The 563,894-nt window shown below is 43.6% G+C and overlaps 3 protein-coding genes, 5 long non-coding RNA genes and 3 pseudogenes across 26 annotated transcripts, besides 23 other annotated features; 6 read left to right on the forward strand and 5 right to left on the reverse strand.

Moving 5' to 3' along the window:
• Positions 1 to 28,741: 28,741 nt before the first annotated feature.
• MSRA-DT (MSRA divergent transcript) lies at positions 28,742 to 43,974 on the reverse strand. Its single transcript, XR_002956686.1, has 2 exons — positions 42,672 to 43,974; positions 28,742 to 29,243 (listed from the first exon to the last, which is right to left on the reverse strand). It is a non-coding gene; the product is annotated as an MSRA divergent transcript (long non-coding RNA).
• Positions 45,204 to 419,803, forward strand: MSRA (methionine sulfoxide reductase A). Of its 9 annotated transcripts, NM_001199729.3 has the most exons (7): positions 86,563 to 86,955; positions 87,156 to 87,230; positions 198,745 to 198,813; positions 236,016 to 236,135; positions 292,446 to 292,550; positions 310,795 to 310,901; positions 419,060 to 419,803. In NM_001199729.3, exons 3-7 carry the CDS (start codon positions 198,801 to 198,803, stop codon positions 419,222 to 419,224), a joined length of 510 nt encoding a protein of 169 aa, NP_001186658.1. In that variant the 5' UTR covers positions 86,563 to 86,955; positions 87,156 to 87,230; positions 198,745 to 198,800; the 3' UTR covers positions 419,225 to 419,803. The 9 variants fall into 9 exon arrangements, with proteins under 9 accessions (NP_036463.1, XP_011542124.1, XP_011542125.1 ...); NM_012331.5 differs by lacking the exons at positions 86,563 to 86,955; positions 87,156 to 87,230 and adding an exon at positions 45,204 to 45,570; XM_011543822.3 differs by lacking the exons at positions 86,563 to 86,955; positions 87,156 to 87,230; positions 419,060 to 419,803 and adding exons at positions 45,204 to 45,570; positions 402,051 to 402,647.
• Positions 45,284 to 45,393: a silencer, noted in NCBI's record as "silent region_18909". NCBI's record gives its function as "represses an Ori minimal core promoter by ATAC-STARR-seq in GM12878 lymphoblastoid cells {active_cell/tissue: GM12878}" and the evidence as "EXISTENCE:reporter gene assay evidence [ECO:0000049][PMID:35858748]".
• Positions 45,604 to 45,873: a silencer, noted in NCBI's record as "silent region_18910". NCBI's record gives its function as "represses an Ori minimal core promoter by ATAC-STARR-seq in GM12878 lymphoblastoid cells {active_cell/tissue: GM12878}" and the evidence as "EXISTENCE:reporter gene assay evidence [ECO:0000049][PMID:35858748]".
• Positions 46,021 to 46,607: an enhancer, noted in NCBI's record as "NANOG-H3K27ac-H3K4me1 hESC enhancer chr8:9912619-9913205 (GRCh37/hg19 assembly coordinates)". NCBI's record gives its function as "activates a minimal SCP1, AML or CMV promoter by ChIP-STARR-seq in primed H9 embryonic stem cells {active_cell/tissue: H9 hESC(primed)}" and the evidence as "EXISTENCE:reporter gene assay evidence [ECO:0000049][PMID:30033119]".
• On the forward strand, positions 48,755 to 60,843 carry LOC124901885 (uncharacterized). Its single transcript, XR_007060815.1, has 2 exons — positions 48,755 to 54,412; positions 60,400 to 60,843. It is a non-coding gene; the product is annotated as an uncharacterized LOC124901885 (long non-coding RNA).
• On the forward strand, positions 145,546 to 146,649 carry LOC124901886 (uncharacterized). Its single transcript, XR_007060816.1, has 2 exons — positions 145,546 to 146,244; positions 146,393 to 146,649. It is a non-coding gene; the product is annotated as an uncharacterized LOC124901886 (long non-coding RNA).
• Positions 200,703 to 200,752: an enhancer, noted in NCBI's record as "active region_26989". NCBI's record gives its function as "activates an Ori minimal core promoter by ATAC-STARR-seq in GM12878 lymphoblastoid cells {active_cell/tissue: GM12878}" and the evidence as "EXISTENCE:reporter gene assay evidence [ECO:0000049][PMID:35858748]".
• Positions 242,795 to 242,990: a silencer, noted in NCBI's record as "fragment chr8:10109393-10109588 (GRCh37/hg19 assembly coordinates)". NCBI's record gives its function as "represses an EF-1alpha promoter that drives an FKBP-Casp9 reporter gene in an ReSE screen in phorbol 12-myristate 13-acetate-treated (for megakaryocytic differentiation) K562 erythroleukemia cells {active_cell/tissue: K562(+PMA)}" and the evidence as "EXISTENCE:reporter gene assay evidence [ECO:0000049][PMID:32094911]".
• Positions 317,253 to 317,352: an enhancer, noted in NCBI's record as "active region_26990". NCBI's record gives its function as "activates an Ori minimal core promoter by ATAC-STARR-seq in GM12878 lymphoblastoid cells {active_cell/tissue: GM12878}" and the evidence as "EXISTENCE:reporter gene assay evidence [ECO:0000049][PMID:35858748]".
• Positions 323,886 to 324,095: an enhancer, noted in NCBI's record as "active region_26991". NCBI's record gives its function as "activates an Ori minimal core promoter by ATAC-STARR-seq in GM12878 lymphoblastoid cells {active_cell/tissue: GM12878}" and the evidence as "EXISTENCE:reporter gene assay evidence [ECO:0000049][PMID:35858748]".
• Positions 324,558 to 325,382: an enhancer, noted in NCBI's record as "H3K27ac-H3K4me1 hESC enhancer chr8:10191156-10191980 (GRCh37/hg19 assembly coordinates)". NCBI's record gives its function as "activates a minimal SCP1, AML or CMV promoter by ChIP-STARR-seq in primed H9 embryonic stem cells {active_cell/tissue: H9 hESC(primed)}" and the evidence as "EXISTENCE:reporter gene assay evidence [ECO:0000049][PMID:30033119]".
• Positions 325,383 to 326,207: an enhancer, noted in NCBI's record as "NANOG-H3K27ac-H3K4me1 hESC enhancer chr8:10191981-10192805 (GRCh37/hg19 assembly coordinates)". NCBI's record gives its function as "activates a minimal SCP1, AML or CMV promoter by ChIP-STARR-seq in naive H9 embryonic stem cells {active_cell/tissue: H9 hESC(naive)}" and the evidence as "EXISTENCE:reporter gene assay evidence [ECO:0000049][PMID:30033119]".
• Positions 325,451 to 325,500: a silencer, noted in NCBI's record as "silent region_18911". NCBI's record gives its function as "represses an Ori minimal core promoter by ATAC-STARR-seq in GM12878 lymphoblastoid cells {active_cell/tissue: GM12878}" and the evidence as "EXISTENCE:reporter gene assay evidence [ECO:0000049][PMID:35858748]".
• Positions 325,881 to 325,930: a silencer, noted in NCBI's record as "silent region_18912". NCBI's record gives its function as "represses an Ori minimal core promoter by ATAC-STARR-seq in GM12878 lymphoblastoid cells {active_cell/tissue: GM12878}" and the evidence as "EXISTENCE:reporter gene assay evidence [ECO:0000049][PMID:35858748]".
• Positions 325,961 to 326,060: a silencer, noted in NCBI's record as "silent region_18913". NCBI's record gives its function as "represses an Ori minimal core promoter by ATAC-STARR-seq in GM12878 lymphoblastoid cells {active_cell/tissue: GM12878}" and the evidence as "EXISTENCE:reporter gene assay evidence [ECO:0000049][PMID:35858748]".
• Positions 327,535 to 328,391: an enhancer, noted in NCBI's record as "OCT4-NANOG-H3K4me1 hESC enhancer chr8:10194133-10194989 (GRCh37/hg19 assembly coordinates)". NCBI's record gives its function as "activates a minimal SCP1, AML or CMV promoter by ChIP-STARR-seq in primed H9 embryonic stem cells {active_cell/tissue: H9 hESC(primed)}" and the evidence as "EXISTENCE:reporter gene assay evidence [ECO:0000049][PMID:30033119]".
• Positions 327,695 to 328,568, reverse strand: LOC100420053 (transmembrane protein 126A pseudogene; annotated as a pseudogene).
• Positions 347,432 to 347,635: a silencer, noted in NCBI's record as "fragment chr8:10214030-10214233 (GRCh37/hg19 assembly coordinates)". NCBI's record gives its function as "represses an EF-1alpha promoter that drives an FKBP-Casp9 reporter gene in an ReSE screen in K562 erythroleukemia cells {active_cell/tissue: K562}" and the evidence as "EXISTENCE:reporter gene assay evidence [ECO:0000049][PMID:32094911]".
• Positions 406,667 to 407,529: an enhancer, noted in NCBI's record as "H3K4me1 hESC enhancer chr8:10273265-10274127 (GRCh37/hg19 assembly coordinates)". NCBI's record gives its function as "activates a minimal SCP1, AML or CMV promoter by ChIP-STARR-seq in primed H9 embryonic stem cells {active_cell/tissue: H9 hESC(primed)}" and the evidence as "EXISTENCE:reporter gene assay evidence [ECO:0000049][PMID:30033119]".
• Positions 409,024 to 409,546: an enhancer, noted in NCBI's record as "OCT4-NANOG hESC enhancer chr8:10275622-10276144 (GRCh37/hg19 assembly coordinates)". NCBI's record gives its function as "activates a minimal SCP1, AML or CMV promoter by ChIP-STARR-seq in primed H9 embryonic stem cells {active_cell/tissue: H9 hESC(primed)}" and the evidence as "EXISTENCE:reporter gene assay evidence [ECO:0000049][PMID:30033119]".
• Positions 413,829 to 414,329: an enhancer, noted in NCBI's record as "H3K4me1 hESC enhancer chr8:10280427-10280927 (GRCh37/hg19 assembly coordinates)". NCBI's record gives its function as "activates a minimal SCP1, AML or CMV promoter by ChIP-STARR-seq in naive H9 embryonic stem cells {active_cell/tissue: H9 hESC(naive)}" and the evidence as "EXISTENCE:reporter gene assay evidence [ECO:0000049][PMID:30033119]".
• Positions 416,263 to 416,774: an enhancer, noted in NCBI's record as "H3K27ac-H3K4me1 hESC enhancer chr8:10282861-10283372 (GRCh37/hg19 assembly coordinates)". NCBI's record gives its function as "activates a minimal SCP1, AML or CMV promoter by ChIP-STARR-seq in primed H9 embryonic stem cells {active_cell/tissue: H9 hESC(primed)}" and the evidence as "EXISTENCE:reporter gene assay evidence [ECO:0000049][PMID:30033119]".
• Positions 416,775 to 417,284: an enhancer, noted in NCBI's record as "H3K27ac-H3K4me1 hESC enhancer chr8:10283373-10283882 (GRCh37/hg19 assembly coordinates)". NCBI's record gives its function as "activates a minimal SCP1, AML or CMV promoter by ChIP-STARR-seq in primed H9 embryonic stem cells {active_cell/tissue: H9 hESC(primed)}" and the evidence as "EXISTENCE:reporter gene assay evidence [ECO:0000049][PMID:30033119]".
• Positions 419,804 to 465,476: 45,673 nt separating the features above from the next.
• LINC03022 (long intergenic non-protein coding RNA 3022) lies at positions 465,477 to 472,886 on the forward strand. The gene is made up of 5 exons (NR_120604.1): positions 465,477 to 465,543; positions 468,035 to 468,206; positions 468,673 to 468,810; positions 471,051 to 471,104; positions 472,773 to 472,886. It is a non-coding gene; the product is annotated as a long intergenic non-protein coding RNA 3022 (long non-coding RNA).
• LOC124901887 (uncharacterized) lies at positions 465,678 to 470,324 on the reverse strand. The gene is made up of 2 exons (XR_007060821.1): positions 470,090 to 470,324; positions 465,678 to 468,693 (listed from the first exon to the last, which is right to left on the reverse strand). It is a non-coding gene; the product is annotated as an uncharacterized LOC124901887 (long non-coding RNA).
• On the reverse strand, positions 465,701 to 465,957 carry PRSS52P (serine protease 52, pseudogene; annotated as a pseudogene).
• Positions 467,135 to 467,241, forward strand: RNU6-729P (RNA, U6 small nuclear 729, pseudogene; annotated as a pseudogene).
• PRSS51 (serine protease 51) lies at positions 472,205 to 538,635 on the reverse strand. Of its 6 annotated transcripts, XR_007060817.1 has the most exons (6): positions 508,806 to 508,943; positions 489,528 to 489,720; positions 488,624 to 488,883; positions 487,547 to 487,689; positions 474,999 to 475,158; positions 474,057 to 474,143 (listed from the first exon to the last, which is right to left on the reverse strand). XR_007060817.1 is itself a non-coding variant. In XM_047422510.1 (5 exons), exons 3-5 carry the CDS (start codon positions 488,874 to 488,876, stop codon positions 487,238 to 487,240), a joined length of 537 nt encoding a protein of 178 aa, XP_047278466.1. In that variant the 5' UTR covers positions 488,877 to 488,883; positions 489,640 to 489,720; positions 508,806 to 508,943; the 3' UTR covers positions 485,504 to 487,237. The 6 variants fall into 6 exon arrangements, 2 of the variants coding, with proteins under 2 accessions (XP_047278466.1, XP_047278465.1); XR_007060820.1 differs by lacking the exons at positions 487,547 to 487,689; positions 508,806 to 508,943 and adding an exon at positions 538,342 to 538,635 and having other exon boundaries at positions 472,205 to 474,143; positions 489,640 to 489,720; XR_007060819.1 differs by lacking the exons at positions 487,547 to 487,689; positions 508,806 to 508,943 and adding an exon at positions 538,342 to 538,552 and having other exon boundaries at positions 472,205 to 474,143.
• Positions 502,404 to 502,673: an enhancer, noted in NCBI's record as "active region_26992". NCBI's record gives its function as "activates an Ori minimal core promoter by ATAC-STARR-seq in GM12878 lymphoblastoid cells {active_cell/tissue: GM12878}" and the evidence as "EXISTENCE:reporter gene assay evidence [ECO:0000049][PMID:35858748]".
• Positions 516,040 to 516,838: an enhancer, noted in NCBI's record as "H3K4me1 hESC enhancer chr8:10382638-10383436 (GRCh37/hg19 assembly coordinates)". NCBI's record gives its function as "activates a minimal SCP1, AML or CMV promoter by ChIP-STARR-seq in naive H9 embryonic stem cells {active_cell/tissue: H9 hESC(naive)}" and the evidence as "EXISTENCE:reporter gene assay evidence [ECO:0000049][PMID:30033119]".
• On the forward strand, positions 516,444 to 545,078 carry PRSS55 (serine protease 55). 6 transcript variants are annotated; one of them, XR_948897.4, is made up of 6 exons: positions 516,444 to 516,651; positions 520,419 to 520,611; positions 522,207 to 522,457; positions 523,818 to 523,960; positions 532,016 to 532,467; positions 535,884 to 536,113. XR_948897.4 is itself a non-coding variant. In NM_001197020.2 (5 exons), the coding sequence occupies exons 1-5, from the start codon at positions 516,498 to 516,500 to the stop codon at positions 544,942 to 544,944; spliced, it is 831 nt and encodes a 276-aa protein (NP_001183949.1). In that variant the 5' UTR covers positions 516,444 to 516,497; the 3' UTR covers positions 544,945 to 545,078. The 6 variants fall into 6 exon arrangements, 5 of the variants coding, with proteins under 5 accessions (NP_001183949.1, XP_005272429.3, NP_940866.2 ...); NM_001197020.2 differs by lacking the exons at positions 532,016 to 532,467; positions 535,884 to 536,113 and adding an exon at positions 544,855 to 545,078; XM_005272372.5 differs by lacking the exon at positions 532,016 to 532,467.
• Positions 539,885 to 540,879: an enhancer, noted in NCBI's record as "H3K27ac-H3K4me1 hESC enhancer chr8:10406483-10407477 (GRCh37/hg19 assembly coordinates)". NCBI's record gives its function as "activates a minimal SCP1, AML or CMV promoter by ChIP-STARR-seq in primed H9 embryonic stem cells {active_cell/tissue: H9 hESC(primed)}" and the evidence as "EXISTENCE:reporter gene assay evidence [ECO:0000049][PMID:30033119]".
• Positions 545,958 to 546,672: an enhancer, noted in NCBI's record as "OCT4-NANOG-H3K27ac hESC enhancer chr8:10412556-10413270 (GRCh37/hg19 assembly coordinates)". NCBI's record gives its function as "activates a minimal SCP1, AML or CMV promoter by ChIP-STARR-seq in naive and primed H9 embryonic stem cells {active_cell/tissue: H9 hESC(naive and primed)}" and the evidence as "EXISTENCE:reporter gene assay evidence [ECO:0000049][PMID:30033119]".

Consider the following 563,894-nt stretch of genomic DNA (forward strand, 5'->3'; position numbering starts at 1 on the left):
TATAATTCTAGGTTGACAGTTGTTTTACTCTCAGCACTTTGAAGGTATCAATAGTTACCAAGCTTCCAGTTTTGCTAATGTGTGTATAAAAACAGATTGGAAATAAACACATGAACAATTGTGAACATTCTGCCCAGTGCATTTGGAGTGAACTATCTGTCCTTCTTGCCCTCATCACTTTACATCCTCAAATGGAAAACATGATTCTCTTGACTCTTGTGTCTAGCATTCTCTTGCTTCTTAAAAAAGCCTTACTACATATATATGCTTCTCTAAACAATAAATTTAAACACAGAACTAAGACCAAACGATTGTAAGAATTATAATAATAGAGCAGAACGTCAATATTATTATATACACTTCCAATTAAAAGAAGAATAATAGAGCTTACAAAAAATGAGAAGGTAAAAGGAAATATAAGACTGCTAGTTCCTTATCTTTAATTACAGACAGTATTGATACTGTCTAAGATTAAAGCATGTACATATCTTAAACTAAATGACTCCAATATTTTTTTACCTTAACCTTGGAGAGATATTTTATTAAATATTACCTCTGGTGGTGAAAAAATATTTATCTAGACTTCAGCAATTTCTTTAGTTTCACTTTATTTGCTATTCCTTCTGTTAAAGTAAAATTAAATGTAATACTTTTTAATAAAAATAGAAGTCATATTATAATCCTATTTTTATAAAGGTATTTCTCCAGCTAGTCTACATATGCATGGAGAACTGCCTGGAATGAAGTGCACTTTAATATGAATAATAATTTATTTCACTGAGCGTGGTGGCTCACGCCTGTAATCCCAACACTTTTGGAGGTCAAGGAGGGAAGATCCCTTAAGCCCAAGAGTTTGAGACCAACCTAGGCAAAATGGCAAACCCCTGGCTCTACAAAAAAATACAAAAATTAGCCGGACATGGTGGCACATGCCTGTAGTCCCAACTATCTGGAAGCCTGGAAGGCTGAGGTGAGAGGATTGCTTGAGCCCAGGAGGTGGAGGTTGTGGTGAGCTTAGATTGTGCCACTGCACTCCAGCCTGGGTGAAAGAGCTAGACCCTGTCTCAAACAAACAAACAAACAAACAAACAAAACTTTATGTGGTGGTCTTCAGGCTAAATTCTAAATCTTTATTTTGTATTTTCTATATTACTTCAATTCTTTATTATGGGTATGTATAATTTGAAAGTCAGTACATTTTTGAATGCAGTGTCAGCAACAAATCAGGACAACTTGCTCCTTCTCATCTACTCCTGTACCCTGACCTTAACCCTCAGCTTCATCTTCTCTCTTGCCCTGGAGACCGGTGAATGAACGTATGCACAAACAGTGCTAGCTGTTGAACTTCTTGTCCTCAGAGTTCTGCCCTAGGATGCCCCATCTGTCTTGGGGTGGCCTTATGGCCACATTTTCTTAATGAATCATGGCAGGTTAAAATTGCCATCCTTAGCAGAGTCTAATGGTCACAACTTTAACCGGCCATGATTATTCTTCTACATAAATCTTTGTTCATATCTTTGATTACTTTTTAGGATAAATTCTTAGAAGTAGGGTCAAAGCGTATAACAGTCTTTTGAATGCTCATAATATTATATGGTCAAATTGATTTTCAAAAAGCCTGTTCTAATTGGTGCTTTCACTAGCGATATTTATAAATGTGCCTCTTCCATAACTCCCTTGTCAGCACTAATCATTTTTTTGACATTTGTGTCCATTTCATAAACAAAAAATGATACTTGCTATTCTAATTAGCATTTTTATTATTAGTGAGGTTGAATGTTTTTCATATTAGTATTGAATTTAAAAAATTTCAGTGACATTTTATAAGTGAGCAGATGATACGATCATATTTATTTTTCAGAACTACAGTTCAGGCAAGAGTGTTGAAAGTAGGTGGCTGCCTGAGGTCAGGAGTTCAAGACCAGGCTGACCAATACAATGAAACCCCATCTCTACTAAAAATACAAAAATTAGCCAGGTTTGGTGGTGGGCAGGCACCTGTAGTCCCAGCTACTCAGGAGGCTGAGACGGGAGAATTGCTTGAACCTGGGAGGCAGAGGTTGCAGTGAGCTGAGATTGTGCCACTAAACTACAGCCTGGGCAACAGAGCAAGACTCCGTCTCAAAAAAAAAAAAGAAAGTAGGTGGCTGGAGGAGCCCAAAGTCAGGAAGCACTGAGGGGACATTGGCGGCAGTCTTGGTGATGTATGATGAGGTTCTGGACAGGGCGGGGTGGGGGTGGGAGGCAGTGGTGGGTAGGGGAGAGGGGCATGGGGTTGGGGTGGTGGTGGGAGTAAGATCTGATAACACTCTCTCTTCACCTCTTTTTTCCTGGCTTCTAGATTTCCTCTTATAGTTTTCTACTTTGAAAAATTAGCATAGCAATAACACTTTGCCGCAATTAATAGTAGGATGTTCCTAATCTATTTAAATTTGGAAGAGATTGTATCATTCTTCAGAGAGGTCAGTTTCTACATTTCCAATCTAGAAAATCAGTACTACTGAGGAGAATCTGGTTGCAAGACTATGAATTTTGTTCCCCTATGACTCCTGTGTGGGGAAAACTGGAAATGGATCCTTCGGAGGTAAATATTCTGAAGAAATACACCTACCTGCTGGCTTTTGCTAGTATTAGTTAGTCACTTGGCTTTTACCTTAAAGTCCTTATATGTCATATTTTAAAAAGAAAGAAGTGAAACACACAGAGTCAGGTTTTAGCCAAAGCAAACCGTGATGATAAAACGACCGACCCTCTGTAATTCTGAGCTGAATTGTAATTCTTTGTTCTCTGTAGCCTTCAGATAAAAGGATTCATGTGGGATGGTAGATAGGGCCGTTTTAATTTGAATCAACTGGACTTACTGCTGGATTTTACACCAGCCTGCTATGAGGCAAGTTCTTTGTTTTCGGCAATTATCAAACTAAGCCTAATTAAACTTGCTTTGCTTTGATGTACTGTAATGTTTTCCATAATTTTATATTCTGAACCATTTTCCTAAGTCCTGGTTTGAATCAACATTATGGATTCATTCTGTATCTGTCATGTCATGATTTAGCATGTATCTAATCAGGTTTTAAGAAGCTTAGCTTTGGTTGATATAATACAACATTATTATTATTGTGATTTTGCAATTTGGACCTGTGAATTGTTTTAAAATACTACATGCTCTGGATATATGTGGAAGCAAAGTGCAAACACTTCCAATGATACCAATTAAATATAGATCTTAAACTATACAACACCATCTTCTATTTTGTAAAATTCCATTGATTTCCCTTTCGGTTGTGTTGCTCCTTAAGGAGATTTTTTTTTTTTTTTTTTTACAAAAGCTAATTTGCCACAATTGATTCCATGTATATTTCTTTTGTGTAGATGTGTTACACAGGGTTTTTCAGTCTCTTTTGTATTTGCAAGTTGTTCATTTCCCACCTGATCGTGCATCCATTAGATCTCTCTTGCTTTATGGGTGCTAGACTACAAGATGTGTGTTTTAAAAGGCATTTTTCTCCCACATCGAACAGAAATAATTTAAAAATACTTTTACTTCATTCAGCTAGCACCCTACTTGTAGTTCTTGTTAGCCACATACCCTTTGCTGCCTTTAAAAATGGGGTCAACTGTTTTCATTATTTTAGCCTAATTTCCTGTGGCTTTTAGCCTATCATTGGGAGTGGTGCAGGATACAAAAGCAAATCAGTTATGTTGCAGATTCCTCTGTCAGCCAAGATGTCAAGGGAACTTAGCTATGGAGACCCTGGTAAGCATTTTGAACAAAACAATGTCTCCTTTCGAGGCTGGCCATGAAGAAGTATTATTCTTAGCTGTTTCTATGACAAATCTGCAAAACTGGGAGCCCGGTTATTATCAATATTACAAAAACTTTGTTTTAGTGGGCACCTTTTGATCACATTTTTACAAACTCTGTGTTGAAGTATAATATACATAGAGACACATGCATATATTATAAGTGTACAGTTCAATGAATTTTCACACACTGAACATACCCATTTAAACCAGCATTCAGATGAAGAACGAAAATGTCACCTGCACCTCAGGCCCACTCACCTCATGCTCCTAACAAGGCACTGTTCTCCCTACCCAACTCCCAGAGTAGCCACTTTGCTGACTTCTACCAAGAGAGCTTAGCCCTGCCTGCTTTTGTGCACTCTGTGCATTAAGCATGAGTTACGCAGTATGCACCCTTTAATGTCTGGTATCTTTTGTTCAACTTTGTGTGTGTGAGATTCATCTGTGTTGTTGAGTGTAGTTGTAAATTCTTCATTCTTATTCCTTTATGATTTCCCATTGTATAAATATACCACAATTTACTTATTCGTTTTACAGTTGAAGGGGAGCTTGACATGGTGGAGGCATAGGGAAAAGGCGCAGAGTGGAGGAGCCAAATGCCTTCACATTTTATACCTGGCACCAGGACTCTGTAAGCAGAAACTGTAAGCAAACTAAATAGACTTGGCCCTAACCTCTATGTGCTTGTTCATTCTAGATAGTAAATACTTTGAGGACAGGGGCTGGCTTTCTCTTTCCCTTCTCTACTAACTCCATGACTCCTACAAGGGCACTCAAAGGAATGTTGATATTATTCAAAATAGGTTGTCTAAATGGAGAAACAATAAAATGCAATTAAGATAATGTAAAACATGAGGCATGAGAAAAAGCCCAGGACTTTCCAGATGAAAAAGAGACAGCTAATGGGCAGAGAAAGGGGAGAAGAAGTAACATAAAGCAGCATAGAACAATACTCATTTATCTTGCTATCATGTAAATGAGTCTAATTAAAGAGTGTTTGTAGGGCACTAGTAAATCCTCTGATAAAATGCATAAATAAAACAGTACTTTGGTTTGCTATTTTCTTGTTCACAGCACAGGAACTTCCCTTGGTCTCTCATTTTTGATCGTTTTAGATATATTTTGTTCCATTCACATGATTTTTTCTGATTCCTGAAGCAGCAACAGAACTGAATAAACCAATAATTGTATAAAGTTGACATTCATCACAGCCATGTAAAGGTTTGGTATTTCAGCCAATTTTGCTTTCCTCATTTTTTTCTTTGTATCACTGTGGATTCTGCATATTCTCGTTTTTTTTTTTTTGGTAGAATATATTATAACTTCTATTATTTTTAAATTTCTTTTAATGACTTGAAGTTGCTCCACCGTCTCAATAATCAGTGTGTTAATATATTAATAATTGTTGCTATGTCCCAGAAAGTGGTAGTAAAAGCATTGTTGAGCTAATACCAGTGCAATACATAAATTATTCATTGAAATATATCATGCCTATTTGACTGTATTGCTGTATTCTACTAGCAAAACATCTCGTGCTTTATTGTAGACTCTCATTTCGATTAAAAGAAATTAAGAAGGTCCACACTCATTCTGGTGGATTCAAAGAACTAATAATTTGGCTGCTCTAGAAACGGACCTCAAGGGAATGCAAATGAGCGAAAAACCTGAAAGGGAGTCAGAGCAGGATTTGGTTTTCTTGTTTTCTGATCTATCCCTGTTTATTAGTCAGCGAGGACTGCCATAACAGGGTAACAGCTTGGTTGGTTTAAATGACAGCTATCTATTATCTTACGGTTCTGGAGGCTGGAAGTCCAAGATCAGCCTGTTGGTAGGGTTAATTTCTCCCGAGGCCTCTGTCTTTGCCATGTAGATAGCTGTCTTCTTCCTTCTCACACAATCCTCCCTCTGTGTGTATCTGTGACCTAATCGCCTCTTCTTATAAGGACCCGGTCATATTGGTTTGGATCCACCCGAATGATTTTGTTTCACTTTAATTACCTCTTTAAAGGTCCTATCTCCAAATACAGTCCCATTCCAAGGTAGTGGGAGTTAGGGCTTAAACACATGCATTTTAAGGGGACCCTATTCATCCTATAACACCCAAAAACAATCTTTGACATTCTGACATGAGATCCTTGGAGCCAGCACATCACACATGTCTTCTGGATTCTGATGATGCCTGTTCTGTGTTGGCTGCTGCTCTGGCCTTCCTCCTCTCCTTGGCATTGCACAGCTCTACTGCCTGGAGATCACCAGTCAGAGGGGGCATTGCGCAGCCAGACAAACCAGTCTCTATCCCCAAACTTCTGGCCTTTCCCCTTCTTTAAGAACTTGGGTGAGATGCCACAGGGTGGGGCATGGGACTATATTTCTAGAGCAGCCACATGATGCAACCCAGAAATGTCTCCATGGGGCAAACTTTGGCAAATGGAACTAGGATATGGGAAGGAGATGGGTAAAGAAATTCTTGCTTCTTACTTCCTCCCATAGCTGGTCCCAAGCCACAGCTTCTCTGTATAGCCTGTCTAGACATGTGTGGCTCCATGAGTGTCATCACAGCTCGTTGTGAGGCCTGGCCAGTACTGTAGCATGCAAGAGCTTGCATTGCTTTCCTTCCTTCTTGGATTCATTTCCTTCCTCTTTCACTCTCACTACTCTGGGACTGCTCCTGCCAAGTGAAGCATCAAGACTCAATCCTTGCCTCAGGCTCTGCTTTCTAGGGAATCAGGAATAAGACAATATTTTACCCATTATAGAAGTTTTGTCCTAATTATAGAGGTGGCAATAAATTTGAATAATAGCACATAGATAAGTATTATTCTTCAATATTTATTATAGAGCATTCAATCATTTTTCTCAAGTTATTGCTAGCAAGGGCAGGGCAATAAAGCCATGACAAATTGCAGTAAACATTGATAAATATCAACTCGGTAGCACTCCTAGACTCATATGGATTCAAGTGGACTCATCTGCAGGCCCAAATAACTTTTTATTTTAATTTTCATGAGCAAATGTGTTTAGAAGTTAAACGAGATTATTTCTTAAACTGTGAACTTTATCTGTCACAAAGAATGTATTTTCTCCTTCTAGAAGATTCCACGTTGTTATCTATGAGGCCATTTCATAATGGAGGAGGTCCAGCAATAAAACTTCTTGAACCATTCAGAAAAAATTCATAAAAATTTTTTATCATCTTCAACATCTCAAATGTTGAAATACAATGTCTAATTATTTTGTAAAATTACTAAGTAGTATGAATATTTGACCACTTGAAAGAATTTTCTGCAAAGCCTAGTTTCCAGCAAGTAATTTCTCAATCCAGTGAATCCCTTAGATACGCAGTGTGTAGTAAGATCAGAGCCTACCTATTTACCCATAGGCAAATGAAGTTCAGCTGAACTGAGTTAGACTTTTGTGCAAGCTCTATGATGTATTGTCATTAATAAATGGGCAGGAAATAGCATTTCCAAATTCCTGACAGATATTAATATTCAGTATTCAAGAATGAGCAATTGGAATCCCTGGCAATCCCCAGGAATTCTTCAAATCATAACTTATTCTGTAAGTTTTATAATACTTTATTTATGAATTTAAAAATCATGACTGACGATAGTAATAAATTGTTACTCTACTTGAAATAGAGTTATACAAGGGTTTTCCATATAGAGAAGTCTATGCTATGTAATATATGCTTAGTTTATATTAACTGATACATCATGAAAATATTATATATTTAAATAACAGGTAAAAGTGTTGTTTACTTGATATAAACATTTGATAATAGGAAATACTACTAAAGAAGGGACCATTAGCACCAAATAAATGTCAAATAAAAATGACTCTAAAAATGGAAAGATACTACCAATATTCAATATTTAAAAGTTGCCATTCTCCAATGGAAAATTTAAAGAACACCAAACATTCACTGCCTCATCCAATAGTTGGGCTCTCTGTTTCCTGACAAACATTTTAGATGTAGAAAGATTTCTTTCACTTTGTGTCGACATGGGTTGCATTGTGAAAAGTGCATGCAAAAACAGTTTCAAGTTGGATCTTAGGGTTCATGCAGCTCCATTTAAGCTCACTTCCTTTTTTATTTTTTTTATTTTTGAGATGGAGTCCCACTCCATTGCCCAGGCTGGAGTGCAGTGGTGCAGTCTTGGCACTGCAACCTCCACCTCCTGGGTTCAAGTGATTCTCAAGACTCAGCCTCCCAGGTAGCTGGGATTACAAGTGTGCCCCACCATGCCCAGTTAATGTTTTCATTTCTAGTAGAGATGGGGTTTCACCATGTTGGCCGGGTAGTCTCAAACTCCTGACCTCAAGTGATCTGCCTGCCTCGGCCTCCCAAAGTGCTGGCATTACAAGTGTGAGCCACCATGCTCAGCCTCATTTCCTTTTTTTTAAGATAAAAATATTTTGTTTTCTTTTCCTGACTTTGATTTTGCTATTGAAATCAATACTGCTTATGCTGACAGCTTTAAGATCAATTTCTAGTTTTATATTGACGCATTCCATGACAGCATTCATGTCATATTCTCTTTGCATTTTTTTCTGGTAAAATATTTGTAAGAAATTATAGTCTACGGAGAATATTCAAATACTGGAAAACACCAGTAAATGTTACTAGGTAGTATTCAAATACTGTAACATTTGGTTACTAGTAAATTTACTAGCAAGTTTACTAGTAAGTTTACTAGCAAGGAGTAAGTTTACTAGCAAGGAGATCTTACCCTGATCTTACTAGCATGCAGCAGGATGGACTGAAGTATCTATTTTACTTTCAAAACTTGTTACCTCTTGAAACGTCACTTAGAGGACTCATATAATGTATTCTGTGCATAAAACTTAGTACTATTTATTTTATTTGTACAATGATTTTCTGTTAGAAGCACACTGGCCCCAAGAACACTCACTTATGCCAGGGCAGCTGTAAGCAAGACGGATGATGCTGCGGCCACCCACCTCCTGTGTGCCCACCTTGTTCTGGGCTCCACTTGCCAGCACTTCCTGCTATTGCTTTTAGCTAGGTGTCCATGAATTCCTTCAAACTGATAGCACCATCTGATGACTGTGATACCACCGTCTGATGATTGTGATACCACCGTCTGGTGATTGTGAAGCATTAATTCTCACAGGAGAATCATATTTTCCCATTTTCTTGCCTTCTTGATTGATTTTTCTTGGGATTAAGAGAAATATAAATTTTCTGAGAAATGCTGGGAAGGAATCCCTGTGTGGAAATACTGGTAGAAGAAAATGGGCCTTCCATAAAATAGCCCTTTATCACTGCAGTGATGGCTAGCCCCACCTTGAATATCTTGAATGCAGGTGCTGTTGGAGATCTAACTTGAGCCTAAATTGAGTCCTTTCTGGAAAGCAGACCTATCCAGAGGCCCAGGGATTTTGTTTGTTTGTTTTTGGACTAACCTTGTTACACATATTTTATTATTTTATTTAAATATTTTTTACTGTAATTAAACATACATAACCTAAAACATACCACTTAAACAACTTTTAAGTGTTCAGTGACATTAAGTATATTCACACCATTGTACAACCATCACCACCATCATTTCCAGAACTCTTTTCATTTGCAATACTGAAACTCTGTACCAATTAAATAACAACTTCTCATCCTCCCAACTCCCCTAGCCAGCCCCTGGCAAGCATATATACACATTGTCTTAGTCTACTCAGGCTGCTATAAAAAAATACCATAGACTAGGTGGCTTATAAACAACAGACATTTCTTTCTCACAGTTCTGGAGGCTGGGAAGTCCAAGATCAAGGCATCAGTGGATTTGGTGTCTGGTGAGGACTTGGTTCATTAGAGATGGCTGTTCTCTCACTGTAACCTCACATGGGGCAGAAGTTCAGAGAGATGTCTCTGGAGGTTTGTTTGTTTCTTTGTTTTTGTTTTTGTTTTTTTGACAGAGTCTTGCTCTGTCACCCAGGTTGGAAGCACAGTGGCATGATCTTAGCTCACTGCAACCTTTCCCTCCCAGGTTCAAGCAATTCTCCTGCCTTAGCCTCCTGAGTAGCTTGGACTACAGGTGCCCACCACCACATCCAGCTAATTTTTGTATTTTCAGTAGAGATGGGGTTTCACCATGTTGGCCAGGCTGGTCTTGAACTCCTGAGCTCAGGGCTCCTTGAACACCTGCCTCGGCCTCCCAAAGTGCTGGGATTACAGGCATGAGCCGCCATGCCCGGTCCTGGGGTCTCTTCTTATAAGGGCACTAATCTTTCATGAGGACTCTACCCTAATGAACTGGTTACCTCCCAAAGGCCCCACTTCCTACTGTTATTACCTTTCAGGTTAGGATTTCAACATCTACATTTTGGAGGAATACAAATCTTCAGACCATAGCATGGAGAATTTATTCATTAGCATATATGAAGTGTCTTCTGGCAATTCCTAGAAATAGCTGAGGACGTTTTGAAAGGAATTTGAGGTTTTATAGTAGACGGTAAGAGAAAGAGGTGATGAAAATAATATTACTATGAATGTGGTCACTCATCATCCCCAGTCCGATTTAGCTCGAGGAAACAGGTGTCCCCATAGCAAAATGAGACTCAGGAAGCTGAAAAGAACATATCACACATAATGAATAACAGTGATCCTTGGCTCTTTTCTCCATGTGCTAATGGAAGAATTTATTCAGCAAGTGGCTATCACTTTTGGAGACCATCTCTGTGGTTTCAAATGTGGTGGGTATAGAAATGCTAGAAGATTCCATTTTTACATCTTCCATGTCCAGAGAAGGATTTACTGCTTCCTTCAAAGATTTGTGATGAGACTAGCAGCACTTTGCATCATTACAAGAAGTCTATGATAGTCTGGAAAGACTTTTAGGATAAGACTGTAAAATACTTGAAGACACTTGATCAAGATTCTCATGTAACTTCTTAAGAAAGCATTAGTGCCCATCAAGGATTATGTCAAACAGTCTACCACATTCTACAGCTTTGTTTAGTCTTTTGGTTATAAGAGTCAGTTTCAGGGCAGTTGACATAGTGTCTATCCTCTGACTTCATTAGAACTACTATCAGATATGCTGTACATAATGTAAACAAGATAATGGAGAACTGTTTCAGGAATGACAGTGTGATCACCTCAGACAATGGTTGAGATGTCATGTGGAAAGCTTGCCTCTGGTATAATTTCCTTAAGCAATTCCTCATAAGGCATTCATCATTATGTTATTCCTCACCCTCCCATCCTTCAGGCTTCATCAACCTGAAGAGTCAAATAATCTGCAGAGGTGATACATAAGCCAGGGTATTCAGTAGCAGATGGCCCAAGCCATTCAAATGCATGATACTGTAGGCAAGCAGAGAGAACTAACTACTGAGCAAATATCTCACCACTGCACATGTAACCCACATATGTAAGAAGGCAGAAAGGAAAGTAGTTAAACCCCACAGAAAGGAAAGTAGTTAAAAACAGGTGGCTGCTTTTAACTCTCACTGCAGCAAGCGAAGGGGCTAGGGACAGGGAGTGAGGGAAGTTTCATAGTAGGAGACAGGGCATAATTATAGGAAAAATGACTTCTGTATGATGGCAGAGTCTTTCAGGCAGCATTTGGAATTAAAAGCCATTACACCATCTGAGGACGCTCAGAGATTGTGCAGAATGAGGACCAGTAATAGAGTCCTTTGGTGTTGGAGGGGAATTACCTCCACAGCATTTCCTACATTTCGTGGTTTTGTGAAAGGAAGAGTCAGAAATCACTGAGCAATAAAAATGCTCTTAATGTTTTTGAGGCAGAAAGCAGGTAGAGAGAATTTTGAGCAGGTGCAGACAGCATCTGGGAGCATTAGGAAAGCAGAAAGCTAGTGCACCACTGTAGGGCCGGCAGCAAAAGCACCGCTGTCCTCCCAGCCGCCAAGCCAGACCCAGAGAAAGCATCCTTGACTCTTTCCATTTCCTACACGCACTTCCAAAGTTTTTTCTCTTAAGAACAATGTTGCTGTGAACATTTTCTACATGTTTCCTCGTGCATATGAGCAAGAATTTCATAAGATAATGCCAAATTGTATTCAAAATTGGTTGAACCAACATAACCTGACACAATGCATGAATCTTGTATTAGGAAAAAAACTGTAAGAGACATATTTGGAAAAATTGGATAAGTTTGAATACAAAATGAATATTGGGTAATACTATCTGATTATTGTTCATTTTAAATATGTGAATGGTGTTAGAGTTAGTATGAATTTTTTTTTATTCTTATTCTCTTAAGAGTAATTTAGGAGGGAAGTGCCAAGATATCTACAGTTCACTTTCAAATGGCTCAGCAAAACTGTGACTATATGGAGAAACAGCTAAAGAGAGAAAGGAGAGAGAGAGAGAAAGAGAGAGATCACAAATGGGACAAAACGTTGGTGGAAAATATATGTTTAAATTTTTTTCAGGATTGAAAATTGTGAAAAGAAAAGAAAAAAATGGTTGAACCACTAAGGGTCTAGTTAGGAAAACTGAAACCACTCTAGGTATTTCAAACAGAGGGACTTTAATACAAGAAATTGGTTTCAAAGATATTGGCTGGGTGTGGTGGCTCATGCCTGTAATCCCAGCACTTTGGAGGCTGAGGCAGGCAGATCACTTGAGGTCAGGAGTTTGAGACCAGCCTGGCCAACATGGCGAAACCCCATCTCTACTAAAAATACAAAAGTTAGCCAGGCTTGCTGGTGCCTGCCTGTAGTCCCAGCTACTCAGGAGGCTGAGGCATAACAACCACTTAAACCTGAGAGGCAGATGTTGCAGTAAGCCAAGATCGCACAGTTGTGCACTGCAGTCTGGGCGACAGAGCGAGACTCCATCTCAAAAATAAATACATATACACATACATAAAAAGTAAAAATAAACAAAGATATTAAGAAGGTTGGAAGAGTAAAAGGAAGGAAATGGGACTGGAGGATCCAAAAGGAAGAAGCTGTCATCCTTGAAAATCAGAAGCTGTTAGTGCCCTTGAGCTCAGTCCCCGAGCCTGTGCTTGCTGCAGTTGGTTCCAGATCCATGGAAGAGGTACTGCCTCACTCTGGGCAGGGACTGCTGAAAGAGGTGCTGTCTGCTCAGGCTGCTGGCTCCCAGCTGCCCCTTTCCATTGCCAGCTTCGTCAGTAACTACCACCAAGAGTCAGAGCCAGCAGCAGAAAGCTTTCCTCTTCTCCTGCCTTCTAATATCCACAAGCACCTTTACTTTATTTGTTTATTTTTTATGGACAGGGTTTTGCTCTGTCCTCCAGGTTGGACTGTGGTGGCACAAAATTAGCTCACTGCAGCCTTGAACTCCCAGGCTCAAGTGATCTTCCTGCCTCAACCTCCTGAGTAGCTGGGACTGTAGGCATGTACCACCACATTCAGCTATTTTTGTATTTTTGTAGAGACAGGGTCTTTATATTGTTGCCCAGGCTGGTCTTGAACTCCTGGGCTCAAGTGATTCTCCTGCCTTGGCCCCTCAAAGTGCTAGGATTACAGGCATAAGCCACTGTGCCTGGCCCAATATTAACTGTTAACAAAGTGCATGTAATTTCTTCAGAGGTAGAGACTCATTCACAATCAATGAATTATGAACTCTAGAACAAAAATAAGGCCTCAAGATAGAGTTGGGTAGAGAGAGCTACCTGAACTGACTGGTGCCAAGTGCGTGGTGACTGACAGACCATCCGACTTTCTGGTTTGTCCAGGACTGAGGGGTTTCCCGGGACAAGGGACTTTCAGTGCTAAAACCAGGCAACTCCTGGGCAAACCTGGGGCTAAGTTGGTTACCCTAGCCAAATAACATTTGCAGTCACCATCTTGGGCCCCACCTAAGAAGTCTGGAAGGTCTCACCTGATATGGAACAGGACATACCCTTACATAAGCACATTAATTTTTACATAGAATCAGCGACGTTGTCAAAGATGCAGGCTAATTTTAAGAGGCCTAAGTTCACAATGGGTAATATCAGGTTTGTGCCTGTGCACATTTTGAAGGAATTTTTAAAATTGTATCTGCTAATATTTGTAGGTGATGGACTGAATCAATCAATAGTTTTTAATGGATAACATTAAATATGTCAGAGGAGAAGTAAAAACTTACCTAAAAAAAGAAATGCAGAAATGCAGCCAATAATAAATAAATAAAGGATAAAGGATAGCCACAGGGCAGAGAAGGTTTTGGCCAATTTGTGTGTGGCTGGTCCTGTAGTTGTGCATGCTCTGGGCAGGACACAGGTCTCTGTTATCTAGGGGCCAACCCCATCTCTGACACCAGATTGCTCGTGACACACAGCACTTATGCTCATTGGCATGTGCCAACATGCACCAAGGAGTCAGTAACGACTTGTTTCCAGAAAGCAGCTTCAGGCTCCAGAGTTGACCTCCTGCCTGCCAACTCCATTGGGCTGCATTTTGTGGTGGGAAAATCCAAGGCCTTTGGGAGACAATTTCATGACGTTGCATTTATGGATTTTGTAGAGCATCCAACTGACTCCATGGACGACTATTTATTAGTGTGGTAGCAAATACTGCAGTGCTCGGTGTTCTGTCCCCTTTGTGAAATTCTCTCTTCCATGGACTTCTGTTAACACCCCTCCTTCCTTCCTGGTGGTAGTTCTCCTTCTCTGGTTGCTTGGTTTTTTTGTTTTGTTTTGTTTTGTTTTGTTGTTGTTTTGGTCTTTTTTGTTTTTGTTTTTGTTTTCGATTATATTCATGTTATTGTGGTGAGAAACACATCACATGAGATGTCCTCTCAACAATCTTTTAAGTATACAGTATGCTATTGGTAACTATAATTTATACACAGTGTTGCACAGCAGATCTCTAGAACATCTGCATTTCGCAGGACTGAAGCTCCATACCCACTGAACAGCAATCCCCATTTCTGCCTTTCCCAGCCCCTGACAGTCACCATCCTGCTTTCGATTTGTCCTTTGGGCTTCATTTCGTCCCCAGGGGCCTGTCCTTGTCTTCAGGGCCACTGTGTCCCTGCTTGTCCTCTTCTCTGTGAACACATTCCTCCTGGGTAAGCTTGTCATAGTATTGTTTCTAACAGCAAAGACAATTTTGAAACAACTTGAAGGTTCAACAGTGCAGGATTGGTTAAATATGTTTTTTTTTTAATGGCCTACTATGCATCATTTGATGAAAATTGCACTGTACATTTGTTGACATAAAGATGTTCATGATACTGCTTAGTTCATAAACCATGTTATAACGTTGCATGTATAATGTGATCCTATTTGTGTGAAAAATAGATAAATACATAGTGACATCTGAATGAATGCTCACTCCAAATATTAACAGTATTTATCTCTAGGTGGTGGAATTATGTGTGATTTAAGCATTATTTCTGTTTGTCAGCAATTTCTAGTTTTTCTACAACAAACACGGACTTTTAGTGTAGTGAAAAAAATACAGGTCATAAGAAAAAAGATTCTCTTAGGATATGGATCCCAGTCAGCCAGTTGACTGTGTACAACTCTGCAATAAATACCCAACCAAGCCAGGTGCAGTGGCTCATGCCTGTAATCTCAGCACTTTGGGAGGCTGAGAAGGGAAAATTGCTTGAGCTCAGGAGTTCGAGACCAGGCAAGTACATAACATACAGAGACCCCCATCTCTTAAAAAAAATTTTTTTTTTTTAATTAGGCCTGGTGTGGTGGCTCAGGCCTGTAATCCCTGCAATTTGGGAGGCCGAAGTGGGCAGATCACTTGAGGTCAGGAGTTAGAGACCAGCCTGGCCAACATAGTGAAACCCCATCTCTACTAAAAATACAAAAACTTAGCTGGGTGTGGTGGCGGAGGCCTGTAGTCCCAGCTACTTGGGAGGCTGAGACAGGAGAATTGCATGAACCCAGGAGGTGGAGGTTGCAGTGAACTGAGATTGTGCCACTGTACTTCAGCCTGGGTGACAGAGCGAGATTCTGTCTCAAATAAATAAATAAACAAATAAAATCAGCCAGGCGTGGTGGCACACCTGTGGTCCCAGCTACTCGGGAGGCTGAGGTGGGAGGATTGCTTGAGCCTGGGAGGTTGAGGCTACAGTGAGCCATGATTGTGCCATTGCACTCCAGCCTGGGCTGGATGGAGATCTCTTCGAAATAAATAAATAAGTAAAAATCTCTGGCTTTTTAAAGGTCCTCACTACAAAAAGATAAGTATGTGAGGCAATGCATACGTTAAGTAGCTCCATTTAGCCATTACACAATGTTTACATGTCAGAATACGTACGCAATAAATATATAAAATTTTTACGTGTCAAAATAAAATAAATTACTTCGGGAAAAAAAAATCCCCTCTTTTGAATCAGAGCCATTGGGCTCCATGATGTTGGACTCGTTACTTAACCTCTTAAAGTCTCAATTCCATCATCTCTGGAGTGGGTCGTAGACCAACCAACTTTATTAGATCGTTTTGATGATTCAGTGATTGGGCACCCAGGTCATAAATCTCTCCCCTCCCCTGGCCTCTGATGTCATTCTTCATGGAGGATGAGCCCTGAGAGTCCCTCATCCTGTCAAGTAGTTTTGTTCTTTAAATGGCTGATTAACTCACAGAGGTAGTGTCTTTTAATGCAAGTTCTCTACATGAAATGAGGTGCCAAGTTAACAACCCAGGAAAACAGAAGGCTTATGTTTTTCCACATAATAAACTGTGAAGAAATGAGTAGGGCAAGCTTTCCAGCCTCTCTATTAGAGCTGTGTGCCTATAAAACACAAAATGTACACACACATCTTCTTTGAGCCACTGTGTTGTTCTGGCTAAGAAATGGAATGCTAACGATTATTCAGGAATTTTCTTGAACCTGTTTGATAGAGTTAAAAAAATTTTTTTTTTCTTAGCCTGTAGCTAAACTTTAAAATAGCCAGGTCTTGGCTGGGCGGGGTGGCTCATTCCTGTAATTCCAGCACTTTGGGAGGGTGAGGCGGGTGGATCACCTGAGGTCAGGAGTTTGAGACCAGCCTAGCCAACATGGTGAAACCCTGTCTCTACTAAAAATACAAAAATTAGCTAGGCATGGTGGCGCACGCCTGTAATCCCAGCTACTCAGGAGCCTGAGGCAGGAGAATCACTTGAGCCCAGGAGGTAGCAGTTGCAGTGAGCCGAGATCACAACACTGATCTCCAGCCTGGGCAACAGAGCAAGACTCTGTCTCAAAAAAAAAAAAAAAAAAAAAAGCCAGGTCTGTTCAGTTTAGTACTTGCACAGAATCCTGTTATGTGACAAACACTGGGTATTGGGGGTTTGGAAATAAGTGAGACAGATAAATAAATAAGACTCTCCTCTGTCTGGGTAGTCTCAGGGGATGATAGAAGCACAGGAAGCTCCCTCTAATAGTCTGTGGCAGAGACAGGGTAGAGGTTTGCTCAGAGGATTGCCATACAGAAGAGTGGGGCTGAGAAACGTCAAGGCCATCAACAGCAACACAGGCCCCAGTGAAGCTCCCAAGCAGGCTTCAAGAATACCATGCAGACAGGATGGGGAGCAAAAGAGTCCTTATGTCTCCAGGGTATTAGCCCCATTTCCCATCTCCCATTTGTGTGTCAAAGGAGTTGCCCAGCCAACACAGGGCTAGGGGACAGCTCTGCAGCCTTTGTGACTGTAAGAGTTAAAGAAAGAGGAAAGAAACACGAAAAGCAGCTCAACAGTTAAAGAACAGGTTTATTTCTCCAAAATAAACCTGAGAGGGGCTTCTGGCCCATCTCAGTCACGAGCATGTTCTCTTACAGACTAAGAGTATATATTGGTTTTATGGTGAGGGGGCTTATGACAAGCTTTGAATGTTTCTGTGTGTGGAGAAGTTTATGATGTGGTTGTAATGTCTCTGGTCAGAGGGGAGGTTATCTTGGGGCTGACATGTTTCTGATCGGGGAGGAGTTTGGAATGTTTCTGGTTGGAGATGTTATTTGTGGTTTATGGTAATGCTGACCTTAGCCATTAGGCTGATGCCCTTTGGATTTAGGCGGTTTTTGATCAAGGTGAACTTTAGAATGGCGGTGCTTGTCCAAGATGGCGATGCTCCTGCTCTGTCAGTGACTAAAGAAAGGGCTTCACTTTGTCTGGGGCTCTTATGACTAAAGAAAGGGCTGGCTTCCTCTGGTCCCTTACTCTATAAGACAGCCACTGTAGGGGAAAAATGAGCCAGGCACTGCTTCTGTCTTCCAGAACCTTAGAGTCGGTAGAATCCTTCTTGCCTCTCTCCTACTTCAGGGGTAACCAGCAATCCTCAACACTCGTTGGCTTGCAGCTGTACAACTCCAGTCTCTGCTTCCCTCCTCACATGGCCTTCTCCCCGCCATTTCCTCACATCATCCTCCTAGGAGGTTACCACTCATACCGGTAAAAAGGCCCACCCTGCTCCAGTGTGACCTCATCTTGACTAATTATGTTTGCAGCAACCATATTGCCAAACAAGGCCACGTTCTCAGGCACTGGGGATGAGGACTCCTGCATATTCTTTTGGAGAACACAGTTCCAGCCGTAACAGGGAGATGAGGCAGTTATCTACAGCGCCTTCAGTCCCCTAAGCATGGACTGCACGGGCCAATGGGAAAGTTCCCCTGGGGCCTTGGAAGGTTCACTGAAGAATCAGCGTGTAAAACACAGATTAACTGGAGAAAATGCACACAAATTTATTTAACGTGTATATATGGAGCCTCCAGACTGAAGACCCAGAGGTACAAGGGAGATTGTCCATTTTTATTCTCAGGTTCAACAAAGTATGGACAGCCGTGTCTGTCTAGATTCTCCCGGCCCCTCTGCACAGCGATCCTTCCTTCTGGGTATGAGGCGAGACCCTTTCTGCAACAGGGGCCTTATGACCTACCGTCAAACAGTGTAGGTCAGATCATTTCTTTACGGCCAGTTTTTACATAGAAAGGCAGAGGGAAAGGCAGAGTAATACTTTTAGGTTTTATAGCTGGCTTTGAGGAAAAGGGTTTCTAATTTCTAAGACTAGCCTTGGGGAGGAGGGATTCTAGTTTCTGCGGCTAGCCTTGAGGGAGAGCGGGACTGAGAGACAGGAGAGAAGGACAAAGTCAGAAAAACTTTTGCTCCTGAGGCTGCTTCTCAGGCCTTCATTTTGGGATATTGTTTGCTGAGCCGAACAGCACTACTGGAATCCATCGTACTGTCAGAGGCATTTGAACCAGAGCAACTCCATCTTGAATAGGGGCTGGGTAATATAAGGCTGAGACCTGCTGGGCTGCACTCCTGGGAGGTTAGGCATTCTTAGTCACAGGATGAGATAGGAGGTCGGCACAAGATACAGGTCATAAAGACCCTGCTGATAAAACAGGATGCGATAAAGAAGCCGGCAAAAACCCACCAAAACCAAGATGGTGACAAAAGTGACCTCTGGTCGTCCTCATTGCTCTTTATACATTAATTATGATGCACTAGCTGCTAAAAGACACTCCCACCAGTACCGTGACAGTTTACAAATGCCATAGCAATGCCTGGAAATTACCCTTATATGATCTAAAAGGGGGAAGAACCCTCAGTTCCAGGAAATCCCTGCCCCTTTCCCAGAAAACTCATGAATAATCCACCCCTTGTTTAGCATATAATCAGGAAATAACCATAAGTATGCTCAATCAAGCAGCCCCTGCTGCTGCTCTCTGCCTATGGAGTAGCCAATCTCTTGTTTCTTTACGTTTCTAGTAAACTTGCTTTCACTTTACTTTATGGACTTGCCCCAAATTCTTTCTTGCGTGAAATCTAAGAACCCTCTCTTGGGGTCTAGATCAGGATGGTTTCTGGTAATAATAGCATGTGGTGAAAAGAGCCTGGAGGTTGAGATGGCAAAGCCTAGGATCCTTCCTCACTCTTGGGCCTGTGTTTGCACCAGTGAAATCAGGTGCTAGGGATTTCTTGCCTTCTATCGTGTTCTGACAGTCTTGATGAACTCTGATCCCACATTTGAACCTGGCCTTGGCACATGCAGCAGAAATATTGCATTGAGCAGTCTTTTTGTCTGGTGGACAGCAAATTGTGCTACTTTTGAAAAGTTATGGTGTTTATCAAGTTTGTCTTCCAGCCTTATCTCTCTGTCATTTTCCCCACACCACACACACATTTTAGTACCTCCTCTTCCAATTGGAACCAGGAAGAATCATTTAGAACTGTTGATTACTCTTTAGGGTAAAGGAATTTAGCTTAATTATTCATTCCAGACATTTGAAAGTAAAACTCTCTTGAAGGAATTTAAAGCATCTGCAAACAAAGAAGAATGTCCTTTATTTTAATTCAGGAGATTGGTCATTATTTCTAAAGTCACACTTTGATGATCATCAGAAAAGCATGAAGTTACTCCTGACTTAAGCCTACTGGGATGCATGGAGTTAGGTGAGGAGGGATGGTCTCCACCCATTGCCTGTGTGGAGGCTGTGAGGTGCTGCACCTTCGGTGCCTGGAGCCCAGACACCTGCTGTCAGGGAGAGGGGCAAGCAAGTGTGACAACTCTAGGGCCCAGAGCCCCTCTCACTTGGGCTTAGGATGGCTGCGCAGCCCTCTGTCTAAAGCCTCCCCTGCCTCATTCCCTGTTCCTGTCTGAGCTTCGGAACAGTTGCTCCTTTTTCAACATCTCTAGATTCTCTGATTCCAGGAATGCAGACGGGGCCTTTCCTGGAAGTTCCCTCTTCCCCTACCCCATGCCACTGAAGCTGGATAATGGTACTTGCAATTTCTGGGGAGACCACTCATGCAGCGTCCTGGTCCCAAGTTTCTGGGGTCTCAAGTCCCCGGACACTCAGGATACCACAGACAGGAAGCAGGGGGAAGCTGACTCTGCTGCTGTGGACATCTCAGGAAAGAAGGCAGCCTAGGCAGTTGCAGAAGTGTCAGAGGCATTTGAACCAGAGCAACTCCATCTTGAACAGGAACTGAGTAAAATGAGGCTGAGACCTACTGGGCTGCATTCCCAGACGGTTAAGGCATTCTAAGTCACAGGATGAGATAGGAGGTCAGCACAAAATGCAGGTCATAAAGACCTTGCTGATAAAACAGTTTGCAGTAAAGAAGCCGGCCAAAACCCACCAAAACCAAGATGGTGATGAGAGTGACCTCTGGTCGTCCTCACTGCTACATTCCCAGCAGTGCCATGACAGCTTACAAATGCCATGGCAACGTCGGGAAGTTACCCTATATGGTCTAAAAAGGGGAGGCATGAATAATCCACCCCTTGATTAGCATATTATTAAGAAATAACCATAGAAATGGGCAACCAGCAGTCCTCAGGGCTGCTCTGTCTATGGAGTAGCCATTCTTTTATTCCCTTACCTTCTTAATAAACTTGCTTTTGCTTTGCACAGTGGACTTGCCCTAAATTCTTTCTTGCGTAAGATCCAAGAACCTTCTCTTAGGGTCTGGATTGGGACCCCTTTCCTGTAGCAGATGGAGGCTAGATTCTGGGCAACTGTGGAGGCAACACCGTATCAGAGCCAAATCCCGTACCTCCTAGGAGAAAAAGTTCTCAACATTGATGCTGACTGTACTTGCAATAAAGTGAGGAGACGACAATGATAAAAATGTGTGCTGACTGAAAAAAGAATCCAGTTCACAGATGTGTATGTTCCTATTGCTCTAGTTACGCCAAAATGCCATACAACATAATACACCTATTTTTAAGTGTTTTGGATTAATGTGACTTATATTTTATATATGTCTACTTAGCTTTCTGTTTCTATTTAATTTTTTTCTAGGTTCATTGAAGTGTAATTTCCATACAATAACATTCCCCAAGATATTGAGCATTTTTATTACTCAAAAATGTTTTCTCCAAGCTCCTTTCCTAACCTCTGGCTCAAGGCAACCACTGACCTGCTTTCTGTTACTTAAAGTTTTGCTGTTTGTAGAATATCATATAATTAGAATAATACAGTATTGAGTCTTCGTGTCCCACTTATTTAGTAGAAGGGTTTGAGACTTATCCCTGCTGTATGATTTAATATTTTGTTCCTTTTTATTGCTAAGTAGTAGTTCGTTTTACAAACGTAACACAATGTATTAATCCATTTATCAGTTGATGCATATTTGGGTTGCTTCCAGTTTTCAGTTCTACGAGTAATGCAGATGTACACATTGTCTCAGTTTATTTGGGCTTCTATAACAAATGCCAGAGACTGGGTGGCTTATCAACAGCAGACATTTATTTCTCACAGTTCTGGAGGCTGGAAAGTCCAAGATCAAGGTGCTAGCAGATTTGCTGTCTGGTGAGGAGCCACTTTCTGATTCATAGATGGTGCCTTCTCGCTATATCCTCACAAGGTGGGAGTGCCCCCTTGGATCTATTTCACAAGGGCATTGATCTCCCTCATGAGAGTTCTGCCCTCATGACCTATTCACCTCTCAGTAGCCCCCCATTTCCTAATGCCATCACCTTGGTGGTTAGGATTTCAACATATGAATTTTGGGGAAACACAAACAAGTAATGCAGACACATATCTGCATTACTCAGGGAACCATAGACCATAGCATTCCATCCCTGGCCCACCAAAATTCACACTCTTCTCACATGCACAATACATTCACCCTAATAGCCTCCAAAGTCTTAACTCATTCCAGCATCAACTGAAACCTCTGAAGTCCAGAGTCTCATTTAAACATCATCTAATCCAGATATAGGTAGGACTCAAGGTACAACTCATTTACAGGCAAGTTGCTCTGCAGCTGTGAACCCACGAAAGCAAACATGTTATGTGCTTCCAAAACACAACAGTGGGACAGGCACAGGATAGACATTCTCATCCCAAAAGGGAGAAATAGAAAAGAAGGGCTAATATGTTCCAAGCAAGTTCAAAACCTTAAGGCTCAGAAACAATCTTCTTTGACTCAAGCGTCTGCCCTCTAGGCCCACTGGGTTGAAGGGTTCCATCTCTGGAGGTTTGCTGGGCAGGGGGTGGGCCACCAAGTCTCCTGGAGGCCCTGTCCCCATGGCTTTGCTGGACACAGCTCCGACCACAGCTGTTAGGAGTTGGAGCCTCCCATCTGTGGCTTTTCTGGGCTGGAATTGTATGCTAGTAACTCAACCGGTCTGGGGTCACAGCGATGCCCCCCTCCCCACCCGCAGAGCATTGCCTTAGTGGGGACTGTGATGTGGCACACCCTCATGGTGGTCTGGGTTGGGTACTCAATACTCTGAATAGCTTTTTCTTTCAAAATCTAGGTGAAAATAGCCATGACCCATGCCTCATGCACCCTGTGTTCTGATAGAGATGGTGCCTTACTGAGGCTGCCATGGTTTCCTGTCTGTACTTTCTGCAGGGATAGCTACCACAGGCTAAGCCACACTTGGGCCCACTGGAGCCACACCTGGGGCAGCCAAGGAACGCTGAGTAGTATGCAGGGAGCAGAGCCTTGAAATTGTTCTGAACCCCAGGCACTTGTGTTCTGGGTCTGTGATGCAAGGGGCAGCACCAATAACTCCAAAATACTTTTTGGGTCATTCAGTCATTGTCTTCATGAATAGCACCTGGTTTCCTTTGGGATACCAGATCTATACTAATTTCCTCATCAAAAAGTCACTTGGCTACACTCCTGCTTTCTCTTGAACATGCTTTCTCATACCTTTCAATATGAATAGGCTGAGAATTTTCCAAAATTTAATGTTTTGCTCTCCTTTTGATTAAAAAAAAAATCCATGTTTACATAGTTTATCTCTTGTTGTATTTTACTATAAGCAGTTAAGAGAAATCAAGCAGCATTTTCAACATTTTACCTAGAAATTTCATGAGGGAAGTCCCAGCCAGAGCAATCAGGCAAGAGAAAGTAATAAAGGGCATCCAAATTGGAAAAGACGAATTCAAACTGTCTCTGCTTGCCGATGACATAATCTTAGAAAATCCTCAAGTCTCCTCCAAAAGACTCCTACATTTGATAAACAAATTCAGTAAAGTCTCAGATTATAAAATCAGTATACACAAATCAGTAGCACTACTAAAACCACCAAGCTGATAATCAAATCAAGAACTCAATCCCTTTTACAATAGCTGCAAAAATAAAACAAAATACTTAAAAACATATTTAACCAAGGAGGTGAAGGATTTCATTTTTCTTCCCTCTGTCCCTCTCTCCTTCCCTCCCTTCCTTCCCTTCTTCCCTCCCCTTCCTTCCTTCCCTTCCCTTCCTTCCTTCTTTTCTTCCTTCTTCCCTTCCCCTTCCCCTTCCCTTCATTTCTCTCTTTTTCTTTCTTTCTGAGACAGTGTCTGGCTCTGTCACCCAGGCTGGAGTGCAATGGCATGATTTCAGCTGACTGCAACCTCCACCTCCTCGGCTCAAGCTATCCTCCCACCTCAGCCTCCTGAGTAGCTGGGACTATAGGCGTGCACCACCACACCTGGATAATTTTTGTATTTTTTGTAGAGACAGGGTTTTGCCATGTTTCCCAGGCTGATCTAGAACTCCTAGGCTCAAGCAGTCTGCCCCCTAGGCCCCCCAAAGACTGGGATTACAGGCATGAGCCACTCCACCTGGTGAGGTGAAGGATTTCTACAAAGAGAACTACAAAACACTGCTGAAAGAGATCACATGTTCATATTGTGAAAATGACCATGCTACCCAAAGCAGTCTACACATTCAATGCAATTTCTATCCAAATACCAATGTCATTCCTCATGGAATTAGAAAAAAACAATGCTAAAATTCATATGATACCAAGAAAGTGCCCAAATAGCCAAAGCAATCCTAAGCAAAAAGAACAAGTCTGGAGGCATCACATTGCTGAACTTTAAATTATACTATAAGGCTATAGCAACCTAAGAGCATGGTACTGGTATAAAAGTTGATACATAGATCAATGGAACAGAATAGAGAACCAGAAATAAAGCCAAATGTTTACAACCAAGTGATCTTTGACAAATCATAAAAAAAAAAAAACAAAAAAAAAACCTGGGGAGAGGACTGTATTCAATGACGCCGCTGGGAAAATTGTATAGCCACATGTAGAAGAATAAAAATGGATTCCTATCTCTCATTATATAAAAAAAAATCAACCCAAGATGGACTAAAGACTTAAATCTAAGACCTGAAATTATTTTAAAATTCTAGAAGAAAACCTAGGAAAAAAGCTCTTCTAGACATTGGCAGGCAAATAATTTATGACGAAGACCCCAAAAGCAAATGCAACAAAAACAAAAATAGACAAATAGGTCCTAATTAAACTAAAAAGCTTCTACACAGCCAAAAGAAATAATCAGAGTAAACAGACAACCTATACAGTTGGAGAAAGTATTTGCAAACTATGCAACCAACGAAGGACTAGTATCCAGAATCTACAAGGAACTCAGATCAGAAAGAATAAAACAAATAATCTTGTTAAAAAGTAGGCAGGCTGGGTACAGTGGCTCACGCCTGTAATCCCAGCAGTTTGGGAAGCCAAGGTGGGAGGATTGCTTTAGCCCAGGAATTCAAGGCCAGCCTGCGGAATACAGGCAGACACTATGTCCACAAAAAAATTAAAAATGACTGGACATGCTGGCATGTGCTTGTGGTCCCAGTGACTTGGGAGGCTGAAGTGTGAGGGTCACTTGAGCCCAGGAGGTCAAGGTTGCAATGAGCCATGATTGTGCCACTGCACTGTAGCCTGAGTAACGGAGTAAGACCCTGTCTCAAAAAAAAAGGGGGGTGAGGTGAGAGTGGGCAAATGACATGAACAGGCATTTCTCAAAAGAAGATGTACAAATGGACAAAAAACGTTTTTAAAATGTTCAACATCACGAATCACTAGGGAAATGCTAGTTAGAACCACAGTGAGATACTACCTTGCCCCAGCCAGAATGGACACTATTGAAAAGTCAAAAAACAATAGATGGCATGGATGTGGTGAAAATGGAACACTTATACACTGCTGGTGGGAATGTAAATTAGTACAACCTCTATGGAAAACAGTATGGAGGTTTCTCAAAGAACCATTCAATCCAGAAATCCCACTACAGGGTAAGTACTCAAAGGGAAAAAAAAATCATTATATCAAAAAGACACTAGCATCTTTATGTTTATTGCAGCACAATTCACAATTGCAAAAATATGGAATCAGCCTAAGTGCCCATCAACCTGTAAGTAAATAAAATGTGGTATAAATTCCATAGAATACTACTCAGCTATAAAAAAAAGGCAAAATAATGTCTTCTGCAGTAACTTGGACGGAACTAGAGACTATTATTCTGAGTGAAATAACTCAGGAATGAAAAACCAAATACTGTATGTTCTCACTTGTAAGTGGGAGTTAAGCTATGGGTATACAAAGCCAGACAGTGGTATAATGGACACTGGAGACTCAGAAGGGGGAAGGGTAGAAGTGGAGATGAGGAATGAAAACACTACCTATTGGATATAACTTATACGACTTGGGTGATGATTTCACTAAAACCCCAGACTTCACCACTGTATGATTCATCCATATAACTAGAAACCACGTGTACTCCTAAAGATATTGAAAGAACGAAATTTAAATAAAAGAGTCAGATCACATGATGTACATGACTTCATACCTTCTTTGATATTTACCATTCATTTTTTTCCCTCTCCATGTTTTTACTTTTGCTGGCTTAGTACTTTTTTTTCTTTCCTTTTTAGCTGATTGTAAGCTTGGAAGTTGTATTATACTCTTAAGTTTTGAAAAATGTATAAACCCATGTAATCACCACCACAATAAAGATATAGAACATTTCCATCACCACCTCCATCCCAAAAAGAAATTTCATCAGCCAACTATCCAATTTTATTGCTCACAAGTTCCACCTTCCACAAAACACTAGGACATGAACACAATTCCACCAAATTCCTTACCTCTCTATAACAAAGATTGCTTTTCCTCCAGTTTCCAATAACATGTTCTCCGTTTCCATCTGAGACCTTGATATGGTTTGGCTCTGTGTCTCCACCCAAATCTCATCTTGAATTGTGCTTCCATAATTTCCATGTCTTGTGGGAGAGACCCGGTGGGAGATAATTGAATCATGGGGTGGTTTCTCGCATACTGTTCTCGTGGTAGTGAATAAGTCTCGTGAGATCTAATGGTTTAATAAGGGGAAACCCATTTCGCTTGGCCATCATTCTCTCTCTTGTGCTGCCATGTAAGAATTATGCCTTTTGCCTTCCACCATGATTCTCTCTCTTACTGCCACCATGTAAGAAGTGCCTTTTGCCTCCTGCCATGATTGTGAGTCCTCCCTAGCCACATGGAACTGTGAGTCCATTAAACCTCTTTTTCTTCCCAGTCTTGGGTATGTCTTTATCGGCAACATGAAGACTTACTAATACAGATCTCATCAGAATGGACTTTAGTGTCCACATTTCTACTCAACATTCTGCCTAGGATTACTCAGGTGCCTCTATGAAGATTGAGGCTCTCCCTACAGCTCTCCTCTTCCACAGCTTTACCAAAATCACATTTAAAGGTCTCTTCATGGCAATGTGGGCTTTTTCCAGCATGTACCTAAAAACTCTCCCATTCTCCAGGTCCAAAGCTACTTCTACATTTCTAGGAATTTGTTACAATAGTATCGCATTTCTCAGTACCAATTTCTGTCTCAGTCTGTTCAAGCTGCTATAACAAAATACCATAGACTGCGTGGCTTATAAATAACAGAAATGTATTTCTCACAGTTCCAGAGGCTGGAAAGTCCGAGATCAACGTGCCAGCAGATGTGGTGTCTGGGGAAAGCCTGCTTCCTCACAGATAGCCATCTTCTGACTGTAACTTCTCATGGCAGAAGAGGCGAGGGATCTCTTCTAAGAGTTCTGTTCATGAGAACCCTATCCACATGACCTAATCACCTCCCAAAGTCCCCACCCACCTGCTAATACCATCACCTTTTGGGTTAGGATTTCAATACATGAATTTTGAGGGGACACAAACATTCAGACCATAACATACAATCACATAAAAATCTTTGTGTTGCTGGGCATGGTGGCTCATGCCTGTAACGCCAGCACTTTGCGAGGCCGAGGCGGGAGGATCACTCGAGCCCAGGAGTTTGAGACCAGCCTGGCCAACATGGCAAAACCCCGTCTCTACAAAAAATACAAAAATTAGCAGGTCATTGTAGTGTGTGCCTGTTGTCCCAGTTACTCAGGAGGTTGAGGCGGGAGGATCACTTGAGCCCAGGGAGGTCGAGGCTGCAGTGAGCCATGATTGCACCAGTGCTTTCCAGCCTGGGCAACAGAGTGAAGTCCTGTTGTGAAAAAAATATCTTTGTGTGGGTAAATGTTATCATTTCTGTTGGGTAGATATAGGACTGGCTTCTTGAGTGTGTAATGTGTGCATTACACATAGGGCTCAACTCAGAAAGACCCTGTGCTTGGTTTAATATCACTGTCTTGAAATTCTTAGTAATTGTTGAAGAAGGAGCCCCTCATTTTCATTTTACACTGGGCACACAAATTATACAGCCAGTCCTGGGTAAATACCCACCAGTGGGATTGTTGGGTGGTATGATAAATGTATATTTAACTTTATAAGATAATTGCAAACTGTTTTCCAAAGTGGTTGTACTATTTTGCATTCCCAACAATGTATGAGAATTCCAGTTGTTCTACATCCTCAATAGTTTCTGTTCCTTTCTACATTGGTTATATCTTCAAATCTTTTAAAACTAGAGGGAGGATTAGTATGTTGTGAGGGTCTTCATCTTATCCGTTAATAACTTTCTTGGCCCCTGTTCCTTCCCTCATCACTTCTTTGGGCGTTGGTTGCCCTGTGTTAATAAAATGCTAAATAAACAGGTAGGAACGGGAATAGCAAAATTCAGAGGATCATGAAGTGATACATTAATGGTTCCCTCTTTGTTCTCAAGCAATATTGTTGTGTCTAGTCTCTACGACTGTAGGTTGGGCATTCAGGCAAATGTTTTCCAAGCTAAAAGATGGAGAGAATTAAGCTACTTTTTGCTATGACCAACAGCAACTCTAGAAAAAAAAGCTACTTGAGTTCTCCTGTAAGATGTGTGTTTGCCCTAAAGGCTGGTTTTCTTTTAATTTAATACAAATAAACACAGAGTTGAAAAGACAGCCTCTTTTCAAGTGCAACTTCTCCATCAGCAATGCAGTCAGCACCAGACTATGTTGACTCCATTCTTTGTGGCAGAATCGTATTCATTAGAATAAAGACTTGCTGAAACTCAGATATTTCACATATAATTCTTTGCCTTTATCTAAAAGACAGCTATCCTGCTCTTGAGGAAATTAGATTGATTGGACAGGCTGCGCTCTTCCAAAAAACCACATTTGCTGCAGTCACACTGTGATTTGGTAGGTATTTCCATAAAGCAACCAAAATATAATTTATAAGATGAGCCATTTCTTCATAACAATAGACGACGACTACATTTTCCTCTGTTTTATGTGATCTCTCAAAAGACCATAGTGGAACAATTTGCATTCCTTCAGTGTCCTGATAAATATGACACTCTGGCTTGTACTTTTGGACACATTGTAAGTACAGCAAGCTGTTAAAAAAAAACAGAGTGAACTTAAGAAACATGCAGACCTACATAAACAAAATGCTAAAATTCATTGAGGCAGGGGAAAAAAAAGACTTGAACAAGTAGAGACACATAGCACATTCACCAATAGGAAGACTAAAGATGTCCATTTTCTCCAGCTTATGACATAGCTACAAGATGATTCCAGTCAAAACCCCAAAGGATTTTGGGGGGAAATTGACAAACTCACTCAAAAATCTATCAACAAGAATGAACAGGGAGGAAGGACCAAAATAATTTTGAAAAAGAATATTAACAAAGGAATGTTTACTTCATTAGATGTCAAAATATTTTATAGAAAGCGCTCGGTTTCATTTAGGGAAATCCCATCTTTTATTTAGGTAAAGACAATAATATTTGAGCAGAAATGAGGTGAAATAGGAATATCTTTATTTTACTTTCGGACATCTCAATAAGAAAAAGTGAACCATAGCTGGCTTCTGATTGGGCTGAGATTTTTTTCCTACAAGGGTAAGTTTCATTCGAATACTCTTCCTTTGTGGACGCCATACTGTCCTTCAGAATGGTCCTTACCGATTCCATGAAAGTGACACGGAGCTTCTAACATTAATAAAGGAGCTCAGTATCTTTCCATTAGTGCATGCTTTATAATGCTAGGATGTTCAGATTGGTTCCAAGAGCAGATGGATACCGAGCATTTAAATGACAGAAAAATAAGTGTATTATTGATACCCAGAGTAACGGACAGACTTGGTTAATCATCAGAGCTGCTCCCATACACATCCTTCCTAATTTGTGGCTTCTCATTTTCATATTAACTGGAATGAATTTCTTCTAAAATGTAATAGGAAAGGAGAAGGAGAAAATGGACTTATTGACGTAAGGGGAAACAATCCCCTTCCCTGAAGAATTAGGTAGCCTTTTAATTTAAAGTTCCAGTAGATGAATAATGCTGGTATTTCCCCAGGGTGACTGTGATTGGAATTTCCACCCTGTCTGAGATCACATTTTTCATAGCTCCACACCTGCGAGCGCCCTTGTCCCGCTTCACTTTCTATCCCATTGACATGGTCGGGTCCAGGGCTCTGTGCTTCAATCAAGGCTGAAGATAAGGAGTGATGCCTAGCTCTGGACAAGGATGACACAGCACTATACCTTCAGTTACGAGAAATAAATGCAGCTAGATACACACTCAGAAAATATTTATTTTTATAACTATCCATAATGTCTTTGTGACACCAGATCTTTACCCTCTCTGGGCCTCCACTCACCCCACCCCAACTTCATTTCCAGGCTCTACAGAAAATGCTAGGCAGGTTTCTTCCTGGCCCTCCAGCCAGTTTATCTGTATATTCTTGGGTGTATATAAGAATGCATATTTATCCATTTGACATTTATTTAACACATGGCTTCCAAGTGTGGGTATCGTAACATCTTGGTCAGGAATGATCTCTTCCTCGCCATAGCATTGATGCTGATGGATTTCAAATTTACATCTTCTGCCCTGACCTCCCACTGTGTTTCAGACCTGAACAGCCTGCTGCCTAAGGAATATCAATCCCACCCCATAGGAACCCAAACGTGAATGCTTCCAAAACCAAATTTGTTGTGTTTGCTGCTTCCTAGCTGCTTTCCCTCCTCTGTGGTCTATCTCAGTGAGACACTCAGCGAATCTCAGGGACACCTGCCCCCACCTTTATAAGCCAGAAACCTGTGAATTATCCTAAACTCCTCTGTATGTGTAAGCTTTTATATCCAAGTCACAAGGACCTGTGTATTATACTTGCTCAATATTTCTCAATCCCATGCCCACTTCTCCATCTTTATTACCACTAGTTTCATCTGCAAACCCTTGTAATGTCTTGTCTGGAATATATTACTAGCCACCTAACTGACCTTCTAGTTCCTGTTGTCCATCCTTTTAACCTGATATCTTTTTGTTTTGTTTTGTTTTGAGATGGAGTCTCACTCTATTGCCCAGGCTGGAGTGCTCACTGCAACCTCCGCCTTCTCGGTTCAACCATTTCTCGTGCCTCGGCCTCCCAAGTAGCTGGGATCACAGGCATGTGCCACTGTGCCCCGCTAATTTTTTTTTGTATTTTTAGTAGAGACGGGGTTTCACCATGTTGGTTAGGCTGGTCTTGAACTCCTGACCTCAAGTGATCTGGCCTCCTCGGTCTCCCAAAGTTCTGGGATTACAGATGGGAGCCACTGCGCTCAGCCCTGATATCAATCTTGCTTTCAGGACAGTTCCCCTAAAATGTAAGTGATTTTATATAATTGCCCTATTTAAAATCCTTCAGTGGCCCCATTATCAGCAGGGCAAAAGGCCCATCCCCTGGGCTTGCCATGCACATCTCATCCTGAGCGGGCTCTTGCCCACCTTCTCAGCTGTAGCTTCCATCACTTTGCATTCACAACATCCTTTCTGTACATGCAGAATTACCCACAGGTCCCCAAATCAGCCTTGCTTTTTTTATACTTTACACTTGCATGTGTCTCCGTTAAATAGAATGCCCTTGCCCGTACCTATCCGGTGAATTCCTGTCCATTTTTCACCTTCAGCTCAAACATCACAGCCTCTCAGGAGCCTTCTCTGCCCTTCCAAGACAAAATGCACTCTTCCTTCTCTTTGTCTACTAACACTTTGTCATTCAGCGTGCTGGTAGATGTAGAATGGGCACATGTGCAGCCAGGCAAGCAAGCAGGCTCTTTATTCTCTTTGCTGTACTACTTCCTCCAACAGCCAGGCTGGAGGTAACCTTTGGCTAAGCTGGATAGGCACCTGGGAGCTTCTCTACTGACCTTGGGGCCCCCGGTTCCCCAGCTGTGATCCAACTTGGAGTAACATGACCTTGAGGATTATGCATCACACAAAGATGTGACTATTCCTGGCTTTTGCAGAAGGTAGGATACCGACTTACCTACCACTTACAGCTGCATCATCATGTGAGCTGATTCCAAAAAAGAGTTTTGACTTTATTTTTGGGTATGTTGCAAACCTCACTGGGAACTAGTGGCCATTCTCTGGTTTTCAATCTGGGGTAAAAGTCAAGGGTTTCCCCATCTCTGCCTTGACAGGTCTATTATAATACTTACCCTGTTATCATTTTGCCGGTATTCCCTGAGAACACGGGCTCTTGCATATTAATTTTTATAGCCCCCAAATCTAGGTACACTGCCTGGCATGTTAAAGGATGTTTAACAAGAATTGTATTTTATAATTATAATAAATTAATGTGATTTTTCTTACCCCACCATCGACAGCCTTTACTATGTTGCTCTTGATATTAAAGTAGCCCCGAGGTTAGAACCATAAAGATTTCTCTTGGATTTCTAATATCTACACATTACTTGGGTATCACTTCATCGCAACACATCTTGTAGGAGACACGGTGAGAAAATGACAGAACCCACGTGTATTCGGCATATATGATAATTCTATGATTGGCCACTAGTCGATGTTGTAGTTACAAGTAAAAGCCACCAGATGGCTTAAGGAAATGAATTTATTTCCAATTGAGGTTTTTAGCTTGGAAATCTGGGACCAAAAAAAGCAGTGATTGGAAAGGAACTAAACGCCTCTCTAGTGAGCCCCACATAACTAACAAAACCCACTTATCAGTATCACCTGACTTCAGCAATAGGCTTGTAGAGGTTTGGCAACCTTCAAAGGGCAAACACTAAACGGTGTATTATCCTTCTACCTTCCCGTATCTACATGCTTTAAGATTATGGAATAATTACTGAAATTCAATTCAATTCCACAAATATTTATTGAGTTAAATTAAACCTTATGAGAGGCTTACAGAAGCATATGAGGCACGAAACACAGCTTACTAAGCACAGAAAAACGTATGGTAGCCTGGAAGTAAAGATGAATTTGTTTCCTCTTTGTGTGCACTGGCGCTGGTTACCATTTCAAGGAGAAGTTCTGATGAAAAAATAATTGTGACCTAGAAAATGTCTGCATATTATCTGCAGGCAGAACGGGTAAAAGGTGAAATAAAACAAAGCAAACCTAAACAGCTATAGTGTTTATGAATCAAAATGTATTTTAGATGGCATTTACACATGAAAACCAGAGTCGAAATTATCAGATTAGATTTGAAAGTTTTAATGAGGTGATTTAAAAATAAAGCTATGTAGAAAAAGATGTGAATGATATACCCCACTGGCAGGATATATTCAAGTGGCTCTTTTGTTTTTTTACTCTAGATGCTCTGTACTGGGAGAAATTTTTGGAATATGCCTATGTTTATTATTTTGGAATGTAAAGAGTGAAATGTAAACCTAGTTAAAGGTATTTGCACTCATTTATTTGACACATATACTAGGGGTGGGTACCCTAGCTCAAAGATAGAGCCATGATTTAGAGATTCTGATTTTGAATTCTGTTAATACTGAGGTAGCAAACCTTGTTAGCCTTTTTAGTAAGTTAAAAAATTAAGTCAAGCTGTAGTGCTTGCTTTAAAAAATATATACTAAAGAGGCCTTTAGAAATATTCAATATCAGAAACCTCTGAATAAAGATTAAAGTAGGCTGGGCATGGTAGCTCATACCTGTAGGCCCAGCACTTTGGGAGGCTGAGGCGGGCGGATCACTTGAGGTCAGGAGTTCGAGACCAGCCTGACCAAAATGGTGAAACCCCATCTCTACTAAAAATACAAAAATTAGCCGGGCATGGTGGCACGTGCCTGTAATCCCAGCTACTTGCCGGGCTGAGGCAGGAGAATTGCTTGATCCCAGAAGGTGGAGGTTGCAGACAGGTGGGATCATACCACTGCAGTCTAGCCTGGGCTACAGAGCCAGACTCCATCTCCAAAAAACAACAACAACAACAACAACAAAACCAAACAAACAAACAAAAAAACAAGTTAAAGTCAGTATAAATGAATGCAGAAAAGCTTCCTCCACAATGTGGAGGGCATAACACATTTTATAATTACTAGCTAGCAATTCAAAAATATTTATTTGCTAATGAGAATTTAAGAAAAGAAACTCAATAGAGTACCAGCCCTCTTTTCAACATAAACTAAAATTGGATAATTAACTTTTAAAAGCACTAATTTCTTCTGAAGGTGTAAAAAGAAAGTTTTCTTTGATAAAGCAGAAATTTTATCTTTCTTTTCGAGGCATGAATAAATTAAAGGAGACAAAATCTAGCTTAATGGAGTAACCCAGTATTTGAGATTATAATTAAAAAGTTGTACAGGTTAACATAGCCTAATTGTTTTTTCTTTTTACCAACCTACAGCTCATGTGTACACTAATTATTTTTTGTTAAATAAAACTGTTTACATCTGGGCACTGTGGCTCATGCCTATAATCCCAGCACTTTGGGAGGCTGAGGGGGGAGGATCGCTTGACCCCAGGAGTTTGAGACCAGCCTGGACAACATAGTGAGACCCTCATCTCTACAAAAAATAAAATTATCTGGGCATGGTGGCACACACTTGTAGTCTCAGCTACTCGGGGAGATGAGGTGGGAGGATCACTTGAGTCCTGGAGGCAGAGATTGCAATAAGCTGAAACTGGATCAATGCAGTTCAGTCTGCACAACAGAGCAAGATTTTGTCTCAAAAAAAAAAATTGTTTACTTTTTGATTACATGTTCACTCTAGAAAATTTTAGAATATATTTTAAAATAGAAGAGAATAATTTTAACATTTCCAACACAAAGAAAAATGTCTGAGGTGATAGATAGCCCAATTGCCCTGATTTGATTATTACAAAGTAATACCCCGATTTGATTGTATACAAGTATCAAAATACACATGTACCCCCAAAATATGTAGAACTATTATATATAAATAATTTTAAAAAAGAGAAAATTTGAAAGTAAAAAAAAAATGGGAAAAATAAAAATTACTCTCAATCTCATTAGATAACCACTGCTGACATTTTGGGTTTTTTTTTTTTTTTTTTTTTTAGAGACAAGGGTTTCGCTTTGTTGCCTAGGCTGGCATGCAGTGGCACAATCATGGCTCACTGTAGCCTCAAACTTCTGGCTCAAGCAACCATCCCACCTCAGCCTCCTGAGTAGCTGGGACTACAGGTGTGCACCACCATGCCTGGCCAACTTTATTTTTTGTAGAGGTGGAATCTTGCTATGTTGCCCTGGTTGATCTTGAACTCCTGGCCTCAAGCAATCCTCCCATCTCAGCTTCCCAAATCATTGCATTACAGGCATGAGTCACCACGCTTAGCTGGATTATTTGCTTTAATTTTGTTGCCCATCAATCTGAATGATATTTATATAACTAGGTTGAGGGAAATTTCACCTGTTTCCCTAAAGTTGGCAAAAAGGACCCAAAGCTTAGGGCAGAGAGACATCAGCTACCTCAAGTCAAAAGAGATCTTCAAACAACTGGGGTCTAACTGCTCAGAGTCTATCAAGAAGTCAAATCTCTCCAGTGTGTATAAGGAAAAGGCTGATGGCTGGGGAGCAGGAGATGCATTGGAATCTCAAATGGTCTGCCCACTCCTCCAAAGCTAAAGGGCCTAGAATTGCCCACAGATGGGGTAGGTCTGCAAGAATGAGGAATCAGCATTATTCCCCACGGAAATTTCTACTGAAACCCCGTACCCTGTAGGTCTGCTCTGTGCTTTTCTTAGCAGGGAAAAGGAGAATGGAGACGAAGGAGGAGTGGTCCCACTGCTTGGCAAGGTGAGCAGGTATAAGCTCCCCTGGAACTAAAGGACTGGAAGCTACAGTAGCTTAGCTCAATTTACCTTGCCTCTGTAATGCTCATGAGCTCAGGATTCCTGGGGCAAGGGGTTCTGAGCAGCCAGACACTGTGGACTGTGCCTCTGGAGCAGAAGCTGCAGAACCTTTGGAGGAGGTTTCCTGGTGGTGGAGGTCCCATGTCAAGGTGCCATGCATGGGGAGGCTCGCTTGAGGGTTCACACACCCCATATGCAGGGCTCCCATGCCAGTGGCTGTGAACCTGAGAAGCCAGCAGAGCAACGCACAAGGAAGCACGCTGGCAGGCCGGTTAAGGAAAGGCCTGTTCCATTTCTTCCATCCCCCTTCCCAGGCTGCAATCCTAAAAGAGCTTAATCCCAGGGAGAAGAAAGAAGGAAAAGTAGATCTCCTCCCAATTTGTGTCTTTCAGGAGGGAAGCGGGATCCATGCTGGGCTGGGAGTGGGGAACGGAGTGAGTATTAAAGTAGACCCGAGTGAAGTCTCTAAGTATAGACCAAACTGGACCGTGCTTTTCATCCCTGGAAATGAGCAGGAAGCTAGGGGTACCCTCCATACATCTGGAAGGGGTGGGACGGGAGATCTGATCTACTGCAATAGAAGGTCGTTGATGTTTTCCTCTTTATACTTAGTGTTCTCAAAGAATGATACTATTTTTAAAATTAGAAAGCAAAAAATTTAATTAGCTGGCTTATATGTCCTGAGTCCAGGCTATTTCATAAGTGAATTATGAAACTATTATTTTTTTCTGAATTGAAAAATAAATGATTATAAAAGAAAAAATTAAGAAAAAAGTGAAAGTTATCTATATTTCTACCATCAGAGACAACTGCTGTTAACAGCCTGGATATATTCTTTCAGGCTTTTTCTATTCTCTTTTACACACACACACACACACACACACGTGTGTGCATGCACACTTAATAAGACCTAAAATAACTGCATTTTGTTAAAGTTACATGTTGAAGGAAAAAAGTCTACTGTCCATGTACTCTGGAGGCAAACATGTCCCCAAGAAAGATAAGATTAAGGGACTGAGTTATTTTCGTACAGGTAGTTAACAGAATTATCATTGATAAATATCAGTGAAATAAGTTATCTGATAATTAAGTTTTAAACGAATCAACATAAAGCAGTTTTAAATGAGATAATCCCATACGATTCACTGCTTCATTCATTCAACCCACAACTTACTGAGAGTCTACTATGTGCCTAGGGGTATCGTTTTCTGCATTAAGAATCAGTCTAATTTATCAAAGCTGGATGACTTTGCAATACACCTTTAGACTCTGGGTGAAGTTGATGAACAACCTATTAACTGACAGATCTACCAAATGCCCTCTCAGCTTAAAAAGTTGGTGATTCACGCCAGGCACGGTAGCCCATATCTGAAATGTCAGCACTTTGGGAGGCCAAGGCCGTAGGGTTTCTTGAGGCCTGGAGTTTGAGACCAGCCTGGGCAATGTAGTGAGACTCTTTCTCTAAGATAAAATAAAATAAAATAAAATAAAATAAAATAAAATAAAATAAAATAAAATAAAATAAAATAGCTGGTGAACCAAGGAATTTAGAGAATTTCTGATTTTTTCCGCGCTGCCCCCTGAATTTCACAGAAGAGAAAAATAAAGAGACACAAAATAACTTGTCAAAGGTCACAGAACTGGTTAATCTAAAACTAGATTACAATCCAGGCCACCTCTTGGATACTCATTCACCTCCCCATTTGTTCATTTACTCAACAAATGTTTTTTATGTCCTACAATGGAAGTCCAGTGCTCTTGGCTTGTCATGTCTTTATAATAAAGACAATCATCATCACCATAACTGTTATTAGGCAGTATGTTAAGTGTATTCACTTGGATTACCATGTTTCACGGTCATAAATGTTTAGTAAGTAGTTAGAAAAGATAAGGTTGACAAATAACAGTATTTACAAAACTAAATTCTACCTGTGTCCTTTGTGGGGGTGTACAGGGGGGAGGTCTCTGTGATGTAAGTCTGAAAGGTGTGTATGTATGAAGGAGTTTAGTTCATATACTAATCAGAGAACACTTAGATAACAGAATAAGAGACTAGGAACCCAATTTGCATAGAGGCCACTAGACATCCTGGAGAATGGATGAGGAAGACTTAGGGCCTTTAGTGATTCATGCACCCACTCAGCCAGCAGTGAATGAAAGCTTACTATTGGGATATAATAATAAGCAAAATATGGACACAATTCCTTCTGGCATGGAGCTTACTGTCCAGAGGAGGAGATCGATTTCAAACAATCACACAAATAATTGTGTATTATAATCCTAGCTAACATGCACTGAGGGCTTCCTATGTGTCCAGCACTATTCTAGGCACTTACCCCATGTTATTTAATCCTCGCCAATAAAAAAACAAAAAGAAAAAACCTGTGAGGTTGGTGCTGATATTATTACCCCCAGTGATGTTTCTTTTTTCTTTTTCCTTTTTTTTTGAGACCGAGTCTTACTCTGTTGCCAGGCTGGAGTGCAGTGGCACAATCTTGGCTCACTGCAACCTCCGCCTCCTGGGTTCAAGCGATTCTCCTGCCTCAGCCTTCCAAGTAGCTGGGACCACAGGTGCACACCACCACACCCAGCTAGTTTTTGTATTTTTAGTAGAGACGGGATTTCACCATGTTGGCCAGCATGGTCTCTATCTCTTGACCTTGTGATCCACCTGCCTCGGCCTCCCAAAGTGTTGGGATTACAGGTGTGAGCCACCGCGCCTGGCCCCCCAGTGATGTTTCTGATGAGAGCTCTGAAGGAAAAATGCATGGTGATAGGAAGTCATTTATTGGGGGAGTCTAATCCGGCCTGCGGTGGAGGAAGACAGAGAAAGAGACACCCTCTCTAACAAGGGTGAGGAAGGTTGTCAAGGGCTGCCCCATCTTCTGAGGTGGGCAGGGTACTCACCAAACAGCAGGGAAGTGCTGAAAGAGTATTGATTGGGGTACTGGGGAGTCATTAGTAGTAGGCAAGGGAGTGAAAAAGGAATTAAGTACTTACTACTACCTCTATGCCAGTCTGTGCAGTGCTGAACCCTGTCCCTAAATTATTTTCTCACCCAGTCTGGGGGTTGTGATCCTGAATTCCTTGGGGCGGGGGGAGACGCTCAGAGAGAAAATGCACCAGGCTACCTGTGGGGGAGTCTGATTAAAGCAGGGGGACCCTGAACCCCAGGGAATGGCCACAGCATGGAGTCAGCAGTGCCAGGTGCTCTGATGGGGGCAGTGCAGGGACACTGGTGACAGCTGAGGCAAGCTCACCAGGCACACAAGAAACAAGTGCAGAGCTGTCTCTCACTGGACACTTCCAAAGGACTTGGGCTTTTTTTTTCTAATTTTCAAAATATATTTTATTTCTTTCTTATATGTATTTTGCAACATTTCCAAGGTAAACATCAGCTTCATATACAGAAATAAAAGAGTTCTTTAAGAACTGGCATTGAATTAATCACAAGAATGATCAAATTATAATGGGAAACAAACTTGCCTATTACCAAAGCTAATGAGCTGAAGTGAAGAGCTGTCTTTACAAAGCTCTCATTGAGCCCCCTGCCCTGCAGCTGACTCAAGCCGTCATCACATATGTACATGTATAAGAAAGGACATTGGCACAGTACAGCAGCTTTGCAACCTCCAAAAGTATTTTGGTTTTAGTTCCCAGGAGTACATCCACAGGTATTTGGTGCTTTGCCCTATTGACTTTGATGGGTCAGTTTTGAAGTTTGATTAAGAACACGTTCTCTTGGAATGTGCTAAATTTTCAATTAATGGTACTAAATATGCAAAGACATGTCATATAGCCTCTACATTTCTGCATCATTTTCAACTTATACACTTGAAAGTTTTCCTGTACATTCTCCTACAGCATCTTTGATATTTTTTGGTTTCCAGATAGTCTGCTTGTCACCTCCTGTGTGTACTGACTGCGGAGCACTGCTACCCCTCAAAATGTTAAGATTCCCCTGTGAGGGTTTTTGTTTTGTGCTTTACCCTCTCCACAGCTTTTGATCTGATTCAGTAACATGGTTGGTCTATGAAGAGCAATGACTAAAAAAAAAATAATAATAATCAGAGCTTAATGTGATGTAGATTTCAAAAAAAAATGTTAAAGGTTTTAGTTGTAATTTCTGAAAATCATAGACTATCGCAAAGAGAAGTTTTTATTCAGGTTCTAGAATTTAGATTTTGAGGGTCCAACAGATTCTATCAGGTGCTGTTGAATATCCTGTATTTCCTAGCTCTTCCCATGGTTTCTGGTTATGTTCCAAACTTCTTTATATTCAGCAATGATAGCTTCAACACTGAGCTAAGTTTTAGTTTTGGATTCAGTGTGCAATCCGGAATGGGTGAAGGCAGCTGAGAACAATCACAGATTCTGGGGCTCTAGAGGCATGTTTATTGAGGGCCAGGATATTGGGTGTGGGTTCCACCAGAACAATAAATCTCAAAGTTTGCTGCCTGGACCAGCAGCGTCAGCATCACCTAGGAATTTGTCAGAAATGCAAAGTTTCAGGGCTAACTCAAACTACTTGATCAGAAACTCTAGGATGGGACCAGGCAATCTGTTTTAATAAACCCTCCATGTGATTCTGGTGTATGCCGATGTCTAAGAACCATTGAGCCACTCAAAACCCTAGTGGCTTACACACAATAAAAGCTCCATTTCTCACTGTCTCAGTCTATCAGGCTGCTATAAAAGAGTCCCACAGACTGGGCAGTTTAGAAACAACAGAAGAGTTTTGAAGTTTAGAAGCCACTGAACTGCCTTTGCACCTTGGTTGAAAATAAACTGACCATGTGTGTGCAAGGTTTTTTTTTTTTTTTTTTTTAACTGTTTTGTTCCATTAACCTATGTCTCTTGTGGTCAACACCACACTTTCCTGGATATCATAGCTTTATAGCAAATCTTGAACTCAGGTAGCCTCCTGCTGTCCTATGGAGGTGGAGGGAGGGAGGATGGGAAGACCTATGAGTACTGACTCAAAGTGGAGAAATGTCTTAACAACTCTCCTGCACCCTGTCCCCCAATACAGAGGCCTCCAAATGAAGGTTTCTGGGCTCAAAATGCAGATATAATGATAAGCATGGCTGGCCTGGGGTAAGGCCTGAGTCCTTGACTGCAACTTCCTTCAGAGACTGCAGTTCACTGCCTGTGCTCTACATCTGGTGTGAGTAGGGCAGCTTTCCCCTCTAAGGTCTGCTAGGCAAAGCCTTTACAATTGCCATGGTCAGCCGTGATTTTGGACTGGAACTGGACTTCTCAGTTTTTGGCTGTAGTAGGTCCTCTGCATTTGCATCTGAGTTTTAGAATAAGCTTGCCAATTTCTACTAAAAAACCTGCTGGAATTTTCATTGAGACAGTGTTGAATCTATAGGTCATTTTGGAGAGCACTGGCATTTAACAATACTGAGGCTTCGGATCCACCTACATGGTATAGCTCCACATTTATTTAGGTCTTTTACATTTCTCTTAGCAATGTTTTGCGGTTTTGATGTGCAGGTCTAACATATCTTCAGTCAGATACAAATTTTAAATATTTTTGATGTTAATAAATAAGTAGTATTTTTAAAATTTTGATTTCCATTATTTTGTCTTATAGAAATACGATTTTTGCATATAGATTTTGTAGCTGCAATGTTGCTAAACCAGTATTAGCTCCAGATTTTCTGTAGAGACCATGACATTAACCTAAATTATGTGGTATTAATTAACTGACAGGCAGCACAGGTATTACAGGTGAAAAGCTGGTGACCAAGCCCCTCCTTTTTTTTTTCCCCCGCCACAAGACATTTGATAAAATTGTCAACTCAGTACCTTAGCAGGCAGACTACCTGCTCTTTGAATCTGTAGTAGCAGGGAAAATGGTTGGGAGTGAATCTCTGGGTCAGTGAGACAGTACTGCCTTCTTCCTGTCTCTTTAGCAAAGTACTTTGAGAAAGATGAACTCAGGTAAAAACTAGTCATTTTGTTAACAGAGCTGGAAGGAAATAAAGTCATACTAAGATGGAGTTCTCTGCCTGTAGTCTGCAATACAAATTGACTGAGTGGTGATTTCAAGCCTTCTAGTTCTGATAAAGCCAAAAGCTATTACACTTCTGACAGTGTAAGATAAAACTGTGACCCAAGGCACTTCTCAAAGGCCATCAGCAAAGTGTTCTCTGCTGGACAGTGGAACCCAGACAAGCAATAGAGGTCATATTAAGGGCACTGCCTTCCTAACCATGACTGCTGTTTTTGCTGGGTGCAAGCATATAGCCACTAAGTTAGTAGGTACAGGAGATATGAGAGAGTCTCGTAAATAAAAATGAAGAGTAGTTAGGCATAAGAAATATGACTAATTGAGATCTCTATCTGTGGTTATTTGTAAAAGGAACTATACAAGGAACAAACAGATAAGAAATCCATTCGGTATCTTTTAAAAATTGAATTGACAAAGAAGCTATTAAGCCTAGCTTGCCAATGCCTGTGTCTATCTGACCCTACTAAAGTAACCCACAGTCCCTCAAAAGCGCACCAGTAAGAAACTGGATATAAAAAGATGTGTAGCCTCTCATGGAGCACACTCTTTAGCATGCCCTTCAGATGGAATCATAGATCATGGGTAAGAACCTCCCAATGGGTAAAGACAGTACCTTTGGATGCAACAAACCAGAGTTCCTCCTGGAAAACAGAACTGGGGTCTAACCAAGAATTTACTTCATTACCTTTGTAGTCTAATCTGCTCTTCACATTCGCTTAGACAAAGAACTACTATTTTGTCCTCACTCTTCTTCCAAATTAGTTTTCGTGCCCTACTTCACCACTGCATACTGGCTGTGTGGGGAAGAGAAAGGGGAATAAATAACATAATTTACTCTGTAGGTCATTGGACCATGAGGAGTTATATCAGACTTGTAAGGGACTGTTACATCTTTAGATCATGGACGCTGAGCTGGATGCAGTAACTGCTTAGAATGCTGGGTTTTCTCTCTTCAAACAGGGTGTGTTCTATGTGTCACAAGGGTATCCATGGATATTTGAGGGGCCAGAGGAGTAGATTGTGTCACAGTTGTCCAAAGAACATTCCTGTTTTATTATTAGAACTGCCAAATATCCAAGTATTAGTTGTATCTATAGTCACTCCGCAAGAGAACCTCATCTCCCACCTTCCCAAGTTAGATGTGGCTGTCAGATCAACAGCGACATTAGATTCTCATCAGAGGACAAACCCTATCGTGAACTGTGCATGTGAGGGATCTAGGCTGCACACACCTCATGAGAAGCTAACTAATGCCTGATGATCTGAGGTGGAACAGTTTCACCCCGAAACCATCCCCCATCTCCCCTTCCCCATCTGTGGAAAAAAACTGTCTTCCACGAAACTCGTCCACGGTGCCAAAAAGGTGGGGGACCGCTGGATTAGGGGGAATGTCTGAAGAAAAGGAAGTCCTAGTGGTGAAAAAGGCACCACTGAAGGCAAAAATGTTCAATTCTTTCCTCAAAACACCAAAGAAACTAATATAACTTTTCTTGCAGCTATTCTGGTAAACGAAAAACCCTTGTTTTTGAAATAAGATATATCTGTTCTTTAAAAATGCTTATTCTTTTATAATTATAAAAGTAACAGCCATTGGAATACTCGAGAACGTTGTAACAATACAGAACACTTAAAACAGTTTAAAGACAATGAAAAGCAGTAGAATCCCACTATTCTGAACAAAAAAAATTGCATTTTTTTCGAATTGTTCAGTGGCTGTGCAACTGGGAGTACATGCATTTTCATATATACTACATGTATACACGCACACTGCATTTGTTTTACTTTTTCATTTAACATCAAAATTAATTTTTTTTTTTTGAGACAAGGTCTTGCTCTGTTGCCCGGGCTGGAGCACAGCAGTGTGATCATAGCTCACTGCAGCCTCTACCTCTCTGGCTCCAGCGTTCCTCCTGGTGCAGCCTCCCAAGTAGTTGGGACCACAGGTGTGCGCTACCACACCACCATGCCCAACTACTTAAATACCTTTTTTTTTTTTTTTTTTGGTAAAGATGGCGTCTCAAACTCCTGGCCTCCAGCAATCCTCCTGCCTCAGCCTCTCAAAGTGTTGGGATTACAGGAGTGAGCCATCATGCCAAGTAAGTTATTTCTTCACACTAAACATTCTTCAGCTCTTAGTTGCAGAGTATTTCTAGCATGTGAAACTTCATACAATCAACCACAAAACACAGACAAATCAGTATGTATCAAAAAGAAGTAACTGAAAAACACAAAATATTGTCTTTGACAGAATGACTATTTTTTCAGACCCTTAATAGTGACCAGGCCTTCGCAAGCCTAGAAGGGACTCCTGGGGGTGTTTTCATGAAAGGCCTGTGGAACCGACTTGGTATAGCCTCATAGCAATAACAAACAGTTTAGGTATCATTTTGTCCAGGGGAAATACAAATTACAAAATCAAAGCTAGAGCCTTTTTAGTGTTGTATGCCTGGCAACACACCTCATTCTACACTATAGCACTGCTAAGCCTCCTGCCCTCCTTACAGTCCAGACCACATGAAAACAAAGTGGTAACTAAATCCATGCAAGAAGCTGGGTGAAAGCCTCCTTTCTGTGGGTGCTAATCTGAAGTTCCCTCCCTCATCTGAGACGACCTGCCCATTTTGGCAGAACATGTGTTAAGCCAAAATCTCACACAGATGAACTCCCAAGTCACTCACCTCGCTCCAACCACTTTACATTTAGTTTGAGAATGTCACAGGAACAAATGTCATCTCCTATGATTTGAGAAACAAGAATAATACAACACCACCATTAAGTCCACCTACACTGCCTTAATGGTGCTGTTGGTGCCTTGCTCCCGTATTTTGGCCGCTGCAAAATGGGCTTAAATATGTTTGTAAATACATAACTTAATATTGAATTCATCTTCCCTATTCCGCGCATTTTGAGAACTGTGCTTAGTTTTCACTTTGGACGAATAGCAACCCTTCTGATGGCCGTCATGACAATGTCTCCAATAAAAACTGACAGTCTAGCTGGCTGCAAGGCAGGTCCTCTTCTATCTTACTGGGCACTGCTAAACTGCGAAGTCGGGGCGACACGGCAGCAACTTTAAAATCAAACCGCATCCCCAAGGGCTCGGCGTGTTTTTTGGCCTCTGCAGCTTCACGTACTTCGTACGACAGGAGCGCACTTGTTCTCTGTCCGAGAACTTCGTCCCGAGAGAACCTCAGGAACTCGCCGGGCCACACCCCCTGTCCAGGGAAGGAACACGCCCCCGGTGACAGCCGGTACGGCCCCGGGTTTGGGCAACCTCGATTACGGGCGGCCTCCAGCCCCGCCAGCAGCGCCCCGCGCCCGCCCGCCCGCGCCCCTGCCGCCCCCCGGTTCCGGCCGCGGACCCCACTCTCTGCCGTTCCGGCTGCGGCTCCGCTGCCGGTAGCGCCGTCCCCCGGGACCACCCTTCGGCTGGCGCCCTCCCATGCTCTCGGCCACCCGGAGGGCTTGCCAGCTCCTCCTCCTCCACAGCCTCTTTCCCGTCCCGAGGATGGGCAACTCGGCCTCGAACATCGTCAGCCCCCAGGAGGCCTTGCCGGGCCGGAAGGAACAGACCCCTGTAGCGGGTAAGCACTGGCCACACGGAAGGCGCGGGCGGCGACGCTGCGCATGCGCGCCTTTGCCCGGCGGCAGCGCGCCCGCTGCCCGGAAGGAAGCCGTGGGCTGGCCTCGGGCGGGTCGCGGGGTGGGGGTCTGCGCAGGCGCGAAGGGGCGCCGGCAGTGGCCGGGGAGACGCTGGGGTCCACTGACGTCCCTTTGTCTTTGTTTGGCTCGTCATCTTCTGGAGCCAAACTGGGCATTCTGAAGGAATCTAGTGCATCGGTCTCACTTACCCGGAGTGCATACCGTCGCGGCCCCAAGTTTTGGGCAGGAAATGTGCCGCTGGGGTCTGGCCTTGCTCGCGGGCGCCCGCGGCGCTGTGCCTGCGCCCTCCTTTCTTGTCTCCTCTGCGCCGGCCGCCGGGACCCAGGGCACCTGCAGCGGGGCTGGTGCGAGTGTTGTCCCGGGAAATGCCGGAATGAGACGAGACGATGAAAACCTTAAGTGTGGAACTGCGTCTCAGGCCAGTGTTCTGGCTGAGTCACCCCTAGTCACCCCTCGTGCCCTAGGTCGGCCCCGCTGTCCCCAGGGGCAGGGGCTGCCGTATGCTGGGTCAGCTTAAAGCGATGCTCCACAAACTTGGACAACTTTCTAGTCGTTCTCACATCAGTACTTTGGGAAAATACAATAAGGGTGAAATACTAGAAAAATGTTCACGTGCTTCGATGCCATGTAATGGTAAACTGCTATAAAAGTTTTCAAAATCTTGGCAATTTCTGCTGCAGACAGCACGCGTTTCCCAGAACGAGGGCCACACGTTAATATTACCTTAGTGCAGCGCTTCTCAGAGTGCCCCCACCTGCCGCAGCAGCAGCAGCATCACCACCTGGGTGGGCGTTCCCCCATTACTGAATCGGAGACTCTGGGGGTGGAGCCCAACAATCTCTAAAACAAGTCCTCCAGGTGATTGTAATGTACGCTGTAGCTTGTAAACCACTGCCTTAGAGCTGTTGGAGGATTAAGTGATGTTTAATCTACACATGGCTCAATGCCAGAGAAATTCAGCATTTAAAAAATTTCCTTAGAAGTTTCTTTTTCTTTTCCTTCAAGAATTGTTGAGGATAGGAGGAGGTCATATTGAGAGTTTGTCATCTCGTAGAATAATCAGTATGAGATTAGAAAAGGTAGAGGTTTTTTGGATTAGAGGCAGTTTAGAAATCGTGTGACTGGCTTATTATTAATCGAATTAGCAGTTTCTGTTTCCTGGTTTCCCCATCATTTCACCTGCTACTCAGCCGTAAAAGTTTATTTTTGATTCAAATGCAGAGATTGAGTTTTGAAACAAATCTAGATTAGTAAACATCTATACTTATATATAGATTTATAAAATATAACCAGATTATCTAAAACTTATAAATGCATCTTAAAATTTTTTCTTTCTTTTACAGGCAGGAATTTATACGTGCATGTTTAAAGGCGATACTTTTCAAATGCCAGACTTCCTCAGCTTGTGCTATACTTCCCGTTCACACACTGCCGTGTCTTTGCTATGCCCTCCCATACACCAAAAAAAAAAAAAAAAAAAAAAACCCCAAATAATCCAAAAACTCTTGTTCAGATTTCCAAACTGGTTCAAGGTCAAGATGGACCAAAATTTACTTTGGCTTTATCTTAACCAAAGTCTTCCCAATCAGTTTCCTAATATGTAAATGACATTTTTGGTAAAAGATGAGCAAACATTTCAGAAATGAGCCAACAATTTTTTTCTTATCCCCATCATAACTTTTAACTGCAAAACCTCAGGACCTGGTTCTTTTCCAGGCTCTGCTGTCTCCATATAGCTGTGAGTGTTTTTGGTACACCAACACATCTCTGTATCTGGGCCAGTAAACTTTTTTTTTTTTTTTTTGGTGTAGGGCCAAGCCTACAATGCATATGTCCTTATTGTTCATCTATTGTAACTTTTTCCACAAAAAGTGTGTGAAATTTAGATTGTGGACGTTCCAGTCTCCACTTCTGAGCCTTGAGAGGTTGCTGAAAGCCCTGACTGGCTCCAGAAATGGGCAGTGTTACCTCTTCAGTGGGTTTCAGTAGCTGTAAACTTGAAACTTAAGGATTTAGTATTGTTCTGAATGTGGAATTCACCTCCACTGCAACTTGGATCCTGTTTAACAACTCCTCCCTTCTCTATATTACCTCCATCCATGTCTGTTCTTATTTGTACCCTGACCCTCAAAAGTTGCGTGACAAAAGCATCACCTTTTGACTGCAGAAGGCCTGTTTCTTTAGTGCGTTTAGATAAGCCTAGTATCAGGTGTGTACCATTACCAAATACTTGAGGTGTTAAGGATTACCATCTTAGCGTTCATCCTACCATTTTTATATTCTTAAGGACAATTCCACCCTTTTACACACTGTGACCAAGATTTCCACCTTGCAAGAAGGAAAGAGTCAAACCTTCAAAGTTTTTCAGTGTTTAATTTATCCCAGGCTACCTAAAATGGATGAAAACATGAACAGGCCTACTTGGGTGAGTGGTGAAAACTGAACCTGCCCTGGACTGCCTCATTTGCAGCCTGCTGTGTTCAGGTTAGGGGGCATCTGGGCAGTGCTGGCTGGCTGGTAGGGCACACGGCAATGTGTCTTGCCCTGTATGTGGAGATGGTCTCATTGTGCTTCAGTGCCTGACCACCAAGCAATACTCTGAGAACTTGGGAATGAGGGACAAGGGGAATTCATACTTGTTGAAGTGTATTGGTATTGTATTGTTCAAAATAGGCTGCAGGTAGAAGGCTCATAATTAAAACCTCAGAGTGCCTTCCATTTTGTTAAGATGTGGGTTCCTTACAGTCAGAACTGATCTTATTTCCGGTGAATTATTGTAATTATTGTAAAAGTCCAATATGGTTTGGTTTTGTGTCCTCACGTAAATCTCATTTCGAATTGTAATTCCCACCTGTTGGAGGAGGGGCCTGGTGAGAGGTGATTGAAACATGCGGGGGGTGGACTTTCCCCTTGCTGTTCTCGTGAGAGTGAATGAATTCTCACGAGATCTGATTATTTAAAAGTGTGTAGCTTGCCCCTTTGCGCTCTCTCGTTCTCTCCTGCTCCTTTGTGTGGAGATGTGCCAGCTTCCTCTTCTGCCATGATTGTAAGTTTCCTGAGGCCTCCCTGGCCATGCTTTCTGTACAGGCTGTGAAACTGTGAGCTAATTAAACCTCTCTTCTTTATAAGTTACCTTGTCTCAGGTAGTTCTTTATAGCAGTGTGAAAACAGACTAACACAAAGGCCGTCTTTCATGTGGAACTTGTTTTTGCGTATTGGAAACATTGCTAATCTGTGTTTGGGAATGAATCTTACCTTTTTATAGAGTATCAGTGGGATCAGGTGTTTGGGATTTGGAGCTGTCCTTTAAAATAACTTTGACAAGTTTGATTCTATCTTGGCTTTCTTGCGTTTACATTCTTAGTGTTCATTGTATTTTTTTGTTACAGTGCTTTTTTTGGGCACTAACATGTTAAAAACAGATGTAGAGCACCATCAGAAGGTATTCTCTTTTAAGAACTTTAAATAGAAAAAAACAGTAGAACAATGTATTAATCCAAAAGGTGGCTCTTTGAAAAAAAATTGAACTACACTAATGACATTTGTAAACAATGAGGTAGTCTCAAGAAAAAGATGAAAGTACAAATATACAAAATAAGTCCTGAGAAGAGGAGATCATAAAAACAGATAATTTGAAGAATGTTAGGAGACTACTGAACTCTTTTAAAATAAACTTTAAAACTTTGATGAAAATGATAATTTTTAGGAAAATATAAGTAATCCAGATTGACCCCAGAAGAGGTAGAAAATTTAAGCAGGTTGATTTTTATAGAAGAAATAAAGCTATGAAAGAGTTACCTCCTCTCAAAGCATTGTCTAGTTTCACCAAGATTATCTACCAAATATTTAAAGAGCAGATAATTCCAGAGCAGGAATAAATGGCTATTTCCTTGACATAGCATATCTATTTGAACCCAAAAGCCCATTTTAGGCTTAATGAAGAAACGTTGAGATTTCCACTGATGTTCAGACCAAGACGAGGAGTGAGAACAGCCTAGTACCTTTTACAGTGTGCACTGTTAGCAAAATTTTGGTGTTATCTTAGTTTTAATCCCACCTTTAAAAATAAATTCTACCTTTTTTGTATTAAGGAAACTTCCACCTTTTTATTAAGTGTGATCTAGTCGTTGATTTATACTTTGTAAGAAGGTAAGATTCAAACCTTTAAACTTCTTAATGTTTAATTTCTCCCAGGCCACCTAAATTGGATTATAACATGAATTGGCCTACTTTGAATGATAGATTATTATTTTACATTGTAGGTACAGCCAGTGTGATCAGACAAAGCAATTCGAGAACTACAAAAGAGGAAAAAAGATCAGAAGTTCTTAAATACATAAGGGAATGCAGCATTTGATAAAGGTGGTATCTCAAGTCAGTGGGGAAAAGGTGAAATATTCAATAAATGGTATTGGGACAACTGGGTAGCCATATGGAAAAAAAGGTTGGATCTCTACACCGTAAGCCAGGATAAATTTCAGTGTTTGATGGAATAAATTCCAGATATATGATGATAATAGCTCACACTTGTTAAGTGTCTTGTATGCCAGGCACTGTAGTAATTTACTAATGCATTTAATCCTTACGGTAACCCAAAGAAGTAGTAACTGTTATCACCACTTATAGATGTGGAAACTGAGGCCCATAGATGTTAGGCAGTTTAAACAACATACATTGCTAATAAGTAGTGGAGCTGGGATATGAACGTAGTCAGTTTGGCTATAGAGTTTCTGGCCTTAACTCCTATACTCTTTTTCCATTTAGGTTATTGTTAAAAATGAAACAGTATGAGAACAGAATGTTTTTATAATCTGGGTGTGAGGAAAGCCATGACTTAACCATGACTTGAAAATCGGAAAACGTAAGACTGATAAATTAGATTATATCACAGTAAAAAGACTGATAAATTAGATCATATCACAGTAAAATTCTTCTGCATGGCAAAAATCATCATAAGCAAAGCCAAAAGACAAACGATGGTAAATAGTTGCAATTCATATCATAGGTGAAGGACCAATCTTTTTAATTATATAAGAAGCTTCTAGAAATAAAAACACCAACATCCATTGGCAAGGTAGACGTTAGGTTATGAACAGACCGTTTACAGAAAAGTACAATTGGCTTTTAAGCATATAAAAAGATGCTCAACTTCACTTATAATGAGAATGCAAATACCATTTTTCATGTTTCAGACTGGCAGAAATCCAGAACTTTGACGATACACTGTGTTGGTAAATTCTTAAGGAAAAATACACTCTTGTACATGGCTGGCAAGAGTATAAATTGGCTCAACTCCTATGGAAGGCAATTTGGTTGTATCTATCAAAAATTCAAATGCATATACCTTTTGACCCAGGAATTCAATTTATGGGAATTTATCGTCTGGACATAACTGCTATGCATGCCAAATGATGACTGCACCAGGTTATTCACTACAGCTTTGTTTGCAATAGCACAAGACTGGAAACAACCCAGGTGCCTATCAGTAGTGGCTAGTTACATAAATTACAGTTCATTGTCACAATGGATATGCAGCTGTAAAAAAGAATGTGGAACATCTGTGTGAATGGGTATGGAGGGATTGCCAAGATGTAGCATTAAGTGAAAAAAGCAAGGTCTCAACAGTGTATATATACAGTATGCTAACTTTTCTGTGAACAGAAGGGAAAATAATATGTATAGAGAAACTTTGAAAGGATAGCTAAGAAATTAATGGCTGAGGAGGGGGCTGTGTAATGAGGATGGATGGAAGACATAGACTTTTGATGCTTTTTTGTAACTTGCTTCTTGTAATGTGACTGCATTTGTGAATTACATAACTCCACTTTGAAGATGATCTGTCTCGCTGTTTTTAGTCTAATTGACCACCTTTCTGTCATCTTTTGTCATACTTACTTGAAGTTTTTTTTTTTTTCAATTTTGCTCTTTCTTGTCAAGTACATCTTTTTTCTGCAACTTGCTTTTGTAATCAAAATCTACATTTTGGCGTGATTGAAAAATCAAAATTTAGAGAGTGAAATCGGAATAAGTTAATCCAAGTCATTTTACATTTCATAAATATTCATTTTTATTGAAGCATCAATTGTGATGGCATCATTTATACAAAGAACAGATCTTTGAGGACAAATTCCTTCCACTATTATGTAGAAGGCATTATGTGTATTTCTTGTATTGTGAGTGATGTACGTTGATTTTTAAAAGAAAATGATAGAAAACAGTTTTCCTTTTAGAAAAGTTTTCCCCAATGTGTGATTAATTTCTAAATTGTAGGATACAGAATTGTTATTTCCCCTCTTTGCATCCTGCCCAGAGCTCTTTGATTTTACAACCTGTTCCAGAACGTTTAGTGTTTCCCTGAAGTCCCTGGGATGAGGGTATTCTGTACCTCCCACAATGTGATCCTTACCTGCTTTCCCAGTCTTTTTCTCCACTGTGTCCCTGTAGAACCCCATCTTCTGCCTAATGTGTTTCACTTTTCTGCCTCTGTATTGCTCACACGACCATACCCATAGCGTGGATTGCACACTTGGATCTTTTTACTTAGTCATTCATTAAATGTCTATTAAAGGCCTGCTTAGGAAAGACCTGTATTGTCCATATATCCTTATCTTCAAGGAAGCATCCTTGAAATTTGCCCTGCTCTAATTCCCCTTCTCCCGGAAACCCATCCTTTTTCTCTCCAACCTAAGTGATCTCCTTCTTCTCTACTGGACAAATAGCTATGTACTACTTTATGAATCCTTTCTATGGCATCTTGCGTTGCTAATTAGATGTCTTATTGCACGGAACTCGCACAATCTGTCTCATCTCCCCACGTAGTGAGCTCACAGCACTTCACCAAGAGTGCTGCCCACCAAGAACTCACAGCACTTCACCAAGAGTGCAGTCAATAGTGTTTTATGAACGTTGGGAAGAATATGGTTAATGCCTGAGAACAAAGACCAGAAATGTCATCTTTTCGTGTGACCATCATGATACAGAGAAGTTAACAGAGCTGCCCCATTGTCCATGGGGCATGTTCCGAGTTTTTCCAGTAGTGGTGATAGATTTTGGCTGATTTCTCTGAACTTTTCCCTGAGTTATTTTTGTGACTTTGGCCAGGATGAAGGGTGGGGAACCCCTCATCTTTAAATCTCTGAGCAGAGACTTGCTAGGCATCTGCAGCAGTGGTGGGGAAGAGGTCATTAAGCTCAGTGCAGTCCACGTGGGGCCTTGGCCTGCGATCTTCAGGCTCAGGAGTTATTGTGAGCCCCTGCGTTGGGTGGGGGAAGGGAGGAAAGGAGGACAGCTGAGGCAAGGAGTGGGAGCCTGGCTGGGGGAGGAGACATCAGCCTGGGGCATGGGTCTTATGAGGGTGAGTGGCCGCCAGGCCCTCAGCAAGGACCAGAGTGGAAGCCTCTTTGCTAAGCTTGGTCTGGCTCCTGCATGGGTCCCAGCAGCGTGCCATCAATCATCCGTTCCTCCTTGGCAGATGGCCAGGCTCCTTCCCATGCAGCAGCAGCAGCAGCTGGCTGGCCCTGCCCTCCTGTTTCAGCTGACATCGGCAACCCTCTGGGGATGTATGGAAGACTGAATTCTACAAGAGATGCTTTCAGGATGTCAGTGCATGATGAATGAAAGTTGTGGATCTTCTACATGCTGCTCTTATCTTCCTCACATCATAAACTCCAAGTTTGAGAGCATCACAATATTCATCGATATGTAGCACTACACAATGAACTGAGGGCAGGAATTGACTTACTCTTTGTACCCGGAACACAGTAAGCTGATGATAAATACTTGTTGAAAGACTGTAGCATATAACCTGTTGAGTTGTTTGAGAGGCCAGGGTTCCTCTGAGCAGTATCATGCCAACAGACACACGCATGTTATGTATTATGGCACATAATCGGTAAGTCCATAACTGTTGGAGTAATGGGGACGAGCATAGTGCACTGAAGGGTACAGGAAGCATCGGGGTTTGGGGGCTCCGGCCTACATTTGTGGTTATGTTACTGGTTTTTCCTATCGCATCAGAAAACTTTATTAACTAGATGGAATTTCTGCAGCCAGATGAAAATGTATGTGATAGGAGTGGATCGTGTGATAGGAGTGGATCGTGTTAGCTGCGTGAGATTGCTAGTGAGGCACTGAGTTGTCATCAGGTAGCAATTCCACCATTTCCACTGGAATTCCTTAGCACATTTTAAGCTAAAAGAGGTAAGAAGTCAGAAGGGTAAGAGTCTGGCCATGGCTTTGCTTTCTTCTCTCACGCTTCCAACCACCCTCGTCTGAAAGCTACATTTCACCTTGTGAAAGTTCTGCCCTTCTGTTTCCAAATACGAGATGCTGTAAGCCTGAACTCAGATCTAAAACCAAACTTAGCATTTTGTTTCCAAAAGATTGACTACATATTTTAATTTCCCAACCTCTCTCAGTGGCACTGCTCTCCTCTCAAATCCCAGAAGCCGCAGTCAGGGTCATCTTTGAGCCTTACCTCTACATTTGAGTTGTCCTTCCTCCCATGAGTCCCGATGACTTCTTTTCTTCATTGGTCTCTGATCTGTCTTCACTCTCCCCTGCCTGAGCTGTTCAGAGCATTATCAACATCTACCTAAAATTTGAATTTCATTCTCTCACTGTTTAGGGAACAGCAGCGACTTGGACCTGTCCAATGACACTCTTCAATGCTGGACACTTGCTGTAATTTGCTGCTGGCCTCAGTGTTTCAGATCTCCACTTCCACCCCGAGGCTGGCTCCTGCTCTGAGCTCCTTCCTTGCAGGTTGCTATGGTCTGAATGCCTATGTGCCCCTACTGAATTCATGTTGAAATCCTCACCCCCCCAGGTGATGGGGGATTAGGAGGTGGGGGCTTTGGGAGGTGATTAGTCATGAGGGTGGAACACGCATGAGTGGGATTAGTGCCCTTGTAAAAGAGACCCCAGATAACTAGCTAGTCTTTTCGGCCATGTGAGGACATGGTGAGAAGGCGCTGTCCGTGAACCAGAATTTGGGCTCTCACCAGACACTGAACCTGCTAGCGCTTTGATCTTGGACTTCCAGTCTCCAGTATTGTGAGAAAGAAGCTCCTATTATTGATAAGCTGCCAGGTTATGGTAAATTGTTATAGCAGTCTGGCGGACTGAGACACAGGATGTTTTTTCCTTGCAGCCCTGTCTAAAACATCTTGGGGCTTTCAAGGCTAAACTTGGCTTCTTCCACTTCTCTGCCGCCCCTTGGGGCTGTTTCAGCTTAGATTGCTCTTAGAGTTGGAGCTGGAACTAGGGCTTTGGGGCTCTGTTTTGTGCTTTCATTCCAGTGTCTCTCCTTGGGGAGATGAAGGTAGAATCCCTTTCCTGTATTTGGTGCTTGGTGGTAGTCATTTCCCCCGCTGTGTTTTCGGAACTCCTAGCCTGGTTATAGAAGCTGCTGGCATGATCAGAGTTCTCAGATTCCAGCTGCTTTCTCCTGGATATCCTATCAAAATGCCCTCTCCGTTCAGTGAGATACTCGATGACTTTGACTCATGATGCCAAATGATTGATTTTTCCTTCACCAGAGACCTGCGTGTCCTCTGGGTCAGCTGGTACCTCTTCTGTAAGCTCGGGCTCTTATGAAAGGGGACATAGGCTTTTGCCCATTTTTTTTTTTTTTAAAGGCATGGTTTCTTGTATTTCTGTAGGAATTTTGTATCCTTTCATGGAAGTGCATCTGTAGTGTTTCTCAGCAGGGTATATTCCTAATCCACTAACTTGTTGAACAAGTATATTAAATTGGCATCATGATACAGCGAAGGCTAGTAATAATGAAACAGGAAGAAATGTGGTGACAGTATATTTAGATGATTATAAATACATTAAAATACAAAATTTAGGAACATCGGATGTCTTCCCAGAGCATGTTTATAAAATGAATTCTTTCAAAGATGTTACCATAGGAAAGTAATACTAGTGTTGAATTTTCCTTTAAAAAGTTTTCGTATTTTACCTTTGATTTAAAAAAATTAGTTTACCATTAGGTATTTTATACTTTGCATAGGTCAAAAGTCATGTGTAAAATTAAAAAGCATGGTTCAGATGAGGCCACAAATTATTCTTTGGCCTGCTGAAAAGATCTGATATTTTAACAGATTGTACCCAGAAGGGAAGAGTCATGAAAATGAAATACTTTGAGGGAATTCATAGCTTTCCACGTGGGGAAAATGAGACCTGAAGTAAAAAATTTTGAATGCACTGTTGTTAGCAGTTGAAAACCGCGTAAGAGTTTGCAGAATGGAATGGTAGGCTGTCACAGAGCCCCCGAGAAGGCATTGCATTGCTGAAAACTCCATTGCCTTACCTCTTCCTGAGAGGCAGTTTACAAAGAGCCACCTCATCTACCAGTGAGCCCTCTGCAGGGACTTCTGCTGGTCCCTGGGGTGTCTGGCTTACCATTCAGCATTCCTCACACCCCGAGATGTGTGCATCAGCATGAAGGAGTGCTTCTCAGAGCCCCAGGGTGTCCAGGTGGTCCTGATAACAGAGGGCACTCAGGCAGTCTGTCCCTGCTAGCCCCATGCAGGTTGCTGGGAAAGCACCTGACACCAGGAGTAGAAACTTCACCTGGTGGCCCATCCTCAGAATGTAAGAGGGGTTTCAGGAGCCCACTCTAGATAACTTAAAAAATGTTTTTTTTCTTCAGGCTTATGCTCATACTAACAAGCTCTGTCGAATTATTTCAATGTGCGGAATAAAAGGCAAGAATTATTTTCTGGTGCAGTTTAGACCTTGGATGAGTAGGGTTATGCAGCTGTTTGCTGCAGTAGTTTTGGGGAGACACACACCTGACTTAAGCTATGTGAATTTGGATATGAAGTTCCAAGTGTAAGATATGAACCAAAGGATTTCTCTTAACGTAACGATGGAACTCAAGCCTGAACTATTTTTGTTCATTAACAACCTGGCAGTTATTTTTTCAGAATAAGGAGATTTATGAAAGAGCTGAAGTCTGGGCTTCATTTTGCGTGTACATTTGCTTCCGCTGTTGCCGGATGGTTGGTAAAGGAAATTGATAGAGTTTTTAAAGTGAGGACTGTATTGTTTACTTTATGTGTTGTTTTAAAGTAGGAAGGAACACAGTCGCCCTGCTATCAGCCTCTGGTTTCTTGTCCCAGTGGCGCTAAGAGTCAACTCTTCTGCCTGACAGTGCCTGCTCCTACCGTGCCTGTGCTGAGATAGCTCCTCCTGGCTTCAGGGCCTTTATGGCTGAAACTTCAATTATATATATAAAATATATAAAATAATTATTAATATAACTTAATATAATAATATATAATAACTTTTTTGAGACAGAGTCTTGCTCTGTCGGCCAGGCTGGAGTGCAGTGGCATGATCTCGGCTCACTGCACCCTCCGTCTCCCGGATTCAAGCGATTCTCCATACCTCAGCCTCTTGAGTAGCTGGGATTACAGGCGCCCAGCAGGGTTTCCCCATGTTGGCCAGGCTGGTCTTGAACTCCTGACCTCAGGAGATCCACCTGCCTTGGCCTCCCAGAGTGCTGGGATTACAGGCGTGAGCCCCTCTGCCCGGCCAACTTTGTATTTTTGCTCAAAGTTTGATCTGTACATTTTGAATCATTTTTATCCTTTTTCCAATTTCCCAACTAACCAATGTTCAGACCCGAGAAAGCATTCTCCAAAACCTTTCTCTGTATTCATAAAATCATACACACACACGCACAATTGTTGGTTTTTTATAAAAATGGACCAGATTGTATTTTCTGTATCTTGCTTTTCTTGCTTAATAGTACATCATAATATCTCCAGTTCAGCTGATATATCTGTTTTTCTTTTTTTGAGACGGAGTTTCACTGTTGTTACCCATGCTGGAGTGCAATGGCGCGATCTCTGCTCACTGCAACCTCTGCCTCCCAGCTTCAAGTGATTGTTCTGCCTCAGCCTTCCGAGTAGATGGGATTACAGGCATCCGTCACCAGACCTAGCTATTTTTTTGTATTTTTAGTAGAGACTGGTTTCTACCATGTTGGCCGGGCTGGTCTCGAACTCCTGACCTCAGGTGATCCGCCTACCTCACCCTCCCAAAGTGCTGGGATTACAGGTGTGAGCTGCTGCACCTGGCTCAGCTGGTATATCTTTAGTATGTTCTTTTATCTTAAATGACTTTTTTTTTTTTTTCGAGCAGTTTTAGGTTTACAGAAAAATTGAGTGGAAAGTACAGAGTTCCCATACACACTCCTCCCTGAGTTTCCCCTGTTAACGTCTTGCTTTAGTTACAATTGATGAGCCAATATAGATACATTATTATTAACTAAAGTCTGTAGTTTACATTAGAGTTCATTTTTGCTATCATCCAGTCTGTGGGTTTTGACAGATGCATGATGATATGTACCTACCATTGCAGTATCAGAACAGAATGCCTTCACTGCCTTAAAAGTCCTCTGTGCTTTACCTATTTGTCCATCTCCCCCTTCCCAAGAACCCCTTGCAACCACTGAACTTTTTTTATTGTCTCCATAGTCTTTGCTTTTTCCAGAATGTCATATATTTGGAATTATATAGTATATAGCCTTTTCGGTTGGCTTCTTTCACTTAACAATATGATTTGAGGAGCCTTCATGTCTTTTCCTGGTTGGATAGCCAAATTTCTTTTTATTATCAATAATATTCCATTGTATGGATGTACCACAGTTGATCCATTCACCTACTGAATAAATATGTGCATCACTTACATGGGGATCTATAATTGTTTTGGCAGTTATGAATAAAGCCTCTATTAAAATTTTTATTCAAGTTTTTGTGTGGTCATAAGTTTTCAACTCATTTGGGTAAATGCCCAAAAGTGTGATTTCTGGGTTGTATGGTATATGTAGTTCCATAACAAACTGCCAAATTGTCTTCTGTACCATTTTGCATTGCCACCAGCAATAAATGAGGGTTCCTCTTGCTCCACATCCTTCCCGGCAGTTGTTGTTATCAGTGCTTTGGATTTTAGCTATTCCACAGACATTTAGTGGGATCTCATTGTTTTAATTTGCAATTCCCAAATGATATATGCTGATGAAGATCTTTCCTGAGCTTATTTGCCATATTATGTTTTCTTTGGTGATGTGTCTGTTCAAATCTTTTGCCCATATTTCAGTTGGGTTGTTTTCTTACTGAGTTTTTTTTTTTTTTTTTTTTTTTTTTTTGGAGACAGTCTTACACTATTGCCCAGGCTGGAGTGCAGTGGTGCGATCTTGGCTCACCACAACCTCTGCCTCCCAGGCCCGAGTGATACTCATGCGTCAGCTTCCTGGGTAGCTGGGACTACAGGCATGTGCCACCATGCCTGACTGATTTTTGGATTTTTAGTAGACATGGGGTTTCGCTGTGTTTGCCAGGCTGATGTCGAACTTTTGACCTCAAGCAGACTGCCCGCCTTGGTCTCTCAAAGTGCTGAGATTACAGGTGTGAGCCACCATGAGTGGCCTATTGTTGAGTTTTAAGAGCTCTTTGTATATTTTGGATATCCTTTATCAGATGTGTCTTTTCCAATTTTTTCCCAGCCTGTGGCTTGTCTTCTTATCTTCTTGACAGTATCTTTGGGAAAGGAGAAGTTTTTAATTTAAATGACATCCAGCTTGTGGACCATTTCTTTCATGGATTGTGCCTTTCGTGTATCTAAAAAGTTATTGCCAAACCGAAGGTCACCTAGATTTTCTCCTGTGTTATCTTCTAGGATTTGTATAGCTTTGCATTTAGCTATGTGATCCATTCCAAGTTGATTTTTGTGAAGGTTGTAAGGTCTGTGTCTAGATTTATTTTTGCCTGTGGGTGTCCAGTTGGTCAAGCCCATTAGTTGAAATGACTGTCTTTTCTCCATCGTATTGCCTTTGCTCATTTGTCAAAGATGAGTTGACCATATTTATGTGGGTCTATTTCTGGGCTCCTTATTATGATCCATTTGTCAGAATAGACAAATGTCTTTTCTTTTGCTGATTGTTGAAGTTGAGTAGCATCGGTTCTCTGACTTTGTTCTTCTCCTTTAATATTGAGTTAGCTATTCTTTTTTTCCCCCTTTCCATATAAAGTTTAGAATCAGTTTGTTAATATTCACAAATAACTTGCTGGGATTTTGATTGCAATGATAGGGTTGCACTGAATCTCCAGATCAAGTTGGGAAGAACTGACATCTTGAAAATATTGAATCTACCTATTTGTGCACATGGACTATCTCTCCATTTATTTAGATATATTTCTTTCATCAGATTTTTAGTCTTGTTCTTAGGGATCTTGCACATATTTTATTAATACCAAAATATTTCGTGTTTTTTTGATGTTGATGTAAATGGTCTTGTTTGTGATTTCAAATTCCAGTTGTTCGTTGCTGGTATAGGAAGGCAATAATTGACTTTCGTATATTAATCTTGTAACCTGCACCCTTGCTGTAATTTCTTATTAGTTCCAGGATGTTTTCTGGATTTTCTACATAGACAGTCATGTCATCTGTGAATGAACAGTTTTATTTCTTCCTTCCCAATCTGTACACCTTTTATTTCTTTTTCTTGTCTTACCACATTAGCTAGGACTTCTAGTATGATGCTGAATAGGAGTAGTAATAGTGGACATCTTTGCATTGTTCCAGAACTTAGTGGGAAAGCATCTAGTTTCTACTTTTAGGTATGATATTAGCTCTGGATTTTTAAAAATAGATGTTTGTCCTCGTCCATTCGTGTTGTGATAACAGAATACCACAGAACTGGGTAATTTATAAAGAAACGTATTTTCTCACAGCTCCGGAGGCTGGCAAGTCCATGATCACCGTCAACATGTCAGCAAGTTCAGTTGTCTGCTGAAGGCTGTTCTCTGCTTCAAAGATGGTTCCTCTGGATTGGAGAAACAGTGTGTCCTCACATGGCAGAAGAACAGAAAAGTGAGCTAGCTGAATGCTCTGTGAAGCCTCCTTTATAAGGGCTTTATTCTCATCCATGAGGGATGAGCCCTCATGACCTAATCACCTCTTAAGGGTACCTCCTCTTAGTACCATCACACTGGGAATTCAATTTCAACACCTGAATTTTGGAGGGGACACATTCAAACCAAAGTGATGTTCTTTATCAGGTTAAAGAAGTTCTCTACTCTTAGTCTGCTGAGAGTTAATATGTTCTTTTTAATGGCTGCATGAAGTTCCATGGTATATATGCACATAGTTTATTAAAATGAAACATGACAAAACCACACCCTCTTTAACGTTGAAATATTGATATGTTTGTTAATCACAGCACGTGGTATGTATATGGTAAGTGCTTACGGGTACCTCCCTGTTAAATCTTGCCAAGGATATAAAATTGGTGCCAGGTTATGTAATGCTTTTGAAGCCAACTTGAGTCTTGGATCAGACTGGAAAATGGAAAGAATGTAGATTCTGTGATGATGAATACTTTGGGGAAAATAAGAGGATTAGGTAGCTGATGCCCACCTTTCTATCAAGGGAGCAAAAATGTCCTATGGGTCTTTGATCTTTGCCAGTGCATTTGGATTGGTTTCTAAGTACAGCGTGGCAGCCGGGTTATGGTATTGTTAGTTCTGGAAACTTAGTCAATTTGCATCTGGAGTCACCTAGTCACATTTGATGAAATGGGTTACAAAGTTTTAGCACCTTTCTGTAAACCAGGGGTTGGCAAATAATAGCCCACAGGCCAAGTGTGACCTGCTATTTTTTCAATTAAGTTTTAAATTTTGAGATAATGTTAGATTTACATGCAGTAGTTAGAAGTAATACAAACTGTTGTACTCTGTGGATCTGTTGTACTCTTTGCCTGGTTTCCTCAGTGGTACATCTTGCAAAACTATAGTACGTCATTACAACGAGGATATTGACAATGACAGAGTCAATATACAGAACAGTTCTGCCACCAGAGATTCCTTGTGCTGCATTTTTATAGCCACATTGACCTTCTTCCTCACCCCCTGCCCATGTGCAACCTCTGGCGACCACTCCTGTTCTCCATTGCTGTTATTTCATCATTTCAAGGATTTTACATAAACGATGTCATATAGTATGTAACCTCTTGGGATTGGCTTTTTTCAGTCAGCACAATTCCCTGAGATTCACCCCAGTTGGTTAATGTACCAGTGCTTTGTTCTTTTTCATTACAGAGTATTATTACTTGGTGTGGATGTACCACAGTTTAACCATTCACACATTGAAGGATATCTAGATTGTTTCCAGTCTTTGGCTGTTACGAGTGAAGCTGCTATGAACATTCATGTCCAGGTTTTTGTGTGAACATAAGTTTTCATTTATCTGGAGTAAGTGCCCAGGAGTGCAATTGCTGGGCACTTACATGTGATAATTGCATGTTTAGTTTCATAAGAAACTGCCAAACTGTTTCCCAGAGTTCTTCAGTTTGATATTCCCACCAGCAACATATGAAGGATCTGATTTCTCTGCATCCTCTCTAGCATTTGGTGGTAGTGTCACTGTTTTATTTTAGCCATTCTGATAGCTATGTAGTGATATCTCATCATGGTTTTACTTTTTATTTCGTTGGTGGATAAGGATGTTGAAGATCTTTTAATGTGCTTGTTTGTCATTTGTATATCCTCTTTCGTTAAATGTCTTTGGTAGACGTTAAACATTTCTAATTGAATTATTGCTTTACTCTTCAGCGGAGTCTTTTATATATTCTCATTACTAGTTTTCTGTTAGATATGTGGTTTGTAAATATTTTCTTCTAGGCTGTAGCTTGCCTTTTAATTTTCTTTTTTTTTTTTTTTTCTTAAGACTTGTACAGAGTAAAAGTTTTTAATTCTGATGAGTTCCAGCTTCCTAATTTTTCCTTTCATGGATCATGTTTTCATGTCAAGTCTAAGAACTCTTTGCCTTGCGTTGATCCTGGAGATTTTTTCCTATGCTTTTTGTTTTCCTTAAAGTTCTGTAGTTTTACATTTTATATTTAAGTCTGTGATCCATTTTGAGATAATTTTTGTTTCAGGTTGAGGTTGATGTTTAGTTTGAGGTTCATTTGTGTCAAACAGAACTCTGTGTACTGGTGTTCAGTTCCAAGGGAAGGCTGGCACTCCATGGAGGTTAGCAAAAACCATCATTATGCCAACCATCAGGAATACGATCCAGACACTTGTGCCCGCTGTATCTCAGTACGAGAGTCTCCAAGGAAAACACAACACAGTCAGGTAGTCGAGGGAGCAATAGTTACACAGAGAAGAGACAGAGCAAGATCAGTTTCAGTAGTGCGTATGGGTCCCCTGTGTCCAGGGGTCCCTCGTGGCTGCCCGTACGGGGTGGTCTGCCTACGAGCACCCCTTTTGTACTGCAACTAAGGGACCCTGTTTCCTGGGTGGGGAACAGATAGAGCAATGAGGTTGGCAGGTTGGCCAGGTGCCATGTGACACACACCCTTAAGCAGAACAAAGGCGCACACATGAGCTTGCAGCAGTGAGAGATACGTATTCCACACAAGGCATAAGCCTGCCACAGGTGATGAGGGCTCTTCATCTGTTGGTGAGATGTGTTTCAGGCCCAGGGCCCATTCTTAGGCCACTGAGTGGGGGCTGAAAGGCTGTGCACACAAGACTCCCTTTCGCAACATTTTTTTTTTTTTTTGTCTATGGATGAATATTCAGTTACTACAGAATAATTTGTTGAAATCCTTTCTCCATTGATTTGCTTCTGCATTTTTGTCCAAAATTAGTTGGCCATATTTGTGTGGGTCTGTTTCTGGGTCCTTACTCCCTCCCGTTGATCTATGGGTCTCCCTCTGTGACATTGTCATGCTGTCTTGGTTATGATGGTTATATCGCAGGCCTTAATATTAGAGTCATCCCTCCCACCTTATTCTTCCCTTTCAAGATTGTTTTAGCTGTTCTAAGGTCTGTCCCACTCCATATAAACATCCAAATAAACATCAGAATAAACTCTCTGTCAACAGAAAAACCTTGCTAGGATTTTGATAGGAATTGCATTTAGGGACAATTGATGTCTTTATTATGCTGAGTCTTTCAATCCATGAGCACAGCATGTCTTTCCATTTATTTAAGTTGCCTTCAACTTCTTTCATCAGCGTTTTGTAATTCTCAGTGTATAGATCTTGTGCATGTTTGCTATGTTCATACCTAACCTAAGCTTTTCATTTTCTTTGGAGTGATTGTAAATGATATGGTATCTTTAATTTTGGTTTCCACCTGTTCATTGATAGTATTTAAAAATGCAGTTGATTTTGGGATGTTGATCTTACATCTTTCAACCTTGCTGAACTCACTTTAGTAGAAGTTTTCTCATAGACTTTTTCAGATATTCTACATAGATAACCCTATCACCTGGAAGTAGAGTTTTAATCTGTGTGCCTTTTGTTTTTCTTGCCTTATTTCAGTGGCTAGAACTTCCAGTATTATGTTAAATAAAAGTAGTGATCTGTGGATATTTCCCTAGCCTTAAAAAAAAAGTATTGAGAGCAGACATGCTTACTTTGTATCTATCTTAGGGGAAAAGCATTCAGCCTTTCACTAAACTATCACATATGATGTCAGCTGTAGGCTTTTTTGCAGATGCTGTTTATTGAGTTACGGTAGTTCCTCTTTATTCCTAACTTCCTCAGTGTTTTTATCAGGAAAAGGGTCTTCTACCACCTGTTTAAATAAAGTTTTATTGGAACACAGGCATGCTTATTGCTTTAGCTGTTTTCTGTGTCTGCGTTCTCAGTGTAACACCAGAATCGAGTAGTTGTGATAGTGACCATATGACCCTCAAAACCTAAAATATTTATTATCTGGAATTTTACAGAAAAGGTTTGCTGAATCTTACTATAGTTTCACCAACTTTTTCTTTTGAATTGTCCTTTTTTCTTTCTTTTTTTCCAAGTTCTTCCTATCTCTTGATATTCTACCATGGTTGCAAACTCTTACTCCACACACTCTTACTCTAATTGGCTAAGACCTAGAGCTTGAGCCATTGGCTGCGGCCAGCCTCAGAAGAAAGCAGGGAGGATGGATAGATGTAGATCTAGTTGCCTTCTAAAGGCACTTTCTACTCTTTGTCTGTATTTCTATCAACGGTAGCATTTGGGGTAGTTCTAACATGTTCTTTTGATAACTTCTATTAATTCTGTAGCTTGACAGTTACCCTGAACAAATTACTTTCATTTCACTTCTTCTTGACCTCAACCTTCTTTCCTGCCTTGATTCTCTGACTGTTCCTATAGTTTGTATTGCTGTGTTTCCTTATGATGGAAAGATACATGACTTCACTGATCTCTAAGGGATCTAGGGGAGTGTTGCTTTCTATACGTGACAGTTCTTCACTTTTTAGTTACATAGTTCCATTTTGTTTTGTCTAAGGGAGGTGCTTTTTTTTTTTTTTTTTTTTTTTTTTTTTTTTTTTTTTTTATTAAATGGAGTCTCGCTCTGTCCCCCAGGCTGGAGTGCAGTGGTGCGATCTGGGCTCACTGCAAGCTCTGCCTCCAGGGTTCATACCATTTTCCTGCCTTATCCTCCCGAGTACCTGGGACTACATGCACCCGCCACCATGCCCAGCTAATTTTTTGTATTTTTAGTAGAGATGGGGTTTCACCGTGTTAGCCAGGATGGTCTTGATCTCCTGACCTCGTGATCTGCCTGCCTCGGCCTCCCAAAGTGCTGGGATTACAGGTGTGAGCTGCCGCACCCAGCCTGTCTAAGGGAGTTTTAAAATGTTTAGCTTTGAAAAGTTTGTTGCTTTCACTGAAAAGAGTGGGATGAAGTATGACCTGAGTCTCTAAGTTAGGAAATAAGTGAATAAGTTTTTTTGATCACTGAAAGGTAAACCACTGTGGTATTGTGTTTATTGATTATTAATTGATAGAGATATTATGTCCTGCATCTCTACATTCACATTTGATTATTTTCCAGCTTGCTTGATCTCTCCCCAGAACATGGCTTTATTGATAATACACCCCTTCTTCTTCTTTTCTTTTCTTTTCTTTTTTTTGACACAGTCTTGCTCTGTTGCTGAGGCTGGAGTGCAGTAGTACGACGCCTCCTCACAGCAACCTCTGCCTCCTGGGTTCAAGTGATTCTTCTGCCTCAGCCTCCCAAGTAGCTGAGGTTACAGGCACCTACCACCATGCCTGGCTAATTTTTAGAGATTACCCAGAGACGGGGGTTCACCGTGTTGGCCAGGCTGGTCTTGAACTCCTGACCTCAAGTGATCTGCCTGTCTCGGCCTCCCGAAGTGCTGGGATTACAGGTGTGAGCCACCACGCCCGGCACCCTGTACTTCTTTTTTCTCTTTGCCATGCTTCTGTTTACCCATTACTGCCAACCCATTTGACCCTCCTTGCTTAGGAATTGCTAGCATTTATTTTCTTTACTACTCATTTGGTATGCATTCATATTATTTGAAGACTTCATATATTGTCTTTTTATTTAAGTTTATAATAGTGATTATTGTATTTCTGTTTTCTGTATAATGGCATTGCAAATTTAATGAGAGCTTATTTACTTATGTGGATCCCTCCCACACCTAGGCATGTCTGTTACATGATGACCATTAGTTAAATGAACTAAAGAATGATTGAGCTTATATTCTGTAGTATCGTATTTGGAAGTTGTGTGTTCAATAAAACTCTTTTAGTATAATTCAGGCCAATAGGTATTAATATTAATGAATGTCAGTAAATGGAAGCTATGTTTTTACCTTCTAGCACAAACATCTTTAGAAATTTTATTACGACTGTGTATGTGTGTCCAGTGGCTGACTTTCCAAGCAGTTATTAGAGGAGATCTGAGTTTTTAGCTTCTGCATTATGATTCATGTTGAATATTTATGGAAGAGAAGTGTTTCTACAAATATGTAAAAATATTGGTGAGTGAAAGAAATGGCTCCCAGTATGACAGAAGAAAATATCCTAAAGAGATCCACAGTTATCTGCAGTTTCCCCAAGGTTGTGTTTACATAAAAAAGACATTGTTTTATGTTCTAGCATCAAGAGATGATTTTACGATATAACAAGTTCCACAAAGAACTCTCGTAAGGTGGTTCTCAGTCCCGGCATAACTGCTACGGAGATCACAGAGCAATATTATTCTCTGGATTTATTGGGTTTGCTGCATTCTGTTAGCATCATTCATATTTTTCTCCCATGGGTACCACTTTCCTCTCTTTTCCTAATACCAAGATATGGAGACTCATTTATGCCGTGGAGTGTGATGCTGGGAAATGAATGCTTGCTTATTACCTCTCTCCACAGGACCTTTCATGACCATACGTCGATGTCTGCCGCCTCAGTATAAATAGGCACATTCAGAAATGTGTTCTCTAGTGAAGGGCATGTTGGCTTGGTGGAAAGCACAGGGACTTCACGTCTGGACTGCGAGTCAGAGCTGTGCGTCATGTGCTTACTGGCTGTGTGACCTTGGATAAATTTGCCTCAGTTTTCTCATTTGTAAAACAGACAGTCGCTATTTCTGGGAATAGATGAGATAATAAGGAAAGAACCTAGAATGGTACCTGGCTCCTGCCAGTTGCACAGAATGTTTGTTTTGCAGTGTGATGCGTCCAGTAGGGACACTTAGGGGACAGTGTACTGTCATACTGTTGCCCTGTTTTGTAAGAGTGACTGATGGCTACGTGACATCACCACACTCCCTGCAAGAGCTGCGGTGTATGGCACGTGGCTAAGCTGTAGGTGCACATGGCCTTCAACTCCACCTGAGCTCCAGCCTTCTTTTTGGGAGAACTGGCCTCTGGGTCCACCTATGAAGCAGGAAGGTTGATTATTACTTAAACCCATAGTCTTATAACCTCTTGGGAAAAGATTCTCTCAAAATGACTCTTGATGGTCAACATGGGTGTGCATTTACGCAGCTTCCATTCCCATCGCTTCTTGCAGGCAGTGTTGTTCCTGATTGCCCCAGTCTAGTTTATCGCAAGGGAATTTCTTTGCGGGGCAGTGAGCTCCCTTTTGGCAGAAGAAAGAGTCAAGCAGAGGCTGGGAGGTTCCCTTACCCACAGTGGTGGCTGGCTCTGTAGTGCCTCCCGGCTCTGGGTTCTACTTTCCTAGTCTCCTGCCTTTCCGCAAGTGTCTCCACCCAGCTCCGATAGAGTGGGTAGCATCAGGAGAAGGGAGGGCAGGGATGAGTGTTGTAGCATCTCAACATTTAAGAGCAGAGGATGGGGGGCTGGGGAAGAGCATACACTGGGGCCGGGTGTGAGGAGGGAGAACATTAGAAAAAAAAAGCTAATGCCTGCTGGGCTTAATACGTAGGTAATGGGTTGATAGGTAAATGTGTGCCATGGTGGTTTGCTGCACCTATGTAATAAACCTGCACATCCTGCACATGTACCTCAGAACTTAAAAAAAAAAAAAAAAGAGCAGAGGACAAGGAGCCTCCAAGTTTATGTGGAAAAAGTAGTTAGAAAAGCAAAAAGAGTACTCAGGAAACCAAGAGAAATGAGAACATCAGGAAGAAATGGATGGTCGGCCACAGCCATTGCATTTGACAACCAAAAGCTTTTGCCAACAATGATGGGCAAAGAGAGGGAGGGCGAGAGCCAGGCACCATGGCCAGGTGGGAAAGTGTGGAGACCTGCAGATCCTGGCTTCTCTTTCAACAGCTTGGCTGGAAATAAGGCAACAGGTTCAAAAGGGGTAGGGTTTTTAAAGATGGGAGAGACTCAAAAATGTGTGTATTCTAAAGGGGGAAGATATGGGAAGATGTTGAAGAAAATCTAAATTTTGTACTACTGTTTGTCATTTTATACATGGATTCTTTTTCACTACCTTCTCCTTTTTTTTTTTTTTTTTTTTTTTAAATGAGACAGAGTCTCACTATGTTGCCCAGGCTGGTCTTCAACTCATGAGCTCAAGTGACCCTCCCTCCTGAGTCTCTCTGAGTGTTGGAATTACAGCCATGAGTCCCCAGGACTGGACCCCTTTTGTTTTTTATTCCTAGTTACTTTTCTGCTCTTTTTCCTCTCAGCCTCCCTCACTCTTCCCTCCCTCGCTCGCTTTCTGAGGCTTCTGACAACTCATCTATTAATAAGTTTCTTACAGTCCTGTCCTTCTGGAAGCCCTCAGTGCCACATGGAATCTGGACCTGGCAATTTCTTGCTATCCATTTAGGAGGAGACTGTTGGTGTCCATTGGTCCCATTTACTCATCCCCGGCCATGTGTTAGCTGTCTGTAATTCTGTACGTTGTTGCTACAGTATTTATATATGTCAAGATGTATCTCACAGCATCTTATTCACCCTAATATTAGTGAAAATATTCACTAATATTTTCAGTTTTGTGCTTAATTCCTTGAAGGTTTTGGGATTTAAGCCCAACCAATTTCTGTGAAGAGCAGTAGCATAGGAAATTAAACACAAAAAATAAAAGTTTAATTTAGAACTGCCCTAAAGCCAAATTGGGAAAATTTAGTCACTGTTTTCCGGTAAGTACACAGCAACAGGTGTTTTGGATGGGGAGAGGTGAGCACTATAAAGATGTCTCTGCAGTTCTGAAATTTCCTTTTCTGCTTTTTCTTTCCCTCTTCTTCCTCCTCTTTACCCTCCTCCTCCTTCCCTACTCAGCCAGTTTGCTATCGAGTGTAATACCCATGGTAGAGACCAGGATGGAAGCTGAAACGTGAGAGAGGTGTGTATGAATGGTTGGTTTGGGTGTATGTTCACATTCATGCGTGGAGCTCAGTGTGATGGAGGTGGGTCCTGTAGGCTCACTGGGGACCCTTGGCGCAGCCCCGTTCACATGGTTGCTGTGGTGCTGGACTGGCCACTGGGACTCTGCCCTCAGGCACCAGTGACCCCTGGGGTGGGTCATCTGACCCTTTCTGGACAGCGTCTGCTTCCTGCAGCTTGTGTGCCTGTTTTCCAGAGATGGGAGCTGTAAACTGTGAAAGTGTAGGGCTGGCAGCTGCCACGGTGCTGCACCCTGCAGAAGATCTGCTTTCAGCAGGAGAGGCTGAGGCCCACGGGAGGAGGCAGAAATGGTAGCTGGTCCCAAGCTCCTTAGCTATAACCATTTTTCTGCCCTTCCCATGGCTTCAGTCTTCAGCGTTTCCTTGGATTCTTTGACCAAAAACAACCAGTCTATCTCCCTGTTTCTCTTTGCCTCTCTTTCCTTAAGGCAGTCCAAGTTGGAATATTTTCACCTGCAGCTGAATTAACATGGATGCCTTCCTTATCCTTAACAAGGTTTGTCTTGAATGGAAAATAAATGGGGATCACATTTGGAGCCAGTGGTCCCTCGCTAGCTTTTCATGTGAGCCACACTTAGAAGCCGTGCTAGGGCCGCAGGCGTGCTGGACATTCGTGTTGTTCCAGTATTCACCGCTGTGTGCTGGCAGGATCCTACCTGGAGGTTCTGGGGACTGCTTCCCCATCCCGCAGAGTTTAGCGTTGCCCGCAGGCTCATAGGTGTCAAGAACCAGGTGAGAGATAGCACCTGGCTCAGCATATGATGTGGTACTTTTTTCTTTTTTTTTAGGCAGGGTCTCACTTTGTGGGCCAGGCTGGAGTGCAGTGGCAGGATCTTGGCTTACTGCAGCCTCGACATCCTGGGCTTAGGTGATCCTCCCATCTCAGCCTCCCACATAGCTGGGACTAACAGGCATGTGCCACCATGCCTGGCTAAGTATTTTTTGTAGAGACAGGGTTTCGCCATGTTGCCCAGGCTTGTCTCGAACTCGTGGGCTCAAGCAATCTGCCTTCCTAGGCCTCCCAAAGTGCTGGACTTACAGGTGTGAGCCACCACACCCGACCATGTTTGTTCTAGAAAAATAAAGCTCATTAATTACAGGAACATCGCAGCTTACTGCCTTTCTCACTAGCAGCCATGACGTGAGCTCCTGGTAGAAATGAATAGCTCCCTTATTAAAACTGACTGGTCTTAAGTGTCACATCATGAAGCTTTGGATCTCTTTCCTTCCCCGCAGTGTCCCTCCCCGCACAACATAAGGAAAACCTTTCTTAGTCCTTCATATTTGGTGCTTGGGTGCTAAGCATTACAGCGCTCTTGGCTATCCAGTCATGCCCATAAGCCACAAAGTGTTTCCCTGTCAACTGGGCTTCTTCTCTTATCAGAGCCAAGGTGAGAAGCCACTGTGGCCCCTGAGAGTGGGCTCAGGAATTCTCGGTTTTGGCTTGCTATTAATTTGCTGTGCAGCTTTGAGCTATTTACCTAACTTCTCTGTTCATAAATTTGCTACTTATGAAAAGTGCTTGAAAGCGAAGTTCCTAGAGGCTCTTTTTTCCTCCTGACCTGCGGTAATTTTAAGTGCTTTCTTGTGTTACGCTTAGCACTTTCTCTCTTCCCGTCAAAATTAATCTCCTTTCCTCAGAAGCTGATGAATTAGAACTCTAAGCCACGCTTCTTTCTTGCATGGTCTCACTTGCTTTTCTCCCCCATCTTTTTCTCTGTTCTTTTTCCCCTTGAGGCAAAGGCAGAGAAAGAAGATGGAGGCCTAGCAGACTGGTTGCTAATACAGTTACGACATTCTCTTTCTCAGTCTAGGGGAAGTTACTCTGGCAATTATGAATCCATATCCCTGCCTAGGAACTAACTTTATCCCCCTTATTAGTATTTCATTTCTATGGGATGGCTTCTTGCAGATTTTTTTTAAATCTTTTTTTTTTTTTTCCTGAAATTTCTTACAGAGACCAACCCTGTTTTCACTATCTGAATATTTGAAAGTATAGTTGAAACTCAGGCAGTTTGGAAGGAGAACCGTGCTGTGGTTTCCTCCAGGAGCCGAGGTTCTTTCCACAGGACTGCACATGGGCCTTGTGCTTTGTGGACTGTCAGTTCTGTGTCAGCCTGCAGCTGTCTCTTTTTAATTTTGTTGTGTTTTTTAGAGAAGGTCTCACTCTGGAGTGGAGGCTAGAGTGCAGTAGCACAGTCCCAGCTTACTGCAGCCTTGAACTTCTGGGCTCACGCAATCCTCCCAACTCAGCCTCCTTAGTGGCTGGGACTGCAGGCATGCGTTACCATGCCTGGCTAATTTTTTTTTTTTTTTTTTTAATTTCTAGTAGAGATGAGGTCTCGCTATGTTGCCGAGGCTAGTCTTGAGTTCCTGGGCTCAAGCGATCCTCCTGCCTCGGCCTCCCAAAGTGCTGGGATTATAGGTGTGAGCCACCGTGCCTGGCCTTGGCAGCCTCATCTTGAGTGTGAAATTTGTTTACAGCTTTTCTTGCTAAAGACTAGTGTTTCTTAATTACCATGTGCAAGGTCTTCCATACCGCAGAAGGCTGTTGGGCAAGGCATAGTCCAGATAAACTGTCTTGACAGAGAAGTAGCAAACGGGAAACAGGCTGAGGTTGGATGCTAGGGAGATGCCTGGGCAGGATGTCACAACATGGATTAAAATGGAGGCAGGGCAGGGCAGGGCCACAGGCCAAGCCAACACAGCAGGCCTGTCTGGGCTGCACACGTGGTCCAGTTGGAGGGCCATCCACAGCAACAGCAGGAAGGGGTTGATCAGGAGGCATCATATAAGAACTAGGCGGATGGGGCAGTGGCTGATTCCACGTGGAGGGGCCTGCTCTGAGGCTGCTGGTGTTCCTTTGGTGGTCAGAACCTGGCATCCCATAGCTGACTTCTATAACCCACGTGCCATTTGGGCCTCCTGCTCCTTGGCTTAGTCCCTAGTTCGTTACCATGGGAACGTGAAGCTATCCTTAATATTTCTCTAAATTCTGGAGTGTGTGTGTGACTCGGGGAGTTTGTGTTCTCATGATTACTTCCGCCTCAAGGTTCGGGCATCTCCAGATGCTACCTCTTTTTCACACTGAATTGACTCCTTTTCATTTATTTTTTGAGTTGGAGTCTTACTCTGTCACCCAGGCTGGAGTGCAGTGGCGTGATCTCAGTTCACTGCAACCTCCGCCTCCCGGGTTGAAGCAGTTCTCCTGTCTTGGTCTCCCGAGTAGGTGGACTTATAGGCGCCCACAACGACGCCTGACAAATCTTTGTATTTTTAGTAGAGACGGGGTTTCACCATATTGGCCAGACTGGTCTCAAACTCCTGACCTCAGGTGATCTGCCTGCCTCGGCCTCCCAAAGTCCCGGGAGATGGGATTACAGGTGTGAGCCACTACGCCTGGCCAATGTAAAGGAAATTGAGGGGGTACCCAGATTCGAAGCGGGGACCTCTTGATCTGCAGTCAAATGTTCTACCCCGAATTCTACCCCCTCTGCTGACTCTTGTCTCATTTTCTATCAAAACCTCATCCATGGCTTTGGTGGCTCATGCCTGTGTCCCAGCGCTGTGAGGGCCAAGGCAAGAGGACTGCTTGAAGCTCAGAGTTTGAGACTAGACTGGACAACAAAGTGAGACCCCCAACAGTACAAAAATATATTATGCAATTTCCTTGGTGTGGTGGTGTGCACCCGTAGTCCCAGCTACTTAGGAGGCTGAGGCAGGAAGATTGCTTGAGCACAGGAGGTCAAGACTGAGTGAGCTGTGATGGTGCCACTATACTCCAGTCTGGGTGGTAGTGTGAAACCCTGCTGCTAAAAAATGAAAAAGCCAAACAAACGAAACAAAACAAACCCTACAAAACCTGACCCATAACACAGGTGAGAATGTCCTAGACTTTCCTGAAGACTGGGGAAGGAGTGATGGGGGAGGGGCCACACTGCACACATCACGGAAGGGGGACCTCTAACCCTGGTTATTCCTGCTGCCAAGGCAGCCTCATTTCACAGCTTCTCCCTGCTTGAGGGCGAAGCTGTCCACCTTCCTTCCCAGCCCTCCTTCCTTTCGCCCTCCTAAGAAAACATACGTCATCTTTTCTCCCACAAAACAGATGGAGCACTTCTTTTTGGCGTGGGTTCTGGCTAACATCCGTGCACTAAGGGTCTCATCTGTTACTTCCAAATCCTACCAAGTTGTTTTCTCAAGCAAAGATGGGACTTTTTGAACACTGACCTCGCATTAAATTGTGTAACCTTGGAGGTTGGACTACATGTCGAACCAAACAGGCAAGAGGAAGTGGTGACCGGGCTTGAGGGGTCCCTCTCTGTGATCTCCATTCCGGTGTGCTGTGACCCCCTTTGCCCATCACACGGTTGTGTGGTTGTGTTTTATTCCACCCGCTCCTCGTGTGAAGGGGGCACTGTGTTCACTCTATCACCTTATCCCTGGAGCACCCACCAAAGTGCCGTGAACAGAGTAGGAATTCAATCAATATTTACCGAACGACTAGATGTGCTCAGCACGGTGCTAATGGATGATTAGAAAAGTTAATAATCTCAGCTCTTAAGGAGTTTATAGTCTAGTCAGGAAGCCAAAAATAACACAGATGAGAATAATTAAGCCTCCAATCTGATGGCACTGACTGGGGGTGCATTTATCAAGAATTTGGAAGCACGTAACCATACTTACATTCTTTGTTGCATACATAGCATTTAAATTGTGACTCTCATCCAACTTATCACTCAGATACATTTTTTTCTGTGTTAAAAATATAAAGCCATATTTCCAGAGATTTTTAAAGGGCCCAAAAGATTATGAATTTGATCTTAACATCAGCAGATGACAATCTAGTTTTAACAAGTTACTTTGAATTAGTCAAATCTAAAACTCACTTTAGATTTGTTTTCTGGCTAATATTCTAATTGAGAGACATTTCCATGGAGGTATTAGGTTAAAATACTGTTTTTAGATATGTGACACATTTCCCTGTATTTTAGAAATCTCTTGGGTATCTTAAGAGAAATTTAATCCATCTGATTTTGATCCAAATATAATTTACTCACAATGATGGAGAAATATTTGATATCCACGGAAATCTATTGATGCACTTAAAGTTTTTCTCCAGGGAAATAAGAAATCACATTTTTTCAAGGGTGAATCATAAACCTACAGTGTCTAATTTTTCTGCTTATTTAACAAAACCTGAGTTAAGTATCAAATTGGGCAGTTCCAGATCATTTGTTTTTAAGTTTTTTAGTCTTTTAAACTATGCAGAGGAAATTTTATTCAAAGAGGTTTTTTTTTCCTTATTCTGACAGTTTTATCTGCTATCCTGTTTTTTTCCCTAAACAGTGATTTTTGAAGATTTAAGGTAATAACACAATTTTGATGTCTGTGGATTAATGGCGTCTGTATTCACGATGTTTCAGACCTGTCAGAGCTTGGAAATAGCATTTAAATGTATTGCTTAATTTTAATTTTAAAATACTTTCTCTGAGAATTAGATCCCAGTCCTAAGTGAGTACTTTGAATTTCAAAGAGGGGATTTAGGCCAAGGTACAGCTAAATTTTGTCCTCTTGAAAGACCTGAAATCCATTTACAAATAAAATTGAGGTCTTCGTATCAATATTATGTTTTGGAAGTGAAATGTGCAAGGACTTGTGCAGTGTCACATCTTAAGAGGCTGTTGGGTGCCATCGGGAGTCGAGGCAGGGCCTGGCATTTCAGCGACCCTGCTGCTCCACATGCTGGTTATGGAGTACTCTCCGACTTGTCCACGCTTCCAAGTTCTGATTTCTGGCCTCCTGAGGATGGTGGTTTTCCTAGCGCTTCTCTTTCACAGTAGGTTTTGCATTTCTGACCTGGGCCTTAGCCTCTTTCTTTAAGGTTTGCCTTCTGGCCAGATCCCTGGGCAGGGGCCCAGCTCCTGCTTTGCGGCCCTCTGCTGCCTGCAGCTAACGACAGTGACCCCTGCCCGGCTCCACTGACTCATAGGATCTGATGCTTGGATCGTTGTAATAGTCTTCTGGTCTCTTCTTCTTTTAGTTCATCAAACAGATCTTAACCATGTAAACCTTCGTAAATATTATTTCATGTGGGGATTGGCTCAATTTTAGCGGGTGGGTATACAAACTGGAGACAGACTACCTGGGTTTAGTCCCAACCCTGAAATTTATTACTCTATGATCTTGGGCAAGTTACATGACCTTGGTCAAGCTAGTTAAGGTCTCTGTGCCTTAGTTTCCTAGGGTGAAAAATGGGGTTGATGATACCCTGATGAGAGGTAGGTATTATTTTATGAAGATTAAATGACACAGAAGGAGAAGCGTTTAGAACACTGTGTGGCTATAGTAAGTGCTAAATAAAATTAGTTATTACATAGATTGCCCTATCCTTTTAGAATTTTCTGTTTTAGAATTTTAGAATGTTTTTAATCTTCAGTACTTGCTATCGTCTTTTTTAATAGAAATAAGTCTCGAGTTTAGAGGTAGTTATAGGCTTTGCGAATTAACATTCTTTTATTTTTTAAAAAATTTATTTTTTCAGATGAAGCTGGTTCCCCTTTATATTTAATACAAAATTTCCTTTAAAAATCTAGGTTAAAAAGAAGTGAGTTTAAAACATATCAACTAAATCATAAATAAATCGTACTATGGTTTTAAATATGGCAAAAATCGTGAACACAGTGCTCAAATGCCTGAAGTTTGAGGAAAATCTGTGAGGGGTGGGTGCTTCGGGCCTCTGGTAGGTCTTAGCTAGCCTGGGGCTCTTCCTGCCCTCCTGTGGGCCTCTGTTTTAGCCAGACAGCCCACTGATGACTGCCACATCCTGAGCATTCCTGCCTTTGGGTTTGTTCTTGAGAATACCCACCCTATTCCACGTTTCTGATTTCCACTCATCCTCATGGCCCCATTTGAGATGAACATCATCTGTAAGGCCTCCCCAGTGCCTGGCTCCAGGCCTCTCTTCTTCCTCCAAACTTTGTCGTGCTCAAGAAAGTGCCTATTGTGTGTATTTGGCAGTCATTTCTTGCCACGTGATATCTAATAACTTCCATGGATCTGTCCTGTTTCTGCAACTGGAAGAAGATGAGCGGAACCTCTTTTAGGTGGGGACAGTGTCTTAGTCATCTCAATAGCCCCTTGAAGGCATGATACGGTACCTTGGATGGTTTCTATGTTAATATTTTCTGTTATGTGTCCATATTGAGGTATCATTTATGTACCACAAAATTCACCTCTTCTAAAGTAGTGGAATTTGCTTTTTAACAAGTTTGTACAGTTGTGAAACCATCAATGCTGTCCAGTTTTAGAACACTGTCATCACCCCCAAAAGTTGTCTCCTGCCTCTTTGCAGTCAGTCTGCTCACCTGCCTCCAGCTAACAATTGATCTGCTTTCTGTCTCCATAGTTATCTTTTTAAAGATAAATTTCATAGAAAAGGAATCATCCAACATGTAGTCTTCTCTGTATGGGCTTTTCCACCTAGCATAGTGTTCCTGTGGTTCTTCCATGTTGTTGCACTTACTAGTAATTGTTTCATTTTATTCCTTAGTGGCAGCAGATAGACCTTGCTGCTGGGTGTTCAGATTGTTTCCAGTTTTGAGGTATTATGAATAATTCTTCCATGAATGTACAGGTCTTTTTGTGAGCCCATGTCTTCATTTCTCATGGATAGATTTTGGAGTAGAAATAACTGGTTCCTATGATCAGTGTAACTTTTTAAGAAACTGCTAAACTGTTTATCATGTTATATTCCCAGCAGCAATGTATGAGGATTCATTTCTGTACATACTTGCCAACACTTGATATTGTCTGTCTTTATCCTAATAGCCTTTCTAGTGGGTGATGAGGCATGAATTGAAGATGACTCTTGGGTTTTCAGGTTGAGCAGTTGGATGCTGGTGCTACCATTTAATGGAGGTTGAGAAAGGAATGAAGGTTTTTGAGAAAAAGTCAAGAATTCTGGTTTGGCCAAGTTGAGTTTGAGGTGCCAGTTAGCCTTTGAAGAAGCACCGTTAAGTAGGAAGTTGGATGTATGAGGGCACCTATGTTAATTCCAGCTTTGTGAATTCATTAAATAATGAAACCTGGGATGGTTGCTTGAAATTTTTCTACCCTATATATGAATCTGATGGTCTGGACAAGTCACATAGTTTCGGATGTCAGTTTCCTCATCCATAAAGTAATACCTATTTTCCTCCAAAGCTTAGGTGAGGAGTGAATGAGTTAAAGAGTGCAAAGTGTTTCTTATTGTGGCGGTTGTTATTAATACGTGATTTCACTTTTCATTTATTTCATTTTTATGTCCATTGTGGCTTCTAACCTCATATTTCACACATAGCAGGTACTCAGTAAATACTTAATAAATCAATGAATGCAAGTAATGACTATGTATATACTAGTGGAGAAGGAAGGAGGGGAGGGAAAGGAGAGGAGAGGCGAAGAGAGGTGGGCCAGGCAGAGGAGAGAAGAGAGGGAGGGAGAGGGAGAGAGAGAGGGAGAGGGAGAGGGAGAGGGAGAGAGAGGAGAATGAGAATGAGAATGAGAATGGATATAATTTGGGTTGGCCTTAGGAAGGAGGGCTCTCAGAATTCCACACTGGAGCTTTGTGTAAAGGAAGTTTATCTTCTATGACACCAGGGAGGCAACATGGAAGACATGATTTTGGGAGATGTTTCAATAATAAGAATTGTCACGTGTAAAGCATGGTTGTGTTTGCAAAGTGTCTTATCTTCCTACTAGACCTTAAACATCTTGAGGGTTGGAGCCTTTCTGATGTGCCTCTATATTTCCCAGAGCCTTACTAATTTCAGCATACTATAAATACAACAAATACCTATAAAATGAGTATGTTGGTGGATGACTCATGAACAGGTTGTTTCCTTCCTGTGTCCCTGGGAGAGCATGTCTGTGCTTCTACCACAGCTCATGCATGGCTTGTGTTTATAATGATTTGTTTGCATGTCTCTCTGTCTGTCCTGAGCTCCATGATGGCAGGGGCTCCATATCCCTTGGCTCATGCCTGGCAAGTAGTGGTTGTTCAGAGAGTGCTGGAGAGAATTGTTCGAGTGAATGGATGTGTCTAACACTGAAGGAAAGCAGGGAAAGGAGACCAGATCTGTGCTCTTTGGAGTTTCAGATTGTAGCTCTAAGGATCTAAATTTCCAGAGGGAGAGAAAGTAGGGAAATGGTCCATAACTCATTTGTCTTCCATTTTCTGTCCCGTGGGCTAGGTAGGTCTGTTCTTGATATGGTTGGGAGAGTGGTTGCCTGTCTCAGTGTTCAATGTCAGATGACAATATTAGCTCACATTGTAAATATTCTGAGAGTGCCATACCCTCAAGGTTTCTTGTTAGGTTATTTCATTAGGGAGTGTTTTCTAAGATTGGCTTAAAGTAAAGGATTTTAAACTTTTTCTAAGAGAGACATTTTAAATTTATTTTAATTTTCATGGGTTCTCCAAATGCAGTAGACTTTTTGGCAAAATCTCAGGTAAACCTCATACATATAAATCACAGAAATGGAAGAATTAGGTAGGTGCAAAAGTAATTGCGGTTTTTGCCATTACTTTTAATGGCAAATACTTCAGTTAATGCAGGGGTGATCTAGGACCTCACCTGCTTATCATTTCTTTGTCCTTTGTCAAAGCCCTGAAGCATCTGGGGGACTTTAGGGCTCCTTGGAAGGAAGTTTGAAAAACCCCAGGTATAGAGGTAGTCTGTTCATTTTGACTTCCTGTTTCTTCTGCCACTCTCAAGAGACTTCTGTTAAGTCTGTAGAAAGACTTCCCCATGCTACCATCTGTAACCACCAACTACGGGAACCCTAGTTCACTGTTGGTGGGAATGTATTTTGGTATAGCCATTATGGAAAACAGCATGAAGGTTCCTACAGAAGTTAAAAATGGAACTTCCATATGACCCAGTAATTCCTCTTCTGGGAATATAGCTAAAGGAGATGAAATCATTACCTTGTAAAGATGTCTGCACTCCAATGTATGCTGCAGCATTATTGACAATAGCTAAGATGTGGAAACTAAGATGTCTATCAAGGGAGGAACTGGCCAGGCGTGGTGGCTCACACCTGTAATCCCAGCACTTCGGGAGGCTGAAGCGGGTGGATCACTTGGGGTCAGGAGTTCGAGACCAGCCCAGCCAACATGGCGAAACCCCATCTCTACTAAACATACAAAAATTAGCTGAGTGTGGTGGCTGCATGCTTGCAGTCCCAGCTACTCTGGAGGCTGGGGCGAGAGAATCGTTTGAACCTGGGAGGATGAGGTTGCAGTGAGCTGAGATCACACCACTGTGCTCCAGCCTGGGCACCAGAGTGAGACTTCATCTCAGAAAAAAAAAGTCTATCAAGGGAGGAATAAGGACCATGTGATATATGTATACAATGGAATACTAGCCTTAAGAAAGAAGATCTTGCCATTTGCCACAGCACGGACGGATCTAAAGGACGTTATGCTAAGTGAAATGTGCAGACACAGAGAGAGAAATATTACATAATCTCACTTATATGAAATATTTTTAAAAAGATCTCAAATATTAATACACACGTAGAGAATAAAGCAGTGGTTTCCATGGGTTGCGGGTGGGGAGAGGAATTGGGGAGATGTAGATCAAAGGATAAATAAAAACAGATATATTGGACAAATGAGAGATCTAATGTACATCATGACTAAAGTTAATAAAATTGTATTAGGGATTTTTGTTAAATAAGTAAATTTTAGCTGCTTTTGTCCCACACACACACACACACACACACAGTAACTCTGAGGTGATGGATATGTTAGTCTGCTTCACTGCAGTAACCATTTTGCCATCTATATGCATCCCGTATCATCACGTTGTCAAACTCAAAAATACACAGTAAAATTTATTTTTTTAAAAAGAACAAAGCCTTAAAAGAACAAAAGAACAAACCTAACAATTGCCTCCTTTTGTATTTCCCTTTTTGTGTTCATTTTCACCTCCTCTTTGAGCTTGAATCAAAAGGTTTTGAGGCCACCAGTAAATCAGGTAAACAGTAAAAACTGGAGGGAAAATGCCTCATATTTGTGAATTTGCCATTGCACATTCCCATGGTCAGTGTCTGATGTGGATATAGAAAGCAGCATCTTGTCCAAGGACATGGCTAGGAGGGGAAACCACAGCGGGTAGACGAGAGGTAGGTGTTTGTCTTAGGTCATTTTGTGTTGCTATAAAGGAATACTTGAGGCTGGATAATTTATACAGAAAAGAGGTCTTTTTCCTTCACAGTTCTGCAGGCTGTATAAGAAATATGGCATTAGCATCTGCTGGCCTCCGGTGAGGACCTTTGTGCTGCATCAAAACTTGGTGCAGAAGGTCAAAGGAGAAGCGAGCACCTGCGAAGAAGGACCAAACCCAAGGGGCGTCCTGGCTTTATAACAACCCAGTCTCAGGGAACGAATCTATTCCTTTAGAAACAGTCCCGTTTCATGAGAGTGAGAGCTCACTTGATCCCTTGAGAATGGCACCAATCCGTTCATGTGGGATATGCCCCCAGGAGCCGAACACCTTCCACGAGGCACCACCTCCCAACACCATCACAGTGGGTATCAAATTTCAACATGAGACTTGGTGGGGACAAGCAAACCACATCCAAACCACAGCAGCATGAAAGGGGATGAGTCAGATCTTGGGTTACTATTGAAAAGGGCTGTGTGTGCCTGCTGGGATTCATGGTGCACATGGAGAGCAAAATGAGTCCTGGGAAGCAGAGACTTAATGCAGAGGGGGCTGGCTGTTAAAATTTTGAATTCCCTAGGGCCTGGCAGTGTGAGTTGGAAGACAAAAATGACTGGGTGCCTCTGGGAGGGCCTAGCAGTCCAGGAGAGCAGAAGCTCTCAGAGCCAGAACCAACAGAGCTGGCAGAAGGGAGCGATGTTTGGATGGAATCAGGAATGCTGGAGTTGGCTGGGATGGAACCAAGAAGTCAAAACAGTAAGGCACTAGAATTAGCTGGGCAGATTCCTGAAGCAGATTCAGGTGGATAAGAGTTTAGTTAATGTATAGTATTGCCTCTGTTTAAGAGGCTATAAAGGATTTTTGTGAGTTTATCTTGGGTTGTAACAGCCGTAAATACTGGAGAGATGGACTGCAACTTTTAAAAAGTTGATGTAATTCACATGCCATAAAACTTGTCATTTTATTATGTACAATCCAGTGGTTTTTCGTACATTCACTTTGTTGTGCAGACATCACCATTAAACCGTGAAAATGTTTGGTTCACTCCAAAAGGAAACCCCATAGTCATTGGCAGTCACTTCCAATTCTTCCCTCTGCCCAGGTCCCAGCAACCAATAAGCTATGTTCTGTGTCTGTGGATTTGCTTCTTCTGAACCTTTCATATATATAGAATCATACAATATGCGGACTTCTGTGTCTGGCTTTTTCATTTAGCATACTTTTTTCAAAGGCCCATCCATGCCATTGCATGCGTCAGTGCTTCCTTCCTTTGTATTGCTGAGTAATATTCCAATGTGTAGCCCAACAACATTGTATCCGTTCATCAGCTGCTGAACATGGGGATTGTTTGCATTTTGGATTATTATGAACAATGATTCTGTGGGCATTTATGTGTGCATTTTTGTCAAATCCTTTTCTGTGTAGAGATGATCGTGTGGGTTCTGAACATGGTTCTATTAATATGGTATTTTACATTGATTGAGTTTTATATGTTGGACTGGTCTTCTTTTCCTAGGATAAATCCCACTTGGTCATGGCTTATAATCCTTTTTATATTTTGCTGTGTTCAGTCTGCTAGTATTTTGTTCAGAATTTTTTCATCTATATTCGTAACGATATTGGTCTGTAGTGCTTTAAATTTTTACTTATGTTCATTATTCACATTTAAAAAGTGACAAAAATTGTATTTATGGTGTATAACATATTTGCAAATATGTATACATTATAGAATAGCTAAATCAAGCTAATTATGTGCATTGCCTCACATATTATTTTTTGTGATGTCACATATTGCAGAATCTTATTTTTAAAGGCCAAATAGTATTCCGTTTACCATATATATTTTCCTCGTTTATCTGTTGATGGACACTTAGGCTGATTTCCTGTCTTGGCTATTATGAATAATGCGGCAGTGAACATGGGAGTACACATTGTCTTCAGTATACTGATTTCATTTTCTTTGGATATATGCTCAGAAGTGAGATTGCTGGATCATATGGTAGTTTTTTTTTTTTTTTTGAGTTGAAATTTTGCTCTTATCACCCAGGCTGGAGTGCAATGGTGCGATCTTGGCTCATTGCAACCTCTGCCTCCCGGGTTCAAGTGATTCTCGTGCCTCAGCATCCCAAGTAGCTGGGATTAAAGATGCGTGCCACCACACCCCGCTAATTTTTGTAGTTTTAGTAGAGGTGGGATTTTGCCATGTTGGCCAGGCTGGTCTCGAACTCTTGTCCTCAGGCAATCTGCTTGGCTTGGCCTCCCAGAGTGTTGGGATTACAGGTTTGAGCCACTGTGTCCGGCCGGTAGTTCTATTTTTAATTTTTGAGGAACCTCCATACTGTTTTCCATAATGGCTGTATTAATTCATATTCCTTTCAATGGTGTAGATGGTTCCCTTTTCTCCACGTTCTTGTCAATACTTGTTTTTGTTGATCTTTTTCATAATAGCCATTCTAACAGGTGTGAGTTAAAGGGTCTGTAGTACTCTTGCAGTGTCTTTGCTGATATTCTGTGTTTGTTTTCCTGTTCTTTATTTCATTTATTTCCACTCTAGTCTTTATTATTTCTTCATTATTTAGGAGTGTTATTTAATTTCCATATATTTGTGATTTTTCCTTTCTTTTTTTGGTCTGTATTGAGTTCTACTTTTATTCCATTGTGGTTGGAAAACACACTTTGACTTAATCATTTTAAATTTATTGAGGTTCATTTTATAGCCTAACATATTGCCTGCTGGAGGATGTTCCATATATCCTTAAGTATGTACATTCTGGCCAGGCACGGTGGCTCACGCCTGTAATCCCAGCAGTTTGGGAGGCCGAGGTGGGCAGATCACGAGGTCAAGAGATCGAGACCATCCTGGCCAACATGTGTGAAACCCCATCTTTACTAAAAATATAAAAGTTAGCTGGGCATGGTGGCGCACGCCTTTAGTCCCAGCTACTTGGGAGGCTGAGGCAGGAGAATCGCTTGAATCCAGGAAGTGGAGGTTGCAGTGAGGTGAGATTGTGCCTGGTGACGGAGTGAGATTCTGTCTCAAAAAAAAAAAAAATTCTGCTCTTGTTGGGTAGATTGTTTGGTAGATGTCTGTTGGTACTAGTTGATTTATAGTGTTGGTCAAGTTTTCTGTTTCCTTGCTGATCTTTTGTCTAGTTGTTCTCACAGTTGTGGAATGAAAGGTATTGAAGTTTCCAACTATCATTGTTGAATTACCCATTTTTCCCTTCAATTATTTTAGATTTTGCTTTGTGTATTTTGGGGCTCTGTTCTTATGTATGTTTATATTGGTTGTCTCTTCTTGATGAATTAACCCTGTTAGCATTATAAAACGTCCTTCTTTATCTTTAGTAGCAAGCGTTTTCTTAAAGTCTGTTTTGCTTGTTAGTATAACCATTCTAGCTCTCTTGGGGTTTCTTTTTGCATGGTATATATATTTTACATAGTTTTACTTTGAACCTTTTTATGTCTTTGAGTATAAAGTGTGTCTTTTGTAGACAGCATATAGTTGAATTTTGTTTTAAAATTTTAATCCGTTCTGCCAATCTATGTCTTTTAATTGGAGTGTTTAATTCATTTAAGTTTAATGCAATTACTGATGAGATAGGATTTACTTATGCTATTGGGCTATATTCTACGTATCTTTGTCTTTTTTGTTCTTCTGTTACTACCTTATTTTATGTTAAATATTTTTTCAAGTAACATTTTAATTTCCTTGCCATTTATTTTCCTCTATGTTTTTGAGTTATTTGCTTAGTGGTTGCCCTGGGGATTACAGTTAACATCTTAATTTATAACAATCTAATTCAGATTAATACCAATGTAATAATATACAAAAACTTTGCTCCTATATAGCTCTGTTCTATTCCTTCTTTACTCTTATTGTCACATGTTACCTCTTCATAGATTGTGTGCTTTTCAACATAGGTTTATAACAACAGTTCTATGCTTTTGTCATTTACATCAGATAGAAAAAAGAGTACATTTATCCCATTTTAAATATTTTAGAAATGCTTAAGGATATTTAAAAAATTAAACTATGTTACATTTATTTTAAAATACATTTATACTATTTGTAAAATATTCACTTCTGCAGTTACCTTTATACTTACTCCTATATTTCTTCATTGATTTGATTTACTGTCTAGTGTCTTTTCATTTCAGCTTGGTGGAAAAGTTCCTTTATTTCTTGTAGAGCAGGTCTGCTAGTAATGAACTCTGTTTTTATTTGGAATGTCTTAATGTCTCCTTCATTTTCAAAGAATAGTTTTGCTGACATAGAATTCTTGGTTGACAGTTATTTTCCTTTCAGCTCTTTGACTATGTTATCCCACTGCTTTCTGGTCTCCATGGTTTTCAATGAGAAATCGGCTGTTAATCTTACTGAGGATTCCTTGCACGTGATGAGTCGCTTCTCCAATGCTGCTTTCAAGATTCTCTTTAGTCTTTGGCTATTAACAGGTTATTGGTTTTGAATTACAAATTCACTGTTAGTCTGCCCACGTTTCATCATCCCTATTTGAAGGGACAGCATGGGACACTTTTGTCAGTGCTTTAATTCAACACTTGTGATATCTCTGTAGCATTTTATTGATCTATCAACTTTATGGTTCAGTAATATGTGGTTTTGTCTTTCACTGTTATATTACTTAATAGAATTTCAGATTGATATTTATGTGATCCGTTCCCATAACTTATTTACTTAATAGATTTGTTGGACAGCTGTATATGGAAGGCTGTATGCAAGACTTTGAGTTTTCTTAGATAAATGACACATGATCCTAATTGTGAAGATGACACATTTGATTGGCGGAGCACACAAACTTAACTAATTACTATGCAATTAGGATGAAGGTATCTATGTGCATAAACGTAGTAGTTTGGAAGCAAAGAATAGGAAGTCACTGATTTTCATAAGTGGTAAATGAGCAAACTGAGGAGATTAGATAGATTAGCAATTTGAGACCTTGAGTTATCTAAATTAGAACGTGGCAGAATCAAGGACTAGAAGTCACTTTTCTGGGTTCTTTCTATGAAACGATGATTCTAGAATGTGGCTCTTTTCTATGTTCAAGCATCATAGGTAAAAATGATTTCTTAAACCAGGTAAGTGTGTGAAGCACAGACTGGCTATTTTGCTTCAAAAGGTGTTTATGTTAAAAATAAAAGCAAACAGTACTTATTTATGCTTATTATATTGTATTAACATGAATTAAGTAAACAAGTGACTATGCTGGAACTTGAGGTGTCAAAATATGAAAAGATACTTGCTGTTATTAAATTGACCTTAGATGTTTTATTTTCCTTTTTATTGTTATTTGTTTTATCAAAAGAACTCTTCTCCCCTGTACATCTGTAGTAAAATTTTGAATAGGTACAGTTTGTATTAGAGCCTCCTTAAAAATAAAGTTGCAGATCAATCAAAACTATATTCATTCTCCATAGGATAAAGCATGACATTTCTGGGCATACGGTTTTAATTTTAATCTGCATGCCTCCGTTTCTATTCTCCCATGAGTCTTTGCGGCAGGACAAGGAAAAGCAAGTCTTATAAAAAGAAATACAGTATGTGGTGCTTATTAAAGTTACATACATCTCTTCTCACAGGAGAAATTTGATTTATTGCAGGTTGTGCATATGTCGCATATGGACATTTCTAGGGAACAGATTCCTTATTGCTGAGCAGTGAATGGCTTCTAGTACTCCATTATTGCTCCGGGAACATGTTAGTAATAATTATGAAAGGTAGGATACCATGAAATCTGTAAGGTGATTTGGCAGAAGTCGATGCTGTTGGTGCCAGGATTTGGGTACCGTACCACGGTTTCCTGTTTTCAAATGTATTAATTGATCCGCAAAGGACATCTTTTGGAGACAAGAATTCAGACAGACTGGCACAGCCTGGACCTCCGCCAAGACTGCTCGGAAGGTTGCCATACTGGGAGCAAAAGAGTGAGAGAGAGAAAGAGGGAGAGAGAGAGGCAGAGGGAGAGCTGAGGAAAGAAAAAAAGGCAAGACTTGGCACAGCTCAGTCAAATCAGCTTCTTTTGTCTGCTTTCTCGGCTTGAGCTTCAGGAAAGAAAACCGTCCTGGGGTACAGAAAAACTCAGAACTTTTTGGTTTTCAAACTTAGAAGGCTTTTTAAGTCTCTTGGGCTATTTGAAAGTGTTGGTACATACAATGACGTTTAGTCACCAGTATTAAGGGAAATAAAAGCCTTTTTCAAAACGAAGCTTCCATAGTGTCCATGCATTTGGGAAATACTATATTTGATTTTTTGCATGTATGATTATACCATGAGAGACAGGATTAATATAGAAGATGGCAAGGCAAATTTCTAATTAGAGGGAATATTAATTTTCTACAAAATAAAGTTTGTTCATCAATACAAACCTGCTTTCAAATCAAATCAGAAAGACATCCTTCGGAATGTGTTCAGAACGTAAGTTTTTAGATTTTATTTTATTTTATTTTTAGACATTTATAGACATTAACTTTTCAAGGAGCCTTTCTAAGATTTTATGCAGCCCAGCCAGGAAGTCAGAGTAAAAGTTGTTTTATCCATGTGTTTAAGAAAACGTTTTCTTAAAGCAACAGCTTTTATTTCTGCTGCTTCATGCTGTCCTAAACTACATCCCCCAGCAATTAGTGACAACACTGAAGACCAGAAAGGCAAGCTGAAGACACCAGACTTCGCTTGAAGGGCAAACAAGAAATGTGAGCTTGGTCATTATTTTTTTGTGTGTCTTTGCTCTGAACCATTTTTGGGAGGTGGGTGGGGAGGTGTCTATGTCTAAGAGATGTATGCGATTAGTGAATTCTCATTGTGAGAAGGAAATGATGAAAGGTGATTTTTATGATGTTGGCAGAAATGGCTGGGAATGGTAGAGAATAGAAATTTAAATCTTTTGGAGAAGAAGTGGTGAGCTGTGTTTGCAATACTTGGAGAAAAATTTCTTATTTTTGGTTGATTAGATTTTATAATTAAACGATTACTGTAGCCTGGCTCTCTCAAAATGTTTTAAGTAGAAGGAAAATTTAGAAAGTTTACCGATTTTCTTTTTAATACTACCTGGTGTTTTACTTAGATATATACTTTATATCTAATTTCTGAACAATGAATCTTTCCTATTAGGCCTGATTATGATTGGATTGTGATAGTTCTGTTCTTAAAAATCAGCATTATTGTAGGAGAGGTTAACTGTAAGGCATGTGTTACTGTGGATCACCCTGATTGTAAGTATTCTGTTTTTAAAGACAGTTTGACTTGTAGGATTAAGTTATGACTTCCTATAATCATGTATTTTCTTTTTATTTTATATGCCGAAAGAATACAGGAAAATTGTATCTATTCACATAAGTACTCATCATTTTGGGCAGTATAAAAGACTGCCCCTGGATCTGTGCTTTTGTTTGGAGTATGTAATCATTGATTTCTTAATCCTTCGACAATAAAAACCTGTCTATAGCTTTCCATTATTGCGCGCCTTAAATGATTAATTGTTTCACATGTTTTTTATAAAATTATAGTGACACATCAGCAATCCTGAAAATGGCATTTAATATATAAATATGATTGAAAAATATATGAAATCTAACAGAGGTGTTTGAACAGTTAAGCTTAAGTATGTTCTTCAACTTTTTAATTAATCAACATTTTGATTTTCTGTAAAATGAAATCACTTAACATTTATGTGTGTTGCCAAAATGACAACCTTTGTTTAATAAGCTCCTTTATACACTACGTCGCTGATACTCCTAAAATGGACGCCAAGACATGAAAGACATGCTGATAGGCACTCGGAAGGAAATGTTTGCCTGACTGCAGTCTTCCTTTTTGAATTGATTACAGGATCATTCATGCTTATACTAAAAAACAACAATATATGAAACAAAAAGAAAGTTCAGCAAACAAGTTTAAATTGAGCTTCATTTTAATACTGACCGTCTTATTGCCGATTTATATTTACTTCCATTTACTTCTTAAACATTTAACATAACTTCTTGCCATTTAGGTTTGCTAAATATATAACTTATTTAATTTTTAAGTCCATTTTTTCTTGAAGTTAAAATAATTTTTGCTAGCTGATTTCTTAACTTCTTTGCAGCGAACTCAGAACAAACTTATATCCAAACTATTTCATGTCCAATTATTTTCCAGCAGTATGATCAAAAGTAGGTGAATTAAAAAACAAATATGTCAGAATATACCTTAAGAAATATTAAATTTTTCGATACTGGTAAAACTACATTTTACAGTGTATATTAAACTTAAAATTTGATAAATACTAGCTATTATAGTCACTGAAGTTTCTTACCAATAGAAATTCTCTCTGGCCTACACATTACATAGCTTAAAATGAAAGAAAATCTCCCATAAAGATGTTCCTTGTAAAACGGGTATAATAGACACGTCTTTGTGCAAGCTTTTTTTAAAAAAAAGTGTGATTAAGAAGTTGCGTTGATTACATTTTTTTAAAAAGACATTTAGTTGTAACATAATGCATGCTTCTTTATTTTTAGACCTTTTGTACTACAAACACATTGACATTTAGGTTATTAACTATTTCCATATTAGTATTTCAAATCTTATTTTAAAGTATATAAATACTATTGGTTTGATTGTAAATGAACCCTATCTCACCTCATAATTATGGTCGTTTGAATTGTATAATATTTTGAAGTAAAATTATTGAGGCAGAAATGCGTTAATATTTAACTGCTACTTGATACGTATTATTAAATTCCATTTTGATGTATGTACCTGAACATACAAGCACATTATTCTACAAATTAATGCGAACTTCTCAGGAAGCGTTAGTCCAGTATTTTATAATTACTCGCTCATTTATTCATTTATTCAACAAATGTTTATTGAGCACTCACTTAAATATGCTAATATTTTATTGATAAAGTTATTTTGGGTAACGGGGATGGAAGAGGGAATAGATTTAAAATAAAATTTAAACGCCTAGATAGAAAAAGGCAGTACTATAATGAGATTAATTTCAACAAAGTATGTTCACTTTTCTTGCACAATACACATATTGTAGAGTGTGATTATAAAAAATCAGGAGATTAGTTGTATTACACGTAGCTGTAAGAATCTTGTTTTATGACTATTTTGGTTGTTACATTTTATTGGCCAGAAAACTTGAGTTGTTCAAGTCTTCTGACAGACATGTAAAATAAGCAATTCAAATCAGGGAGGAAGAAACTGAGATTGAGCCACTGCTCACATGCTAGATCTTACATATGTCAAAGCAGGTGTAATTGAACCTTCGAAGACGTGGCTGCAACGTAAACAACAGTGGCCTGTTTATGTGGGATTTTTTTCTTTCCTTTGTTTTCTGTTGTGAGACAAAGGAGGAAGATAAGGCCCCTCCCACATCCTGAGGCCAGCATGGCCCTTTGAAAGAAGGTTTGCTAGGGGGTGTGGTGTATTTTAAATGGACCTATCAGTTCACTTTCTATATTCTAGTGGTTCGTGTGTGTGTATGTTTGTGAGTGAGAGAGAGAGAGAGTGCATTTAACTCAGTGGCCTAAGTTTATTCCATGCAGTTGTTCTCTGATACAAAAAGAAGGCATAGGTTCATCTTTGAAGAGGAGATAAAAGTCACGTGATCTGAGGAGATGTACTTGTAGGCTGCTTTGGTGGCCCAGGCGTGAGGCAGAGCTGGTGGCCCATGGAATGGAGATGAGGAGTGTCTCAGCCGTGGGTATACACTGCTGAGGTCATTCAGCAGATACTCCCAGAGGACTTGCTCTGTGCCAGGCAAAAGATATAATTGCTGCCCATAGGAATTCCTAGTGTAGTTGGGTAGAGGAGAGGATAGGAATAATTGATGAATGTAGGTACCTTTTCAGGTTACCAAATACCTTCGCCTGTTATTCCATGTAATCCAAGCAGCCATGCTGGGCGCAGGGACTGGTACACAATGGCCACTTAATAAGTATTCATGGAAGAAATAAACTGAGTGGCGAACCAGAGTATTAGCTTGTTGAGTCTTATTTGACTAAGAGAGTGTTTTTTCCTTCATGGATAGAAAAACAAAAAGTACTGTGCTTTCTTTATCTTGTTTCTCTGTTGCTGGCTATGGGTTTAGAGGGGTGCAGCAGAGGGCCACATTATTTGTGACCACATTAGGCTCTCTTGCGGTGGCCATTGGAGATGATATGAAACAAGGACTTGCCTGGTGTGGGGTGGCCCTGGACACCGGCTTTCTCTCTGGCCAGCCCTCTGTTGTCTTGCATTCCCTCTGTCCTCATTTTCCCAAAGCATCCCATATTGTACTTTAGGACTTGGTGGTGTGGCCTGAGCATGCAGCAGGCCAGTGGAGTGCCCAGTGAGTTTAAAGTGTTTCTTTTGAGGGCAGGACAAAGGCAGAGGGGATGGAGACAGAGAAGGTGGTGAGGGCAGTTGTGCAGAGTTGAGGGCGCTGCCCAGCAAGCAGCTTCAGTCCTGTTGTAGCTGCAGCACTAGGGGCCTTTGAGGGAGCAAGGGTGAATGTGGGATCCTGGGTTAGACTGCAATATCAGCAACCGCAGGCGTTGAGAGGGCATAAGGTGTTATTGAGGGGCTGCATGGGGGGATGTAAATGGGTTGCTGAGGCCAGTTCATGTTGAACATCGTCTTTCTGGGTCTTTGTCCTGGGAGGTTTTGAGGCCCAGGAGAGGGAGAGGCAGAGTCAGGAGCATTGTGTATAGTTCTGTGTCCAAGGCGGTGAGGGGCTGGAATTTAGCCTCAGCTTTGCTGCCCAAGCCCTGTGCCTTGATCTGCTGCAGGAAGGTACCAAGTCCCCATTGTGCTTGTGGAGGTCCTGGGGTGCATACAGGCTTGGAACTGGAATAGCAGGTATTGGGAGAAGGTCAAAGGTCTGTGGCCAGGGAGGGCAGTGTTCCAGTATCTGACCATGGAGTCTAGGGGGCTAGGGGATGTGATCAGAAGTGTTCTAGAGAACATGGTGAAACAGGGGAGGATGAGTAAGTAGAAATTTAGATCAAGTGAAAGAAAAGGTTTTGAGAGTACTGGAGTTAGGAGTTTATTCTGAAACTCATCAGATTCTGAATAATTGTACCACCTCTGCAAAGCTCGACTTAAAAGTTTGGCCGTGAGTTGTGCTCAGGTTATTTTATTTCTCCAAAAGCAAGCAGAAAGTGAAAAATGTTACCTGTGTGTGTTCTGTATTGCACGTTATCAGAGGAGATGAACATTTTCTTCTCTTACAGTTAAGAATCTCTCAGTCTTACACAATTAGAATACCCCTTATGTGTGGATCTGGAGGTTTTGTGCAAAATACTGAAGAATTAGTCCCTCTGGAGTGATGCCATTCTTTTATCCTTGTCTATCAATGTCATTTATATCTCTTTTCCTATTAGCCCTTCTAAGTTATTGTACCTCATCTGAAAAGATCAAATTGTTCTCAAAGACCCAGGAGTGTTTCACCTTAGCTGTATTCATGGGAAATCTGCCTTTGAAACAAATAGTCCTTTACCGTCTTGGGTTAGAGATAATGTTCCTCAGCATCTCCCCAAACTGAGTTTGAATTTTGACTCAATTTTTTGGTTGTGGGACTTTGGCCAAGTTATGTAAACCTAATTTCTTCATCTGCAGAACAGGGATCATGGTATTTCCCTCACACGATTTTGGGAGGAGAAATAAGGAAATACATGCAGAGCTCTTAGCATAGTGTCTGGTATGTAGTAAATACTTAATAAATGGTAGATATTATTTATGTTTTACAAAATTATTTTTTTAATTTTTAGAAATTGTGATAAAATATGCATAACATATTTTACCGTCTTAACCATTTTTAAGTGGTATCAGGTACATTCACATTGTTATGCTGCCATTACCGTCATCAAGCCACAGAAGTCTTTTCATCTTGCAAAACCAAAATTCTGTACCCATAAACAATAACTTTCTATTCTTCCCTTCCCCAAACCCCGCAACAGAATCGTGGCAACCTTGATTCTGTTTTCTGTCTCTATGAATTTGACTACTTCAGGTACCTCATATAAGTGGAATCATACAGTGTTTGTCCTTTTGTGACTGGCTTCTTTCACTTAGCATAATGTCCTCAGGATTCATACATGTTTTAGCATGTGTCAGAATTTCCTTCTTTTATGAGGCTGAATAATACTCTATTGTATGGACAGACCACATTTTCTTTCTCCATTCATCTGCCAGTGGAAACTTGGGTTGCTTCTACCTTTTGGCTGTTGTGAATAATGGTGCTATGAACATGAGTGCACAGATATCTCTTTGAGCTCCTGTTTCCAGTTCTTTTGAGTATATCCCCAAAAGTGGAATTCTGGGTTGACAATTTCTTTTTTTTCAGCGCAACTTCAGTTGTACTCCCTTCTTTTGCCTTTGTGTTTTCTGATGAGAAATCTGCTGTCATTTGAATTGTTTTGCCCTTCAGCTAAGATGTCCTTTTTCTCTCACTACTTTCAAAATCTTGCTGTGTCCTTAGTTTTCAAGGAATGTGTTATGTTGTGCCTTTTTGTGGATTTCTTTGGGTGTATCCTGTTTGGGGCTCATTCACCTTCTTGAATATGTAGGTTTATGTCTTTTGCTAAATTGGGAAAGTTGTCAGGCATTATTTCTTTGAATACTTCCCCAGGTGTGCCCTCTTTCTCCTTTCCTTCCAAGACTTGGAGGATGTGAATATTAAAACTTTGTTATAGTTCTACCAGTGCTTGATACTGATTATTTTTTAAGTCTATTTTCTCTTTACTATTCAGATTGCATAATTTCTATTGTTCTTACCTTCAGATTCACCTATTCTTTTCTCTGTCATCTTCATTCTGCTGTTTAGCTCACTGGGTGAGTTTTAATTTCGGTTATTTTATCTGCTATGTCTTTACTGAGACTTTCTGTTTTTAAAATTTGTTTCATGCCCATTTTTAGTTGTTTGTGGAAACATGTTTATAATGGCTACTTTCAAATCCTTGTCAGATAATTCCAACATCTGTGCCATCTCAATGTTGGCATCTCTTGACTGTGTTTTCTCATTTAAATTGAGGTTTTCCTGGTTCTTGGTATGATAAATGATTTTGATTATATCCAGGCATGTTGGGTACTATGCTATGAGACTGGATTTTATTTAAGCCTTCTGTGTTAACAAACCTTCTCTGACACTGTGCTAGCAGGGGAAAGGGGGGCACTCCCTCATTTCTGTGAGGTGGGGGAGTAGGAGGGTACCTTATTATTGGTAGGTGAGGGTGAAATTCAGGCTACCCATAGTTGATACTGTTATTTTTATTGTTAGTTTTGTACTGGGTGCAGTAACCTGGACAGTGTCTCAGCTCTGTATTCCTTAAATTTAGCTTATGTTGTTGGTGCTACTTGTGTTTGATAACTTGTTTAATGATAGTTACATTCTCAAATTAGGGACTGAGCCTTCTTTAATCACTAGCTACCCAGAGATTAGTATGTGTTTACCACTAGCACATTGAATAAAAGAATATAAGAGATGACATTGTAGTTTCTACTTTATTAATTTAGAAAAATTATTTTTAAAAGGAGAGAATACGCTACCTGGGTAAGATTTCCATTTTTTTGGTTATTAACATGCGAGGTTTTATCAGACTTTTGCAACTTATTTTTAGAAGAGGTCAGTATATTAAAAATAGTCAGAAGAAACAGATTTGACTGAAGGCTTTAAAAATGTCAGTGATAAAGTATTCTGTTTCATTTGTGAATTCAAACCTGTAGCTTCAGGACAGATCTTAAAGATGATGCATGTAACTTTGGAATAATATATTGTCAGGGTTCTTACGGGTCATCTGTGCTGTAGCATTGACAGTGAGATCCCAGTTTTGCATCACTTACTAACTGGATAATCTTGGGAAAATCTCCAAAACTCTAAAGGTTGACTTTTCCTATAAGTGAAGTGGCTGTCATAATACCAATATCAAAGGGTTGTTCAGAATATTAAGTGAGATAATGTGCCTGAAAGCAATTTAGCTGATAGGTATCATAAACATGGGAGACAATTATCTAGTTAGTTTCTCCAGACACATGAGGATGATGGATAAAGATAATGTACCTAATTCTGTATGCTTTTCAGCTGTTTATTCCAATAGACTGTTTTATATATATATATATTTAAAATGCTTTAAAATTGTTTAAATATCGAAGACCTTCAAATAGATAGCAAAGTATTAAATAAAGTAGAATGAATACCCATATACCCATTATTCAGAAGTGACAAATGCCATATTTATTTTCCTCAGATGTTAAAAAAAAAAATTAAGGATATAACTAAAGCCTTACTCTCTCTCACGTCTGAAATTGGTGTAGAACACTTTCATGCACATTTTTCTGGAATTACAGCGTATACATGTAGCCATAAACAATATATTTTACATGTTTAAAAACTTTGATAAAATATTTTAAACTGTTGCTATCCTTTTGCAAATGAAATTAGATATTTCTGAGCGTTATCTCTATTGCTAATGTGGGTATGAGGCTGTAGAGTGTCTCATTTTAGCGTAGCCATTCTTCTGTGGATGGGCGTTTAGGGATCTGCTTTGTGCTACCCATGCTGTCATGACCCTCCTACACATCTGGGTGATCTCTAGAGGAGGACTTAGAAATGGAGCCCAGTTTCTGAATATTTCAGCTTTACTCAGTAATGCCACGCCATTCTCCCAAGTATTTGTAATGTGAACCCAAAAGTATCTGAGACAGGTCTCAATCAATTTAGAAAGTTTATTTTGCCAAGGTTAAGGATGCATCTGTGACACAGCCTCAGGAGGTCCTGACATGTGCCCAGGGTGATGGGGGTACAGCTTGGTTTTATACCTTTTAGGGAGACGTAAAACACATCATTCAATACCTGTAAGATGTACACTGGTTTGATCTGGAAGGGCAGGACAACTTGAATCAGGGGCTTCTAGGTCATAGGTAGATATAAAAATTTTGATTGGCGACTGGTTGAAAGAATTATCCTCAATAAGAAGGAATGGCTGGGTTATGCTAAGGGGTTGTGGAGACCAAGGTTTTATCATGCAGTTGAAGCCTCCTGGTAGCAGGTTTCAGAGAGAATAGATTGTAAATGTTTCTTATCAGACTTAAGGTCTGTGTTGATATTAATGCTGGCCTGCTTTTCCTGAATTCCAAAAGGGAGACGGATATAATGAGGCATGTCCAACCCCCCTTCACATCATAGCCTGAACTGGGTTTTCAGGTTGACTTTGGAATGCCCTTGGCCAAGAGGAGAGGTCCATTCAGATGGTTGAGAGGGGCTTAGAATTTTATTTTTGGTTTCCAGTACCCATTTATATTCCTGTGCTAGAGTATCAATGTTCTTGTCTCACTGTATCTTCACCAACAGTTGGTAGTACCAGACTTTAAAATTCTTGTCAATCTCATGGGCAAGGAATATTTTGCTGTTACGTTTATTGGTATAGCTGATTACTTAGTGAGATTGAACATCTTTTAATATTGGTAATTTAGATTTCCTTTTCTGTGCATTCTGTATTCATATGCTTTGCACAGTATTCTTTTGAGTTGTTTTATTCTTACTAATTTGTATCATATTAACTAATCCTTTGTTATGCTCATCGAAGATACCTTCTCAATCTTTTTTTTTCTCATTTTCCTTATGGCAACTTTGGAAATTAACTATGGAATATGTTTGAAAAATTGGAATGTTTTCATTTTTCATTTTCAGAAGTGATTTTAGTAATAATACATGCTTACAATCCATGCTTTCCGATGAGGCAGAGAGGGCTAATGGGACTAATTTCTTAGAATGCATCAGAATTTTATCTCCTTAATTAACATCTAGAGGAAAAAGTTTCTCATTTTCCATGTAAACTTTTGGTCAACTTGAAATGTCAGGCAGATTCTTAGTCCCCAGGCATCCATCATTGAATTAAAGAGTATTGTGGAGTTTTACTCTATTATTTGCAGGGACTGCTATAGCACACCGATAATGTAGGCACATTCCCATTGCATCTGCAATGTTACCAAATAGGAGTTCTAGGGCCCTTAGAAAGAATGTTCTGTTGATCTGATTATAGTGCTTTCTATACAGTGAATAATCTCGGTGCAATAAGCACTTTCTCCTTCCCCTAACCAGTAGTCTTGCTAACAAAATAACTTAATTGAGAAATGCACACTGTTGGGGCAAGTGGATTGAGTTGTGGCTGAGGCTCCTTGTGTATCTTTTGTTGTGCAATCAAGTAGCACTTATTCACCGACTTTGCTCATGCTGTCCCGTCTAAACAAAACCCACCTAATCTTCCAAATCACTTTGCAAAACAAAAGAACACACAGAAGATATAGAAACCAGGAGGACCAGGCGGCTGTGGAGTATTTTAGGCAGCACTCCCTCTTTCCCTGCTAGTAACCATGTATATGAAATTGCTTTAGTAATTATACATCTGTTTTAAAATTGGAATCGGAAAGGATACTCTTTCCACAATCCTATAGGAACCCTCCTTGGTTGTTCAAACATTTGGCACCACTGCGTGTCTGCTGATGGTTTGCCACAGTCATAGGTGAGGTTCTGGGCAGATACTAACAGCTGAGGGAAGAGTGGGCTTGCAAACCCAAACGTGGAAGTCAGACCTTGAGGTATGGTTCTCACAGACTTGACTTTCTTAAGGACAGTGGCCATACGCTTTGCTCAGTCAATTCCAGTTGGCCTTATTGTACTCGTTTGCCATTTACTGCAGGGAGTGAGCCTCCCTTCAGCATATAGGAACCAGTGAAATGTCCTCTCATTGGCTAGCTTTGATATTTCCTTCTTTCTCCACTTACTGAATTCTTACCTGGAATCAGCATTTGGCTCCAGTCACCGTCTCTGCACCATTCCTCTACTGTTTAAAAGTTTTAAGGAAAACTTCAATAAAGAGTATATGAAAATAATGACTGTTGTTTAATTACAAACCCTGTTTTCTCTAGGTTATCTAAGTCAGTGCAACTCTGTGAGAGAGACTGGCAGACACACACACCACACACGTTTCAGGTGAGGAAATAGAGGCCCAGAGAAGTGAAGTGCCTGGGCTTGTTAGTAGCAATGCTAGAGTTTAAATCAAGTCCTCTGCTTCCAGATTTGTTGTGCTTCTTGTGATTTCACATTTGTTCACTCTGTCATGGGACCACCAGGAGAATATAGTAAGTTGGTGCTTTTATGGTAGCCTCTCCATACACCCTTGGGAATGTGTCCTTAGGTCATTCCTTCTGTCTGCTACCCACCCACCTACCTACCCACTCACACACCCACCCACCTAACTACCCACGCACCTACCCACCTACCCCTTCCCTCCACCCGCCTACCCCTCTACCCACCTACCCATTCACCTACCCCATCTATCCACCTTCCCACCCACCTACGCAACCATCTACCCCATCCGTCCATCCATGCAGCTGTCAGCCCATTATTCATTTAGTCTCTGAGTCCCTCAGTGCTGAGTGATGAGGCCACATCATGGATAGAACACAGATAACCGCTGCCATCACCCAGCTGATGATACAGTGGTGAAGGACTACAGATCAGTAAATGTGGCCAAGCGCAGTGACTGTTAGGAGAGGAGAAAGGATCCTGCTTTTCCTCACCTTCTTGTCCCTCTGCAACTCAGAGGGAGAATCAAAATTCACATTTTTTAGAGAACATGGATCTTTCAGAATATGAGAGTTTCATGAGTGTTTTTTTTTTTAATTTAACACTTAAGTATAGCACTCTGAAAAATAAACACTCTAGAGTTTTAGTGTCTTAGAGGTCATTTAGTTTGCCTCCTTGTAACCAAACCGATGAAAATCTCCTTTTCTGACCTCCTGAGAAATAGATGCTAGAATCTCTGGGCAGCAGTCCTTGTGGTACTCGTACTCAGTGCCTAGCAAAGAGGTCCATAATGAGATATTCTGTGCGTCTCTGACTCAGAACATTCCTGTTTCATCTTCCACCTGGATTCCTTCTAATGCTTTTCAATAACAGATCAGTGTAGTTGAGTTTTGTTTAGCTATTTCTGTATGTAAGCATTTTTAAAAAAGGAAAAAGAAGCAAAAGAAAACCACAAAAACCCAACATGCTGTTTAAATAAAGAAAAATGAGTTTTACTTCCAAGAGAGCTTTCGTCATTTTCTTAATGCTTATTCTCCTTCTGAGAGCTTGTTATGGAACAGAGTGTGACAGTAGTTTACCGTGGTGAGCCTGTCTTGTCCGGGCCAGGGGATGAATTAGAGCACTGAAAAAGGCCAGAGGAGTGGGCAGAACTGTACCTAAATTATCCCCGGATATTGCTAAGTGATTCTACTTTTTAAAGACCTCCAGAGAGAGCATCCCTAATCTCCTTTAGTTTGCCTTTACAGTGTTTAATGACCTTTGCTGTCAGGAAATTCTTCCTCATATTTAACCCAGCTGTCCCTTCCCACCAATCACTCCCATTTCTTTTGTTGTCCTTGGTGGTGACAGAATATAGGGGTCGTTGTCTTCTTGATAATATACTTAATGTTCCTGAAGGGTATGAGGGAGGCCTCCCTTAGCCCAGACTTCTGCAAGTGAGAGAAATATAAATTTTTTCTCCTTTACACCCCCGTTCTCAGTGGTTCTATTTGGACATATAATCTCTGACGTTTGTTCTTAAGTCTCTGTTGCAAACATTCACATCAGGCCTTCCTGGAGATACCCATTGGTTCCATTTTCACTCACAGGGCAAGATCCTTTCATGATTTCCCTGGCTGTTGATTCATTCACATTAACTCCTGTTTGTTGAGCCCTCATTAGGTGGGAGGTACCACCCTAGTGGCTGATGGGATGTGAAGAGGAGTGACTCCCACTGACTTGCACCTAGAAGGAGGAGCCTGAATGTCACCTGCCAGTTACAGTCCTTGCGATAGTCTGTGGATTAGAACTGCTGGTTCCTCTCTTCCACAAAGACTTTTTTTTCCTGATTTATATTTTGGTACATTTAGAGTTTACATTGACCCCATCCTCAGAAAGTTAAGGCACTGTCATATTATTCATGCCCTCTTCTCTTGATTCATTTTATAAACACCCCGAGGAAGTTTGCACGTAGAAACTTTGGCCTGTGAGCAATTGGCGAGGCTGTTTCCCATTAGATTCTGTGCAGTCCTCACGAGGGGGTGTGATGGATCTTTGCAGGTCTCTAGCACTTATCAGAAATGCCTGGCACGTTTTAAACAAACTAATGACTGGTGGTTGGTTGTCAAATGAGTTGTTGGGAAATTTTTTTTTTTTAGTTCTCTGTCTCTCCACTCCTTTTACCTCAACATAAAAGCAGCCCAGAGCTTCTGCCTGGCTGCCAATGTAGGCAGCCCTCCCACCTCAGCTGCCAAGCTCTTAGCAGATGAAATAAAAGTCTATTTATAACTGGCCTCTGATGGATTTCCTCCCTACCTGGGCTAGTGCTCCATCAGCAGGTGTACTGAACAGATGGAGAAGGGTTTTAAGTTTTTCAGTTCAATTAGATCAACTCTCTAGGTTCTGGCCAGCGCATTCCCTTTCTCACTTAGTTTCTTCCTCTTGGCATTAAAATTGTTGAGCATAGCAAAACACAAATTAAGTCCAGGAGATAAAATGCATATAGTGCCTGCCTTTAAAAAAAGCACTTTGGCTCAGGAACCATATTTGACATCATATGCTAAATCTGTTTTAACCCTTTTTTACCTAGTGCTTAATTTTAATGTGTTTTAAATCAATATTAGAGTACTAAGATGCTAAAGAGCACAAATGCTTTCTTTTTTTACTTTTCTTTTCTTTTCTTTTTTTTTTTTATTTGGAGATGGGGTCTTACTCTGTCACCCAGGCTGGAGTGCAGAGATGCAGTCTTGGCTCACTGCAACCTCCATCTCCCGGGCTCAAACGATCCTTCCACCTCAGCCTCCCAATTAGCTGGGGCAACAGGCACGCACCTACCACACTCAGCTAATTATTTGTATTTTTGGTAGAGACGGTTTTACCATGTTGCCCAGGCTGGTCTCGAATTCCTGAACTCAAGTGATCTACCCATCTTGGCCTCCCAAAGTGCTGGAATTATAGGTGTACGCCACTGTGCCCAGTCTTTTTTCTTATGATGTATTTTTAGCATTGGAATTTAAGTGTTTTGAAACTATATCACACTGTTTTTGAAGAAACTTTATTTCTGATAGTAGTTTAGTTTATATGATGAAGCATTTTAATGAGGAGATGAAGTCATTCATTTCATGATGGTTGTTTGATGTCTTTTTTTCACAGTTTGTTGAACTGTTCAGGACAGTGATCAAGTGATACCACGCAGTGGTCCAAAACCAGTCTGAATATGGCCTTAGGCTCTGGGTTTTAACACCGCTAGTCTGTGAAAGATCAGTTGCCACAGTTTTTGGTTTCCACATATGTAAAGATTCGTCATAATTAGCAAGTTCACCCTTAGTAGGCTGTATCACCTCTTGTTCCCCACATCCCAGATTTCAGTCCGTCCTTGGCTCTCGGATGGGAGGCCACTCTGATTGCAGCCACAGTTCATGCCCCACACAGACATTCACTGAGCCTCTGCCCAGCGTTCTGACACAGACTTCCACAAGGCCCACATCTGGATTCTTTGTCCACGCTAACACCATCACATTTAATTAATTAATATCTTTGTGAAGCTGGGTTTGAAACAAGAAAGGTTTGGACTGTTTCAGTGGATGTTTTGTTCATATAACTGGAGCAGGTTTTCTTTGGTGGTTTTATTTTGCCCCATTCTTTATTATTTCTGGATATTTTCAAGAGTGTGGATTATCCAGATTTGTGGCTTGTTCTCCAGCCTCCCTCCCATTTTGTTACCCACTAAGATGCATATCATGGTTGTCAGGGGCCAAAGGAGACTCCACTGAGTCAGCCTCACTGCTGGCTGGAAGTGGGGTGCATGATTTAAGTTAGGAGAAACAGTGCAAACAAGACCACCGCTTCCTATTTGTGTCATTGTCTGGCAAGTGCCTTTGAAGATTTTCTTTCATTGTTTTCTGTACTTTTTCACAGACTCTCATATTTGGAGGATGAGTTAAATATTACCTAGAAAATCACTTCTCTGATCCTTCATCTCCTTGGCAGGATCTGTGTCAAATGTCTTGATTTTCACAGTAGTGATCGCGCTTTCTCCCAGGCTGGCTGACCTGTGCTGTCTTTGGTAAGTTATTCTGTTGAGTTGTGGTGCTGCGATCTTTCTATCCATTACTTTCATCTGTGGCTTCTCCTTTAACCTTTTGGGGTCATACAGCACAAAATCTAATTTCGACACGTGGCAGCCTTTCACATATTTCAAAAATGACCCTTCTGTATTCCACCAATCAGACAGGACATGGTTCAGTTACATGGTTTTTCTCCTAACCATCTCCAGTCTAGCAATTTCTTTATTGTGGAGTGGGATGCAAAAAGGAAAGTCACATTTTTATGTAGGTTCTGTCTGACAAGTGTGGAACCATTACTGACCTAGTTGGAGGTCAAGGAAGTGTCAGAACTTCCTGTGTGCTTGATTTGACCAAGTGTAGCATCTTAGTCTCCCAGTAGGACAAAAGGGTTTCCGTGTTATCCAGGGACGGGGTGGATCAACTTTGATCATTTGGACCTGGCTTTGGTCATTTCTTGGTACCCATTACATGGCTGGGTGATGGCAGTACATGAATGTATGGAGAATGATGTCAAACAGGGTGCTGGATGACAAGTTCGGGTCTCCAGAGCACTTATGTGGTCTGTGAACATAAATCATTCCATTCAGTCAAACCTCCACCCTTGCCCCCTCCCTCATTGAGATGCTACACCACTGCGTCTTCTCTCTCTTGGGGCCACTTATTCTTGTCTTGTTTGTGAAAGCCAAAACAATAGGATGCTAGGTTCTTGAGGCAGATAAAATAGATTCCCAGGTTAACTCCATTTATGATTTGTCGATCTTTTCCCTTCTTCACTCCTGCAGTAAGGGAATTATCATAGGGAGGGACCATCAGACAGGCCTTTTTGGGGACTTTTTCTTATATAGCGTTAACACATTTATTTCCAAGTGGTTTAAAGGCAAAATATATGAATGCCTAGGTATTTTGAGATCTTTCAGAAAATAGAAGGAATGGGAATGTTCTTGTTCATGTTATTGGGCTAGTATTGCATGAGAAGAGCAGTCAAAAGCCTAAAGGAAATATTAGCAGATTGAATATCAGTTTTTAGAGAGAACTTCTTTTGGTTCACCTGGGTAGCTGGTAGCATGCTATGTGCTGTGAGATGGTCACACACGCTGTCTCATGTAGGTCTCACACAACTGCCCTGTGAGGCTTACATTCTGTCATTAACGGAGGAGGATGGTGACACTCAAGTGGGGACCAGCTGGTCCTTGCAGCAGCTGAGGTCATAGCCGCTTCTTCCTGATGTTGGGTTTTTGTGGCTGCTCTTGGTGAGATTTATTTACCAGAAGTTTGTCTTCTTTATTTTTCTTTTTAAGACTCAGTTTTTTTTTTGACTTAGTTTTAAATTCCATTTGTTAATCCTAATAGATAGTCTTTGTTCTCTAATTTTGTAGTCACCTCTGACACCCAAGTCCCAGCTTTTATCCACAGTCCTGCGCTGTCTCCTTATTTTAAAAGAGCAACTCACCACAATCACGTAGGGTTTATTCCAGAAACAAAAGAATAGTTCTTAGGAAAGCTAGTAGTGTAATACAGTCTATTAATTCATTAGAAAAGAGACTGACCATCTTGATAGATATGCAAAAGCCATTTGGTTTGATTCAACACCTACTTTTTCTTAAAAATAAAGAAATAAAAGCTGTTGGTAAATGAGATATAGAAGGCTACCTCTCTCACATAATAGAGAATTTCTAGGAAAAGCTGTTAACATTCTTACTAAAGTCACGGCCAGTTAAAAATGCCTGCCACAGTCACAGTTCTTCAACCTTGTTTTGGAAATTGTAGCTAATGCCATTAAACAATATAAAGAAATAAGAAATACAAATACTGGAAAAAGGCAAGAGTCATTATGGTCAGATGCTGTGATTACATGGAATACTCATGAAAGGATATTTCTTGAGCACCTACTATGTGCTAAGCTCCCTGTCTTGTAAAACTTATATTAGGGAAGACATTCAATTAAATATGCAACTCTAATGTAGTGATATAAATTCCACGACAGAGAAAAACACAGAGACCTATGGGAACATGATAGCCATGGCTTTCTGAGCCCTGCAGGGGTGGGGTTGGAGAAGTTTTTCTCTTTCTCAAACTTGTCAAGCTCATGGTGACCTCAAGGCCCATTGCTGCAGCCATTCCTTGTCTGAAGAGCTCTCACCCTTGAACTTTTATGGCTGCCTTCTTTGACTCAGGGGGTCTGGGCTCAGTTGTCTCCTTTTCAGGAGAGGTCATTCCTGACCACCCCGTCTAACATGGCTCCTTACCCCTGCTGGTCCATAACAGTGTCACCCCTGCAGTGACTTCTGTTGGCTCCTTGCATATTCTCTGTCTGCAGCTCCATCACCTCACAGGTATCCTCCAAGAGCGTAGGGCTTGTCAGTCTTGTTCATGGTTTTATCCTCAGGGTAGAGAACTGTGTCTTCCCCCTGTAGGTGCTCACTAAATAATTTGTTGAGTGAATGTGCTGGAAGACAGGAGGTGGAGACAGGATATGGTGCTTATAGGCTGCCCCTTCAGGAGGAAGCAGAGGGTGGAGCCCTACCTGGGCTGGGGAGGCATGGCTTTGGTGAAGACAGGTCTTCTTTTTTTTTTTTTTTTTTTTTTGGAGGTGTGTGTTTAAATGCTGAGCGAAAAGTTGATTTGGGAGATCTAAAAGAAGGGGGAAGGGAGGATCTATGGCAGACTGGGATAAAGGGCACAGGGGTTAGCCTGAAAGAGGAGGGGAAACAGCTTTTACCTGTAATGGGAGGGTAGGAGGAGGGGATTGTGCAGAACTGACGTTCATAGGTTTGGTGATGGGATGTTGGGGAAGTTTTCTTCTTTGAATGATGCTGTTGTTGACAGTGAGAAGTGGTGGGCTTGGAGATTTGAATAAAGTAGGTAATAAAATGGGTACTGGCCATTAAGAAAGAGAATGAGACAGAGCAGACTGAGAAATGTGGGAGGCTGGTTGGGTACCCAGTTAAAGGTGGAAGACTGTTAATTTATGGTGACACCAATCTGTGAGTTCAGGAGATTGTGCATTGAAGCCTTAAGCAGCCCAGGTATTTGCATTTTTTTTTTTTTTAAAAAAAAGATTATTAATTGTTTAGTGAGATCTAATTCACATACTGTAGAGTTCTCCATTTTATAATTATACAATTCAGTGGTTATTAGTATATTCACAAAATTGTGTGGCCATCACCACTGTCTAATTACAGAACATTTTTATTATCCCCAAAAGAAACTCCATACCCTTTAGCACTCACTCCTCATTCTCCTCTTCCCCCTGTCCTTGGCAATTACTAGTTCACTTTTTGTCTATGGATTTGTCTATTCTGGACCTTTCACGTCAATAGAATCATGTAATAGGTGGTGCTGGTCATTGGCATCTGGCTTCTTTTGCTTAGCATGGTGTTCATGGTTCATCTATGTTGCAGCATGTATCAGTATTCCATTCCTTTTATGGCTGAATAATAATCCATTTTATTGACATACCATATTTTGACATTTTATTTATCCATCATCAGTTGGTGGACATTTGGGTTCTTTTTACTATTGGGTTGTTTTTAGTATTTGGCTATCTCGAATAATGTTGCTGTGAACATTGGCGGACAAGTTCTTGTGTGAATATATGTTTTCAATTATCTGGGGGCCAGACGTAAGAGTGGAATTTTTGGGCCATTTGGCAACCTATGTTTAACTTTTTGAAGAATGTCCAAACTGTTTTTCACAATAGCTGCATCATTTTACTTTGCTACCAATAAAGTATGAGCATTCCAGTTTCTCTACATCCTTGCCAACACTTGTTATTATTATTATTATTTTTTAAATGACAGCCATGCTAATGGGTGTGAAGTGGTATCTCATTCCAAGTGTGTGCATATTGAAGATGCACTTAGATTGATCCACAGTTGGGATTTTGCTAGAAGGCTCTATGGAAAAAGAGAGGTCTTACGTAGCTGAGGATGGTGGCAAGTGGATAATTGAAGTGACGGGTCAGGGATTGAATTAAAGAAATTTGCAGGACCAAGGAAAGCAAACCACAAAAATTTACTAAAGGGAAGAAAGGAAGCCTTAAATTAATGAAAGACTCAATATTGTAAAGATGTCAATTCTCTTAAAATCTCATATGTAAATGTAATATAATTCTAGCAGAAATCCCAGTGAAAAATTTGTGAAGGATTTGCTAAAATGATGATTAAGTTCAACTGGAATGTTTAAATGCATGAAAACACTCAAGATATATTTGGGGGAAAAACAATAACAATGATAGGGACTTATTTACCAGATATTAAAACATACTATAAAATTAGTTATTAAACAGTGTAGTTTTAGGAATGGAATAAACCAGTGGATTGCTGGAACAAAAGAGAAGTCCCAGGTTAACATGAACATGTATTATAGAGATGACATTGCCTCGTCAGAAGTGAAAGGATAATTTCATAAATGGCTTTGGGCAACTGGCTTACTATGTCAAAAATGTAAAGTTATATCCCTGTCTCACATCAGCTGACAGCACAATAAATTTGAAGTTAAATATTTGTGAAGAAAAATATATTCATAGAACACTAGAAGAGTAACTGCGGTCATGGTGTTAGATTTTGTGGAATGGAAGAGAGACCAGCCTCACAGCGAAGAGGCCATTGAAGACTTGGACAGAGCTGGCTGTGATGCAGCCACAGCCAGGAACAGTAAGAATGGCAGGGGCCACTAGAAGCTGGAGGAGGCAAGGAAAGATCCTTTCCTAGCACCTTCAGAGGGAGCAGGGCCCCTCCAGCACCTCGATGTTTGGACTTCTGGCCTCCAGAACTACGAGAAAATCAATTTCTGTGTCTAAGACCCAGATTTGTGGTAATTTGTTGCCACACGGCCCTAGGGAACAATGCAGTGACTCTCAGACAGGATTTGATGGAGAGAGTGGTCAGAACCAGTGGCGCTTTCTAAAAGATTGATGCCATGAGCTGTGTTTGTCTAGTCTGGGCAGACAAGAGATTTCCATTCATGATTAAGGAGGGCCCACGGATCTGCGTGATGAATTTGAGGAGGATACACTGGTCCCGCAGGGCAAGGACGTCATCTTAGTCACTGCTGTATCCCCAGCATTAAGAAGAGTTAGAAGAGGACACAGTCCACACTCAATGACTGTTTAATGAATTAATTAATAAATAGAAAACACACAAAAATGTAAACACTATCCATTTTTAAAACAAGATACTAATTTTTGAATAAAACCAGGTTGTGGTGGGGACCATAGGGCCAGAATAGTTGCCGTCCCCTTCACCTCCCACTTGATTCACGCATGGTGGCTCGAGGGGACAGAGATGTGAGATCGTGGCTGGAACCACTGCTCTGAGTTGGAGCTGCTGAAATGGTAGCTTGGCGGTCTGCCCTCATGGTGCATGGCTTGAAGCTACATGTCAAAGGAAAGCACCATCCTTGCAACCAATGACACTAAAACTCAAGTTAGATTATGGCAAGCTTGTCCAACCCGTGGGCCACATGTGGCCCAGGATGCCGTTGAGTGCATCCTAACCCATATTCATAAACTTTTTTAAAACATTGATTTTTTTTAAATTTTAAGCTCATTAGCTATCGTTAGTGTATTTTATATGTGGCCCAAGGCAGTTCTTCTTCCAATATGGCGCAGAGAAGCCCAAAGATTGGACACCCCCTGGACTATAGTATTAATGCATCACATAGTTCATTCTTTTCACATAGTGAGTAAAAAGTAATTCGTTTGATAAGCAATTCTTGAGCACCTCCTGTATGCTGAACGCCATGCTACGCTCTGCGGTACAGAGAACAAAGAGGTGGTCCTTGCCCTTGAGGCTTCTACAGATTGTTGTAGGCTGGTAGCCATCTAGATAAGTAGACAAATCACTTGGATATCGTGTGATAACATACATGCCATCGATAGACACCTAGGATGCTGCAGGAGCACGGAGCAGGGTCTGCCAACACACTGGTCATTGTAGATTTTACATATGATGGAGTTTTGAGATTACAGGCTCATGCCTGTAATCTCAGCACTTTGGGAGGCTGAGGCAGGCGGATCACCTGAGGTTGGGAGTGTGAGACCAGCCTGACCAACATGAAGAAGCCCCGTCTCTACTAAAAATACAAAAGTAGTCGGGCGTGGTGGCAGATGCCTGTAATCCCAGCTACTTGGGAGGCGAGGCAGGAGAATCGCTTGAACCTGGGAAGTGGAGGTTGCGGTGAGCCAAGATTGCGCCATTGCACTCTAGCCTGGGCAACAAGAGCGAAACTCCAAGATGGAGTTTTATTTGGGCCATATTGAGGCAGAGGCTCAAATGTAGGTGAAATGGTTGGTTAACTGTATGGAATAATGTGAAGGGAGCTGAAAATCCATCTGCCCAGAGCAACTATGCAGGAGCATGCCTGAAATGGCAGCTCATATTTCTTGGCCTCATGCTTTCTAGGAGTCCTCTCCTAAAACAGAGACGCCTCTGTCAGATTCCTAGAGTTCTTCTAAGTAGGCATGCCTACTTTGTTGAGTTCCTAGGTTTGATTTTTGAGGGAAGAGAAGTCACAAAGGATGGAACATGGGATGGGGGAGGAGAGAGGTTGGAGCAGAGCACTGGGCATTTAGGGAAAAGAATCGTGAAGGGAAAATTCCTAGAAGGGGCAACAAACACAGCCTCAAAAATCCACAGCTCTTCCCTAGACTGGGTCTGCCAGGTGCCCTGATCCAGCTCTCTGGTCAGCCGCATTCTGCATAGAAAGGGGAGCAGGGCTGGTCTTGTCCCCATGGAAGTGTGAACTTGGGGCTCGTCTTTTGGGAGCAGAGAAAAATAGTTCCTTGATATACATGTAAGTTTCTATGTGGGGTATTAGAATGAATCCTAGCTGTTGGGAGCATGTCTTTTACAAATCAAATTAAGTATCTTTTATATATAGATATAGATAGTCTGTAATTTGATGGTACTGATGAGAGTGAAAACAATATGTGGACTTGCCCATTTACTGAAAGATCAAGCAAATACATTTCAGGGTCTTTTTGATAGCTGTGAGTATTACTTGCTAGTATTAAAATATTTTAATTTTCAAGAACTTGGACTCTGTTTCCTTTGATGAACCAGTTAGGAAATATTGTCAGAGAAACCCTAAATTTACTCTCATTTTCAGTCATGAATGAATCCCTGATTACTGTGATGAAGAAAAATCCTGGGTCCCAACTTCCTTGCCCAAATCAACACAAATGTAACCTTTCATCTTGATCAGGAGATGCTGAAGGTAGAACATAAACAAAAACATAAGAAACCGTTCATCACTCTGAGAGAGGTTTAATTTTCATCAGTCAGGAAAGATACAGACACCAAATCAAAGGTGTTGATAGGATTTCACTGTAAGGTTTTGGCGATTTTCTTTTCCCTGGGTGTTCATTCTCCCCTTGGGCTGATGGTGGTTGGCAGAGCTGGAGCATTCACCGTGGCTTTTCTGATTCCTCTTTCTCATGTTGGAGTAATGTTTTTAGTTCATTGCCCATATAGCCTTGGCAGCTATAATCAGTCACTGGAGTATATCCTTGATTGTAGGAGAGACTTGATAATAATGACTCTTTCATTCATTTATTCCACAAACATAGGCTGAGTGTTAGCTGCGTGCAGTGAACCATGGGAAGTGCTATGGGGAAGCACAGCTATGTAAATCATGGCTCCAACTATGTGCAAAGGCCCCATGACATAAATAAGCACAGAAGATGTGTCTGTACCTCTGTATCTGCTTTATAACCTCCCTGAGGAAATGCTACAGGCCTGATCCATCTCTCCCCTCTTTAAAGACTGTCAGGGGCTCTCTATTTCCCCCACCATAGAGTCCAAACTCGAGCCTAGTACCCAACATTCTTCAGAACCTGACCCCAAGCCATCTGGGTGTCCTCATCTCCCACCGCTCCGCCCACACCCTGGGCTCCAGCATTTGACTCTTCCCCAGTGTGCCGTGTGCTCCTTACCGCTGCCCCTGGCCTTGGCACTTTCTGTTCTCTCCTCTGAGGACGCCTGGCCTCATCTTCAACAGCTGGTGGACTTCTACACGTCCCTCAAAACCAGCTCCTCTGTTACCTCCAATGTGGCACTCTTTTCTAAGCTACCCCAATTCCCACCCAAGGCAGAATTTGTCTCTAGGCTTGTGCTAGAACATGTAGGATACAGGGGTTCTTTGGGAAGAGGACATTGGGAAGGCATATGGGAATGTGGAATATGGGAAGGCAACAATTCTTGGCTTTCCTGGTCCAGCCCGGGCTGGTCTGGTCCCCTCCAGATGATCTCAGCGTTCATGAAGGCAGGTTCTGGAGACTTAGGAGGAGGGACCCCTCCCCGCCTTCCCTGGGACGTGGAATCCCCTGTGAGCAGGATGGATCTAGGGTATGTCTTTTAGCCTTCTGTATATCTGCATAGACTTTTCTTCTGCCTTCTCATAGTTCATAGCTTGTGTCTACACAAGAACTCTCTAAACATGTGATAGCGAATTAAAGCCATTAACTCCATTATCTGGGATATTGTTTCAGGTATATTTTAATATTGCTGTATAATTTGTCCATAAAATGCTTATCTTCATAATGAAATATGAATGGGTCTTTGTCCGACAGAAGACTTTTGTTGAATAAGATGATGGCAGAACGCTGTAGGATCCTGCTATTTGAATCTTCTTGGAGTCACATTCCTTAGCATCTAGAGGAGGTAACAGAGGACATGTGGACGTGCTTTCTGCTGGCGATTAAGTCCCAGGCTTGGGAGTGGCTTGTAGCAGGCTGATGATTGAAGTCTGGAGTGATTCTAGCACAGAAAAGCAACCAGGGCGCAAGGTATTTCTGTGTGTATTTGGTTCGCTGATCAGCACTTGGGTTACCAAGATGATTAAAGCACAGCCTTGCCCTTTGGGAGAGAAAACCATTCAAAGAAATGCTGTGACAAAAGACACAAGCATTGAGTGATCAAGTACAGCATGTGCATGATTATTGGAGAGCACCAGGTTGTCAGTGAAGACAGTCGTAAGGGAGGAGAGATGAGGTGGTGGGGGAGACGTCTTATAATCGAGTAGAGTACTGAGAACAATGCTGGGGTTATCTCTCTGGTGTACAAAGGGACTACCTTGGTCAGGGTCCTGGCAGAAATGTACCTAAGAGGGATAATTGGAGAAAGCTGAAGGAAGACACTATTTACAAAGGTGTGGTCAGGATTAAGAGAAACCAACAAGAGCTGGCAGAGAGCTTTGAAGCTTTACCATGCCTAGACCCAAAAAGGGGCAAGAAGAGAGCAATGACAAGTATTGAACCGTGATATAGGAGAGGGTCGCCCTGTAGGAATTGTGCCCTTTAGTAGAGGAACTCAGCCACTGCCAAACTGTGGAAAGAGGGCTGGGGGAAGAAATACCGAGTCTCCCATCAGTGTATCCCATTGGCCAAGTCCAACAGAAACCAGAGTTCAAGGGAGCCCATTGATACAGGTCGTGCAACAGGATAGAGAGTGGTCCCAGCAGAGCACACAGAGACTGTCCTGCAGAAAGACTGATTAGGCACCGGCAAGAGTCGTACTCAGCCATGTTGAGAGCCCTGCTGAGCTTGGAAACAATCACTTTGTGATTGTACCAAATAGGAAGGATATGGGATTCTCATTGGGTGAGCAAGAGTGCTTTTTCTGTTATTTGGAAGAGGTATCACTCTAAGACCTGTAATTTGCCCATCCGTGTCTGGTTTCTGACACTGGCACCCTAGAACATGTACAAAAGGGTAGTGACACCACGATTTAAGGACCAGCTCTCTGTGTATGGCTCAGTCACTTCCAAAATACTAAGCTAAAATGTTTTGGATTCTTATGTTTTATCCAGCGTTACCTCACGTCAATTCAGTTCAGTTCAATTACATTCGGATATTTGCTGAACATCAAGAATTTCTTGGAACTATGCTGGATGTGCTCAGGATACCCAGATGAGAAGGCATGGAGTTAGAATACAGTAGGGGAGATGATCATGTAAACAAATCGTATAATTAAAGCGAAGCCTGGTGAATCTAATGGAAGCTCTTAACTGACCTGCCCTTGCAGACTCACTGTGTTAATTGGGAAGCCTTGTTCTCTCTCCAAACGCTGTGGCTGCTGGGCTGGCTAGCCTACATGGTTTCGGCTTATTTGGCTGTGTCTCTGTGCACCTGTACACGTCCATGATTTGCATGTTTACCAAGAGTCTCCTGTGTGTGTTCCCAAATCATTTTATGTCAGTTGTTAGTAATTAAATTTATACAATTTAATTACGTTTTAAGTGAACCAGTGAAATATAGATGCAAAATAAAAAGCTTTCGTTTGCGTTAAAATTAAGTCAAACATTTCAGAAAAAGTTAATAAAGGGTAGTCACTTAAAAAATGCCATTTGAAATGGGTACAGATAAGACAGCTCCTCATCCCTTAAAGCTGGCAGTAAGGATGATCTTGACAACAATAAGTTTGTCGATGGTAGGCAAAAAATTAAGACTGTACCTTGATGGTTTCTCAATTTTTCTGTGAGGGAGGAATGAGCAGTGAAATGATGGGGGTGGGAGCCTGAGGACCGTGAAGACAGCTTGAAATAGATAACTTGGCAGGGGAACGGGAGGTTGCTGGCTAGGGCCTGGAGAAGGACTTGTGGGCAGCACTGACCGTGCATCCACCTGAGGCTGGAGATTGTGATTTTTGTCATGGCCCCCACCTACCTAAACAACTGTGCGACTTTCTTTTGCAGTGCTTGGCAGGCTGACGTAGAAGTGCAAAAATAGTTGCTTAGAGCGATCCAGGATGGGGATTTTGTGGGGGCAGGTGTGGCAGGGGTTTAAGGGGAAACGAGAGTTGAGTTTGGGCAAGAATGATTTAAAAGTGACTTAAGCCTTTTGGCCAGAATTGCCATTTTTCATTAATTTGCCTATGTGATGAACATGAAGGGAAAGAAGAGAGGCACCTGCTATGTTTTCTTTCTTTCTTACTCCCTCTCCCTCTCTCTTTTTTTTTTGAGACTGGATCTTGGTCTGTTTGCCTAGGCTGGCATGCAGCGGTATGATCATAGCTTACTACGGCTTCAGACTCCTAAGCTCAAGCGATCCTCCCACCTCAGCCTCCCAAGTAGCTGGAACTACAGGTGCACACCACCATACGCAACTAATTTTTAATTTTTTTTTTTTTTTTGGTAGAAACAGGGTTTTGTTATGTTGCCCAGGCTGGTCTGAAACTCTTGGCCTCAAGTGATCCTCCTTCCTTGGGCTCCCAAAGTACTGGGGTTACAGGCATGAGCCACTGTGTAAATGTTTTGTAGGACTTTTAGAAAACATGGGGTTGTGCCTTTGGCCACACGCATGCTTGTGGATCTACAAGAACAGCGGTCCTGTAACTCTTCAGGGAAGGGGCACCACATATCTGTCCTGTCACCATGGCAAAGCTGGAAGGGTCTGCAGAGCTACCCAGCATGCTGCTGGTGTTGTTGTAACCAAGCAGAGGGCAAGATTCTCGCCATGAGAATTGATGTACATGTCTAGCATGTGAAGCATCCTAAGGGCTGAGGTGGGTTCCTGAAACCTGTGGAGGAAAATGCTCAGTGCAAGAAGCCAAAGAAAAAGGCACCAGGCTCAGCGGGAGCACCCGCCTGGAGAAGCATACTTTGTGAGGATCAGCAGAAAGGAGCTGAGTGTGGAAGCTGTCCCCAAGTCATGGCACAAAAGTATTCAAAAGAAAGGATTTCTGGATTGTTTTTTAAAAAACAAAACTGTGATGTAAATGATGAATTGTGCTCTGTGGTCTGATTAGGAATGTAAGTGGATCCAGAGTACAGTGGGGCTGAGGCAGTGGAAGTATTTTTTTGTGTTTTTTTTTTTAACTTTTAGGTCAGGGATACGTGTGCATGTTTGTTTAATGGGTAAACTTGTGTCACGGGGGTTCGTTGTACAGATTATTTTGTCACCCGGATACCAAGCCTAGCACCCCAATAGTTATTTTTTCTGCTCTTGTCCTTCCTCCTGCCCTCTACACTCAAGGAGGCCCCAGTGTCTTTTGTTCCCATCTTTGTGTCCATGTGTTCACATCATTTAGCTCCCACTTCTAAGTAAAAACATGAGGTATTTGGTTTCCTGTTCCTGTGTTAGTTTGCTAAGGATAATATCCGCCAGCTCCATCCATGTTGCTGCGAAAGACATGATGTCGTTCTTTTTTATGGTGGCATAGTACTCCATGGTGTATATGTACCACATTTTCTTTTTACATTCTGTCATTGGGCATTAGGTTGATTCTACATCTTTGCTATTGTGAATAGTGCTGCAGCGAACATATATGTGCATGTGTCTATATAGGAGAATGATTTATATTCCTTGGAGTATATACCCAATAATGGGACTGCTCTGTCAAATAGCAGTTCTGTTTTTAGCTCTTCGAGGAATTGCCACACTGCTTTCCGCAATGGTCGAACTAATTCCCACCAACAGTGTGTAAGTGTTTTCTTCTCTTCACAATCTCACCAGCATCTGTTATGTTTTGACTTTTTAGTAATAGCCATTCTGACTGGTGTGAGATGGTATCTCATTGTGGTTTTGATTTGCATTTCTCTAATGATCAGAGATGTTGAACTTCTTTTTTATATGATTGTTGGCTGCATGTATGTTGTCTATTGAAAAGTGTCTGTTCATGCCCTTTGTCCACTCTAATGGGGTTTTGTTTTTTCTTATAAATTTGTTTGAGTTTCTTATTAGATACTAGACCTTTGTCAAATGCATAGTTTGCAAAAATTTTCTCCCATTCTGTAGGTTGTCTGTTTACTCTGTTGATAGTTTCTTTTGCTGTGCAGAAGCTCTTTAGTTTAATTAGATCCCATTTGTCAATTTTTTTCTTTTGTTGCAATTGCTTTTGGCATCTTCATTATGAAATCTTTGCCCATTCCTATGTTCAGGGCAGTATAGGTTGTCTTCCAGAGTTTTTATAGTTTTGAGGTTTACTTTTGAGTTGACTTTTTCTATGTGGTGTAAGGAATCAGTCCAGTTTCAATCTTCTGCATGTGGTTAGCCAGTTATCCCGGCACCATTTATGGAATAGGGAGTCCTTTCCTCATTGCTTGTTTTTGTCAGTTTTGTTGAAGATCAGATTGTTGTAGGTGTGCAACCTTATTTCTGGGCTCTCTATTCCAATCCATTGGTCTATGCTTTTTTTTTTCTTTCTTCTTCTTTTGAGACAGGGTCTCACTCTGTCACCCAGGCTAGAGTGCAGTGGTGCAATCGCAGCTCACTGCAGCCTCAAGTGGAAGTCTCGATGAGATCAGGGAGGAGTAGGTGTGAAGACAGTAGAAGTTCTGGGAGGCTGAGGTTGGGGAATGGCCCTTTGACCTTGGGATTGCAGAGGTCGAGGGGCTTCTGGTGTGGGTGGGGCTGCAGCCTTGGGTGGTGTAAGTGAAGTGATAAAGACCACTGGATCAGAAGACATCTAGAAACATAGAGGCAAAGGGGTTTCAAGACCTTCTTTGGGGACATTGAGACCACCCCAAACTGCCAAGATTTGTGATAGATAAGTGGACAGGGAGATCATTGGCAAAGCCATTGATAAATATGGTGACAGCTCCAAGAAGATTGGCAGGCGAGAGAGAGGCTGAGGAGTGAGTGTGGTATAATGGCATGGGCCTCAAAGGGCTTTTCCCTAAGGAGAGGGGAATGGTGGTTTTCCCCTGTATGATTTCTTTGGGGCAAACCAGACCCGTTTTTCTGTAAGCACAAAATTTGTGCTTTTGATTAGCAGAATATCTGCTCCCATTTCAGGAGGCATCTGTCTGCTATCCGTGTGACTCTTATGGAAAATTCTAAAAGTGACTGGTGCCATAATTGGAGCTAGGACTCACTTCTTGCTCCTATGATTCTACTTTGATATTAAATAAGTTTCCTTTATGAGACACCAGTCAGTAAATAGAACAGGATGTATGGTTAAATAGCTAAAATTATTTTCATCATTGCAATTATAGTATGCCTTGCCATTTCAAACCAAATATCCACTTATCTTTCCTGAAATTTTGCAAGAAATCTATTATTCGAGGATGCAGAGATGATTTTTTTTTGGTTGAGTTAAACATTTTTATGGATTAGATATGAATTCAGTAAAAATAATTGAATTAAATTGGGTAATATGAATAATTCATGACATGTAATTTCACATCAGTTCTACCTTAAAAATAAAGCTATTGGTTTATGTACTGGGAAGATGTATTTTATTATTTAGAAAGGTAGAGAACATTATTTTGGAATATAACTCACTGTATGATTAACTAGATACATTAAATAGTAAGATTGAAAGAAAGTACAGAATTCAAACTAAGGTGCTTTGATGCAATTCACCTGTTCCATCTTCTTGATGAAACACTAGTTGCTCTGTGTCTGTCATTAGCGATTCCGCAAGGCATGTGGTGATAAGACTTCCAGATTTTGAGGATATGTCCAGTAATTGTGCTTGAACATTGTAATGGGTGTGACGGCTGCCAGGTGCCTCATTTGGGGAGTAGGGGACAACTTTCTGGCTAGGTCATTCTTTCCAAAGACATGTACTCTCTGCTTCCTCTGTGTGTAGCCCAGCATACTGGGACATCCATATGACTAAGGCTTGGGGAGTTTCTTGCAGAGTGGTGTGGTGGCACAGATCAAAATCTTGGTAGAAAAGTGAGCCCAGGTAGTCACAGGCTTGACCCAAGCCTGGAAGGAGGAGCAGGAGTTAGCTATGGAGAAGAAGAGGGGAGAGAAGGGGGACACTCAGGAGTGAGAATCACCTGTGCAGTGGTACCAGGGCCAGAGGGAGTCAGTTTGGACCTGCTGGCTGCAACTGGACGGAAGAAGCACATGGACTGTGGTGGGAGATGAGGCTGAGAACATTGGGGGCCAGGCTCCTGAACCGGGCTAAGGAGCTTGAACCTGATCCTGCAGGTATAGCGGGAACCACTGAGCAGCGCTGATGACAGAGATGTTCTGTGTTGGTACCACAGTCAGCCGAAAGTCTCTCGTGAAAGTTTTCCCTCTTAAATGTTTGTGGTGGTAGTTCAAAATGGAATTGGTCCACAAAGGTATTGCACAATAGAAGATGCAGTATCTTAACCATTGCTATCATTTGTTGATGACCAGAAGTTCAATCACAGAAATTGATACCAATACCTGTTATTACTCACAACAATGCGTCATCCTTTATTAGGCTCCTAGTGCCTTTTGGCCATTTTACACTAAGACAAAACCACTAACTGCTTTAAAAGGCGTTGGTCACAACTTTTATGATTTGAGATTAATCAAAGGCACCGAATGTCAGAGTCTCCTACAGAACTCAGCCAACTTTTAGGGCAAGGCTCTGTACTTCTCCATCTTTAGAAGGAAAGCAGGGAAAACCGTGGAAATCATGCTACTTTCATTCTCTTCTTGGAGGACTATCCCCTGGGTAAAAATTCAAGGTTCTTCTAATTAATACATTGTAACTAACACATTAATGAATACTGCCTGGTGAGATGAGTTGTATCTTAGGTCACAGTTGTTGAAGCCAGACAACGTGAAAGAAGATGATGGGCAAAATGGATGGTTTTAGTTACTTCTTTTTTAAATACCGTATTGTTTTTGTTAAATGATACAAGCTTTCTATGAATGAAGTAAAATAGTACCTGAAATGCAAAGGAAGTAAAAATCACTCCAAAATTTCATCCTCTAGAACAGCAGTTCCCAAGCTCTGTGGCACCAGGGACTGGTTTCATGGAAGACAGTTTTTCCACAGACTGGGGGCAGGGGCGATGGTTTCAGGATGCGGCTGTTCCACTTAACATCATCAGGCATTAGTTAGATTTTCTTTCTTTCTTTCTTTTTTCTTTTGAGATGGGGTCTTCTGTCGCCCAGGCTAGAGTGCAGTGGCATGATGTCTGCTCACCACAACCTCTGCCTCCTGGGTTCAAGCAATTCTCGTGCCTCAGCCTCACAAGTAGATGGGATTATAGGCGTCTGCCACCATGCCTGGCTAATTTTTGTATTTTTTAGTAGAGGTGGGATTTTGCCATGTTGGCCAGGCTGGTCTCAAACTCCTGAGCTCAAGTGATCCACTCGCCTTGGTCTCCCAAAGTGCTGGGATTACAGGCATGAGCCACCATGTCCAGCCTAGATTTTCATAAGGAGTGCACACGTGCTTAGATATCTTGCACATGCAGTTCACAATAGGGTTCGCACTCCTATGAGAATGCAATGCTGCTACTGCTCTGTTAGGAGGCGGAGCTCAGGCAGTAGTGCTCGCTCACCTGCCACTCACCTCCTGCTGTGCGGCCTGGTTCCCAACAGGCCACAGCCTGGTCCACTAGCTAGGGGTTGGGGACCCCTGCTCTAGAGTTAACTACAGATGACATTCTGGCGAACATACTACCAGACATTTCTCTAGAATTCATAACTTTGTATTCTTAGTCCTTCTTGCAAACTCTGGTGTGCTTGGTCCTCTCTGTAGGATATCTGTTGAGATTGCCTAGAATTTTTTTTTCTTTACTCTTCAAGTTTCTTAATTTTTGCCAAGTGTTCCATTATTGGAACGCTAAGCATGTGGGAGTTATTTGTATCCTACTCAGGGTCATCGCCAAGGTCTGTTTGCAAAAATTCAAAAAATTGCAACCTCAGGCATAAATGGGTACGGACTATGTTCAATTTTGTTTCTTCTTTTTACAGTGTGTGGCTTGTTTTGTAAACAAATGAATACATGAATTAAATCTATATGGAGTACAAAGGGATGAAGGAGAAACAGCTTCTGAGCTGTTTGTAACCATCCTTGTTTGCATAACCTACTTATTATTGAATTCAGTTCAGAGATCATGCTGGTGGTCATCTTACTGGTTAGCTTTGCCTCACTGGACTAGAGTCACTCAGATGAAATGAGTGGAGGATGATACATTAATGTTTTCCAGAGATCCTTCCTGTAGCTTACTATTTAACATCCAATCCATCAATGGATATTTGATATTGGGATTAAGGTACTAGTTATATTTATGGATAAAAGAGAATTGGGTTACCTTAGCTAACTTGATCAAAATTCAAATGGTTGTGGTTAAGTAGAAGAAATAGGTAATTTTAAAATGCCAGAGTTTGAATGAGTGCAAGTAAAGGCATGTAGATATGAAAACCTCATCCTTTTATCTTGATGGTGTTTTGAAACTTCAAGTATTTTTTTTTTCAGACCTCCAGGAAGAATGGATTTTTTATTGCCTTCACGTGGGGTGGTTTCTTTGTGTACGTGAATGTGCCACCAGGGCAGTGTTTCTCCTGGGGCAGTGTTTCACACTGGGGCAAGTTGTGGACCCACCTGTGACCGTGGTGCATTTCCAGAGAGGAGAACTGCGGATCTTGTGCATTCTCTGTGTCTCCTTCTATTTTTCAAGAGACCTTTAAAAAGTTTCTGTCTAGGCCAGGTGCGATGGCTCACACCTGTAATCCCAGCACTTTGGGAGGCCGAGGCAGGTGGATCACCCGAGATCAGGAGTTCGAGACCAGCCTGGCCAACATGATGAAACCCCATCTCTACTAAAAATTCAAAACATTAGCCAGGCGTGGTGGTGGAGGCCTGTAATCCTAGCTGCTCAGGAGGCTGAAGCAGGAGAATCACTTGAACCTGGGAGGCGGAGGTTGCCCTGAGCCGAGATTGCACCATTGCACTCCAGCCTGGGCGACAAAAGCAAAACTCTTGTCTCAAAAAAAAAAAAAATTCTGTCTAAATTCCAGTGATGATCAGATGTGAACATAAACACGTTCAGGATCATATACATTGCTGGATTTGCCATATCTGACTTTGTCTGTTTCTAGGATATTCGAAATTCTGTGACTCCTATTAATGTATCATTCTCCTGGGGCATCACAGCTGAGGCTGGTGTAGGCTCACTAGTAGCCCAGCCTGGAAAACAAGCTACTCAGCACACTCCTCTTAGCTTGGCTTTGTTGTGTGTGCACTTCATGAGGGTGATGCTGCCCATGTGATATTCCAGATGTAGGTGAGTCTCCAGAACGGACAGCAGCTACAGTAGTGTATCTTTTAGAGAGCACGGAAGAGTTGCTTAAAACTTCTTTTCTATTCAACTCTTCATCAGAGGTACTCTTCATGACCTCATCTATTCATTCATGCAACAGATATTTACTAAATGTTTACGTTGCAATGGACATAGTAGAATGAATCATCAAAAGCTTGTTATTATATATTAGGTTGATTTTTTCCAGGAGAGGAGTTTAGGAAGACATTCAGTCTCCTTGGTAAACTTGTACATGCCTTTACTGTCAGCCTTACTTAACCCTTTACGCTATATAATATGCTTTCTCTCTTAATTTTCTCACGAGTTTGCAAGCCCCTTGAGGGGTAAAGATGGTATCTCAACTCTTCGCAGTTCTATTTTATGCAAATAGAGGCAGTGGTGGCTAATTGATGATTCCATCATCCAGAATATCTTATGCCTCTAGCTTCTGAGTGACGGAGACTCTGTTTTTTAACAGATGATCTGAAATGAGTTTGCTGTAGGTTCTTTGCTGTCTTGGTCACCCCTGGACATGATTGGTATTCTGCATGACTATCATTGGTAGTGGTAGCATGGTATCGTAAAGGCAAGGATGTAAAGAGAAACAAACTCGGGCTTCAGGGTGAAAACCTTTGGCTCTCCTACTTGGAAAATGGACTTGACCTGAAAAATGAGAATTAAAGTCTACATCTTTCAGGGTTATTCAGAAAGTTAAATGAAATAAAATAAATATAAAGTGATGAGGTGAAATAATTTCTTGGAATAATGAGTTTCCTTGATTCACCCTTGAGCAGACACCTGTTCTCTTGCCCTGCAGCCTCTGATGCAGGGAAACTGAGAGCACCAAGCAGGACCTTGAGGAAGAGAAGGGGAAGACCAGCTCAGGAGGAGGCCTGATTCTCATGCAGGCTTAGAGCACAGCATGCATGGGTTGGACTGTGCAGATCAGAAGGGGTGGGAATGCTGTTCTTACAGGCTTAGGTTTTCTCTCTTTATTCCTCCATCCTTGAGCCCCTGGAGGTTCAAAAAAGCAAAGATACCAGTTATTAGGAAAAATAAAGACATTCTGTGTTTGTAAGTGGCTGAGTTGAATCTGTCCAAACCAGCTTATACTTGTGCAAACTCTGTGTCTGGCTTGCACAGGGTTGACATTCAGCAAATAGTTCCATTCCCCATATTTCTCCTCTCTCTCTCCGTAATGATAAATATGAATACATACATATCTATATATAAAACCTGTGACATAAAATATATAGAAGCAACTTGGATATTAAAGTGTGAGTTTGTATGTGCACCTATCCCCATCCATCCATATGCTAGCAGTACCTACATCCCTTGGAAGTAACTGGATAATTGGAGACATGGGTGGGATGTTGAAGGGGCATTTCTGGTCATCTTAATGACTGGGAGTGCTATTGGATGTATCAAGGACGCTAAACATTCATCAGACTGTCAGGCAGTCCCTTATCCTCACCAATAGAGAATTTTTCTGCCCCAAATGCCAGTAGTACTTCCATTGAGAAACACTGTATACTGACAGTGTGGAACATTTCTCAGCAACTTTGTGAATTAGAGACTGCTCATTATTCTATCATACAGGATAACAACTTTTCAGGGGAAGTTATCTTTAACTTCCCTGTGCCCCGACTAATGGTATTACTCGGTGAGAATGTTGACTGCATGTTGATCCCCACTGGGGGATTCTAGACATGTTAAGCTCTAACATGTATGTGAATATTATTTCAGATCTGAGGGCATTGTGATCATTGTTCTCTTTCTGTTGGTGTGGATGAAATAAGAGTTGTTGCTGCTTGGATATTTTCCCCTCCGACATTCTTTCACTGGGAAGCTATTAGACAAAAATTGTGTAGGCTTTGTGGACAAGACATTTCGACGGAAAAAATAATCTTGGCGTCACTATGCACACACACAGAGACCGCACATACAAAGCGATTTTGGAGGGCCCTTTTGAAATTACATAGGGAAACCAACAGTGCCAGTAATAGCACGGGGCTCTATTTCTCACAGTGCTTTTGAAGGCATAGAAAGCAAATGACAATTCTGGCGGTCGCTAAGATGTATTTTGCAGTGGCTGGAAAGAAACTAGCATTCTTAGAGGAGTCCAGCAAATTGTCTTTGAGCCTTTGAGGGCACACAGAAAGCTAATGACACCTCCGAGGAATAGCCTTCTCAGGTTTTAGATGCCACAGATGCTAAAGCCAGGATATAAAACCTTTCTTATAGGGCCTTTAAGAATCCTCAGTGTGCTTTTATTAGCAAGCTGAGTGTGTATATAGAGATGTTAATGGTCTGTGGAGCAAGCTCAGCTTGTTTTTGCAAACTACAGAACTATAAAAGTTATCAGAAAGGACACATTCTTGCCTATTGCTTTGTTCCTTTGTTTCTTATTTATTTCCTTCTCTGTGGAATGTTAGGGCACTGATCATGTGCTGGGTCCTGTGGATACAAAGGGGAATCCTCTGTGGATTCTTCTCTCTGGAAGCTTGCCCTCCAATGTAGGAGAAATGTACACGTTCATATCCACAGTGCAAAGTATAGAAGGCAATGACAATGCAAATAAAGCCTAAATTAAATGGAAATTTCGCCACAGAAGAAATTACTTCTAGCTGATAGGATCAAAGAAAGCTACATAGACAAAAGAGTGGAAATGGTATTTAACTATTTTCAAGGATATGTAGGATTTGGGCAGGTAGCAATTAGCTTTCAGGAAGAAAAGAAGACTTATTGTAGGGGAGGGCAGTCCATGCCGGGGAGTGGCATTCACAAAGGTTATGAGTGTGAAGTGAGAATAGCTAAGGTTAGCAGGTTCGTAGGTGTACACTCCTGACCGTTGAGAGAATGATCCTGGATTTACTGCTCGTTAATGAATGGTTAGGAATCCTAGTATTCACACATTGATGGGCTACAGAAATCCCTATGGAGCTTGTTAGAAATTTCTATCCCTGGGAAGCTCTCCATACCCTGTGGTTAGAAGATCTCAGAGATCTTGCCGTCTCTCATTCCCTATGGCCAGTGTCCACCCTGCAGCCAGCCACTGGGGACTCTGTCGCTGCCTCTTCCTGAGCTGGGAGGCGATGCTGGGATGCCAGAAACACACAGGAGGGAAATGGAGAACACTTTTCTCAGAAGTATAATCCCCAAATCTCCTCTTAAGCCATTACAATAACATCTCATATTTTATTTAATTTTCTTTTAATGGAAAAACCAGTTATACCAAATGAAAACAAATGACTGAAGAAGAACTGAATGATGTTTATAAGCCTTTTATATGATTTTTTAAATTGAGTTTTTGGTCTCCTAATTGATTAATAAAGGGAAAGACAGAGAAGACTGACATGTGTTATCTTCTGTCACAGTTCAGATAGAGTGAAATGACTCCCACCTTGCCAATACAATTCTCAAGGTTGATTGCTAATTTTAATTTATCTGAACCGTGCTTTTCAATGAGGTGATATTGGTCCTGATCGTTCTGTAAATTGGAGATTTTGCCCGAGGAAGTTAATTCTCCCCTTTCACAAAAAAAGTTTGGACTTTCAGATGACTTATTTGACATTAGCAATGTTAGATTCTTGCTCCACTGCAGCTCTGCCTGGCCACTCTCTGTTCTTTTTGTCACTGAATTCTCTGAAGCGTGTTTGACTCTGCTTAGGGGACCCCCATCACTAAGCCTGGGGTCTGGTTACCATGGATCTTAGGCAGTTTGGCTGCTATAGCAGCATACCGTAGGCTGGGTGGCTTCAACAACAAATTTATTTCCTCACAGTTCTAGAGGCTGGGGAAGTCCAAGATCAAGGCACTGGCAGACTTGGGAAGTCCAAGATCAAGGCACTGGCAGATTTGGTGTCTGATGAGGGCTCTGCTTCCTGGTTTACAGGTGGTCACCTTCTTGCTGAACAGAGAGAGAGAAAGCAGGCTGTCCTATAAGGGCACTAATCCCATTCATGATGGATCCACCTGGTATATTTAAAAGCCCAATGACAGTCCTGTGAGACATGTAATAGTAATAAGATACTAATTGCTGTTTATCAAATGAGCCTTGTGTGCCAGGGACTGTGATAGGATCAGAAAGGTTAAACAGTTTACCCGGAGTCATAAAATAGATGTTTAAAATAGTTGCAGAGTAGGTACACAAAGGTATGTCTTTTGACTTGTCTAGATGGACCCCATAATGCAGAAGAACGAGTCTTGGCCATTTGCATACTGACACTTGGGCTAGCAGGCCAGAAGGTTCTACAATAGGCCTGGCCTCAAATATATTTCACTTGTAATAAGCACCATATGGGGTCCTGCCTTGGAGCTGAGTCATACAAGAGTGCCTAGAGTGCCTTTTAAAGGCCTACAGCCATCCAACTCTTAGGGAAGGGAGTCCGCATTGGACTTGGGTGCTCTGGGAAGTGGTCTGGTTCCTGGATCAATTGTTGATGAGGTATATATTTCAATCATGTTTTCCCACGGACTGTGGGGAAGGCGGTGAGGGTGGCTGGAGACAGGGTTGGTTGGGGAGAAGGGGCTGCTGTTGGTTGAACATTAGTTACACAGAGCTGCGTGCTATAAATTCTGGCTCACTGAATCCTCACGACCACTCTGAGACTTATATTATTAATATGTATTAGAAAGAGGACAGTCCGTGGGGTGCTCTGCCTCCTGGACTCCTCCGTCAGGAAGGTTGTTGGTTCAGGGCCAGCCACTGCTTGGCTAACGCCTCAGTGCTTCAGCGACAAGGACCAGGCCGTGGGCACAAATAAGGTCTTAGGTCTCTCCTCTGTGCACATCCAGGAGAGAGATTTTAGGGATAGTTCCTACTGGCTTCATCACTCTAGGGTTTAAATCTGGGCTTTGCTGCCTACCAGCTGTGTGGCCCTTCCAGTGTGAACCTGTCCAGACCTGAGTTTTAGTATACCCACAGTGGGGAAAAAAGACCTACATCACAGGGTTATTGTTAGGCTTAAAGGACGAGACAGATGCAAAGTACTAAGCATGTGGCCTGGCACAGGGGAAGTGCTCAGGAAATGGTAGTGACTGTTAAGACTGTGATACTTGGAGGCTGAACCTTAACAGGATATTATCCTGACCTGTCAGTTTAGCTCTTTGGATCCTATGGTTTTTTTTTGTTGTTGTTCTTTTGTTTGTTTTTTGAGATGGAGTCTCGCTCTGTCGCCCAGGCTGGAGTGCAGTGTCACAATCTCGGCTCACTGTGACCTCTGTCTCCTGGGTTCAAGTGATTCTCGTTTCTCAGCCTCCTGAGTAGCTGGGATTACAGGCACCTGCCACCATGCCTGGCTAATTTTTGTATTTTTAGTAGAGAAGGGGTTTCACCACCTTGGCCAGCCTGGTCTCCCAACTCCTGACCTCAGGCGATCTGCCCACCTCAGCCTTCCAAAGTGCTGGGATTACAGGTGTGAGCCACTGTGCCCGGCCTGGATCCTATCTTAAAGGAATTTCTGTGGTGATAAATTATGAAATGCCTTTCTCGTGCCATCCGACCTCCTGTGTTCACTCTCTGCACCTTTCTATTGTTTCACTGGAAGTGTCATGATATTCCATGAGCACGTTGGTTGCTATTACCACGTAAGACAATGGGAAAAAAGAAGCCTCCAGCTTCTGGGTGTTTACCGTTTGGAAACACAGCACAACACTTGACATTCTCAGTGCTGAGCTCATGTAGAGGCAGCAGACAGACTGCAGATACGTGCCTGTCCTGCCCCATTAGCTGCTTCGCAATGGGGGTTTCAGTTTATCCCTGTGCCGGTGTTGCTCCCAAACACGGTGACCGTGGGGCACATCCATGCCTGTCTCACATACCAAGGCACTGTCAGCATGTGCTCCTGCTGCAGGACCCTTCGGCCAAGGGATTCATCCTGCGGCACAGGCTCGAGTCTAAGTTTACCCGTGACCTGTGGTCATTCTGTGGACGGCAGACCAGGCATGACTGCACGCCTCGTATCAGAACTCGGAAGCCTGGTGGTGACAGGAAACAGTCCGACTGCTTTAGAGAGGTATTAGTGAAATGTCTAGGAGGGCAGTCTTCTCCTATGGCAGAACAGAGCAACTAGACCAAACGCTTGGTTGAAGTATATCTTTAAGTCTTTGATTAAACATGCCGTTGCATTTTCTGTTTAAATGTTGTTTTACAAGCTGTGTTCTGACTGCAAGGTAGGGTTTCTAAGAAATCAGTCCCAAAGAGCTCTTGCCCCGGAGTGTTTGTTGTGTAGCCTAGGTGGGCTGTAAAAGCTAGAGCTGTTGCTAAGGGAACCAACGGAGGAATGTGAATTTGTAAATCTCTCAATCACATTAACATTTTGTGTAATATCTGACCTCAGCTTTACTTTAAGGTGAAGAGGAAGCTGGTGTAGGAATGATACTGGTCAAAGATCAATGAGAGAGGCACTGTCATTTTAGAACTTGACACTTTGTCATCAGCATTTCTATTTCACTCTTGTAATACACAATTCTTTATTTCTTTGTAAAAAGTCCTATATAAGCAATACCTGCCGTGGTTCCCCACTTTTCAGGCCATGCCCTCTGTGACATTGGGGGTTGCCTATTTTATAGAGAGGCAGAGTGGTGAGGAGAAAGTCATTCGGTGTTTTTGCCGTTGAAACCTAAATCTCTAAGGTGACAAAAGAAATCCCAGTTTACTTGGCATGAGAGAGTTTTGCCAGTTCCATTCTACCTAAAATGCTCTTTTGCTCTGTTTTATATAAGAGAGGAAGAAGTCATTTTATTGTGCTGAAAAACAGTGGAAGTAAAGTTACCAACGAGTAATATTAATGACTTCAATTCATAATATTGGGATAATGACTAATGTGCCAGGTATTATATTAGGTATTTAATATACATGATGACACTTAAATTTATACTATGGTCAGGCAAAGGTATGGTTCATGATCCCAAGCATATAACATGCACACCAGCTGAATATAAGATGAAAGCAACATTCTGTGCATTCGCGTGCCCCTATGCTAAATATACTTAGGTTGACCCATATGAAATTGCCATTTTTATGGGCAAAGAGAGCCAAATATCGGTAATTCCAAGTGGTTCAGCCCAGCACATGTTTGCATATACGCAAACTGGCAGACGCAGTTCTGGAATTTTGTTGAGACATCCCCAAAGTGTTTCACAGGCCTACAGACACGTGGGTCTTTTCACAGAGGCATAACGAACCATGCAGAAAGGTAGAATCCTCAGATGCTTTATCTAATAATCACAGAACTGAAGATCCAGAAGGATCCTTGGGGGCTGCGTGTTGCACTGTGGTTGTTTAATAGAAGTAGGCCCCATGAGGTGAGGGGACCTGCATGTCGGGTGAGTTAGGGCTGACTGTGAGGCTGGGACTTAGGCCTGTGTGGCATCTGGAACACTGTATTCTATCCATTTTAAATTTTAGGCCATGAAAGTGAGTAACACATGGGCTGTAACTTAGAAGTCAACTAAGTGATAAGGGCTTGCAGTCACGCTGGGCACAGGGACCCCGGGCAGAGAGGAGCTCTGCGGTGCAGAGAGGCACATTGGTGAAGGGAGCCAGGCATTCAGCCACATGGTAGAGGAGGGCGTCCTTATCTATCTCAACTAGCTTCTGCTATCGGACTTCTGGGGAGAAAGGGTTTGGTGTTCAAGGCCTAACATTGCCTTTCCTCTCAGAAGGTCTCGTTCATGTTACACAGCTTTGTTCACCCTGAGCCTAGCAAGCTCTGAGCTCCTTGGAGCCACCATTCCTCTCTCGTACGCAAGAAACAAGTCCCAGCTCGGGAGCCCACAAGATTAAAAAGTGCAGATAACCAGTAGCCGTATGGAATCATATGTCTTGACAGGAGCTATGGACTTGTCCTCATTTTTAAATTTATAGCACTTTGAAAAATCACAAGTGTGGGCCTGTACATTGTAGCATATCTCTTTTGACACAGTGGGAACGAGAGCCTTTACGTCAAGGGATACTGGTTAGATGCAGGCCTTCCAGAAGCTTCTGCAGTAGCATCATCACAGCTGCCCTGAGGCAAGGCAGGAGCCCACTCGGGGTCAGGGGTTCAATGTCGGGTCCCCTCCTTGCAGGACACACTTCATTGCTGTTGGGGGTTTCACCTGTGACTGTGTGTCTTGCCCTCTCCTTCCCCATTCTTGGTGTGTCTTTGTAAAATTAGAACTTGTGTCTTCTTCTCTCCACATCCCTGTACTCAGTGTCCACCCTGCTGTCTGTCCAGCATGGACGGCAAATAGTCTGTCAAACACCTCTCTAGTCATTGTCGTCATGGGCCCAAAAAGACTGTTAGCCTCTTTACCATATAGATAGATCAAATATATATTTTTGTCGAATTCTGCAGTAACCTGTGATGTGCGTTGGCCTGAGACAAAAATTCGCTTCCATCCTCAGATCCTTGTTGTGTTCTGAAGAGGGCACACATTTAACAGAACAAAGCTCGTCTGCTTTGCTGGGACGATGGGTGGCTCGCCCAGCAAATCATCATTGGAGCCTTCTTTATTTTGACGTGAGTTTTCAAAAATAGCATTTCTGCTTTTATTTCTCGACTTAAAAGCATATTTTAAAAAATTGGTTTTCTGCATTTGTGTAATCAAGTACAGGAATGGTTTTATGGTTTTGTTTGACTTAGGAACGTCTTGGTGCCTGCCATTTTTCACGGCCATCATCTGAAAGGTTCTTTCCACTTTCACAAGTTGTTAACTGCTTTCTTTGAGAGCAAGCAAAGTAGGCTGCCTCAAATATACACCTGGAATCGGTATTTATTTCCTTATTCTGTGCCCTGTTTCATTCCAAGATTGTGGTATACTGGGAAATAAGAGAATTCAATGAAAAGGGCTTCTATAACAAACGAACTAACCCATTAGAAAGAACTGACCATAAGCTTAGTAGGAATCAGTCATGTGATGTTGCAGCTAAAATAGCGAATGCTGTGGTTTTCAAACTTGTCTAAAGTGGGAGACCCCACTTCCTAACAGTGTTCTGATTTGGGACCTTGTGCACAAAGTGGGCAGTGGGAGTGGTGACTGGGGAGGTATAAGGAGCTTAGAGCCTGGATGGGTGCCTGCCCTGCCCCTTCCAGGTAACCCCCTGAAACTTGAAAACCATTATGTTAATACGTTAATTATATAGCTATAGGGATCCCTTAAGTAAATACAAAGTTTTATTACTGTAGAGGCATGTTTTTATACATTGTTTTATTTGACCCTGAAGAAGAGACCGCAAAGGCATTATCTCTAGTGTCTGTATTTTTCATAGAAGGAAACTGAAGATCAGGGAGATTAGTACCATGATCAAGAGCACACAGGTAATGCATAAGGCAGCAGGGATTGGAATGTGACTTAGTTTAGTGCTCATTTCACTGGGTCACAGGCGTATATAGATGAAATAAGAGCCTTGGCTTCTTGGAGCTGGTCAGACTCTTTCTGGATTGTTTTGTTCAGTGATGGGTGGTAAATTGGAGAATGTTGAGAGAGGCGTGACTGGGATGTATCCCTGTGCAGTACAGATAGAGGTGAAAGATTTTAAAATGGATATCTCTTTGAGAGGTAATTCATTGGTGTCAGCTGGTTTCAATAAAGGTGCTATCTAAAGAAAAAGGTGCTATCTACAGAAAAGCTTGAAGATGGGAGGGTGTGGGAGCCGCGGGACACGGTGTGGATGTCACAGTGAAGGGAGAAGGAGAAGAAAGGGAGGCCCAAGGCAGGGCAGAATCTTGCTGCAACTTCGATGTTGAGCATTCTGGCCCACGGGACACACACAGCCCACCAGTTTTCAAAATACATTCTTTGTTCCTTTGCCAGGATAAGAAATAAGACGGCTGCTTTCATGTCTCTACTTCTCAAATATGTCAGTCTTTTCAGTGACATTCTTTTATTCAATGTAGTGGGTGATCTGAATTGCAAGAATATTTCCTATTTTCCCATGGGACTAAATTAAGTTATTTGCATTTTGAATGGAATAGAAGACTCTAAACACATTTATTTTTTTCTTCCTGAATCATCCTTGGAAAAAGAGGTTGCTCGCTGTTGATTTATTTCACAATTTTATCTGGGTAAAAGCCACTTGCAAAACCACTCCCCTTATCTTAGTACAACTGTGCTAGTGCAGAACTAAGGCCAAAGGGTGGAAAATTCCGTGAGAGTGATTTGGATTCACTCTTAAAATGATAGCAGCAGCAGCAGCAGCAAGACTCACAGCAGCAGAGCTAGCTACCAGAAACAGGTGGCCCTAGAGCTCCTTGTCCCCAGAAATACACAGGTAGAGGCTGGGTGCTGTCAGTCTCAGTCCCTGAGGAGTAGACCTCTGTGTTGGGTGTTACATTAGGCCAGTCTGTTCTTTTGAGATCTAAGATTCTGTTATTTTAAAGGCTTTCATTACTATCCCATTAGAAGGATCAATTTGAATTTCTTGTATTTGAGTGGAAAATGCCGAAGAATACTGAGGTTTGAGTTTCTGATGTTTTGTGAATTTTTCACTGTTGATATTTCATCAGAAAGAATCTGAGAATGTTATGATGTAAAGTGGGCCAGATTTGCTAATCTATTTTAAGAACATGTAATCTGTGAATAATAAAAGCACTGATTTGAATATTGGAATGATAAAGCAATATTCTTAATTTTAAATGATTCTTGTTTTAAAAATAGCATGTTTTAAACCACTTCTCATGATCTTTATTTTCACTTATTTTTTATACTAAATTCGGGGGCGGGGGACAAGTGCAGTTTTGTTACATGGATCTGTTGCGTAGTGGTGAAGCCTGGGCTTTACTGTAGCCGTCACCCAAACAGTGTGCATTGTATCCATTAAGCAATTTCTCATCCCTCATCCTGCTTCCACCCTCCCAAGTCCCCGATATCTGTTTTTACACTCTCTATGTCCATGTATACACATTATTTGGCTGCCACTTACATGTGAGAACATACAGTCTTTGACTTTGTTTCTGAGTTATTTCACTTAAGATAATGGCCACCAGTTCTATTCATATTGCTTGATTTCATTCTTTTTCTTGGCTGAGTAGTAGTCCACTGTATGTATGTATATGTATATACACCACATTTTCTTTATCCAGTCATCTGGTGGTGGACATTGAGGTTATTTCTATATCCTTGCTATTGTGAATAGTGATTGGCACAGGTGTTGCTGAAAGTGTCCTGAGTGTAAGAAGTAGAGAAGGATTGTTTTCCTCAGTGTTGTGTGTAAAGTGCCCATATTTTATTTGTGTAGGGGAGAGAAGATTTCTGTTCTTACCCATCGCTGGGTTTCTGGCTGAGTCATCTATAGCAAAAGACAGATGAACAGGAAAAAAGTATACATTTATCTGATGCAAGTTTTCTGCGACACGGGAGCCTTCCGAAATGAAGAGCGAGGGAAACAGGGAAACCTGTGTATTGTATGCTTAGGTTTGATGAAGAGAGGACAGATGTGGAGGAGTGTGGTGTGATTAGACAAAGGAGGAGTGAGCTAATGGTGATAAACAGAGGGATACTCAGCAAGTCCTGTTGGTTCTGATTCTTCTCTGTGTCCCTGTGTATTCATAGATGTGGTTGTTCCTTCCTCCAGTTACAGGGAGGGCACTTCACCAATGAGAATCTTATGACCTGCCATAGGGGAGAAGGGCAGGAAAAGGGCATAGAGTAGCCTTCCTGCTTCTGCTGCTTTCTTGAATGCCACAGTGCCATATTTTCAGGTAGCATGTCCTGAACCCCATCATTTGCATAGCTTTACAAAGATTTCCTATTTTTATTTTTGATTGGTTTTCACATTTCAGGCATTTGCCATAAATGTTTAGCTTTACCTTGATCTACGAGATTTGGAATTTGATGGCCTATAATAAATTCACGTTTTAGCATACCAAGGGCCTGATATTACAAGCAAATGAACAAACATACAACCCCTACATGAACTGTTGTGTAATATGCATAATTTCTCGGTTTCTCTATTTTATAATTTGGATTTTTCTGCAGCAGGGATGGAGAGAGCACATTTTCTATCAGAAGTTACCAGTGCACAGGAAAAATGAGTCAAGATCAACTGACTAAAAAGAAGCTTAACTCCTTTAAGAGAGAAGTACGTTCTACTTTGCTTTAAAAAAATAAGAACAGGGACATAAATCTATCTAATGGCTAAAAATAGAAATGAGTGATTGAGGATGAAAAAGAGAAGGAAAGAGAAAGATCACAGACACAGACACACTCGGAGACTTCACAGTAATAAAGAAAAAAAATCAAGGACTCAGAGTGAGACACAGACAAAACGAGCCATACACCTAAAGATGAATATATGCAAGGCAGGCAAACGGAAGTCCTTTTTGGGGGCTGTGCAAATACTGGTGTAACATAAGAAAAGGTGATGGGCAGATGCAGTGAGTTGTAGAGGGCCTGTTCTGTCCAAAGGCACTCAAATCCAACAAACCCTGCGCTCACCAAAGGAAATTCATCTGTCATCCACTGGCCACCAGCGTAGACCCTGGGTTCTGAACACCCACAGAAATGGGAGTGGACGTTATACTGAGTGCTTACCCTGTGCCAGGCCTGGTTCTGTGTGCCTCGCCCCTCACGCCTTATAATCCTCACATCACCGTCGGGAGGCCTGTGCAACTGCCATTTCCCCACTTCAGAGGTGAGGAAGCAGACCTAGAAAAGTTTCCATGACTTGTGTGATAGCACACAACTGATCAAGGATGAGTTGAGGTTTGAACCCAAGAAGCCTGGCACCAGAAAGGAAAACGCACTCCAATGCACAAGACATACATTGTCACCCACACAGGCCCAGCCATCTCCCCTCCTGCTTCATCTAACCACTAGAAGTGCGGGGATAGTTATGGCAGAGACAAAGAAACCCACTCAGAGAACACACAGAAGCCTTAGAGCTAAGCATGCATGGAGTCACATCCCAGCCTTCTGGCTTCTGCTGTGCACATAATTTGTATCCTAATTTTAATGCAGTCAATGCTGTAGTAGACCTCTGAAAGATACACAGATAAATGGGACCAGAGTGAAGGAACTCACCTCTTGACAAATGCCTGCTTTTTTTTTTTTTGTTTTAATTTAGTTTGCTTTCTTCTTTTGACCTGGCATAAAATGCCAATAAGAATTTGCTAGAGACAAAACTTGGCAGCAGGTTTTTTGCCAGGTGAAAATGGGGTTCTAGGATTACCGTGGTTGCACTGTGCCTAGCTGGTAGTAGGCACTCAGTCAATGTTGATGACTGGATCACGAGATTTAGCAGTTGTTTAACCATCAGTACTCTCCCAATTTTCAGGATTTTTTTGTTTGTTTGTTTGGAGATGGAGTTTCGCACTTGTTTCCCAGTCTGGAGTGCAATGGCGCGATCTTGGCTCACCGCAACCTCTGCCTCCTGGGTTCAAGCGATTCTCCTGTCTCAGACTGCCGAGTAGCTGGGATTACAGGCCTTTGCCACCACGGCCAGCTAATTTTGTGTTTTTAGTAGAGACGGGGTTTCTCCATGTTGGTCAGGCTGGTCTGCAACTCCCGACCTCAGGTGATCCACCCACCTTGACCTCCCAAACTCCTGGGATTACAGGCATGAGCCACCGTGCCTGGCCCTTATGTACAGTGTTTCCCTAGTTATCTCAGAAACTTCTCTAGGCCAACGAGGTAGGTAATAGGATTCCCATTTTCCAGGAGAGGAAACCAAGACCCAGAGGACTGTCTGGACTGCGGTCTTAGAGCTGGCAAGTGATGGAGATGGCACCTGAGGGCTTCTGCTTCTAAATCCGTGTTCTGTCCTCTAGGCTGCACTGCCCTTCAGTGGTTTAAGTGGAAAGCCATGGATCAATCTCTAGGGAAATGTGGTTTTCAGAGCAGTAGCATTTCTGACAAAGGTGAAGCTCTGATTTTTCCCCTCTCCTGGAAGGAGGAATATTAAATATCTGCAGTGTCTGAATTTCTTTAACCTTCCCTCCAATCTTTAGTCTCTTTAGGAGGTTATTTACAACTCTGACTTCTGTTTGTTTTTAATGTCCTCTGCAATTGAAAGAAGACAGTGAGTGTGATGCTTAAATGTAGTAGATTTTTCCCGGACTATTTGATAAGATCTATTTTGTAAAGGAACTGCCAAAGTCAGTTGCGATAATAGCCATAATAGTTTTAAAGTGATGTTTTCCAATGCAGATTCACTTATTGCCTGGTTTTTGAAATTATTTTGAGTAACTATTAGAAAATAATACTTTAAACCATGTTTTTATTTCCAAAAACTCTAATTGAAAATTAAACATTCTTCAGAACAAAGAAAGCACCTTCCTTTTCCCAGTTCCCACCCTGATCCTTTATTTTGCTCCATTTCCCCATAAATCCAGATAACTTTGTTATGTGGAGTAAGAAGTAGAAGATTTCACTGGGGCATGCTTTGACTTCCCCAGTTCCCTCCATCAAAGAATTAAGCGTAATTTTTATCCAAAGAATGGGATGAAAGGAGGATTCCCTGCACCGTCGTTTTGGTTTGTCCTCTTCTTTCACGGGGAAAGAGGAGCTGAAATGTGCTTAATTGTTTGCTGCATTTCCTGTGCACATGTACTTATCCCTCACATCACCCGAGACCAAGTGAAGAGGGAGTGTTTAGAAAAAAGAGAGGGAGGCTGATACCCGTTGAAAGTAAAATGCTGGCATCTTAATTTTAAGAGAACACAGAAAGCCAAATGCTTTCAGAAAAGGGTCCCTTCACGGAGTAATTTGCCTGGTATGGCATCCCAGTTTGTTGTATAATTTCAGCCCCGTTACTATGGTAACCTGCTTTAGTGTCGCAGCGATTGTTAATCAGGATTTGTCGTTATTCCCCTTTCATCACGAGGCTCTATATCCTTATGGATTAAATCGCAGTTCTCATCGACAATGGCATAGATCAAACATTATTGCCAGACATAAAACCCCGGGTCGCTCCCTGTCATTTTCCCCGTTACCAGAAGCAGCAAATGCAAGCTGAAGTCTAACTTTTGCAAGGAAATCAGGGCTCCTTCTGGCTCCTCTGATATCTACCCTCATGACAGAATTCCAAGCAAGAGGGCCACTTTCGTTTCCAATCACCCTGTGCCCATGGGAAGGGCAAGCACCATTTTGCGTCACTGCAAACCTGACTCTTCAGATACATATCCAGACAAAAAGTTGTTTTAATGTGACCTCTAACTCTTCCTCAAACCTTATTCTTATTCTTGGAGCAGCCGACTTTTTCTTTCTTTCTCATCGATTTTGTAGATTCTTGTCTGCTGCTTTTCTATAGGAAGTCCGTGTCAAGAAGCAGGGGAGACCAAGACGCCACTCCTGTTGAGGATGTTCTGTGGTGAATCACAGAGCCTCGTGAGGCTCGTGGGATGGTGGCTTGCTTTTCCCATTTGTGAAGTCTGGTGGTAACAGTACCCAGACAGGGAAGTGAACAACCCTATAGTATAGTGACCGGATTTAGCAGGGCCGGATCGCCACCATCTTTAGGAAAGTCAGGTTAAAGGAACATAGGAGCGGTGAAGTCTCGTGGTGCCATGTTCTAGGTTAGGTGCATATCGCTAGTCGTAGTGTGTCTTCATATTGCAAATTGCTTTGTTTAGGAGCGAGAACTGTTAAGCCATGCTTGTTAATAGCCTCTGGAGCCAGTCTGCCTGGGTTCAGTGTTTGGCTCTGCCACCTCCTAGGTGTGTGACCTTGGCAAGTTTTTGAACCTCTCTGAGTTTCAGTACCTAAAACCAGCGTAATAGTAGTACCTACCTCAGAGTCCGTGAGGATGACGTAAGTTAATATTTGTGAAGCGCTTAGACTGGTGACTGGCACGCCATCAGTGTTGTATAGGTGTTTGTAAATAGATGAAACAGAACCAACATTGCACGTACATGTATTCAAAATATATTCAAGATCAGATTATCCAAATACCAGTAAGGTGTTGAAAACAGCGCTTCCCCCCCTCCTCCCCCTTCCCTCTCCCTGCTTTTTTTCCTTGATCTCTGCAATGTGCCCAACCCCCAAGTATAATTCTGATTGGCTAAATTAATTCTGCAGCATCCTGCTGTGAATAATTATGTTGATCCAGTGTGTATCTCATGCCTTTTTTTTTCTCTTTGCCTAAATTATAATGTGACAATTGCGGCTCACAGCTGGCTCATCAGAGGTGGGCAGTTGGGGGATTGGCACATCTGACTGTGCTTCTCTGTTAACTCTGTGCCTTGATTGCTTAAGACAAGACACATGTAAACCCCATGATTATTGCCATTTTTTTGGACTTTGCAAAGACTCTGCCTTCAAACATAAAGCTGCTGGGCTCGTTTTGGGGGAGGGGGCATGTAGGAGTCTCCTTTCCCCTCCCCCCGCCTCTCCCTGCTTTTCCTTTCAGACAATAAATAGCTGTCAGGCTTATGTCAAGGATGAAATTATAGGTGCACATGAGGCCTTGATTACATTGTTTTGGAGAGATTGCTATTAGCATACTGAAATGAAGTCTAATTTTTCACTGGCGGAGCTGAGTCAAACTCCAGGGACAGGCAGGGCCTATGCAGTGCGAGGCGAGAACCGTCCGATCGGAGCACCTGTTCTATGTGGGGATCAGCTTTTCCTTCCTTAAGACAAACAATAGGAATAAAATAATTCATACGAAGAATAGCTTTGCATTAGAAAAGAAAGGCCAACTGATAAAGGATGGAATAAGACATTTCGGTTAGATAAGGCTCTTTGTGAAATGACCGTATATGATTTTCAAGTGTGTTTAATCCATGTTAAGGCAGCATCTCGCTTGTTGATTCAGGCTGTGTTTTAGCCTGAAGAGTGTACCATCTGATTTTTTAGGTTGCTTGCCGCCTGCATAATTCATTTTCTACTGCCCGGCCCTGCAAGCAGGCATCCTCTGAAGAGGCGTGTTTGTGAGCACTCCATCCACGGGGCGGGTGGCCTTCTTGTACTTTTGATGTTTATACATTCTGATGATGTGACCCTGTGACCTGTTCACTTTCAAAATCCTTCAATATAAAAATTATTCTTGGCAAGTGGTTTCCCTGAAATGTGTAAGACATGGTGCCTCCCGAATGATGGTGGATTAATAATTATACATGGCTTATTGTATAACTGTCCTGGCTCACTGCAGTGAAAATTTAAAAATTACACACATACACACACAGATGTACATACACCCGCATCTGCACGTGTGTGTGTGTGTGTAATGATTTTGGCATTGTAACTTGAAAGCTTATTCAATATCATTGTTTCATCATTACTATTATTAAGGGAAAAAAACAAGGATTTGGTGTGGGTGGAGAGGACGGGAGCGTGTCCTCCAATTTGAAATCTGTAACAGTGGAGAAAATTTGTAAACAGACCGTATATTTATGTATTTGGAGTATATACTTTCAGTACCTACTACATGCAAACAGTGCGCTGTAGTCACTGCAGATTCAGAGCTGAGTTAGAAATGGTTCCTGCTGTCCAGGAGTGTGTGGTTTGGACCAGAACAAAACAAGCATGACCACATAACCCTAGAGCAGCAAAGAATGGTGCGATCGTAAAGGAAGAACCCATATTTGCTTTGGGTTTTTTTTCCCCTAGCTATTTGGGTGATGTTAGAGTAAACTGAGGAAGAGAAGAGAGAGTGAAGGTTTAATGGAGGAGGTTGTATTTGAAGTGTACTTTGCAGTGTGGGTAGAATTTTAAACACAGAAATAAAAGAAAGACATCCCCAGAAGGGTGAAACTGTGAGCAAAAGCAGGGTGAGGTCTCGTCTGGCCAGAGGTTCTCTCCCTGGGATGCTCTTGCATCGGTAGAGAACTGTGAGTAAAACAGCTGCTGCCTGAAATCCAGACACAGGAAGCAGGTGAGTGGCTGCTGAGGGCCGAGGGCTGGGGGTTTCGAGGAAACTAGGAGTGGCTGGATGCAGGTACCAGGGGTATTTTGGGGGTGATGACAGTGTTCTGAAATGGAATGTGGCGGCGGTTGTACAACTTTCTGAATAGACTAAAAGCCATCGGATTGTATACTTTAAATGGGTCAGTTGTATGGTATGTGAATTATATCTCAGTGAAGGTGTTATTTTAAAAAAAAATACTGCTGCATACTGATGAAATCACACTTTCTGGGCGTGGCGCTGGTCTGAGCCTCCTTAGGAGCCCTGGGCTGGAGCAGACGCTGGACATAGCGTTCAGCTGGAAGGAGAGGTGGGGCTTTATCTTAGCCTGGAAGGGCTTGCTGAAAGGTTTGCAAAACCTATTTGCAAAAGGGAGCCATTGGAAGTTTTAAAGTAGGGTCTTGGCACATTCACACTATTGTTTAAAAAGCTACTCACAGACCTGTGGTAGATGGTTTCTGGAAGCTGGGACGCCAGCTGGGGCCTTGTTGGGTTACCGGCAGAGGCGAGGTGGCCCTTCCCAGGTACAGATGAGTGCCGGTTGCAGTGAGAGTCGAAATCAGGTGACAAATGTAAGGGACACAGAGAGCAGAATGTCAGCAGGGCCCGGTGCTGTCTGGATGTGGCACGAGTGGGAGAGAGGGTCTGACGGGTCCTCAGGTTTGAGCCAGAGTAGATGAGAAGGAGCAGGCCTGGAGGATGTGACATGCTCAGTGTTGCATGTGTTGGATTCAAGGAACCGGCGATCCATCCTGGAGCAAGATGGGAATGTGGCTCTGACCCCAGCAAAGGGGCTGGCCACCGAGCCTAGGGAGTGTGGAGGGTCAGCTTCCGCAGCAGCTCAGTCATCAGCTGTTGGCAGGAGGCCTCAGACCTTCACCACGTAGGCCTCACCACCTCTGTCCCCATGTCCTCACAACGTAGTGGCTGACTTCTCCCAAGGCGTGTGGTCCAGGAATGAGTGAAAGTCACAGTGTCTTTATATAACCCTGCCTGGGAAGTGACACACTCTGTCTCCTACGGGTGACGCCAACCAACCGTGTACAGGGTAGAAGGGGTCACACAGGGCATGAGAACAGGAGGCAGGGGCCATGGGGCTGTCCTGGGGACAGTCTGCCACCTCTTGATGCCTGGCACTGCTCTTGGCATGGCCATCTGCATGGAAAGGCTGTAACGAGAAGGGTGCTCAACCACCAGCTCACAGGCAGGGAAGCCCATGCTGCCTGGAGGATTCCTGCATTCTCCTAGCATCTGTGGCACCCCCCACGTCCCAGGGGCTCGGAGACAGGTCACCGTTTCTCTGGACTGTCACTCCAGCGAGTTCACCGCCCTTCGACTCTGAGCAGTGCAGAGACCCCGGACCACAACAACCGTGTTCCTCAGACTGATGCGAAACTCCAAAGAGCGGGAAAACGACTTTAGAGGGACCGGAAAGGGGAAGCGAGTCTCCCATGGTTTGAGGTGTTGCTGCCCGTACCTGTGCACTTGGCCACAGTCCAAAGTGACTCCATTGCGGGCACAGCCGTGGGGCTGACGTGAGACCCCAGCCTGGCAAAGCGAGCACTCGGAGGCAGTGGGCAGAAAGGGCTCCTCTCGGCTCTGCAGCCGGAAAGGAGACATCTTTTTAGATAAGAGTTACAGATAATATTCTATTTCTGGAAACGCAAGGATGGGTGGGATGAACCTTCTTAACTAATGTGATCCATTCAGAAGTATGTTAAAATGTATCCCTTCATATAATGCACCCTGCTTTAATTTTTAGATCAGGGCTGAAGAGTTTTTCTTTTTTTTTTTTTTATGAGAAAGGGAAAATGTTGTTTTTAAAATTAGGAATAGGAATTTAGGCCAGGCACGGTGGCTCATGCCTGTAATCCCAGCACTTTGGAGGCTGAGGCAGGCAGATCACTTGAGGTCAAGAGTTCCAGCCCAGCCTGGCCAACATGATGAAACCCCATCTCTACTAAAAATACAAAAATTAGCCAGGCATGGTGGTGCACATCTGCAATTCCAGCCGCTTGGGAGTCTGAGGCAGGAGAATCTCTTGAACCTGGGAGGCAGAGGTTGCAGTGAACTGAGATCGCACCATTGCACTTCAGCCTGGGCAAGAGAGTGAGACTTCATCTTAAAAAAAAAAAAACGGGAATTTAGTTATATTTAACAAGTAATCATTTTGGGAGGCCGAGGCAGGAGGATTGCTTGAACCCAGGAGGTCAGGGCTGCAGTGAGCCAAGATCTCATTACTGCACTCTATCCTGGGTGAAAGAGTGAGACCCTGTCGCAAAAAAAAAAAAAAAGGAAACTCTGTCTCAAAAAAAAAAAAAATCATAACTTGTTGAGAAGTAATTAAAGACATGCAGAACTGGAGAAGGTAGGACAACTCCGATGAGTCCGAGTGAGGGGTGGAGGATCTGGCGATTGTGTGTGTCGCTGGTAAATTTTTTTTTTTTTTTTTGAGACATAGTGTCACTCTGTCGCCCAGGCTGGGTGCAATGGTTCAGTCTTGGCTCAGTGTAACCTCTGCCTCCCAGGTTCCAGTGATTGTCTTGCCTCAGCCTCCCAAGTAGGTAGGATTATAGGCACATGCCACCACACCTGGCTAACTTTTTTTTTTTTTTTTATTCGTAGTTTTGCTCTCGTCGCCTGGGCTGGAGTGCAATGGCACAGTCTCGGCTCACTGCAACTTCCGCCTCCCGGGTTCAAGCAATTCTCCTGCCTCAGCCTCCCAAGTATCTGGGATTACAGGTGCCCACCACCATGCCCAGCTAAGTTTTTGTATTTTTAGTAGAGATGGGGTTTCACTGTGTTGACCAGGCTGGTCTCAAACTCCGCGACCTCAGGTGATCCGCCCGCCTCGGCCTCCCAAAGTGCTGGGGTTACAGGCGTGAGCCACCGCGCCCGGCTGAGAAATTCTTTATGCAACTTCTGTCCTGCTGCCCTCCCTGCCCAGGCCCCTCCAGGGCCTGTGCTGATTGAAGGGAGAAGGTCGCACCTTATTACAACTTACATCGCCACCTCGTGATACTTGCCAATTTCCCCTTTTTGCAGAGAGAGAAGGGAAACATTGGGCAGGCTAACGTTTTAATAACATTGTTTGGTTTTCACTGTATTAATTGTGTGTCTACCTTCTGTCTGTGGACAGTCACAGGCTGTCCATTTGTAGTGGTGGTATGGAGTTCTCTTTAGAAAATAAATGCATGTACATATAGTGGTTTCCATGAAATACGTAAATAATAGCACAGTTGGCAGAAACCACAAAGGTGGTATGGAAATGACTAATATTTGAGAAGCACTAGTTTGTGGCACATGGGACGGTATATTTGTGCTGTAGGGCACAGCGCTCTGAGCTCCCGGAGAGCAGATTTTATAAACACTAAGGTGGTTTTTTTTTTTTTTTTTTGGCCAACTTTATCTGTCAATTTACAAATAGTTGCTGGTAAGTGCTGTTTTTTCCTCCTGAATTTAGTTAAACCACCAAGGGAGGCTTTCTTACACTGGGATTGCAGTTGCTCTGTTGGATTGGGGAAAAAGTGTCCTAATGACCCAGGAACACTTTAATAAAAAGGTTCAGTTGAAACTACAGGAATGCCGAGAGCTGACTGAAAATGCAGAGAAGTTCTAAGGGGGTAATCGGCAGTGAGGGAAAAGTACAGTGCCTCGTGGCTTCTAGGATGTCCTTTGTCCTATATTCTCGGCTCTTTTCAAATTGAAGGAAGTGGGTGAGAGAGATGCTGCTAATTACATCTATGAATAAAGTGACACAGTGCACCGGCTCTGAGCAGAGACCAACACAACTCGAGAGAGAAAATCAGTCTGTCATATTTGTACAAATATGTGCACTTCGATGATAATTACCATAGTCATTGTTTACTATTGCTGCATTATATTAATTATCTATTCAGTGATATTAAATACATAACTCTAAACATCATCCCCGAACAAATTACCTTTTATCAATTGAAACAAACCAATTAAAAATTTCAAAATGCAACCATGTAATCAACGGCTTACTACACGATAATTATGACCAAAATGCCAATTAATGTGTTAATATATGACCTCAAATCTACAGAAACAAACAACAAAAAAAAGCAGCCTCACATAGCAATTATGGCCTCGTTTGATTGACAGATATCTGTGGGTTTGTTTTTCTGTCTGACTCGGTAATTTGACTTATATGAAAACAGCCGGCCTGTTCTGTCCCGTGTTCTGAAGCCTGTTCTTTCCCGTGTGTGACAAGCGCGCAGGATTAAAAAGCACAGCCTTTTCTCTTCAGCTCCTGCATGTCCCTTCCCTGCACTGCCCAGTTGCATCCCTTTCCAGCATCGTTTCTGCTGCTCTTGAACCTGTGGAGTGGGAAGCAAGACAGGGATCTCTCATTTTATATATCAGTAAGGTGTGGCGTGGACAGACCCGTGTCGCTCCCTGGACACCACTGGTGGTATTGATTTTATGGAGCAGAGGCTGGTGCATGCATGTGTGTGTCAGGTGGGCAGTGATGGGGGGGTGGGGATGAGGCATGGTGATAATTCACAACATACCCTCTATCTAGTTGGGATCCGTAAAGGAGGAGGTTAGGGGAGGGAGGATCCATGCCTACTTGTGGAGGGTATCAAGAAGGGCTTCCTGGGGAGGTGGAGGTGAGCCGAGCTCACCAGGAGCTTCACCTTCCTGGGGAGGCGCAGTGAGCCAAGACTGCACCACTGCATTCCAGCCTGGGTGACAGAGCGAGAGTCTGTCTCAAAAAAAAAAAAAAAAAAAAAAAAAAATAAGGGCTTCCTGTAGGAAGCTTAGTCAGTGGAAAGGATTTAGAGAGGAAGGGACAGGAAATAGAGAACAGCAGGCCGGGCGTGGTGGCTCACGCCTGTCATCCCAGCATTTTGGGAGGCTGAGGTGGGCGGATCATGAGGTCAGGATATCGAGACCATCCTGGCTAACATGGTGAAACCCCGTCTCTACTAAAAATACAAAAAATAAAAAATTAGCCGGGCGTGTTGGCAGGTGCCTGTAGTCCCAGCTACTCGGGAGGCTGAGCCAGGAGAATGGTGTGAACCCGGGAGGCGGAGCTTGCAGTGAGCCCAGATCGCGCCACTGCACTCCAGCCTGGGCGACAGAGTGAGACTGTGTCTCAAAAACAAAACAAAACAAAGAGAACATTCTAGCAGGAGAAAGGGCGTTGAGTGCTTGGGTTGGGTCAAGGCACAAGTCTGGCTGAAATTTAGAATCTTTGAAGGAAAGCGATGGTGAGATTATTTAGACTGGGAAGATGAACCTGCCAATCTTATTTCTTATTCTGCGTGTGTCACTTGATGAGAAGGCCATGTCTCCACCCTTTAGTAAAGGCCAAGGTCATTTAAAAGGTTACCTGGCCTTTTTAAGTGACTTGAAATGTTTAGCACAGTTTTAGAAGGTCAGTGTCTCACCACCTGACCCTTATTTCCTTGGTTTATGATGGCCAATTTATTGCGTCTGTTTTATTCAAAAGAAAACTGAGGGTGCTTCTGAAGTAGTTTCTTATTTCAATGTGTACACACCTCCACTCTGAAACATGGCTCCCTTAACTGCACAGGCAAATTTATCACATGTAGTTGTGAACATATATTTGTGTGTGTATTGCAGTGGAAAATCCCCTTGAAAAATCAGCAAATTGGACTTCAGCTTGAAAAGTATAGACAGAGAACAAAACTGTCTGTGTGCAAATATATGTATATGTGTGTATCTAAAAACATATATAAACACATGTATACGTATGTATATATAAATAAAATTGGATTGAGTCATAAAAGTATAAATATGTCCAATGTAAAATCTACTAGAGAAGGAGTTTGTTTTTATGACTCAGAGGGAATGTGTAATAAAGAGGTATTTTTAAGACCGAGAGCCAGTGTGTGTCAGCTTCTTTTTGCCCATTGTTTGTGTCCTGGGCAGGAAGATGACTCACTAGATCTGAATCACAAGGCAATTAAGAGCCCCAGGAAAGGCTGATTTCAGGATGGATATTTAGAAGCTTCAGCTAAATCAGGTCTTGGGTATCTAGGTGGATTGGGGAATCAGTGAAACAAATATTTCTCTTCATTGTTTTAGATTCTGTGGATCTCTTGCTCAGTACAGAAGTACTTTTTTTCCCCCAAAAAATCATATGAAGAAAGAGGAAGCGCTGCCCATTCTGAAGGAGGTTGTTAAAAATGAGTAACGCACACTTCATGTTCACAGCAGCAGTATTCACAATAGCTCCACGTGCCCGTTGACAGGTGAACAGGTAGACAGAATGTGGTCTATCTGTGCAATGGAATAGTATTCAGCCTTAAAAAGGAAGGAAATTCTGTCACTTGCTACAACAGGGATGAACCTTGAGGACATGATGCTATGAGAAATCAGCCAGCCACAAACAGACACATACTATGTAATTCCACTGAGTCGAGGTTCCTAGAGTAGTGAAATTCATAGAGACAGAAGGTAGAACGGTGATTTCCAGGGGCTGAGGAGAAGAGGGGATGAAGAGCTGCTGTTTAAAGGATGCAGAGTTTCAGTTTTGCAAGGTGAAAAATTGCTGGAGATTGATCGTACATCAGTGTGAATGTACTTACCACTACTGAGCGGTACACTTAGAAATGGTTACGATGGTAAATTTAATATGAGGTGTCTTTCACCACAATTACAAAAGTGGAATGAGTGAAGCTTATTAAGGATAGACAGCAGATGGCTGAGAAGTTGGCCTGGCTGGACCGTTGTCTGGGGGGAGCATGTGGATGAGGCATGAGGTGGGGAAATAAGGAACCTGTCTTTCTTCCAGTTAATTGTTCTTTCCCCCTTGCCTTCCACCTTCCTTTCCCTCCTGATGGCTCATCCTGTCTCCCTCTCACGTGCCTGCTGTATACTTTCTTCCTTTTCCCTGCTGGTCCACCCGACCTATTTTTACTCCCTCACATTTGGTTGTCTTTATCCTCGGAGGAGAATGCTCACACCAGCGTCTTTCTTCAGGACAGCTTTCTACCTTCCTTTTTTTTTGCCATTTTAAGACCGACAGTGGCATAAGGTCACTGGGTGAGGTAGAGATACACTGATCTTTTTTTGGTGGCAGTTAGGGATATTGACATTGGTCATTTCCCAAAGCGACAGCAGTGGTAGCACAGGTGAGGGTGTCGCCCACCGTCTGAGAAACCCATGAAGTACGCTGGCTGCTCTTCCATGTTGCCCCCTTCATAACAAAGTGTTCGCTATCACGTTAAGAAATATGTTCGAGGAGGAAGCCGTGCAACAGCTTCAGAAAAAAATTCTAGAGCTAGAACATGCAGTTGGTTTTCAAATCTCATATTCTTAATTTCAATCCTTTTATTTCGGATCCAGGCTTTAGGATGCCTCTCTCTCTGATATCACTAAATAAAAATTATCCAAATGTTTAACATTATATAGAAATAAACATAATGGTGTATTTGACAAAATTTGACAATTTTCATGTGGATATTCAATGCCTTGTGGTCAAAGTTTAAATCAAAACCAATGTGGTCTTGGCTTCAGGAATCTGTACCATCATAGATAGCAGTGGAGAAGAGGAAATAATAGTCTGGTATCCTTAACCCATAATATAGATTGTATATTTGTTGAAAGTAGAATGCAAGGGTGGCAAAGGCCTGATCTTGTTGAGGGATGGGAATTTGTCAAACGCAGTCACTGAATCTGTGTGGTGGACACGCGTGCTTGAAAACCTTGCGGAAGAGTAGCCATCAAAAATACTTACAGTTCTTACCAAGGTTACGGCAGGGCAGGGGTGCTACCCAATAAGGTAGCACCCAAATCGGCTTCACTGCTTCAATACGATGGAAGGCTGAAGGACACATTTGTGGTTTTTTTTTTCTTTTCTTTCTTTCTTTTTTTTGAGACTGAGTCTTGCTCTGTCGCCCAGGCTGGAGTGCAGTGGCACAATCTCGGCTCACTGCAAGCTCTGCCTTCCAGGTTCATGCCATTCTCCTGCCTCAGCCTCCTGAGTAGCTGGTACTACAGGCACCCGCCACCACGCCCAACTAATTTTTTGTATTTTTAGTAGAGACAGGATTTCACCGTGTTAGTCAGGATGGTCTTGATCACCTGACCTCGTGATCCACCCACCTCGGCCTCCCAAAGTGCTGGGATTACAGGCATGAGCCACCGCGTCCAGCCAGGTTTGTGTTTTATAGGAAGAATAAATTTCCATTTTAAATGAAACAATTCTACTTTTTTCTTGTGAAATAATGTTGAAGTATAGATAAAATATATCAATTGTATGAAGATCATTTAAAGAAAATCACATGTATATTGAAAAAGATTTTAATTTTTTTTTCTTGGAAATAGTGATCTATTGTTTTAATGGAAAAAGGAAGTGTAGTTTTTAAATGTTCTTTAATATTGATTTACAGAAGCTTAACATTACCTTTTTAAATACCACAGGTACAGTAAAATTTAATGGGAAAGCTAATTTTTAATAGTTTGATAATGTGTATATATTTTATATATATATAGGTTTTACCTTGCATTCGCATTTTAAGAGAACAAGCTTATTTTATGATTAACAGAATCATTAAAAATTTTTTATTGTAAGCTTGCCAGAGTCCTAGATTTAAAAAGTTATACTCACACCACATATAGTCTAATGACGACAATAAGGATAAAGAAATACTGAACTTTTTTAAGTAGGCTTATGTCGGTAGGGATATTGATGACATTCTGAAACTATTTTGTGTTTATTTAGGAGAGAGTAAATGAGCAACTAAGTGAATTGATGTGTTGGACACCAACATTTTCACTGTGGAAGGAGACATAAATATGAGGAATGTGAGGTACTGGATTTGAGTTGAAAGTATCAGTATGAAGTCATGTTAAAATACACCCACGCTCTCTCTCTCACTGTTGTGGTTGTATCAACTGAAGAGCCTAGAAGCTGTGCCATCCCAATACGCACACATTCTCTCTCTCTCACTTTTCTAGTTGTATCAGCTGAAGAGCGTAGAAGCTGTGCCATCCCAGCCATTATGAGCATCTCTCATGCCCAGATCTTCGTTTCTGAATTTCTCTTTCCACTAGAAGAAACCATGAGAGAAATGGCGAGCCTGAGATCCTTTATTGCACCAAAAGCAAGGAAGTATGGAAGGAGAGCTGAGGGCTTGCCAGGACATTGGCTGACATGGTCTCTCACTGGTCAAACTTGGGATGGTTGGAACATCAATAAAGAATATTAATGATCATGGATTATAAGTACATTAAAAAAACCCATATGAGTCCACAGTGATGAGAGTTGGGCTGGAGCAGGGAGGGGAAAGCTCTGCTTTATAGGAACATGCCAGATAACAAATATAGAAGGAGTTAGAGAATTAGAAACTCCTCATGTTATAACCTTAATGTAATCAACTGATTCAGGATGGATGTGAAAACTATTGGATGAGAGGCTGTTGATGTTAGCACAGTATTCTCTGTGCTTTTGCAATGTAGAGATTGGCCGTGACCTTAATGAAGTGGTCAGGTTTGGCGTCACTAATGGTGGGAGTCCTGATGTGATGCGGTAGGAGGATACCTGAAGCCCCTGGGAAGAGTGGCTTCGATGCTGCCAAGGAGAATGTCATGAAGTACAGAGCTAAGTGCAGGAACTGTTTCAGATTAGGGAGACCAAGCAGAAATAACAGCCAATTGCAGTGAATGAAACTTGGTCGGATTCCATATCGAAACAAACAAAATGGCTATAAAGGACATTTTTGAGACAATCGGGGAAATGTGAGTGTGGACTGTATGTTGGATGATGGTATTGAATCACCCTTTCCTTTTTTAAAGGTGTGACTGGATAGGAGAAGGTGTTTATTCTTGAGAGATGCCTTTTGGATTACTTAGGGTGAAATTTCACAAGGTCTTAAGTCCAGTTTTGGATAGTTTGGTAAAAGGAAAGCATGTGTGTGTACGTGTGTGTATGAGAGAGAGGGGATTTGAGAAGATATTAATTCTTGGTGAATGTAGGTGGAGAGTTATCAGTATTCAATGCTATATCGTTTGTTTCTGTAGGTTTGATATTTTTGAAAATAAACAATAAGTAAAACTAAGTGGCATAGAAATTAATCTCTTCTTTTCATATGGACACATAGAGACATGGTGCTAGGATGGCATGTGGGAAATAGTTTCTGCAAGATGAGCATATTCTTCCTCCACTGCCCCTACCAGAGAAATGTGAATGCTGATTCACTTCTTTTGACCAGTGGTGATGGAATAGAATTTTCCAGTCATGCAGTTGTACTTATTGCCTTCTGGTTCTGTATCGATAAGCTTCATTCCTTTTTTTTTTTTTTTTTAGCTTCATTCTTTAGAAATTGGATTCTTTACTTAGTCAAGTCTATAATCAAAATAGACTTTCCATGGTAAGTAAAGTAACATGGGAGCGCATAACAATACCTGTCATTTATGAAGACCTACTGTGTGCTTGGCACTGTGCTGTGCTTTTATTTAAGTCTTCTCCATTCTTCATCATCCCCACATTACCAGGAGGAGACAGGCTCAGGATGACAAGTGGCTTTTGCAAGGCCGCGTGGTGAATACATCGTAGATTTGAAATTTAAACCCAGTTCTTTCTGACTCTAATTTACCTATATGTTCATCCTCCAGTATCATGCTACCTGTATGCCTGGAAATAAACCATTTTACATAGTTTCTAATGGGATTACATTTTTAAAGGAAATTCATGGTAGTAAAGATCTCGTTAACACTCCCTTGATGTATGGTATTTGAGTTTAAGTGTGAAAAGAAGACACTAGCAATGGACTTGTACTGAGATTCAGGAACCCTGGCTTCTGCTTCCAGTTCTCTCACTGTCTGATGGTGTGATTTGAGGGCCTTAGTCTTATCAAATATAATCATTGGTTGGTCTGGTTGATATCTCAGTTAATTTGGGAAACTAAAATAGCATGACATTTTCAAAGAATTTTTAAAAAGATTACTGTGGCAGAAGCAAGTTCTGGGGGTGGAGGTGCATGAGGAGGGCTTGGGATAGTGGGAGGTGGCTGGAGTAGGGGCTGGGTTATTAGGGGTCTGTAGGCAATGTTAGGGCTTCCAACTTTGTAAGGGGCAATGAAAGTTCTCATAGGTTTTTTACACTCTAAAATAATAATAATAATAGTTCTTTAATATCAAATATGAGAGTCAGAGTCAAATTTCCCTCATTTATACTTTGTTCAAATCAGGACCTAAAGAAGGTTCACACATTGCAATTGCTGATAGGCCTCTCTCCCCCTCTCTCTGCCCGCCCTCTTCTTCTTTCTCTCTCTCCCCATCTCCCTGTCTCTCTCTTCCCTTCCCTCTCTCCATCCCTCTATCTTTTAATAACAGCTGTATTGACATATAACTCACATACCGTACAATTCATCTATTTAATGTGTACAGTTCAATGGTGTCTTATTCCATTGGGCTACTATAACAGAATACCATATACTGGGTGGCTTATATGCAACAGAGATAAATTTCTCACAGTTCTGGAGGTGGAAAGTCCAAGATCAAGGAGCCAGCAGATTTGGTGTCTGATGAGGGCACACTTCCTGCTTCATAGATGGCACCTTCTTACGGTGTCCTCACATGCTGGAAGGGCCTCTTTTATAAGGGCACTAATCCCATCCATTAGGGCCCCATCCTCATGACTGACTAATAACCCCCAAGGCTCCACCTCCTAATACTGTCACATTGTGAGGAAAGATGTCAACATCTGGACTTCAAGAGGACGTAAACATTCAGACCGTAGCAAATGGGTATGAACTGCAGTCAGACAGTTGTGCAACCATCACCACAGTCAATTTTAAAACGTTTGCATTACCTCAAAAAGAGGCCCCATAGCTGTCAGCAGACATTCCTCACTTCTTCCCAACACTCCCCCAGCTATCGGCACAATAATCTACTTTCTGTGTCTATAGATTTGTCAATTTTGGATACTTTACATAGGTGGAATCAGATAATATGTGGCCTATTGGCTTCTTTCACTAGCATAAGTTTTCAGGATTCATCTGTGTTGTAGCATGCATCAGTGCTTCAGTCCCTTTGATTGCTGGTCATCTTCCATTGCATGGATGTATCCATAATTGTATGGAGACACCACATTTTATGTATTCATCAGTTGACAGACATTTGGGTTGTTTCTACTTTTTGTCTATTGTGAATAATGATGCTGTGAATATTTGTGTACAGTTTTTTTTGTGTAGACACGTTTTCCTTTGTCTTAGATATGTATCTAGGAATGGAATTGCTGGGTCATATGGTGACTCTGCATTTAACATTTTGAGGAACTTCCACACTGTTTTCTAAAGTAGGTGTGCTATTTTTCAGTCCCACCTGCAGAGGATTCCAGTTTATCCACATCCTCTCCAACGCTTGCTGTTGTCTGTGTTTTTGATTATAGCCACTCTACTGCGTGTGAAATGTTATCTCATTGTAATTTTGATTTGTATTTCACCAATAGCCATTGGAGGGTTTTAGGGATGAAATGGCATGATCTCATTTAGATTTTAGGAAGATCACTGTCACCGTATCAAAGAGGATGGATGAGAGAGGTGCAGGCAGATTACCAGATACCAGATGATGGATGGCAGCAGACAGGCCAAGGTAGTGGCAGTAAGAATGGTGAGAAGTGAGTGGATTACAGGGGAATCTAGAAATACTGTCCGTAAGAATTTGTGATTGGTCAGATGTGAGGATTGGGGAGCGCTGAAACTGCATTTCCTGCCTGGGCACCTGCGTGAGGCCATCCATTGACAGAGGGGACAGAGCAGGGTGGGTAGTGGAGAGTGGTGTGTGCAGATCTGGAGGGGTTGAGTTTGCATTTACTATCAAGAGAGGAGATCAGGAGTGGTCTCTGGGCTGGAGGCAGACATTTGGGAATTGTTAATATATATCAGCAGTATCTCCAGAACTGGGAATGGCTGAGGTTGGAGAGTGAGAGGAAACTAGGATATTTGAGCTTACCTCTTACTTCTGGAGCTTTGTGATGCTTTTGCCCTTTTAGAAAAATGCATGGAAGTACAGTTTTTTACTCAATATGGAATACAGTTAAAGAACAACATTTCCTTCACTTTATTGAAATTTGTTGCAGGATAACATCTCTGTCAAAGCACTTTACAAGGCTTTCTAGTAAAGTAAATTTTGTGTATTGCAGTGGGGAGAGGGGAGGGGGTTGCCTCTTGTAAGGCAGAATTTGATTGGCATTATCTCTTAAGTCTTCATTTCCAGCAACAATCTTAACATGCTGTTTAGATTTAAATGGTGGGTGGACCATATGTCATGAAGAGGTACAGTGATAGAAAACAATCTCTAAATATCTAACCCATTTAAGTGGTTCCTACAGGTTTTTATGTTTTTGAGATACATGCCTAATTTTGGATTATTAATTCTTACTGGAATTTTGTCTGTTAAGTTAGGAAGAAACGACTTATAAAGTTTCCTTTGGTTTTCCCCAGGAAGATACTTTTATAACATGAAATCTTTAAAAAACCCTTTAGAAAAGTGGTCTATATAATTCTTAGCAGGGTGTTGAGATCAAGTGCTTTTCTTCTTTTCATTTTTTACACTTTGTCAGTTGAAGATGTGCAAAGAAGTCCATTTGAAATTTCCCTCGGGCCACTTAATTCAGCTTCATTACAGTGGAAGTGGGTTAAAAATGATAATCATACAGCCCCAACAGGTGATTAGAAATATAGATAGGATGGGGCCAGGCACAGTGGCTCACACCTGCTCAGCACTTTGGGAGGCTGAGGTGGGCAGATCACGAGGTCAGGAGATCAAAGACCATCCTGGCTAACACAGTTAAACTCCGTCTCTACTAAAAACACAAAAAATTAGCCAGGCGTGGTGGTGGGCCCCTGTAGTCCCAGCTACTTGGGAGGCTAAGGCCGGAGAATCGTTTGAACCCAGGAGGCAGAGGTTGCAGTGAGCCAAGATGGTGCCACCGCACTCTAGCCTGGGCAACAGAGCGAGACTCCATCTAAAAAAAAAAAAAAATCTATATAGATCTCTATAGATAGGATGAATCCATGACACGTCCTTAAAACAGTTTTATTTTTTCCGTTTCATGAATTTAGCAGGAGGATCCTATTCTCACTGCAACCTCTGCCACCCAGGTTCAAGCAATTCTGCCTCAGCCTCCCGAGTAGCTGGGATTACAGGTGACTGCTACCACACCTGGCTAATTTTTGTATTTTTAGTAGAGACAGGATTTCACCATCTTGGCCAGGCAGATCTTGAACTCCTGACCTCGTGATCCACACCCCTTGGCCTCCCAAAGTGCTGGGATTACAGGCATGAGCCATCGTACCCGGCCGAGATTTCATTTTTAAAAAACATGAATCCAAGAAGTGACTTGAGTTCCAAATAAATAAATTTATAAATTTACTTATGTTCTAGAATAAATGCAAGTAATTATGACTGCATTAGTGCAGCATTAATTAACATTGCTAATTCTTTGTAATTATGCCAAATAATAACACTAATAAAATGTAAATATCAAATGAATAAGGCGAGAGCCTCCCCTCCTCTTTTTAAAGCCACTATATTACAGTGTCAGATTATGAACACACAATATTATCAAGCTTCCAGATATCCACTTTCTAAATACGGTCTGTGTGAATTCTAATGAAAACATCAGCTCTGTGGTATAAATCTCCTTTGCCGCCTGGTTCAATGAGGGGCTGCCCAGCAAGCCAATAATTCCATTCCTCAGAGCATTGCTGAGAATATTTATATAATTAAATATCATCTGTTTCCCCATTTAATTCCTGGTGGCTATCCCCCAACCCCCTGGCTGTTTTTGCTGTTTCCTTGGGCAGGAATGGCACAATAAAGTTGCTGCAGTGCTGATGGATTATCTTCATTAGGTACTTGGGTGATGAGTCCCCAAGCACTGCTGAATTTGATTTACCCTGTGCAAAGGCCCAACCTTCCATAGAAGCGCTAAGTAGGGCAGGTTTTATGCAGCTTGAACTGGTTGGTGTGAAGAAGAAGGAAAAAATTAAGTTGTTCTTCTAGAAAACAATTTTGGGAAATGCTTTGGTCTCTTAGGAGAGCCTCCTTTGCCTCCTTTTATACAATCTCAACAAATGGTGATACTGAAAGTCCTTTTTGGTAAGAAGAGGCGGATGAAGTGAGAACGTGGTGAGCTGGAGAGAATGCAGGAGACCCGGGTTCTGCATCTGGGGTCAGAGCTGAAGCCAGGCTGACCTTCCTTGGGTCTCGGGGTGTCTGCATCTGGGCAGCGATGGAACAGGACTGTGGCTCTCCAAGGCCACTTCAGCTTTGGAGTGGGACCTTCGTGAATCCCGCCCCGCCCCTGATAACCATGGGCCCTGGGCAAGTCACCCCATCTCTCCCCGCCTCTGACACTTTGTCTTTAAAATGGGAATACACCACTTGTTTTGCCCACTTGTTACAGGGTGGTCCGGAGGTCTGAATACAAGAGCGCACTGCATGGTCCTGTGCGGATCCCAGCTCGCAGCAGGTGCCCACAGGACGCCGCCCCTCGCTTCCCTCATGTCCTAGATTCTGTGAGACACAGCCCGTGACACTTTGAAGCAGGGCCGTAGGAATTCCGATGGGAGGTGATTAGAGAGAATAAACAAAGTGACGGAGTTGGGCCTGAGACAGGGGAGTGGTCTGCGGTGGAACAGTGCTGGAGTAACTCCTGCCACTCTGAGCCAAGGCTCTTATTTATTTTTATTTTGGACAGGGTACTTGCAGAATCAAGGCTTTGGGAGTCTGGTGAGTGGTCAGACCCTTCATGAATGGGATTGGTGGCCTTATAAAAGGGACTCCAGAGATGTCTCTTTCTCTCCTTGCACCATGGGAGGACGAAATGGGAGTCTGGCCATCTGTAGCCCAGAAAAATGTTCTCACCAGAACCTGACTGCTACCACGAAGGGTGTTTAACCTACATTGAGTGCCAACTGTGCTTCTCCTTTAATTCAAAGCCTTTGATTTCTGGGGGTGCCTGTTCTGATGGCACTGATGGGCACCCCCTGTTGAGTGGGGCAGGTGACGGGAGGAGGACTGGCGGCCGTCAGTGGGGGCTACCATGGGGGTCCAGGGGGCCTGTCAAACTGTGGCACAGGGGAAACCCGTAGCTCTGTGCCTTACTATTTTACTATACCATCTCATTTAGTGCCCACGATTTCTTAAGAGGTAGGCACTGAAGGGGAAACCTGTAGCTCTGTGCCTTACTATACCATCTCATTTAGTGCTTATGATTCCCTAAGAGGTAGGCACTGAAACCATTACCATTTGTAGATGGGGAAACCAAGGGTCACAGTGGCTTGCCCAAGGCCACACAGGTCATAGGTGGGAGAACTCATTGGAGCCCTCCCCGCCTCAGCCACGACAGTCGTGTGTAAAGGTGGGTTCACGGAATATCATGGGGCCTCCTGTGGTCTTAAAGTTTGCACCTCTCCAAATTCCTAGGTTGAAATCCTAGCCCACAAATTCGTAAGTTAGTATTTGGGGAGGGGGCTCTGGGAGGTGATTTGTTACGAGAGTGCGACCCTCATGAATGGGACCAAGAGCCTTAGTGCCTGCCTGAAAGGGACCTCTTTGCACCATGGGAGGACACAATGGGAGGTTGACCAACTGTAGTCCAGAAGCGGGCTTGTACCAGAGCCTGACCATGCTGGCACCTTGATCTTGGACTTCCAGCCTCAGAACCATGAGAAATACACTTGTGGTGTTCATAAGCCACCCAGTCTGTGGCAGTTCGTTATAGCAGCCCCCGCCGACTCAGACCACGCTGTAGGATTTGAAGCAGGTGTGCTGAGAATGTAGGGTAGACATGTCATGGTGGCCGGTCACCTTCCATTGTCTTCTCTTTCTAAACGGCACCCACCTTATGGGCTGCTATGAGAAGGAAATGAGGCCAGTGTGTGGACTGGCGCACCCACTGTTAATCAGCTGCCGCTGCTTGGCCCGTTTCATCTGCCCGGAGGCCGTTCCTCACTGACATCAGCTAGTCATTCTGCCCTTCACCTTGGGAGGGCATCACACCTTGTGCCTTCGTAGAGAAAAATTCCTGTTTCTGCCCCACGCTGGAAAGTCAGATAAAGCCAGCACATGTCTGGAAGATGCAAGATGAAATGTGAAATCAGTATGGCATTGGGTGGAAACAGAATTCTACTGCACGATAATGACAGCCGAGATCAAAGGACCGTCTATTTATCGATAAGAGTGAAGGAAGGATAACATGGCAGCCAGAGGCGTCATCAAAGGGGAGGATGGCTGGGGTAAGACCCTCCAAGGGGGCCACAGGCCCTACCCAGATGGACACCGCATGCTGGTGTGGCAGACGAGGGCACAGACCAGTGTGGCCCCTCCGCCCTTTGCCCCAGTCGGCATTGTCGGCTGTTGCTGGCCCACAGCTGAACATGCTACGTGTCATCTAGAACCAGCCTTTCTGTCTCCATATTCTGAGTCCACAAGGGACAGTAATAATGTTGGGCCCACCCCTGGAAATGTAAGAAGAAATTCTCTTAGCCTGTCTTATCTTGTACTTGATTCTTTAGGTCCTTCTCTTAAGTTTTTCTTTTCTGTTCTCCTGTTAATCTGTCTTTCTTTTTAAAACCGCATACTTACACAGCTAGCGTTTTATTGCAGAATACTACTTTTAACTGGACCTAAAGAGAAAAGTCTAAGGTGTTAGCAGGTATCATTCTCACCAGTCATGAACGATTGCCATTCACAGTTTAATGTTATCCTAGTCTTATCTGTCCTGACCTCATTTCTTGATTAAAATGTTCCTGTTAAATTTCCTGTAAATCCTTCCTAGGTGAAAAATCCCTCCGAGGGCTGCGTATCGCCTGGGGCTGTCGTGTATTTTGGCAGCAGATCCCTTCCCTTGGCTGCTGGCTGGGTTTCTCCAAGCTAATGCTGTTCGGTGCAAAGGAATGGCCCTCGTTAGCTTCCTGAGCTTTTTAGAAGTTTTAGGCTGTGCTGGTTTTGACCCCTTCCTTCCTCTCTAGGACTCCTGAATAGGCCGAAGAAAAAATTAAATATTTAATAAACAACCCAATGTCACAGAGAATGGGAAAACTCTTGGGATTACATACTTGTACCCAAATCCTAATAGACTTTTTATGCTTATTGTTAATAATATACTATATTTGAAAGCAGAGTATAATGCCTAGGACGTAGAAGGACTTTAAAAAATGTTAGTTTCCTTTCCCTGTAGAATAGTCACCCTCAACCCTGGGCTGCACTTAAAAATCACCTGAGCCAGTGGCTCAAGCCTGTAATCCCAGCACTTTGGGAGACCTAGGCGGTGGATCACAAGGTCAGGAGTTCGAGACCAGCCTGACCAACATAGTGAAACCCTGTCTCTACTAAAAATATAAAAATTAGCCTGGTGTTGTCGCAGACGCCTGTATTCCCAGCTACTCAGGAGGCTGAGGCAGGAGAATCACTTGAACCTGGGAGGTGGAGGTTGCAGTGAGCCACGATCATGCCACTGCACTCCACCCTGGGCGACAGAGTGAAAAAACAACACAAAAAACTGTATTGATGTCTGGGCTGCATCCTAGACCAATTAAATCAGACTCTTGGAGAGTGAAGTCCGGGTGTTAATATTTTAAAAAGGCTCCCCAGGTAATTCTAATGTGCGGCCTAGGTTGAGAAGATCAGCTCTTAGAAGAATACAGCTGGCCGCCTTTTTGCTTTATACGTTTTGAGCTGCTGGCTTCTAATTAGAGTTAATATCATTACAATATAATGCCTTTGTTTTACATTAAATTTAATAAGAACAACCACTCTGCTCTCCAACAATATAGCTACTTTCTCTGGCTTAAGTGCTTCTATTCTTTTTTTAAAAAACAAACAAACAAACAAACAAACAAACAAAAAACTGAGTTTCCGATTAAAAACCCAAGCTTAGGCCAGAACAGAACTTTGGAACTGCAGTCAAACAAAATTTTAGATAATTGTTTTCTAATGGCTTCCTGACAAATGGAGACTAAAGACAGGCAAGGGGGCTAAGACCAGGCTGGGTGGGGAGAGGGGACAGCAGCACGTTGGTACCTGGGTCACCTGCCAGAAAATGAGTGGCAGTCTGTGCCCAGGTGGCTTCAATTTCCTGATAAAATGAAAAAGCCATGATATCTCTGTAGACCGAGTCTACGTCCTAACCCCCAAATCAGGACACATAGTCTTGTAAGTGGGAGAGTATACACGTGGACATTGTAGCTGGAATCTGAGCCTCAGTTTCCCCATCTGCCAATTGGAGGCATTGCAGAGTCCTCCTCAGGATTGCAGCACGGGTGAAAAGCTTGCTGACAAATAAATGCTTCCTATGTGTCAAACACCATTCTCAGTTTTAAAACGTGTTAAATAACTCTGTGAGCAGTTACCTTATCACCTGTCTTATACTGAGGAGGAAATCGAGGCACAGAGAAGCCAAGCAGACTGGCCTGGTCCCTGGAATAGCTGGGATTTGAACTTGGCAGTGATTCCAGAGTCTGGGCGTAAAACATCTGTGTCCAGTGCACAAGGTACCCAAGACCGTGTGGGCACAGGATGGACCCTCAAGGCAGCGAATGAAACCCGGGGCTGGTAAGGTCAAAGGTGTGTGAGCAGCAGTGATCCCAGCTTCACTCTGGAGAGCCAGGGCAGTCTCACACTGGGTATGAGGTGGGTGGGTATGGTAGTGGTGATGGTGTTGGTGACAGGCTTCTTTAGAAGTTTTGGAGCTTTTGGTTTCTCAGGTAGCAGGGGAGAATGAACTCAGAATATTATTAATGAAATTATCTGTAAGGTTGAAATGTACAGGAGTGCATTTTGGCATAATGGTGTGTATGTGCATGTGTGTTTTTGTGTTTGCATAACTGCATGCACGTGTATGCATTTGTATGATAGTGTGTGCTCATATGTGTGTATGTGTTTGCATATGTCTGTGCGTGTGTATGCATTTGTGTGACTACATATGTTATATTTACATGACTACATATGTGTGTGCATGCATATGTGTGTATGTGCATTTGTGTGTGTGTGCATATGTGTGTGTGCATGTGCATTTGTATGGGGTTGTTTGTGTATGCATGTGTGTTTGTGTGTTGGAGAATTATATAACAAGCGACTTTGTCTCATTCTTCAGCTTTGCATTCTGTGGGCTGGGGATCTGCATTTTTCCCTCCAGCCTCTTGTATTACCCAAGCTCACTCATTCACTTGATCATACTTTTACAACTCTGTGACATTTTTACCATCTTAGCTGGGCCCTTGCTTGTTGGTGGTTTTGCCCATTTCTAGGTGTGTGGCCTCCCTGGCCCTCATCTGTCAGCAGAGCCCATGGACTTACCCCAGAATTGCAACCCTGGAAGCATCTTAGCATCATCTGGGACTGATGCCCCCATACCCCTAATTAAATCAGGCCCTCTGCTCGGGAGCCATGATGGGTCTAGTGTATTCCTAGGGTTGAGAAACAACTGGCTGTATTCACCCAACCTATGAGAAGAGGATGAGGTGACATGGAGAAGTCAGTTTACAAGAGCTGGAGCAAAGTGCAGAGCCAAATATCTTGGCGCTGGGCTAATGATGCCCTTTTCATTCTCCCCTCTTCTTCTTCCCTCCTCTCCATTCTCTTCCAACACTGCTTCCCCAGGTCCCCTCTCCCATGCCAGGAATTAAAATGTTTTGTCTGGAAACAAGTGAGCTTGACTAACGTGGCCGGGCTCCCACTGCAGCTGAGTTCTGCATGTTCTGATGTCAGTGTTGTGAGCTTTAACTGGAGATTGGTGTCCAAAGGCAGCCGATACTGCTCTGTCCATTTCTGTTGTGCTGAAAATCACATGGAAACCAATCACATAATGATCTTGGGAATGAAGTATTCAATGCACAGTGTTATTAACATGTAAAAGACTTAGGGCAAATCACTTTTAAGTATGACAAGGCTTCAGATGTGTTTGGTTTGAGTATAGGGAAAAGAGTTTGGGGGGTTGTTTATCAGCAGTGCCATGAGGGAGGCTTATTTCTTCCCTTTAAATCTGGATGAATATGCCTGTGTGCGCCGCATGATAATAACAATCACGCCAGCCAGGAGATTAGCTGAGCTTTTGCTCTAGTAATTCTAGCATGCAAATTCAAAGGACTGCAGAGGAGGCAGGGGAGGAGCGTACTTAGCATCTTTTGCTCCCCTACATCCTAACCTTTGTGCTGTGTCTTAGGTTCATCTTAGGGACGGCTGAACGTGAAACCTCCATGATGTCAAAAGCCTGGAGAGTTGGGTCCATGCATGAATGCTGATCCACTTTCTCTCATAGTGAGATGTACAAACAGAAGGGTACATAAAACTTAATAATTATAGAAACCCATGTAACTACCCCCACCCCTAAGGAAAAAAACATTGCCACTGCCCTAGAAGGCCCTATACCCTGATGTTATTTAAGAAAATGGACCGCGGAAGAGAGGCACATGGGTGGCCAGGAATGGAGAAGCTCTGTTAGGACTTGGGCATGGCACTTCTTGACTGTTTCTGATCTTTATGAGGCAGTAGGGATTCTGGAACCCAACAGTTTGGGTTGCAATCTCATCTATGTTACTTACTAGCTTTGTGTCCTTGGGCAAGTCCCTATGCTCCTTGTGCCTTAGTTTTCCTATCTGTAAAATGGAGATAATAAAAGTGTCTACCTTGTAGGATAATTGTGAGCATATCAAGTGTGTTAATACATGTAAAATCATTAATACAGCATCAGGCACATACATGTTAACTACTATTACTTTATTAATAATCTTGGTTCTAAAACCTTGTGTTGTTTTATATGTGGAATTCCCAGTCTTCTAAACAGTATCTCTCTCTATAGATGACTGTATTATCCTGGTCTTCCACGTCGCTGGTGTGCTATCATCCCTGGCCAACTCAGATGTCACTGGGCATCTCCAGCACAGCCACTGTTCTTCCTTCCACTCCATGCAGAATGTGGCAGCCTGGCACACAAATAATTTTTAATAAAATTTTAGTGTATAAATGTGGTTTTTGGAAAGTAGGGAGGAGGGAAGTAGCATTGATTTAATATTTAAACAGTACCATTTAAACCTAGTAGCAAAACCCCTATACGATAATGAGTTGTAGTCTATTTTACAGATCAAGAAAGTGAAGCTCAGAGAAGGGAAGCAACTGGCCCAATGTCACATAGCTAGTAAGTGACTCAGCTGGGATTCGACCACACTTCTGTTTTCAGAAGTGCCCATCCCTTGCGGGGATTTGAGCTCTCACAGCCCAGCCTCCCATCCTTGCAGGAATCCTTCCTTCCACACTCCCAAAAACTGACCATGTAGGCTTCACTAAAGTAAATCATAAATTTGGAAGTCTAGGACATCTTGAACATGCTAAATATGTATCAATACACCTGATATATTGTTTCCAGTCACAGATAATTCCAGTTGATTTTCAGGCATGTGTAGATACTCATGATATAAAGATTGAGTTGTTACTAATCACTATGAGGCACGGGCAGGTCTTGAGGTAGAACCTCATGAGGGGAATGTTATAAGTACTTTTGCATTCGTATGATTTTCCCCATAACCTTCTCTCATGCTGGCAGGAGATAGCTCTCTTTTCCAAATTCTCAAGTTGGCACAGTTATGAAAACCTTCTAGGACATCAGTGTGATGATGTCCAGAGACAGGGGCAGACTCCTGATCTGTGGCTGTGCTTGGTACTCCCTCACCCCTTCATTGGTCTAATGGGCCAGCTGAAGAATTTACACAATAGGAAAATTGGCCAAAGCCTTAACATTGTTACCAACCTGCATTTCTTCATGAAGAAAGCACAATACTTGCCTTAACTGAGGGAAGTTTCGCAGGAAGGGGTATTCAGCTGTGTGAGTATGTGCTCTGATTCTTGCCTGTTTCTCAGTTCCCTGTGTGTTACTGCCACTTTCATTTATTACTGTTTGCTTATTTTAGAGCTATGTACCTTGCACCCTGTATGAAATTAACTCAAAGTGGATCATAAACCTAGGTGTAAAACATAAAACCATCAAACTTCGTGAAGAAAACATTGGCAAAAATCTCTGTGACTTTGTGTTAGGCAAGTGATTCTTAGATAAGACACAAAAACCAGAAGCCATAAAAGAAAATGATAGATTGGACTTCATAAAATGAAAATGTTATTCAAAAACATTGTTCAGAAAAATGAAAAGACAAATCTTGCCCATGTTCATTCCCAAGCATTTCATTTTGTCTGATGCTATTGTAAATGATACCTTAAAAACTGAAAAATTCCTAACCATTCATCATTAGTACATAACATTTGTTTTTAATAATTTTATTTTTTAATAATTTGTTTTAATAAGTTTTGTATGTTGACCTTGTCTTCTGAGACCCATTAAGCTCACTTATTTGTTCTTGTAACTTTTTTGCCCATTCCTTGGTATTTTCTTTCTTTCTTTTTTTTTTTTTTTGAGACGGAGTTTCACTCTTGTCACCCAGGCTAGAGTACAGTGACGCAATCTTGGCTCACTGCAACTTCTACCTCCTGGGCTCAAGTGTCTACCACTACGCCTGGCTAATATTTTTTTTTTTTTTTTTTTTTTTAAGTAGAGACAGGGTTTCACCATGTTAGTCAGGTAGTCTTGAACTCCTGACCTCAGGTGATCTGCCCACTTTGGCCTCCCAAAGTGCTGGGATTACAGACGTGAGCCACTGTGCCGGGCCTTCCTTGGTATTTTCTATATGGACAATGCTTGTCTCCCTCCAAATTCATATGTAGAAACCTAATCTCCAATGTGATGATATCAGGAAGTGGGGCCTCGGGAGATGATTAAGTCATAAGGGTGGAGCCCTTAGGCATGGAGTTAGTGCTCTTATAAGAAAGGCCCCAGAGAGCTGCCTTGCGCCTTCTGTGATGTGAGAACACAGTGAGAAGATAGCCATCTATGAATTAGGAAGCAGGTCCTCAGCAGACACTGAATCTGCTGGTGCCTTGGTTTTGGACTTCCCAGCCTCCAGAATTGTGAGGAATAAATGACTCTTGGCCCTCCATGTCTGTCAGTTCTGCATCAGTGGATTCAACGAAACTTGGATCAAAAATGTTTTTAAAAAAAACACAAAAATACAGTGTATCAACCATTTGCAAAGCATTTACATTGTATTAGGTATTGTAAGTCATCTAGAGATGATTTAAAGTATATGGGAGGATGTGCATAGGTTACATGCTTATACTGTGCCATTTTATGTCAGGGACTTGGGCATCCTCAGATTTTGCTACCTATGGGGTTTTGGAACCAACCCCTTGCAGGAACTGAGGGACAACTATACTGTTGTTTATGAGCCATCCATTTTTATGGTACTCTGTCCAATCAGCCCAAGTTGGCTAAGACATAGATGATCATGTCTTCTGCGAATAATGATAGCTGATTTCTTCCTTTGCTATCTCAATGAATTTTACTTCCTTTTCTTATTGTGCTAGCTAGGCTCTCCAGCATGATGTTGCATAGGCGTGGTGAGAGTGGATATCTTCCCCTAGCTCTTGATCCGAGGGGAAAGCAGTCAGTTTTTCACCATGAAGAATGATGCCAGCTGTAGGTCTTTTGAGAGCACTGTCATTTTTACTTTTATTTTTGGCACATGGATGGGAAGGCTAAAGACTTGCAACTGACTTTCCTCCTATACCTTTAACATTTTGCTGAATGGTAGAGAAAGAGAAGCTGGGCCAGATGTAGTCTGGTTAGAATGCTGCTGGTTGGGAGTGAGTTTGAATATGTTTTAGAAATACTTTGTCTTTCTCTTCTATGTGCCATTCCTCTTAGTCTGTTCTTATTCCTGTACACTCCCTAGTCCTGAAAAAAGTAGTGACAGACCTGACATTTTAAGAGCACTATCCCAATTTAAACTGTACTTTTTTTTTTTTTTTTAACAGAGCTTTAAGGAAATGAACAGCTCTCTACATTTTCTTGTATTTGTAGCAGGAATTCTGATCAAATTTTCACCTTTTAGTTTCCGTGAGAGAAAACAAGGGCCTTACACCTTTGATGATAAGACATCAAGTAACTGTTACTACTGAGTAAAATGTAAGAAGAAATATACTTTTTAATTTGTCAGCATTGCCCTTCCCTCAGTGACCAAGTTGCTGCACATTTGATAGCACAGGCAACCACAGCAAACGACTGATACGGACTTACCCAGTTAATTACCTAAAGATTATATTACTGGAAAAAGCTAAATCATCAACTCAACCATGTGTAAACACTTTGAACATCATCTTTAAAATGTCTTTGCAGTTTGTTTAGGTGGTAGTGGAATTTGTACAAAGTATCAGTCATTGTAATAGCATTCTAATAATTCTGTTAACAACTGCTTGAAATCAGAAAGTATTATTTCTGTTGTTTAGATTTGCCCAAGCATTTCTTGTGTAATGTTATAAGCTGTTTATGTGCCTCTTAATAGATGAGAGAATGCACTATGTGAAGTCTGAAGTATCTGAAGTAGGTAATGGAACCAGAGGAACTTAGGTTATGAGATGGGGGTATATAGGTAATATCCCATATATCATAGTAATAACAAGACATAGAAACTAATATACTCACTCCCAGATTTCCATGGGGACTAGGAGGAGCCTCCATTGTAGCCGGGGTCAGGAATGGCAGGGTGGCAGAACTACAGATGCATGCTCCCTCCATGCCAATGTGTGGAAAGGGAGTGACGGACAAAGGCAGTGGGATCTGGTCACGGGAGTATGGGTTGGTGTGTGTCACCCTGCATGGGGTATGATACTGGGCTGCTACAGGAGCTCATGGATTCCAGATCAGCAAAGGAATGCCATTTAGGAGGCCTTGGGAGGTGCTGATGGGGTTGGAGGGGTGGCAAAAGCCAGAAAAGATGGGACTGGTAGGAAGGACATGGCTCCTGGGCTTCATTCTGGCGCTGTCTCTGAAGCTTGAGCGGAAGAGTCCAGCTGTGGTCAGTGGAAGTAGCAGGGCAGGGGAGGGGGAGGCAAAGGGGACGCAGGTTTCTAGCTTGGAACTCTGGCTGATGGCAGAGTATTAGCGTAGGGGCGGAGGTTAGGGAATATGCCAATTAGACCAGTAATGGAGGGAATATTTGACCTAAAAATAAAAGATAGACTTAGAACTCAGTCTTAAGGGGGCAAAAGAAATGGCTCCACTTGATATTGTAAATACCAATTGGAAGTTGGAGTGAACTTCTAAGAATCTAGGGCCCAAAGTCTCCCATGATGGGGATAGTGGACTCACCAGAGATGGGAAAGGAGGCCAGGTCACTGGGCAGCAGGGACTCAGGTTGCCTGTAGCTCACCCCTTCGCTTACTCGGATCTTGATTCATTTGTTGGGCCATGCATACCAAGAACCGATTATGTGCCACGCATAGGTGCTGTGTTACAAAGATGAAAGTGAGTCTTAAAGAGGTTATGTGTGAGAAGGGGACAGATGGGACCAGTCATTCTCAGCATAACACCGAGTGGAAATAACCATGACACAGATTGGAGCAAAGTGAGGAGGTGAAGCAGGGAGAGGATAGGGAAGAAGAATATTCTAGGTGGAGAGAAAGAGAAAGCATGTATAAAGACCATTTAAAATAGCACACTTCTGGAGGGCCACCTTTTTCTCACAGCAATCTGGGTCTTACAGCCCTTTTTCTGTTCAAAGTCTTCCTTAATACAAACTGTTTTATTTAAAATCTTAGTGCTTTTGGTTCGACTATGTGATCTTTAGCTTTACAGTGAGAAGGCGGTTAAATGCCAGGGCCCCTCTGAGCCGAAGGCTCTCCGTGTCTGCCTGCAGCCTTTGTTCTCTGCCATGTAAAAGATGAAAAATTGTGTCAGCAATATCACACCCAGTTACTGTGAAATCAAGGAATCGCTCTGGTGAAGAATCTGGGGGTGAAGACCAGACAAATCGAAACGGCTTGGCGTCATGATTTAACTTTGTCAAGCCAAAGAGAGGGCTCGTGTTTCAATAGTTAGCCTCACCTTGCATCTATACTGGGCCAAGTCTTCTTTCCGTGAATCCTGAACCCTGAAGGAATCGGCCTCCTCTGGCTGGTTTTAGGCATTGCCCATAAATCGAGGCTACAACTGTTCTCCAGGCATCTCCCTGACACCTCAAACGTATGCTCAGCACTCCTTGGGCCCCATGCCCAGGAATCTTTCCGCTTGTCTCTTTTCCGGGCTTGCAGCCAGGCTCAACTTTTCAAGATGTTGTCTTCCAAATCCTGCCTTGATTAACTCAATCTGCAGCCCCTTCTTTGTCACTGTTTTCTTGTCACTCTTTTGGTTTCTCCTGCAGTCATCTGTGTGCCTAGTCTGTCCCATCTTAGGCATTTGCAATTGCAAATGACTACATTAACATTTAATTCACACCAGGCAGCATTTGTCTGCTGCATAAAGACACACCTGGACTGCACGGAAGACTGAGGACCTGGGCTAATGGTCCCAGCGTGCTGTGGGTTTGGTTGGCTGAGGTCAGCATCCACATTGAGGTGGGTGGGCCTGGGCAGATTTCTAAGACAAGACAAGATGTGAGGACTCGTGTCTACATGGTATCTTCTAGCTTGGAACTCTGGCTGATGGCAAAGTATTAGTGGAGGGGCAGAGGTTAGGGAATGTGCCAATTAGACCAGTAATGGAGGGAAGGTTTCGGGGAAGGAGGTTAGAAGCAGCCTTAGCTGTCTGCACATTCCAAACAGGGATTTGAGTATTTGTTCCTGGATATTTTGGTGAGGGTGTGGAGAGGTAGGAGAGGGGAGCCTGCTTCCAACTTTGTAAAGAGAGAGAAGATATGAAGGACACAGATAGAGGAGCTTGCTGACAGCTAGAAAAGAGAAGGTGAGCCGAGCAGATGGCGTGCAGGTGAGCGAAGGCATGGCTAGGGGTGGACTCGGGATGGAGGAGCCCAGGAGGCTTCCCGGGAGCAAGTCTATGTGTTTGGTGTCACGCAACCATGCTTTTCCCACAACCCTTCTGTCTTGGGTCTTGTGGCACTGTCTTGGTTCTCTTGCTGCGTCCACTGGAGGCCTCTTCTCCCATGACTTCCCAGCTCACCTCCCCTCTGTGAGCTCAGGCCCCAGCCTGCAGTCCTACGTTCTTCGCACTCTCTCAGCTTCCTCCCCTGAGCTCATCCAGGCCCCCAGTCTCTGTTTTCACCCCTCTGGAGCAGACTCCCCAGCCTGTCTGCAGTCTTGTCCCCATCCGCCCTCTTGCTCCATCTTTCATTGCTGGTTAGACGTGTCTACTGCTATCTCTGTCACCTCCGGCTCAGCGTGCTGCACTCAGACATCCAACTGGAGGAGTCCATGAGCTGACCTCAGAGATGCCCTCCGACGCTGAGTTTCTTTGTCAAAAAACAAACTCTTCACTTTCATCTCTTCAAATGGCATTTTATTCTGTCCTCTGGTGTCTGTCAATAGATCTCATCTCCCCAGACAGGCTGCCTTCAGCTTCCCTTCACAGCCTTGCCGATCTTGCCCCTTTCCCTGTTAATCCACACAGCCATCACTTCTGAACTTAATTCCTATAGCCCCTGACGTTCTCTGACTCATCCGTCCCTTGTGATCTACCCGAACATGATTCACCATCCACATTTCTGGTTCTACTCTACCTGTCTAGCCCCTTTCCCACAACTTTTCTGCACTCACCCTCCTCTACTATGGCCGTCCCGGTCACTTCACCATCTTGGAGCACCTGGCACTCATGAGATGCCACGATGGTCACACTGCATCCCTTCCCTGAAACCTTCCCAGCCTGTCTCGGTCATTCCATTGTTTTATTTGACTTCCTCTAGAATCGATAATCTCTGCTACACAATTTAGCATGTAACCGTATATGCTCAGTGTTCCCTTTTTGAAGTATATTGGTCTTATCTCCGCAATTGGAACATGTTTACCCTGTTGGAACATACGCTGTTATCAAGTCACAACGATCATTATTTTTGCTTTCCCCAAAGTGTCAAGAATGTAACACAGGATCAACAAGTGTTGACTAATTGATAACCGAGATTCCAGATTAAAGACAAATTTTAGTCTGATGATCTTAAAAGTAATTATGCTGGGTGGAAAATACCCTCACTTTGGGTATGGTTAAAATGACTATCTTGAATATCTCATTAAGAGGATAATGTCTCATTGACATTTATACTGACAGCCCCTAGCATGGAGCCTTACGTACTGGCTAGTGTGTTGAATGAATACCTGACTTATTTAAGCTTTTCACTTTGAAGATGTTTGGTAGCATTTCCATCCAGTCCTTGTACATAGGTAATCATTGTCACGGAGGACCAAAGGGTCTTCAAAACCTGTGATGCCAAGGGGGCATTTTACTTTCTCCTTTTGTGTGGGTAGCCACAACTCTATTCGCCGTTTTTAATATTTACTTTTGGCTTTATCACTCCATCAAGTTGTTTATTTTTTATTCATTCCTTACAATAGATGTAGCAGAATGGGATAAGGCAGCATCATTTTCTTCCATTCCATTTTATCTTTTATCAGCATTTAGTTCTCATGTATAGCTTTTCCTGAGTCATCAGTATTGGGCTAATGGACTGGAAGGGCCCAAGTTGAATGGTAATTACTTACTCTGTTGCTGATAGCCCAGATGAGAATAGGACCTATTAGATCTGTAATAATGGAAATCTGTGTTTAATGCAGATCTTTTAAGCAGTTTGAAACGATCTCAAATTCATCTCTCTTTGCCATATGTTAAAATGTCACATTATGGTTTTAAAATTCAGGATGAGAACTGAAGTTTCAGGAGAGCCTGCCTGTGGAAAAGTCCTCAAATCTGTCCTTTTTAAAATCAGAAGCATTTGTTCATCTCAAATCAAGCCTCCTCAGAGATGCCAGCTCTGTCTGGGCAGTCCGTGCAGGCAGGGTGAGACGAAGAAGAATAGGGCTTAGTTCACAAGGATCTAGGACAGAAGGGGACTGAGGGGATGTGAGGATGGTGGACTTTGTGTGGTGCCAGGAGGCTTCCCAGAGGCTTGGGCCATGGATTCAGTGAATGCATTCAAGTCAGGAGCTCCTTTGTTTCCTTCTTCATGGTAGGGTCCAGGGCTGAATGCTCACACTTGTGTATCATTAGCTCATCTCCTGTTTCAGCAGCAGAAGACTTTAACTTTTCCCCAAATACTGCTTTCTTCTTTCCCCTTTTCGTGTGAAGAATAAAGGTACAGAAATTTGACCCAAGATACTTCTGTGCAAAGGCCATCCTCTTTAGATTCCAGACCAGACTTACGAAGTGAACTGGTTTACACAGGTCATAGGTCAATCAATGCTGGAATGGGGGCTCAGAGCAGAACCTAGTCCCCACCCAGGGCTCCTGCCATCACTCTCAGAAGTGTTACAACTGGAACTTCTGGTCATCAGGATTGTTGTGTTTTTGAGTTATTTTCAATAACCTGTATCATTCTTCTTGTCTGGGAAATGGCCCTAAATAATTTAGCTTCCTCTTAGTACAGAGTCTTGTCTGGAGACATATTGATGGGGGCTGTAACCTCACCCAGTTTCATAAATGAAGCAGGTTCATGATGGAGCTCCTGTTTCTCAATAGAGACCTTAGAATGAGAAATGGTTCTCAAGACTTGTTCAGTTTATTACGTGCTGTTTGCTGTTTGATTCAATGAGTCTCTTGTATCTTTGCAAATGGTAGATGTATTGAGTAGTACTAGTATGGTGTTGAAAAAGTTGGTACTGGTGAAATGTTCCAACCTTGAACCTCCTGTGACTTGGAAGAGTCTTCACAGAATTCAGGACAGACAGGTGGTGCTGATTCATTGGTGGGGGATTGGTTTATTTCCCATAGTTCTAAATTATGCACTTTGACAACTCAATAAACCTGATGTAACTGACAACACACTGATGGATATGGTGGAGGATAAAGAATATGATTATTTGAATCAAGATGCTTATGGTATGGCATCCTAGAGTCGATTGCTTTTTAAAAGATTCTTGAGCTTTGATAACTTTTTGTTGATACATTTTCTTTGAGTTCAGCGAGCTGGCTTCATGAGTGTGTTGTTATCCACCTCTTCTTTGGGAGGAAAGGATTGTGTTTTAGTACTTACCCTGATGGCTATAGAAGTCACTGTTTCATATGCTATATCAGAATTGACTTAAAAATTGCATGTAGGTATTTGCTACATGTTTTGGTGACATGATGTATACCATTAAGGAAATTTAAGATCTTTTTGATCACAAAGTTCTCAGCTTACATCTGGTTATTTGTTGGCGTTTTATTTATTGGCAAGCTTTTTCTAGCAGCAGGTCTATGGACAGCCCTGAAATTTCTTTAAAAACCAGTCTTGGAAAGAAGAAAAGCTGTGGATGCTTAGTTGAAAGTTCAAGTTACCTGCAAAACATTTGTTTCAATTGAATTTGTCTATCTATAGTTGATGTAGAGTGGGATTTTAGGGACCAGGGAGTGTCTCCTTGGTCCTAAGTTAAGAAAACAAAAATAAAGTGACTTCACTAGAATTACTTTGAACCAGGTCAAGAACCTGTTCATCTCACTGTGGGGTTTATATCCTCCTTACCGCTTCACCTGCCTCTTTTTTCCAGGACAAATATTTTACATCTGATCACTTCCTAATGAGTACATCTATTCCTGAGAATGGCAAACTTTGTGATTATATCAGAGCAAGAAATCTTATTTGTAAAGAGGCTGCCTAATTATCCATGACATTTAAAATGTCTGCATTGTCCTTGAGCTAAGAGTGTGAAAATCAGGAGACCCAGGGGTGTATTCACTTCCTGATAGATTTCGCTTAGTTTACCATACTCTGACAGTAAAAATCAAATGAATCTGAGCTGCTTAACATTAACATTCCAGGCCGGACACGGTGGCTCATGTGTGTAATCTCAGCACTTCGGGAGGCCTAGGAGGGGAGATCACTTGAGCCCAGGAGTTCAAGACCAGCCTGGGCAAGACAGCGAGACCCTGTCTCTACTTGAAAAAAAATTTGAAATAAAAACAAAAACACAATAACATTCCAAGCAGGAAAGTAATTGAAAAAAACTGCTATCATCCATATTGCTAATTTTATAATGCGGAAACTACCACAGAGTTATAAGTGCAGCGATGAAGATATAATAGACATATTTTTGTGTAAGAAAAATGAAAATTCACCTTAGTGACTGAAAGCATAGATTGACTTTGCATAGACATCAGTGTCAATAATGATCATTTTAGTAACTCAGGTTTTGTTTCTTCAGTTGAAATTCAAAGTAACCCAGGTTCATAAGTAGGCTGTGATGTTGAAAGATTGGAAACTCTCAATTTTGTCAAAGATTGGAACTAGGTTGAGATACTTTGGAATGTTTTACTAGATAAAGAGGCAGGGAAATAAAATAACTGTTGTTTCCTGTGATTTGAGAACTACAGGATGGCACCAGAATCTCAGACCTGCAGCCCAGTGAAGGGATTCCTTCATTAAGGCTCTTGTTCATTTCTTTCTTGGTAATTTTGTTGGTTTTCTGTTTTTACTAGAGGAATATGACTCTTAGGAATCATACCTGCATGCAAATTTCTGATGCTCTGTTGATTCGTGAGCACTAGAAAGAGTTAAAACTCCCTATTTCTCACAATCTCCCCCTTGGCAGAGTTCAGTTCACTGATGACTATGGTGAGTCAGTCAGTGCCCCATCCTGTGTCATGGCATCCCACAGGACAACATTATCTTTTAATAATTGAATTATTTTTGCCTCTATAGTAATGTGATAAGACAGAATCATCATCTATTTTTTAACATATAGCAAAATTACCCAGTTTTTTGAAGAAGCTGGAAATACTTGGATCTGCATGCTAAATAGGTACCAAGGACAGAAGGAAGACAGGGTTCATCTTCTCTTTCTAATCGTGGGACTTTGGGCTGTAAGGGTTGGTGTCTTCATCTTTCCAGTAAAGGGGTGGGACTGAGCAATCTCCATGGTTACTTTCAGCTCTGAGAGTCGATCATTTATAATTATAATGCATATTGCATCTGTGTATTTCAGTCATTCTGAACAGAAGGGTTTTTGTCTTGGCAAGGTTTTGTCTTGGAATGGTGTATATATTTTTGTGGAATGGATGCTTTCTCCCTAATGTCTGGCAAGGTCTTGTCTTGCTTTCTTCTTTGTTGACATTCCTGGTTTCTGGTCCAGCCCTGAATCGACCCAGCTGATGGGGCATATTAATTGGGAGCATGGGCTGTGGAGTTAAACAGACCTGGGTTTATGTTCCAGTTCCAAACCTCAGTTTATCTGGCTTTCTCATGTGTAAAATGGAGAGGATGCTGACTTTGTGGGTTGAGGTAAGATATTCAATGAGAGGTTGAAGGTAAAGCGCTTAGCTCAGGGCCTGATACCTTCCGATGCCTTCCTGGTTTCCTACACCTCTCCCCATGTAAAGATTTTTATTTGCAGAAATGTCAACCCCAAAGTTGTTCTAAGTGGGAAAACTGTTTCCTCTACACTCACAAAACATTTCTGACACCAACTGTATAGATTTTCCACACCAAGCCATTCTCCAGTTCTCTGCAGACACCAACTGGGTGTCTAATAATTCAATTCAATTCTGGCATTAACGACCTGGAATTAGACCCCACAGCTTAAGGGACTCAGTCCTTCAAGGCTGCCCCCAACTTCAGATGCCAATTGCAAGTCCCCAGGTTGTCACCTGCACTTCTCTCTGACTTGACTACCTGACTCAGTAGTCCACACAACCCCCTCCTTAGGTTTGATAATTTGCTGGAATGGCTCACAGATCTCAGAATAACAGTTTATTATATTTACTGGTTTATTGTAAAGGATACAACTCAGGACCAACCCAATGGAAGAGGTGCATAGGTCAGGTATGTGGAAGGGGTGCAGAGCTTCCAGGCCCTTTGGGGTGCTACCCTCCCTCACAGCACCGTGATGTGTTTACCAACCTGGAAGCTCTAGGAACCCATTGTTTAGGGTTTTTATGGAGGCTTCATTATGTAGGAGTGATTGATTAAATCACTGGCCTCTTCCCTCCTCAGAGGTTGGAGAGTGGGGCTGAAACTTCCAATCCTCTAATGACCTAGTTGGTTCCTCCGGGAGCCAGTCCCAAGCCACCTGGAGTTACCTCATTAGCATAACTCAGGTAAGGTTGAAAGGGGTTTGCTATGACTAACAAGATGCTCCCCTTACCCCCATCACTCAGAATACCAAGGGTTTTAGGAGCGCTGTACCAGGAACCAGAGGCAGAGAGCAAATACATATTCCTTTTTGTGTCATAATTGTATATATTTCGTGTATTTTTGTCTGGTATCAGACACTGTTGGAAATTGTGGTTTAGTTTACTTCAGTTGTTGCACCGAAGAAATGTACAGGAAATCAGGTGTTTTTGGAAGACACTGGATTAAGAGCTGTACTAAAATGCTCCATCTATTTCTTCACTACTTCCAAATGTTGCCACATTTTTGAAATTGGAAAATTCTGTTTTAGTTGACTTCCTGGACTTTACCTCTTGTGTATGACTTCAATCTTGATAACGTTCCATGCTAGTCTTCGTCTCTGGACTTCTCTATCAAATCCACCGTTAACCCATCAAATATTTATTGAACTCTAGGCACTATCCTAGAAACTGGAGATAGGTGAGAATGAGAAAAATTCGTCTACAGCTCCCAGTAAATACTTGTCCGCAGATGGGAGGAGGGGACAGAACATAACCTGTAAGCAGATATATTATAATTTCAGATAGTGCTACATGTTTCAAAGTAAACTTAAAGCAGAAGGCCTGGCAGGGAGCAGAAGGGGATGCTATTATCTAGAGAGCAAGGGTTTGAGTAGAAACCTGCATGAAGTCAGAAAGTGAAATATCTGCAGGAGAAATGTTCCAGGCAGTAGGCCAGCAAGTGCAAACACCCTGTGGGGGTAAGAATCTTGAGATGATCAAAAGACAGCGTGCAGTATAGCTTGTGCACACGTACCCTAAAACTTAAAGTATAATAATAATAAAATTAAAAAAAAAAAAAACAATGGGAGAGGAAATGAGGCCGAAGACCCATCAGGGATAGATTCTAGGGGCCCTGTAGGCCAAAGTGAAGACTGAAATGTATCCTAAAAGTCATGGACAACCACAGGAAACATGGAAGCTGGGGATGACATGATTGTATTTACATTTAAGGCAATTACTGAGGAGAACAGATGGGTGGAGAGGAGCCCAGAGAGAGGGCAAGAGTAGAGTCAGGAGGCAATTCACTAGCAGAGGAAATAGATGAACTTGCTGGGTCATGATGGAGGTGGTGAGAAGTGGTCGTGGTCCAGACGTATTATGAAGGTCAAGCTGGTGGGACTTCCTGGGGTCACATAGAGGTAGTCTCACCAACAGTGTTAGTGCTCTGGAGACCTCACTTCTACCCTTGGGTCATGTACCTGCATGGGAAAAGCCTTTATCCTGACCCCAAGTGCCTTGGCTCAACTTCGTGATTGGTGTGCATTTTGGGTGAGTGGGGGTGAGCAGGAGATTAAGTAAGAAATTTTTTTTTCTCTTCAAAATACAGACATATGGGTGAAATACAAGGGTGGGGCAGGGAGAGGATATAGTTCTCTTGGTACATGACCCCATCTACAGCTCCTATCTGGATCTCTTGGCTTAGCTCTGACCTCCTAACTTTTTGAGGCTGGGGACTAGACAGGGAGGTGATTGAAAGGCTTCAGGGACTTGCTTGGTTTATCCTCTAAGCTGCAGCAGCTATGTCAGGTTTCCTGATTCCTGACCCCAATTCCAGATATTCCTTTATTTGACTTACAGAATGACTAAGAATATGCAAAGTGAGAGATGAAGGTGCAGGCTGTTAAGGCCAAGAGTATAAACTAAACTGTGTGTATCAGTTACCTCTTGCTGAATGATGCATCACATAAACCTAGCACCTTAAAACAACACACATCTATTCTCTCACAATTTCTGTGGGTCAGGAATCCGGACACAGCTCAGCTGGGTCCTCTACTTCAGAGTCTCTCACAAGGCTACCCTCAAGATGTTAGATAAGGTGGAGAGCTCATCTGAAGGCTCAACTGGGGAAGGATCTGCTTCCAGGCTCACTTGTGTGGTTGTTGGCAAGATTCAGTTTATTTATTTATTTATTTATTTTTTATTTATTGTGGGCACATAGTAGGTATTTATGGGTTACATGAGATGTTATGATACAAGCATGCGGTGTGTGATCATCACATCATGGAGAATGGGGGAGATTCAGGTTTCCAAGAGCCATTGGGCTCAGGGCCTCATTTCCTTGCTGGCCATCGCCTGGAGGCCACACCCAGTTTTTTGTCACATGGGCCTTTCCAACATGGCAGCCTGCTTCATCAAAGCACCAGAGAGAGTGTCCTAGTCACAGTGCTTTGTAACTTAATCACATAAGCGGCTGTCCTCAGTGTTGCCATGTTCTATTAGTGAGAAGCAAGTTACTCAAGGAGAAGGCTCTAAGTGTATCCAGCTGAAATCCTGTATTTTCTGTTTTCCCCCTTTACATCAGCATGCCTTTGAAGCAGATAATACTGTGTAGACCAAGTCTTTAAAATAGCACATTCCATGAGCCAACCAGCCACCTCACCTGCCTATAACATTTTCCTTTATCGTCTCCACTGATGCTATAGCTGACCATGTTAGGAACCCTCATGTTATAGCTTAGTTTATCTTAAATCTTGACTTTGTGTTTGCTCTTAGCTCTTGAGGACTATTTGCCTTCCTAGACTTGGTACTCCCTTGACTCCCTCAGTCCCAGCCAGGAGAGTGTCATTTTAGGCCATTGTCACACTAGGATGTAGGAGGTGATAAAGACAGCTTAGTTAGGCTTAGGACCAAGGCTGTGTGAGAACCAACCGAAGACAGACCTGCAATGTGTCATCTGGTACTTACGGCCTCTGTTTGCCAGGGGCTAAGTGTGATAATGGGTCAGAAAGTATAAGGTTTACAAAGTAGCTGAGATGCCACCTGGGACCTACTATTAAAAGCCAGGGCAGAATCCTACAACTAGGAGGTCATAACAGTGCTTGGAAGGCCATTGAAGCTACAGTCAGGGGCAGACCAAGGGTCTGGGAGCTTGAAGAAGTGGCGGTCAAGGCAAAAATGGTTCAAAATATAGAAGTTCAGATTGTGGAGAATAGCAACATTAGTAAGCAGAGAGTAGGAGACAGGCTGATCTCTGGCTAGGTTATTTGTCCCCACACTTTCTTTTTTCAATCTTTTTTCCCACTCTACCCTGGAAGCCCAGGCCTAGATACAGAGGCATAGTGTTTTTCTCTGCGAGCTAAAGAGGACGGTGTGGCATCAGGGTGACAAGCTGAGCTGGTGGTGGTGGTGGTGGTGGTGGTGGTGGTGGTGGTGCTGCTGCTGCTGCTGCTGCTGGTGGTATTGGTAGTGATGGTGTTGACAGTAGTGTTGTTGGTTTTGTTGGTATAGGTGGTGTTGGTGGTGGTAGTGGTGGTGATGGTCTTGGTGGTCTTGGTGGTGGTGCTGCTGCTGGTGGTATTGGTAGTGATGGTGTTGACAGTAGTGTTGCTGGTTTTCTTGGCTACTAGGTGGTGGTGGTGTTGGTGGTGTTGGTCTTGGTGGTGTTCGTGATGTTGTTGGTGTTGGTAGTGGTTTTTTGTTGGTGTTATTGTGAGTGGTAGTGTTGATGGTCTTGGTGGTGGTGCTGTTAGTGTTGATAGTGATGGTGTGTTGGTAGACTTGATAGTGGTGTTATTGTTGATGGTGTTGGTGGAGGTGGTGTTGTTGCCATTGGTGGTGGTCGGGATGGAAGTGGTTGTGTTGATGATTTTGGTGTTGATGGTAGTGAGCAGTTCCCTCACTGCTCTCTTACACAGCCAGCCTCTTAAATAATCCCCACTCTTACCCTCTAAGCCCCACCTTAGACACTAATACATTCTAAACCTCTTCCAAAGAAGCAGAAAGAATCAGTTTCCTGCCTGGGAACAGTAAACCTTGATAACTACTTTCTCTCTAGATGTAAAAGGTTTGGCTGGTGTTATTCTCGGTGAAAATAGCAGAAAATCCTTCTCTTTCCAGACTGGGATTAAATGGCTTGATTTACATTGGATTCTAGGGTTATTATTATTTTTAACACTTCCCTGATCGGTTTTTTTAGAAACTAGCAAGACATTTTTAAGGATGAAGGCATATTAAAAACAACTCTAAGGATGCCTTGTCTGATGCATTCAGCTTGCCTCGTCCATCTCCCCATTTGTTTTCACTGATCTACTTAACAACTTGTGTAGACAGGTAGAGCAGGCATGACCTAAATTTGGTGGATGAAGAGATCTAGATTCAGAAAAGTTAGTTTACATGTCAAAGGACACACAGTCGTATAACTGACAACTGTATGCAACCAGGATTCCTACCTAGGTCTTCCCACTCCAAATCCAGCACTCACATTGTACTGAAAAATAGCCTGATTTTATCACTTGACCTGTGAAAGGAAAGAAATCAAGGGTGAACAAAGGGAGAGAAAGTAAATGATGTTGAATAAAACATGAGAATAAACAGTTTGCATATGTAGCCTTTTGATCTTTATTGCAGGGCTGAGACCCGGTTCTTAACTGTTCTTTCCTCATGCCTTCTGCTTTTGGTAAACATTCCCAACATTTACCATGAAATCCTCTCTCTCAAGGCTGAAGGGCTGCTGCTCCTTTTGCAGAGCCCCTGCTGATCTCTCATCTCTGGAGATGGCTGTGCCCTTAGCGAATGCGAATCCCCCTGTGGACAATTGGTGACTGAGGGACAGCTGTCTGCAAGGGGCATTTCATCAGTATGCATCACGACTGGGGCTTGGCAGTCATTAGAATTCATTATAAATTACTCTGAGTCCCAGGAATCTCATTTAGTTCTCCCTCAGCAGCTGGAAGATGCTACCAGCTGTGGATCTAGGGTTTCCCCCAAAGATTTTACCTAAGCATTGTGGGTAGGGGCAAATAGGCAAAACGATCTGATGATGAGTGGGTGGGGTAAGATGGACAACCCTGTTTCTGCCTTTCTACCTCAGAGTTAATGCCCTGAAGATGCCACTGGGGGAATCAGCTCTGGGCACAGCTTAATCCTTAGTGCTTCTGGTGGGCCGAGGAATGCTCAAGGGTGTCTTTGTGAGTCATTGCGAGAAGGTCCATGACAGAAGAGGGAAAGAACCAAAGAGAGAGCAATGGAGAAGAAAGTAGCAGATGGTTCTCTGTGATCTTCAAGAGCCAGGCCCTGGTGGTATTTTCTGTTTCAGCTACTGTGACGCTTTTTGTGGAATCCTGGATGAGGCCTGAACTGACCATTCACTCAGTCCTCTGGACCTTTGAGTCCTGTGTTCCTACGGAAACCCACTCATCTTGCAAGGCTCAACTCTAATGCCAGGACCAAGTGCTTTCGTGTGAATCACCCCTTATGATTCTCACAACAGCTCCATAAGATAGGGGTAATTTCCATTCATTTTTTTTTTCAGAGAAGGAAAGCACAACTCAGAGGGGTTATTGACCTGTGCAAAGGAGGAGTTCTGGGTTGGGGGGAGTGGAACCCATGGGAGCTGCACACTCAGTTCCTTTGTCCCCTGACCATGGCACTTTCCACACAATACTGCATACGTATCGGAACAGCGTGCCTCTTACTGATCCTTACCGTGTTGGACCAGGACACAGTGGCAAGGTGAGCCAGGTTGGCCTTCTGTGCTCCTGGCCTTTCCTCACGTGGCCCTTTTCCTATCATGTATTCACCTCTTCACTGAAAGAGGTGCTTCCTTGTAACCTCACTTTGCCATCCTCTTCTCATCCCTGTTCTAGGACAGGGGCTGGCAAACATTTTCTATAAAGGGCCAGATGGTAAATATTTTAGGCTTTGCAGGCCATACGGTTCCTGTCACGATGACTGCACTCTGCCATTGTAGAGTGAAGGCAGCCATGGACAGTATATAAATGAATGAGTGTGGCTGTGTTCCCATTAAATTTTATTTAATGACACTCAAATTTGAATCTCTTAGAATTTGCATGTGTCATGAAGTACTTCTAATGGTTGTTCAGCCATTAAAATATATGAAAACCACTCTTAGCTCATAGGCTGTACAAAAACAGGAGGCAGGCTGGATATGGGTAGCTGGCCATGGTTTTGCCAATCCCCTGTTCTATAACTAATTGAGTAGTAATCCTTTACCTTTGGGTAAAATCATCACTGTGTTAGTTCTCCTGAAAGCGCATACAATTTAAACCTTTAACTGCAGGTGAAAGGCTTTGTTGCCTCCTAAAGGGATTTGGGGTAGTAGTGGCTGTGATGGGTGGGGCGGGGAGAGGTCACACCAAGCAGATAGCTGCCTCTGCCTAACATAACGTTAGTCCTGCCGTGCTGCTATTGTTTTTTTCAGTGGAAATGTTAGATTTAAAACCTATATGTCATTTGTCTTTGAGCTCTGTATGGAGAAAAAGATCTTGCTTTGGTTTTTGTAAAAATACCAGCCTTAGATCTTTTTGTGTGAGCTGTCATCAGTCATTCCGATTGTTGATCTTGTAAATTCATGCTTTTTAGTGTTGGCAGAGGGTTGCCTTTGTTTCTGTACAATTTCATGAAGTGTTTCTTTCAATTGGGACTTACTTTGAGCTTAACTGGAGCTATACTTTTCATCTCAACTAGATTTTAAAGACATGGGTACCTGGCAGCATGCTACAGAGGATTGTTTTAGAATCTTTCCTCAGTGTGAGAACTTCGGGAAATGGTACGACCAGCCGCTGATTGAGCCCCCTTTGACATTTGGTCTCCACATGATCCACAGTGACTGAGCATGGCTTGAAACTTGGCCGGTGATACCTGGAGTGTCTTGAAGGGTTTCCTTTTTACTCATTCTTGGATGTGTCCTGGAGTAAAAATTTTTGTATTCCACTATTTGTGGAATTTGGAAAGAAGCACAGGAAAGGAAATGGAGATTTAATGAGGAACTTGATTTACACCGGTACCCAAGCTACCTTCCACCACCAGCTTCTGCCGCATGTTGTATGTTAGGAAGCTTACTAGGACTGCAGCAGCTAGAGTACTGTGCAGGTGCCTGACTTACACAACCACCCTTTCAAAAATCGTTCCACAGCCCAAGGCAACATTGACTTAATACATTTCTCAACAAACTGAGGCCTGGAAATCTGAGAAATAAATAGGTGGGCTATCCACTGTAATGACAAGGCATGACTTCCTGGTTTGTATTTCTTCCCATAGTGTTTTGATTACACTAAGCGTTACCGGCAGGCAATAGTTATTTGCTATTATTGTTTTTAAATTAATCCTAGAAGGTCCTTTAAGTGTATTTGATAAACATCATGTTACCTGCCAGCAAGGAATTGTACTCTGGATATTTCTGTCTTCAGAGGTAGTTCTATAGTAGTTCTGTTGTATAACAGAAAGAACTATCAATTATTTGATCTTACAGTCATTATACATGTAGACTATAAATTCATGGGATTTAATTTAATGAACAGGTTCCTGCCTCAGAACTTTGAACATTATGCTGTGGGAAGGAAAATCTTTTCAATTTGCTTTACAGACTTTGAGTATTTGTAAGTTCACCTTTTAAACAATTAGGGAATATTTACATGTTGAGGATTTCTCACAAGATTAAAAAAAATACTTCTTTTGAAATAGTTGAAGACTGAAGAGAAGCTGCAAAAATCGTACATAGTTCCAATGTGCCTTTACACCAGCTTCCCCCAATGTTAATATCTTACATAATCAGTGTGTTGTCAAAGCCAGGAAATGCACATTGGTGTAATACTTTTAAATACAGATCTTATTTGGATTTCACCAGTTATTGTGTGCACTTTTTTTGGTGTAAGTTCTATGAAATTATATCACATTTGTGGATTTGTGTAACACAGATCTATAGAACTGTTCATCACTCCAAAGAAACTTCCTCATGTTATCGTTTAACAGTCACATTCCTCTCATAAGGTTGTGTTCAGACTGTTTCGTTAGGATGTCAAAATAGCAACAAAAACAGAGGTGGATTTTGAGAAAGTATTTAGTTTTCAGTTGATTTCCACAATTACGGATTTCGAGTGAATGAAAGAAAAAGAATGGGGAACTGTATTCAGGTTGTGAGCACTTTCACATTTATAGCTACGATCCATTTAAAGTTAATTGTCGTATAAGGTTTGACGTAAGAGTTGGGGTTTATTTTGTCCCATTTAGATATACAGTTGTTCCAGCACCATTTGCTGAAAAGACTGTCCTTTCCTGATTGAATTATCTCAGCACCCTTGTCACAATTAAATCCTGTCTTCTCTATTCTGTTCCACTCATTTGTAGAACTTATGCCATTACCACACTGTCTTGATTACTGTAACCTTACAGTAAGTCCTGAAATCAGGTAGTGGAAGTATTCCAACTGATAGTTCCAAATTGTTTTTGCTATTTTAGGTATTTTAATTTTTCACTTAAACTTTAGAGTCAATTCATCAATGTCTACAAAAACCTTTCTGAGGTTTCCATCAGCTTTGTGCTGAACTACAGATTAATTTGGAAGATAATTGACATCTTACAGAGTCTTTCAGTTTATGAACATGATGTATCTTTCCATTGATTTCTATATGCTTTAATTTCTCTCAACAGTGTTTTATAGTTTTCAGGGTACAGACCTTACTGACATTTTATTAAAAATCTCCCTAGTATTTCATGTTATATGTTGTTATTATGTAAAGTACTTCTTTTAAAAAGAAATTAACATTTCATTTGTTGCTACTATGTAAAATTATAGTTTATTTTTGCATACTGACCTACATTTGGTGAGCTTGGTAAACTTTTTAGTACAAATAGCTTTTTTCCTTAGGATTTTTTACTTACACAATCATGTTGTCTGCGTATAAAGTATTTTCCTTCTTTCATTTTTGTACGATTTTTATTTCTTTTTCTTGCCTTTTTTGAACTGACTAGGACCTCACTACAATGTCAAATAGAAGTAGAGTGAGTGTAAACCCTAGCTTCATTCCTAATTTAAGGCTGAGAACGTTCGGTCTGTTACCATAAAGTATGATGCAGCTGTAGCTTTTTAGTAGATTTTTTTTATTAGCTTATCTCCCTTGTTGACTAAAAAAAGTTTTTTAAACACAGGTAGGTATTGAATTGTATCAAATGCTTTTTTGTAGCATTTATTGAGTTGATCAGATTTTTTTTCTTTTTTAGCCAGTTAATATGGTAAATGACATTAATTGAATTTTTTCATTGTTAAAACAACTTTGAATTCCTTGGATGAATCCCACTTGGCCATGATTGTTATACTTTTTATATATTCCTGAATTCAGTATTATTAAAGAATTTTAAATTCTGTGTTCATAAAGGGGATCTGTCTCTAGTTTTCTTGTGTCTTTGTCTGGTTTTGGCATCAGAGTAATGTGGGTCTTATGAAATGAGCTGGGAAAGGTTCCCCCTTCCTCTTTTTTCAAGGCGTTTACATAGGATTGATATTATCTCTTGCTTGAATGTATCTAGAGTTTCTCAGTGAAAATCTGGGAGCATGGAGTTTTCTATTTCAGATTTTCTATTTCTCGTGTTATTTTTTGGTGATTTGTATCTTTTGAAGTGTGTCTGTTATTAATTTGTTGCCTCTTAGCTCCAAATACATCTTTCTGTGTAAGCTCTGTGATAAGCCAAGGAATGTCCTTGGTGTTTCTTGTTTAATGTGAGCACGACATTAAGCATTGTCAGTAGAGGGCGCTTTGGGGGAGGGGGGTCATTGCTGGAGGAAGTCTCTCTTGCCATTTCTTTTGTGGGCATGAGGACCTTCCGTTGAGCCTGCCCCAGTCATGGCCCCAGAACTCAGTCTCTGCGACCTCAAACCCTCAGCCTGGTGGTAATGTTTCTGCAGCCCTCCCCACAGGGCACCAGAGCCCCTGGGCCGCCCCTGCCTGTGCCGCTTCTGTCCGTGGCAGTGCCCAGCATCCCCGCAGATGATTCCAAGGCCTCCTGCCCCCGTCAGTGCCTGGACACCCCCAGCACGTCATGCTGCTAGTTCCTGACAATCTGCAATCCAGAGGGTGATGTTGCCTGTCTGGTGTCTCCAGATCAGCTCTGGCCTGGCCAAGCCCGCAAACTTCTCAGCCGTCTGGTGGCTGAAGCACACCTTCTCCAAGACATCTGAGTCCTTTCATGTCTGTCTTCCTTGGGCACTTTCTGTCAGTCCGTGTTTGCCAGAGAGAGTTTAGATCACGTAGTTACTATTTTATTGTAGTATTCTTTATATTAGACTTTCCATTAACCTACTGTGTGGTTTGTGTCTCCTGAATGGTTATCCAAAAATTTCTTGTAAGCAGTATCTGAGTTGAGACTTCTGTGACCTATGGTTTTTGTCATTTTCAAGAAGGGTAGGAGACATTGCTATGTGTTCAACTGGTATTTTTTCCTCCTTTCTTTACTCATCCCGTCCTTACGTGTTTTTGCCAGGGACTTAACTAAAATCTAAAATGAGGAAGAGGGAGACCAGAGTGTAGTGAGACTAAGTTCAGGAGTCAGTAAACTAGGGCCATGACTGGTCGATCAGCTTCAGCATTAGTTTTCTGGTGTCTCATGACCGTGAGCAGAGATGTTGAGGATTTTATGAGACACTATAAGCATAGCGTCCCATTCTTCTGCTGCTTAGACTAGAGGTCCTATAACCTTAAGCTGCTTATGGATGAAGTATCTAGGCTAATAAATCACCTAGCTTAATAGCAGCAACAATTTTAATGTTTAGATTTTATTTTATTTTTATAGCAAAAGGGAAAAAACATATTTTACTATAGACATCATTATGAATAGGAATAACCCCACCATCTTTTTACTTCTGTCTAGTCAGAGAAAAGAGACCCCAGACTCACCTAACCAACTGATCAACAAAACAAAACCCCACCGAAATACAGAATATTCTCCCCATTGCAGTTAGGCCTTTGGCATTAACTTAAATTTAGCCTCCCTGGGAATTTTGGAAAAACATTTTTCTTCATTGTTTTTGTAAGCCCTATGAGGCAGAGGTATAACTTCCCCAAACAAAACAGCAGGAAAAGCAAGTAGCAATCCCCTGGATAATGCAAATGAATAAAAATTGCCAGAATTATTACAAAAGTGCTAAAAGCCCTACTTTGATATCTTACACTCTATTCCTAGACTTTAGTGGTTCAGAAATGCCTGTTTTAGCAATGCCAGCACACGAGGGAACAAAGTTTGTGGAGAAAATAAACCACATAGAGATAGTCTCCAACTTAGAAATGGGTCATGTTCTAGGGGTCGATTTGTAAATCAGTTAGACTGGAAATATATTGTTCCTGTGGAAATTGGCATTATAAAGATGTTTTTTTTTTTGGCTTATGTCATTAGTTTTCCTTTGGAAAAAAATTGCATTATTTTTCTTTTATTAGAACACATTACTGTATTAATTTTCTATCACTGTATAATCAATTATTCTAAAACTTAGCAGTTTAAAACAACACTCATTTACTATCCCATAGTTTTCTTAGGTCACGATTGTGGGCATGGCTTAGCTGGGTGCCCCTGGATCAGTGTTCCTCACGAGGCTGCAGTCAAGGTGTCAGCTGCATTGTGTTTTCTGGGGCTCATTCACAGGGCTGTTGGCAAGCCTCCGTTTCCTGCCACATGGGCCTCTTCATAGGGCTGCCTTACGATATAGCAGCTGGTTTCCCCCACAGCAAGCCATCTAAGGAGAACAAGAGAGCACCCAAGATGGAAGTCATAGTCTATCATCCACTCACGGAATCAAACCCCCATCACTCCTGTTGTGTTCTGTTTAGTAGCAGTGAATCACTAAGTTCGGCCTACACTCAAAGGAAAGGGATTAAGCTCCACTTCTTGACAGAAGAGTATCAGAATTTGTGGCTATACCTTTAGAACCAGGGGAGGATCTGCTCTCAAGTTCACTGAGCCTTTCCAACCAGTGAGCGGTAGAGTGGATCCTCCCCCTACCAAGCCTTCAGATGAGACCGCAGCCCAGCTGACACCTTGATTGCATGTTTGTGGGACACCCTGAGCCAGAAACACCCAGCTTCCTATTCTAATAAGAAATTAGACCACTTAACTTAAAGTGTACCTTGCAATTGAACAGTGGTTGTTGTGCAACAAGGGAGTTCCTCCTCTCCATGGGAAGAAAACTCATTCCTCAGTGATGAGTAGCACAATGTGGAGATTTCTGTCTATAGTTAGTAGCTGAAAGGCTTAAGCAAGGATGGGAAATGTATTCTTTTCCCCTATCCTAGCTTGCAACCAGCTTGACCAGTATGTAAGGGTATGTTCTTGATGTTATAGGGTAGAAATTAGAATGCTTTTCTCACTGAAACAGTATTCTGTAAATGGTGCTCAGGGTCCTTGGAAAGAATTATATATGAGACTCATTATGGGCTGAGGAGGCCCTTCTGGGCAAGTTTACCACCGTTTATAACAGCATGTTCATGGAAAATGGTTTCTAAATCTCAGACACCCATTTCATAAACATGCTTTTGAAATGTGACTCATTTTTAAATTGGGGGTTTGCCCATATTATATTATGTTCTCCCCAGAAACCTTCTCAACAATAGTTTACATTTTGAGCTATAAGCCTTTTGGGAAGAAAAAGTGACAGAAAATAGAGATTACTATAATTTAGTCTTGGCACTAATATCCTGGCAGACCTATCAAGACATAATTCTCCTCGAAATCAGATTTACTGCAAGGCCTATGCTGAAGTCTTCTTATAGCTGAGGTATGCCAAGTCACACTCGTCTTCTACATTTCTAGAATTCTAGGGTCTTATTCAGGTGCTTCCAAAAACATCTGATCAGAATTAGCACATGAGAAACATTTTGGGCCTGCCTTAGACCCCATTCAGCGCATGGCTTTATGGAGGCCTATGGCCTTCCCGCTGAGAGAGACACTGCGCAGGCTCCAGAGTGGGTTCAGTGTGAGGCCGCCTCCTCTGTCTCCCCTGTGTTTGATATTTTCAGACACTGCGGTAATTTTATTCAGCAAAGCTCCATTCAGTCATTACAGAATCCATCAAAGAAGTGTCCATTGCTAGAATGTGCAAGTTTTTATTGAGCATGTATTCAGGGACGATAACCAAGCAGACGGTGCTGCTATCCCTAATCTCCATCTGTTAGTGAAGTCAGGCACCCAGCAGTGTGTTTAAAGAGCCACTACCATCTCCACTGACTTCCCTGAGTTAAGATGTTCTATTTCGCCTCCATCTTTCATAGAAAGGCAAGTGTAAAAAAGCACCACCAAGCGCCTGTCTGTGTCGTGTGTAGAACCAAAGTGGAAGATTTTGTTCATTATGTTTCTTAATATGAATATGCGCTGGGTTATCCAACTTCCCTTAATTAGCCATGGGACCAAGTCTGCTATCTCAGAATGACAGGTCCTTAGAAGAAAATGTTAGAGTAGCTGATTTACATGTGCTGTATCTCTAGTAAGGGCAGGATTTTTTAAAAAAAATCTACCCACTTATTGAAAATCAATTGAGAGCTTCATAGTAAAAACTTGATAATTTAAGGGAAATATATAACATTCCAACAGCTTTTAGAATTCAGAATGTGAACATATAAAATAGATTTTAAGATACTCTTCTGTTATGGAAGAAAAATTGCAAGAGAGAGAGTAACAGAAAGGATGAGAGGGAAGAGGGATGGAGCAATAATTCAAACAGCACCAAGTTCCAGAAAGGCAAAATACTTGCTGCTGTACGAGTCTCACTCTCCCCCTCTCTCCTCCAAAGTAAAAAAGGGGTGAACCCACAAATACTTCATTTTTGAATAATCTTTTATTTCTATCCAAAATTTTGCATGCTTGATCCTCTTAAAATCCTTCCCCCCCTTAAAAAGAAGATAATTAAGGCTAGCCTCCATGGCTCCTGCCTGTAATCCCAGCACTTTGGGAAGCCGAGACAGGTGGATCACTTGAGGTCAGGAGTTTGAGGCCAGCCTGTTCAACATGGTGAAACCTGTCTCTACTAAAAGTACAAAAACTAGCCAGGTGTGGTGGCAGCCACCTGTAATCCCAGCTACTTGGGAGGCTGAGGCAGGAAAATGGCTTGAACCTGGGAGGCAGAGGTTGCGGTGAGCCAAGATCATGCTAATGCACTTCTGCCTCCTCATTTCCACAGAGTGAGGAAAAAAACCAAAAAACAATTAACATATTACTCTGGGGACTGCAGCCCAATTTTGTAGAGGAAATGAAGTGATAGCTCTATCTTGAGGCCTTCTAGGGTACTTACTTGGAATTTTAAAGCTGGGTTGCAGTTTTTCTACCATATGATACAAATGGGATCATCTTTGACATTTGTCCTGGGACTGGATGCAGTTTAAGCATGAGGCTGATCAGAGCTCAGGGGCTGCTTACCTGCAGCTGCCAGCCACTCCTACATCCCAGCCTGGCCCTCAGCCCTGGGAAGAGACTCCTGGGCTTCCAGGTGTTCACTGGGGGAGCAAAGACTGGAGATGTTTAAAATATTTTTTATTTCCGTTTCTGAAAAAGTAATACATCACACAGAAGTTCAAAAGTAACAAGAGTTTTTAAAAACAAATTATAGAATGCAGTACTATTCTCCTGCACTTTGATTTTTCCCTCAATTAACTGTGTATCTGGTAGATAGTTTCATATCTGTAACTATAGTTACCCTATTCTTTATAACAATGCTGATTATTGCATAGCATGGATTATTTTATGCAAACTGTTAGGACCAGTATTTTTACAAGCAATCTTGTGATGACTGTCTTTGTCCGTGAGCAAAGCCTGTGCTATGGAAGCTCAACTGGGATGAACCTTGTTAATGTTCCATGTTAATTTCCTATCTTTTTTGTTTGTTTGTTTTTTGAGTCTCACTCTGTCGCCCAGGCTTCAGTGCAGTGGCACAATCTCGGCTCATTGCAATCTCTGCCTCCCGGGTTCAGACAATTCTTCTGCCTCAGCCTTCTGAGTAGCTGGGACTACAGGCACATGCCACCACGCCAGGCTAATTTTTTGTATTTTAGCAGAGATGGGGGTTCCCCATGTTGCCCAGGGTGGTCTTGAATTCCTCAGCTCAGGCAATTTGCCTACCTTGGCCTCCCCAAGTGCTAGGATTACAGGTGTGAGCCACCGTGCCTGGCCTAATTTTCTATCTCTTTATCACTATATTATTTCCTGTAGAATCTTCTTTGTCTTCTGAACCTCAGCAAGAGACAATAATTGAATAAATTGGAAGCCTTGTGTTTTTAATGGAGGCCAGCTGGCCTGAGCAAAACTGATATCTATGTTTATATCTACAATGATTCCTCTTTTCTTCTTAAAGTCACATATTTAGCTATCTCCTTCATCTCTCATGTAAAAAGAGAATCAAGACAAGTTTGCTGTAAAGTTTATAATGACACAGTTCATGCTCCATTTTTGATGGGGAGCTTCCATCAAGAAATAAAGCCAGAATTCGTTTTCACGAACGAATAGCAGCCAGAAAGCCAATAGCCCTGACCTTACCCTGCAGCAGGCCTGCTTTGTAAAGCTGACAGCAGTGTTCAAGGGTGAAAGGTTGGTGTTGGTCTGGAACAGATTGGAAGGGGAGGTGTGGGCCCATCAGGCTCAGCTGACCATTACCTCCGATCATTTATCACTGTCAGAGAGGAGAGGGTGCGGGGTGGGGGAGCCACTGGACCACTCCCCGCTCAGCTGCTCTCTGACAGCTGACAGTGCCCCTTGCAACCTCCAGGCATACGATGTGCCTTCAAGGGACAGTGTGGTACATGCTTAAGGCCGCTGACATGTTCACAAGGAAGAGAGATGTGCTGTATACTGTGGAGCTTCTCTAGAAACGTGTGCCACCTTCTCTTCGTGCTGTGGTGTAGAACTGCTTGTAGAAACATTTAATGATGTTTTGGAGGCACACGTTGGGCTCCAGAGTGACAGTATGACTTGGGTGATAGGATGAGCAAGTTCCTCGGTGGGCCTTATGCCTTAATTACATCCACAATACCTGGGGACTCTGTACAACACTGAGATTTTAATGTGGCAAAACCAGCATGGACAGATGCTGGGGAGGAAGGAAATAACTTTGCTGCTTCTGTGGGTCAGGAAGCGAGGCCCCTACACGTCTTTGAAGGACAGTACCTTTTCTAAAAAATGTATTTATTTATTTTTATTTTTTGAGACAGATTATCGCTCTGTCACCCAGGCTGGAGTGCAGTGGTGCAATCTCGACTCATCGCAACCTCTGCCTCCTGGCTTTAAGCCATTTTCCTGCCTCACCCTCCCGAGTAGCTGGAATTACAGGGATGCACCACCATGCCCGGCTAATTTTTTTTTATTTTTAATTTTTTTTTTTAATTTTTAGTAGAAATGGGGTTTCACCATGTTGGCCAGGCTGGTCTCGATCTCCTGACCTCAAGTAATCCGTCCACCTCGGCCTCCCAAAGTGCTGGGATTACAGGCATGAGCCACTGTACCTGGCCAGGACAGTACCTTTATAAACAAGAATAATAAGTATGATTTGTATATGACTCTTTATAGATATGTTTAACATTCATCTTCAAAATGTAAAATATGTTTTAGACTCAATAGGAAACACATGTCTTAGTATAAAACAAATTCCTTTTGGTCTATAGCCATGTGTTTCAGTACACCTACTTTCAACGTTGTTATTCACAAGGGTGTCACAGGCATCAGGCTGAAATACAGATTTTAATCCTTAAAATAACCTTATTTTCATTGTCATTTATATTCTCAAGATTATCTAATTTTGGTAGTCATTAGGAATTACTTGTGTTAATAGTGGTGGTGAGATTTCATAAAAGTCAGGTGGAAAATTTCCATCAATTAATGTAATATTATATGCTTATCACAGACGCCTAAGTTAGACATGGTACTTAAATGTGGCAATTAATAAAAGTATTACAAAGGTGAAAATGGATTTCTTCTAAAAATGGAATTAATGATGATGGAGTGCTTGTGTTGGGAACTCAGGCTAGTCTGGTGCTTGCCGGAGATGCAGGATGCTTGGAGAGCTGCAGGCAGTGCTGTCAACACAGAGGCATGTGTTGACGTGTCTGATCAGCAACCCTAAGAAGTGGGTCGGGCATTGCGGGCTGGTGAAGGCTGGAGAGAGGGCCAGGGTTGTCTTTCCGTCTGTATCACCACCAGTAAGCACTGTGCAAATACCAGTGTTCAGGAGCCACATTCTAACTGTGATGGGGTTTGGCTGAAATGCAGATCCCCAGGCCTTGGTGGGGCAGATATGGGTTCCCAGGTCTCTCTGCCAACGTCCATCCGCCCTGCCTACACATGCCCACCTGGGAGTTGATAAGCTTGCTCAGAAGCCCTCTCCAAGACAGGGACAGTGACTTGGCCCTGACCAGAGAGGATGTCAAAGACCAGTAATACAGCTGGTTTGGTTTATTCTGGAAGTCCCCGAACAGCTTGAGTGTGCGTCACTTGGGGCAGTTTCTTAGCTAGCAAGCCAGGATAGTTCAAGGTGCCCACAACCCTGGGAAGAAAAGGGCTCTGCTGCACCTTCCTGTGATGGAGCAGGCAAGCAGCCGGTCATGGGTTGTTGTCATGGAAGAGAGGGTGACTGCTTTCTCTTTCCTGCTCAAAGAAAACAGAGGAGTGGGACTTAGAAGAGAACACGTAGTATTTTACAACTTCCAAAATATACCCGATAGGGGCTAACTTTCCTTTTTTCAAGCGTTGCTTTCAGTTTTTTTTTCTTTTGATAATTTATTGATTAGCAAAGAAATATTTGCTTAAGAAAAATTTGGGAATAAATAAAAGTATAAAGAAGGAAGCAAAATCACCCATAAATCAGCATATAAATCAGCCACGACTACAGCATCACCATGCTTCCTTCTTGTTATTTTCCTTGACTTTGTTCTTTACTTGAGGAGGATACTTTATTATTTTTTTTTTTGTTGTTCTTACTTTTTCCCCACTCAACTCCATATATATTATTATTATTTCCTGATGCCAGGAAAAAAGTACTCATGGTCATACTTTAAAAGTTACCATATAATACTGTATCTTAGAACTGTGTCACAAATTTATTCTCCATGTGTGGGGTCATTCAGCTTATTTACAGTTTTTCTGTATTTTAAACAGTTCTGTTGTAAACATCTCTGGAATTCTTTGTCTCAATTCTGATTATCTCCTACAGTAGCTATTTATAATTGCAGTGACTAGGTCGAAGGGTGGAAATGCTTTTGACATTCTTGGTTGGTTGTGGTAGTTGTGGCAGGGTCTCCTCTGTCACCCAGGCTGGAGTGCAATGGGACAGTCATAGCTCAATGCAGCTTCTAACTACTGGGCTCAAATGTTTCTCCTGGCTCAGCCTCCCTAGTAGCTGGGACCACAGGTGCACACCACCATGCCTGGCTAACTTATTTATTTATTTTTTGTAGCAATGGGAGTCTCGCTATGTTGCCCAGGTTGGCTTTTGGCATTCTTGGTACCTATTGTCAGACTGCTTTCCAATTAGATTGTAGCGTTTCATGTGCCATGAGCAGTGTAGGAGAAAGCTTGTCTCACTGAAGCCTGGTCAGTGCTCGGCATTGTTTTCGCAAGTTTGCCATTTGCACGAATCAAAGCTAGTCTCTCTTTTGAGACTGAGCATCTATTGTGTATTTATATAATTAACAATTTATCTGCATAATATCAGTTCCCATCATTCCTCCCTTTGTCTTTGGTGATGCAACCTCTGTCTTTTGCAGAATCATGGATGCCTGCTTTGGGAGCCTGGAGAAATGGTTTCCATGCTGTCTTCTAGGGCCGCTGGGTTCCTCTTGCACTCTAATGGGGGATCCCTCTGATCACCTTTCTTCACTCCCCAGACAGTCTGCAGTCTCAGGGAATAGGGGGCATGGTAGGCTCACCCTAGGCCGGTAGGCTCACTCTAGGCTGGGTTTTTTGTTTGTTTGTTTGTTTTTTGAGACGCATTCTCACTCTGTTGCCAGGCTGGACTGCAGTGGTGCGATCTTGGCCCACTGCAACCTGCACCTCCCGGGTTCAAGTGATTCTCCTGCCTCAGCCTCCTGAGTAGCTGGGACTACAAATGCGCGCCACCGTGCCCTGCTAATTTTTGTATTTTTAGTAGAGATGGCGTTTCACCATGTTGGCCAGGATGGCGTCGCTCTCTTGACCTCGTGATCTGCCCGCCAGTTTTTTTTTAATGAATAAAAAGGGCTTGTGGTTGGGGCATCTCCATTCAGCTTTGCCATCCTAGGCTTGTAGTCACACTAGTGGGCTTGTGCACTGAGCAGACTTCAGGAAATGCAGCAGGCAAATCATGAGAAGGAAGAATGCCCTCTATTTGCATAATGCTTTATTCTATTAAAAATGTGTCCTCATCCTTATTTCCTCACTCTTTGGGCTAAAAATCCTCTCTTAGGATTTTTCTTAATAACTGGTTGATGAAATGGAGTCCTTGAGTGTAGGATCTGTGAAATTTATCTTTGCCCCACAACACTAACTCCTGGCACTTATCAATGTGGAGAACATCCTTGCCAGGGAGTGAACATGAGCCAAAGGACCCGCCTCTAGGTACCAGCTTATGCCTCACCAAGGTGGGTTACTGTGCTGGCTGGGCTTTCAGCCTGGCCTGTTCTGCCCATCCTATTGTGACCTCTTGAAGCTCAGGCTTGTTCTTCTGCAGAAAGAGCTGGGAGGTATGGGGGTTGCCTGGGGAGGTATGGGGGTTGCCTGAGCTGGGCATCGGCTCCATTACCAGCCGGGAGGTGTATCTCCGTTCTGCTGCGTCTGGAGCAAAGGGAGCGGGCCAGATGGTCGTGGAGGGCGGGGTTGACTGCGGGGAGGCCGTGGTCAGAGCAAGAGGATAAAATCCTGAATGACACCTGATTTGTTTTTCGTGCTGTGATTTTTCACTGTTGTCCAATTGTCCTCTGTTTTTCCATCACATACCTTTTGTTTTGGGGGCAGCCCCCACTTGCATATGGTCCCTGGTCACCATGGGGGAGAGCAGTGAGCTGCCTTCCCCTTCACCTCCAGCTTTGAGAGTAAATCTCACCTTCTGGGTACCCACAGCAGCTGGGGACATTTGCCTTATTCCCACCATGGCCTTCCTGGGGGACTCCCTGCCTTGCTGCTCCTCATCACGGGTCCCAGCTGCTGGTTGTCGCTTGCCTTCCAGGTCAGGGAGGAGCACTGGGAATTCCTGGGACACAGGATGAGTGGGCGTAGTGGTCAGCAGGGAGGGGAGAAGCCCCTCCCAGTGACTCACCCAGCACCATGTTTGTCCCCACGTAGCCTCTCCTGACATATAGAACATGCTGCTATTGGGGGCAAAACCCACTCTTGGTTAACTTGCACCTTAAAACACCATATCGCACATTGTAGGAGCTGTGAGGGACAAACACAACCAGAACCTCAGTGCCCCTGGGCATGTATGACTAGAGGCGTGACTCCATCCTCTCTCAGAGCCCCTGCCCCAGATTTGAGTGACAGCCACCTCATCCTTAGCATCTGCGGAGAGGACCTGGGCAGGATCAGGGCCCAGAACGCTCAGTCAGTGTCCTTGAGGGGCCCGCTGCAGAGATGGGAGTGGCTAGTCTGAGGCCAGGGCTTGTGGGCCACATAGGAACCTTACTTACTTCCTGACTGACTTGTACCCTGAACCACCATGACTTTGTGACCTGGAGAAGGAGCCACAAAGAAACAGATAAGAAGAGGGACTGTGAGACCATATTTTGTTGGGGTGTTGACAGATTTTTACCATATTACTGAGATAAATGCACTTTACTCCAGCCCCACCGTGACCCTCCTCTCTGCTGCTCAGTGTAGTAGCAGCTGGATTAGTCAGTAGAAACACTTGATACGTCAGTCCAGATCCCTCAGGAGCATGCGGTATGGGTTGGGTTGGCATGGGGTTAATAACATGACCCGATGAGATTGTACTTCTTGATGACCGGCAGTTCTGAGAGTTTAGTCTGATCCAAGACTCTTCCAGTCCTGAGATGATTTTGTGTCTAGTGGCTAACCAGGACTCCCAAGATGGCAGCTGCTGTTCCTGGAATCTCCAGTTAGGTGGTGTCCCCTGGTCACCCAGTCCCCACTGCTTTCCCCACCCTCCTTACCCAGAGGATACGAATTTTAGGTGTTCCCAGTTGAGCACAGGACAGGGAGCTCATCCCTGATTGGTTTATGCCTGATTTTGCATTATTGTAGATGTGTTACCAAGCAGTTTTACTGTGCCCTTTTCAAGGAAGAAAGTCATACAATTTGAAGTGCATGAGACATTCACAAAACAAAATAAAAAGCAATGTCAGTATCATCTTCTTAAGCTTTTGAACATGTCCCCCCGATCCCCTTCAACATCCAGAAGTTGACTTTGACCCAGTCTTGGTCTAATTAACTGCTACTCTGCAAGCACTGCGCTCTCAAGATGAATGAAAATCTGTTTCTTGTCCTCATATCTTCTTGGTGGAGGACACGTCACTGCCATCAGCAGAGGTTGTCCTCCCAGAGCATGTGGCTTTGGCATGTGCCCCTTGTAGCAGAGAAGGGGCTGGGGCATGTGCCCAACCCACCAGTTGGGAGGCACCCACTCTGCTATGGCTGGGTAACAGATGTCCCTGTTGGAGACTCTTGTGTCTCCATTTGACACTCTACTGGTAATCAATAGTTAGGGCTCAATTAATGAATGGCTTTTCTGTTTAATAAATTTGTTTCTGTGGTGAAACATGCCATTGATTTTGAAACAAATTTGTAAATGGTGGGTTAGGTTCCCAGGTTAGCCCACCCTTCCCCCATATCTTACTGAACCTATACGAAGGGTTTAAAGGATCTTTGGTTCTTTGGCCCCCAAATACTTGCCTTAGCAGAATTTCAATGAGAAAATGTCTTTAAAAACTCCACCTTGGTTTCTAGGAATAGAGCTGGGGTCATTTCTTGGTTGTAAAGAACTTGCTATTTTCCCATTGTGGAGTGGAAAGTAGCTCTCAGATTTCCCCTTATTCTTTTATCCCTAGAGCAATATATAGTGTGGGGGATTTTCAGAGGTTTGTTATCACAGTGTAGAAATGAGAAGGAAAATGACTTCTTCCCCTGTGCCATCTTTGTTTTATCCATTTAAACCAGCAATGGCAAAATGATTTCATCACACATGATGCCTCTAAGCGATGAGACTCTATGGGTACTGTGTTGAGAAAAGATTCTGTGGGCACATTCAGGGATCAAGAAAGTATGCTGTGTTTGATTAGTGATGTCTGCCATGGGCATGGTCGTGGAGGGGAGGTGACTAATGTTTATTTGCCGTTCCTGAAACAGACCTGTTGGAAAGTAAAGTTCACACAGGTGATAATACCAGCCTAACTGTTATATAGAGTTTGTTATGTACTGGACACTGTTCTGAGTGCTTTTTGTATTTAATTCTCAAAACACCCCATGAAGTAAGTACAAATGAGGAAACTTAAAATGAAGAAATTCTTACAGATGAGGACACAGAGGCATGAAGAGGTTGAGTGACTAAGCCAAGATCATATGGGTAGGAAGTGGGAGAGCTGAGAGTCACAGTCAGGCCGTCTTGTCCTGGATCGCCTGTTCTTAGCCACCAGTTCTGTCCTGTCTCCTGCTTGTGAGTGTTGTGCCTGCGGTCCACAGGACTGATGTAAGACTCAGCTGTATTTCAGTAGAAGGTGCAAAATCACGTTTTAAGAACCTGTTATCTTTGGGCTTCAGGCTCTGGAATTAAAGACAAGACAAAGCCGCCAGGGACCTCATGAGTGATGAGGGAATAGCAAGTGAACTCCCTCCACCTTCTCCAATTCATGCAGTATTTCTGGTCTTTCCATCTCAGCCAGCACTGCCCACCTCTCAGTTGAGACTAGGTAAATGGGAAAGGGAAGAGGGGTTGAGATTTAAGGAGTGGAATAGAGGAGTTCCCTTGTATCCAGGTCACCTGGCTGGGGAAACTATTTCTGAGGGGCCATTTTCAATGATCATTTTATGTAAGGAACACACGCATGTACACATAAAGATATGTAACAGTCATGTGCCACATAACAATGTTTTGACCAACAAGGGATTATGTATATGATGGTGGTCCCTTAAGATTATAGTGGAACTGAAAGATTTTTATCACCTAGTGACATTGTAACCATGGTGACATCGTAGCACAACACATTATTCATGTATTTTTGGTCACACTGTTGTAAACAAACCTACTGCACTGCTAGTCATATAAAAGTTCAGCACATTCGATAATGTATAGTACATAATAGTTGATAATCATCATAAACAATGATGTTACTGGCTTATGTATTTGCTATACTATACTTTTTGTCCTTATTTTAGAGTGTGCTCCTGCAGTTATAAAAAACTGTAAAATAGCCTGAGGCAGGTACTTCAGGAGGTGTCCAGAAGGAGACATTGTTACCATAGGAGATGACAGCTCCAAGCGTGTTATTGCCTCTAAAGACCTTCCAGTGGGACGAGATGTGGAGGGTGGAAGACAGTGATATTAATGATTCTGATCATGCTTAGGCTTAGGCGAATGTGTGCATTTGTGTCTTAGTTTTCAACAGAAAATTTAAAAAGTAAAAAATGAAAATTTTAAAAATAGAAGTTTTCAACAAAATTTAAAAAGTAAAAAATGAAAATTTTAAAAATAGGAAGAAGTTTTCAACAGAAAATTTAAAAAGTAAAAAATGAAAATTTTAAAAACAGGAAGAGCTTATAGAATAAATATAAAAATATTTTCATATAATTGTACAATGTGCTTGTGTTAAGTTATGTTATTACAACAGTCGAAAAGTAAAAAATAGTTTAAAAGTTTATAAAGTAAAAAATTACAGTAGCTGAGGTTAATTTAGTATTGAAGAAAGAAAATTTAAAAAACAATTTAGTGTAGCCTAAGTGCGTGATATTTATAAAGTCCGTGGTAGTGTTCAGTAATGGCCTAGGCCTTCACACCCACTCACCACTCATTGACTTACCCAGAGCAGCTTCCAGTCCTGCAAGCTCCATTTGTCATAAATACCCTAGACAGGTGTACCTTTTTTTTAAATCTTTTATACTGTATTTTTACCGTACCTTTTCTGTGCTTATAGATATCTAGATCACAAATACTTATCATTGTATTACAGTTGACTACAGTATTCAGTATAGTCACATGCTGTACAGGTCATAGCCTAGGGGCAATAGACTATACCACATAGCCATAGCTTAGGTGTGTAGTTGGCTCTACCATCTAGGTTTGTGTAAGTGCACTCTGTGTTGCCCAATGACAAAATGACCTGACAACACATAGATTTCCCTGAATATATCCCTGTTGTTAAGTGATGCATAACTGTATATATGTATTTTTAATGGATCAAATAAGTTATCTTTCATAATGGCTAAAGAGAGATTTTTTAGTACCATTTACCTCACTCGTTAATTTAACAAATACTCATCAAATGCCCGTTCTGTGTCCATACGCTGAGAGAGGATTATGGAAATGGGGAGTCAGAGAGCTACGACCCCTGCCCTCCCTGAGCTTGCAGTCTACTGATAGATGCAGTCCCTGTACAAACAGTGGCATAAGTGCAAAGTGCTACTTGGGTGAGTGCTGCAGAGGAAAGGCCCTTGGTCCTGAGGGATCAGGGTGGCTGTGGTGGATGGATGAGGGATGCTAGTGTTCTGACCATGCAGGTGCTTGCAGGCCATGCCAAAGAGCTTTGACTGTGGCCTGAGAGTCATGGGATGCCATGGAAGGGGAGGAGGGGTCTTGGAGTTTGTGTCACATGATTAGATTTTTTTCCCTTTGGAAAGATAATTGTGGCTACCTTGGGAAGAATGAATTGGACAAGGGATATACAAGAGTTAGAAGGCAGATGTCGGAGTCCGGAAAAAGGGGTCATGACATTTGGGGCTAGGGAGGCTTCGGTAATGAAAAAAAGAAGTGAGGGGGATGCTACAGGTGTCTGGAGGGGGACAGTCGCTGGCTGTGGTGGCAGATTGGATGTGGGGAGTGAAGGAAGAGAAGGGATAAGGACAGTTAGAAAGCAGGAGCATGGCAGGCCCATTCCCAAAGGTGGGGGATGCTGGCACAGAAGCTGGTTTGGGATGGGAGGACATCCTGTGTAGTTTTGCGGTGTTCAGAGGAGATGTCAGATAGGGTGCACTTTGGATTGTGAACATGTGGGTTTCAGCTGGGCCATCGACAGACCTTGATGGATTGTCCTGGGAAACCAACTACTGTGGAAAAAATAGAAAAATCTATAATTTTCATTTGTTTGAATTCAAACATTTTCACCCTAGACAAAAAGAAAAGAATCTAACAATGAGAAAGGAAATAAATAAAAATAAATGTCTTGCATAGTCTTTGTGTTTTCATTTTTATGTTCTTCTGCCAGTCTTTTCACATAAATATTCATATTTTAATTAGTTGTCATTATAGTCTATGTAGAAGTTGTAATAGGATTGTGTTTCCTTACCATTATCCCAAATATTTTCCCACATTTCTGTATCTCTCTCAAGGCTGCATTTAAAACATGTTGGGTAATATTCCATTCATTTGATAAATCATAAATGGTAATTTTCTAAGCAATTCCTCTACTTTTGGATATTTAGTTGATTTTAAGATTTTGTTATTACAGGTAATACTTTCATAGATATTATGTGTATCACCTTTTCTTCTCGTGTGTTTTTTTCTTAAGGTGTATTCTTACGAGTGGGATTCATGGGTTTAAAGAGTTTGGTTTCTGACTTGTGATATGGGTCAAGGCAAATGTTTTCCAAACCACTGACAGGGCTGTGAGGCAAGAACGAAAGGGCAGATCTTTGATCTCCACACGGAAGCTCAGCATGTTTATTTGAATTCAGTAACCAGTGGTCCTAACCAGATCAGTGAATGCTTGACAGGGTCCTTCCATCACACAGCTGGGACCTTCCATCACACATCTGCTAATTGTGCCAGTTAGTGGCTACAGACCTCTATAAGGCCACTGAGCCCACCACCTTGCCCTCAGAACCCTGGGCTGGGTTCTCCCTTTTCCCAGGCTTTTTGCTTGTAGGAATGCCACAATGACTTTACAACCAGTGGAAGCCCCAGAAGGGAACTGATGGAATCCCTAAGGGCTACAGGCAGCTTCCCATGGGTTTGGATGGGTGCTCAAGATCTTCCGTGACCTAGTCTCGGTCTAAGAGATTTACTTGCCATTGCTTCTCAAAATAGCACCTCCACTGCACCAAGACAGATTGTTCTCTGGCCCGGGAAGATGACTCCTGGCCCTCACTGAAGTTGCTCTCTCACCCTTGCCTTTGCAAACCTGACTTCTCCTTCGGACTCCAGGAGTGGCAGCGCCTTCTGGCAGCACATCTGACTTCCCACCCAGCTCTCCTGCTACAATTACCTGCACTCCTGCAGAACCCTCCGTCCACATGGCAGGACTTAGCACATAATTATATGCCTTCTTTAATGTTTGTTTTTGCAGTTGTTATTTCTTGAAGATAACTGTACTCTCCTCGAGGGCAGGAACTGTGTCATCCTTCCCTAGACCCCTCCAAGCGTGGCTTCAGTGCTGAGCCCTTTGCCTGAACCCAGCCAATCCAGTGTGACCCATTACATCAAAGCGTCTCTGCCGATGATGCAGTGTGAAGCGTCTTAGCTATCCTTTTCTTTTGTGTTTTCCACATAAGTGCTCCTATTCAAAACCTGCTGAGGATATTATTTAGAAAATGCTCATAGATGGGGAATACTCATATTGTCTATTGATCACAGTTTGGGGGTTGTAAGATCAAGTTAATGCTGGAAAACAATAACCTGGTCACTTGTTACTTCCGAGTCCTCAGTGTTTACTAGGGTGGGAAGGGTGACTGGTTAGGAGGACCTGGGTGGGGGGATAAGGAGCTGTAGGAGGCACTGGAATATCTCTCTGGCTCTTAAGGAGGCTGGTGTCTTTGGCCTGGGTGAACAGTGCTTGTACTGTACTGAAATGACATGTTCTGCTATTGTGTTTTTTGAAAAATTGCTCCCAATGGAACCTTGCCCTTTTTACTTCTCACTTTAAATACTGAGTGCATCAGTGTTCTGATTGTTAGGAGTCTGCAGGGGGACTCACCCCCAGTTCAGCCTGGAAGTTGGAGCTTTGCTTGTTTTTTAGAGATGGTGTGGCAGAAGAGGGACTCTGGCTGGGTGTCGGGAGCCTTCAGGCCCGGCTGGGTCTGTAGCCACCCATTGTCCAGCTCTGCACAAGCTCAGACCTCAGCCTACTCATTTATAAAATGACATACCTGAACTAGATGATCTCTAGGCCCTTCTGCAATGGAGATGAAAAACAAAATAATTGAAGCTCTCTTCAGAGGGTAAGCTTGGGTGCATTTTTAACTCAAAGGAGAAATAGGCTCATTGACACATTTAATGACATGTGTTAGTATGTGTTAGAACTTTACACTTAAACTTGCATTTCTTTTTTTTTTTTTCTAGCCAAACATCATGTCAATGGCAACAGAACAGTCGAACCTTTCCCAGAGGGAACACAGATGGCTGTATTTGGTAAGATATCAATTCTGAAAGAAAACCCAAATTGTGTGCAAAGACTAGTGCCAAATTTCTTAGTTTTAGCAAGTGTTCTCAGGGCTTCAAAATCTGGGCTCTTCTAGATATTTACAAGTTGTTACAGCCAAGAAAACTATTGAGTTCCTAGTAATTTCTGGGGTTGGAAAAGCTTATTCTATAGAATTTAGCGTGCTTTATTTTCTCACGTTGACAACCACGTATCAAACTGAGTATTTGCTATTTCTTATGTCCACACTGTGAATTAACCTGCTAATTTAGGGTTTGAGTTTTTCTTTGCTAGCACGGATTTTTTTTTTTTCCACATAGATATATCACTTTGTTAAAGGCTGGAATTTAAGTAGTTTTGACTTATTATTACACAAAGATTAATCTAATTGAATGATCTCTTCCTTCTCCATCATGAATTAAGCACGCTCCTTAAGAGAAAACATTAATTAAAAATGTTTTCAGCAAAGGCCAATCCCTGAGTGATATACTTAAAATGTACAATTATGTGGTTGAGCAGAACTTCTCTGTTAAAATTCCAAACTGTTTGGTGAAGAGGTCCTTTTTAATCTGTGTTTCCTTCCCTCCATGCCTCATGTCATCTAAACTTCCTTCAGAATATCTCTGCACATGGCCCTTTCTTTGCCTGCCTTCTTTTCTCCATTCTTTCCTTCCTTACCTCTTCTTCTGTTGGGCCCATCTCCCACCTCCCCTCCCCTTCTCTCTAGCAGTGCTCTGGGGTTCATCCCTGTGTTACCCACTGAAAATGACGACCTCTGTGCTCTGGAATTTCAACTGGGCATTCAGCTGCCTCCCTTGGTTCCTTCACCTCCACGTTTAGACAGGTTCTGTGATGTCTCTCATCCTAAAAATGTGAGGTCCCCTGATTTCACGCCTCCCGTAGCTTCTCTCCTGCTCTGGTCTTGATGGTAATCTCCTTTGAGGGTACAAAACTGCTTTGAAGACTTGAATTGCGTTTGAACTGGAAATTAGCCTCAGAACAACCTGGTCTATAAATGAGCACACTGAAGTTAGATTGTTCCCTTATTCCCAGAGATGGAACCAGAATTAGGCATCAGTGAGGATTAGCAGCTGCAGAGTCATAAACAGGGACCCAGTTCCACCTCAGTGTTGGTAAATCATGCTCTGTGTAGGCTATCACCTTTTAAAACATACTGATCAGTGATGAGAAATCATTATGCCCAGAAATTTAAATGGAGAAGTTGATTTTGTAGAAGGCATAATGGCCTCTCTAAACCATGTGCTAAAACGTTTGATTTGCTAACTTTCCTGTCCCAGCATGGTGTCTGTTATCATGGGACAGCAAATGTCACATATATCAATGTTCAAAGGGGTCTTTTGATGATTTATTTATTTATTTTCCAGTCTCTCAGATTCGCCAACCCCAGGCATATGAGAAACTAAGTCTTATGTCATATTGGGAAATAGTAAATGACACTAACCTATTATTAGTGGGTTTCCCTCTGTTGTGATATTGAAGTAAAACTTCTTTCTTGAAGGGCAGATTCAGTACCAGATGGGCTGATGACATTGTTTGACTACAGAATTCGAAATAACAGGGAATGAGGCTCTGTGGCAAGTCTTTCTTTTCTTTTCTTTCTATTTTTTATTTTATTTTATTTTATTTTGCAGTGGGGGGTTGCAGTGGAAAGATTTGGTTTATAGCGGCTTCCTCAACATTCTTCCCCAAGGCCCTCATTGTTTCACTTTCAGCGGGCAACTTCCCCTCTCTAAGCCTCCGCTTTTCGATGAGGAGGCTGACAGGTGAACTCTAAGGCCTCTGCAGCTCTAGGCCCTTGGCCTTTACCTCTTACGCCTTCAGGACTGAAAGCTCTTGGAGCAGGGGGCAGCCCCTGGGAGGCCCACTGTGCATGGCCAGCATGTGTGGTTTTAGAAGAGATGAATCATGTGCATAATTTCTACAAGTTAACAACATATAAGAAGCAGAATTCTACAGATGATAAAGTAGAATATGTTTGACATCTAAGAATTCTTACTTTAGAAGTGCAGTTTAGCTCTTCCAGATGCTTAAATTAAGGCCTTATTTTGGTTAAGTATATGCAAGCATTTTATATTAATGTCTTCAAGATGATCCTCACTTTCTATCACTTGTCGCCCTGGGCTAGGGTAGAGTAGGGGATTTGGGGGGTTTTGAGGGTGGACTTCTGCCATTCTGGGTTGTTTATCACTGCAATGGAAAGGTCAACTCAGCACAGTGCTTGACTCTTTGGGATACATTGGGCATTTCATCCTGCCAGCCTCTTGCAAAGCTGATGGACTCATATACTCCTCTTCCTAGCGAGGCCATGTGACTTATCCAGAGCCACTTGGCCAAGGAGGTGGTTGGTGGAGCTACAGTTTGAGCCCAAGTCTAATTGACCTGGAATCTATGTTCTTGTTGTGATGTTCCCTGACTCTCTCTGCACTGGTTCAAGGAACCATGGGAAGGCCTTATAGATTCAGGGACACCTTTCAGCTGGGTCCACACACAAAAGTATGATCTGCAGCCAGGCCCATTTAGCAAATCGATTTGTATACTTGCATGCCTTCCCGGAGTGCTCTGAAGGAGTCTTGAGAAGTAGCCTTTGCTGGGAGAATACTGGTTGGAGCAAGATCTCCTACGGCTATCATGCTTTTCCATTTGACCACAGTAGCATGTATTATTAATGCACAGGAGGATGTCTTACATTCCCTTGACTGTGAGTTCATCAAAACAGTGATGGCACTTGTAATTGTTTAGACCCGTTCTTCAGCCTTGGAGGTCTTCATATTTTGTGATAAAATAGTATCACTAATTATAATGTCATTTTTTTTTTTTTTGAGATGGTGTCTTACTCTGTTGCCCATGCTGGAGTGCACTGGCACGATCTGAGCTCACTGCAACCTCCACTTCCCGAGTTCAAGCGATTCTCCTGCCTCAGCCTCCCAAGTAGCTGGGATTACAGGTGTGCATCACCACGCTCACCTTTTTTTTTTTTATTTTTAGTAGAGATGGGGTTTTTCCATGTTGGCCAGGCTGGTCTCGAACTCCTAACCTCAAGAGATCCGCCCACTTTAGCCTCCCCAAATGCCGGGATTACAGGCATGAGTCATCGCACCCGGCCACAATGTCGTTATCTGTTGGTTAATCATTTGAATATACCTTACCTTTAGAATGCTACCGAAATAAGAACTTTGAAATGTAATCCACTCTACAGATGACCATTGAACTTCCATGAAGCTTTTAGATTAGAATGTGAAATGTCAGGAAAGACAGATAGAGTGTGGGATAAAGGCATTCCAGTGTGAAAAATGCATGAATGGTCATATCAAGGGATCAGAGAATAGATAGATGATTCCTTAAAAACTGTCGCTGGCATACAGTCTTCACAGATTTTCTTATGTAGCCCAACAGTTAGTTTTTCTCCTGGTCTCCTTTTCTCTCTGGTTTTTCTGCCCCCATCATTCTTAGCTTCCTCTGTGGCTCTCCCTCTCCTCTGCCCTTTTGGACAATGAGAACGAAGGTAATAGGCTTGGTCCTCCTTGGGGGCTTCTCCTACCTGTGTGTGATGCTGTCTTTCAAGTCAGTGGGAGCCCTCTGCTTGCAAGCTGGAAAAGTGGAGCCACACATTTTGCAATTACTTCCTGTCTTTGTTCCTGGTAGCTGTGAGTGCCCCCTTGGCTCTCACCCATTTGATCTTTAGAGCGCCCGCCCTGTGTAGTGGGCATCATTGTGCTCCTTTATAGGCAGACAAACTGAGGCACCCAGAGATTAAAGAAACATGGCCGAGGCTTCCTCAGGTATGAGAACATCTTTTGCCACCCTGCTGGGCCTGTCTTAGAAAGGTTCTCTCTGGCCGTCAATATCTTAATGAAAGTGACATTCCGTTGGCCACGGTCCACTCTGTCCACGTGGAGGGCCGGGTTCCAGCCTCTGCAGAAGTGCTTGTTCTCAGCACAGACCAGCTACTCATTGCCTTAAAAATACTCCATAGTCAAGAAGATGGGTAATTTCACGAGAAAATCAAAGCTTACTAATTTAAAAGGGTGGAAAATGGAGGGCAGGGGATTCCAAGCTTAATTTGTGAAGATTCTTGGTACAATTAAAAAATATTTTATATAAAATATTAGCTGGGTATGGTGGCATGCACCTCTAATCCTAGCTACTTGGGAGGCTGAGGCAGGAGAATTACTTGAACCCAGGAGGCGGAGGTTGCAGTGAGCCGAGATCGCGCCACTGCACTCCAGCCTAGGTAACAGAGCGAGACTCTGTCTAAAAAAAAAAAAAATTTAAACTTTACTATCTTTGAACATAAATTTGTCATCCAAACTAGGATACATTCGAGAGTAAAAAGAGTGCTGTGAACAATTATACTGAAATAATGAAATAATGAGGGATAAACCTGGAGGGTTTTAGGCAATTAGGATATAATGTCCCCCTTTAACGAGGTTGTATATTATAACGTATTGCACCAAGAATAATAAATACACACCAAGTTAAGTAGAAATGGAAAAATAATGAACTTGGATAGACAAAGTGAACAAATGGAAAAAATTGCAATGACATAGATTGGATTGTATATAATGTCACATCCACACTAGTAGTTACGCTAACTTTGGAAATTATATTCAATAAATATTGTTGTGTTCTTCCTGAATAACTTCAGTTTGAAAGTTAATGCGTATTCATAAAACCTAGTTTGTGATACTTCAATAAGAGTGAGGGAATTGATCTGATTTTACAGTTGCAGTTTTAATATTGTACTAATACTTTCCAGGGATGTAGGGTAATGAATTCTCCATTACTTGAGATATTCAGATGGTAGAGTGGTCATCCTTAACCAGTTTGGAGGTGGGGCTATGTAGCCTTTAAAACCCTTTGTTCTCAATTACTGAGAATTGACTTTGTTTTGGAACACTGAAACATTTAAAAAAACATTCTGCTAAGTCAAAATTCTTTGAACCCATCATTATTTATTTTTTAATTTAAAAGTTTTGTGGGTACATAGTAGGTATATATATTTATGGGGCATGTGAGATGTTTTGATATAGGCATGCAGTATGTAATAATCACATCATGGAAATGGGGTGTCTGTCCCCTCAAACATTTATCCTTTATGTTACAAACAATCCAATTATACTCTTAGTTATTTTTAAATATACAATTAAATTACTACTAACTATAGTCACCCTGTTGTACTATCAAATGCTAGGTCTCATTCATTCTTTCTCACTATTATATTTTGCATCCATTAACGATCCCCACCTTCTCCTGTACCCCTACTACCTACCCTTCCCAGCCTTTGGTAACCATCATTCTACTCTCATCTCCATGAGTTTAATTGTTTTGATTTTTAGATCCCACAAATAAGTGAGAACATGTGATGTTTGTCTTTTTGTGCTGGACTTATTTCACTTAACATAGTGTTGTTGCAACACTATGTTGCACTATGCACTATGACAGGGTCTCATTCTGTTTTATGGCTGAGGAGTACTCCATTGTGTACATGTACCACACTTTCTTTTTTTTTTTTTTTTTTTTTTTTGAGACAGAGTCTTGCCCTCACCCAGGCTGGAGTGCAGTGACGCGACCTCGGCTCACTGCAACCTCCGCCTCCTGAGTTCAAGCAATTCTCCTGCCTCAGCTTCCCGAGTAGCTGGGATGACAGGTGCGTGCCAACATGCCTGGCTAATTTTCTGTCTTTTTAGTAGAGACGGGGTTTCACCATGTTAGCCAGGATGGTCTCGATCTCCTGACCTCGTGATCTGCCTGCCTCGGCCTCCCCAGGTACCACATTTTCTTTGCCATTCTTCTGTGGATGGACACTTAGGTTGCTTCCAAATCTTGGTTGTTGTGAATAACTGCTGCAGCAAACCTGGGAGTGCAGAGGTCTCTTCGATACACTGATTTCCTCTCTTTTGGGTACATACTCAGCAGTGGGATTGCTGGATCTGAAGGTGTGAACCCGTACCATTTGGGAACTCACGTCCAGGCTTTTTGGTGAAAGGTAAGATTCTGCAGTGAGAAACCTTAATGTTGATAAATTGATACCAAGCAGCAACAGCAGAAGTACCTCTGCAAATTCTTTGGGTTGTCGTGAGTTTTTAGGCTCCTAGTAGCCTGATGGCAATGTCTCTCTGACCTCAAACCACTGGAAAACATGTTTTCCGGGTCAGATTCTCTGAAGATTCTTCAAACAAGAGTGGGGAGCAAAAGCCAAGCCGAGGACTTAGGAAAATGTGTTTTTTGTCGCACGGCACATCTCTTTTGACAGCTAAGGTGCCGAGTGTTCGCGTGACCTTTTTTTGAACAGCTGTGTGAATGGACAGGTCCCGGAGCAGGGGCCCGTGGCTGACAGGAGCCCAGAGACTTGTCCCTCTCTGGGGTACTCACCTTCGGCCCCTCCAAGGAGAGTGAGATCAATGTAAGATGAACCAATCACAAGAAATCGTTTCCTGTCTGACATGAATGGGAGGTGAGTTTTGAATCAGCCCCGGTTATTTGTCTGCCAGCCAAGAAAACAACATTGGAAGCAGCCGGCAATATGTCAGACTTCAAAGGGAAGTGTCTTGGTGTCTCACTGGCACATATCCAGCATGATGTTGGTAAATAACCGAGTCCCGGTGTGGCGTATTTCTCCCTGAATCTTGACTGAAAACTACTGAAGCCCATTCTGTGAACTCTGGAGGGGCAGCCACTCATTCCAGGAAAAAGGCCAGAAAGAATGACATTGAAATGTGTTTATAATTAGCGAAACAATCTAAATTCACAAGATGGTCAGAACTGCAGGCTGCTAACTGGTGCAAACTTCTTAAATGGTAGAACACTTGGAGAGATAAAAATAGGCCTTCCTCCCTGGGTAATTTGAAGCAACTTGAGGGGGCAATGGTCATTGGAGACATAGTTTAAGATGCATTTTATTTTATATATCTTGTGCATGATTTCAACTTTCGTTTTCTTCTTGAGTGTAGAGAAGTCAGATAATATAGAGAAGGAGAAAGAGACCTTTGAAAACCTGTGTTGAAAATCTCTTTTGGTTTGGAAAGCATTGGCTGGGATGGTGCAGCCACGTTGACCTGGGCTGGTCCAGAAAAGAACAAATTATGGAGTCACAGAGGAGGGTGGGTTCATATGTTTAGAGTATGGAAGGTGGACTGTAGGTTGGAGGATGGCACAGAATCCATTGTAGAGGGGAGTAAGTTAGAGAATGTTTCATATAATAACACTTTACTTGTATAGAGATCACTTATCCATGAACTTCTCCCATTTCGGTTGTAAGTAAGAACCAGAAAGTGAAGCCCTCCTCCCACAAAAAGGTTATGGAGGAGTCTGTAAAGAATTCAGAATTCCCAAAGGTCACTGGAGTCCTGTAATCCTTGTTGACTCTAGACAAGTTTCTTCCGCCTTCTTAAGCCCCATCTCTCATCTGTAACATGACAAGAAAACTGTTTGCCACCTAGGACTGTTGTCAGAGTGTCAGGAAATGATGCATTGGCCCCTTGGCATGGGGATGACAGACCAGCCGGACAGGTGCTCCCTGGCAGACCACCTGCTCTCCTCACTCTGGGTGAGCTGTGATCAAGTCCCCGGGAGAGTGACGCCAACATCACTAGGCTCTATGGGATCCATCACCTCTCCTTCATAACACCAGACGAGTCCCGTAACTCAGGGATTTTGAAGGATAACAGACAGCATTAGTTGAGAACTCACCTAATATTGGCTGGGTACTGAGAAGCCCATGTTATTAAACTCTCTATCAGGCTCACTCTCACCATGTGTCCAAGTGAGACTGGTTGTTTGCTTCTGTGTCAATACAGAGCTCTCAGAAAATACTATATTTCTCTTTTGGCCTCAACTGTAAAGCTAATCAGATGTGGCTAATTTTTTCACTTTTTGCAGTAGTGTACAGCAACCACCCACTTGACTGACGTTTTTTCCTTTAAGTTTTGACAACGAGAAAGATTTATTTTACAAATGTGGCGGACATTTCTTAAATTTCTACAGAGAAAATACATTCAACAGGATGTTCAGGAGAAACAATCAAATATTTTCTATTACTTCTCTGTTAATTAACTTTTTTAAGAAGAGAAACATAGGTATAGAGAACAACTAAAAGGAAAAAAGTTACTCATTATTAAATTTAACCCAACTAGCATTTTTAAGAAAAATACGGAGCAATCAAGGATCAAATTCAGATAATATAAAACCTAATATTATTTTTCTTGTTCTCATTCTCCCCAGCCATTTATCTTGGGACTTGTTATAAAATGGATTAAAGGAAAATTAAAATATATGCAAGACACAGCCAACTAACATGCATTAGAATTAGGTAAATATTAGGCCAAAGGAAAAGAAAGTGAAATGAAATACACAAAGAATGCATGTCATAATCTTACATAATTTATAAAACTTGCTCATAAATTTGGCTCTATGTTTCCTAGCAGCAACATGAAGAAAAATCAGTTGGTTGCATGATGGACTTCATTTTTAAAAAATTGTGGTAACAGATACATAATATGAAATTTATCATTGTAACCATTTTTTAAGCGTATGGTCCAGTGGTGTTAAGTACCTTCACATTGTTTTGTACCCATCACCACCATCTAGCTCCAGAATTATTTTATCTTCTCAAAGGGAAGCTCCATAGACACTAAACACCGTCTAGTCCTCCTTCCCCCAGCCCCTGGTAACCTCTATTCTACTTCCTGTCTGTCTAAATTTGACTACTCTAGGGACCTCCTATAGATAGAATCATGCAGTATTTACCCTTTTGTGACTGGCTTATTCTACTTCGCATAATGTCTTCAAAGTTCATCCATGTTGTATTGTGTATGAAAATTTCCTTCTTATCCCATTGTATCTATAGACCACATTTGGTTTGTCCATTCACCTGTCAATCAATACTTGAGTTGCTTCCACCTTTTCGCTGTTGTGGATAAGGCTGCGATGAACCTGAGTGTACAGATCTCTCTTCAAGTCCCTGCTTTCCATTCTTTTGGGTGTATACCCAGAGATGGAATTGCTGGAGCATATGGTAATTCCATGTTTAATTTTTTGAGGAGCTGCCATATCATTTTCCAAAACGGCTATACTTTTACATTCCCACCAGCGAACCACAAGGGTTCCAATTTCTCTGTATCCTTGCCAACCCTTGTTATTTATTTATTTTTAAAAATTATAGCCATCCTAATGGGTGTGAAATGGCGATGGATTTCAGTTTTACTTACTGATTCTAAAAATGTACACGTTTGGGGGAATCACACATATTTTGGATTCTGGAACCAGAAAGAAATTTTTCAAGGGTACTTAGGAGGACACTATATGTACTACAAGGCATTTAGGCAGCACTGCTGATGGCACCCTAGGAGTGAGCGGCGCGCAAGTCTCGTGGCTGTTTGCCACACTGCTCTTCTCTTTGGGCTCGTGACCCTCTCCCCACAAGGGACTATTTGGTCCTTGCATCTCTGCAGGTGCTAGCGTGCTTGTCTGCTGGCTCTGGTTTAACCCAGAAGTTAATTGCGTTGTATCTAAAACAAGCAATGGACCAGCTGTCTTCTAGAAGATTTTCTGTCAATATCATTTCTCTCAGTTGAGTTTTAAAAGGTATTTGTTTTTTACTTTGCAATTGTGAAAGATTTCAAACAAAAATACAGAGCTTAGTATAATGAAGCCTTGCTCGCTCAGCTTCCACAGGTCTCAGTTATGGCTAAATGTGCCTTGTCTACATCCCCACTCCCTCCCCCTCTTCTATCCTAGCATATTTAAAGCAGATCTCAGCTGCCCTATCAACTCATCCATGAATATTTTGGTATATATCTCTAAAAGATAAGATGGATTTTTTACACCTAAAATAATACTTTTTAAATATCATCAAATCTCCAGTGAGTCCATTTCCCCTGTTGCCTCATAAATGTTTTTTAAAACTGTTTATCTGAATCATGAGCCAGATCGCGTATACATTGCAATTGGTTAATATAAATAGTTTCTTTTCATCTGTAAGTTCACCCTTCTTTCTCTCTTTCCCTTGCTATTTATTTAAGAAATTAAATAATTCAGCCTGTCCTATTTCCTTTAGTCTTGACCGAACGATCATGTTCATTTGTCCTCTTGTATTTTCTACAAACCGAGAGTGAGAGGGCTGATCAGCATCTGTAAGTGGTGGTGTGTTTCATTCAGGAGGCATTTAACACCCGGTTCCTTTTCTATTTATTTATTTATTTATTTATTTATTTATTTATTTATTTATTTATTTTGAGAAAGAGTCTCACTCTGTTGCCGAGGCTGGAGTGTAGTGGTGCGGTCTTGGCTCACTGCAACCTCTGCCTCCCAGGTTCAAGCGATTCTTTTCCTCAGCCTCCTGAGTAGCTGGGATTATAGGCGTGCACCACCACACCTAGCCAATTTTTGTATTTTTAGTAGGGATGGGGTTTCACCATGTTGCCAGGCTGGTGTCTAACTCCTGAACTCAGGCGATCCACCCGTCTCAGCCTCCCAAAATGCTGGGATTACAGGTGTGAGCCACTGCGCCCGGCCCTGGTTCCTTTTCTTTTGGTGAAGTTAGCATCCCCTTACTGATCATTGCCTCAGTCCATTATTTTCTTAGAAACTGCAAGATATTCTAATTCTAGCATTTTTTAAATTTGTGAGCTGAAATATTTCTATAAATAGAGACTTCTCTTTATCAACTGTATGGTTACTGTGAGATCCAGTTTGCTGAAGAAAGCAGGATAAGTGGTGATTTTCCTTATGTACCATTTTGCTCCATGTATCTGAGCATGGCTCTAAACGTGTATTCCCAAGTGTCAGTGTATATATGGATAGTTGTTTAAGTCAAAAGCCATTTAACAAGGGATAGAAACTGCCTTAATTTGACGGAATGACCATTTTCACTTGGGCGTTTAACCAGATTATTGAAATTTGTAACCAGTTGGGTGAATACTTGAAAATAGAGCCACAGTACAGATTGCTGCAACAGATTTGAGTAAAGCAAGAAGCAGGCACACTGTCAGGTGGCAGAAGGCAGGTTCTCAGGCAAAGCTCTCTCCACGGAGCAGCGATCTTCTCTCTCGTTCTTTCCCCAGATCTTGTGACCAGGGGATGTGCTGCAGTGCAGGTTTGAGTCCTGACCCTCAGTAGCTCAGGTTTAAAAAAGCAACTCCAGAGAGGGCCTGAGGGTTGGAGGAGGTCTTGCTTCTAGATGTGCAATGCCTTCAAACTGTTGAAATGATAGAAATGGAGAAGCAGTCAAGAAATTACAAAGCCTGCTCAGGGATGCTGCCCATAGCGAAGATTAACAGCTGGGCCATTTCACCTGGAGCGCTTTTTCACGCCTCTGCTTAATATCGTGAATGAGTTTGAGGGTAGCAGAAGACACTCCCCAGAGTGGATTTTCCATACTTCCAGTTCTCACAGAAGGTGTAGGTAAAACTGTTCGTGGTTATCACTGCCAAATTTTTGGGGATTCAAGAAGGGGAGATATTTACTGACCCACTTCTTTTTTAATCTCATACACATCTCGTGTATGTATTTTTGTAAGTGGTCTCAAATTCTTTTTTGGAACAGTGTTGTGTATGAATAAGGTAAATAAAAATAAAATAATTCCCATGAATGAAATTTGGCTGGGTGCGGTGGCTCACACCTGTAATCCCAGCACTTTGGGAGGCTGAGGTGGGTGGATCACAAGGTCAGACTGAGACCATCCTGGCTAACACGGTGAAACCCCGTCTCTACTAAAAATACAAAAAATTAGCTGGGCGTGGCGGCGGACGCCTGTAGTCCCAGCTACTTGGGAGGCTGAGGCAGGAGAATGGGGTGAACCCGGGAGGCACAACTTGCAGTGAGCCAAGATCGCACCACTGCACTTCAGCCTGGACGACAGATCGAGACTCTGTCTCCAAAAAAAAAAAAAAAAAAAAAAGATATTTGTTAGGTCCAGTACAATGTACACCTTTTTGGTTTTTTTTTGTTTGTTTGTTTTTTGTTTTCCCCTGGTAGGCAATCAAAATCAAACAGTGCCAGTTCTTTTTTTTCAGGAATAACTGGAAATGTTACCACTGAAAGCCTAAGAAGTGGGATTCAGTTGAAGCAACATGGTTGAACCATGTGGAGAAACAGACGTTTAGCTTGGCATACCTTAGGCCCAAGTAGTGTGAACAGTGATGCAAGAACCTGTGAACTTTCCCTACATTCTTATGTACAGAGTCTTAAAAGCCCACGATCATTGTATTATTCTATGTCCATAACCACTAGGTGTTATTAGGAAAAACACTTTTCATCTTCCTGGGTCATCAGTGTCCCAGACTTACACAAAGAATTATATTTGACCAAGACCAAGTTTCCTTGCTGAGCTCACTGACCTTGGGAGCAACAGTGGTGCCTGCAGATGGATGTCTTTCTGATGGAGGTCCCACCCTATATCCTTCCAGATTTCAGCTGGGATTCCAACATTCATGATAATATGGAAATAATCAGTGATACATCATGGTAGACATTACCATGAAGAAACTCAAAACAATCTTTCAAAAATATGCTTAGCATAAGCTGAGTGAACACATAGTCAGATGTGGCCTTCCAGAACCAAGCCTACTCAGGGTGAATCAGCACTGTGTTTTCTTAGGAAAAGAAATTTTATTTTATTTTTTTGCCATATGCCTGTTGTCTCCTAAAAAGTCCTTTGAATCGCATTCATGTTTTTATGTGATGACCCTTTTCCAGTTTCCTAATTTCCATAATTCTGCCACTTGTCAGGTCACGATGGAGCTGTTTCTAGTGGGAGCCTGCGTCCATCTTTCTTCCAGCACCCTTATATGGATTCAGTGCTTGGTGACATTCTTATTACCCTTTCTTTCACCAGCATTCTGTTTCCTCAGCATATGACCTTTGTCAGGGTGGCAGTGGGCACTCACATTGGGAAGCATGGAAGAGTTTTGATTCATCTTACAAGGACATTAAGGGAGGAGGACTGGGGAGGGTCGTCTGGGGAATTTCAGGAATGTGATGACACTAGGAGCAGGAAGTGACAGCTACCTGAGGACAGATGAGCCCAGAAACCCTTTCCCGTTCCTTGCTCTTGGCTGAATAACTTGTGCCTGGCGGGTGTGTCTTTGGCCAGGCCTCACACTGACAGCTCTGCAGTACAGATATGCAGTGGGATGGCCACATGATGGGGAAAGCCCAATAGCATGGAGTCTGTGTGGGGCTCTGCTTTCCCACGTGCAGAAAATGAGAGCCGCCTTCCCGAGCAAATAGCCAGTGCATGCTTTTATCCTGCTGCCAAGACATAGGTCTGCAGTGATGCATAAGAAATGACCAGACATCTGCACCAACTGAATGACAAACAGCTTTTCAATTGCTGTGAAGGTTTTGGTAACTGTATTGAAGTTTTTGTCCCCATTTTTTCTCCCATGTAAGACATTTTTAATCTACCTTGCAATGAAGAGGCTGTTAAACACTTGTACCAGCACCACCCAGCTTTTCCATGTCTATATTAAGCTACATATTATAAATATATATATGTATATATGTGTATATATACATATATATATTTGTTCTTTACACTTAACTCTGAGATGAGAAAACTAAGGCTCAGAGACATTGACTTCCCCAGGGTCAGGCTACTAGTTAATGGCAGAACTAGTTAATGGCCTGGCACTGAGATTATTTATTCACATGTTCATCAGATGGTTTATTTATTGCAACAGGAAACAAACAAAAATCTCTAGCAGCTTATACTCCAGTAGGGTGGGACAGAAAATGAGATAAATATGTAAAGCATATGGCATGTCAGATTATGATAAGTGCTGTTGATTAAAATAAAGCAGGGAAAGAGAATAGGAAATGCTAGGCTAGGTTGAGGGGTTGTAATTTAAAATAACATAGTCAGAGAAGTCATGAAGGAAAAATACCTGAGACAGGTTGTTTTGCACAGATTTATGGAAAAAGTGTCCCAGGCAGAAGGAATGCAAGTACAAAGGCCCTGAGGCAGGAGTGGCGGAGGCCTGTGTGGCTGGCGTGTAATCAGCAAGGGAGGAGGAGGAGCAGCTGAGGTCAGAGACTACGAGATCATGAAGGGCAATTCACAGGTAATTCGTGGGTAATTGTGGGGACTTTAACATTTATTTTGCACACTATAGGAAGTCTAGAGGGTTTAAGGCAGAGGTATGACGTGACTTTTTTTTTTTTAAAGCCACCGTGAGTGCTCTGTTGAAGATGGCATATTTAGGTTGGTGAGAGATGCAGCAGGAATACCACTTAGGAAGCTATTGCCTCCTAGTTCAATACTTTTGGCTTTTGAACGTAACTACTTTTAATAATAATACAAAAAAAGCTTTAGGCCTTTATAGACCTTCTCAAATGCCATATTTTCATAGTTTTGTAAGGTTTTCTATCCCTCTGTTTTGAGAATTTAAATAGCCCTTTTAAATGACACATTAGCTTGGCTATTATCAAAAATTCAAAAGATGGCAAGTGTTGGTGAGGACTCTCACTGTTGGTGGGATTGTAAATTGGTACAGCCATTATGGAAAACAGTGTGGAGGTTTGTAAAAAAATTTACAACAAGACTATTATATCATTCAACAATTCTACTTCTTCATATCTAAAGGCAATGAAATCACTATCTCAGAGATATTCATACTCTCACGTTCATTGAGGCACTATTCACAACATACAAGATACAATGTCCATCAGTGGATGCATGGATTAAAACCTGCGGTATATATACACAATGGAATACGATTCAGTCTTAAGAAAGAAGGAAATCCTGTCGTTGGCAACAGTATTGATTAACCTGGAGAACATTATGCTAAATGAAATAAGCCAGGCATAGAAAAACAAATAGTGCGCGATCTCACTTGTATGTGGAATGTTTAGAAAAGTCGAACTCATCAAAGCAGAGAGTACAATGATGGTTACCAGGGGCTGGAGAGATGTTGGTCGAAGGGTACAAAGTTTCAATTGGACCTGAAGAATAAGTTCTGGAGATCTTGGTGACTATAGTTAATAATAATACATTGTACACTTGAAAATTGCTAAGAGAGTAGATTTTAAATGTTCTCACCACATAACAGTGTTAAGTGTGTAAGGTGATAGGTATGTTACTTAGCATAATTTACTTATTCCACAGTGTGTATATATATCAATACATCACGTTTTACACCATAAAATTGTGTTTGTCAATTAAAAAGTAAATTTATAAAAAGTGACACTAGCAAAACACAGATACACGTCCTTCCTAGAGAGTATTTAGGTATTACTATTGCTTTACTTGCAGGTCAATATTACCTGCATTTTTAGATAGAATGGTTTGATTTAAACCACTCAGAATCATGTTGAAAGTGTGCATTGGATCTCATACAAAATGGGTCACTTCATGAGAGTTGAAGTTGAGAAGCACTTCAGATTGTACTTCTGGTATACTTGGAATGGAGCACAGGGCAAAGGAACATTGTAATGTGATTTAGAATATGAAATCAGTGCTTGAAATAAGACTATAATGTATCGATGAAGTACATCAGCATTTGCGTCTATCTCTTAACTCTTTTACCTCCACAGACCACTGGGATAGAATGTCAGATATTGGTTATCGGCCACATTTGGGCTTCAGTCAGTGAATTTGAAGACAGGTCAGTAGAAATTCTCCAAACTGTAGCACATAGAGAAAAACTATTGTTATGGAATGAACAGATCGTCAGTGATTGGGAGAGAATGGCAGGTGGTGTAATGTATGTGCAATTGGAGTGTCACCAGAAGCCCAGACAGATACTGGGACAGAAAATGTATTTGAGGAAATAATGACCATAAATTTGATGAAAAATTGTAGGGGTGTAGTTAAGATGAATGCCAAATCTAGATGGTTAAAGGCAGGGGTCAAATCAAGACCATGGTACAAAAGATTTTGGGTGGGGAGAAAGATGGGTATAAAACGTGAAGACCCATCTTACTCAAAGACCGCCCCTGTTTCATTTCCCCACTCCGAATTCCTTTTAGAACAAATGGGTTTTGGTGACAGTGTGTTCAGATGGAATACTCACAGACTTGGACTCACACCTGGGTTCAAATCCCAGCTCTACCTAATCTAACTAGTTCTGGGTCCATGGCAAATCACTATAGTCTGCATCCTAGGATCATCATTTGTTCAATGGAGATAGTGATATCTCTTTGGCAAGGCAGGTCTAAATGGTGTAGAATATGTACGTTTTATAGGGTGGTGATGCGCACATCATAGCTAGGCCCTTAACAGATAGTAGCTTCTTCTCCCACCAAACCAGTTCTTTTTGTGGTTATCTGGTGTCACCGTTCACCCACTTAGCTATAAACCAGATTAAGAAAATTACACTTTTTACAAAGGGCGTGAAGAACTATGGAAATGATAGGATCATCTTTGCATGTTAGAATGATTGCTCCAGCCTGAGTGTGAAGAATGGCATGAGGGTGTGAGACAAGATTTGAAGAAACCAGATTGAAGTCTCTCGCTACAGCCCACACACCTCTTCATACCCTTCCCAAACAAACAACAGTATTCTCCTTTTTCACAAAAGAGCTTGATTTTCCTATTTAAACCACAGCCTCAACTATTACCAGAAGAAAAAAAAAGACCAAATAAAAATTATCTGGGTCCCCTTTTCTCAAGAGCAGAGAGGGCACACTCTTTAATGGGTTAGAGATGGGGGCTGGACCAGGTGGTAGTCTTGTGTATGGAGTCCAGTGGACAGAGCTGAGAGTCCCTCTACTGACAGTCCCTGGATTCATCACCACCACATTTCTAAGAAATCTGATTATTACCTCCCCATCAGAGAGAGACACTCCTCGTGGTACAGCTGTGATCATATCATTCCTTTGCTGGGGAAATCTTGGTCACTAGAAAGATTCCTGCACTCCTTAGTCTGACATGTAAGGTTCTGCAGAACCTAATTTCAATCTACTCTCCTAGCCTTTTTTAAATGAACACTACTACTAGGGCCGGGCGCAGTGGGCTCACACCTGTAATGCCAGTACTTTGGGAGGATCACCTGAGGTCAGGAGTTCAAGACCAGCCTGGCCAGCATGGCAAAACCCATCTCTACTATAAATACAAAAATAAGCTGGCCGTGGTGGCGCATGCCTGTAATCCCAGCTACTCCAGAGGCTGAGGGAGTAGAATCGCTTGAACCCAGAGGCAGAGGTTGCAATGAGCCGAGATCGCATCACTGCACTCCAACCTGGGTGACGGAGTGAGACTCCATCTCAAGAATAAATAAATAAATACATGCATACAACTTCTCACCCAACCTGTGTTGAGGCCTTGTCATCTCATCCCTTACTCTAACCACTGCACACCCTCCCATGTATTCAGTTGAAACCCTACTCTTCCTTGAAGTCTCTGTGACTTTCCTCAGTCCTTCCCCCTCAACCCTTCTTTGTGCCTTTGTTTATGGGATAAGGTTTATCGCCTTGCATTATGATTAGAGATTGAATGGATTACCCATCTCTGCCTGTGCTCTAAGCTTTTTGATGATAGGGCCTGGTCTTGGATTACTTGGGGCCTAGTCTCAAATATAAGCCCTGAATATAAATACTTGTTAGATGAATCACGTTCTTTACATTGTCGATAGAAGTGGGAAAAATTCTTTTTATTCATAAATTTAATTTGCCCAGAGTTGCGGAAGAACTAATTTTAAAAGTTTAGGTTTGAATAGAGGAGCAAAAAGTCATAGAGAGGGACTTAAAGAGGAAGTCTCAAGGGAACTTCTGAAAACTTCTTTGGGCTTTAGCTGTTGATGGGCCGATGTTCTTTATGGTGCCAGCTCTCGTTTTGATGTAGATGTCTGACGAGCCTAGTTTTCTGGGTACTCGTTGGATGAGTGACACTCGGAGCCTCAGAGAGGAGGGATGCAGGGTGCAGGTGCTAGGTGAAGGGAACTAGTGTTTACTGACCATCTACCGGGTGCCAAGCCATGCTGAAAGGCAGAGATTTCCAAGGGAGGAAAATGGTTGGGAGATAGGAAAGTGACAGAGGAAGTATTCTATCCATGCCAGAAAGACGTAAGGTGTAAATGACTGTGTGGCATGCCATAGGAAAAAATGGGAAGTGTGAAATTCCTCAGATTCACTGCACAGTAACTTGGGGAAGAGCTCATGATGCTAGTCAAGTTATTTCTTAGCCTCTGGACCTCATGGTTCCTGTTATGAGATTTGGCTAAGCTAGTGGCAGGGAACCACGGCTTCTAGTGTTTTCTTCACCCCATTTCTACAGCAGGTGACTGTTCAGGTGACTATAGGGGAGGGGTCACATGTGATGAAAACACTGAGTATCTCAAACCAGCTGTCTTGCCTAGGCCTCAGTTTTGAATGTGGTAGATGAAAGGTTTAACTTTCCACTAATAGCCCTCCCAGCTCTGCTGTTCCTTCTGGGATGAAATGGAGTGATCCAGGCTGATCTGCTGATGTTTTACTGCTTGTCAAGAATGCTAAGAAGAGGGTCCCCTTGTGGCTGCAGATTGCTTTGGGGACCTTTCATGAAGATTTCTTCATCTGGGACCTCTTTCCCACATCCATATGTCCTACATTTTCTCTTAGGATTGAGCTAGAGCTGAGATCATTCTACTATATTAATCAACACCTACTGCAGTGTCATGGTCATTGGCTCATTGGAATTCCATAGATCTCCTACCCACTCTAGTAGGGAAAAGCAAATTGCAGAAACCTTAGAAAAGTCAGTGCCCATGAACAGACACATTTAGGAAATAGAAAATTACTAAAGGATGCCTCTTCGGCAAACTGGGTGCCATATGTGTGCATATATGAGTATATATATATGTTTGTTTGTTTGTTTGTTTGTTTGTTTTTTGTTTTTGTTAAGGCTTTCTTTACTTTGCCCCAGGCCAGCTGGTGTGCATATTTGTCAGGTCCTGTTAGAGCTCTACAGCTCATTCTCAGCCTGCCTGATCTCAGCCTTGCTCTCAGGTCCTCAGGAGGAGTTTGATTCTTCTGGACCGTGGTGCTACTGGCTATTTAATCCTTTATCGTCACCATGTCCAGCTAGCAACCACTTGCCTTCCAGCAGCTGGGAGAACTGTGCTGGTCCAGGGAGCTGGTTTTGAGAAGCCTGGGCTTCCACGAGCAGAGGTCATTCTGTCTAGAGATCCATGGCTCACCAGTCCATCCCTGGGGAGCAGCTGTGGCTCCACTGTCCTTCAGAGATACAGACACAGTGAGGCACATTCTGAGGAGAGCAGATAGTGAGTAGATCCTAAAATGTGTTGAATGAGGAGCAGATGAAGGAGCTTGGATTCTGCTTGGTGACGACGAGGCCCGTGGAGTTACCAGAGTTGTCTTCAAGAGGTCAGAGTGTTGGCAGGTTGTCATAAGGAAGAGGGGCTAAATTTGTCCCTTGTGACCTCAAGGGAGAGAATTAGAGTGAAGGAAGAAACATACCAGGGGTTTGATTCAGTGTAGGAATAGCTTTCAAGCTCTCATTAGATCTGTGAAGGGGAATGGGCTACTTCAAGAGGCAGAGGGTAATTTGAGCTTTGACTGAACACTTGTTTGCTGTAATATGAAAGGGGTTATGAAGATTTCCAGGGCATTGAGGCTAGATGAGAAGGAAGGTCCCTTCCAACCTTGGAATTCTGATTCTTGACCCCTCTTGGTAAATACATACCTGGTACTCTTCAGAGAATATTCCCGGGGTTAAGGCTGAAAAATAGCAATGTGTATAAAGAACCTGGAGCTGCATTAATCACAGTGCAGAGGTACAGTGGAGTGTACACGTGCATATGAGCACATTTTAAATTAGGGAAGGGGCTGAAAAGAAAAATTAATCAAATTAAAGCAGCATTAGGAATGATGTGGACAGAAGGTAATTAGTTGCCATCAAATACTGAAAATATCAATCAACCGCTAATTGCTATATGGTTTCTTTTATTAGCAGAAGGTATTTTCAAATTTTGTAGATTTCAATCAAGAGTAGGGATAAGGAAGGTGTCTTGTTGCATTATTTAACATGATGTAGATTTTCAGAAAAGTAAAGAGCACAGAAGATAAATTGAAATGTTTACATTTTTTGCCACGTATTCATCTTCCTTGTTCCTAGCATCGTAGAGCTGAAATCTGTCTTTGAATCCCCCCTCCCCTGCTCTCTTCTTTGCTGGATAGCTGACCAGAAGAGACTTACTCCAGGCCACCAAGATGGTGTCTGGGAATGTGTGTCCGTGGCCAGGGTCTGGCTGTCTCTCGTCCACTGAGCTACCTTTCTAGAGTTGAGCTCAGGATATTTCTGGTCTCTGCCTATGTTCCACCTTCTGATCAAGGACCTACAGCTATCCAGCTGTAGCCGGAATTGAGGGTCCTTTTGTTGCCCTGGTCAGAGGTTTCATCAAGGTGCGCCCTTTTGCCTTTGAAGAGGCCAGGGAGCCGTGGAGAGGAGCACCTTGGAAATGCGCTGCATGTGGTTTGCTGTTTCTGTGCCCCTGACTCTACGTGTACTTTATTGATATCCAGTAAATGCCCAGTACAGAAAATGCACCTCTAATAGGGTGCTCCATAAAATTATGCTCCCTTCCCGAGATCCACGTGAACTGCATGTCATTTATCAGGTGCCACTGAATCTATGTAATGAATAATTTGATCCCACAGCACCATCCTTCAAACCCTGTGTCTGCACGGGGAGGCTGTTAATTCAGCTTGCTTGCAGGCATCCGTAGTGGTCCACAGAGACCAGCTTCTGACGTTGTTTCCAGGGAGGTATAGCAGAAAGGACGTCGGCTTTGAATTCCAGGCCTTCCTTCATGGGAATCCAGAGTCTGCCTTGGTTCTATCTATGTCTTTGGGCAAGTGGCCTAACCTCTCTGAATCTCTGTTTTCTCATCCTTAAGTTGGGGCTAGTAGCATCTTCCTTGTAGGGTTATCACCGGATTCCACATATACAGATATCAGTGTGTGGCTCACAGCAGGCATTTGGTGGATACAAACTCATTTATTCCTTTCCCTTAACTTCCTTTTTCTTCATACTGTTTCCTAGAAAACGATACTCAGTTACTTGCTGTTTGTAGGGAAAATTTTATTTACTCACTGATCACAATTGTAATGTCACAGTTAAAGTTGAGGAGAAGAAAAAAAGACGAAAAAAGATCTTGATTCTCTTTATCATTTCCTTCCACAGAGCCATCAGATCATTCTATGACCAAGTGAGATGTTATAAATAATTTAGTTCTACTCATTTTTTACATGACAGATTAAGGCTTCAGACATCCTGCTGTGTGACTCAGAGACACACACTCACCTGCCCTTGGTTGAGACTAGGTGTCTTTGCAGGTTTTGGGTGACAAAGACCTGGCTGGTGATACTGAGCAGGAGATGGTGAGAAGGTCAATATATGAAGACGCATTAAGCTTTTGCAAAGCTGTGGGTTCAGAAGTAGCCATTAGAGAGGGATCATCTGAGTTGGGTGATAACCAAAGAGTTTTATGCTTGAGAAATGGAGAAACTGGCTCAGGAATTCTGTAGGCAGCGTCCAGAGAGGCTGCTATGAGGCTGCAGTATGGTACGTTTCATCTGAGGACTGGGGGCCGGCTCTGAGGCTGTACCACAGCATGCTGTGATTCTCAGAGATCAGGGTGACCAGAGGAGCAGCTCTGACCTCGAGTGGACTGAGAGGGGATTTAGAGGGTGTGCCTGCGCATGTGGGGAGGGCAGAGGTGGTGCAGGCAGGGAGCCTAAGAGAACAGAGTGGACACGAACGCTTACTGAGTACCTCATAGATGAAATCCCCTCAGTGACTGTGAATAATATTCTCTTTACTCCTAGTTTATAGATGAGAAAAAAAAGGGTTAGAGAGTACAGAGAATTTGCCTGAGGCCACACAGTAAGTGTTTCAGCACGTAAGTCTGATGGAAATATGCCCCATTCAACACTTCTGAATCCACGTCTATAATCTAGGAATTTGGAAGAGGAAAGGGAGAGGTGAAATGGGAGCTCTTTTTCTTTCTGTGTTTGACTCTGCATTCCCCGTCCTCCCCATATAATCAGTGAATTTCCACTTTCGAAGCCTCAATGGATGGGCTGAATTCTCCATAAACTGGCATTCTTCTTTTTAGGAATCCCTCCATTATGAACTACACTACATTGATAAAGATGCTCTGTGAAAATTTCAAAGTGTTACAGTTTAATTCAGCAGATTTTTTCCACCCGAGGAGCCTCATACGTGCAAGGTGCAATGCATGCTGTGCTATGTGACAGAATACAGTGTCCAGGGAGGTGGGCCCCATGTTCAGAGTTCTCTGCAGAGAGGGGGTTACAGGGAAGCCAGCAGGCATTCCATAGGGTAGACTATGTACGTGCCTGAGTTAAGGGGGTTTGGACATGCTTTGGGGTTTTAAGAAGAGAGCTTTGTATCTGATTGACATTCTGGAAAGACTTAAGGGAGAAGGTTATACCGGAAATGGCACTGGGTGGATGGGCAGGGTTTCCTCAGGTGGAGATGGGGGTGTAGGAAGTGAAGTATGCACACAGTCAGGAGGGTGGCCATAGGACAAAGGTTCAGGTTGGCTGATGGTGGGGTATGGATGTTAGAACTTCAACAACTGCCCTCATTTTGTGGGTTATAAAAGTAATGCATGCTCATTACAGAAAATATGGAAAATATATGAAAATACAAAAGAAAACCAGAGGCAACCATTATTCCAATATTTTATTGTATTTTCTTCCAGACTATCTGTCAGTCTGTATAAACATTTTTGAAAAACTTCTTTTGACAGTTGGAATACATACTTCTTATAGAAATTTGGAATAAACTGAAGAGCAAAAAGAAGAACATAAAAATCACCTGTAATCTTAGTCAGTAAGATTCTTAAGACTGTTTAAGATTCTTGCATCTTACCTATTTGTGGGTTTGTTGTTGTTGTGGTTTTAATTGAGATGGAGTTTTGCTCTCGTTGCCCAGGCTGGAGTATAATGGCGTGATTTTGGCTCACTGCAACCTCCGCCTCCCAGGTTCAAGCATTTCTCCTGCCTCAGCCTCCCAAGTAGCTGGGATTACCAGTATGTGCCACCACGCCTGGCTAATTTTTGTATTTTTAGTAGAGATAGGGTTTCACCGTGTTGGCCAGGCGAGTCTCGAACTCTTGACCTCAGGTGATTCCCCCCACCTTGGCCTCCCAAAGTGCTGGGATTACAGGCATCAGCCACCGCACCCAGCCTGTTCTGTAGTTTTAAAGAAGGAAGATGACAGGTTTGAAAGTGCATGAGATGGAGACTGACTGGAAGGGATGAGAAAGGCGGCAAGGAGGGAGCTGAGGCGGGCGGACAGGGAGGAGGGCTGCAGTGAGGGAGCTGAGGCGGGCGGACAGGGAGGAGGCTGCTGTCACCGTCTAGCTGGGAAAAGAAAGTACATAAAATTTGAGAGACTGGAAACGGTTTCATTTGAGATGAGTAAGAGGGAAGCACAGAGGGGACTCCCAGCTTTTCTGTGAAGGATCTAGGAAAATGGTGATGCTGTGAAAACAGAGACAGAAGATATTGGCTTGGTAGTCAGCTTGGTGGTAGCTGTATTGAATTTCACGTGTCAGGGAGCCCCCCAGGTGGGGATCCCCAGCAAGAGTTGGAAATGCCTGTCTTTTTTAAGCTTTCTCAGGTGGGTGGTTAGGGGTTTGACATCTCGATTTAAGTCATTCTCAGATGGATGATATGTGGTTTGAACTATATAGAAAGAGGCTGCTCTAAGAATGTGAAAAGGGTCGGGTGCAGTGGCTCACGCCTGTAATCCCAACACTTTGGGAGGCTGAGGTGGGCAGATTACCTGAGGTCAGGAGTTCAAGACCAGCCTGGTCAACATGGTGAAACCCCGTCTCTACTCAGAATACAAAAATTAGCCGGGCGTGGTGGCGGGCGCCTATAGTCCCAACTACTTGGGAGGCTGAGGCAGGAGAATTGCTTGAGCCTGGGAGGCAGAGGTTGCAGTGATCCAAGATTGCATCACTGCACTCCAGCCTGGGTGACAGAGCGAGACTTTGTCTCAAAATAAAATAAAAATAAAAATAAAAATAAAAGGGTAAACAGGAAAGCGTGAAGTGTATACTTTACAGCAAGCTAAAACAGGCAAAGCCAGTTTGTTACTTTGAACAGTCAGCAGCTGTGACGGCACTGGGGAAAGTGTACAGTCTCAGGGTGGAATGGCTGTGCCACTCCTCCTATCCAGCCTAACTTTCTAGGATCCCAGGGGTGGAGGCTGCCCTGGAAATTGTTGTGTACGTGGCTGTGTTCTGAGTGAAGTCTAAAAGCAGGGGAAAGAGCTGGAAGAGAGGGAGCATTTGGATAAGACACTGAAGGAACATGCGGTAACTGCACATGTTCTAATGGGAGCCCAGCCTCCCTGTTGGTTTCCACTCTGACAAGACAGACTGCTCTTCCTACCCCATCTGTTGTTGGAGGGTTTGTTATTCAGTGGTACCCTTAGTAGGCAGAGGTGGAGAGTGGGGCATTCTAGTTAACAGGAGTGTGCTAGTTAGCAAGAGAATGGAGTGTACTAGTTAGTAGAACTTGCCCTAGCCAATTTATGTAGTGAACCCATAGGACATGTCAGATCTGGAAAACTGCCTTTCATGAGTGCGGAAGATGTAGTGGTCGGCCTCTTAGGTATTTTTAGAGAATCACATTTGAACAATCACAATCACAGATCTTTACCAGTCAGGTCAAAATTTGCAGTGTCAATGTGTTTGGAAAAGGGCTTTATGAAAATTTGAACTTTCTTTAAGGTTCTTCCTGAAGATTTCATATGAGAACCCAAATCTTAAGGGAAACTAAAATCTCATAATAAAAAATCTCATAGACACAGATATTCATGAGTAATGACAGATTAAAATTGTGAGTAGAAATGCAGGAATCTTAAGGTAATTCTAAATAAAAACAATCCAGTAGGACTATTGGAAAATTCTTACCAAGTAATGATTTTGTAATGATTGTGTCAAAAATGTAAATTTGATTCAGTGACACAGTTGTAATTTTGATATGTTCTTTAAGTCTCTTAGGTGCTTAAGTCATGATGTAAGTTTGAATATTTTTTTCCTTCAATTTAAAACTTTATTTCTACGGAATGTAGATGTCCTTCAGAAGTTCCTAGGGGAGGTGGTGGTGGTGACAGGTAAATTCATTGTGTCTATGACTTCCAAAGGCCAGTTTTCAGACCACTGTCATCAGTATCACCTTAGGTTAAATATTTTGTAAGGAACAATTCAGATATATCCCGGAAGAGGTACCTTTTATGCTTTAGTCCAGGCCCTCTGGGTTTTACCTGTTTCTTGTTGTAGCCACTGCTGCAGCAGGGAACCCTGGAAACTCTAATCACCTTCGTGTAGGTACAACTTGAAAGTGCTTCTCTCTTCTTGCCTTCTGCCCAAGGTGACACACCCATGTGTGTGCAACTGTGAAAATGAGCCTGCAAACTCAAATTCTAAAGAATATGAATAATGCAAAGAAAGGAGGCAACAATATGAAGAAATGAAATATAAATTGACTCGAGTTAATTTTTTATAACAAACAAAAGCATTTTAAAATGTGTGTTTAGGATGTTCAAAGAGGTCAGTGAAGAAATAATAAACTATGACAGAAAATAGGCAAAATAAAAGAACTAAATATAAAACTTGGAATAAAAAATAGCTACTGAAATAATTCCATACCTGGAACTCTTAGATTGAACCCAGTTGATGAGGAACTTAGTTAATGTTTTAGTGAATAGTTCTGATGCACATAGAGCAGGAAAAAGAAGAATGTATCTATCAATTAATCAGCAGTTAAATGACACAGAGGATAAGTTGAGATGTGTCAACTGACATGTAAAGGGAGTTCTGGAGAAATAGAATTGCGAGAATAGTGGAGAAGCAATATTTGAGAATATAATAGCTGAAGACTTTTTAGAAATGAAGATGTGAATCATCATATTCAAAGTATATTTTAAGCCCTAAGCAAGATAAATAAAAATGAATGACATCTAGATTTATAATAAACCCCAGAATATTAAGAATAATGAAAAAATATTAATAACTGTAGAAAGAAAAGACATTGCCTACAAAGAAATGACCATCAGACTGACAGCAGGCTTATGAGTGCCAATGATCGTGAGAAGACAATGGAGTAACATCTTCAAAGTATTGATGAAATGTATACCCAGCTAAACTTACATTCGATAGTATAGACATAATAGAAATATTTCAGATATAAAAAGACTTAAGAGATTTTATAACTCATAGACAGTTACTATAAAACCCTTTTAAAGATATATTTCAGTAAGATGAAGAATTAAAGGAGAGACCTGAAGCATAAGAAACAGTAATTAGTTAAACAATGATTAAAATGTTGATCACTGAAGCAATTTTAAAAAAATAACCCTCTGTGTGTGTGTTAGAAGAAAATAAAAAAGGCAAATCTTTACACTGCGGTAATGAGATAGAGATTGTTCAGTGTGGCGGGTTTTGAGTTTGGGAGAAGGTTAGAAATACTAACTTTAGACTTGGTTTGGAAAACATAGTGAAGTGGGTATGTAACAATTGTAAGGGTAAACACTAGAAGAACAGATTTTTTTTTCGTTTTGCCTCCAAATTGGCCAAGGGTCAAAGGCAGTCAGAAAAGACTAATAGGAGAGAGAAAATGAGGGAAAAGAAATTAAAGGAAGAGGATGGTAAGTAGAAAACACAAAATGAGGTTATGGAAAGAAGTTTAAATAGCCAGAGTAAATATATTAAAATTACTAATTAGAGGAAGAGATTATCAAATTGGCTAAGAACCAAAATCCTGTTATATGCTGCTTACAAGAAATGCACCTAAAATAAAGACACATGGAAAGGTTAAAAAAGAAGACTGGGAAAACATACGCCTGGTAAATGAATACAAAAAAGGTAATGTAGGTATCTTAATATTAGAAAAAATAATTTTAAGAACAAAAGACTTTAATAGCATTAAAAATACTAAACAATAACAAAAGGAATAGTAGCAAGAGGATAATAAGACTTGTGTATGCTAATAGCATAGCCTAAACTGTGTAAAAGAAAAACTGACAGAACTAAAAGAGAAATCAAAAAATTCACAATCACAGGAGGAAATTTTAATTGAATCTCTAAGAATCAGATGTCTCAATTTGCCAGAAAATTAAACAGATATAGATGATTTACATAACAAATTGATAAGCTTGTCCATAAATGTCTGTAAAACCCTGTACCTAAGAAACACATAGAGAGAAATTTTATGCTTTTCAAGCACACATAGAATAGTTACAAAAATTCACCAGGTTGTAGGTGACAAAATAAGTCTGAACAAATTTCAAAATAATGAAGACCACATTCTCTAACATGATGCAATCAAATCGGAAATAAAATTGTGAAGGTAGTATAACAGGCCATATGTTTGAAAGCAAAAATGTATACTTTTAAGTAATTCATGGATTAAGAAGGAAATGAAATGGAAATTACATCAGAAGAGAATGGCAATGAAAGTACTACATATCTATACGTGAGATGTATCTAGAACAAACCTTAGAGGTTAAAAACATGTATTAGAAAAGAACACTTGAAAATAAATAAGCTAATAATTCATATCAAGAAGGTAGGAAATGAGCAGACTAACAGACCAAAAAGTAAACTGCAAAACAAGATAATAGTAAAGAAAGAGCAGAAATAGAAAACAGAAAGGAAAGATGATAAAGAGGATCAGTGAAACCCAAGGTTTGCTCTGCAACGAAAACCTCTAAAAAGAGAGATATAAAAATATGAATACATGACAATGAAACAAAGCATCCCCTAATGATTCTCTTCCTTCTCTCCAAAGTCCAGGTGCTTCAGGAAATTTTATTGTAACTTCACGGAACAAATAATTTTTTTTCTAATGCGGTGTTACATAGGAGAGAAAATAAGAAAGGCTAGCCAACCAATTTTCTGAGGCCAGTATAACCTTGATACCAATTCTGGACAAGGACATTATAAGAAAATAAAGTTATAATAAATCTTCATAAGGAACGTAAATGACAAAATCTGAAATAAAATAGCACAGGTAGTTCAGTGTTAAAATGCTCTATGAGTAGGTAAGATTTACTGAAAGATGATTTAGAAAAATCTGTTAATGTAATATACTACCTTAAGAGATTAAAGGAGGGAGAACATATGATCATCTCAGAAGAAAGCATGCATTGTTAATATTCAGAACTCATGCATGATAAAAAGCTTTTCAAAGTAAGAATGGAAGGAAACTTTCTCAACCTGATAAAGGATATCTTGCAAAAACCTACAGTAAATCTCATATTTATTGGATCCTTCCCACTAATATTAAGATGAGACAAGGATTCCTAGCATTGTCATTATTCAGCATTGTATGGAAGGTCCTAGGCCAATGCAATACAATGAGATAAAGGCAGGAGAATAAGAATGGGAGAGGGAGACAGAAAACTCATTTGTACAGAATATAACTTTCTGTATAGGAAATCAATGAGAAGGTGGAGTCAAACCATTAGAACTAATAGAATTCTCTACTCTTTCTGGCTGTATGGAAGGTATACTAAAATCAGGGTGTTTTTATACACCAGCACTAAGTAATCAAAAAGTATAGTAGAAAAAACAGTATTTATAACAGCACCACAAATCATGGGGTACATAGAACTATATGTAATACAAATATTTAAGATCTTTATTTTCTTGCGATGGAGTCTCACTCGCTCACTCAAGCTAGAGTGCAGTGGTGGAATCTCAGCTCGCTGCAACCTCTGCCTCCTGAGTTCAAGCGATTCTCCTGCCTCAGCCTCCTGAGTAGCTGGGACTACAGGTGCACGCCACCACACCTGGCTAATTTTTGTATTTTTTAGTAGAGATGGGGTTTTACTATGTTGGCCAGGCTGGTCTTGAACTCCTGACATCAGGTGATCTGGCTGCCTCGGCCTTCCAGAATGCTGAGATTGCAGGCGTGAGCCACCATGTCTGGCCAAATGCTTAAGATCTTTATGGAGAAAATTATAATTATAACATGGTATTGAAGGACATCCAAGAAGACTTGAATAAGTGGAGAGCTATGTTATTGTTTTCATAGTAGTAAAATAAAACCTTGCGTAAGTCCTCATTCTACCACATGTTAACTAACCCTCTAGCTGATAGTACAAACACTCACTGCGGGATTTTATTTATAAGGGCTCTAGAATAAAATATGAGTTATTCACACTAAAATCACCTGTTAAGTAATATTCTGAACTAGTTAATGCAGGTTTTCATTGTGTTGTGGTTGGTCTCATAACTAGGTTGAGTTTTTCTCCTCTGCTAAGAGGAAACAATACTGAAGTTGTTTTTCTTGTGGCATTTGTATTATAAAAACTTGGTGTGGGGGTGGAGCGCAAAGCTCCAGCCCACTGAATGTCTGCCAGTTAAGATGATGTTGGGTTAGGTTACATCTGGCTACTGTCCGGGGAAAATCACTTTTATAGAGATGGGCTTCCAGGTGGTTTTAAAATTTATCTTTCTATTGACATTTGTAGGTCAATTATATATGTTGACTAAATTTACAAATAAACTTGTGTGTCCAAACCAAATTACTAATATGACAAAATATTTCCAAATTCATCTAAGTTCAATAAAATTCTATTTAAAAATTTTAAAGGATATGTTATGGAATTTGACAAGCTGATATTAAAGCTGAATAGTAATAGGCCAAGAGTAACAAAGAAAAATTTGAAGAAGTATAAGGTAAGAAGACTTACTCTACTAGGTATTTTGACTCATTAAAACTAGCCTGATTACAACCGCCTGATCTTTTCCTACACGTCTGCTCCATCCACAAGGTTCCCCACTTAAGCCAGTAATCTTCGAGTCAGCCATAACCCTCTCTTTCTCTCAAACTCTGTGTCAAATCTGTCAGGAAATCCTTTTGGCTCTATCTTCAAAATATATCCAGATTCTAATCATGACCCATGACTTCCTCCACCACCACTTGGTCTAAACCACCATTATCTCTCACTTGGATTACAGCCATAGTTTCTTAACCATTCACTGCATCTGTGCTTGGTTCACTCTAGTCTATTCTCAACCGAGGACAGCCAGAGTGATTTTGTAAAACATAAGTTTTATCATTTCCTCTCCCGCTCAAAACTCCAATGTGGCTACCCATTTTACTCAGAGTAAAATCCGTAGTCCTTAACCATCCCACAAGGTCCTACACTATCTGGCTTATCTGATCTTTGTCCTGCTACTTCCTCCTTGTTTATTCCACTCAAGCCACACTGGCTTCCTTCCTGCCCCTTAGAAATAGCAGGCACATTCTTGTTGCCCCTGTAGGACTGCTTTCTCTACCCCTTGCTGGGGATATCTGAATGGGTGAGTGCCTCACTGCCTCCATGGCTTTGTTTGCAGTCACCTTCCCTTGGAGGCTCACCCTATTTAAAATTGTGCTTTCCCAGCCCACCTGATCTCTCTGACCTGCTCTGCTTTTCTTTTCATTTTTTATAGCTCTTGTTACCTTCAAACTATGTCATCTACCTAGGATTTTTGGTGTTTTTAATCTTTTTCCCACTAGAGTATACACACTAAACAGGGTAGGATCTTGTTTGCTTTGTTCACTCATTTATCCTGGGTGCTTAGAGCACTTCCTGGCATATAGTAGGCACTGAAAAAATATTTGTTGAATAAATGATGAAAAAACAGTATAGGATTGGTGCAGGAATAGACAAATGAATGGAGCGTAACAGAAAGCCCAGAAACGGGACTACTTACAACGATGTCATATAAAGGTAACATTGGAGATAAGTGGGAGAAATAATGGATTATTTAATAACAATTTATTTGGGATTCTTGGTTATGAATATGGAAAAAAGTAAACTGAATCCCCACCTCACCCCCTACATAAAAATTATTTCCATATGGTCTAACAACCTAAAATTAAGCTTAAAATTTTAAAGCTTCTGAAAATATAGGATATTATCTTTATCTTTATATATGGATGGACTTCTTATACAAGGTACAGAAAACATAAATGATAAAGGAAAAGATAGAGAAATTTAAGAACATTCAAATTTAAAACATCTGTATGACAATAGACATAAGTGAAGGGAAAAGCAAATCAGATATGAGGTAATATCTGTAATCATATAACTGGCAAAAAATAGCATTCAAAACATAAAAATTGCAACAAACCAAGAAAAATAGAAGAACCCAATAGAAAAATGAACAGAGGCACTTTATAAACGAGTGTACGTGAGTGGCCCATATACTATGTGAAGAGATGCTCAACCTCAGTGGTGATTAGCTATGTATATGACATAATTTTTTTTTTTTTAAGATGGAGTTTTGCTCTGTTGCCAGGCTGGAGTGCAGTGGTGCAATCTCGGCTTATTGCAACCTCTGCCTCCCAGGTTCAAGCAATTCTTCTGCCTCAGCCTCATGAGTAGCTGGGACTACAGGCATGTACCACCATGCCCAGCTAATTTTTGTGTTTTTAGGAGAGACGGGGTTTCACCATATTGGCCAGGATGGCCTCGATGTCTTGACCTTGTGATCCACCTGCCTTGGCCTCCCAAAGTGCCGGGATTACAGGCATGAGCCACCACCCCTGGCTCGAAATATGATTTTAAGCCCATCCAATTGGCAAATATTTATATACTTTGTAACACCAAATGCTTGCAAGGGTGTGGCACAACAGAGATCCTCCTACACTGCTTATAGGACGATTGTACCTGGCAAACTCCTTTTGCCTACTTGTCCCTGTAGCAGTGATCCCAGAGTGCCCAGGCAATAGCTGTATCTTATAACTCAATGGAGTCTTGCTATATTCCCAGATAAAAGTGTACTGTTTTGGGGACTAGGACCTCTAACTCTACAGAGCCAAGAGTGTGGGAACAAAAGCTACAAAGTCTCCCAATGGGTCCCTGAGATAGTAAATGAAGTCAATCCTGTTTCTCTCCTTTGCTTTCCAAACACGTGTATTATTCATTTGGGGAACATGGTGTGTCCCTACCTTTGGAGTGTTTGATTCAGTGTCCTGGAGTCCGGCACCCACCTGCACAGTTTGTTCACTGAACTGGTGCTGTGGCTGTGCCTTGGGGCTATTCCAGTGCTTTTTCAGGACGGCAGTTCCTGGTGACGTGCAGTAAAATAAAACAGGTGGAAACCAGCTGTGGGCTCACTGCTGCATTTTCCTTGCTGCAAAGTGAGTTGCTTGGTCTGATGGATGTTATTTAGGGGACAGAAGTTGGCCAAGACCCTGAAGGCAGGAAAGTCAAACACGTGCCAAGAATACATGTATGTGAGTGTAAGAACACATCACTGGCCCTTTCAGCATGGAAGGGGCCCGGTGTAATCCTTTGCCACCTTATGGTGGGTTGGTCCTCTCAAGGAGTGGTGCTGTGTGAGGCACTTGGTGACAGTCTCTGTTGCTGGCCATTTGGACATTTGGTGGTGGCAGTAGCTAGGTGGACCTTGGTGAGCGGGTGTGCATGCTGTTGGGCCATGTGTAACCTATCTCTGCCATTGTGGCCAGTTCGTTCCTGCATCCATTACGCAGGTACTAGGGTAGCCAGTGAAGACACTGGCTGGCATCCCCTGGCTGGGCCCCTTTCCATGCTTTGTGGATGAGTGCCTCTTTCATGGTAGATGCCCTCTGGCTGGCATTATCATGTGGTAAAGAGATCTTCATGCTGCATACTCACTCCCACATGTCCACCTATGTCTCTCTACCCCAGATTTCCTAATTCTTCCTCTTCCAGTCTTTGTGTTTCTGGCCTCTGACTAGGCAGCCAAGCCACTTGCTGCTGCCCTTGAGTCCACAGCTGTCCTGAACTTGGGCTATTCTTCCCTCTCTGAAGGAACCAGTTGGGAGGATTTTTCCCTTACCCCTGTCTTTCCTGGCCACTCTAGAGTAAGGCTGCAGTGGAGCTGCCCTGCATTTCCAGCCTGCACCCATATAACAAACCAACCATTCAACACCCCACCCCCCGCACCCCCATCCCCCAAATCGGCCTTTCTCTCTGCCCCCAGCTGGTTTTACAGGATCGCCACACAGCCGTAGGTGCGAAGTGAGGGAGGGAGTTGGTGCAGCCTGGTGGGTGCTGGGGGAGTCTGGCTTCCTATTCGTGCAGCTCACGCGTGCCCTCTGGTCCTGCTTGTGCATGATTCCCGATGTACAACTTCCTCTTTATGATAGACTGTGGCTGTAGCCCCTTGACCTTATAATCTGGTGGGTCTGATGGGACTTACCTTTTGATGGGAAATTTCAGCCACATCATCCCCTAGTGCTCCATGGCTGCCATGGTGTGCACTGTGCAGTGTGCTTCATTATCACCCATGTCATGATCTTGAAGTGCTTTTTCCCATTAAACTAGGCTTCTTGGTGAAATGGTCGATTCTGGGACTGGGGTAGGAAATGTGCAAGGTGAGTCTGGGACATCCTGTCAAACCAGAGAGCAAAGAAGCTATGAGACAACTGAGGAGAAGGAGCCAATTTGAAGAGGGTCTCACTGGCCAAAGATATGACTGCTGAAGCTTACATGAGAGCAGTCATTGAAACGATCAAATATGTTTAAATGAATATGTTTGTGATGATGTTTAAAAAACTCTTCGATTAGCCTGGGAGATAGCAAGTTCGTCATCTTGAAGACACTATGTAAATGGATGAAGCAAGCATTTATCTTCCCTGTCCCATGTGAATTGTACCACTGAGTAACAAAGTAGTAGCTGAGGGGAAGCTTTTCATTATAAGGTATGAAAATGAAGTGATAGAATTAGAAGATCACTATTTTGCAACTCTCCAGGAATTAATACATCTAGGCATTGAGCACCCATCAATGCTAACTAGACATGAAAGAGACAACTAGACATTTTGTGCTTTCTAATCAAAGACCATCCATAGCCCCACCTCTAGTCTTGCCAGAGGATCAAGTCTGAGTCTGATGAAGCCTCTGGATCCAATTGTCAACTTGCAGAAAGTTGTCCTCTGAGGACGGTTGTGTGAATTGAATTGCACCATGAGAACACAGTCCTCAGAATCCACAGTGTGAGAAACTGAACAGGTCAAGTAGACTGTGATCTTCAAGGGATAAGGTCAAAGGAAAAGAATGGAGACAATGTGTTGATTAAAATGACTTAAAGACAGCCGGATGTGGTGGCTCACGCCTGTAATCCCAGCACTTTGGGAGGCGGAGGGGGGCAGATCACCTGAGGTCAGGAGTTCGAGACCAGCCTGGCCAACATGGCGAAACCCCATCTCTACTAAAAACACAGAATTAGCCGGGCATGGTAGTACGCGCTTGTAATCTCAGCTACTAGGGAGGGTGCGGCAGAAGAATTGCTTGAACCCGGGAGGTGGAGGTTGCAGTGAGCCGAGATTGCGCCACTGAACTCCAGCCTGGGTGACAGAGGGAGACTCCATCTCAAAAAAAAAAAAAGAACTTAAAGACGTATCAAATTTAAAAAAATGAGCAAGACTATAATGTCAGGGGTGGACACTTAGATGATAAAGTGTAAGAAACATAGGAAGTGATTACTGTGAAAGTCAGATAACGGTTGCTTTTTGGGCTATAAGGTTTCTGTTGGGATTGGAGTGTAGCACACAGGGAGGCATGTCTAGGGTAGATGGCAAACTTCTGATTCTTGACCCAGGTGGTGGTTGTAAGGGTGTTTGCCTAATAACAGTGCATTGAAATATATGTTTGTTTTGTGTGGTTTTTTTGCATCAGTTTTGTTTTATAACAAAAGGCTAAAAATAAGTATTTAAAGAAAATAGTGCATACTATATTTTATTTGCTGATATTCATAATGATCACCAGATTATTGAAATTTATGAGTAATTTTGCTATAAATAAGCCTGTTTTCTTTGTTTAAACACACACACACACATTTTCACACTCACACCTTCAAAGCCACATAATAGAATGTTTAGCTTAAACCTGCAGCCGCTAGTTGAAATGTTGCTTCATGGAGTTTTATCCTCCTAACAACCTGTGTCCTAAGTCACATTCCTCTCCAGAAATGTGGACATTGACCATATTCCAGTCCCTGAGACGCTGTTTCAGCCACACGTGGCACCCCAGACCCTTGCCCACCTGCATCCTGGTCATTCATCCTCCTCCTCATGGGGTCATTTCTTGATCCCTATTAAGCATTAAAAGGGGATTAAATATCTCTCTACTTGCAGCTAATGTTTTGCTTGGTTTGGCCAAGAACATTTTAAGTTTTAAAAACCTGGGGCTATTGGAGTGGGACCATGGGCAAAGGTCAGGACAGGCTAGCTACTAAAATGGCCTGCCACGGACCTTGTACGTGAAGGTTGAAGGATTCTGGTGCTCTCTGGTGCCATCGCTGTTAGTCGTTGTGCAGCACAGAAATATTTTATTCAACAAACTCTGCAGACTCCTGAACTTTAGGGGTGGGCTGCCTTCTGCCTGGTGCTCTGCACAGATCCTGGAGCTCTCGTGGTCATTTATGTGCAGTGAAGCTGCTCCACTCACCTACAGCTTGTCCTTTTCCAGAGAATCCCTATCATCCTCCCCTCATCCCAAGGAATGCAACAAAGGAAAATTAATAGTGAATGCTTTTGCCGGAGACCTGTGGATACTTAATTTTTATAGATACTCAATAAATATTTATTTATATTCACTAGCAGCAAGCAATTCACTTGTAAACTGGTATAGTGGCGGGTAACATAAGCATAAGCAGATTCTTATGTTATTTCTTTGAATATTTTGCTTTTCTTTAAAAATGTAAATTTTTTATTCTTAAAGTAATAGGAATTTATTACAGAAAAATTTGAAGAATGAAAAAATATTCCTAAATTGTCACCACTGTAATACAGTAGTGGTTATTATCACTTTAGTATACTTAGTATATTTTCTTCCAGTCTAATTTTGGTGTGAAAATCTTTAGTAGTTATAATAAAAGTGCATGTAATTGTGTTTTTTCCTTTTTACTTTAGCCTTAGGTAATTATGATATCACAAACATATTTCCATGTTGCAATATTATCACAAAATAATTTTTTACTGCATTAAATTTTATTATTTGGCCTTATATTTTTATTTTAACCTATTTTTGATTAACACATTTTAGCAAATAGAATATCTTTGTATAATATATAACTTTATTCAAATTACTTTTTGGGTTTTGTTGCTTTGGATTTTTAGAGTAGAATATTAAAGAGTGTCAAGAATTTCAGTAAACTTCTAATTTATCTTTCAGCTCTGTCGTCAAATCTGGTAAATCGAGTGAGTGTAGGAGTGGGAGGTGTATAGTGTATATTAATTTGCCAACTGTTGTTCCACTCAGGATCTCAGTTATACGTAACTTCATAAAGCCATATAAAATTTGAGTGAGGCAGTAATCTTTTTTACATCTAGAAGTGGGCCATAGAACACCAATTGTACTGGACAGTTTAGAAACTTATGGTACAAAATGAAGGTTCTGTATTTGGAGCCCAAGGAAGTGCATGGCAACATTTGCGACGTGCGTGAGTGTGTGTGCTCTTGGGAGATGGGTTGTGATTTTCATCAGATGTTCAAAGAGATCCTGTGGCCACTGGTATACACACAATGTTTGCTAGTTGAATGGAGTGCTACTTTTGTGAGTTTGTTTATTGTTGTCATTCTCTCCCTGCCTCCCTTCCAAACCCTTCTCCTGCGTTCATTATATCCAGAAATAAAACTCAGAAAAATTTACTTTTGGGTAAGCAGTGATTTATCACATGCAAGTTTATAGTGATTAAAAAAATGAAAACTAAACACATATGTGACATTGTTAATTGGAAATATGCATGAATTTATGTTGATTTTGGAAGTTTTCACATTAAAATGGGTAACTTAGTGCTATACTTTGGTAAAATATTTTTTTAAAAATATGTGACCAGGGAGTGGATCATTCAGTAAATTTTCTATTGATTCAAGTTATGAATTGGATGTGGAAATATGAAAATAGTTACCCCCTTACTGTGTTATTTGGAAATGTGTAGATTTACTAACTCCTTTAAATTTGAGGCCTTCTAAGTTTTTGCACAGCTAAAGCAAAGAGATATTCTATGCAAATAATTGTAAATAAAATTATTTACCAATGTTAAGAACTCTCCTTCTTTAAAAGATAAAATCTTAGTCATTTTTGGTTATCAAATGACAGGAGCAACTTTTTTTTTTTCTTCATGTAACAGGTGTATGTGGATGTGCAATGACCACTTTGTTTTGAATAATCAGTATCCTTTTTTTTTCTTTTTTCTTTTTTAAGGAATGGGATGTTTCTGGGGAGCTGAAAGGAAATTCTGGGTCTTGAAAGGAGTGTATTCAACTCAAGTTGGTTTTGCAGGAGGCTATACTTCAAATCCTACTTATAAAGAAGTCTGCTCAGGTAGGAAGAATTTGCTTTATTGTATTACTAGGAGAAACAAGGGAGGGCTTGTCACTACTGTTGGGTGACAGGCTCTTTAAAATGGAAATATGTTTTTTTAAAAATGTTTCTTCAATCTTTATTATTTGTATATATATACTTGTGAGCTTCTCACTTTATATGTTTAGAAGATGATAATCTTCCTGTGGAGTGCACCATTTAGCTTTTGCTGTGGAACAACCACTCTAAAACATGGTGGCTTAAAACAGTCATTTTATTAGCTTGTAATTCTGATGATCAGCAGTTGAGGCTGGGCTCAGCTTTATGGTTCTTCTGTTAGCCTCACCTGGGATTTGCTCATGTGGCTAAGGTCAACCTGTGGGTTGCCTGGGGGCTAGTCAGCCTAGGCTGCTTTACTCTTTGGCCTGGCAGTTGGTGCTGGCTGCTGGTTAGCACTAACTGCCAGGTGGGGTAATGGGGATGATGGACCATATGTCTTCAGCACACTGGCCTGAGCTAATTCACATGGTGGTGGATGCAGAGAACCTAAGAGCAGCAAGAGAGGATGAGGCCCATTCTCTGTTTGTGTTACGTTCACTTTTATACCATTGGCCAAAGCAAGTCATATGCGCTAGCTAGACCAGAGCCAATATGGGATGGCTCCCCAAAGGCAAGGATATAGGAGGTATCAAGAATCGGGACCATTATTTCAACAATCTACCGCATGAGACAGACATTTCAGATACTGGTTGTGTTTTCTGTAAGGAAAAACACTGAAAGCCGTGCTATAATGCAGGGATCAGCAAACTATTGACTTGACTCATAGGCCAAATCCCACTTGCTGCCTAGCAAACTATTGACTTGACTTATAGGCCAAATCCCACTTGCTGCCTATCTATATAAGTAAATTTTTGTTGAAGCACAGCTATTCTCATTGTTATTATTATATATTATCTATGAGTGTTTTCATGCTACAGTTACAAGAGTTGAGTGCTTGCAACCAACTATGTGGTCTGCAAAGCCTAAAATATTTACCGTTGGGTGCTTTACAGGAAAAAAATTTGCTGACCTCTATTCTAGGCTAACAGGGTAGGCAGATGCCCTCATGGCAAATTCTGTCTCGAATACCAGATTACCTCTCTGGACTTGTTTCTGACCTAAAGGATTTCCTTTCCTTTCCTGCCAGCTCAGATAGCATTTGAAATGTTTTTCTAAAAAAAATTATATTCACCATTTTAAGAGGTCTTAATAGGGAGGGAGTATCTGGAGTTATAGTCCACTATTATTGATGAAAATGGGGTGTAAAATGTAAACAGTTTTATCTTTCTAAAATAAAGTCTTAAATAAGTGTGGTTTGTGGAGGATGCGCTCAGCCCTCCAAGGGCACCATGAATGATGGAGGGGAAAAGCTGGAGTTTGGGAGCTTGGTGAATAGTGAGCATGTTGATGTGTTTGCTACAATATGAATTCTATTTTGAAATAAAAATTGAGCTGTACAACAATGAAAATATTATAAAAATGTGCATGTTCTTATTTTTTCTTGCTCTAGAGAAGGATTGAAATATTCTGATTCGTATGGAGAATGTGGTGTAACAAACAAATATTTTAATGGTTATCCTATTTTTTTTTAACTTCTGTTTCAAAATTAAACGCTTATGCATAGCTATAAATAGACTCAAATGAATCCTGGAGATCACCCAGGTGTATCCTCTCAAGTCTTAGGAATGGAAATGAGTAGATTCCTTCCTGTAATTCCAGACGTGACTTAATGGCCTAAGAGAAAAAGGTTGCTAAGAAAACCTCCAAGTATCTATTGCTTTATACCTATTATCCTCAAGCAGCAAAATGTTAACAATCAGTTAGAATATTGTGATTCCTTGTTTGCTCGAACCCTTTTCAGTTCAGCTGTTTACCTTAATAACAACATGATAATTGCCATGTGTTAAACTCATGCTATATGCCAGACACTGTAATAAGCACTTTTTCTGTCTTTGCTTTTCTCTAAGCAGTTCCATGAAGTATGTCAGCTTCTATCTTTTACAGAGGGAGTGTAGAGGCTCAGAGAGGATAAATAACTTACCTAAGGTCATACCTAGCAGGAATCCCTCCCTCATTAGCTCTCAGCTCAAAGTCTATGCCATTGACCATGGTGTAAGTCTCCCAGCTGTCATCATATCCCAGCCATTCTCCATTCATCCCTTTGCACTTTCTTCCACCAAGTCACAAATTCTCTTTCATATATGTCCCTCTGGTATATTTTTAATTATATTAGTGTGCTTTTAAATGATTAAGGAGAATGCCAAGGAAATTCTTTTGTCTTTCTTATGTTTAGAAGGAAAAAGGGCCAAGCCAGTTCATGCAAACAGCTGGTATGTTAGAGGCCTCTAGCAAGTGGTAAAGTATGGAAACCACAGAGACTGGTAAAGAACTCGATTGGATATGAACACTACCTGCTAAGTTAACAGTAGCATTGGGAAGCATGGTTGTCATGGAAACTTGTTCCTGATTGGAAAGGGATAGTTATAGGGTCTTACCCATACACAGAAGGAGAGACGATTTCTTTCCCTAGGCTTTTTTGTTGTTGTTGTTCTGATCATAAAAGGGAAAAACAAAAAGGCAGAGAGGAGCTATGATAGAAAGGTCCCTCTGGCACAGAAGTGGTACAGCCTTCAGATCCCTGGGAATAACAGGGAAGGAGAACAAATAAGGTCCCTCGCTAGAGTAATTATGGTAACTAGCTAATTAAAGATTTTTGACCAAGGAGAGGGGTGGGGGAGACATAAAGCAGGTTACACTGGCGGGCCTCCCCTCTGAAGCCTCTGGTGCTCAAAGCCTTGCTGAACAAGTCAGCCCTGGAGTGGTCTGACTTAAGAGAAGGAAAATAAACAAACAAACAAACAAAAACCCCAAGGCTCTGGTAAGATGCATAGTAATTGCTGAGGTCCATTGTGGGAGAAATACTAGTCTGTACTCTAGTATCTGCTTGCAATTAAGTTTGTAAAACTTTGATCACAATCCGTGAATATTTTGTAAAGATTTTTACTTTTATTTTGTCAAGAAAAGAAGCATAGAGACCTGGATTGTGTGCAGATTCCTTCTCTCATAAAGCGGTATGCTTGAGCTTAAGGTACCATGTGGTTTCTTGGGGCAGATGCCAGAAATATAGGAGGAGGGGTTAACAGAATCCACAGGGCCAGCTTTACCACCGCTCTGTGCAACCTCTTATGTGATGACGCACATCAGAGCTTCCACAAGCATTATCTCAGCACACAGGTGGGTGAACACAGGCCAAGGAACCATCGGCTCAAGTTTGCTACCCCTGCTGTGCCAGTGGGTCTGCACAGCCTCAACAGGGGAGAAGTGAGCGAGAGAGTGTGGATGTGAGTGTAGAAGCAGTGTGTGTCCAGAGAGGGTGTGGATTCATATCCGAATGGTATTTCTATGTGGAAATTGATAGGCCAGTGACTCTGAACCCCAAATCGGAGTTGTGACTAGGCATATAGAAAAGATAACATGGCTTCTCATAGTAGCTGAGAGAGGAGGTGTGCCCATCGTGGGCTCACTAATGGGGCTGTTCATGGTGGGCAGTCTCCATTGCTTGGTGCCACTTGCACCCGACATGCGTAGAGAATACAAGGGGGCGGTCTCTTAGGAATTTAGAATAAAGTCGCCCATTGAGAGTGGCAGTATAAAATCAGCCTGCTCTGAATCACAGTGGAGATGGACAGTCACTTGGAAGAGAGATTGGTTTCTGTGTCTGTAGGATTTCAGAGTAACCTAGTGGAATGCCCTGACTGTGTAAAAGGAGCATAGGTCCTCAGTAGGAGGTTGGTGAGCTAGAACAGCCTGGGAGAGGGGAGGTCCTGGCCACTCTCTTGGGTGTTCTGGGCAGACCCACAGAGCCTGATACCCTGGCACTTTTAAGTTGTATCACTAACCTCGTGTTCTGATCCATACTCTGTAAAACTTTCTAATCTTTTGTCCTCCTGTGGGGATTATTTACAGAAAGAAAATGCAATGAAATCAGGTTAGTCAGGCAGACAGTTCTAATTCTTATTTAGAATTCAATAAAATGCCTCTCTGAGATATATATCTCAGTCTATTGTGAGTTTAGTCTGCACAGGTCATTCTCTCCAAATTGAGTTAACCTCGGGCTGAGTTATATGACAAAAACAGAGTTTTGGTCGGACCTCCATGATCTTCCAAGGCTTCAGTTGCCTCCTGCATTTCCCTGGAGATTTCCTATCCCTTGCATGTGCCCATAATTTCATTTAAACCTGTTTTAAAAGTGTATGTAACTTTTAAGTAACCTATAATCTTCCCTTCCTCAGGTTCATTAAGCACTGAACCAATAGCGCACAGGCTGAGAAACTTACCTCACCCAGATGTTTTGGGCCTGAATTCTAACCCCTCTGAAAGCCACCCACCACCAGCTTCTGCACCAGGCACCCAGTCTTGGCTGGGACACAGGGTAGCATCTCTCATGGCCAGCAGACCTCTGTTGGGCCATGTTCTGATGCATTTCTGATCTGTCTCTAAGAGATGTGCTGAGAAGTAATTCATGTCTTAGTGGCCACTGTTTTGTACCTAAAATGATGTCCAAAGAGTCATCCATCCATTTCTGTTTCCTACAAGCTCAGCATCTGGCTGGCACTAGGGAACCCAGAACGTGGACTGGAATAGCCATGAGGAGCCTAACTTGTATATAGGCCTTACTTGAATAAATTAAATATGCCACTTACTGGAAAGGTGCCACATGTAAAGCATTGCACCAGGTCCTAGGGGAAGGTTGGTTTTGATGTAAAGAATACTAGTTCCTGTCTTCCAGAATTTTCTCTATAGTCAAATGAAAGCTTGATCTTTCACATTTGTTTTAAGAAGTTGGGCTGACACTGGTTTTCTCTTTACACATGCACACACACACACACACCCTCAAACAGTTGTTATGCAAACCAACTGATTAACTGGCATGCTGTTGCTTTACTACATTGATTTTAGAAGTAATTGAGCTATTCAGATTCCTGAATACTCTGATAGAGAATTATTCTTACATTTTGTAATAACGACTGTACAGATGAAAATATGAAAAGACATTCTGCAATGGATAAGCATTCTGGGTTAATTTCAGTGCATTAGCCTAATATACAAATACCCCATTTCTGGCAAGAAAACCCAGGATGTTCATTCACTGGGTAATATCTTTTCATATTTTGCTTACAGATGTTCAGAACAATTCCATGTTTATTAGTCTATTCAAAAGCTTTTAGAAATCTGCACAGCCAAGTGGCACTGAATCCAGAAGCATGAAAGGAGCTGCACAACTTTTCCTCGTAAGATTTACACAAGCAGCACGGGAAATCTGAGGCCCAGACATTTCCTTATCAACAGAATACTCCGGTGGATTTTCAAGCAGGCTGTTCAGCAGAGGTTTCGAGCAGGAGCCCAGGTGTGGGAAGAGCGGAGTGTGGGAGTCCTCGTGTGACCCTCTGGGGGTGGTGATGGAACTGACTGTATGGTCTGCAAAACCTAAAATATTTACTGTCAGGTGCTTATGTGTCCTGTCCTGAGCCCGTTTCCTCTCTTGTAAAATGGGGCAATGCTGCTTGATGAAACCAGTCAAGTTGTGGTTGGATTCTTATATGTAATAAACCTGCACATTGTGCACATATACCCTAAAACTTAAAGTATGATAAAAATAAAAAAAATTGTTGCAAATCTGAGTATTTGAGAAAATCTGGGATACACACTTTCTAGCTCTTGGGCTCGTTAAAGATGAACATGATGGATCATGAAGCATTGCTTGGCAGGGCTGGGGCCAGCTTGTGGTAAGTATGCCTGGCACAGCACACGGAACCCGTTTTCTTCTCTTCTTCATCTGTGTTCTTAGGAGGTCAGGTCATGTCACCCCCTTTTCCAAATGCGTGTGATTTTTTTCCTTGATGCTTGAGAACTCTAACTGAGCAAGGAATAATAATTTCCCCACTAATGTAAGACAACTCAGTATACTTTTTTTTTTTTAAGTTTGACTTAATTTCTGAAGTGTTTGGGTGGAAGCGCATGTCTATGTATCTTACATGAGATGAATGATCCCATTCTTCAGAGTAGGGATGAGTTCTCTTATTAACAGATTTTATCAAGCAATGTAAAACTCATTCTAAATTCCTTGAAGACTGCATTAAATCTCTTTTTAGTGCATAGTCAGTCTTATTGTACTCATTTCAATGTCAGTCAAGGTAAATTACTAAGTTATTGACATACTCCTGAAAATGCAAGAATTCTGGTGTTCAGTTCTTGCTACAAGCAATTTGATCGCTTTTTATTCCTCTTATTTTAGGCGTAAAATTGGACCTTAAACTTGTAGCAGGCAGGATAAAAACGCTTATCTCTCTCAAACCAAGAGGCAGAAAGCAGGCTTCAAGAGCAGAGACCCTTGACTCATACCCTTAGGACCAAAGATATCTGCTCACCCAACCATCTTCCCCACACCCACATCCAAGCAGCTATGCAAGACAGATTAGTTCAGTGAATGGACCCATTGCCTGAAGAAAAAGTATAGGTAATGAGAAAACAGCTGGTTTTGTTTATTGTAAACCTCAATCACCAGAAATAGCAAGCTTGGCTTCTCTACCATCGGCACCCCTCTGAAGGGTTGACATGGTGGGGGGGGGGGGACATAGGTCATGGGGACGTCAAGGCATTTGAGACCTAGAAGGGCCTTAACCATCTTCCAATACAACAGCTTTCAAACTGGGTGACCATGGAACCCTCAGGCTTTCAGAAGGGTTCTGCAGGAGCTCCAGAGGTAATGATGTTTGAACTCGGTAAGATTCAAGCTGCTTGGAGAGGCCATTCACAGCTTTCAGCTGTATTATATGTTGATGTCCTGACTAATAACCTTATTTTGAAAAGTTATTAAGAATGTTGGGAAACCTCCAAGACTGCTTTCTTTGTCGAGTAAGGGAACTGAGGCTGAGAGAGATGAAGTGATTTGAGAGATTTTATTAGAAGGGTTGAAAATGTGCTTGTCTTCTCAGATCACAGTGTGACTAGAACACCCAAAAGAAGTTCGAATCGTACACCCATTCTGCTCCTCTCAGTGAGGTGGACAGTCAAGGATTCAGAGTAGGGGTGGCTTTGGAGTGGGAAATGTTAAGATGTGAAGAGATCATAGTTTTGTCATTTGGTTCCTGTTTATGATTTCTGTTAGGCTGGATTTTTTCACCAGTATTGAGTCCTGGGGTTTCCTGATAGATAGTTCTTGTGTCTGCTAGATGCTTTAAGTCCTGTCTGCGATGGCCAGTAGCAGAGCTAAGGGTGTGACAGTAAAGAGCGCCTGCAGGAGCCCAGGACTTAGGACTAAGAAAGGAAGTCATTGAACTGGGGAGTGGTATGCTTGCTCCCTCACCTCCCTCCCTTTCAAGCTTCTGCAAATTGGCTTCCTGGCCTGGGCTGGGGACTGCCTGGGCCTGCAGAATCAGGGCAAGTGGACTGCAAATTGATTTGTCCACGAAGCATGGGCTGCAGACCTTACATATAATAAGCTGGTACGCACCTGCTCCAGTTTACAGTATACAAGGGTGATGGCATTGCAATAAGTAAAACATGCACTCAGCCAGTGCTATTGAATTCAGAGCAATTTTTCACCATCACATAGGTCCTTCATCCACCGGTTCTAAAATTTGAGTGACTCTATGGGGGTTCTCTGGCAGTATCTAGGCGAAATCATGTGGTCTCTCATACTCACGTAGGTATGAACCCTGTATGCTGATAGGTAGTTCAAAGTTGAAACCAAAGAGACGTGCACATTTTGCTAGAGGTATCCCAAGTTTGCCCAGTTATTTAAATCCAGCATTAGACATCAGAGAGGGTGAGGATTTTCTATAGCTTCAAATAACTGAAGGCTGGCAAGCAGCAAAACATAGGGCCCCACAATCCTGCTGTCCTCGAATGGTAAAAAGAGGCATTTAGTGCCTTTCCTTCCCCTTCAGGCCATTGGCTAAAGACTCCAATAATGTCAGGGTCTGTTCTTTGTCATTGAAGGGCAAGGGGTGAGTGAATTGGATGGTTTATGGACTCTCTAAAGACTATTGCATGTGCTACGTGTTCTTCATATGACCTTGATATTTTAATATTCTATAGTTGGTTTGGCTGTTCAACTCACGTCTCTCCTTGAACAGCTTAAATCACTGCTGAGGAACAGGTGCAGCGGTCAAAGGTCAACAGACTGACAGACTTTAAGTAGTTAAATGTGTCAATATTTCAGCAATTTTGGTGGTAAAATTCAAATAGGGCATTTAAGTAGAAAACAAATGGAAAGGAACAATAATAAAAACATCCTTTTACCCATTCAACACTAGAAATAGGTTATTCTTTCATTGTTTTAGGATTATATTCTCAAAGACTTAGAAGGGAGATTAAGAGGAATTTGATATAGCAAGCAGTTTTTAAAACATAATTGCAAAAGCAGTTGATGAATGTGCCCACACTGATGTTTTCAAATCACATCTAATGGAGCCATAATGTAATATGAGAAAATAACCTTATGGGGGTCAGGGGGTTGAGCTTCTCCAGGAATTTTATGGGATATGCTGGGTCTTAATTACTTCATAATGACTGACAATTTTTAGAGCCTTAGAATAAAGGTTTCTTTTTTTTTTCTAAGTTACATTAAAAATAAATATCTGGGTCAATTACTGGCCCATCCATCTGCCAAGTGAAAATTGCAACAAGACAGAAAAACACGGTTGCTCGTCATGGGAGTGAAGCACCCAGACGTGAGCGGAGCGGCTTGGGAAGAGGTCACTGTTGTTTCCTGGGGCCGTGCCTCCGATCTGCCGGGGACTCCTCAGCCTGGGAGTTATTTACAAACCACCGAGGCCCCTCAGCTGCGGGAGAAGCTTTGCTTAATAAATCCTGGCCTCTGAGGCGTGGAATTGTGAAGTCTCTCAGGGAATGCCGAGGGACAGAACTAATTTCAGCGTCTTCGTTCTTTGAGAATGGGAGGTAGCATCACGTCTCTGACTGGAGCGTTCTGATGAGGGTGACCACCTACCCACAACGTGTTTTGAACTCTTTTATTTATAGTTGTTGCCTTCCTCTTTCTTTCTTGACGTTTCCTCTTCCTCCTGCTTCCCCTCTCTTCTCTTTTGCTTCTTCTTTCCTTGAGTTAAGGATAAGTTGTTTTTTCCACTCTGGTTTATTGTTATAAGGCTTAAAAGAAGTCACAGAAACTGGTGACTTAGCACATAATACCCATCTTAGGTTTAGAAGAGCAATTGAAAACATAATGTTCTCAATGGGTATTACAATAGTAGTTTCTTGCCATGACCACTTTGTAATCCACAACTCATTCTACCTACTAATCTCTGTCACAGTCCCATGAGATAGAGCAGCATCAGTGCTGCCCCTTACACAGGTGCCAGGGGTCAGAGACACTTGCACAGTTAGTCAGTGTGCCACCTGGCTCATTAGAGGTTTTGACAATCTCCGCTGGTGGGATTGAAAATAAAACAGGGTTTATGTTTAAGACTGTCTCCTTCTAAGCCTTCACTCATTTCCAGCAAATGCATTTTCACATGTCTTTCGTGAGCATTTTAGGATAATTTAAAAATATTAAGCTATGCTAGAGCTGTGCCAAAGTTTTGAAAATGGCTTATAAAAAATAATCTAGAGATCTGGAAGCGTTTAGATGGATGTGATCTACAGAAACACGGGATTTCCTTTTCTTTAGCCGGATGGACTTTACAGGTCATCTGTTCCGGTGATTTGTTTGAAACTTTTATTAGGCATTACAATCTTTTCTTCAGGCAAAAATTTTGCACAGAAGTCTATTAAAACAGTGTGCAAGATGCTGTGATTGGGAGAGGGGGCTTCCCCCAGCACTGTCCTCAGTATTCTGGCCCTAGAGTGCTGCCTCAAAACCTACCAGGAGCTTAGTCTGTAAAGCAGTTGAGGACTAGGGCCAAGTTAACTTTGGGCTGAAACACGCAGTAAAATGAGAAGGCCTTCCACACCTCGCTCATCACTAGCCCACTGCAAGGCTGCACTTTGCATGCTCATGGAAACTCGCAGGATTATTGAGGAGGCTGTGCAGAGGGAAGGGGCCTTTTAATTCTCTGCCTCCTTAGAGGTGCACCCTGGCGGGCCAGGAGCCCCAGGCAGAGATGTTTCTGTACAGGTCCCAGGTTTTGCAGCAAGGTCCCAGAGCATCCCGTTCTCCCAGTGAAATTCCGTTTTCAATTTCAGCCTGATTCCCTGAGTGAATTTAATGTAAAGCTGTCCCTTCCCCCTCGGTCCCGGCAGGTAAGGAGCTGCTGGCGACTGTCACACCAGTGCCCCTGTCAGCAGACCTGCTTGGCTCTGGAAGGATGGGTTGACAAAAAGCCATAGGTACCTGAACTTGTGTGTCTTTGTGCACAAGAAAAAATAATCTGTCACCTTGTTTAAGGCGTGTTCGGTTGCGTTTGATAGTTTGAAAATGCTCTGGGGAACAATCATCTGTCTGGTTTTGAGAGTCAGGTCGTAAAATGGTGAAATCACATACTGGGGGCTGGAGTGGGGCGGTGGGCAGTGTGGGGGCATTGGGAGGCTGCTGGTTTTTTTTTTAAAAAACAAGTTTTAATTTTTTCATCTAATAAACTGTTTTTTGTTTAAAGAGCAGTTTTAGGTTCACAGCAAAACTGAGCAGAATGTAAAGAGAATTCCCATCTATCCCATCCCCCCACCATGCCCGCTATCAACATCCCCACCTGAGTGGTGCATTTGTTACACCCCAGGAACCACACTGACACGTCCTCAGCAGCCATAGTTTGCGTTGAGTTCACTCTTGATGTTCTGACATGTATAATGAGTGACCTGTGTCCACCATGAAGTTATTGTACAGAGTAATTTCACTGCCCTAAAATTCTCTGTGCTCAGCCTATTCAGCCCATCCTCCCCCCCCAACCCCTGGCAACTGCTGATCTTTTCGGAGTCTTCATGTGTTTGCCTTTTTCAGAATGTCATTGAGTTGAAATCACACAGCCTATGTCCTTTTCGGATTGGCTTCTTTCAGTAATATGCACTTAAGTTTCCACCCTGTCTTTTCACGGCTTGGTAGGTCATTTCTTTTTAGCACTGAATAATATTCCATGGCCTGGATGTACCCCAGTTTGCTTGTCTATTCCCCTGCCGAAGAATATCTTGGATGTCTCCAAGTTTTGACAATTACGGATGAAGCTGCTGTCAACATAGGAAACTGGTTTTAAACGTTCAGTAGAGATTAATGCAAGAACTCTGGAGTGGGGGAGGCCTGGAGGCCTGGGTTGAAATGAAGTTCTACCAGAGAGGATTTCTGCTAGCTGATATCAGGCAACTGGGGGCTTCATCCATCAAAAGCACTTAACATTGAAACTTACTTTTCTTTTCTGAGCCACATAAGTAAGAAGAATTCAGACGGCACCTCTGTCTAGGTGGGTGGCTGGTGAAAACTTCCAACAGTACTTTTCTCTCTCCAGAGTGTAAGAGTTCAGATTTGCATGTGTCCATTCTTCCCTTTCTGTGGGGCAGAGATACATGTATTTCTCTGTCCCCCCGAGGCGAAGCTATAGTCTCTGACCCCCTGAGTTTCAGCCCAGTGGGAGTGTTTCTTGTAAGATTTCTCAGTTTGGGAGGACCTTGGGCTTCATCTCCTGCCCTCCTTCTCCTGCCCCAAATGGCTACCAAGGTGGGTCCAGAAGAAACTCTCAGAGGTCTGTAGTTTGTTTATCTTCTAGGCTTTTTATACATTTCTTTCCTTCATAATAGCTCAGTGAAAAATGTTAAAATATTTTAAAAATATATTGTACCCAGCATTTTAGTTATATCAGGCAGGAAGATTGCTTCAGATGTTGATGTGCCCTTTCTTGGCCAGGGCATTGCAAGGCAGGGTTAGTGCTCGTAGACAAACAAGGATTTTTTAGGAGGTGATGACACCATTTCCATCAGGGGTGGCCAGGAATGGGCACGTACAGACAGAAGCATTCAAGTGACTTGAGAGGATCCTTAGGCAGCCTGGAAGTAAGAGGAAGATGACAGGCCCTCTCCGTCTCCACAAAAAACAGTGTAATTAAATGTGGAATACCCTTACCCCCGGAACATTTGACCTCAGAGACCTTGGGTCTCAATGCATTGGACACTGACAGCCCATGTATTCTACTCTGTGTGTGTCCATAAACCTTCTTCATTTAGTTTATTTATTTTTTGAGATGGAGTTTCGCTCTTGTTGCCCAGGCTGGAGTGCAATGGCGTGACCTCGGCTCACTGCAACCCCCGCCTCCCTGGCTCAAGCGATTCTCCTGCCTCAGCCTCTGGAGGAGCTGGGATTATAGGCACGCACCACCGCGCCCAAGTAGTTTTTTGTATTTTTAGTAGAGATGGGGTTTCATCACGTTGGCCAGGCTGGTCTCAAACTCCTGATCCCAGGTGATTCATTTACTTTCAATTAACGGCACCTCAATGGCCTCCCATTTGACTATAGATGTTAAATAAGTACAGTTGTCTCTCCGTGTTTGGACTAACTGCTCAAGGCTTTGATGAGCAGCAGAGTCTCATTTAGAAGGAGACTTGCCTTGGTTCAAGAATTCACTCTCTTACCTAGGATGTAATTCTATTTTTCTGACAGGACATGCTTGATGGGACTGATGTCTCCAGCCAGGTCAGCGCAGCAGAGAGGTGAACACCAGCATGTCTTGTTAAGAAGCAGGAGATGAGTTCATGAGATTTCCACACACACACGTTGATGGCCTTTACATATGAGCTTGGAGATAGAAAATAATAGCTAATAGGTTTTAGTCGTTTCCAAGTGCATGGCATAATTCTAAATTCTTTACATGTGACCACTTCTTCTATTTTCATAACAGCTGGGGGATAGGGAGGGGGTAGGCTAGTGTCCCTGTTTTTAAAATGAACAAATCCAGGCATAGGCAGATTATCTGACTTGTGTAAACCCCCATAATTAGTAAGCGGCAGAGCCAGAATGGACGCAGGGACAGTCTATGTCTAGAGTCGTTGTTTTGAACTCCTATGCTGTGTCTCTCTCAAAGAGAACAAGAAAGTACAAGTCACTACAATGAAAAGAACTCCATTGTCAGTGAGACATACAACACCCTTCCAAAGTGAGAAAGACAAAACACCCAGCTAAGACTCACTGGCTAATTGGAAAGCAGGACCTGTTATTATGTAAAGGCTCCTGTCCTACTAGGTGAGATTTTCCTTGAGGGTAGGGACTATGTCTTTTCATCTCCCTATTCTTGTGACACCTGGAGCAGGCCTTGCTCTCAATAGGCTCCTGATCAATGCCGAGTTGTCACATCCCCTCATGCGTTAAATAAGGCCGTGTCTGAGGATCCCACTGGAAAGTCTTGGAAGACTCTGGGACTCTTGTAAGCCCTGCACGGTGCTTCCTGATTATATGAGGAGTTGGAGAATATCATGAGAAAAGTCCAAAGTCTCTCCTAAGTTCTGAACTATAGCTCCCTTCTCCCACGTGGCAACTCTTCCCTGATGGTTTAAAGAGCAGAGGTCTTGGCAAAACCAGGCTTTCCCTCAGATTGTTCAGCAGAGGGCTGCCAGTTATCTAAGACCTTTTTAAGAAGCAGATAGACAGCGAGGTGCGGAGGCTCATGCCTGTAATCCCAGCACTTTGGGAGGCCAAGGCGGGCAGATCGCTTGAGGTCAGGAGTTTGAGACCAGCCTGGCCAACATGTCGAAACCCTGTATGTACTAAAAATACAAAAACTAGCCGGGTGTGGTGGTGCAAGTCTGTAATCCCAGCTACTTGGGAGGCTGAGGCAGGAGAATCACTTGAACCTGGAAGGTGGAGGTTGCCGTGAGCTGAGATCTTGCCACTGCACTCCAGCTTGGGTGACAGAGACTCTGTCAAAGGAAAAAAAAAAAAAAGAGGCAGATATATATGTTCATCTGTTGCCTTTGACCTTGTCAAATCTATTGAAGTTCTCAATGCCCTGAAAACAAATGGACTTAGATCTATGGCCACTCTCTGGCAAAACTGAGGGAATTTTAAACTCTAGCATCTTTTGGGCTGTAGCAAGGTGACAAAATTAAGTTTCTGGAGTGCCCCAGAGGCTAAATAAATGCAATTTTGTCATTTCTGGAGTGTTCTGTAAATATCGAGCCTATAAAACAGAATGCAGTTACAAGAAGAGTTAATTCACAGGTTGGTGAAAGGAACACTGCTCATAATTAGAGTCAGGTGGTAAAGGACATACTTCCTGGTGAAGCAGGTGTGTAGGGACCCGTGACATTCTCCCATCTGGAGTTGTCTCCTCCTCTCTCCCTGCTCCTGTGGCTGGGGGTGGGATTCCTAAGTCACTGTCCCTCCCTTTCCCCATTCCCATTTCTTCTGAGTACTTACTAGGTGCAAAACATTTTTCTGGACATTTGGGAAAGCTCAGAAAATAATATGTTGATATTCCCCTCCAGGAAGGTAGACCGTCCTGGGAAACCCAGGACTAGGGTTTCCTGGGGAAACAAGGGAAAGCAGTCCAGGCGTGTGGGGGAGAGATTCAGGGTGCTTTCCACCCTCTCCCGGACCTCAGCTTCCCTGCACCTGGCTTTGCTTTTGTAGGCTGGGGCTGCTGCTCCTCTCGGCTTCTTCCATGGCAGTCGGTGCCACCCAGCTCGCTGGTGTTCCTGACTCGGGCTCTGCCCGCCTCACCCCCTCTGTAGGCTCTCCCTGGTGGGTGTTCTGCTGTTCACAGTCCTGATTTGGCACAGGCCCTCTGAGGACCTCAACACAGACGCTCCAGAGAAGAGGCCTGGACCTGCGTCACTGAGAATGCATCAGAGGGAGCAGTTCCGGGAAAGAGAAAACAACCAAGTCATTTCGGTTGGACGGGACATAAACACTGCAAGACAAAATTGATGCACAATAATGATATGATCTGTCAGAAGAAGTGGCAAAGAAAGGGAAGAAATGAGCGGCTGTGTGTGGGCGAGCCATTGATGCAGGAGGCTCTCCTTGCCATTTGGTCCAGTTGCAGCAGAATAAAAAAAGCTCCACTTCTGGTTGAGGGATCTCACATGACAAGTATGCAAGAGCTGTTTAATACCACCACGCCTGGCCAGTGACAGGGGCACGGCATCCTGGTTAGTAATGAAAGTGGAGTGAGAAAGCTGCAGGAGCCTGAGATGGATGGAACAGGGAAGGAGCAAAGTTTCCACAGAGGAGACAGAGGAGGAGGAAGCGGGGGACAGAATACCCCACGACTCTAGCGGCACACGTACACAAGCGAGGCAGCACGCAGAGTTGACAGGCACAGATGGACTGGTCACGTAGCCTGGAGTTAGGGCAACAGATGGACAAGTCATTGCATAAATTGGCTACCCAGGGACCACAAATGCCTGCTAGGAAATCCAAGGACGTATCATGTTGACCCAGTGACAACATACCTGGGCAGAGGTAGACACAGGTGCCCCTGATGTGAAAGGGAAATGAACAGCAGTTTGCATTGGTGGGGGGGAATAAAAAGCAAACGAGATTAATAAGGAAAGGAAGGAAATTACATTGTGTGCGTGTGTGTGTGCTTAATGTCTTTTGTAAGAGGACTTACCTTTAATTCATCTTTGTAAGACCTGACTTTAATTATGTCACTTCTGAATGTTGTAATCGTATGACTTTCAGAGCAGTGGGAGAGGAAAATAACATTTGGATATTTGATAGATATTCAAAATATAGCTGAAATAAATTTTCTAAACACTGAATCTTTAGTCTAAGCACAAAGTGAAAAACAATAACTTTCATGGAAATAGTTACTTGTAAAATGTTGTTCAGCTTTCAGAATGAAGTATAAAATACAAGATGGAGTTGTCATTTAAAAACCAAATAGTACTAAACTAAAACAAAAGTAATTCTTGCTAGATATATTTAGGTTGCTGTAATAGTGTACCCAAAAAAAAACTATAGTCTGCTGTGATGGTATTGATTACCTTTTTATTTATGGTAAAAATGGATGAATTGTCATGTCTTTAAGTTGCTATTTACTCAATATTTTAATATACATTTAGTATATACATTTGTGTTAATTCTTTTTTAAAGCTTTAAAAATTAATCACGTAATCTTTGAAAGTCACTATGCTAGGGACCGGATACAGTGGTGAACAGGATAAAATTGTTTCTGTCTTCATGAAGGGTATATAATCTGTTACTTAAAAAAAAAAAAAAAAGACTATAAGGCCAGATGTGGTGGCTCATGTCTGTGATCCCAGCATTTTGGGAGGCTGAGATGGGAGGATTGCTTGAGGCCAGGAGTTTGAGACCAGGCTGGGCAAGAAAGCAAGGCATTCGTTTCTACAAAACCTTTTTTTTAAGGACTTTAATTTTTAGAGCAATTTTAGGTTTAAGCAGAAAAAGTAAGCAGGAAGTACACAGAGTTCCAATGTTACCGCCTGCCACACATACATCCATTTTCTTGGCTATTAACATCTTAGTGTAGTACATTTGTTATCACTGATGGGCCAATACTGATATGTTATTATTAACTAAAGTCCATAGTTTACATTCGGGTTCCCTTTTGGTGGTGTACATTCTGTAGGTTTGACAATTGTATAATACGTGTATCTACCATTATAGAATCATGCAGAATAGTTCACTCCCTAAAGATTCCCTGCGCTCCACCTGTTCATCTCTCCACCCTCACAAACCCCTGGCAATCACTAGCTTTTTACCTTTGATAGTTCCGCCTTTTCCAGAATGTCAAGCAGCTGTGTGATTCGAGAATGGGTGGAAGCATCCAGTAAATAGCATGTTTAGATAGGTCTTTTTCACTTAGCAGTATGTATTTAACGGTACTCCATGTCTTTCTGGGGCTTGATGGCTTATGTCTTTTTATCACTGAGTAATAATCCACTGTTTGGAGGTACCATAGGTTATTTTATCTATTCAGCTCTTGAAATAATTGCAGTTGCTTCCAGTTTTTGGCAATTATGAACAAAGCTGCTATTAACGTTTGTGTACAGGTTTTTATGTGCACATAAGTTTTTAACTCATTTGGACAAATATTTAAGAATGTGATTGCTGGATCATGTGGTTAGCCTATGTTTAGCTTTGCCATAAATTGTCAAACTGTCTTCCAAAGTGACTGTACCATTTTGCTACCAGCAGTGAGTGGGAGTTCCTGTTACTTTACATCCTTGCCAGCATTTGGTGTTGTTGGTGTTTTGGATTTTGGCAATTCTGATAGGTGTATAGTGGTATCTCCTTATTGTTTTAATTTGCAATTCTTTAATGACATATGATGTGGAGTATGTTTTCTTATGCTTATTTGCTATTTTTATATCTTCTTGGTGAGGTGGCTATTCAGATCTTTTGCCCATTTTTTATTTGGGTTGTTGTTTTCTTATTGATGAGATTTAAGATTGTTTTGGCCTTTATCAGATATGTGACTTGAGAATGTGTCCTCCCAGTCTGTGGCTTGCCTTTTCATTCTCTGAAAAATTTCTTTCCCCAGGCATCCATTATTTGTGAACTGTGTGGGTTGGGCACTGGTGGACCAGAGTAGTTCTGGGAAGGTGAATTGCAGGCCTCCACAGCCAGGCTCTGTTAGTCTCAATATTCTCCCAGAAAGTCAGGTTGGACTGTTGCATGCCCGAATGTTGGCACTCACACCTTTCTTGTTCACTTGCTTCTATTGACCTTGTTACTGGGTTGTACCTATGGTTTTGGCCTCTCATTTTTTGCCGTGTTGGTCATTTTGTGCTTCTGATGACTTTAGTAGCTGACTCTGGCCCTGGTCCCTTGACTTCCTGCAAGTTCTGTTACCTGACTGTGGCCATCCACCCTCCCACATGGGTGCTGATTGTCTTGTTTGTGTACCGGCTTGGCCTTTGCCAGTGACAGTTTATCCTGACCCCAGCCCGAGGCCTAGTGTCTAGAAAAATTATCATATTTTCAGTGGTTGATTATAAAACCAGCATTAGGTTGGGTGTTTCTCAGTTTAATGGCTAAACTCAAAATCTTTATTGCTGTCACCCCCAAACGAAGTTGCCTTGCTGACTTTCCCATTTCTTCCCTACTGGCCTCACCATTCTCCCAGTAACTCAGACTGTCTGTCACAGGGCCATCTTTGATTTATCCTTCATCACCTGTAGACAGTCAGTAGCCTTGTTCTCAGAGTGCTTCAGTGCTTACCATTCATTCTATTAAAGGACTTGAGTTCTACCATGATAGGAAAAAAGACTACATCATTCCAGGAAGGTATGTGTGCACGTTCAGACAATAGGTTAATGCCATATGCATTTTTCTGAAAACCCTGTATCTCCCTATATGGCAGCCTCTAAGAGCCTTTGTGGTACCAAAACCGGGAATCATTCTTTGGCTTTGTTTTTAAACACTGAAATCCTTCTTCAGTCTTCTCTCTTTTTTATTCTCACTGCCACCGATGTGAAACTGGCCCTGGCTTCATGGCTGGCCCCTTGAGGCTTCGTGCTGGACTCAACACCTTGGGTCTTTCTGAAGGGAAGCCTGCTGGGGACAGGAATAGGGAAAGAGCTGAGTAGGACAATAAGGTGGAGAGAACCAGAAAGCCTTTCAACCCATCTTTAGAGTGAGATCTTCACAGTGTGATTTCGTTATTGTATTTGAAGTGAATGCTAGAATAGCTGATGCTTTTAGAAATCAAATATAGATACAGAACACATTACAAAACTAAGATTTGGTCATTTTAAAAGCTTTGTTATTTGCTTTTTCATCCTCTCCTTTCCTCCTATTCACTCAAGTAAATAATGATGTGACCACAGTTTTCTTTACTTAAAAATATTTTTTTTCACAGGCTTCAGATCTGTGTGTCTACTTGTCATGAAAAGTATATTTTACCTTAATAAGCTAATGATTTATTTCAACAGAGGAAGCAGAGCCTTCCAAGTTTATATGAGATTGATTACTCCAAAGCTTTGACTAGAGACCTGTTCTTGTAGAAGCCAGTCTTTTTGTGAAAGTCAGGTGAATTTTAGATTGCCTTCTCAAACTCTACCTGTGTGTCATAAAGTCACTGCTATCATTGTTTTCCCCTCATTTCCAGTAGCTTATGAGAACTCCAGCTATTAGCATGTAGCATTTAACCTCCTATACTATTAGGTCGTTTCTTTGATTGCCCAGAACAATCTTATCATTGGATGAAACTATTATAAATTATATGCACATAGTTTTAAATGATTGCAAGATATATTTGATTCTAGGTCTTTTCAGAAGTTTAGCATTGAATCTTTTTCAAAATTTTCTCTTTTTGCAACATTTCCAGCTATATTTCAACTTGTTTATCAGAACGATGGCTGCCTGGGCTAAAGCCAGTGCTGCCAGGCAAAGCTGCTCCCAGTGGAGCCCAGGTGGGTGCAACAGGGAGCTGGCTGTCGGGAAGGGCTGAGCTGCTTGGAGAGCAGGAGTGAGCAGGTGGGCATGATGAGGGAGATGCTGGGGGTCCCAAGGTGAGGAAGGAAAAGAGCAAATGGCCTTCTGGTGCACGTGGTCATTAAGGTGAGATGACTAGTGAGAAGCCTTGAGTCTTGATGAATGGGCGAGGGAGACAATCCTTTATATCAAGTCCCAGGAACTAACTTGAGAGCCCAATGCGGAGGGCACTGGAAAGTCAGTTAAACAGTTAGATAGTCCCACCTGCTGAGGAGATGGAAGCAAGGGCCAAATCGCAGGGTGGGGGTCAGGTTGGCCTAGAGCCCTCTATGCGATGAGAAGCTTGAAACCCATCTCTCAGTATGTGCAGCCACTGGAGCTGGGGTACAGCTGGGGTCTTGGTGAGTCCTAAGTGACTGTTCAGATTAGGTCACAACAGACTGAGGTATTTGTCTTTAATTCAGGAAGCAAGAGCATTGAGAGCTCTTGTTCACATTTTACCTGCAGCTGATTCAATATCCTGTCTGACTCTTCAGGTGGTGTTTTACCAAATTATGTCCTGGAAGAGGCCAGTCCATATTCCAGAAGTTAGACCAGATGCTAATATGCTCTGCAGCTGGCTGGAGGAGGGCTGGGTCATATACCACGTGATGGGGAGAGAAGAGGGAGGCAGAGGACACAGTCCAGCCTGGAGCAGACATGGAGTCAAAGGCTGATCTTGGCTCTTGGAAGATCCTGGGGGGAGATTGAGGTAGGACAGGTGTGTCACAGGGGCTTCTGGGCAGCATTCAGCTCTGGGGTGCTCACAAAGTGTGGTGGCTGCTGGAAATAGTGACCTATGCCTCTCATTAGAGTATTTCAGCTGAAAGGGCCTTTGGAATCTTCTCTTCTCCCAGGGTAGGAAATAGAAACTCAACAAAGGTGATGACTCAGCATTGTCAGGCAGCTAGCCCATAGCAGGGACTAGACCAGAACCCTGGCCTTTTCACTTTTCAGAGTTCTTTTAGAAACAGTTGAATTGGGCTGTAAGTGATCTATATTAAAGTACATATTTTAAAGTGAACAGTATACGTTTTGACATAGGTAGACACTGTAAAGCCCTCACCACAGTCAAGATAATGAGCAGATCCATTCCCCAAAAAAAGTTACCTCGCATGCCTTCATCATTCCTCCCCCTGCCTTCCTCACCCCGCAGCCCTGGTGCCCAGGCAACCTCTGATCTGCTTCCTGTCATGACAGGTGTGTTTGCATTTTGTAGAATTTTTTTCTGGAATCACACAGATTTCTTTTTGTGCCTGGCTTCTTTGATTCCACCTGTTTTGAGATGCATCCATGTTCTCGGATCAGCAGTTCACTCCTTTTTCCTGCTGAATGATATTCTCTTGTATGGATGAAGCATCCTTTTCCCTGCTGATGAACAGTCAGGTTGTTTTCAGTTTGGGGCTGTTACAAATAATGCTGCCATCAATATTCATGTACCAGTGTTTGTGTGGGTGTGTCATTTCATTTCTCTTACATTAATACCTAGAAATGGAATGACCAGGACCTGTGGTAGGTTTATGTTTAACTTTTTAAGAAATTTCCAAACTGTTTTCTGGAGTAGTTGTACCATTTTATATTCCCATCAGCAGTGTACGAGGGTTCCAGTTTCTTCACTTGCTCATTAGCAGTTGGTATGGCCAGTCTTTTTACTTCTAGTGATTGTAACAGGTGTGTAGCCGTATCCTACTGTGTTTTTCACTTGCATTTTCCTGACGACCGAATTATATTATTTTGTCATGAACTTACTTGCCATGTGTATGTCTTTCATAAATTGTCTGTTCAAATCTCTTATGTATGCTTTTTATTGGGTTATTTTCTCATTGTAATTTTGACAGCTCTTGATATATTCTGGAAACAAGTCCTTTATCAGACATAATGATTTGCAAATATTTTATCTGAGTCTGTGGCTTGTCTTAGCATTCTCTTAACAGTGTTTTTTGAAAAGCAGAACTTCTAAATTTTGATGAGATCCAGTCTATCGGTTTTTTTTTTTATGGATGAAACTTTTGTGTCATATCTAAGAACTATTTGTCTAACACAAATATTTTCTCTTATTTTTTCAGAAATTGTATAGTTTAAGATGTACATTTAAGTCTGCAATCCATTTTGATTAATTTTTATATATAGTGCAAGTCATTTGACACGTGTGTAATATAGCAAAAGGCACATATTGGATCTGTGGATTAAGGTCACTTTACCCACCGATGGTGACAGAAGTCTTCTACCAGTACTGTCATATTAAAATGCAAAGGTCAATCATACATTATATATGTACATCACTCAATAAACCCCTAAAGTACATTGCCCAGTTTTCATAATACATTTAATGAAAGAATAATAAGGTCATTAAGGGCAATCAGTGTTTTGTTATATTCCTGATTATATTCTTGATTATAGTTTGTTGCATTTCTCGAACGAACATGGATGGAGCAAGAAGTATTCCTCTTCCCCCTTTAATGCGAACCAACATAGTCTCAGACTCCAGTTTAAAACCTTGTCAACAGCAGTGATTGCACATTGTTTACCCCACCCGCTCCCGGTTGTAGTAATTATGGTACTTTAGATTTCCTGGAGAGGACACAGTGCTTAATCATGTAATTATGTCTCTGGACGGCTATCCCAAACAATGTGGAGCACGGGCTCTGCCGTTCATGACAACAGCCAAGAGAGAAGTTTGTTTGGGTTCTTATTGTGCAGACACAGTGGGAGGGGAGGCTGCAGTGGCTGGGGAGAGCAACTCGTGGAGGGAAGGAGTTGATTTTGGAAAGACAAAATGGGGTTGTGTAGGGATATGTGGCTTTTTTTCTTCCCCCAGTTCTTGTCCTTATAATTATTCCAGGAGTAGGAGTCCTTAGCACCACTGCATTGACTGTGGTATATGGCTCAGTCTCCACACCACAGTTATCTAGGGCTGGGGCAAGTGGATTTGTCCCGGGGAATTACTATGGGTCCTAGTATTTAGCCTTCCATTGTGCTTCTAGCCCAGAAGTGTGCTTGCTTTACAAAAGTCAGGAGAGAGATACAGGAAGGAGCACCGGAGTTGGAGTCTGACAGTCCCCCACACCTGCTGGGGGATCAGGAATGAGTCACTTAGTCTCTCCCGACACCAATTTCGCTATCTGCCAGAAGGGGAAGAGTATCCTTCTGGTGTACCCAAGTGGATTCAGTGAGAGGACATGCTCTCCATGTACATAATGGGCCAAAGGTCATGCATTTTTTCATTTTATGTGGAAAAAATGACTTGCACGTGTTCGTTTGGGAGGCACCATGAAAACTGGCTTTACCTTCTCTAGGGACCTTCCCTAACCCCATCCCAGACCCTGAGGCGGGGTTGCCACATTCATTCCCCTTGCATATTTCCCTCATTGCATGTCCTGCGTCACAATGATGGCTTTGCTCCCTGCTGTGAGAGCAGGAATTTCTTCAGGGCCAAGACCTGTAATTTTTATTTATAACTCTAGTGCCATTTCATAAGCATTTGATGAATAAACAACTAAATGAATACATATGAAGATGAGCAGAGCAGTCCTGGTGTTGAAGGAATTCATAACCTGGTGGAGGAGATGGACACGTGTGTGAATAATTGCAGCACACCGTTCTAGCTATAACAAGCAGTTTATTCACTTTTAAACAAAATGGGAACGCTTCTTTCTCATCTAATAAAATTGCTTCTGTGGGCACTCCAGACATTTGGGTAGAAAGTATGTTGCTGAAAAATGATTTCTAAGAAGAGTAGAGGAGATATGGGGAGACTACACTCTTTTATTCCAGCCATTACTCATCTGCAGGCTTTCACTTTCCATGGCACCTGAACTTCTACTCCCGAGGTTAGGGTGGGGCATTCATTACATATTTTCACAGCACCATCCTTCTCTTTTCTGACACTAATGATTTGTTTCCCATCTGCCTCTTCTCTCCCTATCATCTAGACTAGCGCCTAGCACATAGTAAGACCTCAATAAGTTGCTGCTAATTGACTAACTATACAATCAAACAAGTTCACACCATAAAGACTTTCTTAAAAAATAACCCTGGCTTCAGAAATTTTCTGAAGAGGGGAACGAGTTCTTTCCCCATCATGGGATTTGAATATGGGCCTGTGGCCCCAGGTTTCTTTTGAGCAGGGCTACAGTCTGATTTTCTTAATAGAACACATTACACCATTAAATGGATCTCCACACACCTGGAGGAGCTAACCTATTGAAGAGAATGCTTTCCTGTTATCCTCCTGGAATTCAGGTACAATTTAACTTCTTGCCATTAAAACACAACTTGATAGTGGTAACCTTTTCCCACCTCTTGGGACGCTTATTTTTAGTTTTCTGGAGAAGATGCAGATTGGAACACAATGACTACAGATAGATAAGGCATAGCCCGCAAACCCATTTGCAGGTGCGCTGTGTTTCCTTGCACAGTCGTTTGTCTCCAGGTTTGAATGCTTCTCCAACGCCTTTATTGGCAGTTGAAAATAGAGTTCTAGCCAATGTCGATGGATTGTTACCACAAAATGCAATTTGCTGCTGCACGTTGTGCTCAGATAATGGGCAAGAGTAGAATTCATCCAAACAATTGTGCTCCAACAATTGTGTTCAAAGAAATGATACCACAGAGTGAGCCATTCTCAGTTTTCTGAATCATTTAAGTGGTTTCATTGTAACTCATCCCTTTGTCAACTATTCTTCAGTGGGAAAATAAAGGCTTAAAGGAATTTCTTTTCTTCAAGAAACAGAACTTATAGCAGAATCAGAAATATGTCATGATATATAGGCCTACTTATGGAAGAAACAACCCGTGTTACCACTGATTACTCGATCACTTCTGTAGGGCTGAGGCAACACTGTTAATTCTTTGAATTTTCTGGCTGCACCAGGCATAGGTTTGTGTGAACAACAGGGAAGTGTTACCTACAGAGAGCCGGCAGGGCAGAGTGTCAAATGCGTGGGATTCAGAGGCAGAAAATTTGGACATCAGCTTTGCTGCTACCGCTTACTCTCTCTTTTGGTTTTTTGTTGTTGTTGTTGTTTGTTTGTTTTTTTGTTTTTTGAGACAGAGTCTGGCTCTCTCTCCCAGCCTGGAGTGCAGTGACTTGATCTCGGCTCACTGCAAGCTCCACCTCCCGGGGTTCACGCCATTCCCCTGCCTCAGCCTCCTGAGTAGCTGGGACCACATGTGAGTGCCACCACGCCCGGCTAATGTTTTGTATTTTTAGTAGAGACGGGGTTTCACCGTGTTAGCCAGGATGGTCTCGATCTCCTGACCTCGTGATCTGCCCACCTCAGCCTCCCAAAGTGCTGGGATTACAGGCGTGAGCCATCGTGCCTGGCCTGCTACCGCTTACTCTCTCTGTGACCGTGGAAAAATGATCTCATCTACCTTGAAGGGTTTGTTATGAGTGTCAAAGAAGATAATGTGCAATGGATAGCATGGTTTAAACAGTGAAGGAAAAAAGTTTTGTAGTTGCTATAGAATGAATGTTTTCTTGTATGAACTGAAAAACTTGAGTCAAGTTTCACATGGGAGCTTTGGTCTTTCCTTAATGGAATATTATCAGAAAAATGTGTTTTATATATCTGTCTTTGAAAGTTTTACTTATATACCGGATTCTGTTACAAATAATAAAATAAAGTTCTGCTTATTGGTAGCTATTTCTGTTTCAAGTTAATGCACAGAGCCACAAAATGCCATACAAAAGAAAGGCAACATGATGTCCTTTGGCTGAAGGCTTCATTTCTATTCGTTTTCCATAGAAATTATGTGTGTCTGCTTTTGAAGAAGCATACTGAAAAAAAAAAAAAAAACTATCCTCTACTAGGTGCCTTATTTGTGTAATAGAAATTCTAATCCAAGTTTAGTAATACAAAGAAAGAGAGTTTTGCAGATGGAAGACTGCCAGCTTGACAGCAGTCATGCCCAGGATGCTCATAAGGACTGCTAGAGGAGGGAGGTCACCAGGAGCCAGCACAGGGCCACTGAAACCACGTCAGAGCAGCTGGAGTTCCACACGTTGGTGAGGGGTGAAGGAGAGGGGAATTAAGTGTTATCCAGGTGGATGTACCTGAGGTTCTGTGATTTCATAAGCATTCATAACGAGTATTGACACAATATTCATCATTAGCTCATTCACATCAGACCCTATGAAGAATTTAGGAAAGCTGTGATTCCAAGATCTTCGGGCTTTTCTTCAAAAGAAGAGAGTTATGAAGCCAGGCTGAAGGCACTGCAGGGTGGAATTTGTGCTGCAGGGGAGAGGCACCCGGACACAATGGGAGCCAGGCGCCTTCCCCACAGCTTGGCTTTGCCACGGCAGAAATGCTGAGCTGACAGGAAGCTCATTTTGTTCCTGGAAGAGGGCTTTATTTTATTTCAAACCCTCAGCTGCCTGGTGCACATTTTTGTTCTGGCAATAAATAACTTTAAGCTCATGTTTGAGTTCTTTCTTCTTTTTTTTTTTTTTAATATTCCATAGAAGAAAAATAAAAGTTTTTATATGAATAATTTTTAAGACTCAGTAAGAAGTAAACAAACAGCTTTTTAAAAGTGGGCAAAACATTTGAAAAGACATGTCACTATATCAATGATACACAGATGGCATATAGCATCCAGTTTACAGGAAGCAAGGGGAATAGAGAAATGCTTTCTGTGATACCTACCATGGGGAAGCAAGCAGGCAAACCCAGAATTTGGGATACACTAAGGACAGCTGATGTGGCTTCTTAAATATATGAGTGTGTTTTTTAAAAAAGGGGAGAGGGCCTTCTCAATTATGTAACATTTAGAGTACATGACCAAATACGATGTGAGGACTAAGGGATGGAAATTGACTAGGGGAAAAATAACTTTAAAAAACTTTTTTAGGGTGACAATAATCAGGGGAACTTGAATATGGAGTGGGAATCCACTTGAGGCATGGATTACTATGCATCTTATATGCAAGAAACACCTGCCCGTAAATTCAATTAAAAATTGTTTTATCTCTACAAAAAATTCCGATTTATCAGACAGTCAATTTGCATTACAAAGGGCACTGTTTCTTTTATAAAATAGTTTGCTGTAGAATTCCATTAAATGATTTATGTAATTTCCATGGGTAGTCTTTTTTTTTTTTTTTTGGAGATGGACTTTTGCTCTTGTCGCCCAGGCTGGAGTACAGTGGCGCGATCTTGGCTCACCGCAACCTCGGCCTCCTGGGTTCAAGTGACTCTCTTGCCTCAGCCTCTCAAGTAGCTGGGATTATAGGCACGTGCTACCACGCCCAGCTAATTTTGTATTTTTAGTAAAGACAGAGTTGGTCAGGCTGGTCTCGAACTCTCAACCTAAGGTGACCCGCACACCTCGACCTCCCAAAGTGCTGGGATTACAGGCGTGAGCCACTGTGCCCGGCCAGGTACTCTTTTTTAAAAATCCTCCAATTTAGCCCCTTTCTTTCTTCAGTCTCTTCTATTCTCCAACCATGGATGCTGGCTCCCTTCATGCCTCCAAAACTTTATGAAAGCTTATTTCCTCTATCTGGAGTTATTCCCTTCACTTTGTTCTTTGTAAAAGCTTATTATATTAGTCAATATTCTCCAGGAAAACAGAAGCAATAGGATGATCTATTGATGAGTTGATCGATCTAGAGGTTAATGTATTATAAAGAATTGGCTCAGGATTGGCTCATATGATTATGGAGGCTGGTGAGTTCCAAGATCTAAGCTGGAGAACAAGAGAGCTGATGGCATAGTTCCAGTCCAAATGCCAGCAGCCTTTAGATCCAGGAAGAGCTGATGTTTTAGTTAGAGTTCAAAGGCAGGAAAAAAATCAGTGTCTCAGCTCAATCCTTCAAGCCGGAGGAGTCCTTTCTACTCAAGTGTTTTGTTCTATTCAGGCCTTCAACTTACTGGGTGAGGACCATCCACATCAAGGAGGGCTGTCCGCTTTACCGGGTCTACGGATTCAAATGCTAATGTCATCCAGAAACACCCTCACAGGGACACCCAGAATAATATTTAGCCAAATGTCTTGGCACAGTCAAGTTGACACATAAAATTAACCCTCACTCTTACTCGCGCTTTAAGACTACCCTCAAACGAATTCTACAGGAAAGCGTCCAAATGTCGATACTATGTAGATTTATGTGTTTATTTTTTTTATTCTACGCTGTACATTTCTTGAGGGAGAGAAATTTTTGTCACATTCATCTTTCAATCACTAGACACTAGCCTAGGACCTGGCATAAAACAGGTATCAAGTAAATATCTCTTAAGTGAATGAATGAATGGATGAATAACAGCATCTGTAGCAAATTTAGGAGAAACTGCACAAGTTAGAAGGTATCATGTTTTAATATTCTAAATTTAAATATGACTAGTAAGAGGGTGGCTTTTAAGACTGGTATAAGCAATCATGAAGAGTGATGGTTTGTGAAAAAGTAGACCGTGTAACAGCAGCAAAATAAAGTTAGTAAGATAATTCTGAAAACAAAAGCTATTCACATGCATATTTGAGACTACAGATATGATAAAATTAGCATTCAGTAGGAACTATTTGAATTTTGTTTTAGTCTAAGTTATAGTGAGTTGTTCAATCTGTTAGCATTTAAGTCGATTAGCATTTAAAATAAAAATGGTATTCTTCCAACTTATTCTACCCTACCTTAAAACCTGCTCCCCAGAATTCCACATTATTTTACCTGCTCCTTCTAGTAGCATCCATATCTTGAAATAACACATTTATACCTCTATTCCTTACTTTATTCACTTAGACATTAGTTACTTCTACCCCCTAGTAGTTGTGCAACTATGGATAAGTTATCTGATTTTGCTGTGCTGTAATTTCATCTTTTGTAAAATGGGGAAAATAGTTTTCTATCCCACAATATTCTTTTAGGATTAAATGAATTACTGTTCATAAAGTACTTGGTATGTAATAAGAGTCATGTAAGTTTTATAATCATGAGAACAGTGATAATTATTAATATCACAATTATCAGTGATAGAAAGTTAGCTTTCTTATGCAACCTCCCACCATCTCACTTCTTCTCATTCTTTCTCTATAATTGTATCAAAACTTTTCAGTAAATCAACACTGTTTACCTTATGCTATGTTTATGTTATGTTATTGTGGCTCTGTGAATGTGTTCTCAACTGAAGTCGATAAATACACTGTTAGGGCTACTTTTCAGGCAACACAAACTATTCCAATTACTTCAAGCAGAACCTGAGAAAGAGAATTGGAGGCTTACATTATGATCCTCGAGCCAACAGTGGGATTTGGCACCTTCCTATCTGCGGATGAGGCAGCAGCTATCCTAAGAGGTCTACCTGAGCCTAGAGAGAGGCAGCTGCTTTATAGGAGGTGAGGATAGGAGAGAGTTGTACCCTGCAGGGGCCTGGTGAAGGAAGCCTCTGGGAACCAGGAAGGGAGAAGCCCCTTCTTCCTCATGTGTCCCTCCGGCGCCCTCTACTGACAGGGGTTAGCATCAAGGCATCTGGCAAAGGACGCAATTTACAAGGCCCAGTGCTATTATCACAGAGCAGAGAAAGAAGGGTAGGTTTGGAGCAGAGTTAATAACTGGAACTCCTGTTACATTCAAACTTCTAACATGCTAGTGTAGTTAAATTCCAGACAGTATGTAAAAGGCTTGGGTATGTACGGTGGGCCAGGGGAGCAGGTCCATTGTTTTCAAATATTTGAAAAACAGCTGCCTGAGGGAGGGAAGACATCATTAGTATGTGTTTCTCAGAGGGACCAAGACCAGGGACAGTTATGGGAAAGCAGATGTTGGCATCCCATGAGGGTTTTGGATGCTTCACTCCAAATGTCACCATTATCCTGACACTAAGAGTGATGAAGCTGAGGCTAGGGTGATCCTCAGTCATTTTGCGGAAGTTCAGCTGGGATAGGAGGCAGAAGTGGGTGATTCCCAAGGTCCATTCCAATCTGGAGAAGTTATGGACTTTTCAGACATACCTGTGTTACCTAAAGTGAGTTGTGCTGTATATATAGAGGTCAGCCTACCCATTTATTTATGTATCCATGTGTTATCCATATGCCTGATTATCCATCTCTCTACCCATCCATCCATGTATCTACTCATCCGCCCATTTATCCATGTATCCACTCATCCATCTGTACACCCACCCACTCACCCATCCACCATCATCCATTCAGCCATCTGTCCATCCACTCATCTAACCATTCATCCATCCATCTACCCATCCACCCACTCACCTGTTCAACCAAGCAACCATCCATCTACCCACCCATTCAGCCAACCAACCATCTATCCGTCCATCCAACCATTCGTCTATCTTCTTTTGAGTTGCTTTAAAACTCAGTAAAGTTATTTCACTCAATTAAACTAATATTATTTGGAACAGTGTTTATTGGTTGGCTTCCAAGGACTATATATGATATTAATATTGGAATTAATCAAGGACATGACGTGCAAATGCATTATTTTCATCAGTTTAGATATGAGAATAATTCTTATTTGCTGCCTTTCATATTCCAGGTGTCCTTTTTTCTGAAAATTTCTCATAATGTGCCAAAGAAGATAAGAGTAATGTGAGCAAAGTTACTGAATAAAACCACATATGACCAAAGCATTGAAATGAGAAAACAGAACATGTTTTCATCCCCGTGATTGCAAGATAATTCCATACGATCAAGTTTGAAGTTTCAGAAATCTTAAGGAACAGCTCTCTAAGCAGAAGAGCTTAAATGATTATCTGGGTCTTCTATGACTCCCCGTGTTTTATTTCCTTAGTCCAAGCCTTGTGTAAGGGTTCACAGTATGATTTTACTATTTTGTAGATGCATCTTCTTTTCTGACACATGGGAATTTTAAAGAATTGGAGTTGTGAAACAGAAATGAAAGCACAAGAAGCATTTCCTCTGTACAGCCTCTTTATTGTTCATTGGTGAAATAAGTAGCAAAGAGTCCAATTCTCTTTCTCAGGTTCTGCTTGAAGTAATTGGAACAGTCATAGTAAAAAGCAAGAGATGGAACTAGGATTCACACCTGAGTCTGTGCCCTTCACCACTATGCACTGGCATCTCCCAATGGATTAGGAAATGTGTAAGTACAAGGAGATGCCATGAGAAACTTGCAGTCGGTCGACTCTGTCACTTATAAGCTGTGTGACACAAAACAGGAAACCTCAGTACAATCCATGAAAAAAGCAGGGCCCAGAGATTAACATGGATTCCTCAACATCACACAGACAAAGAGTTGCACATCTAGGGTTGGAAATGACGCCTCTTGACCCACAATCTGGAACTCGTTTGTTTTTAACCTACTTTTTTAGTTTTGTTCCATAGAAAATCATTAATTGCTCATGAAAAGTGAAATCGCACTGCTAAAAACCTGTCCTCTGGTACTGGGGGTTTAAGTTCCTTCTGTTGCTCCAACACTGGCTGGTGTTTACACACTGGTGCCTGGGCAGGCCTCTCGCTCCGTGTCTGGGCTTCCTGGTGGTCACTGCAGCGGTCGTTACTGTGGGGGAAACAGGCGACACATGTAGGGTGACCTCCGTGGTGGTGGCTACTCTGTTTCTTTATAGACAAGTTACCTTTCTCTAATCAGCAGTCCACAGCAGTGGCTCCCTGACTGTGCCTCCTGGAGCAGCTGTTTGGGGCTCAGTGGCCGAGCACATGGTCGCAGTAAGTGCACGCCACCCAGCGAGAGTTGGTTAATCATATATAATCCACCCAACAGTGGGCTGCCTTGTAATTGTTACAGGGCCCTTTCAGTTTCTTGCAATTTCCTTTGTCTCAGCAGTTTTGGTTGCATCCTGAAAACTGTCAGGCTTTCTTGTTTCTGTAAGGACCTGACAATTCCGGCCTCACAATGCAGCTTAAATTGGACCAGCTGCTGCCTCAATGGAGCAGTCTGCCCATCTCCAAGGCATTAAGCCCAAAATTATTTCGAAAATTGAAGCCTTTGACTTGCTCTGGATTAATGTGATTAAGCAGGGCTTGCTTTAATTTGTAGCCATCTCGTCCTTTATTAATAACATCTCATCATTTGGAGCAGCATGCGTGTCTGCAAGACAACAGAAAGTTAGGTTGATTGCAGTTTCTAAGAGAAGTCTTTAATGTTTCAGGAGCAACTGATATGCAGCTTCAATTGTGGGGGCAGATTTAGATCTGCTTGTTATTCTTAATTTTTTATGTAAAACTAATAAGCAAATGAATCCTCCTTCCCTCCTCCACTTTGACCCCACCTCCCCGAGGTCTACATATGATTTATCGTTCCCTTTAAGTAATAAAGAAAGGATCTTTTTTTCATCTGAATTGTGTCAGCTGGTGAAATCTGGAAGAAATATCCTTCAGGGTTAAGAAAGGTAGAATTAAATGGATTTGATTTTTTTTCTCTGTGTAATTGAATGTGTATTACCATTAAGATAATTATAAATAATCTGTTAGCTTTTCTAAATAAGAAAGTATATACCTCATTACTTGAGACCTAGATTTTAATAATAACAGCAGTGGATTATAGTGGAAGGAATTAGGACGTGTTTTAAAAATGTCCTTAATAATTTTTAAGCTCAATGACATTATTCTTATAAAATTTATCCTGGCAAACTTAAGACAGTAATAATCTAAGTCTCGTATCTTTTTCTCCTTACAATAATTTAGCTAATGAAAGTACATGTCCAGGTATTTTTCTGAGGTTAAATCTGATCTTCCTTCTTTATTATCAGAGCCAAAGAACACAGCTCTAGGAGTCAGTAACCCTGGAGCTACTCCACTTTCTCTCACCAAAGCGCTGTGTTTTCTTGGGAAGGTCACTCACCCTGTTTATGCCTCTTTCCATATTTCTAAGAATAGGAAATTGAGGAGGAAACTTTCTAAAATCCCTTCTAGTTCTATTCTGTATTTCCAACTTCTGATGTTTCCTACCCCCATTTACAAAGTGTGTTTCACTGGGTCTGGTTCCAATACAGTCGTCTTGCTTTTTCTCTGTATGGAGTAGGTAGTATAAGTGGCAAAATGTACTGATATTTGGGTCAAATCAGATTATTTCTGGAAGTCAAAGAGCCTCAAATAACCCAATGTCATTGTATATACTTAATTGCTTATCATCTTTCTTAAAAATAAATGGCTATCTAATTTACGGTTCTTTGGCTACTTATTAGCTTATAATTTTTTGTATTCAGATCTCTTTATAATAAGTATGGGAGGTAATGCATATGCTCATTAGCTTGATTTAGCCCTTCAACAATGTATACATATTTGAAAGTTCATGTTGTATATCATAAATATATACAATTTTTATTTATCAATAAAAACAAATTAAGAAAAACAACTCTTTACATAGGCAATAAAAATACCTATGAAGGAATTGTAAGAGTAGTACCTGTTATTACAGCAGGGGCAAGTTGTAAACCTCTTTCCATTTTTTCCCTTCATTTTGCCCAATATTTTGATATCTCCTGTAATGTCGATGCTCGCTGTCTTGTTAAACACTTTATTATCACTTGAGGCATTTATTTATTTATTCTACAGATATCATTTTCAGAAATGATTTGTGGTGGTTCTTCTGGACTGAGAAGAGCCTGGGTTTCACAGCTGGGTACAGCAGGGGTGGGGTTGCCACTTGGTCTGAGTAGAAGGAATTCTGGAGTACCTTCGGGTCTCTGTCTGGGCCATCTGCTGCATAAATTCCTTTACAACACAAGAGGCAGCATACTTGCTCTTGACCTGGTTCTGTCACTGTGGAATTGGACCACCTGCCATCACAAGTAGATCCAGCAAATGTACCGTGGCTCGCACATGCACAGGTTGACTTCTTGTTCATGTAACAACCAAAAACACACTTTGGTGGGTGGCTTTCCTCACGTGGCAATTCAGGGGGTCATACAGCTTTCCTTCTGTGGCTCTGCTATCTCCCATAACCCCATTGAAATCTACATCCAGCCCATCAGATGGACGGAGAGCACATGGAGTGGGCACACCTATGGCCTGTAGGCCTTGGCTCAGCTATGGTGCACCTCACGTCTGCTCACATTCTTGGGAGACCTCACCTGCATGGCCACACTAACTGTGAGAGAACCTAGGAAATGGAATTTTTAGAGATGAGAGATAGAGCTCTACCTCCCTGTGGTGACATGGTAACTCCTAGAAGAAAGGGCAGAAATGGTTAGTATTTGTGAGTACAGCCCTTTACTGAACTTCAGAAGTTTTAGACAGTCTTTTAAAGTTGATTTCAAAGGACCTGGGCATCTCTACATTCCCGTCAGACTAATTTGACTTGTGGCTTAGTCTTTCAAAGATTTTTGGAGCTGTAAGTCTTACTGGCACCATGTAGGTGGTAGTCAGGACAGTTCTGCTAGTCTCATTGAGCATGCCTAGTAACTGGAATAGATTTTTGCCTTACAGTAGAATTGAAAAAAAATTGCCCCGTGATGGTTATTTTTACAAAGGTCATTTAGGTCATTGATTATCTGGGCATCATGCAGTTGTTTTCTTGTTGTTTCCTACCATAATTTTTACCAGGCTCTGCTACTAAATGGCTGCATGATCTTGCGTATCTGCTGGAGCCTCTGTCTCTTCATTAGTAAAAGTAGGGAATGTAATTCTTACCTTGTTGGGTGGGGTGATGATTAAAGCGTGCATTGCGTGTCTTCCATGTAGCCACTCAGCATAACTTTGTTAAGGAAATTAATTAATACAGAGTAGCTGACTCTCCAGACATATGTAATGGGTGAAAATAGGGTGGAGTTTGGACATTGATTTTAGAAACACATTCTCAGAGTTTTAAGAAATCAGCAATATCAAAGCTAATTCCCTTTGACAACTCAACTTTGTCTAAGAGATAACAACTCCCTTTGGCATCTCATCTTTGGGGCAGCGTTTTCTGATCCTACAAGTTTGAGTTTGATCGTCATCCTCCCACCCTACCCCCCACACGCCTTCTCTGTATGACTGGTTTACGTCTCTGACTCTCCCGTTATATCAAAAACTTTTTTCCCCATATGCATCCCCACCCCTAGCAAGGTTGAAATGCACAAAATTGCCATTTAAGTAGTTACAAAATGGTTGAGTATTAACAGTTTCATTTGGTTGAAGCTAACACCTAGAAGGCACAAGATATTTTGTGAGCTATTGAGCAACGTCTGACACCTGAATGTAGCGTCCATGCTGCTCTTCTTTTGAGTCCTGTGCTATGTTTAGCATCCATTATGCCATCACTGACTTCATATAGGCCATGAATATGTATATATGTATGATGTAATCCTGAGTGTGCTTCTGGAGCTATTTCAAATATCTATGACTCAGTGTGCATTAAATGTGGCAAATCTGTTTCTTGGATATTCTGTTGAATTTACCTCTAAAGACAACTAGGCCTGATATTTTCCTTTTGGAAAACATGTTTTTAACTTACAATCCATTTTCTAAAATAGTTATTAAAGATAGTGCAGCCTTGCTTTTTCTTCTTTCTGGGCCAACTTTGGGAAGTTATATTTTTCTAAGAAATTTTTGACGTGAAGTTTTTGCAGTGTTTTTCTTATCTTTTTAGGCTTTACTGAATCTGTAGTTATGGCCCCCTTTTATTTGTGATATAATTTATTTGTGCTTTCTTTTTTTTTCTGATCAATTTTTTTGCCTTCGTGAACCTTTCTATAAAGTGTTCTATGCTTCATTAACTTTTGCCCCCCTCTTTTAGTTCCATCCTTCAAATACCTTCGTATAGTTGTCATTCTCTTTTTAACTTATTTTGTTGATATTTTTTACTTTTTGCTCCTTTCTAATAATTAATTCAAGTTATAGATTTCTATTGCTGTATCCCAATCGTTTTGATAGTAGCAGCTCCATTATAATTCATTTTAAAGATTTTAACATTGTAATTGTGATTTTTCCTGTTTGAGTTATTTAAAGTTACCTTTTTGATAGTGATGTCTAATAGTCTTAAGCTAGACAACTTAAAAAATATTTGTAACCCTCATACACTGCTGGTATGAAGGGAAAATCGTGTAGTCACTTTGGAAACCAGTGTGGCAGTTCCTTAAAAGGTTAAACATAGGGTTAGTCTATGACTCAGCAATTCTACTCTTAGGTATATACCCAAGAGTCATGACAACCTGTGTCCATACAAAAGCCTGTACACAAATATTTATAGCAGCATTATTTGACTATTCATAATAGCCATAAAGTGGAAACAACCCAAACGCGCATCAGCGTGTGAATGGGTAAATAAAATAAGGTATACACGTACAACAGCGTGAACTACTAATGCACACAACAACATGGTCGATATTGAAAATGTGCTACATGAAAGAATCCACTCGCAAAAAACCATAGAGTGTATGATTCTATTTATTTGAAACGTCCAGAATAGGGAAAGCTGTAGAGACAGAAATAAGACACATTAGTCATTAGCTTGGACGGGGGAGATGGTGGGTTTGGGAATGATAGCTAAAGTGTATGGAGTCTCTTTTTGGAGTGATAAAAATGTTTTAAAATTGATTGTGGTAATGATTACCCAACTGTGAATATACTAAAAACCACTGAGTTATATTTAAATAGGTGGATTGTATAGTATGTGAATTTCATCTCAGTAAAGCTGGTTGTTACCAGAGAAAAAAGCATTTTCTACCAAAATCACCAATAAATTATGATAGCTCTAAACTACTTACTTTAAATTTGTTTGTGCTGATTCTTACTCTCTCTCACCTCTCCCTCTCTGCCATTCTCCTGGACTTTTCCCCATCGTTGGAAATGTCGAATAACAAAGTTTGGATTATTTATCAAAAAGGATTGATTTAATGAAAATGAATGGAGAAGGCTGACATGAACATAATTTTCCAGTTCCCACCCTCATAGGTAATCATCTATAAACCCACTGGGATGGCACAGCCTTGACAATGCGGCGGTGCTTACTAACAAGCACACCCGACCTAGACAGTATGATTTTGCAAAAGCAGAATCCTGAAACAATGCAAGTGCAGTGAACATAGGAGCCAGTACACCGCATATAACACAACTTAGAAAAATGCTATCGATAAGAAATGGTCTTTCAGAGACGATTTCCGGCATGTGCTACAGGGGAAAATGGTATCAAATCTACACAATGACCGGGTTCTATGGAGTGGCTCCTCTGTGGGGAATTTTACTTTATTCTCTTTGCCAGAAACCTTGACCCCACCCTGTCTGTGAAGTAGCAGCCTGCTTTGTAAAGGGGCGCTGATCAAGACGAAGGCTATTATCGAGCTGGGATCCAAACATCTGAAGCTTATCACCAAGCACAATAGTGACGGCTTCTTAGCCACGTTTCTAATTATATTTTTTTCCCTGCTTTTTAGATAAAGGGACAAAGAAATACGGGGCTTACTTTGCAGGTTTTTCAGGCTGCTCTGAAGTGTTCTTTCGAAGGTGGAGGGTTATAGTTTTGTGTAATAGCAGTGCTGGGAACAGGGTGGGTTCTTCCAGACTCTCCCCCCACGTACAATAGTGTGTGGATGGCAGAGATGCATTGGGAGCTGAAATAATTCATTTGTCCTTTCTAATGAATAGTAATAATTTATAATTCGTACTAATCAAAAACCTTTCATCCACAAAAGCCAACAAGTTTTATAAACATTCTCCTCTCACCAGCCTCTACAGTAAGTGCCTGACAAAGGTAGGATCGTCCATAATTTGCAGAAGGGCCAAGATAGAGAACACAGTGCAGAAATCATTACTAATTTATCTGCAGCTTGGAATTTATATTTGGAAAGTCACTTTGAACTTATTTTCATCAAGCTATTTTGATCGCCCAGAAATATAATTTATACTGACCTCCATAATGGATATCTGCCAAGATGAAAGCTACAAAAGTCATTGATCCAGATGTTTTCTGTTATCTGCAAACCTAGCAAAGCCATATTTGCCAGCATAGTCGACATTGTGGGGACAGGTGTCCATTCTGTGTCCCCTTGGTGTCCAGCCCTATTATCTCTGTAGCCTCCGGTGACAGAGCAGCCATAGTGGCACTGTGCTTGATGCAAAGATACCATTACCTTCTCGTCTGTTCTCTGATCAGTGAGTGGTGGCGATATGAGCTGAGCATAAAGCAGGAAGAGTGGGGATGCCCTTGTATTCAGTATACCTCCAGACCTTATCACTACCAAGTGTCCAACACAGGGCTGCTAAGTAATCTTGAAAATATACCTTCCACTCTTATCAGTGCACCTTCTTGACACCAAATCTGTATTCTTGATCCTGGAATTCAGAATTCTCCATCAAAAACATTGAAAAGCAGGTTACTTCATCAGCTCTCCTCTATATACTGTGTTGAGGAAAAGATTTGCATGTAATTAGCCTCCTTCCACCTCCCTCCAGAAAAACCCCCCAAATTTAGAGACCAGTCCTAACCCTTAGAAAATGCATAGTGTTGCAGACTGCTTTTGAAGATTAAAGAGATGAAAATTCCATTCTTAACTTCAAGAGCTTCCTTAAACCTGGTCCAAAAGACTTTCCTAAAAGCCCAGCCAGTTCAGATGATAGGTGCAGACACATCATATTGCATATATTCACATTACACACACACACACACACACACACACACACACTCTCACCCTTCTCTTTGCTGGGGAAAGGTTTGTTGCAGAAGTTACCATTCCAATACACCATGCAAGATGCATTCAGACGTTCTCTTAGATTTCAGTATCACACGGTGGATCCTGCATTTTGTCATATAAAAATTGCACATCATTTTTAGCTGCCTTCAGAACCCTCTTCATATTTATTAGGAGTATTGTGCTCCTATCCAGCAGCTAAAGCTGCTTCGTGTTGTCCAGTTAGGGTGAACTATAGAAGAAATGTCCTATCTACTGCTTTTCTTTTTTAAAAAAATTTTTATTTCCTTAAGTTTTGGGGGAACAGGTGGTATTTGGTTACATGAGTGCATTCTTTAGTGGTGATTTGTGAGATTTTGTTGCACCCATCACCCAAGCACTATACACTGAACCGAATTTGTAGTATTTTATCTCTCACCCCCTTCCTCCTCTTTCCCCCTGAGTCCCCAAAAGTCCATTTTGTCATTCTTATGCCTTTGCATCCTCATAGCTTAGCTCCCACTTATGAGTGAGAACATACAATGTTTTTTTTTCCATTCCTGAGTTACTCCACTTAGAATAAGTCTCCAGTCTCATCCAGGTTGCTGTGAATGCCATTAATTGATTCCTTTTTTGGTTGAGTAGTATTCTATCTCATATATATATATATATATATATATATATATATATACACACACACACACACACACACACACACACACATATATATTACAGTTTCTTTATCTACTCATTGATTGATGGGCATTTGGATTGGTTCTGCATTTTGCAATTGTGAATTGTGCTGCTATAAACATGCATGTGCAAGTATCTTTTTTGTATTATGACTTCTTTTCCTCTTGGTAGATAGCCAGTAGTGGGATTGCTGGATCAAATGGTAGTTCTACTTTTAGTTTGTTAAGGAATCTCCACACTGTTTTCCATAGTGGTTGTACTAGTTTACATTCCTGCCACTGCTTTTCTGCTTTTCTTGAGGGATAATTGGTTAATTAGGAAAACTGACTGAAGAGAGAATGAATCATTATTATTATTACTTTTTTTTGAGACAGAGTTTTACTCTTGTTCCCGGGATGGAGTGCAATGGCACAATCTCGGCTCACTGCAACCTCCACCTCCCAGGTTCAAGCAATTCTCCTGCCTCAGCCTCCCGAATAGCTGGGACTATAGGCGCCCGCCACCACACCCGGCTAATTTTTTTTTGGATTTTTACTAGATACTGGGGTTTCACCATGTTAGCCAGGCTGGACTCAAACTCCTCACCTCAAGTGAACCACTTGCCTTGGCCTCCCAAAGTGCTGGGATTACAGGCATGAGCCAACATGCCCGGCACGGAATGAATCATTTTTTGAAAAGGTTTACAGAAACCTTTAAAAAAGAAAACTTAAATAAATGTACGTTATTGTGCCAAACATTGGATTCATGTCCATTATCTCTCCTTTGACCTAGAGTCCCCTCCCTACTTGGAGTGGCTCCTCATCTTCCTTCTTTAGCACAGTGTGGAGGTAGGAGTGAAGATTCTGGAGCTACATTATGGAGGTCTGGGTTCTGACTCCGCCCCTCAGTGGTGGTGTGATGGTGGCTGTGCCATGTAACCTCTCTGTGCCTAACTGTCCTCATCTGTAAAATGGATATAATGAAAATAGCTCTTATTGGCTTGATGGGAGAATTAGTTGAGTTAGTATATGTAAACCACTTATAGTTGTGCCTCATCCAGAACAAGCACTGTTTGCCACTATTATTATCAAATGATCTCTAGTTTTGCATCTTCAAAATCTAGTGAGAATTTAAAGACATTCGTGTAGCAACTTGAACAAAGAATTTATCTAGATTTTCATGACTTCCTCCCCAATCTTTTTTTCTTTAAAAAAAAAAAAAGCTGGAAAAATACACATAACATAAAAATTACTAACAGCCATTTTTAAGTGTATTGTTCAGCAGTATGGAGCCCATTCCCTTCGTCGTGCAGTCATCACCACCATCCACTCCTCGAGCTCTCTTCATCTTGTAAAACCAAAACTCTGTGACCATTCACCACCAATTCTGCATCCGCCTTCTCCGAGCCCTTGACAGCCACCCTTCCCAATCTTACGGAGTAGTCTTGCCTGCATTTAATTTGACAGTATTTTTAACAACTTTCTTTTATTAAGCTTTCTAAAGCATTTCCCTTATTTTTTATTTTTTGGTTTTGTTATTTTCATTTGACACCTAAAAATGGTACCTATTTATGGAGTACAGGGTGATGTTTCCATACATGTATACAATGTGTAATGATCAAATCAGAGTAATTAGCATATCCATCACCTCAGACGTTTATCATTTCTTTGTGTTGGGAACCTTCAAAAGCTGCTCTTCTAGCTGTCTGAAAATATACAATAAATGATTGTTAATTATAGTCAGTCTGTAGGGTTCTGGAATACTGGAACTTATTCCCCCCATCTCAATGTATTTTGTACCTGTTAACCAGTCTCTCCCTATATCCCCTTCCCCCCACTCCTTCCCCGCCTCTGGTAACCACTCTACTCTCTACTTCTATAAGATCAACTTTTTCAGCTTCCACGTATGAGAGAGAACATGCGGTATTTATCTTCCTATGCCTGGATTGTTTCAGTTCATAAAATGTCATCTAAGCTTATCTATGTTATCTTAAATGACAGTTTTGTTCTTTTTTTAAAACAAAATTAAATATTAATTTTAATAGAAACAAAGCTGTATTTCTTCTTCTGCTTTTATTTCTGTATGTGTGACATTTAATTAAAATTTCTAATTAGAAGATAAAGTGCAATTGGCCTAAACCAGTTTGGGAACAGTCACAACTAATTGGGTAAGGGTACCCCTCAGCTGGAGGGAGCTTCTTGGTGCAGGCATGTCAGAGGGAGCTGTGGGGTTCTGATACTGTGGGCACTGGGCACCGTGTCTGCCAGCAGGAATGGTGTGGCTTATTTAATCTAAGCCATCCTGTCCATTCTAGGATCTTCTTCCTGTGTTATGGTGCTCGTCATTTTCAACATCTGAAGCACTCTTACCTCTACCTGTGTGTGTCTAAGTAGTTCCCGTTTTTCAACATTGATATGGTTTGACTGTATCCCCACCCAGATCTCATCTTGAATTCCCATGTGTTGTGGGAGGGACCTGGTGGGAGGTAATTGAATCATGGGGGCAGGTCTTTCTGGTGCTGTTCTCATGATAGTGAATAAGTCTCACGAGATCTCATGGTTATAAAAAGGGGAGTTTCCCTGCACAAGCACTCCTCTCTTTGCCTGCTGCCGCCGCCATCCATGTAAGATGTGACTTGCTCCTCCTTGCCTCCCACTGTGATTTTGAGGCTTCCCCAGCCATGTGGAACTGTAAGTAGGATAAACCTCTTTATTTTGTAAGTTGCCCAGTCTTGGGTATGTCTTTACCAGCAGCATGAAAACAGACTAATACAAACATCCAGTTAGATATACTGTCTCCATTAAACCAGAGCACTTGTCTGTGCCCCTCCCATGGCACCTAACACTTTCTATCCTGTGTTTTCAGTGTTTGGGTGAGTTCTCCAAGAGCAGGCTCAGTGTATCACATGTCTTTGGATGTCTCCTATCATTGGCTTCAAGCCAAGATTGAAGGCTCACATGTATTGAATTCCTGGCCTGTCCAGCTGGGACAGAGAGAATGAGTAGAGAAACTAAGTATCAGCACACTTTATAGTTAAAGCCTGTGTGTACGCACATGTGTGTGCACACACGTGTATAATGTAATCTTTATAGCGTACCTTTTTGGCGTTTTTATTATAACTGCTGTGCTGACAAGGAAGTCGAGACTCAGAGAGGTTAAGCGATTCGTCCAAATCAAATATTCTAGCTACAGTGCCAATGCCCTTGGCACAGTTTCCCAGCACTTCATTGTTGAAACGTTTGGTGTGTTCCTGAGGGCATGTCTTGGGGCTCCTACATTAATTACTGACCATCATCAGAGATCTACTAGTCAAGGCTAAAAGATTCCCAATATCAATCAAATTACAGCCGAGTCTGCATCTATACGAAGTCATTGGTAGCAATAATTTAGTAGTTACCATTAGCTCCAATGTTTATGGGGAGAAAGCATGAAATTATGGAATCAAACCTACTGGGCCCTGAATGACCTGAATTAAGCAAATAATTTGGCCTCATTGAGGCTTAGTTTTCTCATCTTTGAAATGTAAAACAGACATCATAATACATGGAGTTCCCATGAAGATTTAATACGCAATTAATGCATATGAAAGCATTTCATGAGCTACAAAAGTGTTACACCAATCTAAGGTATCATCATCATCCCACGCTTACAGAGTAACCAGGAATCTCAAGTCAGGAAAAGTCCAGTGCAGAGTTCGGAATAACACAGAACAAGCTACCTAAGTCCAGAAGTGGGGCCTCTGGTGTTTGTTACTGAGAGAACCCCTTTGAGACACACACCGTTCTCATGCGTTGGACTTACTATTAGTGTCTTGGTCTGGTGAATTTTTGCTCAGGGCTTTGTTTCCCTCATAAGTTAAAATAACGACAGGCAAAGGCACGTAGTCTAGCTGAATGCTCTCCATTTTTGTTTCAGACCTGGATATCCTACAGGTGTGAAGTTGCCAAGAATAAGGGAGACCCAGGGGTCAAGGGGACCATGGTAGAGCACTAGAGTCACCCTTTCCTCTGTAAAGTCGTCCCTGCGTTCTCAAGCTGTGTCACTGAACTCTGAGACTACCCTTCTCCAGCAGTAATTGCTTCATCCTGGAGTTGCCATTTGCTTGTTTCTCTGCCCTCCTAGACTGTGAGCTCTTTGAGGTCGGGACCTGTCTTAATCCTGTTTTGGCTGCATCCCAGAGAGTGCTCAGAGCTCATGCTAGGGTTTAGTAAATACTTAGTGAATGAATCCCTCCTGTGGTTGTGATGTTGGATTACGAGCCCCATACAAAAGTGAAAATGAGGCTGGAATTATAGTTGGTTTGGTCACCATTTTGATTGTACTGATATTTGATTGAATCAGACTACTGTTTTTCAGGCTTTAAAAAAATTATAGTCGCCCTAAGCGGCCTTTTTAGACATTTCTCTCTTGTCTCCCCCAGTCCCCTTCCATTAAATTTAATACCACAGATATACTATATACCACTAGTTACTGTGGCCCTTTAGAAGCCGTAGCCATTTTCATATGTAAGATATTTTTGTCCCCCAAGAACCGATTTTTGCCCCCTTGAAGTGACACCACCCTTATTGAGAAATCATAATTTATAGAATCAGGTGGTTTGGTGCTGTGCAGATATTCTAAAGAGTTCCTATTTGATATGTACATAGTCGATTATAAAGTTCTTAAGCCTCAGTTGCTTGTTGTGTTGGCATGCTTTTAAGATAAAGCTGTTGGACTGATTTTTTTTGGGGGGCTGTGGTGTAAAATAACTGATGCTTTTGGCACTGTCTAGGAGGCAAGGCCAAGACTTTCCTCAGACCAGCAACAGTGTTTCAGTGTGGGTCTGAGTTATAAACAAATCTGAAGTTCTTAGTTCCATTTTTTAAAAAAAATTTAGACTAAAAATGTACTTACATTTATTATTAATAGTTTAGTTAGAGCCATGCTTCCTGAGCAATCCTGCCACATCCTTCCTATGTGAGCTATTTGTAAATAATGTACTATCCAAGTTGGGAGAATATGTTACCACCATATACACTTAAAAAGCAACTATAATGTGGCTAATGTGCAGAATGAATAGGCAATTTTCATTGTCTTTGGATGACGTGAAGTAGCTCTCTGGCAAAAATGGTGCAAGCAGCCACGGTGTTTGAAGTGGTGAGCTTCAATAGGAGTGCCATTTCTTTTTTTTTTTTCCTTTTTTCTTTTTGAATTATTTTACTTTATCTTATTTTTTTGAAATGGAGTCTCGCTCTGTCGCCAGGCTGGAGTGCAGTGGCATGATCTCGGCTCACTGCAACCTCTGCCTCCCAGGTTCAAGCCATTCTCCTGCCTCAGTCTCTGGAGTAGCTGGGTTTACAGGTGCCCGCCACCATGCCTGGCTAATTTTTGTATTTTTAGTAGAGACGGATTTCACCATGTTGGCCAGGATGGTCTTGATATCTTGACCTCATAATCTGTCCACCTCGGTCTCCCAGAGTGCTGGGATTACAGGCATGAGCCACTGCACCCAGCCTTCTTTTTAATTTTTGTGTGTACATAGTAGGTACATTTATGGGGTATACGAGATGATAGGCATATTATCTTGTGTATCAAGATAGTGGGTATATATATTTATGGGGTACATGAGCTGTTTTGATACAGGATGCAGTGTGTAGGAATCACATCATGGAGAATGGGGTCTGCATCCCCTCGAGCATTTATCCTTTGTGTTACAGACAATCCATTTATTTTCTTTTAGTTATTTTGAAATGTACAGTTAAATTATTGACTATAGTCACCCTGTTGTGCTATCAAATGGTATGGAGTGCCTTTTCTCATCCATCGCATGGAGAGTTTAGAACAGTTTTTGAAGAATATGAAAACATATTGGACTTGATTTCAAAGACCCCTTCTATTATCATGCTCGTAGGGCCTCTCTAGTTGTCTTTTAACTCTGAGGTGGAACACAGACACTTTTAGGAAAACGTACGCTTGACAACTTACCCAGAGAAACCTGTCTTTGCTTGGAGAGCCGTCCATGTTGTTCTGTTTGTACTAACATAGATCCTAAACATTTGAAGTCTTCTGGCATCTCATTGTGAAGTTCTGCGATGCCATGGTTGATCATTATTAGTATATGGAGTTATAAGATTTGATTACCACTGGTAAGTTCCCAAAGTGCTTTGTGCTTTCCCCTTTATGTCTGTTATTGCTCTTAACCATCTTCTAAGATTGATAGGACAGATATTAGTATGCCCATTTTATAGATGAGCAGCCTGTGGCTAAGAGAAGTTAAGTGGCCTCTCTAGCAGATTATGCCCTCAAATGTAGAAAAACTCAATGTGGTTCTTCAGACTCCAAAGTCAGTGCCATTTACTTGCCCGTAGTAAATGCCTTCAGCCTTCTTAAAAGCCATCGTGGAGGAGTGAGCAGGTCCCAAGAAGCACTGCCTGGACTGTGAGTAGGAGGAGGCAGAAGTTGACTTAATAAAGGCATGGATTTCTAGCAATTAGGACATCCCAATAGTGGCATGAACTACTTTGAGAATTAGAGAGTGCCCTGTCTTGAAATGGTCATCTGGAGGTTGGAGTGGGCTAAACTATATAGTATGCCATTTGGCTAGATGACCTTTCAGGTCCCTTACAATTCTGAGACTTTGTTGAAAAAAAAAAATGTTCTGTCCATTTCCTCCTTTGTGGTTTAGCCACATACATCAGATGCCCAAGTTCGTGGTTCCTTTCCCAGCTTTGCATCAGAAGCACCCATGGGGCTTTGTGAGAATGCATATGCCAGGCCTGCCCCCAGCTCTCCTGTATCGGAATTCCATTGGTGGGGTGGAGGGGGAGGCGTGAGAGTATGTTTCAGAGTTCCACAAGGATTTCTAAGTTGTTAAATTGTGAACCACTCTCCTTGTGTAGCCCACTGACAACAAGGCACACACAGACCTCTTTTTAAACTTGGTGGTATAATTCAGTAGCATCAAGGAATCATAGTTTCTCAGTGTGCAATACCCTTGTTAATATTAAAAGGCCATTTAATAAACTGCATTGGTTCTCTTGGCTGCAGGGATACCATGGTCCCTGCTTGACAGATTGGTTTTGCCCATATCTTATCATCCCTGCCTGTTTCGCAGCAGAGTGGGAGTTTGGTGCCAGTCTAGAAAATGGGCACAGGTCCTTTTGTACCCTTCTTATTCTGGAAAATCCAGCTCAAAGGGTTAGCATTGGGTGCGAAGGCCAGCCTCTGAAATCAGCAGGTTGGATACAGAAACTAGGGAGTGGCTCACTGCTATCCTAGTTACCTACTTCTACGTACTGGTTTTCTTTGTACCAGTTAGAAACCTCCAGTGCACAAAGAATTAACGGTTGCCATTGACTGCTTTCTTGAAGACTTTTCTTGATCCAGTACTGAGCTGTGTTTATGGCACTCCTCTGAGAGCATAATCTCTGAAGGATATGTCTGTATAAAATATACAGCAGAGGATCATAAATTCTCCATCGTGTCTCCCCATGGCGGGCCAACAACAACAAAAAATTCACAATTGCTCCACCAGTATTTTTTTTCTACTTTTCAATCAATAGGATGCTTTTTAAAGCTTATGTTTCTCGTCGGACACTTTAAGTGACGAATGAGACAAAAGAAAAAAAAAAGCCAAGATAAAATGACAGTATAGACACTCCTCAAATCCTATAATGAACTCCACAGGGCATCCAATTTTGATGTATTAGGATTTTTTTTTTATAATGAGTACATTGTTGGAAATCACATTTTCTATCCGCAGGAGCTGGAGATGAAACCGAGCTGACATCTTACCTCTTTGTAGTTAATTAGCAAGAGAAAAGTAGTGTTTTGAATCTCGTGTGGGAAAAGGGGAGGTATTATTCACCCACCCTCGCCCCTTTCTCCCTTCAAACACCTGGATCATTCTGTGTGCTCTTTGATTTGGTTTAACGGTTTGGATAAGTCTGGCTGGCAGGGAAAGGATGAGGGAGGTTGAAGAATGGTTATTATTTAATGAAAAAAAATTACTGTGTCTCCCTCTCCCCTCCATCTTGCTTATAGGATAAATAAACTAAGTCAAGTCTTTTTATTTTAAAGATCAGTTTCTTACCTGGACTCGGACTCTAGGCAGTTCCCGTGGCACAAGGGTTGTTTGTTGTCACCATCGTTACATTAGTCACCGTGGAATCCTCAGTGCTCAGCACCGTGCATGGAGCTTAGCAGGCATTTGATCAGTATTTATTAATGAATAAATAAAATGGTGCTGGCCCATACAGTAAAGTATTCTAGTCGCATTAGCTGTGTCTAATACCTTTCTCTGCATAGTAGCCACATCCACTTTAGGATTTGTAGTGAGGTTTCCGTAGAATTCAGTGGTTAGGGACAGAGGGTTGGAGTCCAGTGTGCATGTGGGATTCCATCTAGGGACTGGTCATTGGCAGGTGAATGGAGCTGGGGTCCATACAGATGCCCCGTCCGGATGAAGGATAAGTGAGTGGTGGGCAGATGCAGCACGAGGGCTCCTCCGGCCCATACGTCTTTATTAACATCACATCACATGCCCAGTCCTGGGGCCTACAGAGGAGAGCCACTGTCACTAAGCACATACTTGTAAGCACTGAGCACTCACAGGTTGCACCGCATGGGACTGATCCCAAGTAGAATAAGATGGGGCGGCAGGGCCGGGTGTGGAAGGAAACACCACTTTTTGCATCTCCTCTCCCTGCCCTTGCTGAACTCTGCCTGCTCCCTCCACCGTCGGTCCTCTTCACAGCCACCCGGTGGGGGACCCCAGGGGAGGTGACTCAGTGGAGGAGCCCTGCTCTGACAAAGTCAGTCCCACAGAATCGCAGTGGCCGGGCTCTCTCCCTGCACAGCGCCTCTTCCTGGGGTCCCCAGCTCAGAGAAGCCTCCTGGAGGAAGCAAGACTCGAGGGGACCCTGAAAGCAGGCAGGGCTTGGACTGTGGGTAGCCTGGGACACTGTGGACTGGGGACAGCAGGACCTGGGGTGACCCTGAGGGCAGAGAGGGCTTGGTGGGCGAGCCCTACAGGCTGGGGACAGCAGGAGCCGGTGGTGGGTGTGAGGGGTTAGCCTGGCCTGGGGAGGGTGGGGGAAACCAGGTTGCTGTCATACCAGTGATGGAGGGCCCTAGTGGCCAGCCAAGGGCTCCTGTAGGCCCCAGGGAAGGGGACAGAGATGACAGGTGTGGAGAAGCAGCAAGGAGGAGGGCTTGTTGGCCTCTGGCTAGGCTTGGGGTTGTCTCCGTCCCTCGTGAGCTCTGAGCCTTGGCTTTCCTCTCAGTAAAATGGACATAGGAGCATTTACCCCAATGGCCAAGGGTGGCTGCAATGCTGACATGAGTCTATGGATCTAGAGGCTTTGCAGGGCACAGGACACTGTCTGAAGGCAGAGTCTGAGGTTCCTGTCCCTATAGGATTGCATCAGGGGTGCGCCATCCCTATGATGGGCCAGCTAAGCAGCTCCCATGGTGGCCAGGTGCGTGGGTAAGCTCATGAGCCACTTTGTGGCTTTGCAACAACAAAGATGAGCTACTGCTTCCATTTGGATTCCTGCTCTTGCTTTGGATGCCCTCCCCGCCCCACAAGTCATCTGCCGTGACCGCTTCCTCCGTGTGCGTCTGACGTCCCGGTATGCGTGTGACTGCTCAGGCGTGACTGCTTAGCGCCCACCAATGCTCTCCTCCAGACATCTGCATCTCTGAGCATCTTAGCCTGGGCCTCAGTCCAGCCTCCCCCACTTGATATTTGAATGATTTTGGACGAGCACTGTGTTTTGGATAGCACTGTGGTGACTGTTACTAGGGAATCATCTGGACAGCGAAGAAAGGTCCGACGTGTCTCTGGTTCCCCAACCTCTTCCTCAGCTGTACTGCAGGTCTCCGTAAAGGGTTCCTTTCCTGTTTCCTTCCTCCCCTCCTGCTTCCTCCCCTTCCCTCTCCTCCCTCCCTTTCCTTCCCCTTCTCTTCCTCCTTGCCCTCTGGGGCTCCTGTGAGTCTCCTGATGACTGGGGCAGCAGGTGCTGGGACACAGGAGAGCACAGGCTGAGAGCTGGCTACTCAGGGATCTGTGGCGCTCTAGACCAGTGGTTCACAACCTTTCCTTAACACTAAGAATCATCTTGGGCCAGGCATGGTGGCTCATGCCTGTAACCTCAACACTTCGAAAGGCCGAGGTGGGAGGATCACCTGAGGTTAGGAGTTTGAGACCAGCCTGGCCAACATGGCGAAACCCCATCTCTACTAAAAATACAAAAACCACCCAGGCATGGTGGCATGCACCTATAATCTCAGCTACTTAGGAGGCTGAGGCAGAATTGCTTGAACCTGGGAGGTGGAGGTTCCAGTGAACCGAGATTGCACCACTGCACTCCAGCCTGGGCAAGAGAGTGAGACTCCTCTATCTCTAAATAAATAAATAAATAATTTTTAAAAAGAATCATTTTGGGAAACTTTTAGACATAGATTCCCTGACCAAGGACATTGGGAACCAAGTCACAGTAGCAGTCAAATGATACTAGCAACGCTGCCATGAAGAAAGGTGATACCGGCTGAGTTATTCTGCCTGTGCTGGGCCAGACTGCTCAAATGCCTCCCGTGGAGTTTTGAGCTAATCATCAGGACAGTCCCCTGAGGTGGGTGCTATCAGTGTCCCCATTTTGCAGTTAAGGAAGTTAAAGCCCATAGAGGAAGAAGCTTTGCCAAAGTCACACAGCTGCTAAGTGACCAGGGTGGCAACTCGGGCACTCTGGCTCCCAAACCGAGTTCTTGAGCTCTCCTCTCCATGCTCCTTTGGTCTGGGTGGTGCCCAGCCATCTGTCTAGATAGGTATCCTGCTGACTGCAATGTGGCAGTCTATGGCTGGTAGGGACGTGGGGGAACAGTGTCACCGACCTCCTTGCACAGGGCTGTCATTGCACTGCGGGCTACAGCAGAGCCCAGTTCACACTGGAGGGGCACCCACTCAGCTGGGCTGTTTTCTGAGGAACCAGTTGTTTGTCCTCCCCTAACCTTCCCCACAGCAGCACAGAGTCCAGGAACCCTGAGCACCGGGACCAGGGCCGGCTTGGGAGGGGTGGGGGCGGGGGCTTTGTGCACAGGTCTTGCTTGTGGGCCTCATTTCTGTGTCTCTGGTATGAGAAAAACCTGGATTGAATAGAAAGACCTTCCCTGAAACTGGGAGGTTGCTGAGAGACCAAAGAATGACTTGGACAAGTCCAGCTTGGCGATAGATGAGTTTATTAGGACTTACATAGCAGGCACTCCTGGGCGGCAGGACAGATCTAGAGATCTCTGCTGCTCCCGTCTCTAAACTGCCTTTAAGCTAATTTCCTGGCTCTTTGCCTACTGTGTTTGGGCAATGAGACTGCTTGTCTTGCTACGTTCTCAGATAAGTTCCGGGGCATTGGGTTCTCAGGGACGCCTGCTCCTCAGCTGGGCACCATGGCCTCAGCTCCACCTGACTTCAAGGCTCAAGCAGTGGACACACACCTTTAAGGAACCTGCTGGGGGACCGTCGCACTGCGCTGCCTCTCTCATTTCCCATTTCTTGTCCCCACGAAGCCTCTCCGGAAGGCACAGGCTCTGCTCTCGTTCTTACTCCTTCCTTCTCACACAGGGACCTGGGGATCTACACAGACCACGTGGGCCTAGACTGCTGGCCCAGTGACCCTTGGAGGCCCCCTTGGTCCTTCTAGATGAGCCCCACCTGGGACCCCACGCAGGCCGAGCTGCTCTTGGTTCTGACGGCTCTGCTCGGCCTCCCTCCCAAATCTCGTCTACATAAGACCTGCTTCCCTGCTGGCGAAGCACCACCATTTCTATGGAGAACTTGGGGTGTCATTCTCAACTCCAGTCTGAGTTGCCATCATGTTCCATGATGCTGGCAGCGTGTCCCAGCCTGTGGTCACTTGGCACCCCCTGGAGAGGTGGACTTGTACTCTGGATCTGCAGCCCAGGCAGCAGTGGGAGCCTTTCCTCCAGCTCAGCCCCGGTGCCTCTGCCCTCTCCCAGGTCTCATGGACTCTGGTGGACAAAGGTTCTTGTCAGAGGAAGTCGTTGACAGGGTGCGATGGGAAACGGCCTCTCCAGGGAGGCAAGATTCCAGCCTCAGCTCTTGCTCCTGTAGCCCCTCTTTCGGAGGTGTCTTTCTGCCTGGATTAAACACTTGCTCATTAAACCTGGCTTAATAAGAAACTAGAAAAGAAAAAGAATTAGAAAAATTCTGATTCTAGACTGGGTAATCGCTTTGAGAAATGCGATTTTTCCCTTTTGCCACTTCATCAAAAGAGTGAGAATCTGGGCCTTTCTAGGGTGTGGATGAAGGCTGAGCTGCAGTCTCCAGCAGAGGAAGCTCAGTGCCCAGACCAGTAGTACACACAACTGAGACTTCTAGAATGAATGAAGAATGAATGAATGGATAAATTGGAGTGAGGCACTTACAGAGATAAAATTCAGTTTGATAAGAAGGAGGCGTCCTTAAATCTTGTGTTTTCTCCTAGAGTTGAGTCCTAATGGGGGCGGCATCCTTGTACGGAAACACGAAAGGTTAATAGCAATAACAATAGAAACCTCGTGTTTGTGTATGGAGAGCCTTACGCTTCCCAAATACTTTCCCACAGATGACCTCATTTAATCTTTGTTTTGTCACAGAGATATTTTATTCCCATCTAAAAAAGTAGGACACCCGGGATCACAGTCAAAAAGGTATTAAACTCTGTGTTGGAATGATGGTTTAAGCTACTTCTTGTGACTTCTATTCCAATTTTCCCCATGTCATCACGGCTGATTAGAGAATAATTATGATAATACAACTGAGAATAATATAAGATGTAGAGACTTAAGTCCCATGTGCCAGGCACTAATCACCCAGTTTGCAGGTGAAGAAACTGTGCATAGAGTGGTTGGGTAGATAAAGGCCCCCCCAGCATGGGTGTGGGTCCCGAGGAAAGGCATGGCTCATTTGCCAGGGAGCTGTGGTGTGGACCTGCTTTGCCTCCTCTCCCAGACCCCGCCAAGGTCATGCACCTGCCCAGCAGCAGAGCCAGGAGGCCAACCCTGACAATCTGACTCCTCACCACTACCTGCTGGCATCTCACCACAGCTCACCGGCTCTCTCTTCTGTTCTTATGTACTGCGTGGGCCAGTTCCCTGCTCTCTTGTTCTTGTCCCAGCAGCCCAACAGTAGCAAAATCTAATTATCCTAACCTGGAAGAATCAAAGGTGACATTTTCTCCACGGATAGGAAGCTGTGCTGGAGGACTGTAAACATTGGTTGACTTATCTCGGGGTTCTCTTTAAAGGCACCTAGTTCCATGGATGACTTAGCTTCCATGTAGCTAGATGACCCCAGAATGCCTGATTTTCCTGGCCCCAGGTCATGCTTGTATGTCTCTTCTTGGATTGGATGCTTCGTCTAATCCAAGGAATGGCTGCCTTTAATCAACCCCTCTCCATTTGTTCATCTTCCTCTGGGGCTGTGGGGTAAGGCAGTGGAGGGAGATGCTTAGAGAGGACATCATCCTTTTCATTTTTTCTTTCAAGATATTTTTGAACAGCAACGTTAAAGCCCCCGTAATGCTGCTGTGAATTGTTAACAAGCATGTTTGCACGTCACATCTATCATGCTATGTGCGCGATGTTATGTGAAGACACGGCTTGAAGTATTTTTAAGATCTGGCCTTTCATCTCTGGAAGCACAAGAAAGTATTTGCAGATTGGTCTCTGGAATGAAATTAGCCTAGCACGTTGGCTGGTTCCTGTAAAGTGTGGGCATTTCTGTAAGTGGTTCTGAGTCCCTTAATCCTTTTGATCATTTGCACTGTGTATTTTTACACAGGTTCTTTTACTTTGGAGAAATAAAGTAAAGAAACTTAAAGGTGAGTTTGGCAAGGGCATCACTGTGCTGTTTGTCAAGGCAAATGAATCTTGAATTTGAATGGTAGTAGTTTCTTTTAAACAACCAAGCTTCTTTAAACCTCTCCACAAATAACGTCAGTGGCAGATTATGTCTGAAAGTGTTTGCTGGCGAGTGGAAATCTTTCCTGACCCCATATTGCTGTCATGAAAGAAGAGCCTAATCCCATAAAATATTCTTGACAGCCTCGTGTCAGTTACCACACAGCTGTGATTTCTTATCTGGGCTACAGCCTGTGTGACATTTGTTGTCACTTCATGGCTTCAGGTTTCTCCATTCAGAAGCTCAGGTCATAGTAGGAGGTTGAGCTTCATCCCCGGTTGAAACCTGGTTCGCGTATGACTGAATCCTCTTACGTCCTCACTGTTGTGTGAAAAAACTCATAGGGAGACCTTGATTTCCTCATCTGTTTAATGGGGACCATATGTCTCTGGCAAAATAGTTGTGAGCAATGTTTGTATGTCTGTGTTCACAGTAGCATTGTTTGCAGTGGTAAAAAGGTAGAGGCAACCCACATGTTCGTTGATGGATGAATGGATAAACAAACAAAATACACCCAATAGAATATTATTCAGCCCTAAAAAGGAAGAAAATTCAGACACATGCAACAACATGGGTGAACCTTGAGGACATTACGCCGAGTTAAGTAAGACAGTCACAAAAAGACAAATAGTGGATTCCACTTATAGGAAGTCCCTAGAGAAGTAAAATCCACAGAGACAAGAAAGTGGAAAGGGGGTTGCCAGGGCCCAGTGGGAGCGGGCAAGGGGAGTTGATATTTAATGGGTACGGAATATCAGTTTTGCGAGATGAAAAGAGTTCTGGAGCCGGATGATTAGTGATGATTGCAAAACATTGTGAATGTACTTAATCTGATGGTAAATTTTATGTTATGTTCATTTTATCAAAATAGGAAAAAAATCATGAGCATTAAATGGCATCAAGTAGATAAGTGGCTACCATATCATTGTTGTTCACTAAATCATAAAGTAACAGCTTTGACCATGTGTGGGATAGTAAAATATGTGGTATTTTAATGGTTCTATGAAACTTCATCTTATGAGTATACCACGTTTGTTTCCCTTTGTTTGGCTTGTGTATTTCTTATAAGTATTCTACCATTGTAATAATGACAGAGTGAATTTTTTGTGCATGTATATATCTTTTCTATTAGTTGAAGTTATACCTTTGAGATGGATTTCCTGGATCACTTAATCAAGGTAAATGAGCGTCTTTGTGGCTCTTGCTACATACACCCGTGGGGTTTCAGAAAAGATTTAGTGATTTTACCCTGTCACTAGCCAAGTAAGGGCACCATTTCATTGTATCCTCAACAGCACTAAGATGCTTCTAAGCAATTTTATTAAATATGATAAGAGATAATATGTTAGTGTTTGAATATGCATTTATTTGCTTTCATTTTGATCACTAAAAATGTTGGCATTTTGCATGTCTCAATTTACATGTATTTCTTCACATAGGAAGAAATACATGTAAATTGAGAAGAAATAGCCTGTTTACGTCTTTTGCTTATATTTTAGTGTGGTTTCAATGTTTTTCATGCCAAATATGTCTGTCATGTTGATAACATATTACCATTTTTAATATTCAGAGATTTTTAATGCTTATGTAGTTGAATCACTTATTTAAACATTTCAAATTACAAAATAATATGTTCTACTAGAGCAAAAGTGGTTTTACAATCACATTATTATACCTACTGTATCTTTTTCCCAAACTCTCCACTGTCATTCTTTTCATATCTTTTAGCATAAAATCTGTTTAGATGCTAACTTGAATGACTATAGTATTTGAATTAAAATTATATGGACTAGCCAATTAATAATAAAATATTAATATAATAATAACCCAGTATAAAAGGACATGCCAATTAGAGCAAAGAAGAAATTAAAATTGCTAATAACCATGAAATTTGTGTTTTACTTCACTAATAATATAAATTCATCCTAAATAAAACAATAGAATCCTATCTTCCAGCTATGAATTGCTAAGGATTAAAAATGTTGTAATGGTGACTGAGACTGGCCCTCAAAAACGCTGCCAATGGAAAGAGAAAACTGGGTCAACTTTACTGAAAAGCAGTTTGGAGCTAGGCATCAAGAAATTTAAAAATGTTTAGAAACATTGATTTAGAAATTCCATTTATATAACTAAGGCTTGAGGCAGCTTCAGAAGCATGGAAAAATATTTACATTTATGGATAAAAATATATTTCAGTCTAATTGCCCAATGACAAGGAATGATTGAATAAGTAGTTGGACAACCATCTGATGGGGAGTTATGTATTCATTATAAATGGTGTTTTCTAAAAGTTTTAGTGACATGGGGAAGTATTCCCAATATAGTGGTAAGAGAGAAAAGCATGCTGTAATGAATGCAGTGGAAGAAATTTGTGTGTGTGTGTGTGTGTGTGTGTGCACGCGTGCATGCACACATCTGGTAGGCACCCAGGAAGAGATTGATAAAATTTATTGATAGTGCTTATGTGGCAGTAGTATAGGTGATTTGTATTTTCTTTTTTCTTTCTTTTTTTTTTCTTTGAGATGGAGTCTCACCCTGTTGCCAAGGCTGGAGTGCAGTGGTGCGATCTCGGCTTACTGCAACCTCCACCTCTCAGGTTCAAGTGATTCTCCTGCCTCAGCGTCCCGAGTAGCTGGGATTACAGACACCCACCACCACGCCTGGCTAATTTTTGTCTTTTTAGTGGAGACGGGGTTACACCATGTTGGCCAGGCTGGTCTTGAACTCCTGACCTCAAGTGATCCGCCTGCCTTGGCCTCCCAAAGTGCTGGGATTACAGGCATCCACCACCACACCCAGCTAATTTTTTTGTTCAGTAGAGATGGGGTTTCACCAGATTGGCCAGGCTACTCGAACTCCTGACCTCAGGTGATGCACCCTCCTCGGCCTCTCAAAGTTCTAGGATTACAGTGAACTGCCATGCCCAGCTTGCCAAATTCTTTACTACACATAAGGTGACTGAAAACAGATAGATAAAAAATTTATATAGCCTAGTGATCTTAGTATGGAGGGATCTCTTATTTGCCATGCTCTAAGACTATAAAAGAAAGAAGGACATGAATTTCACAGGTACAAGCAGTACTGCAAATACCCACCCCTGATCCACCAAACCTCCAGGACCACCACTGAGAACAGGCCTACTTACAGAGGATCCTGCAAGTAGACATATGTCACCATCATTGTTTACCACAGAGAAGAATTAGGCTGGGAAAACACTTACCACCCTGCTGGGTATTTAAATCTGACCCTTGTCCCAGTGTTAACAGCACAGCACGTATGTCCCTCCTTAACTCACTGATCTCATGTGAACGAGTGATCAGCCTGTTTTTTACAGGTTTCTCTCCCTGGCACCATCTCACTGTGGTGCAGCTGAGCTCACTACATATAGCATGGAGTGATGATAAAAATAAATTGGCTCTTTCCCTTTGCAGAGTTTCAGTTCTTGAGCGCTATGTCAGGGTGGATCCATAAGGTTTCCTGAGTGAGCTTAGAAACCTGAAAACCCACGTTTGTTTTTTCATGAACTTAAAACAATTTATTAGAGCACAATGTAGAAGTCATCGCAGCAAGCTCCCTGGAAGAGAACTGTATGCTTTTATGGAAAAAGAACCAGTAACAGAGCCTTGAGAGAGACTCTTAGCTAAAGTCTAATCCTCCTTCCATTCTTCCTTCACAGGGTAGAGTTTCAGCTTTTGTCTGTTGTTTTTTTTGTGAACAAAAAACTTGCAATAAATGGATGTTGTCAGTAAATTTCGGTTGTACGTTTTGTTTTTTCCAAGAAAAAACTGGCCATGCAGAAGTCGTCCGAGTGGTGTACCAGCCAGAACACATGAGTTTTGAGGAACTGCTCAAGGTCTTCTGGGAGAATCACGACCCGACCCAAGGTAGAGTGATGAGTGAGCCAGTATTTAATTATCTTACTAATTACAGCTGGGATAATTAGTGTTTGAGCTGCATGGAAGAGATGAACCTTGAAATCACACAGGAGCTCAAGAATATGATTGCAGACATTTATTGACGGAGGAGAGGAGGGGCTGGGGAGAAAAAGGGTGAGAGAATAAAGGCACAGCCACATTCGGCGCCCCTGCCCCCCTTACAGCTGTCAGGGGTGGGAAAATTCCCACAGAGGAAGACGCCAGACAATAGCGATCCGTTCACCTTTGATTATTGCATTATTCCTCCTTAATGCAGTCTTTTGTCTACAAAATTAAAGTGTCTTTCCAGCAGCTCCAAAGATTCCTGATTTATGGTTTCTTTATTTCTCTGAGTTTAGCCTTTCTCGTCTTTTGACGTTATCAGGTTGGATTTTTTTAAAAAAATGTATGTGGTGATAAAGAAGAACATAAAGGTAAAATGCAGTATTCACTAGGTCCACAAAGCTTGCTCATTTAAATATTTCATTTGTTCTCTTTGGAATTTGTTATGTGGAGATATTAATATATTTGGGCTATAAACAATGGTGGTTGGAAATTTTATTTGAATGCATACACAAGTGAAATATTCCATGTTGGCAAATATCATTGTAATATTCAATAATGAAGCAATTTCAAGATCGCATCCCAGCAGCCTTGCAGGCCCTGCTTTGCCAGTGTGATGATCTGATATTATGCAGCTTATGAACTGAAAAGTCCTATGCAATAGATGTGGTTTTTCACAAACCCTCTTCATTTGGCAGTCAGTCTATTTCACCAAAGTATTTTCTCTTTGGTGTCAGATTTTTGTGTAGTGGATATGCAGTGTTATTTCTTGATGAGTGAAGTTTTTCTCCAAATGTAAATTGTGCTTCATGGTGGAATCTTCATATGCCTGTAGCAGCACAGGTTGGTGGGTCCTGAGTGCTGGTTCTAAGAACCATCCCATTCTAGGGCTTTTTGCCAGAGGGCAAAGGTCAGAGATGAGGCAAGAGCAGCAAAGTGACAAACTCGAGCAGGGTGAGGCAGGTTCAGGATCCACGCAGATCTATCAGGGCAGATGGCGGCCTAGAGGTCTGGGCCTAGGAAGGAGGCCGGGGGCACGATTTCCATGACCACAAAGTCTGGTTTGACATGGGGGAATGGGTACCTGGTGGAAGAGGGATGAGGTATGGGGCAGGGTAGGGAAAGAACCGGTAGGACAAGAACACTCTAATCAGAAGGTTCACGTGTCACCCTAGCTTGGGATATGGGACATCACTTCATGTGGGAAGGCAGGTCTGTGGGCCTAGATTGCTTTGGTTCTGCAGGAAGCTCTGCAGTGAGGATCATAAATCAGGGTGGTGACAGCCAGTCGCTCCTTCTGGTAAGTCATCAATCCAGATGGAGCAGACGTTCAGCCATTTGACTGTCAAAGTCAAGGGTCAGAGGAAGATGATAAGAGCTCCAAAATTATCAGTGAAGACATGTATCAGAGGCCCAGGCAAGGCCTGAAGGCATGTAGGTGACAGGTCGGGTCTGTGTCCTTTAATGTGGCCAACTGCAATGCCACGTCCTGATAGAATCTCCTTAGGCTTAGGCCTGGCAGAATTGTAAAGAAGGCCAAGTCTGTCGTCAACTTCTCTCTCCATACCGCTCTTAAATGCTTTCATTTGATCACATCTTCATTGATTAATTGGGTTGCTAATACCGGCCCCTGAACCTCGGGGGGAATACTACTATGATGAGGGTTTGGGCTGGGAGAACTCACCTCTCTGTTCATCATTTGGCCTTCTATGGGCTCTGTGTTTGTAATGGTGGCATCTCTGGGGTTAAAAAAGATTTTCCAGATCTTCACATCATAGGTGGTAATATGGAGACCAAAACAAGGCAAGGGCATGGCTAAGGTTGTAGCGTGATCCAGTCTCCCCAGCTGAATTCAGAGAACCACTCATCAACACCAGGGCAACCCTGACTGCCCCAGGACCCCTCCAATCTGTGGTCCCCACCCTTCTGCCTCTCTTATGGACCATCTCTTTCCATAGGTCAGTGGCCTCCCCACAGGTGAGGAAGAGGTAAGGAAGGGCAGGGGATGATGGTTAGTTAAGGGTAGGGCGAGAGATCCTCCGTCAGGAACCTCTACTCAGCTGGCTTTGTTTTTCTTAAGCTAGTTTTTTAGTTTCTATTACATGTAACAGTAACAAAAATCCTTACTAATCCACCCATTCAATCCAAACAATCTTATGCCCATTATATTTGCCAGGTGCCCTTTTATTTTTTGTTTTTGTTTTTTATTTTATTATTTTTTTGAGACTGAGTCTTAATCCTTTGCTCAAGCTGGAGTGCAGTGGCGTGATCGCGTCTCACTGAACCCTCCACCTCCCAGGTGCAAGCAGTTCCCCTGCCTCAGCCTCCTGAGTAGCTGGGATTACAGGTGCATGCCACCATACCTGGCTAATTTTTCATGTTTATAATAGAGCTGGGGTTTCACCATGTTGGCCAGGCTGGTCTTGAACTTATGACCTCAAGTGATCCACCCTCCTTGGCCTCCCAAAGTGCTGGGATTGCAGGCGTGAGCCACTGCGCCTAGCCACCAGGTGTACTAAATCACTAAGGCATCTGGGATACGCACGAGTATCCGGCCTCTTGGTTAATGCACATGGAAAATATATTCCTACAGGAAGAAAATAATTAATTCCAATATGCTGAGATCAAGTGAGCATACAGATAAATGCGCATAAGACCACAGGCTAAATGTTAACATGAAATCATTAAAACAAGTATGTGTTAGCACTTGAACATTAAAGGCAAAAAACAAACAATAACCAACCCTTAAGTTCAGAATAACTCTGGTATCAATGGAGTTGATATTCCTGGGGAACCCTGAAGGTCCAAAAACAGTGACACATGTCAAGTGTCATTTTTCCAAGGTCAGAATTTGAAGCCTGCTCCTCGAAGGATGGACCAGAGGCAGGGGAGAGCCAGGCTACAAATGAACTTGGCTATCACTCACTCACCACATCTGACCACAGCTGCCTAAATCTCTACTTGAGGTCACATGGCAACCTGTCACGTTTCACAGTAAAAGTTGGTCTTGAAAAGAAAGCCGCCACTAGAGAAGATGAGGGTGGTGAAGATATGTAAGACTGACTGTTCTTACTCAGAAAATGGACATTTTGAAAGAGAGCAGCAGGTTGGATTTGGTGGTGATTCTGATCTGTGAGGCAGTAGTCCACTCCAGGTTCTTTTCAGAAACAAAAGTGATTACTAAAACTACTCGAGCAATGCTCTTGCCTGTGCCAGAATTGCTTATCAACAAAAAGACAAAACTTGTGTAGAAGTTGAAAAGTCATTGACATTTGATGTGAAGATGCGCCCAGGAAACATGATTTCCACAGAAATGTGACTCAAGAGAAATGTATTTTAATTAGCATGTTGAAAGATTTTAGTACCTTTTTGTAAAGTCATTAAGGACTTGAAGGGGCCTTAAATTTTTTTGGTTATAATTCACTGCATTTTATAGGAGAAGCAGTATCTACAGTGATATTTGCAAATGTGGAGATTCTTGCTGATGTCAATGGTCTTACTGTAGTAGAAACAGCAAGAATGTAAGCTTAGAGTCCCCTTTCAGTTAAATCAGATCTTCATGGCATAGGCTAAACAGAGAACATTCAGCATGTTCTTTCCTGCTTCAAGGTGCTGAAGCAGCTCTCATAGTATCTGCCCTAATGGACATCTAGATGAAGTCCCCATGTGTTTTCTTCCTTTTTTTTTTTTTTTTTTTTTCCGGATGGAGTCTTGCTCTGTTGCCTAGGCTGGAGTACCGTGGTGTGATCTTGGCTCACTGCATCCTCTGCTTCACAGGTTCAAGTGATTCTCCTGCCTCAGCCTCCTGAGTAGCTTGGATTACAGGCATCCGCCACCACACCCAGCTAATTTTTGTATTTTTCATAGAGATGGGGTTTCACCATGTTGGTCAGCCTGGTCTCAAACTCCTGACCTCATGATTCGCCCACCTCGGCCTCCCCAAGTGCTGGGATTACAGGCCACAAGGCATGAACCACTGTGCCTAGCCTTCTGCCATTTTGGAGGGAGCAAAGCTGGTAAGTGAGAGATTGGAAGGTGTAGGCTTTTTAAGGTATAGGTGAGGCCCGAGACCTGTTATTCCACAGCCACTAGACAGTGAGTCTGAAGAGGATGCCACTCCACGGATTAGCCTAAGGAGGAATGACAGACATGCTAGCATCATTACTCATGTGGTCAGTAAGTGGAATAGTCTTTTCTTTTAATTTACCAATTACCACAGAACCTCTACTTTTGCTGAAACATTTGAATCCCACTGTTTAAGCCAATAGGTTCTATTCTGGCCTTCTTTCTTACTCATGGGATGAAGATAGTTCCTTTAGGCTTCTGAGGATAGACTGGCAGGTGTACATTCCTGGCCATGGGGTACCCAGACTCCCACTGTCTCCAGGCAACGTGGTGGGTGCCTGAGATTTAGGAGTTTTGAGTTCTGGTCCCTGGTTGGCCCCTTCCCAACCACATGATTTTGGCCAGGACACTTACCCAACCTGAACCTCCATTTTTCTCATCTACAGAAAAAGGGATAATAATGTCTATACTGCCGACTTAATGGTCTGATGTAGGAATTAAATAAAATAGTGTGAAAATAACATGAAAATGGTATAGGTGCCATGCCAGTGCCAGGTATTGTTGTTACGTCTTTTTCAACACAACAATACAATTCCATCAGATTTTAATTTTACATTTATTCTTACATCTGTGTTGCCCTTGATTCTTTGTCTGGGTAAGTATTTACCCTCCATCTACTAAAGTGTGGGTTTTCTACCCACCGAGATTCTTGTGTCTCTTGCATTGGTTGGAAAGAGTTCAGCATTGTTTATGTTGTCTTCTGGGACCTTGCTGGTGCTGACAGTGGTGATGAGGCTGGTGGATCCTTGCTCAAAAGCCTCCTTAAGGCTTCTTCTCACAGAGTAATCTAAAGAACTGGATCAGGTTCCCAGCATTTCATGGCTGGTCTGTATCCTCCTAACTAGAATGACCTGTGCATGAATAACACAATTCAGACCTCCTAGTCCTGCGTGGGACTCGGGGCACAGACTGAGTGCCTCGAGCCAAGCCACAGGTACACCAGGCAGAGGGTCTTCAGTTTTGTGTGACTTCACCCACTAAATCTGATTTCTCAGTTGCAACCCATCTTGCTGTCCTCAGTCCTGGAGCAAGGGAGAGCAATATTTACTAAGCACCTCTTAGGGGCCAGTCTTAGCGATAGATGTTTCATAATCCTAATTGCATTTAAATCTGACCATAACCCTGTGAAGTAAGGATCATTGTCTTTGCTTAGCAGAAGAGGAGCAATGAGGTTCCAAAAGACTCATAATCTTGCTTAATGTTAGTGGCGGTATTTGGATGCAGCTCTGTCTAAAGCTCAGGTCTATTTTCTTTTCCATACACTAGAGGAATCCAAGCTTCCTGACTAGGAAGACCTCTTCTAAGGATGCACATTTTTTTTTTTTTTTTTGAGACATGGTCTTGCTCTGTCACCTAGGCTGGAGTGCAGTGGCACAATTGGCTTACTGCAACTTCTGCCTCCCAAGCTCAAGACATCCTCCCACCTCAGCCTCCTGAGTAGCTAGGATGACAGGTGCACGCCACCATGCCCAACTTATTTTTTGTATTTTTGGTAGAGATGGATTTCGCCATGTTGCTCAGGCTGGTCTGGAACTCCTGGGCTCAAGCAATCCACCTGCCTCAGCCTTCCAAAGTTCTGGGATGACAGAGGTGGCCACTGCGCCCAGCTGGGGTGCATATTTTTATGGATCCTCCAGTGATAACAATTGGGCTTTTAGTACATTTAAAAAAGCAAATATATTAAAATGCTACCATGGATTTAATTATACTTTAAATTGCATGCCTATCATATTCACCACTTCCACATCATGTACTTCTGGAAAAGGGAACTATTGTACACATAATGCATTCTCCAGGCTCTAGATCTTGCCTGCTGCACAGTTGGATGCGTGGAGCTTTTGTGGCAACTCCAAGCCTTCCCAGAGGACTGTGGTCTGGAAACTGCTCCGGTATACTCCTTGGGGAGCAGTGGCCTTTGCAGAGGCCTCTGGCTGAGAGTGCTGGTTAACCCCAATATTAGGGTTCCCCCACCTGTGTAGTTTAAGAATTTTAGCTGGTGTGCAGCCACCCATAAAGACAAAATCCCTGAGACACCTTAGAGCTAAGTATGGCCACATGTCTAAATTCTGACTATGGGGGCCTTAGTAGAAGTGACAGCGTGCAGCTTCTGGGTTTGTGGCCTTAGAGGAAGGGGCATTCTCTTCCACTTCCTCCCTTCCCACAAGTTAGTGTGGGGCTGAAGTGGTGGACCATCACGAAGCCCAGGGATGGAGCCTGACCCTTGTGCTGCTAGAGCTGTGAGACTAAGGAGCCAGAGTCACCATCCCAGGCTGGATCTTTAGGCAAGAACTCTTGTTTAAAGTACTGCTATTGTGGTTCATTGAAGCCTTCTTATTCTCATTTTCTACAGCAGCTGAACCTATGTCTTGACTAACACAGCCTTCAACTATAAGCTGGTGATGAACTCCCAGTTACCCTTCTGAAAGCCTTAATTGCAGTGTTCCCTTAATTAAAACGTCTTTAATCAAACCTGTTGTTAAGAGTGTGGACCCTGGGGTCAGAGATGTCATGGCTGTGAACCAGATCGGCCCGGCACTCGCTGTGCGGACAGGCCTCATTTCTCTCTATCCACTTGACCACGTAGGTCCTCCAGTAGTCTACTAACTGGCCTGTCTCACCCTTTCTCATTCCCTGCTCCATAATGCCCTGTTAAAAACACAAAACCAGCTGTGGCCCCCTCTGGCTTAAAGCACTTTGCCGGTTGCCCGATTTCTTTGGGATGAGATCCGGACTCTTTACAGTGGCCAGTGTGGCCTGGGATTACCTGATTGGCACTTGCCTTTCCAACTTTGGCTCATACCACAGTTCTCCCCAGACTATGCCCCATCCATGCTCACTGTGCTTCAGTTACTGTCGCCTTCATCTGTTCCATTCCTGGAAGACTTGAGCTCTTTCTTGCCTCGCACACTGTTCCTACTGCTTAGCCTGTCCATAGCTCTTGGTCTGCCACCAACATCAGGCAAGACTGCAAGTCTTTGGAACCTCATTGCTTCTCTTCTGCTAAGCAAAGTCAGTGATGCCTACTTCATAGGGTTATAGTCAGGATTAAATGGAATTAGGATTATAAAACATCTGCCACTAAGACTGGCCCCTAAGGGGTGCTTAGTAAATGTTGCTCTTCCTTGCTCCAGGATCGAGGAGAGCAAGAACTATGTGACTGGCTCCTTCTCCTTTAAGTCTCAGCTGAAGATATCGTCCTCAGAAAGGTCTTCCCTGCCCACCCTAATTAAAGTAGCAGTCCCAGCCCTCACCCCCATGAACTTCTGTACTATCATTCTCTCCTTGCTTCCTAACTCATCATGAGGTAAAATCACATGTTTAATTGTTTATTGCTTATTCTCTGACTCCTCTAGAAGGTGGGCTTTGTATTAAATGTTTTCTCGTTGAACTAGTGAGTGAACCTCTGTTTCTGCATCTGTAATAGTTTGTGCCTTCTCAGTGTCGGGGCGCACACGGGCGCGGAGCCTGCCGTGCAGAGCGTGGCGCCTGGTGCGGAATAAGCGCTGGCTCTAATAGCTGTCGTGCTCATGCCGCCTGTGGAAGGGCCGTTTCCATCACCAGCTGCTGTTTGTTTGTCTTGTTCTTTCGTGAATCCCAGTATTTGTCTGCTTGTTCTCTATCATTTTTCCTCAGCTCATGTTCTGATTACCCCTGATGGCTTCCTATTCTTGGTTCACACCCTTTATCCTCAATCAGCTCCTCTTCACCCCTTTCCACCTGCAGCACAGCTCCCAGTTGTCCTCAGAAGGCTTGGTCTGGTTTGCCCCCCGTGGGCTGCACCGTCTATGCTGTTGGGTTTCCTGGGGCCCCAGGGCCACACATCCTGGCCTTACCGTGAGCTGGGGATTCTGTGGGGCTCCTCAGCCTGTGCTTGGAACTAGAGAGCCTGCAAGGACTCTTCTCTACTTGGTGTCCTTGGGCTGCATGGGCTTCCCTGCCAGACGTGTGCAGTCACCACAAAGCCCTGCTCCAGGCGAGTTTTTTCCAGGTGGTCCCAGGGAATCGGGTGGGATAGGTCCACTCCGTGTTCAGGAGGTTGGCTCCCGAGCCTCTTTCCAGGTGCACTGTGGAGAAGCAGGTCCCCTGTGCTGTCTACTGGGAAACATTCATTGAAGGGAGACAAATCCTATTTTCCTTCTGTTCCCCATCAACTTGGCAATAAAATACTGTCGTTCGTATATTTGAACTTGCCAGATTAATATCTGAACTTCCTTGTGCTGACCCCTTGAAGTTAGTTTTTTAAAATAAGTCACCAGTTTTGAAGGACTATCCTTTTTTAGACCATATACAAGGAATCTATCATCTGCAAATAATTAGACAGTGGGAATGATATTGTATTGCTAATGAGCAGATGTGCAGACTCGGATTGGAAGAACAGCTGCACACATATAAAATGCAAAAGCTACCCAAACCCAGCATTATGAATTCTGAAAGGGATTTCATTCTTTTAAGAATTTCAGAAACAGAGAAAAATGAAACAAAAGAATTTAACTGATATTTTTATTAATTGTTCTTTCAGTCACACTTTCCCTTCTATCACATTATCATACGTGTTCATAGTATCTTTGCTGTTTGCAAAAGTGTTATTTGCACTTTTAAATCCTTCTGTCATATAATACTATAAAGCTTCTATTTAACATTTTTCCTTTGCCTTTCTAGTGTTACAAGGGTTTGGTGTCTGCACTCTGAGTGACAGACTCTTACTGAAGGTCTTTCCTGAGCTGTGCGCAATGCTAAGTGCTCATGTGTACGTGATCCCATTTGCTCCTTAAAGCAACCTATGAACCTTAGACCCATTTTGTAGAGGAACAGAAAGGCCCAGTGAGGTGAAGTGATTTGGCACAAGCCACTTACTACATTGCTTGACGGAGGTGGAATTCGGACTTCAGGGCTAAAATCGAAGCCTGATGTTCTTTCTGTTGGGTAGCACATGGCCCCACAGTGCTACACAATTCTATCAGAAAGCAGAAAACATGACCCACTGGAAACAGCAGCACATTATCCGATGATTTTAAACTCTTTGTGATGTCCATTACAATTTTATAATCCTATTAAGGATTTGCAAGATGAAGAAGTCCAAATAATCAGGCTTTTGAAAACTTTTAGCCAGGAAGAGTTTCACATATCTTAGATAGTAATGGTTAGGTCATTTAGAATTTGAATAAATTGCTGAAATGGTATGAAATCACTAAAAAGAAATGAAGTCAGAAGAATTACTAGACTTCACATAAAAGAGTACTGAATTAGGTCACAGAAAAATCAGAGCTGGTAACACTGGCAGGAACTAGGATTTCTAGGTTCCAGGAATGGCAGGCTGAGTTATTCAGACCAAATTGCCCACTGAAAGCAGCTCCAAATGTTGAATAAAATACAACTATATATATAAAGCATCACATCAAAGGGCTGACAGAACTATGAGGAATTAACCAGGTTAAAATGGAAGGCAACACAGGAACCCAGACAGGTAAGCAGAGGATTAGATATATCTTTATTCTGAGCAAACTTGTTAATCCCAGAAAATGCGAGCTTTGAGAGCCTTATTAAGGACGTAGAGGGAGTGACCGACACAATTCCAGCACTTGACCCAGTGGACATAAGATGCTGTACCCCACACCTGGGGGGGCGCCTTCTTCTCAATCACACAAGGAACATATTCCAGGCCATAAAAGGCTCAGTATGTTTCAAAGGGATTAAAATCATGTAGCTTTTTTTTTCTCTTACCATAATGCAAGTATTCAGAAAATCGTCTTATGTTAGAAAATTTAAAAATTTCTGGCCAGGCATTATGGCTCACGTCTGTAATACCAGCGTTTTGGGAGGCCAAGGAGGGAGGATCACTTGAATCCAGGAGTTCAGGACCAGTCTGGGTGACATAGTGAGGTCTCCATCTCTACAAGAAATTTCAAAAAAACTAGCTGGGCATGGTGGCACATCCCTGTAGTCCCAGCTACTCAGGAGTTTGAGGTGGGAGGGGTGCTTGTGCCCAGGAGGTTGAGGCTGCAGTGAGCCATGATTGTGCCACTGCACACCAGCCTGGGCAACAGAGCAAGAGCTTGCCTGAAAAAAACAAATCTGAATATCCTAGTTATCAAAGATAAATCATGATGGAAATTGTAAAATACTTTGAATCAAATGATAATTAAAATACTGTATGTTAAAATCGATAGGGCATAGGTAAAGCAGTTCTCAGAGGGACATATAGAGCCTTAAATTCATATATTAGAAGAGAAAAGAAGCTGAGCTAAGCGTCCATCTCAAGAACTTAGAAAATCAGCAACAAATTCAACCCAAACAGTATAAAATAAATAATGAAGGGCAGAAAGAAATGAAATGGGAAGCAAACAAACAGAAGATCAAAAAAGCCAAGAGTCGATATTTCACAATGGCTACAAAATTGATAAAGCTCTGGGAAGTTGTTCAAGGAAAAAGTGAGAAGACACAAATATACAACATTAGGAATAAAAAGTGGGATATCACTACAGATGTGGGAGATTTTACAGAAACCAGGAAGATATGATAAGCAACTTTGTGTCAATAAATTTGAAAAGTTAGATACATTCTTTAAAAATATAGTTTAATAAAACTGAATAAAGACACCACTGGCTTCATCAGTGAGTTCTCCCAACATTTAAGGAAGAAATAATTGCAGTTTTTCATAATGTTTTCAAGAGATTAGAGAGAGATGCAGTCCATCTTATGATCCTTGCATAGTCTTGATACCAAAACTTAACTATGTAAGAAAAGAAAATTGTAGGACAATCTTACTTATGACTATATTTGCAGAAATCCTACGCAAACTATTAGCAAACTGAATTTAATAGTATATAAGAAAATAATACATCATGACCAATTTTAGTTTCCTCCAACGAACACAAGCTTAGTTTAGCACTTTAGTATTAGCCCATGTAATTAACCACCTTAGCAGGTATTTTAAAAACATGTATGATTATTGAAATAGATGCTTAAAAAGTACTGAATACAATTCAGTATTCATAAATGATTTAAAAACACATATAAAAGATGACTTTCTTATTCTGATAAGGAGTACATGCAAAAGCCTATAGCAAGCATTGTATTTAATAATGATGCATTGAGAAACTACAGAGAATGCCATTGCAATTTCTAATCAGCATTGGAGTGGGGGTCCTAGCTCATGCAGTAAGTCAAGGAAAGAATACATGTATGCTGATTGAAAAATCCACTAGATACCTATTTATCTTTCCCCAGCCGGACACCATTCCTCTTCTCCCTTGAAGTGGTCATGTGACTGAGTTCTGGCCAGTGGAATGAGGAAGAAGTGACATATGCTGCTTCCAGACCTGGCTCAGAAAAACCTGCTGCATGATCTGTGAACTTCTCTCTCTATATTCAGTCTGCCTGCTGAATGCTAATGCCAAGGGAAACCTTTGAAGCAACATATTGAAGGTGGTGAAGCTTCTGTCAGCCTAGGCCCCTGAAGAGTTCATGAAGTAGAACTGTTACCATCTCCTTTTTATTAACTGCTTTGCATGATTATGAAAGAAACTTCTATTATGTCCACCCACTGGAATTTCAGGGTTTACTTATTTACCAGGAACTGGTACCTTGAAGTGGAGTGCTACCAAAAAATCTAAAAAAAAAAAAACAAAAAACAAACAAACAAAAAAAAACATGGCATTGGCTTAGTAGTTAGGCAGCTGGAAGATCTAATATTGGGTCTTGTTTATGGTTGGTAAACACACCAATTCTCTCCAAATTGTTTTATGAATTCAGTGCAAATCCAAATGAGATCCCAACAGTTTTGTTGTTGTTGTCGTCAGTGTTGTTGTTTTTGTGGATCTTAAAAGCTAATCTCGACATTTATAGGGAAATGCAAAAGTCCAAGAAAAGCAAAGATACTTGCATAAGAACAAGAGGATGAGAGGACTTATTCTTCCAGATATCGAGTCATTATAAAGCTACAGCTGTTAAGACATTGTGTATCTGATGTAGGGACAAATGAATAGAGAGTTCAGAAACAGACCCACTCATGTCAAAGTATGACAAATGACACAGTTGGCATTTCATAGTACTGGGGAAATAATGGCTTCTTAATCAATAGTGATAAGATAATTTTCTTATAGGAAGAAAGTTAATTGGATTTCTGCCTCACACCATACACAAAAATCAATTCCAAGTAGATTGAATACATAAATGTCAAAGGCAAACGTACGAAATTTCAAGTAGATAATTTTCATGACCTTGGGTTTCGGAAGCATTTCCTAAACAAGACACAAAAGCACTAACCGTAAAGGAAAAATATTTGACAAATTTAACTATATCAAAATCTGACAACTTTGGTTCATCAAAAAGCATCATAAAGAAAATGCCAAGAACAGAAAAAAAGAAAAATAAAAAATAACAAATTGCCAAGAACAGAGAGATTATATTTGATAAAGGATTAGTATTCAGAATATATAAAAAATAGACTTAAATGTATGTGCAGTATTTTTTTTTAGAAAAGACAGACTGCTGAGAGAAAAAATGGGCAAAGGACTTGAATTGTGGCAAAGAAACATAAAATGATAATTAACGTTATTAATCAGGAAAATGCAAATTAAGATCAAGTGAGATTCCATTACACACCAAGCAGACTGACAAAAAGTGAAAATCTGACATTAGCAGACTTTAATGAATTGGCAAGCATTTAGAGCTCCAGGAATTCTTGTGCAGTCATGTGGTTTTGTAAATTGGTACGACTACTCTGGAAAAATAGTTCAGCATGTACTTAAGTTGAAGACATGCAAACACTATACAGCAACAATTCTATTTCTAGGTATGTACTCAAGAGAAACTCATGCATATGTATAAGAGAATACATGTCAAGAATGTTCTTTACAGCCCCAGGCTGGTAATGTTCATTAAGGGTAGAATGTATAAATCCATTGTGGTGCATTCATACAATGGGATATTATGAAGCCATGAAAATGAAGAAAATGGAAGGACCTCATGATCATAATTGTAAGTGAAAGATTCAAACTGTAGTATAATTGCATTTATATTAATTTTAAAAATAGGCTGTATTAGTCTATTCCCATGCTGCTAATAAAGACATACCGGAGACTGGGTAATATATAAAGAAAAAGAGGTGTAATGGACCCCAAGTTCCACATGGCTGGGGAGCCTTCACAATTATGACCAAAGGCGAAGGAGGAGCAAAGGCACATCTTATTACATGGCAGCAGGCAAGAGAGTGTGTGTAGGGGAACTGACCTTTATAAAACCATCAGATCTCATGAGACTTATTCACTGTCATGAGAACAGCATGGGAAAGACCTGCCCCCCGTGATTCAGTTACCTCCCACCAGGTTTTTCCCATGACACGTGGGGATTATTGGAGCTACAGCTCAAGATGAGATTTGGGAGGGGACACAGTCAAACCATATCACAGGCCAAACTAAACTAGGTTTATTCTGAATGTGTCCGTGTGCTAAAGAAATTATTGCAAAAACCAGGTGTGGTACAACCAGAGAGAGGGAAGGCATTGTCATCAATAGAGACACATGGAAGACTCTCAAGGGTACTTGGCTGTACTCTCTTTCTTGACATTAGTGGTGGTGATGTGAGTATTCACTTTATAATCACTAATTATAAATAGAGTAATAGTAGACACTTAACTGTGCGTATCTATTTTATGTACCTTTGTACATTTATGTCTTATGTACTTTTCTGTAATTAAATCTGGAAACTACAAAGGTATAATATGTCGATTGCTACTTCTGCTAATATGAACACTATCCATGATGGACTAGCTTTGTAAATGTGTGTGCACATGTGTGCTTGGTACTGATTTCAATGTAAGCATGTTGTAAATCTCATATAGTGGGGCACTTTGGCTGTAAAACTTTAAGATTTGGACTTGCAATGATGACCTAAAAATTTTACTATTTTGAACGTTTTCTAATATTTTCATTATTTGGCCAAACTTGGGATTTTAGAACATAAACAGACATGGAGTCCCAAAAGACATTCTAGGACGCATAATAAGTAAAAAGATTTTCTTTGGCCACCATAAATAGAATTTCCCTTTTACACAAACAAAATTCACACTATGATAACTTTTGACCTTTCATGAAGAAATCACCACATCTTGTCAAAATAATTTATGACTATAGAAGTAATGTGTACTCCTTACTGAAAATCAGGATCTTTCATTTTTCTTTTTGCTTTTAGATATGGAATAAATATGTGGCACCTCTGTTAAAAAGCAACACTATTTCATCTCCCTTGAGATGCACTGCGTGAAAAAATGCAAAGAACATTGTGCAGGTGATAGATAGTGACCGTATTGTGTGGCTGTCTTCCTTTTAGAAGAGAGCCACATAATATCTTTCATACATCCCTATATTCCACCTTTTTTTTTTTTACTTAAATTATATATATTTACAAATCGGAATAATAGTGGTTAAGATCATGGACTTTGGAGTTAGATGGTTCCAGATGCAGCACTGGCCTTCAACAGGCAACCAGCCTCTCTCTGAGTGTCAGTTTCACCTTTGAGGGAGTGTCAGTTTCACCTTGGCAGTGGGAGAGGGCAGGGATATGGGTTTACTAATATCCTCCAAGTATTTGCAGAATTGGGTGAATAACGTAGTAAAGCACAGTGCCTGGACATAGTGAGAACTATAGGATTGTTAGCTACTTTGATGATCCCTCTCTCTCTCTCTCTCTCTCTCTCTCTCTCTCTCTCTCTCTCTCTCCTTCCTCCTCCTCTTCTCCCCCTCCCTCTCTCCCTTCCTCCCTTTTGATGAAAGGAGGGCTGTCCATTCATTTATTCAGTGTTTTAAATTAAAAATGAGCTGTCAGTTAAAATGGACAGGATTAAGTTCTCAGATAAAGTGAGATGGTTATATTCATAGGGCTTGTCTCAAACACCTAAGGTAAAGGCAAGGTGCACCAGGAGGTGTCACCTGGATAATAAGAAGTGCCATCTTTCACTGTGAAGGATAGAGGCTCATCCACCTAGGGGAGGACTTCGGGACACCATGGCATGTTTTTTCACAGAGACCCTACTTTCCAGCAGAAGGTAGGAGGCCACCCCGAAGCAGCACCTGGGTGAGCTCTCCCAGCAATGCCAGCATCCCTGGTGGTCTTCCTGTGCCACTGCAGCATGCAGGTAGCCTTTGGTGCAGCAGACTGTAAGGCAGGATCCGTTTTCTCTTAGCAGCAGTCTATAGAAGAGAAGAATGTGGAGGTCATGCTAGTAGGAGTCACTCTGTTTTCAACCAACATGGACAGTCCTGCTAATGAGATTGCTCCCGCAAAGCTCCCTAAGATAGAGATAGCGATTTCAGACCCTGAGGCGTTGTTCCTGACTTGTCCTGATGTTCACTGTCAGCCGGTAACTCCTGGGACCTCGTAAAGTGATCACCTAGCAACAACTCTTAGCATAAACTTCCCTTTAAAGTTCTCATTTTCAGACACATTTATCACGTCTGCAATCAGGATGGATAAAACAGAGTTGGTACCCAAAGATGAGCTGAGGCTTAGGAGGCCCTCTGAGCAGAGGAGAAGTCATCATCTTATGCTTCATTATAGATGAAGCGTTTCTGTTTTCCTCTGCTTCCTCTGGCTCTGCCGAGAGGGAGAGAAACCTCAGAGCAGTCTTAGGGTTGTTTGTCCCTTTAAAATCTTCTTTGGAGAAAGTGGATGGAGAAATCTCAAGCAGTTGGTAGATGTCAGGAGGTCAGTTCTCATCAAGAATGCCCCAAAGCCCAGTCCTCATTAATCAGTTTATAGAGTACTATGGAAGCATTTTAAGCACAAGGTGTTGTTTCTGAGCCAGTAATTCTCTTTCCACTCAACACTGAAAGTCCACTGCTTGCTTTCCTGGTACATCAAGACAGCCAAATAGTGTCAATAATTTTTCCTCATAGTTTTTCAAAAGCCAAGTGGAGGGCACAGTGAACTTTGCAACACTTGTTGCATCTGTGGGAAAGGGGGCTCTGGGTCATTGCTTGGTGATTATGCTCACTCAGGGTTCCAGAAAATACTGTAGCTCATGGGAGTCTGATCTTTCCACGCATCTCTGGTCCCCACCGTGACTTGTCAAGATACCTATGTGGTTACACGCCCAACCCACCAGCTTCAGGACCCACCAGGCCCCTTGTCAGACCTTGTCCTGCCTCTTCACAGTCCTCAGAACGTTCCAAGCTTGTTCTTATTTCTGGGCCTTGGGCTGGGATGCCCCCTCCCCAGCAGGTACCCTACATCCAGAAGCACTTTGTTCCATTGTCCTCGATTATTTTGCTGTAACTTCTCATGCATCCATTTTGGAAGGAGAAAGGGCTTTGGTGTCGGGGCCATCAAAGTTTAAATCGCAGGATGGCCATTTACCTGCTATGTGACCTCAGGTGGGTCACTGAATGTCTCTGATCCATAATTTCCTTTTTGTCAAAGAGGGTTAAGAATATCTTCTCCACAGGGCTCATGTGAGGATGAAACAAGAAATGATGGCAAAGACCTCGCACAGGGAAGTACAGTGTCAGGCTCGTGACTACTCTTACCCCTCCCTCCCTCGTCCTGGTTATTCCTTGAGACAAGGGATTATGACCTAATTCTTCTGTAGCCTCTAGAGTGTGGAGGCTACAGTTGACACACACGAATTCTTTCTGCTGGAGAGAACATATTTATTTGCAGAAAGAGGAAAGACATATAGGAGTTATTCTATCATCAATAACATTTTTCTGTCCTATCTCAAAATATAATTTTGGTTAATTTTGCCCTCTGGAGAACAGCATTATAAAGCCTGTTTAGATCAATTTATGACAGTCAAATATTTCGTTTGTTTTGTGATTCAATGGGTAGACAAGCAGGGCCACTTCTTGTATTCCTAGCCGTTCCTGGATGTTGGTTCTTTCTTCTAGGTTTTCAGTCTGTTGAGTTTCCAGTCATCTTTCCCAGTGAAGCATCTTTGTCATCTGGGCTTCACGCTTGAGGGTACCATGCTCATCCTCTTGAGAAGCGGGCATCAGGGCTTTGACACAGATGCTTCCTGGGTTACAGCTGCTTTTGCAAGCAGTAGCAGTTCCTTCCAAGTCCCTGAAGGCACCGCACTGCTCCGCAGTCCTTACCTTTGTTCTACCTTCACCCTTGGCGCCCACCTGCTGCCAAGACAAGTCACTTCCTTGATCCAGCCTTTGAGACATAGGCCCCTTCCCCACTGATCACGTGAACTTACCCACTCCCTTTCTGAAACCTTGCATTTTTTTTAACCTGCACAGATTTTCCCTTAACACCTCTAATTCTTGCTTATGCCTGCTGGTCTCTGTTTCCCCTGATTATATTAGGAATGTGACTAGCTGAAACATGCTACTGGGTCCAATTCCTGAATCCCAGTGCCTGGTTCATTTTCACCACAACATGGTGGCCTACAGGGGATCTGTGGCAACCCTGCGGCTGTTTCACTCTGGGGCACTGTCACACTCAGATAGAAACTGACTATCATCCACCCTTCAGCTGCTGAGACTGGCAGAAAATGCTCTTTGCTGACTTTAAGTTGCAGGCTAGATGGGTAGGTGACTTTAGTCATAGGTGCAGGACTCCTGCTATGTGCCAAGCACCGTGCCAGGAATTTACACAGACATTGTCTCATTTCCTCATCCACCAAGGGAGGGATGATGAAACCTTCCATACAGGTATCTCCTTAGGACCCAAGGAAATAATATGTATCATAGTGCATTACATGTGACAATTGGAGTAGATCGTTGTTTAAGTATTTCATGTAAAAGTATGTATTCATAGAACATCTAGTATGATCCAAGACCTGTGATAAATCTACCTGAGTTCAAAGATACTTGTTGTAATTAAAACAGGCAAATCAAAACAGATACATTTCATGCTTGTTTAAAGAAAATGCTGTAAACAGAAAATTAAAACAAGCACTTAGCAACACATCAGGCACAGGGACCATATGAAAAGTGTCAAAATGTCTCAGCATTGTGCCCAGTTTGAGACTGGCACTGTCGCCTAGTGACCGGGTAACCCTCCCTGTTTTCTGCTTTCCTAGGTATGCGCCAGGGGAACGACCATGGCACTCAGTACCGCTCGGCCATCTACCCGACCTCTGCCAAGCAAATGGAGGCAGCCCTGAGCTCCAAAGAGAACTACCAAAAGGTAGGGATTGCTGGGCTCCTAGCCCCTGGCTTAGGCCACCATGACTAGGGCCAGGTTCTGATTTTAGAGGGCAGTCTGCTGCTTTTCAACTGGAATTGTGTTTTATTTGCACATCTCTTAGAAATTTCTGTCAGCCTCTAGGAGTGGAGCCATTGTGTCTAATACGTGTGCTAAATGAGGTTTTAAGAGTAGGCCTGGGCCAGGGCCAGTGGCTCATGCCTGTAATCCCAGTACTTTGGGGGGCCGAAGCAGAAGGATACTTGAGGCCAGGAGTTCGAGACCAGCCTGGGCAACATGAAGAAACCCCATCTCTACAAAAAATACAAAAATAAGCCAGGCATGGTGGCCTGCACCTACAGTCCCAGCTACCTGGGAGGGTGAGGTGGGAGTATCGTTTGAACCTGGGAGGTCAAGGCTGCAGTGACCTGTGATTGCACCACTGCACTTCAGCCTGGGTGACAGAGCAAGACCCTGTCTCAATGTAAAAAAATAAAGAGTAGGCCCTTATGTGTTTGCCTTTGAATCACTCATCTAGATGAAGACACAGCCTGTTAAAATAAGTCTTTTTCCTTCTCTCTTTATTTCTGTCTCTGTCTGAAACTCTCTCTTTTTTTCTTCCCTCTGTATTAGTTTTACAGGGCTATTGTAACAAACAGTCACAGCCTGGTTAGTTTAAACAGCAGATATTTATTTTCTCACAATTCTGGAGGCTGGAAGTCCAAGATCAAGGTGTCGGCAGGGCTGGTTCCTTCTGAGTGCTGTGAGGGAAGGGAAGGATCTGTTCCAGGCCTCTCTCCTTGGCTTCTAGATGGCTGTCTTCTCCATGTTTATATTCACATCAGCCTAGTTTTATGTGCGTGTGTTTCTTTGTCCAAGCTTCTTGTTTTTAAACAGTCTCTAGTCATATTGGCTTAGTGCTAACCCTCATGACCTCGTTTAACTTAATTACCTCTGTAAAGACCCGTTCTCCAAGGAAGGTCACATTCCGAGGTTTTAGGACTCCAACATATCTTTTGGAGGGAGACACGATTCAACCCATAACACTTTCTCATAACAGTAAATTGAATTATGATAAAAGTAGTTCTCGGAAATATATACATGATATCACAAAATAATTATTTTCAGAGTTGTGTACCCTTTTTTAAAATCCTCCAATAGAGATTTAGTTGTTTTAAAAACAAGTTGACTTGCTTTAGTTTTTAGAACTTTGTGATAGTACTTGTATTTTATTTATCATTATATTTTCTGATGTGGATTTGCATTTGACAGTAGAGCTAGAAGCTACTATAAAGCTAATCTATGTTAGAATTTTGTAAAAAGTCAGGTATGCAACAGCCCCCAGGAATGAGTGCAGAGACGAGGAGGCTGTAACTAGAGTGTCCACTGGTGAGCAAGTAGAAGGACGGGTGACTCAAGGTCAGTTCGACTATGATGAGCGGAGAGGCCTGAGGGAGGCGCTGACAGAGCCCATTCCTTCCTTGGCCCCTCCCACCTCCCTCCCAGGGTGATGTCTGCTTGGCTGGTCATGGTAGGCAGCCTGTGGGATGGCCCCCAGTGCTCTCTGCCCATATGTAATTCATCTCCTTGAATATGGGCTGCATTTAGCAACTCACTTCTAATGAATGACAGCAGTGATGGGAGCACTCTGAGACTAGGTCATTAAAAGATTGTGGCTCGTATTGTGAAAACTCTCTGTTACCGCGTGAGAGATGGTAGGGGAAGCCAGTTGCCACGTCATGAAGCAGCCCTGTGCAGAGGCTTACATGACAAGGACAAAAGCCTGCCAAGAACTATGTGAGTGAGCTTCGAATCCCCTCAACCCCAGTCAAGCCTTCAGATGAGACTGCAGCCCTGCCTGACAGTTTGATTACAGCGTCATGAAGGACTTCAAGCCAGAGGCACACAGCCAAGCTGTGCCACAGAAGCTGTGAGATAATAAATGTATATACTTTGAAGCTGCTAAGTTTTAGAGTAATTTAAGTATACTTGTATTTCCATTCTAAAAACCTTTTACCTATATATTCTTTCTCTTATCCCTTTTTCGTAATGGCTTTTGTAACAGTGGTGGGCTAACCTGGGCATTTATGGTGGTGGTTACACATGCAGTCTCTAGCATGAAATTTTCTCAATTCACATGTCATCTGTGCAGTTTATTATCAAGTACCTGACACTTAGAAAGCCATATGTTCTATTTGACTCAAGCAGACCTATGAGGATGAGGGAGACCCCATTATCCCCATTTTCCAGATGCTCAAAGAGAGAGCAATGACCTTAGAATAAATGAAATTAAAGAGAAGTAAGACTGGATGCAGGGAGATGAGTTGGGCAGCTATTATAGGATTCCGGGCCAGAAGTAATGGAAGCTTTGTCTAGGATGGTGGAAGTATGGGTGGGAGGGAGGGATATTTAGGAAGTACAAAGACCAGAACTTGGAACTTCACTGGAAGTGGAGAGTCAATAAGAGGGACAGGTCCAGGTCCAGGTCATGGCTGGTGATTTTTTGTACAAGTGTACAGAGAAGCAGAGGCAGATTTGTGGGGAAGGTAAGTTAAGTTGTGAAAGTGCAGAGTCTAAGGTGCCCATGACATGGGCATCCAAGGGGCTGTTTGGAGGAGCCATGGGCTGTTTCTGCCTTGCAGGGAGGATTGTTAGGACTGCTAACTGGGCTAATGCTTGTGAAACACAGGGCCTAGCACATGGTAAATACCTCATAAACAGGAACCCTTATTATTATTGGGAGTTGTCAACTTATATTTGCTAAATGAAACCCCAGTTGCTGATAAGATTACTTGGGAAAAGTAATGAGATAAAAGCAGAAGAGGCAGGGCACAGTGACTCACGCCTCTAATCCCAGCACTTTGGGAGGCTGAAGTGGGCGGATCATGAGGTCAGGACTTCGAGACCAGCCTGACTAACATGGTGAAACTCGGTCTCTACTAAAAATACAAAAATTAGCCAGGCGTGGTTACACGCACCTGTAATCCGAGCTACTGAGGAGGCTGAGGCAGGAGAAATGCTTGAACCCAGGAAGCAAAGGTTGCACTGAGCTGAGATTGCATTACTAAACTCCAGCCTGGGCAACAGAGTGAGACTCCATCTCAAAAAAAAAAAAAAAAAAATGCAGAAGAGAGGGCTTAGTACCCGAGGAACTGATTCCTCCACTTGAGCGGTGGGAGGGGAACTGTCCAACCAGGCAGGACACTACACTGGGCACCACAGGAACCAACCCCAACCAAGAACTTAAAAAGTGGTTCAATTGTTTCATCCCACTGTATTTAATTATAAAGGCAGTATTTATAACTACTACTAAAAGTCACATATGATAATGCCATCTATAAACTCCCTTATGTAATGATTCGTAGTTCTCTAGGGTACCAAGAGTAATACCAAGCGACTCTGGAAGCATATTAACTGCCCTCCAGAATACTGAAATATGATGATATCCTGGTGTTTGCAATGAAGATTTTCAGTTCAAGGCCAGTGCCTTCCGTGTGATGGTGAAGAGGCTTATCACCGAATTTTCCAGTTTCTATCCCATTGTAGTTTCTACCCTCAGTTTTGAGGGGAACCCACGTTGATTTTAGATAAATGATATCCATAGGAGGTAAAATTTAGGTATTATATAATTAATTAATGAGCTGCTATAATTATCCTTTCATTATTTTTGTAGTTTTTGTAGAGGTTAATCTTGTAGGCAGTTGTGCTGACCAGATGTTTTCTGGGTGTTCTGAACCCAAGCACATGGGAATTAAATACGTGTGTGTGTGTGTGTGTGTGTGTGTGTGTCTGTGTCTGTCTGTCTGCATGTCTGCATGTCTATGTGTCTGTTTGGCTTTTAAAAGTAGGGTCTATTTTTTAAATAAAGATTGGGACTCCTGTGCCTTTAGTATCCCGATAGCCATTGCTGCTCACATTACTGCATATAAACTGCTTAATCACCAACTCAGGGGACAAATGCTGTCATATCTCTTTTATGGTTTTGCATAAATAAAACTGACCCTAGATTCCACTGGGAGATGAGTTGAAAGTTCAGTGTTTTCGTACCAGCTAATTGACTGAAACCCAGAGTTTCAGACTAGACCAGTGCTTCCTTTCAGCACCACTCGCCTTTCCGCCATGATGCTGTGGTCTCTTTTGCACTGTCCAGTGGAGGGCCTCTGGCCACATGTGGCTGTTGAGCACTTGAAATAGTGGCTCACTGGCTCAGTTCCTCAGTGGCTAGTGTGACTGAGGAACTGAATCTTTTAATTAATTTACATTTATATTTAAGTGGCCACATGTGGCTGGTGGCTACCATTTAGAGAGCATAGCAGTTCATTAAGGGGTGAGCTTGTGCGTGTGTTTGCATGCCCATGTGCATTGTAGAGGGGTGGAGCATGTCAGTCTGGATCCCTGGCCCTCTGCTCTCACTATGGCTTATCCCAAGAGCGGGACGGCCATGGAACATGGGACGGCCACGGAACATGGGTTCCTGCCCATCAGAGTGCTGCACCGGGAGCTGCTCTCACCTTTTCCTGCCTGGAGACCACAGCATGAGGGTCAAGTTTTTTCCTTTTCAGGAACCAAAGTGTCTCTTTGTGTACCCCATCCTGGTGAGCAATAGAGCTAAGTGGACATCCATGCCTAGGTGACCACTGTGATTTTTATCTTAGCTTAGCTTAGCCTGGGTCCCACAGAAAGCAGAGCCCAAGCCAGAGGCTTGTGTGTGAGGATTCACTGAGATGTGTGGTTCCAGGGAGCAGGAATAAGGGGCAGAGAGACTGGGGAGGAAAAGAAGGAAGACCCCATACAAGTTAGCCCCTGCCACTGGTAACTGGTTGTTTGAGATTTATGAAATGACTAGGCATTCGGGAGAAGATGAGGAAGCATGTTTCCATTGAATGCCATCAGTCATAGGTTGATTCTGCACTTCTGAGCTGCACATGTGTGAGCTCAGGGTACTGTGTGCCAGGGCAGGAGGCAAGAGACAAGAGGCACATGGCGTTGAGTGTAAGATTGGGCAATGCAGGTGCATAAAAGCTGCACAAAGTGAATGGGGGCCCTTGCAGAACTGGGTACTGTGGCTGGCCTAGCAAGAGGCAGATGGGGCCACAGGGATCTAAAGTGATGCATTAGTGTCCTCTGGGTCCACTGTCTCCAAAGGGTCCTTCTCACTCCGATCCAGGGAAGGCAGCTGACTGCAATGGCTCAGGAATGATTTGCCACGATGGAGTGACTTTCTGGCACCTCTGATAGAGGTGAGAAAGAAAAACACAGTTCAATTTTAGCAGAGTGCATCCTGCTGCAGTCATATGGTGATATAATATGTACTTTTATATAGGTTATATACCATAATTATGTATAATACGTATATCTATATAATATATAGCTATATAATAATAATAGTAATACTGTTAGAACAGCAACAACAGTACCAACAGAGTACTTACTAAATGCTAATCAAGCAGTTTTAAGTCATGTATAGATCTTAGGTGTTTATCTGTGTACATATATTTGTTTAGCTGTAGATGTGTATCTCTCTATGTCTTTATATAAAGTTAAATGCATTCATGTATTTATGAGGCCCTTTTAAGTTTTGAAACTTGAATGAATTTCTGACTGTTTATTCAGTTGATATAACTGATAATACAAACATTGCAAAATCAGCAATTTGCAATGCCTGTGAGAGGTGATGTTATCAGCTTTGATACCGTAAAGAGGTTGATCAGTGCTTTAGCCTTTACCTTAAAAAGTTATGTGGTTTCTAATACATTCACAAAATGGGGAAAATTGCCGATCTAACCAACTGCTTTATTCACTGAGGGAAGGAGAGCAGGGAGCTGAAGAGGTGACCCCCGGACTGGGCTTTCCTGTGTTTTATATCTAGGGTAAGCTTGAACAAGCTCCTGAAACCACAGAGGTGTTTAAGGTAGGGAGGGTCATTTCTTAACACTCCTGGATTATGGTCTAGAACTCTGTACTGTAGTCAGAAACATTTAGTTTGATTTCTAAAAGTGGGGAAATTCTGCCCATGACTCATTCTGTTCATTTTACATACACTGCTTTCCTCTTCAGAAGGCTTGGTGTTTCTGGCCCCATCACTACATTCGGGACATTTGTCTTCTTTGAGCGCTGCTGGGACCCCTATACACTAACTGTAATGTTGACTTAGGTTACTAATTTAATAGTCTTCTTCACTAGCCTGCTCCCAGTGACCCCCTAGTACCCAGCTTCTTCAGCAGCTTCTTTATATGTGAAGTTTGGAGTGACAGTATTGCTTACCACAGAGCAGCCATTTGAACATAAAATTAGCTGATTTTATCACAGGGACCAATTGTTGAGCTAATTAGATGTGCAGTACTGCTGAGGAGCCAGAAACCAAAAGTGATTTTCCATTGAAACTGTGGTTTTCTGCAAAGTTGGCTGGGTTGTGGATACCAGCCTCACCAGCGACTGTCAGAGTTTTGGCTGAAGAAGTTTGCTCATTTCTAATCAGATTAAAAGAGGCAGGAAAGACTTAAGGAGGAGGATGGAGTCTTAAGGAGTGAAACTTGAACTTCACGCTGGGTTTGCTGACCTTGAACATGCTGGATTCTGCTTACAGAATTTGACAGCTGCTTCATATCTTTGGTGAGCAACCCTAACCCTAATACAACTTTGCATAAAATGGAGGGGGGTGTTTTTGCCTTCAAGGAGAAGACTTGATAATCTTTTCTTAGCCTCATTAAAAAAAAAATTTTCCTCAAATCTTTGGTGGAGTTATTTGCTTATAGCACTAATTGCAAGACATCATCTAATGTATTATTGTTTTTGGATTGTCAAATATGGACAATTTATCTCCCAAGTGAGCCCATCATGAGAAACATTTCCCAGTATCCTAAACTGAATGTGGCCTCCGGTAGAGTGAGGGTGGTTCACGTGTAATTCTTCCATCCTGAGAATGTGACTCCAGCTCATTTAGGAATTAAATCTTTTCCCACTGAGAAATTATGTTTCTTGAAATGTGAAAGACAGCAAATCTAAAGAGCATTCTCCTGGCCATATGACCTGGCTCCTTCTGCCAGCTCTTCAAGTCTTCAAGAAAGCACAATGCTTTCTCTGGGTATTTCTCTCGCGAAAAAGAGAGAAGAAAAGCAGCGTTTTCCTTTGTATATATTTTACAATATATTAAGTTCTAATAAGGATAAAATGTTTCTGGAGTCATTGTTAAATTACCCACTGTGTTTCAAATATAAAACAGTGTTTTAAAGGCTGTATCTATCCGTCTCTCAGTGTTTGTCCACCCTTCCATCCATCCACCCACCTGTCCCTATCATCAGTATATAGCTACAATCTTTAAATATTTGCCATAATTTTATCTTAAACTTCAACTATCTAGCAATTTATTATCTCTCATCTCTGCGTTTGTTTATAATTAATACAGGGTCATTTTAAAGAAAAGTTCCCAAAGTGAAAGGTAAAAAAACAGTATGCATGTACAAATGGGTTCCAGCTAGCATTTTCAAAAATAAAGGTTCAGTTTTGATTATTTAATTTTCTTCCTGCTTAGATTGCAGCCAGATATTTAGTGACTCCCTAAGCTCTTCAGTTAAGCCCTGACAAATTGTGGTTTGACTGGTGTGTGTGTTTTGTTGCGGGGAGGCGGGGAGGAAGAAGACAGTGTCACTACCAAATAACCTACTTGGCTGGGCACGGTGGCTCACGCCTGTAATCCCAGCACTTTGGGAAGCCAAGGCAGGTGGATCATAAGGTCAGGAGATCGAGACTATCCTGGCTAACAAGGTGAAACCCCGTCTCTACTAAAAATACAAAAAGTTAGTCAGGCGTGGTGGTGGGCGCCTGTAGTCCCAGCTACTCATGAGGCTGAGGCAGGAGAATGGCGTGAACCTGGGAGGCGGAGCTTGCAGTGAGCTGAGATTGCGCCACTGCACTCCAGCCTGGGCTCCGTCTCAACAACTAGAACAACAACAACAACAACAAAAAAACCTACTCACCTGCGCTACCAATGCAGTCATTGCTGCTTTTCTTTAGCATAGTTTGAATACCATCTCTATGGTAATTTTTTTTTTTTTTTTTTTTTTTTTAGTATCAGTGACACTCTGAGTGTAAATGACACTCAAATTTAGGGTCTAGAACTACCCTCTGGACTCCAGATCCCCATAACAAACTGTCTACTTGTTATCGCCACTTGTGTGTCAACGTAATGCTTTCTAAAATGAAAGTTTGATTATTGCCACCCCCTGTAAACAAGTCCCATGGCTTCCTCCTCCCTCCTCCCTCCCCCCTCCCCACTCATTGACACCCTTCCCCATCGGGTCATCATTTAACTTGCCTAACTAAGCAAGATCCTCAGAAGTCATCCCTGCCTCATGCCTTTCCCTCGCCTTTTCCCTCCAATGAATCAGATTAACAGATTCTACCTCCAAAAGACATCCCCACTGTGCTCGCTTCTTTCATTTTCTCTCACGTTCACTCTCATGATTTAAGCCACCATTATCTGTTCCTGGACAACTGAACTTCTTACCTCTCCATGATTATGACCACCCGCACAGGCAGCAGAGTGATATTCCTCAGTGTACCTCGGGTCATTTCCCTTCCCTGTGTCAGCATCTTCCACGGCATCTCTACTGTATGTGGAATGAAATCTGAACTCCTTCGCATGGTCTACCAGGTCCTTCAAAGTCATGTCACCATCTTCCCATGAGACATCTGTAACTTCTAATCAGAGAGCCTAATTATCACAGTATATCTAAGATGTAGCCTATAATTCTTAAAGTTCAGAACCTTTGAATAAGGCTCAAGAACTTTCCAGAGAACTGGGGACTCACTATGAGAACCACAGGGACTCAGGAAATCTTACTGTTGTGCAGTGAACCTCATAAAGGATGGTTTTATACTTCTTTGTATTTCAAAGTTGATCCCTTCATGGACTCACTGTTGCCACAGAGAGACCAAATTCAGAGGCTGTGGACATGCTGCCTGGTTGAGGCTATGCTGTATATTAAAAGGAAGGATTAACCATCTTGTTCTTGACCCTAAACCCTATCCTGCAAACTCTCTTGACACCGAAGTTGCTATTATGATCGTACAACATTATTTGGTAGGATTAAGTCAGTGGGTGATAGATGAAACTGCCTTCCTCTCACTACTTTGCCAAATCTCTGACTTTTTTGTCCCTGTGTTAATATCCTATAGCTACTATAACAAATTACCACAAACTGGATGGCTTAAAAGCAACAGGGATTTATTCTCTCATGGTTCCAGAGGGCAGAAGCCCAAAGTCAATTTCCCTGGACCCAAATCAGGGTACTAGCTGGGCTCTGCTCCCCCAGGGGCTCCAGGGAAGAATCCCTCCCCGGATCTTCCAGCGTCTGGTGGGTGCCACCATGCATGGCCTGTGGCTGCATCACTCAAGTCTCTGCCTCTGTGGCCACCTGCCTCATCCTCTTCTGGGCATCTGATCTCGTCCTGCATCTCTCTAATAAGGACACTGACAGTTGCATTTAGGGCCCACCCAAACAATCAAGAATACTCCCGCATCTCAACCCCCCTTATTTAGTTACATCTGTGAAATCTGTGCCATATAAAATAACATTCACAGGTTTTAGGGGATTGGAACATGGACATTTTGGGGAGACCATTTTTCAGATGACCACAGGCCCCATAATCTGGTCTCCAACCTGCCAGTGTCATGTGTCCACCCCAAAATGGGAGACTGAAATTGGGGGCTCTTCCTCGGGCTGCTTAGGAGAGGTGGGCGTTGTTCACTAGGTGGGAGCGCATCTGGCTTGCCCTGAACCCCAGAACACACTCAGGTTTCCCAGCGAGATGGGATTTGATTTCCTCTCTCGGGGGTCTTTATCTAGTTTTGAAGAGAGGTGAAAATTTGCAAAAGTTTATCCCCTTTCATACATCTCTACCTTCAAAACAGACCCAATTTTACTGCTATACTACTTCTGAAATAAAGTGGCATACCAAAAATAACAGTAGAAAAAAATAAATCCTAAGAGCTAGAAGGATATTTGGGAGAGAAAAAAATGTGTGTGTGTGTGTGTGTGTGTGTGTGTGTGTGTGTGATCAAAAAGCATTTGGATGTTTGGCAAGAGTGGTCTAGCACTCTCTTAGTCACTTACTCTCTTTGAGCCCTGACTTAATTTCTCTGATACCAATTTTTAAATGATCTAAGTGTGGATAACAAAATTTCCCAATAGGTTCATTATAAGAATTAAATGTGATATACACACACACACACACACACACAAGCTGGCATGCAGTAGTGACCCAATATACATTATTGAAGCTGAGCCCCTTCAGTTTTATGATCCAGAAAATAGTTTTAATTATACCAACCCAAATGAGAGAAATTTAATATACTCAATGAATATTTAGCCATGCTATAACCATGATAATATAACTGAACCAGATAATTCCCCAGCAAGAGGTATATACAGATCCTTTGTGTTTTCTTTTCAACATCTATAGGCTGAAAATGGCTTTTTCTCCTTATTCTCCCGTCCCATGTTCCTCAGTAAATTAATTACCTTATCAAATATTAATTATGTACAGATTCATTGCCAGACTTGCATTACAGTTGCTTTAAACAAAGCTATCTGAGGCAAAGTCTTGTGAAGTTTGTGGTAATAAACTGTCCCACATACAGTCACAGAAGCTCACATGTGACAAATGCTCTTTTCTGCAGAGAATCTCCTAGGAACTCGTCTCCCATTTTCTACATTAAGTAAGCTTATAGGAGGCTTCCATTCACCTGTGTGTCCCCAGTGCCTGGTGCTGTGCTTGGTACCTAGTGATTGTCAACAAATATCTGTTGACCTGAACTGAAGTGATACAGCATATAAAGAAGCCCGTTTTGTTGCCCCTTGTTATGGACCGAATATCTGTGTCCCCCCAAATTCATATGTTGAAGCCTCTACCCCCAGTGTGATGGTGTTTGGACATGGGGCCTTTGGGAGGTGATCAGGGTTAGATGAGGTCCTGAGCTGGAGCTCCCGTGATGGGACTGCTGTCCTTATACGAAGAGACACCAGGGAGCAGGCTCTTGAGCACTCTATTGCTGTGTTTCTTGCTGCACACAGAAGTCATGTGAACACAAATAGAACTGCCTGCAAGCCCTGAGAAGAGGACTTGGAATAAACCTACCTTGCCAGAACCTTGATCTTGGACTTCTCAGCCCCCAGAACTGTAAGAAATAGAAGCCTGTTATTGAAGCCACGTAGTCTGTTACTTTGTTATGGCAGCCCGAGCTGACAAGAGAGCCCTGTTTTGTGTGCTGCACTCCATGGAGCGGGGGCAGAGCACTGGCTTGGAGGAGAACAACTGGCTGGAGCCCTGGCTCTGCCTGTAGTGACCGTGACCTTGGAGAGGTCTCTATGGCCCATTCTTCTTTTGTAAAATGGGGAAATTAAGAACAGTGGAATGTTGTACGGCTTTTCGGTGCTTTCTCCTGTATTTTGCTGGGTAAACTTCACAGTCACACACAGGCTAGGGCAGGATCTGTTCTCTGACTTGCCTATGAGGAAACTGAAGCTCAGAAGTGTTCATTCACATTCCCAACATGACCCCCATAGTAAATGTAGAGAGCTAGAGTCATTTGACACTGAATTCCATAAGCTTTTCACCCATGCTGTGTGGCGATACATGCTAATCTTTCAGGCATTTTACGAATACAGTCATCCTTCGGTATCCAATGGGGATTGCTTCCAGGACCCTCTGAAGATACCAAAATCTGATGATGCTTAATCCCTTATATAAAATGACATTTACATATAACCTATGCACATCCTCTTGTGTACTTTAAATAATCTCTAGATTACTTATACCTAATACAATGCACATACTATTAATATATTAAAATAGTTATGCTGTATTCTTAAAATTTGTATTGTTGTATTGTTTTTATTCATTTATTTATAATAATTTTGATCTGTGGTTGGATGAATCCAAGCACGCAGAATGCAAGGATACGGAGGGCCGACTGTATCAGGGTTTAATGGGTGACTGCAGAGGTAAGGCTGTCTACAGTGACTTCATCCTGCCTTTCTAGAGATCCTCAAATTTCCAACCATAGTTACAATATAGGATCAGCATATCTTCCTTTCTGTCATGAATTGAGAAAATGTCATGGTTATCTGTTTCTTTGTTCCCAGGGAAATGGGTAAGTTGCATGCTAGAAGCATCCCTTCTCGGTCTGTTGTATTCTCTATGCTGCAATGTTTAAAACCCATCTGAGTACCGAAAGACTGTTGTTTTCACCAACACTGAAACATCATTTATTTGCATTGGAAAACCCTAAATAGACATGGGTAAATGTCAGTTGATATGTTATGGTTTGGGGATTACATAGCTCTTCGTCTTTAAAAAATTTTTTTTATCTGTGCTTTTGTTTAAAGCATGAAGTTATGATTTAAAATGCCCATGGAAAAACCCTGAATAATTCATTGACTTACCTTAGTCAAAAAGAAAAATCCCCCCTCCCCACCGTATGCCTAGCAATAGGGATAAAATTCTTCTTAGTCCCTTTCTGTAGCTTTGAGGTTAAAATTACGGGTGTTATTATGAACTCTAAATAAGAACCTGTGAAATAAATATTTTAAAAGTGCCCATTTCTGGGAGGCAGGCACCCATATTTCTGTGTATGCAGCCACGTAGACAGCTAGATCTTAGGCATAATGGTTTAGTTGCATGTGGGTGATTATTTTCATTTCCACTTATTACTGTGTGCTAGACTCCCTGTGTATGAGTACAGATTGCCCTTTCTTGCACTGTATTTAGAAATCTCTGTATTACCCTTGGGCATTTGTTCATTAATAGGGGGTGGGGAAAGGAAAAGCTTGTAATAATGGGCTTTACATATTAAACTGTGTGCATCCGCATTTGGGCCAAATGGAAAATCTGGTTTGTATGACTGCCCTCTGCTGGCTGTAGGCCTTTGCTGCAGTGGCAGGATATGAGTCCCTGGGTGGAGCCCCTGTGCAGATGCCGGTATCAGTCTTTTATTCACTTGCACTGAGTTCCATCCAAGTACATCAGAAACAGCCTAAGATTCTACCTACTGCCCAGGTTGATGGTGGAAGACAGCATTCTTGTGAGGATCAAGGAGACATTTTTGATTTTAGTAGAAGTACAGTAGAAGTATAGACACAAAATAATCCTGGCCAACATAGGGTGATGTTTGAATGAATGAATTCACATTTCTCCACGGGCCACACTCCTACTCATCTTTCAGTGGCAACAGGGGAATGTTTAGTGGCTCCCATATGTGATGTCCAGACCCCTTGTGGAATGCAAGATGATTTTACGGTGTATCCAGATGAATCTTTTAAATCTCAGTTATGTGTTTATAATATATATTAAGAAAACTGCAGAGAATGTTTGAAGCCCACAATTTCCTGAAGGTGATGGCTGAGGTGAAGAGCAGGAAATGGAACCTACACACACAGCTGCATTCCTTGCAGAGATGCCTCTTCCGCAAGTCTTTGGGCGGAGAAAAACCACAGGGAGGTCCCCGATGACTTGGGCAGCAGTGGCTCTGTACTTGCTTTGTGTATGACCTTGGGTTGTTGACCTGTCTAAGCCTAGGTTTTCTTATTTGCTAAACAGGATAATAGTGGCTACTTCTTAGGCAGTTATAAGGATGATATGGTGTATATGTAAAGTGTCTGTCACAGAACAGGGGCCTGGGCAATGCCAGATGCTTCTTTTTCAGCTCCCCATCCCCCAGGACGCTTCTCAGAGCCGGCCCCCCTCCATGTTCGCATCACGCTTGGCTTGCATCTCGTTTCCTCTGACCCTTATGAGAGTTTCCACGTTTCTTCTCCACCCCACCCCCCCCACGCTGAGTGGGACCTTCCCTTGCTTTGCATCTGTGGCAACATTCCATGAGCACTTCACACAAGGCAGGCACTCTGTGAATGTCAGGTGAATTAAACCCAAGTGCAAAATACTTGTAAGCAGCATTTTCCCATTCTCCAACACATTCAGAGAATTTCACCTATCAGATTAGGACAGGGCCTATACGTTTTTCTCCCCCTACCCGCCATTCGTGTGGTCTGATAACAGCAGCAGCATTAAGTTCCCGTCCATTGGCTGCAAGCAGGGAGGAAAAAAGGCCCCAGCGCCTACTGCCTGCTTTCCTGCCTGCGTTAATATCATCTCTTATCTTACCAACTAACATATAGGGGTGTGTGTGTGTGTGTGTATTTATGTGTGTGTGTGTGTGTGTGTGTGTGTCTGGGTATATATACACACACATTTATATTCGTTAATTTCCGTGGAAAAGAAAGGGATGGCAGCAGAAACATTTTAAACACAGCATTTCAGCTAGGGTAGGGTCTACTTTAAAGACAACAAAAGGGCCTTTGTTGTTCTGGCAGGTAGATGGATAAGCCTGGCCCTGGTTCAGCCTCTATAAAGTGGCTCCGGAGTGATAGGATCAGAGAAACTACCGGGGGCGGGGGGGAGGTGCAGGGACGCTTTTATTTCTGTGGCGCCAAGAGTGAAGCAGGGTTTGCCGTTTCCTACAGGGGCAGTGCGTTTGCGTTTCAAATTCCCGTTGATTGTGTCGCAGCCCGCGTGGTCCCGAGCTCCCCGGCCTGCGCCTGCACGGCCGCGGGACGCCCGCTTGCATTTCCGCCACCGAGGCAATGTTCATTTAACGCTTCCAGAGATCAGAGCTTTCATGTTTGCCACGAAAGCCAGAGAGCCGGGAGCACCTCAGGAGCGGAGATGAAAGGCCATTTGTGTTTGTGCATGTGTATTTAGCGCTTAAAGGGCAGGAAAAAGAAAGAAAATAGATGGTCCCGCTTTGCACTTACTTCAAAATGTGCCTTACTCCCTCTGGTGGGACCATTTAACTCCAGCGCGCCACCCCTCCCCCGCTCTGGCCGCTCCCGTCTGCCCCGCTGCCTCGGCCCACGTGATGGCTGTTCGGGCCCCGCCGAGCCATCTTCCCGTTGCTATGGCAGCCGGCGCGGCGAGCCCGCCCATTGGCTGCAAGCGAGGAGGAATAAAAGGCTCTCGTGTCCTTAGGTCTAGTGCCCTGCGCCATGGCCCCGTGCAGGTAGAGGCCTGGGCATGGTGCGTTGCAGGACGGGCCGGGCGCAGGGACCGCCCCCCGCACCGTGCGCCCCACCCAGCTGTCCAGAAACGGTCAGGGTCAATGTCATCAGCTTCTCCATGGAATGGGAAGCAGGTGAAGGACAAAAGCAAGGCTCATAAGGGAAAGTGAGCCACCTTTTCCTTCACCCTTAACACCTCCCAGCTCTGTTTTTTTTTTTTTTTTTTTTTTTGTAGTGTTTGAATTTGAAATCCGGCCCTGTGACCCTTTCTACTCACAGACACTGCACGTGAGGCCTGAGCCTAAGTTTAGCTGTCAGATTCCATTTACCTTGGCCATGCCCCGTGGCTCCAAAGCCGCGAGGACAGCACTCCATTGCGACGTCTACTCCCGAGCCTGAATGTTTCGAAAATTATCTTCGTCTTGCTGGGTTCGCTGCTGAACTGGGGAGGCGATTGGAATTACCATCTGGCCTCAGAGCTGCGGGTGACTCTTGTCCTGACCCCGTGGCCTAGTGAACAGATGACCCCGGCGCCTGATCTTGTACCTGGTCAAACAGGTGTGGAGAAGTCTTGGAGGGGAACTGCAGCTACCTGCCTCGGGCTCTCTTCGGCTGGCGACTTGGGTTCCCTGCTGAGTGAGAAAGAGAGCCAGCCACACCCAGAGCCTTCAATCCCCAGAGGGAGGGCACCCACTGCGATTTGGCTGTGGTTGGTCACCTGCCTTCCCCAACATAGGACCAGTCAGCAGATTTGGGAGTGCAGAAAGCACTTTCACAAACATTCTCTCCTCTGCTTCTCATAAGGAGCCTGGGAGGCTGTCACTCTAATCGCTGCCCTCCAGGAGAAGCAGCTGGTAACTTGAGACCACATGATACGTACATGGGGGAGCCCAGGATGCACACTCCCGCTCCCTGATTCCAAGCTCTGTGCATGCTCTTTCCATTCTGTCACTGGGCCAGGTAGATTCCCTCTGGACATGTCACACCCTCACAGATTTATAAATAGGGAATGGGCTCTAGGAGGAAGATCGCTCCTCCCTTTCTTCTCATTCCGTATCTTGCCAATATCACATTAAAAGAATATGTCACTAGTGTTTAATTTGTCAAGATCAGGGGCTAATGGTTGAGGATTTTTTGTGGTTCCTTCTGCTGGCAGAAACACATTTGCAAACACAAAATCTTTTAATAAAATAGCAAGATTTAGTAAGAAAGAAAAATACTGTGAGAAAAAAATAGGACCTGATTGGAGGAACATTATTATGCCAGAGACACTTGGTTGACTTAAACACTAATATATTATTTTTATACATATTCACACAAAGGGTGCTGTGTGGTTTCAGGAATCCACAGAGCCTAACACCCAAGCACATGTGATAGAAAAAAAAAATTTTAATCCTTTTTTTTTTTTCATTTTCATTTCTGTTTGGCTTCTTTACAAAGTCGTCATTGAAAATTGCTGTATGGTTATTTTTCCCTCTTGTGTTACAGACCAAACTCAGTGTCTGATGTACAGTGGAATAAGTGAGGAAAGAGACAATATTGGGCAAACCAGTGAAATTAGGCTCTTGTTTACATGAGTAGCCCTTACTGAGATTCAGCTTTTTGTTGCTCTGTGTAGCCTTTTGATGTAGATTCCAGAGTTGTAACTTACATGATAAATTACAAGTCTGTATTTATTCATACATTAGAGATAGGTTATTTTTACCTTTGTGTGTGTGTATACACATTTGCTTGGAATCGGTGAATTTCTAGGCCACATTGAGGCAATTGAACGCTCTTTATAAGCAGTTAATTGTCTAGACCCAACGTTTGCTGCAAACACAGTCTGGGGCAAAATGGGAATTAACATTTTTACAAAGACAGGCATAGAAATTCTAATCCAGCGAATTGTTTCCTTTCTCTGGTAGCAGGGCTGAGTCCTACCTGGCCACAAGGCTGCCATTCACCTGTGTAGCCCAGAAAACAATGGTAAAGACCACCAGAGATAAGACCAGCTAATCCATGCCTTGTAATAGTCAGGTTTCGCAATTCACATCACCTGTCTGCAAAGGTAAACTCACAAACCCCTCCTGAGATATGTGTACAGTCAAATGGGATCACTGCTGTCGCTAGGCCAGCAGCTCTAGAAGCCTATGTTACTTTTTTTTTTTTTTCTGAGACGGAGTCTCACTCTGTCACCCAGGCTGGAGTGCAGTGGTGCGATCTCGGCTCACTGCAAGCTCCACCTCGTGGGTTCACGCCATTCTCCTGCCTCAGCCTCCCGAGTAGCTGGGACTACAGGCGCCCGCCACCACGCCTGGCTAATTTTTTTTATTTTTAGTAGAGACGGCATTTCACTGTGTTAGCCAGGATGATCTGGATCTCCTGACCTCGTGATCCACCAGCCTCGGCCTCCCAAAGTGCTGGGATTACAGGCGTGAGCCACCACGCCCGGCCAAGCCTATGTCGCTTTTAAGATGAATCCAAAAAGACTGTGTGCTACTAGGCTACAGAAAGCAGCATTAAGTCTGATATACATCAATCCATGTTCAAGCAGATTCCTCTCTGTCTCTGGAAGTTGGTTAATTTTTCTGGTCCTGATATTGGATATTGTCACATTTTCCTTGATAGTGTCATCCGGTGAATGATTTTTCATCTTGAACCTTATACTCCTCCTCTCTCGGCAGCTGGTGCTTCCCTGTTCTTCCTCAGCCATGCTGGGGCTCACTGCAGCCTCCTCTGCTCAACTCGCCTGGGTGCAGCCATCTTCAAGAAAACATTATTAAAGCAATATTATTAGTATGCAGCAAGGTGCCTTCTTTCTGCTAAATCAGTTTGTAAAGTGGTCCTCACAAATGCACACATTCTTTGTTATGACAGCAGGGCTTCGTGTTTCTGATGCAAGACTAATAAGACTTGGAAGTAGGGAGGTAAACTGGGTGGCCCAGGAAAGCAGGGGTTAGGGGAGTTGATAGAAGATATGAGAAATGAACCTAAGGGGTGATCAAAGAGCAGCCAAAGAAAAAAATATCCTTAAGTGGGAGAAAAAGGCAAATAGGACGTGTGAGGAATTAGGCAGGAGTAGGAAAGAAAACTGTGAACCACTGTATGCACACTTGTGTGAAAGAGGAACCTAGGAAAGTGAGCCCCGAGAAAGCAATACTAGCAGAAAGCAAAAGGTGCTCAAGAATCATTGTGTTGTTTATGTTGAGTGAAATAAGGCAGGCACAGAAAGAAAAATACCGCATGATCTCACTTATATGTGGAATCTGAAGAAGTTGAAATCCTAAAGCAGGGAATAGAAAGGCCAGAGGCCAGGGTGGAGTGGGGAAGGGAGGAGGAGTTGTTGGTCAAAGGGTGCAGAGTTTCAGATCCACAGGAGGAATAGGGTTTGAGATCTGTTGCACAGCAGGGTGACTGTAGTCAATAATGTAGTGTATATTTCAGAATAACTAAGAGCACATTTAACACGTCTCACCATAAAAAAACAATAGGTAAGTGAAGGGTTGGCTTTGCTAACTGGCTTCATTTGATTATTCTACATTGTATGCATATATTAAAACATCATGCACTCCATAAAGATATACAGTTAGGATTTGTCAATCAAAAATAATAATAAAAAATTTAAAGAAGAATTGTATAGAAAGAAAAACCTTTCAGGATTGAGAAAACTCTGTGAAGAAGTCACATAGAAATTCTCCAAGAAGTGCCACCTGTGTACTGAAAGCCCCTTTAATGGACTTTTGTGGTGCTTTGGTGATTCATACAACTTCAGACAAATAATTTCCTAACCTGCAAAACTGAGCTAGCAACCCTTGCCCTGATCACTCTCTTTGGGGGTGTTTTTGAGGCTCTAGGGAGCTGATGTGCGGGCAAAGGTTATAATCCAGAAAATGCTCTACAAATTTAAGTAAGGTTTTGGCAGAATTGGGTTGTGGGGAGCAAGTGCCAGGCCAGTTTCCAGTCCTTGCCAAACTGCATTTTCTAAGTGATGAAAGATCTGGCATTTTATTCTTTTCCATTTTTTAATTCACTGGGTTTGTTCCCTTGTTCTTATGAACCTTGACTGCAGAGATAAGTTGACAGTGGCTGACAGATGAAAATTTTCATTGATCTCCTCTCTGGTCCCTGCCTTTCCTAGCCCCTTGGCTTTGGAATGAAAACTGTAAGTCAGGGACACCCACGAAGCGATGATGTTGGAGTTGCAGTTTGTAAAACTCTTACGTTACCATCTCTTTATCTGAGCATGGAGACAGGCCCTTTCTGTAACTTTTCTGGCTAAATAACTTTTCTTCAGAAGGCAACTCATGTTTGAAATTAGACTTGACCTTGTTTCATGAGTTTCCAAAACTTATGATTCAGGTCCACATTGGCTGCTTTTGAATTGGATCTATTTAGATGTCAACATGTACAGCACAAGTACAATGAATTCAGTGTCTGTCCTGTTCTTCGTGGTCAGGATTTTTGTGTTTGTTTTATTCCCTGTTAAGCAAGGGGTTTTCTTTCTTTCTTTTTTTTTTTTTTTTTTTTTTTTTTCTGAGACGGAATCTCGTTCTGTCGCCCAGGCTGGAGTGCAGTGATGCGATCTTGGCTCACTGCAAGCTCCGCCTCCCAGGTTCACGCCATTCTCCTGCCTCAGCCTCCCGACTAGGTGGGGCTACAGGTGCCTGCCACCACGCCCGGCTAATTTTTTGTATTTTTAGTAGAGATGGGGTTTCACCGTGTTAGCCAGGCTGGTCTCAATCTCCTGACCTCGTGATCCCCCCGCCTCGGCCTCCCAAAGTGCTGGGATTACAGGCGTGAGCCACCACGCCCGGCAGCAAGGGGTTTTCAATACAGGCTGTCTGATGACTAACGAGAGGGAACATAAGGACCCTATGGTCTGCCCTTCTAGGCTGTTCTCAGGCCCTACCCCACCCAGGCCTCTGCTCTCCCTCTTCTTAAAATCTTCATGGATCCCCAAGGCAGCTGCCCTAGCTGCCTTGTGTGTGTCTACAATGATAGAGCTATCAGCACTGCCATTTCCTGGCCCGTGTGGTATGAGAATATGAGTAGCCAATAATGCTGTCACAGCCTGGGAAAGAGACGGCAAAGGAGAAGAGGCAGCCGCTTGAGACCACGGAGCCACAGCCGCCCATTCCCAGCAGAGCTCGGAGACCACAGTGACACACCTGCCCATTCCCAGCAGAGCTTGGTGCCATTCTCAGGTCTCCCAAGCTGACCCCAGGTGTCCGTGCTTTTATGGGTTAATACCACCAGGGTATTGAACTAGATTTTGACAATCAAAAAAAAAATGTATATCCGAATTCCACGTATGGTGGCAAGTCTATGAGCCATCAAATTAGGAGTTATTATCTATCTATCTATCTGAGACAAAGTTTTCCTCTGTCACCCAGGCTGGAGTGCAGTGGCGTGATCTTGGCTCACTGCAACCTTCGCCTCCCGGCTTCAAGTGATTCTCGTCCTTCAGCCTCCAGAATAGCTGGGATTTTAGGCATGTGCCACCACGCCCAGCTAGTTTTTGTATTTTTGGTAGAGACAGGGCCTCGCCATGTTGGCCAGGCTTGTTTTGAGTTCCTGGCCTCAAGTGATCCGCCTGCCTCAGCCTCCCAAAGTGCTGGGATTCCAGGCATGAGCCACTGTGTCCCGCCAGATTGGAAGTTATTATACCCACTTTATAAAGTGGCGAGGATGGCATGTTTTGATTCAATTCAAAAGGTATTTACCAAGTACCTCCGTATTCAAGGGAGGGGATGTGGAAGCAACCTATATACAAACTTAAAACCTGCAAAGGCATCAGCAAAGAGCATCTCACATCAGCTTCTCTGTTCACTTGGTCCCTACTTGTCTTCACAGAAAGAACAGTTCTTGTGTGGTAATCAAAATGGTATTTCTTTGAGAAAAAAGATGCCCCTGATAAGAAAGACAACAAATACGTTGATGTGGAAACAGCCTCCAACATGAAGTAAGATTTCCAACTGATCAGATCCTTAATTTAGATGCCAAGTGAGAGGTTGACTATTTGTAGGGCTCTGTGGATTCCAGACTCCCACTCAGACCTACTGAATTAGGGTCCTTAGGGGTGGGGCCAGGAAATATGAAATGTTTAAAACTCCTGTATTAGGCAGTTCTCGCGTTGCCATAAATACCTGAGACTGAGTAATTTATAAAGAAAAGAGATTTAATTGGCTCATGATTCTGCAGGCTTTACAGGAAGCCTGCTGGCATCTGCTCGGCTCCTAGGGAGGCCTCAGGAAGTTTCTGATCATGGAGGAAGGTGAAGGGGGAACAGGCACATCACATGGTGAAAGCAGGAGCAAGGGAGAGAGAGTTGGGGGGAGGTGCCACACGTTTTGAAAGACCAGATCTCCTGTGCACTTAGAGTGAAAGCCGACTTATCACCAAAGAATGGTCCAAGCCATTCATGAAGCATCTGCCTTCATGATCCAAACACCTTCCACTAGGCCCCACCTCCAGGACTGGAGATGACATTTCAACATGAGATTTGGGCAGGGACATATATTTAAACCATATCAACTCTCTAAGTGATTTTCATACAGCGCTGGGCTTGGACATCTCAAGGTAGTGGATTAGTACTTAGTCTTGGGCATCAGACAAACTTAGGTACCTGTTTGAGCCTGGATAGGTAACTTAACCTCTCAGCCTGTTTCCTAATCTATAAAATGTAGCTAATCATATGAACCTCGGAGGTTGATGGTGTGACGTAAGTGAGATGACATGTGCCAAGCTCCCGACTCGCAATGTTCTGTCTGCAGCTGTATCCGCAATGGGCATGAATGGGCAGATGATTTGCCCAAGGCGTGTGAACATTAAACAGTCAGCTGTTGATGAGGAAGGCATGGCTCGGGACAGTGCCAGCTAAGATACATCTAGAACCCCATTTTCCATCAGTGCATTTCCTCCTGTGACATAAGCTGTGCCTCTTGTGTGCTAGGCTCCCAGCCCAAGGTTAGGGGCTTTGGGGAAGCTTAACTGTGAGGTCCTCATCTAGGAGCGTCTTTCCACTGCCGTCTAAGCTGTGTGTGTCAGCTGGGTTCAAAGAGTTAAAAATATCTGGTTAGTAATCAGCTGTGCAAAAGCAACACTTTTCATTCTTAAGTTCTGTTCTTCAGTGTGTTGAGATTTTTCCGCTCATTTGTTTCCATGGGTCTCACAAGCATGGCCTTGAGCAGCAGTTCTCAGACTTTTTGACCTCGGGACCTCTTTGCACCCAAAAATTATTGAGGACCCCAATGAGCTTTTGTTTGATATTTACCAGATTAAAAATTAAAACTGAGAAATTAAAAAAACCCGAACACACATTCATTCCATCAGCCATCGAGTGTTGATGTCATCACACTCCGTGTAGCTTCCAGAAAACTTCACCTGCACCCATGAGAGAATAAGAGTGAACAGGGAAATATATCTTAGCATGATGATAAGAATAATTTTGACCTTGTGGATCCTGGAAAAGATTCTGGAGTTCCCCGGGGGCCTCTGAGCCGCACGGAACTGCTGATCTTGATTGCACAGGTTACCCAACCCTGTTCGTCTGCCTCACAGAGAAGCACAGAAGTCAAATCTGAGGCCGTTGTATCACTGAGCAGCACAGCTGGGGCAGGGTCTTAGGGAAGGCCTCCGAGTCCAGCGCAGTTCCCTGGCCTTACAGACGAGGAACCTGAGCCCCAAAGAGGTAAAGCAATGCTCCCAAGCTCACACAGCGTGGGTGCCAAGCTCAGTTAATAACCCAGAGCTTCTGCCCAGTGGGCTTGCCCCTGCATCCCAGTTGAGTGACTTAGGGACCAGGCTCCGGTGAAAGACAGCTTGGTTCCAATCCCAGCTCTGCCACTGTGTGACTTCGGGCAAGTGTCTTAACTTCTCTGGCCTGAGCGTTCTCATACATAAAATGTGAATAATAAAAAATAGCTGCTTCATAGGCTTGCTGGGAAAATTAAATGAGATAACGTGTGGAAAGGAACTGGCATCTTGCATAAGCATTACACACACACACACACACACACACACACACACAGACACACACACACACACACACATTTTAGCTTCCCAGCTAATTCTTAGAGGGATACATTTGTAATATTTTAGCAGTCACTACTTCTAGAAATCATGACCAGCTTTTCTCCATCTCTTGGTCTCAATTGTTCCTTTTCCCAGCAACCTTCAGGCTTGCTCAGCAGCATCGCAGGGGAAAGGGATTCCAGAATCCATGGTGAGAACACCGTCTCTATCTGCCTTCACAACAGACTGAAGGCAGAGCTAAGATCGGATGTAATTAGTTTACATGTCAGACCCAACAATCCATGCTGTACGTCATGCAGGAGTGATCAGTGTTTTCAGGGTGGAATGCAATCTCATAATGAAGCGGTGAATAGTAGTATTGCAGTTGAATAACCTGCAGCATGATGTATGGTGATTAGAATTTGTTTCTGGCATATGGTTTTCTTTTTCTTGTTTTTCCCCCAAAGTGGAATGTCTGCTTCTGTAGCACCGTCCATTTGCAAACTGCGTTCCCCAACCACTCTTTAATTGTCTCCTACATCAGTTCATGGGAGAGCTTAGTGAGGGTAGGTAACCCAGTGCTCCTTATTCAACAAATGTAAATGTAGCGCTTTACATTTGTAAAGGGTGCTGGGGGGTCCCTGGTGACCTGCACACACAAGTCAATAGATTTCTGCTGAAAAAATTTTAATATTAAAACATCATACATAAATTTGAAGACTTCATATGCAAACAGCAACAAAACCAAAAAATAACAAAGGACAGAGATTTTAAAATAATCTCTTATAAATAACTAGTTTTATCTACCCAAACAAAGAAAATAATCAGCACTCCGTATGCTACCTCAGATCCTGTTCAGACATATGTGGGTATCAATAATGAATGAATCAATTGATTCATCCTCAGTCTTGCTGAGTGTCTTTCTGGGAGATACCACTTGTGGCTCTTGTTTACCCAAAGATCACTTTGAAGATAGAACATTCTGTAGTCCCAGATAGCATCTTCTTGCCTGGAACTGACATAAGATCCATATCTCTAAGCCACAGGACTGGAGCTTCTCCCTCTTGCTAAGGAAGTTGCATGTATCACCCAAAAGATACTGGCTTTGAGGTGAGAAGACCTGGATTCTCATATCGTCCTTTGTACTAACAGCAGTGTGATCGAGGCAAGTGCCTTGACTCTCTGGTCTTCCTTCACCCCATCTGTACGGTGATCTCTCAGCAGCTGTTCACCTCTAATGGTGGACTATAGAGTGGTGGCTGAATCCCTCCACCATCAGGCAATCAAAGCCAGCCATTTCCACCGAGGCAGGTGGATCACAAGGTCAGGAGTTGAAGACCAGCCTGGCCAAGATGGTGAAACCCCGTCTCTACTAAAAATACAAAAATTAGACAGGCGTGGTGGTGGGCTCCTGAAGTCCCAGCTACTGGGGAGGCTGAGGCAGGAGAATCGCTTGAACCTGGGAGGCGGAGATTGCATCAATCCGAGATTGCGCCACTGACACTCCAGCCTGGGTGACAGAGGGAGACTCCGTCTCAAAAAAAAAAAAAAAAAAAAAAAAAAAAAGCCAGCCATTTCCAATGGCCTTGACATAAGGATTATGTTGCATTAAGTAAGGATCATTAAGGATCTGAATGAGCTAACTACCATGAGTTTGAATGAATCTAGAGCTTGATCTCAGGTTTGCATGTCAGGGATAGCTTCGTTCACCAACACATTCTCCATTACTGTGTGAGGTGGTGTACAAGACCTCAGGTTCACTCTTGGGCCTGGGAATGACTACAGTGGACATATTTATTCTTCCTTAGTGTGTCAGGTGTCTATCACAGCATAACAAACTACCCCAATCATGGTGGTTTAAGACAAAAATAATTGTTCTTGTGATTCTGTGGGTTGGCTGCATTGTTCTGTCGATTTTGCCTGGACTCATTCATGGGACAGCATTCGGTTTGGCGGGTCACCTGGAGGCAGGGCTCAGTTGGGAAGATGGGGCTGTCTGGATCTCTCTCTCTTTCCATGGTCTTTCCCCCTCAAGGTTAGCCTGGCCTGGGTTGGCTCTAGAGATGGTGACGCCATGCTGAACCCCAATTCCAAGAGCTTATCAAGCCTCTGCTTCCTATGCTGATGTTCCTTGGCTAAAACAAGTCATATGTTCAAGCCCAAAGTTAATGTGAGGATGGGGACTGCCCCTCTTAGTGTAGATACCAGGAGGTGTGATTTGTCGAGGCTGTTAGTGTAATGGTCTTCCCACCTTAGCCTCAGTTTCCATGTCGGTTAGATGGGAATAGGTTACTAAGCATGTAAGGAGGGCCAGCCTGAGTTTGAGGTATTTTCCATGTCACATCCATTTCTAACTGAGTGTGTGATCATAGGATTCACATTCCTCATGAATGAAGAAGTCTTGTACCAAGCGATCCAAGGGTCCACCATTATCACCACCTGACTTCAGCACACACATACACAGACACACACTTCTGTTTCATCTTCCACACAATGTAAAAATCAAATATGATTGGAAGAATCTTCAAAGTGGTAGAGGACTATACCAATGGGATATATTATTACAAATAATAATTATGAAGAATTCTAATGTATTTTCCAAAAACTTATGAGATGCTAAACATCTCTGTTACATATTGCACATTTAAAAATAATTACATTATGAGAAGTGCGTTATTCGGGTTTCTGTTTCTTTTCTGGTGTTTTAAGCTCACTCTAAAAAGGCCTGGCAAATCAAGATGTGTTTGCATGAAACTAAAGGCACTAGGAGGAGACTAAAAGGTCAAATCTACCTTTTAGGAGCAGCCTGCATTCCAAATGGAGGCATTTCAGCTTACTCAAGTCTTTATTTAGTCTAACCACTTGGCAACCTACTTTATTTAGTTTAATCTCCTGGCAACCTACTCTAACCACTTGGAAACCTACAGCCTACCTACAGAATCATAGTTCAGCCATCCATTCCTACCTTCCTAGTGTTTTTGTTTATTTGCTTGGCTCATTGTATTGTGTTTATGTGTACATGTTTGTGAGGGCAGCTCAACTGTGACCTCTTGTGCAGTGTTCCAAATTTACAAAGTTCCCTAAGGATACCAGGCCATCCCTGGCCCTCTTTTCTCTTATATATGGGCAAAGGCTGAGTGACTTGGGGTCCTGACCTCAGTAAATGCAGTCTTATCCTCACCCATTGCTTTGCTTATTCACTGAACCTAGTCCTGAAAATATGGGAGTATAGATTCAGAATCAGCTCTCACCTCTGTGTGGATGACTTTGCGCTCAGCATGCATTTCATAGCCCTGCTCATGGCTTATAAGGTCCTCTCTAACATGGCTGCTGGTTCCCCACTCTCCTAAGTGTAAACACCCTCCCCCACTCTAGGGACTGTGCATCCCATCCTGCATCCACTGCACCCTAGCCTTCATAACTCACATGCTGATATGGAAATAAACGAAGACCACCAAATGGAAACAAGCAAAGCCTCTTGAATCAGAGCTTGCTACATCCAGAGGGCCAGCCACTAGCCCTTGCGTTCGGCAGAGACTGAAAGGCAAGCGGAAGAGAGAAAGCTCCAGAGTGGAAAAGAGGGAAAGCTTCAAGTATGTCCTGATTGGAGGCTGTTGGCCTGGGGAAGTTGCAGACAGGCTAACAAGATGCGGGGAATCTTGTGTAATAGATTAGGGGTACCTATTTAGCTTTCTTGGGTTAGTCCTAGAATTTCAAGCCAGGACAAAAGTTAGGGAAACTGTCAGGGAAATTAATCAAGTCCTTGCCATTTGGGGCTGATTGCTAAAGGGGTTGTTGTTTGGCTTCCTGAACTGGTGACTCTAAACAGTAGGTTGGCTCCCTGGGCTGGTTGCTGCAGGTTGTGGGTGAAGGTTCTGTTTTTATATAGTCAGACTAGTGTCCATTTGTATCTTCAGCCTCTCACCATTCCCCCAACTGAAGGTGCTGCTGTTACTTGTTCCCTGTCCTCACAGACCCTCTTTCCACACCCCATCATTCTGGCTGAAGCCCCCTCCAATGTGTTTTCACAGCACCTGCACTTTGATCACAACACATGTCCCCTTTATTTTAGTCATTACTGGTTCGTTTTCCCTTTTGGTCCAAACACTCCTTGAGGGCAGGGGTTCTGTCTTGTTCATCACTGTATCTTCCCTAGTCCCTTGCACCGTGTCTGGCTCCAGTCAGCTTATAGTAAATACCGATTAAACAAATGATTGATGAATACCAAATACAGCCTGATAAATCTCCCTCTTTCCACTCCCTGGTCTGCATTTCTCCCTGCCTTACGGATATCTGCAACTGGATATTCCACTTGCATCTCAAAATTATCATGTCTAAAACCAAACATTTGATCTTTCTCCCAAGCCATTCCTTCTTGTGATGTCCTGATTTGTAAAGTCCCACCATGCTCACAAACACTCTGCCTTGCCCCCTGCAGCTATCAGTGGGTCCCCATCATCTTCATCTCTTGCATTTCTGTCCCATTTCTTTTTATTCCCACCTCAGCCTTTGTTCTGGTTTGGACTCTGACCTCAGCCTGCCGCCTGGTCACTGGGTTCCAGTCTCAGTCACCCTCTCGAATCCATCCTCCACGCCATCCCAAAGTTCCACTTTGCTTATGCTTCTGTCTTATGGGAAACCCTTCTGTGGCCTCGCATGTCTCAGCCTAGCCTTCAGAGCTCTCAACCGTATGAAATAATCCCGTCCATAGTGTTCATTACTCCTTGCCACACACTTGACTTTTCAATCCCGTTACCCTAGTTGTTTCTAGGACATGGCAGTTCCTCCCCTCCTTTCTGCTGCCTTTACCACCTCCGCAGCTTAAACAATGACTGAACATTCCCTTGTCTCCAGTGGCAGTTATAGATACTACGCTGTGCTGTAGTGATCGATGCAGATGTCTTCTTTCCCTTACTGAACTAAGCTCATTGAAACATCCACCCTAGCTGGTCTTTGCCATTTATAGAGTAGGCACATGGTAAATATCTGTTGAGTAAATGAATGATGCAGCTGGTCATTGCATCTAGAATAACCCTCACGTTAAGGTGGGTTCATCCTTAGATGGATTTGGGATTGATGAATTCAAACGTGCAGTTAAGAGTTTGCTTGTAAATCCTGAGACCATATAGACAGAGTAGCAGCATAATTGTGTGTCTGAACCATCAGTGTTTACTCAGCCCTTCCTTTTGTAGTTCTAGTAAATTGCTTTGTATTTGAATCCGTGCTAGGGCCTTCTCCGCGGAGATTTTTTTTTCTTGAGGCCTACACCAGCAGCATGGCCAAATGCCTATTTCCCAACTTATATCCAGAAATTATTGCCTTTTTTTTTTTTTTTTTTTTTTTTTGGACAGAGTCTTGCTCTTGCTCTGTCGCCCAGGCTGGAGTGCAGTGGCGTGATCTCGGCTCACTGCAACCTCTGCCTCCTGTGTTCAAGCAGTTCTCCTGCCTCAGCCTTCCAAGTAGCCGGGACTACAAGCGTGCGCCACCATGCCCGGCTAATTTTTGTATTTTTAGTAGAGACGGGGTTTCACCGTGTTGGCCAGGATGGTCTTGATCTCTTGACCTCGTGATCCGCCTGCCTCGGCCTCCCAAAGTGCTGGGATTACAGGTGTGAGCCACCATGCCTGGCCCTGGCTTTTCTTTAGTAGAAGTTCAGTTCATACTACCAAGGCATCTAAAATATTTATCTCCTTACTCATTAAAACTCGGCAGTTACACGTCATACTGGAAAGAGGGATAGGTTGGCAGAATTGGGGATCAACAGGTATCTGGGATCTGCAGGGTCTTGGCAGGAGAAGGCTTGGGGGGGACAAGGCACATGAGTGTGCATAACGATCTCATAGACCAGCATGGTGGGAAAGAGGGAAACAGCCTCCCTGTTGCTCACGAGATCTAAAAAAGCCTGCCAGCTTGGTATTTTGGTCCCTGGATTTATGTATCTGATGAAGATAAAACATTCAGAGCATGCCAGCCCCGTGTAGAACACCAGCCTAAGAGAATGGAATAAAAAGAATGCCGACAAAATTTGAATAATCATATGCGATACATCTATTCATTCTAAAACATGATTAGATAATGCAAATTATACATGATAATCATAAATTAAAACAATTACAAATAAGACAGAATACATTTATTGTTTAAATTGTTGAAGTTTATATTTAGAAATTGCTCTGGGTAGCATCAACATTGACTCTGCTGGAGGATTCACCTTTGCTGTCATAGATGCAAACCAACCATTTCAAACAGTTTTAATGGCAATCTGTGCTTCCAATGCAGTGAACTGGGTTTCTGCTCCGCCGTGCTCTTCCCCATTCTCTGTGGTTTTATCATCCTCGGCCTGCACACGTACCGTTGCCTTTGCCTAGAATATCTTTTCCTTTTTTGTTTATTCTTCAGGGTTTAATGAAAACCCTGACTCTTCTGTGAGGCCACCCCACTTCCCTTTGGTATTGCTTTTCTCCTCTGCTTCCGCATGGCATCTTGCACATTTGCTAACGTGCACTCATGACCTTGAACGTCCCTTGAGCACAGGTCTCTGTTCCCCTCTGGGAGCCTCCCCTGGCTCATGCCTCAATGATGAGGAAGACCCTGTCTGAGTTGCTTTTGTGGCCTTCGTCCCCTCTGTGCCTAGTACGGGGCCTGGCGCTCCTCGATTGGAAAGCAAGAAATATTTATTTAATGAAATGTCACTAACACAAGCTGAGGCTCTTTTAGGTCTAAGAAAACGGCCATCTCCCCGTTGCTGTTTTGGCCCCTCTAGTCCTGTGTCCTTGATGTCTGTGAACGGCCACTCCTGAGTTCTGTCTGTGAGGCTCACTGCTGCTAGCATGTTGGAGCCCAAGGGCATTGAGGGGCCTTCCCCTGTCACCCCCTTTTGTTACAGACACACATTCCAGAGAGGTGAACCCTCGCTGAAGGTTACAGTTTGCCTTCCAGCTACCGCTGAAGCTTGTGGCTTGGTTAAACAGGCCTCCCTGAGTAGAAATGATGGACTCTTCTGAGTTGAGAGACCTCGGATTGTACTTGAAACTTTCCATTCTCCAGCTGGGCCATTTGGGGCACTTCCTGTTCTTGTGTGAAATCATTAGCCACAATCTGGAGACCTACGAGTGGAATTTGGTCTGCAGTCTTCGTTTCTTTCTTTAAAGTTTGAATTCTGATGCTTCTCACAAAGACACCTGCTTTGCAGATAGCTCTGGTCCCCACCGTCCATCCCCGCAGTTACTGCATCTTTGAGAAACTTTCTGTTTTATACTCACAGCGCTTCACAGCTTGCACTAGCCATGTTCCAAGTCTTCGGCCGCTGCATGCAGCCAGCAGTTAGAGTGCGGGACTGGACAGCGCCGGCCGGATGCTTCTGCCTTCGCTCATTGACGGTTCTTGCTGGCTTCCGAAGGCATTTAGATCTGACACTGTGGATGAAAAGGCCCTATAAAGCCCTTCCTACTCTGACATCCAGTGAATCTACTATTAAGATGGATTTTAGAGTTAAGTGAGTCCAGGACGACCATCGATGTCTCACCGAATTGGAACTCACTGGTCAGCAGCCGTAATGTTTGAATTGGAACCAGAAAATAGCTCTCAAATTTGCAGAGTCAGCTTTGCCGGGCTTCAGGCTGAGTGGGCTCATAGCTGGTTGGCCCTGTATCTCTGGCCTGGGCACCGTGGCTCCTTGCCAAGGCCGGCAACCCTTGATGGTGGCAGCACGGAGCAGACCGAGCCCCCAGCCGACTTACCCCCGAGGCCTCGCGCCTCCCCCTTCACAGCATTGCGCCTTCCCTCTTCCAGTTCCCAGGGTCGCTTCAGGCTGTCCCAGCCCTCTGCCTAGTCAGCTGTCAGGGAGGGGAAGTGGCAAGTCCAAGGCCGCCAGAGGGCTTCCTACTGCCTGCCCTGCCTGTGGCATTTCTTAAGGTGACAAAGAGTGTGTTTTTAAACCACCCTCCAGAACTCTTACTCCCCATGAATTCTCTGCAGCTGCTCCCCCAGAATTGACTGGAAAGAGAACCTCGTTTAAGCTGCCTATGCAGCAGAATGCTGTGAGTCAGACGACGTCCTGCCAAGTGCAACCTGAGATGCTTCAGTGGAAGCTTGTTCCTCGGTGGTGACACCTTGTCTCCACGCTCATCCATTCGAGTGAAAATTCATCTCTTTCCCTCCCAAAAACATCATGTAATGAATGATGGTTGTTTTTGCTCTGAAGGAGACTTTTTTTTTTTTTTTTTTTTTTTTTTTTAGACGGAGTCTCGCTCTGTTGCCGGGCTGGAATGCAGTGGCGTGATCTTGGCTCACTGCAACCTCTGCCTCTTGGGTTCAAGCGATTCTCCTGCTCCAGCCTCCCAGGCATCTGGGACCACAGGCATGCGCCACCACGCCTAGCTAATTTTTGTATTTTTGGTAGAGATGGGGTTTCACCATGTTGACCAGGATGGTCTCGGTCTCTTGACCTCATGATCCACCCGCTTCAGCCTCCCAAAGTGCTGGGATTATAGGCGTGAGCCACTGTGCCCGGCCGAAAGTGACTTATATTTGCATAGATTATCTCTGTAAAAAGTGAAAGGTTTCTGTGAACGTCTGGTACTTATAAAATATCTTTGTAGGGCAGGATGGGAGATGATTAAACTACTTCCTCATTTAGACAGTGCCACCTGTAAGAAGACTTGTGGTGTGGATTCAAAGATGGTTATCCACAGTGAGATGAATAGAAGGCAGTACTTCTCAAACTTTCATGTTCACCGAAGTCACCTGGGGATCTTGGTAAAATGCAGATTCGGATACAGCAGGTCTGGATGAACCCAGACTGCTTTTCCTAATAAACTCCCAGAAGAGGCGCAGGTTTTAAGGCTATGAGGTGCTTCTCTGGACCCTGGCTGTCCGACGGCCACATTTAATGAGAAGAGAACCCAGCTGTGTGGTTGTTGACTGCGATGAGGATCGCACTGACTTAGAAAGTTATGACTTTAATGTTCCTTAGTCGAATCACTAAGATTTCTATATAAAACAGCAGAAAATATGGGAGTTTGGAGAAGAGAGAAATGAGCTGGATGAAATAGCTTCCTAGCTCCTGATTGATCATTGGGCATCAGCTATTTTGTGTGCTGGTGCCGATGAGCAGGGGAACACGTCGTGAACAGAGTTGTGTCATAGCTGGACGAGAAGGAGATGTTGTAGGGTTCAGTTCGTGTAGTGAATTTTTCCTGAATCCTTAAATTCTCATATATAAAAACATATAGATATGAAGACATTACAATAATATAGAAAAGACTGTGTATGTATGTGTGTATGTGTACCCTATGAGAAATGTTTTTGCTGGTATGCGAAGGGGAAAATCTAGTGTTTGGAAAGAGTTCTCCACTGTGCTTTGGGACTACAAGTTCAGCTTGGGGCAGGGCAGCAGAGTTGAAGAGGAGGCAGGGAGGGCAGAATGAAGCCATCGTCCCTGTGCAGCATATCGGGTGTTACTTTTATGTTGGTGAAAGAATGATCCGAGGAGCCAGCTTATCAGTGTGGAGAAGATTGCAGCTGCAATTTGCTGGTTAGTCTCTGTTCTTTTAACGCTTTCCTGAAGTGCCATTTTGTCTCGGTAAAATGCTCCCTGAAAATACTCAAATATTTTTAGTTGTAGAGTACAAATCAGATTGAGCTGCACATTTCCCTGGTGAGCAAAAGTGATGAGTTTGTGTTCATTAACTCGAGGCCATCTGGTGCAGACACGCTGCCGTCTGTGAATCAAACGTGCATCAAACTCCAGGGATCAGAACGCGTGCCAGAGCCAGTGTTTTGGAGAGTCAACAACAACCGGGGGAGAAAGAGGCCCTGGCTATATTTTTCTTTTAAAAAATCGGCTCTGTCTTGCAACATATCAGAGCATCCCGTGCTGCCCAGCTGATGAGCCCACTTGCAATCTCTCCATTGCCCATCTGAACTGTCTTTGCGGTGTGCTCTGAACTGTTTTTGAGGTGTGTCTCTGTGGTTGAAGTCATCTTGCCTGATACCATCTTCGTTTGGGTAGGGGGAGAGGTGGAGAGAGCATTCCAGTCCCTTTCTCTGCATTTTTCTGTAACCACAGGCCTGAGCCACAGACAGGCGTGTGCACACACACACATTCTCACTGTGAGACAAAGAATTGTGAGGCAAAGCAATGCTCAAGGTAGTTGACATGTTGCAGAACATTCTTGGGAGAACTGCCTTCTGCAAATAACCAATTTCTTGAGGAGACAGTGCTTCTTGCAGTCTTGCCAATAAAAAGCCACTCAGCAGCAGCTAGCTTTCTGTTTAGCGCACTCACCAAAATATATATACATGAAAGAAATTGCTACGCTGATCTGGTACTGAAGACCACCAGGGCCGTCCGTGGCGTGTACGGAGGAGGGACCTGGGAGGGTCTGGGAGTCTCCTTGGAGGTTCCTCCCACTTCGGCATCCGTGAGTCCTGTATTTGGTACCGGAGGCCCGGAGGCCCGTGTATCTGTGTTAGCAGTTGGTCCCCTGCAGAGCACGACACCTGACGTTTCTGTAACGAGATGCAATTTTCTGGGTAGCCTCTGTACCGTCTTTCTAGCTATGCCTTTTCCTTTAGGTACCCAAGCATGTTCACTGGAAGAAGAGAACACAGACTGGGCTGCAGACGGAGGGAAGATGAGTATAGGGACTCTCCTTGTCTGTCCCTGTACCTGCCCACTGCCACCTGTCTACGTCCTGAGATACCCAGCAGAGGACAGGGTTCCACTTGGAAAATTCTTTTGAATCTCACACAAGACAGTAATAAACATAGAGGGAGAAATAACAAGACATTTTACCATGTCTTGTGTCATGTAGGAAACTTTACATTTCAGAAAATATGAAGACAAAAAGATGAAGGAAAGGGCTTTAAGGATACAAAGGACCTTATTATGGAAGGAAAGCAGTGTTGTCAAGAGAGCTAAAATGAACTTTTCTTTTTCCAGTGGGTTAACTTTTAAAAGTGCATGTTATTTAGTGCCCTGCATTGCAGTGTATCTTATTATAACCTTACCAGCCCCAGCTCCTTCACTGTTTTCAGTGTTTGCTAATATGGTAATCATGAAATAGCACTTTATTTTTGAATCTTTGGTTAGCATTAGAGTTTAAGTTTATCATTTGCTTTTTGTTTGTAAGCCCTGAATGAAGGTTTACTTGCACTTAGGAAAGCCCACTGTCCAGTATGTAGACAAGTTAGCTCACTGAAGGTCTTACTAAGCCATTAGTTGAATTACAATGCATCTGCTACAGCCTGGATCTCTAAATTGATGGAATCCACATTGTTGGCAAGATTCAAGGGTAGCACACACCCTGAACACACAAATGCGAGGACACAACAGCAAGAATGAGTAAGCGAGAGAATCAGGTGAGTTTCTAAGGAGCTTTCTGGAGGAACAGAACTTTGTTTTACTTTTTGATTATGCAATTTATGTTTATAGTGGAAAACAGGTAAGACAATAATAGTACCTTTGCTAATCATATTTTAAAACATTTTGGTATGTATGCTTCTATTCCTTTCTCTATGGGAATAAATACCTTAAACAATAGAATCAGTATATTCGTGAAATATCGGTCAGTAAAATCAGATTAGAATGATTACAAATGCATCGGTGAAGGTATTATCAGTGAAAATATTTGTAACCTGCATTTTCGCTGCATATTCATTTCATGAATATCTTTTCATACCAGTTATGTAATATGTGTGTGTGTGTGTGTATATATATATATATATATATATATATACCAGTTATATAATAAAATGTTATTTTATTGTTATCACTATGTAGTCTCATTGAATGGATATACCATAGCTTATTTAACGGCTTTAGTGTTGTTTGACATTTGGGTTGCTTCCAACATTTCCTGCTCATAAATGCTGCCGTGATGAGCATACTTACAGCTGAATCTTTTCTTGCATCCATGGTTAGTTCCCTAGAATAAGTTCCCAGAAGAGGAATGGCTACATATATGCATGTGCAAACTTTATGGCTTTTGATTTGTGTCAGTAGCATAATGTATTTTCTTCACTGGCATTTAGCATACTTTTAACCTGTGGTAGCCCATAACTCTTTACTGTGTCAGGGCCGGGTTCCGTGCACCTCCTTTATCAGCCTACAACACTACGATGCCCCCAGCCTTTCCAGTGCCGCCTCTTCCTGCCCAGCCCAGTTCCTGGCCCAGAGGCCATGGCAGTTTGCATGGAAGTGCTGAGTATTGTTTCATGTTTGCAAAGAGAGGACAGCTGTGGATGAATGGAGAGGAAATAGGAGAAAGTCATTGTCAGAGACTCGGGATTTTTGATGGAAGCTTTATCGCCGATAGATATGACATTTGCCGAGTAGGCCATCACTTCTTTGATTGTCACTTTCCAAACCAAAGCAAATGAAGTCATCAAAAAGAACGATGTGTCGGAGGGCATTTCAAAATTCTGGAGATTTCTGAGACACGTGTAAGGAACAGAAAACCTGGCTTGGGTGGCATGCTGTGTCAAAGGAAAAGAACTGCAGTGAGGTTGGAGGAGTGGGCTCACCTGATGGATGCATTTCTTCAGTACATACATGGCAGGGGAAGGCCTGTCCCTCTGTGGGGTCAGGCAGTCAGGGTGGCTCTTTTAAAGTGGTAGCTTCTGAATGTCCTGGCTGCTGGGATCCTAGTAGCTTTCCTGGGTGCCCTTGGAAAGCAGAGGATTGGTGGTGGTCCTGGGTGAGGGTCTGCAGATGCAGGTGGTGGCCAGGGGTCTAGCCAGGAAGATATGCCATATCAGGGAGGCCCAGCCCTCAGGGGACTGAGGTTTAGAGTGGAGACTTGGAGATTCCTTGGAGGTCTAGAGATAAGGAGTGACTTTGTTCCATAGGCACCGGGCTCCTGGAGTCTGAGCCATAGGAAACTGGTATTCAGTACTAGAGCTAGGATTGAGGAAGGGGTCTGTTCACAAGGAATTCAGTAGCAGCCCAGGTCCTACGTGGTACCACAGTCAGAGTGGAACCAGCAGCCCAGACTGCTGTGCCATCGACCTGAAGGCCCTTCATGTATCTGGGGAGCTGGGACTAAGTGGTCTGTGCTGTGAGGGTTGGGCAGCCACAGCACCAGGGGTCTGGACATTCACTGCTGGTAACGGTAGTTGGCAGCCTTCTTTCTTGTCTTTTCTCTAGATCAAGCTTAGAACATTCTATGTTGTTTTCCGTATGGTTACTCAGTGGCACAGATCTTACAGGAAAGGCAGACCTTGAAAAAAGTTTGTTTTCTTCTTTTTGTTGTAAAAAAAGACAGATACAGAAAGCAATATTAAGCAAATGTGTGGCTTTGTGATTTTATGTAAGCCAAACAACCTTGTTACTGCATAACTTTGCTAGTCCCCCTAAGAGCCTCTCCTCCATCTGCCCCACCCCAGTTACAGCTTTACAGCTCCTCACCCTTCCCAATTCTTGTAACAGCCACTTCCATGCATTTCTTTACGGATTTGTCACCCAGGTGTGTGCTGTGGACTGAATGCTATGTCCCACTCAAATTCCTTTGTTGAAATTTTCACCCACAAGGTGATGGGATTAGTAGGTGATGATGATGACCTTTGAAAGGTGATTTGGTTGTGAGAGTGGAGCCCTGATAAATAGGATGAGTGCCGTTGTAAAGAGACCCTTGGCCCATTCTGCTGTGTGAGGACACTGTAAGAAAGGAGGCAGTCCCTCACCAGACATAGAATCTACCTTGATTCTGGACTTCCTAGCCTCCAGAACTGTGAGAAATAAATTCGTGTTGTTCATAAGCCACCCAGTCCATGGTATGTTGTTACGGCAGCCCGAACAGATCAACACAGCGTGCACGTTCCTTGCTGCTGTTTTTGAGCCTTGCCCATTAAAAAAAAAAAAAAAAAAAAATATATGTGTCTTTGAAGTCTCCTTTAAAACACGCAGCTTGCCCTCTCTTCCTTCTTTTTTCCTGTGGGTTTTTAATCTGCAGATCCCCATAAGCTGGCATGCTTCAGCAGTTCCTCTGTCTTTTGTATTTCCTGAACATTGGCAGCTGCATCCAGAGGTGTGGACCAGACCCAAGTCTATCTCTTTAACAAAGTAGTGATGCTTTTCATCGGCAAACCTACACCATGTGGTTTTTGCTCCTTTTCACGTTAACAGCCAATGATGCTTAAGGCACAAATCCATTGCTTTACTGAGAGTTGCAAAATCGTATTATTTCAACTCTATGAATTTGTTTTCATTTATTAATTGGGATAATTTTCTAAGAAGGAGCTTCCATGTCATTTTCCATTTGGGTACTCAGTGGCACAGGTCTTACAGGAAAGTCAGAATAAATGCTTAATGCTTTCTCTCGACCCACTTTTCAGACATTGACTTGGTTTCCTGTCTTCCTTAAGACTGAACCAATTAGGTCGTTTTCAATAATATTATGAACTCATGGATTTACACACATTTGATGGGTTTCAGTCCATTGCAATTACTATCTTTATTGAAACTCTTATTTTCCTATCTTTGACCAGCCGGAGCTCCTTCACATTGGCTCTGGGGTCCTTTTACCATGACTTCAGGAGCTTTCCTATCTTCTTTACCATCTGGTATAGGCTCACGTTGTCTATTTCCTGCCCCAGACCTGGATTCCACCATTTCTCCAAGAAATCTGCTTTCTTTTAATCAGAAAAAAGTATTTCAAGACCAGCTGGGGCAGCATGGATGCTTATTGCTATTGGTTTGGTCATTATTTCTAGTTTTTTCAGTGGACACACCATACAATGTGTAGTGCGTATGTTGGGGAGGGAGGGGTGTTATCAAATACTGTGAGTTCAAACTGATATTTCAGACTCAAATTCAGAACTGTATAGTTTTCACTCAACTACTTTTATATTGCATTTGTATCTCCTTTCTTCCAAACCAAGAATCTTGGTACTTTTTTTTGAAATGGAGTTTTACTCTTGTTGTCCAGGCTAGAGTGCAGTGGTGCTATCTTGGCTCACTGCAACCTCTGCTTCCTGGGTCCAAGCAATTCTCTTGCCTCAGTCTCCTGAGTAGCTGGGATTACAGGTGTGCACCACCATGCCCAGCTAATTTTTGTATTATTATCATTAGTGGAGACGGGGTTTCACCATGTTGGCCAGGCTGGTCTCAAATTCCTGCCCCCGGGTGATCTGTCCACCTTGGCCTCCCAAAGTGCTGGGATTGCAGGTGTGAGCCACCATGCCTGGCGATGTGAGCCACCACTCCTGGCAAATCTTGGTTCTTAAAGATACAGAATTAGAATATCCCGTAATTATTACAATAGTCCCAATAACAATAATAAGAGCGCTATACCATCAGTGATGATTACTGAAAACAGTTAAACATTTTTTAATCCCTCTATTCTCTTGTTTCCCCCCAATTTTTGTGGCTATGTCATATTTGCATTATCAGATCATATAACCTAGGGGTCCCCAACCCCCGGTTCTGGCCTATGGCCTGTTAGGAACCTGGTTGCACAGAAGGAGGTGAGCTGGCATTACCACCTCAGCTCCGCCTCCTGTCAGATCAGCGGCAGCATTAGATTCTTTTTTTTTTTTTTTTTTTTTTTTTTTTTTTTTTTTTTTTTTTTTGAGACGGAGTCTCGCTCTGTCGCCCAGGCTGGAGTGCAGTGGCGGGATCTCGGCTCACTGCAAGCTCCGCCTCCCGGGTTCACGCCATTCTCCTGCCTCAGCCTCCCAAGTAGCTGGGACTACAGGCGCCCGCCACTACGCCCGGCTAATTTTTTGTATTTTTAGTAGAGACGGGGTTTCACCGTTTTAGCCGGGATGGTCTCGATCTCCTGACCTCGTGATCCGCCCGCCTCGGCCTCCCAAAGTGCTGGGATTACAGGCGTGAGCCACCAGCATTAGATTCTTATAGGAGCAGGAACCCTATTGTGAACTGCACGTGTGAGGGATCTAGGTTGTACACTCCTTATGAGAATATAACTGACGCCTGATGATCTGAAGTGAAACAGTTTGATCCCAAAAACATTCCCTTATCCCCCCATCCCGATCCCCACCCCAGGTCTATGGAAAAATTGTCCATGGATTGATAGTGTGAAGCATGTGATGTGCTTTTTCAACGTGTAGTTTTGATTTCTTTTAATTTCAGGGAAGTTGTCTTCAGTTATGTACTTTAACAGTGTTCTGTCCCCTTGACTTGCTTTTCTTTATCAGGAGCAGACTCCTCTTCTCCATTGATTGGATCTTCTTTGCCCATCCTCAGTATTTGTCTCTTTCTCTGAGTTCCTTCTTACCTTTTTTCTTTTCTTCTTGATTTTAAAAAAAGATACCTTTTGCACCTCCCATTTCCTTTACACAGCTTTTGTTTTATATACTGGTTTTTATGTTCCTTCTAGTTTAGTTTTCATCTCTGACATTATGTTTTAATATTATTTCAGGTCTTATATCACTTTTTAAAGGCCTTTAGTTCATTTTAAAGTAATATGCTGCATATTTTATAGTTTTTTGGTCCATCTTTTTGGCATGCATTCATTATCTGTAGGGATTTTCCTCTCCTTCTCCACCTCCTCCTCTTCCTCCTTCTCCTCCTCTTCGTTTTCTTTCTAATCCTTCTTCAGCTTTGTATGAAATTTGACCAGAGTATTTACTGCCACAGAGAGGCTCCTTCTTTTCACTCCTTCCACTGCTGCCACCAAGCTTTTGTCCCCCAAGAGGAGGATGGTCTCAGATGGAGGATGGTCTCAGATGGAGGACGATCTCAGATGGAGGATGGTCTCAGATGGAGGACGGTCTCAGACAGAGGCCCTTTTGCAAAGTTTGCCTTTTCTCGTGAACAGTGGTCTTGAGTTTGAGGGAGGAGGAGTAGGTCATGTGGACTTTCTAACCTTACAGCACTGTTCCATCTTCTGTTGCATCCCACAGTGTTAAAACTGTGCAGCTGGCCCTCTGAGATGTCCTGTTTCTGTTCCCCTCCTCCACTTTTACCTGGCCAACCTCCTTCCTTTATCTCTGTTATTTCTATCTGCTCAATTTTGATTCCACTCCCAGCAGTGAGGCCCTGGACATGTTCATTGAGAGTCCCTGGGGACAGTGCAGCTCCAGCCTCTTCACCCAGGCCTCGTAACACAGGCCCTTGCGTGTGCTGCTGCTGCTGGAGTGAGCCAAGCTGCTTGAGTGAGCCAAGCTGCTCTCAGTGTTAGCCACTGTTGTCAAAATGGCTGTCTGTGTCTTCCAGGGAATGCTTGTTGGATATTTTGGTGTTTTGTGCCCAGGTCCACCAGATGCCCTATTGCTTCCCTCTGTTTTCTCTAGCAGAGATGCCCCCTTCCTCAAAAAAGAACAAAAAACAAACAAAAAACATGCCTTGTGGTTGTTGGTGGTTTCATTCATGGACTTGTAATTTGGAGTTCTTGGGGATACCTTGTCACCTAGTTTTGTTGTAAATGTTGTCTGTGAGTTGTTGCTTATGCATTTAGTGCATCTGTGTGATTTTTCTGGGAGACATTGGAAGGATCTCATTGTAGCTGCCATCATCCCAGAGCCCCCCAGCAAGATTTTAAGCTGATGGGAGACAGGGCCCCTTGCCGAACGTCTGACGGCACTTCACATATTGTTCTGTGTGCAACATGGATTCGATAAATGTTTGTAGCATACACGAAACTGTCTAACTCTGGGTTTGAACTCCAGCCCCAAAGCAGGCACAATTCTGGGCTTTTGGTATTACATCCTTTTTGCAGTTTATTTGGAAGATATTCATTTGGGCGACAGGGATGTACTGTCTGGGTCAGATCTGGGAGGAGTCCACCCTCTAGTGGGGGAGAGTGGCTCTCTGCTGCCTGTGTATGGAGATAATGAGTTTCAAATGTGGAACTGGCTTTGGAGTTCATGCCTGCCACTCCAAAAAGGCAAGACCAGAGTGGAACATACTTGGGCAAGCCTGTGACTCCCAGTACCTTTATCTCTTAAAGGGATTTATACAGCAGTCACTTGTCTGCTTCTTTGCCTAGGTCCCTAATTAAAGCAGTTTTCAACCCGATAAACAGCCTCACCTTGGCTGATAGAGTTGGACAACTCCTTGGTGGCCCGTTTCCATGCCCTCTCAGGCTCTGCAGCTCCAGGGTTAAGTTCCTGCCTTCAGCAGGGCCACCCACTGAAACATTTAATGAGGAGAGGAGTATTGTTTCTTGGAGACATAATTACCAGAGACACTTAATGCCACCTTTCCCAAGATAACAGGCCTTTTGAAATGCAGTGTGTTGGGGAAGATTTAGCCAAGCTCAGTGACTGCCTTAGCAGTTATGAGTCATATTAATAATGCCTACATCTGCCTCCACCAAAAGGCTCTAGGGTCTGTCTCCGAAGTTTATTAAACTCTTCCTTGGGAGACTTGTGCTTGGGACTTAGGGTTCTAAGTCTTTTCTTTCATTATTTTTGGCTGTAACTCACTTTTACGTGGTTGTGGCCCTGGGCAAAATTTTGAAATAGGTAACTTCCCTTTGCATTCTCCCAGTACTATAAGACTCATACGTCCTGGGTTTTAGGGGTGCAAGCCAGTCCTTGCATTTTACCAGGATTCTTGAAGGCTGCAAACTCGGGATGTAAACACAAGCCATTACTGGGAGAGCATACTTGAGACATTGGAGGCCTCTTAAGATGCTTGCCTTCTCAGGAGCTCCTGTCTCCCAAAAACACAACACAACAAAGCAAAACACAGAAAGCACTTCTAATGAAAGACTTTTATTTAAATGTAAGGAGGCACCTACTTAAAGTAACTCTTAAGAAAATCACTTAATAAATATATATGACTTTTGTAATGTAAAAAATGTCTTCCTAACTTATTTGTTTTAAAATTTCAACTTTTTGACATCGTACTGTCATCCTTTAAAGTTTTGTGGGTTTTCTTAGTTTTGAACTTTTTCTTCCTTACCGTTGTCTTCCCCCTCATTTCCTGGAAAGGGAAATCGTTTCCTTCTCATGATCTGCGAGGCTTCCTTCCCTCCTCTCTCTTGTCGTTGTTTCATTTTGTTTTCGTCTTTTGGCCCCAAGGAAGCAGACGAAGAATCCTGGAGTGAGAGAGACCCGGGTTCCCATTCCAACTTTGCCCTCACTTGCTGTGAGACTTTGGCAAGTTCGTTGGCTTGTCTGAGCCTCAGTTTTCCTCCTTGTAAAATGGATATAAAAATCTCTGCACCACTGAGTTGCAGCAGTATTAATGTCATACTTTATACAGCATGCCTAGTGCCTGCCCCAGTGCAGATGCTCAGGAAATATCGTCCTTACTTAGGAGCACTCCTGTCAATGAAAACAGGACCTCTTGCCAAAGAGAAATATTTTGTGATTAGTGCTTGCTCCTGTCCCTGCCCCCATGAGCAAGTGTCCTCCCTTTCTCCTCCTGCATTGTTGAGGACACGTTTCTTGATACAAATTTAACTACAGCCACTAAATCAGAAATTCCCACCCAAAGTCATACCATAAGCAAAAAAAAAAAAAAAAAAAAAGTGGGCTTGTATATTTAAGGCTGTGGGTGGTGGAACTGGGCATGGGAGGGGAGGCCACTGAGACATCTCTTTGCTCCATCCCCTTTCTGAGTTTCCTAGGCCTCCACTGTTTTCTCTCCAAGCAGTCCCCCTAGAGTCCAGGGTCCACAGGGAGACCCGTTGTCCCTGCTCCCCCACCAATTTCTCCCAAGAGAAAGGAGGTCTCAGATGAGGACCCTTTTGCAAATTGTTGCTCTGGAGGCTGAAAAATCAAGCTCGAGCTGCCTGCTGGTCCTGATTTCCTTCCTGGCCGTTAGTCCCTGCCTTTTTCCTCTTTGTCGGTTTTCAAACGCAACTGCCCGCGCCACCGGGAGCTGCCCCTGACTTCCTCCTTCCCTCCTGGCCCCAGCTCTCCTGCTCTTGTTCCTGCCCCTGCCTCCCTCCCTAATACACTCAACTGCTTAAATGTCATTTGTGAAACAACAGAAGGACGTGCTGTTTTTGCAGCATCTTGGGGAACAATTTTTTTGATTCATTTGGTGTTAAGAACACTCATAAGAAATGTATTCAGTGACCCTCGCCAGCCTCAGTCACTGGTGTGGTTCCCATTTGGTGGTTGGTGAGCAAAACATTTTCCCCCCAGAAATGTCCACTCTTCTAGCACTTTCAGCCTTTCTCCGTAGGTTCCTTTGTCTTCAGGTCCTTGGGTACTTGAAGCCCTGCAGTTGCTAGTTCATTTTCCAGCTGGGAGAGCGATCCTGATCCAGCTCCTTCTCAGGCCTTTGAACCAAGTTCTTTGGCAACTGGCCAGGGAGGGAATATGGCCATGTCAGGCGTGCTTTTCCGGCCCATGAGATAAAAGGAATGGCTGGAAACACTATTCCTTCCGTGACTCACAGGGCCAACCTGGCATGTGCAAGGAACCCGTCAGACTGGGTGGGGACCTCCCGTCCAAATTTACCTGCGCAGACACAGCACCTCTTGGAGGAGCTAGGAAGTGGGAGTTCCCTTAGCACGTGATCCATATCTTCCCTCCAGGCCCTACCGTGCCTGTCTTGTAGCATGACGATGTATATTCTCACCTTAGTAGTCCCCTTAGCCTGTAAAGCTCTTTAGGGCAGGATCTACATCTGCGTAACCTTCAGGGCCCCCAGTGCTGAGAACTGTGCCTCACAGGTCCTAAATGTTTACTGAAAGGAAGAACACACAGGGGTGGGTGGATCACTTGAACCCAGGAGTTTGAGACCAACCTGGGCAACCAAGCAAGATGCAGTCACCACACACACACACACACACACACACACACACACACACACACTAGCTGGTTGTTGTGGTGCGCACCCACCTGTAGTCCCAGCTACTCAGGAGGCTGAGGTGGGAGGATGACTTGAGTCTGGGAGGTTGAGGCTGCAGTGAGCTTGATGGCACCACTGCAGTCCAGCCTGGGCTACAAAGTAAGACCCTGTAACAACAAAACAACAAAACAAAAAACAAAAGAAGAACACATGTATTTACCTAACTGAGGGTGGGAGTAGGGGTCAGAGAGAACTGTTTCCTTTCTCTAGACCTTACCCTGTTCTCTGCCAGAGAAAACGGTCCACACACACTTAAACGATTATTTAAAAACCTAGAGACCCTTTGCTCATTACTCAAGGTCCAGATGAGCAATTATGCTATGAATTAGAATTGGAATTAGCTGCTTGTTCTGGCCAGAACACCTGATTGCAATATAGTAACTGAATTGTCCCTGCCCGTATGAGTTATTCAGTCATTTCGGACTGTGGTGCTTTGGATTTGGTTAGACTGTCATCCATGAACACCCAGATAGAATTGTTGCTGTTTTGCAGAATCATCAACACAGGCTCCTGGGGCGTCAAAGGTGTCACAGCACCCTGACTGCAAGAGTAGATTGGGAGATGCTGTTGTGTCTCGAAATCATCCTTGGCGAATCTCCATCACACTTGGCCATTTTATCTTCCTGTTCACTTTCAGTGCCCAAGGAAGAGAATTGTGGGACCAATAGCAAAACCTTCCCCACTTGCCTTCCAGCCATGGTGAGAATTTGGAGGAAATGAAAAATAGCCTAATTCTCATACACCAAAAAATATCAAGAGTTCCTGTTCTAATGAGTTGTTTTTACATTCCACTTGACAGGAGGCTGACGATTTGTGGTTTGCAGTGTGAGTGACCTTCTTGAAAAGCATTGTGTATCTTCATTGACTTTGAACAGACCTTAACTGCTGGGTGAATTTGGGCACAGTTCATTCCCTCGGCAGATGGGCGTGCCAGATATCACGTGTACTGTCTTGGGCCTGTAATCCAAATGCACAGTAGATATTACCACCCTCCGACTTTGTTTTGGGAAATCCCCGGATGTAGAAACATTGGAGTTGTCAATTTCATGTGCGTGGGTCTTTCCCTAAACTGTGAATCCTTCCTCCCCAAAATATCATTCATTAATTGATCTTAAAAATCAGCTGGGAGTTAGGCTCCTTATTTAACACTGCCATTTGCACCTCTCGCTTATATAACACATTTGATATTCTCTTTATCTGCTTTGTCCCCACCTTTGAATATCTCATGGAGGCTGAGCTTTGCCAAACAGACAGATAGGAAGCAAAATTAGAAGCTTTTCTCTGTGCTGACTTCTAAGGGCCTTCCTGGTTTTCTGTGAAGCAACCAAAAAAAAAAAAAAAAAAAAAAGTCGAGACTGGAAGAAGCAAACTTTCAGCTAATTATCATCTTTTTTCCCCTCTGAGCTCAGAGTACTGTTCTTAATTTCCTGACCAGCTTGTACCCCTCCCCCGCTCCCTCCGAGCATCTGTGGTGGTTTCCAATGGAGCCGCATTCCTGCTGCTCTGAACTTCCAACATACCATACCAGTTGGTTTGCCAAACAGTGAACTGCCAGCCATCTGCCATCCAAAGTCAGAATTTACATTGTTTCATCTTAAAATAACGCCTCCGGAATAGCAAGCCACTCTATGCATCAGGTTTTAAAATTGACAATCAGCCAGAATTAAAAGCAAATACCAAATGGGTATAAAAAAAGAACGTTGTTGGGGGAAGGGACTAGCATTTGATGGAGAGTTTATTTTTCAGCATTTTTACCTGATTCTCCCCCAAAATAGCCATGCCATTTAATTTTATCTGCAACAGCAGGAACTACTTATAGACTGAGAACATTAACTTTTTACTTGCCTGACTCTAGATGGAAGAGCAGTTGTCCCGGTTTCAGGGAGAAGGGATCACCTCCTAATCCCAGCCTATAGGGAAGGGAGATTTGTCTTTGCCTCCTCTCATCAGGCCTCCTGGTGCTCAGGTGAGAAAGTGAAGGCACTCGGAGGTAGAACACCCTGGCCAAGGTCACATGCTGGGTAAGGGAGGAACGATGCTGTGAACCCAGGACTCCTGGCTCCAGGCATCTCGTTCTGCTCTCCATCCCTTCCTACCTCTGCATACTTGCCTTGACTAGTCAATGGGGCTGCAGGACGACCTTCATTCCCCTTCAGTCCTTAGTGCCAAGCTGAGCAGCCTTGCCTGCCTCATTCCCCTGCTCCTTCAGGACAGATAGGCAGGAAGTGATGTCCATCTGCAGGACTGGGGACACCTGGGGGCCTGTGATGTTTACTGGTCTTGTGGCCTGTCGAAAGGGAAGAGCAGCCATTTTATCTGGACGGCTTTCTAGAGCAGATGGGCTCGGAGGAGACTGATTTTTTGAAAGAGAGAAAGAGAAGAGGCTTCATGTTTCGTTTAGGGAAGCTGTTCCAGGCAAAGGCAGCTTGGGGAAAAGTGTGAAGTTATGAGTGGGCAGAGGAAGCAGAGGGCTCTGAATTTATACCAAAGACACCTGCCTACAGTTTGAAACTCTGTGCCACAGGCAAGCCCGTGTGAGCTCGGAAGATGCGAGGGCCCCAGGCTGGGCAGGGCACTGCGTGGCCCTGAGCCAGGCCTTGTGCAGGCTCTCTGGAATTTTCTTTGAGCCGGCAGTGGGGACAATGGCAAGCATTACCCTGACAGACATTCCGGAGTCAAGGCATGCTGCCTGCTCAGCTGGGTCTTGATGTGAGGGTCAGCGATGGGAGCTGTGGTGATCTTTTGGTCTGGTTTGGTTTTTGGCCAGAGAGTGGCATCTCCCTTTGGAAGCGTTCTCTCACCCCCAGCACCATCCCTGCTCCCGCATCCCCTGCTTGTACCTGTAACAGTACCTGCTACACTGGCCAGGCTTCGTTGCTGGGGACGTCTGTCCATCCTGCTAGACTCCTCGTGGTCGGCGGCTGTCTTAACTGATCTTTTTCATTCTGAGCACCATTAGTATGTGCTCAGCTAATATCATGAGTGAATCAGTAAATTGCTGAGATGACGTAGGACTTAACTGGTTGTGCTGACCACCAGACCCAAGGCTGCCAGACCACGCTGTTGCCTCTGTGAAAGCCACTTGGGTTGACCTGAGGTCTTGTGATATTGTTGTGTTCCGGTTGGGCCTTATAATTAAGTAGTCTCCCCTTATCCGCCGTTTCGCTTTCTGTGGTTTCAGTTACCTGTGGTCAGGTAACTGCAGCCCAAAAATATTGAATGGAAAATTCCAGAAATAAACAATGCGAACATTTTAAATTGCATGCCGTTCTGAGCAGCTTGATGAAATCACACACTGTCCCACTCCATCTGTCCTGAGACCTGACTCATCCCTTTATCTAGTGGATCCACGCTGTCTACACTGCCTATCTGTTAGTCACTTAAAGACATCTTGGTGATCAGATCGACAGATCACAAGATGGGTGAGTAAGAACAATAAGATATTTTGAGACAGAAAGAGAGACCACAGTCACATAACTTTTATTACAATATATTGTGATAATTCTTCTGCTTTATTAGTGTTGCGATAATCTCTTACTGTGCCTAATTTATAAATAAAACTTTAACAGGTAGGTATGTATACGAAAAAATATAGTATATATAGGGTCCCATATCCTCTGAGGTTTTGAGCATCCACCGGGGGTCTTGGAACATATCCCTCATGGATAAGGAGGGCTTCCGTATTAGCAGGTTATGGAGAACATCCTCGTGTGCTAGTCACTGTACAAGGCATGCACTGTAGGTCTTATCTCAGATCACTTAATTCAGTTTATTAGCAATGGCCCTGTGAAGTGATGAGCCAACCAAGGCACAGAGGTGTTGACTTTCCCCATGTCACACTGCGAGTGAGTAGCAGAGGCAGATAGGAACTTGCAAGGGCTCCGATCGCGGGCATCCCATTGCTCTGTCTCCGGCGCTGGCTGGACCCCACTGGTGTGTTGTGCTCAGCACTGGAGCTAGTCTGAAGTGCCTTCACCCACAGCACATCTGGAAGAGGGTAACTGGGATGAGGCAGGCCTCATGAGGAAGGCGTTCTAGTTTGCCTGAGAAGCCCAAGTGAGGGGGGAAAGCTGCTTTTAAGACTCTGCTCGTTTGTCCGTGGCAGAGAGGGTGTGCTCACTTACTCCAGGTGACAGGAGGGGACTTGTGGGTGAAGATGGCAATGGGGCCAATGCTAGCCCATCAGGAAGGGTTTCCAAGCAAGTGGAGCTGCCGGACGGTAGAATTCCCTGCCCCGCGAAGGAATGAGTGTCCTGCCACAGCAGAGCCAGGCACAGCAGAATGACCATGAGTCATGAAGCCATGGAAAGAAAGGGTACCTCGCTGATCCAGATCGTGGGACAAGTGTACCTTCACACATCCACTCTGACTACAAATTTGGTTCATTCCATACTGTGATGATATATTTCTGAAGCTTAAAATACTTTTAACGCATTTTTACAGAGTGAGTCATTTTAAGGCCTCCCCCTGCCCAGCCTTGTAAATCTGATCAGGAGAATCCAAATTTATTTTAAAATGAAACAAAACACGAATAAGATGTGCAGATAAGATGGAGTGCAGCACTATCATTTGATTTGCTAAAAGATGTCTTCCTTTGCAAAATCAGAAGATGAAAGTGTGACTCCTTCCAGGGGCTGTGAGTGTTGATCTGCGGAAGCCCTGGGGCCGAGGTTGCTGGCCATAGGCAGCAGAGGGGCCGGGAGGCGACTCATGGCCAACACCGGAGTGGGGTGGTCCCAGTCCTGGTTGCCTCTAGTGAAGGAATCTCTAGATGCAAGTTTAAAACCGTGCCTAGCCCTCTGGCCAAATGCTGTTTTCAAGATGCACTGTTCCACAATGAAAGATAAAAGCTCTTTTATTAAAACAAAGCAGTTGTAAAACAGTTTGTATCTGATCCTGAGTTAAAGGCATTACTAAGGGAACCACATAGGGACAGAGTGAATGTCACTTCTTCCATTAAGTTTCATAGTGTTTGCTGCCCGCACATGCTTGTACCTGTCTTGTCACTTTTCCCTTCTGCCTGGGAGACGGGTCAGTAAATTCCAAAGGGCCTTTTGCTAATCTAACAGCCAGAAAACCAAGCAAAGGCTTCTCCCCTACTGATCTCCAAGAGCTTAGCAAGAAAATGAAATTCTTGTGGTTCTAGGGCACAGCTGTGATAACCAGGGACCAACACCCGCAAGTGTGTTGAAACAATAGGCCTGAAGTCCAAAAGCTAAAAGAATAAGTGTTAGAATCCAAGCTCAGGATTCACAATGAGTTCGAGATGAACTCTACATTCAGTTTTTGGAGAAAAACAGTTGTATTAAGTAGTGACTGAGTATTTAAGGATGAAGTATTAAGTTTCAAAACTGTTCAATATTATATTAAGTATTAAAAACTAAAGTGACCTTTTAAATACTGTTGAATTATGCCTCCTTTCATAGAGTTCTTTAAAAAAAAAAAAAACGAAGAAGAAATTATCTGTCTCCTCAGCTAAGAAATAATCTATTCATCCATTCTAGACAGCTTATTTGAACATAGCATGATCCTGGCACTACTGCCCCCCTAATGGTTGAGTGCTTTAATTGCAGACAAAGTACCCAACGAAATCAAACACTGAAATTTCAAAAGGAAATATAATTAGAGCAAACAAAATGCCATCTACAGAGACTGATTTTAGTAAGTTACTGACTGTCACACCCAGTGAAGACTTTGTCATCTTTTGACCTTTAGTTGTCTTTTGACTTGTGGTGCTTCATGCATTAAAACTCCCATCAGAGATTAAGAAAAGGTAATATAAAAGGAGGATAGAAATTTATAATATATTAAAATTTGATTTTAGGATGAAAACTTAAAAATGAGGCATAGGTTAAAATAATTATTAATACGGGATAGGTAATGTTCATTAATAGTCATTCTATTTGTGCATCATTGATAGCATAAGAATTTATTTAACTTAATTAGGGCCAGTTAATCCAAAAAATACTCTTTAAAAACAGTCACAGAAGCAAAAATACATATGAGAATTATTCATCAGTTTTCTAAGTTTCAAAGCACTATTATATAACTTATAGCAGATAAAAGAGGAACAATCATTCATTCATTCTCCTATGTGGTTATGAGACCATGAGTTCATAACTAACCACAAGTCAAGGTTCTAACATCAAATCCTTGATGGACACTTGGCATGCATGTTCTGTTCATATTGAAGAAGAAACTAGATGCTGAATCTTCAGTAGTAGTGTTGCCTTTATAAACTTTTGTTTTGCCATCATTTTTGCTTTCTGGTTTAATAATAGCCAACATTTGTCTCGTGTTTTGCAGCTGCAAAATGCTTCCACATGTCATTTTCATTCCCTCAAGCCTGGTTCATTAGTTCCTTTGTTTTATGGATTTGGAAGCCATTATGTTCAAAGAAATGAAATGACTTGCTCAAGATCACATAACCAATAAGTGGCAAAGGAAGGATGTGAACTTAGATTCCTTCCTTAGCCTCTTTATTCCATGCTTCTCCCACTACCAGAGTACTGCTTCCTGTGAGAAGAGTGGTCCCTCCAAAGGGCAATCCTTGTTATACATGGTGGCATAGCATACGGGCGGCCAGTGAAGAAATAGCAAGTTAGGCAGAGAATGACCCAGTGCCTGAGGCTTCCAAGGAAACAGATTTCACACAAACTATGAAATCTACTTGTCCTTTAATGTAATGTTGGTTGTCATTTAATCATTTATTCATCCAGCAATAATTACTGGCAGAGCAGCAGCCATATCCCTTGAACTGTGAGTACGGGGAGCAAAGTCCTGGTCACCGCCTTGAGGAGCCACCTTTTGATGAATTGTAAAACACCTCTCCCTCGGGCCAACCACTTTGCTCTCCTGTACTTGCCACCTCCAGGCCACGTTACATACCTGGAATATCAGGCTGTCACAGTGAACGACAAGGAGGAAGCCCTGCTTTGTCAAAGATGCCCCATGGCATTCACTGAAGAGGTCCTGTGGGTCGGCTCCTGGCTGGCCATGTGGATTTGTCCTCCTTCCAGATGAGTCAGCTTGGGGATATTCATCTGAGCAGATAAGTGCCAATGTTGCCATGGAGAGAAAAGGCGCCAGCGTTTTGTTCTGGGACGTGCTGTCACACACGCTCGTGGGCAGGTCATGAGAAGACGTGTCTGAAGTGTGATCCAAGTCTGCATGCCACAATTCAAATCCACCCTCTGCAAATGATTCTTACCCTAGGCACATCCGAATCCCCTGGAGATGTTTTCAGACCATGCTAACCCACTGCACCCCTGCCGCAATCCCGATGAAGGTGCAGAGCTCTCAGTGTCATGATAGATGATTAGGGAAAAGCTTAATTCTTTAGTTATTTTTAGGATATGTTATTTTGGAACAAGATCGAGAAGGATGTAAGTACCAACAGGCATTTGAAAGCCAGAAGGGAAGTAGTGAGCCATCCCGGCCTCTAGAGATGGTGCAGTTTTAAGACTAGGAACACCCCTATATTATGGGAGAAGTTGCTTCCTGAGCGCGCTCTCATGCTGGACATGGGGAGAGTGTCCTCAGTCCCCAAACCTGTGCCGGCCGGCGCCTCGTTCCGTAGCTTCCCTGACCCCACATAGAACTCATGCAAGGTTGACAGAAGCCTTCTTTCTAGGGTTCCCACACTTTAGGGGTGACATAATTGTTTACTTCTCGTTCTCAGGTTTTTGCCTGCATAAAAGTAAACAGCAGCAAAGAGAAACATTCTTTCTAGTTAGGAAGGAAGAAGAGACATTGGTCATCAAGCAGAGACAGTGTTTGGATCCCTTAGCATGGCATGCAAGGCTGTACAGTTTTCCAGAGTCCTTTCCCTCCACCTACCGCCTGTTAGCTACCAGAAGCTCCTTGTTTGCCTCAGTACCTCTGTGCCTGCCTTCTTTGTGGTCGGTGGTGTTGCAGTTCCTACCATGCAAGCATAACCACGTCTGCCTTCTCCGCTGTGCCTAAGAGGAAGGACTGTGGCGCATCCATCTTTGTGTTCTTAGACTCCATGTCTTGCAGGACTTGGGACATGGTTGACTTGGCAACACTTGCTGAAGGTTTGCCCAAGTTTGGTTCTCTGACTCTCTGATTTTGTGGGATTTCCAGAAGTCTTTCCTTACACATGAGAAAGTGTAGGGAAGGAGAAGTCTTATCATCCTACACATGAGATTGAATGATAGATCAAAGAGCCCCAGGCAGAACGAGCTTGTTGATGCCATATAATCTTAAGCATTTGCAGCGATTGTCATTGCCACCTCATGACAATTGAGTCTGGGATGATAGAGCAGTGTTGGCAGCACTGGGGCCTCTGGAAGGGCATCGTTAGCTCTTCTCACCAGGCAGGGCCTTCCCACCTTTTGCCTCTACACTACTCGGGGCTTTCATGCTGGGTGTCATTGGCCCTGCTGGGCAGCCATTGCCATAGGAGCCAGAGGGGTCCAATTGGGAATTAAGAAATAAACTATAACAATCACAGGCCTCATTGAGCGGAAAGTGCTCAGAGTCATTTTCCAAGGGAACTCCATGGAGATTACTTTCAGAATGCTCACAAATAAGAGAAACAGATTCCTTCTGCATGTGAAGCGTATTGCAGTTATAAAATGCTCGTGCATATATGACTTTATTTTATTTCCATTCAGTAATGTTATGAGTAAATAGGGCATGTGCTGTTTTCCCGATTTCTAGATAAATAAATGAAATCTCAGAGAGTCTCACTTTTACAACCACTGTGTTCCTAGCAACGGTAACTATCCAATTGAAATGAATCTCCTCCCACCTCCCTCCCTCTCTCTTTCTGAACAAAGGGGGTTAGCTTACAATTAGACAAAACTAAGATATGAAAAAACCATAATGAGTAACAGTGATGTGAAACAGACTGGAGGTGCCCCCAGGAATTTGCAATAGAAGGTTGGAATGGTTAGGGAATAATAATTTAAATAATAGCTACTATTTTTGAAGGTTTAAGAGTCAAGATAGACAACTAAAACCAGTCTAGAAACTCCAATAAAGCTAAAAATAGGATTTCCTGTATAGGCTTAAGCGTGTGCTAAGCACTTTGCTAAGTTGTTATTACTAACATTATTATTATTTGAGGCGGAATCTTGCTCTGTCACCCAGGATGGAGTGCAGTGCTGCGATCTCGGCCCAATTGCAACCTCCGCCTCTGAGGTTCAAGAGATTCTCCTGCCTCAGCCTCCCAAGTAGCTGGGATTACAGGCATGGCATTTACCACACCAGCTAATTTTTGTATTTTTAGTAGAGACGAGGTTTTGCCATGTTGGCCAGGCTGGTCTCAAACTCCTGACCTCAGGTGATCTACCCTCTTCGGCCTCCCAAAGTGTAGGGATTACAAGCGTGAGCCACCGCGCCCAGCCGCTAAGTGATTATTTACCAGCGAAATCTTGTCTAATCCCCCATCCAGTTCATGAAATAGGTACTGTTTTTACTGACATTTTTCCAAATAGTCAACCAAGGACTGAAAGATTAGGTAAATTGTCCACAGTAGCTCAGAGATGTGGCTTGAACCCAGGACTGTCTGACCAGTGGTTTTTTTCTCTTTTTAGAGACAGGGTCTTGCTGTGTTGCTGTGTTGCACAGGCATGTGCGGTGGCACGATCCCTGCTCACTGCAGCCTTGAACTCATGGGCTATCAAGCCTTGATCCTCCTGCCTTGGCCTCCGAAAGTGCTGGGATGACAGGCATGAGCTACCTTGCCCAGCTACTGACTGGTACTTTTGACACAGCACTAAGTTGCTGCCTTTGTGGGCCCCATGGGGGAAGCAGGGCAGGAACTGGGCCTGGAAGGGGATCAGGGTTGGCTTGCATGGGGGCCAGAGGCAGGGGATTCCGGGAAGGAAGCCAGCATGACTGCAGGCACAGGGGGCAACACCAGGAGTGAGGGCACGTGCCGGGGGGCTGGGGAGATCAAGTGGGACAGGTGAGAATGGGCCAGATGATGACCGCACTTTGGAGCCCAGCAGAGGAGCTTAGACCTGGTAGGGTGGGCTGTTGAGCCCCTGGAGGGCTCTGAGCAGGTGCAGGAGGTGAGAAGTGCGGTGTCTGTACAGATCTCTGAAGTGAAGCATTGGCTGTGGGGTCAATATCATGGCCATGGGCTTTCGGAACCCATGAAAAGACTGTGGGCTGGACCCAAGGGCAGATGCATGTCTCACTGCCATGCTCGCCCTCCCCAGCTCACCGCACACCCAGTTCCTGGCTTCCATGCAAACTCAGGAAACACCAGTGGAGACATTGTCCCCTGCCATTAGGCTGATTGATCGAGAAGTCAAGCCGCCTTATGTTCAGTGTAGTGAGCTGATGGGCTTTTGTTCTCCAGGCCAAATTCCTACGATCCGTTTGGTCCCAGAACACTTTGCCTGTGGAGTTTATGAGAAGCAAGTACAGAAGTAAACTTACAGAATGTAATTTTGAGACTATGGACAGAGATATTAGAGGAGAAAACTGTGATTCTCCTAAATCCAAGGGCTGGTGGTATTGGATGGGTTGGCTGCACCAGCGGGAGTGGGAAGACCCCTTTGTGGACCTTGGTGCTGTACGGGAGAGGTGATAAGAATAGCCACCAACCTAGCACATCCTGCAGGCTAGATCCTAGGCTGGGTACCGTGCATATGAGTCCCGCAAGAACACTATGAGGAAGGTCTTATGAGTCCAGTATTGCAGAACAACAAATTAAGTCTCAGAAATATTTTACAAATCGCCCAAGGTCTTCCAGATAGTACATGACAAGTGAAATTACAATGTAGGCCTTCCCTGTGTCCCACTCTATATTAGCAGGAGGTAGGTGGTCCAGGTCTTTGCTATGAACCATTCAGAGTCTGACAGTTTAGCGTGCATTTCCCCCTCAATTTTGCCTTTGAAATCTCTTGTGCATTTGAACAGATGAAAAAACTTTGGGATTGACTTGTTGGATATGGTTTGGATGTTTTGTCCCCTCCAAATCTCATGTTGAAATGTGACCTCCGATGTTGGAGATGGAGCCTAGTAGGAGACATTGGCTCGTGGAGGCAGATGCTTCGTGAATGGCTTGGTGCTGTCCTCACGGTAATAAGGGAGTTCTCACCCAGTTCATGCAAGAGCTGGTTGCTTAAAAGAGCTTGGACCCTCCTCCTCTCTCTCTTGCTCCCTCTCTCACTATGCGATATGCCTGCTTCCCCTTTACCTTCTGCCATGATTGTAAGCTTCCTGAGGCATCACCAGAAGCCAAACAGATGCTGGTGCTATGCTTGTGCAGCCTGCAGAACCGTGAGCCAAAAAACCTATTTTCTTTATAAATTACCCAGCCTCAGGTATTCCTTTATAGCAGTGCAGATGGAATAACACACTTGTACAGCCACAAATCTGCTCCCCCTCTTCCTACTTATTCCTATCTTTTTTGCATCTTCCATCCTCCCCATCTCCAAAACATTTAGGGAGAAACAAGGCTGGCGTCTGCTGGGTAGCAGTCTGACTGATTATCAGGCTTAGCCTGATCAGGAGCTGTTGGCATTACACACCACATAAGGACAGCTGGTATGGATCTTTGGCCCTGAAGGTAGATGAAGAACCTTCATATCGGAGGCATGACCACAATTTTGTTTGCAAAACTGAATTAATATGCTTACGCTTCTATCTTCGTGCCCCTAGTGGAATGATGTTTGTGGAGCCAGTGGCCTGTGGGTGCCTCGAGAAGAACAGGGGTAGGGCTGGCTGCACCTTATCAACAGCTGATCAATAGCTATCAACCTGTCAACCAGCCAGGGAGTCAAGGATTCGAGGGAGATGCTCGCTAAGCAGCAGCAAGTTCCTGGGCATTGGCTTGTCCAGAATGGCAGTTCCTGGGTAAATAATGAGACCGCATCACCAGTGGAAATGGGAAAACACACAGGTACACCATGCTGGTGCCTGCAACACCTCAAAGACCAACATCTTGCTTCGGGGGTTGAAACCAAGTGGTCGAGACTTTACACAAATGCCTGGTCATGGTCATTTCTTTTCTCTGTAACTTTGGTTGCCCTGACTAGGTGGCTCTGAAGGAGAGAATTCCCCCGACCCGACTTCTTTGCACTGGACTGGAATTGAGTATTAGGTCAATACGATCAGTGCTACTTTGGAGGTTTCTGTGTGGACTTTCTGATGGGGGAGGAAGGCGTGATTACTAACTTGAGTTCCTATTAATCACTCTGTTCCCCTCCCCGGTCAGGTTCAGGACTTTCCTCTGAAGGGCCTGGGGAAGATTGCGTCTTCGTGCAGCTTGATTTGGTTCAGCCTTCTCTTAGCAAATTCCCTTTCTGGGTGGCCGACTCACATTTCTGACAATCTGAGCTGCTCATGGTTGCTTAGGAGATGGATAATGCATTCCTTTAGCTAAGTCACTTGGGAAACATTTAGCACCACTTGTACATGGGCGATCACATGTCTCTTAGGGCATTGATACTTCTGACAAGTTTCTTGAGGCTTCTCCTATCCCTGGCTTCTACAATGCAGCCAGGAACAGCAAATGCCATTTGGCTCACTTAATAGCAAGGCATCTGTAGGACTGCGCCTGTATTTTTAATCAAGTGCAGATTTAGAAAATACCTAATTAGAGGCAGGACAGCAGCATCTTAAGGTCATGGGCTCTGCTGTGATATTATCTGGGCTTGGATCTTGGGCATGGCACATTGCTGCTCTGCCTTGCCTCAGTTTCCCAATCTCTACAATAAGGGTAATGATAGGACCTGCCTCCTGGGGTTTGGTAAATGATAAATAACTTATTCCAGGTAAAGCTCTTAGAATACTACCTGACACACAGTAAGTGCTTAATAAATAGTAGCCTCTATTAAGCATGTTAAACCCCAAGGGAATCCTATTTTTAACTTTTTTGGAGTTTTTGAACCAGTTTTAGTGATCTAGTTCAACTCTTAGAACTACCAGTGTTCGGTGACCACATGCAGTGAACTGAGATATGCTAGGTGCTGAATATATAAAGACAACTATACAAAGTTTGGTTTCATAAAGAGATTTTCATCTAGTGAAAGCAAGTATTCCTGGGCATAGCCACAATAAATACGCAGGTGCCTTCTTTACTGTATCATTGCACTGAAGTCAGGCAACAAGAGAGCTTGTGTGAACCCTGTTTTAAAAAGGGTGTAAGCGGGGAAGGGATCAAGAGGACTGAATGTTAGCCCAGATTCTTTTGTTGTGTGACCTCGGGTAAGCCACTGAAGCCTTCTAGATCTGACTCAGGTTCCTCATCTGAGAAATGGGGCTACAAAGTTATGCACTAACTTCTAGCAGTAATTCACGTTATGCAGCTGGGTAGGAGATAGTGCTCTGTCCCACTGAACGTAATGATCGCGAGTTTTTCTTGGAACGATTTGCCTGCTGTACAGGTGGAACTAACCAGAGGGTGAAAACCAGGCCAGTTCACCTGCGTGGCTTAACGTTAATTACATTTGACATTCTTGCCTGGCAAAATCCCAAACTGGAAGGTGGCCTGAAGCCCCTTTAAGGGGATTTCTGCCAGCATCTACGTGGGACTTCTGATTTGAGGCACAGTTTGCTTTATAAAGAACCAGATTCTCTGATATTACTAGTAGCAGTCTTTTTCCATTAGCAGATAAGCCAAAGTGTATTACATAGTAATTACTGACTCTGCTAGAAGGCAGAGCTTCTCTTGTAGCCATATCCTTTGGGTGGATGGGTGGATGGGAGAGCCGGGGGCATCTAGGAGGGATGAGGTAAGGAGTATGCATATTTTTACCCAGAAGTGTACTCTGCAATTTCCACTTTTGGTTTTGTCTCTGCCTAGTGAGATGTAATACCAAAATGGCTCACGGAGACTGCTGGAACCCCGTGTCCAGAGCTTGGGAGCAAGCGGTCTGTGTCTTTCACAGCACTGCAGCTGCCCGATTTCAGGCTCAAAAATCAGATTGGAACCTCTGCTGGGTTCACAGGGCAAACACCCTCTGGCAAGTGACTCTTTCAGAGGAGGGTTGTGAACAGCCACGTGCTGGGTGTGGAGGCAAGTGGGTCTCCAGGGCAGCCGGCTGGGATCCACTTTGCACAGATCTCGCCTCACCAGGAGGAAGCTCCCTGGCAGTGCAGGCCCCCGTGATCCAGGAGGGACTGCGCTTGAGCTTAGGTGATGGCAGCAGGCGTGTGACTCCCACACTGGGAGCTCTGGCCCCAGAACAGAAGCTTCTAATCAGCACCACCTGCTCAAGGCAAAAGGCCCCGGGTGGCCAGGCCAGCAGATGTCTTTATCAGTGGCTCGACATTGGCAGAGGAACTCTGTGGACTCCTGAGGGCACAGGGCGGAAGCAGGGAGAAAGGGCTGTGGATGGGGATCAGGGACCCTGGATTCTAGTCTCAGCTCTGCCACAGGCTGGCTGTGTGGCTTCTCCCCTCTGGGCCTTGACACAGAAAGCTGACATTAGAGTTAGATCACCTCTGGGTCCCTGTGGTGCTAGCAGCCTGCGTTCCTTCTGGATTCTAAGGGACCACAGGGAAAAGCTGTTGCCCAGTGAGAGACTCATTGGGTGGGCAGCTGCCCCAAGGAACATCTTTAGGGAGCCCTGCAGTCTGGCCCCATGGCACCCCAGAAACTAGGAGGGCTGCCGGCTAATCCCCTGGTGATAATTCTCAGTCTCTGTGAACCACTGAGGCATTTCCTATCAGGGTGGCATCTCCAGTGACCTTGCTGAGTTGGTGACTTTGACGGTGAACAGGCTGGGTGAGACTGGGCTCACTGTGGCCATCAGAACCCAAGCTGGCTTCATCTCCCGGCCAGGAGAGAGCCTCACCACGTGGGCTCCTAACATCCCCCTCAGCAGCTCCGCGTCCCTTCTTCACAGAGGCCATTCAACAGCCAGTGATTCTCAACATGTGGTCCCCATTGGCACCACCTGGGAACTTGTTAAAAATGCAGATTCTTGGGCTCCACCCCAGAACTTCTGGCTCAGATACCCTGGGGGTGAGGCCCAGTAATTCATGTTTAAAAATCCCTGCAAGTGTTCTGAGGCACACTAAGATGTGAGAGCCACTGCATCAGACTAACCACGTGTGTTCCTCTTTTATTTAAAACCATATCTTATTAAAACACCAACTTAGCAATAAAAGAGCCCTTAAAAATCACCCACAGCCCTACTGCCCCATCACAGCACCTGCTGTCATCTCTCTTCCAGCCTTGGTCCATTTGCCTGCATATTTTTTTACGCAGACATGCTTATGTTGGACTTTTTTTCACTTAACAGTATTAGTGCGTCTTTTCCATTGCTTCATAACCTTCATATTTGTCATTTTCATTGACTGCAGAACACCTCCCTAATGTACTGGCTTTATGGCCTGGCTGCCCTGTCCATAAGCATTTGGTGACTTGCCACTTTCCATTTTTGGAAAAGTCACCTGTCTGCCCAGGGAAAGTCACCTTTTGGGGAATTCCACTGCCCAATGCCTAACCTTCCCTGTAAGCCCTCAACATGAAGTGATCCAAAGAAGATTGCTTAACGAAGAAAAAAAAAAAATCCAGCCAGCCCAGAACAGATACAGAATCTGCAGGGATGGATCACCACTGAACGTTCCCTGCCCTCCCCAGTGTTCTGAACCCGAGTCTTTTCTCATTTCACTCGCAGGTGGCGTCAGCAGAGGGGGAGCCCGGGCTGAGGCTGGGCTGGAGCCTGTGGCCTCGCCCCATGCCAGGCCCTCCGTCTGGTCATTTCCTGAGCATCCTGGTCTCCCAGCAGGAAGGCCAGTCCTTCCTCTCATGCCCCCTCCGCCTTCCCCCCTCTTCCCCTCTGGCACCCTGGTCTCCTCCCAGACACTCAGCTTGGCCAGCACACCCTCTAGTGGTAGCCCCTTTGTTTTGACAAGACCTATAATGGTTCTGGGGCCACGTACATAACACTAAGATTATTTTGTTAGGATAAATTCCTAAGTATGGGATGGCCAGGCCTAGGGTAACCCTCAGGGTTTCTTTTAGGCCATGATCTCTTCTGCCAGTGGCAGTCTGCAGGCGTGCTCCATCAGTGGGTCCATGTTGCTTTGGGGATAAAATTCGAACTTCATGACATAGCAAACTATGTTCATCATTATTGGCTCATGGACCACAAACTCAGGCCAGATGCCTAGAAGGGGCAGATTAGTGACATAAGTACTGATTGGGCCAGACGATACGAGAGGGTGGGCCTACAATGAGCTAGAGAGAATACCCAACCTAATCACAATCAACAACAGAAAGTTCTAGTGAAAGAGAAATGGTGGAGAGTGCTGATGTCCATCTTGTTCTTGGTTTATGTCTTTAGCCTCAGCTTTGTCTACTATACATCTCCTCCTGCACATCCCAGGCATACCTGAATGGGCCCTGCTCTCTCTTGCCTGTTTTTTGTTTCGTCTGCCTTTTCATGTGCTGTTTCCTCTGCCTAAATGTTTATTTCCTTTTTATCTCTCTGGATGATTCCTACTCATGATTTAAGATTCAGCCAGAAGGGTCACCTCCTTTGGAAGCTTTTTCTAGGACAAGCTCTGCTATGTTAGGAGGAGGCCTGGCGTTTGGGTAGACAACTGGAGAGGGCCTTCCCTGCACTGTATTTGGTGGGATGGAGCCATGGCGCTGAAGGCTCATCGTTTTTGAGAGCATCATTGCAATTCACTTTTCAAATTTCTTTCTTTAAGGCTATTCCAAGGGACTTATGAGAAATGCTGATGGTGTGGCCTCTTTTCCTGGGCAGTTACCCTGGTTAGCCCAAAGTAGACTCTGGACTCTTCCAGGGACAGTCCAAGATAGAAATATGCAGTTACATTTAGTAATTTCTTTCCTTTTCTAGACTGAGGGCCATTTTTTCATCTTTATGTCTCTGGAAACCAGTAGTATGCTTGGCGCACAATAAGTATTTAATACATTATTTTTGAATGGATGGATAGAAGACTGGAGAGATGGATGGAAGGAGGGAGATGCATGGACACATGGATGGCTGGATGGATGGATGGATGAACAGACAGATGGGTGGATGGATGGAGGGTTGGGTGGAGAGATGGATGGATGGAATGGAATGCTGGCTGGCTGGCTGGATGGCTGGATGGGTGGGTGGGTAGATGGATGGATGGAAGGCTGGAGGGAGGGGGAGTGATGGATGGATGGGTGGTGGGAGGGAGGCATGGATAGATGGACGGATGGGTAGAAGGATGGATGGATGAAGAGATGCATAGATGGATGGGTTTATGGATAGAAAATGGATGGATGGATAAATGATGGAAAGATGGATGGGTGGAGAGATGGATTGATGGATATCCTATATCTATTCCTATGCTTCTGTGGCTTCTGAAGAGGTGCCTGGGCAGTGACTTCCCCAGTGGTCTCTCCCAAACCTTTCCCCTCTGTGACCCTCTACCTAACACAGCCTTTTCTCCTTTTTCTTCTTCCCACCACCCACTCTCCCATGTTCCTCTTTTTAGCTTTACCCTCATCCCAGTATTTTTCTCTCCTTTCTTTTCTCTTTGATCCACCCTATTCCTAACATAAACCAGTCCATTCCGTACCTCCTCTTGCTTGTTTCACCCTGAGTAATTAGCCAGGAAGTTTTTGGTTTAGGGCTAATCCCCAGGACCTCAGAAAGGACATGTCCTGAAGAGCAGAATCCCCAGAACATTTCAGGGGAAGAGCTGGGAGGAAGGGACTTATGAGGCCTAGATGCTGGAGCTGGGTGTACCCTACGGGCCCCTCCCCAGTGAGTTTCCATCACCCTTCACAATGGAGTCAAATCCATCTGCTGTCCTGGAGACTAGGCTGGTAGAGGTGGGAACGAACACACATGCCCTCAAACCTTGTGGGTGGGGCTCTAGGTTCTGGCATTCTTTCAGGAGTTGCTAGACTGACCCACAGGATGGAGCACTTTTCCCTACTGCCCCATAATGTCAGGGGTAATAGGTGCTGCCCCAATGACAGTGCTAAAGCAGAATCAGGGCAGACCCTCAGGAAGCTGATGAGACCTTTGCTTCCGTGGAGATCAAGGAGCTGTAACAATGACACCTGAAGTCACTGCCATCTTTAGGGACTGGAAAAATCACCCTGGGTGATCTGTTCCCTGCCCCACCTCAGGCACCTGCCACTCTTGGGACCCCAGGGGATTAGAGGCATGTCAAGAGCAGACTTCCAGAGGACAAATCATGAGTAGTACGTATTGGAAGAAGTAATATGTGATTGGAGAATAGTAATGCTAAGCCATTTCTTTCTGCGTGGTACAAGGTTCTCCTGCCCAGTACAGGTGAGGAAACTGAGTCCCAGTGAAGTTAAGTGGCTTTCTAGAAGCTCTACTGCCCCCAGTGACCGCTGGACTGGGCAAGGCTGTTGCAGCTGCAGGCCTTTGGCTGTGGTTGAGCTGCAGTTGTTTGTGTTAGTTTCAGCAGATGAGGCTGCTGGCTTCCCTCTTATGGCTGCTCTTCCAAGGCCTCCAGCAGGCCCAGCAGCCCAGGAGCCTTCAGGCTTGAAGATGGCCCTGCCCTCAGATACCCTCCTGCACTGCGGCTCTCTTGAATCTTTAGGAGGAAAACCCCTAGCCATGATCATGGTCTTCATCTCCCAACCCACACTGCTGGAAGAGACACCTGTACCCAGAGTCGCCCTTGTACTGCATTTGGTGGAAAGGTCCCTCTAGCAGCTGGTGTTGGGGCTCATCTTGACCTGCAAGGAGGCAGGCTTTGAGTGCCCTATTTGCAGAATGTCCAGAGGCTGTCATTCTACACCTGCCTCTCATTTGGAGACCTGAACTAGAGTTGTAAAGGTGGTGCCAGGAGAGGGCTTTGCCAAGGCATCTCATGAAAACCTGGCCAACAAGTGTTAAGGGTCCACCAACTACAGTTACTGAGGCAAACACCTCATCTCTGCATTCAGAGTTAGCAGAGGACAAAGGACTCGAATGGGCTAAAGGTCATTCAGGGGCAAGAATGGCATTTCTGGACTCTTCTCCTTAGTCATGGAAGGACAAGGCTGTGCTGGGAAGAGGTCCCACTCTGCCACTAACTAGCTGGTGTTGCAGCTTGAAATCACCCAGTCTCTGCCCCTGACGGTTCCTGGTCCACCTTAGATAATACTCTTCACCCTCCACCGCCAGCTCCCTTTCAGGTCTTCATCTTCCTGAATGTGGTTTCCTCTTTGAAACTTTCATCTTCTCCTGCAGTGCTGGATGTGAGAGGACAATCCCTGGACCATCACTTTTGAAATGGGCAAGAGGTAGGGGCTTCCCTAAAGATCGGAAACAGGCATGAGAGAATGCTGTGTTCACCCACCTGACCCTTGGGTAAACATCTGAGGCTCAGGATCATAGATCCAGTTGATGGCAGAGTCAGGACTGTCCCATGAAGGGTGCCAGCCAACTCTGCTGCCATCTGGAAGGGCAAGAAGGCTGCAGGGGCAGAGGGCAATGTGCAGGCTTCCACAGGAGCTCCTGTGTGAGATGGGGGTCACAGGTGGTGGCAGGAGAGGACTTTGCCAAAGCATCTGAATGTCAGCATGCAAAGTGGGGTGCATGGGGTCCTGCAATGAGAAGAGGTTCCGGTTCACCTCGCACAGGGTCAGTTTCAAAGCGTGTGTGTTGTGTGTTTCTGTGTGTGAAGGAGAGACGGTTTTGTGGCCTATTCTAACTCAAGCAGCTTCTGAGCTCTAGTGAAGTAGTTTCAATTTGGTTCCTGCGGCTTAAAAGGTTGCTGGAACACTTCAGCAAAATTGTAGCTCCTTAATTTAGCTGCCTGTCAGTTATTTTTTTTTTCCAGGTGGTTTCAGGTTGACGGTGAGTTTGACATTTGTAAAAATGTTTTGGAAACCATATTAGACACCTTGAAGTGAAAAGGAATTTAAAGTACCTTATTCCAGGAAGCGGGATTGGAATTATTCTTCTGCCTACCCCAAATCGGATCGCTTTCCTTTCCTTAATCTACATGGACAAAGCCCAGTGCTGCATTGGGAAACTGTAGGGTGCTTTGAGCACATGGCCTTTGTGAATTTCCTTCCTGCTTGCTGTCACCTTCATTTTGGGGACTTCTGCTTCACTTGAGCACAGCTAAAGACAGAGCATTTTTATTTTGTTTGTGAGAGCGTCAAAGGATATTAGGGACGGGAAGAACATCCAGGACATTCCTCATACGCTCATCCCCACTGCTTTCCCAGGGGCTCAGAGGGTGAGGGCTGCAGCCACATTCACGTTCTGATGCCTGCAGAGCTGAGAGTCACCCCGAAATCCGTGACTCTGGAGCCCCCTTGCTCTGTGAAGCCATACAGTAAAATACTGTGACATTTAGCTGCCAGTTTCAGGCCAGCTATGTGCCCAGAGCTTGTACCTTAAATTAGAAGAGCCTGACGGGTGACGTATAGGGCTTTGCCACCTGGACAACTATGCCATGATTCCTCCTGCGCCCTTAGAGATGGGGAGAAATAGCAACCACCTGCCTTGAAATAGGAGCATCTCCCTGTACCCCAGCCTGCTTGCTCTGACGCCGTCAAATCCATTGAGAGATGCTGTCAGACACTCTGCCTGTGCTAGGAATGCAAAGAATGAAAAGCCAGAGCTCCTGCCTTTGGAGCAGATATCGACAGACCAGTGTCAATAAAGCCCTGATGGTGGTCTGGGCCACACGAAGCCTCTTGAGGTAGCTCCGCAGGATGGCAGGATGTCTTTCTCTCTCCTGGTGGAGAACGAGGACGATGTCCAGGTCACAGGTTCTCAACTCTGGCTGCTCATTGGAATAACCAGTGGCGGTTTGAAAACTCTTTCACCCACATTCTGACACTGAGCTGGTCTCAACAGGGACACAGGCACGAGTAGGTATTTCTGGAAGCTTCCAGGTGTTTTCAGGGTGCAGCCAGGGCTGAGAACTGTTGCACTAGCGGAAGGACTCAGATTGGAGTCCTATTTGGAGAACTGTTAAAGAAAAAATAAAATGGCCAGGCATGGTGGTTCATGCCTGAAATCCTAGCAGTTTGAGAGGCTGAGGTGGGCAGATCCCTTGAGGACAGGAGTTTGAGACCAGCTTGGACAACAGAGCAAAACTCTTTGTCTCCAAAAAAAATTAGCTGGGTGTTGTAGCGCATACCTGCAGCCCCAGTTGCTCAGGAAGCTGAGCCAGAAGGATCACTTGAGCCGAGGAGGTTGAGGCTACAGTAAGCCGTGATTGGGCCACTGCACTCCAGCCTGGGTGACAGAGCAAAACCCTGTCTCCGAAAAAAAAAGGAAAAATAAAATGATTCAGGGGAGCTGCTGCATAGGGTGTTGCAGTGGGGAAGAGAATTCAGGCTCAACTTCGAATGCAAAGGACAAGTGGGAGTTCATAGGTAAGGAGCAGGAGATGGAGGTCAGTGAATGGAAATTATGGGGGAAACACCAGGAGTAAGGGGGATTGTGGCTAAAGTGACCTAACAGGATTCCTGCTGATGGCACGCCAGGGTGATCAGACCACCTGGGGGATGGCAGCAGATGGGGAACTCAATTCGATACTGAAGTTGGGGGGATTCAGGTTAAACCAGCTTAACAGGATTCTTACTAAAATTGGACAACGCAGGGACAAAGGTAGAAGCCTAGAAATTAGGGCCTGGTTGAGGAGAGAGTTCAAAGGAATCTGAGTAGAGTTTAGTCAAAGTGAGACTCTGTCAGAATGACGGGTGGTACATGGCGGGTGGAAGCCTGTGGCACATGTGGGGCAGAGGGCAGGGCTGAAAGATGGGACAGGATGGGTTTGACCTTGACAATTGGGGCAGGAGGGGCAGAGGAGTGAGAAGATCAGGTCTGTGGTCTTAAAAGATTACTCTGTGGTAAGGAGATTAGGAGGGCCTGGCTCCCAGAGTTCAGTGGGGGACACATGGCATTTGAGGTTCTGGTTGGGCAGTCCAGGTGGAGATTTCCAAGAGGCAGTGAAGTCATGGTCTAAGGCCAGGGCGGAGGTGGAAGAGCTACCGGTGTCATAGCCACATTTACCTGGTTTCTGCAGCTGTGGGAGTGAACTGTGGATGTTGTCACTCACCTGGTGGGGGGTGGGGTGTCTTCCTAAAAAAGCAGGTGAAGGACAGAATAGCGCCAGTGTGGAGAGAGCCCAGGAAGAGGAAACTGCCTGGGTGACCAAGAATACGTCGTGACAGAGGAGGACAATACGCGATCACAGACACCAGGAAAGAAAAAGGTGGCTTTCTGGAGATAGCGCCCCTTCCTTCATCATAACCCATTCATTCAGACCCTGTCTGTGAGTATTTCAGGGCAGGAGGAATGGATGGCAGTCTCGTCAATACCCCTTAAAATTTCTGAACATAGGGGCCATTGAAGTGCCTGTGTGCCATTGCCTGCTTATTAAAATGAATTATGAACAAATATATTTCTTTTAATTCTTATGCAGTTCTCTGAGATATGTATTCCAGTTTACAAACAGAAGCTGGACCTCGGAGAGGGGAAACGATTCTCCCAAAATTGTGTAGCCAAGTGGAAGAAACATTGGAATCTAGGTCTGATTCCAGACTCTTCCGCTGTCCCATATTAGTTTCACACCAGATAATTTTCTCTGATCAGACGTTAGGAAGATGTTGAAAACACCTAAGGAATGGGGCAGGGGTGATGAACAGATATACCTGAAGCAGGAGGGAAGGGAAGGTTTTTATATGATGATGTTCACTGGAGCATCATTGACATCATAGACAAAGCAGTCTAACAACAGAGGAAAGGTATTTCAAGGCCGTGAACCTTCAAATCTGTGTTTGTAAAGGCTATATATGGTCTTTTCCAGTGGTTCTCAAACTTCAGCATGAGTTGCAAGCGCCGTCAGAGCTTGCCAAGACACAATTGTTGGGCCTTACCTGGAGCTTCTGATTCAGCAGGACTGCGGTCCCAAAATAGGCATGTCTAACAAGCTCCCAGGTGATGCTGCTGATCCCAGGATCACACTTTGAAAACCACTGGTCTAATTTAGCCTGCACAGGTGATGGGTTCTACTTCTAAAAATGAGGGATGAATGCATTTGGCTTTAGATTGCTGAACTAGGGATTCCTCCTCCGGGAAAAATGGGATTCGAACCCTTTGAGGAGACTCTTCTTCAGAGTGGATTATTTAAAAAAAAAAAAAAAAAAAACAGTCTCCAAGAGTCTTCAGAAAAATTAGCCCCAAAGGCATGGGATCGGCTGAACTGCAGCTGGTGGAGCAGTGCCTGTCAAATATTGATGTGCGTGCAGAACACCTGGGGTCATGTTAAAGTACAGATTCCAACTCAGCAGGTCCAGGGTGGGGCCTGAGCTTCTGCATTTCTGACAAGCTCCAGAGGCAGCTGCTGCTGCTGCCTGCTGCCTGCTGCCTGCACGGCTCGACCACACTTCCAGTAGTGAGGCTAGAGGATCCGTGACTGCACTGCTACATGTGACAGATCATTGAGATTTAACCTCTCTCCACCTCCTGAGTAACATGATCGATGTCACAAAATCTCTATTTGAACAGTTCTATAATGTTCAAGGAAGCAGGTAAAACAGAGCAAATGTGTGAATAGTTGTCATTTTAGGGGTGAAGGGAATTTTTTTCCCCCTTGAAGGTTTGAATCTGCTGAAATAAACTGAACAGAAATCAACAGGAGAAAAGGCATACCCATGTATTAATGTGCAATTGTGCACGGGAGCCATACAAACTATGAGACTCTAAGAAGGGTCAGGGAGTTGAGGCTTAAAGACCATTTTCATGGGGGAAAGAGATGTAGGCAGTTTTGAGGGGGTGGTAAATGATTCTTAGGAGAAATGAATGAGCCCAAAGAACAGACAGTGGCCTGAGTCAGAGTTCTTCTTAGCGCTGGTGGATTGTGGGAAGGTGAGGGGTGCAAGTTCACTGCAGACAAAGATTGTCTCATCATGCAGATAAAGTCTCCCAAGTAATGTCTCGGAGCTGCTCTTGGAAGAATACAGAAAAAGCCTGTCTGGGCATGGTGATGACTTTTAGTCTTTTCTCCTGTAGTTCATCTTTCCTAGTTATTCAGTGAGATTCCTAGGGAGGGGCTCTTAAGACAATTGCTTTTTTCGGGGGAAGAAGTTTGTTTCTTCTTCACTTCTGGGGAGAAACAAGGTGGTTTAGAAAGTCTTTGGTTCTCAGGCAGCTTCTAGGGCCTTCCAATTTCCTGTAATTCAAAAATGCTTGGCATGCCAAAGCCGCCTATTTTAGGGTATTGTTCTCTGAGCCCCAACATCATAGTAGTACAGGGGAGGGGAAAAAAAGTTTGTTCTCCACCTTCTAGGTTCTCCAATGGAGCCCTTGTAACAAAAGACAATTAACAAAGTAAATTTACAAACAGAAGTTTATTAACATGTACATCTCATATGTACATGGGAGAAACTCAGGGATAAGTAATTCAAAGAGGTGGCTGGAATTTGGGCTTCAATACCCTCTTCAGCTGAAATGAAGAAAGAAGGTTATGGGGGAGGCAATTTATGGGAAGGTGACCAGGAAAACTACAGAAAGCAAGTGTAAGGTTCGTGTTGCAGACTTGAGGCTGTGCCTTCTCCCTCGATAAGGGTCTTGTGATTTAAGGTCACCCCCGTCTTCCTGGTACAGAGAGGGAGATGCTCTTAGAAGGGCAGATTTTCTCTGTAGATGTAAAATTTCCCTTACGAAAGGGTAACTTCTCTGTTTTCAGAGCTTCTCCTGTGTCTGCAGTTTCTCAAAATAATCAGCTCAAAATAATCCTCATGCCAAAGAGGCATATTTCAGAGTGGCATATTCTGGTCTCCTGCGTGAGCTTCGAAAAATCCTGCAAGATGGGAGACATCCGATCTCTCACTTTTCTGATGCTAAACCTGAAGCTTCAGGAGGCCAAGAAACCTGCTCAGAATCCTGGCTTCTTCCCATTACCTCAGACTCCAAAGAACACACACAGTCCAACCCCTTCTTTGTAAGTGGAGCTAATATCATATTTAATGAGAGCAGGGTTTCTCATTGGCTTTTGACGTTTGGAGCCAGATAATTCCGTGTTGGGGGAGGGGAAGCTGTTCTACGCATGATGGGATGTTGACCGGCATCGCTGGTTTGACCTACTAGATGCCATTAGCTTGCTGCTTCCCCTGCGACCCACCCCTGCCACTGCTACCCTGGTTGTGGCAACTAAAGATGTCCCCTGGTCATTACCGAATGTCTCCTGGAAAGAGCTTGTCTCCAGTTGAGAATCACTGAACTAGGGCACTGGAAGTATGGAGAATCGCCTGTTGACATATTTATGCCTAGTGTTCCATTATTGGAACGCTAAGCTTGTGGGAGTTATTTATATCCTACTGCTCAAGGTCATCACCAAGGTCTGATTTTTCACAAAAAATTCGTAACCTCCGGCATGAATGGGTTAAAACACTCACCCACTCCTGGGCCCCAGCACAGGCAATCCAGTCAGTGTTTCTCTGTGGAAAAGGACCCTGGCATTTGTATTTTTGAAAGTTTCCTGGGTGACTTGAAATAAGCTGTAGCCAGGCTTGAGAACCACCGGAGTCATCTTCCGAATGGAGGAGTGATAGAGTTCTAGAGGAAGGATTTTAGATGATTTTTGAGGCATGGTGAGAAGCTTTGATAAAACACTGCCGTTACAGTGTGAGGGAGGCTTCAACCAAAGTACTCGCTTCCCTTTGCAATATTTTTTAAACGTAGCTGTTATGCACTAAATGCCCTGTGAAATTAATTTGTCATTGTTATGTTCTGCCATCCAATTACAAGTTTCTTGTTACTACTTCAGTAATCAAATTATTCTTTTAACAAAAAATGAGGCAGGGGAGCTGTTATGAGAACCACTGACAGGACTCCTTCCCTAGGCATCTTTTCTCTTCTGCCCACCCACCGGGGAGCAGGCCCTGCTTCCTGCCCTTGCCCTAGAGGGCGGAGGGAACCCTGCCATCCTCTCTCCAGTCCTGCCTTCATGGGCCTTCCTCCACACCCTGGTGCTGTACTGTTTTTCAGAAGCTTGCTTTTTTTTTTTTTTTTTTAAAGTCTTTTTTTTTTCCCCAGAAACTTACTCTTTTTTTTTTTTTTTCTTTTTTAGAAGTCTCAGAAGACTTCAGTGGTCCCATTGTATACAACCACACACTGTTGCCTGAAATGCAAGGTCATTCACAGAATCGCCCATGGTGCACGGAGCTGCGCTCAGGCCCAAACGGTCAGATTCTGCTTTTGACCCACCTGAGCCCACTCCCTGCATGGCTCACAGAGCCCTGCCTTCTGCAGGTACCAGGTCAGACTCTGCTTCTGCCTCACCCGAGCCCACTCCCCATGTGTCTCACAGAGCCCTGCCTTCTGCAGGTGCAGCACTGTTGCCACCTGTGCCACATTCCCCGTGAGATCTGACATCCCCTCTCTGTATTCCTGGTGATCCAGGCTGTGCCAGTCTCTGTACCTTGGGGAGTGCTCGGCACCTATATGTTCAGGCCCAGTACAGGGTCTGCTCTGAGGGGATGGGGCCTCCGTGGGGCAGGCAGCCCTGAGAGGAGGGGGTCCCTGTGTGGCCACATGGGCGTGGCCTTGTGTTTCCTGTGCGAAATGGGCAGCCTGGCAGTTATCTGGTAATGAGTGCATCCAGGACAGATGACCAAACTGGAGTCGCGTGGTCGCCAGTTGAGAACCACTGACCTAGGCTCCATGTCTGCCCAGGCTCCCCTGCGAGGGCCACTGGCACTTGCCTCTTAGTCTTCCTCCCCACTCCCACCCGTGTCCCCGCCCACCACGGGAAGCCAGGGGCATCCTGTGCACATTTATGACAGGATAGGAAGCAAAATGAAGACTTCTAGTGAAATCGTCGTACATCTGCCCATTGTCACATGATTTGGGGCATTTTTTCGAGGTTTATCAAGGAAGAGTAAAAATCACAGCAGTAAAAAGAGACTTTGCACTGGCCTGCTGGATCACAGGTGCCGCATTGTTTCTGTGTGTATTACCTCATTTAACCCTGATGAGGGGATGGGCACTGACTCCATTCCAAAGGCGAAGACATTAAGGATGTTAAACTACATGTTAAAACAGCACAAGGAAACCCTGTCTCTACTAAAAATAAAAAAAAATTATCTGGGCGCGGTGGCAGGCGCCTGTAGTCCCACCTACTCGGGAGGCTGAGGCAGGAGAATGACGTGAACCCGGGAGGTGGAGTTTGCAGTGAGCCGAGATCGCGCCACTGCACTCCAGCCTGGGCGATAAGTGAGACTCTGTCTCAAAAGAAAAAAAAAAAAAACAGCACAAGGTGCTGTGCTCTGAGTTTTTAGGGAGAAACCTACCTATTCTCAAATGTACTTCACGTTCTGGCACTTCAAAAAAGTAAAAAGAGAGAGAAATATTTCCCAGACTTACTTGTCAATATTCTCACTCTATTGGAAGAACACTTTTATAGAAATGTTAACCTCATTTGCATTGGCTTTTGTATCTTCCCCTTAAATCTTTAAGTCATTGGTCACACACCCCAAGTGAACCTAGTTTGAAAAGAGGTTTATTTCTCATTGCTACACCTGCTGAAGACCCGGACTCAAGGTCTGCTCTGGCCCCTGACATATTCAATGCTCTTGGCAACTTAAGTCAGAGTTTCTTCATCTGAAAATGGGCACAAGTCTTCAGATTGGCCCTGGATAGGGGAGGCACTGTGATGTGTATGAAATGTCTAGCACACTGTCTGGGACTTAGCAAGCTGTGGTGAGTATCTGTGGCATTCTCTGATTGAACCAAAATCATAATTTCAGTTAAAACTATGAAAATATTGTTCATCACTTATGGATAACTGTGGGCATTTTACTACTGATGAACCCAAGAGGACTTGCCAGAGGTCACATAAAGCCAACAGTCAGGTGACAAGATGAGGATACTGGGTGAGTTCCCTGGGCCACACACTGGCCATCTGACCTGAGGCTGAGCGTGGGCTAGGAGTCGGTTCTTCTACACGAGCACGCCTAACAGCTCTGCCACCTGCTTTCCCAGTCTGCCCTGCCGTAGGGTCCAAGAAGAGCATTTCATGTCCTTATTTGTTTGTGGCTTCATTTGTCCCACGTGAAGGGCAGAGACAGAATTATGAGTGAGCAGACGGTGGTGTCTTTTAAATACCGCATTTCACTTCCTAGGGACGTTTCTTCATGGTGCTGATCATGCAGTGAACATTTCCTGACCTATGGAAGTGTCAGAAACATTTCTGGATGGAACATGTCTCTAAATTTCCAAAAGGTGGTATTTTAGGCCTAGACTTCAGACTCTTATATTTGAAAGAAGTCACTGTCTGACCACCCAGTGCTCAGAAAATGAGGTGGGAAGGTTTGGTGGACCTCAGCCTCCCCCACTGGCTTCTTAGTGGAAGGCTCATCTCTGACAAGAGAAGGGGCCCTTGAGAATGGAGCTTTCTGTGTGGCAATGAACATGGACTTGAAACCTGCTAGACTAGGTCAGGGGCATATGAAGGCATCTGGGCTGGCCAGACTCCAGTGGATGGACAGCTGTCTCCTCTCTTAAATTTTAAGAACTTAAATGCCAGGGCTTCCTTAAACATTGAGCAATGCTTACATGCTCTGAGTCAGCTTGGATCGTGATGGCTAGAAGGAGTCATAGAGGCTGACTCCCTCCATGTTCAGTCCAGGAGAGGGAAGGTGACTTCCCTGAGCCGACGTGGCTGGTCAGTGTCAAGGCTGGGCACTGAGTCCAGTGCAGCCCTCTCCCTATGGGTTCCTCCCTCCAACCTGCTCCTGCCCAGAGCTGCTCCTTCCGCTCTTTCTCCCCTTCCTCTGTCTCTGGGGATCTGGCCGATGATGCTCTTTGTGTTGTCAGGAAATGTGCCCAGCAGCCAAGCATACCCTGTCATTAAACCGAATCTGGTGGTAAGGATGTCTTTATGAAGACACCTCATCCTGTCATTTGCCTGTGACCATCACTTGGCCTCTCGGCCCTTTTTTTTTTTTTTAAATCTATGATATTGGGAAGGTCAAATTAGCTGATCGCTAAGGTGCATTCCCATACTAAAAAAAATGTTCAGCCAGGCGTGGTGGCTCACGCCTGTAATCCCAGCACTTTGGGAGGCTGAGACGGGCGTATCACCAGGTCAGGAGATCAAGACCATTCTGGCTAACATGGTAAAACCCCGTCTCTACTAAAAATGCAAAAAAAAAAAAAAAAAAAAAATTAGCCGGCAGTAATGGCGGGCGCCTATAGTCCCAGCTACTCGGCAGGCTGAGGCAGGAGAATGGCATGAACCCGGGAGGCGGAGCTTGCAGTGAGCCGAGATAGCGCCGCTGCACTCCAGCCTGGACGACTGAGCGAGACTCCGTCTCAAAAAAAAAAAAAAAAAAAAAAGTTCTGTTGTTTCTGATCTCTGAGTTATGCTGCGAGAAAAGAACCACTTTGTCCACTGCTGCTCCTTGAGCTTGGGGAGATTGTGGGGAGAACAGAAAGCAGCCGCCCGCCCCCCGTGTTTCTATTCAGTGTAAGAAGAAGAGACGAGCCCATTCTGCTTTCAGAGTGGATGCGGTGCCAGGGGGTTTGTTTCCTTGCCATTGGCTGGGCATGTTTTACTGCATTATTCTTCCATCGAATTTTCCATAACAGAGTCTTCAGACTCAAATCCAAAGTTATTACGGCAAATCCTGCTGGGAGGCTGAGAGGGATTTTTTTACTTTTAGGGAAAACGGGCCTATATTCTAGGCAATAAGGATGCCATCTTGAAGGAAATTGGCACAAACATTCTATGGCTGACACAGCGTCAGCATGTGACGGTGTTTGCTGGGCACCGTGTAGGCATGGTGTTGTGACTGGTGCCCAGGTATTGCAGCTGGACGGCTGCCTGGCAGCCATATCAACATGGGATACCTAGTTGTATGGCTAGCCTGGGAGTCTTCTGTGCATGTGATTATAGCGCGGAAAATGTGGGCAATCAGGACTGCCTAGCATCCGTATGTCTTGTATAGTTTATGACCTGCACACGGGCAGCTTGTGCCCCAAGTAATGGAGTCAGCACGTGGTTGTTATACAGGTACAGTTACATGGCTAATAGGTGAGCATGCATTGAATTGAGACAGTTTTGTGACTATCCCCTGTGCACCACGTGTGCACACCTACATGGTCACTATTCAGGCTTTGTGCATGTACATGCATAGGGTTGGCATGAAGATACTATGTGTATAACTGTATGGTCTGCAGGCACGGGATATTTGGTGATCACACAGCCATCCCCCAGGCCTTGTGTGTTGTAAGCTTTCTGCAATCTGTGGCCAATTAGAGGGCAGATGGAAGAGACCCTAAGACAACATGACCAGTGTTAACTTTGGGTCTCTAGAGAGCGACAGGAACTATGAGCTAGACGGCATCTGCGTCTTGTATATTTGTAATGACATTTAAATATTTTACCAGTCTCTTCGACGTCCTCATTGTGATGAGTTTTTCTCATTGATCTTTCCAAAACCAAAAGGGGCCATTCAATGTTTTTATTGTAGCGAAACCAAAGTTAATACTATGCATCTGTACTTTTGGCAGCCAGAACCCTGTAGTCCCCAGCGACGATAGTTTGTATTTTCAAATACACTGTAGCAGTGTACCAGATCCTACCACACAGGGTGTCAAGCCATAAACAGAGTTCCCTAGCCACCCCACCCCAGCTTTTCTTTATATAGTCCAATAAAGGGAATTAATGTTGTATCAAAGATGAAAATCTGCTTATCACAATAGGATTTACAAAATAATTGCACACGTTTTCTCATTTGACTAGCTCATTTTCAGTTCTGACAGCCCTTTTCTCTATATCATCTCACTTGATTCCCTGAGCAGCTCTGTCAGATTGACAGAATTCTCACATCCATTTCAAAGATGGGAAAACCAAGGCTCAGAACAGCTGTGGAACTTACCTGCAGTCACAGCTGCTGAGAGAAGGCACCAAACCCAAAGCCACGCTTCCGCTGTGCTCAGGAAACAGGTCCTGCTTCCCTTCTGCACTCTGCCCCAGCAGATTGTATCAGCTGCTTTCTGAACACTTTGGTTAGCAAGACACTAGGAGGCACAAATGGGAAGGAGTTGGCTTGTCCCACCTCCACCCAGTATCATGATGGCTACTTGTCTGCCTTGGATTCAGATTTCTTTCAAGATTGTCCATGCTTATTGATTGTAAATCAGTGACCTACAGTTATATTTCCATTCAGTTCAATCCACATATGAACTGAGTCTCTTCGATGTTGATGATATTGCCTTTGACACTTGGATATGTGAGCAGTGGGACCTATACAAATGATTTCAACTCAGTCCCTGTCCTCTAGTTGGCTTCCGACCAAGTGGCAGAAGCCAACACACACAGTCACCTGTGTGTAAGCGTAGCAGGAAAGATGAGCTCAGGATGGTTTAGGAACACGCAGGAGGAAGCGTTGGAGCCTAGCTTTTGGTGGCCGGGGGGAAGACTTTGCAGAGCATGGTCCTATTTAAGAGTGTGCTTTGAAAGATGTGTAGGGTTTTTAACAAGCAGTGGAAGCATGTGTGTGTGCATACGTGCACACACACATTGCAAAGGGCTGCAGTGGGTAAGGGAGAGGCAATGCCTTATAGGGAGAAGGGATGACCTAAATACGTATGAGTCTGTGAACCGCCATGTTCACTAAGGGGATTATAGGATGTGTGTAGAAAGAGAGTAGGGAGTGGAGGTACTGAGGCTGGAAAGTTTGGTTGAGGCCAAAATATGGAAGAAACATTTAGCTGTATTTTTGAGCAGGAGAATGACATGGCCACAGATGTATTTTAGAAAAATCAGTCTAGCAGAGGCCAGATGGATGGAGCTGAGGAAGCAGGCACTGATGTTCGAGGAGTTTGAAGGCTCTTGCAGAAGTCCAGGCAGCATCATGAATGAGTCATCTCAGCTTGGCATGCGAACAGTTTTTGTCATCACTCCTCTGTTTATAATGAAATGCTGAGAATGTCTGCACATCCATTGACCCTGGGTTCATCCTAGCTACAGAAAGTACCTTTCAGCACCAGACACTGGGAAACCCTCCCTGAAGTCCAATGAAACCTGCGTACGTCCTCAAAGCTACAGATGTCCCATCTTCTGTGGGTTTCAGAGGCACATATCTTTAATAAAAATATAAAATGGTGCTCCTAGGCACACATCCCCCTTCTGTACAAAAGCTGAAATCAGAAATGGCAATTCACAAAGGTTCCAGTTTCTACCAATCTTTGCACGGCCCTACAAGTGCAGTCAAGCTCAAGTGGGCAGTCTCTTGTCTAACACTTGGTATGGCTCCATTTCTGTTGGAATTGCCCATCTCTAAGGCAGCTCCCTCCCTTCTCCCCTTCCCACAAGGGCCCTTAGAGGCACCTTTTCATCTCTCAGGCCTGATCCCCCTCCTTCTTTGCCTGTGTGGAGTTGTTTATTCTTGTTTACTGGGGCCACTTTCCGTGCTGCTGCTGTTATTGATGATCTTTGTCCTTGGTACAAGGCCAGGCCTCCAGGAAGAAGCGTTTCCTGCACTCAGCCACTGCTGCCGTTCTCAGGTGCACTGTCTCTTCCTCTCCAACATCCTCTCCCCTCCTTACTTCTTTTTTATTTACACACTGAGTGGGAAGAGCTATGAAGGAATATGTAACATTTTAATAACGTCTCATTTTCCTCCATTTGGGGGGCTTCGGTATGATAAAAGTCTATATCATCAAAGGAAAATGCCACTGGGAAGAAAACCAGAGAAATGTTATGGCAAAAATGAGATAGAAAATGGATTTTTGAAGATTCTGCACTGAGAACTTGGATTGTGATCCTGTGAAAGTGTGTCCTGGCTATTAAACCCCTTAGGAATGATTGAAGTTTTAGATTGCCTTAAAATGTAAGGACTTCTAGTGTGGGTTGAAGACAGTTTCTCAATCAGAACTTTCTGGAAGGATGACATACGTGTGGCTGTTGAATAATCTTGTCTCTTTCCCCAAGGGAACTGCCCTTAGAAATGTTTCCACTTCCTTCTCTTCTGTTTCTGTTTTTCCTCCCAGTAAGACCATACCTTGATTTGGAACCTCAAGATTGTTAAGTGAATGAAATTGCCCAAGCCCAGTAAAGCCGATGGTCTGGGGTATGGCCCTTACGCGAGATCTGTTGAGTAAAGCCTTCCCTGAGCCTCCCAGCCAGAATTATTCAGTTTGACATCTGTGCTCCAAGGCATGACCTCTTGGGTGCCGATGCCATCAGTCGGCTTCCAAACCGTGAACATTCAGAGTGTCGCTGAGTACCAGACTCTATGCTTTTTTACTCCAGGAACCTGGATAAGGATTGTTCTCCATCTCTAGACAGCTTAGAGCAGAGACTGTGTCCTGCTCATCCTTGTAGTGAAATTTGTGCCTTTGTTTTAGCAACTATATAGGACTCTATGATCCGCAGGTGTGGGCTTCACCTTTGTCTCCCGGCTTGACCTTCTGCTAGAATGTATATTTCCCTGGTCCTGTTTTATTTGTGTGAGCCATCTCTAATGCTTGTGGAACAAAGTAGAGGTATGAACAAACCAGTGCGCAAATATTTAAGCTTCTCCCTTTGAATCATACCCCTCAAAGGCCTTAGTATTGACCCTGGTACTTTGTAGGAGCTCAGGAAATGTTGCTTGGGTTGAGCTCATTTGAAATGAAAGCAGCCAGAGAATGAACCTGTTATCCTGCAGGGAGTTCATTGAGCTGAAATGGGGGCCCTGGCAGAGGAAGAGGTCTGCAGAGCCCAGAACGAGTAGAGCTCTGGGGTATGAGCCTTGCAGAGCCTGTGCTCTTCTTTGGGAGTGTTCACTGGTCCAGGCTTCAGGGTGCTTCTCAGAGGTCTTTGGAGGGCAGGGGCCACATCTTTCATTGGTCTTCATCCACGACGGTAGCTAAGAGAGGGCCTGGCACCTAACAGGTGATGTCTGCTTTGGAATTGGAAGACTCTCTGCAAGTGAAAATCATTTCGTCTTCTACCTTATTCATGCTCTCATGCTCTCAAATTCCATGTAAAAATATTTTGCGTGGAACATGAAGATGTTGTTGGAATATTCAATATCTGGATTGGAGCTTTCTTTGAAGAACATTCTGTTTTCTCATAGTCTCATAGTCTTTAGAACTTTTTATTCCTGTCATTCTAAATTACCAAAAAAAAGGAGAAGTAAGGAAGTAAGCCCATTATAACAGCTTGTTGCAGGGAAAAGTGGGTGGAGGCCCCTCTTCCCTCTCTTGTTAATGTGAAAAGCCTTGAACTTGGGCTATAACATCACCAATATAAAAGGTGGCATTGATTCAGCACAAGTAAAGAAGATTGGCTTTAATTAGAGCATATTGACAAATTTGTAAATTTGTGTAAAAATCTACTTTGGAGTCTATTAAAATTTGGGACCCCACTATCCAGTTGACTAATTACAATGGTAACATTCATCAACTCCCAAGGACTCTCTAGTAGCCTTTCCAACTCTAAGAAGTTAAGTTCTTTTCGCTCAGTCCAGGGATTCCTCTTAGAAAATTCCTGTTTGAACAGTTCTGGGGTAAGCCATTCCATTATCAGAGACATCTGATTTGGGGGAGCTTCTCTTCATAGTGAAAGGGCTGGATTCTGCCTTTATGTAATTCCACCCACTGGTCCTAGCTCAGCTTTAGAGCAGGTCAGGGTGGCTCCTCTGGTCCCTTGCCGAGAGAGACCTTCTCTGAGGCCAGCAGCAAAGTTGTTCTGCAGCCTTCGTTGTGGAAGTCTGAGCACAGTTTTCTCCTGCAGGGGTCCCTCAGAGGGCTTGACTACTGGGATTGCCTTTGCCCTGAGATGGACTTGTCAGTGCCAGCAGAAAAACAGAGTGCCCAGAACTGGACAGTGGCAGGTGCCCCACGCTCTGTGCTGGGGAGATGCTGCCTGCTGCCAGCAATTCTAGCACCAGCTGCTTAGCCAAAAATAAGTTCTCAGCTGCTAAGGCCTGATCTTTCCGCTCTCCTTCTTCTGGAAGCTGAAAGTCCAGCGGTCTGCCAGCTGGAACTGGGAGGTTGGGGATTTGTTTCTATTCAGATGAAAGGAAAAACAGTACGAGGTTTTTCATTTCTTTTTTAACCTTATTATGTCAAAAGAGTTGTCTTGTTCTTAAGAGCAAAAAATATCACCATTGCTTCTGAATTTTGCTTTGAAAATAGCATTAGGAGTGGTGGGGCTGCATTGAGCCTCTCCCAGCTTCCTGGCAGAAGCCCCTATCGAGAGAGGCAGATGCAGCTTCCACTTGAGTGGAGGGACGGCTCTGGGAAAAAGCCCGAGGACTGGGTTCGGCTCAGCAAATCTGCCAGCCTTTGGATTGATAAACTGCCTATTTGCACAGAGGACAGGAGCAGCTGCCTCAACCATGGAATTTTCCAAAGGCTGCAAAACTTTAAAGATGGAACTTGAAGTTATTCATTCCTTTATTTAGCAAATATTTATCAGCACCTGCTGTGTGCCAGGTACGTGTTGGGTGCAAAGGTGAACAGAGGACAATCTGTATCCTCAGATCTGACAATGTCTAGGGGGAGAAATGGACAAGAGAGCAAATGAGCATGGTCTACTGTAGTAAGTGTCCATAGGTGATATGGTTTGGATGTTTGTCTCCTCCAAAACTCATGTTAAAATGTGACCTCCAGTGTTGGCGGTGGGCCTGGTGCCAGGTATAGGATCAGGGGACAGATCCCTCCTGAATGGCTTAGCGCCATCTCCTTGGTGATGAGTGAGTTGCCAGTCAGTTAGTTCACGTGAGGGTGTGGTGCCTCTCCGGTCTCTTTTGTTCCTGCTCTGGCCGTGCACCTGCTACCACTTTGCCTTCAGCCATAAGTAAAAACCCCCTGAGGCCTCACCAGAAGCCGAGCAGATGCCAGCACCATGCTTATATAGCCAGCAGAACCACAAGCCAATTCAACCTCTTTTCTTTACAAATTACCCAGCCTCTGATATTTATTTATAGCAACACAAAAATGGCCTAAAACAATAGGCTTCCCTGTAGCCCTATATAGGAGGGTGCAATGGATGGTGGTAGCGCTACATAGGAGGGTGCAATGGACGGCAGTGGAGGTGGTTATGGTGGCGGCTGTAGCATTGATTAGTGCTGTTATTGCTGTCACTAACAAACCGCAAGGATTTGCAGCACAGGTGAAGGACACCAGCTCTGCTTTAGATGGATGGTCTTGGGGGCAGCATGGAACTTGTCAGAAAGGGAGAGCTGTTGGAGCCGCTTTGGAAGAATAAGATGAGGCATGGGAGTGAGGCCTTTCCTGACAAGGGGCAGGTAATGTGGGAAGGCATGAAGGTTAAAATGAATATGGATTGTTTAGGGACTAGCAGCCATTTCAGTGTCTCTAAAGGTGTGTGTGTGTGAAGGTGGGAGGTAGGTGATAAACCATTGTCATAGAAATGGAGAATCTTTGAAAAGCTCTAAGCTGCAGAGACAAAGTCAGACTTGCATGTTACGTGATCACTCTGGAGGAATTGTGGAGGCCAGGCTGGAATGGGATCGGGCTGGGGCAGGGAGAGGGGCTAAGAGTGGGAAATGATGAGGGCCTGGGTTACAGTGGAGAGGGTGGAGGGGAGGAGACAAGAAAAAAATAAATCAGAGAGAAGGTCAGGAGGACTCCATGGCCTATGACCTATTCAGGCTCTGTGTGTGTGTGTGTGTGTGTGTAGTGTGTAGTGTGTAGGGAAAGATACACGGTGGATGAATGAGAGCTGGGGCTGGGGATATCAAGCCTATTGACTCCCCATGTGACTGCTGGGAGGAGAAGCAGGAGTGAGAACAGGTATGACAAAGGACAAAGACAGATATTGGTCCATGCTGACTTGGGATGGTGCACCTGCTTTCTGGGGCTGCTGCCTTGAGGCTGTAACAAGCTGACCGAGAGATGTAGGGCATGGAGGCTGTTAGCCTCTCAGGGGAGTCTGGTTGCTGAGGTGGTGGCAGGAGGAGAAGCATAATGGGTAGTGTTAGACAGGAAGGCTGAACCCTCACATCTGTGGTCAATTGATTTTTGACAAGAGTGCCAAGCCATTCAGTGGGGAAAGGACAGACTTTTCAACAGATGGTGCTGGGACAACTGGATCTCCAGGTTTGTGAGTGAATGTAACTAAAAGAATGAAGCTGGATCCTTACCTCACACCATACACAACAATTAACTCAAAATGGATCAAAGACCTAAATATAAGAGCTAAAACGATAAATCCGTCTCAGGAAAACATAGAGGAAAGTCTTCACTGGATTTGCAATGGATTTAATGCAGATCTCTGATGGAGTTGGTACTGGTGTCTTGGATATGACACCAAAAGCACAGACAACACAAGAAAAAAAGAAATTGGATTTCATCAAATTTAAAAACTTTTACACATCAGTGGACACTATCAAGAATATAAAAAAAAACAACCCACAGAGTCACAGAAAATGTTAGCAAATCATATATCTGATAAGGGATTAATGTCCAGAAAATATTTTTAAAACCCATACAACTCAACAACCACAAAGAAAGTAACCCCCTTGAAAAATGGGCAAGGGACTTTGAATAGACATTTCTCCAAAGCAGAAATGCAAATGCTTAATAAGCACGTGAAAGGATCCTCAGAATCATGAGTCACTGAGGCAATGCAAATCAAAACTACAGTGAGAAACCACTTCAGACCCATTAGGACGGCTATTATCAAAACAAAACAAAACAGAGAATAATAAGTGTTGGTGAGGATGTGGAGAAATTGGAACCCTTGTGCATTGCTACTGGGAATGGTAAATGGTACAGCCACTGTGGAAACAGTTAGACAGTTCCTCAAGGAGTTAAACGTAGAATTGCTGTATCCTGCAGCAATCTCACGCCTATGTATATATCCAGCGGAATTGAAAGCAGGGATTCAAACCTGTACACCTGTGTTCTTAGCAGTATTATTTACAATAGCCAAAAAGTGGAAGCAACTTAAGTGCCCGTCATCAGATGAATGGGTAAAAAAAAAATGTGACTTATAGATACGCAATGGACTGCAGCCTGAAAAGGGAAGAAAATTCTGACATGTGCTACAGATGGGCGAACCTTGAGGACATCAAGCTAAATGAAATAAGCCAGTTACAAAAAGACAAATACTGTATGATTCCTCTTATATGAGGACCTAGAGTAGTCAAATTCATAGAGATAGAAAATGGAATAGAGGTTCCCAGGGGCTGAGGAAAGGGGGAGTTATTATCTAATGGGTAAAGAATTTCTGTCGGATGATGACAGTTTTTGAAAATGGATAGTGGTGATGGTTGCACAGCACTGTAAATGTACTTAATGCATTTAATTGTATACTTACAATGCCTAAAATAGTAAATATTATGTTACATATATTTTACCATAATAGAAAAAAATGTAAAGGAAGGCAGGCAGACCCTGAGCATTGGGTTCCCTTAGCTCTCCTAGTGCATTTCGATCGTGAACATTGCTGAGGGTTCCTGTCCACTCCCTGTGCGATGCCTGTCACCCAGGGATTCATCCCCTCCCACCTCTAAACATTTGGCTATGAAGGTATTGCTCCCAAACTGGACAGAAGCTCTCTAGGGGGCTGAGCCTACCCCTGGAGGGACCCTGGCCTCCTATTCCAGCTCCTGCCTGGGCAGGGGACAGAGAACCGTGACAGGCCTCTGATGCTGAACGCCAAATGTGGTTCTTCCTCGACAGCCAGCAGCTGCTTTCTGGCCTGGAAGTCTTTCCTCCACTTGCAGCTCCCACTCACCCACAGTTTTCCCTGGAGAGGGGAGCCCTGAGGCTGCATTTTGTGCATGATCATTCCAATGACGCAAGCATCCAGTGCCCCCATAGCCCAAGATGCCCACTGGAGGCAGCTGGGAGCCCAGGCACTCTATAGCACGCATTTCCAACAATGGCTGCTAGCTCGGGGAGAGGGATAGGGAGAGGTGAAGGAGTATCCACAATGGAAAGAAACTGTCCCGACACAGAGACAGTCACAGTAGCATTGGGAAATGCCCTTTGGGTGGAAGGTTTAGTTGCAGATGGCCAAGCTCTTCTCAAAAGTATAGTGCAGTGATACTTTTGCATAGTATTTGCAGTTATTTGCTTTGCAATGTGGAATCAGTAGGAGACTTTCCAGACTTGAGATTTAAGCACAAAATTGTATTTTCCCTGTACTGAAGGGTCCCAACATGGGTAATGACCCTGATTCTCCTGCTATTTGGAGGCATTTACTTCTGAGAAACATACACCATGCCTACCATTGAAGCCATGGCCAAAGGAGTATCTGAAAACTGGAAGAGAAGACAGCTTCTAAGCAACCAGAAGTTATGTAGCCAAGTTCATGCACAAAAGCCAGGATGCTTGACACCTGTCTTGGCTCTGGTTTTAGGCACTCACACGTACGAAGCTTGAGATTCTTGTTTACCAGTCCCCACAAATTATAAGCCACAGATTAAAATGTCCCAGGGCTGGCTTGGAGAAGGCCCTCCAAATGCACCAGAGAAGCTTCCGGAAACTTGGCACCTGAGACTAACGAAACAGCTTTCAGCAGAGTGGGTGGCAGATGGGAAGGCTTCAGAAGCAAGGTGCCTCCCTGAGTGATGTCCCAGGAGAAAAATGACATCAACCCAGCCAACGAGAAAAAGCCCTGTCGTGCTGTGTGGGAAGGCAGGTGCCGGGCCTTACCTAGCTCCACATGCTCATGCCATACTTGCTGGAAGCTGGGATGATGGGATCCCTTCTCCAGGGCCACAGGAAGGGAGAGGTTCATGGGTCCTGGATGGCTAGGCCCTGGCTGGGACTAGAGAGCCTGGGCGAGAGAATTGCCGCTGGGGCTCTGGAGGTGCTCGCTGGGGAAGGTGGTCCGCGGCACTGAAGAGGAAGGCAGGCCATCAGGTGTCCCGTGGGGAAAAGCATTCCCCAACAGTCTCCAGCTTGTGCCTCGTGTGTGTCTGTGGCCCACAGAGGCCTGGCTCATGGGTGCTTTGCACAACTGTGGGCTCTACTGAGGCCTTACAAAGTTGAAACTGGTGTGAGACACACATGGGAAGATGTAGCAGCGATGCCGGTGGCTTCCAGGCTCAGGCTGAGGCAGACGGGCGGGACGTGAGTCCTGGCTCTGCATGCCCAGGCCGTGTGTCCCTGCTGAGTTGCCTCACCTCTTCAGGACCTAGGCTTCCCATCTGGTGCACAGGGATGAGACCGCACCACTCACAGAGGATTGTATGAGGATTAAAGAAATACAGTAATAAAATAGCCGTGACCCATGAGCATTTAAGAGATGACAATGACGTAATTAAAATGTGTTGGGCGGGGGACTGTTGCTCACTGTAGGAAAGATTTCTCATTATATGTCATTATATATCATATTAACATAAAAGGCTTTTATTTTATGTTGATGAAGTAGACTTCGGAAAATGCTTCAAAGGATCTAGGGGGTGCCCTCCGCATGTCACAATGCATCACCTCGGCCCCTGGTCCACGTGGAGAGGTCACCTCATTTCCCCACAATGCCGGGAAAGTGAGACGGTGCTGCTCCTCCTCCACAAATAGCAAGGCAGGGACCTTCCCCAGGGGCATCTGGGCTCCCACCTCCAGAGAAGCGTCCCCCTGGAATCTTTCTTTTCCTGACAACACTAGATGCCTTTCTCCCCAGCCCCGTGACAAACGACAGTCAAGCTTGCTGCCAGGGAGGCAGGGAAGTGACGATCCCGTCACCACCCCCCAACCCTCCGTGGGGAGGGGCAGGCGGGTGTGGGATCCATCACGCCCGCCCACGTGGATGGCTTCAAAGTGAACAGTTGGCATTCCTGCGGGGTGGCCCTCGCTCCTGCAATAGGCCATCCCGGGCGGCCGCTCCCTCCCTCACCTACGATCTGCCGTCAGCAGCTGCTTCTGACAGGTGCGCGGGCTCTCCATGGCAGATGGTGACCAAAATGGGCTTGCTGGCAGGCTGTGCTGCCGCGCCGCCCTCCCTCGCACACACTGATGTGTACACAAACACAGCCCGGCCCTCCGTGCCTTCTCGTGGCACCTGCCTGGGGTTTCAGGGGCAGCCAGAGGGCTTATTCCAGAGTCGCAGGCCCATTTCCCCCAGGCCACCCACCTCACTGGGACCCTTCCATTTTTGGCCGCCAGACCATGGATGTGGCGTGTCCCACTTCCCAAGCACGGCATCCTCCCCAGTCTCCTTGCTAGTGTGTGTGGTAAGCGGCACAGCTGTGCACCCACTGCTCCCCACGATGGCTTTGGGCTTGGCCTGGACAGAACCCACGATGGCCGAGCTGCCTTAGGCCACAGTCACAGGCTCCAGATGTGGGGCCTGGGCCACCCTGTGCTCCCTCTCATCTGTTTCCCGGAGTGTGGTCTGGTGGATGTCGGACAGGAGAGACTCGTGGCCACCGCTCCAGTGTCCATGAGAGCCCAAGTGCACCGGAAGCCTGTTCTCTTCACAAAATAGCAAGACATGTCTATGCCACAGTGACCATGTGCCAGGTCACTGAGCCCAGCCTCCCTCTGGGAGAGAGTGCCTCTCCCCTCTGTCAACCCTGTGCCTAGGTGGGGAGCTGCAGCTGCAGGATCAGAGTATTGCCAGGCCACCCAGCTCGGCCACCCATCGCCCTGCCGGAGCACCTGCCCCTCCCTCCATGTTTGGGCAGCTCATTCCAAACCACCACCCAGCCAAGACAGCCAGATGAGGGGACATCTGGCGCGAGATGGTCGCCAAGTCACTGCTGTTCCATCATGGCAGAAGGAAGATGAGCTCTCTGCCAGATTCTTAAAGAGAGAGAGAGAATAAAATGTGAGTTACATGCCCGGCATTTTTTTTTCCTTCTTTTTACCCTGACACCTCAGCTGTCACTTTCCTTTCTCTGGAACTTGGACTACTAAGGACCCCATATCCATAACTATTTAGGGTAGACCTTTACCACTGGATGCTGATCAGAGTGCCAGAGTGAGTGATGGGAGTGGGAGCAGAGAGGTGAGGCTTGGAGATGACCTTGGAGGAAGAATGCATACACAACCATGTGCTCACACACACAATCACACACGTGTGTTCACACACACCCATGTGCTCACACACACCTATGTGCTCACACATGTAATCACATACACACATGCTCGCGTACACCCATGTGCTCACACGTAATCACAGACATGCTCACACACCCATGTACTCACACATACACAATATTCACACATGTTCACATACACGCTGTACTCACAGTGCACACACACATGCTCACATGTGCTCACACACACACATGTGATGGATCACGAGGGGCAGAGGAGACTGAGACTGGCTATTCACCATCTGTCCTCCAGGGTAGGGCTGCCTGCAGTGAGTGTGCTTTCCATGAGCTGATGGGGTCAGAACCCATTAGTGGGAACTAAAGAGTTTATTTCCTGCTCTTTCCCAGTAAGGGGAGAAGCGTGACTCTCCCTGTATCCGACTCCCAGGCTCACACACTTGTGTCGGGCAGTGGCGGGAGAGAGTGTGTGTTCACAGCAGTGGTCTCGCAGAAAGTCTACCGTGGTGGGCTGAGGGAGGTCCCTTGCAGTCACGGCAGCTTGTGGGCTGTGTGACCTTGGGCAAGTTCCTTAACCTCTCTGAACCTGTGTTCTTCATCTGGAAAATGAGGCTATTTGCTTCTTGAAGAATGTGACCTTTCAGCTACTTCTACAAGATGATATTGTCACTTTCATTTTAGAGATGAGCAAATCCAAGTACAGAAAGGCTAAGTGACTTGAGCAAGGTCATGCAGGAAAGTGGGGCATCCTTTCAGGTAATGAAAGCAAAGAAGGGGAGATGGGTGTTGGGGATGTTCAAGAATAGGCAGGCTGGGGGTTACATCCAGGGTGTTGGTGCAGACAGGAATGGGGGCCACAGAGTCCTGGGTGTATTGGAGGCGTCTCCTTGGTGCTGGCCAGTCTGTTGCTCTCTTTTCCCTCCTGGCATAAGTTAAACGGACAACCTACTTTCAAACACAAAAGGTGGGTTTTCACAGATAAGCCATATCTCCCCTGCTCTGTGCTTGTTCCTTTGATTTCTCCAAAAAGTGCAATTTTCCATATTTCTGAAAAGTCATGTTGTTTGGCCCACTTTCTAGGCCCTAGGAACCAAGATGAGGCCCATGCTAGGATGGCCCTGAGTCTTGCCTTGTCAGACGTGATCTTCTCTTTTTTGAAACAGGCCTCACTCTCTCAACCAGGCTAGAGTGCAGTGGCATGATCTCAGCTGCCTGTGGCCTTGATCTTCTGGGCTCCCTGTGGCCTCAGCCTTCTGGGCTCATGTAATCCTTCCATCTCGGTCTCCCAAATAGCTGAGGCCACAGGTGTGTGTCACCACACTTGGCTAATTTTTTTATTTTTTGTGGAGGTGAGGTTCACTGTGTTACCCAGGCTGATCTTGAACTCCGGGACTCAAGTGATCTTCCCGCCTCGGCCTTCTAAAGTGCTGGGAGTGTAGGCAGAAGCCACCATGCCCAGCCTAGACTATGTGACATTTTCTTTGTGTTCTTGCAAATGTGATGAACAAGAACTGGCATCTCACAACCAGAGGTGGATGTGAAACGCCCACGTTCTCACCATCAGACTTTCATCAGCTCCCCTGGGTCCTGGGCAGGGTGAGGTAGATTTTAGGGTCATGACATGAGTCAGTAAGGGCAGGTGGAGGGTTGTGGCAGCAGTCCAGACAAAGGTGGGTGATGGCTGAGCCTTAGAGGTGGCGATGAGGGTGGAGGTGGATTTGTGAACCATTCTGGATGAACTGTCAAGCTTTGCTTTACAATTAGGACTTGCTATGGACATTGGATGGGGAGAGTTGATGATGGCAATGAAATGTGTAGCCTGGAGGAGAGGTAGCAAATGATGCCGTGTGCCAAGAGAGGGGACAGCGAAGACCAACCGCTTTGGGAAAGGAAGGAGAATGTCTCCGGGTTTGCACGGGGTGCGTTTGAATTTCTGGGGTGGGGTTGTGAGTGGCAGGATTCTGTAGGCAAGAGAAGAGAAGACTCTGGATCCCAGGAAATGGTGGGGCACAGAGTGAGGCACAGAGCAGGAATTGTCATTGGTCTAAACACCCCAGCACCTGAAGTATAGGATAGCTTACATTTTAATCAAAATTCTTGCTTGCTCCTTACATTTTTATTGTAATGCCTATTCTACCTGGTAATCACATTCTGAAACCTGATAAAGTATCAATTCTGAGAATTTCATTAAGGATCACATCAATCTTTAAGCTACACTGGAGATGCACCGAATCTTTGAGTAGGTTAATAGGATTGCAAAGAAGAACCAATAGGTATAAACTTCTTAGAATTTCTATTAAAAAATTGACAAGCTTCGACACCACATTCTAATTTTGTTTCAAGAGTAATCACGAGACCAGGAGCACTAGCAGGAAAACTGTGTCACCACAGACAGAACTGGCTCACTGTCTGGAAACAGAGGCCAGGGAGAAAGGGTCGCATCCCTGGGACGAGATGTGCAAAAATCGGGCTTCTCAGCATCATTCATTAGCACCACTCTGACTTTACATCTGCATAGTGACATTTAAAGAGGAACATGGGCTGGGCGTGGTGGCTCATGCTTGTAATCCCAGCACTTCGGGAGGCTGAGACGGGCAGATCACTTCGGCCCAGGAGTTTAAGACCACCCTGGGCAATGCGGTGAAACCCTGTCTCTACCAAAATTTTTTTTAAAAAATTAGCCAGGCATGGTGGCACATACCTGTAGCCCCAGCTACCCAAGAGGCTGAGGCAGAGGGATCGCTGGAACCCAGAATCAAGCCTGCAGTGAGCTGTGAGCATACCACTACAATCCAGCCTGGGCAACAGAGCAACACCGTATTTCTAAATAAATAAGTAATAGAGGAGTAGGTAATAAAAAAATCCAGGTTTTAATTTAATTTGTTTAAATGTAAGGGGCACAAGTACAGTTCTGTTGCATGCATACATTGTGTAGTGGCGAAGTCTGAGCTTTTTTAGTGTTAATATCACCCAAATAATGTACCTTGTACCCATTAGGTAATTTCTCATCCCTCACTCCCCCACCCTCCCACCCTTCCAAGTCTCCAGTAACTATTATGTTCTTGCATATTTAGCTCCCATCCGTAAGATAGAACATGCAGTAGTTGACCTTCTGTGTCTGAGTTATTTCACTTAGCATAATGGCCTCCAGTTCTCTCCACATTGCTGCAAAAGACATGATTGTCTTCTTTTTAATGGCTGAGTAGTATTCCATGGTACATATACGCCACATTTTCTTTTTCCGTTCATCTGTTGAAGGATGTTTAGGTTGATTCCATATCCTTGCTGCAGTGTGTAGTGCTGTAATACACATCTGAGTGCAGGTGTCTTTTTCATGTAATGATTTATTTTCCTTTGGGCAGATGCCCAGCAGTGGGATTGCTGGATTGAATGGCAGTTCTATTTTTAGTTCTTTGAGAAATCTCCATACTGTTTTCCGTAGAGGTTGTGCTCATTTACATTCTCACCAACAGTGTGTAAGCATTCCCTTTTTTCTGCACCCTTGCCAACATCTGTTATTTTTTTGACTTTTTAATAGTAGCCATTCTGACTGGTGTAAGATGATATCTCATTGTGCCTTTGATTTGCATTTCTCCGATGACTAGTGATGATGAGCACTTTTTCATATGCTTGTGGGCCGTTTGTTTTTAAATGAAGTTCATCTCTCCCCTCATGAGAAAGGAGATCATGTAAGGTCTCTTGTCACACGGGGACATGGAATTCTTTTTAGTTAAGATGGCAGATTTGGTGAGTGGTTGAGAACCATGGCTCCAGAGTCAGACTGCCTGGGTTGAAATACTGCCTCTCCTCTCCTTTGCTAAGCACCCTTCTTACCAAATGCAGCAGATACTACTGTGATCTCTAGAGAGGACGTGATGAGGATAACATCAGACAGCATGTGTAGAGCATGCAGGGGAGCCTGGTACAGGGTGAATGCATACGCAGCATCACCCCTAGGCCCTCCTCGCCCCACCAACATGCACGTGCTTGTCCTTGTCTCCCAGAAACACAGGACTTTCACTTGGGTTGATTTAATAGACTCAATCAAGATATTTCTTCATAGAAGCTGGGCACAGCGGCCCATGCCTGTAATGTCAGTACTTTGGAAGGCTGAGGTGGGAGGATCACTTAAGGCTAGGAGTTCGAGACCAGCCTGGGCAACATAGACCCTGTCTCTACAGAAAATAAAAAGAATTAGCCTGGCATGGGTGGCACGTGTCTCTAGTCCCAGCTACTTGGGAGGCTGAGGCAGGAGGATCGCTGGAGCCCAGGAGTTTGAGGCAGCAGTGAGCTATCGTGGTGCCACTGCACTCCCCCCTGGGTTACAGAGCAAGACCTTGTCTATTATTTTTAAAGATATTTCTTCGTAGAGCAAGTCAAAGGAAAAAGATGATCCTCCGAGCCTGGGTCCAGGATCTTCCCATAGTGGTCTTCCCATGGTCCCATCCGTTGCTGTGGGTTTGTGACATTGTGACATGGAGTATGCATGTGTGGCGGGGACGCTTGGCCAGGAGCCACCAACACTCTCGTATGGAAAGTCTGCCAACAGGCTAGGTCTTCCAAGGACCAAAAATCTGGGTGGCCTGTGAAAAACCCAAGTCACTTGTTTGGGGGGTGCCGGTGGAGGACAGGAAAGGGTGGAACAGGATGCAAGTGGCCAGGCCCTTGACGCTCCTACTTCTTTGGGCATAACCCCCATCACCTCATAATTCCCACAGTGTGACATTCCGTCACATCGCAAAAATAACCAACACAGTTTAGAGCAGTGCTCCTGAAATAGAATCCATGTGATGTATTATCTCAAATACATGATTTCACCTCTTCCTCAAAACAGCACTGAGAGGTAGATATCTTATCCCCCTCTTACAGAAGAGAAGGCCAAGCCTCAAGGTCAGCTCCTGAAGGTCATGCTGTTTGGCAGAACCAGGAGAAGAGCCCAGGCCCCTCTTGTCCCCAACCTCTATGCAAACATGATCTCCTGGAGAACTCCTGGAGATATTTTAAGGAGTGTTTGATACTTAGAGATGCACAGTGCTGCTTTCAGTGTAGAGTGCCATTTTTGTAACTCCAGTTAACATGGATTTTTATTGTCTGAACTGGAAAGCATGCCAATTATATGCAAATTTAAATTGTATAATTAGCTTATGTTCTTGAGGGAGTTCCAGTTCTTCCACTGGTTCTGAGCCTGACAAAAAGGAAAATTATGCTTTGGCAAAGAACACCTATGGCCTATTTTGAATTCTCCTCCCCCACACCCATTTTTCCTTTCTCCCTCCCTCCTTCTCGTCTTTCCTTCCTCCTTTCAAAAAAAAAATCCTGACTGTACTTCATTGCTAAGCAGCTTAAACAGCCCGAATGAGACCCCTCCATCTGACCTCCACTCAGGTTTTACTTTTCCTCTTTGTTATTCTCTTGGCAATTAGAAGAACCGAAGAGGCCAGAGTCCTCCGAAGACGCCTGCTTGGAAGTTGAGATGCTGTTGCTGAAACTGCTAGAATGCCAGGCATGCTATCACCTGCAGCTTTGAGACGTCACGCTGACAGTATCACAGGAAAACAGCCTTTTGTGGGCCGTCCTCTGTGTGTTCACACCGTGTCGTTTTTAAGCTTTAAAGGAAACTGACAAAAGCTTCTTTTCTCTCTGTCTTGAGCTTCACTGCGTATTCTTAACCATGTGGAGCTGGGAGCTAACGCATCACAGCCAACTGTATCTGGAGTGCATTTGCTCATATAGCCCTTATTTTATTTTTTAGTCTTATTTTTAGTTTCCTTTGAATATAATAATAAAAAAAAAAAACCCAATCATTGAATTCTTAGCTTCAGCCAATATAGTGTGAGGTTAGACATATTGCAGCCCAAGGGAGAATTTCTGCTTGCAAGCTGGTCAGCCTGTTTGCAGCTGACAGATGTAACCTGCCCTAGGGCAAGAGAAAGTCTCAAGGGAGCTTTTAATTTCTTAATATTGAAATGAGCACAACCTTTATTGTCTTAATCAGTGAATAAAAAAAATAAAGTTGCTAAGTCTCATTTTTTAAACATGGCGTAAGAGGATTTTAAGAAATTACAATTGCTTTTTAAGCTGCTGTTGAAAGTTAATTTTCTCTGTGTTCAGGAAGATTCTGCCAGCAGCTCCTAGCTAGGTAGTCATATTCCAGTTAAGCAAAACTTTCCCAGGGGTGGCGAACAGCCCTGTTCTGTGGACACCGCCCCTGGGAAGGGAAAGGGTGTGTGTCGTCCACAGAGTGGTTTTACTTTGTCCTTGAACTTGGTTTTTATCACATTTCATAAACTCAGAATACAGGAGTACTCATTTAAAATTACAGCAGAAATCTTCTGATGCAAACTGCATTCTTTTAGAATATATGATACTTTAGGCAAGGGCCGTATTAACATTTTTTTCGCCATTCATAAAGAAGGGATTGATGAATGATAGTGAATAGCCCCTATACAGTCATAAGGAAAATGTTTCCGTTTTTAGTCTGAACAAATAATTGTATATGAAAAAATCTGATGTATTGCAGCTAGTCGTTCTTAAGTGTTTCTTAATTTAATCCAAATTTGAACCACGTTTCTTTAAATTAAAAGTTCCTCAATTACAAGGGCCACAGGCTTGTCAGTTCTGGTTCCCTGGTACTTTGTGTAATGCCCGAATAGGGACACAGTAAATGTGTGCTGAACCAACTGAAAAAGTTGCTTTCAGAGCTACATGGGAATGAATGTGGACCTGCAGAGATATTACATGTGATATAAACTATCGAACATGATGTTCCAGGTATAGAACGAAGATGCTCAACGGGAGCATACCAGAATCATGGGACAGGGGTTACGCGTTTGAAGCCAAAGCATAACTTTGGAATATTTAGAGAACCCTCAAAATTCAACAATACAAGCAAATCACCTGATTAAAAAATGGACACGAGATTAGAACAGACACTTCACCAAAGAAGTCCCTTCACCTACAGGATGCCTTTGTATACAGAAGGCAAATAGGAACGTTAAAAGGTGCCCAGCATCATTAGTCATTGGAGAAATGCAGATGACAGCCACGTTGTGATGCTACTCTACAGCAGTTAGAATGAGCAAATCAAAGAATCGTGACAATACCAAGTCCTGGGAATGACACAGAGCAATGGGAACTCTCATGCATTGCAGGGGACTGAGGTGGGGAGCACAAAGTGGCATGATCAGTTTGGAAAACCATTGGAAATTTCCCATCATTTAATATACTTCCACCTACTGTGAGCCAGCAATCCCAGTCCTAGATTTTTACCTACGAGAAATAAGACGACACAAAAACCCATTCCCAAATGTTTACAGCAGCTTTGTTCATAATAGCCAGAAACAGGAAACAACCTAAGTGGCCTTCAGTTGGGAAATGGAAACACCACACTGAGGAATGCGTATGCCCAGGAAGGCCCTGATCTCGCCTGTGGCTGCCATGAGGCCCTGCACAAGGGAAGAGAAGAAGAGAAGGCCGAGTGGAGAACCGTGGGGTCCCTGAAGCTTCCTGTGCTCTAGCGCACACACAGCCCTCAGCAAAGGTAGGAGTCTGGTGCTTCCAGGCCTGTAAGGAATTCGGTGCCTAACCATTCGGTGATAATTAGCTAACCACACTGAGACTTCAATGGCCACACCTGAAAGAGAAGACAGACTTTACAGAATTAGTCCAAGAAAGTCACTGAACAAAGGAACAGCAGCAGCAGAAGCAACACCACACTGTGGGGCAGGACATCTGATTTCCAGAGTTGCCACATTATTTTTTAAATTGTCTGATTTTCAAGAAAAAAATATGTAACAAAGAAACATGACGGTATCCGTTACTAAACAAAGACTTTAAATCTGCTGTTATAAAGGTGCACCAAGAACTAAAGGAAACTGAAAAAATTAAAAGAAAATGTTAGAGTAATGCCTCAACAAATAAAGAATATCAGTAAGGAGAGAGATATTAAAAAAAAAAAAAAGAACTAAGTAGAAATTCAAAGATACAATAACTTTTTAAAAAATCGCCAGAAGGGCTGAGTTGGCGGAAGAAAGAATGAAACTGGAAGATAAGTCAATTGATATTATCCAGTCTGAGGAACAGAATTTAAAATGGGGGAAAAACGGTGATGGTTACATAACCTTGAAAATATTTTGAAAACCACTGAATTGTAAAGTTTGAAAGGATAGGTCAGGCACAGTGACTTATACCTGCGATCATAGTGCTTTGGGAGGCTGAGGCAGGAGGATTGTTTGAGCCCAGGAGTTTGAGACAGACCCAGGCAACATAGCGAGACCCCATCTCTACAAAAAATAAAATAAAACTAGCCAGGTGTGGTGGTGTGCTCCTGTAGTCCCTGCTACTTGCGAGGTTGAGACAAGAGGATCGCTTGAGCCTAGGAGTTTGAGGCTGCAGTGAGCCGTGATCGTGCCACTGCACTCCAGCCTGGGTGGCAGAATGAGACTCTGTCTATGAAGAAAAAAAAAACGAATTTTATGTGAACTACCTCTCAATATAAAATGATTATCTGGGGGGATGGGCAAGAGCACAGTTTAGAAAAGGCTCTGGAAGACACAGTCCCAAGAGACATGTGTAAGTAAACAGGAGGCATCCTGCTGACTTAACTTCCTCATTTTACGGCTGGAGAAACTGAGACCCAGATGAGTGAAACAAACTATCCAGTGCTTCTTACTTAACAGAAACAAATGCCTCCAACCATTCTGCAGTCGGTGTGACCCACCATCTCAGTTTGCCAGGACTTTCCTAGCGTTGGCACTGAAAGTTCTGCATCCTGAGACACCCCCAGCCCTGGCAGCCAAGACACTTGGCCACTCTGTCAACCGTCTGCAGTGAGACTATTCTTTCTAGTGGCTCTGAATTGCTGCAGTTCTTCTGTGAATGAGAAGCGGTGACATTCAGAGGAGTCCCATTGCCCACTGAATTCAGTGCTCTAAGCTTAAGCATCTGCTGCTATGCTTGAAGTTCTTTTCTATTCAACCTTTTGGAATGAAGGCTCTTTCCTTTTAACAAAATCTGCATTTCATCCCCAAGGTGAAACCTGCTATCCTTGGCTTTCCCTGAAAAGTGAAAAGTGGTTTTCTTTGTGTACTAAATGCTAAGCATATAACAAAAATCAGAAGTTGTAGTTAATTGATTGCAGATATGAAAAAGCAGATTATAACCCCTCAGAGATCTATACAAAGACAGGGACAGGGAAAGAGAAGGAGAAGATCCATGTCTCCCGAAACTGAAAGCCATGAAAAGAAAACTCGTAGAGGAAAAGTCACTTGAATTATTTTTAAAAGCCAGCAGACCTCAAAGGAAAGCCCAAATCAAGAGGAAGCAGCAGTCCTTGAATGCATGATGGAGGGAAACCATCCTGCGGGTGGAGGGTGCACTGTCTGAGCCAGAGCAAATGGGTGGTTGCACATTTCAACTATAGGACCCTGAGTTTCATGCTCTGGCCCCAGGAGGGTGCAGCTTAGACCTGCAGCCAGCCCTGTCCAGCCTGGTGGGTCCCCACCATTCACGATGTGCGGTAGAGAAGGAAGGACCCATTCCCCTTGCATCTAGGAAGTTATGCTTGGAATTTGTGAGGTGTGGGGAGGTGAAGGACGACAAGGAAGTAATGGGAAAACAAATGACGGCCACCCACTTCCTCTGGGTTCCCACTTGAGCTCAGCCTTACAGACCTTGCTGCATGCAAGCAGGTGAGCCTCAGAGGCACCTGCTGTCTTTGCCTGGGTTCACGTGGTTCCTTCAGTCTCCTGAAGTGGCCCCTTGTACCACTGTGATTGCAGGCGATGGAAAATCAGGGGGTGTGCAGCTGGGTCCCCAGAGACGAGTACGCAGAAATAGGCCACAGCTTGATGCCTCCAGCAGCCTCTCCATCCACCTCTGCTTCCATCTTTTCCTGTGGTTGAGCCCCAGGGTCCCATCTGCTGGGTCGCCCTCACCCTGGCCTAGCCCACCTTTCCAGTTTATCCTTGATTTCACCTGACTTGCCCTCCCTGCACTCTCCTCCGGACCTGTCAGCACCCTCAGATACACCTCATTACCCCCAACCCCCAGCCTCCATGTGTTTGGTCACGGAGTTTCTTCTGCTTGGAGCATGCCCTTCACACCCTACTCCTGCCTACTGTCAAATTCCCAGTTCAGTGCCCACCTCCTCCTGCAATTTCCCAGCAGGATTAACCTTTCCTTCCTCCATGCCCTCAAAGGACTGTTTGCACCTCCATTTCCGCACATCCCCTCTGCCTCGCGTGGTGGATATTCACAGTCCCGTGTGTCCTCTCTCCTCCAAGGGAATTCTGACCCTCTGGGTGGGGGACAGGAGTCCTCGTCACTCCCTGGGGTGTGGCTGTTGGTGTGAGGGAACTTCTCCTGCCTGAGCCTGCTTCCCCAGCACCTGGCACGGCACCTGCTCACGCTGGGCACTGCAGACACGTCGTGGGAATTGCCCGTACACTCTTCTGAGAGCACCTCGCGGGCAGGGCTTGTGCTGTTCATCCCTGTGTTCCTCGTGCCTAGCCCGGTCCTTGACACACAGCCAGTGCGCAATAACAATTGTCGAGATTCATTCATGAAGTGAAGTTGGAGAGTTTAAAAACTTCTTCACAGAGAAATCTGCTCGCTTCGGCTGAACTGTGCTGACTTCCCAACCCTTCGGTATCACACCCCATGCCCGGGAAAGCCCAGGAAAACCAACGCAGGAAATAAACGATTCCATCGGGCCGTGGTGCTCCCAGCGTGGGTTTGTCAGTGTCCTTATGTGAGGGCCCAGGGTGTTGGAGCCATCACTGGCTGGAGCATGGCTGGTTACTGTGGCAAAGGGTGGACAAGTAGGGACGCTTCCGCTAGTGCTTTATAGCGTCTGCCTGGAGACCACCCATGTGACTTTCACTCACAGCTTACTGGCCAAAGCAGGTCCCGTGGGTGACCTGACTTCAAAAGGAGGGTGAGGGAGTTGGAGAGCACTTGTGCCGTTGACCACACTTGCCTGCAAGAGCAGAGCTGCTTACACTCTAACCTCACATGGGATTCGGTACGTCTGGGGAAGGGCCCAGACTTTGCATTTCTTGCAAACTTTGCAGGCTGTCTGAGGAGCAAGGGCAGAGCTGTGGAGCCAACAAGCTGAAACAAACTCATTCCTTCCTCTCCTTCTCCATCCTCCCCGTCCTCTGCAGAGACACAACTCAGCTTGTAGCTCTGTCGTTCTGCATTGCAAACCAAGAGAAATATCCTTAGCAGTCTGAAGACACTGTGATTTACCTCGAGGGTGCAGAGGACACAGAGGAATAGATAATGAAAGCCATTAGCTGTGTGACAAACCTGCAGAGTATGGGAAAGGACGGAACACAGGAGCGCTGCAGCTGTACGAAGAAGCCCCATCCGTCCAGCTAGAGGCCGTGCATTTGCATAAGCAGGTCTCTTAATGGACCAAGTTAGATCTAATTGTGTCACCTCTTTCTCTCCTTTCCCTCCCAATGAGTTCACAAAGCTGGGAGGGTCAGTGAGCTCCGATGGGGGCTTGTAAAGGCTTCAGCCCCTTTGAACGCGCTCCTTGTCATTGTCACACTGTGGTGGCCTGGGTTTGTCCTCCTTGCATGTGCCAGCAGTGATTGATGACTCACAGGGGCAATTCCATTGTCCCAGAGCCTGGAGCTCCTGTTGCTCCGGGGTCCTCTTTGGTGTTGAAGAGAAGCACTCATCCCTTCGTCAGAAGACACACACACACACACACACACACACATACGCACACTCCATGTAGGCTTAGTAAGCCCAGCCAGTCAGTGCCCAGTCAGCCGTCCCCCTTCCTTGTGGCTGAACCGCAGGAGGTGGGGGTGCATCTGCTCTGCACCACTCAGCCAGAGATGCAGGAGCCTCTGCCCAGCTCAGAATAGATGATGTTTTCTTACTAGTGGCTTTATTTAAAAGCCATCCCAGTCATTTCACATTTTTTTTTTAAAGTTTTGATTGACATCTATTTGGTCAACCTGTGCTCCCTATGGACTAAAATAGCTGACTGGGGCATTGTCTGGGCTTATTAAACCTGCATGTTGTGTGTGTGTGTGTGTGTGTGTGTCTGTGTACACGCACGTGTGCACACGCAGGACAAGCATAGCATGGAATTTGATGGAGTGGATGTGGAGGGAATTGAAGTGGTCTCCGTGCAGAAGGGGGAAGGTAGGAACCAAGTGAAGTGCCTTGTACAGGCGTCCTGCTGCCGCTAGAGGGCGAAGTGAGTCTAGAATCCACATGCCCGCGTCCTGCCTGCGAGTTTTCCCCTAAAGCAGCTGTGCTGGCTCCCGGACAGCAGCTTCAAGTTGACCTCTTAGAAGCCCGACCCTAATTTCCGATGGGCTCAGGGTCATAAATTAGATTTCTGTTCTAGGAAACTAATTTCATACCACCACAATACTTTAAAAAGTGATCACAAAATGAAATACACATATACGTTTTACAAATAATTACATGAAAACCTAACACTTAAGGCTAAATTCCTTTGGTGGGTGTAGGGGATGGGGATTGCTTGGAGAAGACATAATGAGGCTTGCAGTCTGATGAGGTTTGAACTGCAGGTACCCTCTTTCTTTCCTGTGACTTTCCCTTTAGCAAGCACAGCCATTCCTCCTTGCCACAAGGGCCTTCAAACTGTGATGGAAATGAGGGTCATCTGTCTTGGAAATATGCACCGCTGAGTGGATCTGCCTGCCCATTTCCGGAGCCCTGTGCCTGGCGACTGCTGGGGGATGGGCAGTTGCAGTGGTGACTCTGGAGGGGCAGCTCAGTTCATAGGATGTAATCATGGTTGGATGGACTCCAGAGGGTCATAGGATCCTTTGAAATTATAAGCAAGTATTTGATTGTGAGTTTATCTGGGTAGAGTGTCCAAAGCATTCACTGGAGTCTCAAGGGAATCCATGGTCCCCAAGAGACACTATTGTACGTTCAGGTTCCTTTCTAGTAATACTTTTTTCTAAAAAGTGTCTGTAGGTCAGTTCTTCTAAGGACTTCTAGAGATAGTAGTGATAGTGGTACAACAAAGTGAAGGTACTTAACTGTACACTTAAAAATGGCTAAGATAGTACATTTTATGTTATGTGTATTTTACTACGACTAAAAAAAAAAAAAAAAAAAAAAACCAACAAAAAAAAAAAACACCAACAGGGAGAACCACTTGAGCCTGAGAGGTCAAAGTTGCAGTGAGCCATGATCACGCCACTGCACTCCAGCCTGGGTGACAGAGTGAGACCCTGTCTCCAAAAACAAAACAAAACAAAAATATGTCTATAGGTCAGTCCTACTAAGGCGGGAGGTGAATACATACATACGGCATCCTTGTGCGCACAAACACAGGGTGCACATGCAGGCCCCTCCCTCCCACGCATGTGCCCACAGGTTCATAGGCATCAGCATCTCTAGAGCCAGCCCCCTCCACTCCCTCCCGACCCTGCTCTGTAGAATTCCTATACAAGGTTCTTGTGGATTTGTATCATCCCTTGCACCTCTCACGTGTCGCAGGACAGAACACTCGGCATCCTGGGGGCTTCCTTATCCCACAGCCCCAAATTCCGGGAACAGCATGGATGTGGGAGGGGGCATGGAATCCAGACCTGGATTCTTGTCCCGGACCTACCCCTCACCCTTGTGAATTTGAGTAAGGCATGTGAATTTGAATAAGATCCCTAACTGCTTTGGGTTTCCTGGTGGGTAAAGTGAATTCAAGTAAGGTCTGTGAATTTAAGTAAGGTCCCTAACTGCTTTGGGTTTCCTAGTGGGTAAAGTAGAATAACGGCCCCACCCTGCAGGATGAGTAGCCTGATGACGTGAGATGGTGAAAGAGAGGCACCCTGCAATCCGTCTCTGCCCCATTAGAGGGGCCCTGCAAACTCCTCCTGACATCCATTAGAAAATTGACACTGTACCTGGTGCTTAAAACGCAAATGCTGCTTTCCTGGCACTCTGAGTATGTCTCCTGTCATCTCCTAGAATCAGGAGGTTACTTGGGAAGTTGGTGGCGCTTGGTGTTTAGAGCGTATATCTCTTTGGGTGGAGGGCAGGCGGGCAAGTCTAGCTCTCTTGCCATCAGGTGACCCAGGACAAGCTCTCTGTTAGCTTTCTGTCTTTATAATGGCATCATGGCCACTGGGATCAGCTGGGTTGGGCAGGAGAAAGAATGGCCAAGCCATATGCTTGGGGCAAGTCCTTCTGCTGTCACGTTCCTTTTGCAGTTCTGTAGAGGAGCACAGGGTCAGCGCTGGAAGCTGCTGATACAACAGGCTGGAGCATAACGAGGTGTCTTTGTGGGGTGTGCTTGTCATGTTCCCAGATGTGTATTATTTGACAGCTAAAGAAACAAAAGCAACAAAATATGGCATGTACGTAGAGTGGAATAGTGTGCAGCCTTAAAAAGAAAGGGTATTCTGACGCATGCCACCTCCTGGAGGAAGCTTGAAGACATTAAGTGAAATATGCCAGTCACAAAAAGACATACTGTGGAATTCCATGTATATGAGGGAGCTAGAGGAGTCAAATTCAGAGGAGACAGAAAGCAGAATGGGGGTTGCCCGGGGCTGGGGAGTAGGGGAACAGGGAAGTTTTTTTGTTTTTTTTTTTTTCCTATTTGTATTTTTATTAGAATTATTGAAGGAGAGGGGAGAGGTGCTATTGATAATATTGGGGCTTCTCATCTAAAAATATGGGGAGACTCTTTGAATCCATTTGTATTGTATAACAAACTACCCCAAAACTTAATGACATAAAACAACAAATACGTCTTATTTCTTACAGTTCTTGTGGTCTGGAGAGCCCATCTGAGGCTGAATAGTCTTAGGTGGCCTTTCCTTCATGTTGGGGTCTCACCTTACACAGCTAGGATGATGCGGGCCTCTTTCCATATGGTCTCGGATCTGCAGAGTTACTAACCCAGCCAGGTTCAGTGGTAGCACAGGTGATCCTGGCAGCAAGAGAGGGCAGCCCCCACCCCATGTACAAGTGCTTTTCATGCCTATGTTAGTATCACATATGCTATCGGGGAACAGGGAAGTTTTATGCAGAGTTTCAGTTCAGAAAGATGAAAAAGTTCTAGAGATAGTAGTGATAGTTGTACAACAATGTGAATGTACTTAACACAACTGTACACTTAAAAATGGCTAAGATAGTACATTTTATGTTGTGTGTATTTTACCACAACTTAAAAAAAAAAAGGAGAATCACTTGAGCCTGAGAGGTCCAAGCTGCACTGAGCCCTGATCACGCCACTGCACTCCAGCCTGGGTGACAGAGTGAGACCCTGTCTCCAAAAACAAACCACCACCAAAAACCAAAGAGATGGCCTGTGAAATAAACGTCACGTGTTTTGAGTCCCGGGGATGTGAGCTGGGTAGGGAGAGTCTGACTCACATACAGGCTGATCCATGTCTAGAGCTCCTTTGGGTATTTTATAACCTACTGGGCTCCTGGGGCAGGGCGGCATCCTTGTCTAGCCACCTGTGGGAGTAGTCAGGAGCCAGGGTTCAGGGCTGGCCTCGGCTGCTGACCGGTGGCTGTGGTCATGCCTGTCCTCTCCCCCAGGCTTCCCTGTCCTCAGCTGAGAAACAGGAATAAGAAGCCTACATTTTAGTCAATGGAAGGTTCACGTGAATAGAGGGTGGAAGCCCTTTGGAAACACTGTTGTTCTGGACAAACACAGGGTCCTGGTCTCCACTCTGGGCTCTGGGTCTCAATGCCTTTCTAACCTTGCCCACTGGTGCCCACTGCCACCTGTGCTGCCAGGAGCCATCCTGCATTTCCCAGGGTGGTATGAGAGCGTGTCACCTCCATGTAATAGGCTGAGACACTCGGGCACTTGGAGAATCTCGGTGATCCTAATCGTAAGCTTGTTAGCAGGCTGCAGTCAGCAGAATGATCACATGTTCATTACATTTATTACCAGAAAGGCTCTTTACTGGCCGCCCTAGAAGGACGGATGGGACCTGCTGTGCCCGGCTGGCACGCCTTCCATAAGGAGTGACCCGGCTGCTTTTCGTGCATCTGTGGTGTTCCTATGAGTCGCTGGAGCTGGAGACCGAGCTGAGGTGGATGAGGCCTAGGGGGCTGGGGGCTCCATCACAACTTACACATGCCTACCCGCCTTCCTGCCCCAGAGATCTGCTGCTCAGCCATAGAAATGGGGATTCCATGGGGGAATGTGGAAATGGGGGCTACTTAAGGAGGGCAGGATAGGCAGGCTAGCTTTCACCCCTGGGTGGGGATTTTTGGGAAATGGAGCCAGTACTCTGCAGTAGTTAAAACACGCCAGGCAGGCTGTGTCGTGGCTCACACCTGTAATCCCAGCACTTTGGGAGGCCAAGATGCGAGGATCGTTTGAGGCCAGGAATTTGAGACCAGCGTGGACAACATATAGGGAGACACTGTCTCTATAAAAAAATTAAAATTAGCCAGGTATGGTGGTGTACGCACTTGTAGGCCCTGCTTTTCTGGAGGGGCTGAGGTACAAGGATCGCTTGAGCCCAGAAGGTAGGGCCTGCCATCAACCATGGTTGCACCAGTGTACTCCAGCCTGGGTGGCAGAGCAAGACCCTGTCTCAGCAACAGAAAAGCCAGGCAGGGCATGGTGCACTTTCTGTGCCCTCTCTGCATTCCTCGTCCTAGCACAGTGAACTAGGTAAGGGGCCCATTTCACAGGCAGAAAAGCTGAGTCCAAGGAGAAAATGACAACAGAAGGAAGGCACAGGAGGCTTCCTGGGGTCATTGAGGAAGAGTCTGTGAGAAAAACACAAATGACCAATTCTGTTAGGTGACCTTCCAGAAATTCCCTGGGCCAGGTGTCGCCCCACATGTGTTACTGTATGCAGTCCTGCTGACTTCTTTCTAAAAGGTCAGCAAGACACACACACAAAAAAATGCCACAAGCAAAAGTCAAGATACTTGGAGTCAGTAAGAGAGAGAAAAGTTGCCGGGAGCTAGGCTCAGGTCATTCCTCCCCTGAAGTGGAACGTGGTAGGGGCATGTGAGACTGGCTGTCAGTACAGCCCTGGGGGTACCTGGCCCCACAGGCTGCAGTAGGGAGCTGGGCCGGGGCTACCCTATGCAGAGGCAGGCCCTGGGGTTGAGCAGCAAGAGCACCTCTTTCCAGGCTTTTGAACCAATCTAGGCAGTTACTTCAACCAGGCAAGTCCGTCATGACCTGAACTCATTCTCCATCCCCAAAAGTGGCCCCATAGGGCCTGGAGGATGAGCACAGTCCCCTGAGGGCACCTGGGTCTTGAGGCCGGAGCGCCACTGCCCTGCCTCCCTCTGTCCAGCACAGTGTTTCTGGTGACATCCCACTGTCACGGGTGCAGCCTCCTTATTGGAAGGCGCCTAAAGATTCAGTAGGTGATGTGGGCAGTTGTCTCGGCAGTCACGAATGGTCAGCCGTTTTTATGGGTCCTCCCCATGGACGACGGGAGAGGGGAGAGGCCACCAGGCTGCGCATTACCTGGGTCCCCACCCTCTTCCTCCTCTCCAGCTCTCCTGACAGTTCTCTCCTGCCTGCTCCTGAGGGCCAATGAGAGGCAGTAAAACCGAGATCCGGATCTAAGGCGTTCCATCTGCTCCAATTCGTTAAGGAAAAGTAGATGACCACAAGCATTGGTGTGTCAGCCATGATCAGTAACACGCTACCTAGGAACCCCTGCCCCATCACTGACTGGGACACCTGGTGTGTGTTGATAGTGCAGGAAGGGGGCTCAGGAGACTGGCATGCACCCATGCCGGCACCTGCATAGCTTGGCCCCGGTGCCAGGTTGACCAGTGGACTTGGGGTGGGGCGGGGAGGGGGGGTGGCAGCAGAGGAACCATCTGTAACCCAGAGGTGACAGTCTTCGTCCCCTATCTCCCCCTGCTCCTGCACCACCCCACTCTCCCTGCAGAAGAGCAAATGGGCTTTTTCAGGAGCCGTGGATGACAGAGAGGCATTCTTCTGTGCTCCCTGCAAGGACACAGCACCACAGGGCCACCATCTAAAGACTGAACCTGCCCATGGAACTGGCCAGGACTCTGTGACACGGAAAGTGGCTGCCTGAGTCCGTCGTCCCCTTCTCCCTCCCACCATTCCTTCCCAGGCCCTAGAGGAGGTGCTGGGTCTTGAGGTAGCAACAGGGACCCAGGTGGAATCCAGAAGCAGAGAGAATCTCCAGGAGATCCCAAGAATCCATAGTTCATTTTCTCATTCATTCATTCATTCATTCATTAATTGCACACAGTGCACAAAGCCCCGAGATGAGGGAGAGACACAGACAGTCCTGGGTAGTGGAAGTGGCTTGGAGAACAGAAGGGTTTTTGTAATGCAGCGTCATCAGCGCTGTCGGGCATTGCGATGCCACGCGAACATAGTATGTGGAGCAGCTTCTGCCTTCAAGAAGCGGGCAGGTTTCATAGAGGTGGGGACATTTGGTCTGGGTCCTCAGAGATGGATAGGAGTTCCTGCGATGGAAAAGAGGAAAGGACATTCCTTGGAGATCGTGTGCAAGGGAATGGAACATTCGGGAAACAGGTAAAAATGAACAACACCAAAGAAAATAGTGCGCAGAGGGGAAGGAAAGGCTGAAAAGGTAGAAGATGGTGAGGGAGACGATGCTGAGGGGTGAATCAGGGAGAAGGGCCTGGGGTGGAGCGGGAATGGGGAGAAGGCCCGGGGTGGAGTGGGATGGAGAGAAGGACCCGGAATGGAATAGGATCGGGGAGAAGGGCCTGGGGTGGAGCAGGAATGGGGAGAAGGCCCGGGGTGGAGTGGGACGGGAAGAAGGACTCGGGATGGAATAGGATCGGGGAGAAGGGCCTGGGGTGGAGTGGGATGGGGAGAAGGACTCGGGATAGAGTGGGATTCGGGAGAAGGGCCTGGGGTGGAGAGGGACAGGGAGAAGGGGCCAGGGTGGAGTGGGATCAGGGAGAAGGGTCTGCGGCGGAGCTAAACTGGACGGGGAGAAGGGCCCGGGGTGGGTTGGATCGGAGAGAAAGGCCTGGGGTGTTCTGATTCGGGGCCAGGGAGAGGCCCCCTCCTGGGTTAGGGGAGGTGCTGGGGCAGGCCCAGATCTCCCAGGCTCCCTGGTGAACAGTCAGGGCAGTGCACTCTTTGAAGATCGCCAAGCCTGCAGGGCCCTGGAGGGAGATGTCATGATTAACTTAATGCTGTCACTTGTGCCGCACACAGCGGGGCCCACCCCGGGGGACAGCGAAGGAGCAGGGGGGCTGCGAAGCCCACTGAAATCAAGACGTGAATCTGAACAGTGGCGGAGGGAGACCTCGCAGAATGCATGGAGTTGTCCGAGGGGAGTGACTTGCAAGTGAGGCAGCGGACGAAGGGGGACCAGGAAGACACTAGATGTGACCTTCCGTGGTCCCTTTCCCCTTCTTTCGCACCTAGTCTCTTTTTTGTCCTTTCCCTCAGTTTTGGCGGTGGGTGGGGGGATGGGGGAGAGTGCTGGGAAGGACAACCGAAGCCTGCAGATTGACGCCACGCTCATCGCAGGCCGGTGGCCGCCACCTCTATCCGCCACCCGACAGGACCCGTCCATGAGGTCCCAGGCCCAGGGCGGTGCAGAGGCGTGGGTGGGCTGCGGTTTCCCTGCTCGCCTTGGAGGTTTTTCTTAGTGAAGTGTCTGCCATCTTGTGGCTGAGGCTGGTACTGCCGAGGCCCACCGGCAAACCTCCCTTCCGGGCTCCCCAAGGGGGTCCCTGGGCCTGCAGGTGGCTGCGAAGGGAGGAGGAGGAGGGGAGGTGGGCAGTGGCGCTGGCCTCCCTGCGTGGACCCACTTCCTCCCACGCTGTGCTCAGAGAATCTTCTGGAGACCGCAGCTGTGCCTGGGAGGCCATCCTTGTGCCTAGGAGGACAGGGAAGAGGGTGGATCTCAGACACAGGCAGGCTGGGAGGTCTGCACAGGTGTGGCCATAGAACATGGACGCCTCCAGTACGCAGGCACAGGCAGCTCAGGGCCGGGAGCGAGGCCCGTCTCAGCAGGCGGTGTCAGCCGCGGAGTGGGTAGGTCCTCTGAGGACGATCACACCTGTGGGCAAGAGCACACCCGGGCTCTGGGCCAAGTAAGCCTGTGAATCCCACTGGCGTTGTGAACCCGGAGCCCTTGGGATCCGATTTTTTATTTGCTATTTGGATACAGCTGTAAGAGATGACAGATTATTTTACATCCCTCAGTTCTCCGAACTTGCCTTGGACCAGGAATGTCAGGCCCTCACCGTGCCTTTTTCTCTTCTCCAAACTCTCTGGTGCTGCCTGGAGCAGATGGCACCCCCCACAGACGTCGTCCTTATTGTTGTCACCAGAATATTCCATTTCCACAGCCACCTGGCATCCCAAAGCCTTCCTTCAGTGGGCAGCCTCTTCACAGGCAAATGCTAGCGATGGTTCAAGTCACACGGCCAGCACATACTCCATTTCCAAGGAGGTCATTGCTAACTCTAAATCTACCCCTGTTAGTTAGCCAACCCCACGTGCTCATTCTTAGAGAGGTTCTGTTCCCTGAAAACAGTCTGGAGCCAAATGCTGTGTGAGCTGGGGCCCGGTCATGGAAACAGAAAACTTCCATTCCGTCAAGCTGGATGGATTCTACAGAAGGAATTCGGTGTTTACAGAATCGTTAGCAGGGCTGTTCGCGTGAAGGTCAGGGAAAAGCACCCCAAGATTTCAGGATACCAAGAAGTTACTGAAATTGCCAAAAGTCATTGCTGATGGCATTCCACGGACTCTCTGGAGAGGGCCAGGAGGAGCTGGCAGAGTCTTGGGTCTGCTTCCTGCAGAGTCCTGCGCTCATCCTCACAGCTGCGCCCTGCAAAGAATAGCTTCTTCTTTTACGTAGCCTGCCAAATTTCGTGTGAGTTTCTCTGATTGGTGGAATCTGAAGCAGGGCCTTGCTGGCAGCAGAATCTGGGGAATGCAGTCTGCGAGCTTTCCGCCTGTGCGGTACGAGGGTGAGCTGAGAATGTCAGGGACCAAGGCACAGTATCTGATACACACTTTTAAATATGGGTGATAATAATAGGACTTCCTTCCCGTGGCTGTTGTGAGGCTAAAATTAACATGTGTGAAGTCTTTGCACAGATCATGGCATATGGTAGACCCTCAATAATTGCTAGTTTACAAAAAATTGTCAAAACTGACATTAGAATGGCTCCTCATTCTCATTCCTAACCCCTGCAAGAAAACTGGCTGCCTCTGAGCTGGCTGGTCTAACCCACCCGTCTTGGCGGGGACCCTGCCCCTTGTCGTTCCGGACCTGCTGGGCCTTCTGCTGGCTCAGACGGCGAAACAGAGATGCAGGAAATAAGTGACGTTGCTCAAGAAAAACCTGACGCAGTGAATCATGCTGAATATTAATATTGGATGCACTGTGCTTGGCAGACTTGAAGACTTCATCTCACATGGACCAGTGGACAGTCAGAGTGTGGTTGGTCCCCTCGTGAAAACATGGGTCCTGGCTCTGCTTTGCAGCTCTTTACTGAATGGAGGCAGTGAGAGTGGGTTGAGCCTCTGTGGCCGTGTGCTCACATGCTTCAAGCAGCCTGCAACAGGAAAGAATTAGGGCACAGCTGAAATCCAAAGGGGAGAAGAAGCAGGCTGAAATCCACGGGGAGCAATGTCTATTTCTTAGTCTGTCTCCTGCCCCAAATAGCCCCTCTCTCCTTTCCCAGCTTGTGTTGATGCGTGTCTTTCCCTGGCAGCAGATGTCACCGGGACGTAAACTAGGACGCAGAGGGTGGTGATGAGCCACAGGCCACATCCTGCCCTGCCCTGACTCCCCAGGCTCCCTGGCCTGGAGTTCAGAGTACAGACCCCAAGCGACCGCCTGCTCACCAGGACGTGCCAGCAGGGTCCTTCTCCCCAGAGCCACAGCGAGTGAGGGGACACTCTGTCTATCCTGGGAGTGGGCTGGGGTCCTGTTCCTGAGCTGGTGGGCAGATGCGATAGTGCCAGGTAGAGCTGCAGCCATTCTGTCCATCCCTACCCTGTCCACCCGTTTCATTCCCTCCCACTGTGGCCCTGCTGAGCCCTCTCAGGGACATCCATTTACCCTCGGGGACAGCCAGGGAGCCATGCTTACCTGCTGTTTCCCCTGGGAGAGCTTTGGGGCCAGTTTCAAACAGACCCACAGCGTCCAAACCAGGGCCCCCAACATGCACTTGGGATGGCAGGGGTGTGGGGGTAGAGTGTAAGTTACTGATTTAAAAATCTGATATAAACCTGATTTCAGTTCCCAGTCAACTGAGGCACAGCAAGGTAAGTCCCTGCCCAGCGTCACTCCACTTGGAATGCGGAGAGCCCGGCCTAAAGGGGACCCACTGCACATCCCAAGCCACGCGTCTGCTCACTGCAGCCCTGGCCCCTCAGTGCCACCCCTCGCAGGTGCTGTCTCTCTAGCATGGGAGCTGATGGCGCCTTTCTGTGTCCCCACAGGTTCTTTCAGAGCACGGCTTCGGCCCCATCACTACCGACATCCGGGAGGGACAGACTTTCTACTATGCGGAAGACTACCACCAGCAGTACCTGAGCAAGAACCCCAATGGCTACTGCGGCCTTGGGGGCACCGGCGTGTCCTGCCCAGTGGGTATTAAAAAATAATTTCTCCCCACATGGTGGGCCTTTGAGGTTCCAGTAAAAATGCTTTCAACAAATTGGGCAATGCTTGTGTGATTCACAATCGTGGCATTTAAAGTGCACAAAGTACAAAGGAATTTATACAGATTGGGTTTACCGAAGTATAATCTATAGGAGGCGCGATGGCAAGTTGATAAAATGTGACTTATCTCCTAATAAGTTATGGTGGGAGTGGAGCTGTGCAGTTTCCTGTGTCTTCTGGGGTCTGAGTGAAGATAGCAGGGATGCTGTGTTCACCCTTCTTGGTAGAAGCTAAGGTGTGAGCTGGGAGGTTGCTGGACAGGATGGGGGACCCCAGAAGTCCTTTATCTGTGCTCTCTGCCCGCCAGTGCCTTACAATTTGCAAACGTGTATAGCCTCAGTGACTCATTCGCTGAAATCCTTCGCTTTACCAAATCTAGACATACATAAGGGGCTTTCTCTCCCTTTTCAGCCCTCTCTGTGCAGAGAAAAGATGTGAGTCCGCTTGATGAATTCTAATGCTTTGCTTAGAGCTATGAGAAATGTTTGTTTTAATAAAAACCTACAGTCCAATAATGCCAACTGCCTGACATCTCCTCTGTCTTTGGCTTGCTTAGGTAGAATATTTTTAAGTGCTGTAAGATGAATTTAAGAGCTCTAAACAGCTTGGGAGGGAAAAAGCCTCAGAGCCGTTTACCTCCAAATGGGAACAGTTCGGATGAAATTTTTGGTAAACATGCACACCTCTAGCTCCTTGCAACCTAAGTAATAGTAGTTGTTCTCCAGGTGCCTGTCGCATCCCTCACGTCACAGGCTGTTCTAGTTATAGCAGACCCCTTCAATCCCTGCCCTTAAGAACCTTTACATTCCAGACAAGGAGTCATAAACATGGAAAGAAATGATGAAATAAGATGATGTCAGGTTCTGATGAGGGATGCGAAGATGATGAATGGGCTAGGGCAGTCAGTTGCGTCTGGGGGCTGTGAGATCGTGTTCAGGGGTGTTTTAGCGAGGTTGGTCACGGAGGCCTTCGCAAGGTGGTGAGACCTGATGTGTTAGTCCCTTCTCACGTTGCTATAAAGAACTGCCCGAGACTGGGCAATTGATAAAGAAGAGAGGTGTGATTGGTTCACAGTTCCACAGGCTCTACAGGAAGCATGATTCTGGCATCTGCTTGGTTTCTGGGTAGGCCTCAGGAAACTTAGAATTATGATGGAAGCGGGAGGGGGATCAAGTCGGGGTGCCACATACTTTTAAACCGTGAGATCTCAGGAGACCTCCTTCAGGAGAACAGCACTGAGGGATGGTGCTGAACCCTGAGAAGCCGCCCCCATGGTCCAGTCCCCTCCCACCAGGCCCCACCTCCAATACTGGGGATTATAATTCGACAGGAGATTTAGGGGGGAACACAGATCCAAACCATATCACTTGAGAACGAAATGAACTAAATCAGTAGTCCCCAGCCTTTTTGGCACCGGGGACCAGTCTCATGAAAGACGATTTTCCCACAAGTGGGTGGTGGGAGGAAGGGGGATGTTTTTGGAATGATTCCAGCACATCACACTTATTGTGCACTTTATTATTATTACATTGTAATATATAATGAAATAAGTATACAGCTTATCATCATGTAGAAACAGTGGGAGCCCTGAGCTTGTTTTCCTGCAACTAGATGGTCCCATCTGGGGGCAATGGGAGACAGTGACAGATCATCAGGCATTGGATTATCATAAGGAGCATACAGCCCAGATCCCTCACATGCACCGTTCACAATAGGGTTCACACTCCTATGAGAATCTAATGCCACCACTGATCTGACAGGAGGTGGAGCTCAGGAGGTAATGTGAGCAATAGGGAGCGGTTGTAAATACAAATGAAGCTTCGCTTACTTGCCTGCCACTCACCTCCTGCTGTGAGGCCTGGTTCCTAGCAGGCCACCGACCAGTACCAGTCCGTGGCCCAGTGGTTGGGGACTCCTGAACTAAATGATGCAGGACCTAAAGGAGGAAGCATGTTGGGAATACACTAGTGGAAGTGGAAGCTATTCCATCAGTAGAGAGAACCCTCAGTGAGGCAGGTGGAACCAGGTCACAGAGAGCCTTCTATAGGATGACATAATGGGCTTTTTAGTTTATTCTATTTAATTGGGCAGCATTGGAGCTTTTTACACACTTTCTCCCTCATTTAGTTTTAACCGGAGCAACTGGTTGGCTGGGGGTATGATTTGCTTGTAGGAAGGTGGATGTGAGGTAGAGGTAATGGGATGAATTGTGCAGTTTTGGCCACACAAATTTGAGATGCTCCTCGGATGTCCCGGTGGGGATATGGAGCAGGGCAGTTGGTTGCATGGGTCTGGATCTTGGAAGGGATCAGAGGAGGAGAAATTTCAGAATCCCCAGCATATAGATGGCGTTTGAGGCCACGGGACCAGCTGATATCATTTAGGGAGAGACCGGAGAGAGAGAAAGGGTTTGAACATTGAGTGCCGGGGTGTTCTGACATGCAGAGGTCTGGGAAAGAAGGAGCAAAGGAATTGGAGGAGTGACCCCTGAGGTAGGCACAGGCAGCGAGTGTGTCTGTCCTACAAGCAAGTTGCTTGTAGAGTCTGGGGAAAAGCTTAGGCCAACTTCCATGTTCAAAGCAGAGCGAACTAAAACTGATGGGGCGTCCAGCCCTTCGAGGAGGGATCTTGCAGTGTTTCAAGTGCCACATCCCTTGAATCTTGCCCTAAGCCTTCCCCAGAAGGAACCGGGATCTTTTACCAAGGTGACTCTGTACTGGTGAAATGGAAATAGCCCAGGCCTTCTAGGAGTTATTACCCACTGCTCCTAAACGTGAAAGACCAAGGTCCACTGCAGAGTGGGGTTTATGAAGACCAGGTGACAGATGGGATCTTGCTCCAAGTCTGTCTCTCAGTGGGTCCGGTGGGTCAGAACAAGCCTGAAGTTATTTCCTCACTCCCAGAATGCGTAGTGTGTATTAGCCATGATTCCAGCTTCTGCAGCTTGATCTGTCAGTATCCATTCACCCCACGCGCATATGCCCCTGACCTCCTGCCTGCCCCCTCACCCCTGCTTCTCACTGGGAGGAGTCTTTCTCTTAGGGGTGCAGGTTTATTTTTGTTTTTGTTTTTTTTTTTTTTTGAGATAGAGTTTTGCTCTTGTTGCCCAGCCTAGAGTGCAGTGGTGCGATTTCGGCTCACTGCAACCTCTGCTTCCCGGGTTCAAGCGATTCTCCTGCCTCAGCCTCCCGAGTAGCTGGTATTACAGGCATGCACCACCATGTCCAGCTAATTTTGTATTTTTTGTAGAGACAGGGTTTCTCCATGTTGGTCAGGCTGGTCTCGAACTCCCAACCTCAGGTGATTCACCCACCTCGGCCTCCCAAAGTTTTAGGATTACTGGTGTGAGCCACTGCACCCGGCAAGGGTGCAGTTTTTTAAATACAAACCAATTGATCCAGAGTTCACAGCCCAACCACCTCCTCTGTCTGGCTCTCACACTCCAGGCCGCTCTCCAGCTTTCCTAAGTGCCCCAGGCCAAGTGCTTGACAGCTAGGGACAGCCCCTGTGCCCCAGAGCTGCTGAAATTTTTCACACGCGCCTGTCCTGAGCCTGTTCATTCTGCCATTCCTTCCCATGGAAACCACAGTAGAGGCTCTGTCCACAGTTTCCACCCCCCTCTGCTCCAGTTCTTCCGCTTCTCTTGGGACCTGTGAATAACAAACTGTTAACAGCAGCCATCTCTAGGTCTGTTGGCCTTATTAGACCTAAATAACAATACAGCCTATTAAAACATCATGAGATAGATATACCTAATAACTGACAAAATCGCCATTTTAGCTTCCTGATCCATGGAGTAAAGTCTCCTGTACTCCCCCCTCTCCCAATATAGTGAATAAAACAATACCTTCTCTTGGGGAATTTCAAATTTTGGTGGCACCAGTGGCAAACCCAAATGATGCAGGGGTGGGCATTGCTGCCTGACCCTATGTTGTCACCCTGTTTGGCAGATGAAATACTGTTTCTGTCTCCCAGTGTTGTGTCATGCGTGGGTTTCATTCACATGTTCTCAATGTGTTCTTGAAAATCATTATGGAAAATACTTAATGAGCCGGGCCTGGGCATGGTGGCTCGCACCTGTAATCCCAGCACTTTGGGAGGCCGAGGTGGGCGGATCACCTGAGGTCAGGAGTTCGAGACCAGCCTGGCCAACATGGTGAAACCCCGTCTCTACTAAAAATACAAAAAAATTATCCAGGTGTGGTGGTTGGCACCTGTAATCCCAGCTACTCAGGATGCTGAGGCAGGAGAATCACTTGAACCTGGGAGGCAGAGGTTGCAGCGAGCCAATATTGCACCACTGCACTCCAGCCTGGGCAACAAGAGCGAGACTCCATCTCAAGAAAAATAAATAAACAAAAATTGAACTGGACAGTTCACTTAGGGACATGTTGCTTGTTTAACGTCTTAGAGCTTCTGTTGTGATGGCCATGGCGTGTCATTCTACTGCCCCTGTTGACCCTGCCACCCCCAACTTCTAGCAGAAAGTGCTGGTAGATTGCCACGCTCTTTCCTGCCAAGCCCAGGCACACTTTCAGAATTCCTCTACACCAAGGACCTTGGGAAGGCCCTGCCAACCTATCAGACTTGGTTTCCAGGTGAGACCCAGAGCTTTCCTTCCAGGTGAAACCAGAATTGCTGACTAAAGCTTTGGATGTAATGTCTCAGCCGGGGGTAAGTTCACCGAAGAGATGTCATCTAAAGAACAGGGTATCATGATGTTAGCCACAGCATGGTGATCAGAGAGCCTGGAACAGGTGCTTTGCTGACATCTGGAAATTCCACAGAGGCTGGTGGAGCGATCAGCTGGAGTGAAGTGAGACAGACCTGAGGGAAAATGCTAGCTCTGCCTCTTATAGATTGAGTGACCCTGCAGAAGTCACATGATCATTCTGAGGCTCAGTTTCTTTGTGTGTAAAACAGCGATAATCATACCCATGTTGCAGGACTTGGGGAAGATTAAATACTATGCATACACACACATATATATGTGTGTGTGTGTGTGTGTATATGTATGTATGTATGTATATACTTTGTACAGAGCCTGAGATACAGTAAGTGTTCTCTACATGGTAGATATTATTATTGTCTTCTTGTAAAGGAGAGAAGGGGATTATTTGCTGAGAACTTTAAAAAAATCTCATTCGCTTTTGTGAGTCCACCCTGTCCCTGGAGTGATGAGTGACATTTTCTAAACATTATTAGTTTGTCTGAATAGTTTATAAAATTTCCAGGGAACAACATTTTTTAACAATATGTTGACTCTGAGATGTCCTTTCTGCCCCCCAAATTTTAAATATTTCCATCAGAGAACAGGCTACACGTTCTTTGGAATGTGCTCTGAGTTCCAGCTGGGACATTGGGATACTGGGATGCCAAGAACGTGTCTGCCTGATGTCAGCAGTGGGCTCGAGGCAGATGTCCCTGCGCACCCACTAGTCACTTAGTCGGTGCATCTTCACAGAAGATAACATCTCTGTGGGCCCCTCTCCTCCCCTGCTGTACAGTGGCTCTTCTGCGACCAAGTGGCCCCCTTGGAGGTGGAAGCAAAAGGAAAGGCTCTGGACGGAGGTTCCCCAGCTCCTTGATAACGTGTAAAAATCTCTGGCAAGTCAGAGGAGTTCATTGCTCACATTAAGAGCTGCTTCTCATTGCTCTCTTATTCATTCAGCCATTAGTTAATTAATTCTCTCAACATGAATCTATTCGGTCCCGGCTGTGTGCCAGGGTCTGTGCTAGATGCCGGGGGCATCATGTCAGCCAAACATGGTTGCCAGCCTCCATAAAACTGTTCTAGTGGGGAAATTAGATATTAAACGAGCAGTGTCACAACTCCATAATTAAAAACAGTGGATGAGCTTTCAGGGAAAATCATAGTGTGCTGTGAAAGAGTAAAAATGAGGGGATCCGATCAAAGCTGAGGGAGCTGCATTTGGGCTGAATTCTGCAAGATCCATGAGAAGTAACACGCAAAGTGGGTGCGAAGGTACAGTTGGGAGAGGGACACGTTCCAGGGAGAGGGACATTTTCCAGGCAGAGGCATGTGCCAAGGCCCCAGGGTGGAGCCATTGAAAGAAGGAACCTAAGAGCTGTGGTGATAGTGCCATATGTGTTCATGCTGCTTTTGTTTTTACAAAGACTTAACTTTTTAGGGCAGTTTTAGGTTCACAGCAAAATTGAGAGGAAGATACAGAAATTTCCGTATGCCCCCCATGCCCTCACATGCACAAGCTCCCCAACTATCACCATCCCCCACCAGAGTGGTGCATTTGTTACAAATGATGAACCAAATTGACACGTCATTATCACCCAGAGTCCATAGTTTACATTCGGGTTTGTTCTTGGTGTTATACAGCCTATGGGTTTGGACTCTATCCACTGTTAGAGTATCATAGAGAATAGTTTCCCTGACCAAAAAATTCTCTGTGCTCCATCCACCTGTTCATTCCTGTCTCCCTCCTGACCCCTGGCAACCACTGATCTTTTAACTGTCTTCATACTTTTGCCTTTTCCAGAATGTCAGATAGTTGGAATCACACAGTAGCCTTTTCAAAGTGGCTTTTTTCACTTAGTAAGTATGCCTTTAAGTTTCCATCATGTCTTTTCATGACTCAATAGCACATTTCTTTTCAGTGCTGAATAAAATCCCATTGTCTGGATGTACTGCCATTCGTTTATCCAATCACCTGCTGATGGGTATGTTGGTTGTTTCTAGGTTTTGGTAATTATGAATAACATTGCTATACATATCTAGGTTTTGGTAGTTATGAATAACATTGCTATACATATCTGTGTGCAGGTTTTTATGTGGACTTAAATTTTCAACTTCTTTGGATAAATGCCAAGAACTGTGATTGCTGCATTGCACAGTGAGAGGTATGTTTAGTTTTGTAAGAAGTTGCCAAACTGTCTTCCAAAGTGGCTGTGCCATTTTGCATTCTCACTAGCAATGAATGAGAATTCCAGTGGCTCCACATCTTCACCAGCATTTGGTGCTGTCGGTGTTCTGGATTTCGGTCATGTTAATAGGTGTGTAGTGATGTCTCGTTGTTTTAGTTCACATTTCCCTGATGACCCATGATGTGGAGCATGTTTTCATGTGCTTCTTTGTGTCTATATATCTTCATTGGTGAGGTGTCTATCACAATATTTGGCCCAGTGGTTAATTTTTCGTAGCTGACCAGTATGATGAGGGGTGCTAGGGATGAAGGTTGGTGAAGCCCACAAAGTGAGTTTCTGTCTTTTTGAGTATCCACATTTGAACTAGGCAACCTGGCTGCATGAAACTCGTAGCTTTTGTTTTCCCCCACTTTTTCAGCCATCTTTCAGGGTCACATCCTGAGGTAATGTTGGGGCCCCTGGTTTTTACTGTTGATAATTATTTTAAAACTGCAGTGACCTCACTGTTGCATTTAATTTTTTTAAACACAAGGGCTGGGGGTGGTGGCTCACACCTGTAATCCCAGCACTTTGGGAGGCTGGGGCAGGGAGATCACTTGAGGCCAGGATTTCAAGACTAGCCTGGCCAACATGGCGAATCCCTGCCTCTAATAAAAATACAAAAATTAGTTTGGTGGCACACACCTGTAATCCCAGCTACTCAGGAGGCTGAAGCACAAAAATCGCTTGAACCCGGGAGGTGGAGCTTGCAGTGAGCTGAGATTGCACCACTGCACTCCAGCCTGGGTGACAGAGTGAGACCCTGTCTCAAAAAAAAAAAAATGTAATTTACACAAAAAACTACACACAAAGTATATAATTTGATAACTTTTTGACATACATATATAGCCATGAAATCATAGCTACAGTCAAGATAACAAATGTATCCACCACCCCAAAAATATCCTCACACCTCTTATTCCTGGGCCTGCTTCCCCTACTCCATATTCAGGACGCAGTCCTAAGGCAATCCGCTTTCTGCCATTAAAGACTAGTTTGCATTTCTGAAATTGGACTCAGCATTTACTCTTCCATCATCTGGCTTCCTACTCAACGTAAGTATTTTGAGATTCATCCATGTTGCTGCATGTCTCATTGGTTCATTCCTCTTCATTGCTAAGTAGTATTCCATCGCATGGATGTACCACAGTGGGTTTATCCATTTATCTGCTGACGGACATTTGGGTTCTTTTCAGTTTGTGATTATAACACATAAACGTGCTATGGAGTTCATGTTTTAATCTTTGTATGAACACATGATTTCATTTCTCCTGGGTATATACCCAGCTGTCAAATGCCTAGGTCATATGATAGGTGCATGTTTAACTATTTAAGAAACTGCCAGACTGTTTTCCAAAGTGATTGTAACATTTTACGTTGTTACCACCAGCAGCTATGAGAGTTCCAGGTGTGCTGCGTCATCCTGGATGCTTGCCATGGTCAATCGTTTTGAGTTTAGATATTCCAACAGGTGTGCAGTGGGATCTCACTATGGTTTCAATTTGCATTTCCCTAACAAATGATCCTGAGCCTCTTCTATGTGCTGCTTTGCCATCTGGTTATCTTATTTGGTGACACATCTAGTAAAATCTTTTGCTCATTTTGGGCAGTTGTTACCTTAGTATTGAGTTTTGACAGTCCTTTTTATATTCTAGATACGTCCTTTATTAGATATCCATTTTGCAAAGCCTGTAACTTGTCTTTTTATTTTTTTAACAGTATCTTTCAAAAACAGAAGTTCTCAATGTTGATGAAGCTCAGTTTATCAAGTTTTTCCTTTATGTATTGTGTTTTTGGTATTGTGTCTAAGACATCTTTGCCTGAGATGAGAAGTTGTATGGTTTAAGGTTTTACACTTAGGCCTGTGGTCCATTTTGAGTTTGTTTTTGTACACAGTGTAAAGTATGAATTAAAGTTTGGTTTATTTTTTGCATATAGATATTCAATTATTCCAGCACCATTTGTTGACAGGCTATTGGTATGGTCTAAAAGTTTGTACCCTCTGCAGATTTGTATGTAGAGATCCTAATCCCCGAGGTGATTGTATTAGGAGGTGGGGTGTTTGGGGATCTTATTAAGTCATGAGGGCAGAGCCTTCATGAATGCCATTAGTGCCCTTATAAAAGAGCCTCAGAGACCTGCCTTGTCCGTTCCACATTGGGAGGACACAGTGAGAAGACTGTGAGTCTATGAGGAAGCAGAGCCCTGGCCAGACACCGAATCTGCTGCCACCTTGATCCTGGACTTCTCAGCCTCCAGAACTGTGAGAAATACATTTATGTTGTTTAGAAGGGTACAGATTATGGTATTTGATCATAGCAGCCTGAGTGGACTCAGACAACCATCCTTTCTCAACTGAATCGATGTTGCACATTTGTTGAAAATCAATCGTCCATATATGTGTAGATCTATTTCTGGACTGTGTATTCTGTTTCATTGATCTAGTCTACCTTTGTGCCAATGCTATACAGTTTTGATTACTAAAGATTATAAGTTTTAGAATCAGCTAGTGTAAACAGTGAAAATCACTGAGAGTTCAGAAGTTAAAGTTGTACTGCGGTTTCAAATAAGGTACTTAATGGTCCTTTTTCATCATTCAGCATGAATATCCCCTACGTATCTCTGAAGGTTGATTTTGTTCTTTATTTTAAGAATAAAATAACGTTGTGAACAGCTTGAACCTGACAAGTTCACTTGAAAGCATTGCACAGGAAGTGGATTTCTCAGCAGCCATTGGTGGGGCCTTGTGATCCCCTGAGAGTGAGCAGCTCTGGGAACAGAACTGACATGAGTGTCTGGGAGGGGACATGGGAAGGATCTGCATACAAATTGAAGATCCAATTCCTATAAATTTTCTATACAATTGTATATTTTAATATATAATTATAATTGATTTTAAGTCTGTCTCTGGAAATATAAGCTTTAATAATTTACATCTTCACTTAATCACTTATGAAATCATTTTATAACCCTTAATAAAATTAGATAGTGTAACTTGTCAAACTTTGTTCTCTTATAAAGTTGCTTTTGGTTATCCAAGGTCTTTTGCATTTCCGTATGAATTTTAGAATCAGTTTGTCAGTTTTCTACAAAAAGAATTCTGCTGGGATTTCAAGGGTTTGCATTGAATCAGAATCAATTTGGAAAGAATTTACAGTTTAACAGTCTTAGGTCTTCTAATTCATGGGCACAATATGGCTCTCCATTTAATTAATTAAATTTAATTAATTTATTTGATTTATCTTAATAATGCTTTATAGTTTTCAGCATCCAGGTCTTGCACATCTTTGGTTAGATATACCCCTCAGTATTTCCCATTTGTATGGCATTGTTATAGTATTGTTTTTAAAATTGTAGTTTCCAGTTGTTCATTGCTACTTTAGGCAAATCTGATGGATTTTTGTGCATTGATTCCGTATCCTGCCGCAATGCTGAACTCACCTATCAATTGTGGTTTCTTTTTTTGGTAGATTCCGTGGGATTTTCTACGTAGATATGACGTCTGCAAATAGAGACAGTTTTACTTCTTGTTTCCAATCTGTGTACCTTTTTCCCCTTCCCCCTTACCCTGTCGCACTTTATCTCCAGTACAATTTTAATATAAGTGGTAAGAGGGGAAATACTCATCTGTTCTGATGTTAGGCTTGTATTAGTCTGTTTTCACACTGCTGATAAAGACATACCCGAGACTGGGTAATTTATAAAGAAAAAGACGTTTAATGGACTCAAGTTCCATGTGGCTGCGGAGGCTTCACAATCATGACAGAGGGCAAAAGGCACACCTTACATGGCGGCAGGCAAGAGAGAATGAGAGCCAAGTGAAAGGGGAAATTCCTTATAAAATCATCAGATCTCGTGAGACTTATTCACTACCATGAGAATAGTATGGGAGAAACCACCCCCATGATTCAGTTATCTCCCACTGGGTCCATCCCACGACATGTGGGAATTACGGGAGCTACAATTGAAGATGAAATTTGGGTGGGGACACAGCCAAACTATGCCAGTCTTTTACCATTAAATATGATGTTAACGGTAGATTTTTCATACAAGCTGTTTGTCAGTTTTCCTTCTCTTTCTAGTCTGCAGAAAGTTTGTTTTTATCAGGAATGGATTCAGATTTTGTCAGCTGTTTTTTTTGCATCCAGAAAATGATCATACAGACATTCCTTATTAGTCTGTAAATATTGTGAATTATTTCGACTGATTTTTGAGTCTTAATTCAACCTTGTATTCCTGGGATAAACCTACTTGGTCATGATTTGTATCCCTTTTATACAATGTTGGATTTGACTTGTTAAAATTTTCTTAACTATTTTTGCATCTTTTTTCATGAAGAATATTTGTCTGAGTTTTCTTGTAATGTCTTTACCTGGTTTTGGTAATGCTGGCTTAATAGAATCAGCTGGGAGGTATCTTTCGGTTTTTTGGAAAAGTTTGAATTGTTATTATTCTGTTATTATTTCTTCCTTAAATGTTTGGTGGTACTTGCCAGTGAAGCCCTCTGGGTCTTTAGTTTTTTATGCACGAAGATTTTTAATTGCAAATTTAATTTGTTTAATAGATACAGGACCATTTGGATTATCTACTTCCTGAATGAGCCTTGGTAGATTTTGGTTTTTTTAAGTAATTTCTCCTTTTCATCTAAGTTATGTAATGTATTTGCATAATATTTCCTTATCTTAATATCCATAAAATTCATAGTGATCTTACCTCTCTCATTCCTGACATTGGCAATTTGTTTACGTTTTTTTCCTGATCAGTCATTCTACAGGTTTATCAATTTTATTGCCTTTTGAATAAACCAAATTTTATTGATTTTTCTCTAAAATTTTCTATTGAATTTTATATTTAATTGATTTCTGCCCTAATCTTATTATTTTCTTTCTCCTGCTTACTTTAGCTTTACTTTTCTCTCCATTTTACTAGTTTCTACTTGGAAGCTCAGGACATTGGCTTGAGACCTGTATTCTTTTATAATACAGGTATTTACTGCTATAAATTTCCCTGCCTTACATGGGATCTTACAAATCTGGATACATTGTGTTTTCATTTTTGCTTAGTTCAAACTATTTTTAAATTTTTCTTTTGAGTTCTTCTTTGACTTATGGATTATTTAGAATGTGTTAGTTTCCTAATATTGGAATATTTTCCAGAGGTCTATTACCAGTTTCTAATTTAATTCCATTGTTGTCAAAAAACATTGTATGCTTTTGGGTTTATTGAGACTTCTTGTATGAACCAGAATAGGATCTATTATGGTAAATGTTTCATGTATGCTTGAGAAGAACATATATTTTGCCATCATTAGGTGAAGTATACTGTAAATGTCAACTAAGTCAAGTTGGTTGATTGTGTTGTTCAAGATTTCTGTATCCTTACTGATGTTCTTTCTACCAGTTTTATCAATGAGAGAGAGGTATTTAAATCTCCAACTTTAATTGTTGGTGTGTCTGTTTCTCCATATAGTTTTGCTAGTTTTTGCTTCATATATTTGGAAGTTCTGTCACGAGATGCAGAAATGTTTAAGATTTTTATATCCTCTTGATGAGCTGACCCTCTTGTATTACAAAATGACCCTCTTTATTGCTAGTGATATTCTTTGTTCTGAAATCCACCCTGTCTTATATTAATATAGCCACTCCAACTTTCTTTAGATGAGTGTACACAGGATATATAATTTTCCGTTATTTTTACTTTGAATCAACTTGTATCTCGTTATTTAAGGTGAGTTTGTACAGCATATAGTTGAGTTGTGGGTTTTTTGTTTGTTTGTTTGTTTGTTTGTTTTTTAGCCAATCTGACAGTCTCTGACTTTAAGTGGTGTTTTAGACTATTTATATTTCGTGTGATGATTTATATGGTTAGGTTTAAATCTTCCATGTATCTATTTGTTTTCTTCTTGTCCTATTTATTCTTCATGCCTTTTTTAATGTTTTTCTGTCTTCTTTTAGGATGATGAATTTTTTAATGATTCTGTTTTATCTCCTTTGTTGGCATATTAGCTATATCTATTGTGTTATTTTAGTGGTTGCATTAAGATTTACAGTGCAACTTATCACCATAATTATCAGTTATCACTTATTGTATACTATAAATACCTTAAAATAGTATATTTCCATTTCTCTCCACCTGGTCATTATGCTGTTGTTATCATATATTATTCTAAACAGAGTATAAACTCCAGAATACAATTTTATTATTTTTTGCTTTAAATGGCCAATTACTTTTTAAATATATTTAAATAACAATAATTATTAAATAATTATAATAAAATCAAATATATATAAATTATTATACAAATTATTTTATATTTACTCACAGTTATTTCTAGTGCTCGTTTTCTCTTGGTTGATCCATGTTTCCTTCTGGTGTCATCTTCCTTCTACTTGGAAGACTTTCTTTAAGATTTCTTAGAGTGTATTTCTGCTGGTGATTAGTTCTTTCAGCTTTTGTATGTCTGAAAAAGTCTTTATTTGGCCTTTGTTTATAAGGCACAGTTTTGTTGGACATAAAATTCTATGTTGACGTCTCTTTTCTTTCAGTAATTTAAAGATGTTGCTCCATTGTCTTTTTTTTTTTTTGGCTTGTATTGTTTCTAGTTAAAAATCTGCTATCATTCTTATTTTTGTTCCTCTGTGTATGGTGCATACAATTTTTTAACCCATTTGGCTGCTTTAATTATTTTCTCTTAATCACTGGTTTTAAGTAATTTGATTATTAAAGTGGGTAGAATTGTGTTACCACAAAATAATACATTCAAGTCCTAACCCCTGGTACCTGTGAATGTGACCTGATTAGAAATATGGTTGTTCCAGGTGTAATCAAGTTTAGATGCAGTTATACCAGATTAGAATGGGCCCCAATCTAATGACTGGTGTCTCTATAAGGTGAGGGAAATTTGAACATAGATACACAGAGAAGAGAACGTTGTATGGAGACAAAGACACACAAAGAAAATGCTACATGATGATGGAAGTAAAGATGGGACTGATGCTTCAAGCCAAGGAACACCAAGGATTGGTGGCAGCCACCAGAATTACAAAGAGGCAAGGAAGCCTCCTCCCCTAGGACCTTCAGAGAGAGCATGGCCCTGGCAACATCCTGATTTCAGGCTCTGGCCTCCAGGACTGTGACAGAATAAATTTATTTTAAGCCACATAGTTTTTGTTACAGCAGACCTAGGAAACTAATACATTTGTGATGTGCCCCGATGTAGTGTTTGTGTTTCTTATGCTTGGATTTTATTGAGCTTCTTGAATCTGCAGGTTTGTCATTCTCATCAAGCTTAGAAACTTCCATGAAATCTTCAAATATTTTTCAGCCCTCCCCAGCTTCTTTGGGAACGCCGATGAAATGACCCACAAATACTCTGATCATTTTTTAAGCTTTTCTAACTCATCTCTAAGTTTTGTTTTGGATCTATTCAGTTGTTCTGTTGCTGTATTTTCAAGTGCACTAACCTTTTCTTTTACAATGTTTAATCTGCTATTCATCCCAGCCAGCGTATTTTTCATCTCAGACATTGTGGTTTTCATCTTTTGATGTTTTCTTCTCTTGATGTTTGATTGGAGGCTTTAATGCATCATCTCTATATCTACTAAAATGTTCAATCTTTCCTCTAGCTTCTTGAATGTGTTTAATGCCTTTATTATCACTGTTTAAGTGTCCTTGTCTTTTAATTCTATTATCTGTGTTATTTCTGGCTTTCTTTGAGTGACTCATTTTTCTCATTATGGGGCTTATTTTATCACTTCTTTGCATGCCTGGTAATTTTTGATTGGATAACAGAGACGTTGTGAATTTTGCTTTTTGGGGTGCTGGATATTTTTGTATTCCTCTAGGTATTCCTGAGTTTTACTCTGTGACACATTTAAGTTACTTGGAAACCATTTAGTTCTTTCAGGACTTGTTTTTAAGTTTTCTGAGATGGGAGCAGAGCAGCATTTAGTCTAGGACTAACAGCCTACTGAGAAGCACTCTACTCTATGCTCTGTGAATTGTGAAACTTTCCACTCAGGGTGGTGGAAAATTTCCACTCAGGAAGCTAGAAACTATTCCTAGCTTGTTCCTTAACCCTTTTGGATGACTATTTCCTTAGTCTCGGAATATGGAAGAATCATGTAGCCAAGGCCTAGGTATCCACTAGGTAGGATAGGCACAGTGCCTAGGGCCTACAGTACTTTCAGGGGCTCATGAAAATATTTTAATTTATTTTATGATTGGAAAAAAAGTCAAAGAAAATGTTTTAATACATGCTAAGATATTCATCTTTATGACAATATAATTGGAAAACGTGGCTATGTGGAGGAAGTGGTACAGGAAGGCAAAGTTGACTGGGGCCCACAGAAACATAATGCAATCTTGCATGTGGGTGGGGGAGAGCATATTGGCTATGAGCCGGGGGTGAGCATCATCTCTCAACAGATAGTAATGAAACGGTGTAATTGGGTGAGCTTCCAAATAAAGCTGGTTTCTTGGGAAACAAGCCAAAAGCAAAGCTTGGGCTCTGGGTTTGACCCCTAATGGATTGGCAAGAGAAAAAGGAGGAACAGGGTGGCCAGAGAGAGAAAGGCCGTCAACGAGGCGGTGTGGGTGGAGTGCAGAGCAGGGCACTTAAAGTCGGCACACCCAGGACAAGTTCACTTGCATTTGTCAGCCTGAGTTTCCTTGTCTCTACAAAGGAGTTAGTGCTAACTGCCTTGCAGGAAGGCTGTGAGAATTCAAGGAGATACGTGTGAAAGTTGTGCAGAAAGGACAACATTCTCTGCAAGTGTCTGTTATTAGAGAAACGAGAAGGATCCAAGTAATGGAAACCAAGATTACAGAGAGGGGCGTATTAAAGTCACAGAAGGATACAACTGGGATACATCCTTGGGGCCACTTAATCCAGCGTTCCTAGAGGAAGAAATCAAGGTGTCAAAGGCATCAGAAGCACTGTGAAGTGATGGAGACCATGGACAGTGATATGGTTTGGCTGTGTCCCCACCCAAATCTCACCTTGTGTTGTAATAATCCCCATGTGTCAAGGACAGCACCAGGTGGAGACAATTGAATCATGAGGGCAGTTTCCCCCATGCTGTTCTCATGATAGCGGTGATAGTGAGTGAGTTCTAACGAGATCTGATGGTTTTATAGGGGCTTCCTCCTTCACTTGGCACCCATTATCTCTCCTGCTGCCCTGGTGCCTTCCGCCATGATTGTTAAGTTTCCTCAAGCCTCCCCTGCCATGTGGAATTGTCAATTAAACCTCTCTTCTTTACAGATTACTCAGTTTGGGGTATTTCTTCATAGTGGGGTGAGAATGGACTAATACAAACAGGAACTTACCCACCACCCATACTGCCATGAAGAGTCTGGAAAACAATGTTTCAAAGATTTCAGCCACTATGATCCTGGGAGAGGTGAAGAGGGCCAGGATGCTGCTGAGTATCAGTCCAGTATCCAGCACATGGTAATAAACATGAATGACAATAATGGGACTTCCCATCCAGTTGTGAATGATAGCACTTTGATGTTCGGAGCCCAATGTGCTGCAGGTGATAAGCCCTCAGAATCTGCTAACTCACAAAGTCAATTTTCTCAGAACCTAGTTAGAATGACAGACTCATTTTTTTTTTTTTTTTTTTTTTTTTTTGAGACAGAATTTCACTCTATCACCCAGGCTGCAGTACAGTGGCACAATCTTGGCTCACTGCAACCTCTGCCACCTATGCTCAAGCAATCCTCCCACCTCAGCCTCCTGCCACCTCAGCCTCCCAGGTAGCTGGGACTACAGACACGTACCACCACACCTGGCTAATTTTTGTATATTTTTGCAGAGATGGAGTTTCACCATATTGCCCAGGCTGGTCTTAAACTCCTGGGCTCAAGTGATCCTCCTGTCTCGGCCTCCCAGAGTGCTGGAATTACAAGCATGAGCCACTGTGCCTGACCCTCAATCTCATTTCTAATCCCTAATTGGGTAACCGTCTGATTTGATCGGACAGTTTGGGCTGTGATAGGATCCTTGTCCTGTTATCTGGACTCAGGACCATCTGCCTCCTTTATTCCAGCTCAGAGGGTGAATGGAGACTCGGAATTTCATCCAACTGCTCAGAAAAAAAAGAAAACAGTGAATTACAAGAACAAGCTCAATTCAAGACTAGAGTTCACATTCTTAGAAGGCTGCAGTTCTTCAGTCCAAACAGAATCAGTCAGAGTCTAACCAATTCCTGTATGAAGGCTCAAGGCCAGGACCTGCCTTATAACCCTCCATCCCAGATGGAGTTAATAAAACTGGAGTTCAGTCTTTGTCACCTTGTGCTCAAATACCCTGGCTGGCTTGTAACAAGAAAGAATTAGGGCATAGCTCAGATACAAAAGTGGAAAAAGAAACGGCTATAATCCATGGGGAAGACTTTCTATTTCTTAGTCTGTCTCCTGTCCCAAATAGCTCAGCTCTCCTCCCCCAACTCGTGTTTATGTGTTAAATTTCTTTCTCTTGTAGCAGATGCCACCAGACCGACAGTCCCTAAACTAGGTCAGAGAGAGTGATGAATTGACAAAGTCCCTCAGGCTACATCATCCGCGTCCTCACTTCGTCTCCAGTTCCCTGGCCTGCTTTCCCTGGCGTCTTAGGGTGGCCCCTGTTCCGAGAACCACAGAGGCCTAGGGGGTTCCTCTGTCCAGCTCCAGGATTCCTGATTTGCAAATTATCAGCCCTCATAGCTGGAAGGATGGAGGGAGGTGGGGCTTAACTGTCCCCAGCCCTTTGTGCCTCTCCCGTATGCTGAGTCCTCTCATTTTCATTCCACTCTGGCACTGATGGAATAATGTCAGAGGACAGTTAGCCACTTGAAACAGCAGCCAGAAAACCACACTTCTCTTCTTGAACTTTCATTGTGTTGGGGCCCATTTCCAACAAACAGAATCCAAGTAAGGCCCCCCTGTGTGCAGTTGTAACAGCGTTGATATAGCAGGTAGAGAATAGGTTTTTTTGTTGTTGTTGTTTGAAATAGGATCAAAGGAACCTTATTTCAAATTCCAGGGCACAGAGACCAAGAGAAATAACGACTTGCCCAGTGTAACACAGGAAGGAACAGAGTCCACCGTGTTAAAAGAAGAACTTCAGCTGAATTATATTTAAAGGAGTTTAACTGAGCAATGAAAGATTCGTGAATTGGGCAGCCCTCAGAGTCACAGAGAGGCTCCAGGGATGCCTCATGGTCAGAACAAATTTACAGACCAAAAAAAAGGCGGGGGGAAGTGACCTATAGGAATCTGCAGTGAGGTACAGAAACAACTGGATTGGTTAAGTTTGGCATTTGCCTTGTTTGAACATAGTTTGAACCGTCAGCAGTGAATGAATGGTTGAAGTGTGGCTGCTGGGATTGACCAAGACTCAGCTATCGTTACAGGTGCATACTCCTAAGTTAGGGTTTCAGCCTTGTCTGCCTAGGTTAGTTTGTCCACAAGGACTCAAATATAGAAGTACAGAGTCCTTCTCAGGCCATATTTAGTTTGCTTTAACAAGGGTCAGACTGCAGCCTTACACTTGCTTCCTCCTTCAGTGCACAACAACAACAACAAAAACCTAGATCCGTTTTTTTCTGTTCCGCAGGATGTCCTTTAAGAGAATAGATGGGTCATACTTATAACTAATATTTGAAAGGGAAAATGTTGCATTTTACAAAAGATTACTGTCATGAGTGTTGAAGCAAAAGTCCCGATGGATACTATAGACTTGGGAGTAGATGATTTTTCTTTCCAGTTCGTATTTTAAAAATAATGTTTGGATTTTCACTCCTGGGTAGGATGCTGTAAATTATGGTAGACCAGCGCTCCCACCCAGAAAAAAAGCTAGATCAATTTTTTTTAATCATAGGAATTTTTTAAAAGCATAGGAAAACTGTGGGACCGATGAGGACTAAATCAACTGAAATTTCAAGGAATCATCACTATTATGAAATGAGCTGTCACTGCTAACAGGTTTTCGTCCCTCCTGTCCCCTGGGGGACATTTGTCAATCCTGTCTCTGGGCTGAGAATCAGACTTGGTCCGGAAAGAAAGAGATCACCTGCAGGGGCAGAGAGAAGCCAGTAAGGCTTTTAGGAGTGGAGTTGTGTGGGTCTGGAAGAGAAACTAGAAACTTGAGAGACCCAAGTGCCCAATTTCAAGCTGTATGGGCGTCTGGACAGCTAGACTGTTACCTAAATGTCAAAGGGAAGAACCTTGCAGCCTCCAATGCTGAGGGAACAAAGACCCATCAATGGAGGAATCTGCATCAGGATCACCAGTCACCTGCTGCTCAAGACAGGCACCAGGATGAAGCTGCCTGGGGGAAAAGGCTGGGAACCCCGAATCTCCTGCAGATCTTCAAGGTGAAGGTGTTTGACACCTGCCAGTTTCTCTGTGAGGAGGTTGCAAGGACATGCCCAGAAAATAAGCATCATGAGAGGAAGACTGAGTTTATCTGAGGTTTGACTGCAAAACCAGCCATAACCCAGCTAAATCCCTGATTGGATGGAAATGATCATTCTTTGAATTTATCCACACAGTAGAGCACAGAGGGCTCTGCTATGGTGGAAGGCAACATGTGGAACCTCCATTCTTGTTCTCTTTCTAAATACACAGTGGTAAGTATTTAAATGTATTAAATTTCATTAAGATTAAACATGTAAAAATTACTAACTATACAAAGAAGTGAAAAAATATAACTTTACGATCTAGATATTAACAATGCCTGTATGGATTTTAAAAGAAAAGCATATGTTACTTGTGTATTCTAAAAATAAGAGCACAAAAACTTTGAAAGTAAAATACAGGAAAGAAATGATGTAAACACTAACCAAGAGAAAGCTGGTGCAGCAAAGTAGACTTTAAGTCATGAATGGAGCCAGAATCACATAGGATTCCGATATTGGAGGTAGCAGACAGGAGCTTTAGAATAACCATAAATTAAATAAAATGGAGGCAGGGTGGACAGAATGAATGAAAAGATTCAGAACTTCAAAAAAAACTGTAAATTACAAAGAGTCAATAGAATTTGTAGAATTCAAAAAAACATGTTTGAAATTAATAATGAAATGGGTAGTTTCAACAGCAGATTAGACACAGCAGAATACAAAATTTTAACACTAGAAGAGAAGTCAAGTGCCCAGAGACAAAAAAAGAAAACGTACATGGCATAAGAGCCACATGGGACATATTCATAATGTGTATCACATAATACTATATATGTGTGTATATGTACTCTATATATAGTATTATAGTTTCAGAAAGAGAAGAGAAACATAAGACAAAATCAATATTTTAGAAATACCAAATTAGTATTTTTCAAAACTTATGAATATCGATCCCCATGTTTAAAAAACTCAGAACCTCAAGCAAGAGAAACACAAGCAAAACCACAAGCAGGCAAATCCTAGTAAAACTGTTGAAAAGTGAAGAGAAAATCTTAAAAGCATCCAGAAGCAAAAAAAAAGACACATTACCTTCCAAAAAACAACAATAGAAATGACAGCTGACTTCTCAACAGAAATGATGAAAGCTGGAAGTAATTTAATAACAACTTTGAAATGATGAAAGAAAAATAAGACACAATCTAGAATCTTAACTCAGTAAAATATGCTTCAAAAAATATAGTGAAATAAAAACATTTTGAAGCAAATGAGAACTGAGGGCATTTGTTGCCAACAGGCCTGCGTTAAAAGAATAATAAAAGACAGTTATTCTGGTAGAAGAAAAATGATCCAGGATGGAACTATAATATGCAGGATGAAAAGGAAAAAAAAGAGAAAATGTGTGGTAAATATAAATGAATATTTATTGTACAAGGCAATAACTGTGTCTCATGAAATTTAAAATATATATAGAATTAAAATGCATAACAACAAAAACATAAAAGGTGGGGGTTGGTGAATAGAAGCCAAAGATTCTAAGTTTTTGCCAATATCAGAGAAGTGGTTAAAATAATTGTAAAGTATAACTAAGTGGATAGATGGATGATATGGATTAAGAAAAATTATTTGACTACTCCAAAAGAAGTTAAGAAAAGGCAGAAAGGGACAAAAAATATATGGGCCAAATAGAAAATGAATAGTACATTTATATATAAACCACATTATGTCAATATTGCTAATATAATTAGTAGGATATTTCCAGACTAAATAAAAAAGAAACTCAAATCTCTTCTTCTCACGGGAGTCCTAATTAAAATATAGAAACACAGAAAGGTGGAGAGTAAAGGATACACACACACACACACACACACACACACACATATATACACACACATATACACACACACATATACACCACGTGAACACTAACCCAAAAAAGCTGATGTAGCTATGCTAATATTAGACAAACTGTTTTTTAAGCCAAGATGCGTTGCTTTATTATAAAGATGTTCTTTTTATTATAAAAAGTACCTATCTTACAAATATCACAGTACTAAATCTGTATGCTCTTACCAACAGCTTCAAAATATATAAAACAAAAAATTGAAGAACCAAGGCCGGGCACAGTCGTTCACACCTGTGATCCCAGCACTTTGGGAGGCCAAGGTGGGCAGAGTTCAGGAGTTCAAGACCAGCTTGGCCAACATGGTGAAACCCCGTTTTTATTAAAAATACAAAAACTAGCTGGGCAAAGTGGTGGGCGCCTGTAATCCCAGCTACGCAGGAGGCTGAGGCAGAAGAATCGTTTGAACCTGGGGGGTGGAAGTTTTACAGTGAGCCAAGATTGTGCCATTGCACTCCAGCCTGGGTGACAGAGTGAGACTGTCTCAAAAAAAAAAAAAAAAATTAAGAACCAAAAGATAGTCAATTTCACAATCATAGTGGGAGGCTTTAATACAACTCTCTGAATAGCTGATAGAACAATGAAATTCAGAGGACCAGTGAGCACGTAGGAGACCTGAATGACACAGTTAAAAAGCTTGATGTAATTGGCATGTGATCACACCCAACAACGCCATAAAACATGTATCATAAATAACCATATACTGAGCCATAAAAAAGCATCAGTAAATATCAAATGATTGACATCATTCAGAGTATGTTATCTGATTATCATGGAATTGAGGTAGAAATTAATAACAAAATGACAAGAAAAACACCCCCACTAAAAATTTAACAATGCAGTTTAACATAATTCAGAGGTCTAAGATGAAATAAAAATAGAAACTAGAAAATAATTGAGTAATATTATTAACACATGTCAAGACTGGTAGGATGGAGGTAAAGTGGTGCTTAGACGGAATGATCTAGCCTTAAATGTACATATTCGAGTAAGTTTCCATCTTAGAATGCTAGAAAAGGAAGAGTGAATTTAACATAAGGAAAGAAGAAAAAAGACCATAAAAGCAGAAATCAGTTAAATCTTTTTAAAAATGTAAAACAGTAAATCAAGAGTCAAAAGTTCAAAAAATTTATAAAATTATTTGCTGCATATATGATCAATCATAAAATAAAGAAAAAGAATTTACCAATAACAGGAATGGAAAGAACAGAGCTATAGATCCTACAGATATCGAAATATAAGATAATTTTATGAACAATTTTATTGCAATAAATTTGATTAGCTGGAAAAATGGACAAATGTCTCAAAAAGGACAATTTACCAAACCTGACAGCAGAAAAAACAGAAAGCCTGAACTGACCTATAGCTATTAAAGAAATTGATTCTAGACATGAAGTCCTTGCCCATGCCTATGTCCTGAATGGTATTGCCTAGGTTTTCTTCTAGGGTTTTTATGGTTTTAGGTCTAACATTTAAGTCTTTAATCCATCTTGAATTAATTTTTGTCTAAGGTGTAAGGAAGGGATCCAGTTTCAGCTTTCTGCGTATGGCTAGCCAGTTTTCCCAGCACCATTTGTTAAATAGGGAATCTTTTCCCCATTTCTTGTTTTTGTCAGGTTTGTCAAAGATCAGATAGTTGTAGATGTGTGGTATTATTTCTGAGGGCTCTGTTCTCTTCCATTGGTCTATATCTCTGTTTCGGTACCAGTACCATGCTGTTTTGGTTACTGTAGCCTTGTATTATAGTTTGAAGTCAGGTAGTGTGATGCCTCCAGCTTTGTTCTTTTGGCTTAGGATTGACTTGGCAATGCGGGCTCTTTTTTGGTTCCATATGACCTTTAAAGTAGTTTTTTCCAATTCTTTGAAGAAAGTCATTGGCAGCAGGGATAGCATTAGGAGATATACCTAATGTAAATGATGAGTTAATGGGTGCAGCACACCAACATGGCACATGTATACATATGTAACAAACCTGCACATTGTGCACATGTACCCTAGAACTTGAAGTATAATAAATATATATATATATTTAAAAAAGAAATTGATTCTGAGTATAAATAGGACCTTCCCATGAAATAACCTCTAAGTTTAAATGGTTTCTTTGGTGAATTCTTCCAAATGCCTAGGGAAGAAAGAACAACAGTCTTGTGCAAACTCTTCCAGGAAATAGAAAAAGAGGAAACACTTCTTATGAGGCTAGTATAATCTTGATTCTAAAATATGGCAAGTATATTACAGGAATGAAAAATAATGGCTGAAATTGTACCCAATTTTAAAATATAACTATAAAGCCACAGTAATCAAGTCAGTGTAGTGCTGGAACAAGGATGGAAATATGGATCAGTGGAACAGAATTGAGATTTGTGAAATTTACGGTTAATCGATTTTTGACAAAGATGCTAACAAATCACTAGGGCAAAAGATAGTCTTTTCAACAAATGGTTCTGGGATAATTGAATAGCCACGTGCAAAAAACAAACAAACAACATTACCAAAAAACAAAAACAAAAAGTGAGCTTAGGCCCTTAACTCAGTATAACTATTGATATGGTTGGATTACATTTGGCATTTTGCCATTTTTTGTCTGTAGGTCTTTTGTTCTCCTATTTCTCCTTTACTGCTTTATTTTGTGTTAAATACATACTTTAGTATTCCATTGAAAAGCATCTCTTGCTTTTTTTAGCTATATAATTTATTTTCTTTCCTTTCTTTGTTTCTTCCTTTTTTTTTTTTTTTTCTTTTGAGACAGGAGTCTTGCTTTGTCTCCCAGGCTGGAGTGCAATGGTGCGATCTTGGTTCACTGCAACCTCCGCCTCCCGGGTTCAAACAATTCTCCTGCCTCAGCCTCCCAAGTAGCTGGGACTACAGGTACCTGCCACCACACCCAGCTGATTTTTGTATTTTTCAATAGAGATGGGGTTTCACCATGTTGGGCAGGCTGGTCTCCAACTCCTGACCTCAGGTGATCCACCCGCCTCAGCCTCCCAAAGTGCTGGGATTACAGGCGTGAGCCACTGCACTCAGCCTAAAGTTATTTTCTTAGTGGTTGTGGTAGAGATTACAATACATATCTTTAACCACAGTCAGCTTTATCTTAATACTAACTTAGTTCTGGTAAAAGATAGAAACACTGCTCCAGTATAGCTGTATCCCCCACTCTTTGTGCCATTATTGTCATATAGATGGTCCTGTAGATATGTCATGGTAACAACCATACAAGGTTATAATTATTTCTTTATCTAATTCTATGTATTTTAAAGAAGGCAACACATAAAATATATTTAGAGAGTCCCTTGTAGTAACTCAATTATTTGTTATTTATGGTACTTTTTTTCTGTGCCTTTTTTTTTTCAATTTGAAGAAAATGCTTTAATATTTCTTCTTTAAAAAATTTTTTTTGTAGATATAGGGTCTTGCTGTCTTGCTGTGTTGCCCAGGCTGGCTTCAAACTGCTGGTCTTAAGCAATCCTTCCCCCTCAGCCTCCCAAAGTATTTAGTGTTTCTTATAAGGCTGAATTGCTACCAATAACTTTTTTTAGTCTTTGTTTATCTAGGAATGTCTTTATTTTGCCTTCATTTTTGTTTTCTTTTGTGTTTCTCTGTTTTGTCTGTTTCTTTTTCCTGTCCTTTGTGGGTTACTTGAATGTGTTTTAGATGTCTGTAGTGTTTTTGAGTACATCTTAGTGTAGATTTTTAATGGGTTACTCTTAAGTGTTACGTAATTCCTTATGCTGTGGTGATCTTGACATTTTACCAGTTCAAGTGAAGTATAGAAAGCGTCCCTCCATTTAAGATTCATTACCTCTCCATTTATAATATAATTGTCTTAAATATTTTCTCTTTATACATTGGGAACATCAGACAATATTATAACTTTGTCATCAGTGATGAAACACAAGTTAGAAAAACAGAGGCTGGGCGTAGTGGCTCACACTGGTAATCCCAGCACTCTGGGAGGCTGAGGTGGGCAGATCACTTGAGATAAGGAGTTCAAGAGCAGCCTGGCCAACATAGTGAAACCCATCTCTAGTAAATACAAAAATTAGCTGGGCATGGTGGTACGTGCCTGTAGTCCCAGCTACTCAGGAGACTGAGGCAGGAGAATCACTTTAACCCCGGAGATGGAGGTTGCAGTGAGCCAAGATCGCACCATTGCACTCCAGCCTGGCGACAGAGCAAGACTCTGTGTCAAAAATAAATACATAAATACATAAATAAATAGAAAGAAAGAAAAGAAAAAGGAAAAACAGGAGGAGGAAAGTCTTTTATTTATTTATTTATTTATTTATTTTTTGGAGACACGGTCTCATTCTGTTGCCCAGGCTGGGGTGCAGGGACACCATCGTGGCTCACTGCAGCCTCAGCCTCCCAGGCCCAAGTAGCCCTCCCATCTCTGCCTCCTGAGTAGCTAGGACTACAGGTGTGCACCACCTCTTCTGGCTAATTTTTTTTATTTTTTTTTTAGAGTCACACTCTTGTTGCTAGGGCTGGTCTCAAACTCCTGGGCTCAAGCAATCCTCCCTCCTCAGCCTCCCACAGTGGTGAGATTATAGGTGAGAGTTACCACATCTGGCCTTTATACTTATTTTTACTTTTTTCGTTGTTTTTTTCTTTTTTCCTGAAATTACAAAATGTATTCATTTATTTATTTTTGAGACAAGGTCTTGCTTTGTCACCCAGGATGCAATGTAGTGGCGTGATCTTGGCTCCTCACTGTAGCCTCGACCTCCTAGGCTCAGGTGATCCTCCTGCCTCAGCCTCACAAGTAGCTAGGACCACAGGTACATGCCATTATGCCAGGGTAATTTATGTATTTTTTTTAGTAGAGATAGGATTTTACCATGTTGCCTAGACTGGTCTCACAAAATTTATTATTTTTTTTTATTTCTTTCTGTTTTCTTAGGCATTCTTTTTGGATAGGTCTAGTTGTAACACATTCTTTTAGTTTTCCTTTATTTGAACATGTCTTGATTTCTCTTTTATTCCTGAAGGATATTTTTGCTGGATGTGGAATTTCACATTGACACTATCTTTATTTCAGCTTTTGAAAACTGTGCTACTTCCTTCTGGCTTCCATGATTTTTGGTAAGAAATCTACAGTGTTTGAATCTTTGTTCTGCTATAGATAATGTGCTATTCCTCTCTTGCCTCTTTAAAGACTTTTTCTTTGAATTTAGTTTCCAGAAGCTCTATTATGTTGTGTTTTGGCATGGATTTCTTTGAATTTATACTATTTGGCATTCATTCAGTTTCTCAAATATATAGATTTATGTATTTTGCCAAATTTGGGACTTTTTCAGCCGTTATTTCTTTAAGCTCTTTTTCAGCCTTCTCCTCTTTTTCTTTTGTATATTTTTAGATTGCTCGTTTTATTGTAATTTGGCTAGAGAGAGAAGAGTTTTCTTGGGGCTTTTTTGGCCTTCTCTTGTTGGTGTTCTCAGGTTGCTGATGTCTCCAGCAGTCAGTTTGGGATATAAGAAACAACAGGGGAATTCATGGAACTCATCACTTTCTCATTCCTCAGGTCCTGAGATACCAAAGTGATCTGCCTTTTCTCGCCACCTTTCTGAGTCTGTTTATACTTGTCTTGTTTATAATGTTCAGGGATTTTAGCTGTACTTAGCTAAAACAGGGAGAAGTATATCTACTTCATTTTGTCCAGCACCAGAATTCTGTTTTGCCTCATCTTTGAAGGGTAGCTTGGGCGAGTATAGAATTCTCGGTTGATAATTGTTTTTTCCTTCAGTGCTTTTGAATATGTTCTTTACTGCGTGGCCTCCATCGTTTCAGGTGAGAAGTGAGCTATTAATCATGATGATAGCTCCCTAGAAATATAAATAGAGTCCATTTTTTTCTTGTTTCTTTTGAATTTTTTTTTTCCTCTTTGACTTTCAATCATTTAACTATAATGGGTTTAGGTGTGAATATCTTTATATTTATTTTATATGGAGTTTTTGGAGCTATTTTGCGTGTATTCTGGTATTTTTCATCAAAATGGGGAAGTTTGGGGCCATATTTATTAAAATATTTTCTCTGTACTTTTCTCTCTTTCCTCCTTTCCTGAGACTTCCATTATACATATGTGGCTTTGTCTCACAGGTCTCTGAATCTCTGTTTATTTTATTCAATAGCATTTACTTTGTTTTTAAGATGGGATACTTTCTATTGATGTATCTTCACACACATTATTTCTTCTGCCATCTAGAACTTGCTGTTGAACCCATCTGGTGAATTTCTATTTCAGTTGTTCCTTTCAAGTACAGAATTTACATTTGGATCTTTCTCCTACAACATCTGTCTCCTTACTGGAATTCTCTATATGTTAATTCATTTTTGTTCTACTTTTCTTTAGTTCTTTGAAAATGGTCTCCTTTAGTAATTTAAATATAACAGTTGCTTTTAAGTTCTTGTCTGCTAAATCCAACATCTGCAGATACGAAGAGACTATTCACTTTTTTTCATGAGTATGGATCACACTTTGCTGTTTCTTTGCATATCTTATAAATTTTTGGGATAAAAACTACACATTTTAAATATAAGTTGAATATCCCTAATCTGAAATCTGAAATTCTCCAAAATCCAAAAGTTTCTGAGCACTGACATGATGCCACAGTAGAAAATTCCACACCTGACCTCGTAGTTGCCATCAAAAATGCAGTTAAAACTTTGTTTCATGCACCAGATTTTTAAAAATATTATATAAAATTTCCTTCAGACTATGTATATGAGGTATATAGAAACATACATAAATTTTGTGTTAAGACTGACTTGGGTCCCATCTCCACGATATTTCATTTTGCATATGCAAATATTCCAAAATCCAAAATAATCCAAAATCTGAAACACTTCTAGTCTCAAGCATTTTACATAAGGGATAGTCTATGTGTTTATTGTAACAACTCTAGATGCTTGTTTTTTCCCCAGAAAATTGTTACAATTGTCATTTTGGAGCTTTTATATGTTTCTTTATTTTTTGTCTAGTAATCTGCCTGGGCTCAACTGGTGAAATCTATTTTCCTTATGATGTATAGACTCTGATGTCTCTGCTTCTTCATTTTTCAGTCTGACTTCCTCGGGTTGATCTTGTGCCTGTGTAGCATGGTGGCCAAGCAGTTGATTAGATAAGGTTGGGCTCAAACAGCTTTATCCAGTAAGGCTTCCATCATTTGCCAATTCATCTATGTCTGATTAGCAAAGTGCATTCAAAGTTCAGCCATTTTAAAGTCTTCCCTGGCGTTTACTTTCCGGCAAGCCCTCTCATGTCTCCTCTGTGCACAAACACAGCCCCAGGGTCAGCCAGGAATGTGTGGATAGCTCAGCCCCTCTGTGGTCTTTGGGGTACATATGTGCAGCTTAATCCAAGAGTATGTTTGTCTCAAGCATTACCAGAACTCAAGCTAGTAGAGCCTTTGGACTTCCCTGCTAATCTACCACCAAGATTATTCATTCCTCTAAGAATCTATTGAGTCTCCTTCCACTGTGGCAGAGAATCTTCCAGTTCTTACAGTTCTGTCGCAGCAGAACTTCTGTGTCAACCAAGCTGGGAGGTATGGAAACGGCCACAGGGCAAGATTCCCACAGTTCGTACCTGAAGCTCAGCACATTTTCAAGCAAAGCTACTTCTCAGATTATTATATGCGTTTGATTTCCAGAGTGCTAAGATGGTTTTGTTAATTTTGTCCAGCTTTGCAATTGCTTTTTAGGAAGAAAATTTGCTGACGTCATCACTAAGCCATAGCCAGAAGTTCTTCTCCTTTAAGATTTTAGTATAATTAAATTTCAAACAAATTTCACACAATTTTCACATGGCTTTTATTTAATGAAATGACATTGGAAGATTGGAAGCTGATTCCACTTTCCAGTTACAACACAGCATTTGAAATGTTGACATAGTCATTAAATGCCTCTTCAGGAGAGATTAATTCGATACAATACTGTATTCGGTATTTTGTGGTCACAATTCCAGAGAGCCAGAGCTGTGAAATTATAAAAGCTACCCTTCTCCAAAGAGCATAGGAGAACCCATCTGTGTTATTTATTGCTGTGTAACAAACTACCATAAGTTTAGCAACTTACAAAAGCCACATGTTTATTACTTCAGTTTCTGCAGGTGAGAAATCTGGGCATAGCTCAGATTTCATGGTCTCTCACAAGCTGCAATCGAAGTGTCACCTCATCCTGGCTTGGATCTCATCTGGATCCTTAACTGGAGGAGGAATCTGTTTCCAAACTCATGGGGTTGCTGGCCAAATTTCAGTTTCTCAAGGGCTGTTGGACTGAGGGACTGAGTTCTTAGGTGGCTGTGGGCTGGATGCTGCCCTCAGTTGCTTGCCAAGTGGCCTCCTCCACGTGGAAACTTGCTTTAATAACAGCCAGCAAGGGAGTGGGTCTGCCAGCGAGATGGAAGCCAGAATCCTTAGTATTTTAATCATTGAGAAGTGTGATCCCCTCCATGTGGAGTATGCTGTTGATTAGAAGCAAGGTACTCAGGGGAAGAGAAGGGTGTACGGTAGTCAATACAAGCATGTGGGCATAATTGGAAGCCATTTGAGAAGCTCCTCACTGTACCATCTCATTAAAACATGAGCAGAAGGAAAATACTGAGTTTAACTCACACATTTATTTTTAAAAATGAAAAAATCAGCAGACTAATATTTCTATTGACAATCATGGCTCATCAGAAAATATGATTATAAAATACATGGGAACCATCACCAAATATATACAAGTGATATCAAATAAATTTTTTAAATGAAAAAAGCTATTAACAGCACAAATCAGAGTTAGAAATGTGATAATATGCCAAAGGAAAAATGGAAAAGAGATCTAACAGCGATAAGGAAATATTTTAAACGAAAAAGCCACTAAAGTAATGAGGACTGAACTGGAATTAACGTAACCAAAATGCCTCTATGGATTGTACTATATGGATAATAGGGAATACAAAGATAGAAACAGAAAAAAAGTTTGAAAAACAGATTTTTTCCAAGTAATTGATTGATATAGTAGATAATAAATATCTAACATATGTATAATAGATTTTCCTAAAGAAAAAAAGCGATGGGCAAAGGGTGATTAGTGAAAGTTATATTTGTTAAAAATATCCTGAAATAAAGGAAAGCTTTAACCTGTATATTGAAAGGACACACTACTGAGCTGGAAAAATCAGTCCAAAATGCTCAAAATTGAGACATATTTAAATATAGTAGTTCTCAGACATTTTCCTTTTAGGATCTCTATACAGTCTTAACAATTCTTGATAATCCCAGAGATCTTATATTTACATGGGTTACATATATTAATATTTATCATATTAGAAAACTAACACTGAGAAAGTTAAAAATGTATTTATTGATTTTAAAATAATAAACCATTTTTCATAATATAAATAAAATACTTTATAAAAATAATTGTATTTTCCAAAACACACAAAAAAAGAACTGTGGCATGTTTTACCTTTTTTCGAATTATTTTAAAGACTGGCTTAATAGAAGACAGCTGGATTCTTCAGTGTGCTTCTGCACTCAATCTGTGGCATTATATCATTTGGTTGAAGTATATGAAGGAAATCTGGCCTTTCACATATATGTAGTTCGGAAAGAGAAGACTATTTTCACAGCCTTTTTAGATAGTTGTGGATATTTCTTGATACTATTCCAAAATTTGAAAAGTGGTCATTTTTAAAGGTCAGTTGCAGTATGGAATCTATAGCCAAATCAGTGAGCTTTCCATACTCTGTTATATTAATATTTATCAGGCTTTTTGTGGATCTTTTACTTATGCATTATTTTATAGCATCAAACAGGCATTATTTGGAAAATGTTGGTTCACTGCTATGCAGATTTACCAAATGTTCACACAGTTTGTGATACAATATTAAAAAATCAGATTCATCAGCATCATCACCAATCTTATTATAAAAACCTTTAAGTCAAAAATCAACTCAAGATAGATCAAAGACGTAAATATAAGCTCTGAAACTAAAAAACATTTTAGAAGACAACATTGGAAAATATCTTCTAGAATCAGCCTAGGCAAAGAATTCATGATTAAGACCCCAACAGCAAATGCAACGAAACAAAAATAAATAAATGGACCTAATTAAACTAAAAAGCTTCTGCACAGCAAAAGAAATAATCAGCAGAATAAACAGACAACCCACAGAATGGGAGAAAATATTTGCAAACTACACGTCTGACAAAGGACTAGTATCCAGAATTTACAAAGAACTCAAACAAATCACCAAGAAAAAAACAATCCAATTTAAAAGCGGGCAGAGGACATGAATAGACATTTCTCAAAAGACGATATACAAATGGCCAACAAATGTATGAAAAAATGCTCAACATCACTAATCATCAAGGAAATGCAAATTAAAACTGCAATAAGATGCCACCTTACTCCTCCAAAAATGGCCATTATTAAAAACATGCATTGTTTTGTGGATGTTGGTGTGGATGTGAGGAAAAGGGAGTGTTCTACACTGCTGATGAGAGGGTAAATTAGCACAACCGCTATGGAAAACAGCATGGAGATTCCTTAAAAAGCTAAAAGTAGATTCTACCATTTGATCCAGCAATCCCATTACTGGGTATCTACCCAGAGTAAAAGAAGTCATTATATGAAAGACACTTGTACACGCATGTTTATAACAGCACAATTCACAATTGCAGAGATATGGAACCAACCCTAAGTGCCCATGAACTAATGCGTGGATAAAGAAAATGTGGTATGTATACACCATGGAATACTAATCAGCCATTAAAAGGAATGAAACAATATATTTTGCAGCAACTTGGATGGAGCTGGAGGCCACTATTCTAAATGAAGTAACACAGGAGTGGAAAACCAAAAACCGTATGTTCTCACTTATAAGTGAGGACTATGCTATGAGTACGCAAAGGCATACGGAGTGATATTAGTATTATGAACTTTAGAGACTTAGGCGGGTGGTGGGAGGGGGACCAGGGATACAAAACTGGACATTAGGTACAGTGTAGAGTATGGAGGATGCACCAAAGTCTCAGAATATGCAATTAATTTATGGAACAAAAAAACCACTTGTTTCCCAAAAGCTATTGAAAAATTTTTAAACACAAACCTTTAAGTTTGGGAAGCTGTCAAGCTCATGGTGCTGGCTATGAATACCAAGTTTTCTGAAATAGTAAAATGTGCCTGAAAGTTCAGTGTTATCATTGGCAGTAAATATTTTTAAATGACAGGATTACTTTTATTAATTTTCAAGAAATGCTTGCCAAATAGCCACATTCAAATAATGATAGTTTGTCTATAAGTTGTTCTTTGAAGAAAAAATGGTGTTTTTTGAAAAACGTGCCAAGTTCAACTTGCACCTCAAACAATTTCACACACACTTTTCCTTGAGCTAATTAATCATCACACTTCAGGTGTGGAGCAGAAATCCATGATGTGTAATTTTCATTTCTTCACAGAGTATTCAAAAAATGTATATTCAAGCATTGACATTTAATACAATTAATCATTTTTAGTACTTCATCAAGGATATTCTTAAGTAAAACGCATTTTTTTAGTACTGTGAGTGATTGGTAGTGAGGAATTCAGTAACTAACACTATAATTGGTTACTAGAGCCTTGATTCATGATCAGACACTATTTCTTTTGGAGTGTCATTGCAAATATCAACAAAATTAAAAAGGGCAAATGTATGATTAGGAAGATAGTTTTTAATCTCATGAGTCCACTGGAAGGTTCAGGAACCCCCGTGTGTTGTTCATGGTTCACACTCTGAGAGCCACTGTTTCAATATAGCTACTTGGCTTAAAGAAAAAGAAAAAAATCCTTTGAACATCCAGGCTAAAAGGTCATATCATTCCTAAGAAAAAGAAAATGAGTTTGACCTTAGACTTTTTGACGGAAGTGCTTTAGGCTAGAAGAAAACAGAATCCTATACTTAATATTTATAAAAAGAAAATTTATGCCAAGCATTTTATATCCAGCCAAACTGACCTCAAATTATAAAGGCCACATTCAACTTTATGAACATACCAGAGCTCAGAAAATTTTGTTGCCATAAGCCTTTTCTAAGGAATCTACTACAGAACAAACTTGAGCCTGCCAAAATAATTTGAGAGGTATTATATAAGGGTGCATAGTGAGCATATAATATACTTGCAGTAGAACTGAGACCATAAGATAGAGTGAAGAACGCAATATAGTATATAATAGTGTTATGTTTTGACAATATAGCTATAGAACAATGATAAAAAATTCGGAGGAAATAGGAACAGTACTGTGATGCTTAATTTTATGCCTCAACTTGATTGGGCTAAAGGATGCCCAGATAGCTGTTAAGACATTATTTGGGTGCACGTCTGAGAAGGTGTTTCCAGAGGAGATGAGCATTTGAATCTGTAGACTGAATAAAGAAGACCAGCCCTCATCAATGTGGGTGGGCATCATCCAGTCTGTTGGGGGCACAGATAGAACAAAAAGGTTGAGGAAGGACACCTTTGCTTCCTGTTTGAACTGGAACATCCATCCTCAGACATCAGTACTCCTGGTTCTCAGGCCTTCAGACTAGGACTTAAACTATTATTGCCTTCCTTCCTTTCCCTGCCCTCCGGTTTCTTAGGCCTTTGGACTTGGATTGAATTACACCACTGGCTTTCCTGGTTCTCCACCTTGCACATGGCAGATTGTGAGATTTCTTGGCACCTATAATCACATGAACCAATTCTTATAATAAATCTATCTGTCTATATCTATATCTACATCTGTCCTCCTACTGGTTCTGTTTCTCTGGACAACCCTAAGACTAGTATATAAAAAATAGAACAAACTTTCAGATTGAGAAAAAAGACATACAAGGCAAATGCATAAGAGATAAGTTTTATGATATATTGATATTCAACATCTTAACATAATTAAATGAAGATGGGAAGTCATTGAAAGAACAAAGGAGAGTTCATGTTTACTGCTACAATGTGCAATGAAGATATAAGTTATTAATATTTTTGGAAATTTTAAAACATCTCTCCCATACCTATACAAATCAAGTGGACCAAAAAATTGAGTAAGGATGTGGAAAAACCAGCATTGTCAGTAAGCTAGAACACATAAATATATATTGAAGTTGCAAAATCCAATAATGAAAAATTTGCCTTCTTTCCAAGTGCACATTGACCATTATTGTTTTAGTGCATTCTCACACTGCTATAAAGAGCTGCTCAAGACTGGGTAATTTATAAAGAAAGACGCTTAAATGGTTCACAGTTCTGCATTGCTGGGGAGGCCTCAGGAAACTTGCAATCATGGCAGAAGGGGAAGCAAACAGGTCCTTCTTCACATGGCAGCAGGAGAGAGAAGTGCAGAGTGAAGTGGGGAAAAAGCCCCTTATAAAACCATCAGATCTTGTGAGAATTCACTCACTATTATGAGAACAGCATGGGGGGATCCTCCCCCATGATTCAGCTACCTCCCACCAGGTCCCTTCCATGATGCATGGGGAAGATTATGGGAACTACAATTCAAGATGAGATTTGGGTGGAGACACAGCCAAAGCATATCAATTATGAAATGAATATATTTTGGGCCACAATGAAAATCTCACTAAATTAAAAAAATTAGCAATAATACCCACAGCATTCTCCAACCACAATAGGATAAAGCTAGAAATCAATAACAATACAAAAATAAAACACTTTTAAAATAATCTGTGAATTTACAAGGATCTTATTAAACCACCACTGGATCAGAGTGAAAATACAGATCCAAATTGCAGAATGTCTTTGAAATGTCAGTAGTGAGCTAAAACGAATCAGCCAGGATGGGTAGATAGCAAACCCATCTCTGCTCCAGAATGACAGCGTGTCATGTGAGGCACTAATCCCGGCTGAATGAATTGCAGCCAGGCACCAGCACCGTCTGCTTCTATTACTTTAGCGTTCTGTCTTGCTTCAGTGACACCAGTGATTACATTGTCTGTTGTCTCAAGACCAAATGTCTTTCTCATCATGTGTGTTGGGGACATGGGCAATGATTCACATAAGAGCCAGTAGTTCCTACCCTGGCACCAGCATTGGCCTCAGCTATGTCCATGGATCAGTCAAGTATATAGAGCATGAGGCGTGCAGGGGTCAGGGCTCTGCCTCCTTTCTTCTCTGTCATTGGTCAGGCTCATGACCTTGATCGTGTGCAATAATATCTGTCCTTCAATTCTCTTTGTGATCATCCCACCATAGCAACTCAGATTTTAAAAATATCAGTTAAGGAGATCTCTGCCTGCATTTTGGAAGCTTGCTGAGCAGATGGCTTTGCTCCCTTTGGAAAAGTCAGAAGCCAAGGCCAGCGTTTAGTTAGAAAGGGCGTGTTAGCCCCGAATATGCCATGCTTTGTAGGTTAGCTTGGAAGGGGTCAAGAAGAATCCATCAGAAGAACATTCTGATGCTCATATTTTAAACTTGGCTGGAGGCAGATGTACAAGCATCCTTTGGAATGGAAGGGGTGGCAAAGTCCTTTCCTGCAGCACAAGAGGCAGCGTTAGCTTCATGCTTTAACAAGAAAAAGCAGAGAGGCAGGTGGCACCCCAGGGAGTTCCAGACAAGGGATTGATACAAAACCAGAGGAGAAGCACATTTTCTAAAGAATAAGGACTCTATGTAGAGCTGAGACCCTACGCACTGCCCTCACCAAGCCCCATGTAAGTTTCTTCTTTCAGGCAAGCAGGCTTGTCCCAACATTATAACAACACTTAGATACAACAGATACCTGTTGGACAAACAGAGAAACACCAGGAATACAAGTACACATCACAAAACCACGTGAGGATGCAGAGAAGGTGGCCATCTGCAAGCCAAGGGGAGAAGCCTGGGTAGAAACCAGCCCTGCTGACACCTTGACCTCAGACTTTCACTCTCCAGCACTGTGAGAATGTAAATTTCTGCTGTTGAAGCCTGCCCACCTGTGGTATTTTGTTATGGCACCCCTAGCAAAAGAATATGAGTCATGGTTATTTTTCAGATATGAAAACACAGGACCCTTCTTTGCCTCCATGTCTTTGCAGTTCTGGTTCTCTGCCCTTGACACATCCCTTCATGAAGTGTAGCCTTCATGTCTTTTGTAAATCCCTCCTGGACCATACCAGGCAACTGGTGTGTCCTCTGTGCTGTCCAAGCACCTGAAACCACACACCTGTAAAGCACTAATCACAGTGAAAAGAAAATACTTGTTTATGTGACTATCTCCCTCATTAAACTATCAAATTCTCAAAAACAGAGACTGTCTTGTATTGGCATGCAGCTGCACAGAATGATATTAATCCTCATCTTTTGTTCATAAACATTTGACACTGGTTCATACATGGTTTTAAAAAGAAATTAGGTGTTTTTTATTTTATTCTAATTTTTTTTTTGAGACGGGGTCTCACTCTTCTCCCAGGCTGGAGTGCTGTGGCTCGATCTCGGCTCACTGCAACCTCTGCTTCTCGGGCTAAAGTGATCCTTCCACCTCAGCCTCCTGAGTAGCTGGGATTACAGGCACACACCACCATGTCTGGCTAATTTTTTGTATTTTTTGTAGAGATGGGTTTTCGCCATGTTGCCCAGCCTAGTCTCAAACTCCTGGGCTCAAGGGATTCGCCTGTCTGGGCCTTCCAAAGTTCTGGGATTACAGGCATGAGCCACTGCACCACCTAGCCTTATGTTTAATAATTCAGTAGGCAACCATGAACCAATTACCTAAACAATAGCTGAAATGTAATATCTAACTATATTATCACCATCAACAACTATCCTCGATCTTTATCCCATATTAAACATCATCTTGAGTCTTATATTCATGACTTGCTTGCCCTTGATATCCTTTTATGTGATTTAATTACTATAGATACCTACAGGCTTATAGAAACATATATCTATAGATATCTATATGTAGTAATTATATATAATATACATATATTTCTGGGACTGTATTTCTAGAACAAATAGCAATCTATTTTAGATGTTTTTAATATTATAAGATGGGTATCATTCTATATGTAATCTTTTGTCTTAATTATAATTAACCTTCCATTGCTAAAATTCATCCATATTGTTGCATATGGCTGATTCTTTTGTTATTATATGAATAGACATCACTTTAGTCCTCTAGCACTCAATTATTAGGTATTTGTTTTGTTTAGTCTTGCTCTGAACAGCGCTGCTATAAGCTTTCTTGCACATGTTGCCTTGTGTATGTTGTAAACATGTATATGTTTACATGTGTAAGAGTTTCTCTTGGGTATTGTGGTAGGCAGAGTGTTGCCTGACCCAAAGATGGTCACAGTCTAATTCCTAGAACCTACGAATATGTTAGCTTACATGGCAAAGGGGAGTTAAGTTTGCAGATGAAATTTAGGTTTCTCGTCAGTTGATTTTGAGATGGGGAGGGTGTCTGCATTATTTAAACGGGACCAATGTAATTACAAAAATTCCTTATAAGTCAAAAATGGAGGCAGAAAAGAGGACCAGGGAGAGGTCAGCATGAGAAGAACTTGGCCTGATGTTGACTTTGAAGATGGAGGAAGGGATCATGGACCAAGGAATGTGGAACATCTCTGAAATCTGGAAAAGACAAGAAAATGGAACATCCCTTACTGACTCCTGCCAGCACTTTGATTTGAGCCCGGTCAGAGGTGTTTTGGACTTCTGACCACAACCGTAGAGTAATACATTTATGTTGTTTTATGTCACTAAATTTGTGGCGATTTGTTATAGCAGCCATGGGAGACTCATACAGGTAGATAATTACAAGTAGAGCTCCTGTCACAGGCTAATAGATTCCCATCTGTAGTAGATGCGGAGAATGTGGTTTCCAATTATTTGCCCTCTTAATAGCAGACTTTGAAAGTTCTTGTTTGCTCACATGCTGCCAATGCTCCATGTATCAATATTTGTAATGTTATCTTTTCTGGAAGGTTACAGAGTTATCTCAATGTGGTCTTAATTTGCATTTTCTAGATAATTAACAAGTCTAGCACATTTTTACATTTTTATTGGCCACTGAACATCCTCTTTCTTTGAGGTGTTTGTTCAGCCCTTGTGCTCATTTCTTGGTTGATTGTCTCTCCTTTTCGTTATTGATGTGTGGATGTGTTAAATACGTTCTCAGATCAATGTGGTTTTCAGTTACAGGTGTCGCAAATATCTTTTCCTATTGTCGCACCTGTGCCTTCTGATTCAGACATTCTTCATTTTCATGTTTAGTTAGTGCTGGAAATCCACACGTGGCTCCCCGGTTCTGGGGCGTTATCAGGGATGTTCAGCGAAACAAAGTGAGGAACTTCTATGAAGCTCCACCTGCACTCACAGCTCAGGTAGTCAAGGGCTGGTAACCTGGGAAACTATGGGAAGGACAGGGAGCACCCCCTTCACAGTCCCATACTTCCAGGCAGCAGGCTGTGGGGGACAGTATAGCAATACGGTGCCTTTCTGCTATACAGCTGCTTAACTAGCATCGGTATAACGTAGGGCACAGAGATTTTGTGGATGATGTTAGCGCTGTTTGTGGAAAATTATGCGTTGGCTCAGGAATGAAAAGAAGACTTTGAGTTCTGGGGAGATAATCACAAAGAGCGGGGGTGCTGAAAATCTTGGATGCTTTTCCAGAATAGGAGAGTTCCCAAACTGATGGAGTTCAATCCCAGACTCAGGCCCTCTTCAGAAAGAAAGCAACAGCATCCCCACATGGTGACTGTTTTGGGCTCCAGCCCCAGCTCCAGTTCCTCTTTCCTCTCCTCAAACAGAAGAATGACTTCATAGAGAAATCGAGAACATAAATCATGAATACCCAGCCCTGTAGGTAAAGAGGATGATCTCGTGCTAATTCTCAAGAAAAATAGGAAAAGGCCAGGCGCGGTGGCTTACTTCTGTAATCCCAGCACTTCTCAAGGCTGAGGCAGGCAGATCACTTGAGCCCAGGAGTTCAAGACCAGCCTGGGCAACATGGCAAGACTCCATCTCTACAATAAATACAATAAATTAGCCAGGCGTGGTGGTGCATGCCTGTGCTCCCAGCTACTCAGGAGGCTGAGGTAGGAGGATGACTTGGGCCCAGGAGGTCAAGGCTGCAGTGAGCTATGATCACATGACTGCACTTGAATCCTGGGCAACAGAACAAGACCCTGCCTCAAAAATAAAAACTAATAAAAATAGGAAAAGATATTCTATCTTTTGTATTTTGGAGTTAAAGGCTGAGCTGGTTAGATCTAACCTGAGGTCATAAATCAACCGCAAAAACAAAAATGTATGAAAACAACAAAAAAGCATGAATACACTTTAGCATTAGGTTATATATATTAATATTTATAAATCTCTCTACATATGAGTAGGTAGATACAGATATAGATAGATAAAATACACATATATAGATATAAAAATAAATAAAATTTTGTTGGATGTACTCCAGGAAATAGAAAATTTTAGCTGCTTTATCATCTTTACCCAAATAAATTAAAGTTGCCCCTGTAATACATAAGTTTATAAAAGAAAAAAAAAGAAATGAAATGGATAGAGACATAAAAAGTAAGAAAATAGAATTGGTGAAGTTAAAACCAAACAAGCAGCAGCAAAACAAGAACCCAATCCCTTGTAAGTGACAAGGTGGGCTGATGTAAGCTATTCATGCAGAATGCAGAAGACATGGGCCAGGAATGGTGACTCATGCCTTTAATCCCAGCACTTTGGGAGGCTGAGGCGGGCAGATAACCTGAGCTCGGGGGTTCAAGACCAGCCTGGCCAACATGGTGAAACCCCGTCTCTACTACAAATACAAAAATTAGCCGAGCGTGGTGGTGCACACCTGTAGTCTCAGCTACTCTAGTTCAAGCACCAGAATTGCTTGAACCCCGGAAGTGGAGGTTCAAGCAATTCTGAACCCAGGACATGGAGGTTTCAGTGAGCTGAGATCATGCCACTGCACTCCAGCCTGGGACACAGAGTAAGACTCCATCTCAAACAAACAAACCAACAAAAAAGAAGAAGAACGCAGCAGACATTCATGCACGATTCAATGCGGAATTGCAGGAATAAGATGAAAGACACAGGGGACGGACAACTTAGACCCGGCATGTGAGTAACCAGTATACCTGAAGTAAAGAAAAGGGAAAAAATTGGAACTGAAAAGCCTTTGAAATCCATAACAGAAGGAATAAAAACAATTTTCTTGAAACAAAGATTTAAACTACAGAGAAAAAGAATTTTATATAAGAACTTACTCTTCCAGGCAGGATGGAAAACTTTGCAGGAAATTAAAGCACTTGCCAAAAATAACTAGAAAACTCAGATAAAATGCAGAAACCTTATGTTTAAGGGCATAAAGACCTGCTAAAGCAAGCCTAGGAATTTTAAAAGAAGAAGAAAGCAGAAATTGAGGCCGAGTCAGTATTTGGAGATACGACAGGCAAGAACTTCCAAGAATTGATGAAAGACATCAACTCATCAACTGAAATAATTTTGTGTGTCACCAGCAAGGTAAATACAAGAGAACCACACCTAGGAATACCATGTTCAAACTGCTGAAAACTAAGTATAAGGGAAAAAAAATCTCAAAAACAGCAAAACAATGCATACTATCATCAGAGGAATAACAGTGAAGTCGGCAGACTTTTTAACTTATGCTTAAATTCCAGTGTTGAAAATTAGTCCCGTGGTCTTGCCTAGATGCAAAGGGGACATTATGAAATGCAATGTCTGGATGAGCAGAGACTCCCTTCCTTTCTTCCTTCCCCTCCCTTCCCCTCCCCTCCCTCCCTCCCTCGCCCCCTCCTTCCCTCCCTCCCTCGCCCCCTCCTTCCCTCCCTCCCTCGCCCCCTCCTTCCCTCCCTCCCTCGCCCCCTCCCTCCCTTCCTCCCTCCCTCCCTCCCTCCCTCCCTCCCTTCCTTCCTTCCTTCCTTCCTTCCTTCCTTCCTTGACGTAGTCTCGCTCCATCACCAGGCTGGAGTGCAGTGGCGCAATCTCCGCTCAGTGCAACCTCCACCTCCCAGGTTCAGGCAATTCTCCTGCCTCAGTCTCCCAAGTAGCTGGGATTACAGGCGCATGCCACCATGTCCAGCTAATTTTTGTATTTTTAGTAGACACAGGGTTTCACCGTGTTGGCCAGGATGGTCTCAATCTCTTGACCTTGTGATCCGCCCGCCTCGGTCTCCCAAAGTGCTGGGATTACAGGCGTGAGCCACTGCGCCCAGCTGGGCAGAGACACTTTCTAATGTCCTTCTACAACATGGAAAGGAAGCATGATTTCTGTAGACCGTTAACCACTTCCAGCATATTGCCCCTTACCCTTCATTGATGCATTCCTACTGCTTTGGTGAAAGAAGCATCTTTAGACCTTCTTATGGGACATAAAGAGGGATGGAGAGGGATTCATTAGCATAATGAATCTGCCCCAACTTCTCATCTCCCTAAGAATTTGTATCCTTTTCTCTTCAGTGTAACTAGAAATATCTGACATGACTGCATCATTTAATGTAGAACACTTTTAAATGCAAGGTTTAATTAACCAAGCAAACTATTAGAGCCACTCCCATCTGTTCATTAGTTTATTGAATTCAGAATATGCCATAAACTAATTATATGGATTAATCCAGTCCACTCCAGTGCTATGTTTTTCCCCCTTGTTTTAGTACTTTTAGATTTTATCTCAACCATATTTTGCAGGTGCATTCTGATGTCTTAGCAAAATTTTAGCATCCTTTTGTTGTTTAATGTCCTCCAGATCCAATTTTTGTACTTTTTTTTCCTGTGGGATACTGTGAAATTGAGTTGTATTTATAATCCTGGAGGCCAGGAGAGTTGGTGGGTTGGGTTTTGAAGATAATTAGCATCCTTCTATAAAGTAACTGCTTCATATGAGATCATTCCAGGACTCTCAAGCAGGAAATGGCCAGAGTTTTCAGAAGAGAGGAAAGGTTTTTTTTGCTGGTAAGTGAGACTCAGTGGGATTTGTGTTTTCAAGGTACTTGAATACTGTATTAATCGTGCCTTTTTTTGTTTTTGAAGTTTTTGTATTTTCAGTGTTTTGTATTTATGGTGTTTGATATCTGGGACCTTGTTGATCCTAGAGTGTCTGCCCATCCCAGGGCTGGACAGTTCCTAGACAGAGTAAAAGACTCGTCTGCAAGTGCACTTTTCATATGCAACCCAACCAATGCAAAGCGACTACCCACCAAATACCTCCTTTATTGTGCTCTCTCTCCCCTAATCACCAGAGCCAGGTGCCAGGCAACTGGCAGCCATCTCTATCCTCCAGAGCCTGCTGAATTATCCACACTAGCCAATCCTCAGCCTGTGGAGCCTGCCTCACCCATTCCTTCCTGCAAAGCCCACAGTAAAGACTCTGCCTGCATGCTCTTGCCTGCTCCTTCTGCCTCTGGTGCTTCCCCATGTGGTTCTGCATGCTCCTCCTCCAGGAAACTGTGAGTAACAAACTCTCTTTTCAATGGCAGTTGTCTTCTGATCTGTTGGCTTTACCACACATAAATAATAATAATGCTTCCATTTTATAACAGATATATGAAAATCTACCCAAATCCTCCTATTTTGAGTCTCAGATGTCTAATCTTTCCCCCAACCCTACCTTTCACATGAGAGACCTAGAAAGGCTGTGAATTGTATTTATATTGTATTCATGCAATCAATAGGATTAAATTTGGAGCCCAAGTATTTGCTACACTGGTTCTACAGCTACAAGAGAGAAGAGGCTTGGCCGGGCACGGTGGCTCACGCCTGTAATCCCAGTACTTTGGGAGGCCGAGGTGGGTGGATCACAAGGCCAGGAGATCAAGACCATCCTGGCTAACACGGTGAAACCCCGTCTCTACTAAAAATACAAAAAATTAGCTGGGTGCGGTGGCAGGCACCTGTAGTCCCAGCTACCCGGGAGGCTGAGGCAGGAGAATGGCGTGAACCCAGGAGGCGGAGCTTGCAGTGAGCCGAGATAGCGCCACTGCACTCCGGCCTGGGTGAAAGAGCAAGACTCTGTCTCAGAAAAAATAAAAAAAAAAAAAAAAGAGAGAGACTTAAGCCAAAAATAAAATAAAATAAAAACCTGAGCTGCTATTTTCTTAAATTCAGCTCTACTCTAAACAATTAGCTTGCCCCCACAGTTCTTGTGTTAACAGCAGCAAATCCATGTGGGTCTGCAGCAACCTCAGTTCTTGCCTCCTCAGAAGAAAGAGTTTGACTGAGGGGCATAAGGAAGAGGGAGAAACTAAGGCAAGTTTTTGAGCAGTAGTGAAAGTTTATCAAAAAGTTTTAGAGCAGGAAAGAAAGGAAGTAAAGTATACTTGGAAGAGGGCCAAGCAGGCAACTTGAGAGATTCAAGTGCGCTGTTTGGCCTTTGACTTGGGGTTTTATACGTTGGCAGGCTTGAGGGGTCTGCATCTCTTTTTCCCTGATTCTTCCCTTGGGGTGGGCTCTCCACACGCCCAGTGGCCTGCCAGCACTTGGGAGGTGAGGATGCGCAGTGTGTTGACTAAAGTTGTGTGCGTGTTCACTTGAGGCATTTTTCCCTTATCAGTCGAACATTTCTGGAGGAAGGTCATATACCAGTTAAACTCTGCCATTTTGCCTCTTCGTGCACATGCTTGGGCCCACTAACCCAGCTCCTGAGATCTTACTGGGAAGCTGCTGGTCACCAGCTTTAGGTGTTTTCTATCTACTGTGAGACTGCCGTTCCCTGGTGCCAGCTGTGACCAATTATTGTTTTAAAGAGACAGCTTAACAACTGCTGAGCATTACCTGAGGGTCACCTGCCACTCCTCATTGGGGGATGGGGATCTCTCCTGCTCTGCTCGTGTCTGCCTCCCTACCTGTTCTACCACTTGTGTTCCTCGTTCCCATCATAATGGCCAATAGCAGCAACCACTTGGGCTACCAAAAGATTGCCTTAAATAGCTATTTTTACCGACTCTCTGTATGCCACTTTCAAGTGGAAACAAAGACATCCAGGTCAGATATCAAATAAAAACCAAACCAGATACCCAGTCCTAGAATACCCAGGTCAGCAAAAAAATGACATAACTCCAGAAATAGACCTGTACTTATACTAATTCAGACCAACTTATTTAGACCAAGATGCCAAGGCAATCCAATGGAAAAAGTAAGGCCTTTTCAATTCAATTGGCTGTGTATATGAAACAAATGAATCCTGACCCATATCACACCATACACAGAAGTAATTTCAAGATAGATGATGGACCTAAATGTTAGAGCTAAAATGATAAAGCTTTTAAAAGAAAATAATACAATATCTTCTCAATATTGGAATAGGTGAAAATTTTTTAGGATTCAGCATGTACTAACGATGAAATAATTGATAAAATGGGTTTAATAAAAATTAAAACCATTTTTAAGAACTCCTCACATTGTATACTTAAGATCAGAGTATTTCTCTTTGCGCAAATTTCAATTTTTTAAAAAACCGACTTTGAGTTATCATTTCTTTCTTATAGAATTAGCAAAAATCTGAAAGTCTGACAACTACTTTGTGATGGAGGCAGAGAAGCACCCCCACTAAACACACATCACACACACGTACACACACACATACACGCACACACAAGTACACACCCAACCACACAGTACACACACAGGTGCACACATACATGCAAACAGTGCATGTGCACACATGTACATGCACATACTACATCTGCACACATACACATGTACATGCACACACATACACATACATGTACACACACACCCTCTCACAGGAGCTTGGTGGAGTGGTCTGCTCATTTCAGCTTCTCTATCTGCCTACTGGCCTGAGGTGAAGGCACAAGACTGCAACCTCTCCTAGCCTCAGCCTTCTGAACTTTAAGCCCAGGGAATTGTCACTGCTCTTACTTCATAGACAAGAGGAAATCTTTTTTAAACCCAGCTTTCTTGGGGACACTACCCCATCTGTGTGTAGCCACCATTCTTTGCTTCCCAGTTGCCAAAATTCTTATGGCCACTACAGCTTTAGATAAAAACAGACTGCAGGTATATACTGATTCTTCCTGCTAAAGCGTTTAGGTGCTTCCTCACCTAAATGCTTTCTAGACTCAGATGGTGGACAAGCTATCCTGTTCTGAGAAAGCTAATGAAGGGCAGGCTAAAGGAACTGTCTTTACATCATTTTTTCTTTCTTCTCAAATGTATATGCACAAAGGTTGATGCTTTTCCTTTGTTGTTGTTGTTGTTGTTGTTGTTGTTGTTGTTCACAGCTCATCGAATGCCACTTCAGGTAAACTCATATAAAATGCTCTCATTTTAAAAAAATATTCTGCAGTTTTTTCATTCTCTCTCTTTAAAAACATGCCAAGTTGCCTCAGTAAAGAATGCTGTTTTGTGTATCATGCCTGATTGAAAAAATTCTGCTCAACGATGATTGCATGAAGAATGGACAGTCCACCCTCTCATCCAGATGGCCCGAATGGTGCCCTTGGTGTCCATCAGACTGTCAGACTGCTGTTTACTGGGGCAGCTCCCAGGGTCTCTGCTCTTCTTTTGAGTCTGCACCACCGACATCCTTTTCAGCTTCGATTGGAGCTCCTGATGCGTGCGAGCAAAGGTACGTTGACTGCTACATCTCATTAGCTGTGTGTTTTTTTCCCACCCCAACACTAGGACATTTCTGCTTCAATGACTTCTCATCCTGAATCTTAGCGTTGTTGCTCATCTCTGAGAGCCAAAAGCAACTTTTACTGGGGACTCAGGACCAGGTGGTGGCTGAGGGAGCAAGCAGGGTGAAGGACAAGGATCTTTCTGGAAACCAAATCTGCAGGTGTCCGGGATGAACTACCAATGAAGGGGGAGGGAGTTCAACATGTTTCCTATCTCGTGAACTGTCTGCCCTTTTGTAGGATAAAAGCTGCTGTGGAAGGATGCCTGTTTGCAAGGAGGAAAGAGCGAGCTTCCTGCTTCCCAGGTCCCTGGCATGCTCCCCCTGGTGGAAAGGCACTCCCTCCAAACTCTTGGAGAGGACTCAGGCTAAAAGTGGCAAGCTACTTCCAAGTTCCAGGTGACCCATAGGCTGTGATGTGAGTCTTAGCTATCTTTTAAGTAGTACTATAGTTCTATGATTAGTTCAGGCACAACTCATCATCTGAGAGCCACTCATTGCAACGTGGAGTTGCTCTCTACCTTAGTGCACAAACTGAGAAGGACGCTTGGCTTTTGAGACAACGTGGTGTTTAATCACCAGGATAATAGAAGCATCACAAAATACAGTAACAGGATGGCCCAGGGTGAGAGAAGCAAAGCGTACACAGAGTCTGGCTCATACTTATACGGCTTCCCTGCCAGCACAGTCTTCCTCTCGATCCAAAGCAGATAATTGGACAACTCGGTGTACACTCCAGGCATGTTCTTCTGGCCACAGCCCACACCCCAGCTGATAATACCCAGCTGGTACCATGTGCTTTTGTTCTTTTTCTGGCAAACCAGAGGCCCCCCTACTGTCACCCTAGGAAAGAAAGGTTGTTTGGGAGGGGAAGGGGCAGGAACAAGTTACTCCTATAGCCTACTGAGGTGCAGCCCGCTGGCACTAGGCAAAAAGCACTTATGGCACCTTTTGATGAACAGACTTCTTTTTTTTAAGAGTCAGGGTCTTGCTCTGTTGCCCAGGCTGAAGTGCAGTGGTGCAATCATAGCTCACTGCAATTTTGAACTTCTGGGCTCAAGCAATTTTCCTGACTTGGCCTCTGAAAGGGCTGGGACTACAGCCTTTGGGACAGTAGTTTTGATTAGGCTCTCCAACCACATAGCTATGCTCTGGGACTTCTGGAGAAGAAAACAAACAATTTGGTCAACAAGGACTCTCAATCATCACCATCTAGTCTCATGCATTAGTTTTATTATTATTTTTGAGACAGAGTCTCACTCTGTCACCCAGGCTGGAGTGCAGTGGTGCAATCTCAGCTCACTGCAACCTCCACCTCCTGGGTTCAAGCGATTCTCCTGCCTCACCCTCCCGACTAGCTGGGACTACATGCAAATGCCACCATGCCTGGCTAATTTTTGTATTTTTAGTAGAGATGGAGTTTCACCATATTGGCCAGGCTGGTCTCGAACTCCTGACTGCAGGTAATCTACCCACCTCGGCCTCCCAAAGTGCTGGGATTACAGGCGTGAGCCACCGCGCCCAGCTCGTGCATTAGTTTTAATACAACAAGGGCTGGTTTTATAATCTATTTTACCTCTAAGCACTTTTGTATGTTTTTTTCAAAATTCTTCACATTTTCCCCCTGCCTTTTCACCCCAAATCCATTTTCAGCCAACCCATTTTTCTCTTCCTGTGTTGTTCACAATAACAAAAAGGAAAAAACACCAACAAAAACCCGTTGCACCTCATAATAGGTCTCTGGACGAATACAGTAGATACACAAACTGACATATGCCAATGCAAAAATTACAAATATTGTATCAAAATGTTATCTTGTGGCACAAAACATTGAATTACAAAAAACTTACAGATTCTAAAACATGCTGAAAAAGATGACCAAATAGCACAAATAAATGGAGCAGACGTAATTAATGTGAAAATTGAGGAATATGGTAACTCTCATGGTTTTCAAGGTTTCCCCAAATCCTTTGGACCTTTCAAAAACTTCTATTAAAAAGTAATGTATAGTGCTCACTTCGCCAGCACATATCCTAAAACCGGAACAACACAGAGAAGATTAGCATGGCTCCTGCGCAAGGATGGCACGCACATTCGTGAAGCGTTCCATATGTTTACATCACACACCAGGGCCTCTCGGCGGGGTGGGGGCCAAGGGGAAGGAGAACGTTAGGACAAATACCTAATGCATGCTGGGCTTAAAACCTAGATGACGGGCTGATGGGTGCAGCAAACCACCATGACACATGTATACCTATGTAACAAACCTGCACATTCTGCACATGTATCCCAGAACTTAAAGAAAAAAAAGAAATGTATAATGATAAAAAGTTGGAAAACTCAGATATGGAAAAAGACCATGAAGAATACCCATAACTATATAAATAAGTACATTTATATATAAACACACACTACATGATGAGCAGACTTTTTTTCATACACGATTTTATACACGATTGTGTATGAAAAGAATATTTCAGGAAGAATACATATCCATGTAATTGCCTTTGGCGAGTGGACTGAGAATGAGTGTAAGAGGTGAAATTCCTCTTCATTGTGCAGCCATCTGTGCTACTTGAACTTTCTCTATCGTATATTCAGATAAATAAATGAAATCAACAATCCTTCTAATTCCACACATGCAGAGGCAACTCCTGTTGCCACCTTCAGATGTAACTTTCCACACCCTCGTCTATCAATGTGCACCCATCATATTTTACAGAGATAGGATCAGGATGTTCACATTGTTTCACAGCTTGTAAGACTTTATTTTTAAAAATGTTAAGTGACACACAAAATGTTGAAAAAAATCACCACTCTATGTGATGCAAGTCCAAATACAAAACATTAAAACAAACAACTTCCTTCCCAAAGCCAGGTATGGGTTTATTTTATTTTTTTTTAACCAGGTTGCCATTATGAAGAAATTGCTGTGCTCATCAACTTACTTTGAACCAAGCTGTTCTTTACCGAATGCCCTGAAGTCATTGGAAAGTCACACTACCTTGCTTTAAAGTGAAGAATTAGAATTGTTTCTCTGAAGATGAGGGAGGTGCATGAAGGATGTCAGGTACAACAGTGGTACGGTTTGGATCTTAAATTTCTAAAGCCACGTAGGCCTTGATTCAAACTCCAGTGTGAATATTCAGTTGAATGAATCTAAACAGTTTCTGAAGCAGTTTAAGGCTCAGTTTTTACATTGATGGTAAAAGTAACATCTCTCCTGCAGGACGGCTCTGTGAATGGAAGGAAACAGCTCGATCCAGGTCTCTAGACGTGACAAGCATTGACTCAGTGGAAAGTCCTGCGATTTTTGTGGTTTTTAGACCAGGCAGATCTGGGCATGACTAGAGGAGGTTTTTCCTGGGACGCAGAAGGCGGTTGTAATCCCAGAGTCCGGATGCCCTCGTTAGAATTCTGGGCCTGTAATTCGCCTTGCTGGGGTGTCCTCCGCAAGACTTTCAGCTTCTCTGATCCTCATTTTTCTTATCTGAAATAGGCCTGTCTCACAGAGCTAATTCCCAAAACTTCTGTGTATTTGTGGCAGCCGTGTGTATGCTATTGAGAACTGGACGGGAGTGAAAGAGAGTGATGAAGACAACAGTCTATACAGCATCTCCTATTACCTGTTAGCTCAGTGCTTCATGTGCATTACCTCACTGAATTCTCGCAACAGCCCAAAAAGGTAGGAACTCTTACTATTCCCATGTTACACATGAGGACATCGGAAAAGGCACAGGCACGGGGGATACCTCTTGCCGAGGTCACACAGGCAGTTCAAGTAGGGGAGCCAGGAGGGAGACTGGGTCATCTGACTTCAGAGCCTGCACCCCTAACCACTGCCCCTCATTGCCTCCCTTTTGTTACAGAGGACCTGTTCTTTTAAGATCTTACAGACGATCTGCACTGGGTTGAATAGTATCGTCCCAAAATTCATGTCGACCCAGAACCTCAGAATGTGACCTCATTTGGAAATAGATCCTTTACAGATATAATTAGTTAAATTAAGATGAGGTCATAGTGGATTGAAATAGACCCTAATCCAGTGACCTAGCAGAAGTAATTCCTCCGACTGCCCCAGAACCCATCGGGGCCGACAGCTGGGGGTGTGGGGGCGGCCCTGGAATAGGGGCTGTGGTGGTACGCCTGGCTGCAGTGGTTGTCAGGCTGCAGTGGTTGTGGCTGCAGTGGTTGTGGGGCTGATGGGAAACTACTAAAGTTTGGGGGAAGCAAGTAGAATTTCCTAAGAACATAATGGATGGAGAGGGGAAAACCTGTGGTGGCTGTGAAGGTCCTGATGCCGTGTATGTCTAATTAATATCGTCCGATGGCCATGAATTTACTGTAAAAATAGAACGTGCGTTAACTTCAAGCATGATAAAAGCCATGTTAAGCTTAAAAAGCTTAAAAGCTTTTAAAACAGCTCCCAGGCCAGGCGTGGTGGCTCACACCTGTAATCTCCGCACTTTGGGAGGCCGACGTGGGTGGATCAGCTGAGGTCAAGAGTTCAAGACCAGCCTGGCCAACATGGTGAAACCCTGTCTGTACTAAAAATAAAAATAAAAAAAATTTAGCCAGGCATGGTGGCGTGTGCCTGTAATCCCAGATACTAGGGGGACTGAGGCAGGAGGATCACTTGAACCTGGGAGGCGGAGGTTGCAATGAGCCGAGATCTGCACTCCAGCCTGGTCAACAGAGCAAGACTCCGTCTCAAAAAAAATAAAAAATAAATAATAAATAAATAAAACAGCTCCCAGCCTGTGGCAGAGGTTTGATAGTCATTGACCATGGACATGGAACAAGGCTACAGAAATTCTCAGGCTCCAGAAGATGGATCCATAGTAGATGTTAATGCGCCGCCCTTGCTCTAGCTGCATGATGTCATGGTTTTGCGTTAGACCTGGTAGGTGCTGCCCTGTGGATCCCACCCCGTGACTACTGAGTCAGCAAGCCTGGGAACTGACCTTGAGAGCAAGCTCCCTAGGGGAGTCTCCTGCCCACCGAGGATGGAGGGCCCTGGAGAGGCACATCCACAAGGAGTCCCAGAGACCCACGTGCCAGGAGCTGCAGGCCCAGGGCAGCAGCAGGGCGACCCGCAGCAGGAGGGCTGCCCTTCATGGCTCCATCCTTTCATCAGCCCTGGTCCTCCCATCAGCCACAGAGAGGCTTCCAGTGTGGAAGGGGGGCCAGGCGGGGCTTCACTCTCCACGCCCGCTAGCTCACAGCCCAGCCTGACTGCCTGGGTCACAATAGGGAATGGGTGGCGCTGCCACAGTCCAGACAAAGCCGGGGTCACCCTGAACCCTGTGGGGTGCGGAGGTCAGGATGGAGCTGGGGGCGAGAGGCTCGGAGTGGGAGGACTCCCCAGCCAGCTGTGCTCCTATAAGAGGCAGCGTTTCAGCTTCCTGAACCTGTCAGGACAAAATAGCTGGAAGCGCACTCTAGAAATAGCCTTGGGGAATGAGAAGGACTCAGGCTGCTGTTCCAAACCGCTCAAGTGAAACAGCAGACAGGGCACTGGCTGTGGGAACTTAGCAGAGTCCCTTAGCTTTGTGCCTCTGATGACTCCCCTGTAAAATGTGGATGATGATAGCACAGCACTATGTGGTTGAGAGGAGTAATGAGCTAATCCGTGTATCCAAGCACAGGCCATGGCAAATACCAAGCCCACGATTCTAATTCTCCCATTTCATCTCTACTAATGTCTTCCTGCAAAGGAAGGCACTTTGGCCAGCAGTTTCTATGAACAAGACACGTCCAAAGTACAGATCCATGCCTGGATCAGCTGCAGGGTGGCTTTTGGTGGTGCCATTCTTTCATTTCTTTGTTCATGAGGTCATCCAGAGCTCTTTGGAGCATTTTCTACTTGCTGGGCTTGGAGGACAATGCAAAGATGAACAATAGATGTTCTCTGTCTCTTTGAAGGTCATAATCATCTGGAGAGACACATTGGCAGAGAGACTACCTTAATACAATGGGGTAAGAGTATCACTGGCAGCCAGGGGAGGGGCACGGGTGTGTGGTCGGTGGGAGAAGAGGCGAGGGGGAAAATTGTCTAGAGGAAGTAAGGATTGTCTGGGCTAAGCCAATTCCCAAAGCGAAAGCCCTAGAGGGAGGGAAGGAATGCATTTGTTACGGTTTAAGTGATGGTCCCCCAAATTCCTGTGTTGATGTTCTAACCCCCAGACCTCAGGATGTGACTTTATTTGGAAGTGGGTGCTTGCAGATGTAATTGATGAAGAGGAGGCCATGCTAGAGTAGGACAGGCCCCCAATCCAATATGACTAGTGATCTTATAGAAAGGGGCCATTTGGACACACTCACCCACACAGGGAGAGCCCCATGTGAAGACTGGAGTTGTGCTGCCACAAGCCAAGAATGTACCAGAAGCCAGGAGGGAGAAGTGGAACAGATCCTTCCTAGCACTTTCAGAGGGAGCCCGGTCCTCCTAACATTGGGATTTTGGATTTCTGGCCTCCAGAGCTCCTGACAATATTTCTGTTGTTCTAAGCCACACAGTTTGTGGAACTTTGTTACAGCAACTCTGAAACTCAAGCCGCATTCTATCTGGGCAAAAAATATGTGCAAAGGTACAGAGGTGTACGGGAACTGCGGGAACTTCTGAGTTAAGTCAGAATTGTTGTTTTGGTGGTTCAAAAATAGGAGAACATTGACAAATTTGCATGGTTCAAGTTAAGCTATCAAGTTGGAATAATGTACCAGGTTGAGTGGTAGATGGGGGGGATCAGTTTACTGAATAAAGCTCCAGTTGGAATAAACTGTGTTCCCTCCTATGCGGCCAGTGAATCGTTCTGATAAGAAATCACCATGGATGTGACAGGTGTATGAAGAATGGCTAGTATTACTAATTAATGGCAAGGAGCTCTGGTTGTGAACGTTTTCCAAAATTCCATACATAAGGGAAGTTTGCAAACATTTTCCAAAATTCTATCCATATTCTATTTTAGGAAAAATGACTATGGGACTTTCTTTCCCCAGCTGTTTTGAGGCTTTAAAATTTATCTTAGAACCTCTTGGAACTATCCCATCAGAATAACTGGAAGCCAGATAAAACATTAGGCAGTTCATTCATTTTATTGGACGTGGAGTTTTGTCAGAACCAGCATTTACTGTACTTCTCATAGCTGTAAGCAAAGCATTAGAATTCAGCAACCTAATGCTTTTCTTTTCTCTGCCAAGCGGGGTCGTGAAATGGGAGAGAAAGCCTCCTTGCCTCTGTTCTTTGCAAACAGCATGTATTTATTTGGGGTCAGTAGAGCAAAACATCTGATCGCTGCTCTAAGTGTTTGCAAACTTTTGGGCACTGGAGGGGACATGCATATGAGATGGAACAGGGCATAGATAAAAGAATTCCCGCATTACCCACCATCCTGCCCAAAGAAACCACACGACTTCCATGGCAGTCCCAGACTACAGAAAGGGAGAACACAGCAAGCGCCTGCATTCTCTTCATTTAGGCCCCAAGTCATCCAAAAATTGCCTACCACGGCAGTAGACGAGTTCACATTTTAATCAAAACAGGACTGCACAGAAACATACGTCCACGTGAAAACCAGTACCCAGTGTTTATGGTGGCTTTCTTTTTAATTGCTAAAAACTGGTAACAACCTAAATGTCCATCGTCAGAGGAAGCGATGAACAAACTGCGGTGCATTCACACAACAGCGGTGCTACACAGCAGCGAAGAGGAGCAGCCGACTGACACGCACAACAACTCGGATCTCAGGAGCATCGCACCGAGCTGGAGAAGCCAGACACGAGCCGCTGCACACCGTATGATTCCATGGCATTCTGGGAAAGGCAAAACTCCAAGCACAGAGAACGCATGAGTTGTTGCCCAGGTTTGGGGTTCCAGGAAGAGGATGGATTACTAAGAAGCACAGGGGAATGTTTTGGGGTGATGAAAATGTTGTATGTCTTGTCTTTTTCTTTTCTTTTTGTGAAACAGAGTTTCACTCTTGTCGTCCAGGCTGGAGAGCAATGGTGTGATCTCAGCTCACTGCAACCTGCACCTCCCAGGTTCAAGCAATTCTCCAGCCTCAGCCTCTTGAATAACTGAGATTACAGGCACATGCCTCCCCGCCCAGCTAATTTTTGTATTTTTAGTAGAGACGGGTTTTCACCATGTTGGTCAGGCTGGTCTTGAACTCCTGACCTCAGGTGATCCGCCCACCTCAGCCTCCCAAAGTGCTGGGATTACAGGCATGAGGCACCACATTCGGCCAAAGTTCTATGTCTGGTCACAGCCATTTACATTCATCAGAATTCACAGAACCATCCATCCTGAAGTGGTGAATTTGCTGAATAGAAATTATACCTCAAAGACCAGACGTTCAAAAATGCCTTTGTGTTTTGTAAGCTTCAACACTCGCCCAGTGGGAACCACAAAAGCGTTGCCCAATTTGTTGAAAGCATTGCTGTTATAACTTCAGCGTGTGGGGAGAAGTTATGTTTTCATACTGTCTTTGTCTGCTCTGGCCACCGTTACAAAACACCATAGACTGGGTGGACTGATCAACACGCATTTCTTTCCCACAGTGGAGGCTGGAAGTCCCCAAGACCCAGGTTCCTGGGGAGGGCTTTCTTCCTAGCCTGCAGGTGACCAACATCTGCTGTGTCCTCTTGTGACTCTTCCTCAGTTCCTGTGCCAGAGGGGTCGGGGGACAAGTGGGCGTCCATCTTGTAAGTGTCCTCATAAGGCCACCATCCTGTCAACCAGGGCACCACCCTATACCTTAGTTAACCTTAATGACTTCCTTGGTGGCCCCCCGTCCCGTTGCAGCCAGGGTTAAGCTTCAGCGTGCAAAGTGAAAGGCCACACAAATCTTTGTCCGTAACAAATGCCCCGTGGACAGGACACTCCGGTGCCCTGAGGCTGCAGGAGCTGAGGGTGATCTTGCTCAGGTACTTCTGGTGGTACCTGCTGTATGGGGAAGAAGTCTGTTCCTCCTGGCTGGTGTCAGAAGTAACCAGGCTGAAGCCATGCTCTGAAAGAACCTGTGCAGGGAGAGAAAGACCTGTTTGAGACCGACCTGAAAGCTCTCGCAGGGGAAAGAACAGGTAAGCCTGGCTCCCTGAAGGTCCCGGGGGAGAATGGGCTTCCCTGAGAGGCCTCATAAGGGCCGCAGTGGGAGGGAATGAAAGGGGCGGACAGGGTAGGGATGGGGCAGGGATGGGGCAGGGATAGGAGGGAGGTCTGCAGCTGCACCCAGCACTACTCCCTCTGCCCACCAGTTCACAAATGTGACCCCGGCCCCCTCCCAGGCTGAACAGAGGGTCCCCCTAATTTGCTGTGGCTCTAGGAAGCAGGGGCCCTGCTGGGACGTCCTGGCGAGCAGGGGGTCACTCAGGGTCTGTGCTCTGAACTCCAGGCAAGGGAGCCTGGGGAGTCAGGGCAGGAAAGGACATGGCCTGAGGGCCTGTGGCTCATCACCACCCTCTGCGTCCTAGTTTACGTTCTGGTGGCATCTGGTGCCAGGGAAAGCCACTCGTCAACACAAGCTGCGGGAGGAGAGGGGAGCTATTTGGAGCAGGAGACAGACTAAGAAATAGACATTGCTCCCCGTGGATTTCAGCCCTTTTGGGTTTCAGCTGTGCCCTAATTCTTCCCTGTACGGGGACAGCTGGATCTTTGCAGGCAGTGCAACAGAGCTGCAACTCCAGATGTAGTGATTCCACTTTGGACAGAGGTGCCAGGTGGGGGCCCCAGACTTGTGTCCAGGAGGGCATTGTCTGTGTGCCACAGTCCACCGGCCTCCTGGAGGTGAAATCCCCATGCCAGCCAAGAGGGGTACGCAATGCCGACTTAGAGTTCAGCATCACTCCACTTCTCCACTCGCCATCACTCCTCACCTTCTCCTGGGCCCTGCCCTGATTTTCTGAATCTCCTCCAGCCCTCTGCGGTGGAAATGAGGAGGTCGATGGCTCCGAAACCAGCAGGTCTGGGGTGTTAAGGAAGATGGCCCTAAGTATATCAATTAGGAAGGGCTTCAGAAGGAAACAGGATTCTACTCTGAAAGTGCAAATGAAGGCATTTTAATGAAGGCACTGAAAGTTGTGGGCGTTGTAAAGGGATTCAGCGAAGGAGAACAAGATGTCCAGAGTTGAACAGTAGCAGTAAGCCGTAGGGCAAGCTACTGTCATTGGAATCCAGTGAGGGCCGCAAGCGTGAAGGAGGGACTACCCTGTGGGGACTGAGTATAGAAGGGACCCAGCCAGCGGCAGAACAGTGGCCCACATAGGAAAGTGACAGGGAAGAAATACCCCAACCCTCTCCCTTCCTGCCCTGGTACTTTCTGTTGGTACTTGCTGAGGTCAAGCTAAGTGGCGTTTAGGATCCCAGGTAACTCAGTCCCTAGGAGCCAGCCTCCCAGGACCCAGGGAAGTACAGCACATGGATCTGTATTGGGGAAATGGGAGACAAATGGAAAATAATGGCTTAGCATCATCTAGCACATTCTCACAGAGGACAGAGTTGACAGCTGTGAGCTATTCTGATTTTAGGGCTGATAAAGACACCACACTACCCATTATTAAGCCTTATCATGTACACTATACTATGCCCAGGATTTGCAAGTGTTATCTTGCTTAATCCTCATAGCAACCACATGAGGGAATTACTCTTCTTGTTTTCCACATTTAGCAGGTCAATATGCCAGATATTATATACTGATTTTTAGCACCATCGCTGCCTTTCTAAATCTCTCAGGTATTGTAGAGGCTGAAAGCCTAAGAGCTGTGTTTCTCAGGATCCCAGCAGGCTTCCAATTTAGATTCTCAGCCAAGTTTTAGGAGGCAGAGGAAAGGGAGCAATCATTTTCCCATGGCAGCTGTGTGCAGGCATGCAGATTTCAGCAGATGGCAGTCATGAGGTTTTGCCATTAACTTTGGGTCTTCTGCAAATCATCCTGATACTGAAGATAATTATATCATTTGCAGGGGGTTCCAATGATTCCTGTAGTTCACTGAGCTCTTGTAAAGAAGCAACCGTTTTTCCTGACCTTGACACTCAAGCATTTTTGATGGTTCTAGAAGTACCCATTTTCAGGTATTAAATACCTTTCTGTTTGAGATACATGATTGTTTTCTATTTTCCTGAAAGAATCCTGACTGATACAGTATTTGGTACTGAGAGTGGTTCCAGGAAATACAGCTGCAAAGATGGAGGGAAGTCTAAGATGTGTTGTTAGGCTTGGATTAGCTTGAAGCCAATAATGACCTCCTGGCTAGTGGAAAATGGGTTTCTGGTAGTCCATGACATGCAATGTCTTAAGTTATGGCCTGTCATTCATGGAATCAATTGCCTGTTAAAAGACACCAAGCACCTTTTTGATAGAATACTCTGGTGGAAGAGATAAGTACAAGGGTTAAAGTTACTGAATGCAATGGAAAATTTACAGAAAAAATACAGCACAAAATACCCCAACAATCTCAGGGCTTTAAAATTTCAACTCAGAGGCATAATTCAAAAGCATTGGAGAAGCATCAAAGAAGCTTCTACAACTGCCCCTGAAAGAATCTCTTATCGTAGCAGAAATTGAACCCAGGGTTGTTCCTACAAGTTGGCAGAATTACAACCTAACTTGAATTCACAGCCTCTTTAGGTGCTTCCATGAAAGGTGATTAATGGGGAAGGACTGCGACCAGGAGTATTGCACTGAGAAACTTGGGTATGTTAAGATGAATCAACGTACTTCACAACCTTAAAGTCCACTGAGTTTCCCTTCCTTTCCTTTCTGGGAACCTAGTCCCTTCTTGCTTGAAGACTTTGTAAAGACTCACCTGAAGAAAATACTTACCCAGGGAATGCTGATTCTCCCATAGCCCACTACCCCCCATCACCTCTCACAGCAGTCATTACAGTCATCCCAGTAGAATTCATAGAAATCAGTTCAAATCTGACCCAGGAGAAGATAGAAAACATTAAAATAACTGCAACATTCTTCTAACATATATTTGTAGAAATCTGATGATTATGTCCAAGAATGGATTCTAAGGGACTTAGAATTTGATTTGACTGGGCCAAATTTATCAGTCTAGGTGCACTTAAGAGAAACTTTGAATTCAGTGGTTTACCTAGAGCAGCTGGAAGTGGCTCTATTTGGTTGAAGAACTAAAACCTTGGACCAAAAAAATGGCCTCCGTTAAACAGAATTGCTTTCCAGAATATAAAAGAAGGAATCCAAAGTCTTAGATAAGAATGCCAGAATGGATTTATTGTGACCTGCTCCCCCATCCTCTAACTCTAGTTTATGAGATTCCTGAGGATGCTTTGTTATATCAGGCATCGAAAAATACATTTCCAAGGAGAGCACCAGCATCCTTGGAAGGCCCTGCTGTGGCCATCGTCTGTAGGCTGGGGGTGATGTAGCACATACCCATCTGGTGGAAAACTGATCACAGTTGACCCATTCCCTCATGGAGTAGTCAGCAATTTTCCATCACAGTAGTAGATATTTATTTATTCTGTCTATGGATGTGTCTCCGAGGCCCACAAGGCCTTTGCTGCCTCATCACACAAAACTTCCCCAAATGCCTGATTATTCATCACAATGGTTTTGCATTTGGCATTACTTCTTACAAACTGATTAAAACGCGACAGATTAAAATGCAACAGACCTGAAGCAATGCACTCGGTGCCCATGGGATTCACGGATCTTCCCATAGGTCCTACCAGCCAGAAGCAGCATGCCTGATTGATAGAACAGTGGAATGGCCCAATGAAGGTTATGCAACTGAGCCTGTTGAGATCTCATGACATGTGAGGATGGAGTGCTCTTTTACAAAGTACTGTGTCTATTATGAAGCACATTCAATAGGAGCTGATTCTTGTATGGCCAGAATACTTGGGTTTGGGAACCAAGGGATAAGAGTGGGACTGGCTTCATTTACTATTGCACGTAGTGATCCACACCCAATAAAGTTCTGCTTCTTACCACTGCAACTTTGAGCTCTGGAAGTTTAGAGACCTTAGTTCCCAAGGGAAGAATGTCTCTACCAGGGAATACGATGGTTTATTGCATGGAGAGTTGAGACTGCCACCTGGACATTTGGAGTTCATTACACCACTAAGCCAATAGGCAAAGGGGAAGGTTAGTGTCCTGGCTGAGAAGACTGACCCCTAATATCAAAGAACAGAGATTTGCTCCACACATGGGGACAAGGAGGAATATGTCTGAAATCCATTACATCCTTTGAAGATGCTCTTTCTATTTCATTGTCCAAAGGGAGAAATCAGTGGAAAACTACAGCAACGCCATACAGGAAAAACCATCAAGTGCTCAGAAATGAATGGTCACCCCAACAAATAAAGAACAACGATCAGCTGAGGTTCAAATTGGAAGAAGGCCAACTGTGGCCTCAGGATCAGTTGCAGACTTGAGAACAATCGCAGCGGCCTGGATTTTCATGATGTTTTATGTATTTGTATATACCAATTTCTGTTTTTTCCTTCTTTTCCCCAAGTGTTCACATTGGTTACATTTATTACTGATCTTTAGGATATAAGATTGTGGTGGCCATGGAGGTGTACCACCCAGATCTACTTCAAAAGAACCTGCTGTGGGAAGCATAGTTGATGACGGCCTTCAGCTACTGCTCCTCCAGATCCATCATAGCTGTCACACTAACACTGCATTTCTACGGAGTATACCCAGCCAATGGCTGAGAGTGGCAGGGTTCAACTTTTCTTGAACCATTACTGCTCAACCTGGCACCCTTTGCTCAGGAATTCTCATCAACCTGGTCCAGACTTACTCAGACTTGCAATGGGGTCTGAAGATGCTCTGCCTCCTCCTGTTCCCAAGATCCTTTATCCTTGCCAGGCATTTCCACCAATAAATCTCTTTCATGTATAAGTCAGTCTTGGCATCGGCTCTTGGAGGACCCAAACTGACGGGGATGTGAAGCTGAGATTGTGATTAAACAATCTCACTCAAAGATGGATATGATGATTTTATGAGACTTTTCAGAGAGGAACAGAGTGTTCTGTTTGCATAGAGAATAGTCACATTGTGTTAGGAGCATGCTGTTACTATTCTTGTTTTCTAGAAATTTTAATAAGGTTGTGTGCATACAGTGAGCAGCCAAAGTGGTAGGCTTCCTAGATCGTGTCTCAATAGGCACTGAAATCCAATTCCCCTAAATCCTAATTCCATTTTTCTGTGTCATGTTGCAGCTGCCTCACTCTAGTATTCTGGATGTGATTTGGGGTCCAGTGAGATGCACTGACTAATATCTGCAGTGTACAATGCAGGCAGCAGCAGCGCCAGCTAAAGCTGAGCTCTGGTAGAGTTGGATTGGATGTTTACAGTGACCTACCTCTTCAGTGTGATATTTCCTCACGGTCATCAGCTACAGGCTGTGAGACAGCCTGGGGGAGACAGGATAGCCATGTTTCCCACTACCTCCCAACCACTGGCTGGTGCACCAGCCTCCTGGCCTTAGGTCGCAGCCACAGTGACGTGACCTCCTACAATCCCTGGCAAGCTGGAGGAGCAGCCCTGCAACCAAGCCTGCTCTAAGAAAAGGCTTTCTGTTTACTAACCTGGAGCTGCTCTATTCTTTCACCCTTGTTCCCCTTTCAGCTGTCTCGCGCAAGTACTAATTTTGCCATTAAATACGCATTTTGTTTTGCAAAATGAGAAGAGCTTATAAATACTTCAAATTTTCTCCGTCTGTTTCACTCCTTTCCATTTCTTTCTAAAATTACAGTAAAATATTAACTATACAAAATATTGTTGTATTTATACAAAACAACAATACCATAAAATAAAACACTACATAGTTGAAGCCCTCTGAGGATCTCTCCATTTCTTCCAGCCATAACGAATACCCTGAACTTTACGTTTCTTTTCCCTTTGCGGTTGCTTAATTTTTCTACATCTGAATATATCCTTACACGTTTTCAAAATTTATAGAAATATCCCACTGAATACATTTTTCTGTAACTTGCCTTTGCACTGCATTGTGAGATTCAGCTATGTTGATCTGTTTAACTCCAGCTGATGTATGTAATGATCCCTGATGATTATTCTGCCGTTTGACTATACCAAAATTTATTCAGGTCTCTGATAATGAGCATTTAGATTGGTTTGTTTTCCATTTATGAATTTAGCAATTATGTGTTTCTAATTTTTTGTTATTATAAACTATGGTGCTACGAATATTCCTGTATATGCCACCTTCAAAATTGTAAAATTTCAACTGTTTTAAAATACAGTCATGTCAGGATACATTCTGAGAAATGTATCATTGGGCAATTTCATTGCTAGGCACACATCAATGTATGCAAATCTAGATGGCATAGCCTACTACACACCTAGACCACATGGCGTGGTGTGTTGCTCTGACCACCATCATATATGTAGTTCGTCATTGACCAAAATGGCATTCTCCGGCACGTCTGTATTAAAATTTTTTAGTGGAAAACCAGTTTTTAAAATCTGTTTTACATGAATGATAGTTTTTAGTGTCAACAATTTAAATATGGCAGTTATTTTTTCTCAGCACATTGGTGGTATTATTCCAACATCTTTTAGCTTCCCTTGCTGCCGTTGAGAAGTCTGTTGATTTCATACTCCGCTGTAAGTAATCCATTTTTTCCTCGCATATGCTAATTTTGAGATCTTCTCTGCCTTTATTGTTTTGCCATTTCACTAAAATATGTTTAGAGATATATAAATTCTGCTTGGACTCTATTGTGCTTCCAGAATTGGAAGATCAATGTCTTTCATTAATTATGGAACATTCTTGGTCATGGACTCATTGAATGAATGTTTCCTTTTCTCCATTATTTCTATTCTTTTCTTCTGAAACTTCAGTAGTCATATGTTAGTCCTTTTAACTCCATCTGCCTTGTTTCGTAACTTCTCTCTCATGTTTTCCCATACTGCTTTTTAGCATCCTGAGCAATATTCAGATCCATCTCCTGGTTTACTATTTTTATTTCCATAAATTTCACTGGATTCTTTTTCAATTCTGCCTGGCCATTTTTTGATGGTATTTTGTTTTCAGTCTCATTTTAAGTTTCTTCCTTTTAAAGAATATTTTATACATAATTATTTATATTTACTATCTAATAATTTAAATGTCTGAACTCTGGGTGTGTAATCTTCTCTCCTGCTCTTTTTCATGATGGTTTGTTTTCCGTTTATGAATTTAGCAGTTGAATGTTTTGTACTCACGTTTGGCCAAACTTAATTCGTGGAAATCTGTGGGAGACTGTAAAAATATCAGTGGTTGCCAGGGTATAGATGAACAAGTGAAGCACTGAGGATTTTTAGGCAGGGAAGCCACTCTGTGTGATTACTACAATGGTGGCCACATGTCATCATACACCCATGAAAACCCATAGCATGTGCAATGCAAACAGTGAATCCTAACATAAACTCTAGATTCTAGTTAATCATAATGCATCACTATTGGCTTATTAATTGTAATGTGCCACACTAATGCAAGATATTAAAATAGAAATTGGGAGGAGGTGGGGCATATGGGAATCCATTGTATAATACTTTACTTTATGCTCAGTTTTTTTATAAACCTGTAACTGTCAAAAGCCTATTCATTTTTTTAAATGTAGAGATAAAAAAAAAAACAAAAAAAAGTTAACCTTTGTGATTTGGACTTAAACAGGGAACCCTATCTCAGGGTCATGAGAGAAAAGAACCAAGTGTCTCCTTCTGTGAACTGAAGGGCATCAAGAAGAGTGGCGTTTTAGTGGCATAGGGGAAGTCACTTTCTTTTGCCATCTAAAGTTTCAGGGTACATGTGCAGGTTTGTTACATATGTATACATGTGCCATGTTGGTGTGCTGCACCCATTAACTCTTCATTTAACATTAGGTTTATCTCCTAATGCTATCCCTCCCCCCTCCCCCCACCCCACAACAGGCCCCAGTGTGTGATGTTCCCCTTCCTGTGTCCATGTGATCTCATTGCTCAATTCCCACCTATGAGTGAGAACAAGTGGTGTTTGGTTTTTTGTCCTTGCAATAGTTTGCTGAGAGTGATGGTGTCCAGCTTCATCCATGTCCCTACAAAGGACATGAACTCATCATTTTTTATGGCTGCATCGTATTCCATGGTGTATATGTACCACATTTTCTTTTTTTTAATTTTATTATTATTGTACTTCAAGTTTTAGGGTACATGTGCACAATGTTCAGGTTACATATGTATACATGTGCCATGTTGGTGTGCTGCACCCATTAACTCGTCATTTAGCATTAGGTATATCTCCTAATGGTATCCCTTCCCTCTCCCCCTACCCCACAACAGTCCCCAGTGTGTGATGTTCCCCTTCCTGTGTCCATGTGTTCTCATTGTTCAATTCCCACCTATGAGTGAGAACATGTGGTGTTTGGTTTTTTGTCCTGGTGACAGTTTGCTGAGAATGATGGTTTCCAGTTTCATCCATGTGCCTACAAAGGACATGAACTCATCATTTTTTATGGCTGCATAGTATTCCATGGCGTATATGTGCCACATTTTCTTAATCCAGTCTATCATTGTTGGACATTTAGGTTGGTTCCAAGACTTTGCTATTGTGAATAGTGCCGCAATAAACATACGTGTGCATGTGTCTTTATAGCAGCATGATTTATAGTCCTTTGGGTATATACCCAGTAAAGGGATGGCTGGGTCAAATGGTATTTCTAGTTCTAGATCCCTGAGGAATCGCCACACTGACTTCCACAATGGTCGAACTAGTTTACAGTCCCACCAAGAGTGTAAAAGTGTTCCTGTTTCTCCACATCCTCTCCAACACCTGTTGTTGCCTGACTTTTTAATGATCGGCATTCTAACTGGTGTGAGATGGTATCTCATTGTGGTTTTGATTTGCATTTCTCTGATGGCCAGTGATGATGAGCATTTTTTCATGTGTCTTTTGGCTCCATAAATGTCTTCTTTTGAGAAGGGACTGTTCATATCCTTCACCCACTTTTTGATGGGTTGTTTGATTTTTTATTGTAAATTTGTCTGAGTTCATTATAGATTCTGGATATTAGCCCTTTGTCAGATGAGTAGGCTGCAAAAATTTTCTCCCATTCTGTAGGTTGCCTGTTCACTCTGATGGTAGTTTGTGTTGCTGTGCAGAAGCTCTTTAGTTTACTCGGATCCCATTTGTCAATTTTGGCTTTTGTTGCCATTGCTTTTGGTGTTTTAGACATGAAGTCCTTGCCCATGCCTATGTCCTGAATGGTATTGCCTAGGTTTTCTTCTAGGGTTTTTATGGTTTATCCATCTTGAATGAATTTTTGTATAAGGTGTAAGGAAGGGATCCAGTTTCTGCTTTCTACATATGGCTAGCCAGTTTTCCCAGCACCATTTATTAAATAGGGAATCCTTTCCCCATTGCTTGTTTTTATCAGGTTTGTCAAAGATCAGATGGTTGTAGATAAGCGGCATTATTTCTGACGGCTCTGTTCTGTTCCATTGATCTATATCTCTGTTTTGGTACCAGTACAATGCTGTTTTGGTGACTGTAGCCTTGTAGTATAGTTTGAAGTCAGGTAGCGTGATGCCTCCGGTTTTGTTCTTTTGGCTTACGATTGACTTGGCAATGCAGGCTCTTTTTTGGTTCCATATGAACTTTAAAGTAGTTTTTTCCAATTCTGTGAAGAAAGTCATTGGTAGCTTGATGGGGATGGCATTGAATCCATAAATTACCTTGGGCAGTATGGACACTTTCATGATATTGATTCTTCCTTCCCATGAGCATGGAATGTTCTTCCATTTGTTTGTATCCTCTCTTATTTCATTAAGCAGTGGTTTGTAGTTCTCCTTGAAGAGGTCCTTCACATCCCTTGTAAGTTGGATTCCTAAAAGTATTTTATTCTCTTTGAAGCAATTGTGAATGGGAGTTCACTCATGATTTGGCTCTCTGTTTGTCTGTTATTGGTGTATAAGAATGCTTGTGATTTTTGTACATTGATTTTGTATCCTGAGACTTTGCTGAGTTGCTAATCAGCTTAAGGAGATTTTGGGCTGAGACAATGGGGTTTTCTAGATATACAATCATGTCATCTGCAAACAGGAACAATTTGACTTCCTCTTTTCCTAATTGAATACCCTTTATTTCCTTCCTGATTGCCCCGATTGCCTTGCCTGATTACCCCGGCCAGAACTTCCAACACTATGTTGAATAGGAGTGGTGAGAGAGGGCATCCCTGTCTTGTGCCAGTTTTCAAAGGGAATGCTTCCAGTTTTTGCCCATTCAGTATGATATTGCCTGTGGGTTTGTCACAGGTAGCTCTTATTATTTTGAGATACGTCCCATCAATACCTAATTTATTGAGAGTTTGTAGCATGAAGGGTTGTTGAATTTTGTCAAAGGCCTTTTCTGCATCTACTGAGATAATCATGTGGTTTTTGTCTTTGGTTCGGTTTATATGCTGGATTGTTTATTGATTTGCATATGTTAAACCAGCCTTGCATCCCAGGGATGAAGCCCACCTGATCATGGTGGATAAGCTTTTTGATGTGTTGCTGGGTTTGGTTTGCCATTATTTTATTGAGGATTTTTGCATCAATGTTCATCAAGGATATTGGTCTAAAATTATCTTTTTTTGTTGTGTGTCTGCCAGGCTTTGGTATCAGGATAATGCTGGCCTCATAAAATGAGTTAGGGAGGATTCCCTCTTTTTCTATTGATTGGAATAGTTTCAGAAGGAATGGTACCAGCTCCTCCTTGTACCTCTGGTAGAATTCAGCTGTGAATCCATGTGGTTCTGGACTTTTTTTGGTGGGTAAGCCGTTAAACTTCAAAGAGGGAAGTCCTGTATTTCATGTTGTTCCCAGTAGTCCAAGAGATGGGACCATGACACTGTTGATGGTTAATTTAATGTGTCCAACTTGGCCATGCTCTGGTGCCCAGTTGTTTGTTTGAGCAGCAGTGTAGATGTTGCTCTGAAGGCTATTTTTAGACGTGATTAACATTTGAATCAGTAGACCTTGAGGAAAGCAGAGTGCCCTCCATGTGTGAGTTGGCCTCATCCAATCAGATGAAGGTCTTAGGAGAAAGGATTTAAGTCCCCCAAAGAAGAAATTTTTCCCCTAGATGGCCTTCGGACTTGATACTGCACCATCACCTCTTCCTTGGGTCTCCAGTTTACCTGCCTTCCCCACAGATTTAGACTTGCTAGCCCCCACAATCACATGGGCCAGTTGTTTGAAATAAATCCCTGTCTCTTGACATATATGTAATGAAAGGAAACTATCCATAAATAAATGATATGTATTTAGAAATAAAACAATATATATTTTTATATACTTACGTATATATAAAATTATGTATGTATACAGACACGTGCATACATACATAGGTAAGTATACAGACGCATATACATACATAAGTATATGTATACATGTATGTATACAAGTTCAGTTGGCCCTCCATATCCATGGTTTCTGCATCTGTGGATTCAACCAACCTCAGATAGAAAATATTTGGAAAAAATATGGATGGCTGTATCTGTACTGAATATGCACGAACTTTTTAAAAATTATTATCCTTGAACAATACAGTGTAACAACTGTTTACATAGCATTGACATTGTATTCGGCACTATAAGTAATCTAGAGAAGATTTAAAGTGTATGGAAGGATTGCATAGGGTATATACAAATACTGTTTTATATGAGGAACTTGAGCATCCATGGATTTTCGTATCCAAGAAGGGTCCTGGAACCAATTTCCCACAGATACCAAGGGACAACTGCATTTATATAATGAAACTAATTACTAATTGCGAGGGGACCCTATGAGAAGAGGCACAAATTTGGCTGTGACATATACATTAGATGTCATGAACCACCCATACCATCTACATTCCTGTATCTTTCCAGTGCCTGTTTCACAAAGTATCTGAATGAATGAATGAATGAATGAGCAGCTGAATGTCTTTCTTTTTTATGGGGCCACATATGATTGTCTCCTTTGTAGCTATGCCAGGTAGACATAACCAAGAAAGGACCTCCCAGAAAACTACCACCAGTCCCTGACTGTCCTTCATGGCACCAATCTTTAAATAAACATGGTCTCTTAGTTTTCTAAAAACAAATTCTTATCACTTATATTTCAGTCTGGCCACACAAGCTATTTTGTTGCCACTCAGTGAAAAGATGTGCTGCTTTCTCATCTGGAATTTTTATCCTTTCTCACTGGCTGGATGATGACTTTGGCGACTGGCAGTGGGCCTCACTCAGTGACCCACATATGTGGAGAGGGCAGATGTTGCCACTTCCTCCAATCCACCTCATTATACTTTTTATTTGAATAATTAAGGATAGAGAAAGGATGGTGTGGTCTATAAGTAGCAAGCCATAATCTCCCCATGTTCAAGTTCAAACTGGACAAAAGACCCCTGATCCTAACTCTACCGGAGACTTTCTTTCATGGATGGCCCAGGAGATGAAAGAATTTGCACCTCAGATGGGGGTTCCCTGTGTGTGCGTCCGTATCATGCACTGAACTGACGGAATTAGAGTGGGGCAATGATGATGAGGTAATATTGCCTTCCATGACAGAAATAAGTTATTAAGCGTCACAGAATGTTGGTGTGATGAAAGACCTTACAGTTCATCTAATGGAATCTGCTTTTTCATGGACAAGGAAACTGAGATCAAGAAACGTAAGTCATTTCCCAACGTTGAGTTTCCAATGCTTTCCTGAAACCGTCCTTCTTTGTTGGAGGTTATTGTTTTCCTCCGGGAGGCCCCATGCACTGCTCGTGCCTCTTTTTAGCACTGTGTTTAACATTCCTTCATTAGACTGTGAGATTTGGGAGAAGTGAGTCCATGTCTAACTTCTGGGGGCTGGTGTAGATGCTACCCCACAGCACATGCTCCACAGATGCTTGTGGGAGAATGGAAAGGAAGAGAGGAGAGAGAAGAAAGAGAAGGAAAAAGGGTGGGTCCAAAGCTTAGCAGTTAGGTTTATCAACGGTAAACATGGTGGCCAGCAGCATTTGAGACCCCAATCCTAGCAAGAAGGGGTACTGAGGAACACACACCAGTGAGCTTCTCGGCTTCTCGTGGATCCTGAGATTATGGTGTAGGCTTTCCCCTCCTTTTCTGTCTCCTCCTGGCTTCATGGAATAAATTGAGCCACAGACACAAACATACCAGGTCTCCCCCTGGAGCCAGATCTTATGCCCCCACTGAAGACACCCACTTGGAAGAGTCTCTGGGTTCCATAAATAGCACAAACCAGAGGTGCCCCACTGTCTCCCTGGGAATGAGGAAAGGAAGAACAGTCTGCAGTCAATGGCACCTCCAGCAGGAACAGGGAGGGGAAAATGGGAGGGTCCTAGTGGTGTAGGCTAGGGCCCCCCCATTTGGGAACCTAGAAAGTGAGGGGGTACCTGGAGGGAGGAGGAGGCTGGGCAGGGGTGAGTACCTTGAAGATACCATTGGTGCCTGGTTCGTTCCAAGCACAAATCATGTTCCTGGACAGCTGGTTTATCCTCTTGGCACATTCTTTCCGGCTAATCTGCACCACTCTCAGCTTTTCCAGGTGCATGTTTAAGTCATCATATTGGTCTGACAAAGGGAGAAAGCTGGTGTGAGAGTGAGCACTGCATCAGCCGGCAACAGTGAACAGCCCACACGCGATCAGCGTGGAAGCCTGGGAGGCCACCAACGTCCAGCAGATGACAAATTCACAGGGCATAGAGGCCTGGGATGACTTCAGTCTCCACTCCAACAGCCCCAACAAGAAGTTCCTCCACTAAATGTGCTTCCTGTGGGAAGCTCACTCTCTCCAGAAACAGCCCACAAAAGCCCCAGCCTGGAATGAAGGTCCTCCCTGGCCCCACCATCTCTTCACAGCCAGGCTTTGCCCCATGCAGAGGATCAGAGCAGCCCAACCTTTGAATTGGTGTTGTCCAGTGTCTTCACCAACCCAAATGGAGAACCCAAAAAGAAGACACATCTGGTCATGCCACCTTGTAGGAAGGAACTGACCACAATGCCAGGGGCACTCTTGGCCTTCTCCCCCCAACACTCCCACCCTCCCAGAGATCTTCCCTGGCCAGGCAGCCTGGTGCCTTGCAGGGAAAAGGATGGAGCTTGGTTGGAGAATCACTGGCTCAGAGCTATCTTGGGATGGTGTTTTACATGGGGTGGCCAATAGATGGGGAGATGGCCATCGTGAAAGAGCCACAGGCGGGAAGATGCAAACTGGCTTATCATGCTTTTGGCACCACAAAAATTATCATCGCTCTCATATTTTGAGATTCTTCTATGTCCTAGGCTTTTACTGGGGACCTCATTTAATTTAATCCCCATACCTTTTTGAGGAGGTGTTCCTGGCATTCTGCAGATGAGAAAACTGAAGGTGAGGAAGGTGAAGGAGCTCAAGAGAGTTAAAACCACAGTTCAGACCCAAGCATTACCGCACCCAAAGCATCATGCTCTCTAGCCTAGGGTACCCTACATTGGGGCTTTCTATGAGTTCTGAAAAGAGGGCACGTACCATACCCATTGGTCGTTACCCACTGTGCCATCCAACACCAGTCCCAGGTCCTCTCCTCCTCCTGCAGGCAGACAGGCATTTTGAAATTGCTGAATTGCACTGGTGTGGCAAGTAGAAGCAGAGAGAGGTCACTGTCGAGCTGGGGCGGTTTGTAATCTTTGTGAATAATGACCTTCTGCACTTGCTTTCTCTCCGAGTGGATGTTGCTGAATGTTCTCGTTCCCATGACCACAGTGACATTTACCACGGCCATGTCTAATCTAAAGAACGAATATAAAAACACCAGTGCTAACAAGGGTGACTGATAGTGCAATTCACATTTGTAGACACATCTGTAAACAGTGAGTTGACAACTAAGGAGAAGTCCAGTGCAGTGGGTGAGCTACAGTGGTCTGGAGCATGGCTAGGATCAGATAGGTAGGAATCAGGGGCCCAAGCTCTGACAAATCTCTGAACCAATGGGTTGACAGTCCAGGGAAACTCTCCTGACCAAAAGAAGAGGAATGAATCCCTCTGAGAGATGAGATTGTAAGCTCCTTGATGACAGGGACCTTGGCAGTGTTGTCAACTCCTATGTCCACAGCACTTGGAACAGTACATAGTAGGTGCTCAGCGGGAAGGTGTTCAATCAATGATTCCAGTGTGTTGTCTTCATACACAGATGACAGGCAGGACAGAGTGTATTGGATGTACTGGGTGCATAGCTCTGACTACAGCCCACATTTGGATATGATTGGCTAAATAAAGGGGAGGGAGTGGGTGTACAGCAGAGACCCTGGGGTACAAAGCCCATGCAACATTTTGCACATAGAACCTAGGGCTTCATAGGCCTGTGCACTGGCCTACTGAGCTGCCTAGCCCAGACAATACATTGACAAGACGGGATGTAGATGAAGACACTTACAGGGTTCTTCGGAAGCAGTGTGCGGCTGTCAGAACCCACCACCAATGTAAGATTGAGCCTCCACAGAGGTGTTTCCGTGACATCTGGATACTCACTTGCCACGGGCACTCACCATTCTGGACTTGAAGCCGTTCATGAAATGGTAACCATGACGAGTTTGGAAAAGCAGGCCTGTGGCCACATTGTACGTTTTCTGAAAGAGAAAGGAAAGAGCCATTTGTACATGAGAAGCATGGAGAGATCCCTATCCCTTAATCCCAGAATCTTCCCAAGTAAGACCAGTGTTGAAAGCTGAGCAAGGTAGCACCAACAGCAAACAGGCCGAGGAGAGGGAGAGCTCAGAAAACACCAGCAACCTGCACCTTTTTCCGTGTTCATTCTTCACAGCCGCAGAGAGCTGAGAGACCTGGTAAACTTTGAGCAGGGCTCTTTCAGAGGCATATAGGGTTAGAGTGGCCATGGAGATGCACCAAAGGTACACAGGGTCCACTTACGAGATGGAAGCTGTGCAGTGATTTGAACAAGGAAAGTTTAACAGGAAGAATCACACACTGTAACTGGGGAGCGACTACGAAGCATCAGGAGCACTCTAAGATACAGCAGGGCAGGAGGAGAGTATCTGAGGAGGAGCCGAACTTGGCAGGGGAGCCTCTCCCCCTCCCCAGGAGTGGGACTCACAACACATTGAAGAAGGTGTCTGCAGCCCAGCAGAAGGCAGAGACATTTGCCGGGTTGCCCGGGGCCAGAGCTGATCCCCTTTGCTAGAGAAGCAGAATACACCTCTCGGGAGTTCAGGTGGCCAGGAAACGGTGGCCATGACTGGCAACAAGGAACACCCCTCTGGAGCGCAGGTGGACTGGTGCACCACACAGGTGCCTGCCCACTGGCTAGGGAGGGTGCAAGACCTGGGTGTGTGTGTCTGTCTGTCTTGGGACAGCTGCACTGAAAAGGTGTAGAGGGCTCGGGGGATTTCGAGGCTGATCCAAGAAAAAGATATGATCACGAGGTGGTGGCAGCATACACAGGTTTCATTTGAGAAATGCTTTGGGAGGTTGCATGTGGGGGAAGAAGCCCTTTACAGCCTGAGACTATCTGGAGGTTAAGGAGACACCATCCAGAAGAGGAAGAGGACAAGGGGACTTCTGAGGAAAGAGGACTCTGACAGGGGTTACTCGTCTAGGTGATGTGGTTCACTGGCACAGTGGGGAGTCTCTGGGTCAGAGAGCTCTCAAGGGCAGCAATGGCTTGGGGTCTTTTATAGCCACAGGCTTCATATTACCTGTGGCTAGCAGATGTTGGGTGCAGTTTCACAGGGTATGCAAAGCAGACAAGCTTTAGATGGCTAAATATCTGTTTATTTAGACTATGTTCAAAAACAGCTGGATGTGTAAAACATTGAGTTTGGGACCAGCAGGCTTTTGAGCTAATGAGAAGCCTGCTGTGAAGAAATTGACAAGCTAAGGGCCATCCTTGGCTCATTTGTGGAACAGGTCACTGAACAGAAGACAGGGCTCGAGCTCACTGAGAGAGGCATGGCAGAGCCGAGCAACACCAGGTGTTCCCCACATGCTGGTGGCAACCACGCCATAGGAGCAAGAAGCAGCAAACAGAAGCATGCTGGAGAGGACCAGGAAGAAAGGCCCCTTCCACCTGCAGTATCCTTCCAGCACCTACTGCTGAGAATGCTTAATGTTGTGCTTGCTACGAAGAAAAATTTCTTACAGGGTCCAGCTGCATTACTGCCAACCCAGTTTACAGGGATCCAAAGAAGGCCTGTAGGGGGTTGGGGCGCAAAAAAGACATGCAGAGTAAAGGACATGGTCACTGTGGCCACCAGTCTCCAGCAAGTATCCATGCCCGGAAGGACTCCTGGAAATAGCCCAGGAAAATGAGAAGCAAATAGAGACTTGGCACAGGCATAATAAATGTGTATTCTTTTTTAAAGGAACAGGGATGGGAAAAAAACAGCAACATTTACTAGATGAAACTCTAAATAGGAAAATGTTACCCAGAACAAATAAAAAAATCTGAGTAGTATATTTTGCCATAAATCATAAAAAATAAAACCTTATAAAGCAATCACCTATGTGAAAGAAGATTATAAATTAGAAACTCAAGGAAGACTTTGTAAGAAAACACGAGGAGAAAGTGAGAAAAAGGAGGAGATGGGGCATGAGCTGGCAGAAGTCGGGCTAGAAACAGAAGAATAAAATACAGAAAATTCTTTGGACAGCATAGTAAGGGATAAGGAGTATGTAAATTAGAGAAGCAATGCAAATCAAAGCAGAGTTTAAAAGAGAGATTTTTGTGTGAATGTAATTTTTAATTTTGGGGGGATAAATACCTAGATAGATAGGGACTGCTAGGTCATGTGGTCAGTGCACGCTCAACCTTTTACAAAACTGCCCAGTTGCTTTCCACATGGCTGCACCATTTTGCATTCCCATCAACAATGGATAAGAACTCCGGCTGGGTGCAGTGGCTCACGCCTATAATCCCAGCACTTTGGGAGGCCGAGGCAGTTGGATCAACTGAGGTCAGGAGTTTGAGACAAGGCGGACTAACATGGTGAAACCCTGTCTCTACTAAAAATACAAAAATTAGCTGGGCATGGTAGCATGGGCCTGTAGTCCCAGCTGCTTGGGATGCTGAGGCAGGAGGCAGGAGAATCACTTGAACCCAGGAGGCAAAGGTTGCAGTGAGCCAAGATCACACCACTGCACTCCAGCCTGGGAGACAGAGCAAGACTCTAAGACTCTGTCTCAAAAAAAAAAAAAAAAAAAAAAAAAAAAAAAAAAAAAAACAGTGGATAAGAGTTCCTATCACTTTACATCTTTACATCCTTGCCAACACTCGGTACTATCAGAAGTTTTTATTTTACCCACTGTAGCAGACACACAGGAATATTTATTGTGGGATTGTTCACAATCCTCCAAACTGCAAATACCCAAATATCCCTCAATGGGTGAATGGATAAGAGAACTGTAATCTATCCACATGGTGGAATACCACCCAGGAATAAAAAGGAACTATTGGCGCATGCAACAACAGAGAAGTCTCAAGTGCATTATGCTAAGTCAGAGAACCCAGGCTGAGAAGGTCACATACTGTGTAGGGTTATATTTATATGGCATTCTGGACAAGGCAAAACTCTGGGTGTGGATAACAGGTCAGTGGCTGCCAGGAGTTGGGGGTCGGGGAGGGGTGAGTACAAAGGAGCAGATAGAGGGGATTCTTGGGAGTACTAAAAATTTCAATATCTTGTCTAAAAGTGAGGTTAACATGAATCTTTGTAAAAATAATTAGAAAAATGATAGCTAGAGAATATGGGCAATGATTGTTCTTGAATTTTAAATGACACATAAAAATAGGAATAGATGAGCATTTCCCTAACATGATAAAGTGTATCTACCTTGGCCCGCAAGTGAGTAGCATGCTGACTGGGGAAAAGCTGGAAGCCTCCCCACGGAGTCAAGAACAGCACAGATGTCCACTACCTCTGCTACTTGTTACCATTGTACGGGCAGCTAGGAGGAGATGGTGATAGATTTTGAGCAGAGGGAGCCCAGAGGATCCCTCCGCACACAGGAGGGGAGTGAGACAGGGCTTCCATCTAGAAGAGTCTATGAGGGGCCAGGCGCGGTGGCTTACGCCTGTCATCCCAGCATTTTTGAGATGCCCGGCAGGCAGATCATATGAGGCCAGGAGTTCAAGACCAGCCTGGCCAACATGGTGAAACCCCATCTCTACTGAAAATACAAAAATTAGCCAGTCATGGTGGTGGGCACCTGTAGTCCCAGCTACTTGAGAGACTGAAGCAGGAGAATTGCTTGAACCCGGGAGGAAGAGGTTGCAGTGAGCAGAGATCGCGCCACTGCACTCTAGCCTGGGTGACACAGCAAGATTCTGTTTAAAAAAAAAAAAAAAAAGAGTCTCTGACTGGGCCAGGGATAGTTGGAGGTATAGTCATGGGTCGCTTAAAAATAGTGTTGGAAGTTCTGGCCAGGGCAATTAGGCAGGAGAAGGAAATAAAGGGTATTCAATAAGGAAAAGAGGAAGTCAAATTGTCCCTGTTTGCAGATGACATGATTGTATATCTAGAAAACCCCATTGTCTCAGCCCAAAATCTCCTTAAGCTGATAAGCAACTTCAGCAAAGTCTCAGGATACAAAATCAATGTACAAAAATCACAAGCATTCTTATACACCAATAACAGACAAACAGAGAGCCAAATCATGAATGAACTCCCATTCACAATTGCTTCAAAGAGAATAAAACACCTAGGAATCCAACTTACAAGGGACGTGAAGGACCTCTTCAAGGAGAACTAGAAACCACTGCTTAATGAAATAAAAGAGGATACAAACAAATGGAAGAACATTCCATGCTCATGGGTAGGAAGAATCAATATCGTGAAAATGTCCATACTGCCCAAGGTAATTTATAGATTCAATGCCATCCCCATCAAGCTACCAATGACTTTCTTCACAGAATTGGAAAAAACTACTTTAAAGTTCATATGGAACCAAAAAAGAGCCCACATTGCCAAGTCAATCCTAAGCCAAAAGAACAAAGCCGGAGGCATCACGCTACCTAACTTCAAACTATACTACAAGGCTACAGTCACCAAAACAGCATCGTACTGGTACCAAAACAGAGATGTAGATCAATGGAACAGAACAGAGCCCTCAGAAATAATGCCGCTTATCTACAACCATCTGATCTTTGACAAACCTGATAAAAACAAGCAATGGGGAAAGGATTCCCTATTTAATAAATGGTGCTGGGAAAACTGGCTAGCCATATGTAGAAAGCTGAAACTGGATCCCTTCCTTACACCTTATACAAAAATTAAGATGGATTAAAAACTTACATGTTAGACCTAAAACCATAAAAACCCTAGAAGAAAACCTAGGCAATACCATTCAGGACATAGGCATGGGCAAGGACTTCATGTCTAAAATACCATAAGCAATGGCAACAAAAGCCAAAATTGACAAATGGGATCTAATTAAACTCAAGAGCTTCTGCACAGCAAAAGAAACTATCATCAGAGTGAACAGGCAACCTACAAAATGGGAGAAAATTTTCGCAACCTACTCATCTGACAAAGGGCTAATATCCAGAATCTACAATGAACTCAAACAGATTTACAAGAAAAAAACAAACAAACCCATCACAAAGTGGGCGAAGGATATGAACAGACACTTCTCAAAAGAAGACATTTATGCAGCCAAAACACACATGAAAAAATGCTCATCATCACTGGCCATCAGAGAAATGCAAATCAAAACCACAGTGAGATACCATCTCACACCAGTTAGAATGCCGATCACTAAAAAGTCAGGAAACAACAGGTGCTGGAGAGGATGTGGAGAAATAGGAACACTTTTACACTGTTGGTGGGACTGTACACTAGTTCAACCATTGTGGAAGTCAGTGTGGCGATTCCTCAGGGATCTAGAACTAGAAATACCATTTGACCCAGCCATCCCATTACTGGGTATATACCCAAAGGATTATAAATCATGCTGCTATAAAGACACATGCACACGTATGTTTATTGCGGCACTATTCACGATAGCAAAGACTTGGAACCAACCCAAATGTCCAACAACGATAGACTGGATTAAGAAAATGTGGCACATATACACCATGGAATACTATGCAGCCATAAAAAATGATGAGTTCATGTCCTTTGTAGGGACATGGATGAAAATGGAAACCATCATTCTCAGCAAACTATCGCCAGGACAAAAAACCAAACACCACATGTTCTCACTCACAGGTGGGAATTGAACAATGAGAACACATGGACACAGGAAGGGGAACATCACACTCTGGGGCCTGTTGTGGGGTGGGGGGAGGGGGGAGGGATAGCATTAGGAGATATACCTAATGCTAAATGACGAGTTAATGGGTGCAGCACACCAGCATGGCACATGTATACGTATGTAGCAAACCTGCACATAGTGCACATGTACCCTAAAACTTAAACTATAATAATAATAAAATAATAAAAAGAAAAATTCCAAACACCATTTATCAAAGATTATCTCCCTCCTCACAAATCTGAATTGTCTCCTTGAAAATAGCTTTATATTATTATATATAATCACATTTTATCTATCGTAAGGGCAATGTCTATATCAGATTAAGAATAACTGACAAGAGAATTTGCCTGTTAACACTCTGTGTTGCACCAATATGATGGAACAAACTGCTAGGCACTTGATTACTTTCTAATAACAAAATTCTCAATTGCTTTACCTGCTCTGAGATTTAAATATAATGCATATCCCACATGGTTAGCACAGTGTCTAACACTAAGCTCAAAAAGCATTTACTAAAATGAACTAAATTATGGCAAGGCTGACAGAAAGCCCCATGAGAAGAAAGACGTTTTAAACACAAGAAGGTGGAAGGTTCTTCCAAGTAATGAGAAAAGTTAAGTGGTAACAGGAGAATTTTACAAGAAACACACAACTAAAAAGTACAGATTTCATAAACTCTCTTCTTACCAATTACTATGTAAATATTACTGATTTTCAAGTAACTCCCCTTATAGTTAAGGTTAGTTTACACTTTCAGTAATGACAAAAATCACACTGACAAAATATACTTTAATTCTCATTCTTCATTAACTAACACATACTTAGTTCTTCATTGAAAAACTCTCATCTCTATTATGACATGAGAATGTTTCATTCATAAATGAAAATTGGTGACCCTAAGTTTCAAACTCCAAGACATTATGACTACATTCAGTGTTTTCAAAGGAATCTTAATTTCAACTTTGTTCATTAAAATTTGTGAATCGATGGCCTGAGGAAATTTTCAGTAGAAATATGTTAAATTCAGTAAGGCATTATTTAGAGAACATGTATAATTTTCATTAAGCTGAACAGTGAAAAGATGAGATGCTATTTTATATTGGCCTCTGATATGGTTTGGCTTTGTGAACCCACCCAAATCTTATCTTGAATTGTAATACCGTAATCCCCACGTGTCATGGGAGGAACCCCGTAAGAGGTAACTGAATCAGAGTGAGTTCTCCCAAGATCTGATGGTTTCATAAGCATCTGGCATTTCCCCTGGTGGCACTCATTCTCTCTCCTGCTGCCCTGTGAAGAGGTGCCTTTCACCATGATTATAAGTTTCCTGAGGTTTCCCCAGCCACACAGAACTGTGAATCAGTTAAACCTCTTTTCTTTATGAATTAACCAGTCCTGGGTGTTTCTTCATAGCAGTGCAAGAATGGACTAATACAGCCTCAAAATATGAATTTATCAGGAAAACATTCTTCATTTCAAATAACATCTAATCAGTGAAATCCCTATCAAATAAACGTATTTCATATTTTTTAGTCCAAAGTCAATATTGTTACCATCTCTCTCCTCTTCCTCTCCCTATGAAAAAAAAGACCTTCCAACTTTCATATTCTCAATAGGTAAGGCAATCTCTTGATTATGAATTTAATATATAAGACTCTTAAATATGTTTAGGCATATTATATCTTTTTAATAAGAACAGCTGGTTGACAAGTAAACAGTAATCATAGGGAAAGGCAAGTCTTTCAAGTTTGAAACCAAATTCCATTAACACAGAAAAATAAGAGGCATTCACAGGAAGGAAGTTTTTAAGGTCAGGTGATTCCTATTATTAGCCAGAGGAGGATGAAAATCTGATGGTGGCTCCTGACACTGAAAAGTGGGTATGGAGATACATGATCCTTTGTAGGGTTGATGTAGTTAAACAAAAAGTGATATTTTCTTGGAGCAGATCATCTGTGATTGTCACAGAGGTTTTCAAAACTTAATAATCCTCAAACAGTAACCAGGTCTATTGATCCAGGTTGGCAGGGAGGGCAGGGAGGAGTTTGGGACAAAAAAGAGATAACTAACATTCACTGAGACAAGTATTATTAGCCCATCTTACAAATATGAAAACTTTGGTTTGAAGATTTCAAGGAACAGGAAAAATTACACTGCTAACTGGAAGACGTATCAGGGTTTAAACACAAATTTATCTTCTTCCAAACATTATCCCCTCTGTACAATACCACATCAACAAATGCTTCTGTCAGAAGAAATCTATGAAGTCATATATAGAAAATTATAGGATAATATAACCTAGGTGATATTTTCGTATCTCCTACGCATTGAACGTAATGATACTGCACAATAAACACAAATATGGCAGAGAAAAAAAATGGGATACATTCTGAGAAATGTGGGGTTAAAGGCAAGCATCATAGAGTGAACTTACATACAGCTAGATGGTGTAGCCTGCTCACACCTAGGCTGTATGGCATAGCCGATCGCTCCTAGGCTACAAAACCATACAGCAAGTTACTGTACTGAATATTGTAGGCAACTGTAACACGATGGTATTTGTGTATCTAAACATAGAGAAGGTACAGTAAAAATATGACATAAAAGATATTACAGTGCCCTCGTCCAGGGCATTTTACCATGAATGGAGCTCGCAGGACTGGAGTTGCTCTGGGTGAGTCAGTGAGTTAGCAGTGAGTGAATGTGAAGGCCTAGGACAGGAGTCTGCACGGTGGTAGACTTTGTAAACACTGTACACTTAGGCTACATTATATTTATAAAGAATAGTTTTTCTTTCTTCATTAATAAATTAATCTTAGCTTCTGTAACTTTTTTTACCTATAAACTTTTATGTTTTTAATATCTTAAAATTCTTTGGTCATAACATAGCTTAAAATACACATTGTACACTGTAAAAATATTTTCTTTCTGGCTGGACACGGTGGCTCACGCCTGTAACCCCAGCACTTTGGGAGGCCGAGGCGGGCAGATCATGAGGTCAGTAGTTCGAGACCAGCCTGGCCAATATGGTGAAACCCCATCTCTACTAAAAATACAAAAATTAGCTGGGTATGGTGATGCGTGCCTATAGTCCCAGCTACTTGGGGGGCTGAGGCAGGAGATTACTTGAACCCGGAGGCAGAGGTTGCAGTGAACCAAGATTGCACCACTGCACTCCAGCCACAGTGAGACTCCGTCACACACACACAAAAAAATTCTTTCTTTATATCCTTATTTTTATGAAATAAAATACAAACAACCCCATCAAAAAGTGGGTAAAGCATATGAACAGACCTTTCTCAAAAGAAGACATTTATGCAGCCAAAAGACACATGAAAAAATGCTCATCATCACTGGCCATCAGAGAAATGCAAATCAAAACCACAATGAGATACAATCTTACACCAGTTAGAATGGTGATCATTAAAAAGTCAGGAAACAACAGGTGCTGGAGAGGATGTGGAGAAACAGGAACACTTTTACACTCTTGGTGGCACTGTAAACTAGTTCAACCATTGTAGAAGTCAGTGTGGCGATTCCTCAGGGATCTATATAACTAGAAATACCATTTGACCCAGCCATCCCATTACTGGGTATATACCCAAAGGACTATAAATCATACTGCTATAAAGACACATGCACACCTATGTTTATTGCGGCACTATTCACAATAGCAAAGACTTGGAACCAACCCAAATGTCCAACAACGATAGACAGGATTAAGAAAATGTGGCACATATACACCATGGAATACTATGCAGCCATAAAAAATGATGAGTTCATGTCCTTTGTAGGGACATGGATGAAGCTGGAAACTATCATTCTGAGCAAACTATCACAAGGACAAAAAACCAAACACCACATGTTCTCACTCATAGGTGGGAATTGAACAATGAGAACACATGGACACAGGAAGGGGAACATCACACTCTGGGGCCTGTTGTGGGGTGGGGGGATGGGGGAGGGATAGCATTAGGAGATATACCTAATGTTAAATGACGAGTTAATGGGTGCAGCACACCAACATGGCACATATATACACATGTAACTAACCTGCATGTTGTGCACATGTACCCTAAAACTTAAACTATAATAAAAAAAGATTTAAAAAATTAATTTTTACTTTTTAAACATTTTTAAAGAAATTAAGACACACACACACATTAGCCCTTCATAGACCTACACAGGGGTCAAGATCATCAATATCACGGTCTTCTACCTCTACCTCTTGTCCCACTGGGAGGTCTTCAGGGCCAAGAACATGCATGGAGCTGTCATCTCCTATGATAACAATACCTTCTGGATACCTCCCGAAGGACCTGTCTCAGGCTGTTTTATAGTTAATTATTTTTTAATAAGAAGGAGTATACTCTAAAATTATGAAATATATATAGTGTAATAAATACATAAATCAGTACCATAATCGCTTATCTTTATCAAGTATTATTTGATGTGCATAATTGTATATGCTGGACTTTTATACAACTGACAGTATGGGAGGTTTGCTAAAACCAGCAGCACCACGACACATCAGTGATGAGTTGTGCTCTGGTGACAGCTACCACGTCACCAGGGGACAGGAATTTCTCAGCTCCATTGTAGTCTTGTGCGACCACTGTCATATATGCAGTTTGTCATTGCCCCAAACGTTGTTATGCATACCCTGACTGTTTTTTTTCTTTTTTTTTTCTTTTTTTTTGAGACAGAGTCTCGCTCTGTCACCCAGGCTGGAGTGCAGTAGTGTGATCTCGGCTCACTGCAAGCTCTGCCTCCCGGATTCACGCCATTCTCCTGCCTCAGCCTCCTGAGTAGCTGGGACTACAGGCGCCCGCCACCACGCCCGGCTAATTTTTTGTACTTTTAATGGAGAAGGGGTTTCACTGTGTTAGGCAGGATGGTCTCAATCTCCTGACCTCGTGATCTGCCCACCTCGGCCTCCCAAAGTGCTGGGATTATAGGCGTGAACCACCGCGCCTGGCCCCCTGACTGTATTTAAAGTTGAGGGATGTGATCTTGCCCTGGCTCCTTCAGGATACTTATTTGCGGTCCCACCTGGTTTTTCCCCGCAAGAATCTGCTCTGAAAGGTCATTTCTCTACCTCTGTGCTCCTAGGACTTTACCTATGAACTTGTTTAAAGTTCATTTTAAGTATAATATTTACCAATTGTTTTTGTAAAAAAGTTATTTAAATTTTAAGGAAATTTGAAAGTCCTTTTTCTGAAAAAAAAAAAAAAAAAAAAAACAAAACAAAACAAAAAACAAAAAACTGTTTTTCAGTGAATAACACTCGGCTCACCCAATGTATCAATTTCTTCTGTTTTGATGTTTGGAAGTTAAAATTTGTTGCTTGATTAAATCTTTTCCTTTTCATTTCTTCTTATGGTTTAAATGCTCAGAAAGTCATTCTCTTTTATAAGAAATTATTGAAGAAACTTCTTTTGAATGAATCTGTCCATGTCCATCTGTCATGATTGCCATCGTTTGCTCTAATAATCTTCTCTTTAAGAGAAGCAGCATTAGTGATGTTACAGCATTAGAATGTAAATTCAATAAACATAGGTTGCCAAGGACACCAAGTTTATGACAATAAATTAGTAGATATTTATGCTAGAAGATGTCACTCTGCAGCATTAGAATGCTTTAACATCATTGGGAGAATTTATTTAGGGCTCATCTCTTGTTAATTCAGGGTGGATATTTCTCATCCCATCTCTTGCCCCAGATTTTTATTTCACGTTTTGCAATTCCAGACTTGAAATTTAAATCAGAGTAGGAAAGGTCTTCCATACTTCTCACAGTTCCACTCTTGATCTCCTCATTTTCTCCCCATTCTCTCTGCATTGCTCCCTCCCCATCTCTGTAGAGTTTCTCATATTCCCAAGTGAACACATATATACGGAGGATGCAAGCCCACGGTGAGCTCCAAACCCAGCTTAGCATGAATGTGTAGCAATAGCTGCTGTTACAGATGCCTGGTTGGTTTCAGTTTTGGTTGTTACACTGAAACTGAGTGGTAATCATGCTCCACCAATACAAAAATAGACAAATGTTTGTTTTTATATTGAAGATTTAAACCAAATCTGAATTCAGTGCCCAAATTCTTCATCAAAGAGTTTGTTCAATTCTCAGAACTCACAGCCACCAAGTTTAAGAACGCGTGGTTGCAGCGGTAGAATTTTTAACAGTCTTGGTCGCAGCACTAAGGAAAACCCAACGGCTAGCAGCATTTAAACAGAGAGTAAACATTCACTTTATGTTTAATGCTGACAATGCTTAAAATTCAGTAAACACAGACTGCCCAGGACACCAAGTTTATGGCAATAAATTAGTAATATTTATGTTAGAAGATGTCACTTTGCAGAAACTGGCACTGTCTTTTTTTACTCTTGCCACCCTGTGAGGATATTGCAATTTACTCTGAGTTGGTTGTTGTCAGTCCTCCTGTTTCCCCAGGTTGACCCCACGTGAATCAGAGATTGCTTTGGCCTATGTGGCCTGGAGCTGTTCTCTTCCCCATTGAAGCTGCCACTTCTTCCTCAAGCCCCTGCATCTCCAATAATCCCCCACATTCCAACACGCAGAGGAGGGCCCTGTCCTTCCTCTTCCTGTGCCCCTCCCTCCGTCAGCCCCCTCGGCATCTCTCCTTGGGACTGTGGGGCAGTCTCCTCACCCTCATGTTAGCCCTGATCCCTCGACCCCCTCCTCCCACCTCCTACACGGCCAACTCAGTTCCCTGGCTAGCATGTGGGAGTGATCTTGCTGATTTTCTCCTTAAACCCTTCCACAGTCCCTTCCCACATCCACAAACAAGACAAAGTCACATTGCTCAGAGGGTAGGAAAAAACAAACTGTTTCCTCCTACTCTATACGCCCCCACTCTCAATAGTTCGTTTCTGATGCCAGATGGTTGGGTGTTTTCCCCACACTAAGCAATTTTCCATGGGGCCCCAGCTGGGCCTCCTACAATTCAACTCAATCTGATAGAAACCAGAGTTAGCGCAGACCCCACAAGGTACGGGCTCAGTCTCACGCTTCAAACCCCCCACTTCAGATGACAATCACAAATAGTAGGTTCCCAGGTCACAACTTCTGACTTGACTACAAACTGGGGATTCCCACAACCCCATCCTCAGGTTTCATGATTCACTAGAGCAGCTCACAGAACACAGGAAAAACCATTTACTTACTGTTGCTCATTTATTACAAAGGATATTTTAAATAGTGCAGATGAACAGCCAAACGAAGACATGCCCAGGGCAAGGTATGGGGGAAGGGACGTGGTGCTTCCATGCCCTCTCTGGGCACACCACCTTCCCCGTGTTCAACAACCTGGAATGGCTCCAAATTCTTGCCTTTGGGGGTTTTGTGGAGACTTTTTGACATAGTCATGATTGATTAAATCATTGGCCACTTGTGGTCAACTCAACATTCAGCCCCTCTGAGACCCCAAAGCATCTCGAAAACATGTCAACAGGGCACGCACCATGTTGTATTAATTATCTGTTGACATGTCTGTCTCCGTGACTAGACTATAAATGTCTTGAGGCTGTAAATCACACTGTGCCCTCTTTGTGTTGCTAACATTTAACAGTCTTTGAATATGTTAAGTTTCAGTAAATGTTTATTGAATAAATGAGTGAACAAAAAAGCTATACATTTCCTGAATGTTTTGAGCACTTTATAATTTCAGCTTATGCAGCCTTTTGGAGTCATTACTCACAGAGGTTTACCACCCATAATTTTCACTTTCTATTTATCCCAATTTTAAGCTTTTTAGATCTTCAAACTGTGCTCAGAACAACTCGTTTAGAGGATTGAATCAGAAAGTCTTACTTCTGCTGGCACAAAACCTTGGAAACCTTGATTCTCTCTCAGGAACTGGTTGAATCTGGGTAGCAACAAAGAGCTATTAATTATTCATTATTCACTCACTCATCTATTCATCTCAGAAATATTTACTGAAAATCAACCAGGCATAAGGTTGTATATTATCTTAGTGGCAAATGTGAGCTTCAAACCCAGGTCTTCTCAATCCTAGTTCAATGCTATTCCTTCCACAAAGACCATCTGTCAATGAGGCCCAGCCCCTTCCTCAAGGATCCTACAGGGCAGGACATTACAATAGTAACAGCTAATACCTATTGTAGACCAGGCACTGTGCTATGTTCTTGATCTTATACATATTAACTCCTTTAATCTTCACTTATAAGATGGATTCTATTATTAAATCTATTTCACAGAAGTAACGGAGGCCCAGAGAGGCAGGCAATTTCCTCGGGAGCATACTGTTAGTAAGTGCTGGAACCCAGAACAGAAGCCAGGCAGTCTGGTTCTAGAGTCACTGGAATTGAGCACGACACTTGTAGTTTGGATCTGTGTCCCCACTCAAATCTCGTGTTGAACTGTAGTACCAGAGTTGGAGGTGGGGCCTGAAGGGAGCGGATTTGATCATGGGGTGGATTTCTCGCGAGTGGTTTACCATCATCCCCTTGGTTGTGTTCTCGCGATAGTGAGTTCTCGCGAGATCTTGTTGTTTAAAAGTGTGTAGCACCTTCCCCTTCTCTCCCTCTTGCTCCTGCTCTGGCCATGTGAAGTGCCTGTTTCCCTTTTGCTTTCTGCCATAATTGGAAGCTTCTTGAGGCCTCCCCAGAAACAGATGCCACGTTGCTTCCTGTGCAGTGTACTGAATCATGAAACCTCCTTTCCTATAAATCACCCAGTCTCAGTCCAGCCTCAGGGACTTCTTCATAGCAATGTGAGAATGGACTAATACAACACTATACTGCCTTTAGTGCACAGTTCTGCCTACTCACGTGCCGTTGCTCCTTCTGGCCACTGTAACGCTAGACTCACGTTTTAGGGTTGCCTCTCTGGACACAGCTGAAAGAAGCAAGCTCCCCATTCTAACTTACATTTTATATGCTTTATTTTCGCTAGCCCCCATGGGAAATCATCACTTTTTTGCCTTATGCATAGCAAAACCTTGGAGATTTTTCCACCAAGGATTTCCACCATCTGGACGTTTTCCATGGATGAACCAGGAAAATAGTTTCCAGGCCCTGACATACATTCTCTACACTATGGCCCTTATGAAAAGATATTGGCCATATTTGGCCATAGTTCCACCACCATTCTTTTTGATGATTTGGACCCTTTATTAATATATTTAGATATTTTCAATATGCCTCAGTTGTTTTAAAATAAAATCGGGTCTGTAGTTTGAGTTTTAATATATAATCTTTTCTTTGAATTGTAAAATAACTTTACAGTGACATTTGAGGAAAGATGGCTTATAAATACATCATGCACACAATATACATATACATCTATCCTAGGTGTATACTGAAATTAACCAAATATATTTTAATTTTTTTTTTTTTGAGACTGAGTTCAGCTCTTGTTGCCCAGGCTGGGGTGCAAATGGTGCGATCTCGGCTCACTGCAACCTCCACCTCCCAGGTCCAAGCAATTCTCCTGCCTCAGCCTCCCAAGTAGCTGGGATTACAGGTGCCCACCACTGCGCCCAGCTAACTTTTTATATTTTTAGTAGAGACAGGGTTTCACCACGTTGGTCAGGCTGGTCTCAATCTCCTGACCTTAGGTGATCCACCTGCCTCGGCCTCCCAAAGTGCTGGGATTACAGGCGTGAGTCACCGCGCCAGGCCAAAATGCATTTTTATGAAAGAAAAAAAAAAGTATCTGTGTTGAAATTAGAAGAACCAAACTCTTGCTGCAAACTTTGTATGTTTTCATTATAATTTTACCAGGATGAAAGGAGACCCAGAAAATACACATAGACATGTAGCATTGCTATTCTAGAGTTCCTTGAAATGCAGAGGCCTGGGAACAACATGAAGAAAAGTCCACAGAGTCCCACCACTACCTACAGCTCAGAGGACAAAAGCCTGTGGCTAGGCAGACAGTGAAAGGACAGGGAGCTCTCCTTGGAAGCCACTTGACCTCTGTTGGGACAGGCTGGAGTGAACACTCTGCCTGTATGATGCCTCCCCTCCCAACCTTGACACGGCTTCTACAAGGCTGGGGGCATCATGAGGAGGCAACTAAGTTTCCCAGGCGGTACTAGAGCCATGTTTGCAGAGAAAAATATGTATCTGGCTCAGGAAATTAAAAAGGCTTTGAGTTTCAAGAAAATCATCACAAGGAGGGAAGAACCTCCTAAAATCCAAGGATACCCCTACACATGAAAAGATTCCATCCAAGCTGATAGAACTTCACTCCTTTCCTGGCCCCCTTTTGAGAGAAAGTATTCCAATAATGTATTCCTGGACTGTGACTGATCCTGACCCCAACTCCCTCGCCACTGTCCCCAGGCAGGCTGAACAGGATGATAAATTGCCAGCATACAGCCCTCCCGGTACAGAGAGAAGATCATGACTAGGCTCATGTCAGAAGGGAAAGACAGCAGTGGGTTTCTATCTAGATCATGTGGACCAAAAGGCAGATCTCCTAGAACTGGCCCCGAGTTAAAAACAAACAAGCTGAAAAATAGGAAAATCTTGCAAAACTATTACAAAAAAAGAAACAAAATGTACAACATACACATGAATAATACATTTGTTTGGCTAGTATCAGGGGAAAAAATAGCTTAGAGCTGTTTTATGCAAGGATGTTGAAGAAAAGATGAAACACTATAAAACAGGAGCTCATAAGCGGAAAGAATAAAATAAAAAGGAGCTGGCAGGAACAGAGAAAAAATAAGGGGTAATAACAGAATTGAAAAATTAGACCGGGCACAGTGGCTCAACCCTGTATTCCCAGGACTTTGGGAGGCGGAAGTGGGCAGATCACTTGAGGTCAGGAATTCGAGACCAGCCTGGCCAACATGGTGAAACCCCAACTCTACTGAAAATAGGAAAATTAGCTGGGCATGGTGGCAGGCTCCTGTAATCCCAGATACTCAGGAGGTTGAGGCAGGAGAATCGCTTGAACCAGGAGGCGGAGGTTGCAGTGAGCCAAGATCATGCCACGGCACTGCAGCCTGGGAGACAGAGCGAGACTCCATCTCAAAAAAAAAAAAAGAAAAAGAAAAGAAAAATTAAAACCAAAATAGATGGAATATGAAATTTGGACAACCTTGTTGCTGAGAATAACTACAAAGTGTAAAATATGTAACATCCCTTGCTCGAAAGCACTAGAGAGTTAAGTTAATGAAGAGTTACTGGGCCAGTTTATAGCAAAAGAAGGAAATCCAAAGAGGTGAGCCAGGCAATAGGAATGCCCTGGGGGCAACTTGGCAGTTTGTAACTCTAGGACCAGTCGATGGGGAGGGGCCTAAGTTCCTGTGGCTTTGTTTAGGAGCTTCATGGTCTGCACCCTAGGAGTATGGGCACTTCACAAGTAAACTGGGCTACAAGTGTACACATGGAATAATATTTCATCTCCTCAAGAGCTGCTGCAATATACCAGGCAATAACAACACACGGCCCAGAAGCTTCACCGACATGGCACATAACAGCTTGAGCACCTTGGATGTGATGGGCAGAGGGGGGCACAGGTGAAGCAGCAAGCACTGGTGCAGTGTTGTTGATTTTTTGTTTTTGTTTTTTGTGATAGAGTCTTACTCTGTCGCCCAGATGGAGTGCAGTGGCATGATCACGGCTCACTGCAACCTCCACCTCCTGGCTTCAAGCAATTCTCCCGTCTCAGCCTTCTGAGTAGCTGGGATTACAGTCACCTGCCACCACGCCTGGCTTTTTTTTTCTTTTTTTTTTTTTGGTATTTTTATTAGAGACAGGGTTTCACCAAGTTGGCCAGGCTGGTCTCGAACTCCTGACCTCATGATCCACCCACCTCGGCCTCCCAAAATGCTGGGATTACAGGCATGAACCACCGCGCATAGGCCGTTAATGACTTTTATAAAACTGTGTGAATTCAGACTGTGTGGTGCGACACAGAGATCAATAAATATGCCAATGAAATAAGCAGCGTCTACAAACAGCCTGATAGATATAATTAGACCTGATTTTTGACAAAAGTGGCAGCTGGGAAACAAATGTTCCCAGATGAGCTGGGTCAGTAGGATATCCAGGTGGAAAAAAATTCATCCTGATCCTTTTATTGTATATGAAAATTGATACCAAATGGATTCAAAATCTAAATGTAAAAGATGAAAGTATGAAACGTCTAGAGAATAACATAGGAAAATATCTTTACTAATCCAGAATGCAGAAAAATTAATTTAAGAAGTGAAGTCACGAAAGCTCTAGAATAATAAAAGCTAACGAATTTTGAGTATGTACAAAGTTTCAAGCACAGTTCTCAGAGCTTTGTGCAAAACTCATTTTCACAACAACCTTAATACAGCCATTTTGCAGATGAGGAAACTGAAATGCAGAAACGTTAAGTAACTCATCCTAAGGTCACATAGCAGGTACATGGAGGAAATATAATTAGAACACAATCTTACTTCAGAGCTCACTCTATGCTGTCCAATATGCTGGATTTATATTCTTGGGATGAAAAAGCCCTTCCAAAAACATGAAATAAAAGCCAAGAATCATAAGTGAAAATACCGACAAGTTTTTTACACACGTTTTAAATTTGTTTCGTCCAAAATAAAATTGCAAGAGAACTGAAGAATTAGGAAGATTTTGCAGCAATTATAAGAGACAAAGCTCTGATGTCATTAAAATTCAAAACGGTCCTACAAATCAACTTTAAAAGCTCACCCAGATAAGAAAAATGGGAAAACTCTAGGAACAGGTAATTCTCAGAAGAATAAATATAAAATGTTCTGAATCAGGCTGGGAGTTGGGGCAAGAGTGATCTTATGGATGGATACATCTCAAAAATGCGAGATTCAATAAAATTAAACTTAGGCCACTTTCTTTACTGTAAAATATATCAGAGCCTTTTATATATGGTTATCCACAGTGATACTACAGAAAAATTATCAAATGGAACATTTCCAAATCATGTCTAACATAGAACTTTTCCCTCCGGAGCTTTTCCCAGGACTGAGGCTTTGCAGAACAAATTCTGCATTAACTCATTTACTCCACATAATAGCCCTATCATGTTCTCCATGTTATGAGATTATATAATCTAATACCGGCATTCTAAATTAAATAAGGTCTTACTCCACCACTACTTTGCTGCCTCCCCCAGGGTGTTGGGCCTGGAAAGATTGTTAATGATTTTACAAAGAGGAAGGTGGAGATGAGAAGCAAAGTCAGTTGCTAAATCATTCCTCCAATTCCCCTGAGCTTCCAGAACTCTGGGTCCAGACCCTGGGGAATCATTTTAGACAGCATCTTTGCAGAACCAATACATGGACTTGGATTGGTCAACTATAATCTCTTCATTTCCTGAGTCACTGGCCCTAACTCAGCATCCCTGGGGCCTCTAAGTCAACTCTCCAGGAGCCAGGTAAGAGGTGGCATCCCTTCCCCCAACCTCTGCTCCTAGCGGGCCTGGCACAGACCTGGATTGTCCTGGGCATGTCCCTTGAGTGCCAAAAGCAGGGGAATTAGAAGCTGGAACATCTTCTTGTCAATTCCAGTCCAAAATTGCCAAACCTTTGCCTCCAGCCAGAGCTGACAACATGCCAGCCACAGTGGTTTCTGGCAGGGGCATCACAATGCAGGGCAGAGTGGGACTAGTGACTTCACATTGAGCCCTGGGCTCAGGGAGGGGCAGGGGATGCAGGTCAGCCTGGGTGAGCAGAGTCCGCATGTCCAGTCCTTCCCTGTCTCGCGTCCCCTCTGCAGCAGGCGCTAACGGGGCACCCTGGAAGGGCCAGGCTGGGTGAGCGGCTGTCGGCCTGCTCCCCTCCCACCTTTGACGCTATGCTTTTACTCCTTGTCTGCCTTGGTGTTAAATAGCTCTAGGTCTTTGGGTGATTTTTTATGTTCTCTGGAACCACGTTACAGAAAGCCTGAAACGCCTTGTTAAGACATTTGGATCTTACCCATGAGGTCAGCTGGGGAGGAAGCGATAGAATTAAAGAGGGTCATGTGGTAACATTTGCATTAAAAGATGACCGATCTCTACTAAAAAAAATAAAAATAAAAAATAGCCAGGCATGGTGGTGCGTGCGTGTGGTTCCAGCTACTCCGGAGGCCGAGGCAAGAGGATGCTTGAGCCCAGGAGGTCGAAGCAGCAGTGAGCTGTCATTGCTCCACTGCTCCAGCCTGGCCAACAGAACAAAATCCTGTCAAAAAAAAAAATACTTTGGAGTGGATGAAACTAGAAGAGAGTATCACATAGGAAGTGGCTCCAGTCATACAGATGGGACATGACAGGGGCCTAAAGTAGGAAAGACATGGTGGACCTGGAGAGAAACACAGGCAACAAGGCGGAGCGGAGAGGCACCATGGTTGATGGGCTCGGCAGGATGACCAGGCAGCCACAAGCCCAATCTGAAAGTCTAGGGTGGAAGGATAAGCTGGGGAGTCGTCAACCTATTGAAGTCCGGAGATGGGTGAGGTCGCCCAGGGAGAGCATCTGCACAGAGGAGCACAGAGAGCCCAGGCTGGACCCTGAAGGACCCTCAGCATCCACACAGAGGAGGCAGAGCTGGAAAAGGAAGCTGGCAATTGCCAGAAGAGCTGGAGGAAACCCAGGAGAGGGAGTTGCTGTGGAAAACGGAAAATGGGCCAAGAACGCTCCAAGGACAGGTGCCTCTGATTACAGATAATCCCTCCCCTCTGCTCCTCCCACAGCCTCAGGGATCTGATACCATTGGTTATGTGCACCCTCCCTCATCGTCCCCTTCTCCTACTCTTCCACATCCTTCTCATCAGCCTTTGAAGGTGCTTTAGTCATGCCACCTTAAATCCTTCAAAATAAACAGCTCCCCAATCCCCTCCCTGTCAGTGACTTACCTACAGCCTCCTCCCCATCTCTTCTCATTTACAACCACAGTCTTTGTCATTCAAAGAAGAAATGAATAAAGTGCCTGCTGCCTGGAACAGCAGCTATCTACAAGGCTCACAAGTTATCCAGAAGTCCCCCCAGTTATCTCCAAGGCTCACTCCCGCCTTCCTTCAGGTGTCTTCCCAGTCGCCCTGTCAGTGAGACCTGCCCGATCATCCTGCAGAAAACAGCACGCGCGCCTCCCAGCCTGCCCTCCCCATGCCCTTCTCTGCTTCATTTTTTTCCCTAGCAGTTATCACCCTCTGACATCATCTATGCCTTCAGTATTTACTTTCTGTCTGTCTCACTAGACTATAACCTGGATGAGGGTGAGAGCTTTTTCCTTTATATGTACTCCCTTATCTCCAGTTTTCAGAATGATGCTTGGAACATATTAGGCACTTATAAATAGTCGGAATGAATGAATGCATGCATGCATGGCTGGCCCTGAGAAGAGAAGGCCTTACCTCCCACTCAAGCTAGGGGTTGACCCTGAGGTGTTGTGGTCCTGGCTTCACCCTGATGAGTTGCATTCTCTTGACCAAGTCATTTAAAGTCTGAGTCTCCTTCCCCCTCGTGGGTTTTTTGAGAGGATTAAGGAAAATCATGTGAGCATTCAACAGGATTGTGTATAAAAGCACACGCGACGGCAGCATGGCCTCTGAGACTGGCAACCTGCACTGGAATCCAGGTGTGACGCTCAGTGACCTGTGGTGCTGGCTGTATCCTTCTCCATGAAATGAGGCAGGGGCTGACTTCGTCTGGTTCTTGGGATTGTTCTGAAATGCAAACCCATCAGCACTCAGGAAAGCATCAGAACCAATCAACACCCGGCCCCTCCGACACCCCATTGACTCACTTGGAATCAGACAGGGTTAGATGGGAATGGCCTCTGAGATCTCATGTGCCTGAGCCAAGTCTATGGCTGTGATCTATCACTGGCTGAAAATGCCAACTTGGTGGTTAAAGTTGTAACCTGGGCTGCAGAACATCAACGCCATCATCACAGCAAACTAGTTATGGATGCCTTACTATGCTGTCGTCACTGTGACTGCGGAGGTCAGCCTATTCTTATCCCCCATGTAGTGATAAGGAAAGTGAAGCTCTGCGAGGCTAGATAACCTGTCCACAGCCCCTTGTGGAGATGGCAGAAGCAGGATTAGAAGCAAGGTACGACTGATTCCAGAACCCACTCTCTAAAGCAACAGTCAGACCACCTCCTAAACAATGCACGCAATCTAAATAGAAGAACAGCTTCTAGGAACACCAAGTGCCCGTGTAAATATCAGAGAGGACACAAGAAGCATCCTCCCAAAGCCTCTGACCTTCATCTCTGCTGGAGATCCCTCATCCCTGTGAGGTCCTTATATGTCTGTAAGGTCCTAGTCCAACAATGGCAGCGGGTTTCATCTGCTCACCGGGTGATAGATGCCCAAACTGCTACATTGGAAGAGATTCCAAGGCCAGTTTTTGGCTCAGTTGTGACCCATCGGCCAAGACCGACATGAGAGCTGGGGAGGGGGAGGAGGTAGAGTGTGGCCATTGTTCCAGACATCTGCCTGCCTGTGTCAGGGGACTTGCCCATGCTTGTGTGATTTTGTAGGTTTCCACACATGCTGTTCAGCAAACTGCTGTACATGGAGGAATCGTGAGGCTTCAGCCAGACCTTTCCCACCAGCCTGGAAGGAAAACACTGCAGCAAAGGCACTGAGGAGTGGAATGGGCACTGCGACGTAGCTTGTGATCAAAACACAGCTCGTTGTCTCCCACGGTCCTGTTAAAAGCCATTCAGAGGCTGGGCGCCGTGGCTCACACCCTGTAATCCCAGCACTTTGGGAGGATGAGGCGGGTGGATCATCTGAGGTCAGGAGTTTCAGACCAGCCTGGCCAACATGGTAAAACCCGGTCTCTACTAAAAATACAAAAATTAGCCAGACATGGTGGTGGGCACCTGTAGTGCCAGCTACTTGGGAGGCTGAGGCAGGAGAATCGCTTGGACCCAGGAGATGAAGGTTGCAGTGAGCTGAGATCACGCCACTGCACTCCAGCCTAGGGGGACAAAGCGAGATTCTGTCTCAAAAAAATAAAAATAAAAAATAAAAAAGCCATTCAGAGGGCATGATATGTTCTGTCCAGATAAAACTTAGACTTGGAGCTTTTCTGATTATTCTTAGGTAATAGTCCTGCGGTCACCTGGGTCCAAATTCAGGGTGATTTATGTACTAGAATACCCTCGTCCTTGTCACATTCTCGACACAGAATCTGACTCAGTGCTCAGCCTCCTCCAGACCTGGGCCCAGTTAGGAACAAGGTTCCTTTCTCACCTCCCACTCTGCTCACCTGCCCCCAGCAGGTGAAAGTTTAGGGGAAGGCACAGGTCCAGGTGAGCCCACACATCAGCTCACTGTTCCTTGGGCCTGGCAGACATTGAAGACTGGCTCTTCGGTGGTATCTTCACGGGCTCTTCCATGGTTCCCTGCTGGGTGGCTTTCTCCTGAGGTCCCCAGGCCAGGGTGGGGCTCTCTCTGTAGCGTGCTGCTTTCTGCTCTTTGTCATCCCGTGTGCACCTGGTGATACACCCCAGACTCTTTCTAACAGATTTCCTTGCCCCCTCCAGGAAGCCTCATGGGAAATTCAGGCATTTCTCTCTCTGTGCAGCACACACTGATTCCAAGGAAAAACTGTGGGTTCAGGACAGTCCCTACCCAGCAGCATCCCTCCCAGAACCATTCTCTCACCTCCAGATTTCCCAAGTGTGAGTTAGACCCCAGGGATCCCAGCAAAGCTCTCTACAGGAGGCCTAACTGATGCTTCTCAAAGATGTCCAGAGATGATCTGCATTGGATTCATCTGGAAGAAGCTGTGCTGTTACAAATGCTCAGACCTCTCCCCCACCCCCGGCCCGCCCCATCCCACTGGATCAGGATCTGAAGGACTAAGCCTGTAAACACGTACTAGAGTTGACAGATAAAATATAGGACATGAGTTATGTTTGAATTTCAAATAAACAGCAAATTATTTTAGGATGAATATGTCCTAAAAACAGTATGGAGTATATTTATACTAAAAATATTTGTTTATCTCAAATTCAAATTTGACAAGGCATCCTGTATTTTTATTTGCTGAATCTGGCAACCCTTATCTGCACTGAACAAGCTCCCTAGGCTGCACATCGAAGTCAGGACCACAGTTTGAATGTGTCTCCTCCAAAAGTTACGCATTGGAAACTTAATCCCCAATGCAACAGCGTCGAGGGGTGAGGCCTTTGGGAAGCGTTTGGGTGATGAAAGGTCTGTCCTCATGAATAGATTAACACCACTATACAAAGGGCTTGCTGGAGTGGGTTCACTCTCTTCTGTTCCTCTGAAGAACTTGAAGACACAACATTCCTCTTCCCCACAAGACATAGAAATATGGCACCATTTTGGAACCAGAGACCAAACCTGCTGGCACCTTGATCTTGGACTTCCTAGCCTCCAGAACTGTGAAAGAATAAATTTGCATTCTTTATAAATTACCCAATCTGGCCAGGAGTGGTGGCTCACGCCTGTAATTCCAGCACTTTGGGAGGTCAAGGAGGGCAGACCACCTGAGGTCAGGAATTCAGGACCAGCCTGGCCAACATGGTGAAACCCTGTCTCTACTAAAAATACAAAAATTAACCGGGCATGGTGGTGTGCACCTATAATCCCAGGTACTCAGGAGGCTGAGGCACGAGAATCGCTTGAACCGGGAGGTGGAGGTAGCAGTAAGCCAGGATCATACCACTGCACTCCAGCCTGAGTGACAGAGTGAGACTCCATCTCAAAGAAAAAAAAAAAAAAAACAATTACCCAATCTGTGGTATTCTGTCATAGCAACACAAACAGTCTAAGACAGTCAGAGAACCACTGGCCAAGACTTTGGTAAAGTCCCCAAGGCAATGCTACCCAGGGGCCTCTCGGGCATCAGCCAGGCAACAGTCCCCACACCACCCATATCCGACCTATATCATCATGTGCCTCCTTTCCTCTTTGAATTTCATCAAATTCCTTCTAGAGCACTGGCATTGCTCTCCTCACCCGGGACCCCCTAGTTTGCCCAGTCCAAGGGAGAGACTTTCCCATTGTAGTCTATGGGGGATGGCGCTCTCTGGAGTTGTGCAGAGCTCAGCATGTGAGGCTGGGATGTCTCCATCCAGAAGATGGGACATGGTGCAACCCAGCATCGCTGTGAAGATTTGCAAAGCAATGCTGGACAGTGAATGAGTATTTCACAAGAATAGACCTAAGTCATGTTCTTGGGAGGGATGGAGACTCTACAGTGTGGTCTTCAGCAGGAAATCAATCTTTCTGGAGGTGATGGATGATTTTGTTCAGATACTTCTATTGAAAATGAGCAGCAGTTTGCAGTGGATATGCCCGTGCCCCCTGTCTCTCCATCTGTGAGATTAGCTGTCATCTTCCATTCCCTCATCAGACCTGGAGCCCAGACTCCTCCTCCCCTCCACACCCTACCCCCAGAACCAATAGAAACTGAGCGAAGGAGAAAGCACTGGCATATAGCAGATGCATGAGTAGCAGGTCCAGTGGGGACCTGAGCCCAAAGGAGGGGAAGAGGAAAGCCAGGGAGCTCCCTATTAGCCACCCTGAGGGCCAAGGAGTGAGACTAAGTGGTGAGACCAGGGCCAGGTGCCTGGGTGTGCTGTGGGCTCCTGTCCCACATGCCAGTCAGGAAGTCCTGGCCTCCATCAGGGCCAGGCATCCCCTGTTGAAAAGACGGGTGAGGCATGGTTTAGAGCAGGTGGGGAGGGCACCACCCAGGGCCACTCAACAGGCTGTGGCTCAGCCTCGGAGGGGATGCCTGAGCAGTGAGGAGCAACCTTCGCCAGGGAGCTGCCTTGGGAGAAAGAGCAGAGAAGTCCTGGAATCTCCTCCCTGGGCAGTAGCTCGAGCTACACCCATGAGAGGCCACCTCGACAGTCATGTGATCTCACTTTAAGCCTCACAGTAACCTGCACGCCAGTGAGCATCGTGTTTCTCTGTTGCAGATGAGAAAACCGAGGAGGTAAGACTGGGCAGGTAGACACGCAGGCACTTTGGCGATTGAGCCCATAAGTCACTTCCAACCACGAGGCTCAGCCTGTGGCCAGGAAGGCAGTGCCCAGGCTGCTTGGGTAAGTCCACTTGGGTCAGCGCGCTGAGGGGTGTGGAAGTTTTAAAAATACACAAGGTTCAAAGCCCGTGACTGAGTCACTGACATCCAGGGAGGGCACACACCAGCAACCTCCATCCGAGGCTGGTCATTTCATCTTGAATGCACAGGGGCCCATCAGGAGACTTGGGGCCACGTGGGATCCATCTAGAAGGTGGTCGGAGGAGGATTGGGACCCGCCATGCTGGGCACGAGGGGAAGCCAGAACCTCTCAACCTGACCTGTGCGGCCACACCTGAGGCCCTGGGTCAGAGTCCTGAGCAGAGAACTAAGCGGGCAGCTGTACCCCACAGGGTGCTGGTGCTGGCAGAGGCCTCCAGGCGTCCCCGGGCCCCACCCCATTCCCGAGGGTCCAGGCTGGAAGCCCTTCCCCCATATCTTACTCCCACATTCACAGAGAAGCCTCAAAAAATGTTTGGGGGTGACAATGGCTGAAAGCATCAGTGTGCCCACCAAGGGCTCAATGATTTGGTTTGGCTGTGTCCCCACCCTAATCTCATCTTGAATTGTAGCTCCCATAATTCCCACGCGTTGTGGGAAGGACCCGGTAGGAGATGCTTGAATTTTGGGGGCAGTTTCCCGCATACTGCTCTCTTGGTAGTGAATCAGTCTCACAAGATCTGATGGTTTTATAAGGGGCTTCCCATTTCACATGGCTCTCATTCTCTCTTATCTGCCGACATGGAAGACATGCCTTTTGCCCTCCACCATGATTGTGAGGCCTCCCCAGCAACCTGGAACTGTGAGTCCATTAAACCTCTTTTTCTTTATAAGTTACCCAGTCTCAGGTATGGCTTTATCAGCAACACTCAGGAAGCTGGGTGGTGCCCAGGTCAGAGAGAAGGGAACCTGGGATAAGAAAGGCTCTGAGATGAGGTGCCTCTGTGCAGCCGTCCCGGAAACAAAGCAGCCAGAAAAGAAGTCTTCGTGGCTACAGTCTGAGTTCTTGGCTCCACAGCCCATTGTGACATCACTTGGGGGCTCTGGATCTGAGCTGGAGGCTCTCAGCCTCACTGCCTCAGCCCTGGCCTCTGTCACCCCCGGGCCCACAGCACAGCCCAGGGCCATGCTCCTGTTCTCAGTGTTGCTGCTCCTGTCCCTGGTCACGGGAACTCAGCTCGGTCCACGGACTCCTCTCCCAGAGGCTGGAGTGGCTATCCTAGGCAGGGCTAGGGGAGCCCACCGCCCTCAGCCCCCTCATCCCCCCAGCCCAGTCAGTGGTGAGTACAGGGGCAGAAGGGGCATGGATGGGGGCTCATGGTCCAGCTGACTGGCTGCCAGGAGGGTGGATCGCAGAGCACAAGGCCAGAGCTCCAGGGCTCCCCACATACCCCTTCTCCAAACCACTTGTCCTTTCTCTCCTCTCTCCCCTGGCCCAGTGTTTGACTTGTCTAACCCTGAGTTTTGGTTTTGAAACCTGACACTTTATCCTCAGAGGAATAGCAGGCTGCCCTGAAGCTCTTGCCTAGAACTAGCTGAGACTGAGTCCTCCCACTTGGAGGGGGACCACTACCCTGGGCCTCTGTGGCTCCCATCAGCACCAGGCTTCCAGGAGCCACAGACACCCAGGGATGCCTAGCTCAGTCAGGCCAAGTGCAAGGGTGCTTCTGTCCTTGTGCCCGGCCCCCCAGAGCTCCCTGATGGCTCATTTCTTCTCCAAGGGGGTGGTCAAGACTTCAGGGATGCTGGGGTACCTAGCAACTGCTAGGGGTCGAGCATTTCCCCATGTTTAACGCCCACACCACCACGGTGGGGCATCTGCTCTCAGACAACGTGTGGATGAGGAACTCAAAGCCTGAGGAAGAGGATTTGCCCAAAGTTGCCCCAGGGGGAAATGATAGAGCTGTCTGCCTGGCCTGCGCTGGGTGACCGCAGCGCCAGGCTGCATGCCCTGTGCACACCACTTCTTGCCCAGAACACAGCAGGTTCACCTGGCCTCCTTCAGTCCAGCCTAGGGTCCACTGCACTCTGTGTGAACAAGGGGTGGGAGGCATGAGGGGAGAGCATCAGCAGAATATGCTCCTCTAATGCGTGATCGCTCAGATCACTTAGAAGCAGCCGTTTCTGCTTCCATCACTGCTTCCAGGCTCTCAGCTCTGGCATGAACCTGAAAGTCAACACGATTCCATACAGATGTTGTGGGTTGATCTCAGGACCAAGAATGTGGGGGATGGATCCCATTGATGCAAAATGGATATGAGAACTTCTGCCAGTTCATTCTGGAGAGTTGACTTTGGTGCAAGCACTTGTTGGTCGCTTCAACATCCATCCTCTCATTTCATCCACACATCAGTCTTATAAAGTTGGCATTATCTTATGCTTATTTTAGGAATGAAGAAAGGGGGGTGGGTACCCAACGATAAGTAGCTTTCCCTAAATCGTTTCGTGAATAAGCAACAGAGCCTGGATTCAAGCTTGGGCTGTCTGGCCCAGAGCCTACCCTGAGCACGTGCCATGTTCTGCATCTCAGACAGAGAGACAGAGGGCACCCATCATAGCTGCCCACCATCCAACCCAGCTCATACACACTCGGCATGTTCATGTACTTCCTTCCATACTTATAAACCCACATTCTCAACGTAATAAAATCACAAGTTTTAAATATGATTTTCATCCTGACTTTTTCACTCAATTTTATGTCACAAACATTTTCCTGTGTTGTTAAAAATGCCCCATGAGCCTAACTTTGTGGCTGAGAAGTAGTTGATGATATGGATGTGGCTTACTTTAGTCACCCCTAGCGTTTAGCTTGTTTTCAATTTGTCATGATGATAGAGATCGCTGCAGTGAACATCATCAGATGCACACATGTGCTGCCTTCCAGACACCCGGAGTGGAGTCATTCAATCAGGGAATCAGCCCACAAGCATGTTGCCCTCTCCATCTGGAGCTTACATTCTGGTACCAGAGTCAGGCAAAAGGGACTGATAATGTAGGAGTTGATGTAACGAGGATGCAATGAAGAAATATAAAGCAGGGTAGGAAATAAGGAGTCACCAGGATGGGAGGGGCTGTTATAGACACAGGTCAGGGAAGGCCACTCTGAAGAAGGGATTCTTGGGCGTAGGGAGGAAGTGAGCCAGGTAGCTGCCTGGGGAAGAATATTTCAGGCAGAGAGCCACATGGCGCAGTGGTGAGAGCACCAGCTCTGTTGCCAGCCGGCCTGGGGCTCATATCATAGTTCAGTCACTGACTAGTTGTGTGACGCTGGGCAAACTACTTAACCTCTCTGTACGTCAGTTGTCTCAATTACAAAGTGAGGATGAAAATAAGAGGGCCTACCTCAATAGGGCAGTTATGATAACCAAGTGAATCGGTGCTTGCAAAGTGCTTGCAACAGTGCCTGACGCACAGTAAGCATCATATGTAAATAAAATCAGAGAGGAAGTGTGGATCCACAAGTACCGAATAGGCCGGGCATGGTGGCTCACGCCTGTAATCCCAGCACTTTGGGAGGCCGAGGCGGGCAGATCATCTGAGGTTAGGAGCTCTAGACCAGCCTGACCAACATACAGTGAAACCCTGTCTCTACTAAAAAATACAAAAACTGTAGTCCCAGCTACTTGGGAAGCTGAGGCAGGAGGCAGGAGGATTGCTTGAACCTGGGAGGCAGAGGTTGCAGTGAGCCGAGATGGTGCCACTGCACTCCAGCCTGGGCGATAGAGCAAGACTTCGTCTCTCAAAAAAAAAAAAAAAAAAAGTCCCGAAGAGAGCCTTTATGCATTGCTGAGAGCAGAAGGCTCTGGATGCACATTGCTAAGTTCTCACTCCCGTATTTTTTTAAACCAAAAATGACCACCACAGGGTCACCCAAACAACAAAACACTCACAGCTTCTGTTGAGCTGATGGTTGGAAAATAAGCAGCAAGAAAGAGACAAGATTAGGGTCTTGGGCTTTTTAGAGTCAAACTCATGCCTTGTTCCAGAACACAAGGCAGACAGTCAAGTCAGCAAATATTCACGGAGCATCTCCTCTTCCTGGGGCGAGGAGCTGGACCCGGCCTCTGTCCGGAAGGGGCATTTCCTGCCTCAGCACAGGCGCTACAGCTTTGCTCTCAGTCCCCTAAGTAAAGGAGCTGCTCAGCCTTGACTAGCCTACAACAGCCAGGGCTTTCCGGTAGATTCTGGCACTTTCTATGCCCCACCCCTTGTGGTTTCTTAGGGCTGCTGAAATGAATGACCACACACCTGGCGGCTTAAACAACACAAATGTCTTATCCTACAGTACTGTGGGACAGAGCTCCAGCAAAGGCCTTCTGGGGCTGAATTCAGGGTGCAGCAGGTCTGCGTTCCTACTGGACGCTCTAGGGGAAAATTATTTGCCTTTCCACTTCCAGCTTCTAGAAACTTCTCTGGGCCCCTGCCTTCATCTTCAAAGCCAGCTATGTTGCGTCTCTTTGCCTTTCCTCTGCAGTCACTTCTCCCTCTGCCTGACTTCCTGCTTCCCTCCACCCCTCTCAAGGGCCTCAGTGATTCCACTGGCCCCTCAGAAAAGCCAGCATCACGTTCCCACTCTGAGGGCAGTGCTTAGCAACCCAAATTCCATCTCCAAAGCCCCCCTTTCCTTGCAAGCTAAAATATTCGCAGGTTCTGGGGACATGGCCCATTGGAACTTGGACCTCTTTGGGGGCTATTGTCCTGCCCACCACGGGGGGTTAGCCTTGGACACTGTTTTCTTCCGATTTCTCCTGGACGAGAGCAGAAACAAGCTCAGTGAAGTGACTCTCCTGAGGTCACAAATGCTGGATAGAGTCAGAGCCAATGCTTCTGACTCTATCTGTTGCTGAGCTCTGTGTAGACAAAATAAACCATCTGCCGGCTGATGTCACAAGGGCTGCCCCGCTCGGCAGCCTCAGTGAGCTCCTCTCTAGAATGGGGATGAGGATATCCACTTGGAAGCCTGCTCCTCCCAGCCCGGTCCCCAGCTCACACTGGATGCTGACTAAGTGTTTCCCCTTTTCCTTTCCACTCTCTTTCTTTCCACCAGAATGTGGTGACAGATCTATTTTCGAGGGAAGAACTCGGTATTCCAGAATCACAGGGGGGATGGAGGCGGAGGTGGGTGAGTTTCCGTGGCAGGTGAGTATTCAGGCAAGAAGTGAACCTTTCTGTGGCGGCTCCATCCTCAACAAGTGGTGGATTCTCACTGCGGCTCACTGCTTATATTCCGAGGAGCTGTTGTAAGTACCATGGGCCTCCCACTGCCACCTCTCAGGGCGCCCACCCCTGGGGCACCCTCCCCCTCACCCACACCTGGTGGCTGAGAGGAACCTGCGACTGCTCGGTATCCAGTCGGCATGAATGGCTCCCACCCATCCACCCACCCCCCAGCCTGTGGGGACGTGGAGGTAGCCAGCCTGAGGCTGTGTCCTCCTCACATCACCAGAGCCAGTGACTACAACCTCCCTGAGGTCACACCTACCCTCTCCCGGAACACCTGTGGCTTGATGGAGCCAAGCGGCTTGGTCCAAATGCCTCTCCTAGGGCATTCAAGTCCATCTAGGGGGAAATCCTTGTAATTCTGGAAGCCTGACTTCCTGGGCCACCTGACCCCCTACTCTCCTGCTCCTTGTAGAGCGTTCTCTGTGTGACAGCATGTGGATGGATGCCTGGCATTACCAAGGACTAACTATGTGCTGGGGACCCTGCTAAGAAACTTTCCCCTATTGGCCGGGTGCGGTGGCTCACGCCTGTCATCCCAGCACTTCGGGAGGCTGAGGCAGGTGGATCAGGAGTTCGGTGGTCAGGAGTTCGAGACTGGCCTGGCCAATATGGTGAAACCCCATCTATACTAAAAATACAAAAATTAGCTGGGCGCGGTGGCGTGCGCCTGTAGTCCCAGCTGTTCAGGAGGCTGAGACAGGAGAGTTGCTTGAACCCAGGAGGCAGATGTTGCAGTGAGCCAAGATCGCACCACTGGCACTCCCGCCTGGGCGACAGAGCGAAACTCCATCTCAAAAAAAGAAAAATAAACTTTCCTCTATTAACTCATTTAATCACACAGTGACCCCTGAAGCAGGTAGAATGAATAGCCCTCGTTTATAGATAAGGAAACTGATGTCCAATACACTGAGGCTGCTCACCCACAGTACCCATCTAGTATATAGAGACAGAATTCAAATTCTGGCTCTAGCACTTGTGCTTTCTGCCACACCAGCTCAAGGAAGTTTGAAGACACACACACTGATTTTAGAAGGTTAATCAAAAACCCGGGGACAGTTTCTTCATGGCATAACCACAGACCTTTGTGGCACCCGCTGTCGTGGGATATCAAATATCCTCTGGGGTTCGGAATGTGGGCTTATTACTGAAGATCCTGTCTGCTTGGTCAGTGGCAGGTCTAGACTAACTTCTGGTCCTGAGTTTCTAAAGTGCTGGTAGACCAGTTGATACAAAACAGATATAATAATGAATGCCTTATCTATCTGAAGGTCAGTTTGATCCGTGCCAAGTGGCTTTTTGTGGGCTGTGTAGAGTGCTCTAAACCCAGCTCGGCCTTTGCTGTATTAGACAGAAGCACCTCATTCATATCCCTGGGGCCCCTGATGGTGCAGTGGTCTGGCTGTGGTCTGCACACCAGCTATTCTGTTTTGTTTTGTTTTGTTTTGTTTTTTCCTACCTTTTTCCAATCCTCACACCTTCTGATCAACAGCCCCAGTAGGGTTTAAAGGTCCTAGAGCTACATGGGATTTAGGTTTCTGGGCACAGCCAATTCTGCCGCTTTTGAGACTTCCCTTCCCCTTCCACTTGCCCCTCTCTGGTTCTCTGCCACCAGTCCAGAAGAACTGAGTGTCGTGCTGGGGACCAACGACTTAACTAGCCCATCCATGGAAATAAAGGAGGTCGCCAGCATCATTCTTCACAAAGACTTTAAGAGAGCCAACATGGACAATGACATTGCCTTGCTGCTGCTGGCTTCGCCCATCAAGCTCGATGACCTGAAGGTGCCCATCTGCCTCCCCACGCAGCCCGGCCCTGCCACATGGCGCGAATGCTGGGTGGCAGGTTGGGGCCAGACCAATGCTGGTATGTGACTGCTCAGCTTCCCCTGGGGAAAAAGCCACTGCAATGTGAAGGAGAGGGGAGGAAGCTAAGGAAGGAGTGAGGACAAGACTTGCATTGGAGCAGATTCCCGCTCAGTGGAGTCTCACAGTGCCCAAAGTTTAGCTCCTTTTGGGTGCCGAAACCCCAAGGTGAGACACCAGGTCTGAGCCAGTCCCCTAGTGCAGTCTGATCCAGCTAGCACAGAGCAGTGTGGTTTGTGTGTTTAACTGAATTTAAACTCTGCAGTTAGCCAGAGGCCCCTCTACTCTGTATTCATAAACATCTTCCCTGATTCCCACGGGTATGTTTCCTACCTGGCTCCTCCAGGCATTGGAGATTCCCACCCTGGGCTAGGCTCTGACGGTCCTGGAGCGTTGCCTGGCTCTTCTTAGAAATGAATCTGTTGTTCCTTGTTGTTATGCTGTTACTTGGCCAAAACAGAAGAAAGTCTACTGGGACAGAAAAATATGACGAAGGGCCCGCTGGACTGTCCCCCAAAAAAACCCAACAAAACCAAAAGCAAATAGATAGGGGAGGGGAGGGGATGAGAACAGCAAAGCATTGCGTCAGCCTGAAGGAGGCTCTCGATCCACAGGGATGATTTGCAGCGAGCCTGGGCCTGGACAACCGTGGGTGTTTCAGGAGTTTAGCAACCAGAGGGGGAAGCGGTGGGACCTTAGTTCTGGGCTCCAGGCACTCCTGGAAAGGTAGAAGAAGGAGAGGAGGCACATGGGCATGCACAAGTTTAAAAATCTTCAATCAGGGGAAGAAATGTGAAATCTCTTTGTGGTCAGAGTTAATGAGATGGAGAGGAATTCAGGTGAATTCCCGGCATCTGGCGGCCCAGAAAGGGCCTCTGCAAATCCCCTCTAATCCCATCTCAAAACACTCTGCCAACCTGCCCTTGCTGAGGACCTAAAGTTTTTTCACCGGGAGTGCAAACCCACTTTCCAAGGCCCTGTGTGAAGGAAATGCCATCCTCATGTAATAAAATGTCACAATAGGCAAATGTATTGATATGGCAGGATTATGCTGAGAAACAGTCAGTAGCCAGTTCCAAGAAGCTGAGTCTGTGGGGCTGACTGGGGTCAAGTTGGAAGTCTTCTTGGGAGTAGAAATTTGGTTTTGAATGAGAAGAATAGTTCCAGTAGCTGTGGGAGTTGTTGGGGGAGTGGGTAAGTTGCAGGCATGGGGTAACCTGAAGGAAGTGAGGGGCTGCAGAGCCTGTGAAGGAAGGGGATGGGGGCTGGGGGACACAGGGCCGAGGGCACAGTCAGCTGCATCACGAACGTGGGGACATGAGGCCCAGTGGCTTCTCTAATGCGCTTTCTCTCTGGGCCAGCTGACAAAAACTCTGTGAAAACGGATCTGATGAAAGCGCCAATGGTCATCATGGACTGGGAGGAGTGTTCAAAGATGTTTCCAAAACTTACCAAAAATATGCTGTGTGCCGGATACAAGAATGAGAGCTATGATGCCTGCAAGGTAACTAGGGGGTACCCTCCCTCACCTTATAGGTCCTCACCCTCTGGGAACTGCCAGTGCAAGGGTATTCTCTCTCTGCTGCAAATAGACAATTCTGAGTCTGGAAAATGTATGGGAATTAGGGCCTGCAGCCATGAGAATGAGTATGTGGATTTCAGATCCTCTGGAGCTGTGAGTGAGCACCCTGGGAGTCAATATGCTGCAACCCTGCTTAACTATTTCTGATCTTCTTCAGGTACACTAGGTAAAAAGGACGCCAAGGCTTTTCTCATTTCTGGGAATTCTTTTTAAAAATCCAAGGAGGATTTGGTATCTATATAAGAAGTCATTTTAGTTCATTAACTTAGAAACCTTTGTTGAGCATACAAGGCCCTAGAGACCCATAAATGAGATATGGTTCCTTACCTAAGGGACCCTACAGTTTCCTGGACAGGCAGTGGATAAACAAACAATGATAAAATATTGGGTGTTGCATGTGGGTTTCACTGAACCAAAGACTGGTCTCTTTGCCTCTCTTTAATAAAATGAATACACGTTCTTTCTAAAAAATTATTGATAGCCAGAAAAATAGAAAAAAAATCATAAATTTCCTCTGGCTCAAAGGATGAATGATGACATTTGTCTTTAATGCTCAGAGGTGCTCCCTTCATCTTAAAAGTGGCCACCCTGATGAACCTGCTTAGTCTCAGCTGAAGACTAGGGACCTGCTCATTGGCCAGGCAGTGGACCTTGTCGTTGGTATAAAACCACAAATGAAGATGATAAATATTCTGAACAGTGATGGAGAGGCTGCCCCATGGAAAAGAAAGATATTTATCTATCTGTTATGGTTTAATGTGAGAAAATTGGTAGTTTTCCCTGATAGGCTATGAGAGCCTTGAGAGGTGGGTACTGAAACAGGGGTTGGAGGCAGAAAGGGAAAAGAGAAAGGAGAAGGCATTCTGAGGTAAGAAGTAGACCCTGGCAGCATAGCACTAGGTTTAGGAGCCCCCCATGTGGTGAATACTGTGGGGACCAAAAAGACACATGAACCTTGTATTTTCTTCACTTTCTGGGCAATTTAAAATATTACCAAAACAAAAAAAACAAAAAAACATGCACACAGAATTGAGACTTCTGGTTCCAGACAAGACGGAGTAAACACAATTCTCCCAGCCCCTCCCACTAAGTACAACTAAAAGCACGGGATAGTATCTTGTAAAATAAAAACAAAAAGGCTCTGAAAGGTGAAGAGAAAGTGGCCTGGCTGGAGATCCTCAGGTATTTCTTTATAGTGATGCAAGAACGCACTACACACATCTTGACCAGAAAACATTAACTGTCCTCCCTGATTAGAGTTTGTTATAATACTCCATTTACTCTAGTCACCTCTCAAGGATCATGGAATGAGACATCATCTCTCCACTGAAGACTGCTTGCAAGGTTGTAGCTGCTCAGCTCCTTTGGTAAGAGAGTAATATAACAAAGGTAGGGAGGGCATGGACTTTGGCATCAGCAAATCTTAGGTTACACATACCTCAAAATAATAAGAGCCCTCTATGACAAACCCACAGCCAACATTATACTGAATGAGCAAAAGCTGGAAGCCTCCCTCTCAGGACCAGAACAACACAATGATGCCCTCTTTCATCACTCCTATTCAACATAGTACTAGAAGTCTTAGCCAGAGCAATCAGGCAAGAAAAAGAAATGAAAGGCATCCAAATAAGAAGAGAAGATGTCAAACTATCCCTCTTTGCAAATGATATGGTTCTATACCTGGAAAACCCCATAGTCTCTGCCCAAAGTCTCCTAGAGCTGATAAGCAACTTCAGCAAAGTTTCGGGATACAAAATCAATGTACAAAAATTTGTGACATTTATATACACCAGACAACACACAAGCTGAGAGCCAAATCAAAAATGCAATCCCATTCACAATATCCGCCAAAAGAATAAAATATCTAGGAATACAGACAATCAGGGAGGTGAAAGATCTCTACAATAAGAATTACAAAACATTACTGAAAGAAATCTGAGACAAGATAAACAAATGAAAGACATTCCATGCTCATGGATAGGAAGAATCAATATCATTAAAATGGCCATACTACCCAAAACAATTTACAGATTCAATACTATCCCTATCAAACTACCAATGACATTATTCACAGAATTAGAAAAAAATTATTTTAAAATTCATATGAAACCAGAAAAGAGCCCAAGTAGCCAAGGCAATCCTAAGCAAAAAGAACAAAGCTGGAGGCATCATGCTATCCAACTTCAAACTATACTACAGGGCTATGGTAACCAAAACAGCATGGTGCTGATACAAAAACTGACACATAGACCAATGAAATAGGTTAGAGAACCCAGAAATAAAGCTGTACACCTACAACCATCTGATCTTCATCAAAGTCAACAATAACAAGCAATGGGGAAAGGACTTCCTTTTCGATAAATGGTGTTGGGATAACTGGCTAGCCATATGCAGAAGATTGAAACTGGACCCTTTCCTTTCACCATCAACTGAAATCAATGCGAGTTGGATAAAAGACTTAAATATAAAACCCAAAACTGTGAAAACACTAAAAGAAAGTCACACTACAAACCACCATTCTTGACATAGGCCTTAGCAAAGATTTCATGAGGAAGTCTCCAAAAGCAATTGCAACAAAATAAAACGTTGGCCCAATTAAACTAAAGAGCATCTGCACAGCTAAGGAAACTATTAACAGAGTAAACAGACAACCTACACAATGGGAGAAAATATTTGCAAACTATGCATCTGACAAAGGTCTAATATTCACAATTTATAAGGAACTTAAACAACTCAACAAGCAAAAACTAAACAACCTCATTAAAAAATGGGCAGAGGGGCCGGGAGCGGTGGTTCACGCCTCTAATCCCAGCACTGTGGGACGCCAAGACCGGCGGATCACGAGGTCAGGAGATCAAGACCATCCTGGCTAACACGGTGAAACCCCGTCTCTACTGAAAATACAAAAAATTAGCCGGGCGTGGTGGTGGGTACCTGTAGTCCCAGCTACTCGGGGGGCTGAGGCAGGAGAACGGCGTGAACCCAGGAGGCGGAGCTTGCAGTGAGCCCAGACTGCTGCCACTGCACTCAAGCCTGGGTGACAGAGCGAGACTCTGTCTCAAAAGGCAGAGGACATGAACAGACACTTCTCAAAAGAAGACATACATGCAGCCAACAAGCATATGAAAAAAAAATAAAGCTCAATATCACTAATTATTAGAGAAATGCAAATCAAAGCCACAATGAGATATCATCCCATACCAGTCAGAATGGCTGTTATTAAAGTCAGAAAATAACAAATGTTGGTGAGGTTGCAGAGAAAAGAGAATGCTTCTACACTTCTGGTGGGAATGTAAATTATTAGTTCAGCCACTGTAAAAAGCAGTTCGTAGATTTCTCAGAGAACTTAAAACACAACTACCATTAAACCCAGCAATCTCAATACTGGTACAGACCGAAAGGAATATAAATTATTCTACCAAGAAGACACATGCATGCATATGTTCGTCACAGCGCTATTCACAGTAGCAAAGACATGGGATCAAACTACATGTCCTTCGATGGTGAACTGGATAAAGAAATTGTGATACACGTACACTGTGGAATACTACGAAGCCATAAAAAAAAACAAAATCATATCCTTTGCAGCAACTTGGATGCAGCTAGAGGCCATTATTCTAAGTGAATTAGTGCAGGAACAGAAAACCAAATATCGCATGTTCTCACTTATAAGTTGGAACTAAATGTTGAATACACATGGACACAAAGAGGGGAACAATAGACACCAGGACCTACTTAAAGGTAGAGGGTATGAAGAGGGTAAGTAAGGTAGTTTTTTACTACCCATCAGATACTCTGCTTACTACCTGGGTGATTAAATCATTTGTACACCAAACCCCAGTGGCATGCAATTTACTCACATAACAAATCTGCTCATGTACCCTATGAACGTAAAATAAAAGTTGAAAAAGAAAATAAGAAAATCTTGGGTTACAGGATGGAGGGTACTAAAAAAATTAAAAATAGAACTACCATATGATCCAGCAACCCCACTTCTGGGTATACGTCCAAAAGAAAGGAAATCAGTATATCGAAGAGACATCTGCACTTGCATTTTTATAGGAGCACTATTCACAATAGCCAAGATTTGGAACCAACCTAAGTTTCCACGAATGGATGAATTGATAAAGAAAATTAGGCAGTATACACGACGGAATATTATTCAGCCATAAAAAATGAAATCCTGTCCTTTACAACAGCATGTATAGAACTGGAGGACATTACATTAAGTAAAATAAGCCAGGTACAGAAAGACAATTCATATTCTCACTTATAAATGGAAGCTTAAAAAAAAACTCATGGAGATAAAGAATGATGGTTACCAGAGGCTGGGGAGGAAAGCAGGTGGGGACTCCAGTTAAGGAGCACGAAAACACAGTTAGTTAGAATGAATAAAGTCTGGTATTTGGTAGCACAATAAAGTGATTATAGACAACAAGTGTATATTTCAAAATTAACTGGAAGAGTGGAATTGAAACGTTCTTAATACAAAGAAATGATAAACGCTTGAGGGGATGGATACCCCAATTACCCTGATTTAATTACTGCACATTGTATGCCTATATCAAAACGTGTACCTCATAAACATACAAAACTATTATGTACCCATAATAATTAATTTAAAATTAATAAAAAGAAAATCCTGGGTTCCAATCCCAGCCAGTCTACCATAGAACCCTCAGCAAGCCCTTTCTCCTCCTGCAGGCTCATTTGCCTTGTGTGAAGGTGGACGGAAGGATGTGGGGCATTTGTTTGATTTATGTAGACGTGGGGCATGGCAGGGACTTGGTTCAGAAGCTCAACATAAATGGATAACTATGCGAGTCACAGACCATGTGATTCCATCCTGGAAGGGTCACACATTCTGAAAAGCGTGGCTGAATTAAAAAGGAATGTCCTTCTCTCTGTGCTTCTGCAAGAACACAAAGGAGACCCAGTTCTTAGCCCTGCAACACTTCACATGTCCCATTCCCTTTCCTGCCCTTTCCAGAGCCTCTCATTTGATAAGAGCCTCTCATTTGATAAGACCCTCAAAACAAGTCTCCACTCATCCCTTGGCCTGCATCTCTCTGTGCTGCAGATGGAGTGGTCTTTTCTTACCAAGGCTTCCCCCTTCCTTCCCCATCTTCAGTCCTGTCTCATCCACAGCACCCCACCCCCAACGCTCTACACCCCTACAACCTCCAGAGCCAACCTGGCAGCCACATGCTTCTCCCGTGGAGCAGGGATGGGGTGGGTTGGCAGCCAGAGTTGGGGAGGCTGAGGAATCTTCCATGAATGAGCTGTGCCCAGCCTCAGATGGGCAGCTTAGAACCGGACTCCCTGCTGAGCTGTGTTCTCTGCCCACAGGGTGACAGTGGGGGGCCTCTGGTCTGCACCCCAGAGCCTGGTGAGAAGTGGTACCAGGTGGGCATCATAAGCTGGGGAAAGAGCTGTGGAGAGAAGAACACCCCAGGGATATACACCTCGTTGGTGAACTACAACCTCTGGATCGAGAAAGTGACCCAGCTAGAGGGCAGGCCCTTCAATGCAGAGAAAAGGAGGACTTCTGTCAAACAGAAACCTATGGGCTCCCCAGTCTCGGGAGTCCCAGAGCCAGGCAGCCCCAGATCCTGGCTCCTGCTCTGTCCCCTGTCCCATGTGTTGTTCAGAGCTATTTTGTACTGATAATAAAATAGAGGCTATTCTTTCAACCGAGGGAGGGTGCATGCAAGTGCGTCTCCAGCAGAGGCTCTGTCTGCAGCTCAGGGCTCAAGGATGGAAATTGAGGCTGGGACCAGGAGGACCAGAGAGTCACCCTGGGTCCCTGGTTTGGGGACTGCACTTTGGGTCTGTGGATTAGTCAGGACTTTTTCCATTCTAGGTGACAGTCACCTAATTCTGACTGAATTCAGCCAAAATGAGGCATTTATGGATACATATAACAGAAAAAAAAAAAAAGCCAACAAACAAATATCCAGGGCTGGCATGATGACTTCAGGCGTGGCTGAGTCCAGGGGCTGAAAGGTGAAGGCAGTGACTGTTGTCTGTGGCCATTACCCTCAAGAGGGCTTCTCAGCGGTGATGAGAACAAAGAATTCCCTGTTGTTCTAGGAAGTTAGTCTCTTAGTTCTACGCAGGCCTTCAGTGGATTGGACAAGGCCCACCCACATTATGATGGGCAATCTGTTGATTCAAAAGTTATCAATTTAAATGTCAATCTCATCCAAAGATACCCTCCAAGTTGACATATGAGATGAACCACCACGCTGCCCAGGCAGCCTTCACATGGTGTTTTACATTACTCCTGTCCATAAAAACGAACGATGTGCTTATGCTCACCCTACCTTAAAGACAACAGCTTACTGTAACCCTTCTATGGAGCATGTTTCCTGAGGACCCCACTGATATGGTTTGGCTATGTCCCCACTCAAATCTCATCTTGAATTATAGCTCCCATAATTCCCACGTGTTGTGGGAGGGACCCACTGGGAGATAATTGAGTCATGCAGAGGTTTCCCCATACTGTTCTCATGGTAGTGAGTAAGTCTCACGAGATCTGATGGTTTTATAAGAGGTTTCCCTTTTCGCTTGGCCCTTGTTCTCTCTTGCCTGCTGCCATGTAAGATGTGCCTTTTGCCTTCCACCATGATTGTGAGGCCTCTCCAGCTACATGGAACTGTGAGTCCATAAACCTCTTTTTCTTTATAAATTACCCAGTCTCAGGTACGTCTTTATCAGCTGTGTGGAAACGGACTAACACACCCACTTTTCAAAATCACCTTTTTTCCATTCCCTACCTTGGGCCTTCTCTCTTTTGAGGCAGGCAGGCCTGAGCTCCCCTTTCCCTCGCCTCTCAAGCTGTCACCAGTTCTCCCTTCTGGCTCATCCTGGAGCCAAGCTGATGGCGCTCCTCTCTTGCTCTCTCCTTCATGTTCAGAGGCTCTCGCCTCTGCTTTCAGCTGACCTCCCTCCATGGCTCAGCCCCTCCGAGTTGCTTGCTGTGTTCCACCAGCGTGTGGGATGCCCCCGCCGCTCGCACCAGGCAGGACTCCCCCACCCTGCAGCATGCAACTGCACGGGCTGGTGTGGGGCGGACCACAATTCACAAGAAGTCCCTCGAGAACGTGTTCCTGTCTTCCCCTCATGTAGACCCAGCGCTGCCGCGTGCTTCTTTCCTCTGGATTCGAATTTCCTGGGCCACCACCGAAGATGCAAAGGCAAATTCAGGAAATGCAAATCCTTAAATGGAAGCTTGGGCTTTTCCTGGGGACCTACAGCCTGGCTGAGTGTTCTCCAGAAAGAGACTGAAGAAAAGCTTCCTGGTTGGGCGAGGTGGCTCATGCCTGTAATCCCAGCACTTTGGGAGGCTGAGATGGGTGGATCACCTAAGGCCAGGAGTTCAAGACCAGTCTGGCCACCACGGTGAAACCCCGTCTCTACTTTAAAAAATACAAAAGTTAGCCGGGTGTGGTGGCGGGCACCTGTAATCCCAGCCAATCGGGATCCTGAGGCAGGATAACGGCTTGAACCCAGGAGGTGGAGGTTGCAATGAGCGGAGATCACGCCACTGCACTCCGGCCTGGGCATCAAGAGTGAACTCTATCTCCAAAAAAAAAGAAAAAAGAAAAAAAGCTTCCTAGTTATCCTTTTTCCCACTCTAACCCTACTCCTCCAGAGGTCCTACAGCTACAATGTCTAGAAGCCATTTTTTCAGAAGCTCCTAAGAACCTGGGACTCAGGCAGGCCCAGTGGAGGGTGGCCAGCTGGAGTGTTCACCATCTCAGGACATCACCACTGTCCACTCCACTTTCCTGCTCACCGCCCTCTGACTTCTGTGTGGGGGCCCTCCCTTTTCACCCACTCTCCAATTTGCATAGTTCTGGATGGCTGGCCCTTTGCTGGGGGCTGGGGTGGGCATAGAACTCGAGCCTGGCCTAGAAGGACATTGATTTTGGCCACAGGGATGGGAGCAGCAATGGGCTGTGGGCTTTATAGGTCACAAGAGCAAGACCAAGACTTCTGCTGGAGTTATCAGGAACAAGACTGACTGACTCTCCTGGGACTCCCAACATGGTAGGGTGCATGTTGAAGGTACTGCTCATGTGAAGGCTGCTGGGGAGTGTGGTGGTTCCTTTTGTCTGTCAACTTGGAGGGGATCTGTGGATGAGATTGATGTTTAAATTGGTAAACTGTGACGAAGCAGATTGCCCTCCATAATGGGGTGAGCCTCATCCAATCCGTTGAAGGCCTGAGTAGGACAAAAATGATTGGCCTCCCCACACAAGAGGGAATTCCTCAGCCGCCCACCTTCAGACTTCATCTGCATTGTCAGCTCTTCTGGGGCTCTGCCTGCCAGTCTCTAAACCAGAGCAGCACCACCAGCTCTCCTGCATCTCGAGCCTGCCAGTCCACACCCCAGGTTTGAGCTTGCCAGTCTCTGTAATCAGGTGAGCCAATTCCTTATAATAAACAGCTTCATATCTGTACCTATATCTATATTTATATCATCTATATCTCATCTCTGTATCAGCTCTATCTATCTATCTAATCTATCTCTCCTGTTTTTTCTGGAAAACCTGACTAATATGGGGGAAGAGCTTCTGTACTGTGAAGGGGCTTCTTAGAAAATGAGGTGGAAGCAATGTTGCTGTTTCACTTTTCTTTTTTTGAGACATGGCCTCACTCTGTCGCCCAGGCTGGAGTGCAGTGCCATGATCACAGCTCACTGCCACCTACATCTCAGGCAATCCTCCCAACTCAGCCTCTCTAATAGCTGAGTCCCAGCCTCTCTAATAGCTGGGACTACAGGCGCACATCACCACACCTGGCTCATTTTTTAAAATTTTTTGTAGAGATGGGAGTTTCACTATGTTGCCCAGGCTGGTCTCAAACTCCTGGGCTCAAGCAGTCCTCCTGCCATGGCCTCCCAAAGTGCTGTGATGACAGGCATTAAGTCACCGCACCTGGCCCTGTTTCACCCGTGAAAGCAACGTTTTGTCATGATATGGAAATTGTCAGTTTAAACATTATCCAGTCAATTGTGATTAGTTAGGCTACAGGATTATCATGTGTGTCCCAAGAGAGTTTTCATACCTAGAGTCACACAGTGTAGTGTGTAAACTGCACTGTGGTGCCCCAGTGCGGATGTGTGGGGACAAAACAGACACACAGAGACATCTGTTGGACATCAAGGGAAACAACAATGTCTGTTGGACATGGAGTTGACCACTGCTGCTAAGGTGTTTAAACTTAACAACGTAATAAATGCAATTGTTAGGTATTTCATTTGGCCTAGAAGCACCATGCGGGGGAAAAAAAAAAAAAAAAGCTAAGACAATAAGGGAAAGTTTGAAAACCTTTGGCCTCAAGGATAACTGCTGATGTTAATGTTTTGTATTTAAGAATAAAGGGTGAGTTTTTACAATAGTTTTGTGGTGGGTAATTTGAGAGTAGCCCAAACGTCTCCTTAAAGATGACCTGGACAGGCACGGTGGCTCATGTCTAATCCCAGCACTTTGGGAGGCTGAGGCAGGTGGATCACCTGAGTTCAGGAGTTCAAGACCAGCCTGGCCAAGATGGTGAAACCCCATCTCAACTAAAAATACAAAAAAAAAATTAGCTGGGTGTGGTGGCGGGTGCCTGTAATCCCAGCTACTTGAGAGGCTAAGGCAGGAGAATCGCTTGAACCCGGGAGGCGGAGGTTGCAGTGAGTCGAGATCATGCCATTGCACTCCAGCCTGGGTGACAAAAGCAAAACTTTGTCTCAAAAAAAAAAAAAAAAAAAAAAAAGACAACCTCTTGGAGGGATATGAAATCAAGAATCAAGGCTCAGGTGTCTGTGGCTGTTTTGTCTGCTCTGCACCCAGTGGCTCCAGTTTATTTGGGGGAACCCTCTTCCTTATTGCAAGTTTCTGATGTCACCTTTCTCAAGATCCATTTCTTATGGACAGGTAGACCCTACCTCTGACTCCAGAGGTTGCATGGGACCAGGCCTGACCAATGTGAGGCCCTCAACCCAGGGCCTCAGGATGTCTTTCAGGATGGCCCTAAGAACCAAGCTTGGCAATCTTGGCAAGTCCCAGAACTTCACCTGGGACATGCACAGGCTCTTTGAGATTAGCAGCTCTCTGTCTGCTAGGACTGACCCTTGGAGAATGTAAGCCCGGAGCTTCTGGGGGCCCCATGCGGAAGTGACTGCCCTGAGAGTGAAGTCAAAGCATGAAGACATCACATCCTGGTGACATTTTTATAGCCCCTAGAGCCAGGCATGCCTGAACAACAGATTTCTTTTTCTTTCTTTCTTTCTTCTTTCTTTCTTCCTTCCTTCCTTCCTTCCATCCTTCCTTCCTTCCTTCCTTTCTTTCTTTCTCTCTTTTTTTTTTTTTTCCAAGGTCTTCACTCTGTCGCCCAGGCTCAGTGCAGCGGCACCATTTTGTTTCCTTTAACAAATCTGTCCCTATCTTCCCCTTTCCCTTATCCTTCCTGGTTTCTAGTATTCTCTGTTCTAATTTTTACTTTTATGAGATGAACATCTTTTAGTTTCTACATCATATAAGCATTTACAGCTAGACATTTCCATCTCAGTGCTGCTTTAGTGCATCACATATGTTTTTGTGTGTTATGTTTTCACTCTCATTGACCTTAAAGTATTTTCTAATTTCCCATGTAAGCTCTTTTTACTCATTGATTATTTAAGAGTGTGCTGTTTAATTTTCATATATTTGCAATTATTCTTCTGTTATTTATTTCTAATTTAATTCCACTGAGGTTGGAGAACATACTTTGTATTATTTCAATCCTTTTAAAAATTTGAGAATTGCTTTATGGCTTAGAATATGATCTATCCTAAAGAATATTTTATGTACTGTATTTTAAAAAGTATATTCTGCTATTATTGGGTAGCGTGTTCTATAGATGTTTATTAGGTCTAGCTGGTTTATAGTATTGCCAAAATCCTCTTTATCCTTGTTAATCTTCTGTATAGTTGTTCTATCCATTATTTAACATGAGATTTAAGTCTCCAACTTCTGTTATTAAATTGTCTCTTTCTTCCTTCAATTGTCATTTTTTGCTTCCAATATTTGAATGTTCTATTGTTAGATGCACGTATGTTTACAGTTGTTATAGCTTTCTGAATCATTGACCCTTTAGTCATTATAAAATGTCTCCCTTTATCTCTAATGAATTTTTTGTTTTACAGTCTATTTTGTTGATATCATTAGCACCATATCAGCTCTTTCATCATTATCATTTGCATAGTTTATCTGTTTCTTTTTATTTTTAACCTACTTATATATGTGAATTTAAATGTGTTTCCTGTAGACAACACATAGAACTTGTTTGTTTATCCAGTCTGACAATCTCTGTCTTTTAATTGCATTTTTAGTCCACTCACATTTAATGTGATCATTGATATAGTTTGATTTACATATGCCATTTTGGTTGGTTTTCCTGTATGATGCTTTTCCTTTTTGTCCCTCTGACCTTCCTTTATAGCCTTTTGTGTCAAGTCAATATTTTCTAGTGTAGCATTTTAATTTTTTAATGATGCTAATTATATTTTTGAGTTGTTTTCTTAGTAGTTGCACTAGAACTTATAATACACATCTCAACTTATTAGAATTAACTTCTGGTTTAGACTAACTTATTTCTAGTAAGAGATCAAAACTTTCTTCCTACGTAGTCCTATTTCCTCCTCCTCTTTTTTTTGCTATTATTTTCCTATATTTACATCTACATATGTTATAAATCCAAAAATACCTCACTATAATTGTTACATTATTTAACTTTATGTCTCATAGATTTTAAGAGAAGAAAGGAGATAAAGTATGTATTTATAGAATTTTTATATTAACTTTAACAGGGACAGAAAACTGACTGTGTGCTCTGTTGACCCAGCCTCAACAAACAGGACATGGTGGCCTGCACCTGTGCTTCTCAGACCATCTGTGAGGAAAAAGACCAGGGCTTTTGGTTTTTGGTTTTGCTTCGAAATTTCCAACTTATTTCAAACCAATACTTTCATAAAACATAAAATTGAACTACTCGAAAAATGAAATCGAAAATGAACAAATAAAATGCAAGCCCACACTATTTTTTTTTTTTTTCCGAGAGTGTCTCACTCTATCACCCAGGCTGGAGGGGAATAGTGCAATCAGGACTCACTGCAGCCTCAACCTCCCAGGCTCAAGTGATCCTACTGTCTCAGCCTTTTAAGTATCTGGGACCACAAGTGTGCACCATCATGCCTGGCTAATTTTATTTTATGGAGAGATGGGGTCTCACCATGTTGCCCAGGCTGCAAACTTTATTATTACAGTCAACCACATAACCCACTTAACTTTAAGTTGCTGTAAAGGTTTCTAAGCATTTACTCTCCATTTCTATGCTTATCTCTTCTTGGGCCAGTAACAAGCAGTTTTCAGACCAGCAGTAGTCCCTGTTCCACACTTCAGAAGCATTTCCCTACGAGACCCAGACTTTAATCACCAAGAAATAGAGGCCACCTGGCTACCAAGCCCAGGCTTTCTAAGGTATAAGAGGATCACATTAGAATATGCATTGGATTGGAATGAAGCTTTCGGTGTGGCTCGTAAATCATCGTTTGAATTGAGACTGTAGAGACATGTGTTATTCATTGTCTTGAGCAGTAAAAACTCACAAAGCATCTCAGCGTCCTAGCCCAGAATAGCTTAATTGGGCACTGTTGCTCTGCAATGCAAAGTGCATGTTTAATTCTGAGTTCTGCATTTTTACATCAGAACCGGCCCAGTAAGAGGCATCTTCTATCTTTAGTCCTGGCTTATTGCTCTTTGCTTGCGTGTGTGAATGCTGGGCCCCTCCCTGCAGAGCTTCTTGCCAGAGCGCTGTCCTCAGATTACCCTGAGGCTCAGATGCTGCGTGAGCAGCTGCTGGGCACAGATGGGGAGAGGAAGACAGCCCCCATCTGAGGTCCAAGGAGCAAAGGCAGGGCTCGGTGTCACTTATGCCCAGGGGAACTAGGCTCCCCTGAGCTGAGCCAGCTTCCAGAATGAAGCTGGCCATGGCTCAAAACTTAGCCCCAAGAACGTGAGCCTCTATGTCCCAGGTCCCTTGCCTGTAAAATGAGAATCATTGCATGGACAGAGTAAGGCTATTGAGGCTGTAACGATGCAGAAAAAACCATGAGCAAAGCCTGCCATACACTGAACACTCAGGGAACTAAACAGCCCCAGACAAAGCTTAGCCGCATGACCCCAGGGTTGCCACAGACCCCTATAACCCTCAGCGCTAGCCAGTTCCCTATCTCACCCCTAAATCCCTCCCTGCAACAGGATCAAGTCCCCTTGATGCTCTTCACATCAATCCCAGCAGCTAGTTGCACTTTTGAATGCCTCTGCAGTAACAAGGCATCCAGCATCCGAAAACTGACCACACACCCTGTCAACCCAGCCTCAGGCAGCTCCAAAGCCTTAGACTTGGCTCTGCAGGGCAGCCACGGTGCTCCTGTTGCCCCCTCCAGGAAGCCCTCCTGGTCGCACATGGAGAACTCACCACCTACAGGCAGCCCTCTGCTGCCTCCTCTTGACAAACAAAACAAACAAACAAACAAAAAACACAGGGTCTCACTCTGTTGCTCAGGCAGAAGTTCAGTGGCCCAATCAAGGCCCACTGAAGCCTCACCCTTCCAGGCTCAAGTGATCCTCCCACCTCCACCTCCTGAGTAGCTGATTGCACACAGGAGTGTGCAATCACACCTAGCTAATTATTTTTTGTAGATACAAGTTCCCCCTATGTTTCCCAGGCTGGCCTTGTACTCCTGGGCTCAAATGATCCTCCCACCTCAAGCCTCTCAAAGTGCTGGGATTACAGGTGTGAGCCACGGTGTCCGACCCAGCCCTCAGCTTTGACCAAGAGTACAGAATCCTATGCTGAGCCACATCAGCCTCGCTGTAGCCCAGCAGATGGCAGTGGGCAGGCTGGAAGACCACGCTCTGGCTTCACGGAGCCATGACATCCCCAAACCACACATCTCAGCTACTGCAGTCACCGCTCCTATTTATAGCTCCGCAATTCCCGCCACCCTTGTCACTCGACAACCTCTCTTGCAACACTCTTTCCAGAGTGAGCCGCCGAGGGGTGAGCGTAGTGGTCCAGGCGTGCGCCAGCCGGTGGCCTCTGACACAGGGGCATCACCCCTCACCCAAAGACCGGGCCTCCAACAACGCCCCCTCCCTCCCCGAGAGCCCATGTCTTTTCTCTCCTCTTTGAGCTTCCGGTGGACTGGAAGCCTGCACTGTTTTGCAGAGCTGCTTCTAGACTTATCCCCACCCCGCACTTACCTTTTGTGGACTCCAGAGGTGGACCCCACCGTGATCTTTCTGAACCCTGGAATGTGCGAGATTCCAGGGCCCTCGGCCTCAGCCTCCTGCCTTCCTCTTTCTGACACCGCGGCTGCCTCGCCACATCCCTGGGCCTCCCGGTGCTCTGCTGCTCCGGCCAACCCCGTTAGCAGGCACTACCCAGGCTCGAAATCCCAAGCTGGCACCTTCCCCTTCCCGTCCCTCCTTTTCCCTTCCCTTCCCACTCCTTTTTCCTCCTTTTCTTTCCTTCCCTTCCTTCCTCCCTCTCCCCTTCCCCCACCCCCCGCCCCGCCCCGCCCCAGTCTTGGTGGCTTGTTCCGGATCTGGTGTTGCTCATTCACTCATCAAACATTTGCCGAGAGTCTTTTATGTGCCGTTGCTGTTCCAGTCACGGGGAAGAGCAGGGAACAACATGTCACGCCCTCAGAAGCCGACACTCTAGGGGAACAGACACCGTAAACACACAGCTTTACTGAACATGACTGGTGGAGAGGCACAGAGGAGAACAGGGAAGAAGGAGTGTGGGCGGAGGAGGGACTCCTTCCTACCCCAGGTCACAGGGAAGGCCCGGATGAGAGCAGAGACCTGGAGGACAGGAGGCTCAGGACAGGACTGCTCCGTGTGAAAGAGTGTCTCGGGGATCTCTGGGCCTTTCCAGAACAGAGATTCCCAGAGCTTTGCAGAATGAACAGGCTTCCTTAGGGAGCTGGGGCGGGCTTTGGAGAGGGGGCTCAGGCAGCGAGCGCTCAGGTGGGCCTGGCTGGAGTGGGGTGCAGTTCCCAGATGTCGCCTCAAGGTGGCAGAGTGACTCCAGACCAGGCACGAGGGCTTCAGTGTCTCCCTGTGCTTGGTCAGGACTGGAGACCTGGGGCAGCCAGGCAGGTGACAGACACAGCCCTGGAGGGGGAGGGAAGCAGAGGTTCCCTGAGAGCTGGCTGGAGCCTTCCAGGAGAGGCTTGTCCCCACCCTCCCGGTGGCTGCCACCCTGCTGGGCCCTCACGGGTGGGGCCCTGGGCCCAGGCATTGCATCCGATGGGCTGTGGCACCGCGGGGCTGCACTGGGTCCTGGGAGCTGGGAGACGGTTTCCCTCACTCTGAGGCTGGGGTCACTTTGGACCCTTTCCTTCCTGACACGGTGAGCCAGGAATCTGGGCCAACACCTTAGCCCCGGCCATTCCCCCTGCCTGCAAGTCTCCTGCGGAAGCAGACGAGGAGCTGTTGGGACAGAAGCCCAGGCACAAGGTGGGACCCGGCAGCATGAGGCACCCACGGCTCCAAAGCCTCAGACTTGGATCCGCAGGGCAGCCACAGGGCTCCCGTGCCCCCCTCCAGGCAGCCCTCCTGGTCACACATCCACTCAAAAGCCTTTTATTAAAGCATCTCCCGTGTGTCAGGCACTGTGCTGGGGACCTGGTGGTGGGGGAGACAGACTAGGAATGGCCAGCCCCAGAGATCAAAGTCAAAAGCAGGGGTCCGACTGAGGCTGGGGTTGGATCAAGCCCACTGTGTGTCTTATCGGAACGCAGCCACGCCTCTTCCCTGGCATCTCGTCTGTGGGTGCTGCTGTATATACAGGCATAAGCTCAATAGATGCAACCAAGGCTAGGTGGCCCCTGGAGCCTGGAGCATTTACTACCTGACCCTTGACAGAAAACATTCGCTTACCCTGGTCTAGAGGGGGAGATGGATGTAAACGGATAGTCACCTCATCATAATAAGTGCTAGGATGGAGGCGGGGGCAGATGAAGGATGGAGCTGGGTCCTGTCCTTTAGGCCTCTGAAAGGTCCCTGCAGCGGCCATGGCCGCGGAGAGCCACTGAAGAGGCTTGAGCAAGAGTGATGTAATCCAATCCCAGAAACTCTGGTGTGGGAAGTGGGAGTGAGGGGACAGCTGCAGAGCCAGTGCCCCGGTGGGAGATGGTTGTAAGAGCCTAGGAGGGGTGGCCTGTAGGGATGGCCCAAGTTGATGGCATTTCAGAGGGTGGATGATGGCATCGGCATGTTGGGATGTGGGCTGGGTACGGGGCTAAGCCCACGTACAGCCTGTGTCCAGCACACTGGGGGTCACACAGGGGCTCACCAAGCCCTGCTAAATGTGACAGTGATGAGACCCCACAGATCATCAAGAAAAGACCCTGGTTCTAAGATGCGAAACAAGGCCCCAGGAGCTCAGCCCACCTGCTGTTCAGTGGCCATGTTAGGGTACCAGGCAGGGGCTTCCTGACGTCGGTTCCAACGCTCAGTGCCCCTTTTCAGCTGTGTCTCTCCCCCTGACTTTGGAGAAAGACGGAGTGCTTGGGACCATGAAACAGCACAGGCACAGCCAGCAGCTCCCCGCTCTGTCATTTCTCTAAACTGCAATTTTCTTATCTGCAAGGTGGTGGTAAGGCCCTGTTCCCGGCCTGGCTCTCAGTCTTTCTGTAGTGAAATGATGCATAGAGAAGCACTGATAACCCATAAGTCATTTTTATCTTTTATTTTTAATTTTTGAGACAGTCTCAGTCTATTGCTCAGGCTGGAGTGCCGTGCTGTGATCTCAGCTCACTGCAGCCTCCGCCTCCCAGGTTCCATCGATTCTCCTGCCTCAGCCTCCCAAGTAGCTGAACTACAGGTGCGCGCCACCATGCCCTGCTAATTTTTGTATTTTTAGTGGAGACGGGGTTTCTCCATGTTGGCCAGGCTGATTGGTCTTGAACTCCTGATTTCAGGTGATCCACCCACCTCGGCTTCCCAAAGTGCTGGGATTACAGCTGTGAGCCATTGCGCCCGGCCCACAGGGCATTTTAGCTATCCAAGTCATCACTATCCACAGAGAATTACCTAGGGAGCCCCATAACACAGAAGTGGGGGTCTAGAACTCCCAGCTCCTGAAATGCAAGGCTGGTTATGGCCAAGTCAATGAAGGAAGGGGCCGAGCCTATGGAGTCAGCAGCCTGGCCTCACGTCCCTGGCCTCATAAGCCTGTACTAGTCCTGGCTCTGGTGTAGCATCATCTGGTGGCAGTTGGCTGCTGTGCCTTAAACAACAAGAATTTCTGGGACCCTTGATGGGACTTCCAAGACAGATACAAACTCCAGCACACTCCCAGCTGATGCCGTTTTGTTGAGTTGACTGGAGAAAATTGGAGCACAGGGACCCAATCTCTGCCTCCCCACTTCTGAGACCGATTGCCTGAAGTTTCCCAACCAGCCTTCCTCTCTCCTGCCTGCCTGCCCCGAGACAATGCTTGATGATAACTGTGTTACCCTGCGATGTGTTACCTTGGTTTTTACTGTATCAGCTTCTCCTGAAGATGTCGCTTTCCATTCGATACCTGTGTTAATCACCTGATGTACATGCAAAAGACATGGCAGGTGTGTGTGTGCATGCGTGTGTGTGCACGTGTGTGTGCGTGAGCACAAACACATCTGTAGGAGTGCATGGAAAGCTGGAGGGAGGATTGCTTGCTCAGCTATCCTGTCTTCTTTCACATTCAGATGACACTGAATAAATCAATTACTCCCACTAAAACATTCTTCTGCCCCAACAGCTGACATGGACCCAGGCTTCCAGTACATTTTGAAATCCCCTGTTGCCGCCACCTTCTCTTACTATCTTCTTATTCATAGCATACTCAGAAGGTCCTGCAAGTGATGAGCTTTGAGCACTTTCCAAGACCCCTTCCTTCTGAGAGGGCAGTGGAAGGATATCCTTTAAAAGCTGTCTGTGCTCAACAAGCAATAAAGGTCGTGCTTCATGGCTGAAGGTTGAAAGGCACAGGAAGCAATCGGGCACACAGGACTTCTTACTGATCTCCTTATTTGCCTTCTTTTCTTCTAAGACAATGAGCTTGTGAGGCAGAAACACCCTTGGCTTTAAAATGCCCTCACTCACTCATTCATTCATTCACTTATTCTTCCTGTTATTGAATCAGAATAAGTGTTCAGTTCTTTTCTTTGTGCTGGGAAACACAAAGACAGGCAGTGCCCGGTGGCTGTCTTAGGGAGCTCGACCTCTGGTGGGGACGGCAGGGTAACCGGCAGCATTGCAGGCTGTGACGTGCAGCACAGGTGGAGGCATGAACTGAGGACACAAATCCCAGCAGATCGAGGACCAGCTTCCCTGTGACTGCATGTCCTGCAAGGTCATCTTGTGCGAGGTAGGGGCACCCCACAGAGGGGCTTCACCTCCTAACCCTGGCAACGCTGACCGATGTGCCAATGACAGCGGCTGAAGGGAACAGCTGAGAACATTGGAACCATGTCTCTCCATCTGCACGGGCTCTGAGAGCACTTGGTGATGGGGAGAAGCTCCCACCCCATCCTTTTAGTGGGGGCACAAAAAATCGCACTCCTCCCTCTCCTGTGTCAAGCCCCGTGCTGTCCTCACTGCAAAGCACCTCCAGATTCCCTGTGCTTTCCATCTGCCCATTTAATAGGAACCAACAAATTCTTCCAAAAGCAGAACCTTTGCAAAATCCCTGCTTTCAAATGTTCCTGCCCAAAGAGGCAGTTAAACGACAGAAACATTGCCCGTTTGGCTAATAGCTCTACAGAGCAGCCGGGTGTGGAGATGCACGGCAGAACGTGCCGGAAGTTACTGGGGAAAGGGCACCGTTTCCTGCCTTGCCTCAGTAAGCCTTCATGTGCTCTGTGCAAAGGGAAATGTCTTCATGCTTAGAATAAAGAATACTGGAAGCTACTGGTTATGAGGAACCTCCTCATCTTTCTCTTAGAACAAACGCTGGGATCCATTTGACTGAAAGCAGAGAGCCCGTTTCTAACTTACTGATGCCCTCAAGATTGGAACTTTTAAAGAATCCCATTCTTTGAGAGAGTGAAATCATGGGAGTGTTAATCATGGCAAAGCTACGGATGGCTGGAGGCCTCCAGGAAACATCTTCCTACTTTAATCTACCGAGCACCGGGTTGAAAAAGCAAAGCTTAGATATGACCCCAAAAGCACAGACAGCAAAAGCAAAAAATCAGACAAATGGGGTTGCACTAAACTAAGAAGCTTCTACACAGCCAAGGAGACAATTAGCAGAGTAAAGAGACAACCTTTGGAATGGGAGAAAACATTTGCAAACCATGCATCTTTTAAGGGGTTAATCCCCAAAATATACAAAAAACCCAAACAACTCAGTAGTAAGAAAACAAATAACCCAATTTAAAAATGGGCAAAGGACCCGAATAGACATTTCTCAAAAGAAGACACATAAGTGGCTAAATGAAAAACTTCTCAACATCACTAATCATCAAGGAAATGCAAATTAATACCACAAAGACACATGACCTCACACCTGTTAGAATGGCTGTTGTCAAAAAGACAAAAGATAGTGAGTGTTGGTGAGGGTGTGGAGAAAGGGGAATGTTTGTACTCCATTGGTAGGAATGTAAATTAATACAACCAAAATGGGGAACACTATGGAGGCTTCTCAAAAACTAAAAATAGAACTACCATATCATCCTGCAATCCCACTTCGGGGTATCTATTCAAAGGAAATGAAATCAGTATGTTGAAAATATATTTGCACTCTCATGCTTGTATTATTCATAATAGCCAAGACATGAGATGTGGTTTAGTTCTGTGTCCCCACCCAAATCTCATTTTGAAGTGTAATCCCCATAATTCTCAACTGTAGAGGGTGGGACCTGGTGGGAAGTGATCGGATCATGAGGGCAGTTTTCCATATGCTATTCTCATGATAGTGAGTGAGTTCTCACGAGATCTGATGGTTTCATAAGGGGCTCCTCCCCCTTTGCTGGCTCTCTCTCTCACCTGCTGCCATGTAAGACATGCCTTTGCTTCACTCTCATCTTCTGCCATGATCGTAAGTTTCCTGAGGCCTCTCCAGTCATGTGGAACTGTGAGTTAATTAAACCTCTTTTTTTAATAAATTACCTAGTTTTGGGTATGTCTTTATGGCAGTGTGAGAATGGACTAATACAACATAGAAACAACCTATGTGTCCATCAACAGATGAATGATAAAGAGAATGTGATATATATGTACACAATAAAATACTACTCAGCCTTAAACAAGAAGGAAATTCTGTCATTGACAATGACACAGATGAACCTAGAGGACATTAGACTAAGTGAATTAAACCAGGCCCAGAAACACAAATACTGCATTATCTCACTTACATATGGAATCTAAAAAATGTGAACTCATAGAATCGCAGAGTAGAATGGTGGTTATGAGACCCGGAGGGGGAAATGGTCAAAGGGCACAAAATTTCAGTTAGACAGGAGAAATAAATTTTGAAGATCTATTGCACAGCATGGTTACTATTGTTAATACAGTAATAATGTATTATAGACCGGAAAATTGCTAAGAGAAGAGATCTTGAATGTTCTCATCATGAAAAAGCAATATGTAAGGTGATGGATATGTTAATTAGTTTAATTGGAGTAACCATTTCACAATGTATACATAAATCAAAGCACCACATTGTACAATAAATACATAAAATTTTTTTAATTTGTCAATTTAATTTTTTTTTTAAAGCAAAGCTATTTTCCCACTTTACAAAGAATGAACACCGGAAGCTCTCAAACAAAGCCGCCTGGGTCTCACACCTTTCATCTGCAAAACTGATGCTTTGCTCTTTCTTCTACATGGAGCCATTTTTGGGGCAGAAAACATACCCTTGGGCATAGCCTTGAGTTGAAAATCTTTGAGGGTGTTTTCTGTCCAAATGACTGAAAAAATGAATAAAAGCCTCCCCATTTTCATGATGCTTATGCTTTGTGATGGGAGTAGCCTCAAATTATTGCTAAAGGGTTCCCTTTTCTTGTGTAATAATGAAAATCCAGGCAATTACTAGCAAAGAGAACAAGTTGCCTTGGTAGGAGGATTAGGCCTCATCATGATTGTGACTACTGGTTTTATTTCATGGCAAGAGAGGAGGCCAGGAGTCTGCTTGCTTTGATGGACCTTTGAATGATGACTGATTTCATAATGATACTTATTTAACACTTTTTATGTGTACTATTAAGCACTGTATGTAAAATCTCACTTAATCCTCAATATGGCCAAATGAAGTAGGCCCTACTATTTATACCTATTGACTGATTAAGAAAATGGGACATAAAAGGGTTTAGATAGCTTGCCCTAGGGCACACAGGAACTGGCAGTAGACTTCCTGCCTTCTGGGTCATCCTCCATGAAATTGCTGAGAACCACCCAGGAAAAGAGCAAGCCCTGGTGGCCAGCCAGGTTTGGGGCATGTGGTCTCCTAAGCTAGGGAACAGGGCTCCAAGGACTTCTTCTGCCTGCACTGCACGGTCTTTGCTCCTGTGGCCACCCTCCAGACTTCCAGATCCCCCAGCCAAGATGCATGCATTTTCTAAAATCAATATGGATCACTGCATCACCAAGAAAATAACCCAACAATTATTTTGTAAAGGATCCAATGGTGAGACAAGTTTTAATTATAATCCCTTTCACTCTGAATGCTTAGCCCCACCAACCTGCCCCTATTGTTTGTCCTGACGTCCTCCATTTGTCTCACAACCATTTAACAGATGCCTCCTGAGAAGCCATCCATGGGCGTGGGGCTGGGAATGGAGCAGTGAGCAAAAAGGAACAGGCATTGCTCCGTGGAGCATATACAGTATGGGGAAGCCTGGCATCTATGAAATCACTACACAAATATATGTAACTTGCATCTGCAATGATCATGAATGCAAATCAAAAATTCTAAGCCCCCCAACCAACTGAATGGACCCCCTCCTTTTGGCCAAGGGCATTCCAAAGTTAACCTGAAACACTAGTTCGGGGCATGATGGGAAGAGGGGATCAGGCATGCCTCGTTATGCCCTCCTCCCTTTGGAATTCAGGCACAGCTGGCCAGCATTCACATGAAAACAGAGGCATTAAGACTGAGGAAACAGACTCTTTGTAGCAATAAGATACCAACATGACAGATAGCAGGCCCTGAAAGAAATTGAAGCTTTTTACCCTAAAGTGTATTTCTTTGACATATTTTGAAATGGTCTCACAAAGCTGTCTCTTGTGAGGAAGATCAACATTCTATAATTTTCTTCCCTTTCCAGATCTTTCTCTGATCCAGGAGAGAATTAACTGAGAGTCTGGCCTCTTCTTAAGTCTGATAAGAAACATTTACAATCTATTCTCTCGGAAGCCTGCTACCTGGAGGCTTCATCTACATAATAAAAACCTTGGTCTCCACAACCCCTTATCATAATCCAGACACTCCCTTCTATTGATTCCAGGTCCTTAGATAACAATTTAATTATTTCAACCAATTGCCAATTAGAAAATCTTTGAATCCACCTATGACCTGGAAGCCCCATGACCAACCAATTTACATCTTATATGTATTGATTGATGTCTTCTGTCTCCCTAAAATGTATAAAACCAAGCTGTAGCCCGACCACCTTGGGCACATGTTCTCAGGATCTCCTAGGCTGTGCCATCTGCCATGGTCACCCATATTTGGCTCAGAATAAATCTCTTCAAATATTTTAGTTTGTCTCCTTTTGTCAACATGACTTTGCAGAAAGAAAACAAAGATGAGAGGAGGAGTTGGTTTCTGGACAGTCTCCTAGAAGTCTTCCTGTGAACATGGCATTGAAACTGTAACCAAAACACAGGCTCGGTTGTTCTTTGCTGGCAGAGTTTCATTAACAAGAGTATAAAGAAAGTGACTTTTTATGACAGAGCTAGCTTAGGGGAAGAAGTACAGGCTTTCTGCCTTAAGGGTGCTGCTTCCCTTTTGGAACAGAAAGCAGGTGCTTTTAAAAGGAAAATTGACATGTTGGGCACAGTGGCTCATGCCTGTAATCCCAGCACTTTGGGTGGCTGAGGCAGGTGGATGACCTGAGGTCAGGAGTTCAAGACTAGCCTGGCCAACATGGCAAAACCCCATCTCTACTAAAAATACGAGAAAAATAGCCTGGCATGGTGGTGCCTGCCCGTAATCCCAGCTACTTGGGAGGCTGAGGCAGGAGAATCGCTTGAACCTGGGAAGCGGAGGTTGCAGTGAGAAGAGATCGCACCATTGCACTCCAGCCTGGGCAACAGAAGCGAAACTCTGTCTTGAAAAAAAAAAGGAAAATTGACATAAATGGCATGCAGTGGAGGAAGCAGGCAGGTAGGGGTCTGTGTAACTCACTTTGGTGCTTTATCTACTAGGTGGTCCAGTTGGCACCTTCACGGGCAGAACTAAGTTGTAAAAGTGATTGAACATCTCAAGGTGGGAGAGTTTCATGTTGGCCATACTTTGAGTTGTGGATAGACTGCTGTCTTGAGGCAATCTCCAGGTGGGAGAGAGTTTCATGTTGGGGATACTTTGAGTTGTAGATGGATTGCTCTCTCTCAAGGTGACAGAGAGTTCCACGCTGGAGCTACTAAGCACCTAGTTAGCTGAACTTGCCCTGTAGACAGTACCTGGTGAAGTGGAGGTAAAAGGCTATAACTGCACTTCTAAAGAGTTAAGTAGGAAGTGGGGAGCAGAGGAAAAGCAGGAAAGAGAAAAGAAGAAAACAAATAATAAACTCATTCTCTTGTTCTTAGAAAGATGGAAGTACTCAGTTTTAAAACCAAAATAGGAAGTGACAAGTAGGAGAACAATGAAGGAAAGAGCATTCCAGGCAAAGGGGACAATGTGCTCAACACCCTTGTAGCAAGAGAGGACATGCTGGATCTCAGAGGCTGAAAGAGGGTGTGATGGTTAATTTCATGTATCAGCTTGACTAGGCTAAGTGATGCCTAGATAGCTGGGAACGCATTATTTCTGGGTGTATCTGCAAGGCTGTTTCCAGAAGAGATGAGTATTTGAATATGAAGACTGAGTAAGAAAGATCCTCCTTCTCCCGTGTAGGTGGGCATCACCAAATCCACTGAGGACCCAGATAGAACAAAAAGACAGAGGAAGGGTACATTCGTTCTCTCTCTTCTCAAGCTGGGACATCCATCTTCTCTTACCCTTGAACATTGGAGATCCTGATTCGTGGGCCTTTGGATTCTGAGACTTCTACCAACAGCTCCCCCAGTTATGGTTTCTTATGACTGCTAAGCTGATGGTTTAACCACGGGAGGGAAGGTTCTGGTTCAGACTAGAAAACCAGGCCCCGTCCTGCCTGGGCTGTGAGTCTAGAAGAAGCCTCTGTTACAGAAGCCTCTGCAACCCCCCAGGGCTGCTCCTTCTCTTGCCAGGATCTTTGTTCCCTGCAGATGAGATATCTGGCTTCTTCTTCCTGCTCTCTAGAGTCGGCCTTCACTCTAAGTTGGGTTGCCCCAAGTCCTTCAGAACCCAGGGAGAAGCAGCTGCCTCTTCCTCTAGAGTCGACAGAATGTGTTCCTGTCACTTTCAGGTCACTCCTAGTCCCAAATCCTACAAAAACCTCCCAGCTCACACACTTGCCATCCCAGCTGACTCCTTTTCCTCCTGTCCCCACCCTTGACCTGGCTGCCTGGCTCTTGGCATGAGCCTGGCCTCTCCGGGGACCCAGAGTCAGCCATCCCTTCCAACAGATCTTGTCATTGCCCTCAGGTAACACTTCCAAGGGTCCCATGAGATGCTTCGTGTTCATGGCTGTGTTCATCCATTCTGTCACTGCTATAAAGAAATACCTGAGACTGGGTAATTTATAAAGAAAATAGCTTTCATTGGCTCATGGCTCTGCAGGCTGTACAGGAAGCAGAGTGGCTTCTGCTTCTGGGGAGGCCTTAGGAAACTTAGAATCATGGCAGAAGGCAAAGGGGAAGCAGGCACATCTCATATGCCCGGAGCAGGACCAAGAAAGAGCAGGAGCGGGGAGGTGGCGCATACTTTTAAATAATGAGATCTCCTGAGAACTCTATCACAAGACAGCACCAAGGTGATGGTGCTTAACCATTCATGAAGTTTCCACCCCTATGATCCAATCACCTCCCACCAGACCTCACCTTCAACACTGGGGATTACAATTTGACATGGGATTTGGGCAGGGACACAGATCCAAACCTTATCGATGCATGTTTGGGAAACTCCTGGTTGCATCTCCATCTTCATACTGGAGATTCACTGTGTTAGCACAGTAAAGTTTCTGGAAAGTTCTGCAGTATAAGCTACTGTTCCATCTGGTGAAAGGGGCCTTCCTTAAACCTTCATCACCTGGACGCCCATGTCCACATAACATTTGTGAACATGCCACGAATGATGCAGACAGATGCAGACATTTGACACAGCCATGCAGGTGTGATTGCTCCAGCCAAGCACCAATAATTTGGCTACCAGCACATGCACCAGCCCTTTTCTTCCTAGGTACCCCAAGCCCACTCCCTGCTTCTTCCCCAAGCCCCTAGCCTTGTCTTTATCCTGGTTACTTCATTATATTTCAAGCCCTGATCTAATAGCAAGGAGCTGGGGCTTTCTTTTCTTTCTTTTTATTTGCTTCTGTCACTCAAGGAGCTGGGACTTTTCTAGAGGCCCCAGAGTTCCAGCCTGAACATGAAATCCCAAGTGAGAAGTTGAAACCTGATATAAGCAGAGCTCGGTGATGATGAGTCATATTTTAGTGTGCGTGGACTGAATGAATGAGGGATTGAATGGACACGTGGATTACCTGAATGAATGAGAAAGCTAATAAGCTAGGATCTAGGACATTGTTCTAATGTATTTTTATATGTAGGTGAAAACCATCATATTCCCCTCTTAGACGCATGTATGGGAATGTGCAAAAGACTCTCCCAGTCTGAGGGAGGAGTTGCTCTAGAAAGCTCTAGACACAGCATGCAGCTGTGGCATATGATAGCAGGTGCACTCTTTCTCCAGCCTTTCTCACTGTCCTGCTTATGGCCAGGAAAAAGCCTCATTGGGGCCTATAGTTGATGATTGTGGCTTTTGCATGTCCTGACCATTTCTCTATCAACAGGGAGGCTGTGCTGCAGCTCATAGCAGCAGGTGCCAGAGTGGCCAAGGAGCAAGTTCCAAATCCTACGCCCAGTGGCTTTCCCTTTCAGGCTGGCCAGGCCCGCACTTTTGCAGGTGAGGAACCAAAGTGGAGCAGGATGCTGACTTGCCTGGGGCCACGCTGCAGGCATAAGCCAAAAGCAGGTTTCTGGCTCCTCCTACTGCCAGGCTAGACAGGACATCTCAAGCCCAGCTTCCCAGCAGAATTAGAGGGGAGGCTTTTACAAATACTGATGCCAGGGCCCACTCCAACAGAGTTCTATGGGTATTGCTCTGCCGTGGTGCCCGGACAACCTTGTGTGGATCCACACAGGCTCCATCAAAGTACTGCCTATCTGGATCTTGGCAGAACAGTTTGTGATTCCCCAGAACGCAAGAGGATGGGAGCCCATGACGAGCTGCTCCGGAGCCACCCCCACCTCCCCTCCCTTCTCCTCAGGGCTAATGAAGTAAAGGTCTTCTCCCACACTTTCAGTGCTTAGAGTGAAGGTGCAGGATACAAAACCACTCTGCTGCAGTCTAGAACCAGCTCCCTAGCAATGGGGTGTCCCATAGCTCCTATCCCAGCCATCCAGCCCATTGTCTTGGTGGTGTCCTGGTCAGGGTTTCCAGTGTGTGGGACGAGGCTCCGGGGGAGACGGCACCTTTGGCCTAACTCTTTTCTCCGTCTCTGTGTGTAATAAAAGGCTCTAACAGTGGCTCATATGCGAGGCTTTGGCCTTGTTCAATGGGTGTACTTGACAAGAATCGGACGCAACAGCAGGAAGGGATGAAGGCTAGAATGCTTTGTTTGAGGTTTTGGTTTTTACTTTTTATTTGGAAGCAATTATGGATGCAAAGAAATTTGCGAAACAATGAACAGCAGGCTTGTATGTCTTTTCCTCAACTCCAATGGTAACGCTGTGCAGAACTCCAGGATGGCGTCAAAACCACGAGGGCGACCTGGGTACCATCCACAGAACCTCTTCATATTTCTTTTTCTCTTTTTTCTTTTTCTTTTTGATACAAGTTCTCATTTGGCCACCTAGCCTGGAGTGCACTGTTGGGAACATGGCTCACTGCAGCTTCAACCTCTTGGGCTCAAGTGATCCTCCTGTCTCAGCCCCCAAGTAGCTGGGACTACAGGCATACACCATCACACCCAGCCTAACTTCTTCAGATTTCACTGGTTTACATGCCTGTGGGTGTGGGTGTGTATCATTCTGTGCAATTTCCTCATGTGTGCAGATTCATGTGACCATCACAAGTGACAACAGCCAAAACTGCTTTATGACCACAGGTCAATGACATCCCTCATTACCCCTCAGGCTCCATCCCCATTCCTAACCCTGAACAGCCACTCATGTTCTGCGTCTCTAATGTTGATATTTCAAGAATGTTATTTAGATGGAATCACACATTCTCCAAGAACATTTTTGAGACTGGCTTCTTTCAATCAGCATCATTCCCTTGAGATCCTCCCAAGTTGTCATGCGCAACGAGAGTTCATCGTCTTTGCTGCTGAGCAAACCTCCCTGGCATGGACGGAGCACAGTTTGTTTCACCCTCACCCATGAAGGAACATCCAGATTGTTTCCAGTTTGGGGCTGTCCCAAAGAAAGCTGCCATGAACGTTCAGGTACAGGTTTTCATGTGAACATAACTTTTCATTTCTCTAGAATAAATGCCCAAGAGCGCAAATGCTAGCTTCTGTGATAATTGCATTTCAGTTTTATAAGATACAGCCTAACTCTTGTCTACAACACATGCCTATGTTGATGTTGTTGCTTTTTGGTTTTGGGGGGCATGTTTTGAGACAATGTCTCGCTCTGTCTCTCAGGCTGGAGTGTAGTTGTGTAATCATAGCTCACTGCAGCCTCGAATTCCTGGACTCAAGCAATCCTCCCCCTTAGCTTCCCAAGTAGCTGGGACCATGGTTGCATCACTGTGCCCTGCTAATTTCTCTCTCTTTCTCTCTGTAGAGATGGGTTTTGTTGTTGTTGTTGTTTTAACTCTCCTATGACTCTCTTGTGTAGTCAGGGCTGAGCATTGCTGCTCTGGAAGCCAAACTGGGGCATCCCAGATGTGGCAGGAACGTCAGCTGATGAAGCTGAGGTCTTCATTTCATCCACACAGAACACAAGGTACTCAGTTGTTTTCAGGGATAGTTCCTGGGAAATCTTTCTGAATCATCTCCCAGCTACTGAAGTGGGCCGTTTCCTCTGTCTTCTTAATGTACTTATGTGTGGGCCACTCGGGTGTGAGCTCAAGAGAATGTCAGTGTCCACACTGACATCTACACAGGTCTCAGGGGTAGCAAACTGGCCTAAAATGCAGCTGACTGGGGCGTCTGGCTGAGCTCTGTGACTGGGGGCAATTGTTTTTCTGACTGCTGGCACTGTGTCTTGGAGGCTGAGGGGTTTTTCTGCAGAACAGTGCTCTTTTGCCATAGCCCAGTGTTCCTGTGCCCTGAGCCTCATGCTAGAGCTTGCAAAGAATCGAAGTCAAGGCAGTTTCTTTCCCAAGAGGTGTGACTTCTCTGGGCACCCTTGGGTGTTCTGGGATGTGTGTTCCATGTCTTTTGCAGCCATGAGGAGCAAATAGCATTTGTAGCTGGTGAAACCGCCTTTGCAAAATTATAACTGAGGAAGTTATAACTTGTGAGAGCTCACGAAAGTGAAAGAAATCAGACCTAACCGACACCATCTTGCTTGTAACCTTTAAGCTGTCCTTGTTCACTTCTGGGCAGAGGCCAAACTAACTTTAGGAAGGAATTCAGTTCATGATTTGACTGTGAAACAAAACTGATAACAGCCCTTTCCCAAAGAGACCCCCTTCTTGTCTGGGGACCAGTCTGCCTTTGCAGGACTAACGAAGTAGCTACAAGATTGGAAATTACAGTTCAGGGGTCATGCAGCCTCTGACTCCAAGAGTCTGAACCTCCCCAAATTTCTCCTGGGGATAACATCACTATCGTAAAACCTAAGATCAGTGCTGGAGGTATTTCGCAGACCCTGCACTCCACCAAGACCGGTAATCTGGCTCAACCAGTCCTGCCGTCCCACCCAGGAACAGAAGACAGCAAGAAAAACTCACTTCGGACCCCCTCTGATTCCATCTCCAACATGACCAATCAGCACTCCCCTCTTCTGAGCTCCTATCCACCAAATTATCCTTAAAAACGCAAATCCCTGAATGCTTGGGGAGAATGATTTAAGTTGAGGACTAAGCTCTGATTTTTTATCTTAGCCAAATTCCTACCTAAGGGGGCTAGGGAGTCAGGCCCTACAAACCATACATTCTCATCAGATGCGTTTTATTTGACACGATATATTGTGACTTACTTTTCAGTCTGATTCCGGCATAACATTATGAGACAAGGAAAATATATTTAACCCCAAAATATATTTCTTTTCGTACCTTGAAATTGCCCTGCAAAGTCTTTTGTGGGAAAAATCCACATTCTATAGAGAATCCCCTTCCCCCTTTGTCTTCCCTCCTTTCTTTCCAGATCCAGTAGATAATTGACTAAGAGCCAGGCACCCTTTTAGGTCTAATAAGAAACATTTTACAACCTGCTCTGTCTCTGAAGTCTGCAACCTGAAAGGTTCCTCTGCACAATAAAACGTGGTCTCCACAATCCTTTCCGTCAACCTAAGCATTCCTTTCCGTTGGTCTCAGATCCTCAGATAACCAGTTATCAACCAGAAAATGTTGACATTTATCTATAGCCTGGAAGCCCCCAGCTTTGAATTGCCCCGCCTTCCTGAAGCAAACCAAAGTATTTCTTAAACATATTTGATTGATGTCTCGTGCCTCCCTAAAATATATAAAACCAAGCTGTGCCCCGACCACCTTGGGCATATGTTCTCAGAACCTCCTGAGGGCTGGGTCACAGGCCACGGTCACTCATATTTGGCTCAGAATAAATCTCTTCAAATATTTTACAGAGTTTGACTCTCTTCTTCAAGAAAGTAATAATAAAACTCCGATCCCCCACACAGCTGGCTCTGCGTGAGTTACTATTTCTACCTTGCAATTCTCCTGTCTTGATAAATCAGCTCTGTCCAGCCAGCGGGCAAGGTGAACCCCTGGGACAGCCACCCTGGGAGCATGGGCAGGACTTCCTTGGACACATTTCCTGGAATGCAGCCTGAAAGCAAGGATCGGAGTCCCTGAGTCTGAGCTGCTTCCAGCTTCCCCTCCAGAGACAGCTCTAGGCCACACCTCCAGTGGCCCTTCGGATGACCATGGGGCACCTGTCACCCGTGCTGCACTTGCCTAGGGTCTCCATGAGCTACCCAGATGAGAGCACACGCCTCGGAGGCCGGGTCTGCCCAGCAGTGAAACATCTGGCACTGACTCCCAGCATCTGACTCTCCTCACCTCGTGAAGCCCCCAAAACATTTCCTCCCAGAGGAGCTGTGGGATTTCCCACCAACCCCATCGCTGCCCCTCTGCCTGGGCCACCCCCTCTGCACGCCCGACCCCCTACCTTGGGGGGCGAGCCAAATGCCAAACAAAAACAAAACAAAACAAGGGAAACAAAAGCAAACAAAAGAATTCCCCCGGCCTCCCTCTAAGCACAAAAGAGCAGGCTTGTGGGAAGAGGGAAGCCAAGCCAGGGGGGGCTGGGGGTCCCCCATTGTTCTCTTCCCCAGCCTGGTGATGACAATCCCAGGCCTGCGGGTTGCAGCCCCCTCCCTGGCAATCAGCACCCCTCCTCTTTTCCCACCTCGGGCCTCTGAGAAAGACGCCCCAGGCAGATGTTCATAGGCCCAGGAGTGGTTCCCACAGAAGGAGGAAGCGAGAGCTCACAAAAGGCTCGCTTTTCCTTGAGGAAGCAGCAGCGGCTTTTCAGTGTCAGACTCCCGCAAGGATGGGGGACAGGGAGGCCTGGACCCAGGGGACCGGCCCGGAGAGGAGCTGCCTCTCCGGAGGAAGGGAGGGCATTGTGCGCCCCTGTTTACAGTGCTAACGGGGGCCGTGACCTTGCTACTTGTCAACAGGCTGGCCCCCACCCCCACCAAACTTTGCACACTGTGGAGCAGCCCATTGAGAATTTTGCTTGGGGTGGCTGGGTTTTGGCTGTGGCCCTTCCCCCACTGGCTCACTTTCAGCATTGTGGCCTGGATAAGAAAGTCAGATCTCAGGGGGTTTCTCTTTGCCCCGGAGCCAGCTTCCTACCCTGGCCTTCTGGTCTCGAGGTTCTGTTAACCCTTCAAAGAGCAAGAGAAGGAATGGGGCTCCTCTAACAACAGGTGCAGCCAGCCTAGACCCCGGCCCCATCTTCCCGGTATTGGTTGGGGACAGTGACACGGGGTTCCAGGAAGGGCCTGGGCAAAGAACAGTTTGGGTGATTGGTGGCACACGGGAGAGGCAGGAGGGGAAGAGGGTGGCATCTTAGAAATTGAGGCTGTCCTGAGAAAGGGCCAACTCTCTGCAGCCACAGGGACACAAGCTGATGAGACACGCACATCTTCAAAGGAATATTGACCAACCAGGCAGAGGGGAGAGAAGGCCCTGGAAAGGCCTGGAAGTTCCATGGAAGGCAAAGGAGTCAAGTGGACTCCAGAGGCCAGGCCTGGAGAAGACCACGGCACCGTGATGCCGGTGGGGCGGTGGCGGATGGGGGTTCCTGATCTATCAGGGGCTGCCATGGAGCAGAGGGGCACATTTACTCTGAGTAACTCAAGGGCAGACACTAGAACCAGGGTGGAAACTCCTGGAAGCCTAGATCCTGTCAATAAAGGATGCTCCCCTATGCTGGAGGTGGACATACAACCCCGGGAAGGCAGTAAACTCCCACCCCGAGAAGCAGAGCAGTGGCATTTAGGAGCCAGAGGGTGTCTGGAGACCACTGAGACGGGGCTAGGAAGCTGGGGCTCAGCTCACCCTGGGACCACCCCAGGCCACCCAGGGAGCCTGGACCGAGCTAAAACTAGAACCCAGGGAGTCCCCTCCCACACTCATGTTCAACTGGAGCCCAGCTGCCCTGTCAAGGAGCCCCCCAGGTCAAACCTGTGAAAGAAGGGGAGGCCAGGGGGGCCGAGGGCTCCTCCGAACTCAGAGGCAGTCTTTGAGGACTGTTCAGCGCCCCCACCCCACTCTTCCCACTCCCCCATTACTAGTGCCCGTGCATTTAAATCCGATTCATCCCTCACTGATCCCTCTCACCTCCTGTCTTCTGGCCCACCTGGCTCCAGCTCAGAAAATCCATGAGCTGTTGGGGCTCCCCTCTCTGGAACTAGCTCCTTCTTCCTGGGGATTTCTACCTCCCACCTGCCCCCGACACACCCCATGTCCCCATGAGTCCACCTGGTAACTGCTGTACAGCTCACTTGCCCTGAGGAAGCTTCTCTGAGGGGTGTTGAAGGCTCTGAGGAGCGCTTGCCTCTGTCCTCATGGCAGCCACAACTCCACTTAGCACGAGTCACTTGCCTTGCAGTTGTGTGGTGTCCTGGGTGTCCCTGAGTGGCTCCTGAGATTTAGGCTTCTACTCCGTAGTGTGTGTGTGCATGTGTGTGTGTGCATATGTGTGTGTCATGTATGTGTGTGCCATGCATGTGCATGCATGTGTGTGTGCACGTGTGCCTGTATGTGTGGACATGCATGTGTGTGCATGTGTGCGCATGTGTCCCCATGCATGCATGTGCGTGCGTGGGTTTGCATGTGTGTGTGTGCACCCTCATGCACTACGAGTGGCTGAGTGCTCTGGATGAGGTGATGAAAGGCCCTTGGGCCCAGGAGGAATAAGGAGTCTGCAGTTCAGGCTGCAGGGTTCCTTGTGAGTGGGGCCAGCACAGCAAGCACTGTCTGCACCCCAGAGAGATGGAGGCATGTGCTTCTCCCCTACGGCCCGTTCCTTCTTCAGAGGTTTCCTTTGGTTCATTGCTGGTCTGTTTGCTTTTCTCCAGGAAGCCCCCCATTTTAAAGAGACAGAGGTGATCGGGATTTGAGAGAAGAAGAATCTTCTGACTGGGAGAGACACAGATCATCCTAGGAAGCCCTTCCACACCACACAAAGATGCGCCCATGGGGTTCTCACAGTGGCGCTGTGGCAGAGCGGGTAGTACTGCCTGGTTTGGCAGCATGGGTGGGGATCAGGGCGGGGATCCTGGCTCAGCCTCTTTGCAGTTGTGTGACTCAGGGCAAGGTTAACCTCCCTGAACCCCAATGTCCTTAGATGTAAAATGGGGATGTTGGAATCTATCAAAGGACTTTCGCAGTGGTTGATGAGACAAAGTAAGTAAACCATGAAGCACAACTGGAGATAGATGTGGCAGCCCCTCCTTGCTTCCTTGACCTTCCAAGAGGGCAGGGAGACAGCCCAGGACCGCAGAGAGCAGAGCTGGTCTACAGAGGCCTCTTTGCCCAGCTGTCCCACCACAAGGCTGGCTCTAATCTGACCCACTGAGGTCTGGGACTAGGAGTAATTAGGGTTATCAGTGTCTTGTCTTTTCCATTTTTCACTTCCAATGGCTGCCAAACTAGCAAAACCCAAGATCAGAGCTAAGAAGGCAGACAAGGGGAACCTGGACCTTTCTCAGAAGCCACAGTGGGCCGAGGGTCCCACAACCTCACAAAGCCTCACATCCCAGGGACCTGCCCACCCTGTGTCTCTGCCCCCATCCCGTCTGCTCTTCATTGGCTCACTCCTGCAGGCACTGTTCGAGGAGTCTCTGCACAGAGAACAGGTCCTACCCCAGCCCTTTCCTCCCAGGCTTGACAATCCATGTGGCACCTCCCCTTGGCTACAAGCAGCTAAGTAAGGAAGAAGAAAAAGAGACAAAGAAAAATGACAGCTTTGCTGGGAGCAGTGGCTCATGCCTATAATCCCAGAACTTTGGGAGGCCAAGGCAGGTGGATCACTTGAAGCCAGGAGTTTGAGACCAGCCTGGTCAACATATTGAAACCCTGTCTCTACTAAAAATTAGCTGAGCATAGTGGCGGGTGCCTGTAATCCCAGCTACTTGTGAGGCTGAAGCAGGAGAATCACTTGAACCTGTAAGGCAGAGATTGCAGTGAGCTAAGATCATGCCATTGCACTCCAGCCTGGGAGACAGTGCAAGACTCCAAAAAAAAAAAAGAAAGAAAGAAAAAGAAGAAAGCCAGCTTCCTGCAGGCTACTTGCACTGGGGGAGGAACTGGTGCACCCGGTAGCCCTGGGCTCTCCCCGTCATTCCCAAAGCACTTCTCCCATCATGGACTCGGAATCCAAAGGCAACTGAGTCAGGATCCAGACCCAACTCCCCCCAAAGCCAGGACCCTCTCCCTGCCAGGAAAAGAAAGGAGAGAACTCATCAATTGCAGGATCATCAAGACCCAGAAGAGAAAGGCATGGTTTTTCCCTGGAAAATCCATTTCCCATGTTTGGGCAGGGGCAGGACTAAGTCACTTGCTGTGGTCAGACATGAGACAGGCTCCTCTGGGCTGTCTTTTCAGCACAGACTCCTCCTTGGGCTTCCTTGTCTGTCCTTATAGAGTTCTGTTTAATTAAGAATCCCGTTAGTCACCCTTGACGGCGGGTCTATTTCCTCCTCTGCCCCATTCCCTCTGTGGTGTCTGGTCACCCTGGCCTCTGCCTTCAGCGAGAATCTGGTAGGTCGGTTTTGCCAGAATCCCCACCCGTTCATACCTCCCGTTAGTGATTTTCCACCCACTGAACCCCTAAACTGCTCTTTGGTGATAAATCCCCACTTATTCTTACGTTCCAAGTTGGGCCAATCTCTCTCCTCTATTGTGACAGTCTTGAAACCTGCCCAGATAGTCCTGAGTAAAGCCTTCCTTACCCTTTAAACACGCATCAAAACAATTTTTCCTTTAACAGGTAATATTAGGAGCGAACACAAAGACAAACAAATGCATATCTGCTCTGCTTGGGTGCTCAGCTGAATACCGCGCTTGACTATGAGTTGCATGAGCTATGGAGCTGACCCGGTGACTCGAGGAGCCATTATAGGGCCTTATACCAACACCGAGTTGTGGCAGGTGGAAGACCCAGTTGTGCAGGAATTCCCTTGTGGCGAGGAGAGTCTGAGCAGCTGCAGGCAGCAGCCCTGGAAGGGAGCCCTAGCAGAGTGCCAGCCACTGCTCTGTAGGTGGTTACCAAGGCTGGATGCCTCTTTATTGAGGGTCTGACCTGAAAATGGAGCCTCTGCCGAAAGCCACCCTCGCCCCTGGAGACAGTCTCCTAGTATCATGGGGTGCTGGCCAGGGTCTGTGTTGGAAGCTGTGATTCCTGGAGCTGTGGCTGACTCTTGCATGGAGATGAACAACCAGGTTTGTGGCCACATCTTGCCGTGTGTGTGTGTGTGTGTGTGTGTGTGTGTGTGTGTGTGTGTATTGAGACAGGGTCTTGCTCTTTTGCTCAGGCTGGAGTACAGGCGGGTGATCATAGCTCACTTGCAGCCTCAAACTCCTGGGCTCAAGCAATCCTCCCACCTCAGCCTCCTGAGTAGCTGGGTCTACAGGTGCAGAGCACCGCGCGTACCTAATTCTTTTAACTTTATTTTTTGTAGAGACAGGTTCTCCCCATGTTGCCCAGGCTGGTCTCAAACTCCTGGGCACAAGTGATCCGCCTGCCTCAGCCTCTCAAAGTGCTGGGATTTCAGGCAAGAGCCACCGGGCCTGGTTCCTTGCTTTCTCTGAGTGGAGCTCCTTTCCACGGGCCACATCCCAGCAGAAGATTTCACTCTTCACTGCACGCTCCATGTAATTATAGCATTTAGGAACTGAAAGAGACACTAGAGATCTTGCTCACTCCCTCATTTGACAGTTACGGACTGAACATTGGGTTAAATCCCTCACTCCACGCCAAGCAGTGACTATGCGGGTACAGCCAGGATTGGAATCGGAGTGGAGCTGTGGGGAGCTCCCCTCCCAATCAGCGGGATCCCACAGGGTGCCTGAAAAGGACTTCACTTATTTTTCACCCTCAAAGTTGGGACAAAACCACCCATAAAGTTTTCTTTGTGGGAGGAGGAAAAAATAAGAATCGCAACTCAGCAGGGAATACGATTTTAAAAATAAGTATTGGGGCTGATGTGTTTAATGCCCGCCCCATGGGGCTCCTGGGCCCATAACTCAGTAGCACAATGGCCTTTCTTGTTATGAATGAGTGTGAGGTGCCAGCAGAGGAAATAGGAAGCCCCCAATATAGTCTGAATGGACCTGTGAACAGGGATAATAAAAGTTGTCCTGGATTTCCGTCCCCACCAGGTGTTTCCGCCAGGACTTCCATCCATTCAGGCTCGGGATGGCCGCTGGGGCCAAATCATCCCCCGCCCAGCCCTGGCCCCTTGCCCCGTGCCCGTGACCTCACCGTGTTCACCAGATGCCCCTCGGGCCTGGGCTCCCGGGACTCTGTGATGAGCATGGCTTCATCCCTATGGCCCCAGCTCTGTGAGATCTGTTCTGAAGGAGATGGTGAGGGGTGGGAGAGAGAAGGTGGTCACCAGATGACAGCTCCCCCAGGTCTGTCGCCCCCTCATTCTCCATAGGAGATGCTCAGGAGAGGGGATCCAGTTGCACATGGAGACAGGTGGCCACAGGTGATGGGGGGCAGAGACACTGGAGTCAAGAGGGCCTTGGCAAAGCAGGGAGGACTGGATTAGAAGCTGAGGAGGAGCATCCATCTGCCTGCAGGAGCTAAGGCATAGCCACGCCAGGGGAACACTGCAGCAGTCAGAGCTAGGAGCCTGCAGGCTGCCGCCTCCAACTCGCCCTGTGACCTTGAGCTCATCAATTGCCTCGCCAAAGCTGGCCCTTAGTTCCCAAACAAGGAGGTGGGGATGGCCTGCTCACCCAGTGCTACCTGAAATGATCCCAAACCAGATTCCACACAGGACGCAATCTGCAGAATCACACACACATCTGCGGAATCACACACACATCTGCGGAATCGCACACACATCTGCAGAATCGCACACACGTCTGCAGAATCGCACACACGTCTGCAGAATCACACACACATCTGTGGAATTGCACACAGGGAAAGGGAGGCTTTGTTCACGTGAACCAGGCAGGACACACAGATGAGCAAAGTCGACCTGGCACAAGGCCTCAGGGAGGAATGAGGGCCATAGGGCATGGGTCCACCACCCTCCTACAGATGTCCACGGTCTGTGTATTGCAACACCATGCAGGCCCCGGAACATATACCTGCTACCAGGTGAGGGGCCCACTTAGACAGCCTTCCTGTCACTGGATGCTGGGGAGGCTGCTGGGGTGTGAAGTCCACACTGTGCTTTAACTGTTTCAGGGGAGCAGATTCACAGACATGCTTCCCTGTCACTCTCAAAGAGGGGGTTCATTCTCTGGAGGTAGGAAATATCTCATGAATGACTTGGCTTTTTACACAGCAGATGGTTTGCAACACACACTAGCTGAATGGACAAGAGATCTTGGACCACCCATAGTTCTGACCTGCTCAGGGAACCGGTCATTCATCCCCCAGCCCAGGTAAGAAGGTTTACCTCCAGAGAGCCTCTCTTGACTGCCCCACCTGGGGGACCCTGCTTCGTGTATATGGATAGCTCACCCCATAGTCCCTAAGAACATTTTATAGGCACAACTTGTGTTATTATTCTTCACTTTATGCACTTCATAGCTATTTCATTTTTTTTACAAATTGAAGGTTTGTGGCAACCATGCATCAAACAAGTCTATCAGTGCCATTTTTCCAACAGCATGTTCTTACTTCATTAGCATTTTTAGCAATAACGTATTTTCAAATTAAGGTATGTGCCAGGCCTCTGAGCCCAAGCTAAACCATCATATCCCCTGAGACCTGCACGTACACTTCCAGATGGCAGGTTCCTGCCTTAACTGATGACATTCCACCACAAAAGAAGTGAAAATGGCCTGTTCCTACCTTAACTGATGACATTGTCTTGTGAAATTCCTTCTCCTGGCTCATCCTGGCTCAAAAGCTCCCCCACTGAGTAACTTGTGACCCCCACTCCTGCCTGCCAGAGAACACCCCCCTTTTTCCTTTACCTACCCAAATCCTATAAAACGGCTCCACCCCTATCTCCCTTCGCTGACTCTCTTTTCAGACTCAGCCCACCTGCACCCAGGTGAAATAAACAGCTTTATTGCTCACACAAAGCCTGTTTGGTGGTCTCTTCACACGGACGCGCATGAAATTTGGTGCCGTGACTCAGATCGGGGGATCTCCCTTGGGAGCTCAATCCCCCGTCCTCCTGCTCTTTGCTCTGTGAGAAAAGTCCACCTACGACCTCAGGTCCTCAGACCGACCAGCCCAAGAAACATCTCACCAATTTCAAATCCATTAATTTCAATCCAGTAATTTCAAATCCAGTAAGCAGCCTCTTTTTACTCTCTTCTCCAACCTCCCTCACTATCCCTCAACCTCTTTCTCGTTTCAATCTTGGCACCACACTTCAATCTCTCCCTTCTCTTAATTTCAATTCCTTTCATTTTCTGGTAGAGACAAAGGAGACACGTTTTATCCGTGGACCCAAAACTCCAGCGCTGCTCACGGACTACGGAAGGCAGCCTTCCCTTAGTGTTTAATCATTGCAGGGACAACCTCTCTGATTATTCACCCAGGTTTCAGAGGTGTCAGACCACGCAGGGACGCCTGCCTTGGTCCTTCACCCTTAGCAGCAAGTCCCACTTTTCTAGGGGAGGGGCAAGTACCCCAATCCCTTCCCTCCGTGTCTCTACCCCTTCTCCACTTTTCTGGGGGAGGGGCAAGAACCCCTCAACCCCTTCTCCTTCTCAACCCCTTAGCGGCAAATCCCACTTTTCTAGGGGACAAGAAACCCCAATCCCTTATTTCCGTGCCCCAACCAACCTCTTATCTCTGCACCCCAATCCCTTATTTCCGCACCCTGACCTCTTATCTCTGCACCCCGATCCCTTATTTCCACGCCCCGACCTCTTAGCTCTGTGCCCTAATCCCTTATTAATCCCTTATTTCCACGCCCCGACCTCTTATCTCTGCACCCTGATCCTTTATTTCCACGCCCCGACCTCTTATCTCTGCACCCTCATCCCTTATTTCTGCACCCTGACGTCTTATCTCTGCACCCCAACCCCTTATTTCCACACCCCGACCCCTTTCCCACTTTTCTGGAGGGTAAGAACCCCTGAACCCCTTCCCTCCGTGTCTCTACTCTCTTTTTTGTCTGGGCTTGCTTCCTTCACTATAGGCAATCTTCCATCCTCCATTCCTCCTTCTTCTCCCTTAGCCTGTGTTCTCAAGAACTTAAAACCTCTTCAACTCACACGTGACCTAAAACCTAAATGCCTTATTTTCTTCTACAATGCCGCTTGACCCCAATACAAACTCGACAGTAGTTCCAAATAGCCAAAAAACAGCACTTCCATTTTTTCCATCCTACAAGATCTAAATAATGCTTGCTGTAAAATGGACAAATGGTCTGGAGTGCTTGACGTTCAGGCATTCTTTTACACATCAGTCGCTACCTAGTCTCTGTTCCCCATGCAACTCTTCCCAAATCTTCCTTCTTTCCCTCCCACCTGTCCCCTCAGTCCCAACCCCAAGCATCGCTAAGTCTTTCTAATCTTCCTTTTCTACAGACCCATCTGACCTCTCCCCTCCTTGCCAGGCTGAGCTAGGTCCCAATTCTTCCTCAGCCTCCGCTCCTCCACCCTA

This window comes from Homo sapiens, chromosome 8 (genome assembly GCF_000001405.40).
Source record: "Homo sapiens chromosome 8, GRCh38.p14 Primary Assembly".
NCBI classification, from domain to species: domain Eukaryota; kingdom Metazoa; phylum Chordata; class Mammalia; order Primates; family Hominidae; genus Homo; species Homo sapiens.

Coding starts and splice junctions, on each gene's coding strand:
- MSRA (NM_012331.5), top strand. CDS start 45,429: ATGCTCTCGGCCACCCGGAGGGCTTGCCAGCTCCTCCTCCTCCACAGC. Junction 45,571..198,744: donor GGAACAGACCCCTGTAGCGG/GTAAGCACTGGC, acceptor TTTTTTTTCTAG/CCAAACATCATGTCAATGGC. Junction 198,814..236,015: donor AACACAGATGGCTGTATTTG/GTAAGATATCAA, acceptor TTCTTTTTTAAG/GAATGGGATGTTTCTGGGGA.
- PRSS51 (XM_047422509.1), bottom strand. CDS start 508,866: ATGTTCCAGCTTCTAATTCCCCTGCTTTTGGCACTCAAGGGACATGCC. Junction 488,884..489,527: donor CACTGCTTCCGAAGAACCCT/GTAAGTGTCTTC, acceptor TTCGTTCTTTAG/ATTAGACATGGCCGTGGTAA. Junction 487,690..488,623: donor GGTAACGACCAATGGGTATG/GTACGTGCCCTC, acceptor TCCCTTTGTCAG/ACCAATATGATGACTTAAAC.
- PRSS55 (XM_047421492.1), top strand. CDS start 520,193: ATGCTTCTGACTCTATCTGTTGCTGAGCTCTGTGTAGACAAAATAAAC. Junction 520,612..522,206: donor TTATATTCCGAGGAGCTGTT/GTAAGTACCATG, acceptor CTCTGCCACCAG/TCCAGAAGAACTGAGTGTCG. Junction 523,961..529,387: donor AGAGCTATGATGCCTGCAAG/GTAACTAGGGGG, acceptor CTCTGCCCACAG/GGTGACAGTGGGGGGCCTCT.